Source organism: Cygnus atratus, chromosome 2 (assembly GCF_013377495.2).
Source record: "Cygnus atratus isolate AKBS03 ecotype Queensland, Australia chromosome 2, CAtr_DNAZoo_HiC_assembly, whole genome shotgun sequence".
Classification (NCBI taxonomy): domain Eukaryota; kingdom Metazoa; phylum Chordata; class Aves; order Anseriformes; family Anatidae; genus Cygnus; species Cygnus atratus.
In genome coordinates this window covers 81,639,680-82,148,997 of record NC_066363.1, presented here as the reverse complement: position 1 = coordinate 82,148,997, position 509,318 = coordinate 81,639,680, and the positions used below count along the sequence as shown (strand labels likewise).

The window sequence follows — 509,318 nt, the reverse complement described above, 5'->3', positions numbered from 1 at the left end:
CTGCAGATTTCTGTTGGCATAGCAAAACCAGCCAGGGATGTGAAAAACTGTGATCTTTGGCCAGTGGAGCTGGGCCAGGAAAATCTCCTAGTACTAATGCAGTTATACCAGTATAACTATTATGTAGTTATACGGTGACTTTCAGGAGGGTTGGCAAATACCTGTGGTCCTGCTGTTCAAAGTTACATCCATGCTGGGGATGCACTGATGGCTGCATATGGCTGAAACAGTTACTCCAGCAACAGGTCCTATTAATATAGATCAGATATGTGTCCTTTGAGGCCTGCCTTTTTTATCACAGCAGTGAATAATTAGCAGGCTTTAGACAAATGTGGAATCTGAGCTTTTCAGCAAACTGTGGAAGACAGGTTAAAGGTGCCAAAAACAGCCTGTGCATCATGGCACTTGTGAAGCAGTAATTGCAGTCCCCCCTTGCAAGCACAACATGGAAGAAAAATACATTTCAAAAAGTATTTGTTTTGCTCATTAAGCCAATTTTTTTTCTTTTTCCTTTTTTTTTTTTTTCCTGCTCTTTTTGCCAGGATTTACCAAAATACATGATGTATATAATTCCAAGGGAAGTAAAAATATTTTGCAGGTTTTTAAAAGCATGATGTAGTGTTTGGGTTTGAACAATGTTATAAAATAAAAGGAAAAGCAATACTGCACGTCACCTGGGTATAGATGATTATCCTGCAATCTAAATCCCAGTGTTTTTGGAGCCCGTCCATGGATCTAATCCCAGAACCACATATCTCCCTGGGAACAACAGGTGCTCCACATCTCACGGAGCTCTTTCCTCCCTCACTTTCCTTATTGATGAAGTTTTTCCCCTGGTCAGAAAAAATAATGGTAAGCTTTTGTCTGGTTAAAAATAAAAGAGGAATTCCAGAAATTAGGAATAAATGGAGTTAATAATAATATTAAATAATCAAGCTACTCTCAGAGGGGAAAAAAAAAAAGGAAGAAAAGCTAATTTTTTCTAGCTATTGATTTTATTTTTGCAGTATGATTTGCAGTAATGCTTCCAGCACAGAAATTCTTAGGGAGCTTAAACTTCTCTGCTCTGTAATTTGTTGTAGTTTTTGACAATCTAGTCACTAGTACTGATGGCAGAATGGGGAGACTGGGACAGATTTGTTCTAGTGTGTACACTAGGACTTGCATTAATCTCTGGTTTATGTGCCTGGAAGGATTCACGTCCCTCCCCTCCAAGTATGGCCTACATGTGTCTGGAATTTGTTGCCTTCCAGTCAGTGCAGCATAAATCCTTATTAGATAGCTCGTAATGATTCCTACTGTTCAGCTCGGGCATGTATTTGATAACTGTAGCCATTTACTAGTAGAATTTGAAACAGGTTTCTACTGAAACATGATTAGTAAAGCAGCCTTTGAATTTTTAATATCTTATTGAGTAAGCTAGTTTTATTAATTCCTCCCCTTCATATTGACTTCTTAAGGCATCTCCCTGAACATGTTGCCAGATTAAGATATTGGAGAGAAAAATATCAGAAGAGTGGGAAAAGAGAGCCAAAACGCAAGAGAAAGAAGTTTCAGTGTGTGCGATTTGAAATGGGCTGAGAACTAGTGAAGCAAAGTACCACCAGGAAAATTGCTGCAGTCAACACTGCTGGGAAGAGCTGTGGTGGGAGCGGTGCTGGTTCTGACAGACAACTGCAGAAACCTCGAGGCTCTGTTGCTCTGCAACACATCTGGGACACTTAAACCTGTTTTTAATGACATGAACGCAAAAGGATAGAAAACGAGGCTCACTAGTCAGTTGTAGTATAGTACGGTAAATGGTTGCGGGGCCTGATCCAGTGATGGGGAGAGCATTCTCCAATATCATCCAGTAAAAGCAGACAAGAAAAGCAAACTTTTTCCAGGCAAACTCCCACAGATCATGCACTACATGTCCAAATACTTTGTAAGAAAGAGTGCCAGCTAAGATTTAAGGTAAGCAGTAGCATGATTATGAGCTTCTCTCACTGATCAGAACTGTTATCTCAACTATGTGCAAAAATAATTTTGTCTAGAACTGCCACCGTGCATCTCTTAAGGAGATAGCCTTTGGGCGGATAAATTCTGGATTTGCCCTTCAAGCTTTCTATTTTCTGCTGTAGTGTCTCTTGTGGGAGCAAAGGGACAGTACTTTTGAAAAGTTTGTTGTGGAGAATTCACTACAGTTTGGCATCTGCTGTGTCACTGATCAGGTTAGCATCACTGTTCTGCAGTCTTATCACGGGATGAACAAGCAGACCTCCAGAGAATGAGGAAGCTCTTTACGCTGTAAAAATACAAATTCTGACTGTGTTAGATGGGCTTTATAGAAAATGTTACAATTCCACACACTTACTGTGGAAAGGGCTTTGGTATTTGAGAACTTCACACTTTGACCTGAATATTACCATTGGATCAATGTGCTTGTCATGCTACCTTTAGTAAACCCTGGAGAAATGAACGTAATTTTGAAAGTATTATATGATTTGGCCTGCATCACAATTATGGCTTTAGCTCACAGTTTACTCACGAACAACTGAAAGTGTTTAAATGTACAAGGTTCAGTTTTCATCACTCCTGGCATGAAAAACCAGCCAACCAGCTCCTTACCCCCAGAGACCAAGAGCTTGGGAACTTAACTCTCCAAAAGAGAAGGGGGCTTTTGATATTCAAGTGAGTTTTCTTAATTCAAGTAACTATGCAAGTTGCAGGACTCTTTCTTTACTGCTGATATCTCTAAAATCTGATTTCCAGATGGCAGCCTGGTAAGTCCTCTTCACCAGACTTGCTCTCTCCCTTGTTATTTGTGGCGGGACTTACAAATGGGTTCACTCTGAAAATGTACAGTACAGAGCAGGAGTACCTAGCTACCTAGAACAGAAAGGGGAGTTTTATGTGAAGATGATAAGTTTTACTTCATCAAGCGAAAGAAAATACAGGATTTAAAACTAGTGGCCAGAAGTGCTTTTTAAAAAGAACTTGCAAAGCTTACGCTGATCTGACATGATGAAAAAACACCTGAAACACCTGAACATGATGAAAAAATACCTTTCCAATTCCAGCTCACCTGGAACTGGAAAGTACCCCTAAAGAAATTTGAGGTGGGTCACTCCAATTTACTGGCTTTCAAAGTACAAAATCTGTCCAGATGTTTGAGCTATTCTTGCAGCATTTGGAAGTACATATTTTCATAAGAGGCATAACATAGTCTTGAACTACTTTGGTTGGAGGAACTCTGTCATTCTCATTAGTCTGAGAAATGGGTAATGCAAGCTGGAGGTAGATACAATGCAGCCAGCTCTTGAATGGCCCCTGATAGCTCATTCATAACCTTCAGTAGCCTTGTTATAATTGCTCTTCTGGGTTTCTACTTGGAGGACTGGTGCAACATAACTCTCCTAATCTGCCACAGTAGTTTGAGAGTATCCGCTGTGGCTGTGCAGGCTGAGCAGAAGAGGTATTTTGGAGGTTCTTGTTAGCTTTTGTAAGTTCTCATTAGCACAACTTAATTCCTTTGTGTTTATGGTCACTCTAACTGCCCTACTTCCAAGCTCTGCCCCCAAAGCCAGTGAAGTAAGATGCCAGGCTTCAACTCCATTGGATCATAGCAGCAGGACATGCTACATCAGAGCAGACCAAGTTGCATGGCACATGTTTGTGAGGCATTTCTCAGGTGCTGATGCCCTGGGATAAGTGTGATGATGGACAGAAATCTAGGGTAGGTGCAACTTTGAGATCTTGCTGACCTGCATCTGTTGTTATGTGAGCAGGGTAATGTTCTAGCAAGGCAAAACAGTGCAGGAGAAGACTTCGCAGTGTAGGGCTACAGCAATCGTAACTGTCATTGATTTTCCCAATGCTCACTTTTTGTTAACCAGCCTGTTCTCCTTTTTTTTTTTTTTTTTTTTTTTTCAAGATACGTTAAGTAGCATGCTGCAACTGAGTTACTTCCTGACGTGAAATGCAGTATGAATTAACACCTTGGCCCAGTGGGATTTAAAGTAGTTCTGATTCAAGCTCAGGTTTTCTGATCCATAGCTTTTGGGAGTGAAACACACTTGCCTCTCTACAGACAGCAAAGGCTGGAGGGACCCAAAGAGATTAGGAGCTGTTGTAATTTTGCTCATGTATTCTCTCAGCTCAGTTTATCTGCCCATGTTGAGGTTGTAAGTACAGTTGCAAGGAGATGCAATGTAAGGATAGTTTTGAGTATTTGGGGTTTCATTTCCACTCTGTCTTTCTTTGGTTATTTATGCTGATCTTGTACAAATCTTACAGGAAAAGCACCAATTCCAAAGTAAACATTGAGCAGCTGCTAAATGAGGTACATGCATAAATACACCATCAGTGGTAGCAGAATGGTGAAGGTGCCTCTGCTGCCAGACCATTTACCTCTTTGAAAGGGCATGTGTCCCTTCAGTCTGGGACCGCATTGCAGGTAAGATGTTTGCTAAAGAGAAAGATGGTTGACAACTTACAGTGATTGAAACTGAACCATACAGTATTAAATCCCAACCTCTGAAGTGACAAGCATCTCAAAATATGCGAGTCTTCTGCTTCACTCTTCTTCCCTTGCAGCCGTATGCCCAATACATAATGCTGCAGAGCAGAGTGCTAAAACTATGCAAAAAGATGAAATTCTTCAATACCCTTAACACTATGCAGTGTCTATTAAATTACATTTTCCCTGGGTTTAGTGTAGATTTTCTGCAATATTTTTGTTCCTTGCTATTTCTCATTTATGTAAAAGTATGCAATGGGGAGGGAATGCAGAGTTTCCATTTGAAAACTAGGAATGGTGAAAGTGTTATTTGACGAAATATGGGAAAAGAGTATTCTGTTCTGGGCCAGTTTCTTTTGGATTCTGAGATGATGCAAGTCCTTAGCTGGTTGCTAAGTATCCAGCATTTCCTTCTCTGGCTCATAATTGTCCTGGTTGTTGTTGGTACATCAACAGGTTTTTTTCTTTCTCCCTGGAAGTTTAGCAGTTTTTCAAGGAGAAAGAAAAAAAATGTTTGATTTTCATCTCCAGAAGAAAAGAAGCTTTGCAGCTTTTTTTATACTGATATTTGGCCTCAGCAAGAGACTATGGAAATGTGTTTGACAGAAACCAATGCTCTGAGTAAGGAAAGCATTCTGAAGTGCCACCTGTATTGTTAGCTTCTGATTGTAACTGGATTAGCAGCTCATTGGCATAAGCCTGAAATTAAGCATAGGCTTGATTTTTTACTGAAATGCTATCTCTAGGTAACTGGTATGTCTTTTGGTGCTGGGAAGAAACCATTTTTCAGAAGATTGAATTAACAGTCTCTTAAAAATCTGTTTCTTTGTGCATATACTATTATTGGTCATAGAATAAACCAAGTTGTCTCTGTGTTTCATTAGCTTTGCCTATGCACGCGTACATAAATAGTATGGCAATGCCCATTGAATAGGCAGGCTCTCAGTACTCCATTGTGTTTGCACATGCATGCATAAGAGTGTTGCATTTTTATATATAAAGGCCCCTGTTATGTGATCTGTGATGATGTTTCTAGAAGAAAGCAAGGTTCCTGGAGAGTCCGGTCTCATGCTGCCAAAGACCCTATATCACTGTTTATCTGCTTTGGGCAAAGGTGTTTGGCTTTCCAGACTCAATATTCTCACTTCACATGATTAGATTTCTGTATTAAAAACAACCTGCCCTCCTTCCTGGAGTTTCCTTGATTTAAAAAAAAAAAAAGTCACTGAAGTCACTGGGAGGACAGTAAGGTTGCAGAGTTCTTAAATGACTAAAAATGCTTCAAAGCATGTCACCTGTGTAAGTTTAATTCTGCTCCTTTAATGTGTTGCAAATCAGTCTCTTCCAATTGAAGTGATCATTTTAATTCTACAGAAAGAATTGTTCAGGCTGGACAAAATGATGCACAACTGTGCAGCAAGCAGTGTTAGTGAGAAAGAATATGTAAGGGACTTTTCACTTTAAGCGTACAGTCACAGCCAGAACCACAAAGATAACAGTTTGTCTTACAGTGTTACTGCATTTCCAGACACCATCTTTTCTGTAGAGGGAACAAGACCAGGTTCATATGGATTAAACAGCACATGATCAAATGATTAAGTAGGCTATCAGAGTGTATAATGCACAGGAAACATGATTAAAAATCCTGTTGGGACTCTTAATGTGGATTTCTGTGTAGGAAAACAGACAGGTGGTACTTAAGAGTGTGAATTAAAAACTACGTAATGCTTGCACATATATACACAAACTGTGTAGTGAAGAAGATAAATAATGGAGATGTCCAGCTGTGTAAGATGCTGTTGAATAAAAAGTGTACAGCTTGCCACGAAGTAAATGCTTTGGCTGTGAACTAAATGATATTTCCCTCCTATTCTAGAATTGAGATTGCTGGGGAGAGGTGGTGACCGCCCTGTTGGTGTGTTAGTCTGAGAATTAGTGGAGAATCTACACAGTGGAGAATTACATCAGTGTTGCCTCGTCCAGGTCAGGTTTTATTCAAATTCCGGTTTAAATGCCAGTCACAACAGAGGAAAGTGTTTTACAGAACTGCTCAGCCTGGGGTCTCTTCCTTGACATCCTTGCTGACTGGCTATGACATTCACTCTCCTGGCATCCCTCAGTGTCCCCCTTGCAGACGTATGGGGTGTTTCTGTTTCTCCCCTAGGGGCTGGTTATGCTGGCTCCACTGTAGGAGCATGTGCTGATTCCTTCTGAAGTCTGTGGGCATCTGCTTATTTAAGCAAATGATTATCAAAGCAAACCCTCATCTCAGGCAGTTGCAGTGCTTCCTGTAGCCAGTGGGGAAGCATTAATTCCTGCTCTGGCAGTTTTTGGGTACCATCTGCCCAGCCAGGCTGTCAGAAAGTACAGCTCAGTAACCTAGCTGGTAGAGTTTGGGGATATAGTATGGCTAAACACGAGGGTTGCTTTTCCACCCTCAGCTACTGCTCCAAAGCTGCCTTTCAGGAGGCGCTCAGCAGACATGGAAAATCTTGGAAGCCGAAGTAATACAGCAGAGAGTGGTGAATCTCCACATTTCCTCTGATCAGCCCCACCGTTCATATGGAAACCCTGCTTGGGGAGGGAAGCGGGCAGGTAAATCCTGGCCTTGGCTGGGAACAGCCAAGCAGAGCCCCAGGTAGTGCCACAGGCAGATACATAAGCCAACAGGTAATGTTTGACTGACCAGACCTGAATGGATGATCAAAAAGTGGAAGCCGCCATGGCCATTCATTGGTTTTCTCTGTCTGAAACAGAATCCTTGAAACCATTTGAGTTTGAAGTGCTAAGAAAATTAGACTTTATAAGCCTAGAGAGAGTGGTGGGAAAAAAAAAAAAAAAAAAAAGATCCGCAGTTTTGATTATTTCTCTACTTATAGATTCACATTTCTGTGTTATGCATTATTCATGGCATCAGTATATGGTACTGCTGACATTTGTCACTGCTGGTTTCATTCTATGCAAATCTGCAAACCCCTTTTGTAGACACTACATGAAACTCTTTTTCGTTACGTAAAAGAGTGGATGTGTAATTAACAGTGTACCAGTGAAACCAGCACTTGGCCTATCAGAACAGGAATCTGTACTTTAATAGCATTTCCAGTTCATCACACATACCGTATCTCCTTGGGATATGAGTAATAACCTTGCCTTTCTTGAGTCAGATTCAAATGGCTTTTTTTCCTTTTTTTTTTTTTTTTATTGTTGTGAAAGGAGTCTGAACGCTGTTGTACATGTTAATTTAAGCTAACCCCTGTTCAGATGTTGCTGGCCTCCACTGGTACATAAACCTCCATAACATCGGGCTTTCATTAGCCCTAAGTATGAAAATTAAGTCCTGAACATGGTTATCCTGATACATCTCTGGAATACATCCACTGAGAGCCACAGCCTGACACCAGATGTTGTGTTGTACCTGGGGTGATGGAGGCAGCGTGCCTTGGGAAGTGAGTCAAAGGCAACTGGTACCCTGCAAATAAGGCCCCTAGATTTATGTGTAAATAAGAGAGGATTTTGGCTCCGGAGTAACAAATGATACTCAGGGGAGGATGCTTTCATTGCATTCATTTAAAGAAAAATCTGCTATTGGACCAGGAACAATTTAACTCTTATTATGCTCATTCCTATGTGGCTCACTGAAATACTCCCTGCTCGAATATTATTTAGGGACTTATTACCCCCCATATAAAACTCTTCATTTGTTTAAAGTTTCTTAGGTTAAAACCTCAAGTACTAAATAAATCACTATAGCAAATACTTTCTGTATTTCAGAGTTCACTGACCTTTCAAGCAAACAAAAAATATTGTCCATATCCCCTTCTCCTTTTCTATTAGGTCTGTGTTCACTCTTCCAACACAGTGCTCAGGTAAACAGTTCCTATTTGTAGCTCTTTGCAGGAACAATGAGGGAATAAAGGAAAACTGGTTTATACACATTGTCCTTGCTTCACTGTGGAAGGAAAAACACCACAGTGCCATGTGTGAGAATCCCTTTGGAGCTGCTGCAGCCCATGTCAGGGCCTGAGTGGGGAGATTCAGACTAAGCAAGCGCACAAGGAGCACAGAAAAGCTTCACAAGTCTTTCTTCCTCTCATTCTTGTTTCTGCAAGCTCAGCAATAGAGGAAGTAAGGACAGTGAAATTTAAATGTATGCCTTTTAAAACATCCAGTTTATATAGTTTTCTAGCCTGCCGTGGCTGTATCAGAAGGCAAAGCTGCACTCAGAATATTTGCAGAAATTGTTCAAAACCCTTTTATTCCCCTCTCTTACCTAGAATTTTGGTTTTGGCCACAAAGGGGTTTTTTACTAAAAATGAAAATGTTTCATTCAAAAGTCTTTACAGCAGAAAATCCTTTTGTTTGTTAAATTAAAAACAGAAACCACTTCACTTCAGAAACCCCTACCTCCCCTTTTTTGAAGTCTCCGTGGAAAATACATATTTTTTTCACCAGCTCATATCACAGAACGTAGTAGACTCTTAGGAATTTATTCTATTGTTGTTAAAATATCTAAGCAAATTAAGCCTTCCCTGGCCTGTGATTTCATCTCAATACCTCTGCACACACTTTATTGTCAACTGTACTCAAAAGCTTTTCCGTGCACTGAAACCAAACTGAACCCTACCGTGCCTCCTGCAACTCAGTGGATGAATTTGACCTCTGAAATCTCCAAAGCAATTAAGCAAACGTCTTTGCAGGATGGATCAGGTGAGAAATTGTTGCTGTTCTAGCTAATCTCATTCAATTTTCTGGATGAGAAGGGACCGAGTTGATCCTCCTGTTCAGCAGGAGGATTTTCAAGGCATTGTGAAGTTCAGATATGTGGAGGTCACCCACATACTGCTTCAGCTGTGTGCTTTTCACCTCCGGAAACAAGAGCTTCTCAAAAAAGGCACGATTGTTATTGCTACTTATACTTATGTCTTGAAAGAGCTGCCATTATGCAGTAAATTACAGTGTTTATATATGGGTTTGGGACCTTGAACAAAAATAGAGAGTTTTCTTAATCCTGTTTGTCAGAGGCTAAGATTAAGTGTAGATGATCCACTAAAAGAAAAATTGAAAGAGTGTCTGGATTTGATCCTAGCCTGACAGAAGTGCTAAACTAGGGATGAAGCTATTCACTCTTAAAGCTGAGCCAGCGATTCTCCTGGAAACCATTATGGCTAATGACAAATTCTATAGAAATCCTTAATGTATGAAAATATAACACGTACAACATCCAGCAAGATATAGATGAAGCCAAGCAGAATTCCTAGATGTTTCTGGCACTGTTGCACGGAGAAGTCTTTGTGGTGAGTCAATAAAATGTATTTAACCCCTGGCAAAAGCAGTTTGCAAGTACCGTACATTTCAGAGTAGGCAATGGCTTTACAATGTGGCAGAGGGAGAAACTGAAATTCCACCCACTGTAGTCCTAGCCATTCACCAGGGCTCGTGTGGTACATCCTGGACTCCTGAAGCATCTTTTGCACAGGAGCCTGATGCCATCGCTGGGAATGAGCTCCTCCCAGACGTGGAGCCCTGGTTTACAAGGTGCAGAAGGATGGGTGCAGCCATGTTAGTTGTGTCTTCTGGAGAGAAAATTGAGGACGATGATTAAATTATATAAATTTGGAAGTAACCAAGCTAAGGGTCCTGGGTCAGATCCCTGTCATTAGTAGAAGTCTGGGACTGCTGCTGTGTATGTGTAAAATAATGTGGATGTTCGTAAGACAGAGAAACTGGAAGAAAAATACAGCATATGCGCTGATCCTTTTGGCCTAATGTGAACAGGAGCTCTGTACCGGGACATCGTCCCTGTAACACAGCACATCAGAAGGCGGCCATGAGCTAGCCAGTTTATTCCAAGGAGTAAAATGAGAGATGGAAAGGAGGTGAGATTTTTTGTAAAAGTTTTTCAGTGTAGAAATTAAAAAACTGCAGTTTAGATGTGTCTGAGCTATTGCAGGCTTCTGAGGCAGAAGCAAAGGGAGGTTCTTAAGCCTGGTTCTGATGCAGAGTGCTTTCTGCCACGTGTGTCTGTAGTGGAAATGGGTCTCCAAAAATGTACAGTTTCTGTCTCAGGATTCAGATCCTTTCTTGACGTGTAAGAAGGACTTGGATGGTTAGATGAGACTTTGAAGGTTACAAATGTGTTTGTGTATGTTCAGAGCTCTAAAGCCATTTGGATTTGGGTCAGCTGTAGAAGTGAAGAAGTAATTTTTCTGCTCAAAGCATTTGAGAAATGTAACAGGAAGAGGTAAATGAATAACTATTCATGAAGAGTTTGCAACTGAAATTTACACATCTGTGACAGAAAATGTGCAGCTTGCTTATGGCTGAAACTCTTACAGCCTTATGGTCAGCAAATGCTGAAATACAGTTTATTTTATTGTCTCTGGAAGTGATCACTGCTCAGAGTCACTGTGGTCAGCAATATGTAGCTTTGCTCCCAGCAGGAGAGGGAAGTGCTTTTTCTGCTTTGAAAAATTCAAAAGTTGACTTCAAAACAAATTGTTGTACATCTATTGCCATGCAGGAGTCATAGGTTGGCTACAACATGCTGTGCAAAAAAAAAAAAGAAAAAAGAGATGAATTTTCTGTGATGCTCTGAAAACCTCTTCCTTTCCAAGAAAAGCCAGGAGCAAACAAAAGTGGAACAATATGGACAGGCTAGTGGTATATAATCATGCTGCCATAATAGTTCCCTGTTCTGTCCATGCAAACATATCAGCCAGGCCTGGGTCATTGCTGTTTCGTACCTCACAGTGCTCTCCCCACCATTTCTCCTGCATCTTTATTGTTTCTTTTAGCCAAGTGTGAAAACAGACCTTTACTTACTCTAAGGTGTCAGGAAATGCACATATTAAGCAAATTGTGGTTTGTATGTGCAACTTTTGAAAAGGGGCTTTCTTCCAGAAAACAGGATGATGTTGTGACCTGTGCCCTAGATTTCCCTACCCCAAAAATCCAATTAAAGGTCTCCAAACAAAATTAAATTCATAAACCTACTGCCTCGTGAAATGCTATTCCAGGCACAGTTCTTGTCCCCCAAAGAGGGCCACTGCTGTCATTCTTTAGTGGGCACTGACAGGATTTGAATGTCTCTAAATTGCTCTTTTCTATTTAACACTTTTCTTCCGCTGCTGGGCTCTTTCATTGTCTGTGGCTCAACTTTTGCTCATCTGTATTCAATTTATTTTGTGGTTTTGAGAACTGTGGTAGTTAATGCTGAAAGCCACAAAGGCTGATGAATTATAAATCTTTTCAGTAAATCCTTCTGAAATGAGCACAGTGCTTGAGAAAGGTCCTCAGCAGACCGGATTGGCACCTAATGTTCCTGCTTGTTCAGGAAGCCCTACCAAGGCAGCATTCCCCATATTTTAGCAAGATGCTCGTTGCATGTGGCTGACTTGGCAGGACGTGGCCCCACAGCTTGAGGGATCTGGCTGCTGTTTTCATCTCGGCGGGTGAGCTGCTGGCCAGCCCTACTACCTACCCATGCCTCCTCTTCCTCTGCAGCGTGGGGCCACTGGTGCTGGCCGTAACAGCACGCCTGTGGAAGATGCTCTCAAGGGAGAGGGGAGCAGCTTGACAGCTATTCAAGACCCACTGGTAAACAGCAGTTTGGATATGTGGGTAGAGCTGTCACGTTAGCCTTGCCCTGATCTCACCTGGACCATTTATAGCTCTGGGAAACTCTGTCTCTGCCCGTGCTGTATAATTCATACAATATTCTATGTCATTGGGCTAATAAATATATTTATGTATTGTAGCATGGGTACATCTGGCCAGTACTGGACTCCATGAATGCAATTGTTGCCTTTTGGTTACTCTAGAAATACATAGTAAAATATCCCATAAATGGTGGGGTGATGTTAAAATTCAGCTTCTAGAGTGCTTCAACATAAAGCTTGGTTAGCTGGTAGCCAGAGCAGTGCAAGACAGCATTGCTTCTGAGTATTGCTATTAATTATGTATTACCATTTATTTATAATTGATACTGCTTTTTTTCAGATGGGCATAGGGTCTTGGAGCTAGCTAAATGTGCCTAAGAATGCGATCTCTACAAGAGGTCAAAATTAGCCAGAGTCACACTCGGGGATCAGCACAAATGGTGTCCTGCACCTTGTTGTTGCTTGTGACAATGAAGCTGTTGTGTGGGCAGGAGGGGAGGGAAGGGGAGGCACAGCCACAGCTGCAGTTTGCCTCGTGCACTCTTTCTACGCCCTTGCTCTGCCTTGCAGCAAAGCTCTTTTGAAACGGCAAACTCACTATAGACATACTTGGTGCAGTGACACCATTTCATCCCGAAGGTTGCTCTATGAGGGTGTATTTCACAGTCTGCCCCAGCAACAGCTGAGCTGGGATGTTCCACCTAAAGGGACCGTGAACTGCCGGGTACCGGGGAAAGGCAGTGAGCTCCAGTTCAACAGGGAAGTGCTGGGATGGAGCAAGGTGCTTTGGTTAATACTGAATTACGATCCCAGCCTTTTCACTTGTGCTGGTGTCAGCATCGGTCTCTTTTTGCCTGATCCATTCAGATTGGACGAGAGCCCAAGCCAAAATCCCACTTAAGAGCACTGTCCACTCTTGCCTTGTTAGGGTCTGCATGAAAGGGGCCCACAACTCAGCTGTCATTAAAGCAACGTCTCTGGAGCTGGGTGTGTTATGAGTCTATTTCTGCACTGTCTCTAGCAGCCAGCAGATCTGCTGAGGGGCTGAGCTGGAGGAAATCCAACGTTATTGTAGTCTTAAAATTTGGCATCCAGAGATGTTTCTGTTGCCTCTTTCTTACAAACGTGTTTTATAAAATAGTAGCCAGAGAGTCTCAATCAGGCACAGACTTCAAACCCCGAGCAGTTTCTCATGACTCGCTGCTTTGGTTGGTGACTTTTACCTATGTTGTGATAAAAATTCCCTATCAGTTTAAGTTACCTGTTTCCTTCCAGAAACTTAACAACTTTGTGAAACTATCTTAAATGAATGTCAACTCTTAAAAACACCCTGTTCCTCTTCTTCTGTAAGGTTCAATGATTTTTAACAATACAGGATACTAGAAGAGGTCACTGCAGACTTCGCTAATCACATATATCAAATATTCAGCATCCTTCTTCCTGGAAGGAAGTGGCTCAAGCATCCTTCAACTTTGACTATATAAATAATGAGGGTATTGCTTCTATTTTTCACAAGTCAATATAATAAAGTGTCAAAAGAAAAATACACTATAAAAAATTTAATTTTTTGTGCTACAGGAGATTTATTACTTCACTAAGAAAAATATTTAGCAGTAATATTTAGCAATAAAAATATTTAGCAATAAAATATTTATTTTACAATTGTGTTAAGTGCAATAAATTGGCAGTACAATGAAGACAGGTTTTTCCAGGGCTATGAGACAACTGTGCCATAAGATGTTTTTAGGTAACAGTATAATGATGAGACATAAAAATATTATTATATTATTTATTATAAATTAATTTTAAACTAATATATATATAAAAACTAATAAGACTTATTGAAGTCTAAGCTCCATGAAGAACCTGAAGAATGTAACCTAGAATACAAATACAGCTGTTATTTCTGGTTATATCCTTTCATGGAACTATGAAGCGTTTTCATGAGTTATCACGGGGCTTTGTTCCTTAAGTAAAAACTCCCACACTCTACAAAAGCACGTTATAATGCCAAAAGATGGTCATAGAGCCCTTTCAGTCTATACTATAACAACATTAGTATGTCTGCAACCCTTTCCCTCTAAGGACTACTCTAGCATCTCTTGAGGAAAAGCACTGTGGATAAACGGGGGTTCATAGCTTGAAAATGAGAATTGCTGCTATAGGTGATGGTGTTTTTCTTGTGTTTACCCATCATAGGAAATGATTTTGAAGACACTCAGGACAGAGAGTAAAAAAACAAAAAAAAAAAAGGAAAGAAAAAAAGATAGAATATATATGGAAATATTTTTGGATTTCCAAATTCAGTCTCACGACTGAGATGAAGATTTTTATTTATTTATTTTTATTTCTTTAATAAGAGCCCTGCAGACATTTTGCAGTATTTGGGAGCTGTAAATAGCTGAGCAAGAAAAGAACTTGAACTGAATAGAGAGCTGCAATAGGCTGCCAAAACTGTGGGTGGGCATTCCACAGAGCTAAAGAAATTAAGAAAAAAAATGGGAAAGTCGGCTGTCTCTGAGGGATTTCTCTCCAAAAAGCTTTTGTGTGATGGGAATTCATCTACCAGCTGTTGAGGAGGCAATAGTGTGAATGACAAATATACTGGGAAAAAAATGTGGCTCGACTGGCATGGCATTGCATTTTCTATGCTAGCTGCTAAAGTGCTTGATTTCCGTTTTCGTGGTTTTTGTTGTTGTTGTTGTTTTCTTTTTCTTTTTTTTTTTCACCTGATGTCTCATAATTTGCAACATATTCTGGATCAGAGATGTTCATCCTGGTGCTGGACTGTGCAGTGGCTGCCTGTAGTAGTCTTAGCTCTTAGGGCTGTTGATTCACTGACGTTGCTAATTGTTTGTAGTAGAGCCCATCCAAAATAGGAGGCCCTTCAGAGTTGCTCATGATTACTAGATCATTGGATTATGGTTGCCTCAATTATTACTATGTTTTTACTCTATTATTCTGCTGTCTATGATAGTTGTGCTTTTAAAAGCCAGTGTCAGGTGTCACTTCTAGATGCCGTATTGCATGTCAGAGATTTTAAGACCTGTGTGGTAATAAAGGCCAATAAAACTGCAGTTTTATTGCTTAACCACTGAGCTCAGATTAGCATTATACGGGCCTTTCTTTTAAAACACTCACAAATGTGACTGCAGTGGCATATAACTGGGTTGTTTCCAAGGGATCAGGACACATCCTCCAATACTTGTGCAGAATAGTTAGACCAACCCTAGGAGTGCTCAAATGCTGGAGTAGCTTCTTTTAACGTAATATTTTAATGTGTAGGTCTCTGATAGGGACATAGCTTAAAGTTAGGCTTTTCTGCTATAGCTGTACTCTTTAAGTAGGTATTTCAAGGGTGTTGAGTTGCTTAGGGGACCCGTTATACTTAGTGTGAACTGGTGGGGATCAGCTCAGCTGATAGCACTAGATGAATTTCGAAGGCGTGTTTGTGTGACTTCCACTAGTGCTGATCGTTTCTAACACATCCAGGCTTTAAAATCTTGACACGTATTTATTTGCTAATCTCCAGGAGTTAATTGCTCCATTGTGGAAATCCCAGAACAAAACATACTCTGTATACTGTCCTTGGAGAGAGTCAGAATACACTTTCCTTGTCATACATTTCCTTTTCTGAGGCTTTTTCTTCCTTATGGTGTTGCTTGATTCAATTTTTTCAGTTCTCACTGACAGAGATGAATGAGGAAGAGGTAATGATCCCTCCTCAAACTTGCCATAGAAATCTGGCTGCTTTGTATGCCTGAGAACTGGCACTGAGAAGACCCAGTAAGCAGAGTGTGCCCGGGAGCAGCCCAAGCAGTAGGCCACCTTTAGGCAAGGTGGCTATCATCACCTCCAAAAGAGGTTCGTCATAGGTGAAGCACCTCCTGGACAAGGTCCCTAGACCGTCCCAACTGCTGGTCTGTGCCTGGTGATGGTTTGAAGAGAGTGTGGTTGGAAGTGGTAAATTTGTGACAGAGAGGACATTTGAGAAATTAACAGGTGGAGAGGAGCACATTGGGGTGCTTGGGAATGCTCTTGAATATCGTTTGTTGTTATGGCCTAGATGGGTATGATGCACTGATGTTCTCTTTCACATGGAAACTGTATCGTATATGGTAAAAGTACTGCAACAGGAATTGGAAAAGCTCATATCTAATTCTACCTCAAAAGCAGATCTGTTGCTTGATCCTCATGAACCTACTGGTCACTGTGCCTCTAGCTGAAAACACGGGGAAAATTACATTTCTTGAATGACTTCCAGTCACATTGCTACTACTACTATTAGTACTGCTATTACTACTAGTTAGGAGCAGTTTGTGGATCTACACAATCTGGCCGTAGCCACTGTTGTGGCTCCAGACAAGGCCTATTGCAATTTCGATGTCACCTGATGGGCGGGAAGCCAGTCTGACAATGTCAATTCTCTGAAGTTTGAGCACTCTTAGCATTATATCAACACTCACAAATGTTTGTAGCGGCTGTAAAATTATGCAGCCTTAAAAAAAAATCCAGAGACATGCCAGTTCTATTATAGACCCCATCTGTGCATGTACTGGTTCAAAATGGAAAAAATCCCTTGCGTAGCATGTTGATCAACTAATTATTATAAACTATATCTTGTAGCAACACTCTGTTTCAATGGTGTACAGCTGTTTCTGTCTCTGTGTTCCTTTCTCCTTTTTTGTATCTTTTCTCACGCTTCCTTCTCAGTGCTTTGCATCCAGTGGAAGAACTGATAAAGTCTTTAAAATATTTGATCTGAAGTCTGGATCTGAAGCAGTGCACTCAGTAACAGTCTTTCAAATGAATTCAGTGGACTCTAGATCAGTATCTAATCATAAAAGGCAACGGGCAGTGAAACATACCCTCTGTCTTTATTTCTCCACCGAAGCTACAGACGCTATATCTTCTTTTGAAGGCCTGCAGGGATTTCAAACAGCTTTTCAGGCTGTGCTGTGGTGTGGCATGATCAGAGGGGTGCTGCAGTGCTGGCTTACAGGGCCCGGGTCCCTGTCAGGGCAGGTCACGGCTTGGCAAAATGTTGTGCTTGATCCATCTCTGCCGGCCCTTATTTCCTGTTCTCCTTTCCAGATGCCTCTCTCGGTCAGGCTAACACAGTGGCTTGTGGGATCCCACTCTGAATGGGATCAGGGAACCAGACTGGGTTATAACTCCTTATTCCCCTCCCCACATTTTCATGCCTTTTTTTTTTTTTTCTTTTAAGCTGGACCCTTCCCCTTACTGGTCTTCCAGTTTGGCCATCCAAACAGGCATGTTGGCAAAGGTGAAGATGAGCAGTGTGGGCTGAAGAGTAGGGGAGTCAGGTGAATAACCAGGGAACTATTTGAAGGGTGTTTGGGTGTTTTCCCTTGACCATGCAGTACAGAAGCCAAGGAAGCAGAGTTAGCCCAGAAGACTAAAGTGGGAGGCTCCTGCTCATGGTTCAGCTTTTACTTTCTGAATATTTCCCCTGAAGTTGCTGCTGCTGCTCCCGGGAAGGAAGCACAGTCTAACAGTATCAGCCCCTGGCTCAAAGGCAGGCCCATCTGGCAATGGATCTCTTTCAAACATGAAGTAAATTTGGACTGATCTATGCTTTTACCTAAAAATCATGCAGTGCTTCCAGAGCTGAATATTCAGTTGATTCTGAACCAAGCAGTGTTGTAACTGTGTTTATTTTAGTTGTTTGTCTTTGCAAATCAGCTCAGACTGAAGGCAGAGAAAGATTTGCATTCATGATTGCAAACAAAAACTTGCTGATTTCTCCAAACTCTAGTTAATTGACCATCCACCAACTCAGGGAAAAACAGATGTAAATCGTGGCCAGAAAAATAATTTAAAAAACAATCCTTGAAACACCAACAAAGAACCTGCAGCACAAGGTTCACAAAAGCACAAAAGCAACACCTGCCTTTTGGGGATCCTTGGTGTTCATTCAGAACAGGGAGCAGAGCAAGGGCATATGTGACCCTTGGACTTCACTTCTTGTTGGCAAAGAGCCACCCAATTGTTGCATATAATAAACATCGCCTCCTCTTCCTTGGCACTGACAGGTTTTCCCACAGGGTGTCAATGCCAGCAGCACTGAAGGTTTTCTGAGTGCTTCTCAAAGAAAGAGGTTGTGTCTGAAAACCAGAGTCCAAGTGGCAAGCTGAGGAAAGGCCTCTGCAACGAGTCAGCTAGAAAAGAGAGAAAAGCCTTTGTCTGAGGAGGAAGCAATTTGCCCTGAAATTCAAAGAATATCACTGAGGACCTGCCTGTGGAGCCTGACATCATCCAAGGAATCCTTCTCCTGTCTTGTTACTGCATTTTGGGTAGCAATTCAATTGCAGTGTATAAAGCAAATCCAAGATCTAAGACTCCATTCCCTGATGGTCTCTTGGCTGTTCATGTAGGTGGGGTGACGAGGAAACATACAAATGTCCTTATTTGCACTTCTTGTTTGAAGGCTGTATTGTGCAAGTCCAGACAATGGGCGAGATTAGTCTGCCTGAAGTTATATATTGAAGATAATCTTTGGGAGATGCTTAGTGCTGGAGGAGAGGTATGAAGCCTGTGTCAATGCCTGAGGAAGAGAGAGAAGTCCAAGAAATAGCCAGGCTAGGGATGCGAATTCAGACATTTTGTTCTGCTTTTGGAGAGCTGAGACTGTTCAGTCACCTTTGTGACTCGGGCAGCTGCTCTGCATCCACGGTGAGGATGTCCCCGTGCTGCCACAGCAGATGTCAGACACGGTGCGTTAGGGGACAGGGTGCCGCTGCAGCCCCAGCCAGGAGGCCGTGAAAGAAAGGGCACAAAAGCAAGGCCGCATCTGTTCGGGAACAAAGGACATCTGTCCCTGGCCCGAGCAGCTTTTGGCGTGATTTCACAAGGACAAAAGCTCAGGTTGGCCGCTACAAGGCTGGTACTCCATAAAACAAGCCATAGGGTCGTAGGCTGTCCAAATGTGTGCTGACAGTGAGACGGCGCTCTGGTAGGGGTAAGGTTTTGTTCCATCTAGGGGGAGAGTGTAGCACAGGATGAGGACCATCCTTTAACCACACATCTGCCCGTGTTTTGGGATCTCTTTGTGCAGTACAAAAACTAGACTACTATCAGATTATACACAACAGATGTTCTGTTCAAGTACATTTATGTGTGACATCCTCGTATCAGGAAAATTTCTTTTGCCTTTTTAGAAACTGAGTTCATCTGTTGCTTTCTCTGGGTTGTTAAATTTTTGTTGCGAGGGCAACTTATTTATTGAAAGGCTGCAAACCACAGATGCACATCTGCCTTCTGCATGAATGTGAGTCTTACAGGAGAAAATATTTTAGAAAGGGCAGATTTGTACTGTGCCTTCAGTACAGTGTTCTGGAATGAGCTGAACATAACAAATTCTAATTAATAGCTTGCTTAGCATCATTGTTCAAAAATATGCTGTACTTCCTTCCCTCTTCTGCTGGTGCCAGCACTGGCTGTAGTGCTTTTTAGCTGGTGGGATCACAGCAGCAAATTTTGTATTGGAGTGTATGTGCATGTGTGCACGAAACTGTAATGCAGTGGAGATTTAGGAGACCAGTATCATACAAAACAAGAATAGTCTGGGTTATTCATTACCAAGATTGTGCTAACGAGATGAAAATATATAGTTATATAAAAAACAAACAAACAAACATGTCCAGTACCATTTTAATACCTTCTAACTTTCTCCTGTGCCTTCCTTTTTATGTTCAGCCCAAGTTGCCACATGCCTGCCTCTGAGGGCATGGGGGACAGCCAGCAAAATCCTCACTGAGGGCTGCTGCACAAGTGCAAAATGCACAAGAACTTTGTAATGCATTTAAGCATTTAAAAATGCCAAAATTTATGGAAGGTTTTTACATGGTACCTCTTATTCACATGCCGGCTCCATTGTGTTATTCCCCTGTGTCTGACAGTGTAAAGAAAGAACAATGAAGAATGATTTTAGCATAGTTTATAAAGTTCTTGTGGGAATGGACCCCACTGTCCTGAAGCTAAGAGCCTCTAACCTTGCATTTCCTAATCATAGTTGCCGAAACTGTTGGCCTTGCCTAGCTATTTAAGAAGCTGGTTTTCCTACTGCATCTTTGAAGAAAAAGAAGAGTATATTTACAGGAAACCAAGACCAGAGATACATGTCGTCACTCTGTTCAATGAATGGGAAATTTGAGCAAAAAAGGGAAAAGTATTTTGAAATTGTAACACTCTCGTAGATGGTCTGAGATGCACCTGCTGGTGCATCTGCTACATTTGCAGTCGTAACAGAGGGGCGTAACGCAAAAAATGCCCCCTGGGATCCAGATGAGCTCTGTACACTGCCATGTACAAGGACCAAAACAAAAAAAAAAGGTGGAAATTGTTCTTGTGTATGCAAGAGTGTCCAGATAAAATTTCAGATGTCCAGCAAAGTTACGTGAAACTGCAGTAAGCAAATAGTTAAAAAAATACCTACTTTTCAACTGCTAAATGAAGATTTTCTTCTTCAGAACAATTTGTTACATACTGCTGTTTGATGGCTTTTGTGAGTGCACATTTGTTATAGCTTTTCTGGGATTTGAGCAATTTGCAATGTTAAAAGCTCTGTTAACTTCCTTTGGCCCTCAAAGTGACAGAAATAAGTACAGAGACATATATGGAACGTTCACCTTGGCTGGTTTTGTTCACCTAGCTTAAAAGCCTAAATTAAAATTGCAGGCGTCATATGCAACCAGCGGGACCTCCAGAGAGTGACTGAGAGTACATCCATGAGGGAGGTTTCCTCTCTCCATTCCTCTCTCTGCTATACAAGCAGTCTCAACTTGGGCAGTGAGAATTCTCCACTTGAACTGAGTGATGTGCGGCATCCTGAGATATGCCCTGGAGTCCTTCTGTGTTGACTTAACCACTTCCTGGCCTCTTCCAGCCAGAGGGATGGCTCTCTGCTACCACATGCTGAGCACGAGAGATGATGGAGCCCTCCTTCTGATCAACGTGTTTTCATCTGAACCTGCTGCCACTGGTTATTCAAGGATAAACTCTTTGAACGCTCTTCCTGGTTCTTGTGTGGGAAGCTGCTCTTACATTTAATTTGTTGCCTACAGGGATGTCAAAATGCTCCATCAGTAGGTGAGATAAAGGCATCAATTTTGGCATACAACTGATTGGTAGAGACTTGTGGACATAGGAAGAGAGCTTAATATATCTACAGATGCTTTTCTTGCTGCTAGTGCCTGCTTTGGGGCCACCTGTCTCCTCATTTTGGTTTCATTCTTCATTCGTTGTACAGGTGAATCAGATCAGGGAATTTATTCGGATTAAAAATATCCCAATGTAAAACCTGGATCAATTCCCTGATCAGTTCACATTGTGCTTTTTATAGATGGGTTATATAACCACATTCTGAATAAACACTTCCTAAGAGCAAAGTGATACCACCTGAGGTTTGTTAAATATGAATTTTTATTCAAGAAGTGTCCTGGCTCCCCTAAGGGGGTGGTGGAGTAGTGGAAATGAATAGCTGTGAAGGGGATGGGAGCTGATGGAGATTCACACGAGCACTGAAGGAGACATCCAGAATCCATGGTCTGGGTGGATTGTAGGTGTAACATGCCCAGCAAAATGTATATTCCCGAGTTACTATCAATTAAGAAATGCAGGGATAGGTCTCAAGCTTCTACTACGGACCTGTACAACTTAATCTGCTGGAGATTTTTCATTCCCTAAATTCCTCAAACACTCAAGAAGTTATATATAGCCAAGGTTGTTGGAAGGCAGCCACTTGTGAGGAAAGGGACAGTAGCTGGCACACATTGTTACTGTGGCTGGCACTCGGAGAAAATCTAGAGATATGCAAAATCAAAGAGGTGTTGTGTTTAAAGTTAACAAGTTCTTTAAGCAATCATTACTGTGAAGTGTTCACCCAAGAGGATGAAACACCAAAATTCCATCTATTTTATTAGCAAAATAAGAAAAGCTGGAATTATTTTTTTTTCTGATTTTGAACTGTTACTTGGCCACACCCTCCAGCTATCTGAAACAAAATAAAAGTCATTGTTTATTTACTGGTTTAAAGCCAGTTCTTTTACTGAACTTTTCTAAATCTGGTTTTGTAAGGATCAGTACTTTGCAATGTCTATTAGAGCGTTTTAAGGTGTATTTTAGATTATGTTGTTTCAAAATTAAATATCTCAGGTGTTCACAGTAATTACTGAGATAAATGAAGAAAATTAATTCCTTGCAAAATGTAATTCCCACTCTCCTTAGTTAGCCTTAGCCCTCAGCCAAAATTTATATCCAAGTTATATGCCACACCCCAAAGAAATACTAACGTTTTCTTAAGAGAAAAAGAATGCTTTGGAATCGCCAGAATAAAAGGTTCCAGAATTATCTTAGTGATTGAGTCATAAGGAAAATCACTTGGACATGGATGTATAGAAGTCATAGGGATTAATACAGACCTTGTGTGTTTGTAGCTGTTAATACTTCTATGCCACAGGCTCCAGTTCTGCTGTGGAGGTGAACAGATGCTCCAAATGCAGAGCGTGGGCATGCCGAGTACCAGAGATGTCCAGGTTTAGCCTTGGTTCTGGTCCCTGATGCTATGCCCCATTTCTATAGTCAGCCAAATCCAAGCTGTAGAGCCAAATATCTCAGTCTCTTGGACTGACACTGAGACCTCGACTACCCAGCTGGCCCCGGTAAAATCCCATGCCGTAAAAAGAGCCAGGATGGGATTGCAAAGAATGGAAAGGAGGTTGTTTATTATTGCCACTAGTAGTAAAAGAAATCCATCGTTTCTCCACAGAATTTAGCATCTGAGTAAACATGCCCTGGGTTATCTATTGTCACCAGAGAGAACTCCCCCCCTGGACTGGACAAAGAACTTTGCAGGACTCTTGCTTGTTTCTTGACAGTTTTTGGCATTACAACGAGCCATTTATTTTCCAGTGGAAAGTTTGAAAACAAACACTGGTAATTCTTAAATGAAAACATACAGTTTTAAAAATTTGATTGCTCTGTCCCTTTACCCCAAATTCCTCATCACTTGCAATTGCAGATGGATACCAGTCGGAAACATGCTTTTGGATTTGTTTTGTTTTGTTTTGTTTTTAACAGATCTTTCTCTGCAGTTTATTCTGAGACTTCCCTGATGGATGTGACAGAAATCTGAAAGCTGTAGGTTTTATTTATTTATTTACTAAGTTGCTTTGCTGTTAAGCTCCTGGAATGATCATTTGCTTTACTCTGAGGAGTTGTTAATTACGTAGCATTAATTATATATGGTTTTAGAGACCGCAAACAGTTTCCTTGCACAATGGCCCCTGTGGTAAAGGGTAGAGAAGCCTCGTCATGGTACCCGTTAGCACTATTTTAGCTAAGAAGCTGTCAGTCTCCATTATAACCCCCATTATTCAGGATTTCTGAGCAATCTATAAATATTTGCTCTAGTACAAAAGAGCTCAGCTGAAGAGCTCCTATTTTTAGCTGGAGGTTAGTTTTGGTTGTTTGTTGTTTTGTTTTTCCATCTCCTTTTAAAAAGATGCTCTCAAGGTTAATGGAACCATAATTTGACCTTCCTTTATTATACTGTGCCTGCTTGCCCTCTGCTTGTATTTCTGTATATATGAGTATTCCCCTGACAAATGTGTCACAACATGAGTCACTGCAAAAGATGCAGACCGAATAACAAAGTTCATATTGGCAGTCTGTTCAAGACTGAATTCAGTAGTAGTCAGGGTACAGTATATCTTCTATCACAAGGTTTTGAACCTTTGTTAGAAATAAAAAGTCCTGTAATTAATCCTGTTAATCCTTGATGCCTTGCTCAGTGAACTACACATGCGATGGGATCTTCCTGTGCTGGCCTAAATGCTCAGTGAATGGTGTCGTCTCCTGCCCTGACCCAACAAAGTGTTTTAACAGGGAGAATAGCCCTTGTGACACATAGGTTTGATGGGCTTGTGTTTTATTAAATGGTATGTAGGTTCTCCCAATGAAGCTGTAGTGGCGTTTTATTCTGATTGTTACTACTATAGGAAGTCTGTTAATGAGAGCAATCAGAATTATCATCAATCACAGTGAACTGAACTGAGCTCAGCTGTCCTTATTATGAAAGGCCCAGACCAAGTGCTTTAAAGGCCAAATCATATCTCATAAACTCCTCTGGTAAAGAATGCAGCACATTGTGATTAGTGTTTATTGGTGTTCATCTACACAGATGGCATCATATACATAGATATAAACACAAAGAGGAAAAAATAATGTTTGGGCTTTGCTCATCCGTGTATCTAATTCGAGAGAGTAAGGGGTTGGCCTTTAGCTGTCAAGCTTTTTGTTTTCAGTGTTGAATTCTACAGCAGGTTACAAATACATACTAAATCACGCATTGAAGAAAGTGTTGCCAAAGTCTTGCCCATGGAAACTGAGAAGAGCAAGAATTATGGTTGCAGTGCAATCTGAATTTGGCCCATTTGGGCATAAAGAGTAGAATAAAGTCTTTGTTTGCTCTTACAGTTCCAGTGCACGTGACTGACGAGATAGATGTCTAAAAGGTACAGAAACCAAAATCATCTAATTTCATGCTTACAGCTTCCCTGAGCCTACTAGCGGAGTCTGTGGGAATGTGAATGTTCTTACTTTCTCTAGATATGGTAGGGAGTACTAGGCAAATCTGACATATGGAAGTACATAGGACCACACAGGATGCACCAAAAGTTGAGAATGGAGCCAGCTGATGTCATTGTGTGGCTGCTCTCTATGCTTTTCGAAAAGTTGTAGCAATTGAGGTAGGTTCCTGATGACTGGGAAAAGGCAGACATCACCCCTGCCTTCAAGAAGAGGATCCAGGGAGTTATGGGTTGCTCAGACTCCCCTCAGTCCGTGAGAAGGACAGGGAAACTTGTGAGGCAACATCTGGAGTACTATGTCCAATTTTGGCCTCTCCAGTACAAGAAAAACATTGATATACTGGAGTGAGTTCAATGGAGGGCCACAAAAATGGTTAGATGCTTGGAGCACAAGATGTTTGAGAAGAGGCTGAGAAAGCTGGGTCTGTCACTTCCTGGAGAAGAGAGGGCTGAAGAGAGATCTTCGTGGTATCTACAACTACCTATACAATAAAGAGAAGATGGGGCCAGACTCTTCTCAGGGGCGTACTGTGACAGGACAAGAGGCAACAAACAAATGATGGAACATGGGAAATTATGATTTCATATGAAGATAATACTTTCCCATGAAGGTGGTCAACCACTAGAACCTGTTCTTAGAGGACTTATAAACTCTTCACCCATGGGGATCTTCAAAACACAGCTGCATAAGCCACATAAACCTGATTTTACTGGATCTGCTTTGAGCAGGAGGTTGGACTGGAGACCTCTGGAGTTGCCTTACAACCTGGATGATTACATGCTGTACTTGAAGAAAATAAGATACTGTCTTTATTTCAGTAATTTCATGGGACAACCTTAAGTCTTGTGATTGGAGTTAAAAATAATATACTCTAGAGTTTTTCAGACCTCCAATCGATCACATCTGAGTTTCTAACTTTGCTCTCTCATAATAGGAGAGCAGTTGCTTTCTTGGAATTGTTTCAGATGGTGCCTAGCCGTGGGAGGCAACTGCAATGACACAGCAGAAAATTGTCATGAGATTGTCACATGTAGAAAAGGTTTAGTGATAGCAACTTAGGTCATGGCCAAACTTGACCTCAGAAAGTCTTTTTTTTAGGTTCTTTTACCCTAACCATTCTGCAGGACCCGGTTCATCACAGCCTTTCTGGAGTTCTGCAACACAGCAGCTCCACTGTTCACCGTAAAATTTTATCAGTGTATATAACTGGAGCACGCTATTTAGTCTAGCGAGCCCAGAAAATGCCAGACACTTGCAAAATTGTACACTATTAAAACCATATGTGTAACAGCTTTTCAGCGGCAATTTAACTTTGTAATTTTGTAAAAGGACTTAGGCTGGGTTTATACCAGTAAACTAAACATGCACGGGAATGTTCCCAGCCGTTGAGGCCAACTGGCGAGGAACAGCCTGCATCTATGCTGGTGCACTGGGTTTGCCTGTGCTAGGTGGCTGCAAGCAGAGTGCTGCTTGGGTGTGGTTCCTGGCACACTCCAGCTACCAAAACAGGTCCAGAAGTTGCTTGGGGAAGCACTAGTTGGAGCAGGCTACTTTCATGCCAGGGAACTCTCACTGTTTATTAGCATAGGTAACCGTGCTGGAATTTCATGGGCACATGGTGAGCGTGCTTGAATTTACTAGTAGAGTTTTATGGTCTAAGGCAGATGAGGTAACAAATCTTTGTGATGAGAAATGAAGGTTTAAACTCCGGCTAAGGACCTATTCCTGAGACATCAAGTACTGTCAGATGATCCGTGTGTTCTCCCAGTACTAGCCTGCTAGGGACTTCTTGCAGGAAAGGCTCAGCCTTTTGAGTAGGCTTCCATCCCTTTGCCAGAACTTTTGTAGTTACAGCTACTTTAATGTTTTTCTCTCTGGCAATACCGAGTACGCTGGGCCTTAGGTCAAGAAAGTGTTAGTGAGAAAATTTAAAACTAAATTTGTTTTCTGCTTCTGTAGTGGTTCTCACCATGAATAAATACATGTACAGAGTCTCTTGCAAGAAAATAGAGCAGGCATGAGAGCCGAAGCCTTCTCTGAGACAGTGAATTCTCTGTGACTTCAGCCAATACTGGTGAAAGTGTTTCATTGATCGTCATGCAACATCTTGAAAAATCTTTTGTGCTATAAACAAAATGTATGTTTCGTATATCTCCAAATGATAAACCTAGAAACAAACAACTCTTGCTCCCAGTGTCATGTAAACCCAACTGAGCGTGCACAACAGGCCTTGGAAAGGCTTCAAGTTGGAAAAGTTAAAGCCCAAAGGAGTTGCTCCTTTCTGCTATATATGAGTAGAACACTAGCTTATGCCTGCATAAATCTAATCTGCAAAATATGTACAATTGGAATGAACCTGGTCAAACAAGGACAATAGCTATTCTTGAGAAGGAGGAAACAGTCAGTGCTGAAGTGGAGCAATTGCTTGAGTCAGTCAAGACATATATTTCTTTTATGAACATTTCTGTTAAAAGTATGGAAGAAATCCTTCTGTTTTTTGATGGCTTCAAAAACAGCCTACAAAGAAGGTCAGACCAATACTCTGAGGATGTTGTTGGCACTATGGCTCCAGTGCCTGCATAAATTTCTTTGGTGGGAATCTCTTGGCTTTCCTCTTTCCCTGCTTGCAGAACGCATCTATGCAAGACAGGATGGTACCAGAAGGTGACACACGTTTTCCCTGGAAGGACTCCTACTGTGGCAAACTGACAGTATCTGCTGTGGTTGCATTATGCTGCCTTCACAACTGATGGGAATCCCTCCTGGGACTGCAGGAACAAAGTCACTGGAATAATTGCCAGGTAGAGCCTTTTGATTTTCAGTATGAGGGCATTTTTACATCTGGCCTGAGAAAGTATGTCAGTAGTCTTTCAAAAACTTTCATTGAAAGCTTATGTGCGTGTCCAAGGAGGCTCCTAGGGAAGCATCCCCTAGACTTTGCTCCAGGGTACCCTCTGTGGGCAGAAGGCTACAGAAAATAGTTTCAGCTGGTCACAACGGTCGTGTGAGGACTTATATTGAATGTATTTCAGCAGGTGGCAAACACTGGGGCTGCAAGGACATACAGGGTCTTAAAGCTGTTTGGTAGGCCATGCACCACACTCTGCTGCTGTCTCTTTAGACATTTTGTGGACTTGAAAAAGCCCATTGGCTCAGAAATTTGGAATCATTTCTCTGAAGCTGAAGTCAGTCAATAGACTTCCACTTGAGTTCTTGTTTCCTCAAGCCTTTACCCCTACATTCAGGGACAGGAGCAATGTTATCATGACACAGTAGATATCTCACAAAAGTTACAATTTATCTTCTGCCAACTTGTTTTTGAGACTGGGATCAAATTATACAATTATACAGGATAGTAGCAGTGATCACCATTAGACCATCTAATCTTTTTTTTAAAGAAGCCACATAATGCTGTTCTTCAAGGCTTTCTCCACAAATGCATGGAGTGAAAGAGTTTAGTTCTAACTTGTGGTATTTTTTTTACAAGTTTTAAGCTGGTCTTCAAAAGTGATCCCTTTTCTCCCTGTTTTGAGTTAATGAATTTTAACTTCAATACCACACATAGTTCTGATCACTCTCACCAAAGAAAGGTGAATTGGAACTGGTAGATGCAAAATAGGGCAGTGAGAAAGATCAGACGGACAAGGATCCTGCTTTACAGTAGGAAATTGAAGGGAAAGATTTGTTTAACCTTGCAAAACAAAAGCAGAAAAGGGATATGTTTGCTGTCTGGAAGAGTATCAGGTGGGTAAATACCAGAGAGGAGAAAAGGAGCCATGGATGCTTCAGAATACAAATGACCAGGAATAAATTCAGGCTTGAAATTAGAAAATGGTTTCTAGGCATTCAAACAGTAGTCCCACAAATGGGATTCGTGACTGCTTTTAAGATAGAACTTGCTGTGGTTACAAATGGGGAAGGCTGGTGTGGTGCTTTTATTAGCAGTGGGCTAGACTGAATGACCTGGTAGGTCCCTGCTAGTTTTGTCTTTCTACCATTAATGCGTTGAAAAACTATCTTGGAGATAATACTGCGATGACAGTGAGACACACATCCAGCAGATTTCTTCCTTCCTAAGCAGTAGGTTCTCTTCATTATTTTAAATTGTCTTCTGCTATGGATTGCAGCATCTCCTGGTTTGACTGCTTGCTTTGGGTAAAAAATCCTAATCCTTCTAGAGATGGGCCTGATACATTTTGAGGACAGCAATTACCTGTTTCAGGGTAAGTCAGACAGCAAAGACAAGCTGGGAGGATATTTTTGGTCCTGACCCACCTCATCCTAATGAAGTCAGATCCAGGAGCTGGGTCCCATAAAGACTTTTGTGGGAGAGAAACCTTTTTTAGTCCATCTTCCTTGGGTTAGCTTTGCAGGGGCAAAGAAACTGCTCTGCTGAGTCGGCCAGTACAGTTGTAGAGAAGGAGTAAAACTGGTGTGAAGAAACCTATTGCAGAATGCACTGTGAACAGATACTCCTGGGTATTTGAACAGATTCCTACCTGCTCTATCACTGATATTTTTTCCTGCATGGTTTTCAGCAAGCAGAATTACTATAGGGTCCAAGCAGCAGCATCCTCAAGAAAGCTGTTCTTCCGTGCACCTGAAATATTCCACACAAGGGAAATTTGGGATTACCTCTTCCCCCGCAGATCAAACCGTGCTGTTGAATTTCCAGCCATAGATGATGACAAGACAGATTATTTTGTGTTGTGGAAGAAAAGCAGAGGTAAAAAGGTAAGTTGACACAGGCTGAAAGAAATTAAAAGAAAGCAGATCGTATACACAGGAGGTTTGGGTAGCCCTAAAAAGAAGACAGATGGGTTCCGGTAAGTGACAGTCCAATTTCATTTGATTTTCCTGAAGCTGTGGGAAGAAATTACCCTCTCAATGTGGAGTCAAGGCTCCTTGAAGTGGATGAGAAAATTGGCTGAATTACACCCAGAGGGTGTCAGTGCCACAGTTTGGCAGAAAACCTGGACTTAGAAGATGTGAAGACTAGTGCCTTTCTGTGGAAAATGGAGCTGCTCTGACTCACAAGTAATGACCAAGCCGTGACACAACAGACCTGTATGACAGATTCATTTCATTCCCTGAACTTTGCTTGGGGGCTGGAGGTGGAAGAAATGGCTTAAAGCACTCAGTGGCAAAATAGCTAAAGAAAAGACCTCTGTGATGAATAAATACAAATTCTAGCAAGTTTTTACTGTATTTTTCTTGCTCCATTATTATTTTGATATATTTGTTTCTTGTAATCACTTCAAGGAGAACTCTTTCCTAGCAGAGATTTACCAGTGGTGCTCTGACATCAATTCCCGTTTTGCTCTGGAACCTGTAATAATGGGCAACAGAGCTGCAATCATGGACGAGTTAATAATGACAGGGATGGTTTGGAGATGTTCAAAGGAAAAGGGGAACTTCAGGTATAGTGGTCCACAGGTACAGCTGTTTTGCACAGCATGCTCCCATAGTGGCAATTCTGTGGTGCAAAAATAGCCCTACCAGTCTTGAAACTGTTTTCATGAGCACGTGTTGTAAATGTGCCATGGGCTGTGGGTCGGTTAATCCATTTGGGCAACACAGAAACTAGTAAGAGAACAGAGATCAGAACAGGTTACATGATACATTCAGACATGACCTGTCCAGTAGAAACAATGCCCACACAAGTCAGTGTTCCAAGAAAATAGTATTGGCCAATTTGGGATATGGGAGTAATATCAGGGTATAATCAATAAAACCTTCACGTTAACGAGTTGGAGAATGTTTGTATCATGGGGCATCTCAATGCTCCCAGCCTGCCCCAAATGTGTAGTAACCTTCCATCACCACTACTGTCTAGATCAGTGGGGTACAGGGGACAATGGGCCAGCTAAATCTCTCACAGGTCTAAATTGGTCTTGTTTTGGAGCACACCATGTTAAATGATTGGTGAGATATTTGGCCCTGAATGCAGTTTATTTCCTTGCTTGCTTCCTTGCAATATCGCTCCCACATTTTTTACAGTCTGTCAGAACTCTGTGATACCTCTCCTTGCTCCTGGTGCTTAGATAATACAATTTTATATGTAGTTCATCCAATCCACCTAACCTTTAGTTTATACTAACCTTTATACTTTGAGTTTATACTAACTGTACATAACCTTTTTAGTTTAATATGCATGTGACAGATGTGAAAAACCAGTCCTTTTATTTTACTCATCTTTAAGTTCAGATTTATTGGCTGTCAGCAAAAATAGCTATTCTTGCCCTTGTCTTGTTGTCTGGTCTTTAAAATAGGGATAAGAAAGGTGAAGATTCAGATTTACTTCACAGGAGTTTTTGAAGGTTAATGTAATTAATATTTGCCAAATATCGGCTGGAATGTGCTAGGGGATTGCAAGGTCTTCCTGTTATTCCAAATGAGATATCTGGTGCCTAATAAATACCTGCAAATGCACAAAATGGAGCCATCAGAGGAACTTTTTTCCTCTGGCTTTTATTCATCCAAATCAGCTTTGGATCCTCTCACCCCAACTTCAGTATAAGGGTTTGAGGAATACATGAAGCTATACTGAAAAATACTTGTCAGCCAGCTGCTGGTGGTGACATCAGCTTGGCCTGTAACAGGGAACAAAGCGTGTTTTGCTAACTCCTGCTAAATAAAGCTGATGACTTGTCATCGTTTTTCCTTTTTAAAGAACAGATTTCCTTATAGGAAAAAAAAAAAAAACACAACACAACGCCAAGGCAACCAGTCTCATTCCAGTACTTTCAGGTTCTGTTTTTATTGCTCTCAGCTCTCTCCTACTTCCAATTATTTATGGAACAAGCTCTGAGTCACATGGTGGAGCTGGAATGATCCAGGAGTTTGTTGAGCGAAGGGAAACAGGAAAAGAAGGGCCTGGCAGTTCAGGCAAATGACATCAGTGCTTCGGCATCCCGTCCTGGGCCTTGAAAATCTCAGTCCTTGCTGCTAGAAGCATTGTGGAGCAATACTCAGAGGCAGAAGCGGTTTGTTTTTTTGGCTGGCCTGCAAAATAACACTAGATGTGGTCTTGCAAGGTGTATGGATAGCGATGAGTCAAGTGGGAGATACGGATATGTAAATTATAGCAAGGGAAATAGCTGAAAGTATTTAAGAAAAAGCCCATCAAAATGGGCGATTGCGCATCTGCAAAAAGTACAGAAACTGTAAGGTGTGTCTAATCTTCTTTATATTTCTTAGTCGATTGCCAGTGCAGGTTTGCTTGGCCGGATTTTCTTATTTTTCCTTCTTGAAAGTAGGGATTATGCCTAGGTGACAATTCTTGTGTACTCTGCAAGCACAAAGCTCACAAAGAATTATTTATTTTCCAGGATAATGAAAAGGAAGCTGCCAGACACTCATCACAGCCAGATACCCTTTATCCTTGGGTTCTTGAGACTGTGCTTCTGGTACCACATAAGAGATTAGCTGGAAAATCTTGAGATGCTAAAGCAGCATGTTTGCAATGACATATTTTCCTTTCAAAGTGGGGCTTTGGTTTAAGGACCACTCAATGGCATAGCTGATAAGACTCGGTGAAATCCAGCACATTGCTATAGCTCAGTACACAGTGCCTAGGACAATGGTTGTCTCTGTAGCTGCTACAATACAAGAACAACACAAAAATCTATGGCAGTGCTTGGTTCTTGGGATGTACATTGATGGAAACAAAATCAAGTATGTGTTCATGTTAAAATATTTTCTTTTTTAAACTTGATTTGCATAAATGTATGGGGCACCAGCACTGTTATTCCATTATTTGCTTACTCTAGTCCAATGTGTAGTTTTTAAGGAACATGTGTATATTTGCTGTTAGTAATGATGTTTTACTGACCTACTATCCAAGAAAATACACCTTGTGACAAGCTGGTGAAAAACCATTCTGTAAAACAACAAGCTCAAAACACAGAACGTATTTGACAACCCCACATTGGTTCTGTTTTCTGCATTAGGATTTTCTTGTTGGAATGACTGAAAGAGCCCTGGTTTAGCCTCTGCAGCATGACCCAGATGTTCAGCTGTGTTCTAGAGAGAGCGAAACCAAAGCGTGGAGCACTAAAGACAGCGTGCCAGTGCAGGCCGGGGATGTGCACGCTGCTGCAACCACTGCTACTTTAACACCTGTCACTCTTCCAGGCTCTGTATATTGCCATGGGGGAGTGTGGTGTGGGAAAAGGTACAGAAGAAGGAGGTGTAGGCACTAAGCCTGCCCATCAGGTATGTCATTCCTCCCTAAATGTGCTCATTTGCAGTAGACACGAGCGGCAGATAAAGCGAAGCAGCCTCAAGCTGCCCAGCCCCATGCTGCTGGAAGGGAAACAGCCACAGCAGAGGGGCTGGGCAGGTCGGGTAGCAGTGTGAGGGGCAGAGCCGTGAGACCACGTCAGGAGGAAGGAGGGAGAGCAGCAGCAGGCAGCGATAATGATGGCACAGCTAAAAACGTAACTCCTCAGCGGGAAGGCACAAGTGCAGGTGTGAGAGGTGAGGCCACGATGGCTCGCAGATGACCTGCAGTGGCCACAAGTGTGTTTATTTTGGCCAGTGAAGCTCTCTGGCCCTGCCTGCCAAACGTATTTTAGGAAGCTGGTTGGTGCTGAGGCCCCGCCATCGCCGAGGCAGCCTCTGTGGGGAGAGGATGCTCTTGCAGGAGGAAGGCCTAGTGAGGAAGTTGTGGTGCTGGACCCCACCGTCCACACACGTTGGCACCAGAGCCTCTCTGCCCTGTGCCCAGGAGCGGCCACAGGCACTGCACTTCCTCTTTTGCCTTTAAGATGTGGTTTAGTGAGGGGAAGAAAAAGGTAGCGCAAGGAGAGTAGCAAATGTCTTTTTTTTTGGAGAAGAGGTGAACATCCCCACGAGTCCTTTCCCTGCTAGCAGCTTCAGTGCTGCTGCAGCGGGCACGGCTGGCTCAGGGGCACAAAAATAAACGGGTGATTCACTAGGACGCAATCTCAGGAATGATGAGTGTTTAAAACAACCTTAATTAAAGCCTTATATTTTGTCAATGAAGGCGCATGTTCAGATTACAGCAGTCCAGGTTAGCAAAAGGCTATACAGGGAAACACTGCAGCAGCAGAGGGTTTTGTGTGTGGGAGGGGAGTTAAGATGTTTCCTTGACAGCTCCAAGAGTTCACACAGGAGGACCAGAGAGCGCTCCCACAGCAGCAGCAGCCAGTCAGAAACCACCAGACCTTATGTGGGTTAGTCACGTCAGGTCACAAGATGTGACATTAACTGGTGACTCTTGCACATGCTGCAAATGGCTTGTTTTCCTATGCGGAGAGCAATTCATTTCCTTCTTTCTTGGGAAAATAAGCAGACAAAAAAACTGTTTTGATTGGATACAATATTTTGACAGCATCCAAGCTTTACTGAGGCATTTAAATTTGTTTGAACCTCCCTTAATTCCCTTTCAAAATCACATTTGGTCAGGTTTCAAAATAGAAAAAAATGATATTTGAAGATGTCCAAATAATGATTTTGGCTGTCCTATTTTTTCTCTCATTCTTTTAGCTTAAACTGTTCTATGATTTTTGTTCCAAATGTGTAGGTCACCTCTCCCCCAAGAAACTTCATGAATATTTGTTATTATAGTGATAAATATAGCATGTTATATATATGTAAATATTTTGACTATTTTAAACGTAATACGTGGCCAGACCAGGTGTGAGCAAGCATCATCATCATTCCTCTGCTTTAGTCATCTTTTTCTGAAGAGGAATTCAGGTTCCTATGCATGCTTCATGCTTTTTTTGTCTCCAGCAAAATCAGCCACTGTGAAATTCCCAGGAACAACTGTCTTGGTTCTTTGCTTTAAAAATCTCACACTTTGCCTACAAGTGACTGGATTTCCAAAGAGTCTCAGGTTTTTTTTTCTTTTCTGTAAGGAATGGTAAATAAGGCTATTTCTAAAGAACTCTGTGGGCTCACACTGACACAAAACTTAGAACTCTGTCTGCAAAATCTGTTTCAGGGGAAGTTCCTAAAAGCAGAGCTATTCCAATTATTATGAAACTCTTGTGAAACAGCTTAGTTCTGACACAGGCTGAAGGTCTGACCTGTATTTAAGACTAGGTCTTGATATGGAAGCTGGACATTTTCAGTGGTATTACGAGTTACATTTTGGGATTTGCTCTAACAGCACTTTGAAGGAAGAGACATAACTAAAGGGGGAAAAAAAAAAGCATCATATAGTTATTTTGCATTTGAAGCCTGCCATCCAAAAAGAGCTGGGTTTTGCCTTGAATGTGTACATTATTGAAGGAAATCTGTTCCAAGTTAAAGGAGTAAAATGTGTTATGAAAACTGAAGAATATGTGGATGTTTCCTGTAAACAACAGTGTGAAAGAGGAGGATAGAAGTTGAATGGTTCCTGTGTTTTCATCCATGGCCCTGGCAGCTGAGAAAATAAATGGCTGATTTAGTGAAGCTGAAGTCGGTTGCAATAAGAGAATAATTGTAATTACCATTGGAATACAAAGCTTCCACACAAGGCCAATTACAGATGTCCTGTAACACCATGACTATTTTTAATTACTTTGTATGTGGGAGAGGAAAAAATGTTCTATTTGGGTGTATCATTGGCATCAAAAATTCAGGAAACATTAGCTACATGACCCTTAAGCCAGATGAGTGAGCTTTGCCCCTTTCTCTCAGATAGTAACATGTGACTTTAAAGTATTTCCTATGGTCTGGGTTTTTCATTTGTAAATGCATTATAGACTTTTTACTGCCTCCTGGTAGCTTCAGTTTCATTCCCACAACTCTGTTAGACACCCTCTGTATTCCTAGAAAGTACATTTTTGCTTCGTATGGGTGATATGTGACATCTGCTTGAACATGGAGGGTAGACAACCTGCTCAGATGCCCCAAAACTGAGTTTCTTCAATCCCATGAAAATGCCTTTAAGAGAACCAGGAAAATTCTTTTGTGGGCAAACACACAGATATTTTTTTCTTTGTTTCATTAGTTCATGCATGTTCTGGAATTTTTTAACAGGAACATTCAGAGAACTATTTTACTTCCTTTATGTGCCTATGCTATAGTGCTGTCAGCAGACACAGTCTGGCCTGTGGATTAAAATAACAGAGGAATATGAGTGCATCAAGATCTCTGCCTGAAATAGTGGCCATATAATGGTGTAGATGAAGATCCGGCTACAACTTTTCAACTTTCTTCACCAGCACAAATTCATATACGCATCTGTATTGAACAGCTACGTGCATGTAAAGGAAGAGTTGTTAAAAGAGTGTTTGGGGTCTTGTTATGAAACAACAATTCCCAGGAAGTGAGAAGATGAATGCAATAAAATAATATTCTGACCACTCTACTTCCAAAGTATTTCATAAACATTAGCTTGTTCTCAAAACACTTCTATGAGCTACAGAAGCTTCATCCCCAGTTTACAAAAGAGGGATCTGAAAGGCAGTGAGTTGGAAATTTCAGTGAAGCTCCTGACTATCACATACTTGCCTTGGCTCGATCCAACTGGCTTTCTCTCCAGGCACTGAAACATTCAATGCTTCCTATAAAAACTACACTGTGGGCCTTCTGAGCCTGCAAAACCAGCATCCCCAGTGCAGCCATGACTGTTATAGCAATACTGACCTATTATCAGGTGCTTGGCAGCCATTTAAGTTTTTGAGTAATTTTTCTTCGTGACATGGCTATGATAGACAGATCTTTGTCATTCTGAAGCTTGTCCCAGAACGTTTTGCCTACTGACTACAGGTAAAGGCATCCTAGGTTAGTGCCATCCCTTCTTGCCAAGCAGCAGGCTGCTCACAACAATTCTCACCTCAAATCTGACATTCCCTTGGATGTACAGCCAGTGGTATCCTTCAGCCTTTTCCCAGAACTATATAATTAGAGCAAATATAGTTGATTCAAGTTAACTCACCTGTTTGGGGTTGGATTTGTTTTATATTTGTTTTACATATTTGTTTATATGGGGCTATGTTTTATAGCAAAGGCCCTACCCACAATAACTTTGCCATGATTTGTTTGGGACTGGAGCAGAGTTACATGACTGCAATCATTTTGGTCTGGTCCTTGTGCCCTACAGAAAACAACTGCTTTGGAGCTGGGGAAATACATGAAACCTTCTAAGCATTCGTGAAAAGTTTATTTCCCAGGGAAACAAGCTGTATTCTGGCAGTTTCACTTTTTATGGGTATTGTTTGGCTTTAGCTGTCATTTTTCTGTTGAAATTAATCCTTTCCAAGGCATGTGATACCTCTTCCTCGTGGCATTTCCATTAGCAGGATCAGCTTCATTGCCTCAAATGGCCTTTATTCAGGACTTCAGCATGTGCTTGGAGTAATAGGATGCTTTGAAAAAAGCCCGGGCCTTTATATGAAACTGTAGCCGTATCATATTTGGTCCTTGTGCTTCACTGCAGTCCTGCATTACGTGTTTTCCCGATTACGGCCTGTACCTTGTGAATGCCCATGGCTGAGGGTGTTCCTCTGAGGCAACAGCCTGCATCTCTCAGGGCCCAGCATTTTGCAAAGGATGTGTTTTTATACTTTGTTTTAGCAGGGCTTTTGTACAAGAGGCCTCGAAGGGGCTTCAGGCTTCCACTGACAAACTGTGGGCAGTCCTCCAATGTTTCATACAATTACTGGGAAACTTGTGGGGGGATATTTTATTGTACTTCTTGCTCTTTATGTATGAGCTGCAGTAGAAGAGCCCTGGAATTACGACTCTTGTGGAAGCAGTGCCTCTGGAAATTGGGACCAAATTCCTCCACAAAGGTAGCAAATTTTCTGTAGTCTGAGATGTTTTCTCAAAAGAGTTTTGAGACTCATCTATTATAAATCACATGCTTTGGCCATTTTTTCATGTTTGAAGGAACATGTTTTGTTTTGTTTTGTTTTCCAACTACAACCATTTTCTCAAAACAGCCATGCTTTGCTTATCTTGCAGAACTCTCCTGACATTACTGACTATTTCATGTTTTATTGAATAACCTGCTTGCCTAAGTGACTAAATTATTTCTCATGCACCCCCTTTTTCTGTCACCCAGACACATAAAGGAATGCTTTCCAAGGAGTCTTTGGAGACAACAGGGATATGTAAAGATATTTAAAGGATACATGAAGATAAATCACATTTCCTTTCCAAACACTTGTAGCTCCAAAGTAAATATTCTGTATTATTACTAGTTGGCTCACTATTTGAAAAGACCACTCTGCCTTTATGTTTCAAATCCAAGTGGATCTGGTGGATAATCAGATAATTAGCACGTGTGTTTCTGAAGTATCGTCTAGCAGGTTTATCACTTAGCCAGTGGTTTGTTCCCCCTACCATGGACAAATAAAGGGGAGAATCCCTTAGAAAATAAAGAAAGGGTAGATTTCTAAGGTTAATAGTGCTGACAATAAATGGGGGCCCACGCTCAGAGTTTACTCGTTACTGGGTGTCTTACCAGTTTTTGCAAGGCCTGTGTGATGTGGACAACTAAAGTTCACTTCAAGCTATGACTCAACCAAAATCCCCTTGCACATCATTGAGACTTTATCCTCCAGACTCAGTCACTCCGGAAAATTACATTTAGGCCTCTTAATGCCATGGACATATTACCTAATTACTTCTTAAAATAAATAAATAAACAAACATAAATAAATAATAAAATAAAAAAACAAGACTGTGGTGCTTTCCTCTGCTTTTGTGCTCAATCCTCCCTCCTGTAATTGGATCCACTTGAAGTTAATTAAGTTCTTGGTGCAAATTATGAAGCTGCCTCAAAGTTTATATTAGGCTCACAAATAGCAGCAAGAGTAGGTAACACTGATGACTCCTCCTTTTTGCCAGCGGGGAAGATGTGTTTACTACAGGCTGGGAAAGCAGCTGAACCCCTCCAGGAGGTAATGTCACTCAGCACTGCTCGTCAAACTTGGCTCTCCTGACTCCTGAGCCATTCCTGTGGTTACCTGCACAGCCTTCCTCATTGTGTGCTCGCTTTGATGCTAAGAGGCAGTGATAATTGCAACGTTGTGAAATACTTGGAAGATTGGCTTGGCTGAAGGACATAAATCCAGAAGAGGAAATTCTGGGAGGATGAATGATTTCACAGACCAAAGGCTTTGCATGTTGACATGATAGCAATAAAATTTTTTAACTCTGAGCATTGCAGTCTAAAGTGAAAGGAAACCCTGGCGGTCTCTAATGATTGATGCATTTAGACCTTATTGCTTTCCCTTTGCTTCATGGTCGGTGCAGAGGAAGGAGACTGGCACCAACACTATTCCTCATGAGTCAAAACAAGAGCTTACTTGGCGGCTAAACCTGTGAGATCATGGAAGAGTGCAAGAGCAGCTCTGGGTTATTATTTCATTGCGCTGGCAGATGCCAAGAAGATCACACGATACAATTATCTCAGCCTCCAGGTAAGATGCAGGCACTTCGACTCCCTGCTGTTGACTGCATAGTAGTAATACTGACTGGAGACAGTCTTTTCTGATTTCATTTTTCTTTCTCTCTTTCTCTCTTTCTCTCTCAAGTGAGGGTTGTGATTCTTTGAAACTTATATGAACTCCAAATGAGAGACACAGCAAGCAAAAAAATAAAAAATAAAAATCACAGAGGTTTGAAGAGATCAGATTTTTAAAAAGCTGACTATGCATTACATGGGTTTTCCAGCACCAGTTAGCAGTGATTTAGTTGACTTCTGGGCAATGCAGAGAAATTAAAACCAAGCACCTCTCAAAATTCTTTCTGCAGAGTTTCCTGAAGTCCTTGTAAGCTGAAGAAATGCAGCTTGGCTGACCCAGAGGTCTGTGCTGCTGATTTTTATTATAGTTGTCCCTTGTGACTCACTTTCAATTACAGGATTGCTGTTGTCACTGTAGCATTATATTTGCCAACACTGTACGATGCTCTGCAGACACTGCAGTAAATAATATAATGGTAGCCAAACTCCTTTCCTCAAAGGTTAGTGGTCTGGAACAAAAAATAAAATTAACTAGAGAAGTAAAAAATCAGCACATTTAAAGACTCAGCGAAGACAGCGGTCCCAAATGCAGTTCTGACTCTTCCTTACTATAGTACAAACAAGCAGTTTGTAGGTCTTCTGATAACCTGTAGTGTACAGTTAATTGTGTGTTTTGTTACTGAGATGCAATTTCACATTATGCTATGAAAATCATAAGATTTTCCTAATGAAAGTGGCTGTGGAAACTCCTTCTAGTTCTGTACCTTCACTGATGTGCGTGAGTTAGAAAGCTGTGGGTGACACAATGAGAAATTTCTTTTAGATTCATTTCTGCCTAGAAAAATTTGGATGCTACTCCTTAATCAGTATTTGGGGAAATATTGATCTATTTGTATTGGAAAAGGAATGTTCAGGCTCTTTTTAGCTGTTCAGGAGCAAAGAATAGTTGTTTATTTTCTTGCACAGAAAATATGGGATTTGTGGTTAGAATCCAGAGCCGCAAGGAAAGTGTCCTCAGAAGTTAAAGGTGTTAAAACTGGGAAGAAAACAAACAAACAAGAAAGAAAACTGGGTGCTGCAACACCTCACTGTTCCCCCATGCAGATTATTCACCGTGGAGAGGACAGTTCAAAAATTATGTGGCTGTACAATATCATGACTACAAATGCTGTCACTGCCAGTCCTTCCTTGTGGTCTTTGCTTTGTGCTGAATCACTACTGAAAATACAATGACTCCTGCTCTGCAAGAAGAAGCACCTGCCACCCCTGGCCCACAGTGGTTCTGCAAAACAGAAAAACCCATAAGGCTGGAGGACAGGAGCTGTGGATGAGAGCATTTCCTAGAAATAAATATTTGAAACCACACAGAACAGGAGAGACAGCAGAGAGGAACCCAAGGGAGGAATTAATACAAAAAATAGGATTTCTCCAGAGTTTAGTTCTCATGTGTGTTTCTAGATTTGTTTCATCAAAAATCTGGATGCTACGTAAACTTCTTTACATCAGTCAACACTTGGGTAGTATAAACTTTATTGATTTGGAAGTGTTTATAGATGAACCACAAGGATGTCAGCAGGCTGATATCTTGTTTTCATCTTCCACAAGACAGGAACCACCTGAACAAGCCTACAGCAAAGGATTTGGGAAGGATGTGATCTCGAGTGCCTGATCAGAGGCTCATGTCAGAGGCCATATGTCAAAGACTGCTGAATGCAAGGCTGTGCAATGCACATTTCTTTTTGCTTTCTTTGTGGAACTTCCTTAAGAGAAATGTCACAGCTCCCCGGGGGTGATAATTGTGAAATTATCCAAGAGAGCTGGCTGCCAGCCAGAGGAGGAGGGGAAGGGAAAGACCCCTGCAGCAGTGTAAAGCATACCAAGAGGAAAAGCTAGTACAACAAACACAGTGGTGGTGTGGGCACTAATCCTGTTGTAGGGGCTCTAAACTAGGATCTCGGGCAAAATGTGCAAGTTTCTCTTTCGTTTTCTGCCTCAGAGCAGGAAAGCGCCAGGAAGTTGTGCAAGAAATGTTTCCCTGGTGGAGGTTTATTAAAGAGATTACATTGCCTGGGGAGAGCAGAAAGGCTATTTTAGACCATGGAGGACCAAAATGGAATTAAGCCCAGAGACAGAGAGAAGGACTTGTTGTGGACTTCCGAGGTTGTCTTGAAAGGCAACCATCTTGGGTTGGAGATACGAAGACAGGAAATCGTGTCTGACTTTCTCCAAAGAGAATGAGCATGTAGCTCAGAAGAGAAGTGGGATACCTGCTATGGGTGAAGAGGAACCAAAGAGGGCTCAGAAGGGCAGTGGGACTATACCAATAATTCTTCCTTTTCTAGAAGTCTCCTTTATTTTACAGTCACAGAAAGATAGCTGCAACTTCTAGACGCATGGAGTCACGGCTTGAAATGAACACAGTTATTTTTGTGTCATCTATTGGGCTCTACTTTGAGAGCTTCCACATCAGGTAAATGTAAATTTGGGATGGGTTCGGGAGAGGAGATGCAGCAGTCCTAGATATTAATGCCTGTGCCGTATTCTGTAAAATGTAGTCATTCTAATTAAATCTGCTGTCTTCATTTGTCCTACGCTGTAGTGCCACATAATGAATTTGACATAAGAGATGTTTGGAAATCAGTCTTTAATGGAGACCTGAGATTTCTAGATCATACACTGCAGCAGAAACAAACTCTGTGAGGGACTGTCAACACCAGCAAGACATCCACTGAGGTTGCCAGTGAGACCTGGCGTAAATACCATTCCAGCAAATTCAGAGGAAGTTACACAAAGCCTGTGCTTTACCCTGGTTTATGCAAAGTCCTCATTGTGCCTTATTCAGTAAACTTGAAAATGTGTCAGGCAAAGGAAAGAGGAAATTCCACGTTTTCCTTTGCAGCACAAGGAAATAACTGTAGCTTGCCCTGAAGAAACCTGCAGCAAGGCTTAACTGCACTGAAATCAGTGGCAAAACTTACATGATTTTGTGAGCTGGGGTTTCACATTTGGTGTTTTTCTTCTTGGCAATTAACCTCTCTGACTTTCTGTGTTATGCCTTAAATCTTGGTCATGACTGCACTTCTCTTGCCTCCAAACTGGAAAGTGCTGTTCATGGGCTGATACATTTATTGCAATTACTTCCTCCCTATTTTGCATAGAATCTATTATTTTTCTTGCCTCTTGCTATTTTCTTTTCCCCTGGAGAGAAGGTCAAGTTGTGCACTGTACTTCTTCCCTGTTGCATATATGCGTGTATTTTCCAGATGTCAATCCCCAGTTGCAGCTGATCATTCCAAGTAGGACCTGAAACTCTAAGAAGATGGTCTATTTCTTGAAGCTGGAGTCTAACTTGATAGGAACCTTGACACAGGTCTGGAATTCTTTGCAGAGTGGCTGTTGCCACCTCTGAGGAGTTTTCTGGAAGTTTTTGTCAAAACTGACTAGGAACCACATTCAGATTTAATCCTTGATTTCCATCTCTACAGCTCTGTGGCCTTGGTGAGACTAGTCAGACTGCAACAGTTTGCCTTAAAAGCCTGTTAAGATAAACCATATCTGAAACAAACCCATTATTTTGAAAAGGCTTGTCATTTTATATTCAATCACTGGTGCTGGCTCTTCCTTTGCACACAACTGTCTCATCGTGTTATGTATGTGTACATACATCTGAGAGGTCACCTACTAAGAACTGACATAACTTGGTTTTCAGTTGAACTGCAAGGTTACACACTTTGTTGCTCCTATAGGCTGTATTTCATTGCACTCAGGAGAATTTTTGCATTCCAGTAGTTCTTGTGACCGCAAAGTTTCTGTATGTCTTACCATCCTCTTTTTCAGAGTGCTTGTCCCACAGCTGCCTGCCAGGGGTTGTGAGTGCTGGTGCTTTCCCATATAGCAGTCTCCTCTGTACTTTCAATGTGGGGAGACCACGTGTGTTTTCCCTCTCACTTCTCCTTTCTTCTCTTCCCAGCTCCATCCTGTCAGGGGCTTGTGATGGTCCCAGTTCTTCTTTACCCCATTTAACCTTTCAGAGCGTCACCTTTTCCATTGCATCAGGAGACCACCTGGGAGGGAGCAGTGGCAGAGTGGAGTATTAATGCCTGCCATTCTGTCATCTGTGCAACTGCAGATGTGGCCCAGCCTGCCAACAAGATACCACCAGTTCTGTTTCACACCATCTTCTACATGCTCAGCAGGGAACCTTAAACCCACTTCAAACCAAATCAACAGGTTTCTGCCCATAGATGTCTCCAGCTTTCCTTAAAGTATTAGAATTGATCACGCTCAGCAGTGATGGAAGTTACAGAATGCCCAAGCACATCAGGTGGAACATTTGAAGCTTGGTTCTGTAGTCCATTCTGCATTAGTAGCTCTCACTTTTGTTAGCCTCCATTACTTAAGATATCTGAGGCCTTCATGGAGAACCTTTTAGTTTTAAAGCAGCAATAAGGATGTAATGCATATGGATAAGAGGTCTCAAAAGGACATGTTGAATGTATTAGAATAAATGCTTCACTGTTAGTAAAGTTTTCAGAGAAGGCATCTCCATGGGCTTCCTCTGATATCCTATAACTAAACTATTCCATTTATGTTTGCTATAAAATTGTAGCTGAATGTTCAGGTACCAAAAATACCATTTAATAGTTTGTATTAACCTTCCAAGTCTTGTTTCCTATGGGTTTCCTCTTTCCTACTTTTCTTACATTGTAAGCTTTGCTGACCCTTTACATTGTGGAAATTACGAAGTCCAGGTTTGCAGTTGATGTGATTTGCAGTTTTTCAGCTTGCAGAACTCCCCAAAGGCAGTAGGCCAATATACATCAGTAAAAAGAGATCTTTCTTATCTTTCTTCCTTGTTCAGATTCCAAATGCATATACCAGCAAGCCCAGTGGAGATATTGTCCAGTATTTCCTATCAAAAAAATAGCTTAAGCTTATAACTGCAAATTGGCTTTACAAGATAATATAGTGGTCATGTCCTCTACCGTTAAACTTAGATTTTTCAGAACTACTGACCTGAAAATAAGCTCTTTTTGGATCAAGTGTCCAGAGCTGCAAGCTAAGTCTGCCACCATTGAAAGCCCCAGAGTACCAACCATCTTTGGTGGCAGCAAGTTTGAGCTGAACTTGTAAAAGGTTGTTCTTAACTCCAAACCTTTCGTATTATTTTATTTTCATGCTGGTTTAAATTGTATGGTATGTGATGGCTGGCTGTGAATTATTTGAGTTGTACGAGTTTGTCAAAAAACATTAATTCATCTTTTGCTAGACAAGAAGGAAGTGACATAGCAGCTATCAAAAAAACTCCCAAACCTGTCCTTGGAGAGTGTCCTTAAGAGAACCCTTTTCAAATGATAAAAGCCTGGTTTGTATATGTGCGAAGTATTTCTTTTTCTTCTTCCCCTCACAGAGGCATTCATTATGTCTCAGCATGACCAGATTGGTTCTGTGCTGCACTCCTGGTGCACCCAAATACCTCTGTTGTCCCCAGTAACCAAGATTCAACTTGAGAATAGTTTTACTGATGTACGTGGGCCAAATCCAGTCATCCAACATGGGACTTTAATGCAATTCCATGGATACATGGAATCTGCTCAATTTGCAGAGTTAAAGGCTGAGTCTGACTTTGAAGATGTTCCAGTCTCCTTTCCAGTGCTGGTAACCATCACGCTCTATGAGGGTGGACTTACATCACTGCTGCTGAAGGCAGAAGTACCCCGCTAACCTTGGCCGAAGACATATCACCCCTTGAAGTTTCAACCTTTCTGTTAAATTTATTGGAAAAATAAAATTAAAGAATGAGCAAAGTCGAATCTCTTTCTTTATGGAGCTGTTCACACAGCCAGGTAGTTCTATGCCTGGAAATGCCACGTCTGACTCCCATAGAGCAACTCCTGATAAGGTGTTCTGCCAAGGGAGCTCTTAAAATGTTTATGCTGTTACGGACTGCTGACTGAAAATAGACTTCATTTTCTGCAAAGATGAATAAAATCATGAAGGGAAATATATTTCGGGTAGTAAAATGCTCTTAAATGTCCTAGATTTCAAATGGAGAAGATGAAAGAGTTAGTGTGTATGTGTGTGTAAAGAGCTCATAATTTCCTCTTAGGGTTCTTTTTAATTCCTGGTGGAGAGAATGGAAGCCGGTGTTGCTTTCTGTCTATTACTTGTTATGTTCTTTTCCTGGAAAGTATTCTGGATGTGAAAATGAGGAGAAAATGGATTTCAAACCAACCAACGAAATACAGAAACTCGTTTTTCTGCTTCTTTTTGTAACCCATCTCAAAATGTAAAAGCAGACGAATGAAAGTGGGAAGAGTTTCAGTGAAAACTCTTCTTTAAACACTTTTCTTTGGGTCTGCAACATCTGTGTGGGGTGGGTGGGTGCTACTTCTGTGTGAGGAAAATACTGCCTTTATCGTCCTTTCTGGTTTTGAAGGGGTAGGGCTCTGTAGAATTTACCACACAAGGGGGTGTTATTGCCCAGAGCTGAGCACAACTGAGAAAATAATTTTGACCTGCTATATAGAAGTAATGTCTAGACAGAGAGCATTTGAAGTGCTTAAGGGGAAACTCAGAGTAGGAACCAGTTATGACAAACTGAGCTTTTGAAGTGACAAATAGAAGCAAACACGTATAAACTTAAGATCTGATAAAGTAAATGGGAGATTTGCTGCTGACTAAAACAAAATTAGAATACAGGATCAGTCCCAGCAATGAAGCCACTAAATTAGAGTGTGGTTTGTTTCTGCTGCCCTCCTGTTCCAAACAGGAGCCAGATGCAATTGCTTGTGGAGTCGTGCTATGAAACCAGAAAGGTGAAGCCACCTTTTTTACAAACACAGGCTTTCTTCTTTTACCTGATCCAGTTTGCAGTTTGGTCTGACAGAGAACTGTTTAGTCTCTCAAACAGTTTCACCAAGATAACCTGCAGATTAATGAACTGCTACATATCGGCAAAAAAGGACCATAGTGTCCTAAACTTGGCTCTGTTCTGCAGACAGCATAAGTGGGGCTGTATTCCTGGGGTCCTGAACATGCTGACATCTGGAGTGTTTTGACTTAGCACAATTAAATGCCTACTTCATGGTGCTGTGCATTGTAAAGACACCAAAAGAAATGTTGCCTACATCTGGAGAAATTGAACTGAAGAGTGACTTCTGACTATCGATGCTTCTAAAATGTTAGAGGTGGGAATATGTTATTGGGATGAGATTTTTGATTAAGGAATACAATTATCAAAGGCAAATGTTGTAGCCAAACTGGCCATTTGTACCTGCACAAAATATCCTGAAGTTTAGAAGATCACATTTAAGTTCTTGATCTGAATCAGGGCACTCAGGCTTGGTCTCTGCTAACCCAGAGAAGAGTCTTTGGCACTGATATAAAATAAGGAAAATACTGAAGCATTGGAGTTTCTTAGACTAGAGAAAACCATTTCACACAGAATACGAATTAGAAGAGACTCGTTAAAAGTTTTGGGAGAAACTCTCTTCCTGGGGAGAATTAGAGGTAAATCTTCTTTATTCTAGTTCAGAGTTTTATTCTGAATTAACCTTCTGGAGTGTCTGTCAGCGTTGTACTCGAATTATAGCTTATAGTTGTTCCTAGCAAGTAGGAATGTTAGTCTCTTCTAAACTACGTTGTTACATATGCTTTCTATATATCTTCCATCATCATATTTAATGAGATGTTGTATAATTCCTTGAAGGACTTTACCAGTACACAGCATGACTATAGTTGGTATATGTGTAATTGCTAACTATTATTTATCTATTTCAACTTCCTCTGCCAGAATAAATAACATAACAATGCTTTTATGAAATCACAATTAATTACTGTGGAAGTGAGTCAGATGTCATCCTCCACTCCAGCATTTATGACTGACTAAATTAAGCAGGACAAATAGGCTGATTATGCTCAATACTTGAGGTGAAGAAAAGCAGAATGCTGTCCTGTTCCAATAATCTAAAAATGTTTCCAGTTGTATTTGCAGGGGGCACATCACAGTGGAGGTTTGAGGGGACACCAAGAGAGTTTTGGGGCTCCAGAGCACCTTCAGTCTTCTGGTCTCCTTTTCTTTTGTTTCCCTAAGAACAACAAGATGGTTATAATTCCATCTCTGTGTTTTAGCACTCAATTTTGCCTTCTGAACTATTTAGGTCCCAGTGAGGAGAGTGCTTTTTTTTTTTTTTTTTTCAGGCAGGATTTAAAAAACACACAAACCAAAATCCAGTGATGTCAGAAAGATGAGGAAAGAGCATGCTTAAGCATTTTTTGTTGTTGTTTGCTTATTTTAAATTAGGCACACCAAATAAGAACAGTCTTTTTCTGTCCTTTTTAAACACCGATCTTTTTGTTTTTTCTTGGAATGTCTTACACTACAGCAAAACAAATAATAAATCCTCACAATCTTAGTGAAAACAACAACATGAAGCGTGCAGTAGATACTGTTCTTCCCTAACATCTTTTGGACCACATTGTCTGGCTACTAAGTGGTATAAAGACTATTTTTAATTTTGAACTACAGTAAATTATTCTTGAGTACTGATGCTTTCTCAGATATCAACTGTAAGACTCTGTGGATGTATTCTACAGAGTGGAAGATCCTGAACCCAGGCATTTTTGGTCCCTTTCCTTCTAAAACGATCCTCTGAGGGGACTGGAGCAGCAATGGGAGAGGTGAACAGCAGTCTGGAAGTGTTAGGGGATCCATTGCAACATTCTGTAATAATACCAGAGTGTGCCTGTCTAAAAAATTCAGTCTCTTTTTGGGGGGGGAACAGATATCTGGGAAAGATCTTACTTCATTTATTAGTCTAAATGGCCAAAGAAGAGTTAAGATTGTCCAAAAATAGGGTTTATTGCCACTTAAATGACTACCTTGTTACTCACAGTCATTGCCCATAATAGTTATGTGTCATTTAAAGCACTGCAAGGGTTTAAGAGAATCTTTCCTTCAATATTGTCCCAGCTTTGCTTTCATGGGAGTGGATCTCTTGTGTATCAAAGGGCAGGGAATGACCATAAACATGGCAAAAGAGAAGGTGGTGATGTTATAGGCATTAGTATTTTCCGGTACATTTAATTCTCTTTAGGTACAAGAAGGACATTTGGGATCTAAATCCTTGAAAGTATTTTAAAATGAAAGAAAATTATGGGGCATAATAACTACCCAAGGAGAACAACTTTAAGAATAAATCTAATATTGAAATGTTTCTAATGTCTTGCCGAGGTTTACTCAACGCACAACAGAACATAGCAACAACATAATATTACCTGTTGCAAAACAGTAGGTAAATTATACATCAAGTGCAGTATACTCTATTATACAATGTACCATATGTCAAAAGGTGCACTTGGGTTGAAGTTACAGTCGTATATCAAAACTGAGGAGAGATGGGAGGGAATGACCTGGGAGACTTCTAAGAAAGCTTTTCCAAAACCGTGTTACTTCTGGGCAGGTCTTGGTAATAATCTGGGGCAGATGGTCTGATGCAAGCAGAATTACAGGGTTACAAGCATGATGCAAAACATAATTTGCAAGCAGGGTATGAATGGTTAACAAAATATAGGTGATAAGACTAGATAGCAGTAGTGTTAAAATGTGCTTCCTTTTGAACCTAGTGGTAAATACTTATCATGTCTGACCTGGATCGCTGATCTTCAGTGCATCACTATGCATGCCTATATGGTATGCTGTAACGAGGCGCCATTCATGAAAGTTTTCACCCTTCATGATTCAGTATAGTGAAGGTGAAATTGTTCTTAAATGCAGTTTAGAGCTGTTATTACATCATGCTTCAGGATGGTACACAAGGGATTGCCAGCAAGTATGCTAAGTTTTCTTCTGCTTCCCACCACTACAAGAGAGACAGTCTCTTTCTCTTTTGATTTCCTTTGTCTTCCTTTTTTTTGTGCAATACGTTTATTGCAGACAAGCAAAACTGGACAATGGGATTTCCCTTTTTGAATGTTACTCTTTATCTTTCTTTCTGTCACTGATTGATAGTAGGAACTCCAAAAATTCATGCTGGAAACATTTGAAAAAAGGGAAGGATCAAACCTGCTGAGTGCTAATAGTTTCTTCTTACATTTCCTAGGATCTTATACTACATAAAAATTACTATTCTTAGTTCACTATCTTTGGTTTACACAGTTTTTTGTGATCATTGGCCTTCTTCCCCCATTATGAACACTAGATCTTTTTCTGGAATATCTTTCCCTGTCTAGAGCAGTGTGTTAGAGACAAACAGCACTCTTCTGAAAAGAATGCAGTCCATATGTGTAATAAGTTTCTTCATTAGCCCAGTTCATCACTTTGGTTGTAGTGAAAAATATCACATTTGCTCTGAAGTAAAAAAAAATAATTATCCTTTCTATTAAAAAAACACAACACACTTTGCAAACTGCTTGTACAGAATTTATTTTCTATTTATCAAAAATTTCTGTATTATTTACTGGGCTAAAGACTTGAACGTTTCTTTTTATGCGTGTGAGGCAGAGGAAAAGAAGAATTTTACACCTGGGCTTTTTCATTTGAAATGTGAGAGTTGTGCATAATTCGATGCCATCTTTAAAACTAGAAGACCTAAATCCACACAAGGCCAGGTTCAAGTCCTCGAAGCGAAATCCTAAGGGTGAAATCTTGTAGTAGAGCCCTTGTCAACTTCAGCAAAGCTGGAATTTTATCCTGAGGCTTTACCAGCTTCTTTATGATCATGGCCATTACAGCTTTAAGACTCAAGGAAGCATGTGCTTTTTATTCCCCCTTATTTTGAATGATGGCATTTAATTATAGTCCCAATGTTCCAAATTCAATTTTTCCTATTTTGCAAAAGTGCTAGGACTTCAAAGCAGAGAAAATTCATGGGCAGGGCTTTCTTCCACAGAACTTCCAAAGACCAGAACAAATGAAAATGCCACTTTTTGAAAGACTGGTTTCTTAAAGGGCATTATATAATTTTAATATTTTATTGTACATGTTGTTAAAGCTCTAATCCTCCTACAAATTCCCCAAAGCATTTTTTCTTGCAGGGGGGAGGGATTCATTCTGGAATCCTTTTTAAAATACAGATGTATATGAAGGAGTATTTAAATGTGCATTACTCAAGAGGAGCAGAAGTTAATTTGTAAACAGAGTATAGCATTTCAAAGCATTAAATGAGGTAGGTTTTCAGACAGAGCTTACTTTTCACCCTAGAAGTTGCCATAAAGACATTCTTTCTAGATCACAAACCTATAATACACCCCATATCCAGTTAAAAACTTTTCTTCATGTGGAACCAGATCCTGAACATCTTTCTCAAGTTGGTCATCATCAGTCTAAGTCATTATAAAGAATTAAACCAGGCCCATGGTTTTCAATGTCAAATGAGTTAATGCAACAGTATGACTTGCAAGTGGTTTCTGACTCCTTTCATTTCTGTAAGAAGGCAGTACCTTGTCTGGCCCTTTGATGGGACATGCAATAAGCACTTTGGACATTTCACGCCTGTTCTTGTGTAGCTGAGAGGACTTCAGAAGTCCATGTGGAGCAGGCTTCCCTGGCTCAGGTCCCACTGGAGCCCTTTGGCTGTGGACCCCTTTGGCTTATGTGTCATACAGATTTAGGAGCTGAGAGTGTTATGCAGCTTCCTACTTTTGCTTTGTGCCAACAAAGAATGATATTCCCTAATTGCTTTCTTTTAATATCTTCTCAGCCTTCTTAAAAAACACCTAGCCTGCTTTTTTTTTCTTTTTTTCTTTTTTTTTCTTGCATGGCTGTTTATGATGAAATTCATTAGGTCATGCATTTCTCAGTCACAGTGCTGTATATTGAGATTAATTTCTTTCTTGGGGAGCTATTCAAACTCAGGCCAGTGTAAACAGGATAAGAATCTCTCTGGATGACACTGGTGGATTTAGTCTGTTTTTTTTTTATGTTTGTAGAGCAAGGGAGAAGGGATTTTCTTGGAAGAAACAGGCAAAAGTCCTATTTCAAAAGCTTAAACAGCAGTTAAGCTTTAATAATACACTCCCTTCTTTGCTTTGCTATGAATACCTGCCAGAAGAAAGGAGGGATTTCTTTCTTCTGAATCCCAAATGCATTAATCTCTGAAGCGACTAGTCAGAACAAAGTTTACAAGTCAGATAACAATATCTGGAGTAGATTTTAATGTAATAGCTCAATATTACGGACTGAAGAAGAGGGGGGTTGTTTGGTTTTGTTTTTATACATCACATCTGAAAAGTCCTGCTTCCTAAAACTTTGCAGATCTACTGTGAAAAGGGGTGGATTTTTACTTGTTTGTGTAGATATCTTGCATCTTTTATTGCTTTGTAATTTTCTATAAAATGGTTTAAGTTAGAAAGGACCTCAGTACGTCTCTAGTCCAACCTCCTTCCCAAAGCAGGGTTAGCGATAAGATCAGACTGGGTTGCTCAGGACTTTGTCCAGTCAGGTCCTGAAAACCTCCAAGGACAGAGATTGCACAGCCTGTCTGGGCAAACTGAGCTGCTGTCTGACTGTCACTGTGGGGAATTTTCCCCCTCTACCCTTTTCAATTTGTGGCTACTGTCTCTCTGCTGTGCATCTTCCTTCTCATCTCTTCTCAGAGGTGCTGGATGCCTGCTGTCACGTCCCTGAAGCAGTCTCTTCTCCAGGCTGAACAAGCCCTGGTCCCTCATCCTCTCCTCACTGGCCTGCGCCCCAGTCACCTGGACTTGCCCTACATGATCATCCTCCCTCTTGTCCTGAGGGACAGAACTGAATGCATATTCCAGTCTAATGCAGTGCCAAGAAAATAGGAATAACCATTGCCCTCAGTCTGCTGCCTGGGGTGCTGTTGGTGCAGCCTGGGATGCTGTGGGCCTTCCTGGCTGCCATGCTGGGCCTTCTGCTCAGCTCGCAGCCCACCACCATTCCCAGGGCCTTCACAGCAGCACAGCTTCTGGCCAGGCAGCCCCAGCCGCCACTTTTCCTCCCCTTGAGCTTTCTGTGGACCCTTTCTTTAAGGAGTTAAGAGCTCAGTGACCCTTTCTGAGCATAAGAAGCCTGTGGCCTAATAACTGTGGTGAGTTCCTTCCAGAGGTCTATCCTGTCCTTGAGAGGAGAAGGGTGGTGACGTGCTTCTATTGAAGACGATAATGACCTCTGTTAATGATCTCCATGGGAGACTGAGATGCACACAGGGAGTTTCTACTGCATGCTCGGGATCCTATTAGGGAAAGCAAAGCAACGTAGTGATACTTCTATTTCTAAAGTGGTCACTAGCTGTAACAGTCACTATCACTTTTCAGAAATACCATGGTGTCATTAATGAGGAAAAAGGTACTGTAAAAAATGCACTGCTAATTACTTACAGAGAGATGAATCCTTAATTCTGTATCTAACACCTACGCTTTATTCTGAAGGAGAGGGGAGCCTGCCTGGTATGGAATGAAGAAGAATGAATTCTGAATTCTGATCTCGGTTACACCAACTAATGCACAGGGTAGCTTAGATCCAAGTCTGTTTTAGGAGGGACTTTAAGATTTAGCTTGTTAAATCTGTACAAAATGAATTACTTTAACAACGGAAGAAAGAAAGCCTTGTAGTAATAGGACAATAAGGGTTTTATTCTTTTTTTCTCCCACAGAATTTCCTTGGTGATCTTGACATTTTTAAGTTGTATGACTTGGTCAAGCTTGATTGCCTGTGGGTAGACACTAGACATTCATATGCAGAGATGCTTCTAGTAAGCAGTCTGCTTTTGAGATAGTTTTATCATTAAACCTCCCAGTTCTCACCAGGACAGAGAATGTTGTGTTCTGCTTGGTCTCTTAATTTACCTGATGTGCTGTGGTTTGACTGGATCTCCCCAAGGAAGCCACTGATGCTTATACAACCACGTTTATACTTCATGATTTCTTGCAGAATGAAGGACTGATTCAACGTGCAGTTCTGCATTAAAGCCAGACAATCAAACAGGATTTGGGCCCCAGTCCTGTTCATTGTTCTCAGAATTGGTTTTTCAAGTTTCCAAATGGGTGACATCTTGGATGTTCCCAGTGTAGAGTGCGAGACTCAACTGAGTGTCAGCAATGCAAGAGAAAAGTAAGAGATGACACTTCACCTTCTCAAAGAAGTTAGTCTCAAATCTCCTACTTCTTTCTTTTAATTTTTTTAATGTCCTCTGCTGTTAGAGGAAATCTGTGCAGGATTTGAAGAGGGAGACCTTTACAAGGATGATCTTTTCAGCTATATTGAAGCAATCTGCAATAAATTATGCATTTTTAATAGTTTTATGCTGACAGTGGTGGAAAGTAAGCTCAAGACAATAGCAACTTTATAGAAGGATAGAGCCTATTAGGCACTCTGATATTTATCTCCCTCAGTCATATTCTATGGCCTCTTGCCTGGCAGTAACAACCATTTGAGGGGCTACGTGTACAGGCCCTGTGTGCCATGCTGGACAACTCTCATTGCTCCAGGAGACAAAGAAGGGTTGCTTTTTCTGGGGATATCAGGCCAACTCATTTGAGTACCAAATATGGCTTTGGAAAACTACTTTTAGTGCCTCAGGATAAACAAGTTTTGGGCTTACCTCAAAAGAAACTGCTAATCTAATAAATTTTGAAGTTGTGAGATAGCACTGAGAAGGATATGAAGAATAATGACTCAAGGACCACCCTCTTTCACCATCTTAGGCATTATAGCATCATCAGTCCTTGGAGCTAAAATGAAGATGAGAAATGATGGCTTTGGGAATAATGAGCACTGCTTTTTTAAACCACACTGTGCCATGGTTTTGTGCTGTACTATGATAAATTTCTTTGTAGACCTTTTTATTCTATCCATCTGTTTACTGGTGGTGGTGCTTTTTAAAGGGAGATAATTCTTACTAGCAATCATCAGAGAAGCTAAAAGATAAATTAGTTGGTGATTTTCAGCACTTAGACTTACTAATACATTTCTACTATAAGTGTCGTGTGCTGCTGTTACACAGTGGCACTTCTCAGTAGTGTATTGCAATGCAAACGTTTAAGTCTCTGCTGCTGTTGATTGTAGCCAGCTATTGTTCTCCTGAGCTCTGCCTCAGGACAGGGAATGACAAGTTTCCTGGGATTTAGGTCTGGATCTTTCTGACAGGAAGCTGGGGAACAATTAGGAGGCAGTTGAGTCTTTCCCCCCACGCATGCCTTTTTAAAATGAAAACTGGGGAGAAGAAGAAGTTGGAAGAGTTTCACTTGTTTTACTAAGCTGCTGTGCAAGGGGCTGGCTATATAATATATATATATATATACACACTTATGTTCTTAACTACTTTGGAAACTTTTATTTTTATATTTTTTTTCTGGCATGTGGTGGGAATCAAGCCATTCTAAAGAGGGAAGTTGCTCATCTTTGTGCTTGAAAGAACGTATTTTTGGTGAGCCGAGACAAGGTGAGAACAAAAGCTTGCGGCTGCCCCACCTGCCAGAAGGACAGGCTTGCTTCAGTCCAGCACCTATTGCAAATCATGCAACTGACAGCTCCCCCCAAGCAGATGGCAGATAGTTATGCCTTTGTATTTCTTGTTTCCTTTCAGGATAGGGCCCTAGCATTGATTTTTCTGTGCAGCTAAAAAGACAAGAAAGCTGCTGTGCTTTCGAAGGTTTAGACTGTCAGTTTTCTTATTCCCTGCAGGTCTTTCCAGGGTCTCTCATCTCTTTTTCATCTATGCAGATGCCTCTGTCTTCCCCAGATCCTTCCTGGCCCCTACTTTTTTAGGAAGGAAAAGAAAACTTTCATGGCCCCACTGAAGCATTTTGCAATAAAACTCAGATTCTGTGCCTACTTCTGCATGGGCTTACTTGGCACCTGTGTTTAATTGTGCTGACACATGCCTGTACATCGGTGCAATCGGAGCTTCCTGGAGATTTGCACTGATTGTGCACAAGTTGTGCTTGTGCAGTTATGTCACTCTAAAATGCTTGGATGCAGAGAAGCTTCCAGTTCTTGAGAGGAATATCTTTATGGCTGAGGAAGTAGGCATTTTCCATTGCGTACAGTCCTCCCGAAGGCTGTTTCCTCCTCTATTCCCATCCAGTCCTGCAGGCTGAATGATTAGAAAATTCTTGCAGCAACAAAAAAATCTTGTTTTGCATTTGGGACCCTGTGAGCAAACACTATTATCAAAATGTTAGCAGTGCTTTTATTTTAGATTGTTTTGTTTGGGAGGTGCACTCCACAAGCAGAATTGTGTTGTTTGGATCACAGATGTTATGGGAAAGCAATTGAAAGGCAAAGAGAATGTATCCTCACAAAGCCATTACTTTTTTGAAACAAAGTGTGCACTGGGAATCTACACTGTCAAATGGGTTTCCGAAAGTATGCAATTCAAGGAAAATTGCACTTAATAGTGGAATTTACATCTCATTTGGAGAAGAAACATCTAGCTAAGAGGTATATACCTCTCATTTAATCTTAACTTTTTTTAGTAGGCCTAAGTATAGCAGTTACTTTGAGATAACATAAGAACTAGCATAGGATGTTCACTAAATATTAGAGGGGAAAAAATGTGAGTCCTGGTTTAGCAGCAACAAGTAACCATTCCAGGCAGTTTTTGTCACCTCTGCTTCAGTTATGCAAATGGAGAATTAGAAAGCAGAGAAACCTAAGCAGTAGAAAAGAAAAACAAGCCTTATTTTTTTCCAGGCAACAACTGAAGAACCAGATTGATCCACAAACCAACCAGTAGATGCAATTTATACCATATTTACAATAAGATACGGTTTTATTGTCCTATTTCTTTACTTATATAATTAAACCATTTAAATCATGATACTGTGTAAGTTGCTATAGTCTGGGATAAAAGAAGTGTCTGGCACCACGATGTTCTTCCTCTGTTCATGTAGAGGTTCCCATCTACAGAGGTTGCAAAGATCTCTTTGACTCAGTTCCTGATTTGAAGTTAAGAAAGACTTTCAGACCTCATTGGTAAATTCCCTACTAGATTTCTTCAGAAAACCTTTTGCTTTTATCTTCATATATTTACAATTTCTTCTTCTGTTAATTTAAAAATTTTGCTTATTATCCGTATAGTGATAATGTATTTTCCATGAGACATCTGTATGACATCATTCTTTGCTTACCTATTATATTGCATCTTTAAATTTTTTAAGTCACATTCTTTTGAACTGTTACCATTAAAACCTAGTCCTGCTTGGGGAGAGCTGCTTGAACTCTCTTAATTTCCAGCTGTTTCATGTGGACAATGATTGTATGCACAACTGCAAACTTCTAATACAATTAATTTATATTTGTGTTAGTTTCACTGAAGCGACTGAAGAGATGGTCTAGGACTAAGGACTGCTAAAACTGTGCTGGAGAGGCCCAAAGAAGGTAGGCAGTGGAATTACAGTAATCTTGCAGTAGGATATTGCATTAGCATAGCCTCTGCTTGCAGCAGCAATCAAGGACTTGTACTTTTGACAAGGACTGTAAAGACCCTTCCTGTCCCACAAAATAAGTTGGATCAGAGAACCATGTTACAGTGTCTGTTGGTTCTGTTCCATGGGATGTGGCAATATTTTGTGCTGAAAACCAGGAGGCTTCTGTAGGTTTTTAGCTGGCCCAATTTGAGCCTGACTATGCTGGAAACTTAAGCTGGTGTGCAGCGAGCTGCATACCCGAATTGTATGGGAACAATTCCCACTGGCTTTCCATCCCACTTTCTTCAAAATAAAACAAACGAAATACCTTTAGTGTTGAAACCCTATGTTTTTTTATGCTTGAAGCAGTTGTACAATCAAAGCCAAAGGCTTTTAGCATGGGTAGAGGTTGTTCTTCCAAAAATCATCTGTACTAAAACTATGGTGTGCCTCTTGCATCATTCTTCATGTTCCTTTGAGGCTTCGCAGTGTGTTCAGTTGAGAGTCAACTCTTGGTCAAAGTTAATGAATTTATTTATTAAGGAAAAAATCATCACTGACCTATTCAAAGACAAAAATTTTGTAGGTGCTTTGTTAACCTCCTTATATTGAGAATAACAAGAGTTGTCCATTAGATTTTGCCCTTTGTTTATAAGAAGGTGCTATGATATCTTTCACGACCTTCTTCAGTGAGTGTAGCATATACAGGAACCATACATATGTTCAAGGTACTCTGGTCTTTACAACATGATAGATAATAAAAAGGCTTTAGGGATAGTACTTACATGTCTGGTTCAAAGGGAAAAATACATAAGGCCAACACAGTAATTGACTTACAACGCTATAAAGGGAAATATCTTTTCTCATAGAGAAAAGATACTTGACTCACCCATGAGCTGCGCTAAGTAACAGCGATGAATATAGCACAATAGTCCTAACAGATTCACTACAAGCCCCTTCCTGAATTAGAAGAAAAAGAAACAAAGAAGTAGGGGGCAGGGAAATGGTTTCCTTCTTGCTCTCGGGAAGAGTTAGAAAAATAGAGTGCTGAGCAATATAGGAAAAAAAAAAAAAAGGAAAAATAGTTGTATATTATTAATGCTTCATTTGTATTTGGTACATTCACATAGACACATTTAGCATGAAAAGAACTCTGAAACATAGATAGAGACATTCATTGTGTGGTTTTACTTCATTTTTTATGGCAGAAGGGAGCAGAATGAATGGACTCCCCATTCTAGTGTTTCTCAGAAGGAATCCCTTCTGAAACCATTCTGATGAAAGCATAATTAACCTTGTTTTCTTTAGTGGATCTTTCCTTTGTGGTTTAGACAACTAAAAATGGGGGAGAGCATGGGCCACCCTGGTGATAGGGGAAGAAACATCATAAAAATTGAAGAACAGGTTGTTATACACAAGCCGAACTACCAAAGGTATGATGGGCTCGAATTTTATTCCTGTAATTACACTAATGATGCAGAATATAGCTCGACTGAAATAACTCAGGTAGTTACTTAGCATATTGCTCTAGTTTCTGCAACGGCAGTCGTTGTTTACATCTCTAATTACGCCATGTAGACACATCAAATCACTCACGCTTGTTTTGACTTGAAGTATTTGAAGCAGCAAACACTGATGAGCTGTATCTTATGGATGCAGCTACGTGAATGAATGCAATTCAGTAATACCTGTTCGTCAGGCTCAGGGTCCAATCCTGCATTTCTTTCATACTCAGCATTCCTGTTGCTGCAACTTCCTCGTGTATTTCTGTCATTGAGAGCTTCTCCTTGCCATGGGCAGGTGTTGAAGGGCTCCATATTCACATAGCTAAGCACTTAACGTGCCCTTCATTTCAAGTGCAAGAGCAGGGTACTGCAGTTCAGCTGGATGCCTCATATGTTTTCAGTGAGACTTACCACCAGTTAGGATACAGCCAGAGGTTTCAGCATCTAAAACAAGGCCAATTACTTATCCTAGGGTGGTGTAGGGAGAGCAAAGGAAGAATTTGTTCCAGTTACTAACAACAGTAGCAAAAAAATGCCCAGCTTGAATTTGTTATCCTCAGCATACCATTTTTAAACTGGATAATTTTTCTTCACTAAAAAGAGAAAAAAAAAAAACAACAAAAACATTAGAGCTAATTCATGATTAAAAAAAAAAGGAAAACAAAAAAAAATGCCTTCTTAGCATGTGTGAATGGTTCACTTTTGCATTTATGAGTCTAGTGGACATAAGCAATGTATTGTGTTTTTTTTTTTCCTGCAAAACAGTATGTTCTCTAAGGGTCGCATACAAGTCCATGTGCCAAGTGCTACAAATATTTCAACCTCTAGGACAACCTCTTTCTGCAGGCTTAGGCAAGCTGCTTTCTCTGCTCTGTGGCTCTGTCTCCCCTTCTGCAGACTCAGAATAATAATGCTTGTCATTGCTGAACACTTTAGGGCTTTCTATTTCGATGTGCAATACGCATTTGCAGTCTTAGGCCATACAAGGGATCATTACAAACCATACCAAATCCTAGTGCTGCAGACCTTTTATTGCCCAATTGGTTGATTGCATTAGGCTAAGAGACTGAAAACGCAGATAAATTTTATCTTAGCTGTTTTTATGCCGGTGCTTTTTGTTAGTGTACCTGCAGGTGCATTTAATTTATTTTATTCTGCTCGAAACATAGTGAAGACATACTTTCTATGTTGTCTCTAGGAAGAAGGCTCATAAAGGGTAAATTGTTCCCCTAGAAATATTCCCCTATTAGATGAAGCTAGTTTACCCTTTGGCAGGAATATACCTAGCTTTCAACTGCAGTTACAGCTCCGTGAGCATTTATAATACATTTTTTAATGGAAAGAATTTCAGGCTCTTCTATTAAATCAAATTCAATGTCAACTTTGGGGGAGAGGAAAGGGTCTTTCAAGCAGTTTTTTACCCAGAAAACATGTAACAGACTCTAAAAATAGGCTGTGCATACATTAATGGCTATATTATGAAGTAGCCAAAGCTGGAAGGATATTGAGCATTTTTTAACTCCCATTGGCTCCAGGAGGGCTCAGTACTTCACAGGATCAGCCTGGGGGAGAGAGAAGAACAAAGTGAGAATACAGAGCCCCAGCAGTGCTCTGGCTGTGCGTTTAACCCTTGTGCAGTCGAACCGCCCCACAGGAGCATGAAAGGATGTTTCAGTCAGTAGCTCATTTATTCAGGGGCTCCCTCTCACCAGAGGTGTTCAGAAGGGACGATCTTGTCACGTGAGCTAAAGACTAAAACACAAGTTGGCCTTTGGATTGCACATTAAAAAAAAAAAAAGTGATTTAACAGAAGGGTGCACATCATGGGAGAGAAGAAGAAGGGGGCCCACTCCATATTGTTTGCGAGCATTACAGAGGTGTGGGCTGCTTTTCAAAGCTCATCATCTTCTTTGCACTGTTCATGTAAGTGGATAAAGCTCCAGTCCCTCTTGCTTTCCAAATTGTTCTGGTACTGCTGAGCAAGAGGAATAGCTGAATATTTTATTTATTCCAATCCTATGCTGGTAACAGCAAAATGAGCTGAGCATCTTTGCAAAGGTTCTGGTCTCCTGTGCTAACAAATCTGAGGCTGGAAGTGTGACTTCATCTTTTGCTGTAGAGTCCAGGCAGTCCATGTTTTCCCAGCAGGAACAATTTTATAAATTCCCCAGGCAAGAGGTCTTTGGTGACTCCAGGCTTGGGAGCTGTTCCTGCCTTTTGATGTGTTAAGTGGCTTGTTGAAATGTTGGGGTCTTGAATACTTGTTCCAGCTAGAGAAATGATTAATGGAGCCAGGCACCCTGGGTGCAATTTTGGCTTATTTACAAGAATGAAGAAAGTCAGCTTCTTTGAGCAAGGGAAGACTTGACCAGAGAGCATCTTCCCCCAAGGCAGGCATTCTCCCCCTCCTGCCTCTCTCTGACTGTTTCCAGCGTGATGCACCAAAGCCATTCAGACTCCTTTCTTGAATTGGCATTTTCCAGTGCTTGAGTTTTGGTGGCAGTGTCAGCTGAAGGAAATACCTCCCCTCTCTGCTCTGGGCTGGTTCTTCTTGCTCCATGCCACAATACTGCGCGCTTCACCCAGATCACCTGGCAGGTGGGGATGTGCGTTGCCTGCTTGGTGGCTGCTGGTATTTCTGCGATGTATTTCCTTGTAGGAAGGCTAATGGTCTAAACCAAGGTAGTGAAACCAGCCAGCTTCAGTGGATGCACTCACAAAAGACACTTTGGTTCAGACAGTGTGTTTTTTCCTTAAGGTGAAAACTACTTTTCTTATGCCATGTTTTGCATTAGTGGATGGTCCTTATTGCTTACTATAAAGTCTATTGCCAAAAAATGAGGACTTTGTCAATGTGTGTAGTGCAAAAGCCTGTTCCCTACCTTGTGAATTATATAGATTATGGATGTGGACAGAAAGGGTGAATCATCATGCCTCTCAGCTAAGGGGGTTGAAGGCTTAATGGCAAAAGGAAACCCTAATGACTTTCAAACAGTAACAGAGATCTTCTCAGACGTTTAGATGAAGTTCCTCCCAAATGCAGATGCAGTCTTGGAGTCAATAATTAGTGGAGACTATAACCAGTAAGGGCAGAGAAGGTGCTGCAATGGACTGGAGGGTGTAGGACACATGGAGAAAAGGTAGGTGGCATGGGGATGGCTTTCAGAAGTCTCCATAGCCTGTTTGTATGTGACAGAAGGCAAGTATCCCTATCACTACCACTACATGGATGAAGAAACCTGAAAAAGCAGAGCTGGCAGATGTCACAGCATGGTATGAGGTTAGAACCACAGGCTCAATCATCTTCGTTTGTGTTTCTAGCCATAGTTCACTGTGTAAATGTAAGAGGGAAGAGTTACCTGCTCCTGGGCTTCTTAAACCCTGTGATTTGATGCTGGTCTCTTCTCAAATCCAGGCGATTTTGTTGCATCGCTTTGCATCTGTTGAAGACTTGGGGGTGAATTTTTGGCCAGACTAATCTTCAAAGAGCCTGGGTCACCTCAGCAACGTGATTAAAAATATGTGGTAGGTACTCTGCATGTATTTTAAATGAATGAAATTGATTACCAGCTTGTGAAACTAAACGCAAGACTGAAAAACTCTTAGGTAGAAATGAAGCTAATAAATGGTCCAAGAGAATACATGAATCCCACTAGTATTTTATGACTCCAATGAAACAATAAGAGCACAAAAAATGCAAAGGAATAAAATACATACTCAACCAGCATCTTTCTTCTGTCAGGTGCAATTGCCACTTATGTCTCTAAACTTAAATAGGAAAATAGTAACCCAAAGTGTCACACGAAAAAGGAATAAAATGTCTTTCAATAAAAGCCTGTCTTTAAAAAAGGGCAAATACATATTCCCCATTTTCTGCTGAAGTGCAGCTGCTGCACAGTGCCTCTGCCCATGCTGCATACACACGAAAAACTAGTCAAATGCAAATGACTGCCCTCTATGTACTTTTAAAAGTGCATGACAGATACAATTAGTATAGCAACAATAGAAGGTGCTGATAATAGGAGATAGTTTCATCTGCAAGATGTCTGTGTCCCTTGTGACTATCCATCCTCATCCATTTTACATTCCACAGTGCAGAAAATCTTGCAAGAGCTGCCTTCCTCCTCAGCACACCACTATTCTAATGCAAACATTTATTTTGTGTGTGTGAACATTTTCCGGTGAAACTTTAAGAGAGCCACACAGTAACAGATGATTATTATTACGCCAACCTTCCTGAGCAGCAGTTCTGTCCAGATTTAGTGCCTGGCTGGCATTACACTGCTACACATACCGGGTCGATGAGAGGACATATATATTATACACATGCCCTGGCACCTGAGGTGAGAACCAGATTAAATTCCAGTGGGCTGTGGACTCGCCCACAGGCAGCGAGGTAGCCACCAGAAGTACTCAGTGGCAGGTTTCAAAGCTGCACCACAGCTTACCCTTTCACTCCAAAAAGGGGATGTTGTGCTTCTGAACTTACAGGATCAAGGCTGCTTTTTCTGGAACAGTATCATACTCTTAGGGGAATAAGGAACCAGTCCTGCAAATGCTGCATGTGCAGCATTAGGTATAGGAATACTTCTACTTTTCATAATCCTAAAAATCAGGATCTGGCATCAGTATGTCAACTTCAAGACTTTTGGATGTAAAAATGTTGGCATAGGCTTATTTTTCATGAGCAGGCTGTGACAGTCACATAGGGTTTAGCATGATCTGAACTTTTTTATAAAGTTGGAAGGGTGGCACCAGTCAGACTGAAAGAGAAAAATGGAACCAAACGTTTAATGTCTCAAGCCTACAGGACACTGCACACCACCCGTAACCCAGCAAAAGTGGGTCTGTAAAACCTCCTAACTGAGGTCTTGCAGAATCAAGCTGAGGCCAGAGCTTTGGTGAGGTGCTGAGAGCCTCGGAGGTCTGTGGAGCTGCACACACTTCGTGGGCAGGCTGACAACACGCAAAACTCATTCTATAGCAAAGGCAAAAAATACCAGTAGAAGTCAAGCACGTAAATAGTTAGAAGCAACTCAAGGCTGACATCTTTCAGAAAGGGGGGGGCTAGTCTTGCAGCTCTCTTCCTAAAAGTTTCACTTCCTTCAGATACATGGCTATTTCAGGTTGCCACAGCAACTGTCAGAAGAGAAGGCATTTTATTTTCGTTTTGTTTTTTCCCGTGGAAGAGCTGGGGAGACCACCAAGTACTGGAACAAGAGGAGAGATCACAAAAGCCCGTCCTGAACAAAAAGCACTGTGTCGAGATCTTCCTGCAGGACAAAGGTTCGCGGCAATTCCTTTCCTGCAAAACCGCATTGCATATTCTGAGCAGCCCATACCCGCGGCACAAGGGGTGTCTAGCCCTACAGGGCTGCGAAAACCCTTTTGTGGTGAGCCAAGGTGAAGTGGGTGGGCCTGTGCCACACACTTCACGACACGCAGGGGGATGCAGCTGGGCTTGCAAAGCATGTGCCCCCAGGTTGTTTGCTTTGTCTGGTTTTGTAGCGCAGCTCGGGGCCCAGCGCTGGTCCTCGTGCGGGCAGCTTGGCAGGAGTCGCTTCTGAGCGCCGCAGCATCCGCTTCGACACCTCGAGTCCTGGTTTCACAGCTTCAGATTTCGCTTCAGAAATGGCTGCAGGTGCTGCGGAGCAAGGCTGCGGTGAGCAGGCACGTGCGTCTCTGTTTGGAGAAGCAGGGCTCTGTTGTTTGCGTTCTTTACATATGAGACTCTTTCCATGGTGCCCACCTCTCCGGGAGCCCCTGTCCCGCAGGGTGCTCCCTGCCGGAGGCCCTGCACGCAGAGGCCCATCCCGATGACGCACCTCCAGAAATGTGTACGTCTTTTTTTGCAGCTTCCAGGCATTTTCAGGCACCCAGTTATCTCCTCCCACATTCCCTTGCTGTACGACCCAGCGGGTACCCCCGGGGTGCGTTAACACTCTGCTTGGGGGCACACTGGAAGGAGGGACCCATGTGCAAGGGTGGGCTTCCCCATCACGTGCAACACAGCTGGGTGTCCCGTGGGGACATTGGCTCATGGGGCTACCAAGAGTCTTTGCTGCCTTTCTCCGTGTCATGGGCCTCCCTTTCCCCAGGGATGTCTCCTTTCGGGCTCCCCACGGCGCAGGGGTGCCCTGTGGGGTGCTGGGTGCCCGCAGCCTCGCATGCAGCAGCCGGAGGCGGCGTAAGCTATTCCCCAATCCCTTCCTTCCTCAGCTGGCCTGGAAGTTTGGAAAAAAAGAGAGAGAGAGAGAGAGAGAGGAAAAACAACAAAAAAAAGACTTCTAGGGTCACTGGGAGGGGAAAAATAAATTCCTCATCACGTCTGTGGCGTCTGCGAAACCGTCCCGAGGAGGAAGAGGAGGATCCCGCCGCCCTCCGCGGGGCCTTCGGGAGCGGCAGGGCGGAGGGGGAGCGGGGGTCTGGGGGGGGGGGGTTGGGGGGCGTTGGGGGTGGTTTAGAGGGGGGTCGGTGGGACTTGGGGGGCCGCAGCCCCGCTCCCTCCCCTGCCTGGAGCCTCCCCCCCTGGCGGCGGCGGGGAAGAAGGGGCCGGGCCGCCCTGCTCCTCCGCCCCGGGGGTGCGGCGGGTGGCACCCCCTGTCCTTCTCCTCCTCCTCCTCCTCCTTCTCCTCCCCGTCCTCCTCCTCCTCCCCGTCCTCCTCCTCCTCTTCCTCCTCCTCCCCTTAAGTGGGGCGCGGCGGGCGGGGCGCCGCGCTTCGCCGTCCGCCGGCGGCGGGATGGCCTCGGCCGTGTTCGAGGGCACCTCGCTGGTGAACATGTACGTGCGGGGCTGCTGGGTGAACGGCATCCGGCGGCTCGTCATCAGCCGGCGGGGCGACGAGGAGGAGTTTTACGAGATCCGCACCGAGTGGTCGGACCGCAACGTCCTCTACCTGCACCGCAGCTACTCCGACCTGGGGCGCCTCTTCAAGCGCCTCCTCGACTCCTTCCCCGAGGACCGGCCCGAGCTGTCCCGCTCCCCGCTGCTACAAGGTTTGGGGGGGATGCGGAGGGGGTCCCGTCCCCTCAGCCCTCAGCCGCTGCCTGCCCCGGGATGGTGGCGGCGGGGGGCTCCCCCCCCGAGGGGGGCGAGGGGACGGGACGGGGCGGGGGAGCGGCACTCTGCGGTCGGCAGCTCCTCCCGGGCTGTGCTTGTCTCGGTTGGGTTGTTTTTAGGGGTGGTTTTGTGGCTGTAAATGTGCAGCGCCCCCCCCTCCCCCCCGCGGAGGTGGGCGCCGGGTCTCTGCTGGCACCCCGGAGCTTCCCCGGGGGTGCTGGGGGGAGAGGGGCTAAGGGGGGAACCCCCCCCCCCCCGGCCTGTCAGCAAGGGGACGGGAAAAAGGAGAAAAAAAAAAAAAAGGAAAAAAAAAAAAGAAAAAGTGAAAGAAAAAGAAAAAAAAAAGGAAAAAAGGGAAAAAAAGGGGGAAAAAATAGAAAAAAGGAAAAAAAAAAGAGGCCGTCAGCGGCGCTTGGCAGTGGACTCTCGCGTCTCTGGGAGCGAGCGCAGTTCCTGCCATAACTTTGTGCAGAGCAGGGCAGTCTCAGCAGCAGCAGCAGCCCGAGCCATTTTCCTTCTCCCTTCCCGTTTCGGCAGCAGGCGAAGCGGCCCCGGGGGGGCTCCCCCCGCTCAGCCCCGGCTGCACCCGCTTGTCAGCCTGGGGGGGTGCCTTCCGTTTGCTTTGCGGCCGGGGGCTGCCTGCTTTTATCCCCGGGCCTCAGCTGGCTGGGAACGGCAAGGCAGCCCCAGAGGGCCCCCCCCGGCCGGGTCGTGTCCCCCCCCCCCCGGTGCCGGTGGCATCCCGGGGCCGTGGTGTCGCCTCCCGGCCGGGCACCGCCGCCACTCGCGGGGGCCGGGTGCCCTCTGCAGGCGGCGGGCGCTGGGGATGGGGGCCGGGCCCCGGAGCCCTTGGCCCCGATGGGGAGCTGGGGGCAGGCAGGATCGGTCCCTGGGGGTCCCGGGCGCCGGCCCCTCGCTGAATTCGTCCCTCAGCGCCTCCCGCAACGGCCTCGAAGCGCAGCGAGGCTTTTGTAAAGCGCTCAGCAGGGTTCGCGCATCCCCGAGGTATCGTCGGGGCAGGTGCAGCCAGGTGGGGTTACAGTCAGTGCTTGCACTGGTTGTGCTCGGCAGGGCCAGGTAACACACACTGTTGGTCCATGAACAGCTGGGAAAGAGTGAGCATCCTCAGATCCTGCCTGAGACCCAGAGCCAGCAACCTCTGCTTGCCCTTATCTTGGGAACAGAAGTACCAGCCCCTATCAGATCTGGAATGAGCAAAAGCATCAGGCCAGGATTTGAAAAATTGAAGGCAAATGTAAGCAGATCGTGATCTATTCGGCTTGGTGAGGAGGTGGAGGTTAACTCTGCAGCAGAGATGGAATCAAAATCCAGAATAGTTTGTAAGCCATCACGGCGTGCCTCACACTTTCAGTAATACTCTTTAAAATTAAGCTGCTCCTGTGCTGAAGAAAATTACTTTGCCAAGTGTGTTTCTCTGCACAGAGAACACTTCATCACGCCGGCATTTTAAACTGAGTGGCCACAGCCTTGTGTAACTTCATGAAGCTGAAACTTAAAAATCTCATTTAACTGAGCGACACTGATGCAAAGATTTGGCTCTAAGTACAGGTTGCGTGGAGCATGTCCGGTCTTGAGAAAGCTTCTGGGGTAAGCACGGTTTCTAAATGTCCTGTTTAAAAGCTGAGGTCCTGCTGCACACAGTAAAACTCAAAGTATTTAACCCAGCAAAAACACCTGACAAAGATACAGCCTTGTGTGTGTTAGCATTCAGTCATACAGAACTGTGTGTGTGTGTTTTTATATGCATACAGATGTATATGCATATGTATGTGTGTTTGTTTGTGTATTTATCTTAGGCTTTCTGAAAGAAGCTGAATATTAGCTGTGCCTTTTATCTGGAGGAAGTGGTTAAATGTTGCAAACCAAATTTGCATTGCATTGAAAGAATCCAGTCCTCCTACAGATTTGCTTAAGGACCATTAAAAGAACTAGAATTATCCTGCAGCTTGGTCATGCTGTGGTATGTTACAGTTTAGGGATGTGTTTGAGGAGTGCAAGGTTGAGCTATTTGATGTTACTGACTTCTTTTAGGAAGAATTTATATATATTTTTTTAATGTGAGCAATTTTAGGAAGAGTTGGTTGTCACCGTTATTGCTGGTTTCAGCAAACGGCTAACACTGAGCAGCGGTGTGCTCCTTTTCTTGCTCAGCCAGAGCAAACAGAGCAAACTGCCTCCTCCTTCCATTTCTACTCCCCTGCCCCCTTGCCCTGCCCTCCACAATCTCTCCCTCCCCGTACTTCTCAGACCCGCAGGGCGCTTTGCGGTTCCAGAGGAGGGGATGGGAGGCACTGCTTTCCGCGTTCGCTGTTCGTCTCACCCTTGCTTTGGCATGAGAAAAGAGGAGGTCCCCGTGGGGGAGCATGGCATACACATAGTCTGGTCTTGTCTTTGATAACTAATAACAGCACATGGCACAGCGCGCTCCGTGCGTGCATCTGGAGCGTGTTATGATGCTGAGGGCCAAGGATGTTCAACAGCACGAGGCATCTTACTAGTGAGCTAGTAAACAAGGTTAGATATGTGCATACCTGCAGGGTGACTAAATGTGATTCACTGCGATGTTACCAGTAACTTGCTAGTATCTTATTTGTGTCTGAACCGTGCCCATCCCTTGCTGTAGGCAAATGCACAAAGAGGATCACAGACAAACTCAGGGTAGTTCACTCCTGATGTTACTAATCTGTCTGTTCCTTTCTGTATGCAGAATAAACAACTTTTGTATTTAAATCTCTTTATGAGAAAGACAGCCCCTGGACTTAGGAGCTGACTTTATATTGGTGATTTAGAAGTAGTTGCAACAGACTCAATAGGTGCTGGAAGTGAAGTATAAATCTGGAAAAACACTTCTTTATTTTTCCCTTCTGTTTTCTCTACCTATTACTTCTAAGGTTTCTTGGTTAAGATTTATCCTGGAACCTGATCCAACGTCAGTGCAGTCACCCACCTGCCTTGGACTTCAGTGTGGGCAGGACCAGACCCTTGGGTGCCAAACCAGGGCGAGCTCATTAGCAACCTTTCAAAGTTTGGGTTTGGTTTGCCCTTGGAGTGGCAGGGTGTTTTCTGGCAGGCCTGCTCTGCTGGGACTGTGCTGCCCCATACCACTGCTCTGTTGCTTTCGTGATCAGAAAGCTTTCAGAAGATTTCAGAAGCTCAGATGCTCTTCCAACGTGGCTGTTCGTCCCGTGCCTGGTGCTGCTTTGATACTCCGTGCTGTCAAGTCAGAAATGCTCTTCAGTCTTACACATTTTTTTTTCTTCCTAGATGGACTTCCTTTCCAAAGTGCTCATTCCCTCCCCTTTCTTCTTTCTATCCCTCCTCTGACTCATTCTGCTCTGTTGTGGCCTTTTTTCCCTCGCTCTCCTTTTCGTTATTGTATCTGCTTCTCCGCTTGCTTTCCTCGAGCTGCACTCCCTTTTCTTCTTCACCTTCACCAGACTGCTGCCAACGGTGTTTACCCGGAAAAGCTCTCCAGAACTTCTCGGTTATCTTCTGCTGTGCTGGCACTCAACCTTTGTCCAACAAGCTTCGTACAAGCTGTCCAGCAGCCGTGGAGGCTTCCCACGGAAACTTTGCGCCTGCAGCTCGCCTCGTAGCACAGAGGAGTTCACTCATCATCCGTAGCAGCCCCGGGCAGTCCTTCCCGGGTGACTAATGCTGAGCTCTAGCTCTGAGGCTCTGTGCCTGCCCTGTGACTCGGTTGCCTCATGTGGGAAGCAGATGATCAGCTGTTTTCTGTGTCGGAGTGGCCGTGCACCAGGAAGCACATGGGGAGCTCCTCCAGGGCTGCAGTTCAAAGGACTTGTCCCAGGGACTTCGTTTGCCCACGCTTTTCGCTGTAAATGTTGTGTTTGTAATGTACAGTTTTCTATATGCTGCGTTGTGCTGTTGTTGTTTATGAGACCGTCTGGGAGGGTGATTTATGCAAAGAGGGAGCTCTACACAAACAGCACAGTGGTTTCCACAGACGGCAGCTGTTTCGGTGCTGTGACAATACAGATAAATACACTGCATCTATTGTGCTCTTTTCATTGTTGACATTGTCAACAGTTCATTAGTGGAGCTTGCTCAGAGCTTCTGTCTGGCAGACAAAGGATGCAGCTCGGTTATCAGGCTCTAGCAGTGCTCTATGATTGAAATTAAGTTTGGGGCTTCTGCTTTTTTTTTTTTTTTTTTATTAGCTGAATTTCATGGTTCATCGGTAATGATGGAGATAAATGAAGCTTGCTGTGTTGTAACAAAGCTAGGCACAAGTTCCCTTTTTGTGGTGGACTGAGGCAACCGGGCAATGTGTCTGGGAGGATTTTGGTGGAAAGGAATGGAAATGAGGTTGTTTTCTCATCACGGTTCTCACCTGATAAGGAGCTGGCACTAAAAATGGTTGTAGGAGCTTGCATTTTTCATCAGGCTTTGACTGCTCTGTTCACTTTCATCTTGTGCTCCTTTGACATCTCGTTTCTTGTGGCTCATCAAGCATCGAGGCAGGGAGCTCTGCGAGGAAGGTCTGTGCTGAGCTCTGTCACTGGGAGGTGCCGTTTCCCCGTATCTAATAACACGTGTGGAAAATCCGTCAGCTGGAGGTCTGGACTTCTCAGCTTTTAACTCGCCTCCTGTGCTTTGCAGGGCTGCTTGGGTGTGCCAGGGTCCTCAAGTGATCTTGAGGATCGATTTCAGACAGACAGTTGTGTGAATAGTACTTCATGCCATCCTTATTTTCACACCTGCTATGTATGAAGAAGTGCTCAGTGTTAGAGCTAAAAGCACACAGTGCAGGCAGGGTTTTGAAAGCTCTGTGTCTTTCAGTGTCTAGCAGATTTATGTCAACGTCTTCAATATGCTCATTGCTACCTAGTAAGACTTATAAAAGCATGGAGTGGCTTACTTCCATTTTGTGAAACCATCTCTCTCAAAAGCACTGTCCCTATTTTGTTCCTCAGCAATCCAGGTTAAAAAGAGCAGCAAATGTGCAACAAACTGCAAACATACAGTCCCCTGCACCCCTCTTTTGAACTCCATCATGTCCTTTTCCCTGCTCCCTGAGCAATGCCACCAAGATGTGTCATGTCGGTGATATTCCATGAATAGAAAACCTTTTGTAAAGGCTTTAGAGACTGCAGTGACTCTTGTCATATGAGATAGATGGATTTCCTAATGAGGGGAAGGGGCAAGTGTGTCTGCCCCAAGAGCGGGGTGCAGAAGAATTAGGGAAGAGGCAACAAAGAGGAGCTGCCAGTGCTGCTGGACTAAGACTAGAGCCACAGCTAGCTCTGGGATCCTGTCCGTCGTGATGAGAACCAGATGCCCCAGGAGACATCATAAATAACCAGCAGAGAACAGAAAAGTGGCTATCTTGGTCTCTGGTAATTGGAGAGCTGATATCCCTGATTGTCCCTAATTATCTGCCCTTCTCTGGGTCTTATCAAGTCTTTGGACTGAAGGGATTCCTGTGGTGTTATTTCTGCAGAATTATTGAAAAGTTGTGTGAAAAGAGCTTTTTCCTATCTTCCTAGTGGAGTAGCAGTCATCTGTGCAAGACAGCTTATGCATCTTCCCTAAAGATCTGGGATCCCTAATTGCCGCTCATTGACTTGGGCAAAGAGATAAGGGTGGGCTCAGGATCAGCACCTATAGGCCATAAATCTTTATTGAAGTGTGGATTTAGCAAAACACAGTAAGACTTCTGCCTCTATTTATCTTCTACTCCTTTTTTCACTTTTATATCTGTTCTGCAGTTTTTCCTGCAGGGGACTGAGAGGGGATTGGGTGAGAAGGGCTCAGTGCAAGGTTTTAATCTTCATTTAGATACTGAAATACTGAAATACTGAAATACTGAAGCATTTGTAGTATCATCATTCCATCTTGAACACATCTTCACACAGTGCGCCTTGGCCTCTGTTCTTGCTCAGTCTCCTTTACTTGTTGAACTAATTTTGAGAAAGTGGGAGATCTCTTGGACATTCTTTGCTCCTCTCCTGACCAAAAGCCTCAGGTGGAGTCCTTCAGCCAGGAGGGACAGGGTTTGCCCACAGTTTGAGATCATGTACCTAGCAACTTGTACACAGCAACACGTCTCCAGACAAACAGATGACTTTGTGTCATCATTGAGGGATGGCGTATGAGGCAGATTTCATTTAGGCATGAACTTACTCTTCCTTGGAAGGCACTAGAGGACTGTTGAGACAAAGCAGTCATCATGGGCATCAGCTGTCAGTACCACATCGTGATTTCATTACAAGCTATGCAGTGTGTGAGATATGGCTGTCAAAATAGCATTAGTTGCAGGTTTGGTGGCTCATATGCCAGTAATAGGACAGGCTATCAAGGCTTGTGTGTTGACATCTTTAGCTGGCTCCCAGTTCGCTCTCCTCCTCAGCTGAACTCGTTTCCTGCTCATTTTCAGCTCCAGGCCTCTCTCCCACGCCATGACCCAGCGTGCCAGGGACACAGCTGCATGCTTGATCCCTGAGTCTCCTGCAGCTGCTCTGGCACCAGGGTCCCTGAGCAGGAAGGATGCTGCAGGCTCAAGGTGCTGTTTGTGCTGTGTTTTTCCAGAGGTGCGTTGTTGTTACATGTGCGTGGTCTCAAACTGGGCAAATCCTGTTCACCCCGTCTTCAGGACTCTGCTTGGGGTTCTTGATCAGGAAAGGGGCAGTGGAGATGTCGAAGTGATTGTCTCCTCTCTTAAAATCAGCTTGCTAGTTACAGAGGTTGTGTGCACAGCAGAATGCAGCTAAAACCAAATATCCCAGGTACAAGCAAGTGCCACCCTTGGTAACACGGTGTGCCTGTATTGTTCCTCCTGTGACCCAGCGTGTGGGCTCCCTTGTGTGCAGGGTGAAAAAAAATCTTAGAGGTTTGTGGTGTTTGGCAGCAAAAGGCTTTGTGGTTTAAAGGAAAAAAAAAAAAAAAAGGAGCCAGCAGGGCTCCAATTTACCTCAAGCCCTATAAACATAGGTGTTTATAGTATTTAAATCACTTGAAATGATAGTTAATTGTCCAAGCACAGTATGCGTAACAAGACAGAGAGCAAAGTTTTCCTGGGAGGAGTTTGCACATGTTTTCAATTAGCAGTCAGACAGCAGCCAGGGCAGAGGGAAAGGCATGAGAACAGCGTTTCACCATGACCTCACTAAGAGATTTCCTAGCTTTCAGCTCAGCTCTGTTGCATGACTGAACAAGTGGAAGAAAACACAACTGGTTCCAGGCTACTGGTAGCTTTATTAATGTTTTCTCTTTATTTCAGGGTGAGCTGCCTGAAGAAAGGTTCTCGGGGTCAGAAAGCCCCTGATGGAAAGATAGGCACATCTTTCAGCTCCATGGGCAGAGAGACAAAGGCATCAGGACATGCTGTAGCTGCTGTATGGATGCTGCTTACGTGGTCAGTGTGTGTGCAGTGAGTGCAGTGTGCTCCAGATGCATCCAGCTTGTGGTGCGTTCATGTCAGGATTAACAAGTGCTGGAGGTGCTGGACTGTCTATGAAGGCCAGCACGTGCATTGTGTCTGTTTGTTCAGACGTTTCCAGCGTCTGGAGATCCTAGACCAGTCTCTGGCCTTTTTTTTTTTTCCTTTTCCTCTGCCTTGTCAAAGCCTCAGAACGGAAAAAAAGAAGGCAGTCAGGAGAGAAAGGCTCCCTCAAAGGGCACCTGCTGTGCATAAGCAAGCTGTTAGTGAGGGGTAGAGATGGAAATCTTGCGTGCAATTCTGTGACCTTTCTTTACACAAATCCCAATTCCTGCTCGAGCTGGCTGTGTGGTGCCTGGAGGAGAAAGTAGCTTACAGCAGGTAAGGTTACTTCTCCTGCGCAGGCCGGGATTTCCTGAGGTGAAGTCTTTGACAGGGCTGGTTCAAGGCATTCCCCTAATTGTGCTGGCAAAGCAGAGGCAGCGGTGTGTTGCAGCAGCACGGGAGAGGAAATGAGTTGCAGGGGAGGGTGAAAGCACCTTGAACCAGCGCTGCCGCTGGAGACTTCACCTTGGGAAACCACGGTGTTGTTACCCAGGCACGTGTATGTTGTGGCTGATGACAGCAAGCATTCAGTGAGCGCTGGAAGGGAGCAAAAGGAGGGACTGAGGCCTCTGTCCCTGCTGCCTGCATGGGCAGGCAGTGTCTTGCTCAGGGTAGTGCAGATGTTGGGCTGTAAGCAATCCCTCAGGGTGTGGGATCGCAGCCCATGACAAACTGAAAGCCACCAGGGCATGTGTTAACTCTTAAAAACAGAGCCTTTTAGAATTATGATAAATGAGGGCCTTGTAAAACTTGGTAGCTGTTGCAGAAGAAATTACAGGGCTCAATATATATATAGCAAGTCAAGTGGTTTCTGTGCGTTTGGTCTGCAGACGTATGGAAAGGAAAGTTGTAGCCCTGCCAAGCTCGATTCTCGGCGACTGATCGTGTAAGGTCAGCAGCTTTACACAACAGAGCTGTGCATCCGTAGTCATTAAGCACACACACAGGCATCTGTCCAGGCAGATGTATCACTTGCTCTCCTTCCTACGCTGTCTGCCTTTTGGTTTTGATATTAGTAAAAGTGGCAGTAAGAAACAGCTCTTATTGTGTCAGATGTTAAAAGTCGGCCGTGCCAGTTTCCGTGGGTTTGCATGCCTGGTGTCTCTCCGACAGCTCGAGCAAGGAGTACACAGGGGCTGGAAATCCCTGGTGAGGGCAAGAAGCTGTAAAACCTCCTACTGGGTGAGCTGTGAGAGTGCCACAGGCTGCCGGTCTTGTCCGACTTCCGCTTAAAAAGGCTGTGCGGAGCTGCAGATGCTTCGCCTGATTACTAATGAGAGAAAATCTCACTGCTTGGCTGGTTTCCCTCTGAGCAGGAATGTGCAGTGTTGTTGGTGAGGTGGACTTTTTCATTTTTCTCTCTCTTTTTATTTTGGCTGCTCTTGATTTGATGAGTATCTTCGTTTGTTTCAAAGCATCCCTCTTTCTGGCAAAATGCTAATTTCACCAACAAGTGCTTATTTGAGGAAGGCTTTGAGGACAAGGGTAGATTTGAGAGCACATCCCCGGTGGGTTGGTGGCGAGGGGGCCTGTGTCCCTCAGTTCTCTCTGACATGGGCTGTGGCAGGGCGACAGCATGGTTCAAACACCACACGTGGGCTCCTGAGCTGTGGGGCAGTCGGCAGCCATTTTTAGGGAGGATGAATTTTTTATTTTTGAAAGGTTTGAGCTTCCATCAGATGTGGGATGGGAACATACTTGTGAAGGGGCGACACAGATCCACCCAGGCCCGCTCACACCCAGCAGTTAGGAAGATGAAGGGTGCTGGTCTGCAATTCAGGTCTGAGGCGTCAAGTACAGCCCTGCTAATACGCAGTCTGCGGACCCATGCAGATGAGTTAATTTGTGTTTACAGCCTTTCAGAGAGTTCCCATGCAAAGCTGCTCAACCGTGGTATACACCAGCCAAAGCAGGATGTGCTGCTGCCATGCTTACTTGCCTGTGGGTGTGCGCCGCTCTGCAGTCAGGAGAGGGAGAGAGCTGTCCTGGAGGAAGAAGTGGCAGTGACGCTGACAGAAATGGCAAAATGAGGGACTATTGAGCAATAGAAAGACTTTCAAGTAAACCTGGCTGCTCCGGAGACAATCTCTGTTTTATTTAGCGCTCTAATCTGAGGAGAGCTGACAGTTTCCAAGTCATACTTTTTTTTGTCTGGAAAGTTTGTATGTGGTCACGTCACACCAGTAATGCAACACGGACTGATGCAGGTGGAAACATTTTGTGAATGTTGGCCCCAGATTGTTGTGTGTTTGACAGCTCTTTCTTGTCTTTTAAATACGGAGGTGGAAATACATGTAGAAGACTGCTTTTAGAAAGCTTAGTGCTTACAATGTTAATATATTGAGGTAGTTTCTTACAGCTTGCCTTTTGGATGTTTTTCTCTTTTTATTTAGATGGTTTTGATTTATTGGGTCGTCTTTTGCTCCTTTTTTAATATTTTACTTTTTGTTTAAACCAGTGAATCTTGTTGAATTTAGTAGTCTCTTAGGTATTTCATTTCACATATGTATCTTGTTCTTTGGAAAAACTGTGCACATTTAGAAGCAAAATGATAATTAGGTTAGAACAAGTGAGTTACAAAGACCAGAAATAAACAGGCTGTTAGAGGGATGTGAGGTATTGGGGTTGGCTTCTTCTCATTTTTCCTGTATGTGCATATGACCTGTGTTAGATTTCCCTGAGCTTGCCAGGAAAGACAGAAGTTACATACGTCCTGCAGATTATAAATATGGAATTTCTACAGTATTACACTTGAAGATCCCTGTATTGAGCAATTCAAAATTAGAAGCATTTTAATGCATCATTCAGGACACTAGAATGCAAAAATTCCACTTGAATTATCACAGAGCTGCAGGAGGGATTAAATGATTTAAGGAGGAAAAAAAAAAAAGGCAAACAGTTGTTTTGCACTTGGAGAACATGGCACTGAGAAATCTTCCCTGGGTTGTTCATTGGCATTTGCATTCAGAGAAATACAGGAGTGCTCTCGAAGGCTTTTGTGTAGCTTATGTTTAGTCTTTTCCTCTGATCTGTGGGTTGCATTTTTTGGCTTCTTTGGGTTTTCTTTCAATTTTTATTGACAGAAAAAGGATGAATCATGGTTCTGGGAAGAAGAAAACAGGCATTTTGATTATCATTGCTGGGAATGCTGTGTAGTGAAACTGTGGGTGAAGGAGTAGGCGGTTCTACTTCTGCTTGTCTTGCAGCTCCTAAATGTGATCATAAACAACTGAACTTGTGTCAGGCCTGCGACTGTGCTAGTAACTACACTCACCTTAGTTTGGGTACACATATTATGATCGGTGTGGGTTAAAAGGCTTATTTCTGGAAGGCATAATATTTGAGGTCTTTCCACATCTTCTTGAGCAGCTGCTTTTGGGTGCTGAAGTGTGTGTACACATGAAAACATGCTTTTGCCTATGCTCACAATCTGTTTATTTTGTTTCTAGGGCTCATCACAATAAAAGAAGCCCATGACATAGAAGCCAGACTTAATGAAGTGGAAAAGCTTCTGAAGACTATTATAAACATGCCATGGAAGGTGAGTAAATCAAGTTCCACACTTAGCCTGGCTTGATTCCTCCTTGATGGTGACACACACTCTCATGCAGATTAGAAAGCAATGGTTTTTGCCAAACTGTAAAAGAAGCAACAATTTGAGTATCTTGCAGAAGTGCTGAGTGCCAGAACCATGTGATGACATCTCCAGGCAGTGGGATGGAAAGGGAAAAGAGGAACAAAGCAAACTACTGGTAAAATAATGGACGTCTCTTTCTCTTTTTTAGTATTCAAGGTCTGAAGTAGTCCTCACGTTCTTCGAGAGATCTCCTTTGGACCAAGTTCTAAAGAATGACAATGTCCATAAAATTCAGCCAAGCTTTCAAAGTCCAGTCAAAATATCAGGTAAGAGTAGTTTGCTTCCTACAGTCAAGACAAGAATTAAAGAATGAAAATGACTGCATTTGCTGTTCCCTTTGTTCTTTCTCCATCAGCAATTCAAAAGACAGTTCTCCATAGTCTGCTTTATAACATAGAACATATAATTAACCTTGACATACTAGGCAATAAAATGACAGGTGAAACTGAAGGCTGAATTCAGAGAAACAACATGAGGAAAACGCAATCCTCACTATTGTCACATATGATAGTGCTGTTACCACTTAGGAAGGAGATTCTGAGCTCTTTATGTAGTTCTGTGAAAATGTAAGCTCACTGCCAAGAGGCTAGCAAAAAAGACAGTGAGAATATTTGGAATTATTAGGGAAGAATGAAGGAGAACCACCACATCTTGAATACAGTGTGCTCAATTCTGGTCTCTCTGTCTCGGACAGGACATAATTAAATTTGAAAACATACAAATAAAAGAGAGGGGCTCAAATAATTGAACAGCTTCTCTAAGAACAAGGTTAAATAAAGAAATATGTTTCAACTTTGAGAAGACATGACAGCAGGAATGTAATGGAAGCCTACAAAGCTGTGAATGGAAGGAGGTTGATTACCCTGTACTTGTCACCAAACAAGAATTGTAGGTTGGCAGATAACAGGCTTTAGACAAACAAAAGAAAGGTTATAATATTATGTTGCTTTCATCTGGAACACGGTTAAAGAATGCAAGTAATTGTCATGGGATATCATGGAACTGAAAGCATAAATGACTTCAAAAAAGAATTAAACAAGCAAATGGAGCAAAAGTACTTTGAGACCTGTCACGGTTGGAGACAGCAAGGTTCTAAACCCAGAGGGTAGACTGAAGACCAGTATCACTTGTGTACTTGTCCATCCTTTCAGTCCGTCCCCCAGAAATCTGCTACTGATTGTTGTTAAAAGGTCTGTGGATGTTCGGCGTGCATGGTTTTGTATTACTACACTGAAAAGTTTCCTTTGAGCCTAGCGGGAACTGCAGACTTTTCTGAAGGTTGCAGTCTGTGACCTATCCCACCAGGTGGCAGTTTTAGTGTCACCGGAAGAGTTTCTTTTGGTGTGTGAAATAAGAGTGAAATACTGCATAGTCCTCCAAGGTGCATAAGATGTTTAGTACTAAATACATCAGCTTTTGTAGGTTCTAACTGTATATTAGTTAATGACTAGTCAGTGCGTCAGCATGCTAAGGATGTAAACAGTGTGTTTAAAGGACTGTTCTCATAAACTGGGTAGTTTTTTTTTTGTTGTTTTGTTTTTGTAACTGATCCTGAGCTCTGGTTCTAAAACTAGTCATGGGTTAAATATTGTTTTAATTAAACGGTAAATTGCTTGTGAGCCTACCAACAACTATTTAGAAAAGTACCACGTAACAGAGAGCCTTGGTGAAAAGCATGGTCCAGCCCATCTGGGCTGGTGCCTTCTTGTAGGGCCCCCATGGCCAGGCTGCAGTGCAGGACAGGACAGAGCTTGTCGAGAAGAGCCCCTGGGGTTGTACAGCCAAGGGGGTGATGTGGGTTTGGATCCCTGGGCATGAGAGAGGGGAGCCAAAAAGTATGTCTCATGCTCCGTCTGAGAGTAGGGAGGTTTGGATGATGTCTTGAGTTGATATGGAAAGCACAGGTGAAATTCCTCATGTGCGTGTTTCCTAACGTCAGTCATCCTCCAAAGGCTGGACATGGTTTATGTGCTTTGCTTCTGAACACCTGGATGTGTTCTCAGTGGTGGCTCTTGAGAGCATACTCACTATTTTTGTCCGGAATATGTTGCTACTCCATGAGAACAGAGGCTGCAAAGTGGGTCCTAGCACCTGCCCATTATGAAATGAAGGATCCCTGAATTATATGCTATAAAAATGTGCCACTGAGAGCAGCCACACTTTTAAACCTTGTTCCTTTTGCAAACAGGTAAACATAAGAACAGATGTACTTGGAATTGCATTGGTCAAAAACTGCACTGTTGCTCTGGCTTGATTGTTTTATTTTATCGTTTGTTTTGTTTTGTTTGTTTTGGTTTTGGTTTTTGATTTATTTTTTTCTTGTTTGGAAAGGTTTCCTTTAATTTTTGTGAGGGTGTGTACCCCCTTGGGGCACACATACTGTGCATGTCTGAGAATGCCACGCTTGGGTACAACAGAGAAGGTGGTGGAGATGAATCTAAATTCACAGGGAGGGTGTCTGGCTGAGGGACAGGCTAGCTGTACAGGGAGGCCTTCTGCCAGCCTGCGTGTAGAGGAGCCGTGGAAACCAGGTTAGCTGAACAATAACATGTTTTGTTTTAATCCTAAATTAATTTTCGTAGTCGAGTCATACCTAATTAATTGGAGGAAGACTGGAGAAAGACCTATACAGCTATGCAAAAGCATCATGTGGTAATTTGTTTTATTGTTTAAATGGCTGCTGCAAATAAATTTTTAAAACATAGGCGGAAATCTGATAATAAATTGCTATTTGCCTCATCTGAACGTTGCGCACTGGGAATGGTTTCAGTGTCTGGAAGTGCTGTCAGTAGATGGCAGTAAATGTTAACGTCCAAAGCAGTTTGCATTGCAATGAAATGCTGTAACTTTTAGGTCATGTCAAGGACACTAGGAAAAAACTGTGCGGTATTCATGTTGGCCGTAGCGCAGCATTCTGCATGGCTGCAGACTCAGAAAAACAGGCAAACACATTTTGTGCTCTCTGAACAAACAAGCTGTCCCTCACGTGGTCTGGTTCAGAGTGGAAGGTGATGGGGAAGAGAGAAAGCCCCCATCCTTTGATGAAAGCTCAATTTGAATTTATGATGTAAATTTTATTCTGCACTATGATGTTGGTTTGTGATGAGTCATGACTGAAGGGTGATTCTGCTGCTTTTCAGTGTTTTTACCACCCCAAACATATTCTGCTGAAGTGGATTGCAATAAAGTACAGACTGAAAGTCAGAGATTACTTTCTCAAAATATGGAATTGAGTTCTGGCTTTACCTTTATGTAGTAATATGCAAATGTACACTTAAAAATTACCTCCCTTCTCTCTCTCTGCTTTCCTCTCCTGCTCATTACTTGAACTGTGTAGTTGAAGTTGGTCTTTTTGAGGCAAGGTCTTAGGCATTATTCCCTGTACATAGAAAATACGGTTAGGAGAAAAGCTGCCACAGAAGAATTTCATTTTGCCTGTGCTGATAACACAAAGAGTCCTCTTACTTTGAAGCAAATGATCAGTCATCCTGCTTAAGCCAGTGCTGATTTAAATAGAGAAGCATGTTCCTTTTGTGTTGGCCCTAGCTTCATCTAAGATTGCATGACCAGAAGAAAAATCCTTGTGATTTTTCTAGTTTACCTTTCCGTGTAATACGGATGTGGATTAACTTCTCATTGACATCAAATACTACTCTTTAGTTACAAGCTCTATCCTTGGTGGTATGTCAGTGGAATTAGTTGTAAATTTTAGCTGTTCTGGAATGGAGTTTCTTACACAGTAAGAAACGAGTAAGCAGAGTTGCGGGCAGTATAGCAGATGATATTGTTTTACATGACTTAAAGATGCTGGTTGAATTAATTTGGAGGGTAACTTTTAATTTCCTGTTTATCTCCTGTTTTGGACCTTTTATTTTTTTAATTTTTTTTTCTTTTATGCTTAACTGGTTTAAGTCTTGGAAATCTGTCCGGGGAAAAATATCATTATGAGAAGTGGTAGATTGCGTCTAAATAGATGGGCTGCCATTCTCCTAAAAAATGATGCAGATTTTGCCACTGGCATTAGTGGGACTGAAACTGTGTCTTGCTTCAAATGCTCTGTATCAGGAGTTGATTACATGAATAAAATTACTTAAGTGCTGGCAGTTTGTAGGTGTAAGAAGCTGTGAAACAAACTCATTGTTTCTGCTTTCCTGTGCAGATTTTCAGTGTCACGTGCATATCCCATTTCATAATCATGTCAACTACATATGATATGCAGTTGTTTTCCAGCTTCTTTTTTTTTTTTTGGACTCTCATCTTGTTTTTCTTTCTTCCCCTGACAGAAATCATGCGATCAAATGGATTTTGTTTAGCAAACACTGAAACAATAGTCATCGACCACAGTATACCCAATGGAAAAGAGAAGCACCTGGATGTAGACTCAGCAGAACACTTGTAAGTGTGGTTTGTCCATGAGTCATGCTGTCAAGGTTCAGATAAACTCTCAGTTTTTGGTTGTTTCTTTCCCCCTACCCCCTTGCCAGCAAAATATTTCCTGTATAGGAGTAAAACTAGTGCAGTTGTCATTCCGACTGGTTAAAGATTACTGGGCATGGTTGCTAAGGCTTCACAGCTCTTTACATTAAAATGTATAAAATGGCTGTCTGAGAATTATTGACCTCAGGGAGCTCAATCCTCTGTGTATGAAAAAAGCTGTGACTGTCATAGGGACCCTGACAGGTGAGAACAGAGGAGCTTTTTCTTTCTTGCAAGACTGTGAAGGAGCTGACTTGAGCCCAGATTTGGAAGCTGAAGAATCCTTACTGATGAAATATCCCAAATACTTGGGAAGCAAAACACAATCCTCAGAGGAAGGGGAACACATCCCTGAAAAAAGGAAACTGAGCAGCTGCTCAGGTGCTGCCACATGCTCTGAGTTGGTGAAACGTGTATTTCATTAAGAAGGGGGAAAGTTAGATTAGCCTTATTTGTAAATTTTGCTTGTTAATGTATGTAGGTATTTTGGGGTCAGAGACCAGTAACCAGGAAGGTTTTCATGTACGTCTGAAGTCAGTGACTCTACTGACAGATGGGCACTGATGGCAATCGGCTCCCAGAAATTTCTGTCATGGAAAGTGATTGATATTTCAATGAGCTGCAGGTAATGAAGCTTTTAAATATTTTTAATGAGAAACATTGACCTCCATTTTCATTAGAGCAGTCAAAATGATGGAAACAGAGTGCTAAAAGCCTTATAGAGGCTTTATCTTTGAATACAAGGCTCTGTCTTGCCACATTTAAAATGTGATCATTGCCGGTTTGCAGAAGAGTTTAGAGCTTGACGAGATTTTGTCAGGGGCTGAAATGTATCTCTGGCTCCACTGTAATTTTTTTTGAAGCCATTCTATTAACTTTTAAAAGAACCAGGGTTTTATCACTTACTGGTTTGAACCTAGACCTTGCTAACAGCATTTAAGCTCATAAGCTTATATTAATGAGGTTGAAATGATATACTGGAGATAATTCTATGTGGCCAGTGTCTGGAAATTAATGTTGACAGTTCACAGTGGATCTTGTTTTAGTGCTGTGAGTGATAAATAATTAGAGCAGATGACTGAAAGGCAGCAAAAGGCTTTCCATTTTTACTATTTCAAAATGTTTTTATTAAAAAAAAAATCAGTCTTGATTTTAAAAATTGCTCTGGACCAAGCAAAACTTACTAGTTTGGGTTTGGAAACTGCTGTCATCTACTCGTTATCCCATTGTTTGTCCTATATAGAAAGTCAGAAGATACTAAAGCCAGTATATAATACTAAATACTAAAATACAATAAAAACTGGATGATTGGTTTGTTTTTCCATAAATTGTGATAGAAGAAACAAATCCAGGATAACAGCCTAGCTTTGTGGATTTGTATCTTAACTTCTTGAAGGAAGTTAAATCAGAAATGAAGAAGTTAGTAAATTTTAAATGTCTGTTGTGCATGGTAACTTAAATTTGCTCTTCCTGTAGCTGTATATTGAAGCTGGGAGGTAGTAGTTAGGAAGTAATGGCACTTGTGTAGAACAGCTCTTTTGTAAAAATTGATTATTATTTTTTAAAGAAAAGGTTTTCGATGTTGTTGCTTTAAGTGTAGGTTAGTAGCCCAGAAAGGAAGTTTTAAAACCTTTTGGAATTCTATTCAGTTCCCTTTTTGTCTCTGTAAAATTGGATTTATGGGACCCATGTTTTCTATTCTGAAATTAGAGTTAATTCCTTGTGGACTTGTATATCCTCAAATGGGAACATTTTCCTTTCAGCAACATTAAACTCCATGTGGGTTTTGGCTGCTGATGTGCTTGAATCAGACATTTTGCAAAGCAAACTTGTATTTTTTGGATAGAAGCACTTGGATCTTCATCAGGTAGCATTCGTTTGCTGAGGCCCTGCTGCACTGGTCGGCTGTTGGACTGCCTCAGTGCTACCTACCAAGCAGCCCATCAGCTGAAAAGACTGAAACTTCTTGCGGAAGAAACTAATGTTTTTGCAAGTTGGAGTTGCTTACTCTGTTCTGAAGTACTTCCTTTCTGCTTATCATTTTCTCTTTTTTTTTAGTTGCCAGTATACCATACTATTGCAAAATGTGGTGAACCCAGTGCGTTTGGTCTCCACGTGCCATAAACTGTCCTCTTATATAAACTTCTTTCAGTACACTGCAGACCTCAAAGACAAGGTGGTAAATAAGCACGTTCAAACTCTGATTTTGTTACAGAGACATAACCGTTCTCCGCAAGGACTGTTTGCACTTCTGTCTTTACAGCCAGCAGCAGGCAGCAAAGGCTTTGGAGCTGGACATGCTGCCTTTCTGGCAAACTCATTCCAGTAATAGATGTGTATTTTCAGGACAGTGCTGCAGTCATCATAAGCATTTTGTTGTCCATGGGAGAGGCTTTCATGGGTGGCATTGCAAAAGTAGGTGGAGCTGGTCAAGTTAGATGCAGAACATTTCCAGGAAAGCAAAATCCTACTCTTGTCAGGAAAAGAAAATGCTGCCCCTGTGTTTCTTAGTCTTAGATGGAAGGAGTTCTGTTCAGGTACTGCTTGCATGTAAGGTGGTGAGAGGAGCTGGACTGTTGTCTCGCACCTTATTTACACTGGGGTTACTCCTGTGAGTTAATGAGAGGTATTAGCTTCTACATACCTCGTTTCCCACTTCTTCCTGGTGAATGTGAGCTACTGCACTAATGCATTAACTGGAGTTAAACCAATGAAGGAGGCTGTCTTACAGCACAAGGCATAGGCCCTTGTGAAGGACAGTGTGTCTATCAAGGTACTCAGAGGAACAAACAGCAAGACCAGGACAGCAGTTTGGCCATTAGGAGACCGCATTGCATGACAGTTCACAGAGTTAGTATTTTGTAAACTTTATACTGGGAAAAAACCTGTTGGTAGTTGGGTGTCTTATGCAGCAGCTAGCTGTAGCCCTGGTTTACAGGGTTTGGTTTCCAGTGAGCACTGCAGAGCAGTGGTTTGCAGAACGCTGTGCCCATGCTTCCTTTCCAGCAGCAAGGAATGGTTTCTGCCTACCCACAGTATGTGAATGCCACTGCTTTGTATCTTGTGTGCTGCTTGTAGTACCTTATTGCTGAGGCTGAAGAACCACAAAATCTATGAGGTCTTCACGTTGTAATAATCTAGTTTTCTATAACTGATAAAAGAAGGCAAGAAGAATACAAATAGCTTTCTTGCCTCCTCTTCTGGCTTTGTCATTCTGTCTGCCTCACTGGTGTTTCATAACCTGTTGTTTCTGGATCGCTGCTGGTCTGTAAGATAACACAACGTCACCTGTGAAATAATTGTAGCAAACTATGTCAAATTTCTTCTGCACACGTTCACGCACATGCAGGCAAGCAAACAGCCTGGTGGGAGTAGAGGAATGAACATATAAACATTTGGTGTCATTTTTTTTGCTTGTAAGTAGAGAGCATAGTGACAACACTGCAGGAGAAAATGTGTGATTTTCTGTTCAAAAAGTTGTGGTCCTCATCATTAAGAGTTGAGAATGAGCAGGCAGGAGTGTGGAAAAGACAGAGCTGTCCGTGTGCATATGTTCCAGGATGTATGGACACTGCTATTCAATAACCCATGATGCCTCCAAAGAAAGTGAGTTTTGGGGAGAGATGGAAGTAGGAGATGTTATCTGTTTCTTTATCCTACCACTCCTCTTTGGATTTTCTGAAATACCTGAGTCTTAGGACTTTCTAGTTTGAAGTTGGAAGGGTATCTGCAGTTGTCTTACTTAACTGTAGGAATTTAAGTAGTTGATGTGAAGGTGAGATGCAGTTTTAAACCAAATTATTTTAAAGCTTTCTCTGTTTACCTGTTATTCAGAGAGCTGAATTATGCCAGCCTAAAAAAAAAAAAAGTTAGAAAATATGTGTCCTAAGGGGACACATCCTATAGTCAGAGCTAGGTTAGAAATTATTTTTCCATCTTGTGCAATTTTCATTTTCCGTTTTCTCACTCTGTATTGAATGAATGCATGTTCTTTCAAAACAGTAAAGAGAGAGTGTACAAATAAGAAATTTGACAGTTCTTCAGGTCCCTTGCCTGAACTAAGATGAGATTTAATCCTTGGTCTGAAGTGACTTGCCCTTAAGTGCTAGGCTATCTGGGAAGAAGTAAAATGTTTTCTTAGTGCAGAAATCGCAGCCTTCTTGGAACTGGAATGTGTTTCACTGAGGAAGGTGTCGGTTTTAACAAGTTGATGCCTTCTGGTTGACAGGAGGAATGAGGTGGTGAGTGAGCTTTGCAGAAATTTGAGTTGTAACACAGGAGGTAGGAAGTGAGAAGGAAAATACCAAAGCAAGTGAAAGCAAATTTGGGAATCTCTATATTCAGATATCCTCTGCTTATCAAAATCTAAATCTCATGCCACGGGGAGGACAGCAAGGCTCTGTGGGAAAGACGCTCTAGTCATTGTTTCCTATTTGTCTTAAACATTTGGCCTCATACAAAAGCCAAATGGAGAGAAGGGACTCATACCCTTTCAACTTCATCGGTACAAGTTCAGTCTGGATACAAAGGCAGTTTCTGTTCCACTTTTGTGTGGGAACAGAGGCATTTCGTGTTGCTGCCAAATGCTCTGAGAACAAAATAGAAGAATGTGGACCTCAGTTTCATGACTCACTTTACCAGCGTTCACTTGCTGCTTCCTTCCTTCATCACGAGTAGCTTTGAAAATCAGAGAGGACAAGATGATTTGCGTGTGCACCACGGTTCTCACTGTCCTGTGGTTGATTCATAAACATGTGGCTGCGTTGAGGAGGAGGTGGATGGGATAAGTTCTGAGTGCTTTCTGTGGAGCTTTTCCCATACCACAGTGAAAGCTCTTCTAGACTCATAAACATCTAATTTCAAAGGTATTCAGAATTGCCTGATAAGAAAGGCTACATCCCATGAAATCATTTATTCACTAGTAGGAGAGGAACCCTAGGAAATTAAAATCAATTAATAACGGTTTTGATCCAGGCCACCTTCAACTCAACACGGTAACCAGATGTCATGAGATGAGTTCAGATATTATCATGACAAGTGCTGTGAAGAGTCAGTGTCATACGGGAGAGGAGTCCTATAAGTCCCTTCCGCTGAAGACTGCTGTCTAAAGAGAAGTGGAACTTGCTTTCCTAGTGTGCTGGGTAGCTGTGTTTTGGCACAGTTTTAGAAAGAATAGCCATCCTGTTTTACTGAAAGCAAACCCTTTTGCCCATTCATTTCCACAGGTTACAAAGAAGCAGCTTCTATTTGTAATTAAGGACATGGAGAGCAATGGTTTCCATTTCTATCTCAACCCTCTTTAGTAAGTGCTGGATTTGGGTTTATGTAAGTGGCAGATGATGTCATTTCTGGTCTCTCCACATTAGCAGAACGGCTGTTGTCACAGAAACTGTAACTTTATGGTTCATGGTTGATTTGCATGGACCTTGTCTGACAGCTTCTAGAGTAAGTTTGAATTTCAAGCTGCCGAGAGAGAGCGAGCCTGATGATTTCATTCAGAAAAGGGTTGGGACTCTAGATCTCTGCCTTGCAAACTGAGCTTCACAAAGCTGAAGCTGCAAACCAGCATTAGAAAGATTATCACAGTAACACTACTCAGGTGTAAAGGAAGTCCGTGCATTATATTTACTCAGAAATTTAACCTGAGATGCCAGCAGAGGCATTCTTGCCTGCAGCCCTTATTCCAAATGACCTCCTCACAAGTGTCTTTTCTCAAAATTTCTAGGGATCAGTCTTCAGATATTCTGGCCTTCTTTTCCCCCTGTACTTTTCTTCAGATTCCTTTGACTTTTTAAAATAATTATTAATGATTTAATGCCTTTTGTTTTGTTTTGATTTCTCCTTAGGTTCGAGAGTGTGAGTGACTTTACCTCAGAGCTAGAAGACAGCGATGATCCAACAGCTTATGTCACCAACTTGACATACTACCACCTGGTCCCATTTGAGACTGATATTCTGGACTGAGGCTGTTCAACGTTGCAGTCAGCCAGCATCCAGCCGACCTCTTCGTCCGTAGGTGAATCCTCTGCTCTCTCCAGCATTGCAGCTCTGTGAATATGGCTGTGCAGACAAGACCAACAGCAGAGAAGTTGCAGCAAGTACACCACAAAGCTGGCTTCGGAGTCTGGCCTTCCTATGTGTCTTGCAGAGACATCTTGTACGGAGGTAACTGCTTCGCTGCTGAGAACAAACTTGTTTTCCATGAAAGCAAGGCAGCAGAGGCTTCCTGGGGCTCGAGGAAATCTCTGCAATGTCTGTGGCAACTGCGACTGTGATACAGCCATTAAAACTTGTGCTGTGGTGTACTGTCACCCATACTCCTTGGCTTGCAGTGCAAGTTGAGGCTTCCTCTTTCAGGATTCCACCAGAAACTTCACCAGATGTCTCGACCACACTTTTTATGCTATGTAAGCAAGAAGGCAAGCAAACCAGCTGAATTTTGTCAGTTCCCTCTGTGGTTGCTAAATGGAGGCTTTGCAGGTCACTTTTTGCTCAGCTACCGGATGACTGGTGCCTTACATGAGATGTCAGAAATACCATTGAGTGCCTCCAGGCTACAGGACACATGAGCTGACTGCTTTACTTCTTTTAATCGTGGGTTTTTATAAAATCCCAGAAGAGATGACTACTCCTTCCCTCTTTCCAGGAGTAAAGCAGACAGCAGCTGGCATTGCAATGGACTGCACACAATGTTTGGGTACCTGGATGATGTCAGAGATCTGGAGAGCTGATGGGAAAGCTGAGCTGCCCTTCTAAGAATGGTCAAGGCTATGACAGGCACTTGGATATGACTTTTGTCACGTGGACCAGAAAATGTGAATGGTGCTTACAGTTGTTTACATCAGAGAGATAATTTCCTATGCATATTTCTCCCTAGAGGATGGGGAGGAAGCCAATGAGATTTATAACATGTTTGGACTGAAAAAAAATGATAAGCTACAGCGTGTCTACAGTGGTAGGAAATACACCCTCTCCTGGGCCAGTGAGGCTCAAGGAGTCTGTCTAGCTTTCTGGGATATGCCTGGGGGCCTGGTGCAGGCCTTGTCACGTAATGCTGTTGGTTTCAGTGGCGTTAAGACAGTGGGAGCAAGAGTGGGATTGGACCCTACAGCATCTTGGCTACTGAGTAGTGCAAGGTTAAAATCTCTTTGCGGTCTCTCTCTTGCAGAGTGCTGTGAACTCCCAGCTCTCATTGTCAGCACTCAACACTCACCAGCGTGACCTGTCATTGGGCTTTGTGATCTGATTGCAAACGTGAATTTGAAAGGATTGAAATGGGGAGGAGTGTGTTTTGGATGTGTTTCCTTGTAATGGGGCTTGTGTGGTCCTGAAGAAGTTGGTACAATTCCTTCTGCAGACTTTTCATTTCTATCTGTAGAATAACAGTCAAACAGCATTTGCTAATGTAAATAATAAATTATTGAGAACCCTAATTCTTTTACACAGTATGTTTTCAAAATATATTTTAATGAAATAAAATATAACTCGCCTTCAGTAAAATTTCTGCAGCTTTAAATGGTGGCTACTTTTTTTTTTCCTCCCCCACTTGTTCTCTGGGGACTCTCTCACAGTCATGCCAAATTTTCATTCTTTCTCTAGTAGTTTTGGAAAAATGCTGAGTTTTGGGAACTCTTTCTATGCTGCTCCATGTATTGTCCATAATGCTGAAATGGCACATACTCATGTGCAACCTCTTAGCGTAACTGTTGATCTTGTGTATAGGTGAATGTTGTTCAATACCACTAAGTTTAGTGGAGGAATTCTGCATCATTACAACTACAGGGTAAATCAAGTCTGGCACTTACACTTTTTAAAGATAAATCAGATTCTTGTACATAACACTTCTAGAATAGAAAGGTATATATCCTCACTCATGCAAAGGCTTTCTGAGCAGCCTCTTGAATTCAAATTGTGGGGTTTTTGTTTGTTTTTAATCTCATGATTTTTAACTCTTCTGTCAGTGCTTTCAGTTAACCATGGTGGGTTAGTATCCAGTAAATAAATATGTTGGATTGGGAGTTGGAATATTCGATTTCAGTTACTGGCCCTGCTCTCAGCCTACCATGGTGCTTTGGGTAATTCTGCTTTGTTGCCTTATGCCTGAGTTTTTCCTAGAGTAATGTTTTTTAGAGCACTGCGGTGTCATTGGCTTTTGATGCAACATTTTCTCCTGGTTCATTTGAATGTTCCTATGAATTTTTAACTCAGTGATAACTACTTATCTTTTTCAAAGTACTTTAAGTTATACGTTATAAAAATATTGCTAATTTTTAAAAGGTACAACCACATTCCTCATGAAAAACATCTAAACTGCATGGATGTTGAAGTCTTCAAGGAAGTGGAATTGTAAGGCAAAGAACTTATTTACAAACAGAAGTTGCACTGTTTAACTTGTATTTTTCAAAAGATATTTTGATCAATTATTTTCCAGAGGTGGTTACCTAATTTATTTCACTTAACTGAGATCTAGCTATTTGATAAATCAAGGCAATATAAATAATTGCGTATATTACTTTGTGCAGAGAGTTAATGTAAAATGAAGAAACAACACTAATTTGGTTAAACCACTGCAATTTTCTCCTGCAGACCAGTTTTCTCTCTACAACTGGGAAAAGTTCAAAGTGTGAATTATGCATGTGGTCAACTCATAGGTTCAAAATAGATCAGTGATGAAGTAGAACCAATATTGTCTTTGAGGAATAAAAATAAATTTGCTTTTACAGTCCAAGATGCAGACTGTGTGTTCACAAAGTTTTGTTAAAAGGTTACTAAGACATTACTTGAGTGAAACAGTAGAAATTTAGAAAATTTGATTTAAGTTTCCAGTGAAGCTTTCCTGTTTGTGTATGTTACGGTAAAGTCTTCAGAGCTTTCTGCATTTCTGTAGGATTCTATTCCAGGCCAGCTGTCCTTCAGCTTATGTCTTAAAATACTCTGAATTACTCTAGGGGGACAGCCTGACACACAGTTCACCCACAATTGACCCCTGTAGAGTAGGCATGTATGTTCTGTTGTGTCCTGTCAGCCCTTGGTGTGGTGCTTGGGCCACTCCTGTTGGCTTTCCAGGTAATGTCCTCGGCATTACACAAGTGTGAGAAGAGGTCTGGGCCTGTGGGACCTGCCTCAGCTGAGCCATCAAGTATTCAGGAGCAAATAAAAGTATAGTCCTAAGTACTTACTGTCTGGGTAAAACGTGGTTCTTCTTTTGGAATCACTCTATGATCACAAAACATCCTTGCAGTTGTTTGTTGGGGCAGCTGTGGAGGGTTTACGTGGATTTTTTTTTTTCCATTTTATGGAGCCCTTTTGGGGAATTTTTAAGTCAGCAGATTTGTGTCGTAATACAATCCCTCACAGAAGAGAATTTATCTCAAAGAAGTGAAAACCTTTTAAAAAAAAAAAAGACAAAACAAAAAAGCAAACAATTTCTTTGCTGCTGTTGCTTCTTTCACCTGATGGCTGAAAGATTCGTGTCTTGCAGTTGCTTCTCTGTGAGGATAAAAAAAAAAAAAAGTCTTGAGAAACAGGAATTTGTCCTGACATCTATGCTCAGATGTTCTTTAATTTCTGTCTAGGGTTGATTGTAACTGTACTGCTGTCACTCCTTCATGGATTCCATCTGGCAGAAGGAGCTCATTGCCACCTGACATCCACACGGGCTGTGTCTGTCGAGCTCATGGCTGGGTGGTCGCACCAGAGCTTCTGCCTTGCTCCTCGGCCAGGGACGGTGGGGACTTGAGCTGATCCCCAGGCAAGGGCAGGGGGTGGGTCTTGGAGCACAGGCAGGCTTTACCCGTCCTTGATTCCTAGTAACTGGATGGGAAGTGGTCATTTCCATGGGGCAGTCCTGATGAAAAGGAGTAAAATGGTGGAGTTTACAGGACTCGTGGCCATGGTGGTGGTCAATTAACGTGTATTTGTCTGTAGGGGAACACTGCCAGTTTATATGGTTGTATATAAATGAGCCTCTGGAGGTACTAAAAGTGCAAACACACGGGCAAAAGCTGTCACTGAAGTACAAGCCTGGTGTTGTGGTGCAGTGACTTTCCCAGTAAGTGGCAAGAAACTTCTCACCAAATCAGCTGCGTATGTTGGGCTCTCTCTTGGATGCTGGGAATGGGCAGTTACAGCTGCTTTGAAGAGGTTTTTCCTCACGTTGTGGGTGTAGGAAAGGGGCTGCAAGGCCTGAACCAATGCCAGGTTTTGTGCTTGGGGGAAGATCTCGTACCTAACATGTTGGGGTTTGTTTGCAGCCAGTGCTAGGAGAACAGTTTAATAATCAGCCTGCAGAAACATTCCTTGCAGTCCTTTCCTAAAATGCTTAGTATATGCCATGTGGTAACTGTTTATCCCTTTCATTATTTGGACACATTGGGTATTCTTCATTTTCCTTCCTGCATTTCCAATTTCTCATCCCGAAGGTGAGGGTCCTACAAGGGCCAGGAGTGTGGGGTCTCTCCCGGTGGGCCATGGCAGGGCCTGGCAGGCCGGCCCCATCCCGCTGCCCTACCAGGAGCAGGGCAGCCAGGAGCAGCCCCAGCACCTTCTTGGGGACAGGGCCAGGCTGCCCATGGATCGTGACTGGGCAGGGGGGATCTGGAGCCTGGCCCTGCTGCTGCACCCATGGGGAAGGGGCTGATGGCCCCAGGGCTGGTATGGGGGCTTGGGCCATGTGGGAGGCCTGGGGGAGGGCAGGGCACCTGTGGGTGCCCTCAGGGCCCTGATGCTGGATGTCAGGATTTTTGTCCCGTGTGTTTCAGAAATGCACTTATTATTTTCCATTGCAACAAATGGTTAAATGTGTATTCAGACATGGATTATGGTGCAGAATTCAGTTCTTGCTGCAGGATTGCGTTCCCAAAACTAGTCTGTCATCACTTAAGAAAAGTGTAGCTGAAATAAAACTTTCTCTTCAGTTTGTAAACAAGACCTCTCCCCTGTGCTCCCACTGCAGCTGGTAAAACCCTTTCTGCCCAGCCTGCACAACCCTGCAGAAAATATCTGCTGGGATGCAAAGTGCTGCCATTCATCTCAGTGGTGCGTTGCTTCAGAAATCTAATGATGAAAATGTAATTTTTAGCGTGGGTCATTAGTTAGCTTCTGATGATTCTGACAGAAATGGATGATGCAAGGACTTAATCTCCAAACCCTTCTCCACAATGCAAAGCCACTTCCTGCGTAAGCTGCGTTGTTAAAAAGCCAGTCTTTATTTTCTCAGCAGCTTTGGCTTCTTGCTTTCACGTGTTATAAGGGAATAATGTGTACCAGTTCTTGCTGTTAGCTGCATGAGCAGAGTAAAGGTGAAGTATGCTACTATCTACTGAAGGAACAGGAGGTATGTGTCTTCTGGGAGGAACAGTGATGACAAACTCATTTGGGTTTTATTTTTCAGGTCGTGAAATACACTGGTATTGTAATGTTGCAAAATCTTGAGAGTTTTTTAGATCTCAAGAATGAAAAGGGAAGATAAAAGATATCACACTACACTACATATTGTCCATCAGTCTTTTTGGTATTTGTTATAGCAAATACCTTTAAAAAGGCCAGCACTAGATTCCAAGACTGGATTCTTTTTTGGAATAGTCTGTAGCTCAGCACCGAACTCTTTAAAAATGTATATATGAATGTTTTCCCATTGCATCCTATAGTAATGTTCATTCCTGTACCAGTCAGCTATCTCTGAATTCCCTTCCTCACACATACACAAATTATTCAGACTATTTTACCAGTCAGCTTTCATCAATATAATTGCTTTCTTATGGAAATATTCATACCCTGAAGTGCTGTTCCCAAGTTTTATAGCAGGCAGAGCATTCCCATTTTCAGTGTAATTTCCTCAGGCTCTAAAACCATTCTCATTATAATTAACACTGTTAGTGATACATACATTGGGGGATTTAGGTAAGGGAAAAACATCAAGGTAATATTATATACAATATATCTCTATCTAATAGTTGGAGAATTTGCATTCACCTAAAAGATTAGAGCAACAGTGAATATGTGGAGCTTGCTCAGGTGCATTTACTATTGAATTGTATGAATTCAGACTTTCTTAGGTTCTCCTAGGCCCCATTAACATTACGCCTGTGCTTTCTACCGTTAAAGCATATAACCCCACATGCTCTGGTGAGAGAGAGAACAGTTCAAACTTCCACATCAGCAAGAGGTGACTAGGACAGAATTTTGCAGTGCTTACTCTTTGTCCCAGCGCTAGCAGGCACATACTGTGTGCCACAGGATGGGGAGTGCTACAGAGGTTTCAGGTGCCGTTCTTCTCTTGAAAGGCTGCTTTTATGGGAACCTGCTCAGATGAGGTTATAAAGAAAAGCTTCTTCATCTCTAAAGATGCTTTTTCAAACCCTGCATAGGAGTAAAATTCATTTTCTGCTGCCTGGTGATGTTAACTACATCTCTGAACTGAAGAGCTGACAGCTTGTAGATGAGCTCTCAGCTGTACTAGGGCCCACTGCTGGCAGAAAGGGCTGGATTAGACCCAGCCCCTCCCCAGGCTTCAGACACCAGCTTCAGCACCCAGCTTCTAGTATACAGGTTCTGTTAAACAGTTTTCAGAGGCTTTTAGATAAAGAAAATAGTTGATAAAAGACAGATGATGCAAGAAGAAAACCCAAATGCAAGCACTGAATCTTGACTAAAACCATCCTGGCATCAGCTTTGTGCGTGTGTTTTCAAACGAACATAAAAAAAAAAAAGTATTCTTTTCTAAAATCTTTTACAGCATAAGTTGGAGCTCTATGTCAGGCTTTGTGTGTTCTGTTGCAGCTACTTCTGACACAGCCTGGCAAAAAACAATGGTTGGCTACAATTGCAGTATGTGTTTATAGGGTCTGTGAGACACTGAGCCTCCTTTGGCTCCCCTGGCATCTTACAGGAGGCTCTCAACTGCTTGGAGGCACTGGTCCTCCATACAAAGCTCCTGTAACATTAAAATGCCTCTAGCATTGCAGGGGGCTGCAAGCAGCTTCAGTAATTTCCATTGATAGGTAAGCTTCATTTATCATTGCAGTTTAGTTTGGAAATCATCCGTCAGTAATCATGACCTCTTGTTTAGCTGTATCACCTTGTACTAATCAGACTGGAGAGAGAAATAATTGCATGTAGCAGAAGCCAAATTCATTATGTACAATGAAAAAAAAAAACAACAACAAAACAAACAAAAAATACCACCAGCAAAACAACCATTGTCCATTATTTTCCCTTGTAGATATTAAAATTGAGTTGAACAGAATCCATGACTTCTGAATGAACATAAGCTCTTCCCAAAACAGAAGCCTCCAGAAATCTGTCAGGTTTCTTTTTGTCTCAAGGGAGCTGGCTTTTGTGGCTGGGCACGCAGAGATACCACATGCTGCATTCAGCGGTCTTGAAGTGACCTTCAGATAAAAAAGAAAGCAGTGGGTGTATGCGGAGGGCGCACAAGGGGGCACATGGATGGCTTGGAAGGAGAGGGATGGAGAAATAAGGGAGGGATTGTAACGCAAGCAGAGGAGATCTCAGGGGATCATTTCAGTCTTGAAGCTGCGATAAGTCATCTTTGTCAGTGTGCGAGTGGACTTGGGTTCCCTTGCACGGGTGTTATCTGGGTGCTAAATTGCTGTTCCTCACCAGTTAGCCTGCAAGGAATGGTATTGGTCCTGGTTGGTCTTGTTGGGAGGAGATTTCCGTGTCTGATCAGGATCCCTTCTATAAGTTGAGTGTGTTGAACGTTGCAGAAATAGGCATTTTGCAGCAACAAAATTTATGGTGCTTGTCCTTTGAGAAGCACTGCACAGCTCATAGCATCTACCTATTCCAGCTTCTGTTTCACTTAGTCCCCCATGCATCTTTCACTGTGTGCTCCATTTCCATACTCGCAGGCCTAGGAATGCACACAGAGGCAGGTGCCAGGGCCCTGAGGGCGCTAATTGAGTTTGATTGCCCTGACCACTTGCACTGCACACGCTCTCACCACAGCTCTCCTTCAGTGCAGCCCAGGTCCTTTAGCTCCTTCCTGAGCTGTTCTGTAAGAGTATGGCCCCTCAGTCCTGCTCCTAGGGGTTTCCTAGGCTGTCATCTGAGTTGGCTGGTGCGCAGCCTGGTGCTTGCTGGAGGGCTGCTGAGACCCCTTGCTGCACCCAACAGTGAGATCCCTGGTTCTGCTTGCTCTGGTAAACCTCATCTTTACAAGCTTGCGCTGATACAGATGCCAACTGTTCTGTTATAGGGGAGCACTTCCTAGAGATGTCTAAAGAAACGTATACTTGGGAATATTTCTTTGTGTGATATATAAGTTTATAGTGTAGTTAGTTTGGTCTGGAGAATACAACTGCTTGTTGGCTTAACTGCTTGAGAACACTGATGTGACACTGATACTTATAAAGAATTAATGGCTGTCCTGGTTTCAGCTGGGATAGAGTTAATTTTCTTCCTAGTAGCTGGTACAGTGCTGTGTTTTGGATTTAGGATGAGGATAACGTTGATTACACACTAACATTTTAGTTATTGCAGAGTAGTGCTTACACTGAGTGAAGTGCTTTTCAGCTTCTCACGCTGCCCTGCCAGGAGGAGGCTGGGGCTGCACAAAAAGCTGGGAGAGAAGGGAACCAGTTCAGCTGACCCAGACTGGCCAAAGGGATGCCCTGTACCATGTGGTGTCATGATGAGCAATAAAACTGGGGGGAGCTGGATGGGCAAGGGGGTGCTGCTGCTTGGGGACTGGCTGGGCATTGGTCAGCAGGTGAGGGGCAAGTGCATTGTGCATCTCTTGCTTTGTGTATTCTATTATTATTACTATCTTGCCTTCCTTTTCTGTCCTGTTAAACTGTTTTTATTTCAACCCATGAATTGAGCTTTTTTTTCCTCGTTTCTCTCCCACACCCAGCTGGGGGAGATGGGGTGAGGAAACAGCTGTATGATTCATAACTGCCTGCTGGGTTAAACCACAGCAGTGGCTCTTTGGGTTTTAGTCTAAAATGATGAAGTATGTTCACATGTAGCTTCTAGAAATAATCAATTTACTATCTTTGAGGTCAATGTTTGGTTACTGGGAACTTTGCTTCTGTTTCTCTTCTGATGGGACATTACTGTGGAGGCTGCGTAATCACTGACTGCTGGTTATCTTCAACGTGCAAGCTAGGGAACTTTTGGAATAAACAATTCTGATCTCCTTCCTACTTCATCACTACTGAAGCACAGTTGGGAAAACACCGTAATATCCCAGGGTTTGGTTGTGAATTGGTTGGGGGGGGTGGGAGTCCCATTCCCCATATCCAGGAGGCAGTAAGGGTGTTTAACCCGTCTTGTATTGCAATGCATAGATCTGCGGTTTCCAGGCTGTAAGAGGACTTACCATTAGGTTTGTCTCCTCCGTGCTTAACAACCTGAGAAATAATGAAGGAGGAAAACCAGATGTGGAGGATGGGTGATTAGATACATGACTGAGGAGAGAAAAAGCTGGCAAATATGTGTAAGCAGGTGTTAGCAAAACAGGAGCAAGAACTCCAGCTGAGGGATATATAGTAACAGGTAGTACAGCAATATATAATGAACTAACCAGACTTTGGCTCAAGCTTTTTTAAGTGTTTATATGGAAAACAGACATTATTTTCCATAGACCCACAATGCCAGCCTGGATTTTTATGAAGTGAGCAACAGGTCAGAGAAATATAGCTCGCTGAGTCAAGAGAGTTGCCGAACAGTTACATGGCTGTGATAAATAGAGAAGATGGAATTATTACTTTCGACAGCTCTGAGATTGCAGATCCAGATCAGAGACTGTCAGGCACTGCAGTACCTCCTGGAAGAGCAGGATTTTTATGGGTAGGTAGAGTAATTCAGGTTAATGAGGGAAGCAGGAAGCAATTAGAATTTAACGTGCAAGCTTACTAGGCATCTAAATGGTGATTCACTAATAGCTGCAAAGGGAGATAGATATCTTTTGTGCTTTATATGCAGATAGATGTGCTCATCAGGAACCTCCCTTAACACATCTAATTAGCCCGAAGAGGGAGAATATCCTGCCTGTGTATGGCAGTGTTACCCTTTTGGTCTGTGAAGCACACTCAGACATAACACCCATGAAACGGGACTCCAGGCTGCTGGGCTAAAAATAGCTGCCTTCTGCTTATGGCTGCTGCAGGGACCACAGTTACAGCTTGGGAACAGAGGCATTGATGGTACTTACAAATGTTGAATTTCTGGTTAAGGGAAGCCTATGGGGCATGCATTTGAAGGAAATGTTATCCTGAACAATTAAAACCTGCAGCTAGCTTTCGAGAGCATAGGCTGTTTCCACCAAGTAAATTATTCCTATCTCATTAGCTTTCCACCTTGCTGCTAACGCACTTCAAAAAGTGGTGAAATTTAATTGCTGCTGAGATCAGGATTCACATGCCTCTGCCCTGCACATTGCTGTGTGGTGTTTAGATAGCCAAGCTATTCCATCTCAGCATGAGCATTAGGACAGGGCTTGAGCAGGGTCTGCTGTTCAGTCACCTGGTGTAGACACCCCCTTTTACTTGCCACCCCTGCAGATCTAAGGGAAGGTCTGGTTTTCTCTCTAGGTCCACTGCAGCCTTAAACCTTTTGAATGACTAAGGCCTGGGAGAAAGGATGTGATGTACAACGAGCAGCCCTGATTCCTTAGGCCCAGTGTGACAATGCACCTGCTTCTGTCTGGCAGCCGAGGCAATCACCAGATTGCTGTGCTGGGAGGACAGTCTGTACAGGAGAGACAGAAACATCTTTCCTTTGATTATGATCAGGTGCCTAACTTTACATAAGAAATGTCAAGCCTGTTCTGGGAGACTTTTGGACCAAAATTCAAAGTCCTCGTTCCATTTCAGCTGCAGAACTGAAGTGCCCTGTGACCTATTGCAATTATTGCTATTAACAATCTTTTCCATGCTCTGTGTAGATGCTTTATGGATCTCCCTGCACCCAAGTAGGGACAGTCAAATGCAGGACTGATGTTAAATGTTCAAAGTGAGGAAATTACCATGCTTGTTTTCATTTTACTCTGTTAGTACCAGTGTTTCTTAAACTTAGATGTGAGACTGGAATCTGATTTAAAATAAGCATTTTAGCCAGTTTGAAAAATGTAAATGTATATGAATATAGGTATGTGTACTTAAGACACAAAATTTGTAAAGGGCAATTATGTTAAGAGCAACTGATATGAATGGGGCGGGGAAGGGAGAAGGTAAAGTTTTTAGGCACAGACTTCCTTCATTAGCTCTACTGTGTTCCTAAAAACTTTACCAACTATATCCATTGGCCTAAAGAAGGGAAATATAGTTTATGCCTCTAGGCCTAGATTTCTGCATATTCTTATAACATTCTAGCAATGCTTTTTAAAGCAATTTTCATCCTTCATAGTTTTGTTAGAAGATATATTCTAACTTTTTATTTTTCTCCCCCGATATTTATATCCTTGTTTTTCTCCCTTCTCTTTTGTCACTTTACCTCTAAGGAAGATGTAACAAAAGAGAAGAAAGAGTGAAGGAAAAAAAAAATCAATTAAAATGCAGAGCTCTAAAGCTACCTTAGTTTCTATAACACAGAATTGGGGGAGGAGGTGAAGACAAGGTATTTTAATATCTTGGGTGGCTTTTATGCCAAGAAAGCCTGGTGGTTTTGACCTCCTGCCTTTCCAAGGTGCCCTTAAGCACCTTGTAGAAGTTTAGATTTGCAACACACTTAAACATGACTATAGATCTTAAATGGAATTTTATTTCTCACTTTCTGTGCCTGTACCTCAGCACACAGCTACCAAAATTGTGTTAGCACTCTTTTGGAAAGCAGTATCGCAGGAGTAATTTTCTGAAGCTTAGTGAGAGGAAAAGTACAGGTTTTCACCTTTATAGCTTGGCATAGTAAAATTGTTGCTAAAATACCCATTTAAAAAGGAAATCCTGCTAGCTGAGGCTCAAACTAGCTATATCAATGCAAGCAATTTAAATTGTTATACCTTCTAGTACAGATTATTCTTGCTGCTTCTATATGAAAACCTTATTTCTTTGAGTTTCTAAATATATTTGTACAAGGCTTGGGAATGATATCTGATGCCCAATTTTATATCCTAGTGCTAGTGCATTATTTGTATTAATACACAGAGGAGGACCAACCTCTCTTCTGTAGTCAGTCTTGTCCCTGCTCTGTACGTGAAGCCTAGTAGCTTGCTAGGGAAAATGGCAAACTTCCGGATCCTCCCAGCCCCAGGCAGGGCTGTCACGGTTGACATTTGGTACAGTGAGGGAGGAAGCAGGGTTCCTTTGCTCTCGGGAGGAAACTTTATCCCTTTCTAGAGCAAGAGAGACTCTCAGGGAGCATCTAAGTGACGAGATGAAGGTCATGCACAGGAAATGTGGAGTACACAGCTGTCCTGCCTTCTCAGCTAGCAGTGGAACAAACTGGCATCTTCACTTCTTCTCTTCTGCATATCTCTGTTCAAAAACAATTCATACTTAGTCTTCATCGATTTGAAAAATATTATGATAATATATTATGCACCAAACTTGAAGATTCGCTAGAGGAATCAGTCTTCCTGATTCCTCAGCCTGTCTGTCAGGGAGCAGTGGGGCTGGGGCTGCCCCACAGGGCAAGGGGAGCTGGGAATGAAGGTGAAGCAAGGTTGGCAGGACTGCTCCTTCGTGGCTGGGTCCCAGACCCACGGTGCCCAGGCAAAGAGAGCAGAGCAGGTTGGGTGGCAGTGACCTGGGGTAGGCAGGAGTCCAGCTAGTCAGGCAAGCCCACGGTGGTGATGAGGCCTGGGTCTGGGAAGTCAAGTCATTGGGTCAGGGTCTGGGCTGGTGAGGGGCAAAGGTGGGCACAGGGACACCTACAGCATAGCTCAGGCAGGGACTGACAGAACATCTTAGATGCATCTCCCAAGGGAAAGAGCAGGGGCTCCCAGCAAGACTTCTCCCAGCTCTGTTCCCAGCAGCCAGGCCGAAGGTCACACAGCTGCACGGTATCAGAGCTGGCCTTGAGCAGCAGCTGTGACACCTCTGGGAGGAGGAGGAATAGAGGCTACAGAACCTAACATAAAAGAACAAAGTCCACCAGAAAGTTGGTGAGGCTATCTGAGAGCCGTGTGCATAAGACTACTGCAGAGAAACAATTATTTTTCCACTAGTTTTAGAGGAAGCTGGGGAAATTCTCTGTTCTTTTAATCAGTGACTCAGGAAATGATCAGCCTGAGGTCTGAATTAATTATGGAGCGGGCTGAGGTGTACAAACAAAGAAAACAAAAAAATATCTAATGCCCAGGTCTGGTGGTAGTCACCCAAATGATCTGGAGGGACTCAGGTAGACTGAGGCATGGAGAAGGACCTCCTAAATTTGAGACAGTAGTAATAGAAGATGAAATTCAATGCAGGTAAACGTAAGTCCTGGGTAAAAGTAATCCTGGCCTCATGTATAAAATATTGAGCTATGATATCATTTTTGTCACTTATGGGTGACACTGGGGGGGTTATAATAGATAGTTCCGACGGCTCGGTGCTCAGTAGTAATGGGAAAGAAGATTAAATGTTATTACTTCTCGGAAAGAGAATAGAGATTTTTTTTTTTTTAAAGCCACTGCATGACTCCAAGGTTCACCCTCCTCTGTGCAGTTCTGGTCCTCTCATGTCAAAATGTATTGGAGCAGGAGGAAGTCTGAAGAAAGGCATTGTAGATAAAAAAAAAAAGGTATGAAACAATCTGTTCAAGGAAAAGTTAAGCAGACTGGATTTTCCATCCCTGGGAAAGGGCTGTGTGTGGATGATGTGACAGAGATCTACAAAACCATGAGTGACCCAAGAGGTAAATAGAGGCTGTTATTTCTTCTAGCATGAGGACAAAGGGCCATTGAGTGATGCTAGTAGGCGGCTGTTTCAGTGCAAACAGGAGGTGGTTGCTCATGTGCAGTGAATGAGGTCTGTTGTGCGGCCTGCAAAAGGGTGGTGTAGATGCAAGAAGCTGTTATAGTTTGGAAAGGAGCCTGGAGAAGTGCTTGGGAAAAGAGCTGCTTTGTGGCTTACTCTCTGGAAAAACCACAACAGGTTCAGGGAATCTCCTGAGGATGGGGGGAGTTACACGTGGGGAGTATTAGGGTGGAAGGGCTGCCCAAAGGGTATTTACTATTCCCTATTTACAGGCTGAGTTGGAGACAGAACACTGAACTAGGAGGACCAAGGTCTGCTCAGATGTGATTTGCTTTTTTGTTATGGTTTTACACAGATGCATGCCTTCATTTTTTCCTTTTGAAGATGATCCAAGTTACTTTCTTAAATTTGATGTACTTTTGTCCTAGGCATGGCACGAGGTTGTCTTGCACTGCCATGAAAATTCAGTTTTGAGTCCTTTGATCTCCCAGAAGTTTAGAAAAGCTTTGACAATATATAGGTGCAAGTCTTCAGAGAGTACAACTGCAATGTTAAAAAGCAGCCTTGGACGAAATCTTCTGTTTTGTTCAGTTAGGAAGGCGAGCAGCCTGGTAGCCAGCCCTCCAGCATCAAGGAAACCATGGCTTTCCCCTCTCCTGCATGATTCCCCAAGCCACTGGGAACACTTTGTGAAGATACGATGCTGTCTTGCTCTTTGTGTACAACCTTCTTAAAATGTTTGTTCCTTTCCATCCTTCTACTTTTGTGTTTTGAGGGAATTTGCCACAACCAGTTTCCATGGTTACGAGGACACAGCTGCTCTTGGAGAGAGAAATCTGCAGAGAGCAAATGCACAAACCAGCACATCCAGGACAGGGGAAATGTGCTTTGTAGCTGTAATGGCCATTCCACCCTAGGTAAAAGCCAATGGGAAGTAGGGGAAAATTGATGTTATTTTCAACCCTCTTGTCGTGCTGTGAAATGTAGTGCTCTCCTTTACCATTAGGTCTTTTCAGATTGCTGGAAGCACTGTTATTTCTGTCATGGCTCGAGTATTGAAGGGCAGGAAACTGTCTGTGTTGCAAAATACGCTATTAAACTAAGTTGTGCTATTTTGCTGTGTAAGGAAAAAGTGCTTTCTCCCGTTTGTCCAGGATTATTATTGCATTTTATTTGGAGGAAAGAACTACATGGAAGTGTAAAATCCATGATTTGGAGAGGGATGCAATGGTTTTCTCCTTGCTTTTACTGTCCTTGGTAGCACTGGCAAGTACTGGGGGCTCTCTGTACAGTGCTTGGTTTTTTGAACCCAGAAAGTGTTGGCCACATCTATGGGAGTAGTACATGGCATGTTTTAAACCTGTTTGTTACTATGCACAAAAGTTTAGCATGAAGAAGCTGTTTTCACACGTTAACTGGTTGCTGTAAACCTGAAGCAAGCCTTGCTCACCTGATTGTCACTGAAGAACTCATTGCCTCTGCAACAAAATTTTAGGGAGCCTTGACTGCAAAAGTACAGGGTGAATTAGCAGGCCTTTCTGAAGAGGCGAGTGCAGAGCCTTTGCATGCGTTTGTAGCCAGGAAAGAGGAGCTAGGGGAATAAACAAACTAGCCTTTACTAAAAAGTGTTTAGTCAGGATAGCTAATTGGCAACTTTAGGCAACAATCAGCCAACTTTGGTTCATGTTCTCCTGCAAGACCTGTCTATAGTGAAGAGAAAAGGAAAAGAAAGAGCAGATAAAGAAAGAAAAGCTGTACATTAGAAGTTAGGCTTAGCAATGACTTCTCTTGTTCTCCTCTTCCTCCACAACGTTGAACTGTAGCTGTTTACCATGTTAATGCAGAGCTGTTTGTTTGAGCAAGCATCAACTACATTTCCAAGGTGAGTGCAGCTGCATCTCATGGATGATGATAAAAGCACTCAATGGACTAGCCGGTGCTACAGGCAAGATTATCAAAGGCTTTGTGCTAATGTATTTAATTTTCATTAATTGTTTAAAAAAAAAAAAAATCCCTTGTTCAACTACTGTTAAAATGAGTCTTTGGGCTAAATACACCCCAAAAGCTTCCCCATTTCTTTTAAATGTATTTTCTGACTTTTTATAAAGCCCAAGTTGCAGATGTCTTGTTTGCAATTCCTACAGCTCTGCAGTACTTAAGAAAAATAAAATGAGTTTTTGATGGAAGGAGCAGCTAACCATTTAGGGGAGCTTACCAAGCAGTAAAACACTGCAAATGGCAATAAATATTCACATCCTGAAGCAAAATACTTCCAGACTTTCGTATTCCAATGAAATTACTAAAATGAATTCCTTGCCATTTCTAGCGGGTGGTGGCTTAACAGCATAAGTTATTCATATTTAATATCGTAGTCTTGTAATGCTGTTAGTGCTGAAGAGTCAAGCAACTACTTGCAGTGATGGATGAGTTTCAGCTGAGCATGTGGCTGGGTGCAGCTTGCTGCTGATGCTCGGCCACCACAACAGCCACCTGCAGCTGTGAGGCTCTCCCAGAGCGGCAGCAGCTGCTTGATGGGGCTATTTTTTTGGCAGTAATTTATTGATAGCATTTATATGGCTTAATGACCTGATAGAGATGTCTGCAGTGGTTGTTTCCCACACTGCTGGCAGCAATAGGACATGACCCTATAAATTCCCCCAAATTTGGGGAGAATAGGGACTGCTTTACTGTGTACTGAAGTAATTGTATGTGTGGTTCCTAACAGGCATTTGGCTGGCTCTGTGGGGTTTTATCTGTTTTACTTCATCCATAAAACCTCTTACAACTTTGCCTTCATCTTTGAAAGACATGCAGCAGCTTTGGCAATGTGTGGGGCTGTGCTGGCTCACAATGATCAAGGTGAACCTCTAGGAATAGATAACTAGGGGGAAAAAAAATGGGTCAGCTAGTGCCCCAGAAATGGTTCTGCAAAGGACAGTAATATTTGTGGCTGATTTCTTTTTACCATCCTACTCTGTTGTGAGAGGAACCTCTGCCAGCTGTGTGTTAAATGAGATGACTAACATCTGCCATGTACTCATTAAACATTGTATGTTTATGATATACCAACTCTCTGCCAACTCTAGTACTAATTAGGATCTATAATGAGTGTTATTCTGCTCTTAATTAATATGAGCGGAGTAGAAACTTCAGTAATACCTAAGTGACTAAGGAGCGCACATCCGTTTTTCCAAAAGCGGCTTAGAGACAAGTATTTGTATTGGACTAAGATGGTGTGCAAACAGCAATGTGCTTTTGAAAACTGGGACACAGGCCTGGCTGCATGAGGGGCTGTTGACTGGCCTTAGTGCTATTCTGCTGGAGTGAGTTTTGTTATCATTAAAGTAGGCTGATGAGTTGCCTTCAGCTATCTCCTTTCCTCTGGCTTGCGCCCTCCCCCAGAACACAAATGACTCTATTCTGGAGAAGTACTGTGCTTGAAAACTAAGTTGTTATTCCAGAATCCCATTTCCAGTTCTCCCGTTTCAGGAATGACCACCCAAAGGAACCTGCAGTACTTGAGTTTCTCACTCATAAGATGGACTCTGAGCTCCTGGCGATACAGGATTGTGTTGTTAGGTCTTTTGGTTATCTCAAGGCTAAACTGCAGAACACAGCAAGGATTACTGCATTCTGTCTATTGTTGCTCCTGATAGTCAGCCCTCTGCCCCGTGCTACTATATTTTGGATATGGGTATCTGTATAATTCATTTGAAAGCTGGTTGCTGAAGCACTGAAAGGTCAAGATAATCTTGCAGAAGGATGCTGTGGATGTCTGTAGCTGTATGTTAAAGTCATCGCATCAAATTCTTCAAGGTTATCAAGCTGTGACCTGGTATGCACTGAAATTATACGAAAAGAGGAAAAAGCCTTTTATTATTATTATTATTATTTTACAGAAAGCATTTCTTAAGATACATGCAGTAGAGTAGAAGGAAATCTGTGAAAAATCAGCACTAGAGCACGTGCAGTTGTTTCAGATCTTAATGCTGCATCCTTGCTAGGCTAGAAGCTGTGAATCCTGCTTTGTACAAACATGACATGTAACCTTGATAATCACTTTTGGAGAGCATGTCCCTTGGGTCAGTCTGTCTTAAGATGATATACGCAGAAAGGCATGAAGGGGAACAGTTGGGGAAAAGGAATCTGTTCTCAGGACTTTGTTAGTTGCTGATCAAATCCAGCACTCTTTTCCTCTTCATTGTGGCCAAGTCTCTCTGGACACTGGACAAACAAAGAGATGATTTGGGGATCTGGCAATGTGCTGTCTTAAAGGAGTATCATCTTTTCAAGCTGACCTAGTCTAAAGATCTGACTTTTCTTCTAGCACAGGAAAAAAAAGTTAATTTAAAAATACTTTAAATGTACTTTAACAGATTTTTCTCAAACTCACTTTTAGCTTTTACAGATGTATGTGTATATATAAATAAAAATTGACTAAGTGAAAAGAGGACCAAAGCCCCATAAAAAAACATTATTCCCTTTTCTTTCTAATTGAAACGTTTAAAAAATTGCAGCTCCAAAAGCTGCAAAAGATCTAGGTGTATAAAATAACCTCTGGAGCTTAAAAATATCTAGCTGATAGAAGGAGAAAATGTGACTGCTCTTGTTGTACCAATGTGCCTACTTCTTTCCCCGGAAGCTTGGCTATAAATCTTTGCAGGGTCAGCTCAGCCTTTTTCCAGTTGCAGCAGATAAATGCTATGCAGTTTAAAGTGCAGGGGCTCTTGGATGAAAGCCAAGGTCTTGATCCAGCTCCTAGCGAAGCAAGTGGAAAGATGACCATTAACTCCAGAAGAGCTTTAGAAATGATTCATGGCCCATGACACAAGATATTAAAGGAACCTTCTGCAGTATCTAGCCTTGCTCTGACTCTGTGTAGTAATGCAGTGCCTTTCTGTTGTTGTTGTTGGGGTGGGGAGAGAGCATTTTTGAAATAACTTCACATATTTGGGGAACCAGAGTTCTATGGGCATAAAGCCCATAAAAAACCTATGCAAAGTATTTCAAGTATTTGAGGGGAGATAGTGGAGACAGGCCTGATAAGGCACAGGCCAGACATAACTGCTAGTGAGGGAAATGTGCTCTGTTAAATGAAATGAGCTCTTGGTTATCCCAAGCTATATACAGAGAGGAGAATATATGTTGGTTAGGCCAAGGGCTGCTGCTAGGCAAGGAAGGTAAACGCCCGTGAAATGCCTTAAGGTGTGGAAAGACTGAGCAGTAACAAGGTGCTGAAGCAGAGATGAGCATGTCTTGTGCTGAGCTTGTTGTAGGAACAGACCCAAAGGGATTTCTTCCAGCTGGGTTCAATTTATCAGTTAAGTTAATGTGCTTGGTGAGTGTCTAGCAGACTTCAGAAGTAGCAAGTAAACCCACACACTTAAAACTGGGAACTAATTTATCAAAAATCAGATCAGCAGAGCTATTCCCATCTGCTTTTTCTTGGGTATTACGGACAAGAGGTTGCAATTGAGTTACTCGTAGAGGTATCCCAGCCCAGTTGGAGAAAATAATGATCTTTTTTTGCTGTAATCCAGAAGTACTTTTGGTAATAAGGATGACTGATTCTCAGATTAGTTAGGCTTCCCATCAGATTTAGTGTTTCCATTTAGAAACAAGTGCCAGAAAGGAGACAAGTATAGTGTACTTCAAATGCAAAGGATGTATCTCTGTTCAAAGGAAACGTAGCTGGTTTGATTTGATCTTCCAGCATTGAGTATATGTTCCCTAGAAAATAGGTCACAGCAAGACAGGCAGTAAAGTTTAAAGAAGAGAAAGATGAGCTGTAGTGATTTGAGAGACAAGATTTTGGTGTTCAGTAGATGAATGACACTAACCAGCAAGCAGCTTGCTCCCAGTCAGGTGTAAATATTAATGCCTTCCGTATTCGTGTCAGACAGCCTTTTACTAAAACCTACTGAATAACAATATTGCAACCTGCATTTCTTAGTTTGGAGGGCTTTGAGCCTAATGTGGCTGTCTGGCAGAAAAACATAAGTGATCATGCTTTGGTCACTTGAGTGAGGAATTCCAGATCTGATTTATGATCTGACTTCCTGAATGTGACAGACACCCCTTTTCAGGACAGTAGCTCACTAAACGCATATAAAATAAGCACTACCATTACTGCCTTGCTGTAAAAATCTATTTACTCAGTGGATGTATTTCCCATCCTAGCTTGTCCCTCAGTTTTTCTGTGCTCACTCTGTGAGAATGCTCTTGCTCGAGTCCTCCCTCTAGTCATAGCACTAGTGATGATCTCACACCCTGGTCTGCCCTAAAGCTCCTTGTCTTGTCAGAAATGCATGTTTGAGTACGCAAATTGATCCCTACCTCAAAGAAAAATGTGATGGGCTGCCACGTTTTTATTAGGAAGATAGCGTGGGTCTTCAGTCCTCCTGTGTGCCTTGAGTTTTTGTGGGAAAACCCTCCTGGCTTAGGAGCATTCCCAGAAGACTGTTCACTTTATACCCAAAGCTATATAAAACTGCTGGGAAGTGAACGCTTGGTTCGGTTTAATATCTGTGTCCTGGTAACCTGTGATTGCAGGGGACTGTTTTTAATGGTTTCAGGGATTTCTGACAGCTCAGTTCCTTGCTTTTCTGCTTAGTTCTTAATTATTTCAAACGCATTAATGTGGTGCCAAAACTGAATGGGACTAAGCTGATTTTTTCAAGGTGTGACTCCTGTGGGGGTGGTGGTAATGGTACTGAGCAGCGCAAACGGCTGCATTTAAAAAGTCAGGGAGGTATCTCCACTGAGTGCAAAAGAGGCAGGACTTTAACTGCTGGGTGTGCTTCCTGAGCTCTATTTTCTCATTTTTATTATAGCTGTCCTATTATTTTTCCTTGTAACAGAGGACTCTTATGACACTGAATTACTTCCTAGCTAGTACATTATTATTGCAGTTGTTTGAGGAGTATAATTTGAAACATATTAGGTGATATAGTCAATATTGTGATTACATTTCATTCTTGTTTGCAATTATTCCCTAATAATTACAGTATGGCAATCTGGAAAGAGTCCACCACGTCATTCTTATCAGTGTAATGCTGTTCCTAGGGAAAATATGCATTTAGGACTGGCGTTTTCTAGCATGGCTGAAGGAATGATTCTTCAGAGAGTCAGATATAAACAGTTGAGTCAAATATATGTAGACAGTCATATATGTATATTTGACTTCTCACCAACATTAGCATATGCTGAAAAATCATTATAATTTAAATGAAGATATAGAGAATTTAGGTCTAAATACTGGGCTGGAACTAAAATCAATTAGCTCTGTCCCAGCCATTTTGTTTCTTGGCTGCCTTTCACTTTGCACTGAAAATTACCTACAAGACCCTGAGGCTTGAGTCAGCTTTTACTGGTACTTTCTCTGTCCTTCCCATGGTCCTGAATGAGGTGGGTCAGTGGTATTTCAGTCTATGAAATCCTATATGACTTTCCAAATTCAAACTGCGTTAGCTGGTTCAGTCTTATTTGTTTACAAGTGTTTCAGGTGTTTGTAAGTGACTTTTCAGAGGAGCAATTTTGTTGACTGCTGTGTTGCACTGCTAGCTGTTGCTCCTGCTTCATTGCAAAATATCATGGGTAATGGTAAGAACACAGCTGTAAATGATGTCAAGCAATGGTGAATACCACTTGGTGCCACAGGAAGAAAACAAGCTTCTCTGTCTGTGCATTGAAGTTTATTTAGAAACCTAGTGAATCACTGCAGTGGTTCCAGCTGTTCTACTGTTACTACTTGCCTCTCCTAAACGTTGCAAAGGGTTGAGATTTAACAGCAAAAGCTGAGAAATCCTTACTGTTCATCAAACAGCAAGCCTATTTCTGTAGTTCTGTCATTTGCTCTTTATTAGCCTAGGTGGGTAACATTTGAAAGGAATCTCTCTGTGGTAGCTTTAATTGGCTGTGAATGTAATGTGAGTTGCAAGAGAAGTGATCATGTTGCTTGAAGTAATCAATGAAATCATCCTTCTCATTTCAGCTCTTTCCATCTTGTAAATGTGACATTATTTTGGCTACCTCAAGGAGGTACCTTGTAAGCATTCATCAGGCTTTCCAATAGATCATGTTTGTATGTTGTTTTTTTGCTGCACTCCAAAGCCTCACATACCCAGGTTTTAGGTGACAAGTTATAACCATGAGAAAATGTTTGTAGAAACTGTGCTTCTACACTGATGAGGACTATAGCTTCATTACTAAAATTATTTGAATAACAACAAAGAGCAATGTCGAACTGAGTGACTGAAAGAGGTTTACAACCGCTGGTGAGCAAGATTGCTGCAAGAGGAAGCAAAGGTGAGCAAAAAGGAGATCTGGTTTGAGAAGACTGCTCCTACCTCTGCAGGCAGAGAAGGCAGTGACAGCTGTAATCCCTGTGTGCTGGAATCTGCGTGTTTCAAAGCCTCAGCTGACCCAAAGTGGAGGAGGCAGGTGTAGGAATGACAATCTTGTCTACAAGGATGCAAACCAGGGTACAAGTGCTTTACAAGGAGGGCAGAGCACTACAGGGAAGAACCCTGTCCTCTTCCCCTGAAGTGTGAGGAATACCCCTAGACTCCGGAAATAAGCCACCCTGCTGTAGTCGTTGAACCAAGCCCTTCTTTAGAATCAGCTTTCTTAACCTTACCAGAAACCTTCATGCAGGCAAGAGCCGGAGCTGCTGCTAATGTTGGCTAGATATTTGATTACTACACTCATTTTCAAAAGCAAAACAAATAATTCCCTATTCCAGCACTTTTGTTTTCAGCCTGTCTGTTCAATAGGCTAATGACTCATTAAGCATAAGTTCTTTGAGGCAGAAGCCATCACGTTGTACTGAATCTGATACAAAGCAATCCTTCTTCATGGCCAAGATATCATAACTTCAAAGTACTGAAGCATTATCTGGAATAAAAGCTTCCAAAGAGTAACTCTGTTTTTCTTCATCTTTAGAATGACTCTTTTGTGCTAAACAAAATATTGCGAACAAACACAAACTATCATTTCCTGGTACCCGCTTCTGAGTTTTCTAAATCCTTTCCCGGCTGTCTCTTGCATTTTAACTGCTCTCATTTGCTGTTCCCCACTGACTAGCAGGTTAACAATAGAAGGAGGGGCAGGCAAATCCTCATAGACTTCTGTCCAGATGTTTTTTGAACAAGGCTCCACTCAGAATTAAATTCCTCATATATCATGTCCACAGTGACATGGTCTGTACCCAGCAGCCAGCCTCCATGGGATGCCTGCTGTTGCAGTCTCTGAAGCAGCACAGCTGGGTCTTTTGTGCATTGGCAAAGCCGAGATGTATTTTCCAACCCATGGGTGCTTCCTCTGACTGCAGAGAAGCTGGACTCATACTGAACGTGTTAAGCTGCTTATTTTGGTTGCCTAAGAAGAAGATATTGGAAAGGACCAAAGCTAGATACCTCAAATCCCCATCTAATTAGTGGGGAAGAGTGAATGTTCCCAATGGGGTAATTTTCATGGAGACAGTGAAACACTTGAAGTATCTTGTTTGAAGCTAAGCTATTACTTGAAGAGCATATTATGTGTAACTATTTGGTTGCCTTAAATACATTTACAAAATCTTTTACCAACATTACCTATAACTTTCATTCAAATATCAGTGTGTATAGCTAGTGCTAGGAACAGCTGAATGGTATACTAGGGTACGTGAACTTTCTTTTGTCTTTTTGACGTGTTTGTAGATCATGAGAAAAATTTTGAAAATAAAAAACCTTGTCTCTCATGGCTTGTAAAGCAAAAGATATGTTTAAATCATGAAGTGACTGACAATATGTATTAACATATATTTTCCTTGAGAGAAAGGAAAGAGTCCTAGGGAAGACCTACAGTTATATTTACATTATAATGTGGTTAATGCAGAAGAGAAATAAGGGTATAATTTTGGTGCATAGCTGAACTTCCTGGGTAATAGCACTCTGAAGTTGTAATTGCCTGAGACTTCAAGTAATTTCATTTTAACTACGTTACAGGATGTTATTTTGGGAACCCCACTCGCCTTCTGTTCAAGGTTAATGAACTTTTTTGGTTCGGAATGGCTGTGTTTGGCGGACCCTCAACAAGCACCAGAGTAAGGAGCTTGTCAGGATGCAGATGTGAGCAGCAGGATAGATGGAGAGGAGTCCCTGATGCCTGTGTAGTATGTGCTATTTGCTGCATGGAACAGGCCAGTCCATAGGGTCCTAAAGAATAGCTCTTAAAGTGGGTGCCCTTAACACAGTCCAGTGCCCCACATAGCAGCCTGGGGATGGAGAAGGAGTTGGTTTGAAGCCTTGTGGTCCCTCAATTCACCCAGCTTGTAAATAGGTGTTGCAGCAACTGCTTCAAACACTGCCAAGCTAAACTAAGTATCCCTTCGTGCTGAACAGATTTGATGGCGTAGATTTCTTAGGTCAAGTGAAACCTGCCTTCATGAAGGGAAACGTAGTGTAAGGAGGCTCTAAGCGGCTGGGGAAGGCTGGATGATTGCAACTCTCCACTGCTTTGCTTTTTAACATTCATTTACAATCTCTGCTTGTGCATTCACTGTAGTATACATTGCCAAGCAAGTAAGTGTGATTTACTTTGTAGGATAGTCATAAAGTGCCTCCTTGGAATAATTGTGGGCATCTGATGCTTTAGACTTCAAGACTGCAGTGTACTTTTCTTTCTCAAAAAACATGGAGGCCAAGCATGCCAGGAAAGCCAGGGCAAAGTCAATGTCAGTATGCAAAGCTTTGACACATGAGCATATCAGTGCACTTTGGACACTGAGAAGTACAAAAGTCATTCCATAGGCTCTGGGAGAAATTGCACATGGAAGCATAACTGGATAGCCAAAGATGCACGCTCCTGAGAGGCAGATGGCACTATGTACATATGGTCTGCTGTGGCTGCCTATTCAGAGTGTGATGGTATCTTACCCGTCACGGCCCGTTTAGAAGGGCAATAAGCCTAGCTCTGTCTTATATGGCTCTAGATGGAAGATTTGGCAGCCTGTGTGCCTGGTCATGGTGTCCATCATGATGCAATTGCCTGGCAAAGTACATCCTTCAGATTTAATTTTCTGTGCATCCAGAGCAACTGATTAAATAACAAAATTAGCCTGGTAAATAAGGCTTCTGTTTACACATTTATTTTTTTCCTCCAGTGATCTTGGGACTTTCATGTAGTTGCTGTGCTTGGAATTGTCTGTGCCTAGATCTGGCCGTGTGAGACTATCTGGATTTCTAATGGCAGATCTTTTTCTCCTTGCTAATCAACATCACTTAGCCCCTGACTAGTGCAGTCGATCAACCGGTGATTTGCACCAGTTGTGGATTTGATGCAGCAGTGCATGAGGCTAAGTAGATAATGCCAGGGGAGGCTTGCTGCTGCTGTAAACACTATTCAGGGAGGTTTTCTATGGAAACTGTTTTAAAATCCCCTCACACAGCAGTAGAAAATGCCTTTTCTTCTATAGGTAAGATGAGAAGCTAAGTAGGTCACTTCCATCTTTAAAATATAAAGCTTGATAACCCTTCTCTGAAGTTGTTTCAGTCTGGTAAATCTAACAAGGGAGATTTTGGGGGTTACTTGATGATGCCCTCAAATAGAGAATTCTGCTGCATCTGGGATTACTCTGTGGTTCTGGGTCACTGTTGGCTTTTGGTTTGAAGTGGGCTTCCAGTGTTGAGAAATTTCAATAGGAGAGTGAAATTGCCCCCCTGCCCACCCCCCCCCCCCCCCAAAAAAAAAAAAAAAAAAAAAAAAGAAAGTGGGCCTTCACAAACAGCTGAGTGCATGTGTTCATCTCCTGTTCAGTATCCACTGCATCGTTTCTCTTAAGGGGAATAAAGGCTCAGCAAACAAGAAAGTGGGTTGAAAGATGAAGCTCCCATTTGACCTAGAATAGTCTAAGCTGCTGGCTGCTGGGCATTCTCCCTTGAATCCCCAAAATCCCAAAGGTTGCTGTGCTGTGTTCTGAGCTATCTGGCTCTCTAGGTGAGGCTTTGGAGATGCACCTTTCAAACCCAGCTATTCAAGGAGGGCATAGGCTTCTAGAAAAGCTATGTACTTCTTCCTGATGATGTTTGTTTGCTGAGTGCTGTTTGGGAGGATAGCAGAAGGCACAAAGTGTTCCTCTTCTGAGAAATACCCTGCTTATATATATCTGCCATTGTACGTTAGGTCAGAGGAGGTCAAACTTTGCAAATAGCCGCCTTTGCCAGAATCTGGGTCTCCTGTGAATGTGACATTCTTCATCTTCCAAGCAACATATATATGCATGTGCACACATACACACTGTCTTCAGAAATAAATGCCCCTCAAGCTACCACTGCCAGTTTCTAGGATCCTTCCACCCATCCCCGTGCGTGGCATTTACTGGGTCTTGTCCCTGCTATACACAGGGCTGCAGCTCAGAAACGTGCTTGCATAGGATGGGGAAGAAATATTCCAGCTATTCTAATTTTCTTTCACCGAAAAGGCTCATAGAGGTTTAAAGTTTGTGCTGTGTGTTGACAGAGGAGGGGTTGCTGGACTTGAGGCCCCCTGTAAGACCTGAGAGGTAGGTCATGTTCCCATTGCATATAAAGTGGTCAAAGCCTGATATGAGGACAGTTTCTGCTCACATTTTGGTTAGGGCTGTGCATGCCTCTGTATAGCACTTCCTCTTCACTCTTCATACCTCAGACTTTCTGGCTCCCCACTTATTGCAGAGAATTGCACTGCCAGCTGTACAGACAGCTCTGTCTTTCCCCTCTAGAGCCTACCATATGTCAAAATCTTTCTTGCAGTAATGGAGCATGCTCTCCTAGAGTGAAAAATAACTGGTGACAGCTGGCAACATCCCTGCAGGCATCTCTTAAACCAGACTGCTTGCTTGTTTTACTTATAAGAAAATGCAGAAGACCACAAAGATAAATTGCTCAACTAGTTGCCTGGGTTAAGTGACAACCTTAACCCCATTTCCAGATCCCACTGTGTACCCATCTCTCCCCTTGCTCTGCAATGTCTCCCCTGCTTCCCACTCTAATACAGTAGGATCCTCTTTGGCTCAGCATCCACCTGTGTTTAGGATATCTGTTAGGGAGAGGCATCTTAGCTCTGTTCCTGGCCTGCAGTGTGACTGGGGAGACCATTTGGCTCTTGTGCCTCAGTTTCCCCTGTGATAAATGGAAGTGGTGATACTTCATTGTACTAAACGATCTCTAGGCAAGCAGTACCGCAAACAAGCCAAGCCTTACTGTTGGGCAGTAAAACTTCGTAGCCTGGGAGGAGTGAGGAGGTAGCAATAGGAGCCACTGGTATAATGCAGAGATTCCTAATTCCACTGGGTGGCAGCTGAGACTTTCTTTGGATAAGGAATAATGTTTTTTTCTTCTTTGGGTTAAAGGCAGCAACTTCTTTGATGGAAGAAAACAGACCCAGAACCAAGCCTTCTGCAAGCTCATGAGACTGTAACTATAATAGCCATTTTCCCATTTTTTGCACTTTGTTTGAATCTTTAATATAGTAAACTAAGATCTTCTGAACTGGAAAACCCATCACACATGCTCGTTTTGGATCGTTAGTGGTCAATATTTTTATAGGGTTAGAAACCAAGGTCGCCTCTCTTCATGACAGAAACCAGCCATTGCATGAAAGGCCACTGGGCCTGAAATGGTGTTTTGGTAATCCCGCGGTGCTGCTAATAGGGTGCTGTGGTGGGCAATACCCTGAGAGCACAGCTCAAAGCACCATGCTTTGAGGGGAGCCACTGCACCGTGTCCCGTGCCTTGTCCCACACGGCTCAGCATTACCTGCACCCTCCAGTCCTGCTGCCCCCACTGTGAAATACCCTTCCAGTAGTGTCAGTTGTTCTGTCTCCATTTTGGAGCCTCAGGAAGCAGTTTTTGATGCTTGCTTCTTTCCCTGATGCTTTGTATTCTTTGTGCCTAACAAATGTGGATACCAGGCGGCCCTGCAGGATACCGAACTGCTCAGGGACTGCCTCTTGCTATTTGTTCAAGAGGTAAAGAAAAGCCTCTGTAAATCGTGGTCTCATGGGTTAGGCTGCAAGAATTGCTCAAAGCTGGTCAAATGCTCTGATGGTGTTTCAAGAAGAAATTTTGTCTGTCTCCAACGGAAAACCACTGAGAGTCTCACTAGCCCTGCTTGGTGGCTTTCCTCTGGGGACTTGAGCACGGAGTCCTTGCAAACAGCTCTTCTACCAGCCCATTTGCACAGAGAAAAATGCCCCTTTCTCCTTCTTCCTGCGCTGCCTTAAAGTGATTCGCACCATCAAGTTCAGCACACAGTTGCTTGCTTTTTACTACGTAAGTGTGCACAAGTGCCTTACACCAGGATCACCTATTCTCCCTTCCACCCAGTTTATTTGGGGTACATTGCTCAGGTGAGTACAGCGGGTGGGAAGGAGCTGAGATGCTCCCTGTCTCAGAAAAACCAGCACAGCGGTGCATGGCTGGTGACAGCACCCTCCACAGGCATTCAGGGTGAGCAAAAGGCATGATAGAGACAGCAAAGCTGAGGTTCATCTGCCACTGGTTTAATAATTTTGTACCAACAGAGTAAATAGCCCTACTATTAGCCAGCTGTGAGTGGGGCTGTGGCACTGAGGCGTGCCCAGCAGATTTTGGCTGCAGAAGAGAAGCTCAGCATGGTGAGGGATTTCTCCATGGTGCTGTGTAAGGCTTGCCTGGGTGTCAGCGTGTTTGCTTAAGGATGTGGGAGGGTTTGGATGTAAAAGGGAATGCTGTGGATATAATTAGAGGGCGAGAGTGTGGAGGCTCATTTGTGGGGATTGTTTGAGTATTTTTACTATGAAAAGTCATGGATGAAACAAATGGTTGCAAAGCTTGAAAACAAGTCCAGCCCCAGCCTTGAGACATCTCACACGCTCCCACTGAAGAGCTGCCAGATGAATCTGAAAAAGGGTGGTTTTGCTTCTTTGTCTGAATTGACTTTGAGAGGCATTCGATGGCCAATATGGATGGGCATGGGACCATCCCTCAGGCCTTCGGCATTACAGTGAACGTGACCATGTAGAGATGTTGAGTGCCATGCGGGAGTGGGTGGCCTGAGAAAGGAGTGGGTTTATGTCCAGGCAGTTCCCTCTTTGCTGCCTTGAACCAGATAAGGAAGAAGAAACACAGGCTTCAGCAACACAGGCTGGCATTGCGTGGGTAGATGATAAGGATCTTTTCCTGTTTTATAGACAGTTTATTGCTATAGAGCAGCATACTGAAAGCTTTATTTAAAAAAAAAAAAAAAGTAATAGGTTCATATCAATTGCTCTCTTGAAACTGCCATGTCAAGCAGTACTAATGCACTGGTAGGCAAAAATGACCAGTGAAGCTGATGACCTCTGCTCAGATGACACAGGCTGCCCACTGGGAAGATGTCAAACCCAGGAAAAGAGAAGCTAACTTCAGCTCTGAGAAGAAATGAAGCCAAAACAAAAGCGACGACTTCAGTGCATGGTGCAGTGCTGTGCCCTGCAGCCCTGCCCTGGCTCTTTAATCACCTTTAATCACCTGCCTCTCTGCTTTAATCACCTTGTCCTTGCTTCCTGCCTCCACCAACGAGGAACAGGACTGTAAGGCAAAGCTGCTCCAAGAGCTGCCTGGCTCCTTGCCCCGTGTCCTAGCCGCAGCTGTGGGGTGTAAGTGGTGATCCGGCTGCCCTGCAGCAGCCTGGTCCCAGGCACTCCAGTGGCCTCTGCCTGTCCTGGGGCACCTGCCCCCCAAAATGGGCTGCCAGCGTTTCACCTGCTGAGTCTGCAGCAGGTCATTGTCGGATGAAAGCAAGCAGGGCTCTTCAATGCCTCTTATTTTTTGGGTGATGGCACAGAAATTTTCCTTCCTGCTGTTCTTTTCCCATCCCAGAAATATGAACAAATATATTTCATTAATGTTATTTCATTTTATTAACTTAATTCTACTGATATACTTAGTTTTCATACCTAGTTGATCTGAAGGTGCTGGTCAGGAGAAAAGCCCACTTGGGGCAATTACTGTAACAGGAGAACATGCTTCTAGTTGAACCTCTTTTGTTTCCAGACATTTTCAGCATTGCCAGCTCCAAGCTTTTGAAAACATGAGCCTGTCTGTGTATCCTAAGAGCAACTAATAGTCTTGTCCTAGGGGATAGTTGCACCACACAGATAAGGCCCTCATTAGTGACTGGGATGAGCATAGTAAAAAGTATGCATGTGAAACCCAGTGCTTGTTAATGCTCTGCCTAAAGCTGGGGGTCTCTGAGGAGCTGTGGGCTGGAAGGAAAGCCTGTAAGTCAAATGTTTCATTGATGCTATTCCTCTCTGACTCCTCAACACGTTTCCTGCCTGTTGACCTGTTGTTTAAAAAGGGGTTGAGCCTTGTTTGTGCTACCCGTTTGTTCCCAGAGGACAGGCAGGTCATTCACTTATGTGTTGCTCAATGCTTGAAAGCAAAGAGCATGTAATTGGGACAGGGGATTTGGGGCTGACCTGCACAAATAGTTTAACTGACTTAACCGTAATCAATTACTGAAAACATCACCTGAAAGCACAGTTGGAAACACAGTACGTTAACTGATAGCTGATGTCTTAGTTTCAAGCTAATAAACTATCAAGCTAAGTTATAAATTGATATCACAATTAACTTACCAACTGAAAGGTAAATTACTCTAAGCCATAACTGCTATAAATGAATTTAGCTGTGTCCCCAAAGGAGTCTCTGAAGGATTAACTGAATCAGTTTAATAACAGATTGTAGTTAAACTGGTGGGAACTATTTTCTGTAAACCAGTCCTTGGGGCTGGGAGGCTTTGTGGTCAGCCAGGGCGAGGGTTGCAAGCCAGTACCTGGGGAGAAGCATCAGAGGCCTGTGCTTATACCTGGATCTGCTTTGCTAGGGGAGCTGTGTCTGTGCCTCAGCAGGCCATCATTTCTTCTGCTGTCACTGGGAAGACCCAAAGATATTCCTTAAACAGGATCAAAAATGTTACAACCACCCGAGACAAACTGCCGGTACAGTATAATTACTTTCTGTCAGTTCAGATTTCTTGAAAACATGTCAGTGCATCACCTATTTTTCAGCAGGCTCTGGTAGATCAATTATTGTTTATCTGTACCACCTGGATGGATGCTTCTGGGTCTAGCTATATGTGTAAGAATAATGTGTAAGAATTTCATACTGTGTGCACTACGTCCTGACAATTGTGTGAGTGTGTCTAATCTGGATCAGACTTTCACGGGGCACAGGTCCAGTATTAATGATTTTTAAATCCCAGCCTAAGAAATAGCAGCCTGGGTGTGCATTGTTCTACTCCACTGTCCCCATCTGAGGTCATGAGGGTTGTGCCACGCATAGTGGTGTTGATAACATTTCAAGGAGAGCTGTGGTAAGACAGAAGACATAAGCAAATGCTTTAAGATGGTGATAATGAGAGCACAGGTTGCATAACTTGTAGCATCTTTGGAGACAATAGCTCAGATAACATTTCCTTAGGTGCCCAGATGCATTGGTTTCACAACATCATCTTGAATGTTAATGGCAGAGGGAACAGCTGTTCACTGACATGTGCTAGTGTAAACAAGGTGTGGTTTAATGGGCACAATATCTGTCTGCAGAGAACATCCCAGCCTGCTCCCTGATACAAGCTCACGAGCCTAGCCATAGGACTGCACCCACCCTCATTCTGCCCATGCTCAGCTCCATGTGGCAGCACCCAAAATGCAGCTCACTGGGCTCCTGCACCTCAGGATTGCACTTCACAGCACCAACTGTGTGCCCAGCTGTCTCCTCAGCTAGCACATAGTGCTGAGAGCTCTTTTAGATGGTTAGACATCCCTATCATGCAGTGATCAGCACTACCGGCACCTTTGGCAGCCCTCTTGGCAAGGAGCTTGACGATGTATGGGACAGAAAGATTAATTTCTCCTAGGTCAAGGAAGGAGTGAGAGTCAGGGTAGCTTGCCCTCATTCTGCCTGTGCTATGAGGGTTTGGGAGCTTTCTGGCTTATGTTTGGCAGTGTTTTCTTTCTTTCTTTTTTTTTTTTTTTTTAAGTTGCTCTCAGAGAGCAATATTAACTTCACCTACAGTAAGTGAAAATGCCTCTCTTATAACTGCAGCATGTTGGCCTGGCCCTTCTTACTAAATTACTGTGTGGTAGGGTGGGCTCCAGTTTGAGGAGTTAGTGCATTGGGTGGGAAGCAGTGTGGTGTATTCGCAGCTCACTCTCAGTAAATTCACTGAGCTGTGTACACATTGCACAGAGACTGTTTGTTCAAGAAAGGCAGCAGACTCTATCTCTCTCTGCAATGCTCATTAGGAGCTTGCAAGCCTCAAAGGAAAGTCCTTTATCTTCTCCTTACTTTAATTATGAAATCCAGCAGAAACAAAGCAATCCCTGGCTGCAGAACACTGGCAGTGCATCGTGTTTTTCGTGGAAACACCCTGGATTTTCTCCTATACTGATGGCGATACTGCGAAGTTAATAATCTTAAGTGGTATTTATCATTGCATGGAAAAAAGGATTGTAATGACATCTTATTTATGTCAAAAAAGCTCTGTGCATGTGTCACCTTTGTGTTTTGAAATAGCTGCCTCTCAAATATCTTCTGATAGACATCTCTGTCAATCATTGAGGCAGTGGGAGTAAAATCTGCTTGGCTTGACTTGGATTTGTGGCTGAGTAGTGCTCCAAACTACTCACTGTTCAGATAGGGGAGAGTTTTCCCTAGCAAGGCAAAGGCTATGCTACTGCAAGGTTCTTAGTCATTGATTATATTGTGTTGTGAGACAGCCCAGAGGCCCACAACTGCACGTGGAGGGCCAGCACTTGCAGTCTGCTTGGACCAGACACAATAAAGAAATCTTAAAAACAAGAGGGAAAAAGGGAGCAGAAGGACAAGGGTAGTAATGGTTAGGGAAAATGGTGCATGGGTATGTGCCCCTGCAGGTACAAGAGCTGTATGAATCATCTCTGGTCCGTTTGGCTAATCTCATTGCTCCCACCATGATTCAGGAGTTAGGAATGAGGGTATTGACATGGCCAACGCAGGCTCCCCTGGGGCTGGTGAGCTCTTGTGTTTTCAAATCACCAGAGCAGACATCTGGGAGGAAAGACCTACCCCTATGTTTAGTCCTTTATGCCAGTTTCTGACCCAAATAGCGTAAATGAGGGTAAGATCTAGGTCCTCAGCAGGTCCCACCAAAGTAGCAGATGAGAAGGAAAAAAAAAAAAAAAACCAACAGACATCTAGGATCCAAAAGATAATTCCAGTTAGAGTAGTTTTTAGGAAGGCTATCCTTTTTTTCTTTCATGTTCTGAGGATTCCTTCTAGTGACATCTCTCATGGTATGAAAAGTATTGTAGTGGATAAAGATTATAGTTTTGTTTGCAGGTGCTGTAAATCATTTAAGAACAGTGATACTTTAAGTTTATGCAGAACCTTCTGTCTCAGGATGCTAAGTGATCTTGCTGTGATACTGGCATTGTACTTAAAACATAATAACCATCTCAGATGGGGAAATGACGGCTAAGCTAGGTTAGTTTTCACACAAAGCTTTTCCATCACAATAGGGAATAACATGTGAATCTGTTGATCTGTTCCCAAAACAAGATCTTTCCTCAGTAAGATTGTTTTCATAATGGTGATACTGACTCAATAACTTTTGTACACACTAGTGTGATCTACGTAATCTTTTTGATAGAGGAGTTTGCCTCAACTGATAAAGAAGTTATGACTCAGATGCATTTTACTCTGACAGCACTTTCATTATTAGTCTGCCTTGTCCCGACCCCTGTTCCTATCACGTTGGGTTTTTGAGGTTTTATAGGAAGAAATGTGATCTGTCCTGGGAGGAAAAGACACAAATGAAATCACACACACACAGCATATCATCTGAATTATCCCACCCAGTACCCAAGTATGATGGTCATTTTAAAGAAAGGACTCTGTCCATCTTATCCTGAAACTTATTGTTTTTAAGGACAGTTAAGGCTACAGCATTTTATTTTACATCTTTGGACAGCTATTTAGAGCTGTGTAAAATGAGTGAAAAATTTTTAAAAAGCCTTTAGCTTGCTCTTGTAAAATGACTGCACAAGGTGCAGAGGAATATAGGGGAGGGGTGAAAAACACCTTTTACCTTCTGGGTGACTGTGTCTATCCATGTGGAAGACTGAACATGCTAGCGTTCAGCTCTGTCAAAAGCACAACTCCATGATGTGCCTGCCCTGTTTCAGCAATACTGATCTCCTTTGTTGTAGGGCTTTCCGCATGCATCATCAGTCACTTGACATTTTATGTACCCTAGAAACCTAGAAACAGTCGCATCGATGCTAATTTGTTTGTGTTTTAAGGAACTTCGTTTGCAGTTTGACTTCAGTCACATTATTTCCCAAATTAACTTTCAAGTGCCCGACTGAACCGAGAATAACTGGCGGCCAGCCAGCCTGCTCGTGGCCTTACCATTTTTCCTCCTTATTCCCCTTTCTAATGACTAAGCTTGCCCACAACACTGAGACCTCTGTAGTACTCATGACCTCCCCGGGGCTTACTTAATATTATTCATAGTTGTGATTCATTGACTGACACCAGGGCCTATGTTCAGAATGTGTGGGTAGAGCCAAGCTGCTTTAGCTGAGGGTTTAATCCAGTAGATGGAGTAGCTGCCTGATGCTGTGGGGATGCCCTGCATCTTTGTCACGGGTAGCATGACCTGGTGGGGGGGGGGGGCAGCTGGTAGTTATTAATGAAATGTGGGCATTATTATTTGTTTGCGTCCACAGGCAGGAGTGAAATCTCTGCTCTGCCGGATGCTTTGATGAAATTTGACTACTGCTTTCTTTCATACACTGCCATTAAAAAGGCTTTGAACTTTAGGTTTTGTCATTATGCTTTTAGAGCTGGCGATTGGGCTCTCTGCAACAGATGGTGTAAATCAAAGATGTCATCTGATGCTGGTTTGACTGATGGAAACTGACCTGAGATCCAGCCCACTGTGGGGCTTAAGAGAAACAGGCAGTGCCTGCTCATCTTCTATAATTATTGATGACTATCTTTATAGTCAAAGGTATCCTGATGCACCTTGTGGAGTTAAAGTCCTCCAGTTAACAACTGTGATGTGTGGAGATGCCCCTTGCCTTGCGTGTGAACTGTTCCACGTTGTCCTATGGGCATGCCAGGCAAACTTACCATTCCCAAAGCTTTGCATGCTGCTATTACAACTCTTCCCCTACTCCCTTCTGGTAAGTTTTCTCTTATCTGCTTTTTGTTAACATTCTTCGGTGGTGCCCTGTTCTGCTGACAGTGAAGTGCTGCTAAATTTATTTCCACCCTGACGTTGTGACATACACTTTAGAGATAACAATTTCAGACAAACCATGGTGTGATAGGCCCTCATTGTAATGTTGTTTAAATGTGTACTTCTTTGGGAAGATGAAGAAAATCAGATAGTGATATCATTTGTATCTTGACTGTGAACCTATGCACGCCAAATCTGAAGCTGCCCAGAACACGGGAGCTCTCACTGGCGATGTCAGTGCTGTCCCAGGCAGGTGGACTCCTCCTCACACAGAGAGCAATCGTTGTGACCCCTTCGTGGCCTCTCAGGCCCCACTCATGCAGTCCAAATAGACCTCGTGGAGGTTCAGCTCTTACTAAGGTAGTGTGATGCCTTTCTCCTCGGGGCAAACTTGCATTGCCCACCAAGATCTTGCCCACTTGTGGTGTTTAGAGCTGTTCTAACATGCACAAAAGCAGTATGTAAGGAGGCAACTTTTTTTTTCTATTTATCGACGTTTTGTTGTTGGCAGAAGCCCCCGAAGTGGCCCCTTGCTGTCAGTTTGGCTTGTTTGACCAGCAGAACCGAGGCAAAGCCTACCAGCAAAGCCACTCCGCTGCTGTGTCTGCTCTAGGAGCACCTGCCAACACAGCTATATCTCTGTCCAACACAGAGGCCAGTTCCCTCCTCATGTAGATCACAGGCAAGGTTCCAGTTACAAGTGACTGGTGGTGGTAAATCTCCTGCTAGCCTGGAAATTTCTTCTGGCAAACTCCTGGATCCATTTCTCACTTTTGCTTTGTTACTGTGAGTCAGGGAATGGCGTGGGCATGATTGATCCTCTGCCCACAGTGGCCTTGCAGGAATTTGGGCCAACAGCATAAATCAGAGCGCTCCCTGGACTGCTTCTGCTCTTGCCAGGCTTGGGCTGAGCTTTCCCTTGAATCTGGAGGTGTTGTCCCTTTTCTCTTGCACTGAGCAGAGCTCTGCTTCCAGAGGGAATCTGGCCCTCTGTGATTAATTCTTCAGTTAAAACCTAGGCACTATTGCTTTAATTTTTTGTGTCTAAGACATCTTCTCATGTTGCAATATTAAATATCTAAACCCCTCAGGGATTCATTAAGCAATAAGTGATGCAGGATGTAGTCTGAGACATGGGAAAAGAGAATTTACAATATGCAGAGACCAGTGTTATAGGGCGAGTGATCAGTGTTTGGTGGAGCCCTAGCTCCTTCTTTGCTTTCCTGAATGTCAGGCTAATTTCTTAATACACCCATATTGCTTTCTAATTTTCTGCCCTTTGGCTCCCGTACCTGTACCATGTCTTGGCTTACCATAGTGGAGAGAGCATGGTCTACTTTAAATTCTTATTTTCAAATCTCTTTTTAGCCTTCATATGTTATTAATAACTTCTTGGAAAAATAAAACTGAAGGCTATGTTCAAATCGGGTGTCTTTCCTTAGTTATGTAGCTTCTTGTCATTTTGGTAATACCAAAAAAAAAAAAAAAAAAGTACTTTCATTGTAGGAATCATTTCTTGGCTTTCTAATTAGCTGCCTTCCTTGTACTTCACAAAGGAAATTTATCCATGGTGGGTAAATCAGCAGTGTTACTCTCTGATGCTTTAAAAGTTAAGCTTGAATACCATGTTAGTACAGGTAGTACTAGAAATCAGCCTCTGCATTTTTTTATCAAGTAGTCTAAAATGTAGAGTCCTATTAAATCCAGCGGACCTGCTCCTGGGATAAAACAGCACTGGCTTCCTCCCAGCTGGAGACTGCCCTGCTTCTTCACCTCCCTATTCACTGCTTCTTTACTGACTGACCAAGGTGCCAATTAGTGCCAGCTGCCATGTGATGTTATGGAAATAACATCAACCAAATGGAGACTAAACTGCCATCAGATGATCACTTTGAGCCAATTGACTCCTGCAAAGATGGCATTTTGGGAGATTGTGCTCTTCACAAGACACGCATGTCTCTCCTAGTCTTTCTGTGTGGGTTTCCTCTTAATACAGCTTTCCTATTTGACTTCTGCCAAGGTTAGAAATCTGGTGTCTTCCCCACAGCCAGGCTGTTAAAGTGTCAGCTGTTTGGAGAATTTTCTTCAGGCAATAATGATGGCAAATACCTTGTCTCCCCTTCTCCCTGCTGATGCTTCCACCACCTAAACTAGCCTCTACCAGGTGTGGTGCTGATGCCCAAGAAAATAAGTGAAACCCTTCCCAAGCTGATGAGCCCTGACAAGCTCTGTCTGACATTTCATACTGCTGTTTTCCTGACCCTGTGACAGGATAAGCAGCCACTTGGTGGGTGTTCCTAGGAAATGAGCCTGCCAAGCTGCAGAGGAACTTCTTCAGGGAAGTTTGAGCAGGTAGATCTCTGCCATTTCCTACGCCAGTTGTGTCCCAGCAGAGCAAACTGACTCACAGGAGAAGTAAGACTGCTAATTCCTTTGGAATGAGAAACAGACCTACAGCTTTTACCCCGGGATGAACGAAAGCTTTGCAGCATGTACACAGATGCTTAGGACAAACTAATTTCCAGCTTGTTTTTATTCTCTCTTTGCAAATCTTGACATGTATCTGCCTGTGCAGCGATTGTTCCAGTTCGCTGGTGAGCAGGCATTTCTCAGGCACTGGTCCTTGCCCTGGTTCCCCTGCCACACCTCATCCTTTTGTCAGGCAGCCAGCAATCAGTGTCGAGGACCCAAGCTCAAGGTCAGGCAGTGATGGAAGAGGTGGTAGGTTGCAATCATCTCCAAAGGGGTGAAGGATTGCAGATACAGAGGGCTGCTGCCAAAGTCTCATTTTAGCTTGAAGTGTTTATTTCCACAAAAGCAAACAAGCAAACCTGGAATCAGTACATTAAGCCAGCTTGTTTCTTGTGTTTCTTTGTTTCCTGCTTTCTTCTTTGAAGTGTTGTGTTTTGTTTTTTGTTGTTGCCTTTTTTCTTTCTTTTTTTTTTTTGTAATAGCAAGTGCTTTTTCATGGGAAGCCTTTGAGTATTTAGCGTTAGCTGAAACAATTAATTCTGGAAACTTTAAAGCATCTAGGGAGTACATATCACCCTAATTATGACTCATAAAATTTCTTCTTAAAGTAAAAAAGACACCACTACAACATAGGATAAAGGGTTTCTGGAGCAGAAATTGCAACCAGCGTGTTTTTTTTTTTTTTTAATGTTTTTGTAAAATCCAGTTACCTCAGTCTCTAGAAACACCAGAGCAAGAGTTTGGTTATGATAACCAGAAAGGTACATGAAATTGTGTCAGTGAGCTAATTCTGCAATAATTTAATTCTGGTACCATCCCACTGGCTTTTGTGGAGCTGCCTCATTATGGCAGAACTTCTGATCACCTGTGGTTTCTTCCATTCTCAGCAGTAGAAATGTTATACAAACAAGTAGTGAAAGCTATGCGCTGAGGAGATCCTTCCTGGTGGACTCCTGTCTGTGTCTGGAAGTCTCCTTGCATCTTGTCCAATCCAGCGCAAAACCAAAACAAGTTCCTTGGGCAGTTTGAGATTCAGCAGCACTGCTAATCTATTCTTCTGCCCAAGACAGCATTGTCTGAAACTGCGTTGCTCTAGATGGACACATGAAGGAGAGTAGGGTTTGCCAGACACTACCCACAACTAAACATTATCTGTCTTCTAACATGCTTAGAGATGCATGCAGTCTAGCTGCCACATTGCCCACTGAAGCCAGTGTTTTTTATGTTGACTTGTACTTCTATGAGCTTTACCTGCTACATTTAAAAACAGCCAGCTATGTTTCCTTTTGTCTATGACCTGGACCCTAATTTTCAAGAGGAAGAGCAAATTCCAGGCTAGCATCCCCTTGCATGTGCCGCAGGCTCAGAGTAAACTGTGCAGTTTTGCCATGTGAATAGACTGTGAAAGACCTATAGGGTAGAAAAGAGGGTGGCAATTAAAAAGCTTGGTAGGAGTCCATGAGTCTTGTACAGTTAAGGAAGGCAGCTGTAACAAGAGAGAGTTAAAACATGGGGCTTTTTTCTTTCTTTTTTTTTTTTTTTTCCCCTAAAAGAAGGTGTAAGGCAGGGATGAGAGAACCATTTGCTCCTGGAAGAGCTCTAAAGAGGAGATGAAGATGCTGGTGGCAAGAGCTCGGCAGAAGCTGAAGGAGCAGTCAGGTGAAACCATGTAATGAGTGATCCTGAAGGAAAAATCTGGGGACTCTCCAGCTGAGCCTTTGCTAGGCAGCTGATTATGGTGGTTCTTCATTGGGCACCTCCTGCAGCCTGGGAGAAAAGCCTCCACTGTGGGATTGTGTGCTGATAGGGAAGTCATGCTCCTGGTGATCCTCACATAGGCTTTGTGTTTGGGAGGTGTTTTGACTTGGCCAGCGGGCTGAACTTCCTGCAGTGTTAGATCCTGATGGATGGAGAGAAGCTGAAATAGGTGCTGGGCAGACATAAGCTGTGTCCTTTCCAGGGCTCTCCTGACCTCCAGGTAACCTCCTCTTAGATTTGAGTAAGAAGTCTCTCTCTCTTATATGATGAGTAACAAACTTCTAGGTCCGAAGTCATCAACTCAATCAGTGTGATCAAAGTATTCATGGATAAGCAGAACTCAGAGATAATCTCATCCTCTGTAAAATTTGTCTGAAGTTAAGGCAGGTGCTATTTTGAAGGCTTCATAGAAAATGCATCTGCAATCAAATAATTTTAAAGGAATCTCTTGGTTTAGGAGGAAAATGGTAATGGAAAACAGCCAAGGTGAAGGTGAACATCCAGCAGCATCCTCTGTTTCTGAAAGGAAAAAACGTTTAAATCTACTGCTGATTTTTGAAGAATATATTATCCAGATTGCTGGTATTATAGGGAAGTAGTGGTCCTCAGACATACTTGTACGCTCTAGCAAGTTTGAAATTACTTTTCTCAATATAAATGTGTCTACGTGTATAGCCTAGCTATAAGCTGCTTCTTAAAAATCTCCATTGCTTTATGGTAAGTTGAAAATTATATAAGTGAGCCTGGCTTTATAGTTTTTGAGTAAAGGTTCTTCTTGACTTCCCTATGCTGTAATGAACTCTTTTTTAAAGTACCTGGATGAGTTTTGCTGAACTAATAATTTCTGAAATATCTTACTTTTATTTGTTGCCTTAGAAACTCCTTGCTCTGATGTGGAACTCAAAGACGCTTTAATTTCCTGGAGTACCTTAAAGAAGTACTGACAATTTGTACTGTAAAAATGTGTGTATGACTAAGAGCATCATCAGCACTCTAGGAGTGGTTGAATATTTGCTGCTGTATTATGTCCTGTGAGTAATGAAAATATATATCTCTTAAGCATGCTACTTTCTGCATAAATAAATCAAATCTGATCATAAAGTTTTGAGATGTCCAAAACCCAGTCAATAGCATTTATCATTTACTTTGTGCTCTAGAATTCTTTTCCAAAAGCGTTTGGTATGTAAGCTACTTTGCAATTGCTTACACAATGTACAATAAAGAAGCTTGTTTCAGAGTACTCCTGACCACTTCTTTTTCTTATAATGTTGATGTATTTTTTCCCTTAAGATTTTGTTTCCTTTTTGGTTAGTTAATGTACCCCTTGAATGCGGTTATATAATCAAACTAGTGTGCACATCTTTTTTTGTTTGGCTGTATTGGTGGTGGGGTTTGTTTTTATTGTTGTTGTTTTCGGGTAAGAACTTCATGGGTATGGCTATATCTTGGCTAGTAGCATGACCATGAGTGCTACTGATTCTAAGGGAGAAAGCAAGAACTTTGCAATGCACTAAACTGTATGTGTTAGCGTTATGCAGTGTCTTTCTCTGGAGCAGGGTAGCATCCAGAAGACTTTCCCTGGATTAGCAGGCAATGTGAGAATGCAGAGTCGTTTTATCTGCCTGGCACAGCACTATGCTGAGATGCTGGCAGCGGGTCAGGAATGAGGATGACAAAGTCTAGCTGTGATTATTGCCTTGGTTAACAAGGAAGGCTCTTGAGCAGGATCTATATCTACCATTTCCCTGTGCAACGCTACAGGCTGAGGGGATAGTGGCTGGAAAGCTGCCCTTCGGAAAGGGACCTGGGGGTGCTGGTTGATAGCCAGCTGAATATGAGCCAGCAGTGTGCTCAGGTGGCCAAGAAGGCCAACAGCATCCTGGCTTGGATCAGAAAGAGTGTGGCCAGCAGGGCTAGGGAAGTGATTGTCCCCCTGCACTCAGCTCTGGTGAGGCCGCACATCAAGTGCTGTGTCCAGCTTTGGGCCCCTTGCTATAAGAAGGACATCAAGGCCCTGGAGTGCGTCCAGAGAAGGGCAACGAAACTGGTGAAGGGCCTAGAACACAAGTCCTGTGAGGAGCGGCTGAGGGAACTGGGATTGTTCAGCCTGGAGAAGAGGAGGCTCAGGAGAGACCTTATTGCTCTCTACAATTACCTTAAAGGAGCTGATAGAGAGGTGGAGATCAGTCTCTTCTCCCAAGCTCCAAGGGATAAGATGAGGGGAAATGGCCTCAAGTTGTTCCAGAGGAGGTTTAGGTTGGATATTAGGAAAAATTTCTTCACTGCAAGGGTTGTGAGCTATTGGAACAGGCTGCCCAGGGAAGTGGTTGAGTCACCATCCCTGGAGGTCTTCAAAAGACACGTAGATGTAGAGCTTAGTGACATGCTGGGCTTGTCAGTGCTGGGTTAAAGGTTGAACCAGATGATCTTAGAGGTCTTTTCCAACCTAAATGTTTGTATGATTCTATGCTACTTCTAGACTCTGCCTAGCTTGATATCAAGGTCGCATAGAAAGCGTGCAGGTGCAGAGATCTGTGTTGGATGTGCAGCAATGCTGTGCTAAGTTCTAATTGTTTAAGTTGGTTCTGAGATGAGAAGTAAAGCTACAGATGGGTTATAGGGATTCTTGCAGGCAGCTGTGGGGGGTGTAAGGTCATAGTCTATGCAAACACTTTTTTTCTGGAAATTATTGATGGCCTGTTTAAGTATTCTAAAAACACTCATTGGAACAGGTTGAGGAGGGGGCATTTGTCCAGGTGAACTTTAGCTGAAAAAGGTAAAATTGCTTCTCTGATATGTAATTGAATAAAAATTGTCTGAGATCTGGATCTAAGCCTAATGGCTTCTGGTGAAATGGTCGGAGTCTGACTGTAATACAAGAGGATGCAAGAAGCCTGCTTACTTGTTAGCTTTTATCACTCTCCTCTGTCACAGGTTTGTATATATGGCATTTTACTTATTTATGTCCAGGTGATCTATGTATATGAGGGCTAGCAGCAGCTGCTGAATAATGGATGAAATGCTGCAATTCTGCTGGTGGCAATCTCAATGATGCGGAGGGGTGCTGAGGGCTTGCTGCACAAGTGGCTGAGCTGATTGCTCAAATGCTTTGTCTGTCAATAGCCAGAAACTTCCAGACACTGAAGTGTCTCAGTAAAGAATGTCTTTCTGCAGAACATACCTTGGCATCTCACCTCATGGTCTGCTTGACTTTCTGTTTGCTCCCATGTCTAATGAAGAACCTGACTAGAGACTAGTACAGGAACAGCAATCCGATCTTTTCACCACTTTCTGCAACACTTTCACAGCACATCTTGTAAGGTTTTTATGCACAATTTCAAATGAATAAGCTTTACTAAAAAAGAAAGTAAAAATGTATTAAGGTAACCTAACAAGCTGACTGAGCTCTGATCGCAATGGGGGCAGTAGATCACTGAAAATCTTCTGCCCTTATCATGCTTTAATCATATATCTTAGTTTCCAGGGCATTTGGAGTCTTTATTTTGAATGTTTCATAGATTACACTGGCTAATATGAGAACAGAGTCATTAGCACAATAAACATTGAGATAGGTATACAGCTAGCTGTAGGAAACCTTCCTATATCTGGCCTCTGGGATCCATTGCGGTGGAAGTCTATAAAAAAAATCAGCATTGACATCTGGTGCAGGATACCAGCATGCACATGTGAAATGTTAATCCTGCTGTTTTTGCAGCAAAATGGGGCCAGGCAGCCTCAGCTTGGGCATTATGGCTCTGTAACATGCCCTGCTTGCCCTGGAGGAAGCCAAGCTCTTCCTTGCTGAGCACCTGTCTATTAAAGACAGCTGATACTGAAGGTCTGATCACAGTTCAGTGACTTGTTCACACGGTGATTAATTTTACTCTCCACTAACCAAGGAGCTTGCTCCTACAACACAGCTGATGAAATAGGTATTTATAACCTCATTTGTAGGAGGGGTGGGAGTTGGGTGAGCTACAACAGCCTGGTTAAAAAGCATCTGACCATCATCACACCAGCTGTGGTTAGGGACTCACCCTGCTTCCCTCTTTTGCTGGGCAAGTCTTGACCTCACTGGGACCTCATTAACTTCACCCATCTGATGGCTCGTGGTGTGTGTGGGAGTGGTGCTGGCTGGCTCATCTGCCTGCGTTTTGCTGCTCTGCGGGCTGATCTTTATTTATTCCTACTTCCCTAGCACTGAGGCTCTAAGCCCATACAGCACAGGAAGGGCTGGAGAGGAAGCAGAGGAACCAGAGTGTGGTGAGACCATCAAGGATACAAGGCAGTGAAGCTTGCTGTAAACCAACGCCTTTCCAGCTCCACTACAACTGTCTAATCCAAAACCACCGGGGATATCCCACTAATCTTAATATAGCACTAATGGAGAAACGTCTGTGCTACCTCAGCTGAAGGGATAAAATAAAGCTCAAGGGTAGTGGGTGTTTGAAAGCACACCGGCATGATTTTGCAGTGGGTCTGTCTTTGGGCAGTGCGATTAGCTTGCATCCCAATGAGTTTGTTACTAATTCCATCCCAGCTTGCTCTACTGCTTTAAGCTGCTGGAGATATCTCTGCTGGCTCCCTCGCTTTTGCATACAAAGGCATCTCTGTGAGTGCGTGTAACAGTGTCACTATTTTCTTTCTTTTTTTTTTTTAATCTTTCACTCCCAAATGAGTTACGAACAGACTGCTTTTTCCTCTGTGCAGCTTTGTGCAGATAATACAGTAAGGAAAGCAGCAGGGAGCTGTGGGGGAGAGAATTAACACTCTGTTCCTCCTTTGGGGATTAGAGACCAGATGTTGGGGGGGGGGCCTTGGCTCTAGAAGGACTGTGCCCCATGCTCCCTGCAAAACTCATGGGCTGGGATGCAGCTCTGCTTTGCTGTAAAACAGCAGAGGAATGGCATGGGTTTAGCTGGCCCTGCAAAGTATTGGTATACGTGGTGGTCACCTGTGGGGTTTTGCAAAGCCTCTCTGTAGGATGAGGCATAAAGGGTGACACCAAGAGGCTGGGGAAAATAGCTGTCCCCCACAGACCTGTGGCGGCACCCTCCTGACCTGGTGTCAGTGGCTGCAGAGAGCCTGCCCGAGGAGATTGGCTTCACCTGCGGAAGTGATTGCACGAGGACGTAGGTAAATGGTCAAACTTGAAATATTGGTTTCCTCAGGCCTTTCAGAAGCTCCCCTTCTGTTGGATATACTTTTTCTACTCGTTCTCTACCACTCCAAAATTTCCTGAGCTTTCAGTGGATTTCACAGACCTTTCCACTCCTCCTTGCTCCGGAAAACTAGATTTCAGTACCTTGTATTCAAGACAAAACTAATTAAAAGGTGCAGGGAATAAAGCCTGCCCTCTGGTTGCCCTCTCCTGTGCTAGATTTGCCCTTCAACAATTCTGCCTCCAGTTATCACCCGTCCTTCCCACAGGGCAGGGAGCCAACTGCAGGCACCCAGGGAGGGAACTCACCTGCCCACTGCTGCCCAGCTCCCGCTGATAGGGCTCCCAGCAAATACCTTTAAGCAAATATTTGGCAAATACGTGGAGCTACTGGTAAGGACAAAGAAGTCTTCTCGGCAGTTTAGGTAACATTCAGTCCTCTGTGAGGTGGTGGTGGGGATTTGGGGATATAACTGGTACAATATTCTTCTGGTACAAAATTAGTTGTTTTCAGCACAGAGCATCCTTCAGTTATTTCCCACTATGTGTGGCTTTCCTCTGCCTTTAAAATAACCATACTCACCTTTAATTGACAATGAAAATTGGATTTGTTGTGTAATGCACTTTGGGATGCGTCTTGCCCACTTAAATTAGCAATGGTACACAGTGCAGTCTTTGCATGGGCTGACCCAAAGAGAAGGAAGAGCATTTGGCTTGCTTTACTACTTTTAATCTTTTCTATAAACGTTTTGTGTCTCTTTAATCTTGGTTTCTTGGTTACTGAAACAGGAACTGGGGAACCTAACTTCTGAGTAGAATCTAGTTTTATTTATAGTTAAATATATTTGGGAGGGTCATATTCTTGTGCTTATTTTTTGGCTTTTGTATTTATTGATGCCCACACTCTCTACCAACTCATTACAAACACCATTACACTCAACACTCAAACACCATTACTCTCTACAAACTGCTCGTTCCTCCTGGAAGGCACCAGACCACTTGTCCAGCAAGCAGTTGTTTCCAAAGCCCATCTGCAGGCTCGTGGTGAGGCGTTCAGTGGGGACGTTCCTCCGTGGGCTCCTTGCAAGCCTGCCATAGCTGTTCCTTCCCAGCCTCATCTGTTTCTCTGCAGTGTTTGCTTTCTATCTTTAGTATAAATGGTCATTGTTCACTAATAGAAAATAATTTGACCAGAAAACCTGGCTTTGGTCCATCAAGTCAGGTGCTTTTTTTTTTTTTTAATCTTGCTTGGAAGCGAGAGGAAGGGGGAAAACCACTCCCTCCAGCTCCAGTTTTGAAACTGGTTTCTGGACATCTGTGGCTACTCTTGCCTTCTGAGTGCTGACAGCTGCTGCTGGAGGAGAAAAACCTTATCAGCCCCTCTCAGAGTGGGGAGATGAGGCCAGCCACGCAGGCAGCTGCCCAATGGGGCAGGGATAAAAGGCACAAAAAGCTACGTGTACCACATCACAGAAAGTGGATGCTCTTTGCCTGAGAATGAGGGAAACAAAGAGCAGAGATGCAATTTCTGAAGTGAAGGGGAGAAGCTATGGCTTAGGAAAAACGTTTTTTTTTTTCCCCACACCCCCATTGGTAAATAATGAGACCATTTCAAAGCTGTAAACCCAGTTTCAAAGTTTTTCAACCCCTTAGCTTGAAAATGCCAAGGAGGAAGTTGGTGCAGATTGGCAGGATTGCTATGGAGCCTCTTCCTTTTCTTTCTGGAGGCAGCCTCAGGAGGCTCACGCTATCATTGTTAGTCACCCCATGTGGTCACGGTCTTTCAGAGGCTCTGTTTATTCTTGGTAAGAAAGGGGAAAGTCCAGTGACAGTAAGTCTGGAAATGTGAATGCACATCTTAAAAATATTTACTTGCTGTTTTATTCCTGGGTTTGGCTTTACCAATGACATAAGAATTAGGGTGGAGGGCTCTATGTATTTAATCTATTTACTATCGTTTAATGTAAAAATACAGAGATCAGTGCAAGGTAAGACTTTATTTCAAAAAGGTCTTATTTTCTACTGCCTTGCCCCCTCACATACATTTCCTTCCCCTACTTTTTAAGAACCTGGGGTTGCAGGTCTGGTTGTTTGCAAGGTGGTGACATCTAGAACAGGCTCAGGACATAAAAGAAGCACAGGAGTTTGCAGTTGTTCTCATTGAAATCAATCGTTTCTTTTCCAAGTGACTTGCTGTCCTCACCTTTTAACTTAATGTTGAAGTGTGTGCATTTAATGGCCTTGTTTAACTACCTGAGCTAGGTGGAGTGCAGCCTGAACCATGCTTGCGTAGAGAAAGCAGAGGGAAAGTTAGCAAAATTTTTCTTGAATGTGTCTGAAGGCGTGATGCCCATTCCTGGTCCGCAGGAATTGATGCAAGCAGGGCAGGTGCTAATACCTGCTGGGGCTGGTCCTCTGCCAAGGGCTATGGGAGCACAGCAAGAGGCCCTCTGGACAGGAGCCAGGCTGCTGACCCTGTAACCCAAGTGCTGTATCCAAGAGGAAGTTGCCGAGAGGTTTAGGCTTCCTCTGAAATTTCAATTATGGTTGTTTTGGGTACATCTTGACTCACAACTGGTTTGCTCGGCTATTAATTTCCCAGCAAAGCGACTCTGAACCTCTCCATGTTAGAAGGTTTTAGAAGCATTGCTGCATTGTGCCCGGTGGGTCCAAGCTGAGGCCTTGTTGCAGACTGGATGAGTCCAAGGGTCTTGAAGGTCCGGAAGACGTGGTAAGCAGGTGTCAGGCTTGCATCACACAGCTATAGGGCTTTTCAATAGTCTTAAGGACTTAATGATAAAATGTGAACGTTCAGACCTCCCTAATGCTCCAGTTTTAGCAACTCTTTGATACAGTGTGGGAAACTGCACGCTGAGCATTGCAACTAATAGGTTTTAATTTATTCTGTGGAACTGTCCTTATCAGGTTGGAAGAGGAGAAGCACTGCACTGAGAGCTATTCACTTGCGGGCTGTGAAATCTTAGAGCATGAAGGTGCACACGAAGGGGAGGGAACGTAAAGTTTAGACTCTCATACATGTCATTAGGCATGTGAGCAAACAAATTTGTATTTGGGAATTAGGGGGGAAAAAGGCAATAAATTAACATTAACCGAAGTTTTATATTGATGTTAGTGAAAGGTATGGAATCTTATAATGTAAGATTTTCTTCAAAGCCTTCAATAGTTCTTCCATTTAAAAAAATGGAAAAAAGAAAAATTAAAAAAAGGAAATGCTGACCTAATGCCAGCTTTTATCTATGAATAAGGTCTTCTTGGTAAACTTTCCGACTCATCAGCAAAGGCTTTGAAATCTTCCCCTGTTTGTAATGGAGCTGAATGAGTTCAGTGGTAAATATGCAACAAGTGTAATGCCTGTTTCTGCACTTTGTTCCCCCGAGAGTCATTCAAACAAAACAAATTCCGTGCACACTAATAAAGTGGGTAGGTAGCTATTGCAGCTTAATAGCCTGGGCTCGACCATTTTCCTTGGCAGGGAGTTAAGGGAATGTTTCCAGCTAGGTTATGATGTCTTCATCACGGACTGTTATCAGGACTTGCGTTTCCTGGTGTCAAGCCACAGGGCTGGAGATAGGCTGCTCTTCCTGTGCCGCAGGCTGTCCAGGAGGTGCAGAGTTAAACACAGCATATATGCTGCTTCCCGCAGCCCATTGTTGCTGCTGCAGCCTTCTCCACTTGCATGCAAAATGTCCTCCAAACAGGGCACGTACTGGGATCTTGCCTGTTTGCTTTTTCCTTTTTATTTTTTTTTTTAAACCGTCAGTGGTAATTGCTTGTGGCTAGCTAGACCATTTTTCTGCAACTCTACCTCCTTTATTCATCTGTATTTTAGCAAGGAGCAGGGCGAGAATATTCTGCTCGTGGTGCCTCCTGAATCTGGTGTTCTGTGACTGGTGTAACTGTCTGAGGAATGGGCACAAGCATGGAGCAAATCTGCTGAGCTGTGAAGGCTGATGACAACGTGTGCTCATTCAGGCTGTGAGCCTGATTCTGCTGTGGGAGACTTGTTGAGTGATGGTCAGTCGGGGACGGGGTGGCACAGGAAGGTCTGGATACTCTTCCTTGCTGTCTGTAGGTAAAAAGACTAACAGTTGTGATGTGCAAGCTGCTTCCTCTGTTTTCTGGTACCTTGAGCCTGTTGAGACTCCTCTGCAGAAGAGGATCCTGGCCGTACTTTGGCCCAGTTTGGTGCCAGTTGTGCTGCGGCTGGTCTGAGCAGTGCCCCCAGCCTGGCACTGCTGCCACCTCTGCACAGCTTGGTGACTCCTCAGTCGTGGCTCCTGTGTACAAAGGAGGCAGGGACAGCAGCTGCCGGAGCCAGGAAGGCAGCTAGGATTTGCTTGGCAAGTGTTGCTCTGAGCCCTGCTTCCTCTACCCTGCCTCTGTGCAAACCTAGCGCTGAGTGTGCTGAACCTGGGCATCTGCAAACGGACAACAGTATTTTTTTTTTTTATTTCTTATTTTTTTTACTGGACTTTAGAAAATGTTTCAGAAAGTAGATCAAAAATCTACGTACTGAGGAGCTGGTAGTACCTGGTTTTCAAAGGTTTTGTGTTCACAGCTCAGCATCTCTGAGGTTCATCTCCCTTTGGGGGGTTCTCCCTCATCTACCAAGGGAGAAGCATGCACTGCAGCCTTTTCTTCTCTATGTGGGGTTACTTGCAACACCTCCACCTGTTTGCACCCTTCCCCTGACCTTGGAAGAGTAACAAGCATATTGAAATTTGCTGGAGGGGTCACTAAATTACTAGGAGTTGAAAAAGAGCTAGATAATGTGACAATACATCTTCTTTTCCTCAGGAAGCTATAATGTTGCTGATTCACGCAGTGTTTTGTAACTGCTGCTCTCCCAGCTTGGTTTTGCACTTTTTTTTTGTTTCTTTCTAGTTTGGTGTGGATGCATTCTCCTTTTCTAGAAGATTGATTATTGAGAAATCATGCCTGAAAGATTTTTAATTTAACTTCAGCATCCTAAGGAAACTGATGCTCAGACATGCAATATGATTAAGTACAGTCTAGTTTCAATCAGAACCTGTTAATCTTGCCAGCTGAACTCATAATTAGAAAGGAACAAAGCACTTCTGGTGAGCAGCAGATTAACTAAAAATTTTAGAATAGAATTATTCAGAATTTGGGGTCAAATTCAATCAATAGCTGAGCTGAATTTATAAGATTTTGAAACACCAACTTTTAGAATGTATTTTGATGCTCAATTGGTTATTTCCAAAGGCTTTCTTATTCATTTAAGCTTCAGGATACTGAGTCAAGCCACTATAAAAAAGGAACTTAGTTATTTTGTTTCTGTTTTTTGTTAAGAAATAAACCTTTATATCTGCAATTTGGTTCATTCTACCAACAACAACCAAAAAAAAAATTGAAGTTCGCTCCCAAAGACACTTTATTATGTGTCCAATGTTGCCACTAGTAACTTGTTCAGTTTTCACACATAGGTGACTATTTCTAATAATAATTTCTGTAGCTGAACTCTGAAGGTTAATTATTTCACCTCTCAGAACAACAGTACCTCAAATGCTGTAAGCTGAACCATGTGCTTTGGAGGCTGGTTTCATGTGCCTTAATTTTTCATATGGCACAGATCACCGATTTAAGGAGATCGGCGCAGTTCTCACTGCTACTGAAAACCCAGCTTTTGCCATTGGTGCTCACGTGTGGAAGTAGAGTCTGAATTTTCAGCCTGGTAGCTTAAATGCCTACATCACACGCTACAATGTTTCATCATGTCTATATATTTGGCTTGTTCTGACACTGTCCAGGGAACTGCACAGCTACCCAGAGCCTCTCTCCAGAACAGTCATGCTCACGGTTATGATCTTCAGCCTGAAAGTCATCTCAAGAATTTAATACAAGGCCTTTTCCACTAAGCTGGTGGAGTGGTACAGTTAGATCTTGGTGTTCAAGAAGGCTATGTTCCCTACAGTGACAATGGGGACTATAAGTCCCACTCTTACCTCATTAACTTTGGCCAGTGATGGTTGTGTTAGTGAAGGGGCTGCCTCATCATACGGCTCATAAGTGGCTGCTTCTTGCCCCTCTTCTTGAAACAGGGATGGGTGTCCACCATCTCCATGGGGAAAATGACTCCAGTGGTCTATAGCACCTCCCGCGAATTGCTGTATTTGTCAGGACTTGCCACCGTTGTGAAGCCTGCAGTGTGGTGGTCTTCTTTCTGTCCTGTGACACAGGCATCAATGGACTGCCTATTCCGTCCTCATAAAGGAAGCTTGTTTTACAGAGGACATGATGCAAAGAGCCTGCAAGCTTGAGATATCTGGATGTCTTCCAATTTCTATTCCCAGAAGTCTTGTTCTAACAAACACTATTGAATATGCACGCTGTACAAGGGAGCGCAGAGAGAGACTCAGCAGGAGATGGGATTGTACAAAACGTCGTCAGTCTTGGAGCCGCACGATTGTATAGCCTGCCTTAGATCTTTTAAGTCAATTTGGAGTGATTCCTTGTTTGGGGAATCTCTTTACCTGGCAAAAACAAACTGATTTTATATGTATGATCAGACACTCTTGAATTTAGAGGGTATTTTCCAGTCCTCCTGTGGTCATGCATATGGATTTCAGGATGCATCCAGGTAGGAATATTCAACTTACATGAGAGCCAGCTGATATTAGGAGCTCCCCAACAGTCTTTATGGATAGTCTTCATTTGTCAATCTAGCACCAAGAAAAATGAGTAAAACTTACTTTCTCCTTCCTCCATCTGAGTTCACAGCAGCCAATAGTCCCCAAATTGCTCAAGACTGTCATTGCTTCCCTTATTTATTTATTTATTTATTAGGTTTAGGTACACAAATCCACTTTGGAGAATGACTATACCAGAGCCAAGTAGTGAAGTTTCCTGAAGAAAGTTCTGTGGTGGGAGAAGGAACTAGAAAAAAATAATTCCCTCTGCTTTCACTAGCCTAGATTAGCTATTGACAAGCTCAACAGAGCCATTGGCTTCCAGCTGGCTCTGTCCTGCTTCTTTTAATATCCTCAAACCTCTGCATGTGGAGCCAGGCTGCTGGGAATATGGTAAGAAAAGCCAGTACACACCATGGAAGAGGTTAAAGAACCACCTTGAAAAATAGGCAAATTAGAAAAATAAACCATAGCAATATCAACGAGCAAAGGAAGAAGGGAACAAATGTATTAGTCATCTCTTAATTGCTCTTGGAACCCAATATGCTTAACATCCTGAAATAGAAAGCCAATCATTTTAGTCCTGTACATTAGCAATTTAAAAAGAAATAAAGGAAAGCAAGATCTCCTGAGAGTGGACTTGTGTATATTTTCATATGTTCAAACAGGTAATTTTACTGTTTGCAACCTCTCAGCTTAATTCCTGACACATTATTATACTTGAGACTCCTAGACAAATTCCATTTTGGACAAGAAGAAACTTTTGCCTGGGTTTCAAGGAAGCTTATTTCATATTGCATGACCACAGTGTGCCAACATGTTGTTAATTTAGGAAAAATTTTGACTGAATAACCTTGAGAGCCAAGCAAGAACTCTCAGGCTTGAATGTTTTCTTGCTTGGCAGTCTCACTTGAAGCCTGTGTCTCAGAGTTAAGGACACATGCAGACTCATTCAGTCCAGCATGGCTGGATTTTCTCTGTCAATGAAATCTGTAATTTTTCCTAAGCCACTTATCAGCCCAACTCCCTATCTCCCTGTTACATAGTAAGTGTAATGGAAATCGCAGAAATGGGAATGTTTGGTTTGCACTTAATAGACCGTGTGATCTTCCCTACAGAGCTCCAGGGGCCATCCTTTGTTCTCATTTCTGTTGCATATCAGCTGTGCCAAAAGTTGTCATCCCTTGTCTTCTGTCAAAGAACACTTCCCCCCACCCATGCCCCTTTCCTGCTTCATGCACTGGTGCTGCTTCAGCTCCTGGGAGTACTGGGCACAATTTCTGGGCACCTGTTTGGATGTGCTCACATCTTGCACACAGCTCTGATCTGGAGGCATTGGATCCTTTCTGCACGACTTGCTGAGGTTGTGAAGATGACAGCCTCATCAAGCCTTTTGAAATCAGCTTATGTGTATATTAGTGGCAGGCATGGGGTTGATGCTGTGGGATCCTGGGTGACCTATAATTTTGCGCAGCATTGCTGACACAACTGAGCCTGCAGCTGCAATCAAGCAGGTTTACTTTACTGTTTCCCATGAGGTGTTGCTTGCAGCAATGTTTTTGATGATGGAGAAAATAACGTATAGAAGAAAACCTCTAGCATTTATAATTACATGGCAGAGATTAAATGGTACTGTGTTGAAGAGTGGTTGTTGTGTGAAAATGACCAATGATGTTTTAAAGTGAAAAGGTATTTTAAAATAATTTCCATTGAAATGAATGGATAGTACTTTATTTAATTACTTTGCTATGAGTTAAGAATGTGTGAAAGTATGCATTACCATGTGTTTCAGAAGTACGTCCTAGCAGTGGATTAAAAGTTTATTTAAAAAGGGGCCAGATAGATTACCAAGCCTTTTCATTTCTAGATCACAAGTCTAGTCTATTTAGCGGTTGCTCGAGAGTCTATAAAAGCAGTGAAATGATGGCTGTTTTTAACCAAAAAAAAAAAAAAAAAGTGTGAGAGAGAGAGCAAGCACACCTGAGGCAAAATCTAAAATCAGAACACTGGGACCAGAGGTCCAAAATCAGATTTAGGAGCTCAGTCTTGAATTTGGGTCATAATCCTAGCACCAGGGTGACCCCCTTCTGTTCGGCCCTGGGGGCAGGGACCCCGACACAGGCAAACCACCCAGCAGTTGTCCAGGCACTGCATGGGACACATGGCAGAGGGGGCTTTCAGAGACAGAGAGCAAGGTGGGCAGATGCTGGCTGTGTAGAGCTGTTCCTAGTCACGGGGAGTGACCTGAGGAAAAAGCATGAACGTGCTTGCTTTTACGCCGTCGTAAGTAGTCAGTGAAACCACCCATAGGAAGGAGAAATTCAGACTTCAGTATATCCTTGTAAAGGGGCTGCTGACTGCTGAAGATAGCGTGGTTTTGTCTTCATAAGCTAATCACTGCTTGGAGAAGGCTTGAATGGACAGTGCTTGTTGCTATACGAGTTCCACGAAGGAGAATTTCACTCTGCAGCCTTCCCAGTCTCTGCTCTTCACCAGAGCTAAATTCGCCTGGACTGGTCTCTCACATGAACCCAACAGGGAGCAGTGGCATCTTACAGCATCTGAGCTGACTTCCAGCCCTCCGTTCCTGATGAGCTCTGGAGGTAACGGTGGGGACAGCAGACGTATTGGCGTCAAGGGGAAGGAATTCAAAGAGAGAGTCTTTGGAAAGAGGTCTTCAGACAGTTGTTTTTCATGCCTGTTCATGATAATATAATCCTATATTGCTGAGAGCTAATACTTAAAGAAATGGTCACTGAAGGAGAATGGGCAGGGAAAAGCAGTTTTTGAGGAACACCTGGGGAACAGGATCCCCGCTATCAATTTTGTACAATGGGACCAAAGAAAATTGTTTTTCTCATTTGTTTCCTGGCGTTATGTCCTCAGGCCATGGACTCTTCCCACATTACGTCAGGGTAACTGATCTGGAGTTTAGCTGAGAGCAAGAGAAGCCGCTGAAGAAAATGTTTCCATTGGAAACACAGGATATCCACGGCATGCTGAGCTCCGCTTCTGGAGCAGAGAGACGTGGCACTGGCAGTGCTCTTGGGCTGCAGCTACGGGGGGAGTTTTAACCTTGCCTTGACAAGGAGACGACTGGGTGTAGTGTGCCGTGCGGGAGGGGAGAAGTGGCCACAGGGCGTGAAAGGCTGAATTTTAACATCACTCCCAGCAATGCTCTAGGCCCATGTGTGCTTCATGGTACGTGACTGAGGGAAGTCTGTTGTTGTAGGGCCATCTTGGTGATGATCTGTGCCTGCCAGATGGCCACAGCAGCAAAATGACAAGACCTCAGGAGAAACTAGTGTGGGAGAAAACTGACATTATTCCCAGTGGAGCATCATGCTGAGGACTCTCTGGCTTCCTGCTGAAAAAATTTTAAAAAAGGAAATGGATTTCTAATGGATTTCTTTTCTGGAACAACAATGGGCTAAATTCAGTACTGGGGTACATTCACAAAACTCCCAGTACCTTTATAACTGGGCAGTTTTCTGCCTTGAGAATAACTAAAGAGAGAAAAGGCTCTTTATATAGGTTCATTTTGCCTTGTCTGTGGAAGATGGAGACTGGCAGGGTGGGCAGGCAGTGTTGCATACTCTGGTGTTTTGGCCAATCCAGTACTAAATGGTCCAGCTGGTGGGACTCCTATTAGCTGTCCAGGGTGACAATTCACAAGGGAACGCAGTGCAGAATAGTTTCAGAACTGAGCTTAAATTTTTCTTTGCAGTGTGTGTGGCGTGTTTTATTTTGATCTTCCTGCAGCACCTGCAAGATACCCAATGGGTACCAATAAGCAAGAGGTGGAAAGGTGGCACCTATTTCTTCTATTTATTTTTTAATATGAACTGCTCAGCATTCAACAGTCAAAATTTATTTTTTTTTCTGTTGTAAACACCCGTAGATGTGAAATGTGGGAGAGCACATTTTATGAACAGCAGTGAAATGATTTATTTGAGATGCATATGAAAAGTTTCCAATATACGTTGTTAAAAGATGTGTTTTTTTTTCTTGCTTTCCCTTTACAGCTTGTACCCTCAGGCTCTTTACTATTAACAAAATCAATCTGTACTGATAAAAATTGAATGTTCATCTGCTCTTCTAACTGAGGGAATTTGGAATATAAACTATTTTCCGTGTGTGCAGAAGTAGGAAGATTCTTGCTGAGATATGTGTGAAGGGGTTAAGTGCTTGGCATGACTGGGGCAAACAAATTACTAGTGCAAACTTTTCAAACTGCATCACAGAATGTAAATACCTACAAAGACTGAATATAGACTGTGCACACAAGCTCTAGGGGTTTTGTTGGTTTTGTTTTCCAGGCCAAACTCAGCTTCGTATGAGCATGATGAATTACTTAAATGATTTCTCTTTCTATACAATTAAACTTGAAAAAAATAATTATCCTCTCATCCCTAACACATGTACACTGTGGCCTGATAGGTGCTTTCAATAACCTGAGAGTACACCCTCCCACAAACAAGCACAGCTCTTCAGGCAGAAGTAGAGCCCTTGCAGCGAGCCCCATCCCCAGCAGGATGAAGCAATCAACATCCACTGAGCAGAGCCTCACGGAGGGGAACTTGTTGCTATTTCATTCTGCAGCTGAAGAAACATACAGTAGTGGCAGGGAGCCTTGGGGCAGCTGAGTTAAGGATCAGTTTTGCAAGCTGTTCCTTACTATCTGGCATTCATAAAATTCACCTTGAGTAATTGTTATTTTTCTGCTGAACTCTTAAACTCCTGCCAGAGGAGCATCGTGCTGGCTGAACATCTCCAGGCCATCTCTCGAGCAGCACCAGATGGTACCAGCCATGCTGGATCCAAGAAGTAGCACCTTTATCCCTCATCAGTTAAGATCTTCTTCCCTCCTTTCTGAGGAACCCTGCTAACACCAGCAGTAAATGCTCTCCCCCAGAGAGAGCCTCCCACCATCCTCTGCCCTGTTCTGAGAAATGAGGCAGGATTAAAAGAGCATAATTGCCTCTGGGCGGTTGTTTTGTGGTCAGCCACGTGGTGGAATACGTTGGACAGAAATTTTAATTTAATGCAGAGTTGCTAATCAACATCAAACACATGAACGTCAGTGGCTGATAAATTTAACTGGGTGTTTGTTTAAAAGTATTGCAGGAAGTATGTGCTTGAAGCATCAAACACTGGGTTTTAGAACTTCAAACAATACTCTGGTTACATTTTTGGGAAGGGCTGTCACCAGATCCGTGCTGTTTGGCTGCTCTAGTGATACCTATTGCATCAGTTTCTTTACTTGTACAGTGTTTACTAAAATATGTATCTATGTAAACAGACTTACGAAGAATGATGCTAAAAGAGCACTGTAATGGTGGGTGACAAAGGCATGGTTAGGTGACACAAGCGTCAAGGATGCCTGCGGAATCTTAATTTGCTTCTCCTTTCATCCCAGCCCCATACACCGTGGGCACAATTCTTTGTGTGATCACACACTGCATTTCTGGCAAGACCATGAATGCACAAAGCGGGTCTGCTCTGCTGGGACCTCCAAAGGAGAGGGACATTACCTGCTCTCTATTCCCACAAGTGGGTAGAACAAAAGGTTGAAGCTATGTGAAGGAGACATAGGTTAGGCTACATGAAGATATTGCAAATGGTTCTGCAAACAGCAAAATATTACTTGGAAAGATGGAGAAATCGCCAGTCCTCAGAGAGTGATACTGGCATATGGGATAAGGAAGGGCCAGCTATTTCTGTATCAAAGGCAGCGGACTAGGTGCCTTCCAGATCCCTTCCATTCATTCCCATTTACCCTGGATCTGTTTTCTACCTCTTCTTCACTAACAGCAGAAGCTAGAAGGCACGTGGCGAGTGAGGCAGGCATTGGTAGACTGGAAAAAGGAGTCTCTGGCAGCTGAACACGGTCTGAGAGAAAGGGGATCCCTTCCCAGCCTAGCCCATGGAGCTCCTGTGAGGTGCTGCAGATGGTCCTGCAGCCATCAGTTGCTCCCATTTGAAGGTCTGTGTGTGCCCACCTGCAGTCTCATTTGAAACACTCAACCCTCAAAATTTAAACAGAAATTAGCAGAGTGTGCTCTGAATACATAATTTTGACCCTTCTGGAAAGCTATGTCTTCCTGTGCATCAGTTGCCTTTCTGTAAAATGAGGGCAATACAGCATTTTTGGGGGAACTGCATGAGTTTATTAATTCTCCCAAAGCGCTCAGATGCTGTAGTGGCACATGGTGTGGATGAGGCCATGAGGAAAAGATGAATTCTGTCCCCGCCACAGGGGCTGGACAGTGCGTGAAGGCTGAGGGCCACATGCTGAGCTTTGACAAGACAAAAACAAAATATCGAATGGCTGCTGATTAAATGAACCAAATTCTGTTCATGGTCCTTTGGCCTTGTTTTTATTTTTTTCATGTGAAATTCATTTTTCCCCTGGACCATTACAGGAAAAGAAAGCAGCTAGATGCAGAAGGACAGGCAGATGTGTGCCATGTCCAGCCCCTGGCTCACAGCAGCTGCAAGGGGAGTCCCACATGGGGCCTTCCCATTGCTGCTTGGCAGGGCTGTTCTGCAGGGTTGGTGCACGTGCAGCATAGTTTGGCCAAGGATGGTGCACTTTCAGAACATGCCAAACGTGCATCTTTTGGCAGAAAGGCTTTTCCGCTAATGAATGGGACGTTCCTATTTTACAGAGAGGAAGGTCCTGGGACTGCTTTAAAAATAAAAGTGTTGGATCATTTTACACAGAAAATTAAACAAGCAGCTTCTGTCACCCTCACCCTGCAGAAATGGCCCAACAATTGTGCTTTTGTGTGCAAGGTGTTGGGCAGCTTGTGTATGGCAGCTCTGTCTGCAGTACTCTGTAGTTGTGTTGTTACTGGCAGCAATGGCCCGAAGCTGTAGGAAGATTTAAAATCAGTTATTGTAATGACTTGATAGAGCTGGGGGAAAAAAGATGGCAAACGTTAGGACCTGAAGATAAACCCACATGCCAGAGAGCTCATTTATTTGGGTATTTTTTATGCCACTAAGAGCTAATACATCTCTGTTCAAACTTCTCTAGCCTTTGGTATGTTAAGCAGAGAGTGTGTTGGACAAGGTGATGTTGTGGCCCTGTGGGCTAGGAGTGATCTTGAAAGAGTGTACAGGTGTACAGAGTGTACAATTTGTCTCGTGGAATGTTGGGTTTGGAGGTGGGGATCTGCTCTAATATGACAGAGAGACCTGAAGGTTCCTCATCTTCCCCTACAAAAGCTGTATGGGCCAACCCAGGAGCTCCAGGTAGAGCTGAAGGAAAGCCTCCCATGTCTAGAGCTTTAGGCATTCTTCCACAGGTCCCAAGCACGGAGGGATGCAGAGCTGAGTTGTATCAACCTGTCTCCCTCCCTCCACACTGCCTCATGCACCCCTCGGCACTTTCCCTGCCTAGAGCCATGTCCCACAGCTAGCCCCTGCTGGGGGCTAGTGACTTCAGTCACTTCAGACCCCTTCAGTCTAGTGACTGAAATTCAGGAAATAAAGTGAGTATCTTAACAGTACTCCTGTGAGTTGTATATCCTACAGGGGAGAGCCTGGCATGCTTTGTTCTTTGTTCCAACATCTTGTTGTCTCCAAAAATTCGCATGTTTTTATTTTGCAAGACGTATTCTGCGATAATGTAAAATGCCATGTATTGCAACACCATTTGAGAAATGCTGTGGTTTCCAAAATGGAATGAACTGTGTAATGGACAGAGAGCAATATATGGGTATCCATGTGGACACAGATGATGCAGGGTATATATATACAAGAGGGTATACACAGGGCCTTCTGTCTGGTTGTAGCTAGCCTTTGTTCTACCTCTTAAAAAAAAAAAGCTAACTCCAGTAAACCATTTTTCATTCCTTCTTGCTGTCCCTCTTAAGCAAATGATGCAACGCCTGAGGCCATTTACACATTGAACTGATCTCACAGCTGACTAACGAGGAAGAGTCAGAGAAGCCAAAGGTGAACCTGAAGCAAATAATTGCTATAATGGGCTTGATGCTTTTGTGTGACTTCTTATGATCAAATAGTATTACATCAGCAGAAAAGAAGACCAGAAGAGATTATGTTCCTCTGGGAGTCCCTAATTTTAGATTACAAAGTGAGTTAGTCAGATGAGGGATGCTTAAAATGAATAGAATCTTCTTTCTGCGCACACTTGGGAATTCCTGGCTTCAATAACAAAAACCACTAATAGAGCAGTGGCAAAGAGAAAGCTGAAATTCTCATTCCAGTCGATTTCTGCCCTCACTTACCCCGGTGCATACACATTCCTTCCTGGTGGCCTGGCTCAGCTGCAGCCAAGGACACCGGGTCGCTCCTGGCCAATCTTTACTGATGCTGCTAATGCTTGCACTGCAGAGCACCCTGCCCAGCTGCAGATGGAAAAATCCATATTTTATTTTTTTTTTTAACAGAACACATTGCATCTAGTGAGTGGTTGAGGTACTGTAATTATAGCAATTTGTCACTGTCCTTAGAGTTGCTGCTTTGTAAAATAAACAGTGGTCTTACAATCTTTCAAAACATGGTGGCCTTAATCAGCTTTTCGCTGATTACTGTTATCCTCGGTATGTGTTTGGTTAAGGGTCCCTCTTTCGTGGTGAAGCTCGAAATAACATTTGGAATATACTACAATTAATTTCAAGGTGTCTCATTAAATCTATTGGAAATCTTATTTTAGCTCAGCCGATGTTATTAATGCTACTTTTGAGAGAACGTGGGTTTCTCTGACATTGTACTCCAAGACTTATTGATTAACAATGACCAAAACAGGCCTGACTTGTCTATCTGGGACTTCAAGTAAAAAGCTGATGGTGCAGCATCACTAGCTAATTGACAGGATAATTTTCCCCCATCAGAGATCATAAAGATAAAAAAAGATCAGGGCCTAATTGTTTTCTAATGGAGACAGCTGATACACAAACCACGGCTGCATTAACCGAGGAGCTCGGCGTGCCATTTGCAGAGATTTGGGTGAAGCCAAGCTGAGCGTGCCCACGTGAGGAGTGGCCCATGCAGAGCAGCTCTGCAGTGTGCTGCCAGGCCTCTTGCAGAAGGCATCCAGGAGCTGATTATTGTTCCTTTGTGAAGAAAACCACAATGCTCTTAGGAGACTGGGGCGAAGCTAACGCCTGCTCCTTGTGCTGGAGGCTGTGGCTGCTGTATCCTGATGCTGTCGGTGGACGAGAATTGAATCCTAAAGCACTAGCTTGCATTCAGAAGCTGAATCCCGTAAATCAAATTAACATCCACAGAAGAAGTGGGAAGGAAATGGCCAGGGTCTTGAATTTCTTCTAGGATATTGTCACTCAAATATTAATAGAAACCAGGCTTTCTAGGCCAGCTACCTTAATAAATGGTCTGGTCTCTGAAGCAAGCCTGTAAGAGTCCCACTAGTGTGTATGTGAACTGCAAGGGCTCTGTCGTTACAGAGACTCTCACCTGAGATGGATAGAGCACCTGTGCTCTCCAGCACTCTCTTGCCAAGAGCACCTGTGCCAAAGGATGCATGAGAGCACTGTTCTGTGATCCATCCCCAGTCCTACCCAATCCCCAGTGACTGCAGGCTGGCCTGAGGCATAAACCTCAATCTCTTTTCTTAAATTTGCCTAGTTACTTGTGCCTTGACTCTCAGTAGCCTCATAAATTGTCCCATCTCTGAATTCTGCTGTGCTTGCCAGCACCCCAGGGCAGGGAGCTCCTTGCCCTTCGTGTTCATCCTCTCTCATAGTTTGGGGGCCATTACCTTCCAGAGCCATCAGTGGTCCCCTTGCTGCTGCTGCTAGTTAAGGAGAACAAAATTTCTACACTTTGAGTCATTCATAGTTTATTTATTTATTTATTTATGTTCATCTCCTATTTCTAGCTTGTCTTTAGAGCAAGAAACTTGGGGGTTTTAATCACTTTAACCTGAGCCTCTCTAAGCCTTTCCTCTGTTACTCCCTTCTTAAAAACTTTTGGTTATTCAATAGCTGTTTTTTTAGATAAGCTGTACTGAGCACGCTGTTCCAAGAGGCCAGCCCATTCATTCATCTTAACAGTATTATGACATGTTTTTTGCATTTATCTTCATCTTGTTCCGTATAAATCTTTTTTGTTTCCCTTTGACTGGAGTCGGAGATTGAGCATAAATCTCCACCGAGCTGCCTAGGTTTGAAAAATGTGGCTCTCCCCCCTATTTTATCTTACGTTTTGGAGTAAAGAAAATCCCGAGAGAGGGGAAGAATGCAGATTTCACTTCTGCCCTGCCCACCCAGCCTGATGTTCTGCTGCCCCCATGCCCTGTGAGATCCATCAGTTGCTAAAAGCCCGGAGAAGTTGCGCTGTGCTCTCACTGGCGGTTCAGTAGGCTCGCTGACAGCACCATGACGGAGCTGACACTCTTGTGCAATTGCTCTGTGAATTTTGCTCTTGCAGCAGAAAGTTCAGAGCTTCCTTTACTTCTCCGTGCTAAGTTTTAAGGGACTCAACTTACAAATGTGTGGTCTAGATCTAACTGGGCTGTATGCTTGGGGTAATTGGGAGACGAAGCAGATCTTTAGAAGACTTAGTGGTTTTTGTTTGAGGAAAAATCTGCTTCAACGTAAAGGGAGTTCCCAAAATGTTAAGCTCATTTTCTCTCCTCTTATGGCATTTCTTCATGGACTTTAGTTTCTGTAACTTGGCAATACTGCTGTAAATAGGGAAGTCACGGAGCTTGAGTTAAACTATGGGCAAATGTAGGGTATAAATTGAAAATTTGTGGAAACATTTAACATCAGGGTATTATTAACCTTTAGTCCCATTAAGTTCTAGTGGATAATTATAGTTCCAGGCTTTTGCATGTAGACTGATGCTTTTGGATGATGGGACTTACGACTATGACTTTGTCTGTGCCAGTATAAATACTTACAGCTTATCAATACTTACAGCTTATTGCAGCAACCTGGAATAGGTTGCCCTGAGAGGTCGTGGAGTCTTCCTCCTTGGAGATGTTCAAAAGCTGCCTGGATGTGGTCCTGGGCAGCCTGCTCTTAGTGGCCCTGCTGGAGCAGGAGGTTGGAGCTGGTGACCTCCAGAGGTCCCTTTCGACCTCAGCCCTTCCGTGATTCTGTGATCCTCCAGGGCCTGGATGCTGCATTGTAGTGTCAGCAAGTTTAACGTTGATTAACCACAGGATGGAACAGGAACATGAAAGCAATACCGATTCTCAGTAGCTTCTCAGTTTACTGTGCCCTACTTGCAGACTAAAGCCTGCCAGAGAAAAGAGGCAGGCTTGTGCCTCTTTTCAGGACCCAGTGCAGGTGAGAAATTACATGCATGCCTGGCTCAGCAGCCTGCCTGAGATCTGCACAGTGGGGCTCAGCTCACGAGAGCCATGCCTGACATGGGATTTAATAAGGCAGGCAAGAAGAAGGGGTAGTGGAGCCCTCACCTAAACCAGATTAGGATGCTGAGCTCATACTGGTCTACAGACCAGCACAAAGCAGAGCGTTGGCCAGAGCCAGCAGAAACTCTTGTTTCATTGCTGGTTGCCAGGTAGCGTAAGCCTTGTGAAGGGTTTATTATCCAAATAACAAAAGAGGAGGGTAAGTTTTCACTGACACAGAAAGATTACATTGCTGAGGTTCATCTCCGCACAGCCATTTTTTTCCCGTTGCAGCTTTTTTTCAGTCTTCTCCCAACTACAAATGAAGAATGTTAGAAGTGGGAAAGAAAAAGCAAAGCTCAGCCTGTAAAAGGAGCAGGAATTTGATTTCAGAGTGGTTTTAAGGGACTTCAAAACTTTTACAGCACAGGGAGCTCCTCTGCTAGAAGGCAGTGGAGCAGCTTCTTGGCTGTGGGGAAACGCGCACCCCAGAGTTATCCCTGTCACAATGTAAGGGCTAGTATGAGTATGGGGCCCAATTCTGCTTCAGCCTTGTCCACCTGAACTGTCAGCTTTTTACACAGCTCCCTTGCTTTATTCTGACTGGAGGTACTGAGCACAGCCAGAGCCCTGCAGCTGGGCAAAGCCTGCTTCAGGGCACGGCGGCAAGCTGCCGAGCTGGGGTCTGGTACTTGTAGGTGGCCGCAGGGCAGAGCACGACAGCCACAGCCATTGGGACAGTGCCAAGGGCTGGGACGGAGAAAGCAGCATCAGTTGTGCCCCTGGAATGCGAGCAAGGAGGGCATAGCAGGAGAAAATACCAGCAAGATAAGTAGTTACGATGCAAATCAGTAATCAAAAAACAAACAAAACCTGCATTCCTCCACTAGTTGCTTTTATTTTTACTCTCCTCTTCTCTGGTACGTACAAGTTTCCCGTGAAGGATGGATTTCAGTGCTGTTAAACTGGTTTCTACACCTTTACTGCTGTTGAATTGTTTGTTTGCTGGTTTGCCAATGAGGGAGAGGGAGAGGGAGAGGGAGAGGGAGAGAGCACCTCATTTACAAAAAATAATTGTCACCTGCTGCAGCCCAGCCTGGCCAGAGGCTCTGGTATTGAGCTTCCTGTTCCAGCAGGCTTTCACGCTGCCCCTTGGCTGCTCCTCCTGCCCCTGAGGAGTAATTCACAGGCTCTGAAAGGCCAAACGGCTCCACATTGAAACTCATGCACCTGCACGGATCCTGCTTGCTTTTGCATTGGTCAAAGGGTTCCAGTGTGCAAAGCCCTCCAGCCAGCAGCCCCGTAGTGGCTGTGAGGCTCTGGAGGCATTTCTGCCTCTTGCTGCTGTCTGATGGCATCCAGCAGTGTGTGAGCACACTGGCCTGAGGGCTTTTATTCAGCACGGTGAGTTATTCCTCAGAGGAAAAAGTGTTTTCAAAGGGTGAGAGAAATAACTTGGAATTGCTATGATTTTTTTTTAAAGCCCACTAGGAGTACTTCCTATGCAGGCTGGTTTTCACATTGTGTTTTCTTCCTTTCCTTTGGGACAATCACAACCTCTCTTTATCTGAAGGAAGGATGTAGTTGCTTACAGACCTGGGGGAGAGGGAGGCTGCCTCCGCTGTCTTTGTTAGACTCATTTATCATTTTTGTAGCCTGGTTTCTTAAGATAAGCAAAGCTTACACAGACAAGTCATCTGTTTGTCTCCCTACACAATTATTCTTGGATTTATTGGCAAATTTCATTCGAATTTTATAGAGGCACTTGAGATGTCAGTGATGCTAGATTTCTGTAAGTTTTAAGGAAATTATGATAGATAAGCAAGAATGATTGCATTAGCATCCTTGCTGTAGGACCAGCTAATAAACTGGCCCTTTGCATCACAGAATCCATGTGGAAAAAATAGATGCCTGTAATTCCACTATCTGTGGAGCTACTTATTTTAGTAAAAAAAGGTCTTACATGCCAAGGGACATACAAAGTAAATAGTTTATTGTCAGGATGTGTCTAATGCTAAATTACATATACAAGTGGGTGCATGGAGGGTATACTTTGGAGGAAAGGTAACAATGCAGCTGCTTCAATGGACAAGAGTTCTCTTATTTGAAAGTGAGCTGCTCTGGTGAGGGTGGTGCCACTGCAGCATCTATGCTATTCCCAGCCTCCTCGTGTTGCAAACGTTCATCAAGATCAACAGCATGAAGGGCAAGAGCACTAGTTGCAGAAAGGACAGCGGGTCAAAATCACTTCTGTCATCTCCTATAAATCTCATAGTTGTATCTTCAGGACTAAAACCAAAAACTGCCCAGTGTGCAGCTTCTGTGCGCAACAGCACAAACCTTAAATTGCTGGCACTGCATTACCCCGTGCTTGAAAACCCACTGTCCATATTTTTAACTACACTTAGGTTGCATACTGTCAAGGGAAGTTAGGAACTCCATCTCTTTGGATTCAGTGATATTGATGATCCTTTAAATATCAGAGAGTTACTCGCTCTGGGGTGTAGCAGCTCCTGGAAGTTGACATATGGGCCAGGAAGCTCCTCTGCGTTCATTTATCATGGACTTGCAGTCAGATGTTACAGATTGTTTCTATAGTAGAACGAGCTATTGCATGCTCCATTTTGCAACAGTTTAGGTTAGATAGCTGGAGTTAAAAAGTTAAGAAATCTTATCTTTTAAAAAAGTGTTCTTAATACACCAGATGCCTGTGAGTAACATTTATGATGAAACCCCTGCCAGCTGAGAGCAAGTGGCCTGCAGAGAAATGACAGAAGCAGGGGAACATCTGCCACGGTACATGCAAATGGCAGGTCTCAAGTGCATGTGGCCGTGATGGGGGAAAAATGTAACAGCAACCTTGGAGAATGCACCTGGCTGAGGTGAAATATCACACTGTTGAAATTAATAAAAGAACAGGAGTAGATGTCTTGTGGTCTAAGAGAGCTTTTTTGGCAGAGTAATGCACCTGTCCTACACCATTTTTCTGTGAATAATAAGGCTATTAAACCCACTGGTGGCAGGATGTATTTTAAATCTAAAATTGAAGGCTGCTTAGGTAGTTTAATGGGTAGGGCCCTTTGCTACCTTACAGAAGGGCTGGTATTTCCATTCCCACCCTAAGTCCCTGATCCCACCTTACGATGTCAGTTCATTACCACATAGCTCACTCCAAACCATCTATTCGACATGAGCAAGGGGAGTGGCTCTTGGCCTGATGGAAAATACTGCAGAGGTAGCAGTCTCTAACAGAGGAAGCAAACTGTATTGTTCCTGAGTGATCACTATATTGTATCTTGAAAAATAAACATTGTCCAGCTTTTCTTTGCCCAACTCTGACCAAACATTTTAATTCTAGAATTGGGAGGGCAGGAGGAAGGGGATGTGTTTTAGGCCTCCAGCAGGGAACGTGAAAACTCACAGAATAAATAGCATGAGCAAACTAATCAAATTTGATCTTTAATAGTAACGCTTTGGGACCCTAGTTCATTTTTAGCTGTGTCATTTCTGCATCCCACTAGTGATCAGACTAGATGACCTTTGAGATTTGGGCTGTTTGGGTGGGGTAACTGGGCTTTATTGGCTGCCTCTGACACTCGTTACTGGGTTTATAAAAATGGGCAGTACAGCACAGTACATGTATACCCAGGGTGTTTTAATGGAGTTTCATGCGCCTACATACTTTGCAACCACTGTACCTATTACAGAGTCTCCACGAGTGGTGACTTCCCCCTAAAGGGGCCTGGAAGAATGTTTCGCTCAACTACAACTTTTGACTTTGGCAGCTCTTGACTTTCAGAGGGAAACTTTAGGAAAACAAGTGGCTGAGGAGAGACTTGCCTGCTGTCCCCTGATACTGACAGTCCCGGAGCCCTGGATCCTTGTCCCAGACGTAGCACCACCATGGTGTGGGACTTCTGCAGGTCATTGCTCACTAGGCCGCTTCCTGTTACTCCCTCCACAAAACAGACCTGAGGGGTGTATGACACGAAATGGTGGGGCGGTTAGTCTTTGAATGAAGATTTATTACCTTTGCATGAACGCTTGCAGCCCAGGTAACATGGTAATAGTAACTAGAGTGGTGCAGTGAGGCTTCTTTAGTAGCTGTGTGCGTGGCATAATAGAGAAATATATTATTAGCATGTGTTTTGGCTTGTGGTAATTCATCCACGTTTTTAACCTTGCTGTTGAAATTTCACACCTTTAATTGCTCTCTGTGTCAGAAAATGGATGTCACCTAGATGTTCCCCAGCTCACTGTCACGCACTAATTAGCTCAGATGACAGCTCTCATGAAACTGAAGCCCAGTAATATGTGGGGATGGTAAAACCATCCATAGTTCAGCCGGAAGTCAAGGGGTCTGCTACAGTGGGGTCTGCATCATGGGACAAAATAGACAAGACTTGTTTTAAATGACAACTCCAAAGTGTTACGTGGGGTTCTTTTCCCTCTTGTTTCAAGATTTTCTCCATCTCCCCAAATGCAAAGGAAGATGACAGTGATATTCAAAGTCTAATCTATTGAGCTCAAGTTATCAGTTAACTTGTACAGAACTAGTAAGCTGTGCTTATCATTTAAGCTAACTTCCTAAGTTTCAGGCAAACAGCACCAGCTTACTCATATGTCTGCGTGAAATACTACTATGTCTGTGCGGACACTCTGCTCTGTCTACTCACCTTGTTTTCATCTCATCTGTTTCAATGGTATCTCTGTTGTATTGCAGTTGGCTGGTGACACCAGCGGCTTAAAAGTTCTTTTCTGCTCTTGCTGGCTGCTTAGGCTCAGTGGTCTGAAAAGGTCAAAATGGTTGTGCTGCCTTTCTTTGTGTGTGGCAAAGGCACACGATAAACCAGATGCTTAACACAACCATACAATTAAAACACACAGCTGAACACAGCTACTTAGTACATTAAAACCCTGATAAAGCTTTTAAATGGAAACTCCAAAATGCGTTAATACCCATTCCTTAAAGATTCAACAAAATGCCAACAGCTTGAGTGAGCTGTGAGAGTGTAAGCCTGGGACCTGCAGGAAGCCTTGCTGGCTTTCTCTTTGTTTCAGCAGACAAACAGAGCTTGAAGTGAGGTTCGCTCCTGTGGAGAGGATCGGCACAAAACATATGCATCTTGAAGACCTATTTTGAGGACTCAACCAGGACTTGATTGGTACATTTTGTAGATCATTACCAGGCATGAATTTCACTTCAAGGGAGTACAATTTCAGACTAAGGGATTTTGTTTGTTAGAGGTATTTGTTTTAAGGTCTTTATTTTCATGTTCAAGGAGAACAAGCTGAATTCTCTTCCCTGGCACTCCAGTGGAGTTGTTCAGTGATTCCCAGTGAATTATGCTTTTCAAATACTTTAAAAAACCTGAGGTTTCCATGGTGTCACTAAAAGGCATCATTTGAAGCGAATGTCATTGCTTTTGTGCAAGTCAAGGAGGAAATTACTCAGAGGATTTTCATTTTTACCATGTTTTACGGGAAATAAAAAAATAAAGATGGCTTCACTCAAACGCAGCGACCCCCACCTACATCTGCAGCAGTAGCAGTCAGAGAAATTGTCTTTTCAGTTTGCATACTGAGTGATTGGAAAAGAAAGAGGCAGGGGCCGCCGGACTGTGCCATGCTGCTGCTCTTTCAGCTGCAGCACAGAATGATGCTTTCAGATGCAAGGTGGTCCAGGTCTTATATCCAAGTAGCTCAAAACCCAAGTGCCGCGCTACCTCTCCCTCAGGACAGCTGAGGGCAGCTATGTTCCCAGGCTGTGAATGCAATAGTCATCTCCAGGCTGGCCCTGACCCTCCTGGATGAGATAATACAGGGGAAGTGCTGCTCCACACCGTGTAGCTAAATTGAGGATTACAGTCAGCAGGCCCCTGTTCCTAGCACAGCTCCTTGGGAAACCTGTAAATTCTCATGTTTTCTTTTAAGGGGATGCCTGGAAGGCATTCCTGGTGAAGGCAGTGGCTGCTGTGACTAGTTTAATTAGTGCTTATGCACACTAATTCTACTAAATTTAGCACCTGTGTCTGCTAATCTACCACCCAGGTGGAGGGCATTGGATATCAAAGGAAAAGGAAAAGTAATTGCTCTGGCCCTGGGGATTGAAAGTTAAAATTATGATGGAGAATTTAGTCAATTGACACGTTTTACCCTCTCAGAAATAAATAAATAATGGTTACAATTGCCTGGAAAACAACCAAGGTGTTGAATATCTGCATGACATGTACCCCCGGCACAAATCTGGCATTACTGAATCATTTTCACATCGAGTCACAAGCAGGATTTCACAGATGGATCCCGTTAATTAACATATATTAGTTACCTAGAAGTAAGAGCATCCTATTTTTTCCTGTATGTGGGCTCTCCAGTGGAGGGGTGAGGTCATTCAGCACATTGCCTCTTGTCACACAGTGTATGGGGGCTGAAAATTCACTTATATAGCATATCCAGTATATCCTCTTGTGTTATTATCTGGAAGAGCATATGGTTAAATAGTTGAATGTTACTTTTCACATCCTCTCCAGAGGCTCTTAAAAACTTGTTCTCTTCAGTCCCTGAGGAGTATGTCTTCTGATAGCCTCAGAGGGATTGCGGGCAGATCCTCCCCTGGGTATCAGCTGGCTATGAGCAGCATAGACCAAGCTGAAGATCCCTAGAGTATGCTCTGATGCCTTTCATCCCTCCCTAAAAACTGGCTCTGTGAACCTGGGCTCCACGCTCAGGCAAGGCTTTTCTCAATGCGCTGCTTCCTCTCCTCCTGCAGCACATCTCTGGGTGAGCAGCCATGGCCGATTTTCTCCCCACAGGTCCAAGGTGAGGAAAAAAGACCCGTCATCTGCCCAGCTCTCCTGTTTAAAAAAGAAAGGCTTGTATTTTAAGGTTAGCTATGCTGACGTGGCTCATTGAAAGGGGTTCCTGTGGACAGATATGCAACAACTAATGTTAGGCACATAGGCTGGTGTGCTATGCAGTGCTCTCTGGAGATGTCCAGCTCTTACCCTTAGCTGCAGAGGTACATTAGGCTCCTAACTTCAGGCATCTATATGGCAGTTAAACTAGATGCTGAAAAGGCAAGGGAGATTGGATATTGCTCACAATGCTTCCCGCCACCAACAATTAGAATCAAATGCCAATTGCCTGTTTGGGTTTTTGAGGTACTTCATCAGCCGTAATTTATGCCTCGCTACACCTATAGTTCTGGAAAAACATGGCTTTTGTCTCTGTACCCTGGTTGAACATTTTTTTTTCAGCAGTGATTCCATTATTTAGAAAAGGGTAACAGCAAATTTTGTTTCTCTAACTGTACAGATTTCAGGTGCAAATTACTTGTAGCTAAGTGCCCAGAAAAGGCTTTCACACTGCTATTTTCCTTCTTTGGGGGACAAAGAATGCTCGCACCTTCAAAGAGAAATTCTGGAGGTGCTGGGCTTTTGCAAGACCCCACAAAACAAGGAGGTTCTTTGAAGAGAACAAAGTCAGCAATACGTTAAGTTTTCCGAGTTTCAGGGAGAAAAAGGAAAATGGCAAAGTCCTGATATATTAAGCACTACACTTTATCTCACTAAAACAAACAAACAAACTTTGCACTGCAAAGTCATTATGCTGAAAATACATCTTTAAGTGGAGATGTAGACTTGAAACTCTATTCAGCTGCTTTGTGTACAAGCAGTGTGTGACACCGGTGTTTCACACAATAGCAACAAATACTCAACCTCATTTGTTTAGAATGAGATAATGGAAGCCACAAATCTTAAAGCCACAAGAAAAATTTCAAAAAAATAAAAAAATAAAAAAGAGAAAGAAAGAAAGAGAAAAAAAGAACTGAACTGTGGTTGGCAAAATTGCAGCACTTTCTAATAAAGTACAAGTGGTTCTGTGCCTGCTGTAGTGGGTAACAGCATGAATGCTCATGTAGCATTCCCCGGATTATAGAAAATGGTTACAGGATCTCTATTATTCCTGCTAAAGCTAAGACTTACCAATTACTGAGAATAATATTATGATGCATCTTGTGAAACGGCAGCATGCAGCAGGCTTTGCAATCAGGCTGTCAGAGAAGGCTGTAAGCCGGAAACTTGACACACTAGGAAACTGTTACAGAAGATACTGACCCAGGGGATACTCTTGACTATGTTGATAAAATCTGAAAACAGAACTTAATTACATGTTTAAAGGAGAGGTAACATTTTGGGACATGAACCATTATGTATCTTGCAACCTTCTTCCCTGTAAAATATCCTGCCAGCAATGAAACAGTTGACTTTCTCAGAGTTTTGTTGCACTGTGCTTGATGTGAGAGGTTGAAGGAGGTTCAGAAGTTCAGCAAAGACCCTAAAATGTACAGCAAAATTGATGATACATTCCTTCCAGACCAGAAAGGCTTAAATTTCCCTGTGATATTGGATTAGATTTTAAAAAGGAAGTTCCAAGCATCGTGGACTTCATCACAACTTTGTCACAAACCCTGCAAGGAATGGGCATGTTAATAAAAGAAGGTGAATCGCTTGTGCACTCCTGTGCCCTGATGGATCAAATCCACAGAAGAGTGTGAATCTGGATGGCATCAGAATTTCCCTCCCTCTGAGGAACTGAATATTTCCCTGCATATAGAACAGGAGAACCCAAATGCTGCAGAGTAGGTGTCTAAATTCACCCCCTCCCAGGTATCACGTGTAATGTAAACTACCCAATCTAAATCTGATCAAAGGCTCTTCAAAGCTGTTTTAAAACCTGAGAATGTCACAGAGCCAATTGCACTGGAAATGCAAGCATATGCTACAGATATATGGGTTGGATCTCAACCTCGTGCAACTGATGACTCAGCTTTGCCTGTTGCAAGCCAGCTATCAATTTGCAGAAGGTCACTGGGGTCCATTCCAAAATATTTTTTGTTCAGCCAAACCAAATGCTGCCTGTTTTGCAAAAAGGTGAAGCTGATACTAATGTTTTCCATGATGGTAGCAGCCAACCCAAAAAATGAGAGGAATATAGATGCCTAATATCTGTCACAGCTCAGGAGTCTGCACCTCATGCAATGAAAAGAAAAAGGCAGCAGAGAAGTCTGATTTAAAGTTCACAGGAGTTTTAGGTAATTTCACTTATAGAAAACAGCAGCCTCTGAACTTTATCCAGCTTGGACTCTGCTCTTCTATTTGTGCTTTTAAAAGAAATAGTGATGAGCTTTGTACCATGCTTACTTTGTCCACCTGTAGTAAAACAAGGAAAAGAAGCTTGGTCCTAAGGTTTAAAACTTGCTACATGTAAACTTCTTCCTTTTTTAGTGTCAGCTACCACTCGATAAGTGCTGCACTGATTTGCATGTCTGAGTTGTGGATAGGGCACTTCATTCCTGGCAAAGTGAACAACATAATTAGCTGGATAAAGCTAATAACTAGCTGGACTAGTTATTGGACTAAAGCTAATAACTAACTGGATAAAAGTTTGTCCCCTAAGCGGAAAATAGTGGAAGGACGGGTTTAAGCAGCTAAGAAATAAAAATTAAAATAACTGACTCCAGGAGCATTTTCCCATAGCAACATGCTTTTAAAAATGATTGAGAGAGGTTAACAGAGAATTGCTGCATAATTATACAGATCCATCCTCATCCCGTGTCAGTGGGTTGTTAATGCCAGAAATGGGGGCGTTGTAGGGGGGCCACATGCATGGGGAACACAACTAAGAGTGCTGGAGAGGAGAAGCTGAACCGGGCACCAGTTAGTCACCTGCTACAGGTAAGGTTACAAAGATAACGAGGAGCCAGTGATGTGAATAGTGAGAATAATCACTTGACACCAAGTTAGGAGATCACAGATAGGTCAATACCACTGTGAAGACAGTCTAACAGCATCCCTCCTGCCTAAAGACCAGAAATAGTATCAAAGCTAATAAACATACAAGTCTCTTGTCAAAATCCCTCTGGCCAGGAACACTTGATCCCTATGGAAGGGAACTGGACATCAGCAACGTCCTGCGTGAGGTATTTTGGCAGGGCAGCTAAGCTGCGAGATGCGCGTGGCTGCTGCCAAGATAGGTTTGGCTTATTTCCTATCTCATTCCAAACAGCCACGACACTGGTGGAGGCCTTTCATGTTCTCCCACGGCAAGGTCACAAGTGGGAACAATTTACAACATCTGCAGTCACCAGTACAGACTGTTTTTTAAATGCTAGTTACTTTTAACCCGTTGCCCAGTTCATTTCTTCCTGAGAAAGATGGCAGAAACCCTGGCTTGTCCAAAGAGAAATGCAGGTTTCCTAGCAAAAACCAGACTCCTCGCTGCTGATCGAGGCCGCTGATGTTGCCCGTTCTGCTTGTCCATCAGTGGACCATCCGAATGGGTACAATGGAGAAGCAAGGAAAGGCCACAGCAAAAGCTGCAGCACTCACTTCTTGTCCTCTGTTCTTTCGTCTCTTACCCGCAAACAGGAACCTGGTGGGAACGAAAGTTTAATTTTCCTTTCCCCTGTCATCTTATACCAAGTCTGTTTCTTCACAGTATTGCTTACAATTTGCTGTTTCCTTTATTTATTTATTTTTTATGCCAAACCTCCCCAAGCCAGAAATTGTTACCCAGCTGACTCCCCCCTCGTAGCATTTTTAGTCTCTCCAGGTGTAACCTCTCATTCTCCTCTGGCTGCTGCTGGCAGCTGTTCCCTCCTAGCAATGTGTTTCTAACTAGATGCCTCCAGCTGCAGAAGAATTTGCCTTTTTCTGGCTGGCTGCTATATTTTCAGGCTCCCCAGGCACAGCAGCATCAGCGGGGAGCAGAAAAGGCTGGGGTAAGTCTGCAGTGGGCCATTTGGTGCAACACACTTGGTAAGGCTGAGGGCTCTCACCTTGCGTGGGCACGCTGGGTGAGCAAACATCCCGGTGAGCTGCACGTGCTGGCCGCATCCAACCTGGTCCTGAGCAAAACTGGTTGCAACTTCACCCTTTGCTTCAGGCGCAGCGGGCTCTAGGGCTCCAGTGGTGTAAAACGCAGAGCACTTTGGATGAACCCTCCTCCCTTCTGTTTTATTAATTTCAGAAGCTCACGGGCTCCTCGACTTTAGGCTGTGTATGCTCAGGCCAAAAATAAATAAATAAATCGGTGGTTAGGCCTGGAAAGACAAAGTCTGCTGGGTTGACCACGCCGCAGAGCTGTATTTGCACAAGGTGGTCTGGATTCTAAGTAGCTGCAAGCTATTTAACTCTAGCAGTGCAAGCCTCTTTTCTCTTGAATCTTCAAATGTTGATAGAAAATATAACAAAAATATTAAATATCATGTTATGATTTTTTTCCCCACCTTTCTTTCCCCTTTGTTCTTATGGCAGCTATTTTATTTCATAACAATTTTCCTGAGCAAAATCAACATGCTCTTTCTCTGACTTGAACTAATTAATGCTCTTATTTCCCTCTTAAACCATATGTGCACAGTCATGCTTGGTTTGTACGCGGAGAAAAGAGAATATGCTGCTCTGGAAATTTTTGAAAGGCTTTATTGAGGAGAACCCAAACCACGAGCTGAGCTGTGGGCCACTGGTACAGGTGTCCTCTGTGGGTGGGCAATGAGAGTATCCCACTTGGGCAGGTCAAATTTAGCAAGGTCTGCACTCGGTATCCCAGTAATTCCTGCCTGTGATTTAGGGTACAGCAGCGGTGAATGCCAAATAATGCATAAATAGATGGATGGATAGGATCAAGGATCTTGCTTTTTGTCCCTGTTGTAGCAAGAAATGTTGGCTTTTATTCCAAGATAGCCAGTGTTGTAGAGGACAGGAATTGCCTCTTGCTAGCACTTTTTCAAAGCCTGGTTCTGCATCAATGGCTAGTCATACCAGAAATGCTTTCTAGGGTCAGGTATTAGTTACTCAATTATCCTGCTTTGATGGTCACAGTTCTTGAAAGTGGATTTTCCTTCCCTGTCAGATGAGATTGTGATTAACAGCAGATTTGGAGATATAGTCCCACATTGTTTCGCAAAGCATGGATCCAAGAACAGGTGGGATCAAGAAACACAGATTTAGGACAACTGTGCCTTCGGTATCACGAGCCCTCGCTGTTCTCAGAGCACTCACATCTCAGGCAGCATCCTCTCCCATCCCACAAGGCAGCAACTGTGTGCAACACAGGGTCCACCATGGGCACAAACTTATGGACAAGCTCCCTGCTCAACATCACATGTCTCAGTGACTGCGTAATTAAGATAAAAATAATTTATTTTTACCCTTCTCAGTCCCTCCACAGTGTGAATGACACCCTGTTTGGGCCAGCATTGAAGGCCAGAATAGGCTCCGGTCTTGCTGCTGTACCTTGGAGCTCACTCACCACCCAGGGATGCATGGCGAATCTGTTTGGACAACAGGTGAGTTGGAGCTTGCACGTACACTACGGGAGCAGGCACGGAAAGAAACACTCTCCATGGAGCATCTCTCTTATTCAGGTATAATAAAAAAAAAAATCAAAGGGAAATATTTCATGTGCAAATGAGTTTCTTGATTATATGTTCTATTCTTACTAAATATTCTGGTTTAGTCCTGCAAGGTTGGATCCCAGTGATTAATACGTTTGAGGCAATTAGGCTTTGAGCTGCCGTCCTTACATTTGTTTGGTTATTTTCTGTAGCACATACACACACTCGCACAGTTAGCCTGCATGCAAGGTGTAATTTGTCTGTCTGAGGGCTGCGCTTTGAGTCACCGAGTTCCCTTGGGGTATACTGATTCCTCTCCTCTGGAAGTCCTCAAGGAGTATCCTAGGTGCTGCTTGTTTTTTGCATTCCCTTTAAAAATCGAGTTACACTGTAAAAGTGGCAGTAACCATCTGCATGTAGCAGGCTGCGATTCCCTTTATAGGTGAAAATGCACCCATCCTGCTCCTGAACTAAGGATTACTATTCCAGTCTCGGTATTTCTGTTAAGGATCTGTCAGCAGCCTTAGAGGAGGATGCAGAAAATATATACAATATATTTGCACTTGGTGATTTTCAACATCAGATGTTTGAATACAGTCAAACATGACCAAGGGAATGTAGAATTAATGCTGTTTGAGACTTTGGTCCTTCAAAGCAGGAATCCGTCTTGAAGCCTCTGTTTAATTTCATTTAATTTAATTGTTCATTTCATTTAATTTATTTAGTTCTAGTATTTGAAGATCTGTTTAAAATAAAAAAGCCACTGGACTGACCTCATTCCTACTCGATTTCCCTACGTTCCATTAAAGCATTTGTGTCTAAAAATTATACACACTGTGTAACTTGTCTTGTGTAAGCACTCATTGTTTTTTGCATTGTTTTAACATATACGCACAGAGAAAAAGCCCCACATTAAAACGCCGTGAAGAATGCAAAATCAATTACTTGAAATTCAGGAACCACATAGGGTAAAACAGCTTGTGTAGAGCTAATTTGGCCTCTGTGTGTCTGTGTTCACATACTGTGTATGTTACATATATATATATATATATAATGTGTATAATATTTGTGTTCTTACAGGGATGAAAGCCTTTAATTACATGACTACCTGCTGCTTTTTGCAGAGAGCGCTTGCCTCGTTCAGCGAACAGGACAGACCTGCTTTGCATGTGGGTCACTTTACCGTGAAGGAGGCTGTTCCCCATGCGACCCTGCCTCATTTATTGCAGAGGTGAATCACAAATGGGGTGGGAGGCTGCAAGGAGAGTCGAGGTGTGTCACTGCTTCTCCAGAGAATTAAATTCATCATTTAGAAAGTCAGCTGGATGACTGCTGACAGGTGTAGAAGTATCTGAGCTAGCTCCTCAGCTCCCCTCAAGGAAAATTCTCCTGACAAGCTTACACAGTTTAAATTGCTGGTTAGTGTGAACTTAGCTTTTTAACCCTACTGTGAAGTAGGGGGTGAAAGCAGGAGCTGTTCTGCAGGCAGACTGGAAGGGGAACTAATTTCTAGCAAGGAAATGGTTACAAGAAGCCAGTGGAGGTCAGCTCTTCTGGTGGCACCGCTGTGTCCAGAAGAGAGCAACCTGGACCAAGTAGGGTAGAGCTGCCTTGGGTTTACCTTTCTTACTCCGCAGTCACTAATATTGTACATCAGGACCATCTTCATTAACCAAATTTACAACCTCATTAAAAAAATGGTAGCATGGCAAGGTTTCTTTTTCTTAAATCCAGGTTAACTGTCTCTAATTATCTTACCCAGTTTTAATTCTTTATTAGTCAAGTGCTGCATTGGCTGCGCCATCATTTTGCCCAGAAGTGATGTCAGGTTTCTTTCTCTTCCTCCAAGCCCTATTTGATGTTATTCCAGTTGCTTTTGTCTCATTTTATGAGTGCGTGCCTTGAGACTCTGAAATCTGATTTACAAAAGCACTGCATATTCACGGTTGCCAAGAGGAGTTGTGCGTTGAAAATACAAAACGCTGCACCATGCTCAAGAATGCTAAACTGCTGCGAGCTGTGAGTTAGGCATACAAAACTTCATGGTTCTCACCTTAACAATTCTGTCTCTGGGCTTCCCAAGAAGAAAGGAAGGTAATAATAATCTTCATCTTATGGAGATACAGTGAAAATAAATGCATTAATATTTGTGAACCACTTGGATACTTCATAGGGAAAGTTATAAAAAAGCCCATGAGGACATTAATCATTAGTTCTTGAGAGCAGGGTTTGAAGATAGTGCATTAAATAAGTCATGGGCCTCTACACTCTACGAAGAGAAAACAAAATATTGAATTGCTCCTCATTAAGACCCAGAGTCTCAAAGGGATTTTAAGTGCCTAATTCTTGCTGAGAGTCAATGCTTCTTAAGTGGTCATCCTTTTTTTCTTATTTTTGTGTGTGTGTGTGTGTGTGTGACTGAAAAAATCAGGGGACCTGCAAGAAAAATGATCACCTAATTACAGGTTGCATCATAATGCACATGTAATTAAGTGTTTCATCAGAATGCATATGCACGAGATTTGGGACACAAATTAACATTGCCCAAGCAATCTTAGTTGCAGCATTTAGCAACACCAGGTTGCTTGACTTTTCAACTTTCATGATCTTTTCCAATGGTTAGTGTATGGGTAATTTTCTCTGGTTTTATGATAACAAGCATCCCCAATGGACATGAGATGGGAAGCCTTCCCTTGCTGCACACTTTCCTGCACAGGGGTACAGACCTCTGCCAGCAGCGTGAATGGTGCAAGTAATGGGTTGTCATCTCCTGTTTGAATCAGCAGCAGGGAGGGACAGGATGCTTTGCCAGTGAGTTTCACTAATATTTGCTGACACTGGAAGAACGGTGAAAGTTGGGTGTCTTTGGTTTAGTCCCAGGATCGGCGGCTTGTGTGCCTGTTCTCCAAATGTCTTAGCCCCTTTTACCATATTCAATTCATTTGTCTGTCCTACTGTCAATCTTGCCCCCCACACAGCCCTCGCAGTACTACCTTGACCTCCTGAACTGAAAAAATCCTGGATAAAGCCCTGTGCGCCCTGATCTGATCCCATAGCCAATCCCCCCTTCAAGAGGAGGTAAGAATAGAGGCTTCCTGATCCCTTACAACCTGAATTATCCAATGATCCTATGAACTCATTGTGTTTTTCTCCATTATATAAATAGTCTGCATTCCAATAGACTATTTTATTAATCAGTCTTTGTACCAAGTAGCTTTGATTTATCGCATTGTCATAACTTCACCTCTACAGTACAGGATTCCTTTAGATAAAAAAAGGCAACCAAGCATACATCCCATAAAACGGTAAAATATAGCCAGGGTTGTTATTATGTGGGATAAGGTTGTTGCAAATTTTATATAAAACGGGAATTGGTGCCAGGAGCTCTTCAAAGTGCCATGGCTGGCCTTCCAAGAATCTGGAAATGTCATCGCCAAGGCTAAGGAACCTTGTTTTTTTCCTCCTCTCTGTGAACACGATGATATTTGTCTGGATCCTGGCTCTAAATCCTCCAAGCCGTGGCAGGGTGCCGAGAGGCAGGATGCTAGCTGTGCGACAGGAGGCTTGCTCTGGTCGGGGCAGCGCTCCCCATTTCCCAGTGCTGGGACACACTGCCCCGGTGCTGAGGCTGCTCTGCATCGTGGCTATCTGCATCGTCTTCTAACAAAGAGGCACCCCAAAGATGCTACATCTGCCATTGGGGGTCAGAGAGGCACTGGTTAAGAAGCCATGCTTGATCGTGAGCGGTAGTGTCTCAAAAAGCCCTGCACAGGAAGGAAAGGCCTGGCTCTGTAATCTCAACTTCAGCATTTATTCATGTGTAGGCTCCACCATGCAGTGGAGCATTCCTTTCAAAATGTGGATATTCATTTCAAAATGTTTTCATTTTCCTATTCAAATCAAAATCAATTTTCACCAGAATACATAATGACCTTTCTGTTATTTGAAAGATATTTTTTCAGTGAAATACTACCTCAGTACTACTTTTTCATCAAAAACACATTTCTTAGCTACTAGAAATGTATTTTCTTTCCTTTGTTTGTCCTCAACCCTCTTGTACCCAGGAAGAGTCTCTTGAAGATCACTATTTCAAGGGTGGGAAAACTTCTACCGTGTAAAAACACGTAACTCCCAGGAATATACCACCTCTGAAATTTTCAGTTCCAAACAAAATCACAGGACATGGGAGTAGCCCAGAAGAGGTGTTTGGGATGAAGATGTTTGGTCAGCTTGAGTAATGGCTGTCACCGTTCATTATGTGCTTTTCATTTTACTGGGTGATTTTATTTTGTTTCTGCAGGTTCTGTTTCTGCTCATTCATGTTACTCCTACCTCTTCCTCTGAGGCCTTTTCTTTTCCCTCCTATCTCTTCCGAATGTTTTCTGTTCTTTGCTTTTAGTCAAATTTCTCAAAGCTGTAATTTGACCTCTGTTCCCCAAGTCCCCTACCATTTCTCCCTGCCAACTGCAGGCTTTGCCCTTTGTGGGAAGAGAGTTAGTGGTACCAGGGAAGTGCTGGAAGACCTGTCCCATTGCAGAAGAGATCTAGGAAGGGTAGTAAGCAACTGATACGGGTAAATCACGAGTTCCCAAAAGGAAGCATGGGGAAACTAGGTCAGGCTTCTACAGGATAAGTGCAGAAGTACTGGAGAGCAAGAGCATGCAGGGACAAACAGAGAAAAGCCAACGCAGGAAATACAACAAGAGCATGGCAAGCCATGAGAAATCGTTCAGTAAGTACATCAGTGGTAAGAGGAAGTCAAAGGAAAGTAGATTAGTCATCAGAGAGAGAAAGCTACTGACTGATGCCGAGAAGGCTCCAGGGTGCCTGATGCCTTTTTAGCACCAGTCTTTGCTAAAAGATGTTGCTTGTTATCAGGTGATTGCCATAGCGCACATCAATGACAAAAGAAAAGGATTTCAGCCCTGACTAGGAAAGAACAAGGTGCGAGAGCATTTGGGTAATTTAGAGGTGCTCAAATCAACGGGCTGGCTGGGCTTCAGGCGAGGAAGCTGAGAGAAGTGGCTCAAACGATGCTGGAAACGTTGAACTCAGGGAGGACAACCAAGGAACGTGTTGATGGAAAAGAGCAAGAGAGGGGCCTCTCTTTGAAAAGAGCATTAAAAAAAAAAAAAAAACACGCAGCCCAGGCAGCCATTTTCTTCCCAGAAAGGACGTAGTGCAAACAGGCAAATCGCTGGCAAACAGGCAGAAGGACACAAAGAGATAAGTAACCATTAACACACACTTGCCAAGAAGAAATCGGGTCAAGCTGACCAAATTTCCTTTGGCAACAGAAGAATGGACCCTGTTGCAGAAGAAAGGAGCGACCTCAAGTTGGTCATGAATGAAGGAGTTCGGTTTATGCAAAAATGTTGGGTAGTGGGTACAAAATGCCCCAAACAGCAATTCTCGCTGGTTTACTGACATACAGGTGGTTACGGATGTGTTTCCAAAGGGGTCTGTCCTGGAGAGATCCCGAGTGGCCTCCATTGGCAGCGCTAATCGGGGATGAAATAAGAATTTGAAATACCCCACAGAAACGTGACTGGAAGGCGACGAGAGGCAGCAGGGGTGGTGCAGGCAGGGTTAGGCCCTGCACACACAGAGGCTGGGGGTCCGAGGCAAGGCCTCGGCTGCGTGAGGAGAACAGAGGGCAACTGGGGGCACTGCAGCTGGTCGGCGTGAAGAAAGCGTGGTGTGAGGACGTGCTAGCATGTCCAGCTGGCTAGTTGCTGGGGGGAGAAAGGAGGAGACTTCCCTGGGAAAGAGTAACAGGGCTGTTTCAGCAAGGAGCGGTCAAATAAGTGTGAGAGACACCCCTGGGTGGGCTGTGGGTACCAGTGTCTGGCAGAGCTGGGCTGAGGGAAGCCATATGGAAGGGATCCGGAACCAGTGGCAGTGGGGTGGCCTTTCTGGTGTCCTGTGCAAGAAAATGAGCTGAAGGGAAGGACAGACAAGGAGTTAATGGTGTACAGTAACTGGCTTGCAGAGTCTGGATCGGGTAAATGGCTGTCCACCACCGACTTGCTCTTCCATTTATATTCAGCAACGATGCCAACCCTCTACTAATGCACACAAGTATTTTCTGCTCGCTAACCATGTTCATATGTACAAGTGCATATTGATCTGTTATCTCAAAAAAAACAAACAAACAAAAAAACTGTTCAGTAATGCACGGGCTGTGCTCCGCGATGAAAATAGTCTGAGGCACTTACGTGCTGAAGCGAATTTAGCTTAACACGAAAGTAACCTTCACACCTCAGAAACGACTCCGCTGCAGCTAAGGCGAGGTGCTGGCATTTATATATATGCATATATTTTTTTTTTCCCAGCGTTGCACCGCGTAGTCGGCCTGGCTGGGGAAGGGGGGGGGGCAGCCGCGGCTCTCAGGGACGCCCCCTTCTCCCCTCAGCCTTCTCCATGCCCTTTCTTCATCCCCCCGGGCCGCCCCTCCTCCTCCTCCTCCTCCCCCTCCTCCTCCTCCTCCCCCCCCTCGCAGCGCCCCAGCCGCAGCCGCAGTGCACTGGGCACGGCGCACCGCCCCCGGCACCCATGCGCGCCCCGCTCCGCCGGCCTTGGGCCCGCCGGGGGGCGGCGCGGAGCCCCCCGGGGCCGCCCCCGCTCCCTCCCGGTCCCGCCCCCGGCGGCGGCTCCCTGCGGGGGGCCGGGCCGAGCCGGGCCGTGCCGTGCCGTGCCGGGAGCAGGTGCGGCCGCCCGGGGAGGCGTAGGGCGGAGCGAGGCGGGGGGGGGGCCGAGCCGAGCCGTGCCGGCAGGTGGGGGCTGCCCGCAGCGCTGGGCCGCGGGGAGAGGGCTCGGGGGTGTCCCCCCCGGCGGAGGTGCGGGGCCAGGTGTGCGGGATGGGGGGCTGCGAGCTGCCCGCGGGGGGGGGCCGGGGGGTGCCGCTGCTGCCGTCCCCGCCGCGGCCGCGGGGGGACCTTTAGCTGAGCTGGGAGCGGGGAAGCCGCAGCGGGAGCTGGTGTTTTCTTCCCCTCCTTCCTTCGCCTTGCCTCCCCTCCCTCCTCCTCACCCAAACCGGGAGAGGAGGCGTGTTCCTACAGCCTTGCTGCACCGGTTTTGCACGGCTCGCCGTCGCCGGCTTTGCTTCGCGGGGTGGCCGGGCGATTTTTTTTTTTCTTTTTTATTATTTGTTTGCTCGTGCCTTTTTCTTTTTTTTTCCCCTCTTCCTTTTCTTTCTTTCCTCCCCTCCCTCAGCCCATCGCATGCTCGGATCCGGCCGGCTCCTTCCTTTTTCTTTTCGGCGGTGCCGCTCGGGGGGGGCAGGGAGAGCTGGGATGAGTGCCGCCTGACGCACAGGCACGGCGAGGGGGGGCCCCGCCGGCAGCCGCAGCCCGCTGGGGGCCGCAGGGCGAGGGGCTCGCTCGCCGCCGCCGCCTCCCCCCTTTCCTCTCCCCTTGGCCCCGGCGAGGCGTGCGTGCGAGGAAGAGGAGGACGACGAGGAGGAGGAGGAGGGCCGCTTTGACTCGCCGGGAGGCGCCGGGGCTTGCCGCGGAGCCCCCCCTATGTGAACCCCCCCCCCCGGGCGGCTGCATGGCGATAGAGCGGCGCCGCGAGGGCCGGCCGCTGCCGGAGGAGAACGGCTCGGTGCCGGGGGCCGCCGCCGCCCCCCCGGGGCCGCCCCCCGGGGCCGGGCTGGGGGTCGGGGCCGAGATCCAGGCGGTGCCGCCGCCTCCGCCGCCCCCCTCGTCGTCGTCCGCCGCCTGCAGCCCGCTGCTCCTCGACTACGACGGCTCCGTGCTGCCCTTCCTCGGGGGGCTGGGCGGCGGGTACCAGCGCACCCTGGTGCTGCTCACCTGGGTGCCGGCCCTCTTCATCGGCTTCAGCAAGTTCTCGGACTCCTTCCTGCTGGACCAGCCGGACTTCTGGTGCCGGCAGGCGGACGGGCAGCAGGGCGACTGGAACGGCTCCCTCGTCCCCCCCGGCCACGCCAACCACAGCGGCATCTTCCCCACGGCCACCGCGCTGCCCGGCCCCAGCAACGCCAGCGAGTGCGACTGCCACGAGTGGCACTACCGGATCAGGGCCGGCCTGGTCCAAAACGTCGTGAGCAAGGTGAGGAGTGGGGCTGCCCGGGGGCTGCTCGCCCCCGTGGGGCTGCCACCCGGGGGAGAGGTGTTGTGTGTGGGTGCTGCTCTAGCCAGGGATGCAGGGAGGGCTCCCATCATGTCACCGCTCCTCCCTGCATGAGCCTGACCCGACGGCCGGGCTGCTTTTGGGCAGAGGTGGTGATGCTGGTGGTGGAGAAAGTTCTGCTGAATTTCTCCCGCTTCGTAGTCGCTGTCTCGATAACTCTTTCCATAGAAAAAAAGGAGAAATGCCTCATGCGAGGTGTATGCCTCCCGAGGCACAAGGTGCGTGCTGCTCTGTTTCGTGGTTCTCCCACTGGAATGGCTAAAGGGGAAAATTCCTGGTGAGGGGGCCACGCTGCTTTCTGCCCCTGCTTCGTATTCCCGAGTAGCGCGTGCGAAAAGCCCGCCTCACTTTTTCACCTGCGAGGCTTAGCTCGCGTATCCTACCGGCCGTGTGGAAGCTCTGCCACCTGTGTATGGGCCTCATCGGTGCTGACAGACAGCTGTAGTTCTTGGAAACATAAAATGAAACTGTTAGACCAGGAAAGTAGTTCCCTTTGGCTGAAATCCCCCCAGCTCAGCAGAAATTACTTCCTGCGTGAAAGTCTTGTGGTGTGACTGTGCTTATCTAGTTGGGCGTGAGGAGCACGGCAGTAATCAGATGACTGGTGTGGTTGTGTCTTGGTCAGCCAGCACGCACTTGTATTAATCACTCAAAATCATTTTGGTTTATCTTTGTGTCCCTCGACAGCGTGCGCAACACTGGAAAAGCAAGCAGAGCAAATCCCCCAAAAGCTCAAACCCAGAATGGTTTTAGGAAAAAAAAAAAAAACAACAAAAAAACAACATGAGCCTGCTGCACTCCTTCCATGAGAAAAACACAGGCACATGGTAGATGTGAATGGTGTGTGATGTAGAAGTGCATAATGAAATTTGACATTTAAGAGAAGCAGATTTTCTTCTGTTTATAACCAGAGACAGAGCTATTCATATGGTGCAGGGCTTAACACTGATACTTGAGCATGAAAAAATCATCTTGAAATATTTCTTTCGAGTGCAAACTGTTTTAAAAAAATTTCTTTTTTTTTTTGAGACGCTGAGAGTCTTGTGAAGGTCGTCATCAAGTTGACCACAGAAGGTCAAGGCAGAGTTGGTTTGCTATCTTGCATACTTCCTTAATAATAATAATAAAGAAGTGTTCTTTGGAAGAACTCACAGTAAAGGGCAGATCAATTTTAATGGATAAATAAACAGCTGTGGTCCCTGCTGTCTTGTTTTCTACTAGAAAGAATAATAATCATCTTTGGAGGCTACATTTTTTTTTTCGGTGTGGAGCTTTTGTTGTATGTTTGCTTCCAGAAACTTGGCAGCTTTTTCTCTTTGATTTGTAATCCCTTATAATTATAATTAGGTTGTTTTCACGGGGTCAGGATTCCTCCTTAGCTTGTGTTTTTGTTCTCTTTTGGGGTTTTCTGGGTGGGTGTGCTGTCTGTTTTTATCCTAGAGAAGAAAGGGAGGAAAAACCCAAACAGAACATCAGCGTAGCCGAATTCAGGCTCTCTCATAAACCACCAGGAGCTCCGATAGCGTGGGAGCAGTTCTTGTAGCCGCTGCCTCTTCTTGGGTGCATCTCACCGCCCTTTGTGCAGAAGAGCCGCGTTGATGGATTCAGGAGCCTGGATGTTCAGACCTCCTTTAACTCCCCTCAAAAATACATTTGGTTCTGTAATGGATTATGCAATGTTCTCATCTTTCTAAATAGAGTTTTATTAAATCTGCCTTAGTCTAATATACAGTCATAGAATCATAGAATATCCCGAGTTGGAAGGGACCCATAAGGATCATCAAGTCCAACTCCTAGTCATCTGTGTGGTAGCCAGCGGTTATATTGAAATGTCGTAAAGAGAGCCAAAAGTATATTAAAAAAAATGCACTTCTGTTTGGCCGGTCAGTCCCCTTGTTCTCATCCTCAGCGGCCCAAGCTAATCTCCGATGGATGCTTTTCTTCAAAAACAATGAAATGAGCGCGGTTACTTAGCGCGAAGTGTGTTTCCTGCTCCGCCTTCTGTCAATGAACCGGGGACAGTGACATTTCACATACCTCGGGAGCAGACCCTAAACTACGATGGGTTTCGCTGTCTCCACAGCCTTATTGACCCATCTGATGGAGGCTTCCTCAGATGCCATCTCTCCATCCCTGTTTTTTCAGCTATCCCTTTCCCAGCACCCGTTCCTGCGTCACGCTCGGGGTTCATTGAGTCGAGACCTGGCCACCTCCAGCCCTTCTCCTGCCGGGCTGGTGGCCAGGGCCGGAGGTGGCCTCGCGTGCGCCTCGGCGAGCGGCCCTGCCCTCCTGGGCTGAGTCACGGGGAGCGTTGCTTTTTATAGTGCTGCCACTCACTGGGACCGGGAACGGTAATAAAAGACGTGCTGCTCATTATTTAATGCTGTCGAAATACATACAGCGAAGAGGTCAGATGTGTAACGTAACCACAGGAATTCCGGTGGCCGTGGTAAATCACAGATCTGAGCTCGTGGCCTGGCTTGGTGCATAAATCTTGGACCTGAGCATGGTTCGTACATAAATATCTCGAGGGTATGTTCTCCAGGAGAATTCACTTGTAAGGCTTTTTCACCGCTAAGCGTTTCTTTGAGGGTTTTCATCTATTCCTTGTCACATCATCACCATTATCACATCACTCTAAACAGAGTGCAGCTCTATCATTTGTGAGATGCATATCCTGAACTAGCCTTGGGGCTAAAAAAGCTAGTTAAAGAAAATCATTTAAATGGGCTGTGTGTCTCACCACTGTCCAGAGGATGGATGCTGAGAAATATTCCCCCTTACTTTTTCTCTTCTTTTTTTTTTTTGAGGTCTCCTTTTACTTATTTGAAGAATGATGGTCCAGATGAATTACTAGCATGAATGTAAAAAGCGACATAATCACAACAAAGCATGTATAGTTGTAGAACATAGCAGGAAGTTGGGGTGTGTTCAGCAGGGACTTTTCTAACCCTCTTGTCAACCTCTTTAATGTCTGAATCTTCTGTCTGCAAAGTCGGCTGTAATCTTGGGGCAAAGTTTTCATGGAAGCTCTGTATGGGGCTGTATATAACTGTATGGGGGTGGCGGTGGTTGTTTTTCCCTCCATTGCTAGGGTGACTTCTCTGCTGCGTTGAACGGCATTACGTGGCGGTATGGTTTGTTCTTCTGAACGTGGATCTGTACAATGGACACCGAGAGCTGGCGATGGGCAGCGACTGAGGCTTGATTAAATCACAGCGGATGGTAGCACATCATCCCTTCCGCACATGCTTGTGCCGTTCCAGATCACCCCAGCTCTCGGCAGCGGTGTAGGGAGAAGTGGTTAGTTGGAGGCTGCTTTTTAATCACCCAGAACAATTATGTAATAATATTTCATGTCTGGTCACACGGGAATTCCTGTTGTGGCTGCTTTTCTGCTCCAGATGCCTTGTTTTGCTGCAATGCTGTTCCTCTTGGCTCTTAACTTCCCACTTGATTTGGGTTGAGTCATCTTCTTTCCCAAGTAACATGCCGTGATTTTACCTATCTGCCGCTGGTTCGATCCTTCTCGTTCCAGTTTGGCTGAGCCTCCAGCTAATTGTATACACAGATACCCACCGAAAAATAAACAGGGGAGCATAATTCAGGAGACCTCCCCTCCTCCCTTGTGGCCCAGGGGTGATGCTGCCCAGCAGTGAGCATGGAGCAGTGCTGTCTTGGTGTGGACATGGATCATTTCAGGCAGCGACATGATGCTATTTGCCCCTGCAAAGATATGTCTTTGTCCTACCAGCTTCTCTTCCCTTTTTGGCAGTTCTGGCATTTTTCTGGACTGGTCTTCAGCTCATATAGCTTGCTAACCTGGCAGATATTTAAATACTTTCTTTTTTTCCCTGGATTTTCTGTAACGTAAGTAATCATGAAGTAAAATGGCTCTGCATGGTGACACCTGCCCTGGGCTGTGATGGTGTCTCACAGGATTATTGCAAGTACCTGCCAGTAACCAGGAACGTTACAACACAAAAATCTGTGTGATAACAGCAGAGATGAATTTGGCACTGCTCATAGGGTGGTATTTCTTGGAGAAGGGGATAGGTGTGCATTTCAAGTGCACTTTCAGAACGCAGTTATTAATTCAGAGGGACCACTGACAAGGTCCTTCCCAAAAGGAAGGGTGACAGAGCACTGGCATAGGTTGCCCAGAGAGGTTGTGGACTCTCCCTTCTTGAGGATGTTCAAAAGCCATCTGGGCATGGTCCTGGGCAACCTCCTCCAGGTGTTCCTGTCTGAGCAGGGGGTTGGACCAGGTGACCTCCAGAGGTCCCTTCCAACCCCAGCCCTTCTATGAAAATCAGAGCTGTTCCACCCCTTCCAGGCACAAATGGGAGGAAGTCTTTGTTCTCTTCTGTGTATCCCATAGCTGGCTGGCATCAGAAAAGACTTCAGAAATGCTGACGCTTCTCTTTTTTTCCTGCAACCACCAGGATTTTTCTTGTCATTTTTTGTTCATGTCTGACTAGCTTCTACTTGGTCCCAGATAATTAAACCCCAGAGTTATCGTACCCAGTGCAGTAGTTGGGTCAGAAGCAGCAAGATCAAAACTAGCGTATTGCCCATGCTCTTGCTTCCGTTTTACAGGTTCAAGGGGGTGAAGGGACCTGCAAAGCAGATTCTTGCATCAAGCAGGAGGACCGATGTAAATTTCTTTCAGACAAGGCTTTGAAATGACCACCTCTGTTCCAAATGGGTGCTGAAGAGGTCAACAAATCCACGTGATCAAACATAGACAAAAACATTGGCAGTCCAGGGCAAATTTCTACTACTGTTTTTTTATGCCTTCCTCAAATGTGGGAATGATTCCCAGAGTTTTTTTCCTTCCCTCAACAAGTTACCTGATAATGAGTTACAGGTTGCCAATCTGAGTGCTCGCAGGCATGAGGGATCTGCTTGCTAAAGGGCAAGGAGAGCCGCCTGTGCATCCTGGTGAAGCTGCTATGGGACCTGCCTGCTCACACAAAGCAGATGGTGATGGAGCATTCTGGTTATCGGGGCACTGATGAACACCACCCTAAAACAAGGTGCGTTCCTGGCCGAGCAGCGTGCAGGACGTGGCGGGTGTTTCGGTGACAACACCCCTGTTCCCAGGTGCAGTGCAGCTGCGCAGAGTTGTTTTCTGTCTACCTGCAAACAGTACATTACCTTACGCCAGCGTGCGAGATAACCAGCTGTGATCTCACTAGACAACAAATATGTGTCTTGTGAGCTTAGATGTTCTTTCATTTATTTTTGAGGGGGCGTTATGTACACGCCAAAGCACTTCTAAGCAGTTGGTCTGGAAAACAGCGACTGCGTTGAGGCCAGTACTGCCACCAGGTCTGAGGTCATCTTGGTTTTCTGTTTGGTATGGATTTTATGCGCTGGAGGGAACCTACATAGAGTTAATGTTTATTACGAGCTTTACGATAAAGTGTCGTGGATACAGGAATCTGATTTCAGCCTACTGTAAATAGTTTGTGGTGTTTGTGGAAATAATAATAATCCTCTAGGAAGGTAGCTCCATCTTACAGTATCTTTAAGTCATTCTCAGCTTTCCAAGACTTGGTATTGAGCCTTTCCTATTCCTCATTTTCAGTGTGCGTGTGAAAGCACTGCATTTTTTTTTTCATTATTATTATTTGGGATGGACGTGATGTTTGAAATGGTTGGGGTTTTGTTTGTTTTTGTTTCCTCTCCCCAGCAGATCCTGTATCTCAGTCATTCAGTTTGCATATACTAACCCGGCCTGTGCTGTGGCAGGAATTGCAAGCTTCAGTGTGTATTTACCAACTGTTCAGGCAGTTTGAACCCAAATATCGAACATGCTCTAGCAGTTTTACTTCTTACTCTGACTACGAGAGTGCAATTGTAAAAGATGCCATCATGGTTTCCTTAAAGTAATCTCCAAAGAGGAGGAACTGGCATTTAGAAAAGCATTTAATTTGGAGCCAGTCCCGCTGTTTGTCATGGTAACGCTGAGATGAGGATTACAGGCCAGCCAGTTGTGAAGGTGTTCGTTTTCAATGAAATAACACCTGGAATAGCACGAGACTGGTGGTTTTCCTTTGCTTAGAAACCTTTGGCCATATCAATGGTGCAAAGCCTTAAATTAGAGCTTTCCAGATGAATTCTAGAGAGCTGCTAAATTTAGAAGAAGCTGAAATACTTAAGCTTTTATGTACTTTGTCTTCTGTTTTCGCCATCAGCCTGCTTCTTTCCATTCGTTTTCCCCTCCATGCTACCTGGCATCCCTGCTTGGAACAACCGCACGCGCCCTCTGGTATGCCTTCCTCCCCTCGTGCTCCCGACTCGGGGTTATCCGTGAGAAACTGTAGGGTCGATGAGATGAGGCTGAAGCCTTGCTGGAGAAGGCAGCAGTCACCTGTGCTGGAGGTGACGTGTAGGAGATGGGAGAATCCTGTCTGAGGAAGGAGATCCTGCAACTTTGCAGCCATGCTGAGGTTTCCGTGCTGAATTCCCTCAGCGTGGTGTCTCTTGGGCTGCCGTCTCTTCAACTCCAAAATGTGTGCTTGGCTCTAAAAATGTGATTATTTTCTGTTGGCTTTTGCCAGCAGGTGACCTTGTTTGAATTCCCCTGTGAGCGTGGTGCAAGCGCTGCCCTTGGGGCCGCAGCCTGTGCCGGCGAGCTGGTAATGAGAGGCAAGGGCGAAGGTTTTTTGAGGGCAAGGGTCCCATGGAGAAGGCTGGTGCAAGGCATGTGCTTCTCTGTCTGACTGCCAGCATCACGGACATCTTTACCACTCACGCCATCGTTCTGTATGTAATGCTGTCCTCACTGTTGTAGTGCCTGAAAGCCTTCTCGGTAGTGTGTTAAATGATATAAGTGAAGGTCCGTACTGCCAAAGAAAGTTCTTTTCTTTTTTAATCTCTCATCTTATCCCCTGGAGGAAAACTCAATACGTAGTGTAGAGCTTTGTTAGGATTTTTATTCTGTCTTTAATTTACAGCTAGGAGAGAGCCCCAAATGCAGGTTGTCCTACTGAAATGTGAGAACAAAAGACCAGATAAACGAATATTTTCTGATACTGGTTTTTGGGGCACGTGTTCAGGTACACAAGTAACGAGGTTGGGAGAATCAGGAACATTACCTGTAAGGTCTAGAAAACAGCACGTTTACGTTATCCAGCAACATGTGGTTTATAGTTACTCTTGTGCACTGTTTTCACAGCACCAGGTGGTCTGGTTTCATGAAAGGGGTTTTGGATGGGGCTGGAGGAATTCGTTTTTGGCTCAAGTGCTGCCTCTGTGTTAATGCTCTGGTGCTGCCCAGTCTCCTCTTGGCCTCTGGACCGTAGTCCATGAGCGTGTCTACAATGTCGCAATGTCCCAGCTACAAATATTATTAAGGATAGGGAATGTAAATTACAGTGTAAGACCTTTTCCCCCCCGCCTCTCTCTCCCAGGGCTGTGTAAAATGCTGTCTGCATGAACAATACAAGCTTGACAGACCAGTTTCTTCTCTTCATTTGTGAAGCAAGCTGAATATTTTTATTCCTTCTTCCTTCCCCCTAACATTTAGCTAAGTCTGAATTAATACCAGACCCTTTTTCCCTCTCCCTCTTCTTTTCCGTTTGCCCGGGTTATAATGACTGTAGACCTCAAATGATGAGCGGGCAGGGTTACAGCGGTGATAACTGCATGTCAAAATTAATTTTTATCTACGGTGACTTTGAGCAAGTATTTCTCATGAGGAAGGGCTTCCTCTCCTTATCTCCTGTTCTCGTCTCCATTTTGTAATTGTATCCCAAGCTTGTCGTTTTTGAGGCTTTTCCCCCACTTCAAAAGAAGGCCTAATAAGAGTGTGAATTGGATTTTTCCACGCCAGCCCTTTTGAAATTGTCTATGTGCAGTTTGTTTTAAGCATGTGTTGCCCTGGAAAGTGCTGGTCTTCAAAGCGTTAACTTGTTTTTGATTATCAGATGATAGCGAATGTTAATATTTAACTAAAATGTTGTGGGTGGTTTTTGTTTTTTTTTTTTGTGGGGGTTATGGTTTTTTAAACATATGGCTTCTATTTACAGCGTTTAGACCAGTTCAAAGCACCAATTTGGCAGCTCATTCTACTCCTTATTTAGCTGGGCCATGAAGCCAGGCCCACCAGAAGGTGCCTTGTTCAGCGTAAGGGTGGTCGTCAGCTGAAAACTGAGGGGTGGCACTGGAAAAACATTTTTCCGTGTGTGACTTGGGCAACTGCTAGTGAGGGTTGATGTTGCCTCGACTTCTCATGTGTCCAAAGGGGTAGGTTTGAAGTTAGTGTGTCCAAAGGGTTAAAGCAAGGAGTAGGTTTTAAGTTAGTCGTTTTTGCGACAGTGACTTCCCAATGATGTCAGAACACGTGTAGAAAAGACACTTAATCACGGTGCAGAGATCTAGAAGAGAGATGGAAATATCCTGAATATGAATGTAGCATCCATGAAAGCTGCAAGCAGGATGTTGTATCTCCTAGCGCCTTGATGTTGGATGGCATTATGGAGTTGGAAAAAGTGAAGCAGATCGCATCAGCTGAGAAACAAGTTAGTTGACTTATCTTGGTAGGGTGAAGGCTGGAGAAGATCAAAATGTCTCAGAATAAAGAGAACTGCTACTGAAAATAAAAGAAGTGGTGGAGAAGTGGGTGGTATATGGAAGCTACTAAAATTGACTTAATCGTGTTGAGTATTCACAAGACTGTCATATGATTAACAAATCATATTTTAATTGTTAGCGTATTAGTGATGATTATTTACTTAGCAAACTTCCTTCTTCCCTGTCCCAGTGGGGAAAAGAAGCAGATCTGTGATGAGAGCAAGGTTGGGATCAGAAGAAGCTAATTGCTTCTGATTAAAACGTGAAACTGCAGGATAGATGAAACTTGTCTAGTTTTGCGTTCTTTCAGATGGCATCCTATCATCTTGGGGTTCTGCTGATGTGCTGGCTGGGTAGCTCAGAGAGTCTTTTCTGCCTGTGGCATGAAGCAAGGAATGTTTTAGTGCGGAACAATCAAATGTAACCGAAAGCCATTTCCAGATTAACTTAATCACGCTGCTGCTGGAGCCATATCACCACGGTGTGGAGATGGCTGTCCCAGGTGAGCTGTGGCCAAAAGGTTTGGGGAGCAAGGGGATACTGCAGGAATGCACCCGTCATTGCTATCGCCTTGCAGGGCGTAGCGGGGCCAGCCTGTTTACCCTGGGGTAATCATTATACAGGGCGATGACTGAGAGTAGCTTGACGTAGCCTGTGCCCTAGGTTTCCTTCTTCACGACGGGGCTGAAGTTTGCAAAGCAGGTGGAAGCGCGGTTTTATGTATCAGTGTTCACATAGTGATGCGTGATAGCGTGGCACCAGTCCCACGTGCTTTAGTTTTAAGGTTGAAATACCAGGCTTTAAAAAGATACGCTTCAAAGCTTAACGTGGAAATATCACAGCTCAGTCGTGCTTATCCAAAGGATGTATTTCAGCAACTTCAGCTGTGTTAAACTTCAGAAACTGTTAGGCAAACCCGTGAAGTCTGCAGTTGTGTACTGTTTTGCAGGGATAGAAACTGTTTTCATAGGTATACGAAACTGCTGTCCTACAAAAGCACATGGTCTAATTATATCTTTCTGGGAAGCCTGCTGAGCATGTGTCCTCTGGCTCACGCGCCCTCTCCTCTTTCTCTTTCCCCTCTGCCCCCCTCTCCGTGTCCCCAAAACCCTTGGCTTTGTGGCAGCAGTCAGAAGTAGTTGCATTCTTCAAATTGTGCAAAAAGTGCTCCTGTGGTACCAGTAATATATTTCCTGCTACCCGAGTAAAAGTTCCTGCAAACTTGGGCAGCTGTAAACACCTCAAAATACCAGTGTGTGCTTGCTTAGTAGAAATTTTAGTGGGAGGATTTATCTTTACGAAGTCCAAAGCACTTGGGCATTAGTTGGAGGATTTTCAACAAAAGCATCCACCTAGAGTGAAGTTGAAGAAAGTCAGATGTATTTTGTGCTTGGAGGTCTAGTGTCATGCAGCAACAAAATGGCTTGGAAGTCAGCTGTTTGTTGTGTCTTGGGTTTGGGCATTCCAGCACAGGTGGTGTTGGTTTCTTTGAGCGGGTGCTTAAAGAAAACTTATAACAAAAACCTCTCAATAGCTGGTTTGTTGGCTTTTTTGTTCTCCTTTTCCCTGCGTATTTGTTTTTTGTTGTTTCTTTTGTTTGCTTTCGGTGGCTCTTACCTTTTCCAGGTAAGTCCAGTTGTGCCTGATAAGCATGTAGGCCTTTTGCAGGGATTTCCTCCTGTCAGTGGGAAAGATGTATTTTGGAAGATGATTGCTTCTGAGCGTGGCTGGCCAAAGAAAGAGAAATTTATTTATTTTTGCCTCTTCTTCTGCGGTCTTCCAGGATTATTTGGTTTATTTTTTGTACCCAGCATTGCCATTTTGAAATTCTTGATACTTCCACCCAGCTGGCTGTACTGGTCAAAAATGCCAGGTGTTTCCATGAACACTTTATTGATGCTTAAAATGCATTTGGGACTGGGGAGTGCTTTGCCCAGCTGTGAGCTCAGCTGAGAAGCATTGCTACCCTGAGCCTTGAAGATTAAGTAGATTAAATGCTCTGTCGTTGCCACTGCTGGCAGGAAGGAGAGATGCTGAAAGTGTGCTGGGGCTGGCCCCATGGGTTTTTGTTTTTGTTCTGTTTTGTTTTCCAGGAATGTCTGTCAGTAAAACCACCCCAATTTTGTGTTGCAGATGGGCTGATGTGTCTCTCCGGGATGCTTCTCCTGCAGCCTCTTTAGCGTGGCATAACTGCATAGTTATTTTCTGTAGAGCTGAGCATTGTGTCATTTTCTGGGACTTGTACATTTTCTTTAACGTTATAAACACAGCCAGGTTGTCGTTTCTGGCCAGGGGCTGAGATGGGGAGGAGAGGAGCACTGTCCTACAGCAGCCTGGAGGGAAGTCTTGTCATGGTTCCTTCCAGTGGCTGTGACTGTGAGCATTGCTCTGGTTGTTGAGTCCTGGGAAAGGCATTAGAGATCGGTATCTTATGGTAGAATTGACTATCCTACTTCTCTGTTTTTTGTTTTTTATTTTTTTTTTTGTGCATGCACTGATTTTCTGGTAGTGCTTGGTCTGCTCACTTGGAGCTTTTCTTCAAGGAATAAGGACCTGGATATGGTTTTGCTTTTTTGTAATATATATTGTATGAAAAATATCACTTGATTCTTTTTTTTATTCTTGTTTTTGTTTTTATATGTAGCTTGTTTTTTTTTGTGCGTTTTTTTTTTTAATAACTTTGTGGGTTTTTTCTTTTTTTTTTTTTTTTGAAAAATACTCTGAGAATGTGAAGGCATCATAAATTTAAACTCTGGCTATACAAGGTACTTACATAGAAACGGAGAGAAAAGATGGATTCTAGTGCTGTGCAGGGAAAACCGCCAGGGTCTGGTTATGAAATGATGAATCGGGAAGGAGAAGAACAAAGAAAGAGACCCATCATATGTGGACCTCAGTGACAAGCGATCGATTCTTATTGCCACTTACAGGTTTCAAAACTAACATGCAACACTCAGGGGAACATGGGGCTTCTCCCCAGGAGAGATTTGGGGCTGCCCTGTCAGGCTGTGGCATACATGCCCTTTAGAGGCCAGGGATCTCAAAGTGGAACCTTGTCTCTAAGGGTCAAGATAAACTGACATGCAGCAGACTTTAAATTTGCATTTTAGGTAAAACTTTTGCCTTAACTTCACTATAAATCCTGACTCGCTGCGTGAGTCCTGCCCAGATTTCCAGCTCTTGCGAGGAAGGCACAGGATGGTTAGATTTTGAGTGCATTAATTTTTGCCGTATGTCTTCTGAAGCTTGTTTCAAATAGTCCCCCAGCTTGACTTCTGGTTTGAAGCACAGTGACTCACAGCACGGGTGGTGACTCACTGAGATCAATTAAACATTAGGATCCTGAAGGTGTGACTTCTTAGGCTTTGACAAAAAGTGCTGTCACAACATGAAAAAAACACTTGCAACGTATTGCACATCTGCATAGGTGGCAAATTCTCCACATTGCTGTACTGCTACAGAAAAAGCTTTTTTTGAGATCCCTCTCCATGTTTTGCATAGTGGATTATATTTTTAAGCATAACCTATCGCCTCTGTACATCACTTTATCAGATCTCTTGCATTAGGAGGCTGGAGAGAGGACAGAAAGAAAGAGAAAACCCAGGGGTCACTGTAAATTTAGCAGCACCCTTCCTTCAGGCTGGGAGCTGGTAACTCCCAAATGGGATGCCAGGGGATTCTGCCAGAGCAGCTACAGGATTTTCTGGTCTCACTGCTTGTAACACGTTAATCTACCTTTTGTAAGAGGTGATAGGGATTACTGTCTAGACTCTGGCCAAAACAATCTCCTGGTGCAGATTTACTTGGAACGCCACTTGAACTGTCAGCAGCACTGCCTGTCCCAGCGTGCTGCAAGATGGGAACCTGTGAGGGTTTTCTCTGTGGAGCAAACCTGGTCGTCCTGTTTGTGGAACAAAACTGCTGGTGCTCGCAGCAGGAGCTGCTGCGGTGCTGGGCATGGCCGTGCCACCTGGGTGGACATCGAGCAGGCCCGCTCTGCCCAGCAAGGCAGTATCAGCGCCGTATAGCAGTTCCTACTTGACAACCCCATTGTACAGCTCTGAAAGCTGAGGCTGAAACCTCAAACCTGTATTTGGTGCCTGTTTTGTATACCTGGTAGGTTTATGCTGGACTGCAGAATAAGCCTTCAGGTGAAGGCAGCAAGTGGTCAGACACAGGATTTGCACAGAAATGGATGGTTTTGTTTTCAGAGGGGCTGAGGGGTTGGGCAAGAGCCTTGAAAACAAACAGACGTGTGGTTCCCAGATAGCTTATCGGAGGGAGTGGGCCTGCTCGGGGCACTGCTGAAGGGCCTGCTGGGAGTTAAACTTTTCTTCTGCTTTCAAACTCTTGCTCTGTGTGCCAAAGTGGACAACTCGGTGTCTGCCATGTTGTCCCGGCCTGAAATTTCACAACATGAGGCTCAGGCTCCTCCAGCCACGAACCTTCACCTAAACGTGACCCAGCACTGCACGTTCCCTGCCCAGGCTCCGCACGAGGGCCAGCAGCGGCTGGCTGTGCAGATGAACAGACACCAGGATATATCTGCTTTATTTGTTTTCCTTGTACTTGGATGGCATTACAGCTCCTCTGACTGCAATAACTTAACAATGAGCAACTTGCAGTGCTTGCCTTTTAAAAAGTGTTTGTGTATAAATCTGACTATTTTTAATACGCTTAATTTCTACTCTACGTTCAAAAGTGATTTCTCATTTCTAATCACTGTATAGACCTTCTGGATTGTGAAAATAAGCCCAGAGCATTTGAAAGCCTGCCTGGAGTTCAGAGGTGCCTCCTGAATTTTGTTTTGATTATGGCTAGCCTGGACAGGTATTTTCCTTGTGAGCTAGAGATTGGTTCTATAATTGTAAATATTAGGAATTGCATTTCTCCCACTTCCGAGAAGTCAAGAGCTTCGGAGAGCAATTCTTATTGCCTTGCTGAGCTGCTTGTTGCAAATAGTTCATAGCTACTCAGTGGAAAAAACGCTCATACCACTTGCTTCTTGTTCCTTAGTACCATTAATCTGTGGCTTGCAGAATGGTGTAGAGGATCAGAAGCGTATGTCCCAACTTCTACAAGTCAGAACGGCGAAGAACTCAAAAATACATTTAATTAAAACAAAAAGCCTGAACCTGAATGTTTGCTGAAAGCCAGCACGTTTCTTTTGGCCACAGTAGTGCTACACTTCTTGGTGAGATGGTGTATTCTGAGGAAGATGTCTTCTGTGATGTTGAACCAGATGGATGAGTCAGAGCTGCCTTATTTATGGAAGGGCTGTATGTCATGAAAATACCTAACACTGCAGTGCACCTAATTAAGCTCTGTGAGGGAAGCTTTCTTTTGAAGTTGCTCCTGACTTTTTAAAACAAATTGCATGTTTTAATTTTGCATCTTTGGCCATGAAACTTCAGTGACTGCTGTTGGAATGCTGGGACAGCCACTACTATTACCTTACATGTACAGCCATTTATTCTGTGAAGTTTCAGTTCTGGAGTAGCTGGCTCTCCAAAGTTAGCTGCACTTACTTGTTCATAAAACGTGTATGGCTCCTGTTGCCATCAATATTTGAACACTTCACAAACCATGAGCAAACACATCTTCTACATTTATTCAAGGGTATGATGGTACTACCCACGCTTCACACACAAGAGAGACTAAGTTATATGTCTGAGGGCAATGGGGGTGTCAGGCTTAAGCCAGGAATGCAGCCTGGCTCTCCTGAGGCTCAGTCTGATGTCTAGGAGGAAAATGTCTTGGAGGTTAGGGAAGCCTTGCTAGAGACCTTGTTGTTCCTGTCTTTCTCTTGGGGAGGGCGGGCTTCCTGGAATGGTCCTTCCATTGTTCCTTTGGACACAAAGGGTGGTTTCATTATCAGGGATAGTCTTGGTGTTCAGGCCCTGACTGATCTGCAAGCTGTGATGGGGGCTACTGTCCTGAGGTTCTCTGGCTTGATACCAGGACCTGGCTTTTCAGACCTGGCCTGACAAGCCATGCCATTAGTCTTCATCACCTTCCACCACCTTCGGATGCTTTTCTGAAAGCGAAAGCATCTTGATGCTTTGCCGATGGGAGCCTGAAACTAGCAGCCACTGGTGTCTGTGGTGAAGCAGCTGCTTTTCCTTGTGTCTTCAAGTGGTGCCAAGTAGGCCAATAGCAGAACGTCCTCTCAAGCTGTCTGGCAGCAGATATCTGGGGCATTACAGTGATATACCACAGTTACATCAGCCATACCAAAGCTGGAGATGCTCCCCGAACCATCTAAACTCAGGTGGCCTGAAGAGGGGAGAGACTCAAGTGTTGAGTATTCCCTTTCCGTTAATAAGGGTCTGATAAAACTCAAATAAATGAGTCTTTTCACATACTTTGTGGGATCTGGGGCTTGACTCAAGAGGGAAAACTTTTCCTCTGCCATTCCCATGCACTTGTTCTAGGACTGAAGCTTGCAAGGAGGTCTACACCTGTGATAATATGTTTAAATGCATCTGAGGATAGCTTGATTTATTTTGGTTTATCTGTCTTTCTTCCAGTGGGATCTTGTTTGTGACTCTGCATGGAAAGTCCACATTGCGAAATTCTCCCTACTGGTAGGATTAATCTTCGGCCACTTAATAACAGGATGTATAGCAGACTGGTAAGTGAAAAATCTTTTAATGCTAGTATAACTATAAGTGAATGCCACTATTAAATATTTTTTAGATTTTTATCTACTTCATATTCATAAAGAACCTTTGCGTAATGATTTTCATGTTCTGAAAGGAGCGTGATGAACAAATGGTTTAGAACTGTATGTTAATTGCTTGAACCAAGTAATTTGCACCAAGGTAAGTAACAGGAAAATAAGCTATTTGATAGTTGACTTAGTTATTTCCTGCTGACACAATTTATTACAGCTGTAGTGCTCATACAGAATTAAGTATTTTCTAATTATGTAAGTGATGCCTTTGGTTAGTGGTTTTTTTTTGTTTTGTTTTTAAATCGGGAGATGAGGCCAAAAGAAATTGAAAGCGGCATTGATTGAATAAAGGAGACCAGTGTAATGTCAACCTTGTGCTTACACAGTCTCTTCTAGGGGTGGTAGAATGCTGTTGTTTTTTTTGTAAACTTTTCCTTTGTTCTATTTTTAAACTTCTTGTTAAGCAAATGTGTTGATTGTAGTGTTAAGGAATCGCTGACTTATGTGCCACTAATATTGGGGTATTAGATTTAAAAGCACAGAGTGCAGTTCCTTAAATTACAGTAGTAAAAACATTATCAGATGCCCTGGTTGTTCTGAGAGTTCAATTTTTATTGCAAGAGAGCGCCTTGTAGTGCAGAAAAAGGGGAAAAAAATTAATGCCTGGCACAAGTGATTTCAATGGAAACTTGCAGCATCTGAAACAATAGCTCTGTGATGCCATCCCAGTCATTTCAGTGGCTTCCAGTACAGTTGCCAAAGTTGTTGCTTTAAGTAGCCCCAAGTTAACTCTTTCACCATTCACTAAACCAGGAAAGGAAGGAGTCACTGGCGCTTTTTAAGATTTCCGTAATAGGCAACCTGTCAGTCAGTGGGCAGAGAAGAGGCGCCCTGCAGCTATGCAGTAATACGTCTCAAACTTTTGTAGCAAAATTACATCTCAGTTCTTGAGTAGTCATTAAAAGTTTTCAGGCAAGTGAGGAATCACGGCTTTTCGGTGAAGTAGGGAACATGCATGACGAAATACAATTGAAATTGATTAAAGCACTGCGGTAAAACAGGGCTCTAACAGTGTGTAGAAAGTGTAGCAGGGAACTGAATGAGGGATCTCTTAGTTTTCCTAAAAAGGAATCCATGTGGAGAAAGCAGACTTATTGCCAAGTTAGGGAAATGCTGCTGTAATTGACAAATAAGTCACAAATAAGTGAACATCTTGTTGCCCAAGGCACTGTCTTCAAGAGAGAGATACAGTAAGTGGTTTAATAGCTCTCTGCCACTAAAAGGAGGAGCATCCTGTGCTCCCATCCATTTCTTTCCCCATTTTGTAGCTTGCTCTGCCACGTGTGCTTGTTGGACCCTCTCGCAGGCTGCTAGGTGTATTTGGGGCTGCTAAAAGAGGACCGAAACAAGGATTTACTTTACAATTTAATCACAGTTTGAGTTTCCTCTAAGATGGAGGGTGGTGTGGAGAAACAGATACAAAGGGGATTGTGCTTGTAAAATTAAAAAAAATAAAAAATAAAAACTATGTCAGTCCAAAACAAGAGCAGGCAAGATTGGGCAGATTAATATATTAAAGTGTTACAATCTTTAAAAATTCTGTTTTCATTTGATTTCATACCACTATCCAGTGTAGGTAATCAGAAGAGGCTTTGGGGTATTTTTATTTTTTATTTTTGAGCCAGTAGGGTTTGGGGCTTTATTTTTCCTTTTTGAAAGTTTTTTAAAGCTGCATGTTATCAAGATGTAATGTGCATTAAGACAATTTGCTTATGCAAACTGGTCTGTTGTCTGTTCAAAATACGGTAGGTGTATATACTTAGGTAGCTCTGTGGTAAATCTATAGGAAGAAGGTCTGCAAACAAGTTTTTTTTTTACTCAAAGCCTGTGTAAGTTACTTGTTTGACAGGCAGAGCACTGCTGGCACTTTTGCCTGCTCTCGACAGGGGTGGCTGAGAGGTCTGTGGAAGGGTCTTGGTGGCCGTGTGGCGTCCTGCTGAGGAAACCTCTGCCTCGCACTGCCTGGTCCCGCCCTGCTTTGCACCTGCCCTGGTACTCCTTGGAGCCTTTGTGCCAATTCAAGTCCCAAAACCAACAGAAAACCTGCAAAGAATGGCACAGGAAGAACAATTTGATCAACTGAAGGAGCAAAACTTAGTCTTCTCAGGGTGGCAAGGTGCATACATGTGGGTCTTGTCCTCGAAGCATTTGCCTTTCCCCTGCATCTCTGGTGATGCTGGGAGTATCTGCTTGATGCATCTGCACATAGTGCTGTGTGGGTTACAGGTTCTTCAGAAGCCTGTGGATGCTTGTATCCCGAGTTATTTACCTGTGCAGGCAAAATTCTGCATCTGATACAGCTAATAGTATGCAGCATAGGCTGAGACTGTTGTGGCATAGAAATCTCCCTCTGGAATAGCATGGATGGCAGCAGATAGTATCCTGGGGCTGTTTTACAAGGGAGATTGTGTATGTTTTAATTTCTCACAAGCATTGCCATGTAGTGTTAGTCAGATAACTCTGTCTACACATAAAAGGATTTTAGATGCTCTGAGACAACATCCTGTCAAAACACTGTCGGATCACCAACAATGTGGCTGATAGCTGCCCTGGAGTTTTGATTTCTGAGGAAAACCATCTCTGGGTGAGGAGGGATGCTAGGTTTGTCTCTGGGAGGGCGTACTGGAGGGCTTGCCTGGCCTGAGAGGGCTTTCACAAGCCCAGGAGGATCTCCTGATTCTTTGTTAGCAGCAAACATTAATTTGCGTAATTTGTATAATGCAGAAGAAATTCCAAGTCCTAATGATGCATAACCTCGAGTAAAGAGAGGGGGAGGAAGGGAGCTGATGTCTGCGAAGCAGTGGGGTCTTTTTTAATCAACATCAGGAAATGGCAGGTCCGGCTTGTGATGAGAATTAAGTTCCTAATTCTGAGTGCTTGCATTAATGCCTTTCATCCACAAAATGCTTCCACAAATACTAGTTAGTATGAATTACAGCTTGACTGTTATGAAAATAGGGATGTGAAAGTCTGCGCAGATTCCTGATAAGAGCTTGCAGTTTTTGTATTCAAGGTTTGGTATGAGGTAATTCCCCTCCGTGTCCAAGTGCTGTGCACCCTATAAATACAGCATGCGAAGCCCAGGCAGCAGTAGCTACCTCAGCGTCCAGCATGTTCCTGGCACGTTGCATATCGCTGAGGAAATAACACTGTGTTCCCACCCCGAGTGGTGCAGCGAGCAAGGCTCATCCCCTGTGGGCTGGGTTTGTGAAGAACCTTCTGCCCTGACCTCGCTGCCTCCAGCTTGCCACTTAGTACTTGCTGTTTTAAAAACATACAATGCTTGATGCCAATGAGTTAAGTCTTCATGAGGTACCCCACAGCTGATGCTGCAGCTGGAAAAACAAGTCCTCATCCAAAGGAGCCCCCAGCATCATCATCTGAGGTGTGACTTTAAAAAAGTGTAGGTGATGCTACACATACTGGTGTGTTTTTCCAGTTGCCAAAAGCGTCAAAAATGATGTCTCCTTTCCAGCCCTTTGCTTCCTAATTCATTGTTCCTATTCCATTTAAAGTAACGCAAAATCCAAATTTTTAATTGTGAATGCATATATATATAATACGTTTTACAGCTGCTGGTGACAGTCTGCTGAAATAATTGAATAGAAATGCTGCAGTATGTGAAACTGGATTAGGTTGTGAGGTTTAAATGCTCTTTGTTGTGCTGACATTCAACCTGATGGCTGGCTTGCAGCTGACAGACTGCTTTGAATGGGTCTGTGAAAGCTGCCTACGAAAAGCAAGTTCATATATTCTTTGTGGAAGTGGCATATGGAGCTGGCTGAAAGGAATCCTCGGTTCCACTGGAAATCTTGTGGGAGTTGACAAGTTGAAAAATTTTGGAAATCTCCACATAACGATCCAATTCTTGCTTAAAAATAGCAGCGTGCTCTGGTGCTTCAGATCATCTGCGTTGCACAGGAAGAGGAGGGGGGGGAAAGGGGAATTATAAACACCGAGCATGTGAGATATGCAAAAGCCTCATATTCCTTTTACATAAGAGCCGAACTGTGCAGCAGGTGCCCCGCGTTCAGGGGCAGTGTAATTCCTATTCTCATCAATGCCACACCAGCACGTGCAGCTATGGCTTGCAGCTGAAAATCCTTCCTGCCGAGGAGGGCTGCAAATCCTCATGCCCACGCTACCACTGGTCGCTGCAGAGTGTTTTTTGATTTTGTTGTTGTTTTCCTCCTCCAGTCGGGCTCGTTTTGTGGGTCTCTGCAGCTGCTGTGGGGATGTGAGGGGAATTCACCACTTTCCTACAAGCATTGCTGTCAGCTCTGTGAGGCTCAGGGAAGTGGCACAAACCCTGTTTTACACTTGGTCCCTGTTTGTTAGGCTTGTCCTTAATAACAAGGCAAAGAAAAGTGGTTTTTTGAGCGTGCTTCTCTTGCAGATGAGGTTGGTAAGCACACATCTGTTGGGAAGAGGAGACCTGCAGTAAGCTCTGTGGTTGTAGGCTGTGGAGAAATAATAATATACCATATCATCTAACATATAATATCATACACCTATCTCCGCTGCTTCAGAAAGCTCTGAGAAGTTGTTTTTAATCTTCAAGAAACTTGTTTATGGCCCTACTGTAGTTCTTAAAAGTTTCCTTGTTTACCGTTGGTGTTTTGCAGTTGATGTCAAGCCGTAATAGAAATTGAAGTCAAACAGTAATAAATCATATGCTGGCCCTGCTTAATCCCACCTGAAATGAACTTGTCAATGCAAAGTTGACTGAGGAATTAAGTGATTTTTAGTTAAAAATAAATCAAAAAAAATGGAACAAGCTTTAAAAATGGTTGGCAATACTTGGAAGGGATTGCATGACTTGTGTCCCTCTTTGTAATGCTGGAGTGTTATGTCCATTCTGGCTTTTAACACCGTTTCTCCCTACTTCCTTCCTTATTTTTAGGGTTGGTCGACGGCCCGTACTGCTCTTCTCTGTCATATTCATTTTGATATTTGGACTGACTGTGGCACTCTCAGTGAACGTGACAATGTTCAGCACACTCAGGTTTTTTGAGGGGTTTTGCCTGGCTGGAATAGTCCTCTCTCTGTACGCACTGCGTAAGTATGCCTTCATCACCCATCCAAATGTGTATTTACTGAGTATGTTGCTTGCTGTTCTGGGGCTTCCTGCTTTCCTTCAAGCAAACAAAAGCAGAATTGTTTGCACTGAAAAAACTTTAGCCTGAGTTTCAGTGACCAAGTAGGGATTTTTGCAGCTATCTCTTGCTACAGAGCAGTCTGTGAAGCGGTTTGAGGGCCTGTTTAAAAAGAAAATTGTAAAGTGTTTGGGGTATTGTTTGCTGTTACGTAAACCTAGAAAACATCTGAGTCATGGCTGTAACGGTTGTGGATTTCACTATGCAGTACTGAGCTCAGTAGGAAACTCCCTGCTTTCCCTGTCTCTAGCCATACATATTCTGGCACTGTTTCAGAAATTCTCCTGTTAACTGTGGCCAAGAAACCCCTTGTCCCTGCCTTTGATCATAAAGTACATCAAAAATACACGAGAAGGGGAGGCTGAAGTCATTTTATCAAGGCTCCTTGTTTCTTTGTTGTTCTTTTTTTGATTGTTTCAAGGTGCGGGGTTGAGGGGGGAACAACTGAGAGAAACTTGAAAGAAATCTTATGAGAAATGTCTTCGTGATCATAGTATTCTGGGGGAGATGCCTGGTAAACTTGTTGCCAAAACAGTTGGAAGCCCCTTCTGGAGGCCTTGCCCTCAGAGGGTCCATGCGCAGTGCCACCAGCCCCGTCTGTGTCACTTGGATGTGCTCCAGGGAGCTCTGTCTGCTTGCGCTTCCTTTGCTGTTTGTGATTAACAGGTAGTACACCAGCTGAGGAAAATACAACATTTCCCCCTCTTTATTATGTCTCTGGAGAAGTATTACCTAAATATATCCTGGGACTTGCTGTACAGATCTTCATAAAATTTTATTCACTTCCTACTGTATCTGGTGTCCAGCCCATCAAGATTTAGCACTGTATCCTTACTCTGCATGGAGTGCTTTCTACTATTAAGCTCTTGTAGAGCTTAATATTTGTATTTGTTTTGGGTTTAGACTGCACTGAGGGGAAAGCAGCCTGACTAGAATACACAAGGGCTTGCTCTGTATTGTGCTTCTTCATAGTAGATAGGTTTACTTTTTTCTTCCCCCTCCTTGTCTTTGGTCATGTAACCTCTAGCAAGAATTTTTCATCAAAAAGTAAGACTACTGAAGACATCTTTTTTTTTTTCCCTCCTCTTTTTTATTTTTTTCCCCATTGTAGAAAATGGTAGCAAAACTTGCTTATCCATTTCACTTAGTGGCCCTACAGATCTTAGTAGGGTGGAAGAAACTGAAGCAGACCAGGTTGTTGTTGAAGCAACTGATTAGAAGTCAACTTCTAATGCTGATCATGGTCTTGGCCATGAAGAAAGATCTTCCCGTGCTAGGGCAGCCATTACGTGTGGATATTCAGCTGGAACTTAAGCTAGTTGGGATTTTCCACTGCCCAATGGAGTATGTTTGTCCTGGTTGGTTGGTCAGTTGGTTGTTTTTTCATGTTATTTTTAAGCCATCTAGGCAAAAGGTTCGTTATGGACCTTTGGAGACCTGAGAGAGAGTGCATGTGTCACTGAAGAGTAGCCCAACAGTAGTTTGCCAGCCAGGCTTTTGTTCAGCAAATGGGAGATGCTGGTTAGTCCATGCTCTGCTTTATTCAGATCAAGGACTTGAATCTGATTTCCCCCCTGTAATTGAAATGTTTGCTGTATCCACTGCATGTGTATGTCCATTGCAAGCGGGCATCTGTCTGCATAGGCAATGTTTGAATAGAGCTAGTAGGTGTTAGGAGAGATGTGTGAAATTAGCTGCAGTATGAACATCAGTGCTATTTTATAGAAGTAAGAAAAAAAAATGTCCCTGAACCCCTGGGAGATCTTCTGGCTAGGGAGGTGAGGGGAGTGGGAATTTCTGTATTAAATATTATCATTAAAAAAATAAAAAGTGTTGTCATCTTGGTGTAGAGTATTGGGAAAGAATTAATCCCTAGAACCTTAAGAGAATGGGAGGAACATGATTTTTTGTTGTTTTTTTGTTACTTTTTCTTCGGTTTTCTTTTTTACTCATTAGTAGTCATAATTCGTTAGGCTTTCTCTGAATTTTAGATTTTCTTCTGTTTCTGCCAGAGCCCATACCATTCCATTGCACTCCTCTGTGGAGTCATCTTCTATTTCATGGCCCCTATTTCCTTTCTGTTAATGGTCTTGATTTCTTCCACCGGAGCTTCATGTCCCCAGAATTCCCACTTGGCTGCCCCAAGCAGAACAATAGAAAATGGAAAGTTTGATCGGCTAGAAAGAGTCATTAGCTGAAGTTTGCAAAGCTACTGTGCAGAATCAAACTCTATAGGCCTGTATAGCCTACAAAGGTAATAAGCGTGCCACAGGGATCTTCTTACGCTGTGTCAGGCTTGCTAGTTATGCTTGGATTTATAGCCTGCCTCAGGGAAATTGTAAATAACCATCCTGGATGCTTTGGGAGTGGGAATAGCACCAAAGTGCTGCCTTTAAAATGCAGAGCTGCTGAGCTTGAGTTGCCCTCACCGCTCACACCATGCTCTTCTCAACATCCTAACGTGGTTTTCCTACGGGTCTGTGCCAGCATGCAGGGCGAGCCCTGAGACAAGCATTGCTTTTGGTGCCTCTGCAGGCTGGTTTCATGGTTACCATGAGTTGGCTTCTTGTGGAGGCTGTAGCGAGGAGGGTGTTGGCCTCTCTTCTCAGGTAACAAGTGTTAGGACATGAGAAAATGGCCTCAAGTTGTGCAGTGGGAGGTTTAGGTTGGGTATGAGGAAGAATTTCTTCCTGGAGAGGGTGGTCAGGCATTGGGATGGGACGCCCAGGGAAACGTTGGCATTCCCATCCGTGGAGGTGTTTAAGAGAGGCGTGGATGGGATGCTTAGGGACATGGTTTAGTGGTGGACTTGGTAGTGTTAGGTGATGGTTGGATTTGATGACCTTAAGGGTCTTCTCCAACCTAAATGGTTCTGTGATTCTGTACAGAGAGCTGGAGCTGCTTGGGACTTGGCTAAAGAAACCACTTTTGATGCTGATTCCTTAAGCTGAAAAGTTTTTCTGCAGCTGTTTTAGTTTAGGCAAAAGCTTTTGCTGGGACAAGTTTTTCTGGTAAAACTTCTGGTGAACTTGCAGGAAGAGCCAGGCTTTGCAGAGGTGGTGACATTTGCTGTGAAGGGGGGAAGCAGATGGGAAACGAACCTGGGAACCTCTTCCCGGTGCTGTGGTCATTGAATCCTCTCTCTGTGAGAATGAAAGGGAGGTGGTCCTTTTCCTGAGCAGTGCCACGTGTGCCTGAGCAATGCCTCGGCAGGCACCTGGGAGCTTTTACAGCAGGTAAAGGAGTGCCGCTTCCCATGAATAGCCCCGCTCACTGGCCGCGAGCCCTGTGGGACAAAGTACGCTTGGCAGATGTGGAAATCGCTGCCCTGGCCAGATGCTGTGCCTTCCCTTGGGCTGGGTTTCACAACCCGGCGGGGCTGCAGGCAGGACTTCCCCCCACCCACGCCGCTCCAGTGCTGCTGCCGAGGCCGTGCTGGCGTCAGCATTAGCCCGGGGAAGCCGTTCCCGTGGGGGGCAAAGGGTGCTGCTGTCAGCAGGACGTGCCCTCCGGTGTCCTCTCACCTCCCTTGGGCTGGATTCCTGCTGTCCCTCGTGCCGCCAGGGCCTGGGGGAGCCGGACTTGTCGCTTCCTGGAGCAGAGGCCGGGATGACGGCACAAGCCGCAGCGTGGGTTTGCATACAATCGCGGGCTGTTCGGCTGTTTCATGGGTGACTGGGCTGCAGATTAGGCTGCAAAATTGCAAAGTCTAGACTTGAATGGAGCAATAAATAGGCTCTGAGAATAGCTGTGTGGAAAGGGAGACAGCATCTCAGGTTGGAGCGAGGAAGCAGGGGTGTCCCTCCAGCACGTAGCAGCAGGATGAGTTGGCGTGGTGTTTTCTCCCTTTCACTGCTAGAAGAAAAAAGGTAGGAATGCTGTGGAAAATAATAGCTTGTGTTTTGAAAGGCTGGAGAACTCCGGCAAAGGTTTCCAGACTGGTTAAGATGTCCAGCTGTGATGTATCTTTCTTGTTTCTAGCTAGGTCGACCTAACCTGTTACTCCTGTAAATTACACAGGCACTGACCTGAGAGAGGCTCAGTGTGATTTCTTAAGCCTTTTTTTTTTTTTAAACATTTATTCTGTAAAGCTAAAGCAGCATGCTATAGAAAGCTTGCTAATGCTGAAGAGTGAGCAAGGAAGCCCAGGGACATTGGATTGTGGTAATGTCAGATTTGTAAAATAATTGTGCTTCTAATGAGCTGTCAGAGGGTGAGAGTTGCCTTTTTTTTTTATTTTTTCCTACCTTTGCCCACCCAGAAGCATATAGGCACTGGTATCCTGGAGCATCCCAGGTGTGTAGCCCCCACGTCCCATGGAGTTAGAGTGGTGTAAGCAATAGAGTTGCTCCATTTAATTCTCCAGTTTCCCTTCCTGAGTCTTCAGCAGCCGACGTGGCCTTGGTCAGGCAAGGCAGGTGAAGTCCTGCAAACCGCACGCTCCAAATCTGTTCAGTGCAACCTGAACCAGCTAAATAAATAACGCTGTAATGCCTTCCTCAAATTGGAGGACGTGGAAGGCATCTGACTGCGTTCCAGTGCCTTGACATGTGCTTTCGTTCCGCAGTAACATGCAGTTCTCTCGGCTGACACTTGGGTGACAAGATCAAGGTTGTTAAGCCACCTACCTTCTGTTTATGTAACCAGTCTTCTCCTGCTCTGAGTCATCCGATGCAGGTCTGGGAGGAGTGATCACAGACAGATCAAGCGCACGAAAATCTTTCTGAATCCCTCTAAAGTGGCCATTAATTGCTAAATCACGGAATCATAGATACGGGGCTGTTTGTCTGAAGAGCAGCTAGGGATTGTTCTGATACGAGGTGGGATGCGAGTTTCTGGAAAGTGCACCTCTCTGTTTTTACTAGCTCTGTGCAAGAACTGTTAAACAAAACAACGTGAAGGAGGAACACTACAGCTGCTCAGAAAAAGGTCTGTGCATGTCTTTTATCAAATGCCTGGGGGGTTCATTTATGCAGGAGTGGAAAAGGTTGTTAGAACTGCAGTACTGCCCATATAAATATCTTCCTTGCTTCCTCCCATGTTGATCCTACCAAAGGAAGCAAAGTGTGACTCCTCAAGTAATTTGTTGGCCTCCTTTTCTTCACATTTCCTTCCCTTTTCTGCTGGTCAGAGCTCTTCTAGAGACACAGTGTCTACCCTTGGAGCACTGGCTGGCATGTGTATTTTAACCCCTACAGACTGTTTTCCAGGGCAGAGGTGCCCTTGGAGCATTGTGAATATGTTGTCCCAGATCACCGGAAAAAAAACATGCAATTTGAGGCAGCCAATTTGAAATAAATTTGTACAGCCTTCAAGTATGCCGAAGGGGAATAAAACCAGGATCTTTCTAAAGCTCCTTGGGAGGTTAGAAGGTGTTCAGTTAATGCAGAGATTGCAACAGGATCTCATTTTAATCAGTTTTTCTGTTTCAGTTGCTGAAAATCCTGTGTGTTATGAATGTGACCAAAAAGCCCAAGGAATTAATTTTTATTTGAGGTGGTACTTGTATGATTGGTCAATTGGGAATGCAATTAAGATGCAATGCGGCTGTTAAAATACTTGTGATGATGGCAATCAGATGAGATTAGAGCACACTTGCTATTTCCCCAGCTCAAAATACAGCTTACATTTACAGTATAAAGCGTGTCTGCCTTTTAATTGTTCCAAACCAGCTTCAGCAGTTGGGTATGCTCTCTATGAGAAATCCTACCTTCTGTCATGTAAATGCTTGTAACTGTCACTTTTCATGCTTGTAATGATGCTTCTAGGGATTTTTTTGTTTGTTTTTATTTTTTGAGTAATGGCAAGTAGACTTAAAGCTTTGCCAGAAGGATGAGTAGACCTAAGAGCTTGCTGCCATTGGGGGAAAATGGAGGTGGCTGCTCTCTTCCCCTTCCAGATTCCTTTGCATTGTCTCATGCAACTATAGTTTTAGATTAAGAGGGGGTGTTTAGGATGGATGTACAGTTAAATCCAGAAAGTTGCCTTTTACTTGCAGTTCTCTTACTTGGCTGAAGTGGTGTTCAAGTGCAAACTGTTAACATGTCTGTTCCCACCTGCCTTTTCTTGGTGGTGTAAGGCAGCTGCTAAAGGGCTTTTCCTTGCTGCATTGATTGAAGCTACTGGTGTGAGCTGCAGAGGATTGCTGGTAACAAAAGCTTCTGATACCGCGCGTGCATCTGTGCAAGCCCTGTCCAAGGAGGCTGCCGCAGCCATCCAGCTGTGGGTGGCCTGCATCGTGCAGTGCCCTGCTGCAGCTCTGCAGCCCCTGGATAGCCAAGCTCAGCTGGCAGGGAGGCAGCCCAGCAGGAGGAGAGCACGTCCACCGGGCTCTGACCACTGCCTGGGCTCCAGCTGCTCTGCTCGTGTCAGCTGGGACACGGCGATGTCCAGTTTCAGATGGTTGGTAGCACAGCGATACTGCTGTATGTCCGATGTTGTCGTGGCTTTGTGGTTTGTCGTGGCTGTCCGTCTGTGATCTGAGAAGTTATATTTCTTCTCTGGGAAATGCAAGTGGATCACAGACGGGTATGAAAGTTTTGTCAGCCGTGATTTGTATTTATTCTTTTTCCTGGCAGGAAACTGAATCCACTACAGAGAGCATCTCTGGCTGAAGCCATACGTATTCTGCTAAGGCTGTTGGCTCACTGAGTTTTAGCTATCCCATTCCCTTGGCTGAGACCAGCATCCTTGCACCCTGCAGAACTTGTAAGCTGGCCGAGGTAGAGCTGGAAAAGAGACGGGCAGCAACGAGCTCAGGAGCTGCCCTTGAGGTAGTCAGCGTACAGGCTTGCTTTTTTTTTTTTTTTCCCTCAGCTGCTTCTTCCAGTGAGGCATGGGCACGTGCACGTTTCTCAGTTACTTTCTCCTGCAAAAAGAGGGACGTATAGGTTCACAAATCACCTGTGAATGAAGGAATAGTGCTTCACTTCCCTTTTCTGCCTGTTCTTATGGACTTAGCAAGCCAAATTGCAGTGGCAACAGGATGTGCACAGAGGGAAAAACACATGTATGCGAAAGGTGGATTTAAAAGTTACCTGTAGTGACTTGAATATTGAAGTCCAGCAACAAATGTCAGCGCACAAATTCAAATAAATATTTATGTACCTTTCAAGAGGAACCATGATTTAACAAGGCCAGCCAAATATCCGTCCCCAGCCAAGTAGACATGACTCCTGTCTTCTCACTTACGAATAACATGACCTCTCAGGATTTTTTTACTAGTTTGACTTAATTAAATTTCACTCAAAGCATGAAAATTGTAGGCAGTGCTCACTGTGGTATTTCTAAAAATGCATATTATTTAGTCAGATATAATAAAAACTTACTTTTTGTTTTAATTCTTGGCTTTATTTGTATGATTAAATTCTGTAGGCTGGCAACACAATGTACCAATGCTCGTGTCACTCACTTTTCTTTTTTAAAGACAACTACTCAACGTTGCACTGCAGTGAATTTGTTTGTAAATTATATGCTGCAATTACTGATGGACCCGAAAGTACGAGCTATGTTTTTGTCTTTCGAGAACATCTGGTCCCTTCTTAAATGAATTGTACATACAGTTGTGTGTTTTTTACAGATAAGTTTAGGCACAAGTGCTTGTTATTAGCTTGAAAACTTGTTTGCTCACATTCCTTGAATTCTGGTTATGGTGTGAATTGAGAGGAGAAATCAGTTCACTGGAATCTAACGAGTGATGCACAAATCTCTGCAAGCGCACCTTTCAGTTTCACGTTCCTGAACTGTATGTCCTGTCTTTATGCACCCAGTTTGGAATCTTTGAGCCGTAGATAAGCTTAGTCTTAGTTGGGTGATATAAAGCAGGTGGTCTCCTGGAGAAAAGGGGTGTTTGAAGAAGGTGACTGGGCTTGGAAATGTGTCTGTCTCCTTTTGAAGGGTCTCTGTGCTGAACTGGGGGGAGGGAACATGGTCCAGTGCTTGCTTCAGAAGTTCTGGATCCGTGTTCCCCAGCCTCTGCAGGTGATATCCCAATCTCCTGGGTCCCCAGCATCTCTGTCCAGCTTGTGTTTGCAGGAATTCAGAGCAGATAAACTATTCTTGCAGCTTCCCTGCTCTGGCTTTCTGTCCAATTGCTGTGTGGCAGAGATCACCTTCTGCAGGGCACACTTAGCTTGTACAGTGAAGCCCCAGTCCTCTCCTCCACAGTCAGGCACTGGAGTGCAAATATATCTCCGTTAGCGGCTTACCTCACGTAATCAATATATTCAGTTATGGACGTGCATTTCATTCTGCTGCTGTGTAGCATCTGAGGAGGGCAGTCGCTGGCAGAAGCAGCAGCAGAGCACAGGGTTCGTGCGTGCCCTAGCAGCCGAGGGCCTTGGTATCGTGGAAGAAGGCAAACTCTGCCCGAGTGCTGTGATTAATGATCATCTGGTAGAAATGCAGGCTGGGAGACCTGTGTGCCCCAGCACTGAGGCACGGGTAGGTTGCTTTGTGTGTCGTCTGCTGTCCAAACATTCAGACCGATTGTGCGCAGAAATGAGGAGGCTGTTTTCTCTGCGAGGCATTCAGTTCAATAGATGCTTAATCTCATGGACCAGGGCTCGTTGTTTAAAATAAACAGATTAATAAATCCCTCGCGTATTCTGCTTGTTCTGGAGCCGCTGTCCAGAAGGAGCACAGCGCTGCTCTCTCAGCTCCTTGGCAAGGGCCTCTTCAAGTCGCGGTGCTGCTTGCACCCAGGTTTCAGCGCTGTGCTGGCAGGCAGCGTAGCCATCTCCTGGGTACGCAGCCATTCATCCTCAGAGCACTTGGTTTGCAGCTTTATAAGAGAAGGCAGAAGGAAGAAAAACAACAAAAATATACAGGAAGCAGAAGCAATGATGGGGGGGGGAGCAATATATGAGAAGAATTTTTTTGATTATGGACTGAAGACAGGGAGGAAAAACAAGAGCAACTTAAAAGGGTTGTATAATGGTAGAAGTAGCTTGTCTGTTGAAATTGCAACCAGCGTTCTTAATAAAATCCCATTTTGGTTTCCCTTATAGCTCTGATGTTGGAAAGGGGGTTTTGTCTAGAACTTGACTGACTTGTTTTTCAAGACAAAACCAAATCTGTATTTCTAGGAAGCTTGAAGAAATTAATTAAAGAGCCTTTGATTTATAGACCCATTAAAATTAACTCTGCTTTGAAAGTCAAAGAAATAAATAAAGCTGCCAGTGTTAGTCATCTGTTGGAAAAAATGGCTTCTCATGTGTATGTACAGTAGAGAAACCCAATTACTGCACGTGAATGCTTTGGAATTTGGACAGGGGAAGCTTTGATTATATGAACCTTAACTCTACCCCTGTTAGTCTTTTCAGATGTCAATGTGAGTTTAGAGTTGTGAATCAGCCTGAAGCATTGTCCCATCCTTGCCTACTTTCTTGTTAGCGTCTGTGATATGTCTGGCAGAAAAGATGCAGAGTTCAATTTGCATCTTGTAAACGTTTAACCTGATGGATTTGACTTTTCAAGGAGACAAACTTCACCCTTCTTGACTCAGTATTGCATTTCAATAAAATATGTATACACGCAGCTGCTTTTCTTCCCTTCCTGACCTTTTAGTCGTCTTCTCTGGCTGAGGTTAGGTGCTTCTTAAGGGCCTGGGGACAGTGTGGAACAGCAGAGAACAAGAACAGCCAATGCATGACCCAAAGAGGGAAAATAAAGCAAAAGGAATACATAGCATGTGCAGCAGCTGCTTCTTCTCTCTTCCTCTTGATAAGAGGGAATGTGACATACTTTTCTGCTCCCATCCAACCAAGAGTAATAGCAACAATTACAGATTTTGTATCCTAGCTATTTCAGAAACAAAAACCCAGCCAGGCGAAGCAGTGTGTTGTGCTGGTCTGTGCGGATCTGGGTAGCACTGCCCTGCTGGTGCTGTACCCTGCTCGGATCCAGCCTTGGGGCTTTTAGTGCCTTGTGGGACTTGCATGGGACTAGTGCCTTTTCCTGCTAGGAAAACTTTATATACAAAGTCTGCTCTGATGAAGAGGCATCTATTTATTCATAGTGTTCATCCCTCCTCCTGGCCATGGATGTGTGACCTGCCTGCGCAGTGCCACTCGGGTGCAAGCCCCCAGCTGCACCACGGCTCTGCGCAAAGCAGAACAGGGCAGATGCCATACTTCACAGAAGTGGGTTTTTCTGAGGAAATAACCCACTTGCCTATCAAAGTGGGGCTGGGGGGGCTTTTAAAATAGAAGATAGACTTATCTCCTTCCTGCTCTGATTCCTGGAATTAACTAAAATATCAAAATAACACTGCAGAAACGGGTTGAAGCTTTCGCCGTGCTTTTGGAGGGAGATGCAGATTCAGCCTTCTGTAGATGCAGTTTCATAGCTCTGACTTGTGGCTTGTAAATGAATTGATTCACACGAGCTTATTGCAGAAACCTGAGGTCAGGAAATTCTCTTGGTGAAAACAGATTAGGCTGTTATAAGTCACTGTGAAGTTACAAGTCACCGTGCCTTTACTCAGCATGGGTCATTCTGGAACATGGGATTTAAAATACCTTTCTTACAAGCTTTTTAGAGATTAGACTGTGTTTAATTGCAACTTGGCAGAGACAGCAGTTTTAATGTGTTTAGAGACGTATGCCTTGGACAGGTTGACGTTTCCTCTCAAGATAGCTGTCTGCTTGCAGTAGTAGCAGATGGAAGTCCTTTCATGTCTTCTGGGCACTGACTAATGTGCATTGGAAAAGAGTGGATAAACAGCAGAGAAAATGATTCCTAAAAAAAAAAAAATAACTAATAGGGATCTGTATGGCTTTGTTTAACTATATTTACTTCAGCGCTTGGAGTGAGGACACTGGCTTTGGATTTATGTAAAACTTCTAAAACGTGGTTGGAGAACCAAATATGATCAGGTCTTGGTTATGAGACTTCCAATTTTCTGGCTGGCTTTTCTTAGCAACATCCAAATTAGTGAATAAATAGAAGCCTCCAGTCTGACGATGACAACAAATAATCCGTGATTCATAGTAAAACATCTTGGTTGTGGACTTGGCAGCCCTAAACCTTCAGGAGCAGAAATGCAGGCCATCAATCTGATGCTGCAATGCTGGAAGGACCTAGTTTCTTTGAAAAGGTCACTTTGTTGCTGTCCCTTTGGTTTTGCTTCAGTAAATTATATCCTCTAAGGAGAAGACTAGATTTTATTTTTGTTTTTGAGGGTGGGGAGGGTAGGGTGTTAGGACTTGAACTGCGGGGCAGAGATAATGTTGTTTGTGTCTAGTATAAGGATGCTGAAAGATGTTCTCTGCACTGAACTGATCAGCTCGTATGACCTTGGTCTTCTACCTTTGGTATTTGCAAAGCCTTTGGGATTGTCACAGTGTGTTGTTTTTTTGTTTGTTTGTTTGTTTTAGTTTATTTCTGTTTTTAATTAATTTTTGATTGCCACTTAAGTGGCTGTCTGACAGTGTCTGACTACAGTGTGTACATCTCTATTTTACACTATCACAAAATATTTTAAAAGAAGGAAAACACAAAGGAAAGTTTCTGGAATCATTTATTTAGGCTTCAGCTATGTCTCCCATTTGTTTTGTTATAAACAGTACTGAAAAGAATGAGTTTCTCTTTCTCAGCACTAGAAGGGAATAGTGCTTATTCTTTGGAAAAGACCAATGAGAAAGGTATGCTACTTGTTATAACACATGAAGGGAATTTACTAAGATTTATACAAAAATATATTTGTCCTGGTGATTCTGAATTGTGAGTATTGGTCTGCAAAATAGGCATAATTTGAATTTCAAATAATAGAATTTTAGTGGCTTAAATTTAAGCTGTTACTGTAACAAGGTTAAATGCTAAACCAAACGATCACTGTTTTTTATACTGCAATGCAGTTATGCTTGTGCAATGTGTAGTTGGTATGGAACAGTACTGCTGTGATATAAAACCTTTATACAATTTAAAGTCAAGCGTTTGGTGTAAAATGCATTAGATTGAATTCCACTAAAAATCTACACACTGGGTAGTTACACATTTGGAAACCCTGTGCGTACAATCTGCCATTACTTTCCCATTTGTTCTGTAAGCTGGTGTATCATCAGAAATCGTTTTTTCCTGTTGACTGAGGAATTGTACAGGACTAAGTTGTGGCTGGCAAAGCCTTCCCATCCTGTCTGCACATGGAGGGCAGCGGCACATTCTCCCCAGAAACCTGCTCGCCCCTGCTGGGAGGTGTTTCCAGCCTGGCACAGGACTGCTTCCCGAGTCTCTAATACCTGTTCCCCAGGGGACTGGTGTTTTCCTGGTGGTCCTTAAGGAAAGGTTTTACTGCACGAGAACTGTGCTGCAAGCACGACCCAAGCGAGATGCTGGTGTTCAGCAGTCGTGGATATAGTGTTCCCCCATTCCAGTCTGCGGTCACCGTGCGGGAGAGCTGGATTTGTGAGGCCAGAGGTAAACGTCAGGGGAAGCGAGAATCACAGGAAGGTAGACGTGGCTGATGGGCTGGCAAAATGCATCCTGGCCAGCACTGTCCCGTGAAACTGAATGTGAAAACAGAGCGAAGGTGTGGCTCTGCATTACAGCCCTGGAACGGCACAGCAGGTTTCAGAAGTTTCTGCTACCTGTTCCCACGTCCTGAATTTTGCTGATTTAGCCAATTCTGTTCTTGAAACCAGGTGTGCAAGGTGATAAGGCTTAAAAAATTTCAAAAGTACCACTTGAAATATTATCCTCTGTATTTTAACAGATCCATTTTAGGATTTCTGTGTGGTTGAATCAGCGGTTGAGTTGGTGCAGCCGAGGGAGCCACAGCCTTTCCCTCCCACATGCCTGTTGTCTGCGTGCATTCAGAGTGAACCGAAGGTAGATGAGCTGCAGAGTACACTTCAGGTGGAGTGAAACCAAAAGAAAAGAAATCAGAGCATCGTGCTCTGAGGAAAAAGCTACAGTCTTCAGACCCCAGTCAAGAAAATTAAAGAAATGATGAGCGATGAATGGTGTGCGTGTGGGCTGAGTTGGCTGTTCTCGAGGGGAAAAGTCAGGGAGGGGAAGAAACTCTCAGCTCACCTGTTTATGATGAAAAGTCACAGTCTTTTGTGTGTGTGTTTGTTTTCATTTGGAGTTCTGAAATATACATCCATCTTTGCTAGGTCTGCTGCTAATGAGTGTGTGGAGACAAACATGTAAAAGGTGCCTGATAAAGCACTAAATGGAAATCATGACATATGACTTACAGGAGGGGAAGGCTGCCTAAAAATATGTGCACACTTCTTCTTTTGAAACTGCATTGTGTCGAGATGTAGACTTTCCACAGAAGATGCTTGACTTCTGTGGCATTTCCCTGTTCTGGGGAAACTGTAAATGTCTTGTTCTGAGTCAAATTTAATTTCTGGAGCCTCTAGAGATAATGTGGTGCTTTTGAATGCTATGTTTATTTTATTCCTCATGCCTGGATTCCTGGATAGTACATTTTCACTGCAGTCTCTTTTGTCGCTGAACTAGTCTGTTGTATCATGGGAATCCCTAAGCAATAAGGACAGACTTAGGTGAAAACAGATGTCAAAATATTAAAATGCTTTGTGGGATAGAAACTCCCCATCCCACGCACACAATGTATATAACCTACTGTTGGCATAGTCTCCTCTGCAATACCTTTTTTCTTTTCTTCTTCACGAAGTTCTTAGTAATGTACTGAGGCTGGCTTACAGAAAATGTTGACTGAGCATAATTCCAAGTGGCCTGAAATGTTTGGAGGTACTTGTGTGCTGTGTGGGCATGGGGTTGGGAGAGGCAGTTGCTCCCCAAACCTGCAGGCATCAGTGTCACAGTGTTTGTTTGCACCCGATAACCAAGTGAGTATTCTTTCCCCCTTTTATTTAAATGGGGATTACTGAAGGCAGTAATCCAAAGCTTTTGGATGTGAAGTCAGAGCCTTTCTTGGGAATCCCCTGGAAAGCCTCTGAACGGTGGAGGCAAAGGTGAGAGCTGCGAGACTGCCCTGCTCCTGCTGTCCTGGGCTCTGCTGGAGCTCTCTGTTCCAGAGGGAATAGGTTCCATGGTACTATTTCTATTTTATTTCATTTCATTTCTTTTTGTGGGGCTTGGAAACATTTAGCCTGTCTATGTGCCTCATCCTCCAAAGATAATATGTCAAAGGAGCATAATGAAAACTTGGCAGATACAAATCGTGAATTTAGTTATCTGTGTGATGGTAAAATGGTATGAGATGAGGCTCTAGGTCTGCAAGGGGATAGAACAGGCTTCTTAATGCTGGTGTGCTTGACTCTTTTGGCAGTGGCCTCATGTAACACAGAAGGAGAAAGCGTTTCTGCATATGTGTGTGATCCTGTTTCATTCTCCCAGCCTGCACTGTCTCAGACTTCCCTGCCACTCTTCCCTCTCTCCTTCCGCCTCCCTTTCCCTGCTGTTTTCCCAGTATTTTGGGCAATGCACATGGAAATCTCATGCAAAGCCATGGTGAGGGAACGTGGGGTTGCCGTGCTCTTGCTGTAGCTCATGTAACAGCTGACAGGTAATAGTAAGTGTTATTATTTCACCAAATAATGAAACGTGTCTAGAAAGCACCACGTAGGGCTTTGGGTGTTTTTCTGGAGGTGGTGTTCTGACCATTGGTCCAAGCTGTGGTCTGCCTCGTGCTTTCTTCAAGTAGTATGGGTTTTGGTCTTCTGGTTTGTTAGCAAAGGCTCATATAAATTGTTTGTGTTTGCAGACTGGCATAAAATTGTAATAAAAAGCAGAACAGAGTAATCAAAACTCCCTAGTTCTGTGTTAGTGCAGATCCGTAATTCCTAAATTAGAATGTAAAATTAGTTTATATCTTAACGTAGGAAGCTTTGTGTGTTTAAGGAAGAAAAGAGGAATAAATCCAAAATGGTGCTGTTGCCTTTAGGTGTCTTGCTGTGGAAAAAGGTTATGGATTTGCTGACTGCATTGCATCCACTTTTGATCCGAGGGAAACAGTCTTCACCTGAGCAAGGGCATATAACACCCTGCCTGCCTGCCTTGCTATTGACCGTGATTTCCTGGCAGTGGCACTTAATGGCTTGCGGAGAGAGGCTTCAGCTGAACTCCTGAGACAGGCCAGCACGGTCTGTCCCTGAAACATCCTCCACCCGACCCATCCCCACCTCTCCTCGCAGCACTGTGGGTGTTGGTGGCAGAGCAGCTGGTGTTCCCATTGCTTACCGGGTTTAGTTTCCTCGTTGGCACAGCTCCTTAATGAAACACCTGATGAGTCAGTGTGAACCCGTCTCCCTTGGGTGCATGGCTGTCGTCTCCCTGAAGACCAGGCAGGAGTGATGAGGATTCTGTAAGCCAAAAAGATAGTACAATTTTATAATCCAGTACCTGTAGAGATAGCAAATTGCAAGTGAAACCAGCTCAACCAGAAGGAAATGTGTGTGTCCCCCGCTCCCTCAGGCAGCGCTTCTACATAAGAGGGACACTTCAGAGATGCGTATTGAAATTGATTTCATCTTTCTGCCCCATTAAACAAGCAATTGGTTTTCAACAGCGGTTCACAGATGAATCAGAGTCAAAGCAGGCTGATTAACTGGAGGACAGCCAACTTAGCAATTGTTTGTCATCTCCTCCTTAAAGCTAGCTGTGTACATTGAGATACACGTCAGAGGCTTAAAACTTCTCCCCTCGAGAGACAATACAGTAAATTAATCTGTTGAGAAACTGCTGAGATTCCAGCATCCCTACCAACTTTTGCATTTAACCAAGTTAGATACTGCTAGCCCCAAAAGTTTTGATGGACCCTTTGCCCCCAAGTTATGATGGTTTGAGGGCATGTATCTTATTCCTATTCTGGATATCTGAATTTAGGGTGTATTAGTGACTAACCTGACTACTGAAAGGCAGTGGTGTTAAGAAGTGTCTGTTCAAAGTCTGACAAGTCTTGTCTGTAATCTCCTAGTGTTTGTCATCCTGATCATTTTAAAGGAAAAATAGATGTATTTAAGAGTTCTTAATCACCTCTGTTGGTTTGGTGGTGGGTGAAGCAAATATGCTCTAGTCTTTTGGGTGTTGAGTTAGGGAAAAGGTGGAAGGAGGGAGGAAGCTGCTGTCGTTGTTGTGTACAGGGTACCTATTACTTATATTTTGTAGTTCAATTCATTCTTTCAAAGGGAAGTTAATGAACATGGTGGAGTTTCAAATGGCTGCGATGCTGCCTACGGGGGTGAGAACTGAAGTGAACCTACAAATTAAAGTACAAGGTTATTGGAGCACTTATCTGTGTATAGTATAGGTGCATGTCTCTGAGCTATTGAATAATTTTATTGCTGCTGCTTTAATAATTAATCCACCCTTTGGAAGCTGCAGGCTTTTTGTCTAGAGTTAATGTATTCTTAACATCCCCATGTCTATCACCTCATCCTGAAAGGGCTTGGCACAAGAATCTGCTACAGGGGGCTTGTCCCAGTCGTTGACTGTATGATCCTGTATCTCTGTCAGAAGTGTCTGTAATCCCCTTAGAGGCGAAACCTTCACTTCTGTGCTGCAGGGCTCTCCCACGTTAGCTCAGAGGACAAGTCTGTTAGCAACCGCCAGCAGTAAGAGGCAGCTTCCCCCGAACGAGGAAGGTTGTTGTGTGCCTGTCTGCCGTGTGTGTGTTGTGCCACTCCTGTTCTGGCTTGTTGGCGCGGGTTGGTGATGAATTAGCAGATCACGTCTGCCACAGCATGCGTGGTATGAAGCGGGAGGGCTGCGTGCTTGCTGCTGTCTGCCTGTGCCAGCTCCCCTCTGCTTCTGAGATCCCCTTTGGTTTCCTGGCATTGTCCTCTGGACTGAGCAGCTCCTGCTTTTGCCAGGAGGAATTGTGTGCTGGGCTTTGCCCCGGTCACCCGTCCACATCCCATTAAATACGGTCGATGCCCACCACAGATTGCACATCACACCATCAGGCACCAACGCGTGATGGGCGAGGAAGAGTCTCCATCCATCCATTGCGCACCATGCCGGGCAGCATGAGGCAAGGGCAAGAGTCTTTTATCCGTGAGGGCACGTTTTGCTGGTGGATTTCTGACCCCTGTGTTGAAGGGAAGCGAGACTAGGAGGTTGGCAGAGGTACATGCTTGTCTCTGGACGTGTAGCTCGTCCCTTGGAGGAGGAGGTGTCGTGCCGAAGATGATGGCTTTGGGGCAGCCAGTTAATGCAAGCCCTCCTTAAACGAGTGGAGGGATCCCCCAGGGTTGAGGAAATGGAAGGAATGGCATGAAAATGGGGCTGGAAAAGGTACCCTGAGGAGGGGGAAGGACAAGGAAGTTTGAGAAGAAAGGAGTAATAATGGGGCTCTGACTTTGTTTCTGAAGCCCAAGGAGTGGAAAAAGAGGGAGGAAAAAAGTGGGGAGCCCTACTTGTGGCAAGATTTGTTTCCAGCTAGTACATTGAGTGCTAATGGCCAGTGTAAGCCCTTTGAATCTATCCCCTCCCTGCATTGTTTATATATTTATTTTTTCATGTATACAGAGCTTAAATTCTGAAGGTCTCTGCAGTGCAGTCAATGACATGGAAATAGAGACTTCCTCAGTTTGTGTTTTGGGTTTGTTTTTCAATAACCTTTTTTTTTTTTGTAGCAGCCCATGCAGTTAAGATAACACAGTGACGACACAGTGTTGCCTTTATGGGTAAACCCAGACTGTAACGCAGGTTTCTAGAGGCAAAAGGCTATTTTCCTCCTCATCTAACTGTTTTTAATTCTTCTGGGGCACTTTTCAGTCTCCAAACAAGCTCGTGCAAGTTTCCTAGAGCAATTTAACTGTATGGCTGCTGCTTGGTGTCTCTGATAGGAGGGTGTTTCTGAATCAGCCTAGAAAATTGGTTAAAGCCAAATCTGTGCTCCTTGGCTTCCTGAAGTGCTGTGGGTAACTGCACACATCATGAGTACTGGCTAGAATTGATGGCTAGTAGGAAAAAAAAATCGGTATTATTTTCCAATTTAGTGCTTTTTTGGTCATTTGTATCAGTTTCCAGCAGGACATCCAACAATAAGGCAGTGTTGTAGCATCAGAACAAAGTACGCACTTCCCACTGTGATCACAGAAATGCACAGCTCTTCATTTTACTTCAGCAGGGTTTGAGCACACACTCTGCTAGGATTGCTGAGGTCTGCAGTTTAGCTTGGAATGCTACTAGAGCAGTGGTGCTTCGAGTCATCAGAAGTACTGCCAGTTCGTTGTAAAGCTGTATGGATTTTACTTTAGAAGCAAATTAATTACTAATTTTGTTTTCAAAAATTTATCTTCTTATAAGGGGTAGTCATACAAAACAACAACAAAAAAATCCTAGTGGCCTGCCATTTAGTTTTGTCAGTGATGTGAAAAACTGAGAGTTGGATACCACAAATTTGAGTATTCATCTTTCCAGGAACTGAAGAGCGTAGCTGAGTGCCAGCATTATAGACTCAGCTTCTTACAGGAAGCCAGTTCTCTATGGAGGGCTCTGACATGCACACGCATTCACAAGCCATTTGTTTTGGGTTGCACTTTTTTTTTCCCTTACACCATCCCAGCTGTAGCCCATCCACACCGTACAGGTAACAAGCTGCCTCTCCTGATTTCTTTTGTATTTGAGAGGATCAATTTATCTCCATTTTCCCTGGCTACTCCACATGCAACACCCAACCAACTATTGTCTGTAATTACAATTTGAGCTGTTCTTGGCTTATAGCCATTTATTTGTCTTGGAAAGTGGCCAATGTTTTCCATGGGATTATTTCTTTTTGCTGAAGTTGTTATAGTCAGCATGGTTTAGGCAAAGCAATGAAACTGTTGGTTTTTAGGCACCAAAGGCCAATTCAAGACTCGGAAACCTTTGATTTACAGCCCAGAGATATGCTGATGTATGGGAGCTAGAAAGTGCTGTCTCTTGCATATATGCACCTGACGTTTTGCCATCCTTGAAAATGTGAGAGCTGTCGTTATCACAAAACAGCACTGATCTTTGCTAACAGAACCTGCTGTAGGAGATGGTCTTGCTACTTTTTGGTTAACCGCCAGCAGAACAGAGCAAAACAAGGTTTTGCCAGGTGGAAGGGTTAAAACTAGCATAGGAGGAAGAGCCTAGGCAGCCTGGAAATGGCAAAGAAACTGATGGAAATGGGACAACATTTTGTCAGGAGCAGTATGGGCACATCTAATTAAGCGGGTCTCGGTGGACAGTGTTTGTTTCTCAGCTTGCTGCAGTGACTGTTTTGATTACATTTCTCATTTATGTTGAAACGTCCTAGAGTGCCATTGGTGCAGGTAGCAAATTTTGTTTCTCCTGAGGTAATGGCTTTGCTTATTTGAGGCCAGGGGAGGAGAGGAAGCCAAGTTAATTTAGTGTGGGCTTCATCTATGAGGTTTCTGGTGGTGTGTTTTTTGTTTTTTTTTTTCTATAGTGAAAGCCAGCAGAGTAGGGAAAGGAGTCTTGGTGACCTCACGATTGAACAAAATGAGACTGCTAATTATGTTCAGGAGGGTTGCTTGGTTTGTCATAAATATTTCTGCTCGCATTTAAGCCCACAGACTTTCCTTTTTAAGAAGAGAAGAATTCAGGGTAGATGTTGCTGTAGTTTATGGACTTTACTCCATGCTTTTGCTTTGGTGCTGGCTTCTGTGCGGTTTTATTCGGACAGACAAATTGCTGGGTGAAGCTACCTGTCTTGGCAATCGACAGTGCTGGGCAAATGGAGGGTTTATAATTACCCTGTCCTAAGAATGAGAAACGAGGTGTTCATCTGACCTTGGCTTCCCTTGTCCTCCAGATGGTGCCTTTCAAGTGCTTGCTGCCAGCTGGAGGGCTCCTGGGGACGTGGGGGGGACCCCCTGGGAGCAGCACCCCAGCACCTGGGGGCAGCGGGACCCGGGGGCTTTCCTTGCTCATTTCCCTTCTGTCCCTTCAGCTCTCCTTTTCAGAAGTGTGGTCAAGGTGAGAAAAACACTGCGAATCTTGGGTGACCTGGCATTTCTCTGTAATCAGGCAGGGGAGGAGGAGGCAGCAGGGTCCAGATTTCCTGTTGCTCTCGGCTTCCCTGCATTCCTACCCCCTTACTGCCCTTCTGGCAGCCGTATCCCATGGCATGCTCTTGTGATCCCCTCTCGGGCTGTGCTGTCACACAAGAGAGCCTTTGTTGTAGGCAGAGTGTGGTATTTGTGTGTTGTGGAAAGCACTGGCAGCTGCCTGTATCTGAGGCTCCGTGCACTTCGGGCCACTTCAGACGTGAGCTGGGTGGTCGGCACCCCCTGAGCTGAGCGCAGAGCTGTGGGGAGGCTTCAGGCAGCGGGAGGGATGCTGTAAAAGGAAAGAAACTTTGACTTCAGACTAGCGGTAGAGAGGCTGTAGAGAGCAAAATCCACTTGGAGAAGGAATACTGATTCTTGGAGGCTTCCTAGCTCTACCCAGAGGTGCTTTCCTTCTCTGCATAGCTCCCAGTCTGCTCCGCGCCCGGCAGCCACCCTGTGTCTGTGTTGCAGTGGCCCAGCACTCTGTTACACCAGCAGTCATTGAGAAAAGCTGTCCTGGGGAGGCCACTGGCACTGCAGAAAGCCCTCTTTTGAGTCAGCATGTTGACGCTATGCTGCAAGTGTGTGTTGTTCAAAGGCTGTACTAATTATAAATTGGTCTTGGGAGATGAGGATAAAAATATCTTTAGTCAGCTTGTCTCTGTAAACAACCTGAGATGCTATTTGGAAACGTGGCACAGTTTTCGTGTTGCAGAGAACGCGCATGCTGTGTGTGAAGGACCTCAGCAGAGCTTCCTCCTGGTCCTGCTGCTGGGCAAAGCAAGGAAGGGTGTGTTTTTGGTTTCTTTTGAACACCAGAGATGGCAAAGTAGATGCTGATGAGCTGATCCTCTGCACAGTACATGGCAGGAAACCAATGGCAAGCCCCTGCAGTGCTTTTGGCCAACGGCTAATGGTGGCACAGGGCTGCTTCCAGCAGAGCTGCTGCTCTGCTCCTTGCGGCGCTGAACCCCTCAGACCTTAGGGGGTGATATTGGTGGCTGGGCTACGCTTGGAACAGATGATCTTGGAGGTCTTTCCCAACCTTTATGACCCTATGTACCTTGTGCCCGCTTTCTGATGTGCGCAGGGTTTCCAGCAAGCTGAATAATGCGAGCGTGCTTTTTAGTGAGGCAAAAGCACTTTGTCTTTCCCTTGTTTTGTAGCTCGACAGTGACCGAAACCAATGTGATCTGATGCATCCTTCCAGTTTTCTTTGGGAGATGCATCTCGCTGCAGGTTGTGGGCTGACCCGTGTTCTGAACTATACTTTTTATGAAACAGGCCAAATACGAGCAGAGGAGGTAGGAGCGGTCGATAGCCCCGCTTAAGTGCCCTCAGTTCAATACTTTGGGACTGCATCGACGGTCTTGGGGAGAGAATGCCCGAGGTACACAAAAGGATTTATCATCTGGACTAAATTATTCATTGGGATATTAAAAGAAGAGTATGCAAAAAAAAAAAAAAAGTAAAAGGAGCACAGCCCACTGCAGGCTGCAACGAGCTAAAAGGCAGGCACAGGTCTCAGGGAAAAATCAGAGAGTTGCAATTAGCTCAGCACTGCCAGAGCACATATCAGTACGAGGCTTATGCCAGGCATTTGTCCCCATTGTACTCAATTTTTGGTAGCTTATATAAAATAGGGCTTACTTACAATAGATTATAGCAGGGCCAGTTGATAAAGAATGCTATAAATCTTGTGAATAAGCAACAGCAATTGTAAGCTTTTTGCTCCTATTTTGTAACTTCCCAAGGTTTTCTCATTTTTTTTCTCCTTGCTGTTTGTCCTGTGAATGCTTATAACTTGCATTTTTGAGCTGTCTGCCCCTTCTGTGTCCCCTTCTTGCATCAGCTCTATTCTCAGTTGTTGAGTGCTTGTGTGCTTGAATATGTCTCCATCAGCGTTTTATAAATTGATTGCTTCCTCCTTTAGTTCACAGATCGTTTTTAACCATCTCAGGGTTAGCAGTCTGTTTCCTGACTTTTTTTAAAGGAGGTGACAGTCTTGCTTCTCTTGCTAGGGCATGATCACTTGCACACACCCACTGTGCATTTCAGAACGAAGATAAGTCTAACTCTAAAGCATTGAGAGCTTTAGATTAAGTGATTAAGAGGTTTCTGTCTTCTTTTGGTCTTTCTTAACTCTCTTGTGGAAATCCTGGATTGTAGAACCAGGTCTTCCAGGTTTTTTAATGCTGTTAAGTCTGTTTTCTCTGTTTGTCACTAGCAGTGCTTCAGGCAATGTCTTTCTCTTCATGAACTTGAAGGTCTTGCCTTAATCTTGATGACAAGCTCAGGTGTTAAGCAGTGGGATTTGATTCTGAAAAGCATTTAGGGCACGGATGGAAGTCGGTCTGCATTCAGGGTGGTAGTTAATACGCTTGAAGCTGGCTGTCTTGGAAGAGGTCTTAAGCATTTCCTGTGATGAAGATAATTTTCTGTGCTTGTTTCCAACCCTCCCCCTCTTCTATCTTTCTCTCTCCCTTGTGTATTAATTAATAATAATCTTGGTGTGGGTGGGGATTTGTAGACCCAGAAGTGTAATGAACTAGAAATGACCCAGGAACTTCCGTCGTTCTGAATGTGTGTGTATAGCTCCTAGACAGCCACAACAAAGAAGATCCTGCTAATTATTTTCCAAGTAACTTTGATGGAGGCATGGATTAAAAAAAAGGTATGTGAATATTTTTGGATAATCAGCTGAGCAAACCCTCTGAATCTAGAAGTTGCTTGATCTATTTTTAAATAATGATCAAAAAAAAATTGAGCAGCAGCTAAAAAGAAGATGGGAGGAACTTCTCATTGAAGAATCAAAATCAATTTCAGCCTTGAATGAAAACCTGAAAAGTTCAGGCAGGCATCTCTATTAGATATACCTCAGAAAGGTTGAGGGAGATGCAAAGAAGTCTCTTCCTGAGAAGTTTTTCTGTGTGTTCTTGGTGCTGATACCTCATATGATGCAGAGGTCATCTGAAGCAACAACAGGAAAAGAAAGCTATACAGAGAACCGCAAAATGTGCTGATTCAGGGATAAGAACTTTATATTTGGAGCATTCAGGTTCCGATAGTATTTTAGGCTTCCTTCATTTTTGATGAATCCATTTATATTCAGTCGTGCTTCTTGGCAGCACCTTCATTTCCACACTGCAAGAGTCTGAGCCTCAGCCTGAGAAATACCAGCAGAGGAGGGAGAACAGAGGCACGTAAGTAGGTGTGCAGATAAAATTGAAATGGCTTTCTGCAAAGAGGAGACCATCATGCGGGGTCTACAATGGAAACCACAGGTCTTTCTCATTATTATGGATAGCACTTGAGACATTGTAAAGATCAGGTGTGAGATTTTGAAAGTAAACACATCTGTTGTTCTCTGAAATGATTAGGGGGGTAGGGTTGTTCCTGCCTTCTTCACCTGGGAGAAAATTCGGTTGTATGTGTGTGACCCTGTGAAGAACTGAGCAGTTCATGCCAGTTCATGCCCTCTCCTGCTGCTGCAGCTCTGGAGTGTTCAGTTTTTGGCTGGATAATTTTGTTTGTGTCATTTAGGTGTCTTTCTGGTCCCTTCTGCATTTTCAAATGTTCTTGTATCATGGGACAAACCTAGCTTGGCTCATTGCTTGTAGTCTTTCGAATCGTAACACCCTCCGTTTAGCTCTCTTCAACATCTGTTGAGTTCAGGCACTTCCTCGTCTGCTATATTTTAGGCTTCTTGCTCTTATTTAGTGTTCCAGCTGATTTGGCAAGGCTCTAGTCTTATGTTGCTTTTAGCTCAGCGTAGGGGTCCATTACTATTCATGTGTCCCAAAGGAACTGATGAAAGAAGTGTCTAAAACATTCCTCAACATTAGTAACTGCTTCCAGCAGGGCCAGAGCCCTCAGAGCATGAGTGTAGGGCTGTGGCAAAACTATCTGGAAGAGCTGTGCCTTCTGTGAAGATCTAAATCATTTATGTTGTCCTCTTGTTGTAAGAGGACAGTGTTCTTGCCTTTTGAAAGGTCTGAGCAATGCTGCAAGAATCTACTGATAGGTGTTGACCAAATTGTCATAGTTCTGCATCACTTCTCCCTGCTCTTTGGGGTTGCTCCACTATCCTTTTGTGAAAATTGGAAACTGCTTCCGAAGGAAGAGCATGTCTTCTCAGATGTGAAGCCTTCCCTTAAACTGTGTTCTTCGCTTCTTTTCTCAATGGCGGTCTATAAAACTTTTTTTTCCCCCTCAGTCCAAAGTATAGCCCAACTCGAGGCTGGCAGGTCCACTGGGGGAACAATCAGCATTTCTATTTTTGTCACTTCAAAACATAGTGTTGCTATACTACAGTTCACGTGCAGGCCTGAGAGCAATGGTCCAAACTGATGTAGGTAATGAACTTCATTGCTCCCAGCAGCTTGTATGCTCTTTGGCAAGTACGCAAGTCATCCGAGCTAAATGAATGCAAATTGGCAGATTGCTTCAGATAGAGATGAAGTGCACAAAAACTGCAATTGCATCATGTTCGGGGTGTGTTTCCATGCATGCTGGGAATTTTTTATGTATAGGGAGAACAAGCAGCCCTGGATCATAACTGAGAGGCATCAGCAAAGTGATCTTTGTGTTCATTTGATTGCAAATGAGATGGGGGGGGAGAGGGAGGGAGGAACGTTCCCAAGCAAAACGCTGTGTGTGGGTTGGCTATGGGTTTGTGGGATTTTTGCTTGTAGCTGGGATATATTTATCTCCATGTTTGTTACCATATAGTTGGCATTGTGAAAAACCGGCATCTTACATACCAAGTTACACAAGCCACTTTGTCCTGAGCCTGTTTTCTTTAACTTAATTTCCCATGTGTCTTTTATTAGTAATCATCACATATCTGTGAGCAGAGGGGTGACATATTGTAATATGTGAAGTAAAAGCAGCTGAAATGAAATCAGATGATTGACAGTAAGGGGGGAGCGTAGGGGAGACAGCTTGATTAGCTGCCAACATGACAAAGCGCGTTAGTTCACTTGTGGTTTTTTTTTTTTCTTTTTTACTTGTTTTCAATTTTGATTCCCTGGTTGGGCTCAGAAATGTATATTATTTATGTAAGGCAGTACTCATTTCTTCAAGATGAATGCTTATAGCCACTTTTATAAATAGAAGGACTGATACTGGCAGGATTGATGCAGAAATACAGGTATCAAGCTGGATTTGCCACATGCCATACATTCTCCATACTCTGGGTTTTGTGGCGCAGAATTGTTGCTGCAAAGAGCACTGCTTCTTTAGGGTGTTATTTTAAGGTGTTTGCTTTGAGCTTCTGAGGTGCTGAATTGAATTCTAGTTTGCTAATTCATCTCTATCGCTAAGCTTTCAGAAAGAATGGGGAGAATGTCTTGATTGCCTTTCATTTTGCCCTGCACCAGACTGAACTTACTGTCCGTGACCATACTGAATGAACCTGGCAGAAGTAGGGGGGGAAACCTCAGTGTTGCATTTGCAGTGCTAATAGTGTCAAGCCAATTTTCTTGTATGGTTTCAGCAGAGTTTATAAGGAGTAAGTATAAAGTGCTTTTTTCTTTTTTTTTTCTTCCAGGCACTAACTACCGCGTAATTGAAACTTTGTTAATTTGTTGAACCAATTTATATATTTTTCTCAAAAGCAGGGGTCAAGCTTTCTTGGCACAGGCAAGCATTTAACACTTTTTATTTAATCCAAACATTCTTTGCTGCTGGCAGCCAAATTGCCTGTGTCATTTAATGCTCCGTGCTGCCAACACATTCTTCCTTTTCTGTAGTACTTGTGATACTGTACATACTAACTGCAGATTTTTTTCTGGAGTAACAAACCAACCTGGTGTGAAAGAAGAAAACTTTCCTTGTTGGGTTATTACTGCTTTCCATACATTTCCTATTTTAACTGATCTTACACTGCTAAGAGCAAATCTGATGGTAGAAAATAAGTAGCTAACTGGGGAGTGTGAGGGGCAACTCATGAGAAGCTGAAGGACTGGGTGGATGTTACAGGAGAAGAGGTCTTTGCTGCACCAAAGCTAAATTATGTGTTTTTTTTAATGGGTCAGTAGCTAATTTTGAGAGTGCAGATCTAAACTAAACTTTTTGGATGTGTTACTTTCAGCCAAGTCTTGTGGCTTACTCAAGTCAGTGACAGTGTAAATCAGTGTGATGTGCAGAGGGGGAATCAAACCGCTTTAAACATGCTTGCAGGCCTCATTGGTCTGCCAAGAAGATGAGAGTTTTTAGTTTTGAAGGTGCAACTGCTCCTATGAGAGCAGTTAATATTTCCTTTAGAAGTCCTTTCCCTGTCTTTGTAGCTGAAAAAGCAACGCTGTAGCTTGTCCCCATACTTGTGAGGAAACAACCCAAGTGAAGTATTGTTAAGTGGCGCTAGCATGGACCACATTTGGAATCAGCACTCCACATTTCCCAACTTTGCCTTGAATTTCCTGCGTCTCTGAGCCTAGATGCTTGTCATTCCATTAACCGATTTTTCTTTTAAGCCTGTTTTCCTTTGAAAATAAACTAATTCAGCTCATTAGGTCACTGTGTATCCTCTTCCTCTTGCCAGTTCTTACTCCTTTTTCCTCTTCCCCCCCATAGCTTTTTGAGCCCGTTGACTAGTTTCAGCCCCACAAAAGCACACTGAAATCCTTGAAGGTGCTAACTTGCTCCTCTGGGCGGAGGGGAGGTGCAGGAAGGAGCTGGCCATGTGTCACCCTGTGGTCATGGCTCTGTGTAGGGACAGTTTGTAAAGTTAAAGGGGAGTCAGAGTGGAGAGGAGCATCTGGAACTGGGGAGGTGGGCAGGGGACATGGCAGCTGCTGCGTGTGTTGTCCCAACAGCGTTAAAATGTTCATCATTCAGTACCTTCAGAGGGTGCTGAGCTTCTGTGGAAGGGCAGGAGGACTCTTCTGCAAGGGTTTTGGAGTAGCTAGCAAAATAGGTAAAAGCTCATACAGCATTTTAGCTTTGCTAGCCATTGCCAAGTTTCCACGTGTTTATAACATCAAGTGCTTCTGTAAACAAGACCTCAGCCCACATCCTCCTCCTGTGTAGGTGGCCGTGGAAGTTTCATTAAAACCCTGTGCATGCCTCTGTGCAGCCGTGGTAATGACTGACCTAATGACTCTGCCAACTAAACTCCAACTTTCCAGTCTCATTATATGGCTAACAGGCCTAGGAAATGCTTGCGTGTCGTGGAGCTTCCTGGACAAATGGCTGTAGTGTAAAATTATTTTCAGCTCCTGGAGCAGAGTAGTCCACTAAAAGCAGCTGAATAAAAGGAAAAGCAGCACAGCCTGGAGATGAAAGGAAGTGGCCTCTTCTTTTAGGTTAAATAAGTAGGTGGGAAGCTCCGAGACTGGTTGCTCAGACTTTGTTCACAGGAGACTTTACCGAAACCTGTGCCAGGCAGGGCTTGTGGCACTTGGGTCGTTTGAGGTCTGACTAAGGTTTAGTCACCAATGCAGGTGCAGGTATCTTGGTGGCCGGGTAGTGTTTGGTGCCTGACGGTACAATACATATTGGCATGGCAGGAGAGTTCAGCCAGGGGTGGCAGGGCAGTTGTCTCAGGGTGTCCTCACCCTCTGAGTGAAGGCAGTGGCCTCTTGGGTGCCAGTGTTGTTTCCAAACCTGTTTCCTGAGGGGGATGAGGGTCTCTGAGCTAGGTGCTTTATACTTAATACGTAACTCCTTACAAAGAGAGGAGGAGAGTCTTCTGTTTCCTGCTGTTGAAGAGTGTTTTTTCTCACACTGATTATATACCTATTTCTGTAGTCCAAAAGTCTCAGCATTTTGTAGACAAAGTCTTTGTAGTGTCCTCAAAATGATGTGTAATATATCAGTGTTTAAAATAGATGGGTACTGTGGAAGATGCGTTTGCTGCTGAGGAGTAGGGAGAGGCAGTCAGACAGAGGGGGGGATGGTGTAGACTGTTAAAAAATAAAAAAAAAATCTTCCATCCAGTCATTAGCAGGGAAGATTCAATCACAGAAAGGCCTTGTGTGGGAGGACCAGGATTTCTTGACCTTGCTTTAGTTCTCTGAAGTTACCTGGAACAGAAACGATCGAAGAAGAGTGGTGGACTTGATGTGTGCACAAAGACATTGTGTCAGTTTGTATTGGAGATAGCCAGACCAGCAGGCACTAGGGGAGTTTGGGCTATTGCTTTTCTGGTTTGTTGATTCAAACCAAGATGCATTTGCAATCAGAGCAAGAAGTTCTAGTTAAGTCTTAACGCACAGACTAGCAGAACAAGGAAATCCCTGTACATGCGTTGCATTTCTTACAATACCTGATGACCTTTGGGGTACGGCTCCTTCTGGAAGGGAAGCTGGGTAGTTTCTAGAATTCTTGCATTTCAGTTTTTTACTGGTGCGCATTTGGTGTATTCGTTTGTCTGAAATTATCACTCGTTTGAAGGTCAAAACTAAACCCACTTAAATGTAAACACGTTGGTTCCCTTTTATTTGTTCTTTGGAAAAGGCTGGAAAGAGGCTGTTTATAAGGACATGCATTCCTTGCTTAGAGTGCTTTGACCGGCTCCTTAAAGGCTTGGATGAGAAGAATGTGTTGCGATCATTCAACCCAGTTGAATTTACGTGCCTGGCGATAAAACTGTTCTGGGAAATGGAAAGAAACCATAGGAATATATTTAAAGGGTGGAACTGTAGTGAACGTACACAAAAGTGAATTCAAATTCAATTAAGTGGATTTGAATTCACTTGTCTAATCTACCAGGCCAAAGTATCATTTGCTCTGTAAATGCATTTATGTGTTGACTTGTTGCTTTTTTTTCCCCCTCTAGTTGTGTGCTATCTATTCTTGGTTCTGAGATTTAAGATGCCTTTTTTTTTTTTTTTTAACCCGGGTAAAGAGTGTCATACAGAGTTGTTGTTTCTGAGCATTGCCTTTTCTGCGTCAAACGTTTAGTGTCAAAGCAGTTTGTAGAGTGTTCTTCCCCACAGCTTAATTGAGGAAGAGCTTTTCAAATCAAAGCCACCTCTGCTGCCTACTGTTTTTTTTCCCAAAAAAAGTGTTACTGAAAGGAACATCTAAAATTCTGTTATTGCAAAATACTTGAATGTTAGAAAATTTGGAAAGCAACAGCAATGGTCTGGCCTCCCCCACCCCATAGCTGCACAGCTCTTTCTCAACCAAAGTGCCATCAGCAAAACATTGTTATAGTGTGCCAGAATATTGAGATTGTGGTTTTATGATGCAGTAAATGTGTTTTTAAGATGGTTTTTGTGGGATCAGATGCGCTCTACACCCATGTGGCATGATAGGCTTATTCAGTATAGATTCACCCTGACAGTTCTCCTTTGCGTGCACAAAATCGTATGTATGAAGGCTTTTCTCCAACCCCTTCCAGCAGATCTCAGTCGATTATTGTCTGTCTGCCAGTGTAACTGCACAGGTCAGATATTACTGTCCTGCCACTGGCATTGAACTTGACTGGCTCCTCTGAAAACTGTGACTTTCCACATACCTGCCTAGGCTGCTGATGCTTTTTCTGGTGCTGGGGTTATTTATTTTTTTCCTCCTTCCATAATAGCACGCCTAAGACTGGCTGAATGAACCAAGGTCTAAAGCTTCTCTTTATGGTGGCTAATGTGGGGCAGTATTGGACAGTGACAACCATTGACATCTTTGAGCCAGAAAACACGATGGACAGAGCAGTTGTAGAATGCAAAAGCCTTCAATGTTTTGTCTGTCAGCCAGAAGAACAAGAAACTTTGCTCAGCCCATCCTTCTGACAGCATTTGTTTTCAGTTGATGGAAAAGGGGGGGAGCTGTGGAAACTGAAGGAGGCAGAGGCTTTGTATGGTTGTATAGGGAAGGCAGGAGAAGTGAGAAAAGTAGAGCTTTGCACAGCTGTTTTGCACCTGTAAGGTCTGGGGCGAGGACACCTTGGTCTCAGCGCTCTTCCTCATCAACCACAATCAGTATAACAGAACCATAATTCAATGTCTTTAGACGTTTGTGCCCTATAAGCACTGAAATCGTTACAAAGTACCTTTTGGGATGCGGGAGCATTTGTGTGTTCAGGGTCAGGTCATAAGGGTTTGTTTATAAGCTGCTCAACTTGTACTTGCAGAAATAGCCCCATTCAGCTAGGTCAGGGTCTGCAACAGGGTCGTACGCTGCTTAATGCAATCCACAAAATTGCAGTGGTTCTGCTAATCATTTCAAGAGGTGGTGTGGGGAACACCAAGAGTTGGCTATGGATCTTCTATTCCAGCCTTCAGGCTAAAACCCTAGCTTAAAATCAGAGCTAAATTATTTAAGATGCTTTTCAAAAAGGAAGTAACTGATCACTGGCTGGTAGTAATTCAAATATGTTGACTCGTAATTAAATATAGTTTTCACATTCATTTGGCAGTGCTCCTGGAAAACTGGGTGGGTGCACACTGTATGTCTGTAGACATGCTTACTGAAGCAGTTGTAGGACTCAGCTCATGCTTGGTCAGATCCCTGATTAATAGATAGTTTTTTCCTTGTGTTTTGTGCCAAGCTGCACTTGGATGAAAAATGGAATTAAAAAGCACAAATATTGTTTATAAATTAATTATTAGTGAAATAAAAGCTTGTTCGCAAGCTCTTTTGCTTAAGCAAAATGGGAGTTTATAAAAACATGTTTCTGTTCTTTATTGCAAACCGATCTCGTAAAACAAAGGGAGCATTGTGGCTTTTTGTTTCTGGTCACCACGTCCTTCAAGAAGTTTGATATTGTGGTAGATAACACAGCAGATGCTGGAGGAAAGAGAAGAACAAGCTTTTGGTGTCCTGAAACTTCCCCACTCCCATAGATATCTTTCAGTGTCAAGTTCGAAGCCTGTAGTAGAAGGTTAATTTAAACAAACCAAAATTAACAAAATATTCTTTGCACATCTGGGAGAAAGTATAGCTGTCACAAGCTGAGCAACACCTTCTGCAAACTCTCATTTCAGGACATTAGTCAATGGCTTCTGCAAGTTCAGTGTCTGGCTTTCTTTAAAACTTTGACAGCAGTTCCGTGTTTCACTTGAAGAGTGTTCTGAATTAATTTGTAAAATTTTAAGTTTCATTTTTTTATAATTAGTTTTAATTATGGTAAGCATAATTGTGATTTTAACTGTGATTTTAATTGTAATTAAAATTAATTGTAATTAAAAAGATTTGATTGAGAAATTCAAATAGGTCTGATTTAAATCCAGCTGTAGAAGTGCGCAAAAATGTGATTTGGAGTGGAAGGATTCCTCGTTCCTAAACCACCACCCATTCCAGCAGGTTTTGCTTTTGCTGGTAACCTGATTTTTAAGATTGGGTAACCAGCACACCTGAGTTATCCCCAGATGAAAACCAACATATCTGAATAGGCTTTCTAGGAAGGCAGGCTGATCGAATGCAGTGCAGTGCCTTGGAGGTTTAAAAAAAAAAAAAAAAAAAAACTTAGTATCTGGGGGTATGTCTGAAAATAAGGATTTTTTTTTAAGATTTTTTTTTTTACAAGTTGAATTTCTATGAAAACAAGCAGGTAGCATCAGACACAGATGTTGTTCCTATTTCTTCTTTAACAGTTCCTTGATTTATTTATTTTTTTATTTCCCCCCGCATATCTGAATGAAATCGTGCAGTCAAGGCACACTGTAGCACTATCAGCTTACTTCAGTGTTATAAGACTTCAGTAGGCTTTAGCTGACGTTTGAGAGCAGCTCTGTCGTCTGAGGGTATGTCTACCTTGCAAACACAGGGGAGACCCAAATGTTCTCAAGTTCTGGAAAGAACTTAGCCATAGCTGTAAAAGATGATGCAGAGGATGGTAGCTAAGTTTAAATGTAGCTGTAAGTAGGAAAAACATAGTTTTTTCCACGGGACAGCAGCCAAGGCACAACATTTTGCTGTTGGGCACGGAGGACTTCTGGGCTGATTGCTATCATAGTGAAAGGAAGAACAATCCTCATGGTTTGCAAGAGTGGTGATGAATAAGTAGAAAGCCAGAAATGTCTGGGGTGGGTGGGTTTGGCCACGAGAAGGAGATGGGTGCCAGGCTGCTTGGGATGCAGCTCCTTTGGGAGGGAAGGCTGCGGTCCCTGAATGAGGATGCTTCCCTTTGCTCACCCTGCATCTCTGCTTGGTACAGAAGCCTGGCACGCTGCCTGCCTTTAAAAGTAAGTACCGCTGCAGCAAAGAAACAGGCAGAACGTCTGTGTTGGTTAGTGTCTCTGAGGAAGCTCGTTAGGAAGAGAAATGTCTGAATTCTCATGTGGTACCAACTTATGTTCCCTGATTTCCCATGCAGAAGACATGCTCTGTCTGCTTCCTGAGGAAAAAAAAAAAATACTCTTCAAGCTCTATTTCTTTTGTCACGTGCCTCTGTTTGCTTATGAGACCTAGGAGGACCTTATTCTTTCAAACAGCTGTCCCAGTTCAAAGGAGACCCTGTGGTCTCTCAGAGAGGCCTCTGACAGTGGCCGCTGTCCCCCTGCTATGCCTGCTGATGACAAACATCGTCCTTGGGGCTACACAGCCAGCTGGGAGCGTGCTGGGAACCAGCGACTGCCAGCTTCTGGTCTTATTTCATTGCCTGGCATACCTTGTAGTTTCACGTGTGATTTTATTTTGTTTAATGAAAAAATATATTTATAATCCTAAATGCCACACACTATTTTTCTATTTTCCCTGAAAAAAAAAATCTGAATGAGTGGGAGTTTATTGAAGTGGAAGAAATGACCTCCACTTCCCAGAAAAGGGGATCAACTAGTGTTGGTTTTCCAGCAGCAAATAGCACTGGTGAGAGCAAGGTGTTGACCATGCTTCAGATAATTTTGCAGCCAGCTGTTTTCAGCCGTGTTTTTAATCAACATGATATTTTCATTCTGTTGAATGAAATAATGAATGAGATATGAATGAAATAATGTCTCAAATAGTCTTTTTTTTTTTTTTAAAATCAGTTCATAACCATTCCAACTGCAGAAAGATTGCTTGAGGGTGTTGTAAGACCCAGCTTATGAATCTTTCAAAGATGTGATATTCTTAATTAGCCAGGTTTCTGGAGAGTGACAGCAATGCATGTTGACTATGTTATGATACCAGGTTCTGAAGCAAATGCAGCTTCTCTTTATTCTGAAACATTACAAGTTATTTCCAAAATTCAAGGGCCAGTTATAGTTGCCCTGCTTTTGAGACAAAGGTCAGGAGATGAAGATGAACTACTCTTTCCCTCCAACCCACCCATGTTCTGCCAAGGCATAGAAGAGAGACCCAGATCACTTCATGGTGAAAGAGCATTGCCGATATGCAGATATCACATTCCTACCTAGGCAAATTCCCCATCGCGTTTCAGAGCAAGGATTAGTTTTGCTGCTTTTTTGAGCTGGAGTAAAGTATTGCATGGATTTCTACAGAGCTGTTTAAACCTATACCAGAAACCATCAGCCTGTGAGCAGAGGTGGAGCAATTCCTGCATATTTTGAGAGGCGGTACGTTTTGTGTTAGGATCCTTTGGCAATAAGAGCTATGTGGTATCGACAGGGGTAAATATTAACTAACTGCACGTGCTGCAGCCCATAGTCACCGAGTGGTTTGTGTGTGAAACCATGGAAGGAAGAGGCTGGGACAGAGCAACCTTTTTCTCTTTGGTGGCAATACCTGTTGGTGCAAGGTGTAATCAAGAGAAACATGTTCTTTGGGTTAGCTACGTGTTGTGCTCTTGTTTTGATGAAGCCTTGTCTGTTGTACATGGCAGTGTTTCTGGTAGCACAAATATCTATTGGGCCACTTCAGAATGCAACGTGTTTTGTTGAAGTGGAAGTAGGTGGTTAGCCACAAAGTGGAAACCAAACTGAAGCATCAGATCTAAGAGAACTTGTTTCTTGGACTACAGGAGTGTTTTCAGTGTAAGGCTTCCTTCCTGAAATACATTTTTTAGTTGAAAATTTTGGTTTTATGCTGCTGTGATCATATTCTTTCAACTTAGTACCAATTTTCCTTGTCAAGAATGTCCAGAACAGTTATTCTGATACTTCTGATGTTGACCTGTTATGTCCCATTACCTACTGTTCTGTTTGTCTTAAATAATAAATTCAAATTTCATTGTAATAACGATTTCCTATTCTTTCCTGAAATAAACTGTGTCTTCTACAAATGTTTCTAGGAGGTTAATGAATAACTGACTACTGAGGAGAAGGGAAAATCCTTTTAATAGGCAAGTGAATCAGATATGATGTATGAAAATTAATGGTTAGACCTAGAGCTTTAAATCTGTTATAAATAGTTCAGTGTGGATATACAGTATCTAGGCACGAAGAAGTTCTTAGAAGTACCAATTCCAAGCATTGTTATTTATTCTGTGTGTATCTCTAAATAACTTTAATCTGTTTTTCCAAACAACTAAGTTTACAGTTGATGCATTTAGGACCTGTGCCTGAATACATTGACCTCTGTTACATTATTCATGTTTTGGTGAGGGACAGGATACAAAAAGCATTTTTTTCTATTTTTCTTAACCCCTCAACATCTGTTTCCTTTTTTCTTATGCTTGTGCAGGCATTAGCTAAAATGGAAAAATCAGCTTTGAATCTTTGTATCTTTAGGAAGGATGTGCAATGATTGTTGAAATGAAAAATACAGCTGTTGCTTGTATAGTTGGTTTTGTATGCTAGCTACTGACAAGCCAATAATAAATTAGTGCAAGGCTCATGCACCTCACTTTTCCTTCTTTGCACAGAACTTGGATATATTTTGCTCCCTCCTCTCCTTTGTGTGGTGGACTGCATGGGGAGTTTTCCTGTTCTGAAGGAGGATTTTGAAATGAAGTTGCTACCATGCTTCAGATCTTCATCTGCGTCACTGTTTGCAAATGATTCTCCACCAGCCAGCCAGGTCAATATTAAAACTGCCGAAAACCCTGTGGGCCTGTCTGTATCAGCATTTCCAATTTTCTCATATCTGGAGTTCAGAAATTGGCTGTAATTGGGAAGCAGCCCCAAGCACAGGAGCACAGTGGAGAAAAGCAGTAGGCTTGTGTCGTCACTCGACACCAAGCTGTGTTGCTTCTGAGGAGCTCAGTAGTGTTGGAAACCAGTTGCATCGTTATCTTGATATATACGCTGTAGGCATTTCTTTTTTCAATGAACAATTTGCCTTGTTCAATTTCTGTGCTACCTATGTTTGCCTTCTCCTTTTAGGAGCTTGCATATTGCTTTTTGTCAGGCATAGCTGTAATAATAAATGTATCGATGTGGTTAGGCTCGTACCTGGTGATGGTTTGATTTTTTATTTATCTTCTTTTTGAGTGGTTCTCAATCCTTCCCTCAATTCCACCAGCCCACCCAAAGAAGAAAAAAAAAAAAAACACAAAACTGTCATCACAGTTGCTTCTGCTTTGATTTTTGTGGTTATGCAAAGAGTTGCTGGTGACAGCAGCACAGCAATGGCAGCGGCACTCCAGCGGTAACTAGCTCTGCAATTTTCAGGCTTGTAAATCCTCAGCCTTCCTGTGTCCATTTGTTTCCATTTCAAAGGTGGCCTCCCTCTTAGATGAGTTTATTTTAATCAAATGCACGTGAGTACATGGCTGTGTTGTGGCCATGTCATTTATAGGTGCGCGATGCCAGATGCAAAATGATCTGAGCAACAGCTTCTGGGCAGGTTAAAGGAAAATCCAGCTCACGGAGAAGTCTGTACCTACCATTTAACTCCATAGGGGTAAAGGCACAGGAGTGTGTTGTCTGCATTTGAGGGTAAGGGGAATCCATTAAGGATAGCGAAACTTTTGCAGGTTGTTTGCCTGGGTGTTTACTGGCAATTTACCATCACACAGTGAATACTGGAAGATGCAATTATCTGTAATGTCCAGAGTTAGATGATGTTGCTTGCCTGTAGCTCAGCCTCCTCAGATGTAGGAGGCTGCTGGGTTTTGGTATAGCTGCATAGCCTTAGGCCTGCTAGCATCAGGGCACTTGATATCAACTCAAATTAAACCAGATGAAATTTCAAGACGAGAGAAGCTTGTGGAGCTTGTTCTTTGCTTACAGATGTTACCTGTATACCCAGACTGATGGACATCTTTTTCTGCACTGAAATGAGTGCTGTGGAGTCCTGCGTTTCTTTCACAGGCGAATTCTGGCCTATTCAGGCATGGTTGTAAATTACATCGTGTATATATATATGTATGTATGTATATATATATATATATATATATATATGTATGTATCTGTGTATATATATATATATTGTTTTACAGGGTAAATAATTAGTGATGCATTTTGCTAGCACATGGACATGGCAGAGTCGTGGTGCGCTACGATTTTGTGTGTGCTAGGTGAATGCAGCACACACTCACCCCGAGCAGAAGTTTTTCCTCTTAAATTAGATTGTAGGGAGCGGGGTTTTGAGGTCTTTAGGGTTATTGAAGCGCTGTGGAACAGTGTAGCACCAAGTAACCCTTTGAAAGCCAGCTCCCTTTCAGGCTCTGGCAGGCTGTGTGCTGCAAAGCTGATGCCTGGCACCTTGTGCTCACCTGTGACTCAGGATGTTCTGTCATCCAGCATTTAGGAACACCGGGCATTTCCTCTCCTTTGGACAAAAGCAGAAAATGAAGTAGTTTTATTTAGAAACTTTTTTCATCTTGTTTACTTCCATCTATTCTTGCTCTTGGTAGAAATGGCATTCCTTCTTCCATATGGAACATCTGGTGAAACTATAAATGTGAGGAAGTGACTGAAGAAGCAGTTTGACTGAAGTGTTGTTTATTGGATGGTTTTGTAGAATTTCAGTGTTTCATTGTGGCTGAACCATATAGGAAGATCCCTTAAAATAAGGAAACAGTGACAGTAACAGAAGCTTCTGTTCTTAGAAACCTGAGCTTAAAATTGCCCTGGTAGAAGGCCAGTACCTGGCCGGGAGGCCTGCAGTACTGCAGGACATCTGGAAGCATTGTTGAAATGAGGAAGGAAGTGTAAAGAGACTTTCACTTGCTTTACCTTTCCCTACAGCCTCATGCAGGGGCTTTTGCGGGGGGGTCCAGCCAGTCCCTGGTGGGAAAGGTGGGCAGACCTCAGCATGCTGGTGGTCACCCCCATCCCTGCTCTCCCGGTGGGACCCGTAGGCCTCGCGCTTTTGGCACGTGGTTTCTTTTGATCACGCTGAGTGGCATGCTCAGAGGTATCGAGGCTGTAGTCTTCAACCCGTGTGTGCACAGTCTAAGCCATTGAATTTTACCACGCCTGTTCCGATCCTAGACCTTGTGGTTAAGAGGTTCTTCTAAGCCCTCAGTCAGACCTGAAGCAGGCAAAAAGCTCTTCCTTTTAAGACTGCACTTCAAGTAGTGAGAACTAAAATGAAAAACAATAAAGCTGTTTTTCTTCCTTTTATTTCATAAATAGCATAGCGCGTCTATCCCTCTTAGGTACCTGATAGAAGCTTTTGGTTTGCAACTTAGAATTTATTTTTTTTATTATTGTTTAGGACCTGTAGTTCTAAACAGTTCTGCACTTTATTTATTTTTATGACTCTGTCATGTTACTCCTCGTCGTTTACTTACTTATTTTTGCCCTTGGCTCAGAATTCAAGATGCATCCCAATTATATAGCCCTCTGAGCTTTACCCTTCGTTGTGCAAGCACCGGAGTTCAGTATAATAAATACGACTGCTCTTTGGCAGCACTCTCCACATGTCTTTCATAGCTGAAGGGTTTACAGCACTTCCAAATGTCTTCTGTTTTTTTCTTCAACTTTTGATTAGAAACATTGCTCAGCGAGGCAGAGGAGCGGTTCAAATTTCCTCTGCTTCTGTAAACATATCTCTATCTCCCCTGCCTCTCTTCTCTATTGCTACAGAAGGCTGGTAAGTGTGGGGGTTTTTCCTGATGTATCTGAAACTGGACCCTCGGCAGGGGATGTCCAGCACCACATGCTGTGCGTTGCTGGCCTTGTCTGCATAGGAGGCGACTCTATGCCTCTACCCACAGGTCTTGCTTTGCCTTTGACTTTGTACTGGCACAGGTAGAGAGTCACCACTCAGTTGTACCTGCCCTTTGAAACCTACGAGTCACATAGAGAAATGCTTGGGAATCGGTAAGGAAGAGGTTAAATATTGATCTCTGTGGGGCGGAGGCAGTATGCGTCTTCATAGTTTTAGCCACAGTTGTGATGTGTACAAAGTTGAGTAATGTTATCAGAGCAAGTGAAACCCACTTCTATGAAATGCAGTTGGATTCTTTCCAGGGAGTTCAGTTTCTTTTAAATGTTGTGTTATTAATTGCTTAAGCAATTCGTTCTGGTTTTATTTGGACCAAATCAGCAAGTGTTGCCATCTTTCAAACTCTTCTGTAAGTGGCAGGGTTTTGCTGAAAGAGGTCTTTCACAGGTGAGGACGAGCATCCTCTGCAGGAAGGTGGCTTTTTTCCTCAGCATACTTGCCAACCTCCACGAAAGGAGGATATTGAGGAATGTGAGCTTTCTCATTTTCAAAGTTATTGCAAATTAATAGGAAATGGAGAGGTTTTGCCATCTGTTGAGCAGAAATATTTAGCTCTTACCAGAGTTTTATCAGGTTATGTTGGTATTTTACCCTTCTAGAGCAAGTCTGCTTGGGTTGTTGGTCTGCTTGGAGTGTTGGAAAAACTCACGTATTTTTGAGGGATCCTATCCTGAGAAAACTTCAAATCCCAGCAGATGGTTTTGGATGGTCTGTTTTAGTATTGCGTGGGCATACCTAGCACAGCAATTGTAACGCTAGTAGGTCTTTCATTGTTCTTCAACCTCAAGTCAGATTTTACCACTTTGAAGGATTCTGGTTCTTCAGGAAAAAAAGCTGTTCACAGGTGGTGTTTGTAAATTTAGCAAGGAAGAAATCTGAATCTAAATCTGAGATGAGAATCTGAAGTCTTCAATTCTATGCATGACAGTAGGAACGTGAGAGACATTCCACTGTACTAAACTCTGTGTGTACAACAAGAGATGCTGCCCTCCCAAGTTAACCCAGTGGCCCTCTGCTGAAGCCATGCAAGAAAATGTGAATTTGTCCTCTTGCCTCTTTCAAGAGGAATCCTAGAAACAACTGTGGAAGAGCTCTCAATATGCTGCAGTTTGTCTGCTTGTGCCATGGCAAGATCCACCAAATGGCCTCTCAAGGCTGCTGCTAAGAATATAATGCAGGAACTTCTTTTTCCCTTACAAAGGCTTTTTGGTTTCATTTCCTTTGTTGTTGTTGTTGTTGGCTTGTGTTTTGGGGGGATGTGTTTGGTTTTTTTTTGTTTTTGTTTTTGCTCCCTCTTGGGTATGTTATTTAGAAAATAGAAGCTAGTTGGAAAATGGAAGACGAAAACCAATACCCACACATCTTCCAACTGTGCATTGGCCAATTCTGTATCAACATGGATTTGCTAGTCACCTATACTACCAAAGGTTCATTGCTTCACTTTTTGTATTGTCATGGGGTTGAAATTAGAGGAGGTGTGACCAGAGGCCAACCTGCTTGCACTGATTCCTGGTACTATGGTTTGTGGATTCTTCACCATGTTCCTCGCCTGCTGCATGGGCATTTTCATTCTGTATCCCTGTCTCTGCATTTCCCAGGTCTGTGTCAGTTTTCACGCTAAATCCCAGAGACAGAGCACTATCTAATGCAAAAGTCACCTGCTAGTCCGAACAGCACTTCCCTCTCCAGCAGATGGACACCTTGATGAAAGCTCCCGAAATTCAACGGCTTATTGGCTCTGAATCTCCGGAGTTCCTCCTTCACAGTGTTTACGAGACGACTGAGCAGAGTGCCTGGTGGCATAAATCTTTAAAAACAAGGATACCCCAGGGGCCCAGTGTGTGACAGCCTCTCGCAAACGTGCTTACTAAATGCTTTTGGCTGAATTGGCTGCCTAGCCCCTAGAGGGGCTGCAGAAATCATCTACCGAGCGGGGCTGCTGGGCACTGCCCCTTGCTGTCCTACTGCCTTGGTGAGCTCAGAAATGTTTAATAAATGCCTAACACTTTGTTTTGGGTTTACTTTTTCCTGCTCACCTTTTTGGGGACTGTCATCTGCCTGGAGGTTGAGAACTGAGGTTTAGAAATAGCTGCTGTTCGCAACTTATTTGCCACTTGTTTAATTAAGAGATTGCCATGCAGATTCGCATCTATTGAATTTCTTCTCTTTTCTTACTTTAAGTGGCTACAATATTGTTGAAATTTTCTGACAAATACAGATGCAGAATCCTTTCATCTGAAGCATAAAAGAAAATGAGCTCCTCTGATGCTTCTTGCACTGTGGTTTTTGTTTCAGCTGCTCTCATTCATTCCTGTCAAAAAGACGCCAATTGTGATTTAGATCCTGCCAAGAGAAAAGGGGCCAGCTGTTGTGAACAGCAGAGGTGTTAGGTTTGCAAAATATTCGTGTGATCAGCTGTGTGTTTCCTTTAGAGCAAGACACCTTTTTGGAACAAGGAAGAAAGCAACGTATTTCCATGCAGTCTTAGTCTGGCACACAAATAAAAACACAATATTGACGTGGTTTTGGAGAGTCTGGGGTGGGGGAGAGTAGGAAGTTACAGACTGGAGGTGGAAAACAATTGGTTTTATAGGTAGTTAATGTATATGAAGGCCTATCTCCTATCCAAGCTTTTTTCATCACTTGCAATCACGTTTAAATTAAGTCACCTGTATTCTGAAATTACTGTGTTATATATTGTATACTGTATATATTATATATATGATACTGCTGTTGTGGTTTCCAGAACCATCCTCTGGATTTTATTCCATAATGCCATTGTTCACACAGCAACTGTCACCAAAAATTGCTGGTGGCTGCATGCTGCTGCAGGGTTGCATTCCTCTGGAAGCAGGATAGATGGCAACGATTTTGGCAGTGCCAAAAACGTGATTTAACATTTCTTTGATTTTTATGACATGGCGTAATAAAAGGCAGCATGGTGCGTTGAAGGTATCCTTAGCAGCCAGCGGCCTGCTTTGGGAGTTTGTCTTGCAAGCAACATCACTGCTGCTGTGGGCAGCCAAAGGTAGGCTGCAGCTGGCAGGAGGGCTCATCCTGAAATCAGGTTGCCTTGTGTCTCTTACAGGGGAGAGTCAGGAAAAGCAGGGTGATGTGCCTTGTGGTTTTGGCTGGTTCTTGGACAAGAGGTGTTGCCGTGCTTACTCGTTTGATGCCGCACATCTCTGTGCGCATTGCAGCGCTCGCACTAGCCGAGGCCTGGCAGTGAGCCCGCAGTTGTAGCACAGGCCTGGTGCTCATATACCAGCTGAACACACGGTATAGTTTTTGTGAGAAAAGACGCCTATTCAGGTGAGATATTGACTTATCTCATAGCTCAGTGGTAGGCAGCAGGCACTTGTGCTGGTCAGGAGCAGGGAGTGCTGCCGTGTGCCCGCTGAGGCGTCACTGGGGCGTCTGTCACCTCGGGCTGTGTCAGCACACGGGTGACTGGTTTGACACACATTAAAAACGTTAATTAGGTGTAAATAGTGGGCTACTGTGTGTTTAAAAGAAACCCTCCTAAAACCTATGATGTGTAGAAAAGTACCTTTGAAGGAGCACCGATGTCCTTTCATAGATGTATTTTAGAATAAATTTTGTCCTACTGTGCTGTTGGGGGAAAATAATCCCGTTTTTTCTTATTTGGTCATTGGAGGTTTAGTCTATTACTGCTGTCCTTGCTTGACAACAGATTGGATTTCTCCAGAGAGGAAATTAGATTTTTCCTTTCCTTTCAGTCCATCTCTGTCATTTGTTTACATGAATTGGCTGATTGCGGTGTGTGTGATAACCTTTCCTTCCCCGTGCTGCTCTATTTGTTGTTCCTTAATAAACTGTATTTACACACAGCGCTTCCTTAGCTGCTTCTGGTGACAGCAGAAACGATCAAGAAAAAGAGCAGTGTCTATGCGGAGCCGGGAGCACACGCAGACTTAACCTGTGCCGCTTCAGCCCGTGCTGGATTCGGACCACACTGATTGAGGCAAGGAGTGGCCTTAGCCCCTGGCTGGCGCTGGCAGAGCTTGCAAGTTTGAGTCTAGTAACCCCCTGCAAATTTGGATATATAGGCAGGTATTTGCTGGATTTTATTTATTTTATTTATTTTTCCCCTAGCAGCCAGCTGCAAACTGAAAGGCTTGTCTGGGAGTTATTAACAGCTGCTGCTCAGTCCTGTCTGGTGGTTGAGCCTCCTGTGGGCATGGGGACCGTGCCCCTCTAGGAATATCCAGCAGGATGATCTGCTTACGGCCGAGGGCAAACCCCACGGAGAGTCTTGGAGGAGGATGAGGTCTCTGAGGTTCGAGAGAGCTTGGTGGGCATTAGGAAATCAGGAACAGCAGGATGGGGTCACCCCCAAGTAGTTCTCAGGATCACCGAGAACTACTCAGGGGGTAGAGCTGTGGTGGGATGTGCTGGAAGTGCTGAGCAGCTCGGAAACTAAGTGCTCTGGGATGTTTTTTTCCTTTCCTTCTGTGGTCTGTTGATACACAGAGCCCTAGCTTTGTGCTCCAAACACAAAACCTCATCTTTACTCCTGACCAAGCTGGGCAGCTCCTGGCTCTGAGAGGCACACGCGGCTCTGGTGTGTTAGGATGCTACCATCATTAGTGATTTCTGGTGTCCTGCATTTTACACCTAATACCATATTACCTGTGCTTTCCTCTGCCTGGCTGATAGCAAGGGCTTTGTGCAACTGCGATTGTTTTCCTCCCTTTTTGGGGTAGGACTTGCAACCTGAGAGCCCTTGGAGGGAGTGTTGGGTATATAGTAACATGGTAGAAACTGCCAAAAATTGATTTTTTTTTTCCTCTTTCTGGTAGCATTTTAAAAACTATAAACATGAAAATGAATCTAGAGTCAGTTCGTCTCCTCCCCCCCTCAGTGGGAAGGCTGCAGCCCAGACTTCAGGTGCTTTGCCCTGGCTGTTTTCTCCAGGGGATAATCCTATATAATTACAGTCTTGGCAGCTCATAGTCTGAAACTGGGAGGGGGGGAGAGAGAACTGCAAAGGCACAGAAAGCAGCTAGCTTGTGGTTTCTGTTGTAGCTAGTGCTTGGACCACATCGCAAGAATTGCTTTGTGTTTTGGGACTGGAGATGAGTGAGTGAATGCTAGAGAGTTGTTCAGGCAGTGGGATTTAACCTCTTTTCCCTCTTGATATATTATTTGCAAATGACTTTTTTTTTTAAATAAGTCTTTGCTATTCTTCATTGTGCAAATATCCTATGAGAATAAATGTCAGCCTCTGAGGACAAATGAGAAGGCTTCTGAAATCTGAAGCAAACGGTCTGTTACCAGCGCATAAGGGTAAGACCAAGTAAGAAAGGACAGGATGTGGCCCTTAATCCCTTCACAGCAATGACAGCCCACCCATTGGGGTCTGAAGCAGCTGGGCTAAGCAGGTTTTGAGTCATGCCTTGTGGCAGCACAAGCTGATGTCAGCCTGGTGACAGTCCTTCCTCCCCAGTCACTTGTCCGTGTGCCCGTCTCCTCTGCAGAGGCTCCCCGTTAGCTCCCTCCTCTCACCAGCACCTCAACCTGAGCTGCCAGCCCCTCAGCTTTGTAAAACCTTATCAGCCACACAGGGGTGTGTGGTGGAGCACTGTCCTCTTCCAAAAAACTGAGGCTTTTTGGTGAGCTGTTGGAGGGGGCAATTAATTTTGGTGTGGAACAAGCTAGAGCCCTGGCTCCTTTTGCAAGCTATCTCCAGGTTTCCAAAAACTATTAAAAAGAAAAAAGAAGTGAGAGCTTTCAGGACTAATGGCTCTCTGCAGACGCTCTGAAAAAGGCAGGTCTGAGATGTGCCATACCTCATCTGCCTACAGCATCACTCCAGAAACATCTTAGTGTCTGCTCCGCTCCCAGAGCTCTTCCAGATGCACTGGTCTCCAGATTAAATGACTTAAACAGCATGCATTGGTTCAAGTACTGGACAATTGTAGGGAATTAATTCATGGATGTTTATATGCAACTTCTTCTTGGTAAAACCGCAGATGCATTTGCAGAAGGGCCTCTCAGCACTTCATTTGGTCCGTGCAATGAATCTGCTTTTCCCTTCTTTTTAACAAAGATCCCAAAGGGCTGCATAGCAGGTGAAATGTAGTGGGTTTTGTGTGTGAGAGGGAGAAAATGAATCCCGTTTAAAGAAAAGTAATTTTGGTATTACAAAACCTGGTTGGTAGGTCTTATCTGCCTGTCTCCAGTGGCATGCTGTGGCTGCTGAGAGATAGCAAAGCTCTCGTTTCCAGTAGCAAAGCTCTCATTACCAGTTGTTTCTTTATTCTGGTCTGTCAAGAAAATCTCATTACAGCCTTGCCAGTGTTGTCACGTAATATGCAGTGTGGATCGGATGAGGACTTGTGCATGACAATGTTGCTCTCAGTGTATAGTCTGCCAGGTCCTAAATACTACTTACTGTGTTTTTTAGACACATTTCAAAAATGCTGCAGGCTGGAAACTTCTGTTGACCTCTGCGTTCACCTAATGTGCAAGAGGATGCCCTGACAACCTGCTGGTTAAAGCTGGGTGGTCAGAAAGCCCGACCAAGCTCTGACCAAGCTCTGCCCTGTTGGTCCATCGGTGCCTTTCTCACACTGGCATCCTCTGTGAAACTCGGCTCCTCTGTGACGCGAGGGCTGGCTCTGCACTGGCCAGGGGAGCCAGACCAGGACATTTCCAAGGTTGTTCCCATCAGGAAGTGTGGGGAGCATCAAGTGGGAACCCTCTCAGGTGCTGAGGAAAAAGCCCCCCTTATATAGAAGGTTTAACACACCCCAGGGGTGCATGTGGCTCTGCTAGGGGCCAGGCAGGGCCATTGCTGCAGTGCTGGAAAAGGACAGTGTATGAAGTGGCAGAGGAGCTCCGAGTGCTCTGAAGTCTGTCCTCATAATATACAAAAAAATGTTGTTTTGAACATCTTTTTCTTGAGCTTGGCCTTTGTCATTGGAGCAGCCAGTGTTGCTGCTGTGGTTCTTATTCCCTTGGCTGATATTTGAAATGATTTCCCATGGGATTTCTGAATAACTCAGTGAGAGACCTTTCAGGACAAAGTGATTTTTTTCCCAAGTCTGAGTGGGAAGATTTCCACACTCGTTCTCTCATAGATTTCAAGGATTTCTACACTTTAAGCTTCTGCATTTCCCAGCCAGATTGTGTGTTGTGCAATGAGGCTTGTGGTGTGTGTCTCGTGTCCATGGGCCACGTGGGGATCACGTCTGCACCACGCATAGGGTTAGGCAATTGTCTTCAGGAAGAGAAGTACTGGGCAAGTAAGCAAGGTCTTTTCCGTGCCTGTCTTCTTGCCCACACAAATTTTTCCAAGTGGAGCAGATGGATATATCCAGGAGTTTGTGATACTGACAGTTGTTTCCATGATTTGTGTTTATGATAAGGGTTTACTTGACTCTCTCTGCTTAGCAAAGTAATTGAGGTGAAAATGTTTCTGCTGAAGGAAAGAAATGGAGCTTTCTTGCCAGCTTAGCCACAGAGGGATGAAGTTGATTTCTGTCTTGCAGCAATCGTACGTGAGTCAGTAATGGATCGTGTGAACTGGGTGAAAACTGGTGTGGACACAGAGGTCTGGTGGCCAAGCACATCGAGGCACCAGTGAGAACATCAGCAGGGTGCAGGAAGCCTTTGCTAGTCCTGGGGCAGAGGTGGAACAAGCCTGACTGCTAAATGCTTGCTAAAAACTGCAGAGCTGAATATTTTATCATATCAAATTGAAGCCAGAGGTTTTGGAAAGTCAGTAGACTGTTCTCATATGTAGAACATTTCCACAGAGATGTGATATTTCAAATACATGAAGCGCCCGCTGATGTCAGTTGAAAGTTGTGCTCACCCAGCTGTAGCAGGGTTTGTTGTTTTTTTTTTTTTTTCATTCTCCAGCTTTTCTAGAAGAAAGGGCAAAAAGTGATTATATGCCTGTGATAATCTGGAAAAGAAAACAGATGCGAAACTGCCTCCAAAGTGACTTCCTTTCTATACGATGAACGACTGCTGCATATGGAGTGATATGTATTATGCACCAGAGACTCAAAACCACATACTTCTATTATTTTGATGCCTCTTCCTGACTTCATCCAGAAGTTGTTCTTGTCTCGGTTATTTTATTTTTTTTAATCTCATACTAACCCAAGTAGTGCAGTTGAAGTGCCAAAGTCTTACCTACCTAATGCAGGCTTCCTGTTTCTATAGCAACAAAACTCGTCCTTGTACTTAATGAAGGCACACTGGAGCATGAGTAACTGCAACTTTAAGGTTTAGCAAAACAAACAGAAACACTTCATAGTTGCAGATTAGAAAATAAAACGGAAGTGACCTCTTTGCATAGAATTTAAAAAATCGCCTTGCTAGGCTTGGGATACTTCATTAGTAAGAATGAAGCCATATTCATGTCATAAGAAGCTCTGTGTTTTAATTTCATTTTCCTAATTAAAACGTAAGAGCGTTTTATACCAAGTGAGAGTCTTTGAGGACTTTTCCCCCCTTCCTTTTCCAAAGCTGCTCTGTTTGTGGTTAAGCTAATGAAAATTTGGGCTGCTCACAACAGACACATTTTCTTTTTGTATTGGCAAAAATCCATCAGTGGTTTTTATCACTGGCCAAAATAAAAGGAGAAAAAAAAAAGTGTGGTGTCTAATCCTACATTTGATCTGCAAGCTAGTTCCTGGTCAGCTAATATAAATCTGTGTTACAGTGATAGATGCTGAACAACCTACAGATGAGAGAGTGAATGAATGAGCAGCTGTCATCTCTTCCTATTGTCTGATGGCTTTTCAATTACAATTTTAACAACCATTAAATTTTAATTTAAAACAACCATAGGAAACATCCCAAGGAAAAACACCAGTGCCGTCAGCAACATATCATGAGCGTTTATGAGCCTACATTTCTGTATCAGCATGCTGATAAGTTCTGCACAACATTTGTGGCAGGTTTATGTGCTTGACTATTAATCTGTAGAAGTGAGTGTGGGCAAGTGGGAAATTTGAAATAGTGGGTTCTATTGTATTCCTACTGGCAAAAACATTATTTATGTTGGAATGTATTTGCAGAAGGCAGTCCAATTTTACTGCTATTTCTTCTGGAGATTAAAAAAAAAAAGCTGCCTTTCTGATAAATTCATTTTATTTTCTGAAGACTAAACAAAGGTAGACGGAACTCGTGGTTTAAGGAAGTTTTTGTCTGCTGAACTCACTTGTCACAAAGCAGCTGAGACAAATGCTGATAGCAGTCATGGTGGTAAATTGCCCTACAGCAGAAGAAAGGATGGAGGACAGGATAAGACAGACAGAAGGCTGTCTTGTTTGAAAGTTGATCGAGATTAGGTATTGCAAAAACAAAAAGTGATCCCAGGAACAACCCACTCAGCAAAAACCAGCTTAAAACTGGCTGAGTCATAGCGTATACAGGTGTGGACAGGTGGCATCCCATATGAGTTAGGAGACTGTATCCTGCTGAGAGCGGTGGTGCTCTGTCTCCCAGCAGGTTAATTGGAAAGGCATGTAGTGTCTTTGGGTATTATGAAAAGTTTCAACCCCATATCTATAGATTATCTTTTTCCCTCCATTTTCCTTTAAAATGAATCTATCTATGTATGTTATGTATGTATTTGTTTTATTAAAATGCTCCCCTGGGCACAGGCTGAAGGAAAGCTGATAATCGGGATGCAGTGGGGCTGCAGGAGATGCAGTAGGTGCCAGGATGTCACAACATTAGCACCACAGCCAGCTGCTAATGAGCTTCTCCATTGCTGACAGGGTATTCGAAGCCTAAGTGCATGAGGACGCAAGATTTATATGATCATGCATGACGACGGCTGAAGGTCTTGAAGGACGTTAAGACCCTGAAAGCTTTGTGAAGCTAGGCACCTGGCCAGGGGGAGGTAGTCATGTGGGCACCTTTGCTGGTGTGGGCCTGACGTGGCTTCATGTGCTCTGTGTTTCAGGGATAGAGCTCTGTCCTCCCGCGCACCGGTTCATGATCACCATGGTGGCGAGCTTCATCGAAATGGCGGGGCAGTTCCTCATGCCGGGGCTGGCTGCCCTCTGCAGGGACTGGCAGGTCCTCCAGGCGGTCATCATCTGCCCCTTCCTGCTGATGCTGCTCTACTGGGTGTAAGTATTGCTTCCTCCCATCACGTCCAAGGTGACACAAGCCCCTAATACTGGATTTGGAGGTGCTCACATAGGTTTCATCTGCTGAGGCCTGATGGGGACCCAGGAGATGGCTCAACCGTTGAGCTGAAAGTTGCATTTTGTAATTTTTCTGGCTGTTGTGTCCCCTTTGAAGATGAAAAAGCCGCCTGAAAGGACGCGTCTCAGCCTAGCTGTTGTGGCTGCACAGCTAAATTTTCCCCGTAAACCTGCCCTGTGGTTCTGGGCTGTCGCTGTTGGTTCCTTTGGCCTGGCTGAGCCATACTAAATATAACACACATCCGCTCGTGAGCAGCACCCTTGGACGCCGCATGTGTGTGAGGTGGCCAGCCCTGAGCCTCCCCGCTAGGTTTCTCCCAAATTAGCGTGTGTTGGGCCGACGGCACTGTTCCCACAGGTTACTTCTCCCATCCTGGTTTCTTCTGGTCTTCTGTCAGCATGGGGCTCCAGGCCTGATGCTGCCTACCCTAGGGAAACGGGAGGCTCCCACCTTGGTGGTGCCGGGTCTGTCTTCACCAGAACTTTATAAACCTCTCAAAAATCTTTCTTTGCGCTTTTGTCTTAATAGTGACACACAGTGGTGGCACAACGCAGCAGGGGCTTGCAAGAGCAGGATAGTACAAAACCGTAAGACTGAGAACAGGCTAGGTAATTAATATTAAAGGTAATGCTGGCTAAATTAAAATATTTACTTGCTATAAGCAAAGGAACAAAGGAACTGGAAAAATTCACTGCTTGCTACTTACCCACCACATACCCAGAGCAGAGTTTGGATAACAGGACAAATATCATTTGGATTGCAGGTTGCCTGACTTTCCTCTTTTTTAATATAATTGTATACGTGTATATATGTGTGTGCACGTATAAATATGCGCGTGTATAAATATATATGCGTGCACACACGTGTATATATATATTTTCTGTCAAGGATGAATTTCTTGCTAAGGGTGAAGTCCAAATTGCATCAGCTTTTAAAGGTAGCACCCTAACAGCGCAATTGACTGCACCACTGCTTAAAAGTACAAGAACTGATGCAGCATCCACAGCAAGGATTGGCACTTTGTGAAGGAAATTTGCGGTGTATTGTATATTTGAAGTTAAAAGTTAGTTTTAAAATTTGTTCTTAGGAAGGTCTCTTAGAAGATGAGTGAAAATGAGGCCTAAATAAGAAAGAAAAATATGCTTATAGTCAAGTCTGAAAGTATCTGTATTGATGCAAGTGTGGGGCTTTTTTGTTTAAGATCTACATATTTATTTTGGTTTTGTATGAAAATAAAATGAACTTACCTGGAAAAAAAACAGGGAATAATGGCTAATTACACTGAAGAATCAGGTGAACGTCAGCATTTGAAGGAAACAAGCAGATGAAAAGTAAACTTCTTTATTTTATAACTCTCTTTATGTGTATGCTTTTAAGGCAACTCAATTAGCATAATGTTGTCTTTACTAAGGGAAACTTTTATAGCAGCAACTGCATGATGTCTGGCGCATACACGATACTGACCTGTATAAAAGAATGCCTTAAAATCTGTGTATGAGGGAGATATTCTGGATGTTTAAACATTTAAAAAAAGATCTGTTCCATTATAATCCTAGAAAGTAATTCTTTCCTCTCTTCGTCTTTACAAGAGAATTCAAATCACTTCTGTCAGAAATTTTCCTACTGTGGCCTGAATTATCCTGCGTTAACTGCACAACTCATTTATTCCCTGCCTGGCAGCAAATGTCTATTGCATGCAGTGCTTCCTCCTTCTCCCTGCTCTTTCACAATGGTATTGGTAGGCAGAACTCCTCTAATATGTTATAAAATTCTAATACATCCTTTTTCAAGGTGATAGGATGGTTCCTGTATCATTTGTCAATCAGTGTAAAAGTGAATGTCACTGGTTTCCATATTCTGAGCCCTTTTTATTAATTTTACAAGTCTTTTGTCTGCTTTTTGAAAATAGTAATGTTGCTCATACATATTTAAATGAGCAGCTAATCACTATCACTTCTTTCTCTGCCAGAACTTGAAAAAATTTCTAGAAACTTCCTAGAAATTGCACAGATTTGTCAAATTCCAGATGGTGAAATAAAGCAATATCGTTTGCACTGAGGAGAAACGTCATCCTCGTTAATTCAACAAACTGGGAGATGCTTTCTAAAAAGAAAGTGACCCTAACGTGTTTTCCATCTCTGAAGTATTTTCCCAGAGTCCCTCCGGTGGCTGATGGCTACGCAGCAGTTTGAGGCGTCCAAGGAACTTATCTTTCAGCTCACTCGCAAGAACAGGATGAACACGGAAAGCGACATCAAAGGAGTGGTGCCTGGTGAGTAGGACAGGCAACCACGAGTCTGGCTGCTCAGATGAAATTGCTTGCTCTTCTCTAAAGGCTGCGCATGGCGTTGCTGTCCAGAATTAAATAATCTATTTACCGCCTGCAAAACCATCCTATTCATTCGTTCATTCATTTTTTTCTCAAAAAACTGCTCCAAACTCCAGGACCATGTTTAACATTGCTCAGCCTGTTGAACAGTCTTAGTAATTACAGTCTCACCTGGCAGTGCCATGTGCTTTTAGGGACATCTCTTGAATAATTTTGCAATGGCTGCAGAGTGCGCCATCAGCTCAGCACGCCTCTGGAAACTTTTTTAAGGAAGCTTCTGGTTGGGATCCTGCCCATCACGCAGCGCTTGTTTTGTTGGTTGGGAGAAGTGACAGCACTCAAGCCAGAATTTCTAAAACACCACTCCCGTGGCAGACCTAAATCACATCCCAGTTTCTCTTTAAACCCTTACTGCTTTTTGCTCCTGTAGCATCTGAATGATGCTGTCCTGGGGGCTCGGGGTCCTGCTGGTGACAGCAGTAGAGGGCAGTTTTTGGTTCAGAGCTCTCCTCCTCCTCCTCCTCACAGGCTTGACAGTGCCCACAGATACCCATTTTTACAGTGTGCCCTGCAGTCTGTATCAGGCTACCTACTAGTCAGAAAAGAGTGGAAATGTTTTAGGGTGTTTTTTGCAGTTTTTCATACCCTACCCACCATGACTCTGGGGGCTGGAGGGGTACATCACCCCCACATCTGTGCTCTCTCTGAACTTGGCTGTTATTTGCTGTAAAGGTTCTCTGGAGTAGCTCAGGTCAGTCCTTGCTAAAGGTATCAATCAGCCCTGGGATAGACTGCATCCAGAATGGAAAAACATCACTGTTAAAATCAGTTCATCGTGAATGAAGCAGTCTTTATCAATAACATGCTTAAAAACTGATGGGACTAGTAGGGAAAAGTCCAATTTGGGTCTGTGTTTCATCTTGGTATTGATACCAAGGCCAATGGTATGGTATTTCTGGTGCAGTTGGCAGACTTGTGTTAATTATCATGTTTGCATGTGAATTTTATGTCAGGGGTTTCCTGGATCTGCATCTAACGTAGCATGGCTCTGCAACGTAAATGACATTTTTTTCTGGTAAAGCTCTGAAAAGCTCAAGGGTACGGAGCAGCCGTTAGTGCGGTGATCTCCATCACTGTCTCCTTTTTGCAGATCTTTCCCAGAGTAAATGAACAATCTTGGAAAAAACTTGTTTATGAGGCAATGAAATGTCTCACCATTGGATTTGGAGACAGCTCAAGCTGTCTAACCAGCTCTAAATTTGGCCTTTCTTAGCTAGTCAGGTTATTGAATTTACAGACAAAATAAAATTTATTTTTAAGGGAAAAAATAATTACCTGAGTTTCCTTTAAGGGAAATTGTAAAGATGTAACTCGGTGCTAGAGGGATTTACTTAAGCCATTTATAATGATATTGTCCATGGAGGAATGCTAAGTATCAAAATGGTTTTATGACTATTACTTGTGACTGATTACTTTTTCCAGCAGTTTCATGGTAGGGGCACACTCCTGTTTAAGGAGGGACTCCATTTCATGTGGAAAACAGTGTTATTACACGTCTTGATGCTATGGACTATCTGCCTGCAAATATATTTAGACATAGCAGTTGTCAGTACGTTACCTTCTGCAACCTTTCTACGTGTAATACAGAACGTGCTCGGTTCTGCCTCCTTGCTGATGCTGGATTTGTTTTATGGTATGAGGTAGGGTTGGTTTTGTATTTTTTTTTTTTTTTCCTTTTTGGCTTTGTCTTTTTTAAACTCTCTCTGCAGCGCCACATGGTAAGGCTTTTCTAATCCAGCTCTGGAGCAATGCTTTATTTTTGTAGGGACAGAAAAACGAAGCAGTATCAAATGGATGAAATGAGCTTAACTAAAGATTTTGGAAGGGCATTCTTCTTCTGGGTGCATGGGAGCATTGCTCGTTTGAGTGAGGACAGGAAAAAAGCAGAAATCCTGAATGAAAAATATGATCAAACTACAGGACATATGTGTCTCAGTGGGTCTGTAAGCAGAAGAAAGCATATTTCTGCTTTTGTGTGTCATAATTGCATATACATAATTGCTGTAGCGGGGAATGGGCAAAAAGCTGGTATTCGTGTGTGAGAAAGGATGCTATTCAGCCTGATGCAGATATCCCCTATTTCCGCTTGAATCCATTGTGGAGCTTTCCTATCCGAGTGAAGGGTTGTTTGGTTTTGTTTGTTTGTGATTTGTTTTATTCTCTGCTTTCCATCTCAGAAGGCTGGAAACTGTTTCGCTTTAGTTAAGGCCCATTGTGTTGCCATCTAATATTAGTCATAACAGCCTTGCGTGGCTGAGATGCTCGGTGTGTTAAGCTGTGAACGGTAAGCTGTTCCGAGAGAGTCCCTTCCAGCTGGAAACCTCAGCGTAATTCTACTCACGTGTATCAGTCACGTTAGTGTATGCTGTGTAACGGATCATTACAGGAGATGTATGCACACATTTGAGGCAATTGGTAGATCTTTTGATTTTTGGTAGGAACAGTTTGCCATTGTGAGATTTTTGGTTTTATGCGGTTGCACTTTCTTCTTTAACACTTAAGAAAAGTAGGTGCACTAATTTGACCTGGTTAAAGCATCTATAAACACTCTTAAGTCTCAAAATTTTACTAGCTGGCTCAACACTTTGCCCTCCTTTAGCGACAGAAGTTTAAATTCATTTTTACAACAAAATAAATATTGTTATCCAACTGCATATTGAAATGTCACTTATAAAACAGGCTTGGTAAGCTTTGTTGACAAATTATGTCAAACACATTCAATTCCCATTATCCAAAAAAGTCAGCTTCAGTCATGAGCAAATTAAATATTTTGATAACATTAATTTAGTAGAGGTTTTTCACTACCAGGTTCTTCTAAAACCTCCCCATCTCTTCCCTATTCTCCTGTGAAACAAGGAACAAACACATGTTCCAGTGTAGCTATGGGACAGTTGTTTTTAGCTGAGCGAAGTAAATGCTAAGGAAGCAGAGAGAGAGTTTACTCTTTAGAGTATTTAGGGGAATTGGAAATCCCCAAGCACCAACTATCCTAACACCTTTTTAAAGCTGTGTCATACATTAGCTGGTTTTTGTTATGTTGGTAGGGTGCGTGTTTTTTCTTCACCTTTTTCAGGGTTGGTTTGTTGGCTGGGACAGATCACCTGCTGCAAGCTGGTCTCTGCTCTACCCGTATCTAGCCCATCACTGTGTTTGGGAATGCACAGCTTGGGAAGCCGTAGCAGCAGTTATCTGGGTGTCAGGCTTGATGCTTCCGTAGAAGCCCATCCTGGTGTGGTTTTCCCTATCTTCACCTTTGGTCAGTGATGTTTCAGCTGTTCCTTAGCAGAAAAAATGACTGCTTGACTGGGCGAAATAACAAAATCGCTTCTTTGCTCAGCTCTAGGTGAAAACACAAACCAGAACACTCCTGTGGACACAGAGGATATATAGACGTTGCTTTCCAAGGTAGAACCAGACAGTGGAAGCAGGCACAAAAATAGTTTTACAGCACAGAGGAATAATATTGACATAATTACAAAAGTGGCTAGCAAAGATCAAGCATCCAAATGTATGCAAATATTTTAAAGAGCAGAACCCTTTGTGGAGAGAAAGGAGGAGTACTGTGGAGACAAATATTGTGTGTGTGCATATGTCTTAGTTGTAGTTAGGAAAGCTGTGGTTTTCAGGGGATTTTATTTGAATTTTTAAAATATGGTTGTTCACCTTTCTCGCTTCTGAGCAACGTGCTGCCATCACTTTTATTTTTGTACGTAAGTTAGTTTTTTATTTTGTTTTGCTGCATATTTTTATTTTTCCTAATCGTGAGGCTTGGATCTACACACTTGCATGCTGTTTTTTCATTAAGTAAATAACCGAAGGAAGGGTGAAAAAGCTTTATGTCTGAGTCAGTCTCTTTCCATAGTGGGAGAGATTAACTCTCCCTACAAACCTTTGGTCATGCCCTGAGATCATCACAGCTACAACTACGCTGCTGTTTCAAAAGAAAGATTGGGATGGGTGAAGTGCCAGGTGTACTAGCTAGAGAAAGAAAGCAAGTTCCCTGGCCCCATAACACAAGTAGCACCATGGGATGCTACCTCGTGCAAACCTGCTGGATGTGTTCCTTTATAGGATCCCATTTCTTGACCGTTTAATAGTGAGCATCAAGACTAAGACTGGCCAGGGTAAGTCCTCTTCTGCTGGCTAGATGTACGGAAATGGAAGAGGAGCTCATGCATGCACTGGCTATATCCCTGGCGAGGACAGCAGTGACCTCTGGCAGCTGCAGGGTTTGGAGGGGACAGGGAAAGAAAGCCGCACTCTACCAAGGATGTGCATTTTGGTGCCACTGGGAAAAGCCAAATATGCTATAAAATAAAAAATGAAGTAGTAGTGGTGGTCAGCTTCTTTTTAAGCTTGACTGACTTTGAGCAGGAGCTGGACGTGGAGGGCTGGAGGAAACCCTGGTGCTTCTGGCACTCTCACAGCCCACGTGCACAGAGAAGGGCAAGGATGGGTGAGCCTGGTGTGGATGTGAGGGGCAAGGAGAGGAGACTTCGGGAACCAAGCAGAAGAGGAGAGCAAGAAGAGGGACTGGTGGTGGAGAGCAGACAAAATAAGGAGAATGAAGAGAGTTGTGGGGACAAAGCATAAAAATAGTTTGGGCAAAGGCAACAAGGACCGGGGTAGATTAATGGTTGTAGAGAAAGGAAAGAGGAGAGGTAGAGCATGGAGACCGAAGGCACTGTGACCATTTGCTTCCTCCTTCCTTCAGAACAAGCCATCACACCCAAGGATTCAGTCTTGGCATCCTTCTCCTGTGATATCCACCTCTAAAATGCGTGCCTCGACTCTCTGTGCTGCCCAGCTTGCTTGCTCTCTGCTGAGATTTCCTCTATGGCTTCAGCTAGATAGCAGCAGATAGCAGTAATGCGTGTGTAGGTATCTAAAACGTGATGGCCCAGATACAGTAACACACGATGACATTTGAGGTATTCTTTGGTGTTTTTCTGTTTTTGTTTTTTTTGAATGTTGGTAATGTTAGAGAAATATAAATGTTGACAAGTAATGCTCTCAGAGATGCAAAAAGTCAGGTTGCCTGGGGAACCCTTGCTTGGCCTCCTAGTGTGAAGGCATGATTGTAGAGCCTTTAATAGCATGATTACAACCTATTTTTTCCACAGGGCATAGAATGGACGAATCAGTGCATAGGATGGACGATGCTGTGGAAATGAAGCTGTTGTCTGTTCCTCATTTGTTGCAGAATTTGGAAGGTGTGTAGTGAATGAGGCAAGGAGTTGCAGAAGGAAAGAGGACAGTCTTGGGGAAATGAAGCTGAATACCTCCAAAAGAGCTGTACCCTGTGTCCACCAGGGATGTTTTTGTACAACGATGGAAAATTCCCTGCAATCAGGCTCTTCCAGTGTTGTCACCAATCACAGCTTCTTCAGTGTCTGTCTCTAGCATGTAATTCTGGGGCTTGCTTTGCAGAAAAGTGGAGCTTTTATATCAACACCTACAGTGAGTGTTACATGCAGAGGATTCTGGGCAACCCAGAGCTCACATTCCTCAGGCTATGCTTCTAAAATCACTGCATGTTTTTTTTCATTCTGGACACAATTCCTCTCTACTTTATCTCCCTGCCTTGCAAAGTAGGAATAATTATGCGAGAAAGCAGTGGAGATGATTTCATTGATATTTATGAAGCACGTGAATACTCTGGCAGCACTGTAGGAATGTCTCTGAGGAAACCTATGATTTTTGCATTCACTGTGAGGTTTGGGTAATAAGGCAGAGGGGCACATGTTGAATGAGAAAGGTAGAGACATCATTAATAGCTGCCCATTTGCTGGCTGCAGCAAGCGTTCTGGGAGGGAAAACTTAACGTAATCATCTAATGACGTGCTGTATCATAATGTATGTGAGCAACTGAAGATTGCAATGGCAACCGTATGTCTGGATTTTTGCCATCTGTTTTTGAATGTAATTAGAAATACAGGATTGAAACAAATTATTGCAATCAGTCCTTTGAGATTGTATTCACTGAGTTACCTAGTTGTTCTGATGAACTGACCTTCATCTTACATGTTGTTAGCATTTTTGTCCCATGTTTTTGTTGGAAAGCCATTCCCTAATCCAAATCACTCTTGTACTAGGGTACGTTTTACCATTCAGTTCAAATGTACTGTAGCTGTCCAGGTTCTCTGTCTTTTTTTTCCTTCCCACTTGCTCCTGTTCTGCAATTGTCTTTCTTTTAATTCTCTTTTCCCATACTGCGTTAGCAGGCAGCAGCCCTGTTCCTTCACTGTGCTGAAGTTCTCCTCCATCTCCTCTAGTTCGATACTTTTAGTTTCTCAAATAGTGATGAGCAGAATTGTAAAAAAAAAAAAAAAAAAAAATCCCCTGTATTTCATTGTCTGAATTGAAAATACTTCATGAACACAACAGACTGGTGCCTAGTAGTTGTTAGTGATCAAGTAGCGTACGGCCAGCTGCACCCCAGTTTTTGTTAAAAGCTTTTTTTTTTCCAGCAGAAGCATTTCTCTTGATTTGCTGACTTGTGTTTTTCATTTTCAACTTGCTTTTGCCACATATGATCTCAGGCTCATCCAGTTCTCTGTTGTCCCATTTCCGTGCTGTCCTGCTGGTAGTGCCTCAGTGTCACTAGCAAACTTCACTGACACATTCCTGAGCTTTGTGCCAAACTCCCTAGTGAGGTTATTAAACCAGATTTATTTATTTTTTGAGAACAAGACAAGTCACCCTACCAGAACCTCCTGCCATCCTGCTGTGATTTCCATTCTTCTACCTCTTACTGCTGTCTGCCCATCAGTCAGCTCTTTAGCTACCAACAATTTCTGTATGTGAGCTGATAGCCTTCAATATTCCTTCAACATTAAGCTTTTCAAAAAAATATGTATGTATATATACAAGGCTATTTGCCCTCGATGATAAAAGTGAGCACAAAGGGAATTCACGGAGACAGAAATCCTGGAAGTTATCAATAGAGCTGTGCGTCTGTAGCTCAGCGTGGCTGTGAGCAGGTTGCTTCAGCTCTGCATTTCAGCCCCATCCATCTCCTGCTGCAGAGCTGTTGTGCTCTGGGGATTGACAGTGCCTCTTTTCACGTTCAAAGAGCTACTGGCAGTAATGCTCAGCAGCCAGAAAAATCCAGCAGAAGTCCATCACTGCAGGACACTTGTCACTTTGGACATCCTTTTTCGGAGGCTTGATTTGAGCTTTGTCTATTTTGCCAAGTGATGCAGAGGTGGGTGGCTTCATGTGAAGACTTTAGAGGTACTTTATGATTTTGAAAGCCGTGGTTCTGAAATGGAGAGGATCCCACGAGAATCCAGCAGCACTGGGAACTGGAAGCTGATGGGGTTTCCCTCCCTGTGAGACGTTCACAATGTCCCAGAGAATTGCTTTAATTTCCACTGAGACATGAAGAGTTAGCTTGTTGACAGTTCTCCTACTGAGTCCCTGAATAGGAAGCCTAGAGTGCGTGTGTGGGCTCTGGAGTATGGGAAAACTCGTAATGGGCCTCTGAGTACATGGGTAAAAATGTTTTTTTTTTTTATTTTTATTTTCCACACTCACCCTTCTGGTAAATCAGTCAGAACCGAAATGTTTAATGCAAATTCCCTCTGAACTGGTGACTTCAGTGCAAATTCAAATAGGTTTGGGGAGGGGGAATTTTCCTGGTGTTATTCCAGTAACTGACAGAGTTTGCTACCACGTGATTTTCTGATGGGCATCGGCTTGACTTCTCTTTCTTTTAAGATCTTGACATTGACCTGTGGCATTCAGATAGCTGAGGAACTGCCGAGGCTTGGCTGCTGCTCTGACGGCCCCTTGCAGTCAGGCAGTGCAGATCCTTCCACAAAAAGCCGGCTACCCCAAAGACAGCAGGTGGCTGAAATAAGAGCCAGGGCTGTAGCTGATGAGGTGGTGTTTTTTTTTTTTTTCCAAGTCACATACCTTATTTGTTGCAATCTGAATATTTTGATTACTGTAAATGATTGACTGTGGATGATTGATTTTGGTGTGGGTTTGTTTGTTTGTTTTCAGAACATCTGACTGCTGTGTATATAGAAATAAAGGATGGAGAAGGTCATCAGGAAGATTTATGAATTTGGAGAGTTAGGGAGTGCTTCATCTGAAGCAAGTGACCTGTGCCTAGATTTGGAGCTTTAACAAATTAAAGAGGGGAGGAAAGATAACTGGTAGAGCCAGAAGGTGCTCAGTAAAGGCAGGTGCTATTTCCATTCTTTGGTGTAAAGTTGGAAGCTGTACAATATATATGTTTTATATACATATTATACATAGAAAACATATATATATATATATATATATATATATGTATAAAATCCTTGTAATGCAACTACATCTGGAATCTCTTTTGGGACACTTTATATCGTAATACTGTGTACTCGTAGAGTATAACCCCTGACAGAGTGGAGGCAAGGGTCTACTGCTGCCTGAGGAAGGGTAGAGAAGAAAGGGATACAGTTCCCTCCTGTAGGATCCTGCTGAACCAGGGGACACGTTTGCTGGTTCATGTGATGCACGGGCTATCTGTTGTGTGAGGGTAGAACAGCAGCTGGTGAAAAACAGTAACAGGAATTAGTTTGGAAGGACTGATCTATAAGAAGTGTTTAAAGGGGGCCTGAGTGCACGTGAGAAGGTTATGTGATGGTAAATACAATCGATAGGGATCGTGGCAACTGCTAATGTGTGAACGAAGCAGGACTGGAGGGTAAAGTAGCATTCAGTTCCTAAAAGAAGTGTAGCTAAGTAAAGTGTTGCTTCTCTTAATTTCATTTAACTAAGTTGTGTCTCAAAAAAGCACGTTGACAATAAAATCCACTTCTTCCTCTCCTAAATAAATAAATAAAAATTACTCTGAGAAATACAAATGCCCAAAATGAGGAAGTTCTAAGAACATAGCATCAGCTACAGCCTTCTGATGAGGTGCTTTACTATGAAAGTCCAGATCTGGTCATGTTTAAACAGTTTGAGAGTGAAACCTTATGTCCACGTGAAGTCTATAAAATGTGGGTTGTTTGGGCAGTGATTTTCATTGTTTCCCTTGAGCTGAATTAATAAGCAGTCATCCTCTGGAAAGCTTTTCAAAACCTTGTGCTTTTCCTACTGCTTTGTGTGACTTTTTCACTGCAGAAGGCTTGGCTTGGGCTCAATTATAGACTTTACAACTCTGTTTTATCTGTCTGTTGTTGTTTTTCTGAATTAGTTTGTTCCCACTTAATCCTTTCCAAAATCTTGCTACAAAAATCATTTTGACCTTGCTCTTCGAGATTGGGTTCCATCATTTTTATTGCCTTTTTTTCTTTAATATAGCCATGATCCGTTGCTGAGCCTGCTGAGTGCTCCTGTAGTGCAAACATTAATTTGACCAATTTCCTCTTTTGCTGCGGCTCTGCTTTTATGATTTTGTGGACCTCACGCTGCACAGATGGTAGGGAGAATGGATATTACTAGGTAGCAAGGAGACTAGTGGGGTAATATGCTGCTTAAATACAATCATTAATGTAAAATACCCTTCATTCTTTTTCTCAAAAACATTCCCTGTAGTTACTCCAGATAGGCGACCAGGAGTGACCTGTGAGCAGTGAATAGGACAACTATTTGCATCTAAATAGTATGTCTTTGGTTTATTATTTTTGTGATACTGCTTTCCAATAACAGCAAATGTGGTTTTTGTTTTGTTTGTAAATTAGGGCTGATTTATCTAATTTTTCCCCAATGGCTTGCTTTTATTTGTTGTTTTTTTCTCCCGTCTTGCATCTGTTAAAGGGATCACTGATCAGTGGAGTAAAGCAGAGGCCGGGGCAGGCAACTGAGGACACTGGGCTAATTGCCTGCACACAGAGGGAACGGATGCAGGGTGCAAAACAGAGCCCTGCTGCCACCTCGGAACAGTCCAGAAAGCAGCAGTAGAAGTCCTTGCCCTAAAAAACAGCCCTAGTTTGCGCTCCTGGAAGGCATCGGTTTTGTGATACTGCTTTATAGCTCCAGCTTCTTCCGCTTGCAGCAGGCTTCGTGCCGCCACGGCTGTCCCACCGATCCCGCAGCTTGGGGACAGGGGTTCAGTCAGCGTGCCTTCACGCTCAGCCTCTGAGCTGGTGATATTTGGGAAGTAGGCTCTAGCCTCCTTGTTTAAATCCAGGTTTCAGGAAAACAACACCTCAGATGATTCCCCCCCACACTGGGTTTGCCTTCCGGTCCTTTCCAATGGTTTTTCAGATTTGCAGAAATGTGACAGGTCTTGGAGCAGACCTCGGGGACCCTCCTTGAGAGTGGTCCTGCACCAGCAGGGTGCTGCCTGTGAGGGTTTGGAAGCCAGCAGAGCCCTGAAGCTCTTCAGGACATTTGCATCACATTTGCTGGGACCAAATTCCCCGCTGCCTCCTCCTTACATAAATGTTTTGGCTTGGAGGAAGGTGTGATATCTGAGGGTAACTCCTGGGCAGCTCTTCAGCCCTCAGGAGGTGGTTGCTGCGGGAAGCTTGGAAGAAGAGGGAAACATGGAGTGGACTTCGGGCAGGTTGTTTAGCTCCTTTAATAGCTTGTGTTAGTGTAATCAGAAGCGTCCTGCTCTCCACAACATCCCTGACAATATCTGTAGTTCACAGGCTAAGCTGCTCCTTCTCTTTGTCCCCTCCGAAAGACTAATTTTGGTTTATTTTGTTTCAGAACTGGAAAAGGAGATCGCCAGGAGACCGAAGAAAGTCTGCATTGTCAAGGTGGTGGGGACCAGGAACCTGTGGAAAAACATTGTGGTACTGTGTGTGAACTCGTAAGTATCTGGGGGGGTTCTGAACTGAGAGCAACAATGGGAAGTGATGGGAGCCACCTCTTTTTCCCACTATGAGACCCTTAAAACTATAAATTTTCCAGGGTGTCTGATAAATGACACTGGAAAAGCACCAGCTGTTGCAGGGAGCTGTTTCGTACGGTGAACATGGAGGAAATGGTTGGCTGTTTCAGGCAGCAGCACCGTGTGTCTTTCCAAGCATCACGCTGCAAGTGCAGTGCTACCGCCAGTGCTCTGGCAGGTCTCACACGGCCACGTGCTGCTACGTGCTTACGTTTGCAAACCTCTGCTGCTGGCACACCTCTTTTACGCCTAGCAGTGTGTGGCTTTGTTCTGAAACAATGTTTTTGTCTTGGGCTGAGCTGGCAGTTTTAGTAGCCAGCATTAACTCTATATGTGAAATATGGGGGAATTCTCCCCTTCTTCCTCACCTTTTCTAATAACGCGTATTTGGAAATTCCGTAACCCAGCACTAGGCAGCCCACGGAGTGACTTCTGGCAATAGCATGTGGAGGCTGTTTGCCATCCAAATAGTGCGAAGCAGATATGTGTTGAAGAAAATAGCTTTCGGGTTTGTCTTTATGGGGTGGAAAAAAAACTATTTAATTTTGTTGTTCCTCTAGCATGGGGCTGTGCTGAATTTTTGCAGTGTGGAGCATGGAGAAGGAACATTTCGCAGGGAGTGATGAGAGATGGAGGGAGATAAATGTATTTAGTTTTAAAAGCAAATGTTCTGACCTGCTAGGAAAACCAAGATAATTGACTGGTTCAAGGGCAAGCAGGCAGGGGAGCAAGCACAGATGATACGTTAATTTGGCTCATTGGTCATGGCCTAAATAACTTCAGCAAGGCTATTTTCAGGTACAAAAGGGAAGATGCACTCTGGTCACTCAGTCCTCCTCTTACTTGGAGGAGGAGTCAGTTATAATCCAGGTATCCAAAGCAAATGACATTTTTGTGTAACAGCAGGTACTTGTGCTATTGCTTTTTTTTCTCCTATTTTTTGTCAGGGGGAAGTGTTTCATATTGGGGAGGGTATTCTAGAACTATGGCATTGATTCACAAGATTGCCAGAGAAATTCCCCAGGCACTGTGCTGCCATACATACACTCAGTGACTGTGTATTCCCCAACTGTTTCTGTGCTTACGTTAATATCCAGCTTAAACTGACAAGTGCTTCAAATTCCTGATGTTCCTGATGTATTGGTGTAATGCACCTGCCATTCGTTTTTGGGGACCTGAGTCTGCAGCTGCAGCTTTGTGAGGTACAGTTAGCTTGATGTGAGCTTGTAGCAGGTTCGTATGGTCTAAATGCTAGGCATCATGAAGAAACACTTAAAAGAAGGGGAGACGTTGCTCTGAAGTGAGGTATAAATATGTAGATTGAATTAGGGTTTCTTGTTTCGTAATAGTAGTAATCATTGCAGCATGACGTGTGGCTTCAAATACACATTTCTAAGGGGTTTTCAGTTGTAACAGCCTAATTTGGGCAGTGAGATTCAGTTCTCAGTATGACCAAATGCCATGGTCAGGAGGGTCTTCCAGGAAGAGGTATTTGTATTGTGCTGTGTTTTGCTGTCCAAGCACACAGGTCAGTTGTTGCCGTCAGTGGATGTACTGGGAGCAGCACGATGCCCTTGTTGAGAAAGAGGAGTTCCAAAATGCATTGGGAAAACCAGTCTCACACTGAGAGTCCTTATAACGCTGCTCGTATCCTGAGCAAAAGCTGTGCAAATTAAGTCAGTAGACTGCAAATCTCTGGTTGAATAGTTTGGTTTTTTTCTTTTATTCATTGCTTATCGTTACCGTAGCACCAAGAAGTCTAATTTGAGATGAGTGTCTTTTTGCATCGAGTGTTATATTCCTACAGCAGAAATGCTTCCCACATTAACTTGTTTCTACCTTGAACTATGTTGCAGTATGTGGCTACCTTTTCAGCAGTTTCCTCTTTCCCTTTCCTCTTTCCCTAGTCTGACTGGTTACGGCATACACCACTGTTTTGCAAAAAGCATGATGGGGCACGAGGCGAAGATGACTATCACCCACAACTTCTATGCGGACTACTATACCATGGCTGGGATTGCCTTGGCATCCTGCCTGGCCATGTGCCCCGTGGTTGGGTTTCTGGGGAGGAGAGGAGGACTCCTGCTCTTCATGATCCTTACAGCTCTGGCGTCGCTTCTGCAGCTGGGCCTTCTCAACTGTAAGTGAGATTCACTGTCAGAAGAGAATCAAGTTTTGGATGAAAATTTGTTGCCACTCCCCTTTTGTTTATATTTCTTACGGGAGGGGAGAATTGATTTTAACATGTTTGGAGAATTCACGGAAAATGTTCATGGAAATTCATGGAAAATGTGCAGCTTCAGTTGATTCCAGGGGTCACAAAGAAAACCGAAGACAAGGGACCAGGGAATATTATTCCTCTCCCTTTCTCAGGTTTGACATGCAGTACAAGTACACCTGCGTAGTTTAAGCAGCTGAATTCATTTGAAGGATTCCCCAAACACTTGTTGCCTTAGATTCATTAAGAAGAAGCATGGTGTTCTGGATGAGTCCCAGTGGCGAAGCTCGCTGAGTGTTGGTGCTGCTTCTAGTTCTGTCATGTAAAAACAAACAAACAAACTACTCTTATTTCAGTGAAATACCCTCTGGGGAAAGAGATGAGTAGGGGTTGGGAAGGAAAAACCTTCCCATTTGAGTCTGCTTCCCAAATAGCTTCTAAAACAAGCAGAAGTTAAAGCAATGGATATGTGTCCCCTGCCTGCCCTGAGCATCTCACTACTTAGAATAAATATGCAGGTAGCAGGGAAACGCACAGCTGGGAGACCCTGCTTTTACTGTGGCATGTATGTAAGGTCCATGTTCACGTATAGATGCGACTTCATGAGGTGATGCAACGTCTCAGAGAGGTTGTTCCTGCCAAAAGCAAGAGTGTCCCACCCCCTCCTTCAGGGTTTGTGGCATTTCTCTGGCACGTGGAGCTGCTTCAGCTATTAAAACTGTTACAGAAATGTTCCCTCTCCATTTTTTTTTTAAATCGTATTTCCAAGAGTGAACTTTCTGTTGATGGAGCAAATGGGGTATGATGGGTCAGAGAGGCGTGGAAGCAGAGGAAAGGTGAGATGTGCCTGCCACGCTTGCAGCTGCCAGCCAGCGGATCCCTGTCCTGTGAAACCTCACCCCAAGGAAGGGGAAGGGGATTGAGAGACGTGCTTCTGGACAAACTGGATACGAGGCAAACACCAGAACACTGGTTGTTGCTGTTTTCCATTTCTAAGTTTAGAAATGATTTCAGAGCTTTAATGAGAGAGGCCTTTTGCATTGAGGATGGAAAAAATTTTACATTCCCGCATGCTGAGGGGGTAGCCCTGAGCCAGCAAATGTTGCCTATATTTACAGACCATGTCTCCTGAACGTGTTTACGAAGTTAACCTTTAGTGTACGCACTACTTGTGGAAGTGGGAGGGGGGAACAGGGAATCTCTTTCATGACACTGAAGAAGCTCCAAAGTTGCATGTGTTTGCTCCCAGCTTGGCACAGATGTTTACATTTCCTTTGAGCACGTTTACCATGTACAACAGTGCCAGCTGAAAGGGGAGAAGCCCCCCTGTCCCCGTCTCATGCCCAGCCCTTTGAAAGTCTGTGACAATTCACATGCAGGTGCACACTGCGCGTGCACGTTGTCCCAAAACTCCAGGTTCTGGTGGTGGTGTCCATCAGGGTCTCTATAATAAATTCATCTTGGTTTTTTGAGGACATCAGATGTTTGTTTGAGGTTGCTGAGGTAATAAACATCTAGTTGCTTAGCGGAGAGAGAGTACACCAGAGCCACTAAAATTCGTTTTCAGTTTTTCAACAACAAATGGTGAGGAGGTAAGAATCGCTACAACATTTTCCATGATGGGTGTAGATGGTTTTGTGAGCAAAGGTGCTCAGTCTGAAAACAGCTATGGCCCTAGGTGTTTTCTGCTACTTTGGCACATAGACATCTCCAAATGTCCTGTTCCTGTGGGCTGTCCCTGCTCTCCTTTCCCCATTTCTGCGAGAAAAGAGGAGGGAAAGGCAGCCTTTAGATTCAGAGCAGCTTGTCTCCTTCTACTCTAGACCATACCCCCTTCTTCCCCAAAAGAGCTAGACAATGTTTGGAGAGAAGCAGTGACCCTGCTGAGTATGAAGTCTGTTACAGCCTCATACATGTTTCACTTTTGCTAATTACACCCAAATTATGCTAATGAAATCAGAATTGGAGAAGGAGGGGCGGGGGAAGAGAGAGAGAGAGAGAGAGAGAGAGAAGTGCTCCAGCACGGAGCAGCGGGGGTCTCCCACCACCACCACGATGCCGATGCCGAGAGTTTTGCTCTCAGACCGCAGCCTCTGTTGGCCATCCCCTTGGGGCTGCGGGATGAGGGCAGTTTCTCTTCTCCCCCTTCATTAAGAACAAAGAGGCCTTTGTGTTAAGCCCAGCGGTAATTCTGGGTCCCTTAAAAATGCTGTGCCTTCGCGTTTATTATCACAGTCTCATTAGCATTCAGTCCTCTGGCTGCAAACAGCACGTCGCATCGGGCCAGTCATGCCATGGAAAGGAGGAGTGCATGGGGGCTGGGGGAGGCATGTGGGGATTACCTTTTCCTTTTTCCTTTGGGTAAATAATGACAGTGTGTTCTTGTTTTCTCTCCCTTTCTTTCTTATTTTTGTCTTACTCTAACTTCCATGGTCTTGGACACAGTGATTGGAAAATACAGTCAGCTTCCAGACTCAGGTATGGTTTGCAAACGCGGGTAGATTCGAAACCATGGCCAAAGGCCCCAGAGTGTAGCTGCTGCCACAGAGGGGTGCAGGGAGAAAGCTCACTTCCATGCTGAGCCTCGGGACCTCACTCATAAGGAGGTGTATTTGTGCATGCAGTCTCTCGATGTAGCATCCTCTCCACACAGCATGAACCTGGCTGTGTCAGCATGTGAGGAGAGGGTGCAGAGGTCCCCCAGGGGTGGTTATTAGATGTGGGGCAGTGCTTTCTCAGAAAGCCCACATCTCAGATGAAACATTCCCAGTGTGATGTTTTCAATAACAGTCTGAGGTACCAAAAGTCACTTGTGAGAAGGGGACTTAGGCGTTTTAGAAGGTATTTCCCCCAGCACCACATCCCAGCCTGAAGTACTGTCATAGCAATGCAGTGACAGGCTGCAGGGGAACAGTGCTACCCTTCTGTATCTGACTGAACAGACCGTCCTTGCCTGGCTTTTCTGAGGCCTGTTCTGCCCAGCAGTCCCCAGTCCCTGTGGGGCCAGTGCTGCAAGAAGCACCAGGGAGCCTCGCAGACCCCTGGTTCGCAAGGCACTGCGATCACGTCCCTGTCTGCGATGGAATGGTGGTGGCTGCTGGCTGTTGAGCTCCAGGGCTCCCCAGGGCTTGCCCACAGCACGATGTGCTCCCCTCCTGGGGCCCAGTGGTCTCTGCAAGCAGAGCTATGTGGTCTTCATGTGGCCAGGAGGGACCACATGAGCTTGGATAGGATTTCCCTCCCCGGCCTGCAAAAGACGGCGAGCGGAAGTCGAGTGAGGGGTATCTCCTTGTCACGGCCAGGAGACTATTTTCTTTACCTGTGTTTAGACATGCTGGGTTTTCTCCCCATGCATGATTGATGCTGTTCTCTCACGGAAACCTTGCTGCCATTCAGCCATGCAACTGCTGAGCAAGCTGCCTTTTGTCGGAGGCAGGGACTGACGGGGTGCTTCGCCCTCCTTGGCACCACCGTTGCTCACACAGAGCTGTTGGGTGAAGGCTGCCACGATTGCAGCCGCATTTGCAGACCCACCGTTTGCAGGAAATTATCAGGGAGATGGGAGCACTTCTATTTCTCTCCCCGCTTATCCCGTAAGCCTCGCCAGTGCCCAAGCCACCAAGCTGTACCAGACGTTTGGCAACTCGACGAACGCCGCCTGCCTCTGCTTGTCTGTCAAATGTGGGAGGGAAGTGTCTGGTGCCTAAAAGGCTGCCCAAGAGTGTGCAGTTTTTTTTTTTCCTTGTGTTTTACCTTTTTTTTGCGGTGGCTGGGCATAAATAATTCAGAGATCGCTGCCATTTTGGGGCATGACATTATGATTTTTTTCATGTATGTTTGTGTCTTGGGTGCTTGGGAAAGAATTTTATAAATACCAGTTTTAAATTAGTATTACAAAAGTGACTCATTTTCTTGTTTAGGTAGAATGAGTAACATTGACCTGTTTTCTTCTTTTCTTTCTTGGCGATTTTGCCTCGTTCTCACTTTTCGTGCACGTGCTTGTCTTGACAGGTATGAGTGACAGCGTCAAAGACAAATTCTCTACTGCGTTTTCCATTGTGGGTATGTTTTCTTCGCATGCTGTTGGAAGTCTCAGCGTATTCTTCTGTGCTGAAATCACACCGACAGTAATAAGGTGAGACATCAGAGTCCCCCTCTGTAAAGGGCAGAGAATAAATTGAACTCATTTTCTTGGTAACTGGCTGTGTAGCTTAACTCATTGGGTGGGGTGAGGGATCTCCCATAATTAGAGACCACACGGCAATTTCTGGGCCACTTCTTAATCTGGTGTCACTGCAGACAGTCTGCATAAGTGCCTAGCTGAGGACAGAGGGGCTTTGTTTCAGACGGCTTCACCTCATATCCCATCATGGTGATTTTCAGCAGGCCAGTCATCTTGTGAATTGCATTTGTTCACAGTGAGGTACGGTCTAAAGTACTCATCTGAACCAGATCATGTAGTCGAACCATTTTGTTAATTCGCTTGCCCTGTTGGATTTGTACAAGCTGTACATGCGAGCCTACAGCTGGGTATTAGAAGATAAATTAACATCAGTGTGCAGAGAAGGACATGGCTGCAATCTGCTCTCTGCCTCCACAGGGTAAGCTAATGCAGCTATAGGAGTGCCTCAGTGGGCAGGAGGTGTTGCAACGTGCAGTCTTAAATGCTGCTGGTGTGTATAGGTGCTCTGAGGACCTGCCATCACATCTCTTACAGCACCGGTGTGTTTTGCCTTTACTACAGACTTGTACTCTACCTCTTCATCATTTTTCTGTTTGCACCCAGAGGCTCAAAGTTTTTGTGAAGAGCAGCGCTTACATGCTGGGCAACAGCAGAAGCCAGGCGGCTGATCTTCTCTGGAGAGCTTTCCATAAGCTGTCTTTGTGTTGTCTGGTTTTTGTACCATTTTATTTATTCACTGTTATCTTTCACAGCACGAAGGCTGTGCTTGTGTGTTCTGGATTATGCTTTCAGCAATGCCACAGCGATTCAGGAGTCCACCCTAACTCCCATTGAATTTCGTAGGAATGTAGGCCACAGGGGTGGGAGGGAGAGACAGCAGAGGGAAGAGGATATTTTTTGCTCCCCGCCCCCAATTACGTGTTTTTTTGAATAACTTTGCAAAGCTATTACAGCAGAAGTGTCAGATGAGCAGCCAGACTCCTTGATCTATGGCCTTTTCTTCAAAGTTATCTGACTTAGTGGATGTGTTTTGCAGATAACATTATTTCTACAGGAAAGGGAAAGTGTGAGCGGTGTGGAGATTGTACAGCAGCCCAAAACACTAACAGCTATTTACTTACATGCGTGTCAGTCAGTTTGGTCTTTTTATGCCTCTTTAATTTTCTGCTTGTCTCTGAAAGTCGTAGAGATAAGGAGTTGGCCAGGAGTCAACCAGAAGAGAATCTGCTGAGCAGGGTCAGATGTGCAGTGTGAACTTAGCAGGTTTTTTACTTAAATCGCTAATGTTGTTACAGGGAAGGGGACAAAATCCTGGCTGGGAACTGAAGTTCTGCTTCCCCCGAGTCTGCTGGGTGACACCAGGCGAGTGACAATAGCTGGATGTGCCTCAGGGTCCCCATTTATAAATAGGGATGATGACACTCTGCAGCGTTTTGTGGTCTGCCGCTGCAAAACCTCTTGGTAACATCCCTTCAGGGCTGTAATTAGGAGGTGGCTCTCAGGACAGTTCGTAAATACATCTCGGGCTGAGGTGTGGCTAAGCTGTCTGTGTCTCTCATTTTGGTGGGCTGTGGCCACTACCTCGTCACCTTTTTTCCAAAATACCACCTCTGGTGCCCCTTGGTGTTCCAGACTGCTCTACTATGCTTTTGGCTGAATCTTGAGGAGCCAAAAGGAAAAGACAGCTAGAGAAAACTGGGGCTGCTTCTGAGGTTTCCCTGACCGGGGTCTTCCAAACATTGAATTTGAGCTCCAAATGGCTCTAGTAATTCTTCTCTAATAATCTTGATGAGAACGCCACTGCGGGTTGTACAGCTGCTACGTAGGAACGGGCTGAGGAGAGCACGGTGTCCTCCCTGTCCTCTGCGTGCTTGGTTACTGACAAGTGGAAAAGAGATCTGGTCCAAAAGTTCCCATAGGAAAAGGCAGGGAAAAACCGTGGGGAGGTTTCAGGGACTGACTTTAAGAAGTGGCCGAGCTGAGAGGACAAAGCCCCAGTAAGCAGCCGGTCCTGAGGTCAGCATTGACCCTGTTCTGTGCAGGGGGACGGACCAGGTCCTCTCCCAAAGCTGCCTCCAACCCGAGCGGTTCTCAGGCTCAGTGGTACTCTCAGCCATGCCACGTGCCAACCTGTTTGCTCAAAGTGGACAAATGGCCAGCCCAAAATAGGATTAAAATTGCTCTGCTCCAAGCAGCACTGAGAAGGATGAGTCCCTCCTCGTAGGTTCAGCCCGGCTCAAGTGAAGGACGTCAGAGAGGATGTCATTATTGTGAAAGACACTGCAGCAGTTGGCAAGAGGAAGCCTTCCCCGGAGCTCAGGGTGGCCTTTCTGAGGACAGCATTTTGGACACAGGCCCCGTCAGGACAGAGCATCGGCTGCTGAGCTGCCTGGTCGCTGCTGTGAAGGCAGCGTGAGCTCCATCTGCTCCCTAGTGGCAGCACTGCTTCCCTCTTCTGGGTGTTTCCAGCTTTTTTTTCCCCCCCTAGTATTTGCAGTACAGTCAAACATTATACTAAAAAAAAAAGAAAAAAAAGAAAAAAACACTTCTAGGAGGCTCACCATCGTATATTTTCAGTCCTTCTTCTGCCAGGTTCTGAGGGCAGTGGATAAAGTAACGCCTGCTCTAATTACTGACACGATGTGGAAAAACTTTTTCTCCTCTGAATGTGAAGCTGCTTGCCCCGTAATGACAGAGCTGTCTTTGTTGTTGCCTTTTCCCTGCTTCCTCCCAGTTCCTTTGATGTCCTTCCACAGCTGCTTTTAAAACTCACCTCAGGTCCCCCTCGGTTGTTGAGATGCAGTTTAGCCGTAGCAAGCACTGATGTGAATGAGCCAGTCTTCCGTGCTTAAGGGGCGAGTTCTGCTGATCACTCGTGTGAGCATATTAATGAAGCTGCAAGGAGGCCAGTTGCACAAGGGGTGCATTCAGCTGGGTTTCCAAATTGCCATCGGAAAGCTGGCAAGGTTTTAATGAGGGCGTTTGCAATATCGGGGGAAATCGCTGTTATCTGTGAGAGGTGCTTTACCAAGTCCAGGGAATTAAAAGGTACAAAAATGGTTTTCTGATCCACTCAGTGTCCTAAGAGCATGTGGGTTTTTTTTGAAAATTATACTTGCTGCACTTTATCAAGTAGGAAATGGTGGATTTTGAAAAGGATTGGGTGAAGATCAGCTTTAACACGATGGGTAGCTGAGGGAATCAGGCAGTAACAACAGGCTCATAGTGCGGTGATTTCTTGTATGCTCAGCAGTCGGTGAAAGTTTCTCAGGGAGTTCATTTAAAGCAGTTTGCTTTCTGCAGCTGTCTTCTGCGAGGTCCGGTTATCGTTAACAAAATCACATCTCTGCTGTTGTTTGCGGGGTCACCGGGCGGGACAGTCCCGCGTGCTCAGGGCTTGGAAAGGCATCAGAGGAGAAGGGAAGGCACTGCGAGGGGGGCTGCTTGCGTAACCCACTGCCAGGAAAGAGCACTGGATCCAGCTTGTGCAAGCATTTCCATTCCTGTGATGGGATGGGGGAAGAGGTCACTCACACTTGGTTTTTCCTTTAAGCTTTAATGTGTTTTCACTCTCTTTTTTTGGTGTGCTTGCATGTATGGTGTCAATATACTGGCATGTTACATTTAATGAATAAGCATTTGTGCCATAAAGAATATTTTTATAAAGCTCCCTATTTACAACTTAAGCATTTTACTGGGGTTAACCTTTTAGTTGCCCCTTGATGTGGTATGCAAATGCACAAGAAAAGCAAGAGCAAAGTGTGGGACCTACCTGAGCTCCTACAGTGAGTCAAGAGGAGGTCTCAGAAGTGAATCTCAAACTCTTGACTTGTTCTCCTGTTCTGACCACTAGCTACGTTATCTTTTTTTTCTGAAAATGATGCATGCTGGTACAACATCAGTGTGTTGGGAGGTTCCAGCCTCAACATGTCTTACAGGGAAAGTGTTTCAGCGCTCAGTGTTTGGTATAACAGATCAAGGCAGTGGTCTGTGAAGTCTGATCTCGTGCCTCTGCTGGCAGTTGGTGCCAGGTACTTCACAGGCAGCCAAAATTGACTTCCGCACTTACTGCTTCTTGGTGTGTCTTGTCTAAGCTGGATGCTAAGCAAAATCTGGTTTTCCCTTGCTGAATGTGAGAACACGTGGAAATGGGAATATTTTAGAAGGCTGCCTATGTATTCACACCTTACACTTCTCTTCTCCTTAAGTGGGTGCAGTTACATGGGTGTGAAAAGATATTTGGGTGAGTGCAGCTGTTTTCCCCACACACCGCAGCACACGGGCAGTAATGATCTACAACAGCAAAGCAACTCCCTCCTGGGGCAATTGCGCAGCATGAAAGCCGTGAGCAAAGCAGGTTTGCCTCAGAGATTTCAGAGCCCAGGTGCCAAAGTCGCTTGCCAAACAGGATAGTCTGGGGTCCCAAGGCGTTTGGGCGTTTTTCCACCGCAGGGCCGGGCTCTCACCTCCGTTGTGTTTGCAGGGGAGGCGGGCTGGGGCTGGTGCTGGCCAGCGCGGGCTTCGGCCGCCTGACCGCCCCCATCATGGAGCTGCACAACCAGAAAGGCTACTTCCTCCACCACGTCATCTTCGCCTGCTGTACGCTCATCTGCATCATCTGCATCCTGCTGCTGCCGGAGAGCAAGAACCAGAACCTGCCCGAGAACATCCCGGACGGGGAGCACTACACCCGGCAGCCCCTCCTGCCGCACAAGAAGGGGGAGCAGCCCCTGCTCCTGACAAACTCTGAACTCAAGGACTACTCGGGCCTCCACGACTCGGCAGCTGTGAGCGATGGCATCTCTGAGAACACCACTGCCAACGGGATGAAGTCTATGTAACTGTAACTGGGTGGATTTTCTCCTTTTTTTTTCTTTTTCCCCTTTTGTTTTGTTTTACCTTCTCCTCTTTCTTTTGTATTTTATTTGATGCTGTTGTGCAGGAAGAGCAGACCTTTGGGCAAAGGTGTTTTGCACAGGTTTTACAAACCAGTGACGGAGCAGACGCACTCTTGGGAGAATTCAACTCTGCTGCTAAAGCGACTTGTAGGAATTGTCAACCGTTGTGCAGATTGCTCTTGAAAAAAATTATGGGGGAAAATAACTCATCTGAGAAAAGACCTGGCTGGAGGTAGCCCTTCAGAACTCTTTTTTTTCCTGCCATTAAATACATATATTTATTTTGATTTGTTCTCAAGAAGCACTTTATTTCCTTTTCCTTTCATAGATCACAAAAACGAAGCCATCTTATTATAAGAGGTGCAGCCATTCCAAGAAAGAAACCATGGGGGGGGTTGTTTTTTTGTTTCCTTTTTGTGTTTCTTTAAAGGAAGGAGGTATCACTGCAAAGTTGAATTGACTGATATTTAGACTTGTGCAATGTTGTTCTGCCTGTCTAGAAAGTCCAAGCGCCCAGGTTGCCTGCTGTGTTTGTATACACCAAAAAAAAAAAAAAAAAAAGGAATCAAAGCAAAACCTGTTGTGACTCAAACTCTGACTGCATTTTAGGCAGGTTGTGTTTCTTTTTATAGCCCATGTGCATTTAAAAGTTAATTTTCTTTTCCTCATCGAATGCAGTGAAGAAAATCCTACCCAAACAAGCTGATTTTTCAATGAGAATCAGGCTTATGCATTTTAAGATTCCATTAATACATTTTAGACTGTTCCTGCTGGTGTTTAATACTAATGTAGATGATGTAAGTGATTTGACCAATGATGCAAAAATTAGTTTTGTCGAGAGTGGCTTTAATTACCAGGAGGTCTAGAATCTGTGATTGACAGCTCCAGGAGAAGAGCATAAACCAGCAGGGACAAAAAATAAGGAGCATTGGCTATGGTCTGTACTTTTTATTTCCAAAGGCAGCACAGCTAGGATTCCCTCTCCTGGGAAATGAGCATCCTGGCATTGCCCTGCCTGTTTTTAGAACCAGAGTTTTTGTTCCCTATTTAAGTGGACAAAACTTTTAAGTGACTGTCAGAAAGGAATGAATTGATAACCTGTGAATAATGATTTAAGGTTTGTTGTTGGCCGTCTTGGGTCTTCTAGAGATGGTTTCTGGTTCTGACCCAAGAATACATGGTGAACTCACCTGTATTTCCCTCCTTCCCCAACTGCTCTTGTAGGATTTTTTTTTCAGTTTAAAAGAAAAAAAAAAGTAAAATTGGATTGATCCCACTCTATGATAAGCAAAACGAACACACGATTTTTCGTGTATTGTACAGATGGTACTTTGATAACGGCCACTTGACTTCTCTCCTCCAGTCCCCAAACCAACTCTTTGCTTTGGCCATTGGCTTTCGGTTCTCACCATGTGATGACTGTGAGGATCTTGTTCAGTGCAAGGACTTTGTGAACGAACAGCTTTCTTGCACTGTAGTTAACCTCCCTCCTCTCCCTCCCTCTTTTCCTTTTTCACTCAGGCCATCCATTTGTGATTGCTCAGTAGTGCGGACATTTGAACAAACAGAGCAGCAGGATGTCGATGTTGTATTGCGTGTCCATATGATTGCCACTATGTTTGATGTAAAACTTTCGTTCACAAGCATGGGAAGCGTGCATTTGCACTTTCCTCCTCTACCCGCCCTGCCCCTTCCTCCTTTGCTGTATATATATATTGTCTACTAACTACTGTACCTAACAATTTCCATCCTCCGTTAGGCTGCCAATGTCCTCTTACAGTCCCCAGTAAATCAGAGAGATGGTCCTGGGCGGGTGCTGAGGTACGTAGCACGTCTCAGACGGTGCCAAGCACAGGAGGACAGGTAGACCTGCAGAAGCGACAGAGACTGTCGTGTTCGGGATAGCAATGTTGTCCTAAAGCTGCTAATTTTTGTACAGAGGATGTGGACATTTGGGTTCTTCCCGAGCCCGGTAAGAAACACTGGACCAGTTGATGGTAATTTTGCCCAAAGTTACCCTACTGTTTTTTCACCTTTGCTAGGCTTGCTTGTTACACTTCGGTTTTATTGCCCAGCTTGAGAGCGGCCATTTCCCTCTTTCTGTTCTGTGCTGAGACTTCCGTGATCCGTGCTCACCTAAGAAAAAAAAAAAAAACAAACAAGGCCTTTCAAGTCCACGCAGTATCCACGTGCCAAATTCGTGCAATACCTTTTGCCTTCGATATCAGATGCTTGTGGCAAGCCACACATATTGGGGGGAAAAAAGGAGGGTTCACAAGGAAAACCGGCGGAGCAGAACAGGTCTTAACGGAGGAGGAAAAGGTCTCTGCGTGTGCACTCAAGCTGCAGTACGGCTCTAGTGACCCATTCACAAGCCTACTGAACTGGCTGCTTCCAGCACGGCTAGTGGTCCCGGTGTGCTGTTGTCCACAGCGCTTTATCGTTTCCTATTCTGGTGTTTGCTCTCTGACGACAGGCAGGCCCAGGGAAGAGAATGGTTGTTTAAACATATCAACATTTATATAATAAACACACTAGGTGACAGGAACACTTGGCTTTTTTTCTTTTTTTCTTTTTTAATAATTTCTTATGAAATTGACTTGATTTGCTGCTTTTTTTTTTTTTTTTTTTGATCTGAAACCAGGTACTGATCTCCTGCAATGTGGGGAGCTCCAACTTCTTGTGCTGGTCTGGCCTTCCGCCTCTGTCATGACAATAAAACACAAAATCGGTAGCTTATCATGCTGAAAAGTTGAATAACTATTTCCTTCTGTTTGGTTTTTGTTTGTTTGTTTCTCCACGCACACGCACAGCTGAAAAGCTTTTAAGTGTGGGAGAGCTCTCTGAGGAGGGGACAGGCGGCTCAGTGTGGCAGCAGGGCAGAAATTAAATGCCTGGCTGCTCACCGTGCTCTGCGTCAGGACAGTGCTCTGCACGCCAGCCAGGCCGTCGGCTCCTCCATCGTCTTTCCTCTGTAGCCATCGCCGGGAACTGCTTTCCTCCGACGGCCGTTTCTGGCCACCACAGCAGAGGAAGCCCTCAGAGCGGTCCTGTCCATGTTGGTCTTTTTCTGTGAACCTTCGGTAACCTCTTAAGTCCATCTGTGGATTTTTCTTCTCTCTTTTGGTTTAGCATTTAAGGGCTTTCTTCCTTCTTTGTTACTTCAAACAAAAGTGTGAAAGTGACATTATGCTTGATCTGGTTTTCTTTCCTTTTAAGATTTCTGCGATGCTTTTGTTGCCAGACATACTGCAAACAGGTAACGACAGTGTGGGGAAAGCTGTCGTCTGTTTGGGGGTGTTTTGTGGCAACTCCGAAAGGGTTCTGTCTGATTTACCTTGCAGTTTTGGTGAGCCTGCTTTTTTTCTGTTTCTTTTTGTTTGTTTTGTGGTTTTTTGTTTGGTTGTTGTTTTTTTTTTTTTCATGGAAGTATTTTGCTTAACTGTTGCCACTTCCTGGAGCCAAACACTAAAGGTCACCAAATTGGAAGCAGAAGTGCCATTAAATGAACTCTGTGAATGTCAAGTCAAGTTGCGCCTGTAGCTGGCACATAAGACAACGCTATTAAGTGTGGGATGATCTCCCCCACTGTAAGTTTTTTTTAAAGAAAAATGACAAACCTCATTTTAAATGTATTGTGTAAAACGTTTTGGGAAAGGAGTAACAGTGTGTAATGTCTAGTGGGTGAGAGTTCCCCCCCCCCATTTCGGTTTCTGATGAAGTTTTTAAAGAATCGTATTACTGTATGTTTTGAACATGAATAGTCTGGTGGTGCTTCCTCATAGCACAAGCGTAAATTGAGTACTGAAAACAGTCTTACAAGCTAAATGTCTGCATGATGTTACATCTGTTGTACCTACTGAAAAACTTTGTATGTAAATGTACAGAATAAAAAGATGTTGTCCCATCAGTTTGTTTTCCTTGGTCTGTCTCCCTCACCATGATTTTTGGTGAGCCCTCAACAAAGTCCTACACTCCTCTAAAACAGAATGAACTGATTTTTAATCAGGCTAATTAAATCAACACACTGATTTGCAACTAATTATCCTTTACATTCAGTTACGGAAGAACAGTTGACTCTACTTCCTGGGCTGTATAAATTAAGATCTCCTCCACCAGCTGCTTTTTACTACTCGCACTGTCAGCTGTGGCTACCAGGTAAGAAGGGGCCCAGTGCTCCCCTGTCAAATCCGCAGTGTTGATGGTAAGGCTACAGCCCTGGATGTTCAAAACCCCTTCAGAGACAGCAAGAGACTAGCTGTAATCTGGGGTCAAGTATCAGCAAACTTTGATTACAGTTTTTAATTGCTGCTAACAGGGCCACTAGAAGGTAAGTGCAGAACGTTTTTCTGTAGGGGGTTAGGACAGTTGTCTACAACCAGGTGGCCCAGCAGCAGCGTTACTGTTTTTCATCTGTATCAGAAGTTTGGCTGAGTCAGCTTGCAATAAAAAAAACAACTTGATTTGCTTATCAGGTTGCTGTGCTCAGCACTCTTCCAAATTGCTGTGAATAATAGGTGCTACTCTCAGTAGCACAGCACGTATTGATAGTTGCAAATGGTCATTATGCCATTGGCTTTATGGTGGGTTTGGGTTTTGTTGTTGGCTTTTTTTTTTTTTTTTTGCATAGTTAGTTTTTAGCTGCCTTCTCTGTTGGACAAAATAGCACAGGGATCTGCCTTTGAAAGGATATCCTACCCAAAAGCTAGTGTAGAGCTGTAGCAACAGGCTGCTTTGTAGTGCTGGTATTGACTGCTCTGATTGTTCTAATGGGTATGTTCAACTTACACACCCAATGTTTTTCTAGCAGCCCAACAGTCTTATCTACTGCTCCAAAAGTCAAGCTGTGCATTTTTCTTCTATATAGGCCCTTGCTGTTGTACAGAAAACCCTTTGTGAAAACCTTCTAGTGTTCCCAGTGTCCAAGAGATGGAAGGAAATCCGGTGTTTAGCACTAGTATTACAACCAACAGTAACTAAAATGATAGAGCAAGGTAATGATCATTTTATGTTATAGCAATTCAATATAAAAACCACATGGTTCCATTTCTAATACTCAGCATTCCTAATAGCATTGTTCTCCTCTGAACCAAAAAGACAATGCTCTCTGGTACCCTAGGTTTTCATCTGAACAAGTAAAAGCTGCTGTACTGTGTTCAATACTACTATGTGGTAAATCAATTGTACTGCTGGAATTTGGCACCGATTTCCCACTGACTTCACTGCATGAAGGCCAGACACTGCATGCACTTCTACCATGATATTCTTACGTGGCAGCATGTTTCTACTCTAAGAACCTGTCCCATTTAACAGAGTAGCAAGTTTGGAAAAAAAGAATTCCAGGTTCAACTGTACTTAGGTCCAGCTACATTTAATAACAAATGCAAATTCAATCAGAGCAACACAAAGTATACTAAATGTCAGTGTGAAAAGTGCACTCACTTCCTCTGAAACAAAACCTTAAGTTATTTTACAATGTTGCGAAGTTCAGAACTTCTCGGGAAATGCCATCATTTCTTCTTTGATCCTGTTTTCTATGAGTAAGGTGAAATTGCTGTCCGTGTTTTGAAGATTGTAGCTGACAAATATCTGTTTTTTCGTCTTCCTGGCTAAAACACAAAACAGAGTATTAAGGTACAGTTTGCTCTTGTATAAAAATGATGAAGGTATTCAAGCAAGCCTTCTAAAAAGCCATCATGCAGATTTTTACACCATCTCCACTCCTCCCAAGCCAGACCCAGTCATAAATGAACAGCAGAACAAGCACCCAAGCATTGCCATGTTGGGCAATATAAGCCATTCAAGTCACTGAAGTGGGCATGGTGACTGTGAACTAGATTTTGGGCTGATGCAAAAGCTACTAGTCACTAGAAAAAATCCCAGTGACTTTCATGGATTTTGGACAATTCTTAAATTATAGTATAGTGTAAGTGAAACAACAGACTACCCAGATCTCATCACTGAAATTTAGTTTATGCATTGGTAAGTTGGCGCTATGAAAAACAGAGGGAAAGTCAACAAGAAAATGATTAGGCCACAATTAAAGTTGTTTGTTTTTTTTATGATGAACCTCCTAAAAAGGCCCCTGAAAGTGTGCATCACTTTTGTCTGAGCCTCCTGTCAATTATTTTGTTTCCTGTAACCTTTATTTATATGGTGTCTTTGAACACTCCAGGATGCCAGAGAGCATTTTGGACATCACAAAACTAATCAGAATTTCCAGGCTACTGTATTGGTAACTACCTAGAGAGAGGTACTATAAAATCAAGAGCTGTCTTCCATGACAGGACTAATTAACAGTGACAAAAACAATGTCCACTGGGACTTAATTATCAGAGTGAAACACGTAACATAAAGAAGCATTTTATAAGTAAAATGGAATCCTACTCAGATTTTACCATTACAATATATCGGTTTTGGAGCTCTTTTAATACACTGCAAAAACTAAACTTTGTGCAAACACCATAGGAGAGAAGTAGGCACTAGGTTTAAAGTAAGATGGGTAAAATAAGAGACAAAAATGCTATATGGGTCACAAGATACTCCTGGCAGGGAATAAACTGGGAGCTGACAGTCTCAAAGAGAAATCAGACTGTTCTACTGATGTTCAGAAACATCACCTGAATTTAAAAATTGGAAGTAAAGACACTAGAATGTGTAATATCTCCGTTCTTTTTAAACTGGAAAGCTAGATTCAGAAAACCAATATGTATATTTATAATACATATATATAATTATTATCTATATATAAAGTACAATTAAACTACTCATTTGAGGCATTTTAATTGCACAAGTCAATTTATTACTGTTTTCTGTTCTAACAGGCTACCAGCTTTCCAGCTTAGTACACAGAGGAAACCCCAGTGACCTGCTTCTGAAATTCAAGGACTCATTTGCCTTTTAAGACTTGGCACTACGAAATGCTAATATAATGCAACATGTTACCACGGTAGCAAAAAAATTAGTGCTTGGCACCAGATTTTGTGGTACAAAGCAGCATGTTTTGTAAGCACTAGTGCTTCATCATTGTACCCTAGGTGCCATGTTAATTCTGAACTAATTAATACCATTATTCTCTCTTAACAAGCCTGCAGCATACGCTACAGTGTCAAAACTCAGCTTCTTGATTATGTTTGCATAAGATCCAACTCAGTCTTGGAGATGAAGCATCCTTGGCAGCCCACCATCCGGGACGCTGAGTGCCCAGAGGCACCACAGCAGCAGCAGACTCGCTCCTACGAGCAAAGACCCACATGCAAGCTTGAGGAGGAAGTGTCAGGTGTAAGTTTATAGGCTCTTTGTGCCAAGTGGGAGACAACTGTGCCTGGCTGGGAAAGACTCAAAGAAGAGGTTCAGGTGATGTCCACCGAGATCTCGCCAGCCCCTAGAGAGGGAAGATGAAGACATGGCACTAGTCGGCAGTCACTGGCTGAAAGTCCTGTGACTTCAGGACATGCAGGTAAGGGAGGCACAAATTAAGCACTAAACGCACGAGGCTTTGTCTAGAAGTGGATTCCTCTAGCCTCCAGGAAACAATTAGGATTTAGGTTTCTCAACTAGTTAAATACATCTCATGCTAGAGCAAGCAGGGTGGTGGGAAACGGTCCCTGCACCTGATTCAGACAGAAATGGGTAGAAAGAGGAACAGGAACACAGCAAGTGTGCCTTCAGCAGTGGGGAAAATAAATAAATAAAAAGAAGAAATTTGGGAAAATATAGAGCCAATACACTAAATACAGCTGTTCTGAATACCCTATCAGACTAAAAGAAAACAAGGGGAGGATGCGCATACAGTGATACATGGAAGCACTGAAACTCCTGCTCCAGGGAAAGAAACCTGGCACTGCAGGAACAAAATGCAGGTGATGGAATGTAACTGGAAAGCACAAGAAATAATAATACTTGCCTCCAGGTGGCATTGTGTGCTACTTAAACCAGTGCCTGCCAAGAGCAGAATGAAAGCAGCACAGAAAAAAAATGGTGACAGCACGAAGAGAAAAAAAAAAAAAAAAAAAAAAAAGCTATTGCCTGCCTGAAGGTTACCACAAGGCAGGGTGGCTAAAAAGGCTACCTCAGAAACACAGCTATGGGTCAGATTTGGCTGTGAATAGCAATCTCTGTTATTACAGCAGTTGTGGGAGTACTGAGGACTTAATTTCCTGGAGGAAAGCTAAACAGCAGTAAATGCCGAGCCTGGTATTTCTATTCAAGGCAGAACACAGATTTCTTTACCACACAATTCATGAAACAAAGAAGATACAGAGATGCTTAGTGATGATCTTGCAGTTGTTTGAGGAAAATAATTGTGGCCTAAGTGACCGTGAGCTGACTTGGCCCACGTTAAATTGCTGGATTAACTAAAGCAAGCCTAAAAACTAATGTGCACGAATCAGAAAGATTTAATTCTCTTCTCAGAATTACGTTAGCAAATGTGATCAGGTGAAGAGGAAGCATGTGATTAGTCAAAGCCAGAAGTGTTATTGACTTTCCAACTGAAAGTGAAAATGGCCTTCCTCAATGTAGCACACCATAAGCAGGAGACAATGGGTAACAACAGGATCTATAAAGAATAAAAATGGGACTGACTAGCAAGGAAAACTGCAACTAAGAGGTTAGCGGGCACAGATACAGAGGAACACTGACCAGAAGCCTAGTTGGGCACAGAAAGCTTAAAACAAAATAATGAAAGATACTTGTACTTAAGGCACCAAACAGAAAGAAGATACAAAGGTGCATTATGTTCTGAGGATAAAGAGTAACTGATATCCCAGTACCAAGCAACTAGTGTCAGCTACCACTAACAAAGACAAGGTACTTGAAACTAGTGATGTAAATGAGGAAAGAATCTTTAAAAAGGAAAAAAAAAAATCAAAACTTAGACCAGTTACTAGGAAATGTGACCCATTCTAAAATATTGAGAGAACTAACATAAGACATGGCATGTTATCACAAATTCTAGCTATGAAATCTGAAATGAACCTTTTGCTAGTGACAATAACACAGCAGAAGGTGGAAATAACCTGCATAGCTGAGACCTGTTAGCTGCACAAAGCTCAGAGCAAGATCTGCAAGAAACCAGCCTGTACAAGCAGGAGGGCAAAGGGAAAGTGAAATAATACTGTAAGACTTTATCCAATGATAACAGCGTCTGACTACATTCTTACTAACTGAGGTCTTAAGGCTAATGCAATGACTGCACGTAAAGAACTGATGTTGCACAGTACCCCATGGAGTTTTTAGTTAAAGTGGAAATGATTGAATCTGGTAAGAGACAGAGCTGCCACCAGCCTACTACAGTGACTGCCAGAAGATACCAGGATGAGGAAGGGGCACTAGTGCTGTGTTTCTTGTTGAGCAACCCTTTTTTATGTGTGTATGAGCGGCCACAGAGAAGATGTAGGTGTAGGCTCATGAAACCGCCTGACGATGCAAACTGCTGACACGCTGCCTGCAATGAAGATCCGGATCAGGAGGAAGAACTACACGGCTCCTTCGGCTGAAACAAGAGAAGCGAGATGAAGGCGAGCAGCGCATCCCCCTGCATTAAAAACGCGGCGGCGAGTGCCGCAGCCAGCCGTTCACCCCTCAGGGCTGCGAGCTGCCTCTGGGCCGCCTCCACCGACCCCCCAAAGCCCCCAAGGAGCCCCGGGCACGGTGTTTCGGGGCTGCTCCAGCCCCTTCGTCCGCCGCCCCCCGCCCCACGTACCCAGGCGCTGCGCCAGGCAGGCGGAGGCGGTGTCCGAGGGGTCCCCGAGCAGCGATGTGGACACGGGCACGCCGTCCTGCGGGCAGAGCACACGGCTTGCGAGGGCCGTCCCCGCGGCCACGAGGCGGGGGGACGGGGAAGGAGGGGAAGGAGGGGACGGGGCCGCTCACCCGGGGGCTGCACATGGCCACGGCCAGGCTGGCCAGGGCGGGCGCGGCGCCCACCCAGAGGAAGAGCGAGTCCCGCAGCCGCATGGCGTGGAAGTGCACCCGCTGCTCGCCCAGCCGACCGATGAAGTCGTGCAGGACGATGCCGCCCGCCGCCGCCGCCGCCTCCTCCGCCTCCTCCATCCGCACGGCGGCCGCAGGCCGCGCCGAGCAGCGCCCGCCCCGCACGGCCCACGGGGAGGCGGGCACCGGCGGAGCGCCGGCCCCGGCCCCGGCCCCGGCCCCGGGCCGCCAGGCGGCGGGGTAGGCCCCAGGCCCCGCCTGCGCTGGTTGCTGTGCAGGGGGCGATCAGCTCCCCCCTCAGGAAGCAGCGAGTTAGCCACGATGACTTCGTTTTCATTAATCATCGTTTTCTTTTTAGGCAGGGTTTCCTCTTCTCCACTGCCACTTGTATCTCCAGACATCCAATCTTTCGTTCCCGAATGCTAAAGCGTCACATCAAAAAAACCAGGAATAATAAATAAATAAACAATAAAATATAAATAAATAAATAAATAAAAATCATCTCCCGTCTTACCCATCCTCCTGCGCCTCCCCCAGCAGACACCCACAGACAAAGCCCTCCGCCCTGCTCGCTTCTGCCTGTGCCATCGCCGCCGCTGCTGCAGCAGCGCTAAATCCAGCCGGCAGCTCAGCCTGGCCCAGCTGCCCTCCGGGGCAGGATCAGCCCGCGGCCACCTCCTCTGCCCTACATTTGTCGCTTGCTGCCCGCCCAAGCTGTTACAGCAGACTCGGGCTACGCCGCAGCATGTTTGCTGGTCCCCGGCCTGGCCAAACCCTTTGTCTCCACGTGGGTCGGCCTCCAAATGGTGGCCGCAGAAGCTGGGGCTGGCGTTGCTGCTCCAAAAGCAGCCTCCACCTGTCCCAGCGGCATGGCGAGGACTGACATTTAGCCCTCAGTAACTGCAGGAAGCAGGCAAACTGGTGACAAAGCTGCCTTGGAAGGGGCTGAGTGCTGTTTGCATGCTCCTGGCAGGCTCCAAGCTCTTCCCTTTGTGTCACATTCCCCTTTATGCAGCCATAGGTTTGCTCTGCCTTCAGAGGTGGGGTACATCTATTATCTAAATCAGGGAAATCTATTAGAGGCCAGGAGTACTGCAGAAAACATTTTATTTTTTATTATTTTTTATTAATTTATTTGTTTTTAAAAGGCACTAGATATTTCTACCAGGAGCCACACAGGTGTTGGTGGTGAGGTTCCTGTGATTAACCATCTGCAGGTGATGGAAATTTGCCCCAGGCTACCTTTATCAGGAAAGAGAAATAAGCAATTTAGGGCACAGTTCACTTGAGCTGCTTTAGATCTCTTCTGAGTAAGGAGAAGTATCTCCCTCCTACGTGCTTTCCATCAGCTACAAGAGAGGTGAGGGTGAAAGATAAGGTTCTCGGGACTTTGTAAACAAATTTATGTGTGTGGATAAATCCTTCTCTAGATGTTCAGAGCTAGTTTCTCAGCTGCATCTGGGTAGAGTTAGCTTTGTAGAGTCCTCGTAGAGGATCCAATATAATAAAGCTCTAGTCTAGAGTATCTCTTCCCACTAGGTAGAGATTTGGGCCTCTTTGTATGCTAAATGTATGTTTAAATCCACCTGGATCGAGGTGGGAGCTTTCCAGTTTCTTCCCTGGTATTACCACATCAAGTACACGTTTCTTTTGTTGCTTCCAAGACTGTCTACAGGCTTGCTCCTCCCTAGGGGGTAACAGCACCTCTTTTGTCATGTTCTGATCTTCTTTTTCTTCACCAGGACTCCCTTTAGAAGTGAGGAGCAGTAGTAGCTTCCATTAGGAGCCTAAGACCTGCAGACCTCTGAAGGTAAGCCATCAGGCTCTTCCGCACGTAAGCGGTTCTACACATTTAACTCTTTTTGAGAAATGTAGCTGCTCTCTGTAAATCACACTAGGTCTCTGTTCAAGCTCAGAAGAGGAAAAGCATTCATCTGGCAAGTCAAATGGGGGGTAAGTATTTCTATTTGTAGTGCAGTTGTGAAGAGCGAGTGGAGCTGTGCAGAACCAGACCATCCAGTGTGAAATGTATTTCCTAATTAAAGCACTGCAAGGCCATCAGAGCCCCTGCAAAATTAGGGTGGAAAGTGATCCAGCAGCAAAGGAAGCCTTGTACATTTGCTTTAATGCTTTCATCTTTATTCTGTGGCTGTGAAAGCTGAGCTCATTATAGTCAGTCTTATTTGTCAGGTATGAGGCTAGAAAGAGTATAAAGTGCTGTGAGACACCAGATAACGAATCAATGATAAAGTGAAGATTCTGCAGCAAAAGTGCTGCATATGTACATGGATGCATTTATACTCCTGCTGAGATGAGGTCCAAGCCCCAGGAGTGTGGTTTAAAGGCAAGCACTTCTACGCCCCTTTTTCTTCTCCAAAATTTATGTTGCCCGTGGGATTTACCAGATTCTAGACCCTGGCTCTGCAGCCTCTCCTCTTGTAGAGCTCTAAGCCAGGAGTAAATCTTCCTGCTAACTCAGAAGTGAGTAGATGCATGTAATTATGAGCTGGGATGTCACCGAGAGAAGGAAATGTTTTCTGATTCTGAAATGCATCCTGCAATTTTGCTTCTGCATAAGCATGAATTTGACATGTAAGAAAGCAATCGACCATTAATATGTATCGGTGAAGGCTCTGATGTCTCGGAATGTTCCAGGCTTCTCAATTTGTTGCTCTTCTACAGAGGAGTAAACGTTTGTTAAAGGCAAAGGAAGCCTCCCAGCTTGGAGCCAGGCTGCTCCAACAGTTGCAGCTCCAGGCTTTGGGAGGGGCTTGCTTGGTGTTGACTTGGAAAATCATCTTGTGTGAACTTCCTTCAGTGGCACAGGTGACTTAAGGGCTAAGGGCTTTCTCTCTTTCTATACCATTAGGACACCTGGGTAGCTGAAATTTTTCTTTATAGTTTTTGGATTAGTTTTTTCTGCAGATGGGCAGATCCTCTGATGTAGCTGGCCATGTCACTGCACCAATGCTCATGCCAGTCTAATGGAAGTCAATGTAAAGCTAGCGCAAGCAGTCAAGAAAGGGTGAAGTGCCTCTGCCTGTATTGTTGCAATCTGAACCAATTTTAGGTGGAGCTGCCCCAATCCTGCTTTCCAGGCCTCACATGATACAATGGTGAGTCAGTCTGGGGAGCTACGCTGGTCAAAAGCTACTCTTTTGTTAGCCAGATCAGCTCCTTGAGGAACAGGAGCTGAGGGAGGGCAAGCAGCTGCTTTGGCAGCAGCTAAAGGGGGTCATTTGGCTGTAATAAACTGCTCCCAGAATATCCAACCCTAGTACTTTCTTCACTTGAGATCTCAAAACTCTTCTGTCAAGTGCTGGTCAGCCTCCTTTTATGGACCCAGAAAGGAGACCAAAAAGGGAATTCAAGGTCATTGTTGCAGAAAATAGAGCATCAGATAGGTGAACTCATTTGGAAAGTTGCAGTTTATGAGATCTTAAGGGGCAGTGCACCAAGCTCATATTATGAATCTCATGATCCAAAGCAATATCAAGGCTTGCTCCTTCCTGAAAAGATCATGTCTGGAAAAGCACATGTAAGCAAATGCAAAATTTAGATGTACAAGCAACTTGCATGCCTGTGATAGCAGCTCTGCTAACACTATCACAACGGCTATAAAATCCCCCTGGTGCCAGGGTCTTGGGTGCATCTGTTGATGCCTAGATAGGCATTGCCGAAGGAAATCCAGTTCCTGATTGCCAAAAGAATTAAGGTATTAGCTTTTCTTCTTTCGTGGGGTTGTTAAACTCAGCTGCTGGCATTTCTGATGGTGTGGGCGAGGCCTGGGATGCAGATGGCACAGTGATCCTCTGACCAGCAGCTTGCCATGATCCTCTGTGCAGTGTCCGGGTCCAGAAATCAGATTTCATGCCTGCCTGGCACGGTGGCCTTATGCAAATGCCTTCCACTCTCTGCTTTGCTTCATTCATCTGCAGAGTGGAAGGGTGTGATAATCCCTGACTATCTCCCTGCAGTTGAATGAATGTCTGTATAAAGCAGCTCTTGAGAACCTTTCTGAGCACGGAGTAGATTTCTGCTGTTATAAAAAGGAAGCGTTTCATTCTGTTGTTATATGAGTCACTGGAGGAACTTGTCGTAGATCTGTCGGAGTACTCAAGAAGCACGGGTCTGTAGCTGCTGGATGGGAGGCACTAACACAGAGTGACTCATTGCTCCCTTCGGGGACAAGAAGAGGTTTTCGCAGTCAGATGGAAATTGTATTTTATATGCAGATAGAATTCTTCACCGTGGAGAAATCCAAAACAGCTCACAAACACTGACTCCAGCGTGTAAAAGATGTACTGAGAGTTGCAGATGCTGTTACATACCTGTGACAAGGCCAGGAAGGGACTTGGAAGAAAGGGCATGAAAGCCTAATGGAAATGAGCTTCTGAAAGGCTAAGAAAAAGGAGGGTGGGGGTGGGGGGAGGCAGCATTGAAAAATGTTTTCCCTTACATCCATAAACTTAGATGCCTAGATCTCCCATGACATACAGCACGCCTGATGGATCCTGCTATTTTTCTATCCTTGGGCCATATAGCAAGACTGAGGCTCAGCATGCAACATCCTCAGGGGATGCTGTGTGCTCGAATCCAGTGAGGCTGTGAGTTTGCTACAGCCCCCGAGTGCAGAGGCTGACTTCTCAGATCATGTGGAGTTATTTCCAAGGCTAGGAAATCCCTGACTCAACATGCAGTGCTGGCAGCCCTATAAAAAAAAGGTTTGTCTGAGATTCAAGCTGCTTTTTTGATGAATGAGACTCTTTTTCTCAGAAAACAGTTTGATATTGCCACAGCCATGCTTCTGGCCTCTTCCCTGTCTCTCTGGGTACTTTTCCTTTGCTGATGGCAGAATTTCCGTGAATCCTCTTTTTCTCCTTAGACTAGGCCTTGGGCTTAATAGTCTCCATCAACTGAGGCCTGCAGGTTTGGCTGGACATGTCTGCATGCAGCTTCCCCCTCTCTCAAGCGTGCCAGCAAGTGCCTGCGTCTCTGTCTGGTTCCCCAAACAGTCGCTCTCTTTCATTACTTCTTACAGTAATGCTATGGCCTTTCAAGTTTTCCATTTTCAAGCAAAACCAGCTGGACAAAATCAGCTTTGGTTATTTTGCTTCCTCCTCCCTGGGCAAGGAGCAGAGCTAGCAGGCCTGGCACTGTCCCCTGGCAGCCCTCGAGTGTTTGCTCAGAGGCGGGCTGTCTGCAGCCGGGCTCTTCTCTCTGTTTTTCCCTCTTGCCCTGTTGAATACAGGGTTTTAACACAAAGAGCAAACATCCCAAGCAGTAGCTCAGTATTTGTAAGTCATATCAGAGGTGCGTTTGATTTCCTAGCAGAAGTATGTCAAACAGCTACCGCTGGCACCTAGCCAGCCTGTCTGATGTTGTTATGATTATACAGAATATAACCTTCAGGAAAAATTGCTTTGGTGACTGGCCCCCAGTCTCTGGGGTTAAAAAATAAAATAAGGTAGCACTACCTCTGTAAAAGCAGAGCGAATCCAAAGAAGAGGGGAGTGCTACCTGTTGGTCTGATGACAGAACAGACTATCCCAGGAAAATGTTACCACAGCTTCTTTACTCTGTTTTCAGTCTAGTAGGATCCCAATAGGCTGAGGACTTGCCTTTAAAAAGTCGGTGTCCCAGCCTTGAACAGCAACTGAAAACATCCTTCCCTGCTGCCTCTTGGAAATCTCCCTTCCCGCCTGGCTGCCCGTTTGAGAGAGCTGGTGCCAGGTGCTGTCGGAGCAGGGTGCTGGGACGGTGGCCGTCCCCAGGGGTGGGGGCAAATACACAGAGTGCCATAAAGCACACATTTATTTTGTATTCCTCAGGAGGCGCACAAATTGGGTGAGAATGATCCCCAGACCATGTAGTGAACCATAAATAGGAAAACTGGGGGAGAAAGGACAAAGGAATTCACAGCGTTTAGAAATACTTTTCCTTAACAGATTAGGGATCTGAGCCAGGCTCTACTGAAATCAATTGAAAAAACACCTGCTGGCTTCTGTGGGCTGAGGATAAGATTTTTAGTAACGAACCTTGCTTATCGCTCACCCAGAGCGCTGCAGTTGGGCTGGTGGAGACGTGCCCTCGGCCCCAAGATGCCTGCACGCGTGCAGCCGGGCAGGGGGGCTGTGACAGTGCAGGGGCTGGAAGCAGCACCTTCACCTGCCACCCGCTCCAGTTTGGCAAGGAGGCCTCCAGCTTTAATAAAGCGAGTGATCAAAGCCTTTGTTTAAATCCTGCTGTTGGGAGAAAGGCGACGCTGCTCTCCCAAACAGCATAGCAAAGCCTTGTGTGGCTGCCCCAAATCCCGCTTTTCTCAGCTACGAATTCCTGCCACCCTGATTTTCTCCCTCTAGCCTAACGCAGGAGAGCAACCGATGCTGCAGAGCAAGAAATCTTTCCGAGCAGACATTTTATTTTCCTGTAACCCAGAGATTTAACATACACGTGAGTGATCTGGGGCCATTTTTTTTTTTTCTTCTAACCCAGAGATTTAACATACACGTGAGTGATCTGGGGCCATATTTTTTTTTTTCTTCAGCCCTGGAAACATTATTTTTTAGCCTTCTGAAAGATGCATATCGGAGGCACCTGAGAGCAGCCACAGCAGCTGGCTGGTAAGATCTCTCCAACCCGTTTGCGCAGCCCTGCTTTTTGCAAGGAGAGAGAAAGTGTTAACGAGTTGACAGCACGCTTCCTTGCAGCAAGCAGCGCTGCTCTCCGCAATGCTGCTGCAGGCAGGAGAGAGCAGGGTGGTGGCAGAAGACCTTGAAAAACGCTTTGTTCAACCCAGTGGCAGAGCTGCCTGCTTCGGTACGATACCAAGCCCTAGCTGGCCAAACAAGCAGCGGATTAAGTAGGAGCCTGGGTCCCGTAGCGATGTGGGGCAGTGTGTTGCGCTTAGATTTTTCAAGGGTGAGCGTCCTTGAGGTGGAAAGAAATGTTTAAACAAGAAGGCTGGAAGCAGAAGGGAGTATTTCCTAGGCGTGTGGATTGTGTGTCGGTGTGGCTCCAGTTTATGACCCGGTGACTGCAAATGAAGTCCCAGCAGTGCTTTTGCCCTCCGCTGCTGCAATTTGCAGCCAGGTTCTCAAACTATGCAAATGTGCCTGATCTCGGTTCAGACTGCATACAAAAAACTGCTTAGGACAAAAAGGGACTGAGACCAGATCTCAAGAATATCTCAGGCTAGCGAGTGAGTATTTTCTTTCATCCCTTGCTCTTTTGCATTCAGTGAATTTGTTCCACATTGCTGTAGAAACAGCTGCATCAGCACCAGCGCCCAGGCTGAAGCCTAATTAATATTTATGCCCAGAGAGCTGTGCACACAGGACTAAAATCGCCTTGCTGCCATTGGGTAGGGGACCGCAGCATCAGTACAGCATCTTGCCATGTTTGGTGTCCGTGCAATGAGACTTATTAGAGCACGGATCAATTTCTCATCAGCACTCCCGCGCCATCTCAGGAAAAGCTCTGCCCTTCGCCTCCTGCCTGCTCTTTGCTTCTAACTGGTCCATAATTTCCTAATTAGGGACACCATCTTTCATCTCTCTTTTTCATTTCTGTGGTTTATACTCTCATCTACTACATATGGTCTGAGACACTGCTAGGTGCTCAAGTTGTCCATTGCTTCTGTAAGGGCATACCTGTGAGCCTTAGCGCAGACGAGCTCAGACAAGAGTGGGGACAAGCTTACAGGGAGGGTGACACTGAGCACAGGGCCTTGGCCTGCGTCGTGCCCTTTCCTACCAGCCAGCAGAGGTTGACCCAGATGCCCAGAAACGGTGAATTTGCATCCATACAAAATGTTCCCTCCGCGTGGGCACAGCCCCGAAATCAAATCCTCTCAAATGCACCCGTGGACCTCCCTGGTGCCTGTCCGAGTTGCAGCGCATGCTGTGGAGGAGCAAAATGCTGCCCTGAATAACCAAAGGAGCTGCCCTACGCCCAGGTCCTCCCACACCTGGTCTGTGGTGCAGGACCTGAACCCGCAAGGGTCCAAACTTCTCTTTTTTGTGTGTTTCAGCATCGGGCCCCTCGAGGTAAGAAAATATAGGTGTTGTTGGGGGCTTGGGCATAACTTAAGGCCGTTAAGTCATTCGTATTGTGCTGAGAGGAGCCCCAGACGAGGATGTGGGCTGCGGACCATGGGAAATCAGCCCCGGGGAGGGAAAACGTTGTGGTTTTTTTTTTTGTTCCTCTCCTTTTTGCCGCGCAGCCTGCTTCTGCCAGCGGGCCGGTTGCCTGGGGAACTGCCGAGGGTGGCATCCAGCCCGGGAGGCGTCAGAGCCCCCCGGCTGCCCCACACGCGGATGCGAGACAAACGCTGGGAGAAAGAGCCGGGCAGCTCGTTTCCCGGAGGGAATTGCAAATAAGCTGCGCTGGCCCTTTGGGAAGCTTTCTGTTGTAAATGCGTGCACCTTGCACCCGTCTGAAGGCTTCTGAGGTTATCTGGGGGGGGCTTCTGTGCACGGCTGGGGGTCTTACCAAGGGTCTTTGGAAAAGGAAGGACCCGCTTTCCCTCCCTCATCCCCCAGTAACAAATTATTTATTTTGGAAATAAACCTTTTTTTTTTTTTTCCTTTTTTTTTTTTTCTCCATCCAGTCTCAGCAAGCTCCGTGTAGGACGTATACTGGGATTCCACCCCCCCCCCGCCCCGGTGAAAAAAAGCTGTGCATTTAATTCAGGAAGAAGATCCTGGGGTGGGTTCCTTTCTTCTGGCGTTAACAATCTGCTTTCCTCGGATGGGGTTTTAAAATGGCTCCCTTTGAAGCCTCCAGCTGCCGGGTACGGGCTCAGCGGAGGTTAAGGAGGATGAGCGGGATCAGCCGCTCCCTGCCACCACGAAACGCCGCCGAGTCCCGCAGTAAAACCACCGGCGTGCGGCAGCGGCCCCCAGCACAGCGCCCCGGGCCCCCCGCACCTGCCGGGCTGCGGCCGCGCCTTTGTCCCCGGGGCGGCGGCGGCCGGGCGGGGAGGCCCCGCCCCCTGCCGCAGGCCCCGCCCACCGCGCTATCCCATTGGCCGCTGGCGGTATCCCACCGCCCTATAACCCACGGGACGTCACTCCAGGGGGCGGGGCCGAGCGGCCGCTTTAAGGCCGGGCGCGGGGCGCGGCCGCCGCAGCCCGGGCGGGAGGGAGGCGACGGAGGAGGGCGGGAGGCAGCGGCGGGGCGGCGGCACCGGCACCATGCGTGAGATCGTGCACATCCAGGCCGGGCAGTGCGGCAACCAGATCGGCGCCAAGGTACCGCCCGCTCCCCCGGGGGCAGCGCTGACGGCGGGGGCAGACCCGGCGTCGCCTCCCCCGGTGCCGGTACCGGGAGCCCGGCTGGGGCTCGGTGCGTTCGGCACCGCGGGCGTGGCGCCGTGGGGGGCTCGGCTCGGCTCGGCCCCGGGGGGCTGCGGGGGGCTGCGGCGAATCCCCTGGCGCCGCGTGGCGGGGCGGTGGTCGGGGCTGCGGGGGAGCGGGGGGGCGGGGCCGCGGTGACGCCCCCTTTGTGTGTCCCCCCCCGGTCCCCGCAGTTCTGGGAGGTGATCAGCGACGAGCACGGCATCGACCCCACCGGCAGCTACCACGGGGACAGCGACCTGCAGCTGGAGAGGATCAACGTCTACTACAATGAAGCCACCGGTAACTGGCCCCTGGGGGCTGGGCTCCCGCTTCGGTGTCCATGGGAAGGGGGGTGAGGTGCCCCGGGTGTTTGTCCTGCTGTGGGAGCTGTGCCCTGTCCCTATGCACCACTGGTGGCTGCCTGGCACAGCCCTCGTAGCTGCTTTGTGTGCTGCTCCCTCTCCCTCCTTCCTAATGCCTTTTCCATAAGGGTGGTGAATCCTGCGGGGGGGTTGGGGGGAGCCCAGCGGTGCCCTCGTGGCGCTGGCTGCTGCCCCCAGGGCTGTAACACTGGCACCGTTCCCTCCCGCAGGTAACAAGTACGTCCCCCGTGCCATCCTGGTGGACCTGGAGCCCGGCACGATGGACTCGGTGCGCTCCGGCCCCTTTGGGCAGATCTTCCGACCAGACAACTTTGTCTTCGGTGAGTAAGTGCGTGGAGAAGCACTCCCAGAGCCTGAGCAGTCAGCTCCCAAAAGCTCAGTGCAAGTGTGCAAGCGACCAGGGTGGGGCTGGATCCCTGCAGCAGGGTTGGGATGGGAGCAATGGATGAGCCCCCTGGGGCAGGAGAAGACAGATCTCGCTTCCTCACGAAGGCACTAACTGTCACCTTGCTCCTGGTCTGCCTGCAGGACAGAGTGGGGCTGGCAACAACTGGGCCAAGGGGCACTACACTGAGGGCGCCGAGCTGGTGGACTCTGTGCTGGACGTGGTGAGGAAGGAGTCGGAGAGCTGCGACTGCCTGCAGGGCTTCCAGCTGACCCACTCGCTGGGCGGCGGCACCGGCTCGGGCATGGGCACCCTGCTCATCAGCAAGATCCGCGAGGAGTACCCCGACCGCATCATGAACACCTTCAGCGTCATGCCCTCCCCCAAGGTGTCGGACACGGTGGTGGAGCCCTACAATGCCACCCTTTCTGTGCACCAGCTGGTGGAGAACACGGACGAGACCTACTGCATCGACAACGAGGCCCTGTACGACATCTGCTTCCGCACCCTGAAGCTCACCACTCCCACGTACGGGGACCTCAACCACCTGGTGTCGGCCACCATGAGCGGCGTGACCACCTGCCTCCGCTTCCCCGGCCAGCTGAACGCCGACCTGCGCAAGCTGGCGGTCAACATGGTGCCTTTCCCCCGGCTGCACTTCTTCATGCCGGGCTTCGCCCCCCTGACGAGCCGCGGCAGCCAGCAGTACCGCGCCCTGACGGTGCCCGAGCTCACGCAGCAGATGTTCGACTCCAAGAACATGATGGCCGCCTGCGACCCCCGCCACGGCCGCTACCTGACGGTGGCGGCCATCTTCCGCGGCCGCATGTCCATGAAGGAGGTGGACGAGCAAATGCTCAACGTGCAGAACAAGAACAGCAGCTACTTCGTGGAGTGGATCCCCAACAACGTCAAGACGGCCGTCTGCGACATCCCGCCGCGCGGCCTCAAGATGTCCGCCACCTTCATAGGCAACAGCACGGCCATCCAGGAGCTCTTCAAGAGGATCTCGGAGCAGTTCACGGCCATGTTCCGCCGCAAGGCTTTCTTGCACTGGTACACCGGCGAGGGCATGGATGAAATGGAGTTCACCGAGGCCGAGAGCAACATGAACGACCTGGTCTCAGAGTACCAGCAATACCAGGATGCCACTGCTGACGAGCAGGGTGAATTTGAAGAGGAGGGAGAAGAGGATGAAGCGTAAAGTGGTAATGGGTAGGAGTAAAGTATAGTCTGAGCAGGCAAGTGTTCATTGAGAGGAGAAATCTGTGCAGTTGTGCTGAAGCATGCATTTCTTTAATTTGGTGCTCTCCACTGTTGCTTCTGTCAGCAGTTTTGTATCCTTGACTGTCCAATGTAACAGTAGTTGCAAAAATACTTCAGAGTCTTCTGTTGAAATGGTTAACTTCTCAAACATAAAGGCTTTTTGTGTTCTAAACTGTGTCCTCTGCCTTATTTCTCTCTAGAAACTCTTGTAGTTTTCTGTATTTTCTCTTCTTGGTTTAAGCTTTAACCTCAGTGAAAGGTTCAAGTCAATAAAACATGCTTTCTCAAGCCATTAATTCTGCAGTATAAATACACTGCACTTGCTCAGCTTAAGAGAGTAGCTAATCCATACACACTGTGGGTTCAATCTGAGGCTCTCTCATGTCTAACAGCTAATCTATTGTTGGAGAGAAAGCTGCCTTAACTAACAGAAACAGGGCGCTGCACTTGAGAATCCTGCAACTTCTATTTATGGACATACGTGGTAGTGAGGTCAGCCTGAAGGTATTGAATTCCACATTGCAAACTGTCAAAACTGATCTGACAGGATAGCTGCAGGCTTCCCCGCTGCCATTCAGCAGCGCTTCTTACTTGAACTGGTCCCAGGGCACGTAGTGTGTGGATAGGGGTGGGCTGCCCGTGATCTTGCCTGTTCCTTAGCTGTCCTAGCTCCCCCAACCTTCTTCTCTAGATGAGGATTCATGTACAGAGCTATGAGTCTGAATTTAGCAGTACAATAGTATCTGAGATGTTGGCTAAGAACCTGAATTTTCTTCTGAGGCATAGATTTCTTCAATCTTTCTCAAAGGTGTTTCCCCAAAAACAGCTCCTAAGCTGACCTTAACTCTTAAGAGGGCATGACCCTTCAGGGCAGTCAATTCCCTTTGGGAGATGAGAGGAGGTGATGGGCAGATTTCTAGGTAACATGACTCAAAGAGCACCCCAAAATATAAATCTTGGAGTAGTCACAGGGGTACCCTGAGAATCGCTGTCTCCCACACCCCAGTGATGCATTTACACTGCTACTGCTGTTTGATGCTCTCAGTAACTGCGACAAGAAATGGACCTTTAGTCTGGCAGTTGAGCAGTGCAGCAGGACCCTGTTGTGCATCTTTAAGGTAAGTGTGGCTTCCTTATGGGGAGGGAGGTGGGATTTGTGTTGCCACATGCTCATAAGGTACAAGAAACCTGAAGGTATTTCAAATGGAGAAGTGAGCCTACAGAACAGTCATCAGTTGTTGTAAGGTCTGAGAATTAGTAAAGTAAGTAAACACTTAAAAGGGAATTGCTGTGCAAAACTGATTGTTTTGCCCATTTTGATTCTGTTAATTGACTCCAGTGCCTGAGCATACACTGTTCCTTCACTGATGGGCTTATCCTATTATCCTACCATCCTATCCTCCAGTGAGATCTAAGATGGTGTGCAGGACGTGTGCTTGATACCATTTTTTTTTCCTCATCTCTGTCTTTCATTTCTGGTGAAGCCTCTGGGAAGAGGGATGAGAAGCACTTAAAATACCTGAATTATCTGTAAACAAATACAGTACTCACAACAGCACTTGTATTTCTTAGGGTTTGAACACTTCCAGGATTAAGTATTAAACAAATTGAGGTTGTTTTAGTAACTGAATTACTACATGCTGCCCCCAGGCCCTTTGGGAAATAACAGCCTGTCTGGTTGTCAGAGTAACCTTCCCTTGAAATCACCTCACTGGATTGTGCTTGAAACTGCTTATCATATAGAGCTTGGTTTCTGAAGCCGAGAAGGGAAGCTGGCAAACAAATCTAGAGTATAACTAAAGGATGAGAACCTGGTCTTTGATAGGGATAGTAAAGGTTCTCCTTTCCGTAGTGGGACTGTACAGCGTTTCACTAGTGTGCAGCATGTCTAGCTCCTATTTTTTTTAGTGTGACTATGTCTTCAGCTAACCCTTTAATATAGCTACCCAAGAGACATGTTGCACTAAGGCTCCCTTATTAGAAACTAGGACACCTTCCTACACTGCTTACTGTTGTTTCTCTTCCTTTTTTCCTGGAGGAAGACAGACCATAAATAGAAGTAGTCTACACAGAAACATGTCCCTTTATGAATAAACATGTCCCTTTATGAATCCTACACAGCCTATTCGCCAGCCGTAATCATTTAAAAATAAAAAAGCCACCCCCATTGTTTCCATAGGAGTTCAGGGAAATAAAGGAAAAAGGGGATAGAGGAAAACTGAGGAGGTTCAAAACTGCTCGGTAGGAATGGCCATCAATTATAATGGAAGATGAGTCTCATATTGGGACTAGAAAACGCAATATGATTTTTTGGCTTGAATATCAGCTGCATCTATCACCCAGGAGACCATTCATTATAAAAACTGCAGACTGACTGCTGTATGCCAAACAACAAACAGATGCCTTTTCAAGTGTGCATGGTTGTAATTCTTGTTTCACAGAGCAGAAACAGTGAAGAGATTTCAGATTAGGCAGTCTGACTGCCTTAAACTGTATCAGCTGTTGACTTGTATTTATCCATGTGACATACACCTCTAAGACTTAGGGTTTTGCATGAGACATCCTTTCTGGAAGAAATGGTGATAGGCAATACATGCTTAGTGGGGTACAGCTCAAGCCACTTATGACTCATTTGTGTTGAGAGTTTATATCAAGAAATTATTTTATTCACTTTAGCTTAGTGATGGTGATCTGCAGGGAAGTATTCTCTTCTGTTGACAATTAAAGCTGATGGTGTTGGGGGAGGGAGACATCTCTTTTTCATCCCCTTTTTTAATGTGTGGCATTTTTGCTATGTTGTCAGAATGTGTTGACCAAGGCAAACAACTCCAAGAGGCATTTGTCTACTGGTAGACGCATAGCTGATAAACCTAAATAAGGCTGTAAATGTGGCTAGTTACTACGTACGTTTAATTTAAATGGAATGAGGTCTGGTAGCCCTGAGATGCAAACTGTTAATTTTATTTCCTTGTTCTAGGACTTCAGTCTAAAGCCACTATAAGTGTTGTGAAAGGACAGTCCAGTATGTGGGCTGGTTCCTGGGAGAAACAAGTCTGATATCTCCCGTTCACATGAGCTAGTGTCCAAAAGCTGCTTGAAGCACTCAAGTGTCTGTTGAGAATGTAGGTCTGCATTTGCTTTTCAACAGGTGTTTCCCAATCTGTCAAATGGGAGTAATAATGATTCTCTTCCTCCCAACATATATGAGATGCCCATATACACCAGAAATAGGACTGTATTAAACACAATAGTCCCAGCGATATTGATAATCTACAAATTAAATCTGTGGGGCCTGTCCTATTGACAGACAGGCCTTTCCAGAAGGTATGAGATGAAGAACATAGTAAACCAAAGTAGTATTATGGTTTATAACCTGAAGAAAGAAGAGAATACTGATTGTTGGTCTCTTCTCCAGCCAATTCTTTACAGAAATGGAGAAAAGCCATCATCTTTTGTTTGAAGAAATTGCCTGCTTCTGGATGAAAATCTCACAAACTCTATACTTCAACAGTGTGGTGCTGGTAGATCTTTGTAGGTATCTGGGCAAGTGCTACATGCTTAGAGAAGCCACAAACAGACACAGTCCTTTGAGACAGGGATGCTGCAATACGCTGCTGCAAAACACAGTGCTGGTGCCTGGAGGGACAGATTGTCTTACCTCATTAAAAAAAAAAAAAAAAAAGATCTGGGACATCTAGTAACATGCTGCGTATAAGAGTTATCCCCTTGCTTCCTTAAACTTTGGCCCCTCCCTGTAAACCTAATGGCAAAATTATGTATAGTAGATCAGGATGGACCCTGATACTGGCTTTGAGTATGCCAAGTTTCGTGGTTATTGCATTGAAATCATTTTACCAAAAAAAAAAAAAATAGCTTACTATTTTTGAACGTCGGTGTTAAACTGAGTTCTGCTTCGCAGGGAGGTGGTGTCTCAATTGTTGGATTACTCTTCTATTTAATAAGGCTAAAAATTTCATTTGCTAAAGCTATGAGGAGATAAAATCCTCCCTAGAGAGATAATGTGACTACCCTTTATACTGGGTACACACCCTTTCTCCCAAGGGATGTTATTCTACTTTTCCATTCCACATTAAAGTGTAACTACCGTATACTTTTAGGGATTGATCAGATAAGCTGGCCTGCCTAGGAGCTACAAGTAACACCATTCCCCTGAATTTACTTGGTGTGAGAGAGGCACAGTCTTCTCATTTACAAATAATCCTCTTCTCAATATTCCTGTGCAATTTTCATCTTTTTTGTTTGTTTCCACAAAACAAAGCTCATGACTCTTTTTGATGTGTTATGTGCCTGAGGCGATTCAAGTAAGGTTGTTTTTTTTCCCCCTCCATCAACTCTGCAAAGAAATAAACATGTAAAAGTATGTGGAGCTAGTCTTGCACATGACTGGATCAAAGGTTTTTGAGAGTTTTTTTTCCCCGTCCAATCTAAAAGTCAGTCATGCTAAGCACATGCCTTTTGATACTCCAATAACCTGTCCTGATCTGTTTGTTAATTGTTGAGATAGGAAAAAGCACAGTACTGGATCACAGATACTTCCATTTTAGATGGCTGTTATCTTTATCTTGCCTACATGAAAACTCAAAATGGAAGCATTTGGTCTCAGGAAAGTGCCTAAGGCCATGGAGTATTTTGGAAAAAGAAATTTTAGACCTGACTCTTACCCAGCTGGAGCCCTTCGAACATTTGTTTGAATGCAGTCTAAAGCTGGCTGCTGGGGGGACCCTGATCCCCCAGTGACTACCAGCAAAGGAAACGGTGCAGGTGACAACTCTTCTGCCTCCCTGAGCAATCTGACAACAAGCAAATGGCTTCTTTGCTCGTAGCTCCAATTCAGTTTCAAGTATTTTACTTGCAAGTCTGCCACAAAGAAAAAAATGTGTTTTTTGTTTTTTTTTTCAGAGTATTATAAGGAGGTTATCTATTTACAGTACCTAAGGAAAAAAGAAATTTAAGAGTATATCATTCCTTCCTCCCTACTTAAAGTCTTTTTTCCCCTTATGGGCAGAATTCCACTTATAAGACAGGAAATCACGTTAGCTTTGTTAAATTCGTGTTTGTTACTGTTTGATTCTTGTATGATAAAGATTTCTAATTGGTCTCAGTTTATCCATATGTCATCTTTTATTATCAGATTATTTCTCTCATTTGGCCTTCCTTAGTAAATTTAAGGTGCTTTTTTTTTTCTTTTTTTGTCAAGAGTACATCTATCATTGCAAACAGCAACGTTAATAATACAGCTCAAGCAGAATGTGAAAACATTTGCTCCAGACGATGAAATGGCTACCCTGGCAGAGATTGTAGAGCTTGTTCAGTAAACAGTTCTGTGTTGTTCTGCACTGGAAAATGTTTCTGTGTTTTCCATGAATACGACAGAAATATACCGCTTGCCTTCGTAGTGAATAATTAAACAGATTTTTCAAGCAGAATTCAAACTGTCTCGCAAAAGGCTTTACAAGCATCAAATGAAATTCAGGCATTGATGACTTACACTCTGCTTCTGTGCATCCAGCATAATCCTGGCCTTACAGTTAATAAGTTAATGGTATGACTCGTATTTGTAAATTCCAGCTCCACGCTAGCAGGCAAGGAGAAAGAAAGCCAGCAGAGCAAGCCTGGATGAGAGATTTGCAGGGCATTGAGAGAACTGCGTTTGCTGCAGTGGGTAGCTCCATGGGTGGGGCTGGGCTGATTCAATAGCCTTCAGCTGCTAAAAGGATGGTACTATTCCTGCTGCCTTGCTTCAGGTGTTAAGTTTGTGTTATTTCCTTTATGCGTGTCTGTGTGACTTCCCTCCGGAGCACGTCTGACCCCTCGATGGGACAATTCAGCTCTCTAAGCTACACAGCCAGGGACGAGAGATGGGGTGAGGAAGAAGCTTTTTCTTGGATTGCAGCATGTTGAAGTGAGAACTGGTGCAAAGGAGAAGGGAAAAGCGCCCAACTGAAAGCAGGAGAGAGCAGAGCAGGCTGTTAGGCGATTCATCCACCTGGTGCAACAGCACCCTGACTCCTGCTGCAGAGAACTCGGGTGATTTTAAACAACGCGTATCGAATCCCACCACAAACTGCAGCACCTCTTAGCAAAATTCCTAAGTCGCAAGATAAAGTTTAGAGTTTGGTGTCAGTCTGAATTACAAGTAACTATCGGATTGCAAGATAGAGCAAGGAGATGCAGGAACAAAAGAAACTGTGGCTAGCAGATCAAAGTCTCTGTCTGTGCCTTGTTCTCAGCAACACGCAGGAAATAAGCTAGGCTGGCAAGCGTGATATCAGCATTTCATTTATACTGATGCTGGAATCCTAGTCATATCTTCATTGAAGGACCTAGTTCGTAGAGACAGTAAATGGATTTCGTCTTCTGAGCGATCTTAAAAGGTAGACGCAGCCTGGATGGGGGCAGGAGCCATCTGGCTGCTACCCCATCACATCTGGTGTGCCAAGGGGAAATAATGAGAGGCTGCATTGTTTTGCCTTTCTCCTTCTCAGTAAATCTGTGCCTGATGATGATCAACATATTTTTCCCTTTCTGGAGTCATTTTGTGACATAATAATGACCATGTTTATTATGGTAACTTTTGGAAGCCAGATGAGGGGGGTTCTGTTTGCCACGTCCTGTATGACTACATAAACACAAATTCCTGACTCTCAGAGGTTACAGTCTAAGTTCACAAAGGAAGCCACAGGGTATTGGAAGAAATATCAGGTTTGTGAGAAACCAGTTCTTTCCTTAAAAGGAGCACGCTTTGTTTCAGAATTGACAGTGCCCTGAATTGTTCTTTAACGTGATGTTGCTTTACATGCTTATCCTCTCTCCTCTTTTGTTCATGGCCAAACACAAAAATCCAGGTACAAAAACCACAAGCACGGAAGACTCTGCAATGAAACTGCTTTTGTTCATTCATAAAAGCATGCTCCGTGTTGTACTACCTAACCGCCTCTAGTGCCTGCAGTGGGTTGTGATTCTGAAATAAAAATAGATTTTCCTTTATGGCATTTTATTACTAGAATTAAAAATACCTTCACAAATATTCCACCCTCTTGCCGGGAGAAGCAGTCTTACTGCATGTTGCCAGGGTCTAAGCATCGGATTCCAAAGGTGACCTCAGACTGTCTGCATCAGGTGGGAATACTGTCGTTATCAGGTAGAAGGCAAACAATAAGCTAATGAACAGAGCATAATCATTCGGCTTCAAACAGAAAGGCTCGAAAAGTCACGTCGTTTCTGATATAGGTGCCCAAGCACTACGTGCTATTGCCCCCCCAAAATAAATGAGAATAAAGCCATAGGCTCGCTGGGTCTGTTGTGCATGCTTGAGCAGCTTTCACATTTTTATGTTTGCAATTCTATTTCAAACAATAGGAAATTACAGACAGACATTAAAATGTTCCAGGATTTCTGTTGCCTCCCTTGTGCAGCTCATTTCCAAGGCTCTGCGGTTGCCTTGGAAACTGGGAAAGGTGGAGGGCTTGGTTCAGCCTGGGAGCCGGCTGCAGAGCTGCAGGCAGAGGTTGGGCTGCGGGGGGGGGGCACATGGGCGTTCCTCTGCACGGGCACTGCAAGTGTAGGAGTGGGGCATTTTGACTTTTATTTGCAATTCTGAGCACCCTGGTGAAGCTAGACTGAAAAATGCAATAGGGAAGTGTCGCATCTATTTAAATGCCATTGATGGCTAAGATCTTTTGCAGTGTTTGTTTGCCTAAAGGTAGGATTCTAAATTGACATTTAAATAATTGACATTTAATTTGTGTGTTCATGGATGCTCAGCACGGCTACAGAGGAGGGAACTTATTAGACACATAAATGTGAACCTCACTTTAGGTACTCATTTTTAAAACCTGGAGCTACACCCCCCCAAAACCAGCAAGGACCTACAAAGAAACCAGTGTTATAGCATCTATGAACTCAGTATTTTCCTTTTAGAAGCTCAAAATCCTTAATGGCATAACAGCTAAGCTCTAGGAAGCCACTGTGTGCATGTGGGAAGAAGGCATGTCGGGGAGTGTCCAGGTACCTTCAGGTGGAGAATCAGAATGCTTAAAGCTGCTGCTTTGCAGATTGCCAAGAATACCTTGGCACCCAAAAAAAATCTCTGAAATGCTTGTGTGAATCCCACAGAGAAGCCAGGAGGGGCAGCTCTGTTGCGGTAACAGCCTACTGCTGCCTGAAAGGACAGGCTGTGCCTGTGCACAGCGCGTAGAAATGCGTATGCACGAGTTGCGTGAGCAGTAACAAAGACTGCCTGTGGGTAAGTGTTGCAGAAATGTGTCAATGGCAACTACAACAGCCAGGATAGAAAGAACACAGAATTCAAGGAAAGTTGATGAAAAGATCTCAGTGCTAGCACAATTCTGGATATTTTGTGGTCGCAAAAGCAATAGTACATAATTCCACGTGTAACCAAGCTTAAGCCAGTCCATGTTGATGACATTTCACAGCAGCTGAGGTTTCTGCACTATGGAAGAAAAAGAGACATGGTTTGTTTGCATGTCAATTCACCAGGGCAAACTGAAGGCTGCTTTTGAAAAATATCCAAAGTATTTTTCCAAGGTCACAGCAGCCAAATGCAGGGCAGAGAAAATGTTAATGATTTACCACATTAATTATTAGCAGCTCACATTTGCAAAATTCCACTCTTTTTGTAGCTGTTATAATTTTAATTTAACATTACAGTGCGCTGTGGCAGTAGGACCAGTAAACCATCGATCTGATGTTACTGGTCAAACGCCTCAGTCCCATTCCTCTCTGCCTTTCACAGAATCACAGAATTGTTAAGGTTGGGAGGTACCTCTGGAGATCACTGAGTCCAATCCTATATTTAGCCCATCAGGGTCAACTAGAGTGAGGTTGGACGGGGCTGTGTTCAGTCAGGCTTTGAGTATCTTCAAGAATGGAGGCTTCACAACATCTCTGGGCAGCCTGTAGCAGTGCTTGACACCAAAAAACAATTTTCCTATGTTTAAGTGGAGTTTCCTATATTTCAGTTTGGGCCCATTGCCTCTCCTCCTGTCACAGGGCACCACTGAGAGCAGCCTGGCTCTGTCTTCTTTGCACCTTCCTTTCAGGTATTTATACACACTGGTAAGATTCCCCTGAGTCTTCTCCAGGACAACCAGTCCCAGCTCTCAACCTCTCCTCATATGACAGGTCCTCCAGTCCCTTAACCACCTGCGTGGCTCTTTGCTGGATTTGCAAATGTCCATCTCCCTCTGGTACTGGGGAGCCCAGAATTGGATCCAAAACTCCAGACGTGTCTCACCATGGCTGAGTAGAGGGGGAGGATGCTGCTGAATATGCTTGCAGCAAGGACACCCTGCTGAATCATGTTCAACTTAGTGCCCACCAGGACCCCCAGGCCCTTTTCTGCAAAGCTGCTTTCCAGCTGGCGCTTGGGGTGATTCCTCCTCAGGTGCAGGACTTTGCGCTTTCCCCTTGTTGAAATTCATGCGGTTCCTGCCAGCCATTTGTCCAGCCTGTCAAGGTCCCTGTGGATGCCAGCACAACCCTTTGATGTATCCACTCAGCAAACTTGCCAAGGGTGCGCTCTTCTGCTGCTTAATGCCATTAAGTCATTAAGATGTTGCACAGTGTTGGCCCCGGGATCAGTCACTGAGGTGCACCACTAGTGGCTGGCCTCTGAGCTTTGTGTTGATCTCAAGCCCTTCAGCCTGGCAGTTCAGCCAGTTTTCACTCCTTCCTCTTGTCCATTTATCTAGGCCACACCTCAACAGTTTGCCTATGGGGATGTTATAGGAGACAGTTCAAAAGCCTCCACAAAATAAACAGTGTTCACTGCTCTTCCACCTTCTATCAAGCTAGTCAGGTTATTGTAGAAGGCTATGAGGTTGGTCAGGCATGGCTGCCTCGCTGTAAACCCATGCTGACTAATACCAATCACCTTCTTGACCCTAACATGGTTGGAAATGGTTTCCTGAAGAATTGATTCTGCCACCTTTCTAGGAATTGAAGTGAGGCTGACTGGCCTGTAGTTCTCTAGATCATTCTGCTTGTCCCTCTTGAAGTTAGCAGTGATATTTGCTTTTTTCCAGTCCTCGGGAACCTTTCCCAGTTGCCATAACCTTTCAAAGATTATCAGCAGTAATGACATTGACCTATCATTGTACTGTAGGACAGCATCTCTATATTCCTCCTGAACCCTACTTCCACCTCCTATATGTTCCTTTCTATGTCTGTGTTTAGTCAGGAGCTCCTTATTTGTCTACCCAGGCCTCCTGGTGCCTTTGCTCGATTTCCTTTTTGTCAGCATGGACCATTCTTGAGCTTGGAGGAGGTGATCCATGAAAGTCAACCAGTCCGCCTGGACCTTTGCTCTCTACAGGATGATCTCCCATGGGATTCTTCCTCTGAAGGAGGATGAAATCTGCTCTCCTGAAGCCCTTGGTTGTGATCGGGCTATTTGCCTTGTTTGTCCAGCAGAATGTCTCCCTTTTCTATTACATGTCAGTAAGTTATCGTTAATCTACTCCCCAACCTTCCTGCTTTGCTTGCACCCTGCTGCGTTAACCCTACAGCAGATATCTGGGGGGGGGGGTGTGTCAACGTTCCCCTTGAGGACGACGGCCTGTGAATGTAAGGCTTCTTCTGGCTGTCTGAAGGTCTCAGCTACATCTTCCTGACCAGAAGGCGTACAGCAGACACACACCGCGTAGCAGATATCGGTTTGCCCACTGATACAGACCGCGTAGACCTACCCCAGCCGGCTCATCACCCACCCCCAGGCAGCGCTCCGCGTATTCCTGCTGATTTCTCCCACGAAGGGCAACTCCCCTGCGCCTTCCCGGCCTGTCCTGCCCACAGCCCTCACGGCCCCCCGGCTGTGTGACAGCCCAGCACCTCCCCGTGGCACCGCCCGAGGCCGCTCCCTCCAGCCCCTGCCCCCGGGCACCCGCCCAGCCGCGCAGGTGAGGTGAGGCCCCGCCCCCTGCCGCAGGCCCCGCCCACCGCGCTATCCCATTGGCCGCTGGCGGTATCCCACCGCCCTATAACCCACGGGACGTCACTCCAGGGGGCGGGGCCGAGCGGCCGCTTTAAGGCCGGGCGCGGGGCGCGGCCGCCGCAGCCCGGGCGGGAGGGAGGCGACGGAGGAGGGCGGGAGGCAGCGGCGGGGCGGCGGCACCGGCACCGGCACCATGCGTGAGATCGTGCACATCCAGGCCGGGCAGTGCGGCAACCAGATCGGCGCCAAGGTACCGCCCGCTCCCCCGGGGGCAGCGCTGACGGCGGGGTCCGTCCCCGGTGCTGGCAGCGGGACTCGGTCCCCAGGCAGGCAGACAATGGGAGGGCGTCAGGGCGGGGGGTGCGGGTATTGCGTTCGCCGCTTAATTGCGCCGCTGTTAATGAAGCTGCTGGAGGAGCTCGCCCTTGCGCGGGGTGCGGGTCGCTCCCAGGCAGCTGCTCAAGCACGCTAGGGAGTGGTCGGGGCTGCACGGGCTGCGCTGGCGGCGTGATTGGCACCGGGCAGCTGCAGGGGGAGCTGCCATTTTGCGAAATTTTTCTTGCAGTTCTGGGAGGTGATCAGCGACGAGCACGGCATCGACCCCACCGGCAGCTACCACGGGGACAGCGACCTGCAGCTGGAGAGGATCAACGTCTACTACAATGAAGCTGCAGGTAAGCCCCCCTGCTTCCTCAGGCACCCCAAAATAAACTGGGCAGGGATGCCAGCTCGTTCGTTGTAGCTGGAAAAATTCCTGAGCACGCTGTCATCCACCACTGACTGTAAAGAGCTTTGTTCTCAGAGCAGCTCTGATAGCGCTGTACTTCTGGTCTAGACAGGGTGTCTCTCCAGTGAATCCTGCGGGGGGGTTGGGGGGAGCTCAGCGGTGCCCTCCTGGCGCTGGCTGCTGCCCCCAGGGCTGTAACACTGGCACCGTTCCCTCCCGCAGGTAACAAGTACGTCCCCCGTGCCATCCTGGTGGACCTGGAGCCCGGCACGATGGACTCGGTGCGCTCCGGCCCCTTTGGGCAGATCTTCCGACCAGACAACTTTGTCTTCGGTGAGTAAGTGCGTGGAGAAGCACTCCCAGAGCCTGAGCAGTCAGCCCACAAAAGCTCAGTGCAAGTGTGCAAGCGACCAGGGTGGGGCTGGATCCCTGCAGCAGGGTTGGGATGGGAGCAATGGATGAGCCCCCTGGGGCAGGAGAAGACAGATCTCGCTTCCTCACGAAGGCACTAACTGTCACCTTGCTCCTGGTCTGCCTGCAGGACAGAGTGGGGCTGGCAACAACTGGGCCAAGGGGCACTACACTGAGGGCGCCGAGCTGGTGGACTCTGTGCTGGACGTGGTGAGGAAGGAGTCGGAGAGCTGCGACTGCCTGCAGGGCTTCCAGCTGACCCACTCGCTGGGCGGCGGCACCGGCTCGGGCATGGGCACCCTGCTCATCAGCAAGATCCGCGAGGAGTACCCCGACCGCATCATGAACACCTTCAGCGTCATGCCCTCCCCCAAGGTGTCGGACACGGTGGTGGAGCCCTACAATGCCACCCTTTCTGTGCACCAGCTGGTGGAGAACACGGACGAGACCTACTGCATCGACAACGAGGCCCTGTACGACATCTGCTTCCGCACCCTGAAGCTCACCACTCCCACGTACGGGGACCTCAACCACCTGGTGTCGGCCACCATGAGCGGCGTGACCACCTGCCTCCGCTTCCCCGGCCAGCTGAACGCCGACCTGCGCAAGCTGGCGGTCAACATGGTGCCTTTCCCCCGGCTGCACTTCTTCATGCCGGGCTTCGCCCCCCTGACGAGCCGCGGCAGCCAGCAGTACCGCGCCCTGACGGTGCCCGAGCTCACGCAGCAGATGTTCGACTCCAAGAACATGATGGCCGCCTGCGACCCCCGCCACGGCCGCTACCTGACGGTGGCGGCCATCTTCCGCGGCCGCATGTCCATGAAGGAGGTGGACGAGCAAATGCTCAACGTGCAGAACAAGAACAGCAGCTACTTCGTGGAGTGGATCCCCAACAACGTCAAGACGGCCGTCTGCGACATCCCGCCGCGCGGCCTCAAGATGTCCGCCACCTTCATAGGCAACAGCACGGCCATCCAGGAGCTCTTCAAGAGGATCTCGGAGCAGTTCACGGCCATGTTCCGCCGCAAGGCTTTCTTGCACTGGTACACCGGCGAGGGCATGGATGAAATGGAGTTCACCGAGGCCGAGAGCAACATGAACGACCTGGTCTCAGAGTACCAGCAATACCAGGATGCCACTGCTGACGAGCAGGGTGAATTTGAAGAGGAGGGAGAAGAGGATGAGGCTTAAGTCCCTCATTACCAAAAGAACTTCTGTAAAGCTGGCATGCATACTGAATGACTTTCTGATAGTGGTGGTAAAGCATGTTCTTTAGATGCTGTGTACCCAATTAACCTCTCAGCACTTGTAACTTTGACAGATTTCTCAGTGTAACAGTTCTAAATCCAATTTATTACAATGTTTTTTGTCCTTTAATGTTAAAAGCACATAAAGGCATGTATTCTAGACTCTGTTTTCTGTCTTTCTTAACACCTCAGTTGGACAAAGAACAGATGTTCAGTCAGTGTGTTTGAGAAGAATTAAGTTTAAAGGCAGTTTAGAAACCTAGCAGCACAAAGGTGTGCTCTGATCCATGGAGGCTTACATATTCTCAAGGTGTATGCTTCTCATGCAAATTTTTCCTGCTTTTTCTTACCGGACTCAAACACACCTAACCTGAATATGGGAAGTCAACTAAACAGTGCAAGGACACATACATTTAACTTACTTTACAGTTTAGGTTACAGTAAGAAATCTTCCACTTGTCTGTTGAAGTCCTCTGCAAAACGCAGGTGTAGATTATGCTTTCCTTCTGGCATCAGGAGCAATCTTAAAAAAGGGGGAAAAAGCACATGCTGAGTATGTCCTACATTCTGGGAGCACAGGTAATTTAACTTTTTATTTTCCCTTGTTCTTGGTTACCCAAGTCAAAAAATTAAGTAACACTAAAGTACTGTTCCCACCTATGTGGTGTTCAGAATGTCAACTACATCAACAAGCATACTATTTGCCTCACTTTGGGGAGGATAAACTATGCTTAAAACCATTTTCTTCTGTCCCAGACCCAGTTTCTAGGAATGTTTTTAGTGGTCTGTGAAGATTGTGACATTCTGAAATTCAGTTGAGAAGTTTGTCTTCTAAAGGTATGTCAAGCACCTAAGCTGCTTTCTTTGCCTCTTTCAGAGAACACTGGCTGTCTTAAGACAGGGAACGCACTGAACAGGTTGCTACAGAAACATATTTCATGACACCGTTCAAACTTGGTTGGCATTTGAATTTTCTCATCTTTCTGCTAAAAGACCAATTCAAAACTAATGCCATTCGTTCATCTTTTAAAGTAGAAAGGGATGTCAACTTCTGCAGCAGAATTTTAACTTAAGATGTAAAAAAGTTTAGAAGAAGAACCTGAAGATTAAATCTTTAGGCACTTAATGCTGATAGGAGTGAACGGGAAAAATCTTATACCTTTGGTATGTACTTTTTACAAATCCAAAAAGAAGTGTTAAATTATTTGTTCTACCACTTACTAAGCTGTTTCAACAGAGCTAAAGACATTCTTGATTGATACTTTGTTGCCTTTATAACATATGAGTCCTACTACAGTGAGGGCAATCATTCTTTTAGTGGTGATAAAATTCTGCTTTTTTCATCAGACAGAGCAGTAGTATGAACCTATCCAGTTCTTCTACCACTTCTGCCTGAATTTCATTGTCTCTTTCTTCAAAGACAAAGCAATATACAGATATACAATCCTACGCCACTATGAATGGCTTTTGCTACTGCTGTTAAGCCTAATATGACCTAACTCTAGCCGTACAGTGCAAAAGCAGGATGATAGCACACGTGACAGAAGTAAACAATGCTACAAATAGCAAATCCTTTTCTACTTTACAAAGAAAGAGAAAAACCAAGGCAGGAAAAGCAGATGTTCAAAGAGTGTTACTGGAATTTAAGGTCTTTCTGCTTTACAATGGAAGGTCTCCTCTCTGGTGCAACAAGAAAAAAGGGGAGGTTTGCCTAAGTATTTTCTGCGTATTTCTGAGAATATCATCATTAATTCCATTTCTTATATGGTAAATACACATATGGGAGAGCACTTCAGCACAAAGACATAAAGAACAGCATTATGTTTTATCATATGGCAACTTCTAATGCTTTCTTTTGTGGCTTTTCTTCCAAAAAAGCTATCTGATCCTTGTCTAGTTTTTATTATGACATGCCTTAGCACCTAGAGCATTTTCGAGCTCAGTGAAATCTAACGGAATAACAAGTCTTATAAGCAGGGCATATGTGGACGTCACTAGCTGGCTGACATTGGAGAAAAAAAAATGCTTGCATGCGATTGTTCTCTTGTTCTTATCTTTCCTGTGGAATGATACCTTTTTATGAATGGCAGAGTTGACTTTGAGGTAAATATATCACTCAGTTTTTCACAGAGATGACACCAATAACGGATTCCTACACTCTATTCATAAAAATGGGTTCAGTTCTCCTAATTCTTTTCTCTAATGCTAATCAGCACTATCTGTTATTGAGTAGTAATGGAACTCTTGAATTCATGTGCAAATGTATGAAGAAAACTCAACTGGTAGAATCCCAGCTTTTTATGGGAAGCATTCCGGATTTTCAAAAAGGAGCAGATGTTGCCTCAAGACTTTTTGTTTATGGAGTAATATGTGAGCATAGTTGTACAATTTGTCATTTAACTTTTCTGAAATACACTAATAACTCCTGGCACAGTTTAAAAACCAAATCTTTGAGGTTGTAGTTCACATCAACAAGGAAGAGCAAAGATCAGTATCCTCTGCTCCTCTCCAATACCCAGTAGTCTTGTCCCATTCATAGCATCTAAATTCACTGCCCTACTGAATGGAACAGAAGTTAGGTATTTCACAACATAAGGAATGTGATGGCCATAACAGAGAAAACAAATTTCCTTATTTCAGTAAGTATTAGAGAGCGGATCTGTGTGAGAAGTGGGAAGAGAAAGAGGACCTTATGTGGCTTCTCCTGGAGAACAATAGGAAGGTGCTTACTGAAGCACTGATATTTCTTTGTTTCTTACTTTTTATATAACAAGAAAGGTCCAGCTACACTGTTTGCATCATAAGCTGCTAGGGAAATTTAGAATAGTTCCATCTGTGACAGAGAATACTTGTCCAAATGCATTTTTTTTTTAACACTGTGGATTTGAACTTCCTTTCTTCAACAATGATTTAGAGACACTCCATCACAAAACTTACCGGGAGCCTTTGATGTGCTTCTGAATGTATTCTGCATGATAGCGTGGAACCAAAGGGTCTTTCTCACCATGAATTATAAATGTGGGACATTTAATGAGAGGCAGCAACTGTTGGCAGATATTACCTAGGGAGAAAATAAATGAAGGTTATACTTCGTCTTAAAATAGTGTGAAAGACTGAAACTGCTTCTGTAAAGGATTGTGAAAACTCAGGTTCTAGCTGTTGCCTTGCCTTCTGGGTAGCATGCAATTATTCCACAGAACTATATAAACAGGGCTATAACATTTTTTTCACCAAAGTATTATGCGAGTACTGAAATTTGCTTAATTAACAGACATTAACACAAATGGATAGAGCAAATGAAGTTAATTGTCCCATGTCCCCAGTCTCTTGTCCCCAGGCTCGCTCTCTCTTTTTTTTTCTTCTTTTTTATCTTAGCATCTTACTGCCTTCATGCTACATTTTCTTATGGTGGCTATCTGTTTCCAAGACTTGCTACTTTTATCAACAAGTTAACTTAGGTTGTACTTCTGCCTGTTCCACCTTCCAGACCACTGGCTGTCAGCAATAAATAACCATTTAATACAAATTATACTAAAACTATTCAAAGGTTGTTCTTCCTGCACATTCATTTTACAGAACTTCAATAATAATTTTATACTTACTAGTCTTAAATCTTAGTAGAAGTAATTTTAATGCTTTTCATTAGAGACTTTTCTATTTTTCCCTTTTTCTTTTTTACCTCATCACATAGTGCCACAGTTTCCATACTCTTTGGCTAACTTCCCACGCTCCTGCAAGGGAATCTATGCGCAAAGCATACTTGATGTGTTTTATGTTCCATTTATACTTGAGGTAGCTTTATGTCCCATTTGTAGTTTTCTCCTTGCAGTTACCAACAGCTGCACAGTTAATATTTGTGCACGCACATCTTCCCTAGCTCTTAAGTCATTCATGGTTTCATAGAGTTTTCCCAATTGTTTGGTTATTTACCTTCTCTTAGTTTGCAGTTATAACCCTTAAATATTTTCATTTAGGACTTTGTACTCGTGGTCATCAAATACCTGCACAAATATTGACTGTGTTTCAGAACAACTAACAAACAAATTTAAATTATTTACCTAAGGTCATGGTTGGCAGTCAAACTAGGAAATAAAACTGTTCTATTCTACAACCACTAGATTATGTTTACTCTAATAACACACAACAGCAAGAAGAATTTTGAATTTTGCAGCTTTATGAGCTTACTCAGTATTGATAAATGTTGATACCCTCTAAAAGTTCATTTCTTGTACAAGTTCATACTAGAAGCTGTTAGGGCAAATAATCTGTTCTTTAAAAAGTACTTGAGTTGTTGACGAACAAAAGTTTTGTTGTCCTTTTATCTCTGATTTGTTTTTCTCCTCTAATGGCTTTTACTAACCTCTTTGCTTGTATTCACCACAAATAGCCTTTTCTGCAGTGTTACTTAACTTTGATTCAAAGGTCTGCTTGTATTCTAAGTCACCCTTCCCAAGTTAATCACGGAAAAATTGCAGTCCGATGGTAGCTAATCATTTTCAGCAAATGTTAGTCTTCTCCCAAGAGCTGACCCAGTTACAGCATCTGGATAACTCAGCTCCTTGTTACATGTCTCTGGGTGGCTTCCATTTCACAGTCGCTCTACCTCATAGTGTTTGAAGCATGTGCAGACAGTAAGAGGATGCCACAGCCAGTGTTTCATTGGCTTGGGCTTTGGACTTAAGAATAAACAAGTTTTAGGGAGATACGTTCTAGAAGGGATAAAATGAAATGATATCACAGTTTGTTACAACTCTCTATCGAGAGAAATTCTAGTACCATGTTGCTGATGCATGGGGAATCTTTATGAAAAAATGTGAAAAAATATTTTTCCCTTTAGCACCTGCTGTCTGTTAATGTATATCACCTCCTGTCTTTCATTATAAGAGTTGCAGGAAAATATATTTAAGAGAATTACAGACTTCTTGTTTAATACAGTATGTATTTCGGCTTTGTCAAATTGAAGGCAATCTTCCTGTGAATTAAAACACAACTGCAGGTTATTATTCATGGTACCCTTGGTTGCAAAGGCTATGTAGAGTAATTGGAGAAGTCTTCAGAGAGAAACATTCAATAGTGATTATATTGCTTGGTTTAACTATTCTTTCTGGATTTGAAATGCCCAAGCTATGTCAATAGTATTTTTTTTTAATATTTTGCTGATTCTGAGTTCTCAAAATCTGAACTTCCTTCTTTTTGTACTCATCATATGGTACTAGTTTGAAAAAGTGCTTCAGCTACTGCTTGCACAAACTCAAATGAACACACCTTGCTTGCTTCTGGGATATCTTAATGTCACCAAGACGTAGTGCTTAGATGCTAAGAAAGTAGAGGAGAAAAAAGGTTGAGCAGAATCCCTCCTGTTCAGTCTGCACAAAAGCAATGATTTAATCATGTAGTTTTGTGGTGGAGCAAGAGAAGAGACTCATCAGCTAACTATTCCCATAAATGCTTTCTCCTCCTGTACCTTGCTGGTTCTGTGAACCATCTAAAAAGTAATTGCTTTATTCATAAGTGTGAGTCAGGCACAGCTTTTAAAGCCATATGCAGAGGCCTTCCTTTCCTGGCTGCCAGGAATACCGCTAGATTTTTATCCAGAACTGTCTGCTACTATAATTGCTTCAGATTAACACTGTAAATGCCTTACCATCTGACTTTTCAGCAAAGCTGGATATTCCATCTACCCAAGCCTCACAGGTTTTTGCAAAGTATTCATGTCCATACATCTCTTCCAGTGGTTTCTTAACCTTTTCACTCCACTTTGAAACATCTCGGATACCTATATAAAATAACATTGAAGTACGTTAGGACCTTTCCTGATAAAACCCAGTACTGTCAACATCCAATACCAGTAACTTTTCAAAGAAGACTGCAGATATGAACTTAAAACTTGAAACTGCATTCAATGGTTTTAAATAATTCTTAGCATGGAAAGGGTATAAAAAAAGGGGTAGTTTTATTATCTCTGCTGTGATCTTTCTGAGTTACAAAAGGCTATCTTGTTGTGTTTGCATGGGGAAAAATTATATACATGTAGAAGATACAGTCCTACAATTTCTGTTTTTTTCTTTTTTTTTGAGGGCACGCAGAAGATGAGCTCAAGGAGGTACCTTGTGTACCTTGTAGTAATCTTGTGTATAAAAAGGGGACTATTTTTGTAACACTGTGCCAGAGCTGGCAGTTCTTTTTTATATCCTTTAGCCTTTTGCTTTGGTTTATGGATGGAAGTTCTTCCATGGTTCTTACCAGTATTCAGAGGAAGGAAGCTCTTACTAAGGCATTCCAGCAGGCTGACATCATGGTACATTTGCCATAGTCTTAGAAAAAAACAAGCAGCTCTACTTAGTAGAGCCCCATGACTCATGGCATACTGGCTACAGTTGTACAAATAATCTGACATTCTAGTTATTTGTCAGCTTTACTTATTTTTCCCCTAAAATTTTAAATACAGCTCACAAACCAGATATCCACGAAGGTGACATTCACTAAACTGTGTTTCAGTTGTACAGCTTTTCATCAAGAAAGCTCAAAACAACGTTGACAAAGCAAAGAATGCTAAAAGAGACCTAAAAAGTACTGAATCATTCAACAGTAATATATGCCAGTAGCAAAGCTTTTAATTGGTTTCAGATGGAAAATAAGGAAAGAAAGGAGTTTGCAGTTAATTAACAAGCAGAACCTGTCCAGCCAAATGAGCAAGGTAGTACTGGTTGAAAGTGGTGTTTTGAAACAAAATCTGATTGGTAACCACCAGGAAATGAGTGTGATCATCCCAGGCTAGCTGTCACTGAACAGCTGTTTCCCTTACAGAATGTACTGTTTTATCCATGCAGCCATAATTACTTTAAGAAGATGGGAAGAAGAAAGCCAAACCTTGAAAGGACATAGATACCAAAAGAACGCCTTTCTCTCTTACCGAACCCTCTGTTGTAGGTGAGGTTCACTGATGGGCTTTGCAGAAGGCTTGCACTGCTCCTTTAGGAGCTCTATCACCCAGAGAGAGATGTTGAAAGCACCAGTCCACAAAACGGCCAAAAGTCAGCACTGTTGCAGGCACTAACTGCAGTCCTTCTAAAGTAAGACTTATTTTTTCTATTGGCTCATTCTGACTGATGTATATTTTGTAATTATTATGGAATAAAACCTCTGTACATATAAGAGCATGTAAAGAACTAAAGTAGCACTTTTACAGAGCTTAAAAAAAACACAACTACTGCTACTACTAATGATAATGAAAATGCTTTAGTACAGGTGATGTAAATACACATGTACAATACATACACGAGTAATTTAGCTGAAGCCAAACAGATTCCATAGCTGGTATAAATCAAATGCCAATCACTTCAGTTAAATTACAATCAGTTACATTTGTTGAGAGGCTGACTGGTTAACTCTTTTTATTTCTAATTTCAGAAGTAAATAAGGTTCATTTCTGAGTTCTAGCACTGTTTGCTGTTTTGCTTTAGAGTAGCAAATGGTCAGATTTGGTTTTACTTGAGTGTAACAATGATCAGAAATATGGTGTTTATTTATTTTGGAAAGGTTTTGTAACCACAGTAATTAACTTGAAAGGAATGCAAATTAGAAAGGCATCCTGGGATGTTTACTTGAATGATTAATTTGCTTCCTTCGCTCAAATGGTAAGTTATGAAGTTGTTTTCTTACTGACCATGTGTTACATAGACAGTAAGGGCAAAAGCTGTTACATGCTAGTCCAATGATTTTCTGTGGACCTTGTCTAAGTGCTGTGCAAGATGTGAGAATGTAAATCAAATGTGGGGGCAGTAGGATTATTTGGAGTTTATTTTTAGGAATTTGTTAAAGCAACAAAAATCTTACCTTCTGAAAACTACTGACAAGCTACTATAACTTATGCTTTTTAGCAGCTGTTGACGAGGGCTTCTTAATTCCGCTATATTACCCTCAGAGTAATTGTTGGGCAATTTCTCCCTATGATTTTAATCTATCCCTATAGTTAGCAACTTGGTGAATTTTGTGTCTTGTTATGTCTTCAACTGCACCCCTACTTAGCTGTAGTGTGACTGAAATCCTTAGATCAAGATGAGATGAAAATAATTTTTTTAGGATGTGATATTCCCCTACCCATTCAGTTTATACATACCATTATAAATTCTCACGTCCTCTTGAGTAACGCTAGCATTTGCTCCCCAGACAACCAACTTGTGGATAAGAGCTGGATACTTTGCGGCTGCGATGAGTGCTGTAATACCACCATCACTCCATCCCAGCAAAGAGAACTTCTTGAATTTCAATGCCTTGATTTGTACAAGAAAGTTATATGAAAAATATCAGTTGGCTTTACTAGCAAATATCAAGAATTTCTTGAAAACTGTCTGTACAGATCTAGACACAACACTGCATAGTTGAGCTATAGTTAGCTTACAGCTAGCTAAAAAATACAGATTTTCCTTCTATTCAAAAACAAAACAAAAAAAAACCATGGAAAGGTCAAATATTTGGAAAATAAGAAGTTATACCTGCCCTTCCATATTTCCATGGCTGTTTAAGGAAACAAACATTAGTCATGTTAGATTTCTGCTACATTTAAGAAGCCCTCTTGAAATTAAGAAATGTTTATTTAGAATGGATAGTAAAGACCTTTTCAGAAAGCCTGACAGTATCAAGAATGTGTGAATTCTCTTTGTATAAAGTTGGCAAAGACTATCACAGTGTGGGATGGTATGTAACCCAAGACCAAGATGAATTTAAGAAAAGTTTAAGATTTAAGAAAACGGAATCCAGTGATCTAATTTACTTATGCTAGCTGCTTGCTTTTTTCTTTAATAAAATAAAAGAAAAAAGGGAAAAAATCTGCTGAGTAATGACCAAAATATGCTTAACGTGTTTGCTACAGGATTGTATTGAATTTAGGTGCCTAATCCACATTTTCTGAAGCATATAACTGATGAACTCATGAATTCATGATGAACTAATTTTAAGTTTTAGTTCATCATGAATTCCAGTTCAAAGCACTGATATTGCAACACCTCCTTCTCATAAAGGAAGGCTCAGAGCGAAAAAAAATAGTCAACCAAAACCTTAATTCATTCTGACCCGTACACTGCTTTCCACTTAGAATTCAAAATTCTCGTTTGCTCACATATCCAAGATCTGTGGTAGAGGGCAACAGCAGTGACAGGAGAGAGGATTTTCTGTATATGATGTTCAGCGGGCAAAAGGTGAGGAAGATAAAGGCATTAAGGAACAAATTCACCATTTTTACAGGAATGATATTTAGTGGTTAAGAAGTATTTGATGTTTTGCATGTAGGAGTCAGAGTTTGTGAACTCTTTAGGAAACAAGCATAATCAAGGGTTTCAAAGTTGTTGTTTTTTTATGTTTTCTTTTTTTCCCCAAAAAAATACAGCTTTTTAGATGGCATCAATGAAGATATTGTAGTTGTGAAGGAAAAAGAGGAAGTTAGTTGAACAAGGTGTTTTGGTGTTCAGTGTTTTGCTGTTGGAAGTCCAGTCCTGCTTTCTTTGGACAGAAGAAAGCAAAAACACTGGAAATCAGAGAAACAAAAGAACTACACAGAGAGGAAAAAGCAGTTTATAATCTGGAAGCTTACTCTTGCTTGTAAACTTGAAGCTCAAGTGAGGCATAGCCTTATCAGTTGAGCTGATACCTGGCAAACTTCTATTGCTATCAGGCTTTTCTGGTTTTGGCCCCTTCCTCGCTACTAGGTTTACTGTAGTGTTGGTCAATACTCGATTTCACCCGTCTAAGCCATAATTAGCAAACAGAAAAGAAATAAGGTAGGGTAAAGAAAAGGACATGTTAGGTAAGATCTGACAGGAAGAAAAGGGAGCCTGGAATTTTAGTAGCTGATCACAAGTTGACCTTGGCCTGCTCAAAAATTAGTTATCTGTGATCAACTTTAAGTATTGTTCTGCTGAAGTGTTACTGGTGTCTTGGCAAGTTTCAGGAGTTGGCAGCAGTGCTTACAAAGCTCATATTTTTTTGTTGCTGCTGTTCTCCTAGCACCAACAGCAACGCATGGATCTCAGAGTTGGCTGATGGGTGGAATAGACTATAAATTTTTTTTCTCTGTCTTACGTTATTTGTCAGTGCGTCAGCTGAGATATATTTGCCTCCAGTTCTGTATTTCTCTCATTAACTAGCCATTATCTTGATGCATACTTTGGGTTGTCTCAGGATTCCTTCTAGCATGAGGAATTTCTTATCCCTTGTACTTTAAAAAAACAAACAAATGAAAAAACACACCAAAGTGATGTAACAGACATCTTGGATATGGCGTGCATGTTTGTTTGCTTTAATCTTGAACTACTTACAGCACAGGCTTCTACTTAATACTGGCAATAACCTGAGAGCTGGTTTCAGCTCCTCAATTCCGTGGGTGATTTTGTGCTCTTTACCCCATAGGGGAACAAAATCTCTTTTGAAATCACCTCCTCCATCAAGGTCTGCGTGAAATGCAATTGAAAGATCATGTGTGCTGTGACAAAAATAATTTATAACAGTGCAATGTAATATCACTCTGTACTATATACTTTCATTGGATCACAGGAAGTATACAATAAATAAGGGCTGCAGTTGATTTACCAAAACTGGGAGAAGCCCAAATTCATACTTTCATTTGGACAGTAGATCTTCAGCATAAGTACCTCTTAAATATCAATAGAGTTTTCATAATGATAACTTTTAATGCTATGGGCCTTTGCTGGGCTTTTCTTACAGATTGGGATGGAGCACAGCAAAGCAGGCTTATTGCATTATACTCCTTTCATTTCACACAAACTCCTTGACAGAACCCATACGGTGATATACAGCACTGTCATCTGCATCAAGGTGCAAAATACTCTTGAGAATTTCAGCTTTTGTTATTTTGTCAAAACCTTGCAGCAGCCACAGCTCCAGCAGAGGCACCAGAACCTGGAAGAGCCTAGAATAAAGGTTCTGAAGGCCCACCTATACAGATGGATTTTCTGTCTGTGTGCATGCAAAGCATACATCATAAAGCCCTCTGCAAGAGTTATGACTTTTTTTTTTTTCTGGAAATCCTAGCTGGGATGATTCCTTTGGATTTGTGCTATCCTTTATATGCTATGCTAAAATAGAATCAAGTTACCCATGCTTGGGAAGACTTTAATCATTTGTTGTTATATGCTCACATAAATGAACATCTTCAAAAATAACAGGATGCCACATCTCATTTGCTTTGGCAGCTTTAAAGACTGGTAGGCTGCTGTCCTGTTTGCACGCTGCATGGTTACATGCTTTTTAAGGACAGCATTGTTTTCTGTTTGGCATCTATTAGTATTTGACCAGAGGTAGGAAAGGGGGTTACAACCATTTAAACAGAAAGTTTGTCACCTATCCACGGGAGCAGCTTTATTTTCTTTGTTAGTGTAGCAGAAGAAATTGTTGACTTACTGTGCAGAGAGATTGCTTCTATGGTTAGAGGGCACAATTGTATCTTAATCCCGATTCTGCTGTCAGACTGATTTTGTTTCACCATGCAGAATACGGCTGCATTTCCAGTTTCATATGGTTCTGTAAGGTTACTGCTCATTACAGAAATACATTTGGATTCACTGTCTGAATCTTGTCTCATATTTTTGGAATTTTATTGTTCTGCCAACTTTCTTAACATGGCCAAAGAAACTGTATAGCTTAACGTAACAAAGCCCAAATATTAGGTAAAACTAAACCAGAGAATAGTGTTAGCACTTACAGGATGGAATAAAAGTAGAACTTAGGAATAAATATTTCTCCATCCTGTAGGATTTTTTATTTCAGCTTTAGGTCATATTCTTTATAATAACAATAGCTCTGTTATTAAGAGCTGTTATGATCACAGGAACCCTTCAATTTCCCACAAAATTTATTTCAGTAATAGGCTGTAAAATGCAAAGTGTCAGCTTAGTTTTCAGAATCAGATGTTTCTTGCAATGGATTGCTCAAGGCAAAATGCCAAGATTCTATTAGCTAGAAAAATTTCTAAGAACCTTTCACTACTGTAATCCCTTCCAGTCAAATCACTTGGCATAGGCTTTGTTCTTTTTACATAGTTCACCTAAACTTACATGGTTCTTGGCTGTAAACCTCTAAGGGCAGGGTTCTGGAATAAAAATGTATTGCTTTATAATTAATCCCCACTGCTGAACCTCTGTGTATATTGCAGAAGAAATGGAAGAAGAAAATATTTTCCAGAACAGTGTGTGTTTGCCCAGTTTTAAGCTTTCATTTGTGTGTTCTTTTGCATAACTTGCTATCTGCTGGAAACAACACACAACAGTACGAAAACAGATTTTAAATATATATGGAGAAATAATAAAATCTGAGAACAGATTTACCTGCATAAGATCTACAGCATCTTTTGCATCCCTCTCAAAGAAATCTGGAGGAAAGTCTCGAGACGGAGGGATGGACTGTCCATATCCCCGAGGATCCCAAGCAACAATTGTGAAAAGTTGCTTATTCATAGACTTAAGCTGTGGTCCAAAATCTGTTTGACCACTCCCTGGAAAATCATAATTTTTCAATTAAAGTAACCACCATAACACTTCTATAGCATGCATATGCTAAATGGAAACTGGGGAAACTTATATCTTAATTGTAAAAAAGAGGCTATCCATCAACTGAAGTACCCTTTATCTCTAATTGTAACTAAGCATTGCAACTCTCAGAAAGTACCATAGCAAAAATCTTTAAAAGTATCTGTGGTGCACTGAGAGCAAACTATTTCTAGTAGGTATGTAAGCTTACCAAAACTGTGCTCTGCCTGGATGCTCTGAAAGAGGACCTTAAACTGATTTACCTGGAATTAACTGGGGTAGGGGAGATATCTTTAACAGATTTAAACCAGTAGCATGATCATTGCTGTTCATCCAGCCAGCACAGAGAAAACTGTGGAAAGGGAGGAATATACTGACTCTAGCTACTAAATTGTGATCTATAGGTAAAAAGCATTTTGAGAGACAGTTCTCATTTGATGAAACACTTCAACAAAACTATACAACTTTGGGTGCTTGAAGCTGAGCTTTAAATACTTGTCCTGAGATGAAAACAGTGACACAAAAACCAGAGAATTCTAACTTCTGATTTTTCTACTGTGTTTGTTGCCAAAAAAAAGTCAAATAGATTTTTTTTTCTCATGCAGAACTGTTTCTTTTATCGATGGCTCTGACTTTCAAAAGATTAAAAAAAAAATGAAGTACTCCAGTCTAGAAAATGCTATTGCACTAAGCTATCTATGAACACTAGGAGGAAACTAAGAAGACTGCAATTTTTTTCTCATTTGGATTATGGTCATGTGGTAACAATATTGCACTACTTGATTAAAACCTGTTCAGCTCTAATATAAAATGTTCAAAGGATGAAAATCAAACATCAAGTTGTTTGTTTATCATTATATTAAAATGGCTGTGCAAGGGCTAAAGGCACTGCAAAAATCCAGGGGAAAAAAAAGCTTGTGTTAATTTCAAAGGGTTGTTATCAAAAGCATTGATCTCAATGGACAGATATCGTGTAGCTAGCAGAACCTGCTGTCCAACTCTAAACGTCATTGAGAGTTTTAATGATGTTGCCCTGAATAACCAAAACATGAAAATGCATTTTTAAGCAAAAAGCAAGTCTTAACCAGGCCTTTTTCACTATGATAATAAACTGCAAGTGCTGCATTATGTCTATTAATTCAATCGGAATGCACCTAATTTCTAAAAATGCATGCATCCATCAGTTGTGTAACAAATACAGTTGACCCGATTCTTCCCTCTCTCCCCTCCCACCCCCATTACTTTGCACCTTCTGTAGCTATTTGCCACTTGTACTGGACGCTCACTTTGCACAGTCAAATCCAGAAGGTGGGAGTGACTATGAAATAGTCACTATTTATGTATGTATAAAAGGTGCCTGGTGAGATAAATAAAGTGTTTAAAAACAGTTAACTGGTTGCAATAACTCTGCATTTTCCTATCTTTTGTATGTGTAGCAATTTTATCTTTTAACAGCAATGCGCTATAATCAGGTGCTGAACATATTACAAAATAGTTTTGTACGTTCTAGCATGAGTGGTAAATGAGGTGGTTGCTCCACAAAGATAAGACAAAATCTCCAGACCTAGCATTCCGGGAAGCAGGAGAACTGCATGGCTTCCTTCTCCCGTTTGCTGATAATGCAAGTTGACTCCGTTCACTTGGATTTTGGCAGATGTTATTGAAGTACTAGGAAAGGGAAGAGAAACAGGAGAACATTCAGACAGCTAAGTCTCATTACTACATGGACATTAAAGGAATATAGAATACTTACTTTTTCTAGACATGAAAGACAATACAATAAAATTTAAATAGGTCGCTCACCCTTTCACGGGTGCACAGAAGACTAAACACAAAACTTGACAGGAGCACAGATGTATTCGGTATGTCATCACTATATAACATTTGCACTTGTATTTCACAAATACAGTTAAATGAATTAAGATAAAGGAAAAGAAAAAAACAACTGTGCAACAAGGGGAATACAAAAGCATCTTTACATGGCTACAGAAATGTGATGAAAGAGATATATTACAGAGGAGAAACTTCCTGCTGCTGCAGAGTAACTTTTGAAATGGCTGGTGTTTACTTTAGTACTACTGAACTAGACTTCTCTGTTTGCCAAAGAAACCACCAATTATTGTTACAGTTCCTCATGTAGGAGGTCTACATGAGAAACACCTTGCAGGGAGATGAGGGTGATATTTCTGCCGCTGTAATACTTAATTGGAAAATACCGCATGACCAAAAATCCCTGCCCACTAAAGAAGTATTCTAAATGGAAAAATGTGAATTGGCAAGATTACAGGGACTGAGCACACAGGACATCATGCTGAAATGCCTACATTAACCTTTTACTGCAAAGCAAGATGTACAAATGCAGTTAACCTGAGATACCGTTTCTAGATACAAATACCTAGTGAGAATGCTAGAAGAAGCATATATTGAAGGTATTATCTTAACAGTATAAATGACTGCATCTGGTCTCCTAAGCAAGTTTGTTTCCAAATGGTTGACACACATCTTTTCACCAACCTAACTAACTTTATCTAGAGGTAGTAATATGACACAAATTTTGCCTTTTGGTTGCCTAATGCTTAACCCTCGTTTCCTGCACTTCTTGGTCTAAATAGATTATTCTTCCCCCACGAATTCAATCAATGTGAATGAACTTCACATGCTTACTTACAGAACAGCTGCTTCCCACTGTTACATGTAACAACAGTCTTTATTCCATGCCATGCACCATACCACTCACTAAAAATTCAGTTTTAGCAAATAAATTCTGATTACAGCAAGTAAACACAGTCCCACCTGTATTAAACTTCAAATGATGGATTAAAAGTAATAAATACCACCAATTTACATATTCCTCATAAGGGAAATGAAAATGACCAATAGCTGGTGAACTCAGGTTCCCAGTACATAAGTGGCAGCAGGCTCACAGAATGTGTGCAACATGAAGCCATATGTGTTCTACGTAAAATCTAGGTCTGTGTAACACAGCTAACCATGCCATGTGCCTAACTATAAGCAGTGACTTTGCAGAATGGCATCAGGTCTTTGTACCTGGGCAGATCTAACTTGAAAACTCGAGTACAAATCCTGATCCACATTTCAAGAATGTAGCTCAGACAAAGAAACTCATTGTGCCATTGTAACTTCAGGGAGTTTTGTTGAATTGTTATGCCAATATGATTCAAGGGAGTAGTTTGACTACCATTTTAAGTGGACTTCTTTAAGTCCACGTACTGTACCTGATATGGCTATATACTTCACAACATATATTCTCAATGTAGCATTCAGATATACCTTCTCCTCCCCTTTTTGAATATGAGTTTTGCCTTTTTCTAAAAGAGGATGTTTTGTTATTTTTTCCTTAATATACCATCTTTTAATGTGTGATTCAACAGGTTATTTTATCACAGTTCTCACCATAAAAAGTGAATACCTTGCTCTTAATGATTTTTATAGAAATGTGATTTATTTTTTTGCTTCTGATTATTAATTGCTAAAAGCAGGTCCAGATCCAAACAAAGCAGAAATATTCATCACACTGTTACCATTTTTTTAAAAAAAAGTAACCAACATGTAGTTTTCATAGACAAGGGGTATATATTCTAATTTCATGATTCAGATAGCGTTAGATTTTTTCCCCAGCTCTACCTTTTTACCTTTTTCAGGATTAATTATTAACATCGGGAGCTCAGGAATTTTGCTGAGTTTGTGAGGCACAGTTCTTGGATCTCACTTCAATCCAATGAAATTTGGGAGTTTCACATACAGTGTACTTTCAATAGTTTCTGAACGTATATATGTGTGTGTATATATATATATATATATGAGAAACTGTCCTGGAAGTGTCTATTCCTAAAAGACTTGGTCTTCCCCACACCAAGCTCCTGTGAGTCTGAAATCACTTCAGTATGGTTGTCACCGTGATGACTTTGCTTCTGCAATTTTTTTTTTGTAAAGACTGCATCGTTGGGCACAATCATGTTAGTGGAAGCAATGCTAAAAAACAAAACCAAACAGAAAAGAAAACCAAACCACGCTGTAACTGAATGAGTAGTGTTAGAGCTTGTAGCTCTGAGGAGCGGTGGATACGTGCTGCCTGCATTCAGCAAGGAGTTAGAGATGCAGAGCCCGCAGGCCTTGCAAGGTGCCCTGCTGCACCTCATGCTCTGTAGGAGCGCACCTTGGTCTGGGTGCTACCTTTCTGTTCCAGCTGGGCTGTAATGCAACTTAGTCTTTATTTGTGTGGGGGAAAAAAATGGTGTAATGTCTCTTTTCCTTAACAGGATTTGCAGAGTAAGCAGTATTACTTGGCTGTTAATCCTCCTCCTCCTCGTCCTTCTTTCGTACTTCCTGCAGGAAAGACGGCGTCCACAGGTACTAGGGAAGCGTTTCTCATTGCGTCCTGCCATGCAGGGGGAAAGGGGATTGCAGAGGGAAGGCGAGACTGGTGAGAAGGGGCTGCAGACCCCTGCCACAGCAACTTGCAGTATAGAGAAAGCAGCTAATGGCTCTTCCCAGCCAGACAAGCCTCCCCGGCGACCTGCAGCAGCCCTTTCCTCAGGGTGCTACCAGCGTCCCTGTTGTCACCCCCACCTTCCCAAACCTAGCACACACCCCCCTTTGCTAAAACACCTCGCCCACCGCCACCGGGACACCTCGCTGCCACCCACCCCTGCCTGTCAAACGTCACCTTTCCCAGCCCCCGCTGCTCTCGGCCACCGGGGGGCAGGAGGCGGCTGTATTATTTTTTTTTTTTTTTTACCCGTAGGAGGCGGCCGGTCCCCGGGGCGTGAGCGGCACGGAGCGGGGGGACAGCGGCAACAGCAGCGCCCGCAGCGCCCCGGCGGCGTTCGGCCGAGCCATTTTGGCCGCCGTTGCCGCCCCGCCTCCCTCCCTTCCCCCTGCCCGCCCGTGGTGGCCGCAATGGCGGCTCGGCCCGCCCTCCCCTCAGCCGCGGCCAGCCCCGGCGCCCAGCGGCGGCGCCTGCCGGGTGTGTGGGGGAATGGCGGCTCCGGGCCTGTGGTGGCGTGGGGGGGCTGTGAGGGGAGAGCTGAGGAGCCGAGCCAGGCTTGGGGCAGAGCCAGGAGCCACGACCTCCTGGGCAAAAGGGGTTTCCTCAAGGCAGGTCAGCCTCGCACGGTTCCTCCAGCCCACTGGGAGCTCAGTGACTGCCCCCAAAGTGAATAATAATGTCAGCCTTCTCACCCCATTGCTTGTGTAGGACCAACAAATCTTACAGGTGAACGACAGCCATAGCAAATGCAAGTGCAGAAAGGGATTAACTCAACTCTGTGAGCATACTGGTTCGGTTTATCCCCTGAGCAGATCAAACCATTTAAGATTAAGGTCTTTAGTATAGCTAATTACGAGCAATCCATCATCAGGACAAGCTGCCTTCACTCTTGCCCAGTGACACGTACGAGCCCCTACAGTTTCCTTCCACGTTCAGAGGCTCATTTTTGCTCTGTGTGTTTCAGTGTCCACACTTTTGGTGGAAAATGACCGGAGGTAACAGCTGATTATTTTGAGTTTAGGAAAAAGATTAGCTTGGTCTTTTGCTACACAAATTATTTTTCTGAATTTTGCAGCTCCCTCACATCAAAAGGTGTTCCTTGTCATGGAGCTTCAAAGGGAAAGGTCTCAAACTTTTTTGTGTCCAACTTCACTCCTATTGAAATGCCTTTCAATCTCTAATCTTACATATCCTCCACCTGCTGTGGCTTAAGGAGATGCAACAGCTTCTCAGAGCCTGTGGTGAAGAAATGAGGGATAAGGTAGAAAGAATTCATCATATGATGTAGGGGGAGAAAAGAGGTAATTAGAAAGGTAAATCCAGGACCCCTCAACAGATGAGAGAGAAGGGAGTTGAGGACTGTGTACCACTTAGGAAAAGGATTGGGAATGGCCTCAAGTTGTGTGTCAAGGAGGTTTAGCCTAGAAATCAGGAGACATTTCTTCTGAGAAAGAGCAGTCAGGCATAGGGACGGGTTGCCCAGGGAGGTGGTGGAGTTACCATCCCTGGGGGTGTTCAAGGAAAGGTTGGACGTGGTGCTTAGGGACATGGTTTAGTGGGTGACATTGGTGGTAGGGGGATGGTTGGACCAGATGATCTTGGGGTCTTTTCCAACCTTAATGATTCTAAGTGTTAACCCTACTGTCAGTGTGATGAAATCTGAGTGGCCCTTTGCAGAAGTGGCTGTCACAGAGGAGGTGCTGCTCCATGCATTATTTCCAGGCCTTCAGTCACAGCTCTGGGCTGTATGTGGCCTGTCAAGTGGCCATTCCCCTCCCAAGTGCCTGGACCACGCAACCCCTCCCTCAGGTAGTGTCCTGCTGCCTCTGGCCCAAGGACAGGAAAGTTACATGGCAATTGGGGCAGAAAACTCTTTTCTGTGTGTGTGTGGAAAGTGACTGCTTCCATGAGGGGTGATGGAAGAGAGCAGCTCCCAAGGAGAAAGGGGTGTTATCTGGGCCCACAAGGCAATGACCCTAAATATAGCTGTGGAGGCAGGAGTCTGCCAAGGTTGGAGGCTGGTGGCAGATAATTTGGGGCCAAAAGAACTGTAAACTCACAGGTTCAATTTGTGTTCACTCTACACAGTTCACCAGGACGTCCAGCCTTGCTAGTAAAATAGCTTTGGACACTACAATGGGTATCTGTGAAGGTAAAACTTTCATCTCAACCAGTTCCCTGGAGATGTTCTCCTCATAAATTGATGGCTGAAAGGAGAGAAAATGTTTTGAGCGAGCCAGACACAGGCTTACTCTTATACAGCCTGTGAAAGAGTTGAGAGCAACTGGGGCACTGGGTCTCCTGTTTTCTCCTATAAAATGTTTTTGTCCGGTTGCTGCTGATGGTTCAGGTTCAGACTACTTCCCTCAAACTAATTACATTTGGCCATTGAATGGAAAAGAAAAGAGAAGAAAAAAATGGAAAAAAATAACAAAACACAAAACCCCACACATTTAAAAGAGGTATCACTGCTCTGCTGGTGATGTTTCCCTGAACACAGATTTCCCCTTCCCTCTTAACTGCCCTATCTTCTTTTTGGTCCGCTTAGTGTTTCCTCATCTCTACATGCAGAAACTTGTGTTTAATTAGCAGCTTCTAAGTTGCTGCTGCTGGCAGGATTTCTCTCCGATCCATCCAAGTCTCCAGAGCGTCACGGTTGCACAGTGGGATTTTGCCACCTGTGATCAGTCCTCACAGCCTCTGCAATCGGGCTGTGCTGATAGTGCTGCATGGATTTGTTCCTTATCAAAATGAACAGCATTGACAAGGGTCGCATGAATCAAATGCCTTCTCCCCACCTGCAGGTATTTTCACAAACTCCTTGTGAGGTACAGAACTGCAAAACAGTGAGCTCTTTCAATATCCCTATTAAACTGCAAGGACAGAGTATTCTTCTGACTCTTGGTTGGATAGACAATATGTATGTACAATTCCTGTACTTCCTCAGAAAGCCCTCATAGGTGCTCTACAGCCAAGTCTGTGGCCAGCTGGGGTCACCACTTCTCTGGACAACGAGCTGTGGACTAACTTCTCAGTTTGACCCAGCCCTGCCTCGTGGTCACTGGGCTGCATCTGCTTGTGGCTTCTCTTCCTGGGCCAGAGCTTTACACTGATTTGCTGACTTGTGTTTCTAGCCTGACCCTGGTTCTTCCACATTGTTAGGGACTTGCAGCTGCCATCCACCACCTCGCTCTGGCGGGCAGTTGTAGGATGGGGCCCCGGCTATTGAGGCCCCTGCCCTGAAAGCGGTGTTACTGTGCTGAGTTCCTGGCTCCCAGCCACTCAGGGAGCACCTGGCCCTTGTTGTGCACTGATGTATTTAACCTGGAAATAAGGTGTTTTTCACCCTTTCTCCCCCGTGTCTGGTAAGCAGCTGCTGTAGGCTTGCTCCTTGCTGCAGACTAGGTTCTTGAGTCTGTGTACACATAGATTGATTATTACTTCTTTCATTTTAGCTACTTTTTATGAAGTCAAATATCCTGCTGTTTTCATTCCTGGTCTGACACTTGGCTACCTGTGCTTCTCAGACAACGTTTTTGCCTCAGGACAAAACCTTGCTGCTCTAGCTCCACAAAGAGGTAAGACTTGAATGGTGAATTGCCAAATTCAGAGCAAAGATGTGAAAATGTTCCTATGATTCTGTGTTGAGCTTTCAAACAAGGAAGACTGTGTGGATGTGGAACCACTTTTAAAACCGTGTAAGTGTGGAGTGTGTGGAGAAGAAGTGTTTTTTTTTTCCTTTTTTTTTTTTCTTGTAGCAGGAGGCCTGGCTAGCTAGAGCAGTAGCCAAGTTCAAAATAATTTGATGTATCTTGTAAAGAAAGCAGTGCTTTTTGATTAGTAGAACAACTAGTACAAAAAGATCCTGGATACCTTGGCCTTAAATGAAGAGACTAAGACAGATGTGCATTTAAAAATTGCTGTTCTGCTTATGTTTGCCTATGCATTTGTTGTGCTAGCAAGGGATAGTTTTCTGTCAGCTTAAGCAGCATCTGCATTCCTTTCATTTGTTCACAAAGAACTGCATTAGAAATATGAAGTGCCCAAATGCATACATGTCAGTGTGCTTCAGCTGTGAGGTGGCCTCATAATTTCGAAGTTGAATATGATCTGCATCCTATAAACCTATGCAAAGTCTCGGTATGATTTTTATTCAGATTCAGGGCATTTCAGTTGCACAGACCTGAGATGGCTCCAGATATTATGGTACAAAAGCAGCAACAGCTTCCCCCTTGCAGGGGGCAAAGGTAACGTTTAGAAGATCGTTCTTGTTATGTTTGTGGAAGAGGTATGAATCTCTTTGCATTAATAACTCATGAACTCAGTGACCCAGATATCCCTTCTAATGCTGTGTTTAGCTCTCTTGACTTGAGATATGTGTGCGATGCACAGGAATTGCAACCCGTGGTTCAAAACCTAAGCAGTATTACTTACTGGCTTGCTAAGGTGATTAGTGTGGATTTTTGTCTCAAACAACTCTCATCAAGAATCTCTGAGCTCTGTAAGCTTTAATGCTTATTATCCAATCATATCTAAGTTCTGGCAGAAGTTAGTGTCAGTACCACAGAGATGAGGAAACTGATAAAGAGAGAAAAGGAAATAACCTACATATCGTCGCAAATGAGCGGGAGAGGGGAGGGAAACCCAGCATAAGTCATATCATTTGTTGGCAATACTTCCTCCAGCAGAAAGATAGCCTCTAGACCCTGTGCCTTAGACCCTGTTTTGGTCATAACTTATCCCTTTCCTGCTTCCCAGTGGCTGTTTTAAGGATAGAGCATGAGAGTTGCACTTTCCCTAGATGCCATTTTGCAGTGAGGAACAGATAAGTGCCAGTCAGCTGGTATGCTGGGAGGGAAACCTGATGTGTTGCAAGGAGTACTCTGTAGAGATTGTGATGGGGAAGGGACAGAGGGGGAAAAATGCCAACAAGGTATTAGGATCCAGGGAATAAAGCACTCCACGGTGTCAGTGAGCTCATATGTGGCCCTGCTTGTAATGGATGATCTTTTCTGCTTTTTCTCTGTAGTTCCCTCTGACCATGTACAAGTCTGTGCACGTTTCAGAGTCTCAGAGATTCTTACTTTATTTTTCACGTGCCTCCAAGGCCAAACTATTTTGAATTTATAAGGTCTTCATTTGTTGTAGTACAATGATGGAAAAAACTAATGCAGAGAAAAGTAAAGTAGTTTATTTAAAGCCACTTGATCAGTCAGAGGCCAGGTGCTTAAGTATTGCCTCTCCTTGGGAAACTGGCACATTGAGGAACTCTTCTCTGAGTCTGTCATCCTATACTATTCATTGGTGGTGTTTAGCAGCTGTTTTGGAAGCAGTGAAAATTCCAGAGAGTTCTTAGCTGCTTGTACCCTACTCATGGAGACATGGTATGTTAACTGACTGACTTGCTCTGAACTACATGGATTGTAATCCTCTGCATTTAAGGGTTTCAGCATGTTGGCTGCTCTGTAAAAATCACTGTATGTGATGGAATGGCCTTCCCAGTGAGACGGTCCCTCTCCTGTCTCAAAATTTCCTTAAATTTGAAGGCTGGGGAGAGTGCTAAATCATTTCTTTGGACCTCTTGTAAATCCTTCTCTCTTATACTTCACCCAGTTAACTCTGTATTGAGACCTATAGCTGTATTTTTGACCATATGTGTCTTAAGAAACAAGTCCAGCCCTAATTCAAAGATATCAAGAAGATCCACGAACTCCCTAGGTAGTTTATTCTAGTAGTTAATCATCCTTCTTATTGCATATGTATTAATTCTAATTTCATTGTGCCTGGCTGCAGCTTCCAGCCATTGGGTCCTATTATGTGGTTTTCCACATTACGTAAGAGTTTGTAATACTTCATGTTTTCTTCCTGGGGAGCTGAATTTTCTTCTGTCATTGAGTTCTGTAAGCAGTGTACTGGAAGACTTTCTCTAGCTCTTGCTTTTGTGGTTCTGTGGTACTGTCCACAGTGTGACCTGAACTCCGAGCACTAGTGTGGATTTGGACTTGCCAGTGTCAAAGCTGAAGTGAACTTCTATCTCCCACATCCCAATTTAAATATCTTTGGCTGCTCTCTATGCCTACTGTACTGAGATGTTTCTACGTCTTCTGTTGTTGCTGTTATTTCAGAACATAAGGTCCAGGCTTGCTTTCATTAATAAAGAGAAAATGAAGTACTCAGTCTATGCCTATTAAATGCACACCATTCATTCTGTGTACCAAATAAGGCAAGGATCTTCTAAGGAAAAAATAAAATATTGTATAAACAAAGACTATATGGGTATGTGAGACTTCAAAAAGCAAATGGTGGGTAGGGAATGGATGTAGCAATGCAGCAAAACCAACGTTACAAGCACAAATGAACTCTTTAGATCTGGTCTGCAATTTGTTTCATGGAGTAATACGGTAGCTGCTGGTCGTTACTCTTTGTGAAATGATGACAGAAAGACATAGTGGTTTTAGCATGCACTGACAACAAATACATAAACTCTCCAGTATCTGGGTGGATGACAGTCTGTGTACTAATTTCTTCTGAAGTTTCCACTTTGGTGGCCACTTCCACTGTTGCTTGTGCTTAGTAGTTCTAAAGCTGACAAATAAGTTGGCTCTGGCTATGATTCCAGTTTAATTTTGCTTCTACTAAAATGGTGGCTGCTGTAAAACCGGCCTGGCTGAACAGAGAGTTGTGGCTCGAGCTTAGCAGAAAAAAGAGGGTTTATAATCTTTGGAAAAGAGGGCGGGCCACTCAGGAGGACTATAAGGATGTTGCGAGGCTGTGCAGGGACGAAATTAGAAAGGCCAAAGCTCATCTGGAGCTCAATCTGGCTACTGCCGTTAAAGATAACAAAAAACGTTTTTATAAATACATCAACACAAAAAGGAGGACTAAGGAGAATCTCCATCCTTCACTGGATGTGGGGGGAAACTTAGTTACAAGAGATGAGGGAAAGGCTGAGGTATTCAATGCCTTCTTTGCCTCAGTCTTTAGCGGCAAGACCAGTTGTTCTCTGGATACCCAGTACCCTGAGCTGGTGGAAGGGGATGGGGAGCAGGATGTGGCCCTCGCTATCCACGAGGAAATGGTTGGTGACCTGCTACAGCACTTGGATGTACGCAAGTCGATGGGGCCGGATGGGATCCACCCGAGGGTACTGAGCGAACTGGCGGAGGAGCTGGCTAAGCCGCTTTCCATCATTTATTGGCAGCCCTGGCTATCAGGAGAGGTCCCAGTCGACTGGCGGCTAGCAAATGTGACGCCCATCTACAAGAAGGGCCGGAGGGTAGAGCCGGGGAACTATAGGCCTGTTAGTTTGACTTCAGTGCCAGGGAAGCTCATGGAGCAGATTATCTTGAGGGTCATCACGTGGCACTTACATGGCAACCGGGCAATCAGGCCCAGTCAGCATGGGTTTATGAAAGGCAGGTCCTGCTTGACGAACCTGATCTCCTTCTATGACAAAGTGACGCGCTTGGTGGATGAGGGAAAGGCTGTGGATATGGTCTACCGTGATTTCAGTAAGGCTTTTGACACCGTTTCCCACAACATTCTCCTCAAGAAACTGGCTGCTCATGGCTTAGACTGGCATACGCTTCGTTGGGTTAAAAACTGGCTGGATGGCCGGGCCCAGAGAGTTGTGGTGAATGGAGTCAAATCTGGTTGGAGGCTGGTCACTAGTGGAGTCCCCCAGGGCTCAGTGCTGGGGCCGGTCCTCTTTAATATCTTTATCGATGATCTGGATGAGGGCGTCCAGTGCACCCTCAGTAAGTTTGCAGATGACACCCAGTTAGGTGCGTGTGTCGATCTGCTCGAGGGCAGGAAGGCTCTGCAGGAGGATCTGGATAGGCTGGAGCGATGGGCTGAGGTCAACTGTATGAAGTTCAACAAGGCCAAGTGCCGGGTCCTGCACCTGGGGCGCAACAACCCCGAGCAACACTACAGGCTGGGAGATGAGTGGCTGGAAAGCTGCCTGGCCGAGAAGGACCTGGGAGTATTGGTTGATAGTCGGCTGAATATGAGCCAGCAGTGTGCTCAGGTGGCCAAGAAGGCCAACAGCATCCTGGCCTGTATAAGAAGCAGTGTGGCCAGCAGGTCTAGGGAGGTGATTGTCCCCCTGTACTCGGCTCTGGTGAGGTCACACCTCGAGTATTGTGTTCAGTTTTGGGCCCCTCGTTACAAGAAGGACATGGAGGTGCTCGAGCGAGTCCAGAGAAGGGCAACGAGGCTGGTGAGGGGTCTGGAGAACAAGGCTTACGAGGAGTGGCTGAGGGAGCTGGGCTTGTTCAGCCTGGAGAAGAGGAGGCTCAGGGGAGACCTCATCGCTCTCTATAAGTACACTAAAGGAGGCTGTAGAGAGGTGGGGGTTGGTCTGTTCTCCCACGTGCCTGGTGACAGGACGAGGGGGAATGGGCTAAAGTTGCGACAGGGGAGGTTTAGGTTGGATATTAGGAAAATCTTGTTTACTGAAAGGGTTGTTAGGCATTGGAATGGGCTGCCCAGGGAAGTGGTTGAGTCACCATCCCTGGAGGTCTTTAAAAGACGTTTAGATGTAGAGCTTAGTGATGTGGTTTAGTGGAGGACTTGTTAGTGTTAGGTCAGAGGTTGGACTAGATGATCTTGGAGGTCTCTTCCAACCTAGACGATTCTGTGATTCTGTATCCTACGTTTTGATTAACCTGTTAGCTTTCTGACGTCAGCCAGAAGCTAATAAACACTTACTGCTTTTTCCACAGCAAAAAAGACCTGGTCCAAAAAATCTGCGTGGAGATGTTTGTAGACTTGATGGAAATAAGGGAAAGAAATAATATCCTTCCATATACCTGAAGTGTGGGAGACAGAGGGATTTGGCCAACTTCTTTTCAGTGGTTTGTGGGGACAGGACAAGGGGCAATGGCCACAAAATGGTTCACAAGAAGTTCCACACCAACATGTGACAGGACTTCTTCATGGTGAGGGTGACGGAGCACTGGAACAGGCTGCCCAGGGAGGTTGTGGAGGCTCCTTCTCTGGAGATATTCAAGGCCCGTCTGGACACCTACCTGGGCAGCCTGCTGTAGGGAACCTGTGTTGTCAGGGGGGTTGGACCCGATGATCTCTTGAGGTCCCTTCCAACTCCTAGGGTTCTGTGATTCACAGGAAGAGTTTGGCATAATTATTCTTAGTGCATAAAGACTTACAGCTCAGTAATTCTTCTTCCACAGATCTTGCACGCTGAGGTTGTCTCAATACTAGTAAATTTAAGAGTGATGAGGAACATTCCCAGGCACTGGGGCACCGTCACCTGCACTACAGAGCTCTTCCAGTGCTCCCCAACACAACTTCAGCGCTGTGAAATAACCCTTGCTTAAATGAGTCCTGAGCATGTCATGGAATTTTGGATATTAAATGAATTTGAATCCTGGCAGCAAGCTACTCTTTGCCAGTTAACCTCAGCACCCAGGAACGTTCTGAAGCACATTTAATATAATAGTATAAATGCAGCCTAAGAGTTCAGTAACCAGTAATGCTCTTAGCCCCACAGTAGGTAAGAGAATGGGTCTTCTATCATGTAATAATAAAGCACTTTCCCTTTCCCAAATCTCTCACATTTCCCAAGCTTTTATTTTGGATTGCACAATGATTTAACTTTTTTCACCATTTCATAAAGCAGACCAGAAACTAATCTTGTAAAATTTTCTCTACCAAGCAATGTAAAATCAAGTGCAATATTAATCCTTGAAAGAAGAATATTTTACCAATTACACACTTTTTCAACCAAAAATCATTTTTTGCTTTTATTCACACTACTGTTCAGCATAGTTCTAGACATATACATTTAATGAACATTATAAAAAGACTTTAAAATAATAGCACATTTACTTAGAGCGATTGGAAGTAGTAGGCTTGTAAGAACTGCCAAAATTTAAGAGTTGATTTTGCTTTCTGTCCAAGTCTCTCAAAGTGAGTCTGTCTTTCACATTCTTAACCGATGCATAAGCTTTGCTGAAATAATGTACGCTGTTCAGAACTGAACAAAGGTACCATCATGTTTCAAAACAGACTATGAATTTTGTATAATGCATTTTCCTTGAATTGCTATTATTGTTTGTAATGTTTCAAAATTCCATTTCCATGAAGGAAAATTTTATCATCTGCAAGACCTAATTATCTTGACAGCAACTTTGTGAGTTACTGGAGGTATTCACTGAAAACTGCTTGGCAGAAAAATCTGTTCCAACAGGAAAAGTCTGTGCAAAAAGCTTCAAAGTCTGTTCAGAGATATTTGTTATTGCAAGGTCGTCAGGAAAAAATATCCTCACTTTTTCCCCCAGACCTCAGTCAACTTATTCCTCGTTCATTTGCATCAAACTAGTAAGGAGATCCAGTCTTTGGCAGCCGAAGAGGGCTTTGGCAAGTTTTCCAACTGTAGCACCTTTGGAGCCTTCCCTCATTCCCCACTTAAGCAGCATTTGGTAAACTTTTTCTTTTAGTCCATCTCGTTCATAGTCGTGATCAATTTCATCAATCTCAGGATCAGAGAAGCCCAGTTTACGAGCACAGTGCTTCCACTGTCTGGCCAAGTTCTCTCTCACCAGGTTCAGATGATTGTCAGTCAGGACAGTGTTGTTGTCTGAAGGAAAAAAAAAAAAAAAAAGGCATAAATGTTTTCTACTCCCCTTACTATCTCAACTGTCCTTCCCAACTTATTTGTAGTACCTGTATCACACAACTTGCATCTGGTATGTCATGAAACTACAGGACAAATGAGGTACGTGGTATTACAGAACAGTATTGCCACAAATTTTTACTTGCTTTATACACTCTAAAGTATTATGCTATCCTGATGTAGTATCAACATAGTAAAGGATCTAGACAGTTATTTTTCAAGTTGCAGAGGGAGAAAGTTGTACTGCTTTCATAGATTCCAAAACAAATGATTCTCAGAGATAACTACGAGGGGATAATAAACAGAGATGAGGGAGATATTTATCTTACCAAATATACCCCTTGATTCATAGTAACTGTAAGATGCTTCTGTAGCAACAGGAAAAGTGCTGATGTGTTGATTCTGCTCTTCAATCTTCATGTGATTGTAGGATCCAATTTGAATTCCAGAACTGTTAGTTATGTTGTATTTGATTGAATCTTCTGTATAAGAGAATACAATTTTGTAAACAATTGCATATGGTTCAAAAAGTCAAGAAGTAACATGAAGGGTGAGAAGGAAGGTTCTGCTGATCAGGGAAATGATTAAATGTTCTACTGTATTTAACGTGGAAATGGCTACTTACTGGAAACTGTGAGCATACTTCCATTATGCAGAGTGACGTTGTGCTTTAGTGAAAGCCAATCCTACTCTATTCCATGGCAAAGCGCCATATAACCAAGCCTTACCTGCTGGTAGTTACTAGATTGTAAATAATGTCCCCTGCACTTCAGGAATGTGTAGTGGCAGACTTTTTTTTTTTTTTTTTTTTTGGTTAACAGCCTCATAGAATGGCTTGGGTTGGAAGGGACCTTAAAGATCATCTGCCATAGGCAGGGATGCCACCCACTAGATCAGGCTGGCCAAGGCCCCATCCAGCCAGGCATTGAACACATCCAGGGATGGGCATCCACAGCTTCTCTGGGCAACCTGTGCCAGTGCCTCACCACCGTTACAGCGAAAAATTTTCTCCTAGCGTCTCATCTAAATCTGTCCTCTTTTTAGTTTAAGACCATTCCCCCTGGCCTTATCATTTTCTACCTGAGTAAGGAGTCCTTCTCCCTCCTTTTTGTAAGACCCCTTTAAGTACTGTAAGGCCACAGTGCAGTCTCCCCAGAGCCTTCTCTTCTCCAAGCTGAACATCCCCAGCTCTCTCAGCCTTTCTTCATAGGAGAGGTGCTCCAGCACTCTGATCATCTTTGTGGCCCTCCTCTGGACCTGCTCTAACAGCTCCACATCTTTCTTGTGCTGGGGGCTCCAGACCTGGATGTAGCACTCCAAGTGGGGCCTCACAAGGGCAGAGCAGAGGAGCACAATCCCCTCCCTTGACCTGCTGGTCATGCCTCTGTTGACGCAGCCCAAGATGCAGTTGGCCTTATGGGCTGCAAGCACGTGCTGCTGACTTGTGTTGAGCTTTTTGTCCACCAGAACCCCCAAGTCCCTCTCTGCAGCGCTGCTCTCAATGAGCTCTCCACCCAGTCTGTTCATGTCTGGGATTGCCCTGACCCAGGTGCAGCACCCTGCACTTGGATGTGCTGAACCTCATTAGGTTCATGTGGGCCCACTTTTCTAGCTTGTCCAGGCCCCTTTGGATGGCATCCCTTCCTTCTGCTGTATTGACTGCACGACTCAGCTTGGAGTCATCTGCAAACTTGCTGGGGGTGCACTCGATCCTACTGTTTATGTTGTTGATAAAGATATTAAACAGTACTGGTCCCAGGACAGACCCCTGAGGGACACCACTCGTCCCTGGCCTCCACTTGGATGCAGAGCCAGTGACTGCTACTTTTTGGCTGTCCAGTGTGGAGATCAGGATGTCATGTGGGACCACGTCAGAAGCCTTGCAGGAGTCCAGGTAGATGGCATCAGTTGGTTTTCCCTGGTTGACTGATGGTTCTGATGGTTCACTCCATCACAGAAGGCCACCAGACTGGTCAGGCATTGTTTGCCGTTGGTGAAGCCATGCTGGCTGTCTTGGATCACCTCTTTGTCCTGAAGGTGCCTTGATATTGCTTCCAGGAGGATCTGTTCCATGATCTTCCCAGGCACAGAGGTGAGGCTCACCTGTCAATAGTTCCCCAGGTCCTCTTTTTTAATCTTTTTAAAAGTGTGAGTAATGTTTCCCTCTTTCCAGTCACCAGGGACTTCACCTGACTGCCAGAACTTTTAAAATATGATGGAGAGAGGCTTGGCAACTCCACCAGCCAGTTCCCTCAGGCCCCTGGGATGCACGGCATTGGGCCCCATACACTTGTACCTGTTCAGTTCCATCAGGTGGCCTCAAACCTGCTCTTCACTTACAGTGGGAGGGACTCTGCTTCCCCAGCCCTCACCTAGAGGGTCAGGGAAACGAGGGACATGGAAAGCCTGACTGGCAGTGAAGGCTGAGGCAAAGTTAAGAACCTCGGCCTTCTCCATGTCTGTTGTTACCAGCTCTCCCTTCTTGTTTATCAGAGGGGGTACACTCTCCTTGGCTTTTCTCTTCTGGTCAATGTACCTGTAGAATCCCTTCCTGTTACGCTTTGCATCCCTTGCCAAGCTCAGTTATATCCATGCCTCGGCTTTCCTGATCCCATCCCTGGGACCTGCATCTCTGTGCTCTTCCCAGACCACATGTCCCTGCTTCCACTGCCTGTGTGTTTCCTTCTTGCACCTCAGTCTGAGCACCAGGTCCTTGCTCAGCCACCCTGGTTTCCTGCCCTCCCTGCCTACTTTCTTACAGAGGGGGATGGAGAGTTGTGTGCTCTAAGTAAAGCATCCTTAAAGGGTTACCAGCTCTGTTCAGCTCCTTTCTCCTTGAGCACGGTGTTCCAGGGGATCCCATCCACCAGGTCTTTAAACAGTTGGAAGTTTCCCCTTTAGAAGTTCAGGATCCTGACACTGATCTTCGCCGGGCCCGTATTCCTCAAGATCACAAACTCAGCTTGGGCAAGGTCACTGCAGCCCAGACTGCCTCTGATCTTAGCCTCTTTAATGAGTTCATCTGCACTGGAAAGCACCAGGTCCAGTAAGGCTTCTCCTCTGGCTGGTTTGTCTGATACCTGGACCAGGACGTTATCCCCACCACGCTCCAGGAGTCTCCTGGACTGCTCACAGCCTGCTGAGCAGCTCTTCCAGCAGCTGGCCAGGTGGCTGAAGTCCCCCATCGGGATGAGAGCGTGTGAGTGCGACGCTTCTTGTAGCTGAAGCCAGAAGCCCTCACCAGCAGGCTCCCCTTGATCAGGTGGCTTGTAGCGCACCCCGACCACAAGGTGTCCTTTGTTGGTCCAGCCTTAACTTTCACCTGGAGGCTCTCAGCCTGTCCGTGGCTGTTTCTGAGGCAGCTTTTCGCAATCAATCCCTTCCCTAACATAGAAGGCAACGCCCCTGCCCCTCCTTCCCTGCCTGCTCTTCTGAAAAGCTCATAGCCTGCTATTCCAGCTATTCCGGTGTTCCAGTGATGTGATCCGTCCCACCACGTGTCTGTGACAGCAATTAGGTCATAGCTTTCAAACTGCACCGCGGCTTCCAACTCCTCCTGCTTGTTTCCTATGCTGCGTGCACTGCTGTAGAGGCACTTCAGCTGGGCCGTCAGTCGCATCGCCTTTTCAGAGGAACCCTTTGGGACAGTTCACAAGTATTTCCATATTGCTTTCTAAAGTGACGATGTTCCCAGGTTCACTTCCATCACTCAGAGGTACATCCCCTTCCCCTGCTGAATCTAGTTTGAAGCCCTGCTCACAAGCCCAGCCAGCTTGCTGCCCAGCACGCTTGCCCCACCTGATTAGGCATGCCCCATCCCGTGTCACCATTCCTGGTCTCTCAAAAGCGCGTCTGAGATCATAGCACCCAAAACCTTGAGCACGGCACCAGCCACGCAGCCATTCCTTCACTTGGTCCATTCATCTCCTCCTTGGGTCCCAGTCACCAACTGGGAGGACAGAGAACACTGCTTGCACTCCCGATCCCCTCAACACCTTTCCGAGGGACATAAAGTTCCTTTTGATATTCTGGAGTCCGTTGCAGCCTCATTTGCCCCCGCATGAAGGAGCAGGACTGGGGGGTAGTTTTCTGGCCCCACCAGGCTTGGTAGCCTCTTCGTAACATCACAAAGGCCTGCGGACCCCAGGCAGGCAGCAAACCTCTCTGGAGAGATTGGGTGGCCTCAGTGCCTGTCAGCAAGGAGTCTCCAATTGCTAACACCCTTTGTGCCGCCTTTGAGGCGCTGGTTCTGATGTGGGTGGTTATTGGGCCAGCTCTGTACAGTTGCCCTTTCCTAGGTTTCTATCAGCCCTAGAGCATCACATCTGTTGTGCAGGGGCACTTCAAGGGCAAGGGGGAAATGATGACTCCTGCTCAGAGCAGAGACAAGGGTCCAGTCCCCCTGTCCTGTGAGTCAGTCAGGTTTGTCAGCTCAGGGTTGGAAGCTAACTTACCTTCTCCTTGTCTGGCCTCAAGGCAGTGCTGTTGCACTGACACGCGTTGAGCGTAATGCAATTCATCAGTCTCCTGACGGGATTCTTGGATGCTACGTTGTCTGATGAGCTTCTCTAGTAACAGAGCCATCTGCTTTAAAAGTTCACCCAGCTGGGCACACCTGTATCCTTGACACCCACCTCTGCCTTCAGGCCCTAGGGAGACTTCCAGATTCTGGCGTTCCCTGGAACTGGGGGTCTGGGCAGCTCCTTCGGTGCTTGGGAGGTCTGTTTGGGCAGAGGCATCTGCCTGGGGACGCTCCATTTGGGTTTCAGCATCATCTCGGCAGGTGCAGCAGATGCAGCAGGTGAACAACATCCTGGTTTCAGTAGAAGCCTCCTTCCGCGGTTGCTCCCAGAAGAGAATAAAGCAGCCCGCCTTCTGAATTTCCCGCGCACGCACTGCTACGCCCCTCCCTGCCTGCTGCGTCATACCCGGTTTGCCCAGCTCCTGCTCACCTGTGCTCCCTAGGGGCAGCTTGTGGACGCGGGGGTGGCTGCTGCTGCTGCTCCTGGCCCCACTCGAGCCTCGTCAGCCACCCTTGGCAGGGCTGCTGTGTGCTGACAGCTCCCTGAGGTTGCCTCCATGCAGGAATGCCCCTGCGCACCACCATCCCTGGCTACACTGTGGCAACGCACCTGCCCTGCAGCCGATCGCCTTGGCGTGTGACAACTTCTCTTACGTTTAGAGATACAAAGCAATAACAAATTGTTTCAAGATCCTGAATTTTTTTTCCTTGTTAGTCAGGATGCAATGCCTACCCTGGTAGTTACCAAGACAGATAAAGGCTACAGCACTTACCTCTGGGTAACTGAGGTACAGGAGGATAATACGCGAAAGTTCCCCTTGAGAAAGAAGTGGAATCGTTGTTACCTAAACAGATAGTGAAAACACCAAAATCCTTATATAAATAAAAAAAAGCACAAGTACTTGAAAATGACTGCAATATTTGGAATAATCTGAGTGCATAGTGCTCTTAAACACAAAAAGACAAGAAGGTTTTTTTTACTTAACAGGACTTCACCTCCTTGAATAGCTCTAGTTAAAGCAGCCACCCTTATCATGATTTTGCTCGGGGACTAATAACCGTAATGATCCTTAGATCCCAGTGAGGACCACGGGATTCCACATAGGTGTATGACCACCTGGCTTTGAGATGGCAGTGCAGGATCACAACGTAGTTATGGATTTTGCTGCCTTCTATCAGGTATTTGAATCTGCAAATTCCAAACCAAGAAGGCTCCCATTGGGCATGCCACTACTGCTTACTGCTGAGACTGATCACCGTTTCTGTAAGCACGTTGGCTGTGATCGGCTGTAGCAACAGAGAACACTCAGTGTCCTCTTCCTCCATTGCCCCCGTACCTTTCTACTCCACAGCTCACTAGCAAACATCAAGATAAGTTTCCCGTTAGCACCCGGTAGAGCTCTCTGGAGAAACCAGTCAAGAGCCTTAGCTCCTTTTTTGCTCTCTGAACTCTTGTTGCAAACCAAGCTCTAAAAAATATATATATTTTCTTAAATGCTACAAATATATGAGAAAACATTAATTTTTGCACATGCAGCCTACGGTATGAATGTTACATTCTGTGAGTCAAAAGCATTTATTTGCTTTTCTAGTATGATTACTAATAGTTCTTGGTTTTGGTAGCAGCTGCAGTATTATCTGTTGTCTGCTATTGTTAAGTTGGTAACTGAAGAGTTAGGCATTGGGTCTGATGCTTCTCTATTGCACTGATGGTTTAGAAATGATTCACTTGAAGTTAACAGCCTGAGATCAGTGAAATCAAGCAAAATGAAGTCAAAACTGGAGCATTTTAGCAACCTGGAGTCATTTCAGGTAAACAGGGAACCTTTGCTGTATCACACAGATAAGCTGTTAGCAATAAGCAGGTGTTGCACAAACTACAAAACCATCTTTGCCACGTCACTTTTAGAAGAAAAAGTGTGATTTCAGGAACACAGGACTTGTGAGGAGGGGGACTCTCACCTGTATCTGTGTCTGTATTCTTTGGACACCTGTTTATGTTGGTCTGTGAATGCAGGCTTGTGCCAGATTCAGGCACAGGAGTTTTGCTCAGGCTAAAGGTACCGGGTGAATGTGATTCATAGAGATCCTCTGGGTTTCCTGGTAGGAGATTTTTAGGGTTTGGCCCATAAAAAATATCAAAATTTCCCCGTGTCGGTGTTGCGGGTGGTTGTGGCTGAAAATAAGGATTAGTGTTTGATCCCGTGTTTTCAGCTCTTGGATACAGTTCACTCTGAGGAGCAGAAAACATCTTTGCAAACGGATCATTGGAAACTCTTCGTCTCCTTTCTTCCTCTCTCATTTCAGGGGTGTATACCACGTGTGGAGCTCCTGGTACTCCTGGTTTATCCATCCAGCTGCCATATATGTGGTAGTTGTATTCCCGCTGGAGTTTTCTTTCTAGATTGTCAGGGGACGTAAACGAGGTCTCACAGCTCTCAACAGGCTGATTCTCAGGGGAGGCAGCAAACTGGGCTTCATTAACCTCGCTGGTCACGGGGCCCTCAGAGCTGTGTAGAGAATTAGGCTGATCTGAAAGGAAGGAAAATTAAATATTTGAAATACATCCTAATGCAAGTATATAACCTGTTGTGATGACACTAGGATCTATTTTTAGTGTTATGGTAATTCATAAAAGGTGAAAATGTAGCATCATTTCCAGCATAAACTGCTTTATATAATGCCTTTACTGGGAAGTATTACAGACTTGTATCTAGGAAAGAGGTATCTGAACTCACTGGGTTATTCTGCTTGTATTGACACCAGCTTCTCAACCACTGAAATAAGAAATTCCTGGAGATTTTTGTAGGGTCTGATTTCCAACTGAGTCTTCACTGCATTAGCTAGTATTTGATCAGTGCAAGATTGGAGTATGACAAGATGGAAAATAAGACCCACTGTAACTGGTATTACTTCATAAAGCATAAATAATTTGCCATTAAGGTCACATCTGCAAGTGATTATGCAAAAATCCCATCTGGGTATTTCAGGATTAATCCTTTTTTATTTTGTCTAGTTTGTTCTTCATAGTCTCAAAGAATACATTTTTACAAGTAACGCCTACCAGCTAAAATAGTCTGTCATCTTTCAAACTAATTCTCGCTATCAAAGAAAGCTCTCCTTCAGTCCTGAATTAGATTGAGTTATGAACCAGATCATACTGCAACAGACTAAACAAGAATGTAAAATCCTGCACATTACTACTTGTTCTTGTGGTTTTTAAGGGCAAGGCTATAGTTAATTGCTTCAATTCCCAAAGCTTCACATTTATCTAGGAAATGTTGCACACTGCCTGAAGCACACACTTGCACAGACCACTGTAAGCTTGGAATAAAGTATACGTGCTTCTCATCAGTTCAGATAATATCAGTGAACTAGGGTTTTTTGTTTGTGTTTCAAATTGCATGAATTCAATCCAGATTAGGCTGGACCAAAACTGGTTCCTCTTGATGGCTGTGTATTAGTACTCTATTCACTTTGACTTGCTCTGCTTCTGTTGTTACCACTGCTAGAGGGAGAGTGGGAGGAATAAGCTAAGACAGAAACAATCCTATCAAAACTGACAGCTAGTAGCATAAATTGTATGGCGTGCGTTCTCCAGGGCAAACCTGCGGTGTATGAATGAGCAGGTCCTGCAGGATACCTTTTGCTAACACTGCCCGAGTAATGCCCATTGGCTGGAGCGGGAGTGGGGTGGGGAAACCAAACCCAAAAAATCAAACCTGACTTTGACAGACTGTTAAGATAGTATCTTTCTGCAATGGGAATTCACAGTAAAACCTTTTATACTTAAAAGCACAAGAGTATCTGTAATCTGCCTTTGTATGTGATTATTCTTGCTAGGGATGTAACTATACTAATTAAACAATATAGCAATAGGGCTGCCCTACTAAATCGATTAGTTCTACTCAAGATCTGTTACGGCAAACCTAACCTTGGGGAAGATTGATCAGTTTCATTCTATAGTTCAAAATAATTTGTTTAATATTCTCTTTAAAACGGTGTAAGCAAGGAAGGATTTTTTATTTCTACTCAATTTTATATTGTTGCTTATGAATCAGTGCTGCAAATATGATCTTATTTCCCTTGCCATTAAGATACTTTGGTAAACCAATTCCAAGTATGCTACCACACAAGAAAATACGTCATAACATATTAGTGAGATAGCTCCATGAAATATGCAACTTATCCCAGATTTGATAGAAAATATCAGAGAAAGGAGAGAACTCATCTATTAGTGCTCCTCGGGTAGACTCTAGAGACAGCAAGGTCATAAACAAAGCAGCGTCTTATAATTACGTGTCCTGGTTGTATTCAGATCATTTGTAAGAAAGGCTGGACTGAGAAAAAGGAAAGTTTGTGGAACTGAAGCCTATAGAACAAGCATTAAGTTTGTTAAAAGGATGGGAAGAAAGAGCAACTATGAAAAGTAATTACCAAATTGACCGTTGAAAAATTTAATATTAAATAAATTTTTCAGCATGGAAGAGAGAAGCTCAAGCCAGTAAAAAAAAAAAAAAATGGTTTCAAACTGAAGATGCTGAAAATTTTGAAAGAGTGAATATGACTTTGGGGAGCCTGGGAGCAAATTTAATCTTTGCAGTGATTACAGTTCTCTCTGAAGTGCTGCATAATTGAATCTCTCCATAACCACTTAATGGTAAGATTACTTACATCCTACACGGGCCCAATTTTATCTTCAGCAGAGTACATGGCATAATGTTATGCTAGGAAGTGACTTGGAACACTTACCTACTTGACCATTACTGGGATCTTCCCCTACAGCATCTATCTGAAGGGATTGCATCCTCTGCAGCAATTCGTTTGGCTCAGGCCACACTTTCTACGTGTAAAAGAAGAACACATGATCAAATTATAGGTGAAAGCTTAATCAAAGGGAGTACCTGTAGAGTAGGGAACAGCACATGTGCGCAGTAAAGAGACCTAGGTGAACAGATTCCATGAGTGTGGGGAAAGATCCCAAGCTCTTAACAGAGAGCACAGCCTAGCAGAAAATACCCATAGCTTTGCTACAGATGGGCAAAACCTTACCTTCAGTGAAGGGAGGAAGAACTGTAATGCAACTGCAGTATATAATACTCTGAGTTGGCCAGGCCCTTACCTATGTGAGTATGAGCTTAATCCATACGGAGTGGTTTTGGATTGTCTGCCTTGAGCTTAATAGCTAGCCTTTCTGCAAGCAGTCTCAGTGAGAGGAGGATGCTGAGGTAAAGGTAGCAAATATGCACCCTCTTTTCTGGATCTCTGTATAGCAAGTACATTCATCTACAGGAAAGAGGTAGGATGGAGAGTTACATTCACGTATGGCCACGCTGACTTTTACTTTTTTTTACTTTCACTGTTCCTGAGAGTATCAGGAACAAGGAGTTCAGAGGACATGTTCAGAAAGATGCAGAACAATTTCCCCCCTGCAAACCCTCATCTTCACTACGCTAGAGCGAAGGCAAAATCCACTCCTGTTCTACTCTTCTGATGTTCCTATTACTCAGACTTCACTAGAAATCATCTTTTTTTCTTTTTTTTTTTAACCTGGAAAAATGATTTCTCACTTTCCCCTGGTGCATCTTACTTGTAAAATATTTTTTAAGCTGTCTTTTATTTTCTAATGAAAGTTAAACCCAAGAAGTACTTCTGCAGATTAAAAATTGACAACCAGCTAATCTCTTCCCACAGTTTTATTTTCTTCCCAAAGCAAAAGACGACATTCTAAATCTGATTAAAACCTTAAGTACTTATATTTTACTTGAGTAACTAAATAGTGATGTATTTCATAATTACTCTGTTTCCTGTAAGATCCTCACAGAGAAGCTGATGAATTATGGGCTAGATAAGCATCCAGTGAAGAGGCTTGAAAACAGGCTGAACAACTGGGCCCAGAGGGTGGTGATCAACGGTAAGAAGTCCAGCTGGAGGCTGGTAAGTAGCCGTGTACCCCAGGCATCAATACTAGGCCTGTTCAATGCCTTCATTAATCATCCAGAGGGACCTCAGTAGGTTGGAGAAACTGGCTGACAGGAATCTCATGAAGTTCAATGAAGCGGGGGGGTGGTAAGTTGTGCACCTGGGGAGGAACAACGCCATGTACCAACATATACTGGGAGCTGACTGGCTGGAAAGCAGCTTTGCAGAAAAGGACGTGGGGCCTGCTTGAGCAGGGGGCTGGACCAGATGATCTCCAGCTGTCCCTTTCAACCTCAGCCACTCTGGGATTCTGTGGCCCTTTTAGTTAGGGGGCTGTAGACTCTTGCTTCCCCAATCACTAGTGCGGGAGTGAAAAAATGCTTCGCCCCAAGCCCTCCAACTCCTGTTCTTAATGAAGCTGTACTAGCAGTTCAACACTGACTTGCCTGGATGCTGTATTCATGCTCTGTGCCCCTCACCTGTGTGGTCTGATATGAAGGGATGCTTTCCTTTCTGAGACAGTAATAGACTCGTAGCCCATTTTCTAAATAGTCCTTTGGCCCCTATGATGCAAGAGGAATATTTGCACAGAGCTAATGCAGCTAGTATAAAATGCAGCTGCCATAAATTGGACATGTAGCTCACATCATGAGTTAGTTCTGTCAGATCAGTCCAGGAGACTTGTCTAATGAATTTCATTTTGCAGAACTATCATTTTGTTGAACAGTTGACTGTGCTTCATAATTATCACGTGTTTTCGAAACCAGAACCATTCATTTCCACAATTAAGTACTTGTTGATAGAAGGAAGCACTTCAAAAAACCAAAACTGTAAATGAATGGTTTTACAAAGGAAGTTTTTTTTGTTGTTGTTGTTAAAATAACTGGATATATATCATGAGTCTGAGCCTCACTTTACTGCAAAGATTAAACCCTAATTCTAGGAGTCATCACTGGTAGCTGTCAGTACTACAGAAGTGAGTTGATAAAACCTGTGATAAAAAGATTCTGTAATCAACCAATGTTCAAGAAGTTCTCATTCTCTTATTTTTCAGTCCAGAAATCACTCTTTGTATCGTAAGTTGTAAACCTAAAGCCAGAAAAGGAAGAGAGACCAACTTAAATACAAAGGAAAAATAACTGATTTCAACTAAAACCAGGGGCATTACTTTTATTGCTGTGGTATTGCTCCTGGTCTCAAGCAGGCTAGAAATCACTAGATGCTGCCTGAACGCAACACAAAATTATATGCCTTGAAAGAAAACCTAGCATGAATGTACAGAGTTTTTTATATTTACTGTAAATCAGATTCTGCTACTTTTGAATCTCTGGGAATAATATTTAATTGTATCAGTGAGACTTTCTGGACATGGTAGAAGCTTTTCCAAAGTCTTGTATTATCATAGAGTCATTCAGGTGAGAATGGGCCCTGGGAGGCCTCCAGTTCCTCCACCTGCTCAAGACGGGATTGCCTATGGGATCAGACTGGGTAGCTTAGGGCTATGTCCAGCTGGGTCCTGAAAAACCTCTAAGGATAGTGACTGGCCAACACTCTTGGGCAGCTTGCTCCATTGCTTGTCTGTCCCTGTGGGGCTGTTCTCTTGTTTTGCTTTATGCTCGCTGTCTCTATTCTTCCCTCTCCTATGTGCTGCTGAGAAGAGCTTGCCTCCATCTTCTGAACAAATCCTTCACAGGTAGGAACGGGCCGCTACTTGTTGCCCTCCCAAAGCCATCTCGTGTCCGGGCTGAACATGCCCCAGTCTTCTCAGCAGTGCTGCTCCCCAGCCAGACAGCCCCTGGCCAGTGGTGAAGCCAGGTGTTGTTTCTCCTCAGGTGCAGCACATTGCATTTGTCCTTTCTGAATTTCCTAAGGCTTCCATCAACCCACTCCTCCAGCCTGCAGATGACAGCCCTGCCTATGACAGTACTTAACTCATCCCCACATTTCGGTGTCATCTGCACACCTTATGAGCGTATGCTCCATCACTTCCTTCGGTCACTGGTAAAGGCATAAACCACAGCAGGTCTCAGTGCAGTAGACCCCTGCACTACCCCAACTGTTACTTACTGGTCCCCAGGTGAAGTAGGACCTATTAACCACTGCCCTCTGAGCCTCATCATCCAACCCATTTTTAACCCATCTGGTTGTCTACCCATCCAGATAGTAACATCTGAACTTGGACACAAGAATATTTCAGGAGACAGTGTTGAAAATCTTCCTAAAGTTCGGGTAAATGCCATATGCTGCTCTCCCCTCGGTCACAGCCCCACCCGGTTTATCACAGAAGGAAATCAGGTTAGTCGGGCATGATGAGAGCGTGGCAGAACCTGGCCATAACTGGGGACGAGGCACAGGGTTGTTAGGAAACTGGCACTTTAAAATATTTAGGAAGTTACTCACTTTTATCTTCTTCAGGTCTTCTTCAATATTTTTTCCTATATTTTGATAGTAAAATGGTTTGTATGTTTTACTAATTTCTGTAAAAAGAAGAGAACTAGGTGAAAGTGGTTTTCAATGGAAAATAAGTGATTTATACTGTCAACAATTTTGATAGAGAAGGATTGAAATAAAGGCTTGTATCAAGTCAGAAACGGTAACGGGAAAATGATACACACATTTGGAATCTATGTTCACATAACTCTTTTAGCCTTAACGTAGTAACAGGAGCAAGACAATTTTCTTTTAGTTGTCATATTGCTTTTTAGGGTGAAAGTGCTCTGTTTATGACCTGTGGCTGACAGCACCTGCCCTTGACTTGACTGGCCAAAAGACAAAATACCATGTTTTAAGAAATAGAATACATTCAGTTGTATTCAGGTATTTAATAAGCAGCTACCCTACCTCTGCTAAAGATGGAATTACTGAAAGAATCTATAAACAACGTAAATATTAGCATTTTGCTTAAGGGAAAAACAAACTGAGACACCCAGTGCAACCACAAAATCAATCTGTTAGCAGTAGATAATTTCAGGTTAAATATGGAAATAGTTGATTCGTTCCTCCTGGTATACATATGTCCTAGGAATATTGACCTGCTGTATACGAAGCTCTTGGTGCCCTTGGTGTAAATCAAAATCTCTGTTTCCTGTCACGTGTTGTTTTTCTTTTTTTGGGACTACTATTGAGGCAGAGAGAAAGGGCAAAAGGAGATAAGGAATACTGGCTTATATTTGATGAATGCTTAGTCTCCTTCCCCAGACCATTCAGTCCAGACTTTTACGCACTTTGATTGTTTTGGGATCTGACACACAAAAGGATGGTTAGTCACAAGCTGTTGCGTTGTTAATGGCAGGCTAATCTGGGACGGCTTTTGAAGCAATTTTTGATAGGATATGTTCTCAGTTGTACCCAAGATGTACTATGTTCCATCCTATTAGTTTTTTTTGCAAGCTTCAGAAGGAAGATAATACATTGTCAAAGACAAATTATCATCATGCATAAAGTGTCTTAGCTCCATCCAGTCACTAGCGTTCCTCAAATTTGTAGATGTTGGACAAGATGCTATTTTCAGTCATAGTACAGGGAACAGACTTTACTGGGCAAGTAAGCTGATACCAATTTTTGCTTTGAAAATAAAGCTATATCAAGAAGAAAACACTCAAGTTTGTTTTGCTGCACTATGAACTACTGGTGGACATGTAACAAAAATAATCCTGAAGCAATGTCTTACCTGCAAAGGTAGGCCGTTTCTCTGCCTCTTGTTCCCAGCATTGTTTCATTAAGTCAATAATCTCCGTTGGACATTTCTCGATGATCTCCTCTATGTCTGGTCTACTTCCATTAATGATGCCAAAGCAAATCTGAGCTTCATTTATACCATCTGAAAAATTAACGTTTCATATCAGATTGTAATCATGTATTTTGCAATCCCCAAAAGTCACATCTCTGTAGGTAAAAGAAATAGTGAAGCAGCAGCCTGTATCTTTCTGGATATGTAAACGTTTCAAAGAAAGACGTCTGAGTTACAGATACAAATCTCTCACATTTGTGAATGTGAATCCAGGGTCTTAATTACTATACATTAGAGATTTATTTTAAGACTAATGGATTTATTTTTATGCATAAGACATGCTCTGTGCGAGTAAGGGTGACAGATCTAGATTTCTAGAACCTGAATCTCAGTTATGCTCTGTATTAGGTCAGAACACAAAGATTGCCACATGGGCAGTGTTTAGCCAGTTAGCAAAAACGAATCCATTCAAAATGGCAAACACAAGTTACTCTGGAATTCCATGGTCTGCTCCTACTTTTCTGTATGAGTCCATGTAGGACATTTAGGACAAGAGGGAATGGCCTCAAGTTGCACCAGGGGAGGTTCAGGCTGGAAATGAGGAGATATTTCTTCTGAGAAAGAGCAGTCAGGCATTGGGACGGGTTGCCCAGGGAGGTGGTGGAGTCACCGTCCCTGAGGGTGTTCAAGGAAAGGTTGGACGTGGTGCTTAGGGACATGGGTTAGTGGGTGACACTGGTGGTAGGGGGATGGTTGGACCAGATGATCTTGGAGGTCTTTCCCAACCTTAATGGTTCAATGTATGCATGTTAAGAAATTAGCACCACACAGCTGAGAAGCAGTAACTGGCTGTGTGGACATTCCCGTTAAAAGAAAAAAAGCACACGTGACTAGCCCATGTTAGGAGATAGCATACACATCAAAGTTTCCATCCTGGCCTGCCCAAGGTTTGTCTAACTTCTGCCACCGAATGCAGGTTTACATGCGCACCAAGTGGATGTGAATAGACTTTGTTCAGACTTGGACTCATGCCTGCGTTTCAAGTACAGCTGGGATGTCCTTGACCACACTTAGGAGGAATGATGCAACCAATACTTAAAAGTGGCCATCAGATGCCAAACACGGGCTGTTCTTGGGCATAAGTGATATAATCCACTAATCTTAATTTTGTAACTTTAAACGCTTAGCATTTCCAGCTTAATTTTGTGACCTAGACTTCCGGAAGTAACTTACGCTCATATGGCTCTTTGTTAGCAAAAATCGCCCAGATTACTATGCCAAAGCTGTAAATATCTGATTTCTCATCAGGTTTTACATTAACACTCCGTAAGTGCTCTGGGGCCATATAGAAAAGAGTGCCAGCATTGTTCTGGGAAGTGCTCTTGATTTTCTTCTGTCGGGTAGTCTCTTCTTTGGTCAGCCGGCTCCAGTTCTTAAAGCAAGCAACACCAAGATCTGCAATCTGAAAAATGAGATGTGTCAGAGCCAGTGCTGTGATGACAAGTAGATAAAGAAGCATTTCATGCAGTGCTCAGTTTTGCAACAATAGCAGATAGTGACTCACCTAAAAATGAAACTGCAAAAATGCAATTATGAGAAAGGAGAAAAGAACGTTTGCCTCTTTTTTTTTTTTCCCCTAAATAAAATATCACTGCCAACTGCGAACCGTTAGGCTGAACCTTCATTATTAACTTAACACCATGGGGAGCAATGGCACAATGCAAGGGGGAAAAGTTTGAAGTGAAAATGATGCTCAAGAGCTGCTTTGTGGTACTCATGGCAGAACAGAAGATCCACAAAAGAAGCAGCTGAGATTCAGAAATAATCTATAAGAAGGGTGTATATCCCCTCCTACTGCAATGCACTTTCCATTTTGATTCCATTTAACTTGACTTCCTGAGACCTTTCTACAGAAAGGGCAAGGAAGAGGACAGAAAATTCTGTGATGTGTATGCTGCAAGAGACGTGGAAAAGGATAGCATGAAATTAGTTAAAGCCAGGGTATCTGGGTACCGTGCGCTTGACAAGGTGACGTTACTGAAACATAAGGGTGCTGTTTTACAACAGCTAGATTAATGGCTGGTGGTGAAGAAAGTAATCCTTCCCTCCTCTTCCCACAGCCTCCTCTCGTGCTCCCTTGGCTTCTCCTGTTCCAGCACTGACCCCTTTTCTGACCCAGGAAGACCTAGGGCAAGGCACTCAACCAGCTTGCTCAAGCAAGTGCTCTCCAGCAGAAGGACAGGACTGCCAAAAACTTAAATTGTAATCTGCTGGTTTGGCTTCCTAAATTGTACTGTGGCAGGGTGGTCAAATTAGCACCAGTGCTAATGCGAGGGAACAGGAGAAGAAAAGTGGAAGAAAGCATGACTGCCTCTCTTGGCCACAGAAAGCTGTTAAACTCATCTAGTTGTGTAACCCAATCGCTCCAGATACAACTTGGAGTGACACATCGCCTCACTTCTTTTCACTCTCTTGTTGCCTCTAACTAGCTTATTGGTCTTCTTTAGCTTCTGAAGCTTTAGGCTAAATTTAGAGGTGATATATTCAGAAGAAGAGGAAATTCTAAATTACAACCTGCTGACAAAGCCGGAGTCTGAGTTCGTGTCTAAAAGTGAGAGGTCTAATGTGACAGAGGAAAATACAGTATAAGTCTTCCTACATTTGCAGTTTCATAGAACAGCTGTTTGCCCTTACAAATGTTGGCACTGTTGGATACATTTGAGCAGACAGATCATACAACAGCTGCCTTACATGAGGCTTTTGATCAAACTGCTTAAAGAGGCCTGATCTGATTCTGAATTTGATCCTGGGTTCCAGTTCTGTTTGTTTTCCTGTGTGATAGCAGACTAATTTGCTCCTGTCCATAAAAGCAAGGTGAAACCCCCAAACCAACCAATTTACAATTAAGGCAGATAATGAAGTAGTTTTTGTTGTTTGTTTGTTTTGTCTTTTGTTTTGGTCAAAACCTAATATAGCTTTTATCTGTTATCTCCAAGCTGCTCATACTGCACTGTGACTTTCTACTGTCTTAACCTTGTCAAATTATTTCTCAATAATTTGCATGTGAGAAATAAAACATGATAGAATACTCTTCACAGCATTTTATTCAGTAGTTTCCTATTGTAATGGGGTGATCATTTCAGCAACTCACCTTGACCAGGATGTTTGATGAGGACTGCTGCAAATTCTACTCAGGTTTATTCAGCAGGGGGTTCTATATGTATATGTCTTGATCCAAAAGCCCACTGAAGTTAATAGAGGGACTTTGGAATAGGCTTATAAATCATTCTTTGAAGTAGTTTCCTGCTGCTTTTTTTTTTTGGTAGCTGCTGGCTGTCATTTAAAAACGATGACTAAGGGAAAAAAGAGGGAGACAAAAAAGGAAAAGATAATAGGCAAAAGAAGGAGTAGAATAAAAAGAAGGAAGTAAAGGCAGGAGGAGAAATTACAGCAATAAAGGACAAGACATGATCTTTAAGACATTTTCGTTTTGTTTCAGTCTGTGGGCTTAGGTTTGTTTTTTTTCTTGATAGCTGTTTCATTATTTGTAGTTCACTAATTCTCAACAATATTATTCTTTCTTTTTTAATACCCCTAGTGACTTTTTTTCCACACATGGGGGAAGATTATGCAAACCTCAGGTGCAGAGCTTGTATAGGTCATCATATGTCAGGGATCCACTGCTAACACTGTCCTAGCAATAGCTCGCTGGACTACAGAGGAGTTCGTCTACCAGTCAGGAATACTAAGCAAAAGCAGGCAACCTGGGTTCTTCAACCCAAACCATCAGCATTCTCCATTTACTTTCTAACGCATACCTTAATGTGGAAGTCTGCGTCCACAAGGATGTTTTCTGGTTTTAGGTCTTTGTGTACTAAGCCTTGCTCATGTAGATAAAGCATTCCTTCTATGATCTCCAGCACGAAACGGCCTTTCACTGACAAAGGTATTGAGAGCTAAAATAAGGAACAAGAAATACCATCTATTAAAAAATGCTACTACAACCATCAAATCAGAAAAGTCTTTAAACGAGTTTGTTTCTCAGTCCCCTGAGTATCTCTGTTCAAGCCAGGCTAATAAAAAGAACCAAGGTCCTTCTCGGATCTAAATTCTTGCATTAACATAAGTCTGGAGTCTCTCCATATTTACAAAAGCAATCTTTTTTAGTGGAGTCTCAAAATATTTCTACAAATACGCTCCCATAACTCTGAACCTACAACTGTGGTCTCCTCCTCTGTGATGCACAGGAAAGCCATAGCTGTCCTCTGCTTTTATAATCTGCCATCTTTAGAGAAGGCAGAGTGCAACTGGCCCTTTAATACAGAAAGGAGAATTAGAAACTAAAATGACTGCATCCTTTGGAGATGGCAGCAACATCTTGACCCTTTCAAACATCTTATTAACTCAAAGGAGCATCAGGGATGAAGCAATTCACTGTTCACCTTCTGTAGCACTTTCATCATGTTCCCCGGTCCACATACTCCATCACAAGTGAGTAGTTTCCATCTTCCAAAACTATACCTAGTAGTTTTACCACACGGTCGTGCTGTAGTTTGCGCATAATCCTGCCTTCTTCAAGGAGGGAAGCATTGTATCTGCAAAACAGCAATTACACTGAAAGTAGGCTAGATAAAGCAAAAATGCTGTGGATTCATACCCAAAATCATGGCCCAAACCGACAGCCTCCCCAGAGCCACCCGAAGGCGAACCATACCTTCTATTGGTTTTAAATGGGTACAGCCCTGTTCATGTCAGGCTATGTTCTACAACTCTCTGCTCAAATGCCTTGTACGAAGACCGTCAGCACAGCCTGACGTTAAGGCCTGCTTTTCAGAAGGTGAATAAGCATGTTTTTTTTTTTGTAAATGCAGCACTGGTGGTGTATGCCTGAGCTGAGGTGGGATAAGGACAGGACTGAAAGAACCTTTGCAAAAGGAGGATCAAGGTGCACTCCACTGCCTCTTGTACAGGAAACTACTCAGGCCTCTTTCCTGAAGGGCTGCTATTCATGTTCACTTCCAAAATGGATTTATTACAGGGGAATCTACCCACGTATGGGATACTGATAACATTTACTAGGGATTATTGGTTTAGGATGAATTCAAAACCTGGTTACATCAGTACAACCCACCAATAGTCACAGGTACACAGATGGGAGCACACTATCGGTGTTAAAGAAGGACGGTACTGATAATTTTAAATATGAGAAGGGGTGGCATTTTTACTGTTCCTGCTGTTACAGTCAGAGAGCAAACCAACGCAAGAAAAACAAAACTTGAGACTATGTTGCTTGCTAAAGCTTTCCTATCCTGTGACTTATAAGGAAGCTGCTTTCTCCCTCTGTGTTCTTCTGCAGTACTAGAGGAGGTGATTGTTTTGTTTGCGTTAGGCTCATTTAGAAGTTGGCTTATGACTTTTGATTCAAGACTTCAAGGAATAAAAAACTTAAGGGCCTAGGTAGTGAGACAGTGGAAAAAATATAATAAATAAAGCTGGCAGGCATATCTGTTTTAACTGTGTTTGTCCCAAACGTCAGTGAAGTCTGCAAACTACTGGAATTTCTTAATTTGCTTTCCACTGGCAAAACAAAAACTCATTATTTTTTTTGTCATAACACAAACTTGAAGAACATGGGTTTTTGTCTCTCTCTCTCTCTCTCTCTCTAGTGGAAGACTCAAGGGAGAGTTTTAGGATAGTTGTGGTGGTGAGGTGGTAGAGCTAGAACATGACATGAATCCATTGAAATCCACAGCTAATTCAATCCCTGAATTAAATCAGTAGGCTTAGCTTACGTTCTTGGTATTATAAATGTAGGGCTGGAGTCTGGCTGATGGCCCATGTGTGTTTAGTTCCTAGTGGACATCTACATTTGGACAGCTGTACTGAAAATTGATCAGCAAGCTTGCTAGTAACGTGTCTGCTGAGTTACTGAATTTATCTGGGTGTGTAAGAGTTCCCTTGATTCTTAACAATTCACAGCAGTGCTCACCTTGCAAAAGAAAACAGGAATTTAACTGCAACGACAAGTTAAAACTCTAGAATAAAAGTTGGCTCATGAGGGAAACATGAAAATTTGCAGGACAGCTGCTAGTACTGTACTGACAATATTTTCCCCACATACAATATATCCAGGATCCAAAGATCTAAAATTATAATCTTTTATTTAGATTTCTCTTTATTGAATTTAGACGGTTCCCTAGACTGAAATATAAAAATGAAAACTAAGATGAGTAACTCACTCAGTGCGCTGGGGTCCCGTATACACAGTTTTTAATACTACATATCCATGTTTTCTGTGAAAGCATAAAGAAATTGTTCCACATCCTCCAGCATCTAATTGTTGTTTTTCAAGCAAATCCCGGGTGCTCATGTGGATATCATCCAGTGACATGTTTGCAGTCTTAGCAATTTAAACGAAATGAAGTACCCTAGTGCTTCTGGACCTGTATAAAGGAAGAAAAAGCATCATTACTCTGCATTTAACTGTTCCACTAAGTAAGTGTCTATGTAAGGTGAGAGACATTAGAATCTACTCTCGTGACCCTTCTGAACTAGCCCCTTACAAAGGCCCTCAGTGTGAAACTAAAGATGCTGTGTTTCTCTCATAGGATCCAACCCAAAGATCACAATGATTTATTCCGTCTACACATTAGAGTCGTGTTAAAATGATGTGAAACCATTTCTTCACCTGAGGATCTCCAAGTGCTATTAATAAATGGTTATTATCCATAGAATATGCAGTAGGTTGTTACTGTCCTTATACTTCATGCTTGGAAAAACTGAAAACCAGAGAAACAAGGGCCATGGTTCCAAAGGCAGGCAGTATGTAACAATTCTGATAGGTTCTCGTTCTCTAAATTGCCTGAACATGTGTCTGTCTGGTGCCTGGATACTTGTATAACTCTAAGCTACGTTTTAGGCATCTTTGCAAGTCCAGCTTTCAAGAGTTTGCTTGAAGCTTAAAACAAAGAAAAGGTTTCTCTGGAGGGTGAAAGTGAGAAACTTATTTTCCCAGCTGCCTGAACTTAAGGAGATGAAAGCTGGGAAGGACTGTGGTGAGGAAATAAGGCAGCTCTCCACCCCTCAAAAAAAAGAAAAGGGATAAAGAAATTATGAAAGCTTGTGTTTAGTAACTCCTAAACACATCAACAGAAAAACACTGTGAATTTGGGGAACCTCAAAGTGGGTAGGTAAGTCATCCCCGGTTGATGCCAGAATAATTTTAAGCTTTTGATAAAGCTGTGGTGTTCTCTTGCCTGATGTGTCTCTCAGGTGGTAAAACCTTAAAAGAAGGCTGCACAAACCTGTGCCTTTGGCATGTATCAGCAAGCTGCATTGCTAGCACAGGTGCAAACTGCTAGCTCTGCTTCTTCATCACTGAACTCTTACCTTAAACACTTTACGTCATGTAAAGAAAAGGTCTTCTGACAAAAAGTAAACTCTTGAGAGACTCCAGTAGTTGTTCAGTTTCCATTTCTTTTGTGTGGCTATGAGACAGATGTAACAAAAGCACTATTTCCAAGTGCCCCTGTCAGCAGCAGTAGATTAGCTCCTTCAGGTAGTTAAGAGCTCTCTAAATAGTGTAGGAAAGGGCTTCCCAAATATTTCAGACCAACAACTTACTGCTAACAACTATGCACCTGTATCTTAAAATCTCTAATTGCAAAGATCTTTTTAATGTCGTTATGAACATCAGTTGCAGCCCAATTACTACAGCCTCTTTTTGGAGTCTGGGAAGTAAGGAAGTAGTGAAAGAGTCTGTAAAAAGTAGGTGCTGGAGAGAAGAGAGATGTTAATGTGCACATTGGCTGGCCAGTTTGATATTGACAAGCCAAAACTGTGAAGAGTAAGCTTTAAAAAAGGAAGCTTTCTTCTTTGGCTTTCCTGGCTTAGAAAGGATGCAGATTTTGTTTTGCTGGGGTGCTAGCCTGCCTTGAGAGCGCAGGACTGAGGACATGGCAGCATTCATTTAGTAAGAAGGTAAGCTCGGCTCCGCCTAACGATTATTACGGGAGAGGAGATTTTCTTATATTGCTTTACAGCTAGTCAAATGGCTGTGTAACACACAGCTCATAGCACTGCCAAAAAACACCCACTGCTGCTCTCACAGGTGAGCCCTTGCCTCCCTAGCGGTTTCTGGTGAAGGTCCTTTGGCTTTCTTGGTGAAATGCAACCAGCTGTTGTGCTGATGGGGTAGGTGTCACCAGTACAAAGGCCTGAATTCAGTAACAAGACTTTAATGTGACACAGACTAACATCTTGCTTCTTTATCTGGGGTCTCCCTTTAAAGCATTGGATCAAAAGTTGCATATCTATGGTAATTTTTGCATGCTGACAGTAATTATACATCTAGGTAGTAATTGCTTGTGCGTGAATTGCAGATACTGTTCTTGTGAAGACAAATTAGGTGTGTGTTTATTTAAATGCTGAATCTCTAAAGTTACGTTAATGTTACAAATAGCTTGGGGCTGCTAGACATTCAACACAATATAACCTGATGAATAGAAGCCCTGCCTCAAACCACAAAAACAGAGAACTTTGTTCCTGTTTACCTTGATAATACTCCTTCCTGTCAAGCAGCATGTAATAACCGTGACCAGAAGGCTTAGAAAATCAATAGTAATTTGTGAAATCATGAGAGGGCTGCTGAAGTGCGCTGGATAACTTTCAACAGAGGGAATTTTCTCATAAGGTGGGAGAAAACCCTCCTTAGGCATGCTATAGTATTAGGATGCTCTTTTTTTTTTTTTTTTTTTTGTAATGAGGTACTCTCAGTAAAAGCTCTTCGAACTGAAGACTCATTTGAAACGTAAAGTTTTTTGTAGGATGGGTATCACAGAAAAGCAATCTCCGGTCAGGCTCACAAGCAAAGACTACTTATTGCAGCATGTTACTTAACACGAGGTATTGGCTGATGTTACCTGAAAATGTCAGGTATTACAGAAATCAAGGAGGAAGGCTCCACTTAATTCAAAGCTTACTGCTTCTTATTGGGATACATAGTGATGAAAACGTATCCTGTAGTACCTATGATACTTCAGTACCAACGTTAAGTATCTGTGATGAACAGAAGAGAAATTTTGCAGCTCTGCTCAGCCTAACCTTGCAGAGGCTAAGCCTGCTTCTAGTGGTTCGCTTGTGTTCTGTAAGGTCACCCTCACCTGTGCACAGTTGGTTGACTACAAAACAAATCTTTCTTAATATACCATTGTGAACATTTGTATCAGGGATGATTTGTATTTAACAGCTGCCAACAAGTACTATGAAAATTCTGAACGCCGGTTGCTGGAAGAGTGGGATTTTCTGCTGACCAGTATGTTTGGCTTTTCTTTCCTTTAGAGAGGGGTAGAAGTGGGATACGTGGGGTTGTGGCATTTTAATTTTTACGCCGTGGTTATGTTCTCCCTCTTGGCCCCTAAGGGGCACACGAGTGGTGCCCCGATCCCCAGGTCGTGCTGGGCCTACCTCTCACGGCTCGCTCCACTCGGTGCCTTGTTGCTGGTCTGACACAGCCCTGGTGGGCCCGTGCGGTTACGAGGCTCGCTGAGCGCGTTAGCGGGGTGGCACGACATGGGGTTTCGCGGTGCCGGAGATACTCACGGTGCGCAGCCGCTTGACAGGCGCTGCAAGATGTCATTGAAGGAAGCGGGTACGCGTGCAAGCGCCTCAGCTCCTGGCCGCTCCTGGTTGTCGGGAACGGCAGCGGGTGACAAACTGGAACCAAACCCGGAATCGCTGATAGGGGTGAACGGGGGAGGAAAATGGAACCAAAACCGAAATCACCGACGCTGGTAAATGGAGGAGGAAGAAGGACGGGTTCCCACAGCCGGGGTCAAAACTACTGCGTGCGTGCGGGGCGCTTCAGAAGCTGTCAGCGCCCCCCGACCGCACGGCCGTCACTCTGGGGGCACGGAGGGAGAGGTTTGCACTGACAGGGCTAGATTTAAGCCTTCCCCGCAGTGACAGGGCTAAATTTAAGCCTCCCCCGCGGCCCAGTTCCGCCTCCCGGGGCGCCCCGCCGCCCGCCCTCGCCGCCGCCCCCCTCACGGCTCCCGCGCTCCGCCTCGCCCGGGGCCGGCGGCCCGGCGCCCCCCGCAGCGGGGTGGCTCCGGCTCTGTGCGGCCAGCCCGGCTCCCCCCCCCCCCGGTCCCACCGTGCCTCACCGTGGCTGCGGGCCGCTTCTCGTCCCGGCCGAGCCCACCCCCACGACCGGCGGGAGCAGCTCTCGGCCCGCCCGGCTCCGCCACCGGCCCCGGCCCCGGCGCTGCTGCGCCTGCTCGGAAGCGGAGGAGGTGGCCTGGGTGGTGGCGGTGCTGCTCCTGCTGCTGGTGGTGGTGCTGCTGCTCGGTAGCTTTGCCACGATACTTCCAGGTCCAGGGGATTTCTCTGCTCGTCGCAGTGCCTTGCGGGTGCTGCGGAGTGCGGGAGCAGCAGATCCGTGCGGGAAGGCAGCCCACAGCTTGGGTTGGAGGCAGGGAGCCTTTCTAGAGCTGCAGGGCAAGCTCTGGGAATGGGATGGATGTAAGTGGTCCAGGAGCCGGTTTCCTGCTGGAAACTGGGGCCTCAGACTGCTATGGAGCTGGAAGAAACACAGTGGCCACGGAGGGGTTTATTTAATTCTGTGCCAGCCCAAACTGTCGATTTCCTGGGTAGGATTCCTCCTCGGCTGTGAAGGACTTCTGAGGCTGTGTTCGTGTGAGTCCTACACCTGCCACTTACGAACAAAAGAACCACTATCCATGAAGTATTACAGGGCCTTTGAGGTTTGCATGGGTGCACTGGTGTGTAACGCTGCATACTCTGAAGCTCCGGCCCTCTGCAAGTACAGAAATCATCCTTTGTTCCCCCCTGTGGTGGTCATCAGTGCGGTATCTGACTTCCTGAACCACCTGTGTATCCTAACTTGCAATTTCAGGGGAGCAGGCAGATTGATTTATGCCTTCTGCTGGCCAGCCCGTTCATCCAGAAGGGGCAGGCGGCTCACACCTTCCAGCTTTCTCCATTTTCAACTAACTGTGGAGCAACAAGTAGTGAACCAGAACAGGCGTCTAATACTCCAGCAGCTTTGAGTTGTGAGGGCTGATCACCCCTACCGGAATTAGGAGGCTCAGGACAGCAATGCTGGATTGACAAGCTAAGTTCATTGTTGTTTGGACGCAGATGTTTCAAGTTTGTCCACGTTGTGAAGCATTGTAAAGAAGGCATTGCTAAACCTGCAGTCCAGCAAATTTGGGATGTTTGTCAATTAAATAAAGCAAAGTAAATCCAGACATGGTGTCTCTCATAGCCATGGGAAGGTCAAGCAGTTTTGGTCTTTGCCACCCCAAACGTTACAAACTATTTTGGACAGCCTTTTGCTTCTTTGTTACTATTTTTTTTTCCTTCTTCTAAGCTTTGCATTAGATATGTGGCTGAAGACAGGAAGTAAGATGGCTAAATTTGTAACAATTGTGCAGTTAAAAACATTTCAGTCTCATTCAGTTGTGATTTACCAACAAGCATGAGGCAAAAAAAAGAGACAGAAATTAACGTTTATTGGTTTGCGCTCAAGAGCGCTCAGTGTTGCCAGTTATGACATCCCTTGTTGAAATGAATAGGGAAAATAAATTGATCCAAAAAATGCGATCTGAATTTACATAGAAATCTCTTAATTCTGATGGAGAAGAAAGGAAGGTTATCCTGACGTGGATGATAAGGTCAATACTGTTTTAATGCTTTTTCACAATAACGTCTTTACATGAGCAGAAATATTTATTTTTAGTATTAATGAAAATAAAAAGCGACCTAATGGGTTTATTTTACTTTAGCTGAAACTTTTATTTACTTTGTAATAAAATCCTCAGCCAACAGAAAAAAAAAATGTAAATACACATAATTCCAATAGCTTTTTTTTTTTTTCATTTTGAATGTAGCTGTTTTCCTTGTCAGCAGGATGAAAATTGCTGTTGCCAACCAGAGATGTGAAACACACAGGTTCCATTGCACCTCTCGTAGGGGCTGATAAATAGAAAATACCAAAACTACACAGTGCTAGACTGAGGCTACCTGGAATAGTTACCTGTCTTATTAATCTTAAAAATAAAATCAAATCACAATATGCTTGTGCCATATTGCAAAAGTGACTTAACACAGGGTTATTTTCCTGGTACTAATTTTGAAGACGTGACTTATAGTAAATTTTGTCTATTGAGGCTTCTCTTTTCCTGCTTTTTCCTTTCCACCCGTGAAGTCCTACTGCGGTTAGCTGCCAGGTAGCTCTTTTGAGTTTTTTTTCCCTCTCCAACCATGAATTGGGAGCTCTGTAGGACTGGCAGCATGGTGGGACACGAACAAAATGGTGCTGTGTCTGTCTATGGCAAAAGGCTCTGTTGTGTTCCCTCCCTTGGGAGGTTCCCAGCTCTGGAGAGGAGTTGATGCTGAGGCACTAATTCTGGGCTCAGCACCATGCCCAAAATACTGCAGAGGGACAAAATCAGTGGACAAAACCGTAAGCAGGTATTTGTCTTTCTGTAATCTTTCCGTAATCTACCTTTTAATCTAAAGCTAAAGCATTATCTGGTCTGACTGATCCCACTGCAGTCCAACGGCTGCCAAGACATTCTGTTGTGCAGATGATTTTACAGAGAGGAGCCATGAATTTCATCTAGTTTTGACCTGCCAATTCAACAAAGCTTCTGTTATACTTTCCTGAAGCCATAGAGGGCAGAGGAGGGAGAATCTGCAGCACTGTGCGACCAAGAGTGTTGACATATGGGAGAAGGTCTGTGCGCCCCTGGGGAGCACGACTGCAGAGTGCAGTGCCCCAAGGGACGTGGGAACCACCGTTGGTTGTGGCTGACTGCAGCCACAATTTTCTATTGCAGATAAGTTCAGAAGATCTTCTGAGGTCCTCCCTCAGTGCTGAGCTGTGGCCTAGCAACAGAAATATGAGGGTGTAAGTGTAGAGTGTAGACAAGAGGAATTACCTTCCTCTTGACTTCATAATCAGTTCCAGTGCAGACAACACCTTTGCTGTGCGCATTCCTCTGGAGTAAGTTGCATGTGCAGGTGTGGCAGTTCTCTGTGACAGTCTGTTGCTGGCTAGTCCTTGTTTTCTTCTCTATGTCAGATATTAACAAAATGCTTTCCCATTTCATCAAGGGCAATTGGTAATTCAGAAACAGCTATGAGGTACTTTGGCTGCATGGTCCCAGAGAAGAAGATGGTTTTCTCTCTCCTTACGGAGTTTTTCAAAGAGATCAGAATTCCTGTGGATTCAAACAACATTACATAACTCCTGCTGAATCTGGATGAGTTTAAACATGTCTTAGGATGGATGGAAATAACCTGGTCACGAAAATTTATTTCACTAAATTGTGCCGCTCAAAGATATAAGCACTTTACTAGTATTTATAATTACTATTTTTTTTAATGTCAGTCTGCACCAAGTACTGTGACACCATTATTAGGCATTTCCTTGGTATTTTGTTCTATGGAGAATGTTTCTGTAAATACACGAACAGCAGTAGACAAAGATGGAAGCAACAACACAATTACAGGAAAAGATATTTCCAGGACTTGCTTGCGAAATGATCAACTACTGCCACTATATTAAAGGACCCAAAATGAAACTTCTGAAATGACAGGGTACTGCTCTGGACTGAGCATTCTTCCTGCCCAAATATTTGTAGGCAAAGGTGCTTTTAGACATTTTGACTTGAGTTTTGGAACTAAGGCTGGGATAGCCCTCAGCTGATCTTTGCAGTAATGCACCTAATTTAAAATGAAGCACCGTGAATCTTGGAGGTTTGTTTTTGTATTGCTACTGTAAATGTTTTCATCTCCTTAAAATGATAAGACAATACCTGGCACTAAAACTTAAGAGTACTTTAAGCTTTAGTTTTTTGCATCCCTTTTGTGGTGTCTAAGCGCTTTAGGCTTAGAATATCTATTAGCATAGTAGGAGTCTACTTAGAGGAAAAAAAAAAGGTATGAATTATGCTTGATATTCTTCACTGTCTGTTCCTTTCTTCAGCACAACCATTTTTCAATTTATGTATGGTGAAGTATTTTCCTCTGTGAGCAGAGAACTAACCTCTAGTGAGATTGTTCCAGGAATCAAGTATTTAAACCAAAGAGGGAGCTGTCTACGTGTGGCTTTAAAGGATAGGTTTTTGAAACCAGTCTTAAAAGCACCTTAGGGCATCTTGGTTTCTCTAGGCTATGAGGCTTCTCGACCATGTAGATCAGATGGGGATCTCTTTGTTTATCTGTGTTTTTTCCTAAGTTGCAAACATGTTTCACCTGCTGTTTCAGAATGTCAAATAAAGAAACTCTATTATGATTTTTGGAACAAATCATCAGGGAAAAAGACCAGACTGTTGCCTGAAAGGGTGTGGGAGGGGGAGGCTCAGCTGCAACAGCAACAACAAAACAGACCAACTGGAACAGGAAAGCATGTTGCCATTATACTATTTTCCCTAACCTGAAACAGAGCTAGAGTTGCTCACCTAAGTCTAGCCTTATTCTGATGAAATCAATGCCGCTTTGACAGGTCTACGTGTGGCTTTTAGTGTAATGTGGTTTAGCAGAGCAGTAATTGTTTAGATCAAAATGGCTGCGATGTTTCCAGTACTACTAAGAAACCAATACTGTCACTTCCTTTCTCTTTCCTTATTAACCACAGATCGCTCTCTATTGCTTTTCTGTGTGTTAAAATCCTCCCTTGAGTGTTGAAAGGAACCGTGTTTGACAGGCACGTGCCCCAGCGCGTCAGCACAGTGACACTTGGCTCAGCCCCAGCTATCGAGCACAGTTGGCCGGCTTCCAAAGCACCTGGAAAGAGAGACCTTCAGGAAGTGCGGCTTAGCCTGGTAGGTGTCCATGTGCTAGACACAGCTCACAGTTCTAATTGCCTCTTCTCAGAACAGATACAGAAGAGGCAGACGTGAAATGAAAAGAAACTGTCAAGAATTATGTGGCCCAGGGAACGGTTTCTCTATGAGAAAAACTACACAAACGAGGACTGAGATGACTGCAGAGAGTTACAGTTGAATAGTTGTTCTTGGTTTATTTCCATGCACCATTGCATATCCCTTACTATGATGGTTTTTAAATTGGAATGGTGTTGCTGAAGAGTTCACCTCATGAGGAGTTAAAGAATGTGGAGAATGATGATCCAGCTGATACAGTCTACTTGCATTTTCAAGAGGCTTTTGGCAAAGTTTCGTATCAGAATTTTTGAGGGAAACTAAGCAGGTAAGTTTAAGAGAGAAGGATGGAGCGTGGACAAATGTTTGAAAGATAGCACAAAGAGGACAACAGTAGATAGTTCTCAGAATAGGGGGAGGTTTCAAGTGAGGTTCTGCAGGGATCCGAGCTGTTGAAAATAAGTGACCTGGAAAAGGATATGTGCCACCGAGGTTGAGAAGAAGTTTGCTGATGATAGAAATTACGCGGAGGACAGAATCATCTAGGTTGGAAGAGACCTCTGAGATCACTGAGTACAACCTCTAACCTAACACTAACAAGTCCTCCACTAAACCATATCACTAAGCTCTACATCTAAACGTCTTTTAAATACCTCCAGGGATGGTGACTCAACCACTTCCCTGGGCAGCCTGTTACAATGCCTAACACGGGGACAAGGAAAGCAGATTGCGAAGAGTTGTGGGAAAAATTGTTGCGTGACTGGGCAATGAAACAAGAAGTGAAAATAGAGTTATATAAAGGAGTGGACATGAACAAAAGAAGTTGCCCTAAACTGATGTATAAAATGATGGTCCCTGAGTTGACCGTTATGACTGTCAGCCAAGATCTGGGGTTATAACAAATGAAATCATTAGCTCAGCAGCAGTCAAAAAAGTAAATCATACGTCAGAGCTTATTAGGAGAGGAGCAGAGAAAGTCATACAAGTGCGAGAGTCACACTGTGGACTCTGCATGTGCTTCTGGTCAGCTCTCCTCCATAAAGGGATAGTGAGACTGGAAGAGTTCAGAAGACCAAAAAAAAAAAAAAAAGGATCACCAAAGGCTAATGCCTTCTCCTTTAAGAATAACTGAGCTTTTTCCCACAGCCTGGGAAAAAGATTATTTAGGAGGGGAAGTGATGCATGTCTACAAAATGTGTCATCTTGGTGAATGGACAGGACTGTTGACTGGGAGGAATCAAATGTAGCTACTGGCAACCAGGTTCTTCACCCTCCTCAGTCTCCCCCCAGCTCCAAAGCTTCACACAAGGAAAAAGTTGACCTGCTGAACTTAGCTGAAGAGCATTAACTGCTTAAAATTGGCGTAAGTCCATGAGAAGACTGAACAAAATACAGAGAAGAGATCTGCTGGGGCTGGTAAATGCAGAGAAAACATACATAGCTCAGGAAATCCCCTAAACTAAATATAGTTGGAGGCTGGGACAGCAATCAGGGGAAGTGCTCGCTCTTCCTGGCTTATTAACCACCGTGGAGAAAACACTCAGGTTTGGAGAATCCTTTTTCAGACCTAGCTTGGCCAGCCTTGTATGCCTACATTATATATAGCCAGTACAATGTAGGCACTTAGTGTTACCACGTGTGTGAGGGGGCTGGCACACACGTGCCAAGTGGTATCCAGAAGTATATCTTCATCATATACGTTAATCTGAGATTCTTTATCCAACTGTTAAGCCCACTAAGCACTGCAGTTGATCCAGTACAGTAACATCTTATTTGATGTTGCAACTTCTGCTTTCATATCCGTTTCCTTCTTTCTCAAATATTCTGGTAACTGAATGCAGTTAAGACAAGGGTGATCCCTCGCCTGTACAACTTTGCTATTTGCATCTAGATTCATCTGGGTTGGAAGAGGCCTTCAGGATCATCAAGTCAAACTGCTAATGTGACCTACGGAGTCCCGTCACCAAACCATGTCCCTCAGAAGTCTCAAGCTGGTGTTTATTTTCTCATAAGCTTTATTTCCTTCATGGATGTAATTAAGGAAGGAGTTAGGAAGCTGCAGGTTTTCAGAATTTGAAATTAGGTTTTACTGTTAAAATAAAAGATATTATCTGATGGTCTTGATTACTTTGGTGGAGACACCTCCTGGCATGATGTGTAAGACCTCAGTTCCACCTTCTCCCAAGTCTCTGATGAGAACTCCTCTGCAGGAAATAATACATACAGGATATGCTGGGACATGCTGATAGAGTTTCACTAGTTGTCTTTAGGAAATAACACTAAGTATTCCACTGACCATGAATAATGTTTTAGTCTCTCTACATTTTTAGAAAATAAGATTTTACTGTTGTGTTAACTAGTCAGGTCACTCTGGCATTGTGAAAAGCAAGAGGGAAATGGACTGTGTGGCACTGTGAGTCATAATTTCCCCCCAGGCATTCTTTCCTATGGAGTTAGTGTCTTCACTGAGCAGATGTTTTGAACTGGGAGGTCTTTGTGGTGGGATTCTGTGCTTGGCAGTAAATTGTAAATGGGATTTTTTTTTACATGTGTTGTAAATTCTTTACAACCAAACAGTAACAAAAAAAATATCCTTTTTTAAGTCTTTTCAGATATTGTGGATATATGTGATTTCACTAGCTCATTTGTCAACCAAAGAGCTAGATCAGGTGTTTCTGGTTAGCAATAGAGAGTGGAAGAATTTCCAGGTACGCTGAGATTGTTTTTGATACCAAATACTCATCTGTCTTCTGGCAAGGAAAATCTCATGATTATAAAATGCAGAAAATCATAAAATTCGGTTCCACAAACCTGAAGATACTCTGAGGAATATGGATCATTTTGTTCATCTTCCAACGAAATGCTCCCCTCCAAAGCGAGTAGTTATATGTGATTAGACTTTTAGTTTTCTATGCATTTGACTGTATTTTCTTTTGGACAGGGTTTTATTTGTCATTCAGTCCCTCTTTAGCTAACTTGAAGTTGTTTTCGTTATGTCCTTTAGGCAAGAATGTGCTTTCCCTACAACTTGAGCAGATAATATTTTCTATTTTATTCCGCTTCACTTTCATATACAAGAGTTATTGAACCAAGGCAAAATTCTTGCTTGGGTAATGTATGGGCTGTGAGTCATACACATTGAAGCAGACACTTGCAACAGCATGGAGCAGCGCTGCTTCCCGGTCCGGCAGCCCTTCACCTCATACAGTGACAAACAGGAACATGTCTCTTTCCCTGCTGTAGCAATTCCCTGTCTGGAGTGTTAGATAACTCTGTCCCTTCCCAGCTTGGGCTTGGCATGTTTATTGCTTCCAGTCCTTAAAGAAACCTAAGGGTGGGGCATAACAAGCCTGCAACGTGCATGCTCTGTATGCGGAGGGCCGAGTGTCATTTCACAGTGACTCAGACTGTTTCTTATTCAGGCTACATTCCTCTAATATCAAAGTGCAAAGTCAGCTGTTAGGTAAGTTTATCAAAGCAAGAAATTACGCAGCTAAGCAAGAAACCCACTCTGCCATATGCACAAGTTTACTGCTCTCAAGCACCAAAATTATTCCACTGAAGTTCAAGGTAAGATTCCCAAATATCAAGAAGCATTTTTTTTTCTCTTTGTGAGTATGTCTTGGCCCATACATAGACAGTGATTCTGCAGTTTTTTGGGAAGGCTTTCTGGCTCTCTGACTGACAGGTTCATCTTACACTGATGGTGTAGGGGATGCACCAAGCTTGCCAGACCTGAATAGCAATGCTGACTGGTGTGCAAGGGCAGGGAATAGATATAATTCCCTTTTGTCTCTACTTAGCGTAATAAAAATAGTCAGTTCCCTTTGATTTTAGGAAACTGCTTACTTTACAAGTGGAAGCTGTGCTGTAAAGAAAGGCAATACATGTTTGTACTACTGTGGAATATTTTTATTTACTCCTTTCCTTTTCTGGCATGTCTTGGCTTTAATATATTTGTAAGTACATGGAAAAGCCTAAGCTGCCAAGAAGGCTTTCCAGTTGCCTAAGTCACTGTGCAACTATACATCCTTTTGCATTATTCACAATCTGGCTTCGTGCCTCAAAGGCACAAGTGTAGATCTCTCATTTAAAAGAACAGGTTTGTCCATAATGAGGTTGAGCGTAGGCAGTACGTTCCCTGGCCAATTATTAAAAAAAAAAAAAAAAGGTGGCTGTTGGCACAAAGAGTGTTAAACTTGGCTACGTGCTTTACTGTTTCATTAGCAACAATGGTATAATCTGCAATTAAATACCGCTTGTGTTACCAACCGCTTGTAGGCAGGATGTCACTGTTTATATGAGCAAGGATAATTCTTCACAAAGAGTTGTGCACTCATCATTGAAGAGAATCCCTCAGGTAATAAAGATAAATTCTTTATTGTCAGCTAAGCTGCTAGCCGTAGTACTCAAGATACCTACAATGCATATGAATTACGAGGTCAGCATTCAGATGTTGAGATAAAGCACCAAAAAGAATGGAAACATTCTTTTCTGTAGTCTTGTGTCTGAACATTACTTGAAATACCACTCAGGAGAGCAGTTTATGGGTTCTTCCTTCCAAAGAGTCTTCAGACGCTGGGCCCAAGCAAGCAGCATCTCCTTCCTTTTCTCCTCAGAGACGTATTCTGGAGCAAAGCAGATGTGAGGCTCAAGGACTTTGACACCACAAAAGTGCATAATGCCATGCTAGATCCAAAGCAAACAGAGAAATGCCTCAGTTAGCTTTTCACTTTCAATTTGAGCATGTGCAGTATTCAGTTCTGAAACTTCCTCTGACCTGATATGGCAGGTTTTCTAATTCTGTGCGTTTATCAGGAGAAGGGAAATAAATTGCACAAGTTCATTGTTTGCCTTGGCAGTTTGTGTTGAAAGCTAGGCATTATGCAGACTGACGTACAACACACCGAAGAATAAGGTCAACTTAATCTATTCTGCTCTGTGAAATTTATCTTTAAGTGCTATTAAACCCATAGAACTGTTCTCTTCAGCTGCCATATTCTATTAAATTTGCAAAGATCAGAGACAGCCTGAAGTTCATTACGTTGCTTGAATCTCCATGGATTGTTCAGGGTTGCAGCACATCTCTCATCTACTTTTAAGTATTTTTTAACCTTTTGCCTCCAGCATAGCCACACAATTCTGAATGAGTATTCGTGCCTTTGAAATCAGCTCAGCTTGCCTTTTTCCCTCCCCATATTTCTGAATTTGCAGCTGCATATAGCGTTCTTTGTGACGTTGACTTGCAAGCTGTGCAGCTAGGTAGCCTTGCAAGGGCACACAGCTAGTAATCAAAATGGCTAGGAGACCAGGGAATTTCCAGTAAAATTAAAGCACATCCATTGTATTATATCGAACACTACTTGTCACAATTTGCCTTACCACTTAAATTCCTGAAAGCACTACTATACTACCTCTGACAAAAGGGTAGCAACAAGAAAAGACATGCTAACTGTTGTATGCTGATCGTTAATGCCAGGGTAATGTGCGAGTGCGCTCCTGTCCCGCATCCTACATGAATCAGGTAGCTATGGGGAAAAGAAACCCTGTGTGCCAGGGCTAAAGGAAATCCTATTACACTAGAGAAATTAAAAAGATAGACATTATAGGCTTTCTCTAGATTCCAATTTGGAGGAAGATGCACAAAACAAATTCGAAAGTCTGTGGACTTTTAAAGAAGTCTCAGGATTTTAGGGCCCAACTTATAACTTGCAGATACTTGTAAGTGACAAACTAATATATTTATTAATTCTACAATTAAAAATAATAAACATTTTATCTTAAACATCAATACAATTGCTAAAAATAATTTTGAATAATAAAAATTAAGGCAAACAAGTAGCAACCAAATATCAATATACTCTACCTGCATGGGCCACAGGAGATACCGGATATCACCATTGATACCTCCTTTTGCATACATCTCTTTGCTTCCTCCAGTGGTGAAAGAAAACAGGGCTAACTTATTCTAGAATTTAAAAAAAAAAAAAAGAAAAAAGAAACAGCACTTATGTTAAGAAGAATGGTTGAATAGTTCAAGAGAGATTCACGGGAAGCTGGACAGCATCAGTTTCTGCAGGAGGTGTCCCCTTCCCCAGCCCTTGAGTTTAGCAGCGACTCCAAGTCACAGGCTGAAGGCATGCACCTAAACAACAGACTGCATGCCAGGGCTTTGGGCAGAGGCTGATTAAAAAGAAAAGGAATTATGTGTACTGACACCCGTGTATGAAGCAGGGCTGACCCTTGTTCTCTCCTATGAAATGTTTGGAAGACTCTGGCTGGAAAGTACTTCATGACTGTGGATATCTTTATTCCTCACTTTCCCGAATGCAGAAATTGTGTGCTACAATCCCCGTTCGGATCTGGGCTTGCTCCTCACTTTTAGAACATTCAGGTGTTCTAAAACCACGTGTTTCTTCTGATTCTATAACTCTGGTGTTGGCCATGGGCTGGTGCTCAGCACTTCTCTCTGTCTTAACTCCCATAATTATAATAAAAAAAAATTTTTTTGGGTGGCGTGACAGTGCAGTATCACAACTGCCTTGCTTCTAATCAGTAAGCAGCTATGATGGTTGGGGATTGCTCCTATTAATCTAAATGAGGCAGTTATTTCTGAAACTTAAACCAAGCGAAATGGTTGCAAGATCAGAAATTACATAGATTACAGAGAATACAAATATGAAGCTAATATTGGTTATTTCTGGATGTAGTGGTTGTTACCAAGTAAGATCCATCAGACAGCAGGCAGAAGTTCTCCAGAGGTATTCCCAGTGTCATGGAGAATCAAAAAGTTGTGAATTGTCTTCCAGAGATACTGATCTTGCTTAATTTATAAGCTACAGAGAAGAAAAGGCTGAAAGGAGACAGCTGGGATAGAGGCGCAGAATTTCCTAGACTGAGTATTGCAGGTTTCTGATTAAGTTTTATAGTTTAATTACAACCTTTGGCATCTAATCCCAGAACACGAATTTTTGTCATCTATTCTAGTATGCCGCTTGTTACAGATTCATGCAATTCTATGGTGGGGAGAAGAATGGCAGATTACAGTTTTAGAAAATGAATTGATTTAAACTGTTTTCAAAATGTGTGCTCTTCCAGTATACCATGATACACCTACCAAATTATGAAGCCCATTTTGCAGGCCAAATAAAAATCTCTAAGAGGTTGCTTAAATCTTTCGGAACCACCGCATCGTCATTATAGTACTACCTTTCAGCCAGTTTTAACAAGTCAGGAGCACGCTCAACACATTACCAAAGCTTTATTATTGAGAGCTGCCAAAATGGTCACTTCATCAAATTAGGATCATTTTCCAGTTACTTTCTGACACCTGAACCATGTTCCTTATCTATACGTGTTCTCCATATTCTAACCACAAACACAACAGCTTGAACCTTTATCTCAAAAACCAACCATGTAGGATTTTATATTAAAAACACTTTTCTTTTTCCTAGACTTGCCATGGATACAAAGTTTCTACCTCACATTTTGTTACTGTACTTTCCTATTTACACATATCAGAATATTTTAGCTATAGAATTGTCAATACAGAACTGTAAGAAGAGTGCTAAGGTAGACCTAAACCCATGGCTTTTCTTAGTTTGTGTAGAATAAGCAAGAACTGATTGAAAATAAGAGTCTGTCACCAATACTTAAGTCAAACTTCCCCCCCATGCTTTACTGAAGTATTTTTATTTTGAAGATGAAGTTTCTGTTGATGCATGATGTTGATGGATGATGTTAATCACCCATCTACTCTGGAATACCGTAGTGTATAGAGGGCTAGGCGCTAGCTGTCTGTTCGGAAACATGTTGACCTGCTACAGCCCCACTAGTCTGAACTAGTGTATTTAGCCTTACATAATAATCAAGCACAACTGCTTCAGGATGCATGACACTTGCCTTCTTCCCCCTCAACTATAAAGTGATTCATTTTATTAATGTCTTCCTTTTGCAACACTTTGCAGAGAACTCATATCTGGAAAGTGTTTTGGAGAAAGGTGAGGGAATCAGTCCTTGTAATAGACTAGAAAGAAGTTTTTGTACCTCCTCGTGCTACCATTAGAGCAATTGTTGCATGCTGCTCAGGGTACATTTGGATTGATAAGAAATTCAGCTTCCAAGACCTGAATTAATGCAAGCTTAATACTGAAGGCCGGAATAAGCCAGAGGTTTCAAGAAATTAAGTAATTCCTTCACAGAAAAAGCTATGGTCTGCTTTCAGGAGAGCTGAAAGTGAAAGCTTTATACAAACATAATGGAAAAGAAAGGCCACTACTGAAGCGCACTGCAAAAATCTTGGTCTTAATAAAACACTTTCAGAAACATACCTTCAGCAAACCGGAATCATAACAGTTTGGGAATTCGTGAGCAAATCCTTGGACCAAGACTCTGTCCATCCAGCCCTTCAAGATTGCTGGCATGCTGAACCAGTACAAAGGAAACTAAACAAAAAGGAAATTACCTCGTTAACACAGAGAATCGAGGGCATCCTAAGGCCTGGTCTGTAGGCAGTGTCCTATTCTCTTAATCTGTTCAGATCTTGTACATGCCTTCTTACAGGAAGGAGAGGCAGTAACTTTGCTCGGCAAAGATATCTGAAGTGCTTTCTGTTCGTGGTAGTCTCAGGTACCTAGCTAAACAGCTACAGTGCATCAACACCATGCTGAATGTGAGGGCTTCCACACAGGTGAAAGCTGGAAAACGATAAAGCAGGAAGGTGTCACTTAATTCAGACTTAAGCCTGTACGGAATTGTCTCCGATTGTTGAAATGCAAAAGGAACGTATAAGCTAATGGTTAATGTTGCCAAAATGGCCACAGAGAGCCCTGTTACCAGGACTGACATCTGGTGATCAGTTCTGATCTGACAGTCCTCTGACAAGTGCCATAGTATCTGACATGACGACCACTACTGAGAAGAAAGCCTCCTCTCTAACAGTAGGGCTCTGTTCCTCGATCCTACAGTTAGCCCATGGGTCTACAGCCTAAAATTATCATGTCTTATTTGCATTGTCTTGAATGCTCAATGGACTTCTATTCTAGGATGAATTGCTCTTCTGAAACCTTTGTACACTCTGCAGTATAAAAGAAGAAATTCTATTAGAAGCTTATGTGCATATGGCTTAATTCAAGATGGAAACAATGTGGAAATGGCCAATCACCATGATCTTTGGAAGTGGTGAGCTTAGGCTATAGTAAATTTTAAATTACTTTGTGGTATCTTTAAGTGGCTTTTTTCTTTCTTTTCTTTCCAATTTTTATTTACTTTTTAATTTATTTTCTGCACCAGAACACACTCAACTGCTCATAGTATTTCAAGGACAGAAAGTAGAAAGCAACCACTTCCTTCCAGGGATGTTTTAGTAATCTCAGAAGCAATATTGTGAAAATTATGATGGTGTATGTTGAAATGCTTGCTTGAGATATAGTCGCATCCTAGATTTCATCCAGAATGGGACAGTGGAATCTATATAGGCTGTGCCTAAGGCCAACGGTCTGACTGTGAATATGGTCAGATTATTTTTTGTTTTTATTACACAGGGCCTCCCAGCCATCAGCACTCTAGAGGACAGTACATTGTGTACTTTATCCTTGCTATTGACTGCGTTTGCGCAAGCAGTGACATGTTTCACCCTCTACTCTGCTGATCCCACTATTTCATTTAGGAGCTACTCTGCACCCAAGCATCTGTCTCACACAGGGAACATTGTTTCTACATTGTGGGGCTAGTATTGCTTTCCGTGATATCCCTGTGCCCCGTGCACACCAAAGACATAACCAGCGCGGAGTAGGGCAGAGGTGAGATGTAATGATCAAGTCCAGACAGTGCTTCTGCAACTCAGCAATGGACAAGGGCAGCACGGTTGGGAAAGTCAGAATTCCCCAGGCCTGCTGGCTGCTCCCATCTGCTCGCCCAGAAAAGAAGCCATGCCCTGCTTCCTGCTGGCCTGCCTGATAGCCATGGTCATATACCTCTTTGTGCATCCAGATACTGAATTTGGCCCAGTACTGGTCAGTTACTGGATTTGCTGTTATAGCTACTCAGGTAATTGTACTACTGATCTGTGCTTGTTACTCTACCATTACTTAGAGATAAAGTCTTTGTCTCTACAGCTGATGGTCTGGTGTCTGCTACCATATCCCAAGCCTAAAACTTGGCAGGGTCACCTCAAGGCCCTACACACATTTCTGTGTATAGATCTATGCTTGCTTTTCTTGTGCTCCCGGATAAGAGGATACCATCAGGCTGCCTGATAATATGGCATGGTTCTTATACGTAGAATTATAGTATTATTTCGCACTCGATCCTTTCCGGTCTGAGTTGCTCCATGCAATTGTTTTAGAGCGCAGGTGGCATGAGGAGCAGTCTTCACAAAAGTAGTCTGATCGTGTAGTTTTTGAATGTTAATTTTTCAGTGAAGTGCAGGTATGAATTTTACTTGGGTATTTTAAAGATCTGATTTCGGATGTCTTCCTAGTCAACAAAAATGTCACTGTGGAGCCATTATTTGTGTGAAAAATTCATATTGTGCCAGAACAAATAATGCTCACACATGATCTAGTATTTTTGATATTTTTTTCCTAAAACATACATCATATCAGAAAAGCCTGACACCTTGAAATTGCTATGTTGGGTAAAAACTATTCTATGTAGATGGCTGAGCTACCACCTGTTTTTACTCTGGCTAGATTCAATGTTCCTAATGAAATCTGTAATCTTTTCACTTACTGCTACTTGTGGTTTCTTCAGCCCTGTACATTACAAATGAAGTCTTTTAATACAATTTAAAATGATGACCTGAAAAATCAGCAGGTCTGCTTCCTGCACCTTCTTTTGCTCTTCAATCAAATCATTGGACAAACCTCCTCTCTTGTAAGCTTCCCAGGTCTCCACTCCGTAATTGAACTCATCTGAGTTGTGCAAGCAATCTGTGGATAGAAGGGCATGGTCATTGCTTTCTCCATTCCTAGCCCTGTAGCCAAGTAAGAATTAAGTACAGGTTGCAATCTACAGTTCTAAATTGTTAGAAAATTGAAATAATCTAAATTGAAAGAGTTACTGCTTTCTGGTTTTGTCCCACTTTTTTTTTTTTCCTTTTTTTTTTATGCTATTCCGTATCATCACAGCTGACAGATGATGACTTGACTGTAAACTGGAGAGGAATAGATTATCTCAAAGTACTAAAACTTTTACCTTTCTGTAGGAGACAGAATATGATGTGCAAAAAAGGGACCTAAGCTTGGCTCTAAACTCTGGTGATGCAGGTAGGTGATTTATGAGGATTTAAGAGAATTTTGCTAATTGCTCTGCCCCTGTATTAGGGATTACTGAAACCCCTCCACAGTCACAAGCACTATGTAGCTGCTTTTCAGCCTCTCTAGAAACACAGCAGGGGCTGGGGAACCAGTAAAGGCTGACTCTGCTACAGTTGGGTGAGCTGAGTCAAGTGTGTCTGAACCAGACATGCACATTCATTCCTGCTGATTCAACTAGCAGATGGTCAGCCTCTAGCAGAAGGACAGGTGACAAGCAGTGGAAGGTGGAAGTAGTAACCTCTTGAACTAAGCTAGGTACATCATAGAATGGTATGTGAAACGAACATCAGAGGTTGATTCTGGCAAGTGCTAATGCATTTTTGCCTCTCAGTAATCTTACTGTGAATCAAGGTTCGTATTCAGGAGTGGACTTTTAGAAATGCTTACATTTCAATGTTAATAAGTTCCTTTTTTTTTTTTTTTCTTTTGGCCAGTGCTTGCATAAGACCTGTGCTATTTCTTTTTGATTCTTGTTCTAGTGTCAGCTATCTCAGATTATGTTATAGCTTTGTTTTTCCTGACAAGAAGAAGTACTGGGACTAAATGCTATTAAGAGCATGGTGGCACTTTCTTAATCATGAAGATACCACATAAGCCTAACAAGATCGTATCTGTTCTTAAGTCTCAGCTGCAACATCTAGTCATTTTTAGTAATCATGCACTATCAAGGTAGCTGGAAGGTGCCAAAACGACTCAAAAGCCTGTGTACTTGAGTGCCTGGAGCTAATTTGCTAAAGGCATTTGTAATATTGTTCATTAAGAGAACATGTTTCTTTGAATGTCTCTTCAGTTGATTGCAAGTACCAGGAAAACAATACCATTCCTCATTCATTTTGGTCTAAAAGCAAAACACTATTTTACAGGTCTGCACCACACATATGTTTCCTCTCTCTAATTGAGGAGCTGTTTTTCATCAGATTTGTTTAAAAACAGGTGATAGTTATGTTCCTACACTGACATTTCTTGGTCAGTTCTTACAGAAAATAAAAAACTAGGTCTTGTTATTTGGGGTATATTTGTACAAAATAATAGCAACTATTTTTCAGAATGCACCTAACAGCATGGGTTCTAGATTGTTAATGCAGCAGGATAGACAAGATTAAAGTCTGTCTCAAAAAAAGTATTTTGGCTAGACTCACCAACAATGTCATTTCTTGTTGCTCTTGGCTCAAACTGCATCGCGTATAAATCAGACACTGTGACAGTGCAGCCCTGTTTGCTTAATTCTTCCACAGCAACCGTCTTCAAAGATCCATTCAAAGACTTGGGCTCTTGATGTGCGTAGACTATCAGGACTTTTCTCCCTGGAGGCAAAAAGAAAAGCAGAAAATACCTTTGAGGTAGGCAGATACAGAAGAGTTTGTGGAGCCAGGGCCAGGCTTTTCATTTTTCTGTACTGTGATTTTCGAGCAGCACGGAGCTGATAGTGGCAGCATTTGACTCCTGCCCAGCAGAGGGACTAATCAGTAAATGCCTCCCCACCCCTTCAGCAATATTGCGCTATGCTGGGTTTTCCTAGGCAGGGCTTAGTGGGCAGTAGGTGCCTTTCCATAGCAGGCCACACTGCCCTACATCAGTGCAACTCAGGGCTTTCCCACTTCTCTTCTGGCATGGTCCATCCTCTTGAGTCAGCATTTGTGTACAGCTGATTCCTTCAAAAACTCTCACCCTACACAAAAACAGAACAAAACAACAAGCAGCTTTCTGCTGGTTTAGCTCCCTGAGCTGAGTCAGACAAGCTACAGAGCAAGAGTGAGGGACAGAATGGGATCAAAGCAGTGCCAATTTACGTTCCCTCAGACTGTTGTGGAAACAATTTTTGAGAGTTCAGGGCATTCTCCTACTTCATTGCAGATTCCCTATGTCTTCTGTTGCCGTGCTGTAGTGCTGTGCAAGTGACAACCTCAGGGTAGATGTTTAAGATGCCACTATCCCACTTCAGCATCTTCACAGTGACTTCAATAGCAAGTGACGTGATTTTTTCTTAGATGTGTCAATGAGCTGTCTGTTGTATCTCAAAATAAAGCAGATTTAATCTAAACTGAGTGGCAAGATGGATACTTTAGGATGCAGCTTCTTAAACTGATCAATAAGGGGTATTAGAGTTTACTTGTTCAAATTTTTATGGTATGTAGCCCGTTCAATTTTAATAATTCCCTAAAAAAAATCACTCGTCACTGAACACAAGGGAAAGGTAAAATATTCTTATGGGGTAATATGTTTGTATATACGTACTTAAGAGGATTTCCAGGGATTATTGAAAATGTCTGGATCTGCAAAATATGCAGCTCTTGGTTCCTATCTGCCAATCTGTAACAGGTATCTCCTGAATTCAGTGGACACAAGCTGTATGCCCCAGATCACCACCAGGTCAGCAGGTAGGTTTGGGGTGTCAGAGATACAAGAACCAGTGCTGAAGGCTTGAAAAAACAATGCCTATTTTTTTAACATAAATTTTAAGAGGTAGTGATTTCTACAGTGTGCTTAGCATCCTGCATGAAATACTAGCTTTGCTAGAAGTCTACTACAATTTGTGGTTAGATGCTACCACAAATTTAACAAGTGTATAAACTATTTAAACCACTGCTCACTCACTCCTTGTAAGAGCAGTTACCTTTTTGCTGTTCTTGCTAGCTCTCAGCAAATAAGTGGTTCAGTGGCTGGAGATGACGAGCTCAGAGATGCCATAGGATTAATTCTGCAAGCTGCTAGTTTGTTCCCCTTGCAGTGGAGTTGAGGGCACTCTAACAGTGGAGAGATTAGAGATTTCAAATGCATGCTTTACTGAAGAAATTGTGGTGATTTGAAAAAAAAAAAAAAAAACAACAAAAAAACAAAAACAAACTGTAGTATCACAAGTAAACACTACAGGCATTCCATATAGCAGTGTGCCCAGGGCCTAAGCGAATAGCATCCTTATTAGTATTTTTTTCTTACCTGCCATTTTCCAGCAGCACTCAGTAGCTTCTGTCCTGAGAATCCAGCACGGCCTGTAAACTCAAATGACAGATTTGTTCGTGTGAGAAGCACCACGAGGAGGTGCACGGACAGCCACCGGCACGGTACCACCCGGCTGGGAGCGCCGTGCTGTGTGGTGCCGAACGGGCTGTAGGCCTGCGGGAGGGCGGGCAGGCCGTACGCGTGCTCTTTTGGCAAATGTTGCTGAGCTGGCTGACCGCCGCTGAGCGAGCACGTCACCTCATGTTCAGCTTTTGGCAGAGGCCACTGAGGGCCCGGTGGAGCAGTTGTTGCCGCACTTAGCAAAGCGCAGCTCCCCGCTCGGTTAACATGGACGTACTGCGTCACTCTCCAAAGCTTCCCCAGAGGAAAGGCAGAGAGCGCGCTCGTTTTTTCCTCTTTTCCTCTAAAAACCAGTGTCAGGCCCACTCGCCCCCCTGTCCCCCATGCACAGCCCTGCCACCCATCCGGGGCAGCGCCGCGGCCCCCCCTGCCTCCCCCTGGGCCTCTACCCGCAGCGGCGCTGGGGCTCGGTTCAGACTGGAGAAGCCTGGGCGGACAGCAGCTGATCGGGCCCCTGGCACTGAGCAGTAAGTGGCAGGGCTACCACCCGCGTCCTCTCGCAGCGGGTGTGCAGAAAAACCTCTGTGCAAACCTTGCCCTGCTGGTGTTTTCCACCGGCTGTGCTCCGTGGTGCTGCGTTAGGGGAGACACAAAGCCCTCAGCCGTCCCGGCTTCTCCGGGAAAAGGCAACGCGCACAGTGCTGCTGGCACTGGGGACAGCGGTGTCCAGAAATGGGAAGTGACCCTAGCGGAAACTGGGGCTACAGCAATTGCTCACCAACAGTCAGTATGCTGAATATAAAACTAGAGCCCAAATTCTGCTTGGTGACGCTCTCCTGCTTATGTGGGAAGCAGCGTGGTAAAGAACCGGACAGGGACTCAAGAAACACAGGTTCAATTTACTTTCTCTCAGGTAGGATGATTTATTTTTGTCTTTTTGTCCTCTCTGGTAACAGAAGTGATGAGATGATCTGATAAAACAGTGTTTCAACAGCTCAGGGCTGTTAGTATGCTGTTAGCAAGTAGAATTCACTTTTGTGAAGACTGGGCAAAAGCTAAGAAAGAAGCTGAAATGGCTGTAGCCCAAAGACTGTAAGTTTTTTATTTTATATATCTTTATATATGTATATGTATTTTATACCTCATATCAGTGGCCAAGCCAAAAATATTCATTCTCCTTCACCCCGCCTCGCCCCCTAAGCATAAAGTCTACTTATGGTAAGACAAGGGAAACTAAAGGAAAAATGCTAGTAGTTTACATACTGTACCTAGACAACATTGTTTGACATACCATATGATATAACAACTCACAGAAATAGCAAAGAAAAAAATTACAAAGCACAATAGCAAAGAAAAAAAAAATAAAAAAATTACACTGTGCCTGTACTTCAGGGAGCACATTTGTGATGCATCAGATGGATGAACATGTATGTTAAAATTCACAGATCTATAAGAAGAAAGATATTTTACTACCTGGTAAATAATAGGCTTTTGAATGGCAGATATTGCACCACTGTAGGTGAGCTGTAGTTTCAGCTTTGAGAAGTTTATGAATTTGTAGAGCGTAAAATCATTAAGTATTTATTCACATAAGCCTAAAAGCCAGTGATCTCATTGTAGAGGTAAACAAACAAACAAAAAACCCCACCTTATTCCTTGGTAAGGCTGTAAAAGTTTACATGACTAGTTGCCATGTTAATTCCTAGTATACCCTAAAATCCATTCTTCTCAAATTTTGTTGGACTTATCTCTAATAATTTTATAAAATTAAAAATAAAAACCTTTCAATTTCCTGTTTATCTTTGGACAAGGCTCCTTATAAGGATTTCAGCAGCCAGAGTCAGCTATTTCTTAGCAATCACATGAGCACATTTATCAGAGCTCTTAAGAGAAAGTTCAGGGTGATTTGGGGAATCCATGTATTTTTGCATTTTGGGCAACTCTGTAGGACAGAGTGGAGCTTCTTGTAGCCTCCTTCGCCCTCTTTTACTCTTCCTCCATTTTTAAAGTTATTTAGCACTCAGGAAAGTGTTACTGTAGCTCAAACATCCTTGCAGGACAATGCACCTCTGCAATGAGAATTTCGTTTTGCAGGTTGGGAGTATTTCTTAATCCTCTTTTTTTTTTTCTCTTTTTTCTTTCTATAGCATTTTCTATTACTCTCCCCAGTCCTTTAACATTTTTTCTCTCTAAGGAGTTAATTGCTAATTAGCAATGAGAAAAAGTAGCTGTGACTAAACTGGAAGAAAATTCTCCTGTCCCTCTCAGCCATCCATGAGCATTGACTGAGTGACTTATACTTCATAAGAAATTTAAATGTTTACAACCTCACTGACTATTGATTGTCACAGATTGTTTTTTGTCTCTAACACAAGACAGAGAACATAAGAAAATAAAAATGACAGCAGAGATTCAGACCAAGGGTCCATTCCTCCTAGTATCCTCTCTTCAACCCTGCTCACAAGTATCTGGCTATGAAAGAGTAAAAGCAGAGTAAGCATGTAGGATATTCACCCTACTGCTCTCTCAGACTGCAGCTATCTTCGCCTCAGACCTGAACATGTAGTTCGTATGGTAACCTCCAGTTTGTCTCTCTGCACAAGATACTTTGCCCAATCTCCCTGTGAATCTGTGCCAATTGTGCAATGTCCCTGGCAAGGATTTCCACAGATTTATTTTCTGCTATGTGAGGAACAACCCCTTTTGGCTATTTCGCATCTGGTTCCTATCAGCTTTGTTTGATGCCCTTTGGTTCTTCTATTGGGTGTGACAAAAGAACAGCTATCCATCTGTGCTTGTCTCCTCTGTCCAAAGGTTATTTTGTGGACTTGTATTGTGTGCCTCCCAAATTACCTCTTTTCCAGATAGAAGAGTGTTCTTCAGGTGCTCTTTGTTTGGAAAGTCTTCGCTACTTTCAGTCATTCTCATTGCTCTTCTCTGCCCTTTTCCAGTTCTGCTGTATCATTTCTTGAAATGAGGGAACCAGATCTACAGATGACATTCACAGTATGGAGACACCTTGGATTTACCTGGTTGTGTAATGATTTTCTCTCTTCTGCTCTCTGATCCTAATAACTATCACCATAAAATTTGCTTTCTTGATGGCTACCAAGTGCTGAGCTGATGCTTACATGGAATTATCTGTCATTATTAGACAGCTTTACTCCTGGTTGGTGGTAGTCAGCTCAGAGCCCCTTATTTTAAATGTGAGGCCAGGTTTCTTTGTGTCCCATGAGCATCTCTTAAGATTTGAAGAGACTGAAAATAATTACGAATCGTCTGGTCTCCTGAGCAGAGTCCAGAACACTCCGGTGGTCTGTCATTAGATCCTGCTGAAGGTGTTTCACTGCAGAAAAAATACCTTAGGTTTTGGTGAAGAAACAGAACAAATGTAGGCATAATTTTGTAGTCACTGGCATGACCTTGAAACATGAAGGCTCCAGTCACTGTGTCAAGAATTGCTAAAACATGCAACAGCTGTTAGATGGACACACAACTCCTATTACACTATATAAAAGAAAAAAAACTATGCTTTCTTTACCTAAGGTGAGGCATCAGCTGGGTGTGAGTTTTGAGAGTAGCTCTTCTGAACTCAGGAGTTTCATTTTTGCCTAAATGTCATTTATATGATATTAACTTTTTTTTTTTTTTTTAAATATCTGGCCTAGAAAGAAAATTAGTAGTTTTGTCACAGTTCCCCTCTGAGGACTCATTCATTTCTGCTACAAAGAAACACAGCATTAACTGAAGAAAAAGAGAAAGTTACTATAAATAGGAAACTGTTTCTTGTCAAGGTAAATAGTTATGAAGAAAATGGAAACATAAGACACTGTACCTGGAAATCTTGGGCAGGTAGCCTTAATTCAAGAACTTCCATCGAGTACTAACCCTATCTTTTTCCATTTCATTTAAAAATATATTTTAGTTCCCTTTTCAGATAATTCTGTTGTTGTACTTCTAGTGCTATTCTATTGGAAGTCTTCCATAGGCTTGGAGTTCACTCAGATGAATAACCATAATGTCACAAAGCAAGACTGAGAGATGAAAAATAATCGAAAATAAAGTATCCACGAAAATAGAAAGTATGAGGAAGGCAGGAAAGTAGCCGTAGCGGGAAGATGATCAATTATAGGGAGATTAGTAGTGAAATGGAATCAAGAGCTCAATTTTGGACCTTGGTGGTTTTCAGAGGCCAAACCTTGCCAAATACTGGTCAAGAAAATCTTTTAGTCAGTAACGAGGCTGATTTGACAGCTTGCTTTTATCTGCTAGAAAAAAAAAAAAAAGTATCCTGCAAAATTGGAAGGGCCATGGAACTAAAAAAGGGAAGAATCATTCATGTGACTCTCTTCATCAGAAGCTGATTCCTGACTTTCTTTCCCAGGATTGAGACATATTCCACTGTATTCTTCCTTTCCTATGATGAGATACAAGGTCATGCTATCCACAAACTATTTTCCTCCTCTTCCTTCAGTAGTTCACAGGTAGAGTGACGATTTGGATAGCCTTGAGCTGTCAAATGGTATTCTGCAAATGGTATTTGGACAAATTTCTACCTGCAGTTTAGTTCCCAGGTGTTTTATGCTTCTTTGAAACCATCTGCTCTCCTTAATGAGGCCATTAATAATTTCTTGAATTGTTACCAGTGATGTCCCATGAGCAATCACTAATTTTAAGACACACAGCTATATTCTGCACACAAACAAAGCTCCATTTTGTACAAGCTGTTTTAAAATTCTCTGTCTTGCTGAGAAGCTTTTGTATTCGATTTTCAATACTAAATATCTACTGATAATATTGTTCTGAAGTTACTGAATTTACTAATAAAAAATGCCCTTGGTCATAAGATGTATATTACCCAGCTAGGAACTAGAGAGAACTAGTTCCTGACTTGAAATAATTGACCATTGGATATCCCTTCAGATAACTAAATGTCCTGAACCTGTAATGGTCCCTTTGAACAGTGACAGGGCGTCAAAGTACTGTGATTGGTTTAGGAAGCCACTTCAAAGATTCTGTAGTGGTGAAAATGTCGCGATGTAAGTCATAACAGTCTACCTCTGTCTTCCCACTCTACACCAAACCCACATAACTGCTCTCCACATAGGTAGGCATGCAGGTAGGATTCTTCTTTCCTAATTTTAGCCACGTGAAATTTAGGGCTTCTTCTCTAAACTCCCTCTATAGTTGAATTCATCACCTTCAGATGCAATTCATTTCACTTACCTTTGATGCTAGTAGAAGGAGAATCACTGCTTGACTTACACAGGCATCCAACATCTAGGTGGCTACAGGGAGATAAATACAATCCTCCCCTGTGAGTTTCAGAAGACCTGGACTCCCACAGCCTTTTGAGTGACAGCTGTAGTCAGGGATATATAAAAAAAACAGGTTCTCCAAGTGCACAAAACCTAGCTAACATGGAGGGGTAAAGAGATGAGAGATTTTCATATTTCACTAGTGCACTGAGGCTAATCACTGTCTGGCACTTGGTGCTGTAAGAGCAGTGTTATAAAAAATAACAGGTTGGACAGTATGAGTCAGAAGCTATAATACAGAGAGTCCTCTGCTGGGAAGTGGTTAGGCTGAGTCTAGTGTCTATTGCTGTGGTGGTGCCAGCAAAATTTGTATAGCAAACAAAGTACTGTAGAAGCAGAAGGAAGACTGAAAAACCTGCGGACAACAAAGTGGCTGCAGAGAGAAGGAACTAGGCAGAACTACAAGCAGGCGTGGCACCAAGAGATCATACTTTTAAATGAAATGAGTTTTCTGGGTCAAAACACTGACGTGCTAGCATAGTGACACAGGGGAGTCTGCAGTGCTACTTCATGAGTCAAACTGCTTTAAGAACAAAGATCTTAATTCCCCAAATGTATATAAATATTTCCTACTATAGCAACCTGTAAGAAAAAGACTTAAAAAGTTGATTGTCAATCAGTGGTTAAAAAAAAAAAAAAGGCAAAGTAGAACAGGTCAAAAAAGAGCACCTGCATATATAAAAACAATTTAGTACTTTTATTCAAATTCTCTTCTAATATCTTATAAGCAGTGAAAATTTTTGAGTTGATTATAGGGTAAAGATAAGAAAATGCATTTGAGATACATGCAAAAGAAGAAGAAATAACCATCATTTTTTATTGCATCCAAGTCCATTTATGGCCTAATTTTAAAATCTACATGCTAAGAATATGTTATTGGATATTATAATTAAACTCTTTCAAGTTCAAGATCTAAGCTACTCTGAAATAATCAGGTTTTTTGCTTCAAACCAACAGTGATTTGAGTCATTAACACAGTCAAGAACATAATAGTTCTCGGTGTAAAATACAAACACATACATCACTTATATGGATCGATTACTTCATCTACTGAACTAGATTAGCATTTGTGGGTTTTTCTTTTCCCCACTTTAGCAGATGATACCTTTTTGAGATCCTTAATGCCTGTTGTTTAAGTTCATGTGGGAATGCTAGTATCATAGTTTTGTGTGGTGCATTTTCTACATACAAATTATAAAACATTGGTTAGGGTGCAAGGTACAGTCATCTATTTTAGAAATTAAATGAATTATAATATAATTATATTATAATATCATATTCTATGAAAACCCTGCAGGAAAGACTTTAGCTTTCTTTATACCTTTTCCTAGGATTAATATAAAGTGTATTATACACATTGTTCTGTCTCTGGAATAGTATATTAAGATTTAAAAATGTCATGTATCTGAAGGATATCTGTTGTGCCCTCTAGTGCCTAGTGCAAGGGTTTGCGTTTTTAGCAGAGGCGAGTAAAGCAAAGTGAAGCCTTCACCAAGAGCAAGTTTTTAATCTTCAACACAAGTTCTCTTATAGAGGAAATGTTTTAAGAACTTTTGTCACCAGTGAGAATAAGCAGTAAGGAAAAATGATACTAACAAATCAGCATGTAAGGGAAATTCTCTTCAATATTAGTTTTCTGTGAATATTCCAGAGAACAAAGCCCCAAGACAGTAGTTCTGAACCATCAAATACTACAATTCTACACTGAAAACAGAAAAGAAGAGAAATGGAGTAGTAATATCCTACTGTTTATCCTGCATCAGTCTGTACCACCATACGCATCCCAACAGCACTGTAGTTATTCCTAGGCTTGTTTTGTCAGGTAGTAAAAGGAGACGGTCGGCCTCATATTGATCTCTCTCCTTAGAGCACAAGAGTTGACAGGCTTGTGCAACAGGAAGGAAGGAAGCAGGAGGACTGCGTGACTAACAGCCTTGTACTGTGACCTGTTTTTCTTCACAGTCTCTGTGTCTGGGAGTAACAGAAATTGAAAAGGGTAACCTCTTGGGCTAAAATCTCTACAGTATATCTAAATGAAAAATAAACCAGCAACAGGAATAGTGTCCTAGGAAACAATTGTGATCAGTTGTTTAGGATGGTTTTAAACCTTCTGATGTTAAATATTTAATACTACTAAAATATACTAGAGGTCTTTAAAATATATATTTAATGTTTTTATCACTTTACAGCATCTCCTCCTGGAAAATCTTTGCCAAGAAGTTTGGTGAAATAATTCATATAAGTACAAATTCTAGGATACCTAAATGTGCTACTTGTAATTAGTAATCTTTTTGATTCAGAAGTCTGGCCTGAGATACTCATTTGAACACAGACTCAAATTGCAAATCTGGCTACACACTCAACCTTCATGTGTAAAGCACAGCAGATCTAGGATTTACCTTTGTAATTGAATAATGAGAGTATCTGCCAAGCCTAACAGTCTGTCTTTGCCCCATTTGTGAGAGCCAAAGGCAATAGGGTGTGTCTGCACTGTCCCTCAACTTCTTGCAGAGTTGTTTATGGAAATACAGAGTAGTATATATTCAATAGTATCTAAAGAGGTTATAAATTGACAGTTTGATTTCAGGAGGTTACTTTATGGAGTATTTGAACTAAGAATGGCAATGTGTTAGCTGTGATACTAAAAACACAAAGACATTTGAGCATAGTTTTCTGAGAAGGTAGTTTAAAGTTTGCAGATATTCTGTATCTCTACCTGTTTGATTTTGAACACTAGCTCCGTGTGGAGTGTTAGGGATTTTTTTTTTTATTTTATTTTCCTTCTCTATCAGGGTTCAGGGGAGAAGGTGAGGAACAAGAGAGTAATTTTTCCACACCAACAATTCTGCTCTTCAATGAAATAAAAACTTGGGAGACCTATTTTTGTAGTGATTCCACATCAAGATGACACTCTGCTTTCATATTGAAGTTGATGCTTCTTTAGATTTGGAAAGTGAGGTGAAAAACAAGCGTAGCTGCTGGTTGAAGCCTGTTAGGGTAGGGGATGAACATAATTCCACAAAGCTGATAAACTCCAGTCAGGTACCAGCAGCTACATAAGGTACTGCCTTATGTGAGTCCAGCGATGTGCGACATAATGTATTTCAAAAGCAATTTATTTTGTATATTCCTTCCAAAGGGATTTGTGTAGGTTTCTCTTACATGCCAGAGTATTCGGCTGAGACATCTGCTGACTGGTCCTTCCATGGAGCTGCAAAGCACCTGGGAAGAAAGTCAGCAGAATGAGAGGGAGCACCCACTTGTCCACCGTGTCATGAGCCTGGCCTGGCAAGGTTTGTTGGGTTGTGCTCATGATAGTAACTTGGTTATTGCTTCCCAGTTACTGTAGAGCCTTCCATTGACTTGGGATCAGGCTGTAATATAGGATCAAGTCTCCTGTACATGAACATATCATCCAATGATGTTAACTGCCATCAAAGTAAGAAATGGCTGAATATTTGGCTGACAGGTTGGGCCCAAAGGGCTATAGTAAATGGAGGTACATGAGGCTGGTGACCAGTCACTAGTGGGGTTCTGTGGGGCTCCATTTTAGGGCCAGTTCTCTTCAGTGTTTGTATAAATGACCTGGATGCAGGACTTGAATGCATAGTAAGTTTGCAAATGATACTAAGTCAGTAGGAACTGTTGACTCCCTCGAGAGTGGAGAGGCCTTGCAGAAAGATCTTGACAAATTAGAGGGCTGGGCAGTTGCCAACAGCACGAAGTGTAAGAAGAGCAAGTGCCAGATTCTGTACCTGGAAGGGGCAACCCTGGCTATACGAACAGGCTGGGGGACAAGAGACTGGAGAGCAGCCCCACAGAAAGGGATCTGGGGGTTCTGGTGAACAGCAAGTTGAACATGAGCCAGCAGCGTGCCTTAGCAGCCAAAAGGGACAGCCATGCCCTGGGGTGCATCAAGCATGACATTACTAGCTGGTTGAGGGAAGGGATTGTCCCGCTCTGCTCTGGTGCGGCCTCACCTCGAGTACTGTGTGCAGTTCTGGGCACCGCAATTTAAGAAGGACATTAAACTATTAAAGAGAGTCCAAAGGAGGGCTACGCAGGTGGTGAAGGGTCTGGAAAGGAGGATGTATGAGGAGCAGATGAAGTCCCTTGGCTTGTTCAGCCCCAAGCAGAGGAGGCTGAGGGGAGGCCTCATGGCGGCCTGCAGCTCCCTCACGAGGGGAGCGGAGGGGCAGGCGCTGAGCTCTGCTCTCTGGGGACAGCGACAGGACCTGAGGGAACGGCATGGAGCTGGGACAGGGGAGGGTCAGGCTGGGGGTTAGGGAAAGGTTCTGCACCCAGAGGGTGGTCGGGCACTGGGACAGGCTCCCCAGGGCAGTGGTCATGGCACTGAGCCTACCAGAGTTCAAGAAGCATTTGGACAGCGCTCTCAGACATATGGTCTGATTTTTCGAGTGTTCCTGTGTGGAGCCAGGAGTTGGATTCAATGATCCTTGTGGGTCTCTTCCAATTCAGAATATTCTATGATTCCAAAAAAAGTTTTAGTGTACAATCTCTCTCCTAACCAAGCTCAAAATTAACAGCCTGGCATTGGAAATGGTGAGCAAGTCAGTGATGATTAGCTTCAAAACAAATACAACTAAGCTGATGTTCAAAATAATTGTAACAGTGCATAATTCTGGGGGAAGGCTCTTCTGAATTTCTGCCACACAATCTCTAAGGCTTCAAAAGGAGCAAAGAAACATTTCTTAGTCTTTAGTGACCCAACGTTGAATAATTCAGGCAGGCGTGAACAGTAGAAAAGGGAGGACATTGCTTGCATAGTCAGAGCCCAGAGGAGGGTGCTGGAGAGCTGAGAATGGCACTGCTAAACGCCTTAAGTTCCTTGAAATACACTGAACAGTAGATCCACGTACCACTGCATTTTTTTCTTTCTCGGTGAAGCAGCAAAACAAATAAGGAGTTAGTCAAAGTCTTTCTTGTGTTTGAATGATACGGTATATAAGTGCGTGCTCATCTTATGGGTGCTGTCTTTCAAGCACATTTCAGGACTTGGTTTCAGTGCTTCATTTCTGTGTGATTCTGCTGAGCAGCTATTTTGTTACCTCAACCAACCTTTCTCAGGCTATTTTATATGTCAGACAAATAATCTAGATAACTTGAGTTTCACCTGTAAATTTAGCAGTTTACTCACAGAGCAGATATTGCTGCTATAGTATTTGATAAAACTAAGATTGATTTATATTTTATGGGTAGGCAAACTGATGGTTAGAGACTAAGCGGGTGAATCAGCAGAATGCACAGCCCCCTCCAGTCCGCTCATGCTCAAAATTTCAGCTGTAAACTGTTCTTCTGGCTAATCCATTATGTTTAAAATCCATCTGGACCAAACTTTCTGACAAAGAATTTGCCAAGGAAAGTTTTAGGTAATTATTTTATAAAGTAAATGAAGAAGACAGTGCCTGGAGCAAGAGCTGGGATCCAGATTTCTCCTTTCTGCAATAACAGGGTGAACCACCAGGCTACAGTCTTGCTATTTGTGAGCTAACCGTTTCTCAACTCTGTTGTGCACACTGAAGTCGCTTCAGCATGGGGAGGTGCCTTACCTTCCCCCCATTCTCATTTCCTGCTCCTCTGTAATACCATGGCCCTTGATGGGGTGTGAACCTTGTGATAAAATCCCATGAGGCAGGATTTGAATTCCAGTCTTAGTCGCTGGGACATAATGCAGAAGGGGGGGAAGAGGCGAGACTAAAAAATGGTACCTGCATGTTCTGGAAAAGATGTATGCTCGCTTCTGGGTGTGGAGGCTTGGGGGCTTTGGCTAGTTATTTACTAAGGACGTGCCAAAATGTTAGGGGGAGCAGATGATTGAAGACATATTCCTTGTATTACTTGGTGTTGTGTTTACTGTTGCCTAAATGCAGGAAATTTGTCTTTCTGTGGCCTTCTGCCTCCTCAGCTCCTTGGGAGGCATCTTCTCCTGGATGTCTGTGCTCGCTGCTCTCTGTGAGCTGTCCCGATGCAGGCCACGGGGCATCCCCAGGGACAGCTGCTCTTTGGTGACCTTGGCTGTAATGCTTGCTATTTTCATGCGCTCCGATAAATAAAAGCTTTTATGCTACTAAATACGTAATGTAAGCCTTTGCCAGTCTGGAGCTTTACCATTTCTGATAGGCAACACCCCCCCCCCCCCCCCCCCCCCCCCGGGCAGTCATCAGAGGTGTGAAAGGGTGGTTTTAATAAATTTAACCACTGCCCATATATGCCTCCTCCACATGCATGGGAAGGAGAAGGGCCTTGCCACAAAAAAGGAGGTATTACTGCAGTACCAGGGCAAAACCTGGCTTGATAAATTGCCTTGTAAGGTAGAAATTTACAGTTTTAGAAACCAAGAATTACAGCTGATTTTGGCAAATGGCAGAGTGCAGGTATATTGGGGTGACATAAAAATTGCCTATTTGTATATGTTGTTGTTAATTGAATGATTTGTGTGTGCTTACTGTGCTCTCTGAGAGTTCTGCTTTGAGCAACATGTTGTTTAAGTGATGAGGTTTGCTGCTATATTGTGGGCTAAAATCACCTCAGTGTGCCCCGTTACTTTAGGTTGCTCCTACACTTGGTCTGCATGACATAGCTGGCAGAGACTTGGTGTGTGGTTCAGAGAAATGTGTATCCCCGGTACTGTGTTAATCATACAGCCGTATGCATGCTTTGATCTATTTTTTTTTAAAACATTGATTTGGGGTATCCCCGTTTGCGCCCGGACCTCCTACACAGAAGGCTCAAGCACGAATTTACTTCCCTGAAGCAGTGTTAACCAGCCGTGCAGATCCACCACCGCTGCTACAGCGCCGTCACATTTTAGAATTACTTCCTCACTGTACATCTGCACAGCCTTGCTCCCTTCCCCCCCCGCCTTTCTTTGCTACCTGCAGCACTGCAAACCCTGAGAGCAATGAGCAGACCTGAGAAATCCCCCAAACTCACTTAGCCGTGCAGCTACTCAGCAGAGCTCTCACAGTACTCAACATGTGCGCTGCTTGCCCCACTGGTTTTTTTGACCTTTTCTGTGGCCTATCATCATTTAGCATCCTGCGTCACACTACCTCACAAGCCCAAATAATATGTTCTGGGATTAATTGCTGTGGTTCAGGGGCTCAACCCAAAGTGCAGGGCAGAGGCTGCTGTACAACAGTCAAAGCTGATAATAAACCCCCAAGTGGAAAATTGAAAGAGGGCTGAGTTCTCTCCTCACCTCTACTCTCCTCTTCTTCTCCCCTCCCCTTTCTCCCCACTTTCCTTTTCTCACTGCAAACTCAAACACTCAAAGAATTTTTATTTTATTTTATTTTATTTTATTTTATTTTATTTTATTTTATTTTATTTTTTGATAGAGACACATCAGAGTCTTCTTTTTTTTTCTGTTTGGATATGGTAATCAAAACTCTTGGAGTAGTCCCACAATGAAATTGCTCAGTACTGCAGTTTTACTGTGTGAAAAATAACATAGCAAGATATGCTTCATTTTTTTCTATTTTTACCTCTCCAACTACTGCTATGGGAGTAGAATTTTACCCTGAAATGTGTGTATTAATATTTGTGGATACAACCATGAAAAATGATTTTGGTTTACAGGCAGAAGGTTGGGAAAACAAATGGAGGACTGGGATGTAAGAATGCTTCATCTCTGCCACTGACAATGTTTTTGGCCAGGACAAAGTTGTATAGATTCTTTTTTTTTTTGAGTGCACATTCACTTATTTCAAGTTAATGTATCTATTTTTTTTTTGTGCCTATGTTGAAAGAGATGGGGGGGTTACAGGACAGGCAACACCTCTGCAGGGCCTCCCCTGCTGCTGCTGGTGCTCTGGGGAATCGCGGTGCGCACAAGGCATGAAGGCTGGCAGCATCATGCCCCCCTGCCTGAGACAGGCCCGTGGGTGATGAAGTTTGGATGCCCCCTGCTCAAGGAGAGCCTGAGCAGGAAATTTTTTTGCCCTGAGCGGGAAATTTTGTGTTGCTTCACAGGAGAGATGTAAATTATGATGGTGATTTTGATTTGGTCTTAGGAGGTGTTACTGCCACGCAGCATGGTGGCCTTTTGGCCATTTTTTTTTTTTTCCACTCTAAGAAAGTGTATAAAAAATAAACATCAATGGAAAGATGAGAGAAATGGGAACGGGAACACGCACTGCACATTCCTGGCCTATGTAAATAAGTCATAGAATTGAGTTAAAAATAATAAGGTAGTAGAAACCTCTGTGGATAAGTAGTCATCTGCTTAATTAGTGGTATGCCAGGAGTTGAGCAGGAACATTTAGCCTGGGGCTAACAGAAACCAATTTCTTCCTTTTTTTTGTTTGCCTACCAAAACCTGTGACCAAAATGCATTGACACTGCTCTCCTTCAAATATCTGCGTCTCATGGCAGGACTTTTTACTTTATATGCAGCAGTACAGGCAGACCTGCATAATGTTTGGTACTGATCACAATGGGGTATGGATCACCTTTGGATTCCTCCAGGCACTGCGCTAATGAACATCACAAGACAAATAGTGAGCTGCTTGCTTAACCTCATAGGTATCCGTGGTTGCGCTGCACAGACATTTAGTCAAACCCTTCTCACCAGCAATATGTTCTGAAACAAAGTGTTATTTTCAGGCCTGATGGAAACAGGCCAGGTTTTTACTGAGCCTTATGTGTGCTGGGGTATAACTTTTGAAGGCTGTGTGAGTATAAAAACGTAATGTTCTCTATTTCTTATGGTTTCATCCCTTGTGATGCAGTGACTCATTTCTTTGTGTGCATGCACACAGCAAGTAACGCTTGTAAAGCTGTTCTTATGGTTTCTGGTGTGGGTTGGTACATGACTTGCTAATGCCAGTGTCCTCGCTTCATGACGTTGCTTTTGGAAAGTATTGTTCTGACAAAAAAAAAAAATTGCAATTTCATTTTCATTTCCATATCCAACCTCTTCACTTGACTTGTCATCCTGGAGCAATATAAAACCTAAAATCATTCTTTCACTGTGTTGAAAGGTCTCTGGAGAGGAACTGCATCTTAATAGTTCTTGGTGTATCCCATAGCATTAATTATTTCCTTTCTCACTTCCACTGTACAGCTGTACAGTGCCCAATTACATTTACATCCTAGAATTCACATAAAAAGATTATGGAAATACCATTTATATTGTTTGAAACAGAAGTGGAAATGCATGTCTGTCCATGTCTCCCAAGATCTGTCTGTGCAAGCACCTTGCTGAGAATTTCTTTTGTCTGTATCATCGTCAGTATTCGTCACCTTCCTCTGAACCTCACCGAGAGCTCTCCTTGAGGTGGAGAATGTGTGTGATGGGAAGGAAATGGCAGTGGTCTAGCCAGATGTCAAACGTGCATCAGTTTTTCCTTGTTCACAGCGGAGCTCCCAGACGTGTAGAAGAAGGGTTCAGCTCGAAACTGTATTGCACAATGCACCTAACCCCTCCGTGCTAGGATAGGCACGTTACATAAAGGGGAAGGTGGCTCAGAGCCAGAAGCATCTAGTACAGATCATGACGGTTGTGGCGGTGCTGCCATGTGTGGGATAGGTTACTCTGAAAGGTTTCCTCTGGCTTCCCCTAGAGTCTGAAAGACATACACTGAGCCAAAGGTAGAGCCACAAAATTTGTGAGTGGGCTTTCAAAACTAATTTCGTTTGTCCCCAGATCCCGAGATCGTACACTATCACGTGCCAAATTTTATTAATAAGTTTGGTTCTTAAACAAAGAGTGTGGGTGTATGGAGATAAATGATTGTATTTAAGTGATGTAATGCAACCATGAAAGAAGAAAGTGAGCCTTTATTCCCCTGTGTGCTTAATATTCCAAATAGAGCAACCTTCTACGCCTTCAGAGGTAGTACAGGATGCACAGAAAAACAGCTGTAGGCATGAAAACCAAGACAAAGTCTTCAGTAAGACCCAGAATCAAAACCAAGTAACTTGAATGAAACCAAGACTGTGAGTCTTAGATGTAAATCTTTACTATTGATAATAAATGAAATCGTTTTGTCAACAGAAGGACTAACCCTTACTTGGGCACGGATCTTTACCTACTCTTAACATCAGTGCGGTACAAGGTTCAAGCACTCAGCTGAGTTACCTAATGAAGCTTCAGCTTTTGCAATTTAACAGCCTGTGTTTATGAAGCCAATTCATAATTGAATTGAATGTCACATTGTCTTCAGTTTTTCTGGCAGTTTATTCCGTGTTGGAAGGCAGCATACAGTTTAAGAGATTCTAGATTAGCATTAATTAAAATAGCTGTGCAGCCGCGTACCAAATTACTGCAGACAGACTAAGCACAGCTGCAGTTGTAGATACTTCCTCTCTAAAAGAGAAGCCAAAATGTGTTATCCCAGTTTTTAATGAATTTATATTTCGGTGTTTGTATTCCAAAACTCTTCCTTGGAAATGAAACCTTGTTCAGAAAAAGTCTCACATCTGTATCTCATCTCACTAGTTTGAAAGATGGAGGGATGAGCTGATCTTCTGGGGATTTAATCTTCCACTGTCAGTAAATCTAATATTAATGTAGTGACAGAACTCCAAGTGGCCTACCCTGCCAAAGTCTGACTCTGTAGGATCTGATCCATGTGATGTTCTACTTTAATATTCTATTTAATATTCCAACTAACATTAAGCCTCACGGTAGTAGTCTGCATTACAAAACAAAGTAAACCAAGACATTTTGCAGCCTGTCAGTCACCGCTTTTATGGAGGAACTGCTGCAGGACAGTGGAGTTCACCTCTTTTCTATAGTATCTTTTCCATATAAATACTAGAAAAAAAATTACAAGCCTACCGCAGCAAGATTTCCAAACTACCAAAATTAATACTGAATGCCACGAGTCTGGAAATGGTACGTTGTGAATTGATTGCATCAGACTGCAGCCTGATGTAGCTGCACGCTTTACAATGCTGGCCTGCAGAAGCCCTCACAGGAAGATCTCGTGAAAAAGGAGAAGTTGTTTAAAAGTCCTGTGCTTCCTTCCTTCCTCTGTTGGGCTGCTGTAGTAGTACCTGAGTCTTGTGGCATACTTCAGGGTTTGTTTGGCTTTCTTTAGATTTGCCTGGCTGGGGGGTATGCTGAAGGACTTGGAAGAGAAAAGATGCTTTGAGCTTGCTTAGGAAGTGCAACAAAAACAGTGGAGTCTGCACGGAGGGGCTACAAAGGGACAGACCCTGAGGAGTCTGGCAGGTATGCAAAGGCTACTCCCAATAAAATGGTAACTGATATCTTAGCATGTGTATTGCAAAAGCTTTTGAAAAGGAAGTTATGAGAGAAAGCAGAGGGACCGCATACATAATGAAACTACATTATGAGTAATGAAAGTACCACCTAGCCTGTGGGCCTCCCTTTCTCCAGGAGCTGCTTGAGCCTTAATATCTTTGTATCTGTATTCTGTGATTGGACATTGTTTCATTTCCATGCAAGTCCAGGAAACTCTTCCTTTGGTGGCTCAGAACATCTGCCCTGTGAGCAGTGCCATCGCGTTCATGCTGGTGACTTACTAACGCAGTACATTAGCCAGGACCAGCCCAGTGCCAGTGCGTGCCCAAGCATGGGTAGGGGCAGAAAATGGTAGAAGATTGTGGAGCTGAGGAGAGACTTCAGATGCTCTTGGGGCAACAGAAGAATGGTGGGAGCAACTGCTGCTTGTTGCCCTGATGACTGCTGCTTCTCTGAGTACACCCATCCCTTCATTGGCAACCGGCCTCGCTTTCCTGGGCTTTGACAAAGACAAAACACAGCCATCTGGGTATCCTTCCCATGTCTTTGGGACCTCACGCGTACTGTCTTCTCCTTTAATTCTTCAGAAATTGAATGAAGCTGGACAGTTCTGATTTTACTTTTTCTGTGTTACCTAAGGTTACTCCCAATTGACCAGAGACGTATTGCAATTTTGTGGTTGATTTCTAGAAGCATACCAGAAGCCATAATTTTACCTCAGAAAAACAAATTTTTACACAGTGTTGTCTGCACCAAATTTACCTTCTTGTTTGAGAAGGGCTTTGCATGATAGGCAAGGTATTTCCAGGTAAATGAACGTGTCTAAAGGTTGCTGATGAGTGTAAAGTTTGGCCTTCTTGAAAAGTGACCGGCTCTGGTTTAGAATAGCTGTGTACCAACAAAAGGGGGGAAGAGTTAAAAGGCTTATACGTTAACAAACTGACCTGTAGTTTGGAGGATTTATAGAAGTGTGGGGGAAAGAAAGCATGGGATGAAGCCTAAAATAAAATTCCAGTATTTTATATTGAGACAAAATAAAATATTTTGTAAAACAACAAAACCAAAAAACCCACCACTACCACTACCAAAAAACAACACATCACATGCATTGTTTGAGTACCAGTACCAGTACTTATCTTTTAGTGACTTTGCAATCGTAGTTTTCAAAAATTAAACCTGTATGCTTTCCTTTCTTCTCGGTCTTTCTTCTGTTAAAGTTACTTGTGAGCGTTACTAGGACAGAATCTGCTAAGGATGTTTTGCATGAAGTTCTGAAGTATCACTGATACTTTACAATTTATACAAATTGGATTTCTGCCAAGTCTTTCTGTGTTCACCTTGAGAAAACTGAGTCTGGACTTGAAAGATGCATCAGGAATTGAATAGTGAGTGTACTGATGGGCTGCTATTTGTGCTTTTTTTTTTTTTTTTTTTTTAATATCAGACTTAATGTCATAAGAATTCTTTTCATTGAATTTGATGTAATTCACTCAACTTAATGTCAGGGGTCTGATTCATAGGGTATCCTCCAGTCTCTTTCATGGCTGGAAAGTCACTACAACAGAGAAGCTAGGGATTTCCCCATCAAGGGAAGCCCCCAGTTGATGGCGAAGCAGGCCAGGACCATTGAAGACTTCTTTCGTTTAGAGGCATGAGAAAAACATAGCATTCTGGCATATTGGCTCCAGGAAAATCATTGCATGCTGTCATATCCTTCCCATTCCTCCCCATGTGCTTAAGGGTCTGGGTACATACATATAGACGTCACCCTTGATTGCCTTCCTGCTTAAGTGGTGTGCCACACATAGCTTAATCAGATCCAAGGCTCCAATGAGTTAGTATATAAGAGTAAAACCAGTACATCCCCAGTCATATACATTTGACTTCATTTTTCTATGACCATTTTTTTCTTTTTGTCACTAAATATATGTAGTTATACACACACTTCTTTGAAAAGCATATATTCACATAAGCGATAAAAGTAGAGGACAGAATATAAGGCCTGCACTAAAGCACAGATTCCTCATTTTTTTCCAAAGTAGAATTTGTTATTAAACATTTACACATAACTAAGTCAACAAAAATGAGGTAGCCATTTTCCCCTCAATTTCTGTGGTAAGTACTTCCTCTCTGAGAGGTCCAAAAAACTTGATACATGGATATAAAGCAAACAGAAACTGCAGAGAAATCAATGAATCTTTATTTGCTGCTTAGTGGAATCCCATGTACTTTTTACAGAGAGTGTTTTCCCTCCCTCTAGAACAGTAGTTCTTATGTTTTAATTTGTAAGGCTTATACAGTTCCCTTTCTAAACAATTCCTTTTCTTCTCTCCCATTATTAGAAAGTTTACTTTCATGGAAACTACATGGGAGATTCAATAACCCTATTTCCACTGGTTATCAACATATTGCAAATATGCAGGAAGGTCACATTGTTATGTAAATTTAGGATTTGCCTGGCAAATTTGAAAGTAATTTTCTTACACTACTGTAGTTTGATTCATTGCCAGGGTTCCAAGGGTTTGCCAAAATATACAGAAAAAATGAAAAATTATATTTACTGTACTCAACAATGGTATTCAAATAGCTAGAGAGGAAAGTTAAGAATGAAACAACATTTTAAATTCAATTTCAGTTAAATCTATTTCAAGTTTATTTCAAGTAGAACTTGGCCAGTTAGAATCCGTACTAGTGGGAATCTGTAACCGATGGTTTGAATTTGACCACGGCGCCGAGTTTTAGAGCCTGTGTCTGCCAAAACTGGCAGGGGGGCCCTGGTGGGCTTTCTCTCCTCCACAGGGCAGTAGCACAGTGTCTTCGGCTGTTGTCCCTGATGGGAGGCTGACTCAGAGATGAGCCTGCGGGACCCAACATTGTGTTTGCATTTTGGCTTCCCTGATATCTCACAGACAGATGCTAATAGGGCCCAAGACTATTGTGTGGAGTTATTAATGAACGGTTAGTTTCACTGTGAAATGTGCTCTCAAGCAAGAGAAAGACACTCTACCTACATTTTCTGGTAGCCCACATCACCCACATCCTCTGCAAGTGAGAGGCAAAAGGTAACGAGGATGATCAAAGGCGTTGTATGCTCTTTCTGGAACAGACAGGTCAAGATTAGGTTAATTATTAAAGAAAACTCCAAAATGTTATGGCTTGGTCTCCAACCCAGGGGAATTCCTCTGCCCTTCCACCCAGCCCCTCTTCTTAAAGAGCACATAAATGGTGGTGAACAAAATTTTCCCTGTTGTATCTGAAAAACTCCACTAGCATAGCACTTGCCTGTTTGATATGATTACCATCCAGTACTCCTGTGAAAAATAAGTTGTTCTTGCATTGGACTGAGCACAGAGATGATGGAAGTTGCCCAGCGCTGTTCAGTCTTATGGCAGAAGAGAACCTGAATAGCTTGGATATTGTGAAAGTGCCACAAATTTGGGGTTGTCTTTATACCATTCTGTGCTTTCTTCCAAGTTTCTGCTGCGAGGTAATGGGAAAGCAGCAAAACATGGTATTGCAAAAAGTTTCACAGGGATCACAAGGGAAATATGACACTTGGCAGCAAAGGAAATTGAAATGGCCCTGCTATGGAAAGTCTTCTTTTGCCTCTGAGCATTATGAGGAATCTGCGTGTGCTGGTTAGCGTGTAGAAACTGTGGTCTTCCTCTAAATAGCTGTCATTACTGGGTGTGCTTCCCTGTTTGAAATGAGTTGAAAATCACTGCAGCCCTGCTACAGCAAGGATCCCCAAGTAGCTAGATTGATGTTTCATATCCATAACAAATGGTCTGTGTGCACCCTACAGTGCTAATGGGGTTTCTTTAGAAGTATTTCTTTGCTTTGTACAGAACAAAAGGCAGATCATACAGACATTATACTGGTTTTGGAAGCTGATAAACTGCACGGTTACCTTCATCTGAGTCTGGTACGTTGTCATTCCCTTCAGTGTTTTAGGGGAGTGAGTGTTTCAGTGATATGTGAAGTGAGGCCAGTTTTGCTTGGGAAACATTATGACTCGTCTTCTACACGGGCTTTTTTTCCTACTAGTAGTTTCTGGGACTTTTCCTGGAAAGTTGTTCTCTGTGGCTCGCATTTTATGGCAAGCTTTCCAAGTCCCATCTGGCACCTTCAGGAGCAGAGCCAGCTTCTGGTTCATCTCGCTACTCCCACTGAGAAAAGTTTTTAGAGCAGTGTAGAGTTGCAGCTATACTTGCAAGGGGGTCCCTTTTCTTTATCTAGCACAGAGCAGTAGAGGCTCTCCACGCTTTGGGTGTGGGTACAAAAGCTTTGCACAGTCTTGACAGGCCCTATGTCCAGCATGTGGAGGAGGTGGCTGTTTCTTTCCAAATGCCAGTTATTTGTTTCCCTGATGAACACAGTGTGGCTGATCAAAGAAGGAGTGACCTGTCTGAAGTCTGAAAAATCCCTGTTAGTTCCTAACAACGGGCAGATACCTCCTGGAGAAAATCGTGCACAGTGGAATTGAGGTCTCTGGAAATCTGCCCTTAGAACGGGAACGAATGACCTACAGGGTGAGTTGAAGAGGGGAAGCCAAGGGGCGAAAGGTGTAGAGGAAGAGCCAAATCTCTCAAGGGTTTTCACTGTAGCATTATTAGACTAGGTGCAGCTGCTAGTTTCACCCATAACTGTGCCACGCTGGGCTGAAATTATTTGCAGTTATAATGTAAGCACAGACAGGTGTTTAATTAAATTCATAGGCTCCGACAGAGAATTATTTGGAGCATTTACTCTTGCTACAGCCTTCAGTACCTGGACTTCCTGACAGACAAGTTGAAATAAATTGTGTGCTAAGATCAGGGTGGTGACAATAGCCTCAGGCTGTGTGTCAGGCTAAGCAAAAGGTACATTCTGATGGCTGACTCTCTGAAGTGCTGGGCTAGGGTCATTTACTGAGGTAAAACAAAGTACGGCCATCTCACAGAATGTCAGCCTGGATCTGGAGTATTTTTCACTGAGATTTTGGATGCACTCAAATCCACAGTAAAGCAAAACTCTAGGACAGGGAGTGCACACAGATTACACTTGAAAAAGCTTGGCCTGAGTACCTGTGCATTAAGCCTGACAAATGATGCACTGCCTAATGTGAATTAGGGTCATGTTCCCTGTTCTCCCTGAGGGAGAGCATTATATTCTGTGAAAGCTTAAATCTGAACCCAAGTTTATCCAGGCAACACTTGTGTGAATAAACTCATTTCCAGTCTCTAAATGAAACTCATTTTCATGCTTTATTGTTGGTGGTTTTTTTTTTTAATGCTTTTTAGTTATTTTGCATAATATGCTATTTTGGAAAACATTAAAAAAAAAACAACCAAACAAACAAAAAGCTACTTGAACAGCATTTTTTCCCTCCAGGATTTTTGGTTGCATGATTATCGAAGCTCATTTTTCTCCTTGGTGGTGAAGATACTATTCAAATATCTGTGCAAGAAAAGAGAATATTAGAGTTGAGATTCACAGTCTTACTTCAGTTTTAATTTCTTTCATTTTCATATTCTTCGCATAAAAGTTGGTCCCTGATTTAGATTATGACAAGATATATTGATAGACACCCACAGGAAACTATTAATACAGATTTTTTTCCCTATGGCTCTTTCTCACTCAAGTCTTCTTAAAATAGGGGGAGAAAGTAATAATTTAGCATTAATTAGTGTCTGTGGCATAAGGCTTTAGTAGAATATCTCTGTATCTCAAGATGCAGTGCAGAGATATGGAAGGAAGTGGGATGTCAAGTGAGAAGCTCCTGGATCTGATTCAGTTACAAGTCCAGATACACGAATTTCAGTGTTTGTCTGAATCTTGATTTCATCCCCAGCACAAGACAAGAGACAGAACTGGACTTGTGGATAAAAGGATTCATACTATATAAAGTGTGTCCACTGAACTGCAGTTACGAAATTCCCCTTTCAAAGAAATGATCCAAAGAAAAGAACATTAGTTGCACTACTTCAGCAAAAACAAAAGATGTCACTATCAGACACAGAAAGAGTTGAGCTAATTAAAGATTAGTCTGAAACTGTTCAGATCACACCACTGTGATACAATAATAATTTTTAGTTTCTTTCTTCATACAAAGGGAAACCACTGAAGACACTCTGTGAAACTACTTTATCTGAAAAAAAAAAATCTGACTTATGAAGCTCCTTTCTTGAGAGGAATGTTTATAGAATTGCTTCCAAGTTCCTGTAAATGCCCCCACGTTTCACACTCATCGTATCATGTGAAGCTGTTCTCGACCCCAAAGAAGACACAGGGTGAATCATTAAACCAAAATGAAAGAAGAAGAATATGGAGAATAGAAAGTTTGTGAATTGTGAAGACAGAACATAGTACAGAATGGAACGAAAGGGGAAGTTTGTAAAGCGATAGATGTTGGAGGGAAAATAGCACCTAAGGAAGAGATTATCTCGCTGCCATCCCTGCTTTTTCAGTGGAGTTACACTAAGTTTGTTAGAATGATATCTGGCACCGTATGCATTTCAATTTTCAAGATGCCATTGAGGTCAAACTCCTATTACCTCTTCTGAAAGGAGAAGTGGATTCGTGCATTATAATCAGACAAAACAGTAGGACAGCACTTTCTCAGAAGGAGAATGATTACCAGGAAAGCTGTATCTTCAGATACAGGCAGACTCTTTTCAAGTCCAGTTGGATTTGCTTATCCTGCCCTCCTGTTCTAGGTTATGTCCCCCAGAGACACTCTGGGCTAGATCTGAAAATCATTGCTTGGGACAACTCTCTCTCTTAGAGCCTTCCTGCGAGTTTCTGCTGCTCTGTCTGTTTCTCAAGTGTGATATAGCACAACATGGTCTTCAGGTTCTCCGCAGTCTTAATGAGATCATCCAGTATTGCAAGAAATGTGCATGCATGATACTCTTTATCCCTGCTTCCACTTTTGCCTAGGCATCCTCTAATAGACTGTCATAACTCTTTGACTCTTGTTCAAATTTTTCAACGTTTGCTTTTTTTTTTTCTGTTGTATGAGTACAAGATTCAGAGAGGAGTTAGTTCAAAGGAAGAAATTCACTGTCCCTCCGTCAGTCCCTTGGGGAATCTGTACAATGCTCAGTACAACTGGAGACGTTCATTTCTCTGTGGGTCCTTTCTGCTCTGGGGAACTTCCCCCTTTAGGGGAAAATCCACGTTCAGCCACAAGTGGGGGAGTCCCAGAGAGATGGACAAGAGGAGAGAGGGGTGTAAAGGACCTAGAAATTGCTTCAAAGAAATGAAGGCATCTGTGTAGACAGTCTTCAGTAAGCATAACTGGATCTTGGGAGTCTGATGATGAAACAAGCTTGGCCCATCTTGGTCCCGCTCCCTGGAAACGGCGAGTTTGGGAAGTTTGTGAAAGCAAGGTGTGGAAAGTGATGGGAAATTTTGCCTGATAAAGCACTGGGGAAAAGCTGAATGAACACGTCAGGATTTAGCCAGATGAAAGAGTAACAGAGGAGGCCTCTGATGTTTGCAGAAAGAAAAAAATAATACTCAAATAACTCAGGCACATTAGTTGGGATGTAGAAATTTTATCTACCACGTTGGGTCTCAAGCTTGTAGGTAGGGTATATATGTATATATGAGCGTATACATGGGCAGGTGTGGTGCAGTAGGAAGCATGTTGTGTAGCTCAGCTTCTTGTAAAAATATTTAGAAGTTGAACCCACTCTTTCAACATTTATTTTCAGGACCAGTTTTGATTATTGGTATTATACCATTGGTATTATACCATTGATCTAACAGATCACTAGGTCAGCTTAACTGTGGACATCATCCTACACTGTGTTTAGAGTGAAAATTTATCTACATTTGCATCCATTTAGGTAGTTGTTTTTTGTGTGTGTGTGTGTGTGTGACAACAGCTCAGACAAAGAAGTCTTTTGAACATCAACTTTGAACATGTCCAAATGGAAGTTTTTCTATTTCTTTCACAGGATCTTTCAACCAGATTATCGTTTTCTAGTTGAATGATAATAGAAGTATTAGAGTTTTGATCTTACTGCAGATGAAGTAAGGAAGGACTAGAAAGAGTACAGTGCTGCTTTTTCCCCATCTTATGAAAACTCTTAGGTGACAGCAGAAAACGTATTAAGAGAGATTTCACGTGTTGATAAAAATGTCAATCAGTTTTGCGTCTCATAAGAACTTCCCTAAAAGGTGAAAAGCACAGATTTATTTTCCTTATCTTGGCATCTCCTTAAATGAATCAGCTATGGAACTCAGCAGAGTATAGTGTTACATTAATTACAGCATGCCTCATAGCACGTAATGAGAGCTAACTGTTTCATTTAGCTTCAGGAAAAAATGTAAAACTTACTTTTGTTTCTTAAGAAGTCCACATAATGTGTAGAATTTGTATTTCTTAAGTGATTACTATCATTGCCTAAATTTCTATCACTCCTTATTTTTTTTTTTAACATGTGCCTCTGTATAGCGAGTGGTTATATGATATATTTATAAATGTTCTTTGGCTGCCAATTCACTTTTTTGTTTTCCAGCAATTTTAGGAGGTTTTCTGTGGTTGTTCTTGCTATTGATGCTATTCTAAAACCTTACGTACAGCTCAATAATATGCACTGATTAAAGAAATTGCAATATGTCAAAAGCCTTTTTTTCGGTCATGCAACATCATAATCCCCTCACCTGGCATTCATGTTATATTCCACTAGTGGCATGTGTAGCCATATCTCTGCAATGAATTGGATGCTGATTTATAAAACAGTATTTTTAAAGGATCTGCTCAGACATGAGTGTTAGGGAGCATAGTCAGCAGAACTCTGTGTTCGCACCGTATTTGTTTGTTTATTGCTTATTGGATTCCCATAGTATCCAGACTGAAAATATATGTTGTTATTGGTGTTGTGCCTGGAAATTAGAGTAAGACTTATTTGTGCTAGTCTTTGTGCAACACTTTGTGAGTGTATTGGATTCTTTGCCGTATGCTCATTTTACTTGACTGTGGTGGCATAAGGAAGCTATTGATGGATCTTATTCAGTACCTAAGTATGATTAAATTGTGTAATTTGGTATACAATCATCTGAATTATGCGAGCATTTACAAACCTCAGCCAGGATACTTTAGAAGCAAATTTTATTTGGAAGATGTGTAATTTACTGAAGTGTTACAGTATTCAGTAGTAGTAAGAGAACTACTTAATACAAGGATAACATAGTTGTTATTTCTTCACTTATCTATTCAGTTGCATGTATTTCTGTAATTTTAGAATTTTTACTCAGGAAGCACACAACCCACTGCTATCATGGCTGTCCTCTCCTCTTAGAGATTGATAATCTAAGAGTAACTCAAAGACACAGCAGAGGAACACAGTCTGGTGATGAAGAGGGAACTTGAATTGATCTCAATATGGCATATTTTTTTTTGAGGATTTACAACACAGGAATGTTTTAAAGGTAAATGTGAAGGAACACATAAATAGGATAGAAGAAAATGCAGAGGTGTACATCTCAAAATTTAACAGGTGGCTGTGCCAAAGGTTGTTTGAAAAGGCCCTCTTCTACTCAGCATTTCAATAGCAAGCAAGGCAGTAAGTACATTAGGGCTATATTGTGACAGGTCCCACAAACATGAGACTGGTAGGGTTGTATTTATTATGATAGAAAAACAAGAATAAGAGGAGAGATGTTCCAGGAAAGCAAAGTAAATCAATATATCAAGGTACAAAATTTCATCTTTGCTGAAATATTTGCACAGCACAGGATGGTGTTGACAAAGCTAGGAAAAGCAAAAGACTATTGCAGGTATCACAGAATCATAAAATCATTTGTGTTGGAGAAGACCTCTAAGATCATCAAGTCCAACTGAATTGAGATAATACATGATGAGAAACAAATCAAAGTTATAGAACAGGATGAACAGAAAAAAATGTTATATTTAAGGTTGTTATTCAGAAAGTATCTGCAAGATTTATTTGTAGCCTAGCACGAGGATCGAGAGAGAAATCCAAGCTGAACATGATGCTGCCTTTATGGGCCCAAATGAGAGGCAGGATGGTGATGTTTCCACTGTGAGAGAAAAAAGGGGCAGGTGGGAAATGACTGGGGGAGGACGATTAACCATATTAAGCTTACACCGATGATTACACATCCACTGTGAGCTGTCAGAAAGACATGCTGAGTGGTTAGCTAAGCGAAAATGATTCATGCCTAGAGTGGAGATGTGGATTTGTAAGCTGTGAGCATGAAGTTGTTAAGTGCATTGGGGGAGTGATTATTTAGAGATAAGGGGCAGAAGAAGAGAGAAGAGCCAAAAGCAGACAGAACACTCTGTCCCTCTTGAAGTGATGGAGGGGGGAATATAGATGACCTGCAAACAGCTCTGTAAACTGTCACCGAGGTGGAGGAGAACTAGGAGAGAACGGAGACCCTGAAGCCAGTGAATGTCAAACTTTCAGAAATAGATGGCAGCTTTGTCAAGAACAACTGGCAGACCCCAAAATGGGAAGACCACAGTGCTGCAGTTGTATGGTTTAGTTAAGAAGGCACTGGAGGCTATTGTGAGAATGGTTTAGTTGAATTCAGTTGCCAGGAGCTAAACTGGAGGAGGCCTAAGATGTAATTAAACAAACAACTTCAATAACTTGGAGTATCTGAAATCATTAGTTAGATTTACTTGTGAAGTTAGACCACACTGCAAAATAATTCTGAAAGAGAGAGCTCTTTCCTGTTTCCAGTATCAAGCCTGCAGAAAATAGCTGTAGCTACTTAAGGGAGAAGACTGGTAGTATAGGATGAATTAGTCAGAAGAAGTGGAAATACATGTAAGAATAAAATCTAAGTAGCTGCTTTTGTAAAAATACCATAAATAAATAAATAAATAAATAAAAGCCCCCAAACACACCAATGCAATGCACTAGTTGAAAGGAACCCAAGCTAATAAAAGTACATGGTGAAAAAGGAAGAAAAGTAACAGAGATGTTGGAACTTAACAACTAGAAATAATTGGTAGAGTCCAGAAAAATACATTTTAAAATCAACAGGAAGAGCTATGTCAACACTGCACTGATTTTAGAGAGAGAAATTTGCTGCTCATATTTGGATCAATTTCTTCTATGTAAATTTTGGCTGTAACTTTAGTCCTTCTGCCTTATCGATAAAAAATACATGTACCTGCTCCCTAATGAATCTTATTCTTCAAAAGATGAGCAGGGAAAAAAAAGCTGTAGAAGCAGCAGACTTAAAGACAGAGTATAAACAAGGCTGTTTGTGTAGGGAAGAGAAACAGACAGACATGAAAGAGAGGGAGTGATGCAAGAAGGTGCAAAGTAGGCCAGGAGCTGGAAGAGGGAAGGATCGTGGTGGCAAGAGAAGACACTAAAGGGGAAAAGCAGGTAAAAAACTTCTTGTGAGGTGAGAAGAGGGAGAAAGCCAAAGGAAAAGCATGAGTAACTGAAAGCATGCTAAAGTAAGGAAGAAAATCACAGCGTGTTTAGTCGGTTATCACTTGGAAGAAATTGGTGGCTTCTGGTATGATTTAGCACATATTCTGAAACATCCTTAATGTTCCCGACCAGAAAGGAGACCCATGCAGTTCGACATTAGCTAAAGATACATCGTAACGCTTTTGCTCTGCTTGGCTTTTTCCAGTGAAATCGATCTATTTCCACAAACATCTTTTTGATAATGAATTCCAGGTCTAAGTTTACATTGCCCATTTCCTTTTATGAAGACTAATGTTTTCATCTTGAGAAAGAGTGTTGAAAGAGCTCACTTTGTTCTGGATTGTTTGTTCACTTTCCAGACCTCATTTTAGGAACCTACACTCTTACATTGCAAAGTTCATCTTCTAATGGGTACTGGAAAGAGTCATCTTTCTACCCTGAAAAATAATGAAGTTACTTTTCATCTTTTCTTTCTAAAATGGTACGATGAAGATGCTGTTAGTATGGGTTCACTCTGCTTCAGTCCTGTAAATTTTATCCCCGTTGACTTCTTCCTTACTCAGATTAAAAGTCTTTTGGAAATCACCTGAAGATTTGTTTGAATGTGGTCTGCATGCTCAATGCCAAGGTGATATTTTAGAGCTATCTTCAGGACTGAAGACCAAATGGATAAATCTGAATGATGAAATGAAACTTGGAAGTACTTGGGACGTTGCAAATCAGCAAACCAAAACTAAATTTAAGTTCTAATTGGAATGCACCCAAGCTAGTAAAACTAGCAAAACTTTAGTCAGGAGCAAAGGGTGAGAAAGGCTTTGGGAAGTTCCAGCAAAAGCTGAGATTTGGTTAAGGCTAACCTACAATTTCCCCCACCCACATGTGTCACCTGATATTCAAAAATATTCAGAGAAAACAGAAACTGTATGGAAGATTTTAGTTTCAGCTGCACTTCCTAGCCTTACTTACAGGACCAAGATTAAATGACAAAAATTAATCTCAGAAGGCAGGAATCTCTTCTGAAAGGCTGCAGCACAGAGGAAGATGTTTTTCTTAAAAGACTGGCCTTTAAAAGATAAAGCAGTAAAAGCTTTTGGTCTTCTCTTAATTTCTGCTTAAAACTATGCACTCATTAAAAAGAGTGGATGTCTGGCTTTCCAAACAAAATACATTCGTGCTGCAAAGATCTTAAGATCATCATAAGCAGATGAAGAAGGGTAAGAGGGAGGAACTAGTGTTAGCCTCATTTTCCTGATGTGCAATTTTTAGCATGGTCTTTGGTTACGTTTACCCTCTCTAGACTTCAGTCTGGTAATAAATTTATCAAAGGTAGCTTTAAATACGGAATTCTACTTTCACAGTGTAAATTAGACTTTTTAAAGTCTTCATGTTCTCCAGCGGAACTACCTTTGCCTCTGAACTAATTCGCGCGAAGCTCCACATAGCAGTGTAGACCTTCCCAAATGCAGGAAATAACCCCAAGTTTTCTGAATCTCAAATCCAGTATCTTTGCTACCACCCTTCCTGTCTTCCAATAAAAAAGGCAGGATGTGAGAACTGAGAGGAGAACAAAGATCTGGAATTCATTTTCCTTTTTAGCTTACAGAAATTATTTTATTAATGAGCTGAGGAGATCAACACTTTTAGCAAAAAGGAAAATAATGGAAAGCAAAAAAATCCTTGATGCTCTAGAGTATCTTAAATGAATCATCAAAGACTGCAGGGAAAAATGTATAGATGTAGATATAGTGCTAAATTTAAAACTCAGATCTCTGGCTTCCTGTCTTGGATCCCTGATGAGTGAAAGGGAGGGATGAGTTTTAGAAAGCTGATGTGCAAAGGAACTGTAACATTTGGATACTGCTGGAATATGTAGGTTTCCAGAGCTGGAGAAGTAAACGATGGCACAAAATAGTGAGACTGAGCAGAAGATGTTTGTGTTGCCTTGATGGCTGAGACTGTGCAAAAGGTTTTGGGGAGAAAGGCTTAAACGTTTTGCCTGTGTTGTCTTTAAAACTGATGGTAGACACTATGACAAAATATGTGAGGAGGGTATTCACTATGGTGGCAGAAGAAAGGCCCAGGGAAAAAAATAATCTGTGAGGCTAAGGCTATTAGTGAAGAGCTACTATCTCTGTGTTTTTATAGGAGTCTTATCTCTTAGCAGTAAGTGTTTTAAGGAAAAAAGAAGCAGAGTCATTGAATCTGAGACTAATTTAGGTTGGAAGGGGTCTCCATAAGTTGCTTAGTCCAAGCTTTCTTTGGGCTTTGGTTACACACAGTCTCCCTGGGCACCTGATGGAGTGCTTAACCATCCGTCCTGTAACCACGCATGAAACACTAGATGGCCATGTTGGAGAATGGTACAATCATTTAATTTGAAAAAGATGATTGCAGCATTAGAATAAAGTGCCAGAAGTTGACAGTGACTGAGGCTGCAGGAGTGGCAGGTCAACAGCAGTTTTATATAAGCCCTTAAAATATGGCAGCAATAGTCAAGCCTTTGCAAAAAAAGCTCCTATGAGCTCTAGGGATAAGAGAATTTAGGTTTTATTTGCATTGTTAGGTGGCCAGTTAACTCATATGATTCTGTAGATGTTAACTCTTTCAATGTCTGACCTGCACATATTTCGATCCCAAGTTTATGCCCTCATCTGTGTGATATATTCATGGTCAGATATCTCTCCTAATGTTTAAAATATTTTGAGGAACTAGAACCGAGACTAGGAACAAGGATTTAATTTAGCCAGAATGTCTTCAATAGAGGGTCTTCTGTTTGGAGGATCTTTTTGGCTTTCAGAAATGCCTGGTAGTGCACAACCATCACCCAAACCAAATTCAATAAAAATGCTGTTGACTTTGGTGGAAGCAGAGTTAGGCTGACGCTTTGTGGTTTTGAGAATTCTACCCAGAGATGACAATTGAAACTACTCAGAATATTAACTGTGATGGAAAAAATGCATAAGTAATCATATTTGAGACTGGGAGTTACAACTTATAACCTAGTAATATCATGTACTTCTGTAGGTGCCAGACCTACTCAGTTTTCTCACCTGCCACACACACACGAGTGACAGCCTGCCCAAGGCAAGGCAGAAGTACCTTATTATCAAAAGGTGTCTGGGGGGCCACAAAATAATGAAACAGTAGTTCGAATGTCACAAGCATATGAGAAGCACGCAAAGCACGTAGCAGCTTTCCAGCTGAAGAGCAAGCAGGAGGTTTATTTTGCTGTTAAGTAAAACCTATAGTAGGAGCAGTACATTGCATGTCCTAGGGAGAGACTCACACTTTGCAAAAGTTCCAGATGACCTGCACCATAGCTCCCCTTGGTTTTGCACTGCTGAGGTGTCACTGAAATAGGGGTAGTTGTGGTTTGAGGTCAAACTTTAGCCAAACTGGTTTTAGGATGCAGCTAAAGTGTGCACCTGGTCTCAGGAAGTGGGAAGTTTCTCCTCTGTTTCTTAATCTAGAGGGAGCTTCAAGGGCTGTCTTTCATTTCCAAGAGGTGTAGTGCTTCTGACTTTGCTGCTGCCCGTCTAACCATCACCATTTCTCCCACATCTTTGTTGAAGCAGTGACCTTCTCTCTGGTCAGCCAGCAAACTGACATTGGGATAGGGTCACCAATGGTTCACTGCATCCTAAAATGGGATTTGTGTCTGATGCTGAGACGAGATGAATGTCAGTCCAAACGTCGCTCTATTCTGAAGTCATCATGGAAAAATTCCACCTTCTACAGGGACAGCTGTCATCACTTGCATTGGTGACCGGCGAAGGTTTTTTCCCTGATATTATTTCTGTCCATCTTGTAGTCATGACCAATTAAGAAAATATTTGCTTCACCTCTGTGTGAAAAAAAAGAAATCAGTCTTACGCAGCAAAATTTAACTCAGTGTATAAAGGACCGCTTCCTTTGTTCTCTAGTATATTCCAGTGAGTTTGCATAAACAGTATTTAGGGAGACAATATGATCTTTTGAGACAAATTTCAAGAAGGAAAGAAGCCACCTTGAGCTCTAGAGATCAGGCTGTCATTTATGCTGTCATATTATTTTATTTATGCTGTCATTTTATTTATGCTGATTTATGCTGTCATATTATACACAAAAATAAGCACACTTATGATGGGAAATACTGAAGATGACCAACGTGAAACCCCACTTTACAAAGCAGAACTGCCCCTGAGATGTTAATTTTGAATTCATAAAGCTGGACAGTACCTTTGCTGAGCTCAATGGGCAGTAGATGCTGCTGTACATAAAAGATCCTTATTTTGAGTCAAAATAGAAGAGTATAAAAACAGTTGTGCCTGGTCAGACTGGATATCCTTTTAGCCCTTTTCCAAGGGTGGCTGACAGCAAATGCCTAAGAGGGAGTAAAAGAGTAGGGTAAGGTTATGGTGAAATTTATCCTGTATATTCTTCTGTCCTTCAGTATTGTGTAGCTCAGGGACTTCCATTGCCAAAGGCTTTCCTTTCAGTGATCCTTTATGGATTTCTGTAGTTGCTTGTTGAACCTTAGTACACGCAGCCTTTTGCAGCAAGGGCCGCCACAGTTTAACTCAATGTGTAAAGGATCACTTCCTTTGTTCCTGCCTGCTCTGTGGAAGTTTTATTTAATGCCCCTTAGCTTTTGTATTGGTAAAAAAAATAAAAATAAAAATCTAGGAACAGCCATCACCTGTTCATTTTCCCTGTGGCACATAATTTGATAGATCTCTGGGCACATCTTTCTTCAACCATCTTTTTTCCAGGCTGGAGTCTTTTTCACACAGAAAACAGATATTTTGGTTTACCTGAAAGCCTGACTTTACTTTTACGCTGGAAACCAGATTAGCCAAAACAAAACAACTAAAAAAATCAGTTACTCCCCTTGAAGAAAGGTCCAAAATAAAGCTCCTCTATATGGTTGCTTTCATTTTCAGTGGGTGAAGGCCAGATTCTTGGAAGGCAGAAGCAGAGGGAAAGGCAGACTTGTATATAAAGAGAAGCAAGTGTTCTGCTGTACCTAGTGTTTGACCCACTTACCATTTATCCTTTGTGTATTATTATTCTGCAGAATAAATTATTCTACAGTTTCTAGAGAATAAGAGATACTAAGGCTTGGAGCTGTGATTTGTGAGCAAGAAGGGGACTGGGGTACTGAAATGAGTAGTGAGATGAGTGAAGGACAAAGATTAAAGGAAAAGATAAAAGGGGAGTTGGATAAGTATGTACTGGGGAAATGGTAATTTTGCTTCCACATGTGCAGAAAACCTGTCCCTTGTCTACTGGATTGAGTAATGATTCATCACTACAACAGAATAAAGAAAAGAAATCTGTATTTCCTTCCTCATTCTGGCTTTGACACATGGGTAGAGGAAACCGACTTCATGATCTTAAGATTTAGTATCAAAGTTTTCAGCGGAGAATCAAGTATGCACTGAAGGTGTCAGACTAACAGCACAGAGACCGAAATCCTCCTTGTATAACCACAGAGAGGCTCATAGAGGCAGCAGCAATTAAGACTTACCAAACATCATTATAGAGCAGTCTTATTCTGAGGGAATCACTTCTCCCTACCCCCCATGGTACTAGAAATGGCTCGAGTGACCTCTTCTGTGTCAGAAACTTGTTGGAAGACTTTCAGACATAGGGGCAAAAGATAGAGCTCTATTGATTTCAGTGAATGCTGGGCTCGATGTACCAGACCTGGCTGTCACCTTTGGGTTTCCAGTGAAACATAAACTACAGTTGGGAGTTTTAGAAGGCAGACATACAGCTCTTCTATTCGACTCAGCAAATGCAACGCCTTTTACTAAAGGTCTCTTTCAAATTTCTTTTAGGGGCAGACAGACACTGAATTTGCAGCACGGACGGGATGTCATAGCTCCTGTTCCTCAAGAGTCGGTGTTTTGCCTTGTTTGGTTTCCTGCAGAATGCATTTTTTTTGTTGTTCGTGTTCTAAAATAATCCCCACTGTTGGAGTGAATAAACCAAAAGAGATCTACCTGCTTCAGAGAGCATCCTGCTACCATGTAGGCTGTCCACCAAAACAGCAGCCGGAGAAACTTTTGTTCTGTATAGTCTCTCCTGTGGGTGTCAGTTATTTACAAGTGGGGGAGGCTTTAGTGAGGAAGGGACAGAAGAGCCAGTGGAGCAGCTGCGCTTTGTTTGCTGCGTGAACTCTTTTCCCCTTGGGCTTCTTGGGATTGCTACTTCAAGCAGCATAAGATACTGTCACCTGGATCAGCACCAGCTCTGCTGCTCGGGCATGATTCAGAGCAACACAGAAAGCAGAAACGCGTCTTGAGGAAGTCACAGTAGCAACATGAACCACCCACCCCAGGGGATGCGTATCCCTGTACCTGCTACTTCCACTAGCTCTCCTCCTTCCTACACCCTTTGCACTGAAGTCTCTTCTGAAATAGCGACATACAAAAATGTTAATTTGCTCATCTCTTTATGTTGTTTCTCTTTCCTGCTGTATCGCAGGGGCCAACGTGTTTTATTAATATAGACGCTAGCCTTTTGCAATTGTGTCAGTCGTGCTGACTCCAGGCTGTGGAATGAAGACAGATCTAATGAAGGTGTTGAGATTTGTGTGTTGGGTTCATGAAGCGTTCCTCAGGTCTGGAAAATCTGCAGTATTTTTTTTTTTGCTCTAGCTTTTCGGGCATATTTTCTGGGCACTGAATCTCTGGAACCACTTCCAGAAAAAGGGATCTTGTGGTCCAGCTGCCCCAGCTCATTTTTGAAAGTAGTTTTGTTCTAGTAGCTTTTGTCTTTGTTATGTCTTTCCTACTGTGATATTTTATGTGCAGCCCTGCAGACAACCTGGTGCCATTAAGCTACAGCCATTGCATTGTTCTGTGGTGCTTCCAATTTGCATGGAAAATTATTCATGTTAATAACTCTCCATTGTTCATGTCTTATCTTCCTAAGTCATGCTGGAGAGCTATACAATACAATTCCTTCTGTCAAAAGGCTTCTGTATACTTTAAGGCATGAAGTGATTTGCCTGCAGTGAATTCAAATGAATTCAAGGCTTTTAGGGACGTATGTAAAATCAGCCAGAATTCTTCAGATTTTCTTAATTTCCCCTCAGGTCACGTTGGCCACCTTTGCCCCTGATAGCAGGCTTTGACCTAAATGCTTCCGCCTGTGCTACGGCTGAGCCTTGTCTCGCTTCAGAGAGAGACAGCTTGTCATTCTGCACAGACATGGGATTTATTCAGTTTACAGTGCAAGGGAAGGGTATTTTCTGAGCTGAGACGGAGCTAAAATGTTGCATTACAGGTATCAGGTGAATTCAGCAAACATTTTTGCCTAGCGTTGCATGCGCTGCAAAGGGTGTTTTCTCTTCTTATGAAGCGACAGGATAATTGTTGGTTACGTGGAGATATGAGGCTTTTAGGTTCGTTGCCATTTTCCCCCATTTGTATGCAGAAGATAATGCCCTGGGAAAGAACAAATGCTTTTTAGCAGTTAGGTCCATGAGCATGTTTTCCTAATCCTCGACAATTGTTGACACGCTCAAATTACAAGACAGAAGTTAATATTTGATTGGTATAGTCCAAACCACAGAAGCAACACGAATGTAAGATGCAGTGTCTTGTAGGTAACTGCAGAAAACTATAACATGTTTTAGAGTATAAGGCAGTGCTTTAAAAAACATCAAAGCATCTTTTCAGTTGCTGTTTAAAACCACTCGTGTTTCTCAGTTTTTAAGCACTATCACTCAGCACTGGTTTTGCTTCCTAATGTTGATTTGCTTTCAGCTGAGCTTTTGTTTCACAAAGTTTGTGAAACACACCTGCTTAAACACATTAGCAATACGGAGCAAATCTGAAAATGGCTCGGTATCTATTATTTCATAACTGAAACCTAGTCAGGTTTCTTTTGTATTTTAGTATGATATTGTAAGCCACACAGGAAACCTACCTTCATTTCTATAGTGACTTATTCTAGAATATTTGGTCAGATATTATCAACTATATAATATTTTAAAATTACTCAGTGTTGGCACCACTCCTAAATACAGGCCCATCTACATGCATTATAGCTCTATTCGGATATTAGAAGAGGTTGAAATGAGTTTCATTTTCTGCCAGACGACAAATAAAGTAACCATCAAAGCAGGTAAAGGAATAATAAAAAGAAAAAAGACACTGTGAAATTTCCTGAAACGTCTTTCTTCTTTATTTACAAAAAAGATTGTGTCAAGTAATTCTTTTACGACAACTGGTGTTCCTGTTCCTACCGAAATGAATGACAAAGCTTCACTGACTTCACTGTCAGCATAGACTGTTCCTGTTAGGCAGCACAAGTACAAACCCTGACTGTGCCTTCTCTGACTTCGGTGTAAATCTGCATTAACCCTACTCGACTTCAGTCTAACTAGAGCTTCGTTTTTCTTGCATTCCATCAAAGTGGGTTCGACTCTTGCTGATCAAAGTACGATTGTTTGCAATGAAGACACCAGAGGATTTTTACTTAGAGAAGCAAGTTCAAAGACATGAGCTAATAAACCCAAACTTAATAAATCCACTGCTTAGCAGAATATTCAGCTAGCGTCATCAGCATTGCCAGATGGATTTCAGTGGAAATGTACTGCTTTCTCACACACGTAGTGGTCTGGCAGACTGCACAACTTGCTCAGGTCAGGGGAGGCTTAGACATAAGAAAGACTGGAAACTTTCTGGTCTCAGAGATGAACTGTTTCACCTTTCCTCGTTCCCCATCCTTCTCCCCATTCCAGTGTCCCCCAGCATTTGTATACCAGTGATTTTCAGAAAACTTTTCACGGGATTCCCTGCAGCCCCCCGAGGGCTCATTAAAAGGCCTTAGCTTGAAGGAAGGTCCCTTTGTGAATCAGTAGCTGGACAGGGGATGAAAAGCAAAGGTGGGAGCTACTGATCATTTCTCACAATTCAAGGAAGTTACAAGAGGAAGACAGGGGAAGGAGACTGTGCCAGATCCTGCATTGTCCAACGCATTCACAAATGGGCTTGAAAAGACAGTGGATAGCCAAGATGGCTGATGATACAACGTTGTTTCCAATAGCCAAAAACAAAAGCTGCCTGAGAAATTAGCACAGGGATTTTACATCAGCTGTCTGAGTAGTATAATGGTAAAGAAAATATGGTGCTGATGAATACAAAATAGCGAATCTGTGAAAAATACAACCCTAGCAAATGCAGATAGTTCTGAATGAGATGTTGTCACTCAACAGACATCTTGGAGTCACTGTAAACGTTAATATTAAAACCAACAACAACAACAAAACAGCTTAATGTTCAGGACAGGGACTGGGTGTGCCCCTTGGCTCAAAAACCTCAACTGCTGGTTGCCAGAAACTGGAACATATAAAAGGGGAAGGAACCCCCTGTACTCACCCTGTTTCTCATAGGTGTCCATTACTTGTCACTGCTGCGAGATGTGGAGCTATGTAGATCTCTGCCACGACCTAATACATCTGCTCCTGTATTCTTACGTAAAGCGAACAGTACAGAAGAGTTGATCTAAGCTGGGGTCACAAAGGAAAGCGAAACTATCGAGAAGTATTTGATCTGAGAACCAGTGTTGCAAGTCTCAGGTGAAGGACCAAAGGATCAGAACAAACAAAAAAGCCGCAGAAGAGACCACAAGGAGACCCTGAATTAACCCCCGGCAGGTTAGAAGCCTGCTAGGTGTTACTGGTGCTTTAGCAGAGGGGATGACTGAGACTCCAAAACACCAGGCTAAAACATCACAGAAACACTTGAAAAGCTCAGAGGCAGATGTGAATAATATGTCCGGGAACTGTAAGGTGTCCAGTAGGTGGAGAAGGAGACAGACATCAGCTTAATGACCAGGAATACATTATCTTCCCTTGGAAAGACACTGGTTGAAAAGAAGGTAAAAGCGTTGTCAACTTGAAAGCAAACGGGGCCCATCCCAGACTACTAATTCTTCTCTTCTGTGACATAACTTTACGGCTAAACTGATGATTGCACCTGTTGTGCTAGACAAGGCATATGCAATATTATAATGTCTGAAAATGCCTTTAGTTTGATGACTCTGAAGTTAGGCCGTGTGCAGAAAAGTATGGGTTTACATGTCAACATTGGATGTACTTGACTTATTTCACTTTATATTGGATGTACTTGACTTATTTCCTGTCCCTAATCATATTGATCCAGTCCTATTGATGATGTAATCGCGTTGATCCAGGGTTTTAGCAAGTTACGTCTCAGGTGGCCAAATACTTACAGAGAAAACGCATTTTTTAATAAATTCCAGAAGGCAGGCAGGGCAGGTGAGGGGCACCGAGTCTGATGCTTAACCTGAGAATATCTTAATGGTTTACAACAGAAGACCAAAAGATTTTGGCCAACAAAACAAAATATGGGATAGAGAGCTGTTGCTTTAACTGTTTTTAATTTTCCAAAGATTTCCAATCTTAAGACACATCCCATTAAGCAGAAGATATCGGGAAAATGTAATCAAAATCAAGATCTCTGCCCAGCGTGTTGGCTGGAGGCAGGTGGCAATTGCTGAATACCCCAGCCTACACTCGTGAGTATCCTGTGATTGTGGGAAGGCTGGGGGACTATCTCCTTGCACTGACCACAGCTGCTTCTGTGGCTGGGTTCAGAGATTCCTACTGCCTCAGGCAGATCATACCCCAGTGATTCCCTGTTGAGGGGTGAACATCTCACTGATGGTCACCAAGCTACTATGTGAACTTTGAAACCGATCTCTTTCTACTCCAGAGTCTTCATGGACTATGTAAGATAAGTTCAATGGATATTATGGTTTACAGGCTCCTGCAGAGACGTTTTGTGAAAACCCTGTTTCCCTAGGATTTCCCATACATGATCTGGAAGCAGTGCTTAGGAAAAAGTGCTTAAAGCTGTTTTTCCATTTGAGGACACTTTGACGTGTGCCTAGAGAAACAAATACATACCTAACTTATCAAGGGAATGCGTTTGGATGCTTTCATTCACACTCAGCAATGGACTATTCTTAGTAACTATTAACATACACGTGCCTTGCAGTATGCTTTTTGATAGCCTTGCTTCTATTGAAAATACTAGTCTTGCTTTTAGGGATCAAATATTTTACTGTATTTCTCCCAAATCCTGGCTTAGTAGACAATGCCTTACTTTTTTTTTTTTTTTTTTTTTAACACATATCTCTGAAAAATAAATAGACCTGCTAGAACCAATTTCTTTCCTACATAAGCACTGGAGGTAAAGGTGTCAGGCTGACCTGCTAAACACGGGGAATAAAGTCAAAGCAGTATGAGTTTAGGGTTAGAACTGACGGCTATAAAGGCTAAGAAATTGTGTATATTCCAACTGGTTAGCAAAATCAGAATTTTCAAGGCATTATTTTTTCTACTTCTCTCTTCTAAATGTTTGAACCAAGGGGCTCGTGACAATCCCATCTACACCTCATTTGCAATCCAACATGATTATTAAGGTGGATTAACTTTTTTTTTTTTTTTAAGCCTTAAAAGCAAACACACAAACAAAAGTGACTGCTGGCAGGTTTAGAGACACAGAAGTGCAGTAATTTGGTACACGGTTGCCATGGGAGCTAACCTACATCTAAATTATCTTGCACAGTTTTCTCAGCCATTATCTAGTGTTGTTCCTCCTGTCTGAATCATCAGTTCCTGCCTAGGGGTATGCCTACAAAAAAAATCTCCTTTCTGCCACTTTTGCCTCATCTGCTGGCTCAGATCTTTCATCCTGGCACACTCCTTATTCTGGTGATGCTGTCCATCAATGGAAGGGGTGGCAAGAGGAGTGTGAGGCAGAAGGTGACCACCCTCTCAGCACACTCAGAAAACAAGACTGGTGTTATTTACGAATATTTATGAGGCTTGGGGTTGTTTATTTCCGGGTGAAACCCTTCCTTCCTGTCAAACCAGCCTATTTCAGAGGAAAACTGACAATTTCTGACTAGCCATCCTTTTTATCACCCTTCTTGCCACCTCTGAGAATTAAGTTGTGACGCCACTTCAGGGGAACCCAGCCCAGGTCTTATCAGTTCCTGGCAGATCATGGATAGCTGAGATACCTTTTGCTTATGGCCGAATGTGAGCTCAGCACTCCAGGGTTTACAGAAAGTGAGATCAGAGGATAAGAAGAGTATTTACTTATTTATTTTTAACATAACAAGCTCAACATACTGTCAAAGCAGAAGTTTTGTCTTTTTTTTTTTTTTTTAAAGTCGACTTAGTTTCGGTATCGGTTTGCTTCTGTTTGTTAGTTTTCAGGCAATTGCCTAGAAGACGATCGCTGCTGCTGAACTCTTGGCATCACCAGGTTACCTTTGTGTGCAAAGTCAAGAAGTGGAGATTACTCAGTTTACCATCCCCATATCACAGACGAGTAGAAGCACCCCCAGATCTGTGGGGTTATGGGCCATTCTGACGTGATGGCTCTTTTCAGGGATACTGAAAGCTATGAGATCTGGCAAGAGCTTTTTGCTCTTCTTTGCAAGTTTGTTTATTCACTCCAATCATCTCAGGATAGCTCGCTTTCTAAAAGCATTTTCAAAGGACTTTCAAAGCATTAAAAACAGTGCAAATATTAAGGACAAAGAATAAGATCCCAGGAAGAAACAATCAATGAACACCATGCGTTGTTTTAGGTCTGCTGAAGACCAGCCTCCATAAATGCATTATGTGATAGTTTATTAAACAGCAGTGAAGAACTGCAACAATCAGTTTTTGGAATAACTGGCAAGAGAGACGGGTCTGACAACTATATCAGGATTCCCCTCTAGAGCTGTGGGGAAGAAAAGCAGATACTATACATCACCCTAAATGTTTAAGGTACATGTGGATTTCCTCCCACTGCTATTTAATCTTGGTATGTTGCACTCTCCCACTCTAATTTTCGTTCCTTCACTGTAGAAAGCTGCACACATGCAGTAAAATTCTAATAAGGGAAAGCACTGCAGGCTGAAGTAGATGTCCTGAAGGGAGTCACGAAACTTGAAAATAAAACAGAGAAGGCTGCGTGACACTTCCCATTCAGAAAAATGTTAGATGACTAAGCTAGATGCACTTGTATTCCGTCTGTATTGCCTAAGACAACGTAACGATTTCACATGTATTGCCCAAGCACAGTCCTTTTCAGGGCTCTTCGCAAAGGACAGAAATACTGTCCTCTGCAGATGGAGAAACCGAGTTATGGGGAACTGAAGTGACCAGGCAAGACTTCCAGCATATTGAGCACGAGGCTTTCCAGTTATTGCAAACCTCTTAGCACAACACAGATCAGGAATTTTATTTATTGTTCATCTTTTTGTCTCATGTAATGAAACCATTTGCCAGAGTTTCTGGCAAAGAGTGCTTTCACTTTGGGGGCAGAATGTGTTTAGTAGTTATTATGGCAAGCTGCTATTCATACCTTTTGGACCTCAGTTGTATTTTGTGTGGCATGACAATAAAGTAAATTGCATTCTGGAGAGCTCTGCCAATGAAATATTAAAGCCAGTATCTGTGATAAAGCTCACTGATATGCTTTTCAGAAGGACTGAGGAGGAAGGAAGGAGAGAAGTGAAGTACGTTAAGTCGGGTGGCTATCCTTCCAGCCTTACAAAGAGCTCCTCTGATGTTTTTGCAACTGAAGACATGATATACACCACAAACCCTGTGGAGCCTCAGGGAGGGGGAGACTCAGGCATGGTTCAAAGGCAAAAGCAGCATCTCCTCGGTGTCCCCCTGTCCTGCTGTGAGCAGAGGTCGCGTGGGGATGTCGTGGTGAAGATAAGATCCTGATCCAAAATGGTCCGGGCTGAAGCATAAGATGGCTTCCTACTGACCTGCTGCCATGGTCCTGTGGAAGAAACCAAGGAATGTAGAAGGTAGGAGGGGCCCCAAGCCCCCCATAACACGGGCTGAGGTGTAGCTCAGAAGTGCTCCCAGGCCCACCCAGTCCAGATACGAGTGGCCTAGCTTCAGCAGCCCGTGCTGGTTTATTTATTTCCTCTTACAAGCCCAAGGTAAGATTACTCAGCAAACCTCTTGCTAGCAGCCTGCCTCCTCGCCAGCCGCTTGGCACACCTCTGTCACGGATGCTGGCTCTGAACTGCCTGCCAGCTGCAGGCAGCTCAAGAGTCAGTCCTGCATCAGCTGCCGAGGGCTGTGCTGCTCCAGCAGCGCTGCTGGCGGGCATGTTCCCTTCCCTTGAAAATTAAGCACCTGCGGTGATGACGTGGCTGTTTTAAGGCATGAGTTTCCCAGGTTTCCAGGCAGGTGTCCCAGTTTGAGGAACCGATGGCTTAACTTCTGTTAGCTTTCAAGCGTGTCGTTGGCTTCTGTGGGAATAGCACCGGTTTGTGACGATGTGGCAATCTAATGACGAGGCGTGTGGGTCTGCTCCCAGTCTCCTCGTGCACTGGTCTGGGCCCATGAGGAGCAGGCTGTCGCCCCCAGCCGCCTGTGGGGCTGGGTCTCCAAATGGGCTCGCTGCTGGGGTTGCTCAAGGAAAGGGGCACGCGTACTGCTGAGGGCAGCACGGAGGACGCATGACCGTCTGTTTGCCAACAGCCAACATTAAATTACAACTGCAGGTTGTGAAACCACTCCCTGAGAGCATGCTTGTATTGGCAACCACTGCCTCTACGTACCGTTCCCAGTCCCTCATCTCCCAGCCCTTCCAGAGTTCATCCATCAGGCATTTGATACCTGGCTACGCTGCCTGTCGGCGTTACCCTGTTCTCCATCTTTCACCCTGCCAGTGCGTGCCCGGGGGCTGCAGGTGCCCCCGAGCTGCTCAGCCCTACCGAGGCGTGCCTTATGAACGCCACAGCACTTGAGTCACAGGTGGCACACGGACATCAGTTTAGTTACGTTATTGCATTTATTTTTTTAGTATATATGTAAAAGCAACTGTGAATAACGACGCAGTTGTCTGCAGGATATTTCAAGTGTTTATGAAAAATCTTGTATGTTTCGTACCAATGCCTGTATAAATGAGCAGAGCACCTGAAGGGAGCTGCACAGCAGCATGTCTCCTGCTGCTCGTGCATGCGAGCCACGAAGGATGTGTTATTGTGGCAGGATATCGGGCCGGTTAATGGGGGAGATGAGACGTGAGCCACTATGGATGTGTTACTTGGGCAGGTTATCGGGCTGGTCAGTGGGGAAGATTTTACACACTTGTGCCCTGCCCTTGCATAAATGAACTGTGCACGTGCCCTACATCCCTGCCTTCCTTCCCCACTGCACTAATTTAGGACTTCGCCGACCGTCGGCTCGTCCCACCCCGCTCCGCAGGGCGCTGCCCCCCTCCGCCCTCACGGCGCCCGCCATGCCGCCGGGCTCTCCAGGTGGGGCAAGCGTGCCGGCCGCGCCGCGCGGGGGCCGCCGGGAGCTGTAGTTCTGGGCGGGCGGCGTGCGGCTGGGCGGCGCGGCGGCGCGGACTACAACCCCCAGGGCCGCCCGCGGCGGGGGCTCCGCGGCTCCGGCCGCCCGGGGAGGCGGCGCGGCTACCGGGGGCGGCGGAGGGGACCCGAGCCGAGCCGTGCCCAGCCGAGCCGGGGGGGCTGCGCCTCGCCCTGCCCGCCGCCCTCGTTCGCAGTAAGCCCGTGCCCCATGCGGTCCGCGGCGTGCGGGCGGCGGGAGCCATGGGGAATGGCATGAACAAGGTAACGCCGCCGCCGGGTGCACGGCCCCGCCGCCCCCCGCACCTGCCCGCCGAACAAAGGAGGGAGAGGGGAGGAGGAGGGCGTCCCCGGCGCGTTTCGGGGCTGCTTTATTTATTTATTTATTTATTTATTTTTTCATGCGTGTGTGGCATTTTATTTTATTTTATTTTTTCCCCGTGGCGCGCTTCCTGCCTGGCCGCAGCCCGGGGAGAGGGGGGGCGGCCCCGGTTTCGGTGATGCTCCCCCGGCCGTCCCCGCCTGGCCGCCCTGCTCCCCGAAACAGCCCCACGCCTTCCCAGCCCCATCTTCCCACACCCCCCTTGCAGCCCTCCCCCTTCCAGCACCCCCTTTCCAACCTCCCCCTCTCCGCCTCCCATTCCCCCCTCCCATATTCCCAACCCCCAGCCACCATGTCACCCCCCGGCAGCCTGGCAAGCCCCCCAGCCTCAGCCCACGTCCCTCAGAGCCAGCAAGGGCCAGAGCAAAGCAGCTCAGCCCCTCCACCTCCCGTGGGCTTGCAAAAATGCCCACCGCCCCTCTGGAGCCTGTCCCAGGAGCTGAGCGGGCTCCAGCCGGGCAAAGCGCCCAGCAGGTATCGGCCACGGCGCTGGTGTCGTTCCAGGGGGACAGGAAAGCGCTCGGCCCCGTGGAGACCGCGGTGAGGAAGGAAGATGGAGCAGAGCTGCTCAGGGTGTTGGCTTTTTGGCAGTGGGGGCTCATTGTCAGCGCCGATTCCCCCGGCGCCTTGTGGCGGTTGTCGAAGGGCAGCTGTGATTTTTGTCAGCACCTCCACCTCTGTTCTAAACTCAGGTTTGAAAGTGCGGTGGTAACTAGCCTTTTATATATAGCTTAACTACGAGGAACAGAAGTTGAGTCATCTCTTCTGTCTGACATCCTGCTTTGAGTACTTTGGGAGCAGCCTCACGGCGAGCGCGGCCTCCTTACAAGGAGAGGAGCCGGAGGTAGCTGCTTGCAGGTTGCCCACATCTGACGTCCTTGCCTCTGAAAGTCAGGCTGGCAACCATCCAGAGTGCGTGGTGTGCTACCTGGGAGGTGAAGCCTTTCCATCCCGTGGATAGACACAGTGAAATAAGAGACTTCAGGTGGGGAAAAGATCTGGGTGGCTAATCCAGCTGAGTTAGTAGGTAGGAGTAGCACCTCCCCTGGTCTTTCTTGGCCCAGGTTTTAAATTCTGGGGATAACACTGTGATACGTAGCCGTTCCTTGGAGGCATCTTCTAGGAGTGGCCGGTGAGGAAGAAACACAGCTGGAGAGGCTTCCCTCAGATTCCTGGGATGTTTGTAGGATGTTGCAGGGAAAGTTTGGAGTTATCCTGTCACTCTGAATGTTTTGGTGGGGGATGTTAATGTTGTAACGTTAAAAAAGACAATTCTCAGCCCCCTGAAGCTTAGCACTCTTTGCCTTGTGTCTCGCTATGGTACCATGTGAGCAGGCTCTCTGTGACTCAGGGAAATTTGGTCCTTTGGGTTCTGTTCAGTGTTGCCCTGCCGTGCTCCAACCGGGGCGCTCAGCACGAGCATTGCACTGCTCTGGTTTTTCCCCTCTGCTCTTACCGCTGTCACCAAAAGGATGAAACGTCCAGCAGTTCTGGGAGAGTTGGCTCCTTTAAGGAGGCTACAGCCACCTTGGGTACTGGCCATCAGGGTTTATTTTTGTAGGGGTCCCGTGTGCAGGTCTGGGACTTGCCACCTTCAGAATGTGCCCCTGGATCATCTGTTCCTTTTGATCTTGTGAGTCAGCGAGAGCTGGAGGGGCAAGGAGAGGTGTGGAGTCACCAGCGCCGACGCTGGGGGCTGTTTCCTTGACTCGCTGTAGTCTGCCAATACAAATTACCTTGGTTTCCAACAGATTTTATTTTCGTGGTAGAGTTACATGTGCACAATAGAAGAAAATAAGCAGCTTATCCAATGGTGGATTATTTTGTTTAGAGAATCCCTTTGTACTGGAGCCAGGGGAAGAGGATTAGTGGTGACCTGTAATGGGTATGGGTAAGGAAAAGCCCCGGAGACTGCTACAGCTGCTGTTGCTGCTCTTGGATGCTGAGCCTTTCTCAGTGGCATGGTCCCCTCCTCTTTTTCTGCCACATGATATTGATGTATTTCATAGCAAATAGTAATTGCACCTGACCTTACGTGGCCATTGGTGCTGATTGGAGGGCTTGAGGCCTGTCATACGTTTATTTTTAAGTTGGGGGGTTTCTTTAGTTTTCTCAGTAAAATTACCTGTGTTTATTTTTTTATTAAGGCCATCCAAGCCTCATTTTTCCCAAATTAAACCAAAAGCATTGGTTTATAATACTCTTTTTATGCTGCTCAGAGAAATGTTATCTGTTAAGGCTACAGAAAGGCAATTGACTACTAACTATGTGGTGGCTTCAAACCCATCTCGTAGCTACTATTAATTTTCGGTGCTTTGCTTCTTAATCTTTTTTCTAAGTACAGAATGAGTAATGGAGTCTGACTTGGGAAATTGGCTGGCCTGGTTTGTCGTTGCGCTTAAACGTCTAGCTTTGACTTGTAAACAAAGTTCAAGCTGAAGCCTGTGGTTGAGAATTATGAAGACGGTTTTCCAGGAGCTGAAGTCTAGCGGCCAAGATGGTGAGAGATCGACGGAGATAGCAGTACTCAGATTTGATTATCTGCGAACAGGGTATGATTAGAGAAGAGTTTTTCCTGGCTCTTAGTCCTGCGTCCCGTTAAGGTTAGTTAGCTGCCCGCTATTCTGAGACTCCTCTGGTGGGGCGAGTTGAGTGTTATCTCTGCAAGAAGGGGAGCTGATTCATAAGGCATGTAAACCAGCGTGGACAGTCGCAGCTGACGCGTGCAGTTCTGTGGAAGTCAGCAAAGTTGGGCCAGTTCTCGTCCCTCTCCTTTGCTGGCTGACGAGGTGGGTGCATCTGCACCTCCCGCAGCATCTTGCTGTCTCTGCAGGAAGCCTGATGGATGGACTTCTCCAGAGCACCAGCACCTCTGGAAGCAGTGCTGGGCAAGAACTTGGATGCTCTGTATTAAGTATCTGTCTAAACAGGGGAGAGCAGCAAAGTAGCTCTTTAAGCCGTTCTCCAGAGAGGCACGTTTTCCAGGAGGACTGATAAAGAAGCGTTAGCTGCCCGCTGTAGGGCTGTGCCTTCGTGCGAGGTGCAGAACGTGAGCCGCTCTCATGTGAGGCACGGCCGAGGACAGGCATTGCTCCCCTTGCTGCTCGGCTGTGCACGCTTCAACATCTGTTATTTAGTCCGTGGTCATTTTCTCAATGTTTCGGATTATATAAAGAGGCTACTGTTTTTATTCAGAAAGCGGTGGTTGCGGAGTTGACAAAAACAACCACCTTATTTTTTCTCTCTGCTGACTCCCACCCCTTCTCTCACACGCCCCTGGCAGCCATCGGCCCTCGTTTTGCGCGGCCTGGAGTTGCAGTTACTGAAGGCAGTGTGAGATGACACAGCTGAAAGTTCCCAGCCGTAGTCTGGTGCCGAAGTATTAGTCAGCATGGTACGAAGATTCACTTCTTTCCAGGTAGCTTTCACCCAGAGTAATGTTTCTTGCTTCTAGAATGACTAGGACAACAGGGGTGACAGCTGTCCTTGGTTGCACGGTGTCCTAATTTTCTACCGAGCCCGCAGCATCGCTTGGTAATGCACAAAAGCAAACTTCTGGACTTTTCCGCCTTTGCCAACAGCCATCTAAAAAGCCTCCTTCTTCAATCCCTCCGCCCCAGTGCTTCTTGGTATCTCTTTAATTTATAATGTGTAACCTTAATGACTGCGACTGGAATTCAGGCTTTCATCATCTCCTGAGAGCATGCATTTGATGCAGGATAACATCCTGGAGTCTAAAAGGCTGTGCTGTGCAGCAGCGGGGTTGTGATTTGAGACTTGGGCTGCAGATAGGAGATACCAGGCTGCTATTTAAAACTACCAGAAAGGCTGTTTGGGTGGTTTTTAAGCTGAGGGAGCTGGCTCGGGTGGCCTGATTAGTGAAATTGGTTCCTAATTAGACTCTCTTTTGCTTTAGAGCATGGTTTTAGTTTGCAGAATCGGGCCCATAGCAATGGCCGCTGGCTGCCCTGCTCCTTGGAGCAACTGCTGGCATCTGATGCCTTGCCTGGCTTCTAGCAGAGTCATCAGGCATGCCTAAAATAATGAGTGAGTCCAGGAAACCCTGAGTCTTTTCTGTTTTTCATAAGCCTAGGTGGATAACAGCGACCACAACACTTTTATCAGGTGAAAGGCACGGCCTCAAGGCAGATACGGGGCTATTCTGCAGGTCCTTCTGCCGGCCCGCGAGGCTCTGCGGGGTGCGCCGCGTCGCCTTTCGGCAGGAAGGCTGCCGCGAAGGGGGGGGATTATCGAGCGATAATCCCCGACGAAAAGCCCTCCGTGGCTTTCGGGGCTTTGCGGCTGCCGGGCTGAGCAAAACGGGAGGAGTTTTCCCTTTAAATAGCCACGCCGGAGATGCTGTTGCTGCTGTTGCGATGACACTTGGGTGTTGCTAAGGCTTTGGGAAGCTGGTGCTGACATATCTGTATGGGTGGCATGCTCTGCATGCGCCGAGGAAAAACGGATCGCGCGCTCGCCCTGCCGCACTCGTGGTCCCTTCAAAGGATGTGGGCGTGGGTCAGATTGTCCAGGTGGCAGAAAATGAAATTTTTGGCCAGAAGGCACGAGCTGGGTCTGCCCGTTGTTTTATTTTTACGTCCTTGCTGCCGTTTCCAAGTTGGGAGGGTTATGAAAGGGTGGGAGGGGTAGCGCCGCATGTTTACCCGGCTGTGCGTGCACGTGTCCTCGGGCTGCGCGGGGCCGGCCCTCGGGCTGACCTTGACGCTCACAAGTTGAGGAAAGTCCTGTAACTGAGACCCGAGTGTGCTTCTAGGAGAGGCGCTGTGAGCGAGCAGGGCTGGGGGAGGAAAATGCAACTTTCAGGCTTTCATCAGTTCTCACTCTCTGAACGCACAAGGAGCTGTATGCAGCGATTTGCCCTGTCAGGGAGCCCAGCGGGGCTGCAGCCCCCCTTGCATGGTTTTGCACTTTGAAAGTCTCGCTGGAGTTTGTTTTGCAGTGCTTTATCCAGCTTGCTTAGCAGCTTTAGGCAAATTGCCTTCTGCCTTTGAAGTTTCATCATTAGTTAAATAAGGGCAGCTCTTATCGCGCCGTGGGGGGGAGGGACAGGTTGTGAGGCCCACTCCATGTTCGTAAAACACCTCTCATATCCTCGGAGAGCACCCTTTATGCCAGCGTCCACGTTACTAACAACCCCCAGTTGTCAGTGGAAGCCTTCGAAGTGTGGTGTACCTGGAGTAACGTAGTTTGAGACGGCTGCAGAGATGCACGAAAAGCCGTCAGCACTTTTTAGAGTGCATTTGACAATAGTCTGCTAAAGTAGTATGTTCCATCCTGTATGCAAATTGAACTTTGTCAAATTGTGTTACCACAAGATATCTATATTTGATACTATATTTCTTTCTCACAGATTCTGCCCGGCTTGTTCATTGGCAACTTTAAAGGTAAGATTAGTTTTATCGTTGTCTCTAGGACTGCTTAGCAGGGGTCTTAAGGTATTGTTTCGCAGGCCTGCCCGATTCTCTGACGTCTCTGCAGCTTCTCTAACCCCATCTTGCTTCGTTCCTGGATTCGCTTGGCAGTGCTTAAAGAAGAACCTGTTAGCTCTGTCGTCCGCGTGCTGTGCTGCTGCAAGTACTTTAAGAGAAGAAAAATGAACACCGTCTCCTTGGTGCATGCTTCAGCTGGAATTCCTAAACACTGGCCTGCCTTAAACGATTCCTGTGCTAGGCAGACAAGCATGTGAGCCAGGCAGATTCTTTATAAGGCTTATTGCAAGCCCTCCTTATAAGTAAAGGCTTAGCATGCCTTCTGCTCATTGCTTTCATTATTTTGGTTATTTATAACAGCTGCTAAAGAGTTCTGTTATCACTGCATGCGAGACCAGTAGGTCTGTAGGCTGCTGTCTGACCACTGATACTTGTGCTGTCCGTGCTGCAGGTGTACGATTCTCTGGATTGTTTACCCTTTTGCATGAGGTTTACTTTTTGTGCATAGAAAGACAGAACCACGTTTAGGAAAAACAGGAAACTTTACACGGGCATCCCAATAAAGGCTCTGTTCTCAAAGCAGTCTGTTAGCAGCAGTTCCAGCTGACTGTCCCCGCTCAGAAATCAGCGGGTCGTGCCTGTACAGTCGTGTGGGTACTTGCTGTTAGCTAGCAAGGCAGGACTCACAGGGGCTACTGCAATGTCATACCCTTCCCGATCTGTTGGATATCGTAGCTGCTCTGTTAAGATTGGACAAGGTCTGCACTGGATTCGGATGCTGCCGTACGTCTTCTCTGCTCCACTCTCCCTCTCCCTCCTCCACCAAAACCTGCGACTTCACTTTTCTTTGTCTGAACTGCTGTCTGATTTCCCTGACTCTGGCCGTACTGACCCACGGTCCATGCTGCCCCTGCGAAGTGGAGCTGATCGCCTGGGGAGGCAGCCCAGAGGTGCACCTGAAGCTAAAGGCTGCCTTTTGCCACGCTGGGGTGCAAGCACAAGTACGAAGGCTAGTGTGCGAGGGGAGTTAATCGTGCCATGGTAAGGGAAGTGAAAGGACAGAGGCAAGTTTATGCTGGTGGAAGTAGGTAACGAGAAGAGGAGAAAAAGAAAGGAAGGGGAAAAAAGGGGAAATCAGGGGAAGAGGATATGTTTGAAGACTCCTCGGATTGACCAGTGACAGAACTAGCTTGCTCACAGCCACGTTACTTCCTTCTCTTTGTCAAATAATGTGGGGGAGAGGCAGGATGGGAGGATGGATGCCGGGCAGCAGAGCCCTTCAGGATGGCTCTCGATTCGTCGCTCTTGCTGCAGCAGCCCTGCCGGTGAGCCCTTGACAGCCGCCCAGGGGAGCGAAACTCAGCTCTGTTTCTCGGTGCCATTCTGCTTTCAGCTGGTGAACAACTTGACCAGCTGAGGGGAGGTGGCCAGGGTTGTGGAGTGAGTCAGCACCGCTGCCCATGTCAGGGCTGTGTTTTGGACTCAATTTTTAAATTCATTAAAAATTGGGCAAAATCAATCATTTATTTATTGCTGTGACCTCTGGTCACATTGCATTTAATAGTTAGCCATCACGAGCACCAGATACTACATCTCACGTACACGAAGAGGAAGAGAAAAGATTGGTGTTGCAGTACCTCATTAATACAGAAGCAAGTTCTTATGGTTTTGTTTTTTTCTGCACACCCCCCACCCCACCTGCTTTAGAGTGATTGCAATGAGCTTTCCATGCAGTGAAGTCATCCAATTTAGGAACAGGCTATTGGTTTATCATCAGAGTGTATTTCTGGTGTAATCTGATTACCGTGTTCTTGGGGCATGTTCTGATTTGTGGCACTATTTCAAAAAGTGACTAATAATTTTGAGACTTCCATAAAGGGGATTGTTGCTGGGAAATACTCAGCAGCGTGCAGTTGGGCTCGGTTAGAGTCTCCCGATTTGGGCAGCAGAAACATCTAGCTACTTCTAAAGACACGGGTTTAGGAAATGATTTCCTGCAATGCCCCTCTGAGCAGTCTGGCTGTTTATTCAGCTTGTAGCTGGAATTGAATAAAGCTGCATCTGGTCAGCAAGAGCAGTGCTGCATCCCTGGCATCGCTCATCTCTCCAGAACGCAGAGCTGGGGCACCCTCGGAGTCTGTCTGCAGGGGGAGAGGAGAGGAGGGAGCTTCCTCCAGAAGGGGAGTCTCTGAAACGCTCTGATCTGCCCTCTGGAGGATAGTCTCTCCTCCTTGCTCCAGTGACCGTGCAGGGAGCCCAGGCAGGCAGGCTTTCTATAGCCAGGTCCTGGAAACACTGTCCTACGCACGCTCGTCTCTCCCTGCTGCGTGGAGACCTCTGGAGAAGCTGACAGCCTAAAGGAAAAGGAATGTTTTTCCAGTTCCTGCCTTCCTGGTAAATGAGAGCAGGACGCGAAAGGATGCTAAGTAGTGCAGTCCTGGAGGTGTGTTGTCCAGAGATGGCATTCAGCAGGTTTTCTGGCTGTGAATTGCCAGTCAATATCCAGCAGTATTTCCGCTCTGCGTGTAGGGATTCCTACTGTCTTTTTAGACGTAATTAACACAAAAGCAGTCCGTGACCGAGGAAGTGCAGCCGTGTCCACATTTAATTGGGAGATAAACCGAGACCCGAGAAGAACTTGTAGGATCAGTTTGTGGCAGAAATGGGAGCTGAGCTCTCTCCTTCTGGTTTGCGTGCTGCTGCTGTGCAAGCCTTTGGGCACACAGGATGTGAGGGATTTTTGTAACTACCTTAGGGTCCTCGGGTGAGAAAGTCACATGTAGTCGTGGTTATGGAAAGCACTGAAGCAAGTGCTGAAACCCTACTAAATCCACAGCACTCGAGTACGTCTTCATTTGTTACCTCTGAAGATCTGTGGGCATTATTCTCCTTAGCCAGTAGCACATTAAAATTGTAGTATGTTCCTGAGTTTGTGTGTTTGAGATTGCACAGCTAGAGGGCAGAAAAATTCAAGAAGAACCACAGGTGTCCATACAAAGTACTCTAGACTGAGTTTGGTGTGAAAGCCCAGAGGGAAACAGAGCTCTTGGGCTTCTTCAGTGAAAGTTAGTGAGGAGTTGCTTCATTGTGAAGGGGATGGGAGGGCTAGGGGAGCAAAATGAGGGAAGGGAAAGAAGTAGTAAACTCTTCTCCCTGGCTCTAGTTAGGGGGGAATTTTGGTGTTCCTTTCAGGTGAAATTCAATCCTGCAGCCCTCAAAAGACAAAGAATTTATTGTGGGATTGCCTGTGTCTTCCCTGCTGGAAACTTGATTTCCCTTGAAAGGCACCTGTGCTCACAATGAAAATAGATGCTTTGTTTCTTAACAGACTGGTATGGCAAGGAGCTTTTTAGTCTTTTCCTGCACAAATAGAACAAATTATTTTTTCTCATCTGAGGCTCCAAGCAAACGCTTGTTTGCTTCAAAATCAAAAGATGTAGCAGTAGTGAGCCCCAGAGATTCAGGAGTGCTTCTACCTTGAATATTTAAAGAGCTTGTGTCCTTCCTTGCTTGTACTCATAGTTGGAAGATTCAAGTTTTTCCAATGGAATATTTGGGGGCTTTTTGATTTGAAGGGGAAAGCCACAATATGAGGTTTAATTCCCCTGAAGAGTCCAGTGTTGCTGTGGATGACCTGGAGAGTCTTGGGAAAGTTTATGCCCTTCCTGTTCCTGAATATAAAAAGGCAGTGCCCCCCAAGTGGTTCTGCTGTGTTTCTAGATCCGTCCTGTTAACAGCTTTGTAGTGCTTGTGGGAAAAGTTCCCTTTTCTAAGGCTTTGTTTCAGGTATTGAAAACAGGAGATAATCAAGATACTATTACCTTTTCCAGGTTCATCTTTTAAAGGAAGACCTTTTGTAGGTACTGTCATTAAAGAGAACATTGGGCACTTTTCCTCAGCTTCCTCACTCCCTGCAAATGTCCTCCTGAGAGTCTGGGACAGAATACTTATTAGAATGTAATATGAAGTGGTGATGGGAGATATGGAGTTTTTGTGCAGGTGTGTTGTGTGTGTAAGTGTGTGCCTGTAAGTGTGGGTCACTGGACTCTGCTCTCCCATCAGGAGAGCTTTGATCCATTCATTTTCAGTAATAGCTCTTAGTGGTCTGAACCACTGGCGTTTAGGTTTTCCTTAAAATCACAGAATCGTTTCAATTGGAAAAGACCTGCAACATCACCAGGTCCAACGATCAACCTGACCTGCCGAGACCCATCACTAAACATGTCCCTTGGTGCCACATTCACATGTCTCTTAAATGCCTCTAGGGATGGGGACTCCACCACTTCCCTGGGCAGCCTGTTCCAGTGTCTTACCACCCTCTCTGTGAAGAAGTTCTTCCTAATACCCAGTCTAAACCTCTATTTTAAATGTCTCTCTGGCTCTCTGCAAAGCAGAATATAAGGTGTAGAAGAACAGTTGTTTTATTTAAAAACATACAGAAACCAAACAAGGAAACGCTAGAGATGATGAAACTGTCTTAGTCTCTATGTATCTGCAGGTTGAGACCTGATGATGTTGTACTTAGGGGCCTCACTTGCTTTGTTTTTGTGTACTCAACCTAAAATTTTATACTGAAAATTTAATAGCTGCTAGCTTACTGCATTACAGGAGTGCATGTTTCTTTTCACACTAGCAGCAAAGTCAATTGTGGGCTTTGGAGGAGGAAGAAGAAAGGATGTCTTTAGTATGGGATAGCTAACCAAGGGGAAGAAAGGTAACAAACTGAAAATATGAAATGAAATTGTCTCCACTGTGTGGAGACGTCTAATCTTCTCAATTAACAGGTGTGTTGCAGTTAAATGTTGCAGATCTAAACCTATACCACTGAAATGCTTTTTTTTTTTTCTGTTCCTGGCATGATCAATGCTTTTGTATTTTGTTGTTAGTAGTAGAGATGGGAAAGACTCTGCAGCTGAAATTGAGGAAAAAGAAGCTAAATATGGGCATGGCAGGGAGAGAGGAAGACTTCTCCAATGTGGACTGCATCTACTTACACCAGGAGTGAGCTTTCTGGAGGCTTTACTCAAAAGTCCCCATTAGCTCAGAAGCGTTTCATTGTATGAAACAGAACATTAGGTAATCTACTGTGAAGAATAGTCCCATGTTTGAGGGACCTTCGGGGATGCACAAGATAGATTCTGACAGGTTTCTTTCATCATCAAATTCTGAAATGGGGTGGTTCTCGCTGTGATCTCAAAATGTGAGCCTGCGTGTGGTTGTACAGCACTGTGCTATAGTAAGGAAGTTAGAATTGCTGTCATTGATGGGTAACTCTTCTGGCTTTTGGAGGTTCTTTACATAACCCCTTACATTTTTGTGAGTTTATGGTACAAGACTGTCAATGACAGAATATCTCATTTGTACTGCTGTTTAAATCAGCTTTGTCTATATTATCTGTGGAAGACTTATGGCAGGGGCCGGGGGGAACAAGGGGAATTTCCCTTCATAAACTGTTTACGGTTTAGATCCAGATAATACAGTCACTGGATGGGAAGCTTTTTCTCCTCTGTTTTCTGTGATTTGAATGATTGGTTCCTAAATATATTAAGGACCTGATGTTACCCTGGGATGCAGCTGTAGGACAGAGTCATTTCTAGCTTGCTTCTAGGAATGTCACTTACTGTGTAGTTCTGATCTGTTGAAACTCATTTAGTTAATTGAAGAAGTAAAATCTTTCAGTCCTTTTGAGTTGTACTGCATCTGTAAGGGTTTTAAGTCTTCACCAGAGCAGTCAGTGCTTAATGTGGGTCATACCTGCTTCTAAAGACATTTGCCTTGTATATCAAGCCACTGCTTACCATGTAGGTCATGCTGATAATTAGAAGGTGGGATCTGATTGTGCTAGGTGTGCATTCACACCATGAGTTCTGGCCAGCAGCCCCTGAAGTCTGTTGATTTTTAGGCACGTTTAGGCTGGCTTCTAGGGTTTCTGGCCCCTTGACTGCCTAGGTGTTCTCTGGGAAATCAGGACTGTCCTATACACTATTATTAAATCTGAAGGTCTGGTGTATTAGAAGACCCCTCCTGGCAAACATTGGCATTTCTTCTTTGAAATGCACACTCTGAGAATCTTAGGAAATTTTAATTGTTCTGTGAAGCTGGAGCTTATTTCTGTTTTAGATGGAATTTGTGCTAATTCTCTCTTGAAGGACTAGGTATCTGTGTTAGTCGTACAGGCTTGAGCAGTAGCAAGTGAAATCGATTCAGTTTTGAATCTTCTCTCTACTTTATTAGCCCCAAAGGAGCTTTCGTAATTGGATGAGGTTTAAATTTTGTTGCCTCTTATTTTTCTTGTGTGGATCTTGTCTGTGGGGCAGTATAATTAAATGTCCAATTCCTCTTTCAGATGTAGATAAGGCATTGAAACTTTATAGTAGAGTGGAATAATATGAAGGAGGAGATGCTGATTGAACTCTTGCCTGTACATAAAGAATGTACAGGTGATACTATTGTTATTTTTGTACCTAGAGAGAGCCGGTTTGAAACCTCTGTGGTCAGTGCTCTTTTTTTTTGTGTGAAACCAGGCTAATGTGAACAGATTGTAGGGGTTGATTGGGAAGGCAGGTGTTCACATCTTAAAACCACTGCTGTAATTGCCATGACGTGTTGTGCCATATTCAAGCAAAAAGGTCAAAAGTAAGTGGACACAAATTAACATTTACCTGTATTAGTGGTTCTTTGAGGTCATTTTCTGACATGCTAATGGTTAAGCATGGGGAAAGTTGTTCAATGATGACAGATAATCTATTTTACCTTCTTTCGCATAGAAACAAACCCATGTTTTCACAATATCTAGCATCAAAATTTCTTTCACCCTAGTTTGCTTTCCAGTTTTGAATGTTTGAAACCCCTTGGTTAAAGGTCTAGGAACTACCTTTTCATAACTGTGCTTCCTTGCTGCAGCATTTTTCATGCTTTCAATATCTCCTCAGTCTCTCTTCAGACTGAAAATTATGCTGTGTATTAGCTAAATGCATCTTTGTCCCTGCTAGTCCACAGAAAGTAAGGATTTAGTTGTGGTGTTGGCTGGCCTGTTGATACCGTAATTCAAGTGATTCAAGCCAGCTGGTTGGCCTCACTCCTCAGGCCTGGATATCACAAGGCTGATCCCCCCAAGTGAAATTGTATCTCCTGAAGGGGGATTTGCAGGTGAGAGGCGGTAAGCTATTTCTTGTGGAGCTCTGGCTGCTTGTTCAGATGGCCATCACCTGCACATAGGCATGCACAGACTTATACTTCAGATGCAAAATACATGAAACTTTTGACTTAAGAACACATTCCTGAGTCACTTAAGGTTGTTCTTTATATAGTATATCATTTGTTTTGGAGTTGAAATGTTTCTTCCCCTTCCCCCTCTGCTGATGGTGTTCTAGAACAGCTGCATTTGGGGTTTTGCTTTACTTCATGAAGCTTCGGAAAGAAATGTGGCAATGACAGTGATTTTCAATGTGCACGAGGGAAAGGGGAGTGGGCTGTTTCAAGAGATTAAAAAAAAATCTTCCTTTTTTTCCTTCATCACAGATGCCCGAGATGTAGAGCAATTGAGCAAGAATAACATTACGCACATTCTTTCCATTCATGACAGTGCCCGTCCTATGCTTGAGGTAAGAGGGGGGGGAACTCCACGATAAACCTTTACTTTGCAGTTGATTGTCACACTCATCTTGGGGTTAATTTCATGTTCTGTATGTCTGGTGTTTTGAAACGGAATTTGGAAATGTTTGACAGCTGTGTTCTTGGGATTCAGTCACAAATTTTGTTGTTGCTGCTGTTACAACAACAAAAAATGTAGCTGACGAGGGGAGAGACAATTATAGTGTCAATCAATGTAACACAACAATGGGATTGTTATTAATCTAATAGTAAAGGTAAGTTTTCTTCTGTGTGGAGTTCATGCATCACTTAAACAGCAATATTCCAGCTCCCCTTTTCCCACTACCAACTCTCCTTTGTACTAGGCCACTTTCCTGAATCTTCAAAACGAATCATCTGAGAAGCTTGCAGTCCTTCTCCGTATAAAATAGCCTTACTAAGGCTTGGGGCATGGGTGAAACAAGTGCTCCTTCATATAATGTACCCTAAGGCAGCAGAGCATCTGTATGTCTCCAGCACTGTAACATGAAGTATTATTCCCCGTTTTACGGAAGGGGAACTGGTCTGAGGAGTTGAAATGGCACGACTTGCTGTGTCATCTTGAGCAGTGAAAGAGCTGGAACCAGGCAGCAGGTCTCCTGTATTTGACTCAACCGTCAGACTTTCTTTATGCCACGTTACCTTGAGAAGAAGGAAGTGTGGCTGGGCTTTGCTACACCTTAAAATCCTGCCGTTTGATTTATATTGGAATTCAAGGCTTACTTCAAACTTAGAAGTGAAAACTACTTTTTGTAGCGTCCATTTAACTTACAGTGTGCCTGATGCAGGTTAATTCTGAAACATTGAATTTCAAGACTCTCCTTAGTTGAGGAGAGATGCAGTTACACTGACTAGGGGAGGTGTAATATTTCCCCTAGGGTGGTGTTCTCTAAAGTGAGCAGAGGCTTGTTTTTTTTATCATCATGATTAGAAAAGTAGGAAGACTAATTATGGCACAGTTCAGCTGCAACCTCAGGCCAGTGTTCCTTGTGGTGTTGGCGGTAGTTTTGGCAGCCCACATGCTGACCCTTTTCCCCCCCCGCCATCGTTTGTGGTGGTGCATCTGTTTGTGGGTCTGCATGGTGAATAGATCTGGGAGCTTGCGTGAGTTAAATATAACCAAGTCACCTTTTCTAGCTACCCCCACAGAAGACATGAATGATTACATTTACTGAGATCAGTTCCCAATCTGGTTCATGATGCAGTCTGAAAAATTACAGTGGAGTGGGAACAGTGACTGGCTGAGAGTGGACTTGGTTTGTTCACCCCTGCCTCTGAAAGAAAAGTTTCTCTAACTGTGCCTTCTGATTTTGCAGCATGCAATATATCTGTCTATGTGCTGGTGGTGTGGAAAGCTAAACTTCTCCTCAGTTCTTAAAGTAGTGCAAGGATTGCAAGTTTTGTTTATTCAGGAGCTTGGCTGGTTACTATTAACTGCTTTATCACTCGTGGTCTTGGTGCAGTGTTTGTGTGCAACTAAATGCTTCTCTATAGGAACAAGGGCCTAGAAAATATGTTAGGCTGTGTTGCTTCCTTTGTTATTTACATCTTTCCCTGATTGTAGGTAGGTTTCTGTACAGCTTCTGTATCCACATGGTGCTCGAGGCTTGTTCTCAAGTCCACTGAAGTCAAATGGGAATGCTTTTCTGATTCATTTTCAGACTTCACTGGCAGAAAGTGAGGGCTCATGTTTGTGTTCATTGTGTTCAGAACACTTGATGTTATTCGGCCCTTTAAACATGCAATTGCTGTGATATGAGAAGCATTTTTCCCTGAGGAGCCCTGTTTTGTGTGTATGCATTTATGTGGACGTTGATCATCGCTGACAAGCTGTTGTTTTTTTTTGTACTGTGGTAGTTGCATTTGTCTTTTACTAACAATATTTTAAGTATTTCCTAATCATCCTATAGAAAATGCTACAAATATTTCATTAAACAAAGTTTTCTCTGCAAGCCATGGAAGGGTAAGTGTTTTTAGAAATAGAAAAATCAATGTTCCTGAAGTAATACATTGTCAAAGAGAATTTGGTGCTCTGTAGAACAAACAAATATGGGACTTGTGCTCTCAAAGAGGTGAAAAATTACCCATATCTCATCAGATTTTGAAGTTACAGTAATGCTTGTTGTGATACACAAATTCTTCTGATACAGCACTTAAAGCTGAAAACATTGGGTAGAGAATGAAAATGACCAATCTGGTGTCATTGTCCATATGGGGTAGGAGCAATACTCCAGAAGTAAAAGCAAATGTCAGTATATAAGGTGAACACCAACTTGTTAGATTGTAAAATTACTTTCCATTTTAATAACTGACAGCATTGCCCCTCTCTATGTGATGTTACAGACTGTTTTTACCTGTTCATGTTTAAAGTATTCACAGTAGCTTTTAAAATGTGTGCTTCTTTCTGTGCTTTGTGCATACTGCAGTATTTGGAAATACGCTTCTTTAGTTCCTCATAGCTTACTAGCTTACTTGAAAATGACTGTAGAGTTTCACAAAAAACACTTGTTATATCGGTTTAGGTTTCATAGTGTGTTCCTGTTGAGGAGAAATGATTTAAAACGAATGTTTTCTCACTGAAATTTGGTTTCAGAAGTTATTTTGATGATTATTTACAAATCCTCATGGACTTTTGAGTTATGGGTGTCTCATAGTCAAAGTTTGGCCTTGGGAAGCTACTGGGCACTTTCAAGGTGGAATGACTAGAAAACATAGGTTGAATCAGTTGGAATATAAGACCCTTTATACCTTTAGACATTAGCAGCATACATTAAGTACAAGACATAGAATTGATTTGTAAGGTTTCAGGTGTTTTAGATTGGTAGGAATCTGCTAAAATCTGGACTAATCTGTCTTGCAACACTGCCACTTAATTCTTTTCATATAAACTGCTTCAAGAAAATTTGTCCTCTAACAAAAAACAGATCTAGAATTAATTTATATTTAGAAAGCATCCTAAGGCTGTGGCTTCAATGAAGTACACCATTGCTATGTGGGGTCTTAACCACTAAGGTAAGCATTTTTGTAATCTAAAGATGCGTGTTTATAACTCCATCAGAAAAACTATAGGTAACTGGTGGCCTGTCCAAGTGAAAGGACTGCATGCCATGTGGAACAAGGTTTGTTACCTCAGATGCATGGAAGGAATCCCCTGAGTAAGAGTGGTGTCTGACAGCACCGTGTGTATTCCTGCACAGGCACAGAGGCATTAGCCCTGGTGGCTCCTCCAGAGCTCTTTGGACAGCTGCCGGTGGAACACTCACAGGGGTTTTATAAATCCACACAAAAGGCACATGCAGAAGAGAACAATTAGGTTTCTTGCCACCTGCTTTCTAATCTCTCTCTCAGCTAGCTCAGGTTTGAAAATCTCTATTCAGAATGTGGGAAAGTGAAAGGCAGATGGGAAAACAGGTATCCATGTGCTTTAAATAATTGTCTATCTGGCGGTGACCAGTTGGTTCTCTTAGTAGGACTCTTTATTAAGGACAGGACAAATAGCTTTTGGGGTTGGAGACCAAAAGGCCTAAAGGCCTGACTTCTGTGCCGTCCAGATATCCTAACCAAGCAGGTGCAGTCAGAACACACAGTGAAGATGGACGCACTTAACTCCTCCTGAGCAGTTTTTCCCCCTGTCTACAGGCAACATATTTCTTCAGAAAAATCCAGCTAGGCCAGTTAGAGCCTTTGCTTTTGGATTGCCCCTGCAACCATTGCTCCTTTGGGATACCCTACAAAAGCTGTGGAAAGGCCTCCAAGATACATTCCCGTCAAATACAAATGCTCTCTACCTGCTAGAGCTTTTCAGGATGTTAGAGCATACAAAACCCTACACATTCAAACCTGCCTTACTGCTGTTGAGTAGTACACACAGCAAAGTCATGTCAGTGACCTTTACCTTAATTTCAGTAACTCTGCTCCGTTAAGGCTGGGGTCTAACCAAGTTTGTGCCGCTTGATCTAAATGAAGGAAGTAAAGGCAAATCTTGCTAATCATGTTTACAGGAATCTGGTTACAGGTCTGTAATACTTGTGTAACTGTAACACAAGTAATGTGTTTCACTGTGGAAATTCCAGGTGTTTGAGCCTGTTCTGAGGGATGGTGCTTGGAGAAGGATGTGGGCCCAAACCAAATAGGATGCTGGTGTGGACTGTGCAGCTGCTTGAACAAAACTGCATCCCATCCTGGGAAGCATGTGCTGTTGTGGACAGCACGTTCCAACAGCTGGACTTGGGGCATCCTTATCTACCATTCTTAACCTTTCCCTGTCTCCTGCCACTGGACACACACATGGCAAAAGCAAGAGTGCTTCCTCCACTGCATTGGGCAGTGGTTGCTGTGTGTAATGCAGGAAGGCACTAGTCCTAAGGGGCAGTAGAATTTCTTCTGCTTTGACAGTCGTTCAAGCTCAGTCCCAGAGACCAATATCCACAGAGAGAGGCAGGAAATGATCTGATTACAGCCCATGGGTCCCCATGCAGAGGAACCACCTCAGAATAACATGATGTGCTTGGCTTACAAATGAAGTTGCACACATTCAGGCTGGAAGGAAGCAAGGCTTTTAACAAGGGGAGAGTAAGCCATTGCTGAAATATATGGCCAAGGCAACAGTGGATTTTCTTACATGCTTCACTTCTGTGTGGAAGTTGGTTCAAGTAAGGCTGTTACAGAGGTCTTGTTTCTCAGTCCTTGGTCTGTCCGAGATGCTTTGAGGTGCCAGTTGAGGGGACTGCTGTGTATGTTGTAGACACCTGTCCGTCAGTCCGTAAAGGGACTGAAACTACCTGCTTCTTTCACATGGTCCACCACACGTTTGTCAGTTACTAGTAATTTTTTTGTTTCTGTTGAGTAGTGCCGGTGGGTTTGACCTAGCAAATGCTTCAGATGTGTTACCAGTCACCTGTGGTTGCAGAGCCCTTTGGGATTAATTTACTTACAGCATTGTCATTGTTAGACAGACTACTTCTGCATCACAGGACGCTGTGTATGCTGCTGTCATCTTGGAGACATCGTGATGATCACAGTAGTGTAGGCCTTAAATATACAGGACTTTAACTGGACGTTCTTGTACTGTCCTCTGTCACAAGCTTTCCATGTTAACAGCAGCTCTGTTTGCAACACATTGCATTAAGAGTAGGTTTTTGCATATGTGCTGCTTGTATATGCATGTGAGTTTTTTCTGTGCTTTCTGTTGCTAGAGATTTTTTTCTTTTTAGTGTCCTTTTTCAGATAAGGAGTGTTATCAGTGTATGTGGCAGTTTCAGTTGAAGTCATTTGAATGAAGCGTCAAAAACTGAAATCCCAGCAAAACATGCCTGACTCTGGGGGTCTTGGGGGTTTTGTCATTTCTTTCTGCCCAGTACCAAAGCACTCAAGTTTTAAGCAACCCCATTTCATGTGAATAGCCAGTCTGTGTCCTGGTGATAAGCATGTATGCAGGTGGTGCTGTTTCAAGTCTTGTGGCTTGTTGGATTTCTTCTCTAGACAAAAAGAGTGATCTTAAAGCACTGTGTGGATTTTTGAATGCTGCAATGTCTTCTAGTTAGTAAGAAAATTAATACCTATGAAGCATCTACTCTCCTTTGCCTCCAGTGCTCAAGATACTAGCTTTATAGGTCGTTTTTCTCCTCGTTCTGCATAGTTAACCAGAGCACCAGTAGAATATAGTTATTTTTTCTTATTTTCTTTAGTATTCTGATGGCATTAACAGTATCATCTTAATCTGGTACATGCTGTCTCCAGAGCAGTGGCTTTCCTCCCCGTTTTCCTGAATCGATGACTATGTAAATATGGTAGGTAGGTGGAGGGGGTGGTAAAGAACAGCTAATTACTAACTCAAGTAAGCATCTTTGTTTTCCAGTCTGTTTGTTTGTGCAGCCAGAACAACTTAAATTAATTGTATCTTTAAGATAAACTTCATGGGCCAGGTCATCTTTTAAAGAGTTTGATTTTCCTTGAAAATTTTCCTAGAAATTTTAAAATTTCTGTCAGAGTAAAATTAGGATTTCAAATACTCGGTCCCTGAGAGACTGAACTGAAAGGGAAAAGCACAGTTAACACTCTGTGCTGTTAGTTTAGAACAATCTTTCATACTCTTGAGTAGACAGCCAAACACATTAATAAAACAATACGGCCAACAAAAAGATACCGTAATTAGAATGGAACCAGTGTGTGGAACAGAAGTTGTAGAAAAAATAAGGTTGTTGCAGAGAAGCTGTACAACTTTTCAGCACCATTTTCAGTGCTGAATGTTGTGATATACCTGCTTGGTAAGGTACTAAGGATGAGAAAGTTGCAGCTCGGGAAATAGCAAGAGAACGTATTGGATCGAATTTATGAATTAAAAATAAAAATAAATTGTCTGGAAATAGAAGAACTAAACAGCTGATCGCTTATCAAAAGCTGAGAAATATTTCCAAGATCTAATGGTCATGAAGTGCAGATCTAGTATAGATAATGCATTCATATCAGCCTGCATTAAGATATGAAATCTCTTTTCATGTTTTTAAACCTGGCTGGATGTTGCAAATCTTACTGCAGTTCTAGCTGGACGTTATAGCCTTGCACATGTAAAGCTCATCTGTAAACTATACTTCTGCAGGTTTTTAGAAAAGGAAAACAAACTAATCTGTGGAGGAACTGAACTGGCTGGTCTGGCACAATGCAAGTAATCTGCTTCAATGTTTTTGGATAGTATTTTTGCTGAGGTGTGTGTTTGTTTGTTTTTGCTATGTGCTGTTGTTAGCACTTAAGAATATGATGGGGTTTACTATGGGGGGCTTTCACTGAAGCTATGAAGGGGGGAATAGCCTAGCCTCGGCATTTTTTAGTTTTCTAATTCTCCCTTTCCATCACCACTTTGTGGTAGTTTCTTTCTCTTGGCTACACATTCTGGACAGGATTTTTCTTTATTTTGTTTTTTTTTGGTGTGTGTATTGGGGAATACCCTGTGCTGAAACAGATGGGGGAAAAAAATCCTGTCATGCCCCTTGCTTCTTCAACTCTGGAAGTGCTGAAAGCCACTTTAGTGCTTTTTTCTTTGGCTCTGTAATGCGAAGGAATATCCCCGCAAAGAAAACAGTACAGCAAGTATTTGACTGGACTCAAAAGCATACCACTGCTCAACGTGAGATAACTAAAAAGAGAAAAATTGGGAAACTAAACAGCCAACATATGCTAATTCTGGACAGATGTGGCTCAGTGAGTGAGACAGGCTAGTCTATTAAAGCTGTGTTACTATGTTGGATAGCATACAGAAGCCTTGAGCTGTAGGAGCCCATTCATATATCAAAATTGCATCTTGATGATGTGCTGAAAGAAGTCCCTGCTTGGTGTGGCTGGGCAACATGTTCTGTGCATAGGCTTTGCTGTCTTTTGTATCCAGCCCAAGCACTTATGGGAACTATTAGAGTGAGATGGAAAGTCAGCCTTCAAAATCAGAGTTGCTAATATCATATCAGAAGGCCATTGCTGTTGTACCAAGATCAGCTCTGGAAATGATTTGATCAGGTCAGGCTATTGCATTTCCACTTACATCACTAAGCTTTCGTATCACCGGTGTTGCTAGCAGTGTTGCCACCACTGGAAGCCATCAGTTTTCAGCCTTTATGCTACCATCAAGGGGAAGTATAGAAGTGCCTCTTCTACTCAAAAACTTAACTTTCTTTTATGGTGTTTCACTGCTTTTTCATGGTAAGGTTTTCCCCTCATGAGATGTTTCAGAAGACCATGCTGAGCAAAATAGCTACCATTTTTCTTTCAGGTGCAGCAGTGCCAGAAGATTTTCTCTAGTTTGAAGTAATGCCCAGTCTGGCTTTGGCTCTGCTCATGAAGTTAGGGGCTTTGACTAATTTTTCAAAAATGACTTTGGTGCCCCACTAAGAAGCCTCCAGGAGACTTCCACAGAGCAACTTTTAAAGTGTGTCAGGCCAGGTCTTCATCATGAGTTACCCTTGGCAGAGGCTGCTGTGGTGGTGATGCACTGAAATTAGTTCATTGTTTGAATTGCTCAACACGTACTAGCCATGTCAGGGGAAGCATGTTCCTTTAGTGACGGGTGGTAGGAAAGAAAGGGTGAGGAGCTTCTGAAGCTTTCAGTAGCCAGTTGTTGGTACAAGGGAGTTTTAGACCAGCAAATGCTTGGGCTGGTGTGGCTCACTGGTTGGATACCACGTTGACTGGAGCAGAACAAATGCTCTGGGCCACCCTCTGGAGAGCCTTAATCCAACTGTGTGATGTGAGTGTGTTCCAGAGGTGTTGCCATCATGTTCCAGCACTTCCCTGAGAGAAGGGGGCAAGTGGGATATATTGCTTTATCGTTGTACTCAGAGATTCCCCCTTAGGGTTCAGGGACCAAGTGTGATAGGCAGTGCTCAGATGTTAGGTTTGCCATGACGTGCCTGGGGGTTTAAGTACACCATCTAGTAAAGGCATATGAACAAGGCCCTTCCTCTCAGCTTAAGTGTGTAGTCCTGTAAATACTCTCGTGTCCTGAAGGAGATGAAAATTTCAAAGTTATTAGTATTTTCTCCTACTTCCCATTCCTTCAGGTGAGCCAGGTTAAAATTACAATTCAGGTTTAGGGTGAGAAACAGTATGTGCGGCTCTTTGTAAGTCAAGTCAAAGCCTTAACTTTTCAACATCTCTCCCTTATAATGTTAGAAATGTGGATTGAGAGGAGATTGGGAAAGAGAGCTTTAATAGGACACTTTGTATTTGTGACTGGCAATTTCCAGCCTTAAGGCCGGGCTATTCAAAAGTGTTGCTGAGCCTACTTACTAAGAAAACCATAAACTTTACCCAAAAAACCATTGGCTTGTAACATTTTTACATTTACATTGACTTGTAAAAAGCTATTTTATTATATAATAATACAACACAAATTGAATGTATAAATTCTATTGCAGGAGCTTCCAGCTTTCTGCAGTTCATATTTTCCATGTAATTTCAATTTCATTTATAATATTTTTTCAAAACCAAACCTGAATGTGGTGTTTGCTAAATTCAATTAGTGGTTGTGTTTTTTACTGAAACACAAATGTATTTTCTGTGAGTCATTAATAAAATCAACACCGATGGTGATTGCTACAGAAAGTAACTGAAAGGACAAACAAACGGTTGAATGGTTTTCAGTTTAGCATGTTCAGTTTAGTGTATTACTGGACAAAACTCTTGATCAACTCTTGTTGGTTTGGCTTGAGGAAGCTTTGTGCTGGCTGTTTCCCACTTTAGCTTTTTTGCTGAAATGCCCCTAAACAAAAATAAGTCCTGTCCTCATCTGTTGATGTGACGACTCAAATTAACACATGGTTTTTGACTAACCTGAAAGAACTTGCCAGGTGCTGGAGGTTTTCTATTTGCATCTGGGTTCACAAATTTAAGTTCAGGGTTTTAGGTTTAAAAAAAATTTCTTGGAAGTCGTTGATGGTATCTTTACATAAATTTAAATATAGAGAGGTTTATTGCCAAAAATACAATCATACTCTTTTTAAAGTATTTTTTTTCTTTAACTCCACCCCTCCGATGGAGAATAGATTTTGTAATTTTACGTTCTTTTTTCCTCTTTCTTCCTTGTCTTTTAACATTCTAAGTTCTAGATTCAGATTTCCAGTGCTAATAAGAATGTCCAAAATGTTGTATATACAGCAGTGGAGGGGACAATGTTCTGAAGAACATCTGCCAAGAGTACTGAGTTTTATATAAAAATCATTGGACTGTTTTCTTTCTCAGATAAACTGTATGTTAGTATGATTTTAGCTTGTAATCAAACTGAGCCTCATTCTTAATCACTTCAGAATGTCTTTTTCATCTTTAGAGAGGAGAAAATGTCCATATAGGTGCTGCACTTCTCTCACAGTACTACTCTTTTTACATGTTATCCTGTTTGGAGTCAAAATTTTTCTTGGTATTAAGATTTGTGTGCTCTTTAGAGATCTTATTTTTAGTCGTTGACCCATTATCTGACATGTAATACATGCAGAATTTTGCTGTAGCAAAATGACACATCTACATGTTCTACTATGAAAACAATGCCAGTTTCTGCAAGTTCAGTTAAGATGAAGCTCGAGTATTTTTTCTTTTTAAGCTAAACCATAGTAAGTAGATCAGAAATTGAGCATTCATTAAGAAATCGGACTATTATCTTTCCTGAGCACTATGTGAAGTACTGGATTTAATAACAAATATGTATTTTTTTAAGACCTAATAAAATTTAGAAGGTCTTGTTTTAGTGTTACTGGCTTTTCCAAATGTGAAATTACTGTTTGGTTTCCGATCTTAGTAGATCAACCTCAAAAAAATAAACACAAGTTTGAAAAGGCCTACAATTACTGTAGTATCTTTTTAACTTCAGTGTAAAACCTCGGTGTGTGCTCGCGTGCATCTGTGTATATATATATATATACATACATATATACGTGTACCTAAACCTTTTTGATCTTAATACCTAAATATTGACTGTCACGGAACTGATTTAGTTCTAGAATCTCTGAAATTGTGCAAGTGTTGTTGTTTCTCAAATACCAGTGAATTTTAGAAATTTTACCTAACTCTCGCTTGTTTCAACTTTGACAATCTTGAAATCAGAATACTTGCTCTAGTTTTGTTAGCTCTCACTGTATCGGTTTAACTGTAGCATGTAGTTTCAGGGCCTAAGAGACAGAAATCTAGTTTTGGTGGTTACTCTGTCTGCTGAAACAGAAAACAGAAAAGTAAATGATGTTTTATTTTATTCATTTTTTTTTGTAATCGTAGCAGTTCAAATACAGCAAATGAAATAGTGATGTTTTAATTAATTGGGGTGTCAGAGTCATCACGTGAATAATCAGGAAAAAGTTTAGGAAGGTGCATGTTTCGGAGGGTTTGTTGGTAAAGGTGATTGATGGAGAAAGGAAAGTGAGCAGTGATTTAAAGGTAACAAATGGAGAATAGGAGTGAATTGAGAGACAAGCAAAAGAAAGCTGTCTCATTCTCTTCAGCATTTCATTGACCTAGGAGCTTAGATTTGACCTGATGAATATTCACTGGAGGACAGCCTTTTCTTTTGCATTAGGATATGTGTGAAATGTTTCATTACCTGAGAATGTACATATATTCTGTTTAATGAGAAAGTTGGGTTGATTTTTTTTCTGTTAATCTGGGAGAAATGTTGCTTGGAGAGATAAGACAACTGGTAGGTATCAGCTGAAGAAATGTATGAATAATAACATCGGCACCAGTATTCAATAAAGTTAATCTCATACTTCATGTATGATTTAATAATACTTCTTTTTACCTGTTCTTGTAGTTGCAAGCTTTTCTCTTTGCTTTGAGCAAATACCATGGTTTTGGGATGAGTAGCTATTCTCTGGCACCTAATTTAATGTGTGTAGTTGAAGTAACAGTATATTTTTGAGGTGTTCTGTCCTTTTTCCACTGAATAATTCTTAGAAAACTGTCAGTCCAAGGGAAGAAAAAACATCGGATTTTATTTATTATTTAAAAATAAAACTTCCATACAGTGTGACATTAAACTTCTATTTTGTATTCCCCTCACTAATGTGCAGTTTTGTATCAACTCTGTATATTGCATGTGCAACCAGATTAATGTTTATTGAATGAAGCTGCTAACTTGCTACTGGTTTGGAGGTTGCTGAAATCTTCGCTAGGAGCTAGTCTGCTTGACTCTTTAACAATCTTTTGATTTTTAGCTTACTCTCTTTTAGTTGTCGTGTTTCAGTGGTTGTTGCCTCCTTACATCTTAGGCTTTGCAGTTTCAGAATTGCAAGTGAGCTCTGCTGGTTAATAAAATAGTGATGCCTGTATCTTTCTTGCATGCTAGTACCCCATCTAAAATGTTGTAGCTATTTACTCGTTCCCTTGACATAAACTGTTCTGCTTTGAGAGGTCCCTTTGGGACAGTTCTTAGATGTTATCTGCAAAGGTATGTGCACAGGAGGAAGAGCAGTGTCTTGGGGCACAAATAAACAAATATTGTGATCCTGGGTAGTGTTTTTATTTTTAAATACAGACAAGAGGGTTCAGTCATTAAGTATCTTCCTAGTGCCAATATGTTTTAAAAAAGAATGTGTATCCAGCATATGTGAGTAAAAGCTAATCCCAGCAAAGTATGAATAGCTACACAAAAATCCCTTGGTTCTCATTTATGAAACCCTGCCACATACAGTCCTGTGTAGCTGCTGTATTTCTGGTATCCAATTGTGTTTGAATGATATTTGATTCTATCATTATTATTGTTTAAACATAGAGAAGCAAAACTTGATGGTAGGGTGGGATCCTCAGGAGTTATCAACTCTGGCCAAACTGCTTGGGTTAAAGTCACAGAGTTTCGCTGTTTTATTTTTTCTTTTTTTTGTGTGTGTGAGAGTTGGGTTAGGCCACTGCACAATGCTTCTGAAATCCCACCTCGAGCTATTTTTGAGTTGAGTGTGTGATTATTTCCTCACAGGGAGGAGTCCATCACCACAGCCTTCCAAAAACACCACACGCAAGACGTGCATCCGTCCAAATACCAAATTCCAGTAGCTTCTCAAAGAGGAGATGTTTAAAGTTGTTTTAATCAGGCTCGTTGGCTGATGCTGAGCATCTGTTGGCACAGTAATGAGAGGAGCGCTGGTGTTACTTCACTGGAAGTTGTAGGTGCTGCAGACCTCCAGGATCAGGCTCTGGATGAGCCATTCAGTACCATATGCGGTCTCCTACAGGCGAGTTTCATGCTTGCTTGCGGTAGTGGGAACTAGCCAGCCATGACAAAGAAAAAGAACAGTGTGGGTCTTCACCTTGTGCTGGTGCTACTTCTGCTTTTAAAGTGAACATCATCTGAAAGCCCCTCTGCATTCAGTTTGTGAAGAGCACTCAGCGTGTGCCATAGCTTCTGAAATCCGTGGAACAACTTGTATCAGTCAGCCTGTGTTGTAGGAGCAAACCAAAGGCATAAAGCATGTGCTAGCGTTAACCTGTCTCCTACCTTTTAGTTTTCTTTCCGGCTTTTTTCCCTTGGTGGTGCAGTTAATGGCATGGAGTGGTATAGAGGTGTGACAGATCAGCATGTAACTTTGCTTTCAGGTCAGAGGCCCTGTTTCTACTGGAGTGACTCACTTGGAAGTGATACTAGTGTCCAAGATGAATTTCTCAAATGTGTCATACGAGGTTATTATCGTAATTGTCTGTCACAATACAATTACCATCCTTGGCTCAGGAGCCTATTAGTGGATGTATTACAACTACTGCAAGTTTCTAAGTGGATGCATCTACATGAGCCCTTGTAGATCACCTTATGGCTCTGAAGCCATCCTGGTGTCCTGCAGTAGACATCTCTCATCCTGATACAGGGCAAGGAAGTCTGGTAAAGCACACGCATGCTCTCAAAGCTCTATGGCTGTGAGCAAAGCACTGGCCAAAGAAGCTCTGTCAGGCTGAGAGAACGGCTGGTGCTTTATGGAAGTGTTAGTAAGGAGATAGGGGTGAGGGATCACCACATCCTTTCTGACGTAGCGGTGAAGTTCATGCATCTGGTAGAGGATTGGTGTGACGGTGTGTCATGGTGCCAGAGGCCAGGGCCACTTGTAAAAGTGATTATTATTCCTTGGTGCGAGGTGACAGGTGAAGTAATCAAGTGCATGTGGGGAAGAGCAAAGAGAAGATTCTGAGCCAACATGGTAAAGGCAGTACTAGAGAAGATGCTACCTCACGTAGCTGTCACAGTTGAGCAATGAACTTTTCACACACAGTCCGCCACCTAGCAAATGAAATGCCCAGCAGATATATATTATGTTCCACCTTGTTGGCAAATGTCACTTGAAGGATCTCTTGTAAATAAACGTTTTATTTTTTTATTTTTTTTTTCCCCTTGTGTGTTACTGGATGAGCGTGCAAAGTTATCGGGGTTTTTGTATTGTTACAGAAAGATAACCTAATGTGTATTTTGTGGTGGACTCTTTGCTGTGAATCCTTATCTTTACAAGTACATCTGAAAAATTCACAACTCTGCTTATCTCAGATGCTGAAAGACTTCCAGTGAATAATTTAGTTTTTATGTATTTGAGCTGCAACCTATTTTCTTGGAAGTCCTATTTGAGAAGTCAGATAAAAATGCTTTCAGAAGCATTCTTTTTCTTAATAGTCAGGGGGGCAAAACAGGCTTTGAAAATAAAATGGCAGTTAAACTGAGCGTTAACAATGCAAAGCAGTAGAGTATGATTATACTGATGTTTTAAATATACCCAGTAACACTTCCAATGCATGAGAAATGCTTGTCTAACTTCCCTAATTAATCTTGTAACGTACTATGGTAGCTGACTAAAATGGTGAGGCTAACTTTGTGGAAGAAAAGTACGGGTTTTATGGTTGTCCTTCTTGAACTTTCAAAAAATAATAATTTTAACAGCAAAAACCACCCCACGAACATAATTTTCTTCTCCAAAATGCATTGCATTTTGTTTGGTTTACCAGCCATGTGAGAAAAAAAATGATTAGCACGGATTCAAAAGAAATTGCTTATCACAATTTTAAGGTGTAGACTTTGTTCAGAGAAAGGGACAGGCAGGAGACAACTTAGTTTTACTAGAAAAATAAGAATGAGATTTTGGGAAAAAAAAAAGCTATGCTTTTTTAGTAAAGATGTTTCTGTTTTAAAAATCTTGCTGCTGGTCCTTGGGATAAGCATAACTAAGTTATGTGCTGGTGTCTTGGCAACAAAGCAGATGTGAAAACAATGTTTTAAAACCTGGCTGCACAGAGATGATCTTTGCTTGTCTGAATAATGGTGCATCTTCCTCAAAGTCTGTAAGACTGCACCAGTCTAGACCACGAGTAACACAGTGGTAGATAAGTGCATTTGTCTTGGATGTTTTCTTCTCATTTCTTTTTGCTTCTTTACACAGGGAGTGAAGTATCTCTGTATTCCTGCTGCTGACTCACCCTCGCAGAACTTGTAAGTTACTTAAAAATAAAACACAAAAACACAGAAGTCCTTCAGTACTGTGGTGCCTGTTTTACAATAATCTAAAAGATCTGATTCTGATCTCTCACTAATATTGCGCTAACGTGTTTTTTATCTGTTAAGAAAACACAATAATGCTTTCTTGCAGCCACTTTGGTTCTGCCCCTGCTTTCTGTGTGTAAGGGTTTGTAGGAGGGTCAGTACATAAACGCTCTTCATCCATTTCTGGCTTTAAACTGCAGGGTTTCCTCAGTTAGCCTGCTTGGAATTTATTCCCAGTTTATTCCAGCCATTGTTTTTGTAAATCTTTTTACTTGACTATTCTTTCTTGCTAGCACTATCTCTAGCCACTAAAAAGAGGAAAAATGTGAAAGAGCTATGAAGCCTGGTGCTCCAAAGGTTAAAATAAATTCCTCGCAGTGGGCCTTAGATATAAAGTCCCAGTGTGCAAAGTACTCCTGCAACTGTCTGCTCTGGATGACTTGCACCTACGTCTGAAGGCCCCACTGCTCTTATTAGTAGACTTGCATGGTGGGGAATTTGTCTGCGCTGGACTGATTGTTGCCTTGAGAAAGGCTACTGAAACTGCTGCGTCCCAGCCTCGATCTTTCTCATTGCTGCTCACATTCGTGAAATGCTGATTGACTTGCCCTTGGTTTTAATGTTTTGAACCATTGAACTGAAGGTGCGTAGCAAATCTTGATTCCAAAGAGAAATCAAAACAAATTTTGTAAGAGAACTTGGATGGTGACCAACTCTTTCTTCTAGAACTCACTGTTTATGTTGGGGAGAGATGAGGGGGGTTTCAGCCACATCCTGCTAGCAAGTTTTGTAGCAAAGCAAGTACTTGAAAGAAGCCTGGTATGTACGGAAGGAAATGCAGCACTGCTTTTCTCTCACATCACAGCAATATTCCGGCTGATGCTTTCGGTGGATATTTTTAGAGAGTGTATTTTTCATACCCTAGAAAGATTCCAGTGTGGCATTTGATGTGTATTGGTTTGTCTTCTCATTCTGATGTGTTTCTGTAATGATTAAAAAAAAAAAAGCTGCCACCACCAACAAAAAAACACAAACCAAAACCAAGCAAGCTCCCCTTTCCTCCCCCACCAAGCCCCAAACCCTTAATTCCTTAATTTTCAAGACAGATCTGTAATGAGTAGGCAGATGGTTAACTACCTTTGTAACAGACAAGTAGCTGTGTCTGTGGCCTTGATACTTAAACTAAATTTAAAAATAATCTTTTTTTTTTGTAGAGGGAAAAAAATGAGATTAGAGGGAAACATTCAGTGTCTTATTAATTGTTCGTTGGTATTCTGAGATCTGTAGCATTTCTGAAATGTTTTCCAAAATCTGCTTTCTTTTGTTAGTAGAGATCTGGATCAATTCAGGGAAGGGAATAGAGGGGGCAACATTTTTGGTGAATATTAATAGTTGTACAGTTCAGTCCCTCCATCACTGTTTAAAATCAAGGAGTTATATTGAAAAACCACCTCCAGCACTTGAACTGTCCGATGTGGTACCAAAGCTATTAAGGTTCAGTAAGAAAATACAATATTTGCATGAGTATTGTTTCTGTTATGCTGAAGGCGTCTACAATTCTTGCTTTGGTATCAGGTGGTTGCAAGCAAACGTCATTACTTCTAATACTGAGACATTTTATCACTTAAAATAAAACTTGATGAGTAACCGATTTTTCTTTTTTTGCTTTATACAGTGCAGAAATTAAAGTAAAGTCAAATCATGATGTCCCCAAGCAGTGTTCTTACTTGCTTTGCACATACAGCCCTCTGAAGTAAGAGGAAACTGTTTTTGTTCAGACTGTGAGGACATGACAGTCATATCTAGGAATGGGTAACCGCACCGTGTATGTGCCCCCTCTGTGGAGGGGGGAGATAAAAGGGGAGTAGATCCCTCTGCAATACCCTTACATATGTACCCTCTTCTCTCAAAGGAGATTCCTGTGGTCTCAGGAGGAAAAAAAAAAATAAAAAATGGCAGCACCATCCTGTGTTGCATATCCTTGTGTTAGCAGTTGCTGAGAGGCAAGACAGACTGGACGTGCACTGCTCTCTTGCATGCGTTGCCAAACAGCAAGTTTGTTAGAAGCTCCTGAAGCTTTGTTGCTGTCTTGCAACTGCTGGCAAGTTCAGAAGGTCCAATTGAAGGCCCTAACCCAATGAACTTTGGGTCTGTGAGCTCCTAATTCACTGCAGCTTAGTTTTTGTGAGGGGAACTTTGTGTGCATAATGCACGTGTAGTCATCATAAGCTTATTTAGTGGATCTCTTTTCCTCAGAGGGATGAACTGCCAGAGAAATATAACAGGGATTTTCCTGTTAATACGTGAGCACTCACTGAAGTAGCTTGAAAGCTTGCCTCTGCTCCAGTGTTCTGCACCCACTTAGTACAGCAATGCAGCAGTTGCTTTTGAGACCAGAGGTGCTTCCTAGGAGTTAAATGAGTGTTTCCCTGGACAGTGAGTATTTTGCCTTGGGCCACTGACTTCCCCAGAAATGTGATGTCCTACAGAACCTGTTACTAATAGGGTATTCTGTAGAAACCAAATCTTCCGTTTCTGTCCTGTTCTAACCAATTGTCTTAGGCTGTGTGTTTCTAAGGAACTAGCATCCAACGGTCAGGCTGGTAATGGTGATAACACAGAAGCCGGGGAACCTATTATGAAAAGCAGTTTAGGTGGATCTTTGCATTTAGATTGCCAGAGGAAAGAAACGTCAAGATACCTTTTCCTATCTGTTTTTGCGCGTGTTCTTTTTAACCCTTACAGTATTTCTAGAAGGCTGAGTAGCAACTGTGATATTTAGGTCTGGTATTGTAACTCTGTCCTCTGGCTAGCTTTGGATTATCCAGTTTGCTACCGTTCAAGTTTAGATAACTTTCACATCATTCTGGTAGGGGCACTCTACTGGATCTTCTTCCTGTGGTGTTTCCCGCTGTGAAGATTGTACAGTTTAAGACCGAGTTTTAAGCTGGGAGATGTAAAATTAAGATGTCACTTAATTGTCTTGAAGTAGCTGTTCAGCCCAACAAACAGGTTGTGATTCAAGGCATTTGTCAAGTGTTTTCCTGTTACAGATGATAATCAACTATTCTGTGGTTAATGTAAGACTTGCCATTCTTTGTGTCTATGGCAATTGCCACACGGTTAACTGATCCTCAGTCTTGGTTTTTTTGTGTAAATAAGTTTGTGTCATAACTTTGAAAATGTGTTTAGGCAACTGTGTCTGCTGTGGAGCCAGCAATGCTCTTATACCATACGTTGTGGAGAAGTACATTTCTCCTTTTCTCTGACTCAAGGTGAGGAGGGGCTGTGGTTCTACAGAGTAGCCCTGATTTTAAGCTTTGCTATTTCTCTTCTCATTTTCGTGATTGCCTGCAGACACTTACACTTGACAGTGAATCAGCAGACTGAGTGTCAGCAATAAGGAAGGATAAATAAAACTGAGTGAATGGCGTTCACTGCTAGCTATATTTAGTACCTTGCAAAGGTGCTGTGCTCGTTCACAGATGCTTTTCAAACCAAAGCATTGAAGTGTTTAACCAAAAGTTGTGCTAGACCATTGAAGTGAATTCACGGTGCTTGGAGCTGCTCTGTTGGCCAGATTCTCTAGAGAGAAAGAGGAAAGAAAGATGAGTGTATGAGAAGATAGGGATGTTGTCAGTCCAACCCTAACCAAGTTTCACCTGATCAAATCCACTTAATCTTGGACAAGCACTCCTCTGTGCAGTAGTAATGCCTCTTGTGCACACAGTCCGGTGTCATTTGTCACGTGAGTTATGTACGTGAAGCTGCCAGTTCCCCACAGGTAGACCTAGTGTCATGATTTGTTGCGGTTCAGCCAGTGAAAATGAAAATGTTTTGGAGCAGCAGTCTGAGCAGAAATGTGTTCATTAGGCTTCCTCAGTCTTCTACACTTATCCCACTTGATCAGTTTCTTGAGAAACACAGAATGCTGAGTTTACATGATGCCCTGAAGCCTGGGGTTACCTCATGCTGTGACGTTTTCCTTAGAAGTCACTCAAGTTTCTTCCGGCTGTGTTCTCTGTGTTGCATCCAGTGATGCAAGAACTGCCTTGGGGAGGGAGTCGTGGGCTTTGTGATCCCTTGTTCTGGATATATCAGCTTATATATCAATGCCTTTGCAAGTCCTGAAGGCAGTCACTCTTGTATCGCTGTCCTCGTTCAGTTCTTAGTGTTTATAGTATCAACAGCTGCACTGTTGGGCAGGAAGGGAAGCTTCCTTTTATGTGGGCATTCCTGATTTTTGTGTGGCTGCTGGTGCCGGGCTGAGGTTTTTTCTTTTTACCCTTGTGGTATAATATACACTCAGAGGGGGGGGGAACATCTTGAATACAGGACGTTGTGTTTCATGGGTGTTAAGTGCAGTGTGCTTTCAGGTTCGCCTTGTCCTCTTGCGAGGTATTCAGTACCGTGCTTACTGGCAGTCTCCTCTGTCTGTGCTACTACTTGTGAGCTTGACTTGCACGAGCATTCAAAGGCTACAGTGAGCTTCAGTTCTGTTGAGCTGAGAGGTGCTGCTGGCACCTATGGTAAATTACGGACAGCCCCAAGGGCTTTGCAGCCTGAAGGGCAGGGGCAGGGTGAGCATTTCTTTTCCGTGAGTCTTTCTTTTCCATGTTTTCTACCACAGTGCTTAACAAAATGTAGACTGTAGGCAGGGATTGGCTGCTATACTAAATAACAGTGGGGCCCTGAGATATACGGGGAGGAACCTGGAAGGAGATGAAGTAGCCAAGACTTCAACAGAGAATTTTTTTTCATACCAGTGACAAAAGGGAAAGATTTCATGTTGTGAAGAGTCATAATGTTCAGGTGTGTCCTAGTGCATGGTTTGAAGGAGGAGGAGAAGTCAAAGTTAAGCTCCAGTTTGGGTAGCAGGATGCTGCTTTGCGAAAGTCAATATACTTAGAGCTCGTGTAGCCATGCTGAGTTTCACCTAACGTCAGAGTATACTCAAGGAGACGTGAGGTTGAGTTACTAGTTAAAAGAGGAATAAAACACAAACTGAAACACAGACTTGACAGTCATCAGAACAAAGTGTTTGCTAATGTTTATCACACCGTAGTGCCTAAGATACCAGTTTCTCCTTCAGGTAGCATGGTGAAAAACTATGCCAGTGAGTTTGGGGTTTCATCGATAGATATTAACTTTCACATTGCAAGCCCCGTGTTCAGTTCTAAATTCTCGAAACAGCATTAAGTAAGCTTTCGGATGCATTTTTCTCTAAGTAGTGATTTTACTAAATAGAGCACTTTCTTTACTCCCCTTCTGCTTCTGTTTTCAGGGCAAGGCATTTCAGAGAGAGCATCAAATTCATCCATGAGTGCCGGCTTAAAGGTGAAGGCTGCCTAGTTCATTGGTATGTATATCACTGACCAAGAAAGCTTAAGGGTCACTGTGCTTTTACTTGTATGTTCATCATGTTAATGATAAGGTAGTGTTTATCTCCATTTTATAGCAAAATCTGCTTGGACTGAAGTACTCTTTTTATTTGAGAATCCCCAGAAAATTTGTAAATGCTATTAATGCATCATGCAACTAGAACTTCTGAGCCACTAGGCTGGGCAGCGCCTGGTGATAAAAGGAGCCCAAGAAATTCTCGACCTTCTCTCCTAATCAAATCTATTAATTGGTCTTTCCTAAAAAAGTAATAATAAGAAAATCTCTTTGACTAGGGTTCTTACTTATTTCCCATTATCGTTAATCATTGTATTTCTAAAGAGTTCTGTAATCCTAATAATTTGATTGGTTTCCATGACAACTATTTGGGTGACTTCAATGTTACTACAAATAAAAAATAGTAAAAAAAAAAAAAAAAAATCTGAAAATATTTTTCTTTCAGCTGCTGAAGCATTCAAACGTTGCTTTTTTTTAATAGCAAGTCTCTGATTGGAGACTCCTGGGACTATAAAAAGTAAAAAAAGGAAATCCCACCCTGTTTTTTTCTTGCTCTCTACTATTGGTTGTAGTCTGTGTTGTATGTCCAAGTGGCATATCTGAGTCTATATCTGGAATCGGTGTCATCTCATGATTTGAACACTGGACTTGAACAAAGGCCCTGAGTGTAAATCCTCAGTTTGCTACCAATTCATAGCAGGGCTGTGAACGAGTCATTTGGTCAGTCTCCACGTATGTAATACAGGAATAATGTCTCTGAATTGTGATAGTTTTAAAAAGCACATATTTAAATTTTGTCATATACTTCAAGAGCATAAGATGGCTTGGAAATGCCAGGTGAAAGAATCTGGTATGAAAGAATCTGGTACAGATGTAGCCCAAGCACGTTCTTTATACTCACCATAGTAAGACTTGTAGTTCTTCTAGAGCTGTCAAACCAGTACTAGTGAATGATTCTTACTTTATCCAACTGTTTCAGGAAACTAGAGTCCTGAGAGCATAAGTTACACAGTGCATGGGTAGTAGAAATAGGAAAAGAGCTCAGGCAACCAGACTCATGCGCTTTACAATTCAGTTTATTTCAGCCCCATAAAAATGTCACCTTTATTCATGGTGAAAAGGGAACAGTCTTATTTTAGTGCTCTGATCTGTATAGGCAGAAGAATGTGGGTGACTTAGCTTACTCAAAACCAAATCTAGCTTAGAACATGTGTGCTGTCATCCCCTTTTGTGAAGACAATGCTTATTCCTTCATGTCTAGTCTCATATGAATTATCACTCTGAACCAGCTTTCTCAATCTTGTCATCGATCTGTTCTGATGCATTTGAAAAAAGCAGTAGCAAAACTCCCTTAACTCAAGTACAGCAGTATTTCTTTATGGTGGCAAGCAGCACAGCAACCTTCTGTGGTTTTGGGAAGTGATGCTTTCAGTGCTGTACTTCATCTGTTTGTTGCACCTCGTTTGTCATGCAGCCTTGCAGGTGTCTCCAGGAGTGTAACATTGGTGGTTGCCTACATTATGACCATCACAGACTTTGGCTGGGAAGATGCACTGTCTGTTGTCCGAGCAGCAAGATCCTGTGCCAATCCCAACATGGGCTTCCAGAGACAGCTACAGGACTTTGAAAAGCATGATGTCGATCAGGTAAATGACCTACAAACAGATGAAATGGGAATCAACTCTGACTTAATTCATGAGCTACTTCTCACTAGCTGGTCTGACTCCTTGGTTTTGGTTTGTGGGAGTGCCCTCTTGGTTAAGCCTGCTACACTGGAGAGGTACAGATGGAATTGAAGGTAACAGGGAACATGGGATGGGAGGAAAGATGAAGCACAACATCTAAGCACACCTGCCCAGCTACACTGTCAATCCAGTGATCTTCATGTGTGCTGAAGACATAGTACAAGACTTAACACCTTTAGAGAGAGGAAAAAGTAGAGAGTGAGTAGCTCAGAATGTAGTAGTGAGATCAAGATTTAATACTGGTTGCATAAAAGTATTTTTTCCTCACATTCGTTTGGAATAGTAAGCAGGAAAGAAATCATAATCAGAGAACTTTGCTATCCAGGAGTCAAGTTAAGTTCTCATTATGACTTACATCCTCCCTCAGCAATGCCATCTGCGGCTGAGACTTAATAAACATTCTGATTTGTAGAATAGTCTCAAATCTGACTCTTCTGCTTATTTCCTAGCCTTTGGAGGCTTTGTAGGGCTAGGAGAATTGAGGAAACAATAAGACTGCAAAGTGGTTATTACGAAATAAAAATTAGTTTCTTACCAGTAAAAACAACCGTCCTACGCAAAAGACCTGCTCCCCATGGGTGATCAGTGACTTCCACTTACACTAACTTCCTCCTCTGTCTGTCCCCTCTGTTTTCCATTGCTCAGCATGTTGCTGTTCTCTGGACTTGCTTGGATTTTACTTATTTTAAAAAAAAAATCAATAACAGAGGCAAGCCAATATACACAAGGCAAAGGAGTTTGGCTTTTTTATTCCATCCCCATCGTTCTGCTGCAGAAAGCTCGGAGTTTAGAAATTACCATTTGTTTTGCGTGATGCAGCTTGCAACCGTAAATATTTGTGTTGATTTTTTTTAATATTTAACTGAATGTTTCCTGGATCGTTTGGAACTGATGTAAATGGTAGAGTAACTGATTTTTAAGAGACAGAAGTCAGAGGGGGACTTTCCAGACTTGTCTCCTTCCTCCCTTACAGTCATTTCTACTCTAATTGGTCTGGGCTAACAGCAATGACAATTAAGGCTATATGCAAATAGCCCGATAAAGACAGTAACGTCTCTCTTTTTTCATCCACAATGGACGGGGCATTCTGCCTATTTCACTGAGGGGGAGGCAGTAGGTTGCAAAAAGAAATATCCACCTGTAGTCACTGGCTGGGTTGTAGTTTCCTACCGTCTCTTAATAGCAACCACATCCTTAGCAGGTGTCTGTTTACACACCTGATTTCAGTGGAATATTGCCATCTGCAAAGGGTGTGAACTTTTTTCTGATTTCAGCACCATGGGTGTTTTGCTGTGCATATATAGGGTGGTATCCTGTGGGGTTTCTTGGATGGGGCTCCGTTAGATCTTGGTCTTACAGGAAAGGGCTTAGTCACTAAGAGGGTCGTGTGGTTTGCAATAACTCCGCGCTTCCAGGTGGTAGCCTGAGGCTTCAGATTTGACTCAGCATGTTAGGATCTCTTAGGAATGGGAGGGTGTAACTACGCTGAGGTCTTGTCTCCTGATGTTCATCTAAATTGTCTTTACAGCTAAAGTTGTCCATAAGCCCCAAATAGAACAAAGCTATGGAAGTTAAGGCTTGAAAAATTCACAGGAATAGTATCCCCACTGGGACAGGACAGCTGGGGTCTGTGTCTTATTGCTTCTACAGAGAAGACCAACAAAGATTGCCAGGAGTGACTATGTGGACTTAAATACTTTAACTGGCAAAGAAATGACAGAGTAATGTGACAAAGATTTATAAAATTGAGTGGAATAGAGAAGGTGAACAGGTGTGACTTGTGCTCTTCCTTGTAACATAAAGTGGAGCTGTCAAGTGGCAGGTGCCAATCAAAGAAGCATTTTTTTTTTATTACAATATGTACTTGTGGATGATGTTGGCATCCACATACTTTGTGGCAACAATCTGTGGATTTGAAAAGTGATCTCATGATAGGGAAAAAAAAGTGATATCAAGCACAAAGATCCTGCCTCACTTAAAATATCTGGAAGCTGAGGAAGATGTCCCAGCATGATTGCCCTGCTACTGCTTTGTTCTCTCAACTTGAGCCAGACCTGGTACTTCTGTTACCATATTCAGTCAGTCATTTCAATAACATGTAAGGTCCTATGCTATAGCTGTTAAAGCTCATGGCCTTTTTCTTCCTAGAAGATACCTTTCCTGGTATCTACAGTTCAGTTTCTACTGCTGGTGTTTGTTAGCTCAAGATGAAAAGGCCATATGAGTGGTTCACTTTCTGATCTCTTAACCTTCTGAAGTTATTTAAGCCTGTTGTGACTGGGGCGAGTTGACTGATCATGTTAGCTTCCACACTTACTCATCTCATTGTTTGTACTTGCAACAGGAGGAGGCTGCTCTTAAGTCCAGGATGTCCTTACCCATTGGGTGTTCCTTGCTTGGTAGCTCTACATTCAGCCAAGCTGTTATGTGAGCGTGTCATTTTAAGGGACGTAAGGGATCTCAGTGATTTCATCTGTGTTCCTATGCCTATATATTCTGTGCTGCTTGGGAAGGGCATGCAATATTTAAACTTTTTTTTTCAGATTGCATGTGTTTGTAAAGGCTCTTGAAATTCTGTAGGGCAGGAGGGAGTATTACTTCTGCATCAGTCTCCTGTTGTTGCTTCATCATGTTGTATCTGTCTGTTCAATTTCTGCAGTTCAGGCAGTGGCTGAAAGAAGAATATGGTGAAAACTCTTCTCAGGATCTGCAAGAAGCCAAAAATCTTCTGAGCAAATATAAAGAGCAGGCAGAGTTGCAGCAGAGTACTGGGGGAAGACAGTGGAATAACAACTTCTCGTCTGTGCCATCCCTCTCATACAGCAACTACACAACAGAGACCTAATTGTAGAAGGTTGAATTTTTCTACCTTTGAAAAACATCTTGCCATAATTTCCATCCCATCTTCAAGACTGTCAGCAGTAATCATGCAAACAGTTGATTTGTAGAAAGCTTCTTGATGAAAATACTACATTATGTGTGTGTGGGTGAGTGTGTTTGACACAGTTTTATAATTTGGGCAGGATCGAGCTCTTTGTATGCTCAGAAACATGATCCAGTTACTGTGGCTAAGCCAGTTTGTCTGTTAGCCCCAGCTGTTATCCCCACATAGCCTGGCATTTGCTGTGAGGTTAGCTCAACTCCTTTCGTTGTAGGCTAGCAAAGGGCCCTGAGAGATGAACTCTGGTGATTCAAGCTGTGGCAGTTTGACATCTCTGTGCTTTTAATGTGGCAAAGATGTTATTGCACCTGAAGAAGGGAACTCAAGTCTGTCTCTGCTGCTGCTGTTCACAGTTCATTGGCAAGTAATACCCTGGAGATGGACTTGCACTTGAATGCTAGACTGTAAACTGAAGCAGGTGAGATACATGCATATACCTTTCTGGCAACAGTAACATGTAGGGGAGAAGTGTGACAGACAGCTCTGACTAATAACATCTTCAACTGCCACAATTGTACTTGCTTCAGTGCACGTGAGACAGAGCTGTCGGTAGAACTGCCGCAGACCAAGAGCACAGAGGCTGTCACCACAGTTCAGCTGATATGCAGTGATTTAAGCCATGTTCGCTTGATCGTTGGGAAACCAGATGCACATGAACTTCTCTGGAGAGTAGTTTGTCAGGTTTCCAGTACCACTGACCTTCATTCCCTGTGGAACACGTGCCTCTTCAACACATGCCCCTTCGCGTGTGGTAACGTGTCTCCAAAGAGTGGGCTTGGTGTGAGTGCGAGCACCTGTTTCATTGCTTGTGCTGTGGTTTGCTCTTTGACTTCAGCTACCTCAGAAATGCTGTACTTGTCATTGTGGTTGTAAATGCAACCTTGAAAATTGCCTTGTGTAATCTTAATTTGACACTGAGTGATGTAAGTGTGCGAGTGTGTGTATGTGTGTGCGGGGGGTGCGTGTGCATGTTTCACAGATGTCTGTATTAGAAAAGTTTTTCTTTTAAAATTGCCCATATTCCTCACTAGTTTAAAATTTGAGTTGTTTGACTTTCTGCCATTTAAAAACCATATATATTTTGCTGTGATCAGATTTATAGGAATGCATTTATAAACTATGTTTTAAACTAGGTTAAAATTAGGGGCCGTACTCTGCTCTTGGTTAACCTGGTCTGTTTCTAGAATGGAGCCATTGCCTGACTTAAGTGTATTCTAAGAGTGTAACGTCAAATATGTCGCCAGAGATGCTGGGCAGTATGTTGGTTTCTGATGGTGTAATTGGGGTTGTCCCTGCTGCCAAGATAATAGTTTCTTGTCTTTGTCTCAGAGGATGAAAGGCCTTTTTTCCTGAGGATTGAATAAAAATTAAAATCTCTCTCTGAATAACCAGGGTATTTAAAAACAAACGAACCCCGTAGTTGTTTAAATGTGATGTATATCATGCTAAAAACTGAGCACTGAGGGAGAGTCAGTCAGCATACTAAATATAGCTGTAATCTCTTTCAGTTGTTTTGGTACTCTCGCCTCCCATCCCTTCACAAAATTCCTCTTCGTGTGACTTCCTGCTTGCTTTGGGTGGCAGTGGATTCTTTGGATGCTGAGAGCAAGGCTTTTGGGGTCAAGTAAGCTCAGGCCTTGTTAAATATTTTCATATCGTGTGTGTTCTGTTTTGTGAAATATGGATCTTGTACATCAATAAGTGTCAAAAAGGAGAAGAAAAGGGATGGGGTGAAACTGGCCTGAGCTCTTCATCCAAGTCCAAGCCTAAATCAGACTTTTCATTGTGCGTGTGCTTTAGGTGTTCTGAACAAAATTGGAGCAGGTTGATCATATCCATGTTGGAGTAATAGGTGCTGTTGGGCTCGGGAAGGGTACTGGAGTTTGTTTTCAACCTTTTGTAGCTAAATGAACCTCTACCTATTTGGGATGTCCAGCACCTGTGTTCTGTGTTTGCCTGGTAACAGGAGTATTTGACTCTTCTCAGAGGTGTTGGGCTGCAAATAAGTAGCTGTTTAGGAATTCCAGCACAGCAGTACCCTCTGTGCTCTGAGAGTGGACGTGCTAAATGGAAAAGGCTTTCCTTGGTAACAGGGTCTGATAGACATGCAGGATGGTGGTCCGTTTGTTCAGCCCTCTCATAAGTGTAAGATCAGCTTGTCCCCGGAGGGTAGCTACCAGAAGTACTCTGCTGATGCTCTTGCAGGTATCCAGCCAGTCCATCCTGTAGGTGACTGCTAGCAGTATGTACTCTGTAATATCTTTGGTCCTCTCGTCCTTGGAGTAGTAACGCTGTGAGCGCAGATAAGTTGGCAGTTTGTCTACTCTGACAAATGCAAGGCAGAGCAGGAGACACGTTAATGATTGTGCATCTGTATTGATTTTCTGAAGTAGCTTTGTTATCCCCACAGAATCAGTCCCAGAAATGGGATTTTCTTAGAACCGAATTTGGATTTAGGGCCATCTAGCCACATCAATGTGCATTATGCTGCAACTGGTAAGCAGATACAGGGTAAAGCAGGAAGACAGGGAATGCCATATTATCAGCAAATAGAAGTGCTTCTCTCCTTTTAAAAGACAGAAGGTACTTTCTGTTGTCTCTTGCTTCCACATCTTTAGTGGACTGTACATGCTACATAACATATTTAAGAGTGGCAAAAGAGGAGCGGCAGTATAAGAAAACTTGAATCTGGGTCCTCTGTAGGTAGCAGGAGGATAGTTTACACTTTTATCACTATAAGGTGCAGAAGAGAGAGTAGCTACGATTCTCGCCTTTGGTCTTCTAGAAAAAGAGAGGGGCAAACACTGACTGAGAACTTGACGTGATTTGTCTTCCAGCCAACCTTTCAGTGGCAGCGTGTAGGTCTTTCTAGGTATAGGGAACATGACCCCCGTCCACATCTTCATTGTCGGCCTTTATAGTGTAGGTGATGGATTCAGTTGTTTTGTTTCTGTACTTCAAACCATTGTCCTCATTTTGATGTTCACTGGAAAATGTATAAAGTTTATAACACCTTATTGGATATCCAGATTTGAAATGTGTAATCATTTTTTTTGTAAACTTGATATCCATGTGTGATTATAAGGAAATATGTAGTGTTATACAATGTAGGTAACGGGTAAATGCATTAATATTTATTACCCTGATTTTTAACCTGGAAAGAGTTGCTTCTTTACATTTTGTGATTGGTTGGGAAGATATGGCAAATCATATCTGTTTTTTAAAAAGGGCAGTAATAACATTGGTTGCTATAATGGCCACTGTCTATAAAGAAGTCAGTGAAAAATTATAGTAATTACTTTAGCTAGTTTAAAAGCTCTCAACCTGGTAAGCTTCTTGATTCTTTGTCTTCCTGTTCCTGGGCATCTTAGCAAAGCCTTGATTGCATTTTCCAAATGTTTGTATTTAATACGTTCTACAATTTTTTTATAAATAAAAGTAAATGTTAGCACCTGATCTGCTTGTATGTTTCTTAAGTAATAGTCTCTGCAAAAGGCTTCTAGTCACTGTATCCCTGCAGGTATAGTAGGAGAACAACACTAATTCATTTTGGAAGTTACATGTCTTTTTGCCTGTATGCAGACGTCCTGAGACTTTGCCTCTCTTCACCGAGCTCTTCCAGGTGAGTACAAGAATCTGCAGCACAAACATCTCTTTGATAATAGTCCCCGAAGAGGATGCTTTATGTTGCTTTCTTGTTGCTGGCCTATCATTGCCCAACATGGTATGTAGCGTATCCAAATTGTTTTATTATTCTGAAATACCCTGTTTTCCATATGACACTGGGTTAGGGCTTAATTAGCTGTACAACTGGGTTTAAAGGTTGCCAAGACTCAAGGCTATCAGTAGTGGTTTGTCAGAGGAAGATGACATAAGTGCCAGAAGATGATGCCAAGGCAAAAAAAAATTTTAAAACTTCTTGTGTAAGGGGGAAAAAAGCCCCATTTGAATTCCCACAGACAACGCGCTATGTTTTTGGTTTGCCAGAAATACCCTCTGAGCAGAGGTAGTGTCATTCAAACGATTAAAAAATAATAATAAAATAAACCACACCAAACCACCCAGCCTGAAAGTATACTCAGTCATGCCTAAGCAGCCAAATCTCAAGGCCACTTCAGTCATTGCTGAAGGCTGGCTGTGTGTCACATCGCTAAGGGCAGCTAGATGCTCAGGCACAATGGGTTTGGGCCCTCTCCTCCCCTGGCCCCTGGCCAGCTCCTACTAGTTTATAGACTGCTGGGAAGCTGGATGTTTCCTCGGGGATTTCAGGGGTCCAACCAACTAAAAATATTCTCCGCTAGAATAAAGTTTTAAGGGGTCCATAGATAGCTTCAATGTGCATGTAGACAGCTTCAAATGTACAAGATTCACCTTTTTCGTAATGTATTTCAGTTCCAGTTCTTCAGTGTAAGTGGGATGGCTTGGACTTTATCAAAGGTTTTCAATCCTTGTATTTTCCTGTAAGACTTCAAATTCAGTGCAGCCTGTTATTTATAGCTTATAGTATAGTATATAGCTATAGTTAGCCTGTTATTTATAGTTTAATTATCTCATTTCTCCTATGCTATCTGTAGCAATGTCTTAGAAATATGTACTATAGCACTGATGAGACAGAAAATGTTTAAACTGTAATCCCTTGTGCATTATGAAAATTTCTTAAGTTTCAGAGGAGGCTTTCCGCCACCCCAAGGGAAAACAAGTTTCCAAATGGAAAATGTGCTGTTGCTCTGGCTTCCTTTTGGCCATTAACGCCTCTCAATGGCAATTTCCATCCAAATCAGATGTAAAAGTTAACTGTGCTGCGACTGTGGTGCCATAATATTGTTCCAAAGTGTGTACACTGTTGTATTCAATGTTATATGTAACCGTGATGAGTTCTGATTTGATTCGTGTAGTCTTGTCCCTCCTTGCAGTAAACTGAGGAAACTAGAGAGCAACACCACGTGTACTTAGATGTGCTCAGAACCAGGCTAAGAGTAAATTAGGAAAAAGAGTCCTTACATCACGTCAGGATGAACATATTAGTGGAGGGAAAATGATGGTCTCTAGAAAGTAGACAGTGTGAGGAAGGTGATCTTACACCTTAGAGCGTTTCTGTAGAAACCCCTGGAGACATAATATGGGACAGAAACAGCTATTTTCACACCTTGTTCTTGGTAGAACTTTAAAGGTCCCTCTCATTTTCCATCTCTTGTATGTTTGACTGTTTCATTGCTACATTTAGTAGCTCTCCAGTGTTGTTCTGCCCTCACCCAGGGAACAAGCTTTTGTTTAAATGTGTTTGAGCACATATAGGCTTAGCTTTGCTGTTGGTTTAGTGAATTATTCAAACTGCTGCTATATCAAAAGTGAGTAGCTTGTGGGTAGCAAGATGGCTTCCTGGAGTTTCTGTGTAGTTTTTAGGAGTAGGCTTCTAGTGAAGCGGGAACAAGTGCCTTCTTGCCATTGAACTGCTGTGCAGCTCAGTCTTTGTGAAAGACTAGACTCAAATGGGAACCAAACACATCTACAGTGAACTGGGGGTAAATTTCATTTGTCTCAAAATATAAAAATGTAATATAAAAATATAAAAAGACTCAAAAAAAAAAAAAAAGTGATTTTCAGCCAGACCTACACCTATTTTCTGTTTTAGTTGAGGCAATGATAAATACGCAGGTTTGTGCCCTTCATTATTCATTGAGCTATGAATAGAGATCAGAACCAAGACATCCACGCTGCTTTAAGTGTAAAGTGTTTTTAGGTTATCTGCTTGGTCATCCGTTTGCACAGGCATTAACAAAGTACAGCTTTACTTCTGGGCAGATGCATTTACAGATAGGCCCTCTGAGAGTCCCCTCTCACCTTTCTCTGAAAGCAGGTGAGTTCTTATTTAATTTGTCAGATACAGGGGGTGGGATTTTTGTTACAATTTCTTGAAGAATCTCTTCTCACCCTTCCATCTCCTTTATTATTGTCATTAAAGATGTTTTTTGGTACTAACTGGTATTTATCCCAGAACTCTTGAGCCAGGATAAGTGAGTGTCAACGTGTGGCCTGCAAACAATTTACTTGTGTAAATGTGTATCAAAAGAGCTTATGTTAAAGGTTGCTGATTTAACCGTGTTAATATAATTCTGCTGTTTGTGTATCTGTCCTGATGCAGTGGTGGTGTTGGCTGAGCCTGCCATGACTTCCTGTAGATGTTGTTGCCTGTTTGTGACAAGCTGTCGGTGGCTCCCAAACAGCACTGGGTGTTTTGGAGAAGTAACGCTGATCTAGGACACAGCTGTGTTGAACCTGTCACTGGAAAAATTAAACACATTTAACTTGTATTCTTTTGTCAAAAAGCAATCCTCACTGATGGACCAGCATCACATGGAGGTTATTGATTAGTGTTTTGACTGTTTCTCACTTTTTAAGGCAGGATGGGACTTTCAAAGCATGTAAGTAGGGGAAACCTCTACCCTGTATTCAGAGAAAGTATGTGTTGAAGATGCCAGAATAATAGCTGGGTTTATGCATGGTCGTTGCAGATTTTCACAATGGTTGCCATCTGGAAATCTTGCAAGTAAGTTAAGTGTGCAGCACATAATTTTACCTGCAAAGCTGCTGAGATAATCCCCAGATATCTTAAAATAAATAAAAGGGGAGGGGGGAGGTGGTGGTGTACAAGCTTTGGTCAAATCCTCAACTTCTAGAGATGAGATTGTTCAGTTCTTAGCTTTCTTTACTTGATAACGTCTGGTTTACAGTAAGATTCTTACTCAATTTGATAAAGATCTCTATCCCTCTGGAAGATAGGGTATGCCATGCAACGATTTGTGCCATCTGAGTAGTAAGGCGTTATTTTTGCAGAAGCCTGTGATCTGGGCCCATCTGCAAGATGCTGAAGGTGCCTCCATTGTATACAAGAGAACTGGCTGTGGTTTTACTGACTGATACTGCCATTTACCCCAGGAAAAAAATGCTGCTTGTTTGAGAACACTGAAAACCATTTACATTTCTGCTGGTCTTGGAGGCTGTGTAAGGATGTCTATCTTTTCTCATCTGTGTAAGGCTGTATGGCTCTAAAAATACTCAATAATAACTTTGGAGGGGTATGGGGAGGTGCAGCATGATACAAAGACCATCAGGGTATTTTATAGTCAGGCACCGATGCATTGCAAGTGGACTCTGGACTTAAGAAGGACTAGAAGGATCTTAAATGTAGCATTTGTTTTCTTAACCATGTATCTTCTTGCAAGGAATAGGGGTGAGCCTGTAGCATGTTTAACGTTGACTTTATTTTCCCCAGGCTGGTCACCTTACTTAAAGTTGATTGCACTGGACGAAATGTTTGTCGTGTGAAAACTAACTTATTTCTAGCTGGACTCTACTTCCTTAAAATTATTCTGCCCTGATAGGCACATAAATGCAGTAAGACGGGCTAAGAAGTTCAATAGTCCCTTTTCACCTAAAAAACGTTGTAGTTTGAGCTTATCAAGAAGGCGTACTGAGAGACTGCCACCTTTCTTCAATCCACAAAATACAGGACTGAGAAGCATTTGGGTTTCTGTTCCCAAATCTCTTATGGTCTGCTGTGTGACTAGGCAACTTGCTTCATTTCCCCAGTAAAATGGAGGAGAAAGAAGCGTCAGGGCTCTCCTGGTACAGCTCTGTGAAACCACAGATGAGAAGCACTGCATTAGTGCTGGTTGTGCATTGTTAAACCCCGTATCTGCTCTAGATCTGAGGGGTGTTGAAATACCTTTGCAGGAGAGATTCTGAAGCAGGACGTGGAGCTGTGGTGGCTTCTTGCTAATTCTTAGCACCTCACAATTGCACCTCAGTCCACCTGCATGGGAAGTGCTGTGCTGTTGGGTGCTGGGAATAGGAAAAAAATCAAGGTCTGACTACCTAGGTGTTGTTCCCCAGATTGCTGCATTTCAACGTGAGTTGCGTAAAATGCAGATGTTATTTCTACGCAGAAGGAGGAGTGGAAAGGAAGAGTTGCAGAGTGATTCTGATTATGACTGCCCTAGACAAAATTCATCCTACAGGCGCATCTGTTGAACATAAAATCTCAGGTAAAAATAAAACAGTGGGAATATGCAATATGCCTGTGATGTCAAGAATGATAGGGCAAAGTGGAGGAGGAATAGTAGATAGAAAACAAAACCACTGGAATACCTGTAGGTAATATGGGAAGGATCTGTGATACATGTGCTGAGATATGTTCCATGCACTTCAGGAAAGAGTCTGCAGATTGGGGGGGGGGGGGGGGGGAATTGAAAGGGAATCTCTATTTCCTATACTCTGTATATATGGTTAATATGCTAGAAGAAGTGGTGTCCTGATTTTCCCCTAGTGCTTTTTTTGTGGAAAGAAAGTGCATATGGAGAGTACGTCTAATAAAAGTCGTTCTGGCAGATGAGAGCTGGAGGAGGAACAAAAATAGCGTCTCCTTGGGCAGGCGGCAGCTGCTGCTTTTGGACTGCTTCATGGAAGGCATGAATTTGATTCATTTCCAAAGACAACTTGGAAACTCCAGGCAGCAGAGAAAGGGACTCCCCCTTGACTTAGCTGTTTTTCTCTGAATGTATTGCACTTGTGTGAAATGCAGTCAGCGCTGCTTCTCAGGTCATTTCGGGGGGGACGCCAGCATGTAGGGATTGACCCTCTGTTCCTCGGTTCAAGAGTTTTGGGAGCATTGCTGCCTTGAAACACATTGAGTTTCAAGAGGGGTTGGGGAATTTGCAGCGCCTGCTGCGGGCACCTCAGTGGAAAAGGAAATTTCCCTTGAACTTCAAACCAAAGTAGATCTGAAGCCTCTCTTTTTACTGATGGCCACCATCTCCTTCATCTGCCTCTGGTTACCTCCAGCACTGATGAGGGCTGTCTTAGTCCCTCTACACGCACCCGTCCTCCCAAACTGAATGAAGATGGTACCCAAACTCTGCTGCTCTTTCGTTCAACAAACTCACGTTTTACCTGATTTTAATTTGACCACCCTATTATATGAGTTTCGGGAACTAACAGACAATTTACCTAGCTGAAAATAACCTGTGTGAGGGCTGGGCTGCAGAAACAGCCTAGGTAAGTGTAGGGGGAGCACGGTTTGGTGATTTCTCTGAGCATAATTTGCCAGCTCTGATGGGAAACAATAATGGGGAGGAAGAGACGGTAATCAATGAATCAATCCGCATGGCTCATTTAAAAATACCTCCTTTTTTGTGGCTTTGGTTACAAGAATGCTTTGTGGGCCACGGCAGAAAGACATTAGCAGTTGTTTTAAGCTGTATTCTAATTTCTTGTTTTATGAAGTCCCATCAACCACCAAGCAACAGAATTTCCACTGCTGTACGTACTGGGGGGGAGAGGGAGAGCAAAGGGGCAGTGGATATTTTAAGCTGTTGCAGCTGAAGTGATCAGGAGCTTCTGTAGCTAGCAGTAGGTTGCGGTTAAGGAGTGCATTTGCTTGAGAAGGGACAGGATGAGACACCAGAAACTCTACTTCAATAGAAGCCACCGAAATGGCCCTTGAAGGAAATGCTTGGCCATGAGGTTGCACGTAACAGCCACCTTCTCCTGACTAACCCACGACAATATGGTTGTTCCTCCATCATCTAGGATAAAACCTGCACAGCAAGGAGTGCCTGCTTGTGCATCCCAATGCACGACGCGTTGACACGCTGCATGCTCTGGCATCCCAGAGGAGGGCTCCTTCGCTCGGTCACAGGAAAGCCCAAGTGCAACAGAGCCAGGTCAGGGTAAGCTGAGGGCCCTTCCCACCTCAGGGTGACTTGGGCACAGACTCGTAGTACGGCTTGCTTGGGCACTGCACGAGCCAGACCCCAGGCAACTGGTTACATTGGTAATGTGTTGTCTGGGAGTGGATTAGCCTGGAGACCTGGAGGGGAAGCTTTAAACATCAAGTGCAATCCTAAAATAAGCCTTCAGTGCACGTTCTCAGAAGTGAACAGTGCTTCGGGCAGGTTTGCTTTTTAGCCACACTTCGAAGGAGGGTGATCAATATTCTTGGTCTGTCTCATGCTGTTGCAGCTTTAGGAAACAGGAACTTCATGTTTCAGAGATGATTTTCATCAGGCCCCACAGATGCAGTTATTCCTAGAGGGAAGATGTGGCAATCAGAAAAAGGATAACCTCTGTTATGATATTCCTTCTCTTCCACCTGTCAGTGATAGGTGTAGGGAGATTTTATAATGATTGCATCCTAGAGAGGTATTATTTATTTTAATGAGCCCACTGAAGACGTATATCTAAATCTTAAGGTTTCGAAAGAGCTTCCGACAACTTGGTGTGCCTGAACTCCTCCTGGCATCTGCTGACTTGGACAACACACAGAACAGTTGTTGGACTTAAGCAGATGTCCACTGCAGTTGCCTTTGAAAGAAGCACACAAAATGCAGTGGAAAAGATCACAGTCGTTGTCTGACTTTGGGTTGTCATTGAATTTCTTTTTTTCCTAAGTTCTTCCAGTTTGCACCAACAATTCTCAGTTTCTGTCATTATTGATGTCTTGGACAGTCACAGTTCATGGCTGTTAAGACTCTGAAGGTGAGCAGTTGTAACAGATAATGTGATCTTAATGAGGCTTCTGGTGGCCTGGCTCATGAAGGTAAGGGAAAAGCATAATGATGTTTTCAGAGGGAAGCCAAGCAGGGCTTTGATTTTGGTCTGTTGGTTTCCTGCTGCTTTAGTACAAGAGGAGAGCAGTACAAGCAAACAGCGGCACCTGTGGGAATTGGATGGAAAACTTGGAGGAGCTTTCAGGAGCTGCATAAATTTCTTGAGAAAGATAATGAGGCGTGATTGAGTTTTGTTCTAGATTTTCTGCAATGAGAGAAAAGGTAGCAAATACTGCGTGCAAATGAAAAATGGGGGTGGGGGAGGGTCTCTCTCTCAAAAAAAAAAAAAAGACTACTGTACCTCAGTGTGCCAAACAATGGTGAAAACAAGCTGACTAATCAAACTGATGCTTTTAGCCCAAAGCATATAGGCAAACTGGCTGCTACTGAACCGTACTTGGTATTGCAATGTTTACGGCACCTTTGCAATACTTCCAGCGAGCAGAAGAAATATGCATTGGTTGAGAAAATGTAGGACTTGCAGACCTAGACTACATGAGCCCACGCTGATACTTGATGTTCTCTTGAGCAGTGGAAAACTAGCCCCAGCTTTCCATTTCTCATACTGATATGTGGTACTCAAAAAATTTGCCTGCATGGAGGGGCGAAAGGAAGCCAAAAATACAGCTGGAAGATGATGGTGCAGATGAGCAACCTTAAGCTCTGAAGGACTTAAGTGTGCACTGATCTGAAAATTTCTGATTTCTGTAGGTGCAATATCGGTTCCTTTGTGCAGCTTAGTGGCACCAGCCTTACAGACCTTCCTTGCACAGTCTCTGTGAGTTAGTATTTTAAAGTGTGAAGTCATATCGGGAATTCCCAAAGGGATCCTTTCAAGCTCTGTTGAGCGTCAAAACTATGGGAACCTGGCTCAAGGGGACCTTTTTAGAGAAGAGGAAAGATGTGGGCCATAGTAGAACTGGAGCAGTCCTGGTAATACAGGTTCCCAAATGAGCCTCAGGCAACAATAATGAAATTGTCAAGTTCCCAGTCCATTCTGACCTTTTTTTTTTTTTTTTTTCTTTTTTCCCCTAATGAGGTCAGCTTGTACTGCTGCTTCTCCAGCAGTAAGTTATGGTCTGTATTTGTCACTACACAGATTAAGCAACCGTCCTCGAAGGTTTCCCAGTCCTTAGTAGAGAGGAAGGACTTTATCTGGCTGTATCCTGTGTGGAAATGCACACCCACCCCAAGCAGGATTGCCAGAGTATCCAGGCTCTGCTTTCTATAACTTATTGAGACACATTAAAAAGATATTGCACTAGGTTTCAGGCCAGAGTTTAGGCAGATAAAGAACATCACTGAAACTGTATCCTGGGGCTGCTGCTGGCAATGTGGTTCCCCCAGGGCTACAGAGGTTGGGAGGTAACGGCACGTGGGGAGTCCTCACCTGGAAGATGCTTCAGGAGCCCCAGCACGGGGGTGATTTTATGCATTTACCATTACTCGAGAACCAGTGTGCCAGTAGGGATGCCACTAGGCATGCCCTAGGCATAGATGTCAGTCCATGCCCCTCCAAGGGCTGCTGTCTGCAGTTTTCACTGTGTCTTTGCAAAAATCATTGCCAAGCAGCTGGGGAGGGACACCTCATGGTTCGCAGCTTCTTGGGCATTACAGCAGCACAGACAGGACTGGGGCTCTGTCTCTGTGCACCAGTTTGCTCATTGCCCTGATGCTTTGCCCCCATAAAGCCAGTGGGGAAAGTCCTCCCAAGATCAGTGACAACAGGATCCGTCTCTCGGTGCTTTGAGTAACAGTTTAAGGCCACCAAGTGGCCATTTCTTTTTTTTTTTTTCCAAGGCAGTCAGAGGCAGCACCAGCCTCTCAGAAAGGCTAGCATAGTAATAGAGAGATGTAACAGGGTTTTGCCTTCCATAAGACAACCACATCACTTCTCTGCTTCTCATACCACTGTGCTGTCACATACTCATATCTGCAAGGAAAAAAGGATCTGTGAAGGAAATGGGTTAGAGAAGCTTTCAAACACATAGTAATTTTGATGATATGCTCTTTACAGCGAACATTGCCAGCTATTTGTATGCTTTTCAAGGAGTAAGAACCAGGGAGCACTACAGACAAATTTTGGTGGCCTTTGTAAGTCTGGCAGGTCTGGATATCCAGATATAAGGAGGGATGAGCTGACCCGTGATGGGGCTGTGGTGCTGCAGGATAGCCAGTCATCTATCTGTGGCCAGCCTCTTGCTCTGCCCAGCAGCCCATGGTACCTTCCCGCTCAGTCACAGCCAGAATTGCATTTACTATAAACAAGCGCAACGGGCAGTTCTGTGCTTTTTTTTTTTTTTTTTAAACAGGCAATGTATTTTTTGACCCAATCCACAGCAAAAAGCAAAAAAAAGAAAAATTATGCAACCAAATGAGTAATGCTAAGTGGGTGAGGGAATTTCTTGGTGTTTTCTAGCATGCACAGCCTTCAGTAGAAGTGTGTGTGGCTAAGTTTGCATCACTGGCAATGTGAAAAACTTTATTTTGCTTCTAAAGAGAAGTATTCGCCCATGCTAGTAAGTCACCCTTCAGAGTATCCTTCCTGTTCATGCTAACCAAGGGTAGCCATGCATGCAGAGGTCTCTGTCTTTTTTTCTTTTTTTTTTTCACCCTTAGAAAAGATCAGCTTGGTACTAAAGCTAATGAAATAGGCCATCCAGCCTGCATCAGCTGTCAATAGCCGTTGCAGCTGTTAACTCATCAGAAGTTACCGTGGGGCAGCATCAACCGCCAGACAGGATTCGGAGGGTGTTCAGAACTTGTCTGAGAGAAATGGAAACGAAGCGAGGTGGACGGTGTGCTTTAGGAGGGGAGTTTTTCCATGTCACGAAGAGGCAAGCAGCACTCTGCTGCCACTGAAAACATCCCTTCCTACCTTTGCAAATCTCCCCCTTGGTGTTGTGCTTTCTTTCAGCCACTGTGACGTAAGCTTAAAACCAAACGCTGGCCATAGGAAACCCTCTATACACAGGCTTCCCAGACTTCCCCAGCTCTTCCTGGCAGCAGCTCTGGTGTGCTTTGTAACGTTTTCTACCCAAACTTCACGGAGTCCCAAATGTTATTCTGCTGGTGAGACGGTCCTGGATTGCTCTTCCTCACACGCCAGTATCAAAAGCTGCTCTGATCTGGAGTGGAGAAAGGTAGGAGGAGGCCCAACAACATATTGTTACTATAATTTAGCATATTCGCTGCTCCGGGGGACATTTCCAAAGGCAGCCAGGTCTCTTTTTCCAAAGTAGCCACAGCATTATGAAATTTCCTGGTGGCTTTTGATGGCGTTTTGGCTTTTTTTTTTTTTTTTTGTCATCACATTTGGTACTTTTATCCCACGTCACCTAGGTGTTTGTTTGCTCTTTATTGATGATGTTGTGCTCTCAGCATCTTTGGAAACAAAGCTGGGCAAGCATTGTGCCACTGGAGGAAGGATCACTTACAAAGGCACCTGGCAAGCCGGTCTGCTCGAGCAGCGTGTGCTGCCCTGCGATCTGCTCGCTGGCTTGAACCCACCGAGGATCCAGTGGCTCACCTGGCTCTGTGCAGCAAAAGTGAAGTTTAATTGTGTTTTGTGGTGCAGCTGATGAAGATGTTTTGTGTTTTTGAAAACCCTCCCTCAGAAAGCCTTCGCTGATTTATGTACTTGCTAGACTGCTAATTGATAGCAGGAGAAATTCTGACTGGATGTACTTGCTACTCTCCATTCTTGCCCCCCACTGAAATCCATGTTTACAAAGACTTGTTTCTTTTTAAATCATTCTTCTGCGCACCTAATAGGGCTGACTCGCTTCTTTTCAAAGTGAAATACCACTGCACATTCATTTGGGTTGCATATTCACTCCCTCTAGAAAATAGCCAACCTCTTGCATTGTGCTGGTGTGAATGAAGAGAGTCAGATCTCTACTCAGCAGAACAATACTGGCATGTTGTTTCTGTTGCTGCTGAAGAAAGAACAATTAATAAGTGGATTTTTTTTTCTTTAAGTTAAGTAATAACCTTCCTTGCTCACTATATATTTTTCCTTTGGGGTTGTGAGTTCCTCTTTTGTCTTTCATAAAGAAGGTAGCACAAACTGCTAGACCATCAACATCACCTCCTTCTCTCAACCATCTGCATCTCATCAGCATCTGCTCAGTAAGTCCATGCTGAGGGTTTACCCCTCACTAGTTAAGATAGGATGAAACAAAATCATGTTTTAAATTGTACAGGGCATGCTATGCCAATGTCCTCTGAAATATTTCCTTCCAAAGGGATGTGTGTGCCACAAGTGACTTCTGTGCCAAAATGGCCACAGACAAGAAGAGAACCTCCCAGTTTCTTTAAGGCAGGGAAATGTCTGCGTCAGCTGCATCTACGTTATATGTGAAAATTCACAAAGCTCCCTTCATTCTGAGTCCTTATCTCTATCATTTAAATTCCTGCTTTGCACTGCTTTTCTCAAAGATGCTTCCATAAAAAAGATAGAAAGCCCAGACAGTTTTATGTTTAATTGAAAATCGTAGTAGGTAGTGGGAACGGAATGGTCAATACTTATGTAATATACATCTTCTGGATTTTTTTAATGTTGAGTGTTTAGCTTTCAGAATCTTTCATTCTTCTGTCACACTGATCTCTTCCCTCCCCAAGTCATTTTCTGATTTAATTGAACTCCTTGCAGCTCATTTTCTTTGAAGTGGAACCTCAAACACAAAATGCACAAAACCAAGCTGATCTTTTGAACCCAGGAAATGGTGTGGGTTTGAAGTTAGACAAAAACGAGCCCAAGCACAATACTCACCCTATGCTGGTATGAAAGCAGGCAATGATTAGTTAAAGCAAAAATACTCGAAGTGGTCCCACAACGTGCCGGGAAGTCCACCGGTTGGTGCGTTACCCAGCCGCAGACCCTTGGCAAGCTCCAAATCTACCAGGAATTGATCAAGATGCCAGCCACGGCTCAGTGCTCTCTAAATCCCTGGATATTCACTCCACCTCCCTTCTTTCTTGCTGGAGGAAAGGACTCAAGAGAGTGACCCCAGGAGGTCCCACCGCAGCCCATGCACCCAGCTGGCAGCCCCCAGTCCCACCTTGTCACCAGCTGCATCCTCGTCCCACGCCTGCAACAGCCAGCCCCACCCTTTCCTTGCGTGTCTCACAATATGAAAATGCACTCCAAAAGGAGATTTTTTCCGAAGGAATTAAGTCAGCTTCTAACTTGCTCTTCGTTATAATAAATCGTATATAGATTGGGTGCCCGTGGAATGGTCCTGCTTCTTCACTCTGGTGAGATATCAGCCCCAGCTTGGTTTACATGTGCCCATAATCAAGGAGTAATAATCGAGGAGTGGGGGACACACGGCCATGCTGTAGAGATGCAAGTCTCAAATTATTTGAGTTAACGGAGAGCTTGCTGCCAGCATCTCGTGGCCAGCGCCACAACATGAGACAGAGCTGGCTGGCCTGCTTACTGGTGGTCAGTAGAAAACAAATTGTTTTACACTTAAAAGCAAACAGACTGCGAAGCACCAAAATCAAATTTGATAAAACATTGCAAATAAAAACATGGAATTTTTACAGACCCTCTGAAAGTGAATGAACAGATTTTTCCTTTTTTTTTTTTTTTTTCGTTCCCAACAAGCATGTTGGGTTTTGAGTTTTCATATGAAAAATGAATAACTTTTTATAATTGCTTTTCTAAAAAAGAAGTTCTCCATTCTTTCTTAAAACTAGTTGGGAAAGAGAGTTGCTTTTTTCTTGGCCTGCCCTCACTGCTGCAATGAGTCCTGCCCCTGGTGTGGGTGCTCCCCCGGGGCCAGGGGTCCACGCGGTTGCTGTCACTCGTGGACGTGGGATGGGGTTTGGCAGCTGGGAGAGTGACAGTGAGCAGTGGGTTGGCTCCCACACCAGCAGGGGAGTATGTCCTTACTATGTCAAACTGGGAAAAAAAAACACCATGTAGTCAAAGTCTAGGCGTTATTGCGTATGCACCACCACATTCCTAGTAGATTTCACAATCCCCAAGTTGACTGTAGGTAAAACAAGACCACAATCTTTATTTTAATGTATGCTTTACAAAGCTGGTCAAACACTTTGTTCAGTGATGTCAACCAACGCTTTCCTTATTTTTCACTTAGAGTCTACTTGCGTTGTTTCCATTAATGATTTGATGAATAAGCGGTGCTTGCTGATGAGAGTGGCTGCACCATCACAGGTTGAACTGCTCTGGGGAGATGAAAAGCAAGGGCAACACTCTATTCAGAAACAGAGCCAACACAGAAAGAGAAAATGGGAAAAGACTCGCTCTGGAGTATATTATTGCACTTCAAATCCAGCCTCAGCCTGCACCGAGTCCAATTTCTCGCTCATTCAGCAAAAAGCTTTCTTGTTATTGTTTTTGTCCATAATGTTGGATGATGTGATTAGCCACACTGCTCATTCATGTTTTCATTTCCTCAACTTGGTGGAATCATTAGATTCATGTATCCAGCACAAATATGACTGCAGGGGTTTTTCATGTCAGAAATCCTCACCTTTTCTCGCTGTGATTGCTAACAAATATGGAGTGATACAGAGCTGCCTTGTGGCTTCTCAAGCAGTGCAGAGCGACCTTTAAAAAAATACTTCTTATCAAGATTGGCATTGTTACCAGTATCCCACTAAATGCAGGCATATGCATACGCGCACACATGCACACGTACAAAATCCAAGCTTTTTGCTCCCTTATGAACGAATGAAATATACAGCATCTCAGGAGTATAGCCCACTCCTCCCACTAGTTTCGTACTGTAAATGTTAATGCTTCTGGTTCTAGATGGCTACACTAGGCAGTTTGGTTGCTGGAGTAGGTTCTAAGTCCTATGTGAACACTCCTATTTACTCCTCTAGTTTTCGAAAGGCAAATTCTTTTGCCTTGCTATTTCCTTGCACTCTCTCAGGGCACTTGGCATTTTCCTCGGATGGCAGCGGTATTTATTAATAATCTATTGTACTGCAATAGAAACAAATACATACAACAGCTCTAGCAGCTGTTGCCCTCAAGCATACACAATCTAAAAATGTCTGTTTTCATGTAATAACAATTTTCACACGTTTCTGCCTAGTGATAAAAAAGTCAATAAATTTGAACATCGGTTATTCCTCATTTCAAAAATCTGTTCAGAAGACATACTGAGGAGCTGGACTTGCATCTCCTTTCCCAGCCAATGTGGGCAGTGTCCGAAGGCATCAGGAGCAGTTCAGGAATGAGATGTGCCATTAGATGTGAATGCATTGATTGCATTATTCCCAAACCAGCCTTCAGCAGGCAGCAAACGGCGTTGCTCCAGGTGGAACCCTTCCTTCTGGAAGCCCCGTGTTGACCGTGTGGCCTCTTCCTTCGGGTGCCCAAAGGGGATCTGGGCTCTTGGGGCACAGCTGGTGGGCACCGGGTGCTGATGCTTCATGGGGCTGAGGCCTTGCACCCCCTGCTTCCAGGAGCACAACCAGCCTGCCAATGCCCGAGAGAAGTCCACAAAAGCTTTGCTGTTGGCTTGTGGGGGAAGGCATCAGCCCAGGGCTTCTGAGCTGAGTCCTGGTCCTTCTGCCCTGTGTCAGAGGGTGGGCACGCCAAGCTTTCCTCCTCAAAAAAAAAGTTGCTTCAGGTGTTGTGACGTGTGGTGAAAGGCTATTTTAGTCCCAGACACAAGCCGATGTATGGAGACATGAAGGCAGCCGTATGAAAGGCGGTTTGAAATATTCTTGTCTATGAAGCAGAGGGGGAAGTACACGAAAAGGAAACAAAATGTACACCAAATCCACCAAAAATAATGACAAGCGGACCGTGAGAATTTTCTGTTTAAAAGTACAGAGACATGGCTGTGCTGGCTGCTTTGCTTTGTTTCTGATGATCTAACGTGATTGTTTAATTAGTAATATGGAGGATGATACGTGACAGACTAACACTGTTCTAGATGTCACTGTTTTAAATGGGGGAACTGCAGATATCATCCTGAAACGAGAGGGGAGTGCCTATGACACAAGAAGTCACCACAGCAGAGGATGCTTAAAATCACCTGTGGTGACTGTTGCCAGACTGCTTCCAGAGCAGGTGCTTTTCTGGAGTCGGTCGAAGCAATTGGGAACCAGCTCCAGATGTCCACCATGTCTGTGGCTTCTCTCGATGCCTTCCATGGAGATCTTTCTTCTCATGACGAGTTAACTCAGCCATCGACTGAAGTGCGGGGTGGTCAGACTTTAGGGGTGCTGTTACTTCATGTCTGAATTCTGCCACTGCTTTGGGCAGCTCAGGGCATCATCTCTCAGATGCAGAAATGGGGATTTGTGGGGACTTCTGTAGGAAGGAGACACCCAGTGGAAACTGGTGCCAATAACGAGGCATTAAGCCCTTCAAACCCCTCTGTCTCAGGAAAGGGATCTTGGAGCAGGTAAAGACGTAGACAGGTGGGCTTTCCACACCCACATTTAGGGCCTTAATCCACTTCTGAAAAATGCATTTGCTGATGTCGTTTGTCAAGGGCTTCAGTACCAGCTTTGCTGGGCTCCGGGAGACCCCTGAAGCTCTGTCTGTGTGGCCGTGTCTGTTCCCACTGGGGTGGCCCTGATGCTGGGTGGCAGAGCAACAGAGAGCCCTGTGTTCCCTCCTGCTTGCTGGGCCAAGGGAGACATGCACAAGCATGGCCGGAGGATGTGCAGGGCCACAAGCATCGAGGCAGGAAGGAAAGCAGGGAGAGCTTCCTGGCTGACAGCATGGGTTGGGTGCCTGTTGCCTTCATCCAAGGCCAGAAGGTGATTCCCAAGGCTGGGAACCAGGCCGGGGGCCCCACCACCACAGGCACATTCACACCGGTGCCACAGGACGCGCCATGCAGCTGGCGCGGCCCTCTCAGCCCAGCAGGAGCAACGCCAGGGTGAGCTCAGCCTGCGCCCCCCAAGCAGGTTCCTCTTCTGCACCCAGGGGATTTCACGGTCTCCAGCGCGGGGAGAGCCCCTGAATGAGCAGCAGTCCTCAAAGGGCCCCTGCTATGTGGCATAGTGCCGCTGGCATAGCTCCGGCAGGCCCTTCTGGCTCGTGCATGGGGCTCGCCACACACCTCTGCGGGAGGTAGACCAGCCTTGACCCAGGGAAGCAGCAAGGAAACCTTTCTGTAGGATTGCCTAGGCAGCGTGAGGAGCCAGCTCCAGTGTCACACATGAGCCTTCGGGCCCAGCACTCCACCCTTCCTAGGGGGACCCGCCTCGCACAGCTCCCAGCGGCTGCCCTGAGCCTGTGCCTCCTGGCTCGTTGTTCTGCCTCGGGTGCAATTCCCACGTGAGTCAGCTGGAACTTCAGAGGTTTTTGGTGAAAGCAGAAGCCGGCTTTCTATGCATTGAGTGACTGTTGAGAAGAAACAGTCACTTTTCCTGGCATGCCTTTAGTCAGTGTGACCTTCAGAGTGTGAATAACAGGGGGCCTGGTGGCGAACACAGTGGTTAAACAGCAGCAAGAGCGTTTCACAAGAGGACTTCAATTCAGTCATTGACACAGAAAACTTCCATGTAGACAGTGGGGCTTTTGGGCAAAGTTTGAAGAGTTAGGTGCTTGCAGTGGTGTGGAAATCACTAGAAAAGATGAACAGGCTGTGAGGTGCTGTAAGTGTTCAGATCAGGAGCAAGAGCAGTTAGGGAGTAATCGTCTCAACATATGCAAAAAGGACACTACGAAAGTCTACTGGCGCGCTGCTGCAGCATTTGATGCAGATAACACAGTTGCGTTATTGATCAGAATTTTCTACTTTGCAGACTGAAATGGTGGTCCTAATTTTTTTTTTAATTTTTATTTTTCCATCTAAATGGAAATGGCTGATGTCCAGAAACCCTGAGCAACGAAGTCAGCAAAATGAATGACATTATCATGGCTTACTCACGAGAAGACTTACTTGCAAAGGCCAAGTGTGCACTTGGGAGTCTGGCTTTAAGCATCCACTCAAAGATTTGGGCAACTGCAGATAGTTTTCTGACAGAATTCTTTATGCACAAAGACAGCAACCAACCACCCAGCCAGAGAATTTCCCAAGTATGTAGTATCTTTTTTTTTTTTTTTTCTTTTTAAAAAGTTTATGATTGGCTTTGTCTTCTCTTAAAGATTTCTTAATGTGTAACTCACCTAACTCTCTACCATGAGCTGCATTGGACAAGAACAACTATTTTTTCAAGGTATTCTCCAGAATTTGAGAAAGACGTTATTTTATCCTGAAGACTTAGATCTAACACAGATCAAATCTGCATGTTTCATGCTGCTTCAGAATTTAGTGTCTTAAAAACTGCAAAAAAAGATAAGGTAGTAGAAATCTTTATTTTACAGAGATGTGTGTCGAGATGTTTTTGGGCTTGGTGAAACTACAGTCGGTGCCCTGAGTACCACCCAGTACCACCAGACCTGCCTCTGGGAATCGCACCTTGGATTTTTGGGAAACCTTTCTGATGCCTTCGGGTAGAGCTGTGGTTGCTCATCTTTATTTAAGGTGGCTGTCACCCGCAATCTCAAAGACATGTCCCACTCTTTTTAACGGTGCCTTAACTCATGACTGAAAAGATTTCTGGTGGGCTCTGCCAATTCTTTTTCTAGAGGATGGCGTGTCATAAACCCAATACCTAAAAATGGCTGCGCTTCTCACTTCCCCCTCAAAACGTGGCGATAATTACATTTAAATTTCAGAAGATGGCGTTGAAGATTTGCAATTAATATCCTAAACCCTGCGGGTACCCTCCGCGCCGGCGGCCTGCCAGCACAGGGCGCGATGACTGGTTTTTCGATCTGACACGTTACGGCAGAAAGGATGTGGATGTGTTGGAAACGTTAAAACAGAACAACAACACGAAAGCGTCGCGGCATGGGACACGTGTTAGAAACCTGAAAGGCGCTAAGAAAGATTTTTGGGCCAGCCCGGACCCCCAGCTTTCGTACCGCCGGCTTTGCGCATGGGGGCTGTTGGAGAAGAGCATGGGGTGGGGTGGGAGGCAGCGGCCCCTCGGGGCTGCAGACAGCCGGGATGAGCTGTCCTAAGGGAGAAAACCGCTCCGGCCGTGGAGGGCGGCCCCTGGCCCCCGCTTGTCGCCCTGCGAGCCCCGGGGCGGTGGCTGCGGGGGGCTTCTCGTTGGCCGCCCCTGCCGGCGCCGTCTGGGCCGTTTCTGGTGGGTGTAGCAAGCCGGCTCTCTTACAGTAAAACCCGGCCGGCTCTCACAGGTAGGAGTTTCCCCGTGCTATTTCTGGCCGCGCGTGTGTCTGTCTGCACAGATTGAAAGAAAAAAAAAAAAAAAAAACACGCGCGGACGCCCCGAGGGCGCCGGGCCGCGGCCCCCCCCCGCCCCCCCCGCGGCTGGTGTTTACCAGCAATGGGCATGTGTCACTGCCTCAGATGTTTTCCAGCTCGCAAAGTCCCCGCTCCCCTCCGCCGGCTCCACCTCCGGGCCGGGGCCCGCCTCCCCCCCGCCCGGCCCGGGGCCCTCCATCATATAAAGAAACTTCCCGGGGCCGCCGGCCCAGTCGCGCTGCGCCCCGTCTTCGGCAGCCGCCGGCCCCAGCCTGCTCCCAGCGCCGCCACAGAGGTAAGCGGCGGCCACCCCGGCCCCCCGGGTCCACCCCCGGTCCCCCACTGCCACCCCCGGTCCCCTACTGCCGCCCCCGGACCCGCGGACCCCTGCCCCGGGGCTGCCGGTGCGCCCCGCCGGGCGGGCGCTGCGGGCACCGCGCCGTGAGCCGCCCTCTCCCCTGGTGCTGGTGGCACCGCGATTTCCTTCTAAAAAACGTTTATTTTTTTTTCTTTCTTTTTCTTTTCGTTATAATTTAAAGAAAATTAATACCCGTCCCGTTTTGTGCTCCCGAGGTGTTTTGTGCACCGAGCTCTTTGCTGCTCGGGGTAAAAGGGTGGGCTCCGTGCCCTGGCAGTGCCGGGGGGATGAGCACTTTCGGGGGGCTTTGCCCTGGCTCCTGCGGTCACGGTTTGGGGAGCCGCAGCCTCGGGGACCGCGCTGGGTGCCCGCGGGATGCTGCCACCTGAGGAGGGGTGTAAGGGATGCGGGGCTGCCGCCAGCCCGCACGTGCTGGCCATAGCTGTAAGGCAGTGACCCACGGCAAGCTTGTGGGCACACGACCGCTTTTGTAAGTCGAGGGGACAAAGTTTGTGCCCGGTCCCCTGGTGCTGGTGGTCTCCTCACCTCAGGAGCCCACGGCCGTGCTGCGGGGTGAGTAGCGGGCACCTCTGGGGCTGCCCGTGCGGTGGGACGCCGGGAGCCTGGCCACCGGCTGGGGTCTTCCCACTTTTTGGGACTTGCAAAGTGTAGATTTGAATGCTGTTATGCATGCGTGTTGGGAGCAGTTGGAGGGGAGGTATGCATGGGACATCATGCGTTCAGATGTGCCCTGCTTAAGCGAGCTACTTTGATGTTACGGCGAAGCGCCGCGTAAATTACGAGTGCATGCGAAGCCCTCCAGTTTCTGTGCATGTGTCTGCCATTACATACGTGCTCTGTCATGTGCAAACGCACTTTTATGATTTATTTTTTTTGGTTAAAAAATAAAAACGTGGTGGAACTCAGAGCCGGACAGGGGGTTTGTGCCTGAAGTCATTTGCACTGAGGATTTCAGCCGCCCGCGTATGCTCATGCAAAACAGCACGGGGCTGGGGGGGAGCCTGCCAAAGCCTGCAGTGGTGCCTGGGGAGATGTGCGAGGGGCTCTGTCCCGTTTGCACGCTGCGTCTGACCCGTGGGTTTCCCTCTCCCCGTCCTGTCCCTCTCGCCCTCCTCCGCAGCCCCCCGAGAGCTGGTGCTTGGGTGCGCAGTGCGGTGGGCTCCGTGACGCACCCCAAAACCCCCCCACCCGACCGCCGACGTGAGTGGCATGAACTTGGAGCCGGGCGAGTGCGGGATGAACTCGGTGAGCTGCGGCAACGGGAAACTCCGCCAGTGGCTGATCGACCAGATAGATAGCGGCAAGTACCCGGGGCTGGTGTGGGAGAACGACGAGAAGAGCATCTTCCGCATCCCCTGGAAGCACGCCGGCAAGCAGGACTACAACCGCGAGGAGGATGCTGCTCTCTTCAAGGTAGGGCTGCCCGCCCTTTCCCCCTTCCCCGTGTCAGAGCTAAGTGGGGCGGCAGCACATCGTTTGCCTCCACGTCCGTGCCGGGCACTGTTTTAACTTGCCATGCTGCTTTTTTTTCTCAGCCTAAACCTGTAGGAAGTAAATTCTTGCACATATAAGCACAGACATATATGCTGTTGTAAGCGTTGTGAACTTTGTAACTTGTAGTTGATTCTTTTCTTTTTTTCTTTCTTTCTTTCTTTTTTTTTTTTTCCTTGCTCTTTTGATTACCTGAAATGTTTCCAGGCTTGGGCTCTTTTTAAAGGAAAGTTCAGAGAGGGCATTGATAAACCAGATCCCCCTACCTGGAAGACAAGATTAAGGTGTGCTTTGAACAAGAGCAATGACTTTGAAGAGCTGGTGGAGAGAAGCCAGCTGGACATCTCAGATCCCTATAAAGTGTACAGAATAGTGCCAGAAGGAGCTAAAAAAGGTAAAACATCTCAAATTCCCGGTGTAACAGAGTCTGAATATCTGTCTTATTGTAAGCACATGAGGACTGAGGTGTGCTTGTCTGGAATGGCCACGCAGTCTTTTTAAGTGTAGGAGCCAAAGTGCAGGGCTCAGGTACATCTTTGACAACTCAAGCAGGGTGCTCGGTCTGCGGGGGGACTGCTGGCACCTGAGTCAGAGCACGGCAGGGGAGCCCTTGCAGAAGGTGCAGACGGGCTCCCTGCATGTGGAAAAAAAAAAAATCAACAACCAAAAACTAGCCTGCTGGATGTAGGCTTTAAATACAGGGAGGAGTAGAAGTATTTTGAGCCAGGCATTTGGTAGCTGCTGGGGGCCAGGGATGCCCAGCCTGCAGCTCCAGGCGGAAGCCCCCAGTGCCAGGCAGGGCTCAGAGGAGGCAGAGGTTTGGCAGGGCGCTGGAGGGTGTTGTGGTGAGGGTATCGTGGTTTTGGGGTTCTGGGCAGCGCTTTTGGGGTGCGGCACTGGGAAGCCCCGCGGGACAGGCTGATGGCTGGAGCTGCCTGTGAGGGAGGGCTGGGAATCCTTCCTCCATCAGGCACTGGAGCGCGTTTTGGTCCTCTGTTTGATCAAAGGCAGGTTGCATGGACTTGTCTTCAGTGTGCCGTTCTCAGATTTCCTTCAGATGTGGTTGATATCCTTTATTTTCGTTCCCTCTGCTGAACATAGGTGCAAAACAGATCAGCATGGAGGAGCAACCATTAATGATGAACCATCCCTTCCCAATAACATCTCCTTACACTTCACTACCATCCCAGGTATGACATTCGTTGTGCGTTTGGTGCTGGGAAATTGGGCAGCATCGTTTTTGTGCTTTGCTGTATGTCTTTCTTTGCTGGTGTGGCTCTCTTGAGTTCTCTCTGAGAAGAAGAAAACTTTATTATGAAAACTGAGAAATTGAGAAGCAACTTTCCTAATGTCATATGAGGCCACAGGGCAGTCGATTTCCTCTGGTGGTGTTTATCCCTGAGTAATAGCTCTTTTCTGTTCAGCGATAGATATTAGTGTACTGCCATCCTCTTGGAGCCAGAATGTAAGCACCCGATGAAGCATTGCTGTTCCAAGCAGACATTTACCAGCAATGCTTTGACTGCCTTTTGTTATTCCACCCGGCTTGTTATTTACACCAGTGGTGAGAAGTTCATTTGAAAGCCTCATTGGTGGTGGTGGCGAAGTGCCATTCATGTAGCCTGTGCAATGCTCAGACCTCCGCGAGCTTTGGCAGGGCAAATAATGCCAGGGAGCCGAGCTGTGAAAGCTGATGCAACTCACAGCATCGCTTTAGACAGCTGCCGGGTAAAAGAATATCTCGTTAAATTGAATAGGTACCGAACTACATGGTGCCCCATGAGCGCAACTGGAGAGAGTTCGCCCCGGAGCAGCCGCACCCTGACATTCCCTACCAGTGCGCCAGCGTCCCCTTCACAGCTCGCGGTCATCACTGGCAGGCGCCCGGCTGTGAAAATGGTAAGACATCGATCCCACTTAGTGCTGATGGCTGAAAGGGAGGATGTACGGCCACCCAGAAGAACTGCAGGGTTCGTGTTTCCCATTCACGGCTTTCAGTGGTGTTAACAGACGCACCCATCCAGGAGTGCGGGGCTTCCTTCGGGGAGACCCTCACCCACCTTTGCCCTGCCCCTTGCATTCGCTGCTGGTGTAGAAGCCGTGTGTGGGCTGCACAGTCCTCTGAGCTGATGCTCAAAAGGCAGCCCCCAAAAGTCCCGAGCTGTTTTGAAAGCCCTGAGCAGTAAGGAGGGAACCAGCCCCCCAAGCTCCCCAGATGGGAGCTTGTGTTCTTCAGCTTTGCTTTCTGATTTCGGGCCTTTCGAGGCACACATTAGTGAGGTTTTTCCCTTTAGCCTTGTGGATTAGAATGGTATTATTCTCCCAAGAGGGAAGCTGAAATTATGGCTTCTTTTTAGTACTGTGGCGATGGGACAACTTGTCATGGATTGAGTATCTCTTGGGGCTGGCACAGCAGAAACAGAATAAAGGGATGTTCCCTTCCCTGAAGATCTTACAGGATTAGAGCCCAGCATAATCGTAGCTTTCCAAGCTCTGCATCCTTAGGAAGAATCCTGAATAGTCAAAATTGGCAACGCTAAAGTCTGCAGGGGATAAAACACAGGAGAAAGCGAGCCGTGTCTCATTGGTACTTGCAGGACAGCTCACCTGGGTAGATGGGCATTTGCTTGATGAGGAGAAGGAGATGGCTCAGAAGGGCAGACAGGGATGGGAACTGAGGAGGGACTTCTGAGAGCAGATACTAAACTGTCAGGGGACAGTTCTCTGGAGGCTTTTGTGCGGAGAAATAAACTTCTTATTCTCTGCGTCTGCTAAACAGTAACTGCTCAGTGCACTGCAGCTTTTGCTGCTAGTGTTAGAATTATTAAGCAGAATCATTTGCTTTTAGTTGAGCTATTTGCTAATAATAATAGACCTATCAAGCAGAATAAACAGTGCCCTGAAGTACATCCCCTGCAGCTGTTAAGCACACGCTTGGCCACTTTGCTGTTTTTGGAGGCAGTGGTTAGTGGCTGGTGCTGGGTTTGTCCTTGGGCTCCAAGGCTTGTCAGGAGATGCGGGTGTTTTGTACCTGCAGCGCTCCAGCTCTTGATCGTGGCGGGTTCTGCCATGGGGAAGGGTAGTGCGTGCTTGTCTGCAAGGCACTTGCATCATCCTCCAGAGACTTCTACTGACATTAAGAAACAGAGGAAAACATCAATTGCCCATGTGATAATCCATGCACTGAAAGGCACCTCTCGGACTACTAGTAGTCCTGGTAATAAAATTCCAATAATCTCCTCCTGCACAATTTTCTTTCCCAACTTTTACAACAGTGCTAATTCCAGCTTTATTGTTATACCTGTCTCTAATAAAATTCCTTAGGCTGAATGAATTGTTTTATGCCAGCAACTTTTAAGAGCACTGTGGTCTAGTTAATAATACAAGTTATTTCTATAACAGAATAATAGATTCTTGTTAGGAAAGGAAAAAATAAAAAGGGTAGTACCGCTATGCTGCTATACTAAGGGAGTATTTCTCAGGGGCCCAAATAGAATTATAGTCCAGATAACATCTCAAGAGATTTGTAGAGTTGGCATATTCAAAAAATGGGAAATAAAACTGTTTTAAGAAGGAGGGGGAAGAGAGAGAGTTCCTGGTGGGGCCCAGAAAAAAACTCACTTTTGCAAAGCTGTGACCTCTGCCCAAGCTTTTCTCTTAGGATTTAGGTAGCTGTCACTGACTTTTGTTTGTGAAACAGGTTGTCAGGTGACAGGAACCTTTTATGCTTGTGCCCCTCCCGAGTCCCAGACTCCTGGCATCCCGATTGAGCCAAGCATAAGGTCTGGTGAAGCCCTCGCCCTGTCAGGTAAGGTCTGCAACCCCCTGGGGCTTATGGGGAGCCTGACAAGGGGGTCCCGCTCCTGACTCGCCCTGGCACTGATTAAATGAATAAATAATAATAATAATAAAAAATAAATAAAACACCCTTTTCAGTGAATGAATTCGGTAATTTGGTGTATGGGCTTAAGCCTCTTATTTGCCAGGATGTTGAAACACTTGTAGCCTGAGCTCCAAGGTATCCAGGGGCGGTGGTTAGGGTTGATGGAAGGGCTTCCCTGGCTCACGGTGTCAGTGCTGGGTTGTGTCAGTGAGCTGCCAAGTAAGGCTTCCCCAGGGGAGTTTGGAAATGTTGAGGGTCAGGAATGATTAGCTCGGTTTTTATCAGGGAGGAGCTCCACAAAGACTGGCATTTTGTGGGCACCTTGCTGTGCTTCTGCTGGTGCTGCAAGGCTTTGCTCTGTCTTATTATTCGTGGTAAATAAAGGCCTTTGGGAAAGAAGAAGGGAGTTGTCTCAGTCAGGTATGCAGACATCCAGATGCCAGGGGACTTTCTGAATAACTCTGGGAAAAGATGCAGGAATGTGCTTTTCACAGAAATAGTGGGTAAGCCTACAACACGACGCCTGGCATGTTTCTTGATTCTTCTGAATCAGGGTCTGTATGTGTGTGTATATATATATATATATATGTGTGTATACATAGGTATATATATACACATACATTCAGTGCTGTGTGAGCGCTTAGCAATCAGCCAAGCTGACCGAATGGCCATCTGAAAGTAAGGTTTGGGATTTCAGGTACAGCCATGCTGGAGCTGAAGCCAGCAGCTGCTTCTCTTCAGGCAGCCAAGTGCAAGTTTGCAGGTCCCCTGTGCAGGAGCCTCTTTTATGCAAAATCTGGGGAGAAACGCAGCTACTTCCTGATTAAATCTGAGGAAGTGTACTGAGCCAGTGGGTTTAATTGTGATGTGAGCCTGGAAAATGTGACAAACAACAACTTTTCTCATGCAAACTTTTCCTGTTAAATGGGAATGAGGAGTTTGCTGGACATTAATTCCTCCTGAATTCCCACACCGGTAGCCCTGCTTAATAAAATGAGAGGGCATTAATGTTAACATGCCCCAGATACTTTAGTATTTTTATTCTTCATATGATTTTTGCTAATGTGAGCATGTCTTTTGGGTGGTGGTGACTGTCTGTAGTTACAGAAGTACAGAAGTCTCATGCAAATATGTCTCTTGGCCTTAACGCAAATTTGAAACGTAAGACATTCGTACAAATGTATCATGGTGACTCTTTTTATTTTTCTTCTTGTAGATTGTCGACTCCACATCTGCTTATATTACCGTGAAATACTGGTAAAGGAGGTGACAACTTCTAGTCCTGAAGGCTGTAGGATATCCCAGGGCCAAAGTTATGAGGTCAGCAGCCTGGAGCAAGTTATCTTCCCCTATCCAGAGGACAACGGCCAGAGGAAGAACATAGAAAAGCTACTGAGCCACTTGGAGCGGGGAGTAATACTGTGGATGGCACCTGATGGCCTCTACGCTAAGAGACTTTGCCAAAGCAGGATCTACTGGGACGGGCCTCTGGCGCTCTGCAGTGACCGACCCAACAAGCTGGAGCGGGATCAAACATGCAAGCTCTTTGATACTCAGCAGTTTTTAGCAGGTAATTCCCTCTGTGGCTTTGGTATCATTTCTGGAGAGGTCATCCACTCACTCTCCCTGTCAGCTGTATGGGAGTGCTCTGTTTATGTTAGGAATTAACCCACACTGCTACTTAAGCTGTCGTAGCCAAGGAGCAGTTGTCTTCTGAACTGTTCTGCTCTCCATGCACATGCAGTGCCCCTGCACAAACAGGCAGGAGTGACCCCCAAAACCCCACATCCCTTCATGAAGTGTGAGGAGGAACCTAACAAAATAGTCTTTCCAAATGTTGGGTGGCAGAGGAAAGCGGATCCTGGCCTTGGATCTGCTCCTGTAAGTTCTGGGTAGCTCTGAGATCTGCAGTCATGCTGCTCTCAACCTGACCCAGAGCAAGCCTGAAACCTGGCGCAGGATATTCAAACATTGACATGGATTCCACCTGAAAGCTGCCTTTTCTGTCTGGCTCCTGTGCCACTTGCACTCTCTCCATTGCTCTATAAGGTCTCGCTTTGCTCAGGGCACTTGTGAGCAGCAGTACAGGGGGAGCAACAGCACGGGTCGGGACTGTCCTTTCTCCTTGCAGCCCTCAAAGCCTCTGTCCCACTTTGAGAACTCCTGGGCAGTTTCCCCACCCAGAGAAACCGGTGGGAGCCAGGCGTTGCCTGGACATCAGAGGGCAACTTGGGCAGCAGGAGTGCACATGGCCCCTTGTTGGAGATGTGTGGCCTGGCTGCAGGTGAACTGCGTGGCTGCCCATTGGAACAGGGCATCTGCACTGGCAGGAGGCTCTTAGAGGAAAAATGCCTTCCAAACAAAGCAAAACAAAACAAAAAACACAAACAACAAACCCAAAGCATCAGCTTTTGCACACTTTATATTCCAGGGTTGAGGCATCATCCTAGCAAAATGGCCAAGCAGGAAACGCGTATAAAGAGAGAAATCTCATATGGATATGAAAATTGACAGTTAGAAAGGGGAATTTGAGGTCAGGGTATTGGCCTGAACTTCAATCACATGCTAATTTAAAGACACATAATTCTGCCTGTGATGATGGTTTTGGAAATCCCTTTCCCTTTTCTCAGATGGTTTTTCAGATGTACTATGGGTTCGTCCAGACGGTTGACAGTACATCTCTTTTTAGAAGCCTAACGCCAAAGATAAGCTTAAAAAATAGGTATTTTTCCCCCTCCTAAATTACTTATGCACCAGTGCCTGTGCAAACCCAAGCACGTGGTTGCAGCCATAGTCTGTGGTGTGTGCAAAGTGAGGTTTTGCATGCGTTGATGCTCAGCTAGGTTTGTAAGTGACTTGTCATGGGCATATCCCATCTGCAAGTCAGTTGAAATTACTGAGGTCCCAGACTACAGGCTTGGGCTTTCCCTCGTTAGGAAATTGGTTCTTCCTTGGGAAGAGACACAGGAGGCTACTACCAGGAGAGGTAGTACTGGGCAGCAGAGAAAAGGGCAGAAGCAGAGCTGCTGTGGACCACAGCTCTTAGGGCCTTGCTGAGGAGCTGTGCCCTGCAGTGCTCCAGACCAACTCAACCCAACTGCTCCAGACCGTTGAGGCCTGTGGTGAGAGGCCTGCGATGGCAGTAACCCAGAAAACAGGTGGATGGTCTCTGGAGAGCACTGCGTGATAAATGCAGTGGACCAGGGCGGGGGGAAGAGTGGGAGGATGCAGAAAGTAAATTTGGGAGCATGGTGATGGCGGCTGAAGGAGGGCCAGAAGGTCAAGAAGCTGGAGCTGGAGCAACAGGACTGAGGGGTGGTCTGGGAAGCGTGGTGGGATTGCAGCACGGGGAGGCACCTGGGCATGGAAAGGCAGACAGAGTGGGCGGAGGGCTTTGGAGAAGTGCAAGGCCAACCTCCAACATCCTGCTGCTGGGAAAGAAGGGATTTTCTTCTTCAGGTCCATGCCAAGGACTGCTGGGTAGCACTCCCAGGATTTGGGGGATTGCTGAGGCTGAGTAAAATTGGGGGGAAGAGAAAGATGGGAGGAGCTCTCCATTAGCAGCATTGAGTTGGGTGGGCCATGGGTGGATCATCCTGCCCTGTCCTGTGGAAAGCGGGGTCCCATGGAAAATCTCTGTTCTCTCCTCATGTACCACCAGAAGGTTCACAACATTTTCAGGGATTTTGCTGCGTTTTGAGTGAACTGTCCATTATTTTACTCCTGTAGCTGACCCTCCAAGTAAGACCAGTATTCCCAAGCTAGGGCTGGGGCACTGTTGTGGCAGCTGCTGAATTCATGCCTTGGTCTGAAAAGCTTGCAGTCAGAGTAGAAATGGCAGGTGTGTATTAAAGGAAATGATGCACTTGTCATGCCAGGTTTGAAGACTCCTTTCCCTATATAGCAGGGAGTACTTCTTTATAAGACACTGGTTTCAATATTAATTGCCTTTGCAACTTTTCTGCAGAAAGCATAAACTGGGCTATAAATTAAAACAAACTCTTTATCATCAACTATGTAGAAATAATTCACATAAAGCAGATTCAAGGAGGATTTTGTATTAGATGCAACTTTTTGTTTTGTGGAAGGAAATACAGTTTCTAAAACACAACACAGTGATTTTGGTTTCTCTCCTAAAAGCCTCCCCAGCTATCTGTTGGTGGCGACACTTTGGCTGTTGGTGTAATGATAGGATTTGACCTTTTTCCTTTATACAAGGTGTGGAATAGTGAAGAGAGTACAGGCACGCAGAAGACACAGTCTCTTTTGCTGGCTTTATGCATGGCTTAAATAAGGTCCTGTGCCTCCCTGTCCACTAGGAACAGTGGTGCCAGTGGCTCCGTGACAGTGTCTAGGTGAGGTTGAATTTGTGCCTGGCAGTACTTTGGCTCTATCAAGCCATTGGTTTCAGTGCTCCTGTTGGACGTCCTCTTGAGTGGGTCCGGGCTACCTCTGGCATCTGCTCCAGGAGGTTCTGCTGCTGAGGCCAAATAAAATTATTCATTGGAAGACATCCCAGTTTGTGCATACGAAATGAGTTATGAGGCAAGGCAAGCAGGATGATTGCAGTGTTACAGCTAGCTTCTCCTGATCTGCAGGAAAGGCTTCAAACTCAGTTTCTTCTCCTTACCTCTTGTCTTTCTCCTGACCTCTCTCATCCTCCGCTGGAGTTACGTCACTTTCTCCCACTGTGCTCCAGGGTCAGGGCTCAGCCATCCACAAAGCCTTTCTTAATAGCCCTTTCTCTCTTCCCAGAGCTTCAAGCCTTTGCTCATCATGGACGTCCACTGCCAAGATACCAGGTTGCTCTGTGCTTTGGGGAGGAATTTCCAGATCCACAGAGGCAGCGGAAACTAATTACAGCCCATGTAAGTAGGACTTGTGCCTTTGCTGAACAAAACGTGTTCCTCGGAGGATATGAATCTGCCAGACAGGCTTTTCTGCCTTCTGAGGGAGGTGATAAATTCTTGACAATGCAGCACCATCAAGACTGGGGTTGAGTCCCCACATCTGCCAAGGACTGACTGGTGGCCAGAGGGGTCAGAGCACCCAATTTCCCCCTCTGTAAAGCACTAAGGGTCATCATGATCTCTTTTCAAAGCCCTTCAGGGCCTAAAGGACACCCTGGAAGAGCTGGGCAGGGCTGTTATTGCTGGCCCCATGGTGCAGCACCTCGGGCTGCCAAGCCAGTGCAGGACATGGTGCTTTCACAGCTGCTGCACCTACAGGTGCTCCAGAGGCCCAGCCTCCATCTCAGAGACCTCAGCGTTGAGCGTGGTTCAGGGACTGCCTGTGCAGCTCCGGCATGGAGGTAGCTGGTGAGCTCCTGAGCTGACTGACCACAGTTCGCACACACTCAAAGCTAGTGTTTCAGGATGCTATCTGAGAGAGGGTGATGATAGAGACTGAGACCAGGTACTTTCTAAATGGGCTGTATTGGCCCATAAAACCACAAAAGAGATGATGGTGCACACGCTAGAGGTAGGGCTTAGCTTATTGCATCTTTGGGAAGAAAAATGGTGTCTGTTTTAACCTTTCAAAAGCCCCTGGGTAGCAAGGGTCCCTAGTCAGGCTTTTGTCACAAACCTGGCCTTTTAGCTGTGCAGCTTTTGTACTGCCACATTGCTGCTTAGTAGCTGTTTGGAGCAGAAGGTGGAAAGCTCACAAACCTGTCCTGAGCTATGCAACAGCTGGTGAGGGTAGTGCTCCATACCCGTTTCTCCTCAAACTCTTTGCCTTTTTGGCTTTCCAGCTTCCTAGCTCCCCCTTCCCAGCCCCTCCTCCATCTCCTGCCCCACCAACTTCCCTGGGAATCCCCTGCCCTTCCAGGAGCTTTGCTTTCCCATTACTGGTTGTTCCTCAGCCTGCTCAGCTTCTCAGGCTGTCTCACCTTGTGGAGATGGTCCAGTGTGGGGCTCTCTGCCAGATCTGTCCCTGTCTGCTGTGCTGACCCGCAGCAAGTGCATTTTTCCACCCGAATGGTGCCCATGTCCTCATGTGGAGGAGCTGGCTGACTGGGAGGAGAGGGCTGGGGTGAAAAGTCTTCCAACCCGTCCAGCCCCAGAGAGTAAGATTCAGGTTTTAGTGCTTAGTGTGCAAGTTAAATATTGCAACTGGTGCCCAAACTCCTGGAGGGAATAGTGGTTTCTGAGCAGACAGATGTGAAGGCAGTGTTAAATCATACAAATCCCTCCTGGCGGTGATCACTGGCTGAATAGATTCCTCAACAGAGCTTGAGGGGAAAAAAAAAAAAAAAAGAGTAACCTTGCAGTTAGATTGAAGTCTAATTCAAAAGGCAGTGATTTTGTGACATACCTAAGCACACCTGAGGGCTTCAGCATTTCAATCTAAGTCCTCAAAGTTCTTGAGAACAAAGATGAGTGGCCACAGACATGTCTGGTCTCTAGGCATCGCTCACACACATGGGTGCAATTCCATTTGTGTCACTGGTAACGTGCACCGTAAGGTGTGTGTGCAGGTAAGGGGTGTGTGCGATTAGCAGAACTCTTGTCATCAGAGCAGGCTAACCCCGTCTTAAAAGAGAGATTAGTGGGAACAGGGAAATTGTTTTCCCATTCAGGTAAGCAGAACTGTTTTGTCCTGCCCTGTTTTTTAATTTAAAAGCACTTTAGATAACTAACACGAGAAAGATGAAATTTTGTCATGTGTCTGACTAACATTTTGTCTGTTCTTAAGGTTGAACCAATGTTTGCCAGGCAGCTGTATTACTTTGCTCAACAAAACAGTGGACATCTTCTGAGAGGCTATGATTTGCCAGAACTTGTGACTAGTCCAGAGGATTATCACAGATCTATTCGCCATTCCTCTATTCAAGAATAAGATCCTCAGAATGAGTGTTTTTAAAGGCACTGTAAAGATTATGCAGAGTGGAGGAGCAGAGCTGGATAGCAATTTGGAGATCCAAATCACAGCTGGATGTGTTCAGGGGAATCAAGGGTTCAATGATAGGAAAGTGAACTGGGACAACTATATTGTATGATACAAATGACGGGTCTTCAACGTTTGGATGCTACATCTCACATAGATTCCACTGTTGCTGGGAATAACTCAAAACTGACGAAATGATTGCTATGTTTACGTTTGCTTAATGTTCTCCTTGGGTTTTGAGGACTGATGCTTACTGAAGACTTAAATCCAGAGTTTACACTGTTACATTTGCAGGGCTATTTATTTTGGATTACTGATCTCAGGGAAGGTACATAAATTTGCGGTGTTCCCAGTTTTAAACTGTAGCTACTATAGGTGGGTAGCGAATGTAGATGGTTTATCGAGAATAGCTATAAATGTAAGTGGTTATAAATTTAGACTGGTAAGTGTGACGCCTGTATTCCTGTGTAGAATTTTTTAAAAACAATGCAAATCTTCAGAGACATATTTTTTTAATGCCTGACTGACATTTTTCCTTACGATGAATTTTATTGCTGCCACTGTTGTTATTGGATTAGGCCCCATAATAGCAGTTCCTAAGGTGATGAATTGATGGTACTGTGTTGGAAAAGTGACCACTTAACTCACATTACCTGTGCATTTAGTGAATTAACCACTAAAATTCTAGAGTCACGGAGAGCAGGTTTGAAAAGAAATTACATTTTTTTCTTGTAATTGTAAGCTACTATGCATTATATATATATATATGCATTAGACTTAAGTTGGCAGACTTTGAGAAGAGCACAGAAGTGGTCCTGCTAGCCTTTGTTAATGTGACGTGCAGGAGCCAAGCTGAAGTAGCCACCACTTCTGGCTCGTACCGAGCCAAACTCTGCTCTTCGTGTGCACTCACAGCTTCCTTCCATTGGTACTGAAATGAATACGGAGGGAGAGTTCGAGCAGAGCAGAACTTAGCCTCTCATATTAAGGCAGTCAAGGAAATACTTGTTTTAACTTTCATTTTCAAAAACTTCACAGAAGTATCATTTCATGCAATTTGCAGCTTTTCATGCTAGGGTGCCATTATAAAGATGAAGAGAAGGGGTCTGTTGGGTCTGCATAGCAGTGAAACTTCCTCGCTATTATGCTGGAGATCAGACTATGTGATCTCCCTGGTTTCAGCTCCAGAACATGACCTCCCTGTGATTAACATACATACTTCACTTGAATTTCTAAATGAGGAAGAAAAAAATGGTACTTGGTCTGGCAGCAGACTTGTTTTCTAGGGACTTCTAATTTATACATCTTAGAGATGCATACTCTTTTGGGATATATTATCCCCCTCCTGCTCCACAGTGCCAAGCAGAACCAATCAATCATTTTTACTTTTGTGTTCTTTGTTACCTGAAGTGTTTTCCTCGCTATAAGATTTTTGTAGGGGAGACCTCTTTCATAGACATTAAAAGCACTGTTTTAGGTGACCTTCAGAGCTTCTGCATATGCTTTTTGCCTGTGCATACATTTTACTGAAAGGGCCTTCTGTGTTCGAACTGAACTGGTACAATACGATATTTGATGTGTTTTTCACTTTTTTCTAGTGGTCGTTGCTTCATATGCTCATTGCTTCAGCTCACATCTTAGAATAAAGTCCTTATTCCCTACCAATTTGATTTGTATGTGTTGTTTTCAGTAGTGGGGCAAATCTAATGGGCTCAGTACTGCACTGCTAACCTGGGCGACGCTGCTGGCTAAGCCAATGGGGAGCTCTGTTTTAAGCTAAAAGGGCAGGGAAAGGTCAAAAGGTAAGGATTTTTTTTTTCTTGTGAAAATGTCTGTGATACTAGCTCAGCAAGTGAGAAAAGAGCATGGAGGGTGCCCTTTGGCTTGTGCCTCTGGGCTCAGCCTGGCACCCTGACCTGCTGTGATGAAAATTTATGAGATTTGCGTGGAAAGATGCAGAGCATCTTTCTCTTTCTGTGGAGTCCGCCGCTGAGTATCAAGGTGCATTATCATTTCTGGCTTTGGAACGAGCTTTTAATTATTTTCCTCGAAGAAGCACAATTCAAAATCGGCTGTGAAGAGGAAGGGAGAAGAATGCAGTCTAGCTGCCAGCCAAGCACAACTTGCTTAGTTTTAGTGGTTAGATCCAGGCAAAAGGCTTACTGTAAGTAAGCGAAGGGTCTGAGGGCTGGGACAGGGGAGGATGGAAGAAAAATCAGTGTTGATTATTTTGCATGTGTGGACTTTTAAGGTGTGCTTGACTTTTGGAACAATCTTTTCAAAATAACTAATGGATACGTAAAGTGGAAAAAAAAAAAGCAAACGAGAAAAACCCTGAAAACATTTTCTCCTTTTAGTATCTTTCTACAGTCACTACGTGAAAACATTTGAAGTACTTCCTACTTCTGTTAACTTCTGTTTATAGTTTCTGAGGTCTACTTCCTTCCTGTTATGATTTCAGTGGCGTTATAAATGACATGCTTTACTTCCATCAACACTGAAGGCATAGCTGGTGTTTTTCAAACAATTTCAGTGTGTGATTTGTCTCAGCATTGGTTTTTCTTATTTTAATACGGCCACAGTTGGAACTGCTTCGTGAAAGTTTCGTGCCGGAGTTCTGCAGCTGAAGTACATGTCTTCAAAACTTGGTTCTGCTAAGTGGTTTTGCTTGCTACTGTAAACTGTGTGAGCCTTAACGGGATTGTAGGTTAACCAGAAAGGAGGAGATATATTTTAAGCCGAAATACAACGTAACAGGTTTTGTGGAAAAAACACAGGATTCACGTGAAAACCCCCGTGGCCTTTCAGGCGGGCATATGCATGCTGTTTACATCAGCGTTTGTCAGCAGCGTGGAGGTGGGGAAACACCACCTTCGCGGAGAGCTTTCAGGAAAAAGCAGCATTTTCTCTTGCATGCTCTCAGATCATTGTCTGTGTATACAAGTAGAGAGGCAGAGGCAGACAGAGTACTTTAAAGAGTACTTTTTTTTTTAAAAAAAAAAAAAAGGGGGCAGAGTAGACTAGTTTGAAACAATCATAGTATCTCCTTTCCCAGGCAGAGTTATACATCAAATACATTTGAATTGGGACAGCATGATTTTAGAGATTGCTGGGGTGCTTTTTATCTGAATGCAGAGGCTGCTGTGGCTCACGGAACTCTCAGGGTTCGTTCTTTGGATGTGAGTTTGGCCAGCTCTGAGGACAGGTTGAGAGGTCCCTGTGACTTGGGGCTGGCTGCAGAGGACGTCCAGGTGGACAAATTTTGGGAGTCACCAAGAGCAAGCACCTGTGCTCAAAGAGGAGCTAAAAAAACAGGTCAGATGCCTTCGTTCTGGGCTTGGATTTGGTTTTCTGCTCTGCACTGGCAGAGTTTGACCTGACAGCTGAAGTCCATCTGGGCCTGCATGGGTTGGTGGATCATGAAAACAAAATAGTCAAGAAAGGGTAGAGCTCTGTCCATTTTTTATTTTTTATTTTTATTTTTATTTTTATTTTTATTTTCAGCTTTTAGATGTGAGTAGATCCATGCCTGGAAAACAATGGAGATGAAACGCAGGACTACATTTTGCAAATGCATTTTTATTATTTCTGCAGTGCTGGCGCAGCACAGCTGTCTCACATGCCCCTGCAGGCCAGCTGGCAGTCTCCTGCCACTTCAGTGACAGTGTTACTGGCTGAGGCCAGACTGGGGACCGCACACTGGTCACTCTTCCGAAATCAGTCTTCCAGGCTTTGGCTATAATTTCTTGCTCCCTTCAAAAAAAACAGATCAGGCCTTATGCACAAATTCTGTCTCTCAAGCCAAGAAAAGACAGAGGTAGGTGACTTCTTTTGCACAAACCACAGATAACGTGTGTTCTCCCTATTCCTGGGAAGTGTTTTCATCTTTGACCCTTGGGCTTGCTTTGTTTTCTTTTGAAGAGTGCCTTCTGCATTCTTACTCTGGAAAGGTCTGAAATCCAGAAACTTGTGGACTCAGGTTGGCCTGACTGTTCACCCTGGCTTTTAATCTCTTTCCTGGCCAGGCAGAATTGATGTCCACGTAGCATCGTTGGATCTCCACATATCCCTCTCAGAGTAACGTGTCCTGTCAATGTGCAAATGAACGTGGTGAGGAGCTTAGAGCATGTACGTGCACCTTAGCAGCAGAAATACACTTACCAACATCTCTCTGCTGTATCAGTGTTGGTGCAATGTGTGTACCTTCATGTGCGTCTAATGCATTTCATCAGCTCCTCATCGTGTCTGCCTTGCTCTGTCTCACTTTCTTCATGAAGAGCAGATGTTTAAATCTGAATCAGTCAGAGGGATGCCCTGACTTGTTCAGTCCTCCAAGATGCAGACTCTCTATGCTATTGGCTTGACTGAGCTGGTGATGGCCAGCACAGCGCAGGCAGAGGTAAGACACTTTCCAGCACAAGCACTTGAAAGTCCTTGAACTTTCTTTGACTTTGTCTCCATAATTCATTAGCCTGTCTCTATCCATAGGTAAATCCTACTCATATATCAGGGGACTGTCTGTCTCACGTAGTCTTATGCCTTCTCCTCCTGATTTGTTATAGGTACCAGCTCTGGTACCTGCTCATCAAGAAATTTCCTTCTTTACTGAAGTCTGCAGCCATCTAGTAACGATGTCCATTGCTAAATACTTTGCTGTGGGTCTAGTTAATGCTTCTGTCTCCCTCTTGGGTTTTCTCTCAATCTTTCTTCGTGTTGACAGCAAGACCTAAAGGTAGGGAGCACTTCTTATTATGTATTTGCACAGTGCCAAGCATGATGGGCAAAACCTTTGAAGGTAAGGCTCTGGACCACACCAGAATTGGTGTAATTATGAGAAGGGTGTCCTTGGGTCTTGTCAGTTATGATTCTTACTCTAGAAACCACAAAGTGCTCAGCAGAATATAATCGTGGCAATCATTTATGCTAGGCTTTCCCATAGGAAGCTGGTGTGCAGCTTAATTCAGCATGAGACACCACATTCAAATTACTTTTTGTCAAGGAGGTGATTGAATCAATTGTTTCTCACGCTTATCTTAGAGTCATTCATAATTTTGTTATAAAAGGGAAGGCTGAGCATTTCCAACTTCTAGCCTAGAGCATCGCAGTTCAGATAAAATCATTTTAGAGATCGATGCCCTACCTTTTTGGTAGGTATTCCTTTCAAATTTCTCCTGGAGTTCAGGATTTGTATATCCTCAGAAACAAAAGTTATGGGTCAGGTCTAGCTACATCCCCAATAACTCATTTTCATTTCCTCTTTTCACACATGATCAAGAGGTTTAGCCTTCTTCATGACTGTCCCCTCCCACAGAAAAACCCATGCGAGTAGTAAGAGAGAAAGACTTCAAAAACAGGGTAAGTGACATCACCATGTATCTACTGTAGAGACGTCAGTCTCCAAGAAATAGGAAAGGTCAGAGCTGTTTAGAGCAAGGGGTTTTCACAAAACGGCTGAAAAACCCAGATCAGGTCTGAAGAAATCATGCCATCCTTTCCCCCTATCTCATCTTTCCCCAAAATATTTGAAGACCCTCTGCTCAGAGGTTTGCTGCTGTGTGATTTTTTTTTAATGTTGGTTAGCATCCCAAAGCTCAAGCTGGTCACGGTAGCTTTCACCAGGCTTGAGCTAACTAGGAAATAACACGGACTTTCCAGAAGAAAACCGTGAAACAAGTGACAGATATTTGCATGGGAACAGAGAAAAATGCTTTTTTTCCTTCTAAATGAAACACTTTTTTTTTTTTTTTTTAAACCCCATAGAGCTTCCCCTACCCCACCCCCAATATACCTAAACCCTGAGTGTTTTCATTGCACCACCTGAACAACTGCTGCCCTCTGGACTAACAACCACGGGTTGTTGCTGGACCTTGCTTCACGTCTCCCGGCCATCCCACCAGCGGTGGCACACCCGGGGTGGGCAGGATTGATGGAGGAGCAACGTGGTGCCCCCGCTCATCACTGCTTCATCACACCTGGGCTTCCTTCGTCTCACCGGGTGGGAGCGGGCCGACGTGACCTCTGTTGTGGAGGGGAGGCAGGGAGGTGGACGGGGCAGCCTCCCCGAGCGAGGGCTGGGGAGGGGGGTTTGCCTGGCGCCCGTGGAGCGGATGCTGGGCACCCATGCACGAGACAGCGCCAGCCTGAAGGGTGACTCTGAAGTCTCACTTTCCTTTAAAAACCATCACTGTGCGAATAAAATGGCTCACCTACAATCCCCACAGATACAGGCACTGTTTAAATATAGCAAGCATTGATGTCTATCTGTAAATTACAAGGAAATGAATAAATCGAGGCAACACAGACCGCAAAAAGGAAGTTTGAGATCAGCCCGAGGCTTTGGTTGGTCGGCTCCCGCCGAGGGAACCTGCCTAACCTTCACGATCCACTATGGCAGCGGCACAGCCACCAAACTGAACCCACGGCTCCCGATCCCCCGCTGGCTGCCCCCGGGGCTGAAGCCACCCTCTGCTTCACACGCATGCCTGCCTGCGCTCCCGGGGGCCTGGCCCACGTGCGGTGGTCTGGGTGTGTGTTGGGGGGCATGGAAATGCTGAATGAGCCCCTGCCGCAGAGTTTCTCAGGATCCCTGCCTTTTCTGCAAAACTACGAGCTCATTTCGGGGAGGCAGTGAGGGTGCACAAGGGGTTGTGAAGAGGATCTGCACAGGAAGTTGGGGGGAAAGGTTTTGTTTCTTCTATTTCCTTTTTTCTTTCTTTTTTTTTTCTCTATTTTTTTTTTCCATTTTTTTTCCTTTTATTTATTTATTTTTTTAAGTTTGAAGCACAGCTCCTGTGCTGCTTGCCATCCCACAGCCTGCTAGGCACAGATACTTGGCCAAGGGTATTTGGCTCAGCTTCACTTTTATTATGAAGGCTGATTTTTTTGTTTTTATTCTCTGCAAAGTTTAAAGCAAAGCCAAAATTGTTAAGAATAAATAAACAAAAAAAATAGAAAATGAAGACTTTTGCATACAGCATGTGTGTCTGCAGCTAGCAAGCCTTCCCCACACCTCTAACACAGCATTTTATATGGTTGGCTTGTTTCATTCCCATAGGACTGAGGGAAATGGTGCTAATGAGGTCCTAGAAGTTTTATGAAAATATTGGGATGGGGAGAGGAGACAGAAAGAAGGATCATGAGGGTACGTGTGAATGGAAACCTGCTGCAGGCTCTCAAGATGTATCAGATGCTCAATGTTTTAGACTCCATCCAGGGGCAAGTGCCCATCATGCCTTAAACCTTATTAAACCATGGAGCCGGAGCTGCAGGGCACAGCAAGCAGGCCTCGCTGATAGTGCTGCTCCTAAGCTCTGTGTTTCTCACAAGGTCATGCAGAAAACAAACCACAAGGTCCACATACTGGCTGCTCCTACGACAAAGGTTTTGATAGCCTAATTTCTCCTTCTCCCATGTACTCGGTGCTCACAGAACAAAGGCGGTAACTCCGGCACCATAAACCCTTCTTTACTTTTCACCGTGCAGGTGACCAAGCCCTGGCACAGGTTGCACAGGGACTTGGTGGAGTCTCCACTCTTGGAGATCTGCAAAAGCAGCCTGGACGTGGTCCTGGTGTGGTGTTGAAGAGCAAGAAAAGGCGCGTCTGGCAGGATGTAGGGTCTGTCAGCATTGCTCGTTACAGCTCAGGGGTGGCTGCAGGAGCGGAGCCGGGGGATGCAAGGAGGTGGAGAGCAAGTGCGGAGGAGGGAAGCTGGCAGAGGACAGCTCATCTGCCATGTATCCTTGAGCTGGGGATCATTAGGGCCATTTTGTGCATGCTGCCAGGGTGAGTGTGCCTTGCCTCTCACAAGGGAAGGGGAGAGCAGTTCTGGAGTGGAGAAGTGGGTTTTGGCCAGGAGGAGAAGTCAGCTATTTCTCAGAAATAAGGCAGCACATACAGGCGTGGGGAGCAGGAAAGGCATGAAAAAAAAATAATCAATGCATAATGTCAGCGCTCCCCCTCCGCTTGCCTCCACCAAAAAAGAAAAAAAGGAAGAGAGAAGCTAAAAATGGCTGAACAAAAAAGAGGAGGGTAGGTGTGAGCTGCTGCTTGTGGCTGCAGGGGGAAAGGGGGACTTGTGGGGCAGGGAGGATGGGGTCAGCTGCCCGGGGATGGGAGCAGGAGGGGGGCTGCAAGAGGAGTGGGGTGGGACAGGCGAGCAGGGCAGCCCCAGTCCAGGAGCAAGCCTGGAGACCACCCCAGGGCAAGTGGAGGAGAGGACAGGGAGTGAGAAGACTCCAAAGGGCAGCAGTGGCCTTAGCCAAAGGGAAGGAGTCTGGGGGGGCTGCCAACTGGAGGTGTAGGTGGAGGGAGAGTTTGGGGATGCAGCCAGTTTGGGGAGAGAGCTTGGAGAAAGGGCTGGAGGGAGGGGAAGGGCAGAAGGCACAGCACAGGGGATGATGCAGCCACTGGCTCTCCAACAAGAGGAATAGGATGGTGATGGTTGGATAAATGGCTTGTTGTATTTTGAGGTGTCAGTGCTGTGAGGCAAGATCTATAGGAGCCGGAGAAGGCTGTTCTTGGAGGGCCTTGCCAGAAGGCTTTCGGTCACACTGGGAGAATGGGAAAAAACAGATCTTGAAGTGGGATAGAGGTTCCCAGAATAGACCCAATGCCTGAGGGAGAGGAAAGCAGGGGACACCAAGTTGTCAGAGGGATCTTGGAGTTCAGCTGTGCAAAGAGTCACGGGGAGGCTGAAAACAGCAGAGGAGCCACAGCCAGTGATGCAGCTGAGGTCATGGAAAGGCCATGCAGAGAGACAAGAAGATGATGCTGAGGGAGAGGAGAAGGTGGTCATAGAGAAGGAACTGAGAGCCCAGAGATCAGATAAGGAGCAGCCTGTAGACTGAAGAACTTTCTTGAGAGGAGCAAAAGTTAACAAGTGGTCCTGATGTGGTGAAGCCTTAGTGAAAGTGGGATGTTGAATAATTCCTCAGTTCCTCAACAAAGTCAAGTTGAGCTTCCTTGGCTTCATGTAAGCATCTCCCCACAGCTACTCACGTGCTCCTGCCCAGCTCTCAGAAGCTCCTTGTTTGGAGGGAGAAGGCAAAAAGTATTATTTTTGGAGCAAAGACAGCAACTACTGCTCAGTACACCATGGGCTCCCATCAAGACTCCAAAATGCTTAATGGTCCAGGAAGGCTGATTTTCAGTAGCAATCAGTCCAATTAATCATTAATTGTATTGCTAACGACACAAGGGTACCAGCTGTCATTACAGGTCAACACTTCTTTTCTTGGGAAGCGTCAGCTCACTGGACTGGCAATGCCATGGCCTTGCTCCCAGCAGAAGGCATCCCCGTAAGCTGCACGGGTGCAAGGAAGTGCATGTGCCTAGCACAAACAGCACTGCGGTGATTATAAAAACCTCTCCAAGCTCACAGCCCCTGTATTTTGGGTCTTGTACAAGCATGAGTCAAGGGCCTCTACCTAGCAAGAGCGACAACGAGGAAGGTTATAAGGTTATACTGCACTCTGTGCACAGGGAAATGCTTGGTGAGGTTGGACAAGGGGCAGACAGAAGTCTACAGTGGGTCCAGAGTAAACCCATTACCAGGGGTTGCCCAAAGCCACCCATGTGCTCCTGGAGCATGTCTATCTGCGGGAACTTACCCAGATCTGCTTTTAAATGCACTGGGAGCAGGCGAGTGTTCAGATAAACACAGAAAGCACAAGTGCCATTTATCACTTCTCACGCTGATGATTAAAGCAAAGGTTTTCTTTTCTCTATAAGGAATATTGTGAGCTGTGTTCAGTCGTGTTGACGACAGCAGTAACAACAGCAGTAAGTACTATTTCAGTGGGAGCCAAGGTGTTCGTGTGATGCTTATAGGCTGAGAAGATGGAGTGGGGCAGGGCTGGGGGGACTTGAAATCCTGACTTGCCTGGCTTTGTAGGCTGAGATTTCACCCCAGGTGACAGTGAAGCTTTAAAAAATTGAGATGACTTTAGTCACTTGGGAGCAGGTCTGCGATGTTACTTAACTTGCAGAGGCCGTGCCATGAACCTCACGGCTTGTGAGCGGAGCTGCCTGTGTTGTGATGGCCAATTTCTAACCAAAGTGAGTTATGTGGTGGAAATAATTATCTCATTGTCTGATTTAGTCGCTTCAGCAAGGTGTTTGCAGAACGTAGCGGCTTTGTATAGGATAACAGAAAAGCAATGGGCTGGCTAATTTAATTAAAAGCAAATAGCTACAGTCTAGGCACTGACAGCATGTGGGAGGAAGTGGTGTTGTTTCCACTGTGACTGGCAGTGAACGACTAGCAAAAACAAGGTGGTTTGAGGAACGCTTGCGTGTTAATGGCATTTCCCTGTTCTGTTTGTCAAGCAAAGGTGGGAATATAGAGTCAGAACTTACTTGAATCAGTTCTTTTACAAGAAAAGACCAGGGGCCACCATGGGAACGACGCCGAGCACCTGGCTGCCGCCGCGCGCAGGCAGCACTCGTACTGCAGGGGCTCGGGTGAGGGCTTCTGTGGGCGAAACAGAAAAAAAACGCCATTGTGCACGGGATGCCGGGGGGAGATGGGCTGGGCTGTCTGCCGGGAGCACCCAGCGGCGCATGGTGCCAGCGGGGCCTTGCACCGGGGGGAAGGCAGCAGGCAGCAGGGCGTGCGGCGATGGCAGGCCCGCCTCGCGGCGGGAGGGTCTCCAGAAATGAATCAGACACGCTGTGCCTGACAGCCCCGTTACGGCGTGGCATAGTGTCTTCCTCTGCCTGCCTGTGCCTGTGTTTGGCTTCACCTCGTTACTGAGTTGAGCAGGCCCCTGGCAGTGGTGGTTGACAGACCACTGGGTCACCCTTAGGCTGCTAATCCCCTTCTGACAGCCTCATCAAGTAGCCAGGTGACTTTGCATAGGAATAAACAAATTTTTAGCAAGACTCTCCTTAAAATAAAGTTACAATTAATTCCAGAGTTTCAGTGACTTAACTATTCAGCCAGCATCTAGGGAAAGAGACTTTTACCACAGAGGCCCCAGGGAAGCAGCACGGGGGGACTTGAAGCTGTAGCTGCCTCCGCTCCTCATCTGCTGAGAGCTGAGAGTGTGTGTGCAGGGAGGGGGCCGGAGCTTCGCCGCGTGGAAATTTGGCCTGTCTTTATTTGATGAGGCACTAACTAATGAGTACATGGTGCCTCTAGGACGCAGGGACCCGCTGTGGCTGTGAATTCCCACCTGCAGTGCTGATCCTGCAGCCACCACCCCACACCATTACTGGGCACCTTGCTGCAGGTCAGTCTCTGCTTTCTGAGGGGTCTCTTCTCCCCTCCACTGCATAAGAGCAAAAAATAAAATGAATACATCAGATACGCCACTGTCATTTCAAAGATTACTGAGTTGTAAATCTGGAAAATGACATCAGGTTACTCTCCTCTTCCTATCCTCTAAGCGCACCCCTGCCATAGTGGCAGCCGCTCCTTTGTGACTCAGGGTAAAGCCAGCTAATTTTTTTAGCCCTGACAGAGCTGCCCCACTTGGAGCCTCCAGCCCTCCCCCTGCCCATCTTGCTCTTTTCCAGCTTGTTTGGTAATCTTACTTTGTTTTCATCCTGTTTCAAATCATAACCCTTGGATATGCCCAAAGCAGAGCCAGGCCATGTGATGCACGGGGCCGTAACACACTGCTCCAGCTGGCCTGGGACTCTTCAGTCCCACACTCCCCAGCCACAACTGCAGCTGGCTGCACCGGTCGCTTTGGTTGTCTGAAATGGTTTTTATCTGCCTCATGCTCTTGGGAAGTAATGGAGCTGGCGCGAGCTGGGAATTGCAGTGGTGGGAGCAGCATGTGTCACCTGAAGGTACAGCACTGTACCTGCTGCGTCCTGGCCGCACTGTGGCGGCAACTACTTGACCATGCTCGCTCACATAAAAAAGCAGTTCCTTCTGTTCTGTGGTTGGCATCAGGAACTCCACACCAGTGATTTTTTTGTTTTCAAAAAGTCGTTGTCTTGTGGGGAGGAAGTGCAGCGCAGGGGTGCAGCCCCACAGCCCGTTGCCCCTCTCCTTGCAATCCCACTGGACTGCCACGGGTCAGGAAACACCAAATAGACCCCAATACTAGGAAGCAAAACTGAAAGCGCACTGTTAGATGCTGGAGGTGAAACTTTTATTTATTTTATAATTTCTGAGGAGCACAGAGGGTTAGGGCCACCCCGAGCCAATGAGCTGGCTGTGGGACACTGCAGCTGGGTGGCCCCACGCTCCCTGGCACCTTGCAGCCTTGTGGCCTGAGCCACGCTCATGGCAGCAGCATCATTCTTGGGATTTGAGCTGCATCCCATGTGGGAGGGTATGTTTTTTTTCTTTCTTGTTTTTTTTTTCTTGTTTTTTTTTTTTTCCACTGCCGTCACAGGTCTGTCTGCTTTGCTTCTGCCTGTCAATAAGTCAGGGCTGCTGGACAATAAGACCTCTGTTTTGCAGAAGAAGCGAGTTTTCTGACATTTGGGGCTTTGGGGCTTTCTTTTTTATTTTTTATTCAACAAAAGGGTAGAAAAGAGAATTTTATTTTAAATTTCCATAAAAATTTTCTTGTGGAAAAAACACCCAACAAACAAAAAAAAATATTAAAAAATAATAATGGAAAACAAACAAACAAACAAAAACACATCAAAGATCAGCCACTCCCAGGCAAAGGCCACTGCTCCACACCGGCTGCCTCAGCCCAGTCTCCCTAGTCACCCTCCTGTGCATCACTGCAGGTGGCCCACCAGGGGCAGGGGGACATCTCTGTCCTACAGGAAAGCCACCAATGGCCAAAGATGAGGTGGGGCCACCTGCAAGGGGAGGTGTGAGCCCCTCTCCCCTGCAGTCTGGAGGCTCGGAGCCACTGCTCCTTGCCAGCATCCTCAAGGAAAGCTGAGCCTGTGGCAGGAGTGTGGCAGCGCAGGGTGTGCTGGAGCAGCACTGGTGCGCCTAACCCTGTTTTTCTAAAAACAGAAGGCTTACTCAGAAGCAGAATCGAGGTGCCACTCGTCTTCACTCCAGCCCTTTTATATATAGTCCCCATTGCTCCTGATCTTACTGCAGCAGTCACTATATGAATTGCAGCGCAGAAGTGGTGGGAGGGAGGGAGGGGTCGGGGTGAGCTCACCCTGGGTGGGGGAGCTGCTGGACCCGGGGAGCTGGTGGCTGGGGAGTCCCCGCTGCAGGGCCTGCTCCAAAGAGCAGCCTTCGCCCTTCAGACTCTTGGTACGTTTTGTTGTTGTTGTTATCTTAAATGAAACCCATGTCTCTTCTTTTTCCCCCAGGGACAAAACATCAGTGTTTTCATTAATGTTTTCCTTCCTGTTTTGTTATTTTTTTTTCCTTTTTTTTTTTTTTTTTTTTCATTTTCCTTTTACAGAGACAAGCTGCAAAATGAAGAGCTTTATTTTCCTGCAATGCAGGACTATGCAGGGCATTTGCAATATGGGCATGGATCAGTCTCAGGCCTTTTCAAGAGAGGTGCCTGAGGTCACCTCCATGAACCAGACTAACCTAGAACCTACGCTCAAAGTGAGGGAAAGATAGCAGTGGTGCTTTGACCTTCCCTTTAGGCATCTTGGCATTGGAGACAGCAATACGCTTGCTTTCAGTTTGTCTATGACTTAGAAGATCCCCAGAACCATTAGTAAAATGTCTTGAGGAACCACATATGTCTCATGATGATGCAAGCTGGAGTTGCATTTACTTCAGCGATTCCCAAACTGATGAATCAAGCTCTCTGCTTATGACAGCAATTCAAAATGCATATTACTAGGAGGCCAGTCTCTTTCAATCTTGGCGTTTTTACAAAGCTATGGCAACATAAACAGAGATTCATAACAGCCAAAACAGAGATCACTCAAGCAGCCTGAAGTATTTTCCTAGAGAATAGTCCCATATGCATGCATCTTTGGCCCAGATGGTTATAAGCAGAGATAAACAGCAAATGCTCTTTTTGGACACTTCTTAGGCTGCTCTGCTCAGAGTAAGAGAATTTGAAAGCAAGGGACCTCTTTCCATACTGGTCACTTGAATTGACCTATTTTTTCTTTTTCCAGTGGTACCAAAAAACTTCTGAAAAAAGCAGCATGTCTCTTTCTGCAGTTTCCTACTTCATTTAATAAAAGCGGTGCATGATCAGCACACGCACGCACACAAATCAGGTCATCTGCCTGTTGGAGCCCAAATAATAATAAAAAAATCCCTCCAAAGACCCAGACCAATGCCAACCCTCTAAAAACTCCAAGACTTGACTTCACCTTTGGCGAAGGCAGCTGTGAAACTGTTGAGCAGATCTTTCTAACATTTGGGCGCTCAGTTTTTATTAACGTTGTCCTCTACATTGCTGTCTAGACACCAAACCAAAATGAGGTTACCCAGTGTAGTAGCATGTAAGAAGGGATGTTTCTTGTCCTCAGAAGCTTCCTGTCTACATCAATGAGGCAAGTGGCAGGAGAATGGAAGCATTATTAAATAGATCCCTTCTCCACCACCACCTTTTAAAAAATTATGCACAGAAAGGGCTGACAACAAAAAAGATCTAGATTTTTCATAAAAAGAAAGAAAAAAAAAACAAAATGTAGATGGCATTTCTCAAATGGAGTCACACGTCTAGCAGTGCTGGAAATGGCACCCTTTGGCAGTCTTAGGCACCAGACCTGCATCTCCAAGGGGGATTGAGGGATGCTGCAACCAGCTGTGTGGGTACCTGGTCACAGGCAGTCCCATTGGAAAGGCCCTGTAACTCCTCCTTGTGGGCTTAAAGATGTAGTCAGTGTCCTTGCCCGACTACTGCTGTCCTTCATATAAAACACTTCCAGGAGCAGGCCCTGCCTCTGCTCCCTGCTTGTCCACTCTCATAGGCAGCTGAGAAAGGAGACGGGTGGGCATGCATGTAGCTGCAGGTGGGCTGGTGGGACGCTTTTCCAGCCCTGTAGTTGCCGACACCACGTATAGACATGGAGAGTTGGAGGGACCTGCTTGCAACCTGGGCCTTTCCCACAGGCCTGGCTGGCCCGCTGGTGGGATGGCACCATGCGGTTGTGTGGTGGCAGTAGGGTGTAGGGGCAGGCTCAGGGTTGTCTTAGGAGTTGCGTTTGAGTGTGTTGAGCAATTCACTAATGGCCACACGGGAGAACTATTAGTTAAACTGGGGATTAAAGCAAGATCCCTTGTATCCTTTTAGTGCCGTAAGGCACTAAAACCGAAGGTTTCTACACTACTTGTTGGAGAGGTGGGACCGGGATGGTGCTGGTGATGACAAAAATGTACCTTTCACCAAGTAAAACGAACCAATCAAAAACACCAACAACCTGTTTTTATGAGCAGTTTTGTCCATTACCTGAAATAAAGGGGAAATCCCAGAATTCTGGGAAAGGACTGGGCCTGAGTGGGCTGGAGGCATTACCCACTGTCTCCTGCCAGTGGCAGATACCTCAGTGGGTGCAAAAGGAGGTGAAAAGAATTGAGGAATGCAACTGCAGCACATGAAATGTGTCTCAGTAGAGCTAGAAAAGAAGAGCGGATGTAAGGAATATTTTTGGCACATGTCTTAGGGTTTAGAAAGGCCTAACGGGCTGTGATTCAGAGGTGCTGGCCACCAATGTGGCTCTGTCTGACATGGTGGGTATTGAATTTGATACACAGGCAACTCTCTATTTACAAACCCACTTATTTACAAAGCCTGCTGATGAAAGTGTCTCTTCTTGAACTCTTGTAGGAAGTCTCTTTAATCACAAAAGTTTCAGATCTCTTACTTGTTTTGGGTTAGTTTTTATTTATTTATTTTTAATTTATTTTGCTGGATAAAGGCTAGAGGATAAAATGATGAAAGCTACTTACTTAAGAGTTAAGAACAACATTGGACTTCTCTGTGTGGGATTTGCATACCTGGGTAGGCTGTTTCCTTAACTTAACTTGGCAGAAATGGGAGACAGCAAACTAAAGCAACAAAATGCGATGATGTTATATCAGACCCTTTGGCTGTAGCCTCCTGCTTTAGCCCATAGAGGTACTCTAAGTTGCCATCCTCATTATGAGTCCTCCTACAGTCCCTCATGTGCTCCAGGCCTTTGGTCCTTCATTACTCTTTGGCTCTTCCTGGGTCTTGTTCCCTCTCCTTTTTCTTGTGCCCTTGTTTATCTCTGCTCCCTTGAGACCAGTCTCATACCCTCCCATCTCCAGTCCCAACCAGTTGTTGAGGGGATGGGGAGCCATTTCCCTCAATGGCTTCCACTTTTGATCAGGTGCAGACCTCTGAGGGCTCATGTGCAGCTGTAAGACCAGAATAAAGATAGGGATATATATATATATATATATATTTTTTTTTTTTAATCTGTCTGGCTTTAGCAAGTGCTCATGAGTGAGATGATTTTTCTCTTCAGAGGCATATTACTTTGCAAAATTTGGATAGAGGGTTTTCACAGGCAAGCAACACATTCCTGATGCACAAGCCAAAATCCTGCCACATTTCAAGTTCTTTTTCCAAAGCCTGGGGGCATGAAGAAAAGGTCACCAAATTTCTTGAAACACGGGGGGAAAAATAAGCGCATATTTTCTTCCAGCTAAGTGATCAGCAACCACTTAAAATTTCCAGGCAGAGAAAATGTACTGGGGCAGACTCCAACCTGGAATATTCCAGCCCAAACAGCTGTCATTTGATAATGTTACAAGCAACTGTAATTAGGAAGCAACAGGCAACTGCTGGACTTGCTGGTGCCCCCGCTAAAACATGCTTTTTAAAACATTTTTTAATGATTGAAGATTTCTATGCAGGTGTATTTGCTATGGTTGGGGAGAGGTAGCACTCTGCTTCCCTTCCACCTCCCCCCACCTCCTTTTTTTTTTTTTTTTGTTCTGAATGAAAGTGTTTTACAAATGAAAAATGAGGTTTCCTGAAATGAAGGGGCTGCCTTTTATTCTGAGCTGGCTTCCATGAAACTGAGAACCTCCCATGCTTATCTCTGAACTTGTTTTGGGGTGACAAGCCTCTGTCCAAGTCAGCTTGGCTGACTGTGTGGCTGGGCTGGAGGCTGAGCAGTGAAGGATGCGGGCTCTGGTGAGCTTTGTGGAGCACCTGAGAAGGTTCTAGGCAGCTGCAGGAAAAGAGCCGGTCACACTTTTTGTTGCCTACCCTCATCCAGATTTAAACTCAAAGTCACTCGGCTTCTCCTTCTTGGGGCTGGTGGGGGTGCCCTGGTTGATGCTGGCTGCAGGAGGTGAGCCTCCCCCGGTGTTGCGGAGCTGTGAGCAGACCCCTGCTCCAGGCATGCCTCTGAGAGTGTAGCAGCAAGGATGCTCTACCAACTGTCAGGTCCTTGGCCGGGTGCATTTAGGGAGAGGCAGGTGCAGGCTGGAGGATGCAGGAAGGAACTGGGTGCCACTGAAGGGTCCCCTTTCCCCCAGCCCAAGCAGGGATGGTGTCTGCAGACCTCTCACTATCAGTGACCTCCACTTGCCCCCAGAGCTGCTGGCAGACTGACCTCCCCCACACTTTCTGACTCATCTCCATCACCTCACTCCAAGCCCTTTATCTCCCCCCGCCCCCTTCCCTCCCCAAAAGCCCCTCTTTGTGTCCTTATCCCTCTTTCAGCCCCATTGCTACTGCCTGGGGCACTGCCGTGAAGGACAGGACTCAGCAAGGATGTGAACCAAGTCCCTTCCCCCCTGGAATGGGAAAGCATAGATTCCTGAAATACAGCCTGACATGCATCATGCCCACGGGCAAGCTAGAAAGAGGAAGATGCAGGCACAAATGGGAGGCTGTGGGCCAAAGCCTCCCCTGCTTTATCTAGGAATAGTTGATACACATCGAGGGAGGCTCTGGTATGGGAATGACAGCACCCCGGTATGCGTAGCAGGGCTAGATTATATAGTGAGCACCGAAGCTACCCCACACAGGCAAAAAGTTTTGCTCTTGCACATGACAAACTGCTACTTGCAGTTACGGCTCTTTGCATATGTTAGGATAATATGCAAATTAAAGATTTGCATACTATTATTATTGCACAAGGGAAAGATTTGCAGGAGGAAAGACTTGTTGCTGTTCACTCTCTAACATTAACCAATGGGCTCACTGCCACAAAGTGTTGCTGAAGCAATACAGAAAAGTTGAACTCATGATAATTCAGCCCCTTCCCCCTTGTCTGTGGGGCTGCTGGGAAAAGCATAGCAATGCAGCACAGGAAAAAAAAAAAAAAACAACATTTTGATGCAATTTTGTGCAGATGTTACATACTGCAGGGATACAGTAGTGAGGTACTCCTCCTTGAGCCCACCAGGTACGCAGGAAGGATGGCATAAGGCTGGAGCACTTGTTCCTCATCACGTTCAGGGAGTCATTGTTGTTTTTAGAGCTGTGCTTCCCTGAGTTTTCACTTTGGGGGACAACCATAAGATGAAAAGAGTGTGTGCTGGCCTATGGGCAGGGAACAGGTCTGAGGAGACTGAGCCCCTCTCTGTTTGCTCTCATCTCCTGTCAGTATCACTGTTGCTGTGTCGCTGAACATCCTCTTCTATCCCGGGGTCAAAGCAGCAAAATTTCTTATCTTACACAGCAGATCACATGAAACACATTCTCTTTGGCCAGTGAGAAACTCTTTGCAATGCTGAAGGTAAAACTGAAATAATATATTGGTGGGAAGTGCAATTTGAAAAAAAAAAACACCAAAAAAAACAAACGTCTTTGCCAGTGCAAAATACCCCTCAAGTAGCATCCCCCACAAACTAGATCAAATACATGATCTTGCCAATAAAAATTCAAGCAATCAGACCAAACTGAAAACAAAAGAACCATAAAACCCGAAAGGACTGACCAACTCCAAAACTCTGACAAAAGACCAGAAATCATGTTTCACTGGAACTTGGTGAATTTAGTAGATGAAAATCCAAACAAAACGCAGATATGGGAAGTGGGAAAAAACAAACAAACAAACAGACAAAAAAACAAGATGAAGACCAGAAGGAAGTGGATGCCTGTGGCACCGCTCCCCAAATCCTCATGTTTTGCGGTGTGGCAAGTCACTTCAGATGATCCTCCACCAGCCCTGCACAGCTTTGCTCCCCTCCCCGCTTGCTGCAGCTCGATGAAAGAACAGGAAGGATGTTCGACTGCAGATTGGCCAGCAGCCACTTTCAAAGGGGAGTCATTTAGTGAGATTCACTCATACTTGTATAAGCTCGAGCAAAAAAATGAACAACATTGGTAAAGCAGCGAGACCCATCTTGCAAACACACTTCATCTTGGACCCAACTGATGGGAAAAACACTCTGTTATGCAGAATGTAACATTACGAATACTGATAACACCTCCCAGCAAGCCTCAAACACCTATTTCCAGATGACTGTTTACCACCACGTGGTCAGCCCGGGCTGACCATAATGTGTGCAAGTCTGATTATTACAGCCCTGGTGCTGCATTGGTTTTACTTTCCTTTAAGTATAGGCATGTATGGAGATGTTTTTGACTAGTCCTTTATGTCTGTAACAGACTGGAGCTGTTGTGCTTAGACCAAAATCTGTGAGCTGTTCAGCCTGAAGTGGTCAAACTGACTAAAAAGGCTCCCCAGAAAGGCTGAACCATTTTTAACAGTGAATATTTATCAGTTACTATCCTTGGTAAAAGCTAGTTAGTCAGCCTTGAGGTTGTAAAGAGAGAAACCACGATGCTTTTTCAGTTATTTTAGCCATATGCTGCTCCCAGAACTGTTGAGAATGCTTTTCAAGTCTAGATCATATTTCATTCATGAGAAATTGATTTTTTTTTTTTTTGGTCCTTTTACGCCCATTTCACAGATAAAACCTGACACAGTTCACCACCAGCAGGAAACTTTGGAGGGTGCGGTCGGCTGGGTAGAGCAGAGGCTCAGGGCTTGCGTATCTCGCTGCCATCCCTGCTGCTGGCACTGACTCACCAGGTGGGTGGCCGGGGGTGAGGTGAGTCACCTCCCTTCTGTGGTGATATACCTGGTGGGACAGCTCTGCTGTTGAAGCCAGTGAGCACCAGGCATGTGGCTTAGGGACTGCTGAGGCCAATGGGTCATTTCCCTCGGCTTTCACAGGGTCTGATGCTCATCCCTGCAAGACACATCGAGAGTCAAAGGCCCAGGGTGCTGGTAGAAGCTACTTTGGATTTGCAAACCATGTTCTCACTATGCCATAAGGATACTGGATGAGTTAGTACAATACTGCCTTCTCTGAAGTGTCAAAAGCTTGCCACAGATTAGCCATCCAGAAGTATGGCCCTCCTATAGGAGGACTTCATGGATCCAGGTTTCTGTCCACAGGCGAGGAACCAAGGCTGACTGCACGCCAGGAGCCTTGGGGCACTTTGTCCCACCCCCAGCAGGGCTGCTCGTGGCTCTTCCAGCCCTGGACTGTATGTCCCTGGTCCCTGCCCGCTTCCTTACTCAAGCCTTTGCGCTTTGGCAACCATCTTCTCAGCAAGCTGAGATGGAGCTCTTGATGAACTCGAGGCCATGGCAGAGAGCCAGGTCAGGGTGGTGATGGGGCAGCCTCACACTCCTTTGAGCTGTGTGTTGGAGCATTGCGTGAGACTTCGCAACGTCTCAGCCCTGTAGAAGAATCCATTCCTAACATCTTAAGCAAAGCTCCTTCACAAGGTGTCCTGAGAGCACACAAACTGCATGAAGAGTCACCTACACTAGCCATTAGGAGAAGTGAGGAGTTCGTCTTTAACCATGCCTTAGCCACGAGACTTCATCAGTCTTCAGACCTGAAATGTAGGTCTTTCCCTGTCCTCGGTGATCACCTTAGGCAATGAAACACCACTTTGCTCCTTCTTTCTGACCAAAGAAATCTTGAATTCTTTCAGCTTAAACCATGGCTGTAGAAGGGACACAGTATGAATTCATCTCTGGGCTTGCAATTACATTTTAATTTAAGGTATGAGAAGGATGCCTGTAGCTGATCAGCGCGTGCGCACACACACAACAAACGTGGTGGCAAGCAGACCATAATTACCATGTTTAGGCATTGCAGGCACAGATGAGGAGATTCAATGTCACGCTCCTGCTCGTCAGCAGTTGTTTTTTTGCCTACATCCCACCAAAATCTGCTTGCTCGTGAAGCCAGTCGTATACAGTCATGGGATGAGCGCACTGTAAAAGTAAATAGAGGAGTTCTGATGTGCTATGAAAAGCCAAGTACCTTCAGGAGGACGGAGTGAAATACGATAGGATTAGCACAGTTCAGATGGGCCTGTGTAGCACTCAGGAGGCTAAAAATACATACAGAATGTATTATACTGGCACAAAGGGCTCTGAAGGAGTGGAGGTTATGGAGGTGCAAAAAGAGATTCAGTGTGTGTTTGTACGGGACCCTCAGTAAAACTGTATTTTGCTTACAAACAGGAACCATATGTGTTTGTAAAGCAGCCACTGAAGACAAGAGCTAGAAATCAACTTTCCCTTTTGACATAACATTATGTAAAAGGACAACCTGGATGCTGCTGCTACGTGGCACAATGGTAAAACATGCCTACAACAGACATCTTCCTCAGAGATTTAGCCGTGTTTAGCCCAAGTGTGTTGCTAACTTTTTGATTTTCAAAACATAGCACAGACTTTACCCTTGTGAGACAGAGAAATTTCCTGGGGTTTGCCTTATTCAGTTTTGTAGCATTTCAGTCAACACAGAGAAGCATCTTGCATTCTGCACCAAGGTATCACCTTTTGTTGCTCTCCAGCACGGGCAGGTGGAAACGTCTCAAGAGACATGGAGGGACATCTTCCCCGTGCAGGCTGCACAGAAGATACAACAGGTGTCTGCCAACGTTTTTACCACAATGGTTGAGAGCACTCTGGTCTATTAATTTATTTTCAAATCTATGTCTACCCATATTTATGTCGGGTTCTAAAAATAAGTAGCACCGTTAACATTTTGAATTTTAATTATCTCCTGAATATCTAAAAAGATAAGCTAGAAGGGAAAACCCCTCTGTGAGCAGAAGTACCATCTAGTTACATGAGTGAAATTTATCAGAAAAAGTGAGTAATGAGCAGTGAGGAAGACTGTCTCATTTTGCAAATTTTACTTTATAAATTATCTGATTTGACATTCTGCACTAAAAATCTGCTTATGAACCAAGAGCAGCAAGGGACATACTCCTCTTGGCTGAAGCAGAATCTGTGGACACCGTTTTTTTGCTGCTTTAGTACTGCAGCACAGACCACCCTCTGCCACTGAGATGAAGACTCTCGATGTTGTTTCTAGATCACCACATATCTAGAAATAGGTAAGTACGCTGAGCTTTGGGTTTGAGTCCACACACAGAGCCTCCTGGTTTTCTGAATTCAATCAAAACTGCATTAATTACACTGCAGAGGTGTCACCCATGCACAGAAACATACAGCATAGAAGTGCCAACCAAAGTTGTCCTCCCTACCTGCACACCCAAGTCCACCTCAGGAGTGAGAGAGATAACTCTTAAACCTTAACCTAATAAATTAATTCTTAATCCGTAACTTTTATTTAATACATTTTTAATGGACCACATCAAGACTATCAGCCCATTTTATTTAGGAGCATTTGCCTGGGACTGGCAATGAATATTTTACACTGAAGTTATTTCACAAGAAAGAGACGAAGTGGTGCCAAGATAGGCTATAAAACTAAGCATGTGTTAATAGCATCTGTTACAAATAAGGCTGGATTCCACTTTCCATTGTCTTACTCCTTTTTCCTCAAGTTGTTTAAATTTTCCAATTCAAAAGGAATTTGGCTGAAGATTTCCCTTACTTGGTCTTGACCTAAAGAAGGACTGCTTGCAGAAGGGTCGTACAAAATCTATTACAAGCCTTTAAATAGCGAGAGCACGAGGGAAAAGGAACACAAACTTCTCCTTGGACATTCAGACTAGAAAAAAAAATAGGTGCAATAAATGAACCCCTCCAGTCTCTCACTGTCTGATCCCAAAAATAAACCGCAGCAGCTCTGTTTGTGCTGCTAATCCAAATGCAGCGTGTGCCTCCCTGTTCCCAATGAAAGATGCAGCAAAGTGTGTTGTTTAAGTTACTCACCAACACACATTATTTTAAAGGACTTACGCTTTGGGGCCATCAAGTAATACTGAAAGGAGTATATAATTTACATGCTAACCACCTTACTTGGGAATAAATATACCATTTTGGACATGCTCTCATAATATCCTCATTAGAGACAAGCTTTTAGAGCTCTCAAACTCAAACAGCCCAAAAAGAAGGGGAGCTGAATTCTACAGATCTCTTCAACCTGTGGCAGCACTAAATAAAAACAGAAAAAAGGCAAAGACAGAAATGGCTATCATGTTCCCTAATGAAACCGGGCTCCCCATTATTACCAGTTTTCCCCCTCTTATTCCATGCCCAAAAAAAAAAAAAAAAAAAAAGTAGATACTGCAAATTCAGAAAATAAGCTATCACCACATGAAGCCAAAATACCCTAAAAAGTAATATAGTTTGTGTAAAATTACCTATAATTACCCATGTAGCATTTTTATAGTCTCCTTCAAGAACCTTAAAAGAATGTCATGAGTTAACACTGCAGAAACACTCAGAAGTCTACAACCATCCTGATAACATGCACACTTAATACTAGCATCTAATCCTGAAGAATATTTAAACTGCTAATGAGGATACAGCAGGTAAATTGAGCCATCTCTTTAGCAGTACATGGACAGGCTGCAATGTAAGGGGTGATGAATGTTCAAGCAGAATTTGTGTTTTTTTTTTTTTTTTTTCCCTTGAATTGTAAAATAACCAGACTCTCTCCTAAAGTTTTTAAAACAGATTTGCATTACACAATGACTTATTTTCCTTTTGGTTTTGGGTAAGGGTCAGCACCCAAAGCTCCTCTAGGTACATGGCTAGGCCAGAAATGCCAAAAGACTCAGGAACAAAGTCCTAACTGAACACATTTAACAAATCCCAGAATATTTCCAAGCTACCTGGAAACTTAAGTCAAAACATACTAATTTCTTACTAGTTAAGTATGCCAGGTAGCACAACATATGCACGTGCTGTTGCCTGCTTTGACAGTAGTCACACGCTATTACTGATTCCTGACTGATGCTAAAAATTGTTAGCACCATGCAAAAACTACAATTCCTAACAGTAAGAATGAGATTGCTGTTATTTACCTAATAGGTCCCTCTTTTTGTCAGGACAAGATGCACATGACCTACCAGATCTAGCAAGCAGGCACCT

At 43.8% G+C, this 509,318-nt stretch overlaps 10 protein-coding genes and 1 long non-coding RNA gene across 25 annotated transcripts; 7 read left to right on the top strand and 4 right to left on the bottom strand.

Annotated features, from left to right (window-relative positions):
• Positions 1-64,774: 64,774 nt before the first annotated feature.
• On the top strand, positions 64,775-88,287 carry PXDC1 (PX domain containing 1). Its single transcript, XM_035552687.2, has 5 exons — positions 64,775-65,082; positions 76,124-76,215; positions 76,460-76,577; positions 80,595-80,706; positions 86,634-88,287. The coding sequence occupies exons 1-5, from the start codon at positions 64,827-64,829 to the stop codon at positions 86,749-86,751; spliced, it is 696 nt and encodes a 231-aa protein (XP_035408580.1). The 5' UTR covers positions 64,775-64,826; the 3' UTR covers positions 86,752-88,287.
• An 80,365-nt stretch (positions 88,288-168,652) lies between these two features.
• SLC22A23 (solute carrier family 22 member 23) lies at positions 168,653-266,911 on the top strand. Of its 2 annotated transcripts, XM_035552731.2 has the most exons (11): positions 168,653-169,807; positions 185,002-185,105; positions 190,111-190,265; positions 238,232-238,400; positions 240,624-240,751; positions 245,992-246,081; positions 251,525-251,627; positions 253,616-253,848; positions 256,372-256,404; positions 257,938-258,061; positions 262,593-266,911. In XM_035552731.2, the coding sequence occupies exons 1-11, from the start codon at positions 169,286-169,288 to the stop codon at positions 262,948-262,950; spliced, it is 2,019 nt and encodes a 672-aa protein (XP_035408624.1). In that variant the 5' UTR covers positions 168,653-169,285; the 3' UTR covers positions 262,951-266,911. The 2 variants fall into 2 exon arrangements, with proteins under 2 accessions (XP_035408624.1, XP_035408625.1); XM_035552732.2 differs by lacking the exon at positions 245,992-246,081 and having other exon boundaries at positions 168,655-169,807.
• A 1,451-nt stretch (positions 266,912-268,362) lies between these two features.
• Positions 268,363-273,132, bottom strand: PSMG4 (proteasome assembly chaperone 4). The gene is made up of 3 exons (XM_035552733.2): positions 272,884-273,132; positions 272,714-272,789; positions 268,363-268,616 (listed from the first exon to the last, which is right to left on the bottom strand). The coding sequence occupies exons 1-3, from the start codon at positions 273,061-273,063 to the stop codon at positions 268,495-268,497; spliced, it is 378 nt and encodes a 125-aa protein (XP_035408626.1). The 5' UTR covers positions 273,064-273,132; the 3' UTR covers positions 268,363-268,494.
• Positions 273,133-282,044: 8,912 nt separating this feature from the next.
• Positions 282,045-284,490, top strand: LOC118251008 (tubulin beta-2 chain). The gene is made up of 4 exons (XM_035552711.2): positions 282,045-282,197; positions 282,476-282,584; positions 282,877-282,987; positions 283,196-284,490. Exons 1-4 carry the CDS (start codon positions 282,141-282,143, stop codon positions 284,254-284,256), a joined length of 1,338 nt encoding a protein of 445 aa, XP_035408604.1. The 5' UTR covers positions 282,045-282,140; the 3' UTR covers positions 284,257-284,490.
• Positions 284,491-289,444: 4,954 nt separating this feature from the next.
• On the bottom strand, positions 289,445-315,108 carry BPHL (biphenyl hydrolase like). 4 transcript variants are annotated; one of them, XM_035552718.1, is made up of 9 exons: positions 314,977-315,105; positions 314,522-314,616; positions 311,782-311,885; positions 310,017-310,183; positions 305,798-305,951; positions 303,323-303,454; positions 300,616-300,739; positions 298,101-298,201; positions 289,531-292,791 (listed from the first exon to the last, which is right to left on the bottom strand). In XM_035552718.1, the coding sequence occupies exons 2-8, from the start codon at positions 314,608-314,610 to the stop codon at positions 298,114-298,116; spliced, it is 858 nt and encodes a 285-aa protein (XP_035408611.1). In that variant the 5' UTR covers positions 314,611-314,616; positions 314,977-315,105; the 3' UTR covers positions 289,531-292,791; positions 298,101-298,113. The 4 variants fall into 4 exon arrangements, with proteins under 4 accessions (XP_035408608.1, XP_035408611.1, XP_035408609.1 ...); XM_035552715.2 differs by lacking the exon at positions 314,522-314,616 and having other exon boundaries at positions 289,445-292,791; positions 314,977-315,108; XM_035552716.2 differs by lacking the exon at positions 289,531-292,791 and having other exon boundaries at positions 297,766-298,201; positions 314,977-315,095.
• Positions 295,398-297,840, top strand: LOC118251011 (tubulin beta-1 chain). Its single transcript, XM_035552713.2, has 4 exons — positions 295,398-295,543; positions 295,859-295,967; positions 296,243-296,353; positions 296,562-297,840. The coding sequence occupies exons 1-4, from the start codon at positions 295,487-295,489 to the stop codon at positions 297,620-297,622; spliced, it is 1,338 nt and encodes a 445-aa protein (XP_035408606.1). The 5' UTR covers positions 295,398-295,486; the 3' UTR covers positions 297,623-297,840.
• LOC118251013 (uncharacterized) lies at positions 304,535-335,942 on the top strand. The gene is made up of 4 exons (XR_004779630.1): positions 304,535-304,751; positions 314,498-314,588; positions 318,183-318,305; positions 335,703-335,942. It is a non-coding gene; the product is annotated as an uncharacterized LOC118251013 (long non-coding RNA).
• Positions 324,373-345,941, bottom strand: RIPK1 (receptor interacting serine/threonine kinase 1). Its single transcript, XM_035552712.2, is given in 12 exon segments — positions 324,373-325,330; positions 325,696-325,848; positions 330,662-330,733; positions 331,851-332,420; positions 334,641-334,731; positions 338,211-338,287; positions 339,481-339,630; positions 340,774-341,002; positions 343,359-343,496; positions 343,983-344,011; positions 344,014-344,135; positions 345,780-345,941. Coding segments are annotated over 12 exon segments (2,070 nt in total). The 5' UTR covers positions 345,932-345,941; the 3' UTR covers positions 324,373-325,043.
• An 11,898-nt stretch (positions 345,942-357,839) lies between these two features.
• On the top strand, positions 357,840-454,099 carry DUSP22 (dual specificity phosphatase 22). Of its 5 annotated transcripts, XM_050708990.1 has the most exons (9): positions 357,840-358,019; positions 363,494-363,629; positions 365,656-365,716; positions 417,873-417,906; positions 425,473-425,555; positions 440,460-440,509; positions 445,845-445,919; positions 447,432-447,603; positions 450,362-454,099. In XM_050708990.1, the coding sequence occupies exons 3-9, from the start codon at positions 365,711-365,713 to the stop codon at positions 450,545-450,547; spliced, it is 606 nt and encodes a 201-aa protein (XP_050564947.1). In that variant the 5' UTR covers positions 357,840-358,019; positions 363,494-363,629; positions 365,656-365,710; the 3' UTR covers positions 450,548-454,099. The 5 variants fall into 5 exon arrangements, with proteins under 5 accessions (XP_050564947.1, XP_050564948.1, XP_050564945.1 ...); XM_050708991.1 differs by lacking the exon at positions 363,494-363,629 and having other exon boundaries at positions 357,854-358,019; XM_050708989.1 differs by lacking the exons at positions 357,840-358,019; positions 363,494-363,629; positions 365,656-365,716 and adding exons at positions 369,580-369,701; positions 371,740-371,820.
• NQO2 (N-ribosyldihydronicotinamide:quinone reductase 2) lies at positions 358,811-369,516 on the bottom strand. 7 transcript variants are annotated; one of them, XM_035552724.2, is made up of 8 exons: positions 369,381-369,516; positions 368,705-368,757; positions 368,382-368,511; positions 366,907-367,071; positions 365,250-365,380; positions 362,780-362,893; positions 360,316-360,417; positions 358,811-359,138 (listed from the first exon to the last, which is right to left on the bottom strand). In XM_035552724.2, exons 4-8 carry the CDS (start codon positions 366,944-366,946, stop codon positions 358,965-358,967), a joined length of 561 nt encoding a protein of 186 aa, XP_035408617.1. In that variant the 5' UTR covers positions 366,947-367,071; positions 368,382-368,511; positions 368,705-368,757; positions 369,381-369,516; the 3' UTR covers positions 358,811-358,964. The 7 variants fall into 7 exon arrangements, with proteins under 7 accessions (XP_035408617.1, XP_035408616.1, XP_035408613.1 ...); XM_035552723.2 differs by lacking the exon at positions 369,381-369,516 and adding an exon at positions 369,238-369,376; XM_035552720.2 differs by lacking the exon at positions 368,382-368,511 and having other exon boundaries at positions 369,381-369,510.
• Positions 454,100-474,102: 20,003 nt separating the features above from the next.
• IRF4 (interferon regulatory factor 4) lies at positions 474,103-485,107 on the top strand. Its single transcript, XM_035552729.1, has 8 exons — positions 474,103-474,306; positions 474,592-474,778; positions 475,486-475,574; positions 476,142-476,283; positions 478,085-478,192; positions 479,484-479,837; positions 483,023-483,135; positions 484,964-485,107. The coding sequence occupies exons 1-8, from the start codon at positions 474,103-474,105 to the stop codon at positions 485,105-485,107; spliced, it is 1,341 nt and encodes a 446-aa protein (XP_035408622.1).
• Positions 485,108-509,318: the final 24,211 nt, after the last annotated feature.

Excerpts from the sequence above, each read along its gene's own strand:
- PXDC1 (XM_035552687.2), top strand. The coding sequence starts at position 64,827 with ATGGCCTCGGCCGTGTTCGAGGGCACCTCGCTGGTGAACATGTACGTG. Across the intron at positions 76,578-80,594 it reads AAGTCCAGTCAAAATATCAG|AAATCATGCGATCAAATGGA; the intron begins GTAAGAGTAGTT and ends TTCCCCTGACAG. Across the intron at positions 80,707-86,633 it reads GTAGACTCAGCAGAACACTT|GTTCGAGAGTGTGAGTGACT; the intron begins GTAAGTGTGGTT and ends ATTTCTCCTTAG.
- SLC22A23 (XM_035552731.2), top strand. The coding sequence starts at position 169,286 with ATGGCGATAGAGCGGCGCCGCGAGGGCCGGCCGCTGCCGGAGGAGAAC. Across the intron at positions 190,266-238,231 it reads CCTCTCTCTGTACGCACTGC|GGATAGAGCTCTGTCCTCCC; the intron begins GTAAGTATGCCT and ends TCTGTGTTTCAG. Across the intron at positions 253,849-256,371 it reads GCAGCTGGGCCTTCTCAACT|TGATTGGAAAATACAGTCAG; the intron begins GTAAGTGAGATT and ends TCTTGGACACAG.
- PSMG4 (XM_035552733.2), bottom strand. The coding sequence starts at position 273,063 with ATGGAGGAGGCGGAGGAGGCGGCGGCGGCGGCGGGCGGCATCGTCCTG. Across the intron at positions 272,790-272,883 it reads TGGCCATGTGCAGCCCCCGG|GACGGCGTGCCCGTGTCCAC; the intron begins GTGAGCGGCCCC and ends CTCTGCCCGCAG. Across the intron at positions 268,617-272,713 it reads CTGCCTGGCGCAGCGCCTGG|CCAGGAAGACGAAAAAACAG; the intron begins GTACGTGGGGCG and ends TTTGTGTTTTAG.
- LOC118251008 (XM_035552711.2), top strand. The coding sequence starts at position 282,141 with ATGCGTGAGATCGTGCACATCCAGGCCGGGCAGTGCGGCAACCAGATC. Across the intron at positions 282,198-282,475 it reads GCAACCAGATCGGCGCCAAG|TTCTGGGAGGTGATCAGCGA; the intron begins GTACCGCCCGCT and ends CGGTCCCCGCAG. Across the intron at positions 282,585-282,876 it reads CTACTACAATGAAGCCACCG|GTAACAAGTACGTCCCCCGT; the intron begins GTAACTGGCCCC and ends TCCCTCCCGCAG.
- LOC118251011 (XM_035552713.2), top strand. The coding sequence starts at position 295,487 with ATGCGTGAGATCGTGCACATCCAGGCCGGGCAGTGCGGCAACCAGATC. Across the intron at positions 295,544-295,858 it reads GCAACCAGATCGGCGCCAAG|TTCTGGGAGGTGATCAGCGA; the intron begins GTACCGCCCGCT and ends TTTTTCTTGCAG. Across the intron at positions 296,354-296,561 it reads ACCAGACAACTTTGTCTTCG|GACAGAGTGGGGCTGGCAAC; the intron begins GTGAGTAAGTGC and ends GTCTGCCTGCAG.
- BPHL (XM_035552715.2), bottom strand. The coding sequence starts at position 315,077 with ATGGCTCGGCCGAACGCCGCCGGGGCGCTGCGGGCGCTGCTGTTGCCG. Across the intron at positions 310,184-311,781 it reads CCTGCTTCCCGGAATGCTAG|GGAGTGGTCAAACAGATTTT; the intron begins GTCTGGAGATTT and ends ATGATTTTCCAG. Across the intron at positions 305,952-310,016 it reads ATGCTGTAGATCTTATGCAG|GCATTGAAATTCAAGAAGTT; the intron begins GTAAATCTGTTC and ends GTACAAATCAAG.
- NQO2 (XM_035552720.2), bottom strand. Across the intron at positions 365,381-366,906 it reads AACAAGAAATGACATTGTTG|ATTGCTTGCACAACTCAGAT; the intron begins GTGAGTCTAGCC and ends TTCTATCCACAG. Across the intron at positions 362,894-365,249 it reads CAGACCTGCTGATTTTTCAG|TTTCCTTTGTACTGGTTCAG; the intron begins GTCATCATTTTA and ends CTTTTTGTTTAG.
- DUSP22 (XM_050708988.1), top strand. The coding sequence starts at position 369,521 with ATGGGAAGTGACCCTAGCGGAAACTGGGGCTACAGCAATTGCTCACCA. Across the intron at positions 425,556-440,459 it reads GTGCCCGTCCTATGCTTGAG|GGAGTGAAGTATCTCTGTAT; the intron begins GTAAGAGGGGGG and ends TTCTTTACACAG. Across the intron at positions 445,920-447,431 it reads GAAGGCTGCCTAGTTCATTG|CCTTGCAGGTGTCTCCAGGA; the intron begins GTATGTATATCA and ends TTTGTCATGCAG.
- IRF4 (XM_035552729.1), top strand. The coding sequence starts at position 474,103 with ATGAACTTGGAGCCGGGCGAGTGCGGGATGAACTCGGTGAGCTGCGGC. Across the intron at positions 479,838-483,022 it reads TACTCAGCAGTTTTTAGCAG|AGCTTCAAGCCTTTGCTCAT; the intron begins GTAATTCCCTCT and ends CTCTCTTCCCAG. Across the intron at positions 483,136-484,963 it reads GGAAACTAATTACAGCCCAT|GTTGAACCAATGTTTGCCAG; the intron begins GTAAGTAGGACT and ends TCTGTTCTTAAG.